General features: G+C 44.7%; 1 protein-coding gene across 2 annotated transcripts; it reads left to right on the top strand.

The window, feature by feature from the left end:
- Positions 1-96271: 96271 nt before the first annotated feature.
- On the top strand, positions 96272-452932 carry USP49 (ubiquitin specific peptidase 49). Of its 2 annotated transcripts, XM_069238415.1 has the most exons (7): positions 96272-96467; positions 261925-262074; positions 311799-313206; positions 382240-382453; positions 386622-386730; positions 387286-387491; positions 452470-452932. In XM_069238415.1, exons 3-7 carry the CDS (start codon positions 311827-311829, stop codon positions 452631-452633), a joined length of 2073 nt encoding a protein of 690 aa, XP_069094516.1. In that variant the 5' UTR covers positions 96272-96467; positions 261925-262074; positions 311799-311826; the 3' UTR covers positions 452634-452932. The 2 variants fall into 2 exon arrangements, with proteins under 2 accessions (XP_069094516.1, XP_069094517.1); XM_069238416.1 differs by lacking the exons at positions 96272-96467; positions 261925-262074 and adding an exon at positions 299040-304201.
- Positions 452933-509960: the final 57028 nt, after the last annotated feature.

Here is a 509960-nt window from a genome sequence, read left to right as displayed (position 1 = left end):
AGGAAAGCAGGAGTAAATCACTGTTTTCCCCAAACCACCCAAAAGGAGGAAAAGAAGAAAAGAAGACACCCAGACAAGACTGCAAGAAAACCAATGGTGGATTCCTGAAGAGAGAAGACCTGTGGAGAGAGGGGACCAAGTCCAAGAGTCACAGTGGAGTCCAGGAGGAGTAGGAGCTACTACCCACCCAGCTGTAGTTGCAGGAGTTGGTCGATGGTGATGAAAGGCAGGTCTGCATTTTAGCCCTGGAGCCAAGAAGAGTTCCTGATGGATGCAGAAGATGTCCCACGCTGGAAGGAAGTTTGAAGACTGGTGTCAGTGCAGGAATTCCACCAACAAGCCTAGCAGAGGCAAACTCGCAGTTGGTGGAAAAGTGGTGCTGCTGGGGACCAGCAAAGCCCAGGAGGACTCAACCCAAGAGGAGGAGTCACAGGGGACCATCAGCGTCGCAGAGAGTCCACAGGAGACGAGGCAGCACTCACAGGAGTCTCACAAGATGGGGACACAGGAGTCGCAGAAGAGGCAACACAGCACTACAAAAGAAGATCCCATGTCGCCGGGGAACCACGCAGGAGGCTGTGCTTTGCAGGAAGGAGTGCCAAGGGCCGGAGCTACACGTCGCCTGAAGATCCCTTGGAGGAGATGCAAACAAGCCTTGGCAGCTGCAAGAGACGCAGTACATGGGGGTACTGTCCTGCGTGAGAAGGCAAAGGCTTACCTCCACCAAAGTTGGATAGCTGGAAGAGAGGACCAGGAGGACTCCCCCGGCCACCTCCCATGATGCAGGATCCACGCAGCTCAAGATGAGGGGGGATCCACGCAGCCGGTCATCGCTTGCTGTAGGTGCCTGCGGTTGCAGGAGAGTGACTCCTTCACACCAAGGGAGATTCATTCTTCTTGTGCAGGCTGAAGAGTTGCTGTCTTCTGAAGATGTACGGCCGGGGAAATGTTGCAAACCTGGCAGGAGATGTGAAAACAAAGTTACAGAAGAGTTTTCTTCGTTGTGTGCAGCGTTGTTGGTTCCTGGAGGGTCCAGTTGCAGTTCCAGTGGCCAACAGTCAAAGTGGAGGTTGCAGCGGAATCCTGCTGGAGTCTTGCAAGCCAAATCTGAGGACCCACCCAAGAGAGAAACTCTAAATAGCCCTGAAATGGGGATTGGTCACCTACCCAGGTAAGCACCTATCAGGAGGGGGCTGTGATGTCACCTGCCTGGACTGGCCACTAAGATGCTCCCAGAGTTCCCTGCCAACCTTGGAAACAAGATGGCAGAACCCAGGACCCTCCGGAGGAGCTCTGAGCACCACCCCGGGGGTGGTGATGGACACGGGAGTGGTCGCTCCCCTTTCCATTGTCCAGTTTCGAGCCAGAAGAGGGACTGGGAGTCCCTGAACCGGTGTGGACTGTGCCTAGGTTTTGAGGTTGAATGGTCAAAATGTTGCAGCACTGCACCACTGCAGTCACATTTCTGGGTCAGTTTGTGGAGAGTGATTACTGGTCTCCTGTGGGTATTGATAGGATCGAAGCTGCCTGCAAGCCCAGGGCAACATTAAAATGTGGTTTGTGGATAGTTCTAGCTTGGGTCATACTGTTAACCTCTCTGACTCTCAGCCAGAAAGCATGGCCAAGCTTTGCTCAAGGCTCAGAGTCGGGGTGGGGGGGTGAGGGGGCAGAGCGCAGAGGGTATGGTGTGGAGGGGCACATACAAGGTAGGGCTTTCAGGGATGTGTGGAGATCACCACAGTTCCTCACAGCAACATGTTTCCTACAGACCTTGTAGACTAAACGTAGTGTCCCTTGAATCATTGTACACTCAGCCAAACGTTGCTGGACTATAGTCTTCCTGTTCTGGACAGCTCACCTCCTGTGGGGGCTCTTCCCAGCACCTCCTTATTTCAGAAATTTTCTTTCTTCCTTTGCCAGTTTTAGCAGACTTCAGGATTCTCTAAGTCTGTCCCTGATCTGGTAAGGTTGCTGGAAGTCCCAAATGCGTGCCTTGGAGCTCAAATAATATACTGCTCTGTTACCTCCTCGCAGTTGTTGGAAACTGGTCGGCTATCCTGAGAATTTCTCTCAGTAATTATCCCTGGATGGCAGATGAAAATGTGTTTACCAGAGCCCTGCTGTGTCTTGGGTGATGTCTAGTTTCTGTGAAGTTTCTATTCACACAGGCTGTCCTTCCATCTCTTTGATCAGATGTTTAAAAAAAAAGAAAAAAAAGAGTGGTTTTACCTATCTGGGTACTATGTAATTCTGTTTGCTGCATACTTCTAGGAAGAATAAGGTAGGCATGAGCTGGGGTTATCCCTGTACTTCAGATAAAGCGCCTATCTTTTCTTCTCTTAACAGGCAGTCAGTCGCCTGTCCATCTTAAAGGACCTTGGAAGGTTCTGGGTCCTTTTCCAAATCACATCCCTCGCTTGCAGGCTCTTACCATCCTCCATCCAGTGAGACATTCACCTACTGGTGTTGCAAAATGGATTCCTTAGACACAGCACACATGTCCCATGCTTACCATGCCTCAGTTGTACAGAACAAACATAAATTTGCTGTGCATGGCCCAAAGTGATTGAATGAAGGACCTAGTGGAAAAGAAACTCTAAACCTTTCCCACTGAAAGTAACCAATCTGTTCTACTATATTCATATACTACCTCTATTCCATTCCTTTTGACAGTAGTCATGTCACCCACACATGGTGTGCCCCTGCAGACCCCAGAACCCTGCTCAGGGTCTCAATCTGTTTTGCTAAAGACCCTCAGCATGTTGATTGTTGTGTGTGCTCGGGTCATACAGGGGACTTTCCCATATCACTATCTGCCATATATGATTCCTTCTCTTTTTCCCAGCCCTAGTTCTTTAATTATCCCTGGTCCTTTCCATCATTCCAGTACCTTTCCTAGTCTTCTCACCAGTTTTAATCTCAGTCCTAGTTCTTTTCTGCCGATCACCCCTCCTTCAACAGACGTCATCCAGGACAACCTCCAAAACATCAAGTGCCTGGGAGATATACCTGCATGTCTGACACTGCTAACATGAGCTGTGATAAGGTGCCAGTGAAGTTCTTTCCATGGTGACAAATGCACAGAAACAAAATCTACTTTTAGAGAAGGTAAGAGCGAATGCCACTAGTAATAAACAAGTGAGCAGCACCAAATTAGCAGATTATGTTAATGTTTTTTCTTCTAGCAATTGGATCTCGAGCTACTCTACTCTCATTTGGAGGCATACAAGATGCTGGTTTTCACCAGAGATTGATGCCTTTGTTTGTTTACTGCCATCAAGGTTGCATGAGACTGACCCAAAGAAGGTAGGATATGGAAAATACGCCACTTTGGATTGATTAGGTATGATCGTCATAGTTGGCATGAATTTTGCAGCACTTACCTGAAGCTCCAATAAAAAGGCTCTAACACATGCCCTCGGGGCACACCTCACTCTGGGATTACAAATAGAAGAATCCTCTCCTCTCGAAGATACACTCTTACTAGACCGATGTCTTGGTATTCATGCCTCTGAACTGTGAGAAGGTAGCCTCTTTCTAGCCTTGTTACCCCCACTTTTGGCCTGTTTGTGAGTGTATGTCAGGGTGTTTGTCACTGTTTTCACTGTCTCACTGGGATCCTGATAGCCAGGCCTCAGTGCTCATAGTGAAAACACCATGTTTTCAGTATGGTTGTTATGTGTCACTGGGATCCTGCTAGTCAGGACCCCAGTGCTCATAGGTTTGTGGCCTATATGTATGTGTCACTGGGACCCTGTCACACAGGGCCCCAGTGCTCATAGGTGTGCATGTATATGTTCCCTGTGTGGTGCCTAACTGTCTCACTGAGGCTCTGCTAACCAGAACCTCAGTGGTTATGCTCTCTCATTACTTTCAAATTGTCACTAACAGGCTAGTGACCAATTTTACCAATTTACATTGGCTTACTGGAACACCCTTATAATTCCCTAGTATATGGTACTGAGGTACCCAGGGTATTGGGGTTCCAGGAGATCCCTATGGGCTGCAGCATTTCTTTTGCCACCCATAGGGAGCTCTGACAATTCTTACACAGGCCTGCCACTGCAGCCTGAGTGAAATAACGTCCACGTTATTTCACAGCCATTTTACACTGCACTTAAGTAACTTATAAGTCACCTATATGTCTAACCTTTACCTGGTAAAGGTTAGGTGCAAAGTTACTTAGTGTGTGGGCACCCTGGCACTAGCCAAGGTGCCCCCACATTGTTCAGAGCCAATTCACTGAACTTTGTGAGTGCGGGGACACCATTACACGCGTGCACTACATATAGGTCACTACCTATATGTAGCTTCACCATGGTAACTCCGAATATGGCCATGTAACATGTCTATGATCATGGAATTGCCCCCTCTATGCCATCCTGGCATTGTTGGTACAATTCCATGATCCCAGTGGTCTGTAGCACAAACCCTGGTACTGCCAGACTGCCCTTCCTGGGGTTTCTCTGCAGCTGCTGCTGCTGCCAACCCCTCAGACAGGCAGCTGCCCTCCTGGGGTCCAGCCAGGCCTGGCCCAGGATGGCAGAACAAAGAACTTCCTCTGAGAGAGGGTGTGACACCCTCTCCCTTTGGAAAATGGTGTGAAGGCAGGGGAGGAGTAGCCTCCCCCAGCCTCTGGAAATGCTTTGTTGGGCACAGATGTGCCCAATTCTGCATAAGCCAGTCTACACCGGTTCAGGGACCCCTTAGCCCCTGCTCTGGCGCGAAACTGGACAAAGGAAAGGGGAGTGACCACTCCCCTGACCTGCACCTCCCCTGGGAGGTGTCCAGAGCTCCTCCAGTGTGCTCCAGACCTCTGCCATCTTGGAAACAGAGGTGCTGCTGGCACACTGGACTGCTCTGAGTGGCCAGTGCCACCAGGTGACGTCAGAGACTCCTTGTGATAGGCTCCTTCAGGTGTTAGTAGCCTTTCCTCTCTCCTAGGTAGCCAAACCCTCTTTTCTGGCTATTTAGGGTCTCTGTCTCTGGGGAAACTTCAGATAACGAATGCATGAGCTCAGCCGAGTTCCTCTGCATCTCCCTCTTCACCTTCTGATAAGGAATCGACCGCTGACCGCGCTGGAAGCCTGCAAACCTGCAACATAGTAGCAAAGACGACTACTGCAACTCTGTAACGCTGATCCTGCCGCCTTCTCGACTGTTTTCCTGCTTGTGCATGCTGTGGGGGTAGTCTGCCTCCTCTCTGCACCAGAAGCTCCGAAGAAATCTCCCGTGGGTCGACGGAATCTTCCCCCTGCAACCGCAGGCACCAAAAAGCTGCATTACCGGTCCCTTGGGTCTCCTCTCAGCACGACGAGCGAGGTCCCTCGAATCCAGCGACACCGTCCAAGTGACCCCCACAGTCCAGTGACTCTTCAGCCCAAGTTTGGTGGAGGTAAGTCCTTGCCTCACCTCGCTGGGCTGCATTGCTGGGAACCGCGACTTTGCAAGCTACTCCGGCCCCTGTGCACTTCCGGCGGAAATCCTTCGTGCACAGCCAAGCCTGGGTCCACGGCACTCTAACCTGCATTGCACGACTTTCTAAGTTGGTCTCCGGCGACGTGGGACTCCTTTGTGCAACTTCGGCGAGCACCGTTTCACGCATCCTCGTAGTGCCTGTTTCTGGCACTTCTCCGGGTGCTACCTGCTTCAGTGAGGGCTCTTTGTCTTGCTCGACGTCCCTTCTCTCTGCAGGTCCAATTTGCGACCTCCTGGTCCCTCCTGGGCCCCAGCAGCGTCCAAAAACGCCAAACGCACGATTTGCGTGTAGCAAGGCTTGTTGGCGTCCATCCGGCGGGAAAACACTTCTGCACGACTCTCCAAGGCGTGGGGGATCCATCCTCCAAAGGGGAAGTCTCTAGCCCTTGTCGTTCCTGCAGTATTCACAGTTCTTCAGCCTAGTAAGAGCTTCTTTGCACCAACCGCTGGCATTTCTTGGGCATCTGCCCATCTCCGAGCTGCTTGTGACTTTTGGACTTGGTCCCCTTGTTCCACAGGTACCCTCAGACAGGAATCCATCGTTGTTGCATTGCTGATTTGTGTTTTCCTTGCCTTCTCCCTCTAACACGACTATTTTGTCCTTAGGGGAACTTTGGTGCACTTTGCACTCACTTTTCAGGGTCTTGGGGAGGGTTATTTTTCTAACTCTCACTATTTTCTAATAGTCCCAGCGACCCTCTACAAGGTCACATAGGTTTGGGGTCCATTCGTGGTTCGCATTCCACTTCTGGAGTATATGGTTTGTGTTGCCCCTATCCCTATGTTTCCCCATTGCATCCTATTGTAACTATACATTGTTTGCACTGTTTTCTAAGACTATACTGCATATTTTTGCTATTGTGTATATATATCTTGTGTATATTTCCTATCCTCTCACTGAGGGTACACTCTAAGATACTTTGGCATATTGTCATAAAAATAAAGTACCTTTATTTTTAGTATAACTGTGTATTGTGTTTTCTTATGATATTGTGCATATGACACTAAGTGGTACTGTAGTAGCTTCACACGTCTCCTAGTTCAGCCTAAGCTGCTCTGCTAAGCTACCATTATCTATCAGCCTAAGCTGCTAGACACCCTATACACTAATAAGGGATAACTGGGCCTGGTGCAAGGTGCAAGTACCCCTTGGTACTCACTACAAGCCAGTCCAGCCTCCTACATTGGTTGTGCAGTGGTGGGATAAGTGCTTTGAGACTACTTACCACTCTTGTCATTGTACTTTTCATAAGAGAAAAATATACAAAACAAGGTCAGTGTATATACACATAGCCAAAAAGTTTTGCATTTCCTCTTTTCACTCTTTTCTAAGTGCTGAAAAGTACTTCTAAACTTTCAAAAAGTTCTTAAAAGTTTAAAAAGTTTTTTTCTGTCTTTCCAAAAAGTTCTGAAAACTTTTTTCTCTTTGTCTATCACTTTAACTCTCTCTAAAAATGTCTGGCACAGGCCAAAAAGTTGAACTGTCCAAACTTGCATATGATCACCTTAGCTGGAAAGGAGCAAGGAGTCTCTGCATAGAGAGAGGTTTGAGTGTAGGGAAGAATCCTTCCTTAGAACTGTTAATTAATATGCTTAGAGTACAGGATAAGGCCATAAGTGCCCAATCTGTAGAAAAAGTAGCTAATGGTTCTCAATCTGATCCAGGGACTCCCCCAGGAAAAGGTTCAGGAAAGAAACTTCTCAGCCTGCCCATTACTAGACAGTCTAGCATAGTTGGTACAGAGGTTGAATCACACCATACTGATGGTGTGCTCTCACATTATACTGGTAGCCAAGCTGTTAGGGTGCCCTCAGTAAGGGACAGGTCTCCTTCTGTTCATTCCCATCATACCTCTGTATCTAGAAATGTCCCTCCCACCCACCCTGATGACAGATTGTTAGAAAGGGAGCTCAATAGATTGAGAGTGGAGCAAACCAGACTGAAGCTCAAGAAGCAACAGCTGGATTTGGATAGACAGTCTTTAGAAATAGAGAGGGAAAGACAGAAAATGGGTTTAGATACCCATGGTGGCAGCAGCAGTATTCCCCATAGTCATCCTGCAAAAGAGCATGATTCCAGGAATCTGCATAAGATAGTTCCCCCTTACAAGGAGGGGGATGACATTAACAAGTGGTTTGCTGCACTTGAGAGGGCCTGTGTTGTACAGGATGTCCCTCAAAAGCAGTGGGCTGCTATCCTATGGCTATCATTTACTGGAAAAGGTAGGGATAGGCTCCTTACTGTAAAAGAAAATGATGCTAACAATTTCCAAGTTCTTAAGAATGCACTCCTGGATGGTTATGGCTTAACCACTGAACAGTACAGGATAAAGTTCAGAGATACCAAAAAGGAGTCTTCACAAGACTGGGTTGATTTCATTGACCAGGCAGTGAAGGCCTTGGAGGGGTGGTTACGTGGCAGTAAAGTTACTGATTATGACAGCCTGTATAACTTGATCCTGAGAGAGCATATTCTTAATAATTGTGTGTCTGATTTGTTGCACCAGTACTTGGTGGACTCTGATCTGACCTCTCCCCAAGAATTGGGAAAGAAGGCAGACAAATGGGTCAGAACAAGAGTGAACAGAAAAGTTCATATAGGGGGTGACAAAGATGGCAATAAGAAGAAAGATGGTGAAAAATCTCAAGATAAGCATGGGGATAAGGGTAAAACCAAAGATCCCACTTCAAATCTTAAACACTCTTCAGAGGGTGGGGATAAAACAAAGTCTTCCTCTTCTTCCCAACCTGCACACATTAAAAAGCCTTGGTGCTTTGTGTGTAAAAACAGAGGCCATAGGCCAGGGGATAAGTCCTGTCCAGGTAAACCCCCTGAGCCTACCACCACTAATACATCAAGCTCTAGTGCCCCTAGCAGTAGTGGTACTAGTGGTGGGACTGCTGGCAACAGTCAAGCAAAGGGTGTAGTTGGGTTCACTTATGGGTCCATAGTGGAAACTGATGTAATCAGTCCCAAGACAGTTTCTGTCACACCTAGTGGCACTGGCCTTGCCACACTGGCTGCTTGTCCCCTTACAATGGATAAGTACAGGCAGACAGTTGCAATAAATGGTGTTGAGGCCTTGGCCTACAGGGACACAGGTGCCAGTTTCACTTTGGTGACTGAAAACCTAGTGCCTCCTGAACAACACATCATTGGACAACAGTATAAGATTATTGATGTCCATAACTCCACTAAGTTTCTTCCCTTAGCTATAATTCAGTTTAGTTGGGGTGGAGTTACTGGCCCTAAGCAGGTGGTGGTATCACCTAGCTTACCTGTAGACTGTCTCTTAGGTAATGACCTAGAGGCCTCAGGTTGGGCTGATGTAGAGTTTTATGCCCATGCAGCCATGCTGGGCATCCCTGAGGAATTGTTCCCTCTCATTTCTACTGAAATGAAAAAGCAAAGGAGAGAAGGCCTGAAAACTCAGGATCCCTCTCCATCAACAGGTAAAAAGGGTATCACAGTATCCCCTAACCACCCTACCATTCAGGATACCATTCCTGTGGTGGGAGAAACCTCTCCTGGGGTGGCACCTGTTCCAAGGGAATCATCAGCTGGCATAGCTGGACTCCCTGAGGTAGAAGTACCTCTCTGTGGGATAACTAACATTGGTGACAAAAAGAACACCATTTTAGTTAACATGGAGCATCCCTCCAACCCTCCCAGAGAAACTTTAGTGCAGAAACCCTGTACTGCCTCACAACACTTAGGACAGCATCCCTGCCCTAGTGTGGAGCTCATAGGACAGCATCCCTGCCCTGCTCCAACTCAAGAGAAACAGCATCCCTGTTCCCTCTTCCAGCTAAATGGACAAAGTTTTTGCCCAGCTATGGCTTTACTGAGACAGCATCCCTGTCTGGCATTTCCATCATTACAAATAGGTTCAGTGGATAATTCCCACTGCTCTAAACTAAAACTTACTGATAGAAACTCTGAAAATACATCTTCACATTGTTGGTTAGCTAAAAAACTTCAAACAGGGTGGTTTACATCCCCACAGGGAAGTAACCATATAGTGGATGATAAAGGGAGTAACCAGTCTATTGCAGAGCTACTCTCTACTTATCACCACTTAGACAATAAAGTCTCAACTGGCCAAGGTTAGCCTTATTGTCCTTCGTTTGGGGGGGGGGTTGTGTGAGAAGGTAGCCTCTTTCTAGCCTTGTTACCCCCACTTTTGGCCTGTTTGTGAGTGTATGTCAGGGTGTTTGTCACTGTTTTCACTGTCTCACTGGGATCCTGATAGCCAGGCCTCAGTGCTCATAGTGAAAACACCATGTTTTCAGTATGGTTGTTATGTGTCACTGGGATCCTGCTAGTCAGGACCCCAGTGCTCATAGGTTTGTGGCCTATATGTATGTGTCACTGGGACCCTGTCACACAGGGCCCCAGTGCTCATAGGTGTGCATGTATATGTTCCCTGTGTGGTGCCTAACTGTCTCACTGAGGCTCTGCTAACCAGAACCTCAGTGGTTATGCTCTCTCATTACTTTCAAATTGTCACTAACAGGCTAGTGACCAATTTTACCAATTTACATTGGCTTACTGGAACACCCTTATAATTCCCTAGTATATGGTACTGAGGTACCCAGGGTATTGGGGTTCCAGGAGATCCCTATGGGCTGCAGCATTTCTTTTGCCACCCATAGGGAGCTCTGACAATTCTTACACAGGCCTGCCACTGCAGCCTGAGTGAAATAACGTCCACGTTATTTCACAGCCATTTTACACTGCACTTAAGTAACTTATAAGTCACCTATATGTCTAACCTTTACCTGGTAAAGGTTAGGTGCAAAGTTACTTAGTGTGTGGGCACCCTGGCACTAGCCAAGGTGCCCCCACATTGTTCAGAGCCAATTCACTGAACTTTGTGAGTGCGGGGACACCATTACACGCGTGCACTACATATAGGTCACTACCTATATGTAGCTTCACCATGGTAACTCCGAATATGGCCATGTAACATGTCTATGATCATGGAATTGCCCCCTCTATGCCATCCTGGCATTGTTGGTACAATTCCATGATCCCAGTGGTCTGTAGCACAAACCCTGGTACTGCCAGACTGCCCTTCCTGGGGTTTCTCTGCAGCTGCTGCTGCTGCCAACCCCTCAGACAGGCAGCTGCCCTCCTGGGGTCCAGCCAGGCCTGGCCCAGGATGGCAGAACAAAGAACTTCCTCTGAGAGAGGGTGTGACACCCTCTCCCTTTGGAAAATGGTGTGAAGGCAGGGGAGGAGTAGCCTCCCCCAGCCTCTGGAAATGCTTTGTTGGGCACAGATGTGCCCAATTCTGCATAAGCCAGTCTACACCGGTTCAGGGACCCCTTAGCCCCTGCTCTGGCGCGAAACTGGACAAAGGAAAGGGGAGTGACCACTCCCCTGACCTGCACCTCCCCTGGGAGGTGTCCAGAGCTCCTCCAGTGTGCTCCAGACCTCTGCCATCTTGGAAACAGAGGTGCTGCTGGCACACTGGACTGCTCTGAGTGGCCAGTGCCACCAGGTGACGTCAGAGACTCCTTGTGATAGGCTCCTTCAGGTGTTAGTAGCCTTTCCTCTCTCCTAGGTATCCAAACCCTCTTTTCTGGCTATTTAGGGTCTCTGTCTCTGGGGAAACTTCAGATAACGAATGCATGAGCTCAGCCGAGTTCCTCTGCATCTCCCTCTTCACCTTCTGATAAGGAATCGACCGCTGACCGCGCTGGAAGCCTGCAAACCTGCAACATAGTAGCAAAGACGACTACTGCAACTCTGTAACGCTGATCCTGCCGCCTTCTCGACTGTTTTCCTGCTTGTGCATGCTGTGGGGGTAGTCTGCCTCCTCTCTGCACCAGAAGCTCCGAAGAAATCTCCCGTGGGTCGACGGAATCTTCCCCCTGCAACCGCAGGCACCAAAAAGCTGCATTACCGGTCCCTTGGGTCTCCTCTCAGCACGACGAGCGAGGTCCCTCGAATCCAGCGACACCGTCCAAGTGACCCCCACAGTCCAGTGACTCTTCAGCCCAAGTTTGGTGGAGGTAAGTCCTTGCCTCACCTCGCTGGGCTGCATTGCTGGGAACCGCGACTTTGCAAGCTACTCCGGCCCCTGTGCACTTCCGGCGGAAATCCTTCGTGCACAGCCAAGCCTGGGTCCACGGCACTCTAACCTGCATTGCACGACTTTCTAAGTTGGTCTCCGGCGACGTGGGACTCCTTTGTGCAACTTCGGCGAGCACCGTTTCACGCATCCTCGTAGTGCCTGTTTCTGGCACTTCTCCGGGTGCTACCTGCTTCAGTGAGGGCTCTTTGTCTTGCTCGACGTCCCTTCTCTCTGCAGGTCCAATTTGCGACCTCCTGGTCCCTCCTGGGCCCCAGCAGCGTCCAAAAACGCCAAACGCACGATTTGCGTGTAGCAAGGCTTGTTGGCGTCCATCCGGCGGGAAAACACTTCTGCACGACTCTCCAAGGCGTGGGGGATCCATCCTCCAAAGGGGAAGTCTCTAGCCCTTGTCGTTCCTGCAGTATTCACAGTTCTTCAGCCTAGTAAGAGCTTCTTTGCACCAACCGCTGGCATTTCTTGGGCATCTGCCCATCTCCGAGCTGCTTGTGACTTTTGGACTTGGTCCCCTTGTTCCACAGGTACCCTCAGACAGGAATCCATCGTTGTTGCATTGCTGATTTGTGTTTTCCTTGCCTTCTCCCTCTAACACGACTATTTTGTCCTTAGGGGAACTTTGGTGCACTTTGCACTCACTTTTCAGGGTCTTGGGGAGGGTTATTTTTCTAACTCTCACTATTTTCTAATAGTCCCAGCGACCCTCTACAAGGTCACATAGGTTTGGGGTCCATTCGTGGTTCGCATTCCACTTCTGGAGTATATGGTTTGTGTTGCCCCTATCCCTATGTTTCCCCATTGCATCCTATTGTAACTATACATTGTTTGCACTGTTTTCTAAGACTATACTGCATATTTTTGCTATTGTGTATATATATCTTGTGTATATTTCCTATCCTCTCACTGAGGGTACACTCTAAGATACTTTGGCATATTGTCATAAAAATAAAGTACCTTTATTTTTAGTATAACTGTGTATTGTGTTTTCTTATGATATTGTGCATATGACACTAAGTGGTACTGTAGTAGCTTCACACGTCTCCTAGTTCAGCCTAAGCTGCTCTGCTAAGCTACCATTATCTATCAGCCTAAGCTGCTAGACACCCTATACACTAATAAGGGATAACTGGGCCTGGTGCAAGGTGCAAGTACCCCTTGGTACTCACTACAAGCCAGTCCAGCCTCCTACATGAACACAAACCATCTGTTGGGATGGGGAAGGGGCAGACCTACCCACTGCAATCGACACCTATCACCAGATACAAACAGGTTCTCTCGATAGCCCACAGTTAGACATGGAACCATTACCACTGAATCATCCCACCTTTGTTGACGGAGATCTCCTCATTGTTTCTCTTTGGGGGTGGAGGGGGCTACACTAAACGTTCTAGTTGAACAAGTGATATATTTTATTTACTTAATAATTCCAAAGAAAGACTTGTATGACAATTCTGGATATGAAAATGACCACTTTCACATGCCAATTCTTAAGGTTCACAGTCAGCGCATCAGAACTGTGGGATGTGGCAAACATGATCACTTCAAGGTTCTGCTACTGGGAGTAAAGACAGCTCCAAGTTTCTTCACAAAATATTTGACCATTGTCGCAGACCCATGTCATCAACAAGTTCATGTATATCCATTCCTCGACGAGTGCCTTGAGAAAGGGAACAGATTTGCTAGTACCCACAAACTTAAGTTGTTACTCTACTTAAGAAGGAACATATATTGAAACACGTGTCTAATGATACTCAGCATGTTTTGCTCCAACAATTGTGAGTACTAAGCACTTTGAAATAAAGGGAGGGTTATCATGCATTGCATTCACCACGATGCATGTGGGTGAATTGTGCTGCTAGGCAATGTACACCTCCCCCCCCCCCCCCCCCCCCACACACACACTTTTGCCAGTGACAAACCTTCCACTTTGTATCTTCTAACACTTCATAAGTCAGATCTATAATACACTTTTTAGAGTTCATTTAATGGCTGTTGCAGCAGACCTACAAAAAGTGTAGCAAATATCCATTTCCAGAATATCCATCATTAAAGCATTCTTGGACCGAATAAATAGGGTCATCCCACCAAGAACTTTTCAAGCACTGTTATGGGATCTGAACATTGTGTCAACATGGTACATGATTAATGGCCACAGCTTTTGAGCCAATGACTTTCTGTAGTCTACAGTCACTAACAGGCACAGTAGTTTTATTGCTGGAAGTTACTTATGCAGAGTTGGTGAACTACAGGTTTTAACTACACAAGAACTATAGTGGAACCTTACTTTCAAGAACTCAAATACAAGCTAGTGTTATGCACTCATCCACCCTTCCTTCCAACTTTGGAGTCGCCCCTCCACATGAAACAGTCTATTGAGTTCCCAATAATCTTAAAAAAAAAAAAAAACCTTGGGTAGGAGCAGAACAAATGTTGTATTCTTTTGATGTAAGTGGTGCTTTAATGTATTATGTTGACAGAACAAAAACATTCTGGACCACAAAATGTTTTTTGTCACTTTCTCACACTTTAATTAAAGACAAGCAATCTCAAGAGTCTGGTATAGAGAGAAGGGTTGTTAGATGTGTTCAAATTTTCTAGCTGTATTCAAATTTGCTATGATACAGCTAAGTGAACACTTGCTGGTACAGCGTAGTATACTAATATAAATGTGGCACCATGGCTTTCTTGGGGAAAAGTTTCTTTAGTAGACATTTGTAAAGTTCCTACTTGGTCTTCTAAGGATAAATATTATTGTTAGAAATGGGGTCTCTAGTTGGCTGTGGTTTGGCCCCTGTCCAAGTAGGGACCCTCACTCTAGTCAGGGTAAGGGAGTCACACAGCTAAGATAACCCCTGCTCACCTCCTTGGTAGCTTGGCTCAAACAGTCAGGCTTATCTCAGAGACAATGTGTAAAGTATTTGTACACACACACACACACACACAAAGTAATGCAGTGAAAAACCCCACAAAAGTACTCCACACCACTTTAGCAAAATTGCCAATACTTGAGTAAAACAAGACCAAAACAAAAATCCAAAATACCCAAGTAAAGATACGAATTTTCAAAGATGAAATCTTAATATAGCGCTTAGAAACACAATAGCTCCAACTGGGGCTATCAGCAGTCTGACGCCAGTTGCGAGGGAGTGTGGGCTGGTCACGGAGTCAAATGAACCCTCGGTACAGTACCTTGGAAAATGATGAGGAAACCAAGATGTTGCAGGCAGTTGGGGAGGGGAGGTGTCACTGGAGCCCGTATGGCATCGGTTCTTTTCTGCTACTGGGGAGGTGAGGTGTTGGTTACTTACTGCTAGGCAGGGGAGGTGAGGCGAGGCTTCGGTTCCTTATAATTGCAGGGGTGGTGAATCCAACAGGTCAATATGCAAAGCGTCAACTTTGTGGTGTCACGATCACACCACGGGCCACAGGTGCTGCGGCACAGTTGGAGTTGGGTATCACAGACGTCAGCGCTTGGAACTCATGCTGTGGCATGACTTCAGAGGCACTGCGGGGGCATCGGGCCTGTGATGGAGGTCGCAGTCATTGCACTCAGCGAGAAACACAGGTCTGGTGCAGGCAGCTGCACAAAGTCAGAAAGTAGCACCAGTCGTAAAGTAGTTCTGGACATCAATGCACTAGTTTCTTCCTTGTTACACCAGAGCTCACTCCCAGGGGCCCAGGAACTGGATTTGGCACCACTTGGCAAGTCGGGACTCTCAGCAAGAGAGCCCAGTCGCTGGCAGATAAAGTGATGTCCCTGAGACAAGACTTCTTAACAGGAGGCAAGCTTAGTCAAAGCCCTTGAAGAACCTTTGGAAGCAGGATGTAGAAAGCCAAGTCCAGTCCTTTCACTCCCAGGACTGATGCAGCAAGCAGCAGGCCAGCACAGCAAAGCAACAGGCAGAGTGGCAGTTCCTCCTACAGCACCCAGCTTTTCTGCCTGGCAGAATGTCCTCAGTCCAGAAGGATTCTAACTTTTTGGTGTCAGAGGTCCAGTACTTATACCCATTTCTGTCTTTGAAGTAGGCAAACATTAATGAGAAGTCTTAGTAGTACACAAGACCCTGTCTGCCCCTGCCCTGGCCTCAGACACACTCCAGGGGGTTGGAGACTGCTTTGTGGGAGGACAGACACAGCCTTATTCAGGTGGAAGTGTCAACTTCTCCCACCACCCTAGCTCAGGAAGACCCATCAGAAAATGCAGGGCACCCCCAGCTCCCTTTGTGTGACTGTCTAGAGTGAATTCACAAACAGCCCAACTGTCATCCCGACCAGACCCAGACATGTATTCCACAGACAAGCAGAGGCACAGAATGTTTAAGCAAGAAAACACCCACTTTCTAAAAGTGGCGTTTTCAAACTTACAATTCAAAAACCAACTTCATAAAAAGTTGTGTTTTTAAATTGTGAGTTCAGAGACCCCAAACTACATATCTCTGTCTGCCTCGTAAGGGAAATTACACTTAAAAGTTATTTCAAGGCAATCCTCAGGTTGCCCTATGGGAGAGATAGGCCATGCAATTGTTAAAAACAAATTTGGCAGTATTTCACTGTCAGGACATGTAACACACACCAGTACCTCTCCTACCATTTAAATACACTACACCCTGCCCATGGGGCTGCCTTGGGCCTACCTTAGGGGTGCCTTACATGTAATAAAAGGGAAGGTTTGAGCCTGGCAACTGGGTACACTTCCCAGTAATCCCAGTGCCTTTTTCTAATGCCTTTGACCAGACACTGTGTGTAAAAGGCAAAACATGCAACCTCTAAATCATCTGATTCCCTCTACCACATTTTGAATTGTTTTCCAGAGGTGCAAGTTACCTGGTGGGAAATGCATTTGCATTCTCCTTTCTTCATTTTCCTCTCTCTCCCCAGTGCCTGTCACACTCCTTGGGAGGAGAAAAGAGCATGTTCACTTCCCTGCTACATTCTATGACAACAAAGTAAATGGTAAAACCCTTCTTTCTTGAAGTTGAGAAGAGCCTGGAGAAAAATAGTTGACACCTGCTGCTACAAAATTTTATGAAATTGCATTTATGGTTGTTGGGTGAACAGACAAACCAATGCTAATACCATGCTGGTAGGATAGACCAAACTCCTTCAATTGCAGATTACCTGCATTCCATTGGATTGTTGTTGAAAGCATAACTTAGGAAAACTAGAATTAACGATGAGTACAGTTATGCATAGATAATCATGAATTTCATGAACAGTTGTAATTGAATTATTGTTTATTAGGGAAAATGATAAAGTGTTCAAACATAGGGAACAGGCGGGGTGCAAGGCCCCATCCAGTCACTCAATATCATTCAACTGGGATGATTCAGTTCCCCCAGCTTCAGATGCACAGTTGTACAGGGGCCTTAAATCTGCCCTGCACGCTTTGCTCTTGAGTTTGCAGATAGTGCAGGATAGAAAAATGAGATGTTCTGACAGATAGTATACCAAGGGTATTTCTAAATTGTATTTTGGAACCTATGGGTGGATATGTTCGAACGTTAAGGGCCAATAAACCATCGGATATCGAGGGATCCCTCAGAGTCAACTTAATAGTGTCACAATTCTCAGAGCGGTTTGATAAGCGTTGAGTAAAAACAATGTCCGAATGCACGATTGATAGACACTGACATAGATATCTAATCAAGTATGTAAACTTATTCAACAAGGATTCTGTTGAATCCTTTTAACTAGACAATGACCTCACAACGTTGGTCATGTAAACTAAAGGCTGCCTTTTTGGCCAAGGCGGGGAAGCAGGCTTCCAACTGGTAGCCAGCGATGTATTATACAAATTCCCAGAGGAAGATTGGGGTAAAGATTGCAGGCAACTGTTTCCTAGTGGTAAAAGTGGCAAATGGTTTTCGTAATAAGAAGATGAAGAGTGGATCCTTAAGCTGGTCTCGGACCTATATGCATAGCATACAGCAGAGTATTTTTCATCCTCCTTCATTGCTACGCTGCTAGTTACTAATTCCATGATTAGGGGCAGCTGCAGCTTGGGGAGATTTAATGTTATCAGGTATTGATTGAGCCCTGCATGCTTCTCGTTCCACTTTTGCATAACATCGCTGACAACATTGTCGCACCCTGCCAAATGTGTTTTAAATTTGCTCAATAAACTTAGGTCCTGCTCATAAAGCTCTAGCACCTTTTGGCTCATTAACTGCATAATTGACCTCATGTCAACAAGTTCACTCCTCAGTTTGTCAACAAGCAAAGTAGTATCCCCTATGCATGTAGCTCATGATCCTTTGTCGGGGGTTGTAAGTAAAGTTTATTTGCTTATCAAGCCAGCAAGTGGAGCGTAACGATTGGAACAGAAAATGTTAGGCATGATGACTGGTTGGGTATGCGTTTCTAGCTGTAATGATTGATCATTGGCGGTGTTTGGGCTAAAATGGGAATAGCTGGGCAGGCGATCTCTGTCAGATCTAGGGCAACAGGGTTCAAAATAATAGCTATTTGGAGAATGTTTCAACTGTTACGTTTTACACTAGCCTTGTTCTCCCTATTTTTAAAGAAATGGGTGATTTTAGGTTTAATACCCTGGCCCTCTGCTTGCTTTTTCCCTTTATTTATCAGGACCTCAACGTCCTCTATCAAATTGTTGATAACATCAAATGTACAATTTTCGGCAGAATGTCTTTTAGCTGATTTTGGTCTGGGCCCGAAACATTTTCTAGTCTCTGCGGCCTTCCTTTTCCCCATTATATTAGTCTCTGGTTAGTCACAAAGTGTGTAGATCCTTTTCCAGTGCTGCAGAGCACATCCTTATCCCCGAGGGGGGGTGACCTTGCCTTGCTTCTTCCTGTCGCTGACAGGCGCAGAATGGGCCCACTCTTGGCCCGCGTTTTGCCCGGGCATGTCTCATGCAACGGGAAATGCAGGTGCACTATGTAGCGCTGGGGAATTGGCTCCTCCTCTCCTTTTCAGGTTGCAGTGATGCTCACAGGTTGATGCTTGCTGGGGCCTGGAGTTCCCCGTGCACCCAGGTGATGTCCCGCTCAGCAGGAAGAGTGGGCACGCTGTGGGATTGGCTCCTCCTCCCCTCCTCAGGTTACGGTGCCGCTCATGGGTGTGATGCTTGCTGGGGCCTGGAGTCCCCCTGTACACAGGCGCTATCCCGTGCAGCGGGAAATGCGGGTCTGCTATGCGTTGTGGAATTGGCTCATCTTCCCCTACTCAGGTTGCGTTGGCGCTCACGGATGCGGTGCTTGTGGTGCCTGGAATCCTCCCTGCACACAGGTGATCACTTCGTTTCCAAATAAGCAGCCGAATCACACTTTGACACTTCTAGAAAAGTAGAATGGTTACAATAAGTATACTCCTGAGAATAGGGAACAAATGTATTCGCACATGATCAATTATGCTGGTCTATTATAGGAACGGTAGACGTATTCTAATATCAACATCCGTTGAAGAGTCCGTAGTGTGTATTCTTGTAGTTCATAATAAACAAATGTTTGGAAAGAAGTCTTTATTTTACATAGTATTTAAGTGCCACATTTTAGTCCACCACAAAGAAATTGGTGGAGTTTGTGGAGATTTCCACATCTGCCAGATGTGGAATGGCAGTTAGCTCATGGACTACAGCAGTGGATACACTTCATCATCTGTATAACCAAGAACCTATAATGTGAAGTGGAAAGCTCAATCCAGTAATTTCTTTGATGAGAGCAAGAATTTCACTCCTAGGAGGTCACGTGGAGCTCCTGTCATGCTCCGTGACTAGTTGCGTCAGGGGTCCGCAACATGGTCGCAAGTGAGCTTTGGTGCTCGCGTTGCTGCTGCTGAGAAGATGGCAGGTGGCGATAATTGCACCACCCAGCTGGGGGACTATGGGGCTGAACTATGCTCAATTCTACAGCGCGAACCAATACCACCAGGGAGACAGCGGGGAGACTTCTCCATGTGCAAGCAGTCTCGACTTCGCAACCTTCGGGACATACATACGTGACACTCTTTTTGGTGTAAAAGGTCATTTATTTTAGAACAGGGTTTAAAACACAAACATTACTTAACCTTTTAACTGTATATCTTCTTTTAAAGCAGATCTTAACTTTTACAATTCCTTTGCCTTCATTCCTTCCTCAAATATCTCCTTTCAATTCTCCTACCGTATATGCTCCCCTATTCCTCCCATGCCTTCCCTGCTTGTAGCCTACCCCTCCCTGCTCTGATCCTTCACCTCCTTGTTTTTCCCCCTGGAAGGGTGGACAAGCCCGCATCTGGCTCTCCACCCTCCCCCATCTCCTGCCATCCAGCGAAACCCGCGAGGCGTTTTGCTGCCCCACCCTCTTTTTATTTTCGGATCCACAAATTTGTTCCCCATGCACTTTTTAGCATTAACCTCAGTTCTGTTATATAATACGCGTTACCTATCTGTGATAGATGGACCCCGTCATCACATAACAAAACTTTTTCCTGTTCTTTTATGTCCCCGTGTCTTAAAACCTTGATCCCTTGAGCCCAACAAAAAACTCTCATGGCTCTGTTCAGCTTTTTCCGAGCCCGCTCAATGGCTCCATGATTGATAGCCCCTCTCCATGCCCTTCTTGGCACAAATTCCGTCCATACCAGGCATGTCCCGCATAGTTTTTGTTTCAAAAGTTCCAAATCCCTCTGCATCAGTTGTATCAAAGTGAGCCCCGATAGCTTCACTAAATCGTTTTCCCCAAGATGGATCAATAACAGATCTGGGCATCCCCACTGAGGCAAGTTACTCGTGATAAATGGGAGCAGGCTCCCCCACCTCATACCACTCTTGCCCCACCAACGCACTTCATGGTGTCTGCTGGGCAGTCCCAATGATCTGCCGTAAATTTGCTTCTCTGCAAATTCCGCCGCCCAATGAACGAACGAATGGCCGACCAACCACGTCGTTATCTTTCCCTTCTCCGGCCCAGCCACACAGCCTGTAAAGAAAAAACGTTGTAAAAAACTGTATTGATGAGCTAACAATACCCCCCCCGTTCCCCTTCCGTTTTTGTTCTCTTCAAGGTTTAACATACCGCTCGCAGCACCTAGACTTCTATCTCCCTATGGACTTGATCTTGGCCCAATCCCAACCTAAATGAGCTGCCTCCGTTGCCGCGCCAATTCTAAATGAGTGCGTTCCATAGTCGCCTGCGCGCCGTCCTATCCTTCCGAGGGCCATTCTCATAACTTGCAACAGTTGATAACTAGTTAGCTTCGTCCCTGATGCATGTATAAAAACCCCTGACTCACCTGCCCCTGTCCACCTAGCTTTGAAAGTGACCCATTCCGCTACCGGGCAAGCTACTTCTACGCCCCCTTTTTCCAACCATATCCACTTGCCCTTTCCCAGCTGGTCAGTTTTCGACCGTCTCAGCCATATCCCTAACCTGTCCCTATGCATGCATACCTCTTTTCTCCTTACCCCGGTTTCTTTTCCCACCCCCAACAACACGGATACTCTAAATGCACCAAAAAACATCCACAACATACAAAAACGAAATAAACCCACCTCGTATTCATCCCTACAACAAACTGGTAACACCTGTACCATCTCTACCAACATTTCAAACGAAATGGGTTCTCTTGCTGGTTTGTCTCCGCTCGCTCTAACCCTGCTCCATCCTTTCAGCATTTTGCCCAATAAATCATTGTGCGCTGGGTCATAACTAAAGAAAAGTTTCCCGTAAAAGGAAACGCCAGCCAGTTTCCCCCCAATTGTAGCTGGGGATAAACCTTCCCTGATCAGAAAAAGCATGAAACGTCTGGTCCGTGCCTCAAGCGTTCGCAGGCTTTGTGCCCAAAAATTGCCCCCAAACTGTTCAAAAGATTGAAACTCCAACCATGCCAGTCTGTAATTATGCTGCGTGGATACTGCTAATGACATCTCCACCAGCCCCGCGATCGTCATGCCCCCCCATTCCCAGATGTCTGCCGGGACCACAGTCTTGTTCTGCTCCACTCCAGGTGCCAATTCGTGAAAACGCTGCCACTGTGAACGAGATAGGGAGTCTGCAATCTCGTTGTGAACCCCCGGTATATGTGCAGCTTTAAATATAACATTCAAAGATAAGCATGAACTGCCGCAACAAGCGCAAAACTCTGAGGTCCCTTGCTCTCTGTCTGTTTACCAGCTCTACCACCGCCATGTTGTCTATTTGAAAAATCACTGTCCTGCTGGCTAACTCCTGTCCCCACACTGCCAGCACCACTAAGAGGGGAAAAAACTCCAGAAACGCGATGCTTCTCCCTTGCTGCATCCAAGATGCAGGCCATGTCTCCGCACACCACCTCCCATCCCAATATAAGCCAAAACCCGACGCTCCTGCCGCGTCCGAGAAAATTTGGACCTGCCATACCGTGTCCGACTCACCAAAAGACATCGGTACTCTATTGAAGTTTCTCAAAAAGATCTCTCATATTCTAATGTCTTCCCGTAATGTCCAGGACACTCGTATCCTATGGTGCGGAAGCACGGCACCTGACATGGAAAGTCCCAAGCGCCTACAAAAAGTCCGACCTCCCCTAACTACCTTGCACACGAAGTTAAGGTAACCTAAGAGCTTTTGAGCCGTCCGCTGATCCATCTTACGCAAGGTGCGCACCACCGCTAAGAATTCTAGTATCTCTCCCACTTTTGCCGCTGGCAATCTAGAAACCAACTCACTTGCATCTAGTTCAATGCCTAAAAAGGTTAAAATTGGCATGGGGCCTTCTGTTTTTTCTGGGGCCAAAGGCACCCCCGCCTGTTGCGCCAGTTTCTGAAAAGTGTCCAGAGCTCGCCCACACGCCCCACATGCCGCTGTTCCTACGAATAAGAAATCGTCCAAGTCATGCGTCACCCACCTATGCCCGCTCGTTCTCACAAAAACCCACTGCAAAAAGGTGCTGAACGTCTCAAAAAGAGCACATGATATCGAGCAACCCATGGGCAGCACCCTGTCCACATAGATGTTACCGTCCAGCTGCATGCCCAAGAGGTCAAAATCCGCTGGGTGAATGGGGAGCAGTCTAAAGGCTGATTGAATATCGCATTTTGCCATTTCCGCCATCCTACCGCACCTTAGGACTAACTTTATCACATCATCGACTTACGCGTAAATTACTTTGGAGTCCTCTTGGGCAATAAAATCATTGACTGACGTACCCTCAGGCCATGACAAATGGTGAATCAACCGAAATTCTCCTTGCGCTTTTTTGGGTACCACCCCCAAATGGGATATCATCAAGGCATCGCTTGGCCACCTGGAAAATGGGCCTGCTATTCTACCTAGGCCTACCTCCTTTGCTAGTTTGTCGCGCACTATCTGTGGACGCTCTTTGGCTGACCACAAATTGTCAGCCCATCTCCTTTGCCGAGGGCCTTGATAACCTATTCTAAAACCTTCTCTAAAACCCCATTCCAATAGACACGCTTTATCTGTATCTGGGTATATGTGCAACCATGGCAGCAGAAATTCCAGCCTAACTGGTGTAGAACCCTTTTGGCGCAGGAGCGCCATGCACCCCTCTCCCTCTAGCAGCCCTCCACTGCTCAGCTGGGCTGGACAGGGAGAAACATTGGGTGACTGGATGACGGCCCCGCACTTGGAGCAGTCATGTTTAAACCTGCATTGTGCTCTGGAACAAAAACCCTTGTTAAAGTTCCAACAGGCCCCCGAAGTTGCCCCCGTCGTTTTTGTGGTGGCGCCCGCCCCTCACTGGGTGGGGCGAGCCTGAAAGGGCTTATAAGTCACCGGCAGGCCACTCGCTGTGTGAGTGGACGCCGCTGTCTGCGCCGATGCCATCCATTGCATCCATAGTTCGGGATCCACGTCACCACACGGTTTCTCCGGATCAACACTCACCCGAGCCCTAAATTCCTCGTCATAACTGAGCCACGCAAAACCCCCAAAATGCATTTGTGCCTTTCTGATTATGTCCATGTACTTAAACAGTGCAATGGCCCTGTCCGGGTATTTCTTGCAGTATATACTGGCGAATATCAAAAAGGCCGATGTCCAGTTATCCATTGTGATAGGTACCCGGGGCCTGCGAGCTAGTTCCCACTCCTCCTCCTTGGAACCTTCCTTCTCCTGTATGTCCCTATGCAATAGTTTAAAAACATCTACATATTCGTGTTTCCATATTCTGGCTTTTGTTTTCTCCGCTACGTGTGAACCTAGTGGCATAGCTAAGCCCATGTACGGCAGCCTCTTCTTGTGACCTCCCCCTTCCTTGTCCTCTACTGTCTTTTCCCCCGCATCCGCCTTCCCCGTTGCGGCTGTGTCTAGCGTGGCGGTGCCCTCCTTGTCCTTGTTCTCTGCCGTCTTTTGTATGGCGCTATTTCCTGTTACATCTAAAACTGACCCGTCTCCTACCCCAATGGACCTACTTGTGTTAGCCTCCCTTATTGTCTCTCCCCCTTTGCCCCACACTGACCACCATTTCTTACCTCCGACGCTGTCTTCCAAGCTCCTTGGCACTCTCCTCAGGCTTCTGCCGCGCGGCATGACTTGCCGACCACCTGTAGGCCCTTCCATTGGAGCTGCAACCTGTAATGCAGAGCACGAAGAAGAGGTTGCGCCGCTCTTGCGCCCTCGCCCGCCACCTTTTTTCACAGCGCTCACCTCCCAATCTCATATTTCACCATCTTCCCATTCCTCCCCTTCTTCCTCGTAGTCCAGCTCCAACTCATCCCCACCTTCCCACTGGCCCTTGTGTTGGCCAAAATCTCTTACATTGGTTGATGTACTCTCGCTCGCTTCCGTGCCCGCATGACGCGTGTCATCAGGACGGTATCTGTGGTCCCCCGGTGTGGAGAAGGCTGCCGCAGACCCCTCCAGTGCTTCGTACCAAGGCGTTTGAGCCCTGTTGCGCCCAGTCGGCGTAGTCCGTCTCTTGCCAACCTCTGCCGTTGGCATTGCTGCCTTTTTGCCCCCGTGACCGTCTGCGTCACCGTGCTTCCCCGCGCCTACTAACCCTTCGGCCGCACAAGCCTCTTGTCTCTGCTCTCCCCTTGCCTGTGGGACCCATACCCAGGTTCCGCTTCCTGGCCCTGGCTGCTGCGTTCCTACGTGCCCTCTGGCCTCTCTGGTTCTTGGGGTTGTTTTGCTGCGAGCGTTCGCCTCTTCCTTGTCTTTACACAGCTGTGCCCACCTGGCCTCTGTCTCTAGGACGACCCTACGTTGTTCCTGGATCCTGGCCTCCAAGTCCCAAGTCTCTGCCTGGTCCCAGTTCCCTTGTGTGTGTGGGGTCTGGCCCCTAGCAGGCCCTGATTCCTGTGCGGACCTGACTTCCCCCCCTGGCCTGACGGGGCATTGTCTTGGCCCTCCCCGCCCCCGTGTTTTCCCGCGTACTTGCCTCTTTTCTTTGCCGGCGCCCCGAAAAACCTTGAGCTGGGAACTCCCCTCTATGGTATGACAAATCTAGCGGGGCAAAATCCCCGCTAGTCCCCGGTAGGGGCTGCTCTGCCTCTCCGCCTTGCCCTGCGGGCCCCCCCATTCCCCATCGTCTGGCCCACTGCGCCTGCCTCCACGCTATCTGCTCCCGCGTCCTGAGTGCCTTGTGTCTCCCCGCCAAACATCAGCGGGCTCTGCGCCCCGTGCCCACCCTGTTGCGCCATTGCGCCTTGCCTAGGGGCCACAGGCCCCTCGTCCCTCTCCCCGTCGGAGTCCTGTGACTCGCATGCCGCTATTGCCGCCGCGACCCGCCCCGATGCCGCCCTAGTAGGGCGCGCCATTCCCACCCAGGCCTGGTCTAGGACTTCTGGTCTTAATAAATCCGCCCTGCCTGCTTCGCCCAGCACGCGGAGGGCGGCCCTCACTGCGTCTGCGTCATGGCTTATTGCCATGTTGCGAGCCTGTTAGCTATTGGGTGCTGTTCTTGTATAGTCTTATTTTAACTTATCTGTGTCTATATATATATGTGTGTAGATTTTTTTTTTTTTTGGGGCCTGGCCTGCCTGCTTGTTGGGTTCTGTTGAGCTCCCCTTAGTTGGGGGGGGGGCAGCTTAATGCCTGTCCTCAATGTTGCCTAAAAATGTTATCTATCTATCTTTTTTTTTTTTTTAAATATTTTTATTTATTTTATTTTTTTATATATTGTACCCTTTTAGGGGTGCCCAAGGGGCCCTCCCAGCCTCTTCCGCGTTACCGCGGTGTTCTGGGGACCCCCGCGGGGGTGTGGTGTCGCCTGGCCGCACTTAGGCCTGGCCACGCTGCTGATATTGTAAAGCGCGGTCTCCGCGCGTTAATCAATGCCCAAGAGCCGACTCGGCCCGCCGCGCGGTCTCCGCGCGCAAAGAAAATTGCCCAATGGGCCGGCCTCCCCTTCGGCACGTGCCCGTATTCCCCGCTGGCTCTATACGCCGGGGGAAACTTCGAAAATACCACCCCCTCGCTTCCTGGCCTGCCCTGGGGGTCCCTGCCTCCTTACCTCACTACAACCTCGCTTCCTCACTGCAAAAACCCTCCCTCTCTGAATGTCGGCACGGAGAAAGAGGCCAACCTCACCCTCCACCCCCCTTATAAACCCTTAAAGCAAACCCCACCCCTACTTACCTTCCACCAATGAGGCACCTTCCGCGCCACTTCCCCCGTCCCGAATACACCTGCGGAGAGACTAGACTGCGTCTCTCTCTCTGCGGGCCCCTTCATGGGTGCCTCCGACGGATGGCTCAGACAACGCGCTGCCGTACAGCGCACCGAGGGCAAGCAGATGGCATAGGCAGAACAGCGGGAGATGTCGCTACCCTGCTTGCCTCCCTACCATTCAGGGCACATGACAGAGACGATGTTTTAGAAGACAGCGTGGGGAGTGTGTATTTTTATACCGTGAGTTCTCACGTTTGCATACATCCATAAAACCACAAAGCCATATTAGCCCTTAGATGGTCTGAGGGGGTTTGAGATTTATTTTTCTGACACCAGAGCTCCTTTTTTATATTAAAAAAAAAGCACCCAGACTGCCCTCAGATTTCAAGCCTTGGGAGCGTCCTGCTCATACCGCGGACCACATAAATAAAATAGGAAAAGTTAAAAGAAGGAGGACTGAGCTAAAGGGAAGAGGGGAATCAGAGACCACGTAGTGAGCTAGCCGCTGCTGCTGTGCTCTTATATGGCCGCTTGCAGTCATAAAGCTTTGGATGGTGCAGAGGGGCTGAGACTTACTTTTTCTGCACTTGAGCCCTCTTAAATTAAACCTGTCTTCAGGCTCCAAGTCCTGTGACTTTCCTGCCACAGTAGGGGGGGAAAAGAGCAAGAAGACAATGGAAGGCTAAAGGGAAGAGGGGCAAAGAGGGAGAAGAAGGCAATAAAGGGGGTTGAAGCAACCATTGGGGTATCACTAGCAGCTTGCAACCCTCTTATGAGCCTCTAGCATTCCCCCTGACCCACCCTACTGCCCATTGCAGATAACTGGAGGATAATTGGGGGAGGAGGAGGATGAAGTGGTTTGCACAGAATGGTCTGAGCAAACTAAAATTATTGCCAAAAGAACCCAAGCCCCATAAAAAACACAAATCGCCTTTCACACAAAACAAGGAATCTAATATGCCTGCAAACAAGTACTCCTCTCCTGACAACCCTATGCCAACTATACAACAGAAGATGTCTATGGAAGCCCCATTAGACACTCTACAGACCCAGAGTCCAGTTGATCTCTCGTCCCCTGGGGCTATAAATAGCTCTGGATATGGGCACCAGCCCTTGGAGCGGATAGTAGAGCCAAGCAGCACGAATTCTTAAGTAGATGAAAGTGAAAGTACAAAAAGTAAATCAATGTATCCCTCATTTATGGCTCTTAATCCAAAATCCATGGGATACGAGAGGACCTCCTCAGAAACCTTGCTCCAGTCTCAAGAGTCCATTTCAGGAAATCAAGGGCAGCACCAGCAACATCAGGCTAGTAATCCTGGCCCGAATTTCTACACAGGTTCAAGAGGGGTCCAATGAGATATCCTCTCGGGCCATGCATAATCTTATGGAGGTTCAAGCTATTAAAGTAACCATAGATAGTGATAGTCCCTCAAAGTCGGGGTTTCCTACCTATGTCAGGAAGTCCCTCTCATGACATCAACTGCCCAGCCTCTGACATCTCAGTCTACGTCACAGAGCGTGCCCAATTCAAGTCCACCTCTGAGCCTATTTCCACCTCCACTGCCTTAGTCACTTGAGGTAATGCTTAATGAGGTCTTAAAAGAACTACAGGATATGAAGAAATCTCAAGGAGAAGCTCGCAAAGAAACTAAGAGGCATTTGGATCAAATTAACAGCAGTATTTGTCAACTTTCGTCCTGTATATCCCAGGTGGAACAACAGGTCTCTGATCTTGAAGATTCTAATGTCAAATACAATGTAATCTCAAAGGTCCAGGCGGAGCTGAATGAACTCCAGCTTAAGTTGAATGAAACTGAAAACAGGTCACGATGCTCCAATCTGAGTTTTTTAGGTATACCCAAGGGTTATCAGGCTGGGACCCTAGTGAATAACATGATCTCTGAGCTCACTTTCAAGCATATCTTACCGGAAGAAGAAATTCTGTTGCATGCTGTAAGACGAAAAGCTATACAACAACAGATAATTTTTCATTTCAAGTTTTTTCAGATATGTCCTTTCAGCTTGCCAGGTGGAGGCAAGAATTCATAGGGATGATTTATGACTTTAAAAGGCAAGGAGCGCCTGCTGGTCTTGTGCAACAATCCAAGCTCAAAGTTATTTATAAGGGACAAACTCATGTTTTTTTCACTCATCTGGACATGCTAGAGATTTTTTGCAGTCCATCAAAAAGAAGGATCCTTGATCCTTAATCCTGACTTGGGACTCTTGAATTATCTTTTGATGTTGAACGCCTGAAAGGAATTTTTGCTCAAATTAATGTGGCTTACTCATGACTATGTGCTGCTGCTACCCTTATGACGCCACTAGGAGTGCCACGCCACTGCACTCTACTTTAGGGGAAGGAGTGGGAGGGGTGGGTGGGGTCAAGATGGACAGGGTGGGATTGGATCCCCTAGGGAGGGAGCTCCCTGGGGTGGGACGGAGCTTTCGATGGGTTGGGCTTCCAGGGGCGAGTGGGAGGGGTGTTCTGGGGCACTTTAGGGTGGTGGGTTGAGTTTTGCACAGTAGGGTGGGGGAAATTATCAGGTGATATATGCACAGATGGAGTGAACACTCAGTCTAGAGCTGCTACTTTGAGGAAAGATGACATGCTAAGGAAAGGATGGGCTGGCCCAGGATGGAGAGGTCAGCACTGTGGGCATACAAGCTACTTTTTTAAATAAGCATGGTAAAGGTAGGAAGGAGCTTAGAGGTTGTTGCATGCAATCTAAATGGGGCCAATAATCAGGTAAAGTTACATGCACTACTCAAATGGTTAAGGTCGTCAATCCCAGATATTACTTCTGCAGAACACTCATTTAAAACTTCAGAGAAAACTGCCTAAGCTTCCCAAATGTATTGCTTAGTCTTTTTTTGCATCTGCTAATGCTGCAGTTCGGGGGTGGCCATTTCAATCACCCATGAATTTCTCGTATATCAGGTTCATAAAGATCCACAGAAAAGATGGCTTATAATTAGCACACTATTTTCTAATCAGCGTATACTCTTCATAAGCTTTTATGGCCACATTGAAGATGAAATAAGCTCCTTTCAGGGTTTAAACAATGTTTTGATTACACTTCCTGGCCTGCTCATTGTAGGAGAAGATTTTAATATCATACCCGATACCCAGATTAATACTTCATGTAAGAACAAGTCACAGAACCAACCCAGAACATCTCACTTTCTGGGCAAATTCATTCATGACTTGACGTTAGTAGATGTCTGGAGGGCAGATCATCCCCCGGGAATACAATTTACCTGTTTCTCTAAAAAGTTCAATACAGCCTCTAGGATAGACTATATCCTAGCTTCTTTTCTGTGGGCCAGGCGTGGCTCGACTATTTTGTCCAATCCCTTTTCTGATCCTTCAGTTCCCAGACCAGTGTAGATATGCCAGAAGAGCAGGCCAATTGCCCGTGATGGAGTTTTGACAAGTCCCTTTTGGCAGATGAGGGTGGGTTGCGATTCTTAATACATTGGTTATCGAGTTCTTGGACAATAATAAAGGGTCCGCCGCCTTATTCAACATTTGTGGAAGCTTGTAAAGCTTATATAAGGGGTGAAAATGTATCCTATAAATCTCACTTGTCCAAACTAACTAAGGAGAAAGGCTCCGACCTCCAACAGGAGCTTGATCAAGCAGCAAGGATCCATCAGGCTACTCATGATCTAGAGGTAGCCCTCAGGCTAAAAGAGGCCCAGAATAAACGGAGGGATTTTTATATATCCCGCAAAATAGTTAATCAGCACACAAGCGTTCAGTGACAATATGAAGAGAACAAACATGTGGGTAGGCTTCTGGCCCGTTCCATAATAAAAAAGGGCTAACTGTAATTTTGTCAAGTCTATATTCAACGAGAATCGGGGGTACTCGTTAATCACTTCAAGGATTTAGAGGTTTTTCTATCTCATTACTCAAAACTTATGCTTCCACACTTCCAACTAATGTGGGACATATAAATCAATATTTTAGCATGCTTAATTTATCTATCTTAGGCGAGGAATCACAGGCTGTATTACTAGCGCCCATCACATTGTTGGAAGTAAAAGAGGCAATTCTTGTCTCACCCAGTGGGAAAGCCTGTGGGGAAGATGGCCTTCCAGCCGAGGTTTACAAAACTTTGATAGGCCAAGTAGCAGAGTTTTTGGTCACTTTTGTTAATGATATGCTCAATGAGGTGGATGACCCGGCCTCCTTTACAAGGGCCTCTTAGCTTTGTAAAAAAGGGTAAGTCACCCAAGAAACCAGACTCCTACCATCCAATCAGCCTTTTAAATCATAACTATAAACTCCGACAAAGATTTTGGCAAGCGGAACCGCGTATGTGGCCCAAGGGGTAATTCATGAGGATCAGTGTGGTTTTCTTCCAGGCAGACTAATACTAACTTTCTAGTACAGGCCATTGACTACTTCTCACAAAATAATATCCGGGCTGCTATTATAATGCTCGATGCAGAGAAATCGTTTGATTTAGTTCAACGAGAGGTTCCGTTTTCGATCCTGGGTAGGTTCAATTTTCTTATGCAGTTTATCGAGGTACTTTGTAATTTGTATTCTAAGGCTCAAGCCAAGATCTTAGTCATTAAACACATAGCAGGGACTCTGCAAGTTTGTCGGGGTACGCACCAGGGACGTCCTCTTTCCCGTGCTCTTTGCACTTTTTATTGAACCCCTGGCAGTCGCTCTTTGCCAAGACAGCTCTATTTATCCACCTCTTCCTCAAGCACCTAAATTGAAACTCTTTGCCGATGATATGATTCTCTGTCATCTAGCCGTGCCCTCAAATATAGAAAGGGCCTTTGCAAAAATCAAGTTTTTTTCGGATCTGGGTGGTTACAGGATAAACCATACCAAGTCAGAAGCTCTTGTTTAATGCTACTGACTCTATTCTTCCTTCAGCAATGCGGGCGCAGTTTCAGCTTTCCCGCCACATTGGGTATTTGGGTATCTAGGTATCTCACAAGTTTTCCAATCTTTATCAGCTTAATTACATATCTACCCTAAATAAAGCTCAAGGTCTATTGCAGAAAGGCAAGCTTGTTCATTGACAATCGGTGCCACTTGTCAAAATGCTGATTCTTCCTCTCTTCCTGTTTATTTTTTCTAATGTAATTATTAAAGTTCCTCAAAACATTTCAGAGCTCTAGAGATGATGCTCTGTCAGTTTATATGGGCAAACAAAAAACCTTGCATACAGCTTGATACGTTATCCCTAGCGGTAGATGAAGGTGGGTTAGCTCTACCCCTTTCAGGAAGTATTATGAGGCTGCTTTCTTGGATTGGGCTATAAGAGCTGCTTCATCGCTCAACCTTAATTAAGCGAATGTTAGCAGAAAGTAGTATACAACTTTCCCATTTTCTCTGGATACTTTGACTTCCCAAACGTACTAGGTTCAAAGTCCTGATAGCAGTTCGCTTCAGGGTCTTGCAGTTCCATGAGAAATACCAAGTCCCCAGTTTTCATCTGGCAATCTTGCTCCATGATTCAGGGATATTGGGCCATTAGTTGAACATGGGTCATATCAGAAGGTGGGAACAGTTGGGCATTGTCAGGTTTTCAGACTTTTTATTAGATGACCAAATTAAGACATGGGTTTAATGTCAAGATGATGGAGTATTTATTCAAGACGGTCTTAGATTTTCTCATCTTCAAATCCAACATTTTTCACAGACAATCAAGAAAATAATAGACCCATCCATCTCCACAATTGCCCAGGCTTTCTATGAGAAAAAACAGCGGGGTATAGGAAATTGGGACCGGATTTTGAGTTCCCAGTCTTCGTCAGGAATTATCTCCCGCATTTTGATGAAGGTTGAAAAGACAACAGGATGTAAGTTAGACCCACAGCTGTTGAGGAACTATAATATTCTATCTTACAATGCAATAAAGGGTGCCAACTTAAAAAAAAAAATGCATTTTACTCAAAATGGATGCTGTATTACACTCCAGCTCGAATAAGGGAAGTATTTCGGGCTGCGTCTGGGCTTTGTCAGCGCTGTAGGTGTAATCAGGAGGACTTGCTGCACCTATGTTTTACATGTCCAAAACTTGCAGAATACTGGGAGAAAATATTTCAGCGGATTAGCTTAGACGTCTGGGTAGTTCTTTCCCCAGATCCCACTGGAGCACTCTTTGGTATCTCCAGTCAGGCTAGCTCACAGACGCATTCAAAGCAAATTCTGTTTATCGCTTCCCTGATTGCCAAATCATTACTTTTTCAGGTATGGAAGTCACCATTACCACCATCCTCTGTAGCTTGGGAGAAGAAAATGAAAATCGTACGTTCCAAGGAATATGTTATCCTTGTTTCTTATGAATGACTTTGTATTTTGAAATCGATTGATTTGTATTTAAATTTTTTCCTGTTTCATGTACCTGCAAAAATTGAGTAAATAAAAATATTTCTCTCCAGTACATTTGAATTTGTGGACAATATCACCACGTGTACAAGCGTACCTTTTGGACGTCATCCATTCTTACACCTATCTGAACTACTTGCATTACTTTTAATAAAACAGGGGCCATGTACCAGTGCATCAAGTTATTATGAAAAAATCTTGTTATATTTTTTGCTTACAAATGTGGTAGTTGCCCTCATTCAAATGATGAACCAAGTGTCTTGTGGGATGATTTGGTGTAGCTTTTTCTCCATGTTCTCCTTGTATCTGTGTGATAGAGTCCACAGGATTGAGCAAAACACCTTATCCATAGGATACACCCCTTTTAGTAATTCCCTCAATGTAAAATTCTTCAATACAAATAATACAAATCAGGTCTGCTTAGCCTCCTTTTCAAATCATAGCTGAGCCAAATGAAAATCATCTCCTGGCTCAGGTGGCAAAAGTTTGATGCATAAAACAAGGTCTCCTACCTAACCCTTGACATATAAATCTTTTAGTATTAACGTGGTGTATTTTTCCAGGAGTTGAAAGTAACATCCTGTATTCCTGGATGGAAGCCTGGGTTATATGCCACAGGAATTAATGGAGAGAATAGAACAGTAACTCCTCTCCTTCGGAATATTAAGTGGCTTATGGTCTAAAAGGACCAAAGCTGTATTCAGAGGGGTTGCCTTATTTGATTTTTTTATGTGGGTGAGGGAGAGGAATGGTAAAGTATTCTTACTTAAGTTTGGTCCATGGTTTTGTCAGGGTTGGAGCTGACTACTTGAGTGCAGGGTGGATCTGCACTGCCTGTATGTAGTGCTCTATATAAGGAAATCCTAGTTCACCATTTTCTTTTGTCTGACAGATTGTTGACTTGATAACAGTTTGGTGGTCATTATGACAATGGCGGTGACTGTTAAAGTGGCGGTAAATAATGCCACCGGTAATTACTGCCAAATTATGACCATGGAAGTGATAACTTCCATAGACAGCCAATGTACCACACCAACCGCCAGGGTATTAACACTACTGACCACGGCGGAAGCCATCAACAGCCAGGCGGAAGACAAGGTACTGCCCACTATATTATGACATAGCAAACCGTCAAGATTTAAGGGGCGTTACCAACGCCATCAAAAGCCTGGCGGAAACAGAACACAGTAGACAAAAGACTCACCATCAGAGACACAGAGAAGATCAAAACTGCCATGGAACCGGAACTTCAAGTCTACTCGATGCTCCTCTACGCCATGCTCCACCTGGAACACCAACGCCGATGAAGACGACGACGGTGAGTACGGCCGTCTAGCACACAAGGGAGGGAGGAAAAGGAGAGTGACAGGCACACGCACCATACACACAATTCACACACATACCATACACACAACCAGCTGCAGACACACAACCAGCTGCAGAGAAAAACTAATCTCACAGGACCCACGTCATAATAATGCAAGGACAACATTTAGCTATAACTGATATTGTAATTTAATGCCAACAGCCACCATATTGTCCATGTGATAAGAGAAATTTGAGTAAATGTTCAGAAAGGGCCAATGGCCAGTCCAAAGTACAAAAGGCCCACATGGCCACAGAGCACAGCCCAAGCCCCAACTTGTTCCCTGATGAAATCCGCACTACACTGTGCAGGGGCATCATGTTGGAAATGGCCAGGCACCTCAGGGGGAAGAGGGGTTGGTGGCACCTCAGCTGAAGTGGGGAACTTGCCCACTGGGTCTGGTGGGGCTCCATGCCCATTATCCTTTGCTGGGAAGTGCAAGGTCACAGTCTCTGAGGTGGGGAACTTGCCCAATGTTTCTGGAGTGGGCTCCATGACCATTATCCTTTGCTGGGGAGTGCAAGGTCACAGTCTCTGAGGTGGGGAGCTTGCCCACTGGTTCTGAAGGGGGCTCCTTGTACAACAGTCCCTGGAGGGTGGGCTACATGCCCTCTGCCGGAGGTGAGGGCTGCTGTGTCCCAGCTGGAGGTGAGGGCTCTTGCCCACTGCTTTTGGAGGGGAAACCATGCCAGCCTCTGCTTGAGGTGAGGGCTCCTTGCCCACTGCTGTTGGAGGGGAACCCCTACCAGCCTCTGCTGGAGGTGGGGGCTGCTTGCCCACTGCTGTTGGAGGGGGGCTCTTGCCTCTCTTGGGTGGAGGAGTGGGAGCCTTCCCTTTCTTGGGTGGTGGAGTGGGATCCTTCACTTTCTTGCCTCCACGACTAGGAGGTGCCTCCACTGTCCTGTGGACTGTTTGGATGAGGTGCTGGGCTGGGGTGTTGTGACCCTGCTCTTACGGGCAGGACGGGGGTTGGAGGAGGAGGGAAGAGGTCAAGTCGGGCAAGGAAGATGTTCTTAGGGACGGTGGGACGGGATGAGGGAGGAGGGATGGGATGGGAGGTTGAGGGAGCGGTTGTTGGAGGTGTATGTCTGCTGGACTTGGGTGCAGGTGCATGGGCAATGTGCTGATGTGAGGTGGCTGGCTGTTGGGAGTCTGAGTGTGTGTGTTTGTGTCTCTTCTGGGGGGGCAGACAGGGTGGGAGAGGACACGGGATGTGTGGATGGATGTTGTGGAGGTGTCTGTAAGTGAGGTGTGTGTGCTGCTTGGTGTGGTGATAGTGGCTGTTGATGCAGTGCATGCAGTTGTGAGTGTGGATGTGACTGTGACGGAGGAGGAGGAAGTGGAGGAGGGGGAGACAGTGGAGGAGGGGGAGACAGTGGAGGCAGTGGATGTTGTTGTGTGTGCAACTGTCTGTTGTTTGTGTGAGTGCTTGTCGCCTGAAGTGTGCTGCCTGTGTTTGTCTGTGGCACTCTCTTGTGTGATGTGTTGTGTGCATGCTTGTCTGTATGTGTGCATGGGATGAGTTGGGGTTTAGGAGACTGGGAAGTAGTCGCTGAAGGGGGGATGGTAGGAACAGGGACAATGGCTGCCATCAGGGAGGAGGCCAGAGCCTGGAACGATCTCTGTTTGGCTGCCAGTCCATTGTGAATGCCCTCCAGGAATGCATTGCATTGCTGCATCTGGGATGCCAGCCCCTGGATGGCATTCACAATGGTTGACTGCCCTACAGAGATGGATCTCAGGAGGACAATAGCCTCCTCATTGAGGAGGGAGGCAGAGCTGACTGGGGCAGGTCCTGAGGTGCATGGGGTGAAGGAGATGCCCACCTTCTGGGGTGAGCGGGCACGGGCAACTTGGTGAGGGGCTACTGGGAGGGCAGTGCTGGTATGGAGATGGTGGCTGTACCTGTAGCTGGGGTGGTCCCAGAGGTGTCCGCCACCACCAGGAAGCTTTCATCGGAGCAGGAATCAGAGTCAGTGTTGTCACCTCCTGTCTCTGCTGTGGTGCTCCCCTCGCCCTCCGTCCCACTGGTTCCCTCGGCGTCGTTGGACTCAGCCTCCTGGGTACTGTGGGTTGCAGCTCCCTATGTCGCCAGTGCTCTTGGTCCTCCGCCAGATGATGCTAATGCACACATGGACAGGATGACAGAAGAAAAAAGGGGGGGGGGGAGAGAAAGGGAGCACTGGGTCAATTACAGCACCAAAACCATAGATGGCATACACATTACCGTCACACACAGGGAGCAGGATTGAGCACCATGCATCGCAATGGCATTCTATTAGCTAGGTACCACAGCAAGATGAGAGCCAACCACCGCCAACTGCACACATCCTGGGAGCCACTAATCCCTGTCTGACATGGAATGCAACCTAGCTAGGTTACCAGATTTTGCAATACACCCATGACCCTTGAGCTGGATCATGCTGCAATGTCTCAGCTGGCATTAAGGGGCACCCACTAACTGACACCCACCACCAGGATCCCATGCTACCTAACAATTATAGTTGTAACGCTTACTGTACTCACCCCCTTGTGGCTGCTGTGATGCCCTCAAGCGCCCATCCAGCTCTGGGTAGGCCACTGCCAGTATGCTGGCCATCAGGGGTGTCAGGTTCCGACAGACACCCCGCCCTCGTTGGGAGGCCATCCCCAGCTGGGCCTCCATGGTCTTCCGGGCCCAGCGTCTCAGGTCCTCCCACCTTTTCCTACAGTGGGTGCCCTGCCTGCTGTAGACCCCCAGGGTCCGCACGTCCTTGGCGATGGCACGGCACAATCCCTTCTTCTGATGGGCGCTGACCTGCAGAGGATACATAGACAGGAGGATACCATTACACATACAATCCAGCCTGTCACACATATGGCCTACAAATCCCATTTCCATCTCCAATGGCACAAACATCACCCAGCGCCCACCATGTACACTACCACCAGACATACCACCTCCCCAACTGCCACGATGCTTGCACACACATCTCCTTGCAAACTTGTCACATGCATTGTGCCCAAGGCGTACTCACCTGTTGGTCTGGAGGCCCATACAGCTGTCTATACTAGGGTAGGACTCCATCCACCAAGCGCTCCAACTCCTCCGAAGTGAAGGTAGGTGCCCTTTCCTCGGTCACACGGGCCATGGCAGGATCCAGACACAGGCCACAGCAGCGCACGCAGTGTAGGTGTTGTCCTGTGGAAAGTCAGGAATCAAATGAGGATTTAGATAGAAAATGGCGGTCACATCTGCGGCGGTGTGCACCGTCACCACCGCCGCCGCTGATCCCCTTTGGCCACTCTACTCCTTAGAGCCCCATATTGGCCAATGAGCAATTGCACCGTGGTGCAAGACCACCTTCCATCATGATGCCCAATGTCGGCGGAGTTACCTCACTTCCACCTGTCCATAGATACATGATAGGCGGTCGCCATTTAATGGTGGTGGACTACATTCAGATAATCCATTACTGCATCATTGATACAATTTGCACATACATTGACATTCCCATTGTCCCATCACATCAATGCTCAATGAACACTGAGGTGGTGGTTCCATTGTTCAAATTGTGACAGCCTAATCACTCTCGTGTCCCTTAGATACCTACCACTGCAGATGAATAGGAGAAGGAGACAAGCCCCCCCGAGTACAGACCCCTTGTGGACTTGGCTACACTGGAGGACAGGCACATAATCTTCACCTATAGACTGGACAGGGCCACAGTCACAGAACTGTGTGCCCAATTGGAGCCAGATCTGATATCAGCTATCCATCATCCCTCTGGGATCCACCCTCTTCTGCAGGTTCTATCAGTGCCTCATTTCCTGGCAACTGGTTCTTTCCAATTTTCAGTGGGCTTGGCAGCAGGAATGTCACAGCCAATGTTCTCAATCGTGCTAGCAAGGGTTTTGTCTGCCTTGGTCAATCACATGTGCAGCTACATTGCTTTCCCCCAGGTGGAAGATTTGGCCACTGTGAAGGCAGGATTCTATGCAATTGGACATATACCCAATATTATTGGGGCGATCGACGGTACACATATTGCGTTTGTTCCCCCTTCTAGAATGTACAGGTGTTCAGGAATCGGAGTTTCCACTCACTCAATGTGCAAATGGTGTGCCTGGCGGACCAGTACATCTCCCATGTAACTACCAAGTATCTTGGGTCGGTGCATGACGCCTTTGTCCTGAGGAATAGCAGCATCCCAAATGTGATGGCATAGCTACAGAAGCACAGGGTGTGGCTAATTGGTGAGCCTGACTCCCCACCCAATGTATGTCAGTGTATGCCTTCTGGTGTTAACCCCATACCATTGTGTAAGGCTGTTTGTCCCTCAATGCTTGCAGGTGACTCTGGCTACCCAAACCTATTGTGGCTCCTGACCCCTGTGAGGAATGCCAGGATATGGGATGTGCGAACCAGGAGAAATATTAAAAGGACCTTCGGCCTCCTGAAGGCCAGGTTCAGATACCTCCATCTGACAGATGGATTCCTGTGCTACTCACCCAAGAAGGTCTGCCAGATAGTAGTGGCATGCTGCATGTTGCACAACCTGGCCCTCAGATGACATGTGCCTTACCTGCAGGAGGAGGAGCCTGGAAATGGCCCTGTGGCAACAGCAGACCCCGAGGACAGTGAGGATGAGGAGGCAGAGGCTAAGGATGTGGACAACAGAACATCAATTATACATCAATACTTCCAATGACACACAGGTGAGACAGTGAATATTCCTCTGAATATTGATGTTTTCTGTGTGGCTGTAGCAGGATGGCATTCACTTCCTTTGCATCTCAACTTACTGTCACCTATGTCTTCTCATTTTGCTGATGTTGGTGATATAACAACTGTGTACTGATGTGATGACTACAGACAGCTACAGGTCATTAATTGTATGCCATCACAGTTTTCAGATCATTTGCACAAGACGTGACTTTCCATAAATGCACATTTTTATCACATAAAACACTATCACTCACGTTGTGTTCAAGGGTGTTTACTGTAGTGCAAATAATTGACAAAAAAGTGCAAAGGAATGGGGTGATGGTAGAGGAAAGTCCAGGGTATTGTTCCAGTCTGTTTGTAGCACAGGTCCAGTGTCCATAGGGCCATAGGAAGGGGAGCAAAGGCAGTTCAAAGTGGACAAGGTGACAAGGTGGGACACAAGGGGGACATTCAGGAGGGTCTTGGTCTTGGCAGGCGTTTCTGGCTTCTGCCTGGGTCGCAGGGAACGTTTGCCGGGTAGTTCACCTTCTGCAGGGGAGGAGGCTGGTATCCTGTGGGTCTTGTGGCAGGGCTTCCTGCCCACTAGCTGCAGTGGAAGTGGAGGGCTGGTCAGTAGACTGGCTAATGTTAGGGGCCCGCTGGTGGGCTGTCTATTCCCTCATGATGTTGGCCATATCTGCCAGCACCCCTGCTATGGAGACCTTCTAATGAATCCCATACCTCACCTCATTGCAGTCATAACCGCCCACAATTACGGACAGGAGACCCTGTCAGGTGCTTTTTCACAATCCAACTGGATCATCCCGGTGGAGTTTTTCAACTCTCCAGTGACACTGAATGCTGATATTACTGGCTTTATGTGGGAAGTGGTGTCCTGTGATGGTACAAATCCATGCCGCATAGGATTGATTAATGATTCTATGACTGCAGCCAGTCGATTGGATAACAACTGAATGTAATGTTTAGAATCACAATTAATTAATGATATTGGATGATATATGCCAACATCTTATTCTGTTTGATAAATATGGCTATATAGGTTCCCCCCAGGACAGCGGTGTTGACTCTAAGAATGCCAGAGAGATTACAAGATTGAAAAAGAGCGGGATGAAGATGTTTTGAAACTCCTTATAGAATTCTGTCAGGATAGAATTAGGGCTGGCAGCTTTACCCATAGGTAGGTGTGTGATGGCCTTTTCAATCTCCTCCCTAGTGATTGGAGTATCTAGCCCAACCCTCTGCACCACTGTTAATTGATTAACCCCTACAACCTGAAGATAGCTATCCTCAGTTGTCCATCAGTCATTCTTATAGAGGTTGGAATAAAACTGATGAAAAGCTGTTAATATTTCAGAACAGCTTGTGACAATTTTACCCATGGCACCTCTTATGCTTGTTACCAAGTTTTGATTATTCTTGTCTATTAGTTGAAGTGCCAGTAGGTTGTCCATTTCCTCACTAGTCTCAAACCCCAACAGACATTTTAAACAATACTTAGAGCAAGCCCTGTCCCCGATCACTGTCTTCAGTTGCATCTGTAGTGTGGTCAGTTGTCTGAATATAACCAAAGCATTATTTGGCCAGTTTCGAGACCTGAGCAGGAGTGAATATTTCATCTCCAATTGGAGAAATTTCTCATGTAGTGTTTCCTCGGCAGTCTGTTCAGTCTTACACTTTTGGATGATATAACTAGTGGTCTGGCCACAAACAAACGTCCCAAACCATTATGAGGTTTGCAGACCCTTTAATAAAATGAATGAAGTCATTTACGCCATAACTCATAAAACTAATAAACGATGGATCCAGCAAAAGCTTAGGGTCAAAGGTCTATCTATCTGCTTGGGGATATGGTGTTTACCAGTTCTCCAGACTTAATAGTGACAATGAATTATGATCCAAAATGATCCTAGGATTTAATTTGTTCAATACGGAGGGAAGAATACTTTAGATACAAAAGAATATGTCGATGTAAGAGGATGTACCATGTCGAATGGCATGAAAAGTAAAACTAGGTTCATTTAAGCCTCTGATGTAAGGGTATAACCTGTTAGCTATCGGCATCCGTAATGTGTTAATGTCCAGGTTTGAGAGGGACAGCCTCTAAGTGGCACATTTTGTCAATGATTTCTCTGGGTTTAGCAACACTGCAATCGCAGCTTCCCGCAGTGAGGGAGGCAGAGGCCAATCGTCCATGCTTCTTGATACATTGTTAGTAGACTTTATTTCCTCTGAGTACATGGTTATTTTCTGTGGTTCTTTCATTGGCCTCAACTGGCGTATGCCCCCCTCTAATAGATGGCTTGGATTTTACTCCTACTACCAAAAACTTTGCATCTAAGCCTATGTTACGTTCAAAGAATTCAATGATCTCTTGCCTAATCAGTTTTAAATACAGTATTTCCTAATGCTGCCTATGGAAAGATCCATGGCTAAATTGCATGGACCGGGGTCTTTTAATATTAGTAGTGTCATCACTGGGGAGTGATAAGAGAATGTGCGCAGGAGAATGCCCAAGACTAAAAGTCCTTAGTTATTAAATAGTGAGTACAGGATTATGCAGTGTATACTGAGAAGTAGTATGTGTAATCCTTCTCACTTAGTTAAGGTACTTCCAGATATGTTTCACAGGATGTAAGTGTGCAAATTTCTTAAGATCGACTGTGGTGCACGTGAGAGGACCATCTGTGGTGGGGTAGATCGGTTCTTTTTGAAAATGAAATATAATGTTGAGGTTCTCCTCCCAGGTTCTGATGAGGTTCCAATGAGGCTGCCTGCAACTAAAACTTAGAACGCAAAGATTACTACACTGTATTTTAGCAGTGTCAACCTATTGCAGATTTACATGTTCTGCATCATTATGCTTAGTGTTTGGATCTGAAAATGGTCTGTTCTGGACTGGACTGGTCGGGCCTAGGGCCAAAGATGCTGCCCAATTTTCAATTTTCCAGAAAGGACCTTGATCCCTCTACCTCCTCGAATGTCTAAACACAATGGGGGTTATTCTAACTTTGGAGGAGTGTTAATCCGTCCCAAAAGTGACGGTAAAGTGACGGATATACCACCAGCCGTATTACGAGTTCCATAGGATATAATGGACTCGTAATACGGCTGGTGGTAAATCCGTCACTTTTCCGTCACTTTTGGGACGGATTAACACCTCCTCCAAAGTTAGAATAACCCCCAATATCAGCAAAGGCATTCTACTCACATATCACAAACAAACCTCACACAGATTTCATTGTCTCAACAACCACTGCAAAACCGCACAAATCACACCCATACACCATTCTACCCAAACTACAACACTATGGCACCTTCATTTTCACAAAAGCACAAATCTGTCCTATACCCCTAACACATCCACACTTTACAAATACAACACAAAGCAACAATATACACAACTTTAATGCATCCAGACACCACTCCCTGTTCATACAAAACACCAACTCTGTCCTCTACTTACTCATAACAGACCCCTTTTTATCATGACAAAACTTATACTCAGCCTTTCATCACACCATCCACCAACACCCTCCTGTTTTTTTTTTTACCAATTACACACAACTATAGATTCCTTACATTCTAATCCACCAAACATTTGACCTCTTTGTAGGAGACTGGCCTGGCTTGTAGTGGGTACCAGAGGTACTTACACCTTGTGCCAGGTCCAGTTATCCCTTATTAGTGTAGAAGAGGTGTTTCTAGCAGCTAAGGCTGATAGAAGGTAGCTATGGCAAAGCAGCTTAAGCTGAACTAGGAGACATGTAAAGCTCCTACTATACCACTAGTGTCATGTGCACAATATCATAAGAAAACACAATACACAGATATACTAAAAATAAAGGTACTTTATTTTAATGACAATATGCCAAAAGTATCTCAGTGAGTAACCTCAGTATGAGGATGAGAAATATACACAAGATATATGTACACAAACCAAAATTATGCGGGTATAGCAAGAAAAGTAATGCGAACAGTGTAAAGTTACAAAAGATTGCAATAGGAGCACATAGGTATAGGGGCAACACAAACCATATACTCCAAAAGTGTAATACGAACCACGAATGGACCCCAAACCTATGTGAGCTTGTAGAGGGTCGCTGGGACTGTAAGAAAACAGTGAGGGTTAGAAAAATAGCCCACCCCAAGACCCTGTAAGGTAGGTGTAAAGTGCACCTACAACCCCCAGAGGGCACAGAAGTCGTGATAGGGGGATTCTGCAAGGAAAACCAACACCAGCAATGCAACAACAATGGATTTCCAGACCTGAGTACCTGTAAGACAAGGAGACCAAGACCAAGAGTAGCGACAGTGTCGAGAGTGGGCAGGAGCCCAGGAAATTCCAGCTGAGGGTGCAAGGAAGCTGCCACCGGATGGAAGAAGCTTGGTTTTTTGCAAGTACGAAGAGGACTAGGAACTTCCCCTTTGGAGGATGGATGTCCCACGTCGTGAAGAAGCTTGCAGATGTGTTCCCATGCAGAAAGACCGCAAACAAGCCTTGCTAGCTGCAAGGGTCGCGGTTAGGATTTTTGGATGCTGCCGTGGCCCAGGAGGGACCAGGATGTCGCCACTTGGATGAGGAGACAGAGGGGACGCCCAGCAAGTCAGGGAGCCCTCACAGAAGCAGGCAGCACCCGCAGAAGTACCAGAACAGGCTCTTAGAAGAGGAGTGAACCGGAGTCCACCTGAAGTCACAAAAGGGAGTCCCACAACGCCGGAGGACAACTCAGAAGGTTGTGCACTGCAGGTTAGAGTGTTGGGGACCTAGGCTTGGCTGTGCACGAAGGAAATCCTGGAAGAGTGCACAGGAGCCTCAGCAGCTGCAAATCACAAGGTACCCAGCAATGCAGTCTAGCGTGGGGAGGCAAGGACTTACCTCCACCAAACTTGGACTGAAGAGTCACTGGACTGTGGGAGTCACTTGGACAGAGTTGCTGAGTTCCAGGGACCACGCTCGTCGTGCTGAGAGGGGATCCAAAGGAACGGTGATGCAGTCTTTTGTTGCCTGCGGTTGCAGGGGGAAGATTCCGTCAACCCACTGGAGATTTCTTCAGAGCTCCTGGTGCAAGAAGGAGGCAGGTTACCCCCACAGCATGCACCACCTGGAAACAGTTGAGAAAGCCGGCAGGATAAAGCGATACAAGGTTGCTAGTAGTCGTCTTGCTACTTTGTTGCGGTTTTGCAGGCGTCCTGAGCAGTCAGCGGTCGATCCTTTGGCAGAAGGTGAAGAGGGAGATGCAGAGGAACTCTGGTGAGCTCTTGCATTCAGTATCTGAAGAATTCCCCAAAGCTGAGACCCTAAATAGCCAGAAAAGGAGGTTTGGCTACCTAGGAAGGAGGATTGGCTACTAAGAGAGGTAAGAGCCTATCAGAAGGAGTCTCTGACGTCACCTGCTGGCACTGGCCACTCAGAGCAGTCCAGTGTGCCAGCAACACCTCTGTTTCCAAGATGGTAGAGGTCTGGGGCACACTGGAGGAGCTCTGGGCACCTCCACTGGGAGATGCAGGTCAGGGGAGTGGTCACTCCCCTTTCCTTTGTCCAGTTTCGCACCAGAGCAGGGCTGGGGGATCCCTAAACCGCTGTAGACTGGTTTATGCAGAGATTGGCAGCATCTGTGCCCATCAAAGCATTTCCAGAGGCTGGGGGAGGCTACTCCTCCCCAGCCATCACACCTATTTCCAAAGGGAGAGGGTGTCACACCCTCTCTCAGAGGAAATCCTTTGTTCTGCCTTCCTGGGCCAGGGCTGCCTGAACCCCAGGAGGGCAGAAACCTGTCTGAGGGGTTGGCAGCAGCAGCAGCTGCAGTGGAGACCCCGGAAAGGCAGTTTGGCAGTACCCGGGTTCTGTGCTAGAGACCCGGGGGATCATGGAATTGTCTCCCCAATGCCAGAATGGCATTGGGGTGACAATTCCATGATCTTAGACATGTTACATGGCCATGTTCGGAGTTACCATTGTGACGCTATACATAGGTAGTGACCTATGTATAGTGCACGCGTGAAATGGTGTCCCCGCACTCACAAAGTCCGGGGAATTTGCCCTGAACAATGTGGGGGCACCTTGGCTAGTGCCAGGGTGCCCACACACTAAGTAACTTTGCACCCAACCTTCAACAGGTGAAGGTTAGACATATAGGTGACTTATAAGTTACTTAAGTGCAGTGGTAAATGGCTGTGAAATAACGTGGACGTTATTTCACTCAGGCTGCACTGGCAGGCCTGTGTAAGAATAGTCAGATCTCCCTATGGGTGGCAAAAGAAATGCTGCAGCCCATAGGGATCTCCTGGAACCCCAATACCCTGGGTACCTCAGTACCATATCCTAGGGAATTATAAGGGTGTTCCAGTATGCCAATGTGCATTGGTGAAATTGGTCACTAGCCTGTTAGTGACAATTTGGAAAGCAGAGAGAGCATAACCACTGAGGTTCTAGTTAGCAGAGCCTCAGTGAGACAGTTAGTCATCACACAGGGAACACATACAGGGCACATATTTATGAGCACTGGGGCCCTGCCTGGCAGGGTCCCAGTGACACATAGACTAAAACAACATATTTACAGTGAAATATGGGGGTAACATGCCAGGCAAGATGGTACTTTCCTACACTCTTCCAGTGATCAAATCTAACACAATCATAACTCTTATCCATTCCCTCTTACAACATACACTCTTGTCCAGGACACATCACCACCCCCTGTACTTTTTAAATACCATTCACCAGTAGTAACTCACATACACCTCCTTCACAGTAAACCACTAGATCAATATCTCCTCTCACTACTTCATAGAAACAAAACAACACACACACCAGCACATCAAAATCAAAAACACTTTAAAAACATTTTCCATCACACCCACTCTCATGACTACACAAATGATACAAATCCTAAACCAACTTTCCTCCAAAATTCTCATTCTTCACCAACATCTACCACAAACACAGCAACCTTCATTTACCCACCTCTCATCCATTGCACAATTTAGAGCCTTACAATATGATCCACATGCTCCACCACATTCCCTAACCCATACTCCTTCCACCCTAAACAGATGCAAACAAAATATACAACATGCCACTCTTCACAATTTAGTATCCCCATGTCTATTACACAACAAGGCCACTCTAAAAAAACAGAACAACTCGCTATCTCACTGCCAACCACCATCTCCATCACTGACACACAAAGGCCCAACAAAATGCCTTCAAAGCCTGCTGGCTGAGGAACATAATATAGAAAAACAACACTATTGTGACTATCGTACAGTCAATATAAAGACTAATGACACACCTACTATAAGTTCAAACTATATTGATAACTCCTCTACTAAACAAAATCACACCGCCACCAAAACACAATCTCTAAACTGCCTACTCATAAATACTCAATCACTCTCTAAAAACAAGAACCGCATCTACAACCTACTCACTGACACAACCTGACTTACTCTTTATAACTAAATCATGGTTGGGAGATGGCATGGCCCCAGAGTTGCATGAAGTCTTCCTCCAGGCTATCAAACCATCACACTCAACCGTATAGCTTGTTATATTCAAACCAGGAATAAATCTCAGCAAAACAGACAGCATCTTTTATCAAGGTTGAGAGACCCTCATCACCATATGCAACCCTGCACCAGCTTCCTCCTGTAACTTCCTCCTCCTTTACACACCACCAACTATCAATTCTACATTCCCAGACAAGTTTCTAGACACAGTTTCAAACCTTGTAACACTATACTCCAACCTATGTATTCTTGGAGACCTAAGCATTTGGTTTGACAAACCCAATATGCCCCATCCAAAAGCTATCCTCACTGGCCTAATCATATTGAACCTACATCAGATTGTACACAATGCTACACACGTTGCTGGACAGATCCTATATGTCATTTTCTCAAACCCAGAACTAGTTACCATTGAAAGCATCATGCCAGTCACATAGTCAGAGTACCATTTGGTAACTTTCCAACATAAAAACACCCAAGACCACCTTACATGCACCTACCTATCGGTCATGGAACAAACTCAATTTTGAACATTTAGAAACACAACTAACAGCCAAGACAGATCTAGAAACAATACATTCTGCTCAAAAACTTTACAAGTGGGTACAGGAAGCTTCTGATAACCTAATACCACTACAGAAAACAAAACATGACAAAAGAAAACAAGCACCTTGGAGTAATACAGAAATAAAAAAATAAAACAACAAATCAGAAGGCTGCAACAAACCTGGCTCAGATCAAACAACATTCAAGACAAACTTCAGCTACACAAACTTAACAGAATATACAAATCAAAAAAGCTAAAAAATGTACCACTCAGACAGAATTCAAACTTCTAGATCTGCACATAAAGAATTTTATAAAATTCTCAATTATTTCAAAAACCTAAATGCATGGAAGGAACTCATCCCATTTCTCAAGATTTAGCAGACAAAGTGGCAAATCATCATACAACCAAGGCAGATACATTGGACTGCTTTTTAAAACAAAGGAAAACCACCAACACCAACCTGTTTCCAAAAATCCCCTCCAAAAGTAAGCCAGCCCATCCTTTGCACTCCTTCAAACAAATATCATAAAGTGAATTTATGGATCTGGTCAAAGCAAGCAGGCCTTCCAGCTGCCCTTCTGCGCCTTGTCCACCACACATCAGTAAGAAGAATCATCAATAATTCTTTAACTACAGGAATCTTTCCTGAAGATCTTAAAAGGGCATACATATGCCCATTATTAAAAAAAAAACGTAATCCTGCATGACCCCAGCAACTACAGACTAATTACAAATGGTCCTTTCCTGGGCAAACAGATGGAAAGAGCAGCTTTCGCCCAGATGTCTCCATATTTTCAGACTACCAAACTTGATTCTGCCCAGGAAGAAGCACTGAATCTGCACTCATCGCCATCTGGGATGTTCTTAAAAATACAATAGACCACAAAGGAGTTGCTGCACTACTTCTCGTGGACCTCTCAGCTGTCTATGACACAGTTGACTATGACACTGTAAAACAAAGACTCTACAAAGCTGGCATAAAGGTGACTAATCTCGACTGGATCATATCCTATCTTCAAAACAGAAGTAATGTCCTCCATACTCGCCCTTTCTGATCCAAACCCTACTTCACAAAAAGAGGGGTCCCTCAAGGCTCTGTCATCTCACCCATGCTTTTCAACATCTACATGATGTCATTACAGACAATGATTAATGAATTTCAACTCACACAGGGGCGACCCCTCCGCTAAGGCGGAGGATCGTCACCTCCCTGCCTGCAGCAGCAGCTGCAAAACGTTTACAGTAAAAACATAATAAACCATGTTTATTATGTTTTTACTGCAAAAGGGGCGGGCAATGGGCATGACAGGGACAGAGGGGGAGTGCACAGCACTCCCCCTCATTACGAATGTATGTTTGGCCGGGCGCCTCGGGCCAGCCAAACATACATGCGCAGTAGGCTACGTCCAACCCGGCAATGCAGTTCCGGATTGGAGCGAGCAGGCAGAGGCTCCTACTCTGCCTCGGAGCACCCAGCCTGCACGCTCTGTCCAATCCTACCACTGCTTTCATGCTGCCAGCAGCATGAAGGCAGCGGTAGGATTGGACGCAGGGCAGGCTGGGAGCCTGAGCCTGTCCCTGCAGATGAGGAGTGGTTCGGAGGTGGCGTGGCAAAACAGGTACTTTTTTAATGTATTTTTTTATTTTTTTGGTCGCGCTCACCCCCCTTGCTGCCCCACCCCTTCTCCCTCATGTGAGCTGCGACTGAACTCACATGCTACAACTATGCAGATGACACACAAATACTCCTTAAACTGGAATGCCCTAAAGACACTGCAATCTCACAAATCCTCAGTTGCCTCAGAGCCGTTGATCAGTGGATGACATGCAGCCATCTCAAACTGAATGCTTCCAAAACAGAAATAGTCCCATGTGTCGACTGGAAAAATTATGACCCACTCTGTGCCTAGCGCGACAATCTGGGACCACCTTCTAAATTATCTAAGGAAGTAAGAAACCTTGGAATTACCATGGACTCCAAGTTAACAATGAATGCTCAAGTGTACAAATTAGCGAGATCACGCTTCATCACCATTAAAACTCTGCGACGCATATTTCCCCACCTCGGATTTCCACACAAGGTGCAGACTACTATCTTTCTTGTACTGTCTAAACTGGATTACGCCAATCATCTACTATGAAAAAACTACACGGCATTCAGAATACTGCTGCCAGACTACTCCTACATGTAAAGCCACTAGTCCACATCTCCCCTGCCTTGAGGGCCCTACATTGGTTACCAGTTGCAAGAAGATCCACCTTCAAGCTGCTTTGTATCACCCACAAAGCAATACATGGACCGGGACCGCTTTTCATCAGTAATAAAATCACCAAATACATTAAACAAAGAAGCCTCCTCTCAAGATTGGCACCCCGCCTCAAAACAGCACCATACAAGAAAGGAAATAGGTGGTACATCTTTCTTTGTACAAGCAGCCAGACTCTGGAATTCATTACACTCAAATGTAAGATCTATGGATAACTATTTTATCTTCAGAAGACTACTCAGGAGTTGGCGCTCTCCTACATAAACACCATATTCAAACAGCAACAGACTGCATATCCCCGTGTATGTAAACATGTTATAATTTGATTGTGTGTATGTATCTAGATATGTGTATTTCTTTGTACAAATACGTATAATAACAATTTTATCTTAAAATATATACATTCTCTTTAGGCCTGTTTAACAAATATATATTTTACTTCAGTAAAATGTATATATGTATGTATAGGTGTATGTATTTATTTATATATATATATATATATATATATATATATATATATATATATATAAAGCATATGTTCTATGTATGTATATATATGTGTATATTAGTCAACACTTGGCATGTGTATAGGTCATTGGGTCATTGCATAGTTTCAATATAAGTGGCATGATTAGATGCTTATAGTTCTGTTTTTATTTTGACTATCACAATAGGTAAATATTAACTATTTATCTACTAACATTTCACTATTGAAATATTTAGAAAAGATAGAATAATGTTATAAGTACACAAATAAATTAACTTCAAATACTGTAACCCTTGAAAGCCTGTGTTTATACGATACAACTTTAAATTCCAATATATTATATTCCTTACACATTTATTCCCCTAATTATGTAATCATGTATCCATATATTTACTACTGTAATCCTACTGTACAAGAGGAAACATAATGTACTTTCGCAAAAGCTTTACTACCCTATACCTCTATCAATCTATCCTCTGTCTCCACTCTCTGACTCATCCCAAACCCATTCTATTACTATGATCTCCAAAATAACCCTTCCCCAGACTCTTCCCTCCTCCACCCCCCTCATGGCTCACCCAAATCTCAGTTTACGACTATGATCTCCCAAACAACCCTACTAAATTCTCCTTCATTTATCTCTCCTTTGACTCATCCCAATCCCGATGTAACTATTATGATCTCCCTAATTCCTTTCTACAGACTCTTTCATCCTCCACCTCTCCTTTACTCATCACAAACCTCATCTTACTACCATGATCCCCCAATTAACACTTCTGGATTCTTCCCTCCTCTATCCCTCCATTATTCTATTCAAATCAACTAACAGACTCACATGTCCTCCGCTCAAATTAACTCACTCCTCCCTAAACTAATACTGTACTCATATTTCCCTATACTAATCCACCACTAACCTTTTTGGGTTCCGGAGTAGTGAGCTACTCGCTGAAAAGTGCTTTGCCACCTTGTCAGGGGTAGTAAGGGCTATATAAATACAATTACAATTACAATTATAATTACAATTACAATTTGCCCAACCAGCCCGCCAGACATCACAAATAGCATGCACTTCGAGAATTTGTTTCAGAGCTGCCCTAGACTTACTTATGCGCCACTGACTTGACAGACATAAGGTCGTTGAGTATATCCCAGAGTGAAGATTCAAGTTAAAATCCCCACATATAGAAACTGGGTCCTGCTACATACGGACCAGAAATAAATTGAACACTGCAGGTTTGTCCATATTTGTGGCATAAATCACAGAGATGATGAACTGTAAGCAACCTCTCCCTAGCCGAGTAGCCATTGTCCGACCTATCCAGTTTAACCAGATGAGCGACCCATTCTTTCCCTCTATGTAATAACACTACCCTCTTTTAGGAACGTCAATGCAGTAAGTGTGTTGTAACTTAAACTGCTTAATTTATGTAGTGAGATGAGTCAACTACATACAGAGAGGATGGGGATTCAGAGTGTGTAATTCCTCCCTACTGTATCTGATCTTGGCAGTGGAGCACATGCCGTTGCTGTTCCAACTGAGCATGTGCACATCCTAGCTATGACTATTAAACTTATCTGTTGACAGACAAACATTTTTTTCTATGCACACCAAAGTAATTAGCTCATATAACTCAATGAATGTTATATCTTTTCCTTTTGCCCCATACAACCTCAACAACCTCCACAAAATAACTATATTTTGACCCAACACCTCATAAAGTGCCCGTGCCTTCCCATCCTCCCCAAATGCCCCCTCGCACCCTCCCCCACCCAGCACTGCCCATTTCCATCCTTGTTTTACTTAAACAAGCAGGAGTTTAAAAACTACGGTATGAACCCACACCAAAAGCCCTCATTCGGAGGCGACAAGACTAACAGTAGAACCCCCTGTGAGAAAATACCACAATTCAAATAGCAGTGACGCGACTATGCCCAGCCTGGTCTAATTTCCAAAATACAGCACTAGGGCAGAAAAGAAAAAAAACAGAAAGAAACCTGCAAGCAGTGAAACAGTGATATACCCCTAGGCAGTACATTATAAGCATGAGCGTTGATTCACCAAAATGGCAGGTGTAGCAGAGTGACATCACATACACTCTGACCTTCATGATCACATCATCATCACAGGATTTTTTTTCTAGGAAGGCAGGTCACGTGACCCTAACATCCCGACATAACGCAAAAGTGTGCTTTGTGCTGCTCTGCATGGAGGCATTCCATGGGTGGTGCATGGGCATTCCCATGCAACCACCTATGGGTTTTGATGCAAATTCTTATCTGAAAACACTGGTAAATAGGAATTTTAAATTCTCCTCTTTTTCCAAATGTGCATGTGCGCTACATAATATAGCACACATACAAAGTGGGAAAAGCCTTGAAGCATAGTTTTAGTACTGGAAGAGACTCCTTCCAGTATATAAAGAGTGCTTCAGAGAACCCAGACACCATTGCACTTTCGCCCAAGGGTGTGTGTGTGTTGGCGCCTGGCTTCCAAACGTGCGCCAGCACATGGGGAGAGAAAAAATGAACCATATCTTATTAGATATGATGCATTTGTTCTCTCCCTATTTGACACTTGGCAGCCCAGCAACTTTGTTTCTGCATTGCCTTGTGTCAAAGAATAGAAAATATGGGCCACAGTCTCTCATAATCCCACTCACTACCGGTCCCTCATTTTTACTCACACACACATGCTTACACACACAGGTGGACTTGCTCACTCATACGCTTGCTCTCTCACTAAAACTCTCACCTGGAAGCATGCATACAACATACATTTAAAACCATTTTACTTACCACATCTGCCACCAAAGGACCTAAGTGTGCTCCATTTTCATTACGCTAATAGTGAATAATATATTACGATGCACCATTAGTATAATAAAATAATTGGCAGAAAATAATGAATGTGGAGCCGCCCCTGTGTTCTTGACACTGATTTTGTCACATCTGAAGCCAAGGATCGGAACTGCAGTGCCAGGTGTCGCAGCTGTGACCCCTAGCAATCCCTAAATGACATCCATGACTATAAGGCAAGTCACGACCCAGGAAAGGACATATATAAATTAATGGAGACCTCCCCAGATTATCCCAGGCGCAGTCATAAAACATCCAGATCTAGAATGGAGAACACACCAAAAGACAGTTCGCCCATTATTCGATTCCTGTCATTGTCTTAACAGGTTCTGGGCTTTCCCAGTGTCCGGTCAATAAATTGTTTGGCCCTTGAAACATATCTTCAAATTAGCAGGTTCTAGTAAGGAGACGGTGGTGCCAAGCCTCTGGAAAGAAGACATTTTCTCCTGTAAATGCCATCTGTGTTCTACTGTCTCTCAGCAGAATTCACACCTATGGGGGAACTCAACGCTGCAGGCCCTCACTGGTTTACTTGGATGAGCAAGCAGAAAAGATGCTGCCTAAACATACAGTTCCCCACAAAAATCAAAATACCGCGGGGTACTGAGCAGCTCGTCCCTTATTTGACTCATGGAAGGGGAGTCTGTGTGCCTGCTGTATCTGGCAATTAATGTTCCAGTTGCTAAGTTGAGGAAACGACTGCTGGAATAAAGGGACCATGTGCCTTCTGGGGTCATCCCCCTCCTCCACTCCAGGAACTCCGGGGATACATAACACATGTAGGTTACTATGCCACATCTGATTTCCGATGTGCTCCTGCTTGAAGGGCATGACCTGCAGCCTGCCTTCATGTTGACTCATTTGTTTTTTTAATAACTTGTGTTCATTCCATCTGAGACTCCATATCATTCAGACGACCATACAGTACATATTTTTCAACATTTTCTGCAGTACCTCTGTTTTAAGGTGGGAAATCTTTAGGGCCATGGAGTCCTTTTTATATCCCCCCTGTGAAGTTGGAGCAGATTGTACACTGAGGCAAGAGAGGGGTTCTCTGTAGCACCACAGGCTGCCCAGGTTTAGCAGTCGAGGCGGAATCTAGTGACAGGGCCCCTGTGAGGGCTTCCTCTATTTCATTTCGCCCAGTTGGTGATGCCACAGATCGTGTCTCTAGCAGGGGTTAGTGCCACTCCCTCGGGATCCCATGACACCCCATCATCCCTGGTCTCAGTCATAGCTCTAGTATTATAGCAACTTTCACTGTGAACTGTGAATTATTTACCCTCAGATGCTGCCTTGGGCCCAGATACTTTTGCCCATTCCAGCAGGTCACCCTCAAAGTCAGAACCTGATGTGGCCAGGCTAGCAGCCTCTGAGAAGTCTGATAAAGAGAAAAATGTTTCCAGAGCTTCTTAATTCTTGTGAGATTCATTCGCTATAATATCGCGGGAGCCCGGACATGCACCCCCCTCGACCCAACTAATGGTCGGAGATGCATCTTCTGTAGTAAAATCCTCCTCCCCAAAGCAGCCTGAGGATGCAATCTAGCATTACTTGTTATTAGTCACAGCAGTCGCCAAAGCGCCAATCACAGCACTGCCCCTGGTGCAAGCACCACGAACCAGACAGGGAGGTAATGGATGCATGCAAACCCGCACCCTAAATGCCAAAAAAAAACCACCATCGTTTTCCGAACAGAGAGCTGTGGATGAGCATTATGTTTTATGTCACCTCAGGGGCTTGGTGGGTCAGTTACCTAAAAAGCCTGTGTTACATGTCCAAATGCAGGACCAAAGCTCCTCCACCAAAGTGTGTCTGCTTCACTGCCCAAGGTAACCACAGTCAGGAAGTCCTCTCTGGAAACAATGATTGCCTATGAATTAAGCATCCCAGAAAGTTAAATCGCCCTGTTAAGCGCTCTGGGATCCTTGGCCTTCTCCTAGCTTTGCTCTTTAGGCTTCTTGATGGGAGTCTTTTTAGGCCCCTTGGCAAATAATGTTCTGAGGACAGGCGTACCAGCCCCTTCGACAGGTGTCCTGGCTGCTCGAGCCGTCCAGGAGCGTTGCAGGTGGGTCCTGCGCCTGTGAGATGACTGCCTCAGGGGTCCCTCACACGCGTCCAGACTCCCGCTCCCACTGGGGACCGAGGCCCAATTGACACACCCCCTTGATGGCCGCAAGTACCGGCACGAGGCTCTAACGATGGGGGTTGCCTTTGTCCAGACAATGCAGGTGCCTCTAGTTACGGGTACCACGTGCGATCCCCCGAGCGGCACCCGACAAGTCCACCGGGCAGGTATGTGGTCCACTATTCGAATGCAGCTGCCGTTTTCCAGTCCAGCTCCAACACATTTACTGCCTTCTGGTGAGCCAACCCTCGAGCCCTCAGTGTTTTCCTAGTTGACAGGTGAGCAGCAACAGGCATACTTTCTGTAGCTGTCGTCGGAGGAAAATAGCTGTGTCAGCCACGCACTACCATCTTCCTGGGCCTACATTCTTTTTATCTAGGAGTTGGAACAAGTAGCTCTGTAATTATTTTGCATGGATGAAAAGTGCCTTAATATAGTGTGGGATATTTTTCCAAAATTATGGGTTCAACCATTTGCAAGAAAAAGTTCTGGGCTGAGATCTGGAAACAAATCTAATGGTTCGTGCGACCAGTGTTAATTGAAAACATCGAGGATTGGGTCGAGAAGAAGAAGGAAAAAACAACAGCTTTGTGAATATGGAATAAGTTAACTTTTTTATCAGAATATTTTCAGCAATAGTAAAAAGAAGTTGCAGGATAGTTACAGAGACTTGGGACGTTGACATCTGCATCCTGCCTCCTCTGTATTTATTGGACGCTGCAGTTCTCCATTGTCAAATGTTTGTCAGAAATAGAGCACTATGGGGCTAGATATAAACCCTAAACATGACGGATGTGCTTGTTTGAAGCTCCATCTCGTACCTGGCAATCCTGCATCATCCTGCCTCTTGGCAGCCCCTAGCACAGAAGCAAGAGAAATGTGTTCAATATTGCCTGTCGTTCATAGATGGAAGGTGTTGAGGCACTACAGAGAGACCCGGAAAATAGAAGGAAGCTGGTTACTGGCCGTACCAAGATGGTGGAGCCAGCTTAACTTGGAGGCAAATGACGCTTGCTTACGAAGGAGGCGCAGGGGAGTAATGGCCTGCTGGGACCATGGCTGATTCTGCCTCCAAGCTGGATCCACTGCCGAAGTCAAGGGTTCGGGTGATGGGGTACCTGGAGAAGTAGAGACAGAGGCAGTCTGTGACAGGGCTGACATGGAGAGTGTGGACCAGCTTTGATGCAATGGGCAAGCTTCACCTAGGAGTATAGGTGGAAAGCACCAGGAACCAGGCACCAGTCTGTTCTCCCTTGGTGGAGCAAGACAGCATAAATACAGGGTGGCCAGGAGGAAACCTGCTAGGTCCCCTCATGCCCCCCCGGCTGCATGTGCTGCTGCAGCAAGTGGGCAAGACATCACCTGACAGAAGACTTGAGCGCCAATTGAAGTAACAGTTGAGGAGCAGTCTCCTGGCTGATGTGTAATTGCATAGATACATGCATTCCTAAATACCTCTTGCGCATATGATAGGGGGCTACTGAGACTCAGGCAAAGAGGAGGTAGTGGCCCCTTCCTAATGGGTAAGAATATGAAAGGACGTTAGACTTGGACGCTTCTGGGGATGAATGCACAAGAGTGGGGCCCTAATAATGTATGTTTATCTACTCATTTCAGAGGTACTTCAAGGGCTGAATATTGCTTGGCTTCATGCCTGTAGTTGGCTTCTGGCATGATCTGCTGTTATCTGGGGAAGCTGCGACCAATGCGAGAGACATGGATATAAACTGTCCTGAAGCTTCTTCTACAGAATTGCTCTTACAAGCCATTTAGGAGTCACTTCTGTCCCAGCCTCTCGGGCTGTTTTTAGCCTGGAGAGGTTGGGGCAGAAGTGACATGTTTGTAGCAAGACCTCAGGAATGTGGTGTATTGGGTCTCGGATTCTGCTTATCTGAGCTTGAAGATACTGTTGAGGTGCTTCAAAATGCAGTGCAGCAGCTGAAGGCATCCACCAAAGATATTGCAAGATGCATACAGGATGCTGAAATGTGTTTCTACTACAATAACATCAGATTTCTGGGCTTCCCAGAAGGGGCTGACGGTGCTAATCCAGACCTATTCTTGGAATCTTGGCTGAAAGGGAACATCCTAAAAAAGAAGCCCTTCAACTGTTTTGTAATCAAAAGAACCCACCAGACTCAAAGGCTCCAGCATGCCCACTTATCACTTAGTTTGTGAACTATAAAAACAGGGCTATGATTCCCAGTGATGAGACAGAAAATTGAGGTTTTGAATTAATCTTTCAAGGTTCTGATTTTACCAGAGTGGTGGAAAAGCATCGAAGGACTCTTGAACAGACCAATGAAAAGCTATGTACAAAGGTCTTAGGGAACATGCTTATGCACCCAGCTAAGATGAAGGTTGTCTTCCAAGACTAAACCTTTTTATCTAATAGAGACTCCTAGCTGCTGATTCCTTAACTTTGAATTCTTCCCAGGCGTCAGACTGGGTCTGAAAGATTTTTCATGAGTATCCCTGTGTGCCGGTAGGAGGCTTCGGTAAGCTCCATGCGTCGTTGTCTGTGTTGTCAGTACCGGAAGTGATGTCCCCTTCATCTATGTTGGTGCCACTTCGGCCCACTGACATCAGTTCTTTTCTTTCCATGCTAGTCAGTGCTGATCAGGAGAGTTACTCTTTTTCCAATATTTTGTCAAACTTTTTTGAGTGTTTTTTTTCTCCTGGTGTGTTATGTAAAAGATGTCATTGAGGAAGACAGGTTTTAAACACTGTGGCGCCTGTCACCGCGTTATGTCAGTGACAGACTTACATCTTGTATGCCTGTGGTGTCTGGAGCGTGACCATGACTCTGAGTCCTGCTCCAACTGGTGGGCCATGGTGCTGAAGGCTTTCAAGGAGCAGTCCCTAAAGTTGCTCAAGGCCCGGCAGGTGACTCCTCGTCATGCGACTCCTCGGAGGTCTCAATCCAAGTTGAGAGGGAGGTCCCGAGATCATTCCAGCACTCCCAAGTCCTCTTCGTCCCATTGAAAGTGGTCAGAACATTCATGTAAGAGGCACAAGAAGTCGAAGAGTGCTTTGATTTCTCTTCGGCTGTCAGCTGCAGCGGCGACAGGACATCAGCGTTCAAGGCATGGTTCTTCTTAGCCTACAGCAGGGTGACACTTCCCCACCATTCCGGGAGCCAGAGTGACCCCCGCTCAAGTGAAAGAATTGTATGAGGCAATGTGCCTCATTTTTTAGCAGGTTGAACCCTCCGGAGTGCATTAGGGCCCGTGGGCTCAGAGGGTCCCCATCTGGTTCCACGCCGGCAGCTCCAACCCTGGCTCCGATGGGCCCGAAGGACCCAATCATGGATCCGGACCAGAGCCGGTTGTGGCCTTGCGACCTTCCCCGACACTTGTCCCAACGCGGATTCTCCCGTCACCGCTGACACCCACTAGCGGCGCCAGCCACATTGTAATCCCCAAATCCGACACAGAGCCATGTTGACCAATGCCGATTTAAGCGCCGACACGACCCTTGTTTCCTAGGTCGGTGCCTCAGTCTTATTCTGAAGGGCGAGGCCTCAGGGAAAAATGGGAGGGGTCATTGGACCCATTAGAATACCAGTCAGAAGAGCAGGATATGGAGTGGTGTGAGGAACTGGGTGATGCCAGCGAACTGGGCATGTATCCAGACACTGGGCTGCTTTCTTCACCTAACATGGCTACGGAGGAGGAATCTAGATATGCCATGGTGGTGCAGAGGGTGGCTGACGTCCTGAATCTCAAGGCAGTCAACACCAACATCCTGATGAAGGGTCTGCAACTGGGGGCTTGAACCCCTGCCCCCTTTCAACAAAGCCCCACCAGCGTCCTACTGTGAACCTGGTCCAAGCCCAGCACATGGGCTCCAGTGAATAGGATGACTGGCCACTGCCACACCCCAACCCAGGGGACCAAAGTTTACTTAGCCAACACCCTTCCCCAGAGAGCTTGGTGGTCCAGGCTTGCCATGGCGTGTTCCCTGCCACACCCCGGACAGGGAATCCAAGAGGCTGAATAGCTTTGGTAAGAAAATGTTTTCTTCCACTAGCCTTACATTGCAGTCAGTGAACGCTGCATGCTTATTGGGCTGAGGTTCCCACAGACTGTGGGACATGGAAGAGGCACAGGCCATTCTCTCCCAAGTGGTCAAGGATGGGAGAGACACAGCTAAGTTCACTATCCACAACTCGCTGGGCAGAGCGGTTTCCACAATGGTGGCACAGAGATGCCACGCCTGGCTGGGAATGTCTGTCTTTTAGGGGGTTGTCCAGGCTTCCCTCATGGACATGCCCTTTGAGGGCAATCGTCTCTTCGGAGACAGGGCAGACTTGGCGCTGGAGCGTTTGAGAACTTGCGGGCTACGCCCAAGTCCCTAGGCCTCTCAGCTGCCTTGCGTCATTTTAAGTCTGCCCTTTTCTCCTTTCATGGTTACAAAAGGAGCTTCCAAACAAGCCAACCCTATCCCAGCCACTGGCCTGTTCAAGCTTCCCAGCCTCTGCGTGGATGAGGATGTGGTTCCCATGGGTCAAGTAACCAGTGGTCTGTTCCCACCACCACCATCCCCCGTCAGCTGCAGCCTCCAAACCTTCTTAATATTACGTTTCTAGATCACGGGCATCTAGTTGGTGGCAGGATCCGCCATCACCTCCATCACTGGCAGTCCATAACATCAGACAGGTGGGTTCTACAGATAGTTTGGAGGAGACACTCCCTCCACATCGAGACCTCTCCTCCCTCCATACGTCCATCTTACGACTGGCTGACGGAGGATCATGTGCCCTTGCTCCGTGAGGAAGTCAAGGCTGTCGTGGCCAAGGGAGAAATAGAGATGGTTTGAGTGCCAGAAGTAGGCTGTGGTTGCTACTCCCAGTACTTCCTGGTACCCAAAAAGGACAAGGGTCTTCCTGCTATCCTAGATTTCCAAATCCTAAACTTCTTCCTCAGAAAGGAGAAATTCAAGGGGCTCACACAGGCTCAGGTCTTGTCTGCCCTGGATCCCGAATTGCCTCAGATCTGGTCTGCCCTGGATCCTGAAGACTGAATGGTAGCGTTGGACTTTAAGGGCACCTATTTTCACATCCACGTCCTGCCTGCCCATAGATGTCACTTGTAGTTCATGGTAGGCCACAAGCACTTTTTTAGTTTACCATGCTCCCCTTTGGCCTTACCAGTGCACCTTGGGTGTTCAACAAAGTGACGGCCGTAGTCGCAGCTCATCTGCACAGATCCTCCACAGTGGCAAGTCCACGATATTTAGGTTATAATACGGATGTTTCAGCATCTATCCTGTTCATTTTCTGACTCTGAGGCTGCTGGACCCCATATCCTCTTGCATTCTGCTAGTGACACATGACAGATGGCATTTGCGGGCTCTGCCATGGGATCAGAAGTTCAAGTGAGCATAGCATCAGGGGAATCTCTCCAACATGGTCCAGATCTCAGAGAGAACTGCAAAGGACCTGCAGTGGTGGCTAACAAATCTCAACTGGGTCAGAGGGAGACCCTTCTCACAGTAGAGACAGATGTGTCACTCCTGGAATGGGGGGCACCTGGGAGAGGTGGAGATCAGATCACTCTGGTCTGCAATGTTATTCTGCCAGCCACGAAGCCCTCCACCAAAATGGTATACACCTGCCAGTGGTATTGATGTGTCATATTGTACAGAAAAGTCTATTGATCTCCTTTCTGCTTTCCTTTCTGACATACTGCTTTTTATCCTTTCCCTGGCCAGGCAGGGCTCTGCTTTAGGCACTTTAAAGAGTTATCTTTCTGCTCTGTCTGCCTTCTTGAGGCTGCCTGACCAGCCCTCCTTATTTAAGTCCCCTATTGTAAATAGATTTTTAAAGGGCCTTCTACATATGTTTTCCCCTTCTTTTTTTATTATGCCTCAGTGGGACCTTGATTTGGTCCTAACTTTCTTGATCTGTGCTCCTTTCAAGACCCTCCACAATTGTCTCCTCTGGCTGCTCATGATTAAAACATCATTCCTTGTGGCCATTACATCTGCCTGGAGGGTGAGTGGGCTTCAGACTTAATCTTCCAAGCCTCCTTTCTTCTCAGTTTATATGGACAAATTGGTGCTTCTCACTGGAGCCTCTTTCCTGCTGAAAGTGGTAACACCATTTCACGTGGATGAATATGTCACCTTGTCCATCTTTTACGCTCCTCCACATCCCTCTAAGGAAGAGGAGCACCGCCTAGACTCAAAAAGAGTCTTGTTGATCGAACAAAAGAGTTTCGAGTGGATGACCAATTCTTCAAGGGGCATGTTGGGGTGACGAAAGGTTGGGCGGTGCAGTAACAGACCATCTCTCGATGGGTCATTCTCTGTATCAAGATATGCTATGAACTGGCGAAAAAGCGGCCTCTGAGCTCATTTCACCAGAGCTAAAGCTGCGACCACATGGAGTCCCAGTCCTGGACCTCTTCCAGGCAGCAGTGAGGGCTTCACAGCACACATTTGCCAAGCACTACTGCCTGAACAGTCAGGCTCATAGGGATGGGCATTTTGTCCATTCGGTCCTGCAGGACTTCCTAATTTAAATTTGTTCGCAGAACCACCACCGGGGATGGTATTACTTGGGTATTTATTCAAAGGTAAGGAATCTGTGGCTATAAGGCTTTATCAGATGAACAAGTTACTTACCTTGGGTAATACCTTACCTGGTAGAGACAATATCTAGCTGCAGATTCCTTACCGACCCACCCATCATCCCCACTCTGCAGACAGATTGCTAGGGTTAGAGATGATCCCTTTCAGGACCTAGTCTGTACACACCAGTGTCAGTGTTCTTCATGGCTCCGTGCTTTTGGGCTGAAAAGTCGTGAAAAGTAACTGATGTCAGCGTGCTGAGGTGGCACCTACATAGGTGAAGCGAGCGTCGCTTCCGCCACGGACACCGCCGACTGACGCCACCTACTGGCACATAGGGGTGCACACAAAATATCTTCTGGATCCAGTCTGATACGTGGGAGAATTCAAAGGTAAGGAATCTGCAGCTTGATATTGCCTCTACCAGATACGGTGTTACTGAAGATAAGTAACTTGCTTATTCAACACACCAGAGCCCATCCAGGAACAATGCCTTCCAAACTCTTGATAGGTATAGAGCTGGAGTACCAATGTGCCTGATTCTCTGAAACAGATCAAGAAACCCTGAACAGAGTTACGATAGAAGTAATCACCTATGTCATTGGACAGTTGCAATCGGGAAAGGTCTCCAGACCAAAAGGCCTACCAATTCAGTTCTGCAAATCTAACGCATACATTCTGGCCTCTTGTTTACTGAAATTGTTTAGCATTTCTGGAAAACAGAATTTACTGCCTGGCAATCTGGGGAAGGCGGTTAACGCAACCACTTGTCTTCTTATGGTAATTTGAGTGCTTGGTAGACAGGGAACAAATTGATGTTATGCTGCATAGCTCATTACATTGGAAGGACGACTCCTGGCACCACTGGTGATCCTGCAAATTGATTTTGAGAAAGCCCTCAATGGACTTTACTAAAAATATTTATTCACTGTGCAGGTCACTTGCAGCTAGGTGCCAAATTCTTGGCTTACACACATTTATTAGAAACAGAACCATAGGCACAATGTCAAATGTTAGGAATAAGAGGCCACAGAGACAGGGTAAATGGGGAATGTGACAAAAGGGACAACAGAGAATAAGGAATTATATCACAAGAACTAAAACTCTCAGAGTCAAACACCCAACACCAGCTACAAGTGGAACGTTCCCCACAGCTACACTTCCAGATTGTTAGTGTCAGACAGTATATAAAAGCTTACACGTATGGGGCAAGTTGTCTGGTAACATTGGTTGTTGTGACTCTCTTGACGAACACTATAGTTTTCACTTTATTATTCTGTGCCCCTTTTTTTATTTTTTTCTACCTATTTGGTTCTCTCAGTCCCGTTGTGCTTCTTTGATTTGTAACATATCTGTTTCCTGCATTTTGACATTTGTATGTTTGTTATCTTTCTTCTACAAGGATCCTTATTTTCTGGTACTGCAGTGTTGTTCCATCCTTGTTCGGTTCCTGAGCAGGATACTTGGTACTCCAGGGGACTAGTTGCAGCTTATCTCCTGCATGCACTGGAGGTAGTAAGCACTATATAAACACAATTACAATTAGAATGTACATCCTCTGAATCCCTTAGGCATGACCCATTCTTTGATGTATGTCCTCTCACTTATAGATGAAGACCTGGTCAGTTCTAACTTGTTGTCCAAAGCTTTGTGCTCTGTTCCATCCAGTACAACCAACCTGCAGGAGGGTATTTCGCCTTCCATCTCCTAACCCCCTTTTCACCTAAGCTCGAGTCCTCTTTACCATCTTTGGTACCTTATGAGAGGGGTAGGTGGACTCCTAAGGTGGAGAAGGAGGGATTGACCTCAACCTTTACGAATCAGAGCTCAGAATTCGTGACACACAGGTGCTGGTTAACAGTATTCTCTCTCCACATTTGACTATTATGTAGCTATTTCTGTTGAGTCATTGGTCGCAATGATTCGGCTTGATCCTTCAATAGAGGGCTTTCATTTGTACCCAGACAAATTCTGGCTATATGCGGATGATCTCATTGTATATTTACACATTCCAAAAGATTGTGGCCCTGGGTGATGCACTTGCTTAATTAGTTTCGGGAGCACTGTAAACTTTTTATTCACTTGAATAAATCCTTAAGTATGAGACTGGACTACATCATTGTTGTTTAAGGTTGTAACTAAGGGGAATTTGTCTAAAACCCCAGACCAGGATTGGGAAAGTTATACCCTCTGACAAATTAAGAGCATTGTTAAAGGAAGGAAAAGTGTGAAGAGGTGGGCTTAGATACATCCTTCTTGGCATCAAAGAAGTTGAAAGTCAGAGATGAAAACAGATGTTCTATAAGCAGAGAAAGCCTGCAGATGCATTTCATACAAGTTTCTGATGTCCAGTCTGGCCCAGACTTACCTCCTAATAGGGCAAGTGCAGCCAGACTGGTTTTATTTATGACTTACTCAACTAGAGTGCCACTCAATCCTTAGAATTGGAATAGAATATAATATAAACAGGAACGTTATACAATTCTTTCAATGCTGGGAGGATGTGCTCAAATTCTCTTTGGTTGATGACTTATTAAGCTGTTGAGTGAGGACTGTCTTTGTCTTATGTCAATGTGGACTCTGGAAAACTGATGAGTAGTGCATTATGTGTAATGGAAAGTGGCTTGGACAGTGAATCAGAGGTTCCTTGGCTAAAGGGCTTGATGTATGAATTAATGTAAGTAGTCTTGATTTGGACTGTGAAGGATAGAGGAAGATCTTTGAGAAGCCTGTGTATTTAAAAGATTATAATAAATTTAGGTTAAGCAGATTCAGAACCAGCAAACAATTATACACTCAGTTATTTACATGTCAAAATTATGGTTCAGCTTGAACTTTCTATTGATATGGACTAGTGAAAAGCTTTAACTTCAAAAAGTTCTATTACATTTTTAAGAGGCTAACAAATAAAAGCATAACCAAAAAGCAAAGAATGGAGAAAAATAAGTGATTTTGGTAGTTGAGGTGTGAAAAAGTAATGGTCCTCAATGAGGTTAAATAAAACTTCTTTATTTAAGTAAAACAGTACAACAGAAACATCTCATCCATGTCAGCAGCAGGGACCATCTGACACCAACATTCCAGTATTGTTTAGAAACCCTAGTATACATTATAAGTTCTCTACAGACTATTACAATACACTGGCATGGCTACAACTAGAGGCAGATACCAAACAGACAGGGTACTACACACCTTCCCCCAACATTCTGAAAGAAAGAACAACATTTTAAACAAAATCCTTCAAAAATTTAGGATGTATTCTGTACGCTCACTTCTCCGCAAAGTAAAAGGAACATGTTTAACCTCCTTATTATAATCGAGACTTTTGGAAACACCAGAAACAACAGTGATTCTGTTTAAGTTCCAAATGCGATTATCACTCAATTTAACAGCACTGTGAAACAATTTAATCAATTCAAGAGGTGAAGAATATTTAGAAGACACCCCCTTTTGAGGAATTCGCACTCTCACCATGTCTCCTACTTTTACCTTTGTTGATGAGGCAGCATGTCTCAAGTCAAAATTTAACTTATGTCACTCTATCTTATTATCTTGAACCACTTCCCAGTCATTAGAGACTGCACCCTAACCTACTTCAATATAATTCATACATGTGGGACACATCATTGTGATAGGTTTACGACCCCGAAATAATTAAAAGGGTATCTTTTTTGTGACTGAATGAGGGGTAAGATGATATAAGTACACTCCTTCAATAATGTCAGATTTCCTATCCCTGTTCTGATATTTAGCAATAATTTGTATGGCCTCCTTCAGCACGTGGTTAAACCTCTCTACCATACCATTAGTCTCTGAGTGGTAGAGAGAACATTTTTCATGTACAATGCCATACCCAGATAAACACTCCTCCATCTCTTTGGAGACCAATTGCACACCATTATCAGTTAAAATACACTCAGGTAAGCCTTCCCTGTTGAACAAACCACTAAGAAATTCAATGACTTTTCGTGTTTCTTTATTTTGAGTAATACAATTTTCTGGCCACCTTAAGTACATGTCTATTAAGACTCAAACATAATACTGTCCAGTCTTGCTGGTCACTGGCCCTAATATATCCAAGGCCACTTCCTGCCAAACTCTTACAGGTTTCTGTCTAACAACCAGGGGTTGAACTCTGGTCTTAGACATTTTATCACTGGAAATACAGTCAAAACAATCTTGCACAGTCCTCTCGCCTTGTAAATTAATACCAGGCCACTAGAAGTACAGCCTGATTCTTTCTTTGGTCTTTGAAATCCCCTGGTGTCCTTGATGTCCAAGTTGGATAATCTCCTCCCTGATTTGATCAGGAGACATAGGTCTTGTGCTCCTCCAAGGAAGACCTTCTTTGACAGAAAGCTCATTGCGCACCTCCCAATATTTCCGGACTTCATCACACTACCCAGTCTTGTTAGACCATCCATCAGAGATTTGTATCAAAACTTTCTGTAAAACAATGTCTTTTGCAAGCTGCTTTCCATTTTTCCTCACTCCATTGGTAACTTCACAGACACTGAAATCATCTAAATCCCACCGTCTTCTTTTGAATCACTCTAAATTTGTTTAGAAACAAGATGTGACAAACAGTCAGCTACTTTGTTCTGAGATACAAGAATATACTCAACACTGAAACTGTATTCTTGGAACGCAATCACCCACTTGCTCTTACAGGAGGAAATGGCATCCAGACCTTTCTTACAGAAAATCTCTCTCAAAGGTTCATGGTCAGACCTGACAACAAACGTTCCACCCCAGAGAAACTTCTTGAGTTTCTTAATGGCCCAATAAATACAGAGAGCTTCTTCCTCAATCACGGAGTCGTGAATTTCAGGTCCTATTAAAGCTCTAGACAGGAACAATATAGTTTCCGCATTATCTTCTTTAATTTGTTTCAAAACAGCTCCTAGACCTTTGGCACTAGCATTTTTGTGACCAAAATGGTATGTGCAGTGTGGGTCTACCAGAAGTAACCCAGACCATGGAATAATAAATCTTTCTTGTACAATTAATAAAAATCATTACAAAAAAAGCCATCTGTAACCAATCACAATATTGCTGTATAAGATACATAAATATTACAAACTCTTAAAAGAAAATACAGTTAGTTTAAAAGGAAGATTTTACCCATGACCACAATCTTTGCTGGTACCCATACTGTGATTAATTCATATTTCAATATGTAGTATTGTCCCCATCCCCGCTAGCATAAACTCTGTCCAATCATTTACTAGTTCTTCCTTCTCTGCCCTCTTTAAAAATTTCACCATACGGGAGTTCAGAATTGGGTCACCTGGATTTAGGTATGCTATTACTGCATGTCTGCATGTCCTTATACCATGTTGATTAAAAAGCGTTTTTTAGCAAGCATTTTCTCTCTTGCACTAAGGCTGGGCACAGACATAAGCAGTGTATCAAATCCCTCTTCCCATTTTTTCCTAATCTTCAACTCTCGTTGGAGCTCACCCTCCCTCTTGTGTAATCGTTATAATCACCTGGCAACTTTCCTAATCGACAATGCAAACATTCTATTTTTAGAATAGGGGACCAGCCTACTTCAAAATAGAGCTGCTGTTGAAGGAGCTTATAATCATTTAACACCCCCATGCATGTGATTTTTTGATAGTGTTTCTTTATCTTTCAATAAAGATAGCTTCTTCATACTACTATTTACTACTCTTTTAAAACATGCTAGGTAGGTCACTTTTCCAGCTTTCCTGCAACCCTAAATCCTTTATTGCTAGGTCCAAGAAGAGCGCTGCTGGATGCCCACTGTTTCTTTAGAGTTCTTGCCACAAAACCTGGCACAGATCGTTCCTCTTGTTTGTTTTTATTCTGTACCAGATTTTCATGTAGACCCCTTTTCTTGCTATGGTCTGGTCTACTAACCCGAACTCCAAGCTTATTTGTGCTGGTAATGTGTTTGGTGGTAAGCCAAATAGCTGCCAATATGTTCTTAATACACTTGTATTTAGACATACTGCATCGCGCCCACACAGTGCAGCACTGCCATGCATTAAGCACAGTGCCAATTTAGCTGATATCACCTTTAATAATGGTTGAAAACTGGGGCCATTCAAGGATCTTTTTAGGGTCCAAAGTGCTACGCGCAGTGTTAAACCTCTCCTTCTTAAGTCCTTCCGATGTTGGGTAAAGCATCCTCATTCATCAAACAGTCCTCCCAAATAGCGATAGGATTGGTCTACTTCCACCTGTTCTCCGTTCATGAACCATCTGTGCTTTTTATTTATCCTCCGGTTACATTCCATTACCGTGGCCTTTTTTAAGTTTACTCTATTTTCCTTTGAGTAATTTGATAACCTTCCCACTAATCTTTGTAGCCCGATCTGTGTTTGGGTTAGAAGAACAACATCATCTGCATAAAGCAGATTAGATATCAACATTTGACCTAGTCTTGGTGCATGTGAGTTTACTACTTTTAGTTTGTGTGAGAGGTCTGTTAGGAACACATTAAAAAGATAGGATGCCAAGACACAGCCTTGTTTTAGTCCTTGAAAGGTATCTATTCTTCTTGATAAGACAGACCCCTCCCCAATCCGTATCCTCACCCATATGTCAGTATGTAGGAGCTGAATAGCGTCAAGAAGACTGGATGGAATACCCAATGCTGTGAGTTTCCTCCACAATAGATTTTGATTCACTGAGTCAAAAGCTGATTTGAAATCAACAAATCAAAGGTACATTGGTAGCTTCTTAAGGGTGTGTTTGTCCATTAACCATCACAATACTAATTTATTACTTTATGTCCCTACTCCTTGTGTAAATCCAGTTTGGTTTAGTGGGACAATCTTTCTATCTATCCCCCATTCACGCAATTCACCCAGTAGTAGGCTAGCAAAATACTTTGCTTCTATGTCTTGAAGCGTTATCAAGCGGTAATTTTCAGGAACACCCTTATTACCTTTCTTGTATATTGTATTTATTATAGAACCCTGCCATGAATATGGCACTATCTGCTGTTGTAGCACACAGTATAGACTGTAACTAGTACTGGCATCCATAAATCTATATTTTATGAGTACAAGGATTGTGAAAGCCCATTTGGTCCTGGGGCACCATCTTTCCTGGATCTTGATACTATTTTCCTTATTTGATTCTCCGGGAAACTATCTATAACAAAGTCTTTGTTTTCTAAACCCTCCTTCCTGCAGTTCTCAGTTCTAAATGTTTCTTCTCTCGGCTCAAGTAATGGCGATTAAAATAAAATTTTACCCATGTCTGTTCTGCTATATTGGAATTAACTACTGGTCATTGTGGACGGTTTATTCCATTTCCAACTTTCCAGAACTGCCTTGCATTTTTTAGTTTTGCTAAATATAGCATCTTGGCCCAAAAATGGTAATTTACTTTTCTTTTTCCTTCCCAGACCAATTTTTGAAAGCTCTTATTTAATTTAAGAAAGGTACAACGTAATTCTCTGTTTTGTGGCTCTTTCCTAATTTCCTTTTTTAGTTTGTTCCTTTTTTTCGTAGCTTCTGAGCAGAAGTAGATAGTTTTATTCTACCCCTCATTCCCTGCACTAACCTTTCTCGCAGGTAGTTGTGGGGCCTCTTTGCTGCTCCATTTTCCATTATCCTGTTAAGAAACTCCCCCACTGTTTGACTTTATTACCATATCACCTTACTACAATTTCATTTACTAATCTGTCGACTAACTCCTTTGTTAGGATGTTCACTTTACTAGACCACATTAGCCTTCGATAGTTTATTGTAGTACCTTCCCCAAGCCACAAGGGTACCTGTTGGTGATACTGTGCTTGTACTGAAAAGCGTGATTCTTTGTTGTCCGTGATCGCTACTTGATGTTTTATTTATACTAAAGGATTTTATCCTATCCCAGAGAGTTAGCGTTACTAATTATGGAGTTACTATTATGGAGCATTCCGCAGCCGAGTAATAAGTCCACTCTGGTGGACTGTCTGACTGAAACCTCCCAATTACGGTTCTCATCCCTAGGGACTCCTGGGGTTCTCCTGGGGTCCCTATTCCTTTGGGTGGAATTGACCATACATAATCTTGCTGGCTTACCTGTTCTTCACGGTCAAAATGATGCATCTGATATATTGGGTCCTGTAAAACGCCCATTATCACATCACATAACTCAAGTATTATTGCAAGTTTTTGCATTTGGGGGAATAAACACATTCATTATATATAAAGTGGTGTTTGTGTCTTCTATCCAATTATTAAATTTTAGTACTAGAATGTTGTTATTCTCTATGGGTATCTGGGATGCTTCAATTTTTAGTGCTATTTCAATAATGATTGCTAAGCCTCCTTTTGGTCAGCCTTGACTTTTTGTTTTAACTGCTGGTCTGTAATAGCCAGCATACCCTACTATATCAAAAGCTTCAATCGCCCCTGGTTCCTGGAGGCATATTATTTGACTTCCTTTTAGCAACAAGGCTAAGTCTTTCTTCTGTGACTTGGTGGGTGTTCCGTTAATGTTCCATGAACTAATGGATATAACATCATACTGTCTATTTGCCGCATTATACCCATTGGGTTATGTCTTACCATTCCAGTGTAGTGCCTCAGTTATCCAACCTACATTTACTTGTATAGCCCTTTCCTTTTCCTCTGGGCATTGGGGATGATGAATTTCCTCAGGCTTCTCTATCCTTCCTCTAGCGGCCCAGGGAAATTAGTATAATTGATTCCCCCCCCCCAACACAGTTTTAGGTTTTAATAGCACAAATGGTTCTGGATACATGTCTTGTGGGGGTAAAAATAATTGTACCCCCCAGGCTGCCAAAATAGCTTTTTCTCTCATTACTGATTGAGTCAGTAAATTATTTTGAAAAGAAGCCATGGAGGCTTCCTGCACCAACCCCTCGGTATGGGGCAGAAATTCAACTGAAACTATATAATTCGATGTTAATTTTGACAGTGATGTTGCGTGTAATAAATTTAATATCTTACCGCTATTCAAAATGTCATATGAGCCTCTAGACATATATGGGTGTAAAAATTATCTTTGATACATTTGGACTTTCGGTGACAAGGTTCCGGTCTTCCCTTTCTATTGATTTTCTCACCTGACCGTTACTCTCAGTTCCTTTAATCTTTTTCCTAAATCCTTCATCATCATAGTCTAGAACTCGGCACATCATATAATTTCCTATTGCACTCTGTACTTGTGAGACATAGGCCCTGATTCTGACCCCGGCGGTTCCTTACCGCCGGGGCCGGGGATGCGGGAGCACCGCCAACAGGCTGGCGGTGCCCCGCAGGGCATTCTGACCGCAGCGGTTTGGCCGCGGTCAGACAAGGAAAACCGGCGGTCTCCCGCCGGTTTTCTGCTGCCCGTGTGAATCCTCCATGGCGGCGGAGCGCGCTCCGCCGCCATGGGGATTCTGACACCCCCTACCGCCATCCTGTTCCTGGCGGGTCTCCCGCCAGGAACAGGATGGCGGTAGGGGGTGCCGCGGGCCCCTGGGGGCCCCTGCAGTGCCCATGCCAATGGCATGGGCACTGCAGTGGCCCCCGTAAGAGGGCCCCACTTTGTATTTCAGTGTCTGCTATGCAGACACTGAAATACGAGACGGTGCCACTGCACCCATCGCACATACCCACTCCGCCGGCTCCATTCGGAGCCGGCTTCCTCGTGGGGAGGGGTTTCCCGCTGGGCTGGCGGGCGGCCTTCTGGCGGTCGCCCACCAGCCCAGCGGGAAAGCCAGAATGGCCTCCGCGGTCTTTCGACCGCGGAGCGGCCTTATGGCGGCTCCCTCCACGTGGGCGGCGACCGCAGCCCGCAGGGGTCAGAATGACCCCCATAATCTTTTGTATCCAGAAGTTGCTATTTCCTTCCCCTTGTTATTCACCTCATTGTTTATCTGCTGCCGTTGATAATTGATTCCTTGAATTCCTGTGGCTCCAACACTATTGGGAGCTTCAGCTTGCTGCTGTCTTTGAACCCAGTGCCTGTGTTTACAGACTATGTTATCTCCGATGCTTGGGGGAATTGTGATAGGAGACTGATCTGCCTTCATAGTATTTTTTGCAAAGCTTGTTCCCTTAGTTAATATTACATCTTTGGGTTTTCCAGCATTATCCTTATTGTTGCTCTCCTGCTTTTGAAAAATTGGAAAGAATTTTATTCGTTCAGTCTCTGGTCGCACCTTTCCTGGTGTTATCGCACCAATTTTTTCTGTGCTTTGCCTCACATTTGAAGTTCTAACTTTGCTGAACTTATTTGTTCTTTTTCCTGACATTGAGCAATTTTTTTCTTGTTTTTTTTTTTTGTCATTCCCCGTTCTGGTGCACCGTTTCTTTCTTAGGTGCATTGAGTATTTCCTGATTTTCTAATTTGACATTACGTGTAATAACCTTGCTGGTTCCTATAATGTTATGGTTAGTTCCTATACAGAGAGTTTTGGAAACATCTTCTTTATTGTCTCTTGTTACTTAATTTTCTTCCCTTTTTATTTCATAAACAACCCTCATCGGATTACAGCACTTACTCCATTCCTTCCCTATTTTCCTGTGCACTACCAGTTTGTTCGTTTTTAAATCCTCTATAATCGTACTTAACACTTCAGGGATTCGCTTCAGTTTGTCCACTACTGAGGCACATTCCACATTTGCTGTTTCTGCCATGGTTTGTGCTCGAGTAATTAGATTATTTAGAGCTGCAGGTTTTTGATTGATACCTGATATCGAGGTTGCCATTATATTCAGTAGATCTATCTGGACATCCATTTTATTAGATTGATATGTCAACGCCTCGAGAGTCAGATGTGATGTTTTAAAAATAACTTCCCACACGTTTACTATGTTAGCTGCGGGCCCTCTCTCATTTTGCAGATCTGTTGACTTTTCCTGGCTATCATGTGTGGCCTGCTTCTCCTTTCGAATTTGTTTTGCAACTGAGTTATTTTGGGATGGTTCACATTTTTTCCTTACTTTGTTGTCACCCTCCATTTCTCTTTCACTTATCTCAAATATCTAAATTTTATCTGTTTCCTCTGGTTTTATAGCTGGTATCTTTATTTCCCCTGCCTTATTCCCATCAGGCTCCACAATAACTTCTACTGGCACTGGATGTCCATTTCCCAACAGGGGAATTCTATTGTTTTGTTGAAACCGTGACTCTGGCAAGACTGATAACAGATCTGTATCACTAACAGATCCCCACCTTAACATCACACTATCTCTATCTTTCTCCTTAATTTCATCTGCTTGATTATTAGAGATTGTTTTTAACGCACTTCCCTGCGAATTCTCTCTTACGTCGCACCCTTGCTCATTCGTATGTGTTGGGCTTGATTTTATTGATGTGATTGGTGCATTGAGTAAGTTTGTGTCCTTGGGAGTAGAGAAGATTACTTTCACTGGATCCTTTAAAAAAATTGAATTTTTCTGGGACTTTCAGTACTTTATCAAACATTTGTGTGTCAGGTGATATTAGAGCTATGTTTTCCTTTGCAGAGTTTGCCTTTGTTTTTTTTTGTATGTTTACCCTGTCTGCAGGCCTCTCCTCTTATTTGCTCTTGTAGTTGCTTGTCTTTCATGTCCCGACCTCATTTTTGGAACTGACACTACTGTTCTTTGTTATTCACGGTAATGGCCCACACGTTCTGTGACAGCCCTAGCCCTGGGCACATCACAGTGCTGAACCCCTCTAGAACACCTGGAAGCTGAACTCTGTAGTGTAGGGCTGCTTCCGCTGTGTTGCCGAGCTCGCTTCTTGTGGTTATGGCCGTATTGTGTGCTTAAATATGATAAAATGATAATATAATAAGGGGTGGCGGGTCAATCACTCAGTCTCTTACTCCTTTTCGACCCTGCCTACTGCTTTCTCCTGTCCTGTCCTCTTCTCCTTACCTCCTCAAAGCCGCCGCCGTAATCCTCCTTACCGCTCCTTGCTGCTTGCGACATGCTAGCAAAATGCAGTAGCAACGCAAGTCCACTGGACCGCCTTGCCACACGCCTAACTGCAGCTGCCTTTGGGGTTGCCTCCGGGCTTTCCTCTAAGCATCCTGCGTCTCTGTCCCCATTCCGCCCCACTGGCGTTTTGGCTGGTGCTTTGATTCCGGGGTCAGGTCAGCTTGCAGTATCGGTATCGAGAGTTTGCGCTCTCACCATGCCGGGCAGGGCTCCTTGCTCTTTGCTTCTCAGCTCTGCCCCAGGCCTCACAAGCTTCACAACGTCTTGCGGGGCTTTGGGGGAGCCTCACAGGGCTTTAGGCGGGCGCCATACTTCGCAGACCTCAGGGACTCCACCACAGGGCTGGCTGGTCGGTTTCAGACGTTTCCGGTTGTGGAGGTCTGCTAGAGGGGTTTCGGCCTTGAAAATTTGGAATTGATTGCTGCCGGGAGCGCCCGATCTAACGTGACCTCGCTCGGCCGCGCCTTCCTGCTCCCGCAATGGCCGCTGTCTGACTTACGCAGATCGGGCACCTGCTCCAGACCATCGTGCCAAAATGGTACGTCTTTCAATGTCAAACCTTTGTAAGGAGGCAGCATTACGCAAAGCATTCTTGATGTCCTGAAATTCTGATTCACACCGACTGCACCAAGAGAACTTTATACATTTCTTAAGAAGCTTTCTCATGTAAAGAGTGCAACTTGCAAACTTGAGAACAAACTTATTTCAATATTCAGCCATGCCTAGAAAAGTGACTAGATCCACCCTGCAGCTAGGAGTCTTCCAATAGTCTCCACCAGTTGTTTTTTTGGCCTAACACCATCTTTAGTCAGCCAGTGACCAGTTTTCCCAAAACTGCGACACTTGACAGAAAAGGCAGGACAGGATTTGTTATTAGGGAGGTGTTCACCACTTCCACAACAAGAGCATTTCTTTTTTACCCATTTTCTTGTTGCCAACAGATGAGGAGTTATCAGTTATGGTAGGAAAACTCCCAACACACTTAGTAGTGGTGCTATCAATTGTCTGTACTCTCTCAGAACTAGAAGCACAATTATCCTTTTTTAGCACCTCAACGTAAGCAAGAGAATGTTCAATGCGTTTGCCAACAATAAGTACCTCATCAAAAGTAGGATTATCTTTCTGCCAAATTTTGTCATTGATTTTTTCAATACTGCATCCCAACATAAATAGGTCACGTATACGTTCTTCTAATAACCCCTCCAACTTGAATGTTGCGCCTAACCATAGGAAGTCAGTGACATAAGATTCAATTGGCTCTTGTGTTCTTTGCATGCACCTACCAAAATGGTAGCGTTCTAGGATTGTACTCACCTTCGGTAAATAATGCTTATCTAGTTAAACAAATCTCAAACTCATTTAAGTTAGCTGCTTCACTATCACTTAAGTCTGGTAAATGTTCAAAGACTTCCTGTCCCTCTGATCCCAAACAGTGATGTAGTAACAATGATTTCCTTTCAGCACTTAGTGAAACACCACACACATGTGCATAATGCAGGAACACGTTCTTCAATTAGGCCCACCTCATGGATGGATCCTCTGGATTTGGTAAAAATAATGGTGGCGATGTGACATTTTGCATTTTCTGAATCGGAAATAAATAAATAAATTGACTCTAAAGTCCACAGTCAGTATTGATAAACCAATCAAGACTAACAAGTGAGTATGTATATGAATCAAATGCAGAGATAAAATTATACAACCATGTGACGTAAAAACAAAATCGTAAAAGTTGTGTATATAACCAGGGAGAAGAATAAACAGCAAAGGAAATTACAGCGCCAAATAAGTAAAATGTGCAATCTGGTGTGCACATCACCGAGAGGTACGTGCATTTATGGTGTGTACATCACTGAAATCCGGTGTGTTGATGAAAGAGAAATAGTAGTCAAACTAGCATGTCGTAGATGCAAACAGGACAAAATTACAGCATCAAATTCAATTATTCTATTCCAATAGGATTGTTATGCACAACTTTAACCAGCAGAGGGCAGGCTGCTTCTTCAAAACAATCTGATAATGTAATGTTTCATTTCTTACAAATGAAGTGCTGCAAAGATGCACATCACGGTAACTCAGAGTGAATTCCTTTGTGAAAGATTTGTAAACCTTCAGTCAGCAGAGGGCAGCTTCCTATAACAAAATATTAAAACCAGGAAGTCTCCACTTTGTACAAGCCACTTCAGATAAAAAAACATTCCTTATCAGCTCCGTAAGGCAATTTTGAAGATGGAGTGTCTATAAAATGAAGAGAATTCGTAGTGTGTAAGCATCTTCCCTGTCGAAGGCAGCCTGAGGTAAACACGAAGAGAGAGAATTACGCGATGAGTCTCAAATGGAGAAGCATGAGCCGAGAACAAGCCTCTGACAGTTGAAGTCAGCGTGTGATTCAAACCAATAAAACTTGAACTGAATTACCTAAAGGGAAATTAAAAGTTTAAACTAAAGAAAAAAAAACACAGTACCTTTTTTTCCACCAAACCATGTATCCTGAGAAAGGTTAATTTCAGGAACTCTTGTTGAGACGTTTTTTCACATTCAGGGGAAAAGCTGCTGTCATCCTTCTTTGATACATGTGAATAATGTATTTGAGACAGCTGTAGTTGACTTCTTTCGGACTCGTCGCCAGTGTTAAAAAGTAATGGTCCTTGGCGAGGTTAAATAAATCTTCTTTATTCAAGTAAAACAGTACAACAGAAACGTCTCATCCATTTCAGCAGCAGGGACCATCTGACACCAACATTCCAGTATTGCTTAAAACCATATTCTACATTCTAAGTTCTCTACAAACTATTACAATACATTGGCATGGCTACAACTAGACAAGTACCAAACAGACAGGAAACTACATGTGGTTAATCTAGGAAACATTTCCCAATGAAAGGTTCTTACAATCCTATCAAAAAACTGTAATAAACATGATCAAAACCATCGTAAATAACTTCCTTTTGATTATATAGATTAGCTGTAAATTATGGGGGTCTCGTTTTGAGGGTCAGGTGGGGACTGAGCATACATGCCTCTCAATAAATGCAGTGTGCCCGAACGTTGTAATTGGGCAGTTCAAATACCAGAGCAACTCATTTTCTTTTACTAGGTTGGGAGCTGTGCAAACCCTGATGCTGCCTATTCTGTTTAGTCATTCCTCCAACCCATGGCATTCTTACCTTCACACCGCCTTGTCCACCATCACCGTCCTGCCATTTTGGGTCTATTTGATTCCTTACCAGTGTACCCAAGATGTCCTACTGCACTGATTCCTTGGAGTATGGGCATTCAATGCATCCCCTCCAACATAATTTTTCAAGTATTCCCTCTTCCAATTACGCTGGATCCATGCCTCTTCCTAACCTTTACCTTTGTTCTCTTCCCTTACCTTGTTTATGTAAATTGTTTGACATTCAGTTTTCAAGATAAAAGTTTAAAACGCTTTCTGCTGTGGTAGATTACCACAATAAACTAGGGAGAACGAAAGGATAATAGTGGACATTCACATTCCTGAAGTAGAGTATCTGAGAAAAATGCATGGATGTTTGTTTTATAGTGTATATGCTCCCTGACATTCAAATGATTTACTTTGCTTATTAAATGTACGTGTAATGTGTGTAAACTTACCGTAGTTAATGCCTAGGGCATAGAAGGAAAACTAACTATTAAGATTCTTTCCTCCTGAGAGTCGCATAGAATGGTAGGTGCTGTTCTTTAAGCAAAAATGTTAGCTACCAAGCAGCTGCTGACAACTATGGCTCTTTAAGCAAGTCTGGGATTTTTAGAAAAGGCCACTGCGTACTAAGGCATGTATGCTTATACATATCAACATTAAAAGTGGAACCAAACGGTCCTGTCGTGGGAAATGTGGTGGGCTTAAAGAAGGCGTGATATCAACATTCTCGCTGATACTGCACTCCTCTCTCAGCCTGTGTAGGCCGTACCGGTGCCTCTTAAGGCCTATTAAGGCTCAAAGACCTCACATAACGCAGCTGCACTGAAGAGGTGGCTCTCTGGCTGTTTGATCTTGAGTTATAGGTATCCGAAGAGTGTGGAATTTGTGGTAAACCCACCACCTGGTTTCCTTACGGTATGCACAGGCTCCAATGGCAGCTTTATCAAGCAATGAGCGGCCCAGTAGCACTCCCCAATGGGAAAGAGAGGTGGATGGGTTAGTACTCGATGAGATTTGCAGCCCAATTACACTCTGGAGACAGCTTAAAGCAGAGGAGCCCAAAGCTTAAAAGGAGCCACAAATGAGACTCGCCAATGTCATCGCGAAAGTGCACATAGTTGTAGTGACTGGAGAGCACAGTAGGGTGCTCGCTAACACTGGGAGCCTTTTCTTGCCTTGAACATGCACAGATCTGCTGGTATAGGAGATGGGTGTGCATGGTTGTGGGAAAGAGTTTCACTGCAATTTCTCTCTGACAGAGTACACTTCTATATCCCAGTTTCTTCATAGAGCGACATGGCAGACAAAAATGTTTTTTTTTTAGCTGGCTACGCTAAACAAGGGACATAAGGGTGGGGGCTGAGGATCCCCTGGACACTGCTGACTTAATGGGGATGGGAAACAAACCATTCTTAGATCACTTAAAGCTCTCCATACTGGCCTCTATTAGAAAACAAGCATTGGCAATTCCAGGAAGTCTGGTTTTAAAGAAATGCTGTCTGATGAAGCACGGTAATAGATATGCATTTGTGTGGCAGCAAAGAACTTTAGAATAATATTGGTACAGGCTAAAATGGCATGTCATAATTGACATGTCAAGCCAGACCTAACAATCCATGTAGGTTAATGACTGCCTTCCTTCTATCTGTGCGGCTGCCGGAGAAAACCAACATAAATGATATGGTCATCTAGGTCACTTTAATAGTAGTACAATGTCATGTGTGCTCCCGAAAGTCCAACCTCAGGCAGCTTTTTTTGTGAAAGCACACAAAATCTGCCCTGTCAATATCTGTACCTCTGGCTCCCAAAATGTGGGGGGAGCCATAGCCCTTCTCTAGTGATGCTCACATAATTGGCGACAGCTGTGCTGTCAAGCCAGACCATAACTCCCAGGATCAGCACAACAGTGCAGTTTGTTGAGGAGAAAGTGAAAGTTCCTGAACATCAGCAACATTATCTACTGTGATAGAGACTGGAGCAACAACAAAAATATGCTACACTGGCTGATGTAATTTAAGGACTATGCAATTGGCAGTGGAGTGAGGCTGTAACGAAGATTCAAGGTGCTGGAGCGTGTGAGGAGGGTGAGCTCAGCTAAGCTGTGTTGCACTGGATGTGGCAATGGTAAAGGTCCTTGTTAGACTGGTCAGCCTTAGGGTGGTCTTACCCAAATTTTTGCCTTCACCTTCCTATTTTGCAGGATTTGTTTTTTGTTGGCCTTAGGACTCTCTGTACTTCGCAAAAGCGAGCATGCTTGTGCTCACTCCCTAAAACATGGTAAAATTGGTTTAATCTGTTTGGCATATTTAATTTGCACATAAGTCCCTAGTAGTGGTTTATCTTATACCCAAGGCCTGTAAATTAAATGTTACTTGTGGGCCTGCACCACGTATTGTGTCCCCACTTAAGTAGCCCCTTAAAATGTATCCCCGGTCTGCCTTGCAGCCTGAATGAACTTTTAAACTGCCAAATCAGCTTGGTAAAATAACCCCCCTTCCAAAGCTTTAAAATCCCGTTTATTACATAGGTCACCCCTGAGGCAGGCCATGGGTACCCCACAAGACAGGGTGAACTGTGATTAAACAATTGGACATGTACTTTTAAGTTTTACATGTCCTGGTAGTGAAAAACTAACAAATTAATTTTTCACTGTGGTGCGGCTTACTTTTCCCGTAGGATAACAGTAAGTTGCCTTATTACAGTTAATAAGTGCTAAGTTTGGATGGAAGCAGGTAAAGATTTCATGTTTGGGGTCTGAGAAATTCTAATTCAAACTTCGCTTTAATGGTAAAGTCAGATTCTAAGTTACAATTTTAAAAATGCTTCATTTACAAAGTTGGTATTCCCCTGCCCTATTTGGTGCTTCCAGCCTGTTCCTAGGTCACATGACCAGATGTAGTTGGTAATTTATTTCTCCCAGATAGCCACACAATACAGGGATTAGGTGTGCCATGATGGCCCATCATTGGCAGGATTGGAGGGGGCAGAGCGGAGCACAGACTCACTTGCATATCAACAGGCTGTGCCCTACCGTTACACAAAGGTCTTCACGCCACTTCATTGTTCACTCAGCCAGGCTGGAGGCAGGAAACTCTAAGCACTTCAAAGGGAATTCTCTAGAATATTCTCCTACTTCAAAGAAGGCACCAAGTATAAGAAAAAATAGGACCATCAGACCCACTCTTCAGTTCACTTTCTGGACCTGCAGAAGAACTCTCAGAGGACTGCCTACTGCTGTGTACTTCAGAAGACAGCTTTGTTTCACCTGGAAGGACTGCTTTGCTGCCTGAAGTCTGCCTTGAACCCTCAGAGGCCTAACGTGCTGCTTGGGCACTGTCCCACTACTTGAACTATGGACTACCAGAGTGGCTGCAAGGGCTAGTTGGCTGTGCTCCTGGTCAAAGCTTCAGGATAGGGCCCAAACATCTTGAACCCACAACTGTACCCAGCATGAGTGAGTGCAAACCCTCCAATTGGGGCCTCCCCTGTTCTGGTCACTTGGAAGTGATGCTAAATGTGCCCAGTTAGTCAAAATCCAAAACTTGGGACTTAGAAAATGTTGGCTCAAAACTGCTCTAAGAATTGAGAGGAGATTGGGACCAACCTGCTTGTCTATACGCCAAAGGTGCATCACAAGTTGGCTTGACTTTACAGCAGCTCTAATTATGTTCTTCTCCGCAGCAGCAAATCCTTCGCAGAAGGCCTATGCGGTGTCAGGGAGCCCTCGCCGGCTACAGCCTCATGCCTTGTCCCGCAAGAGATTTTCAACTTCCAAAAAACAGGCTAAGTCTGACCATGGAAATCTTCACTGTGACTTCATCCAGTAGCTCCCAGACAACGCGGCCACCTCCTCAAACACCGCCTGCAGCCTTGCCCTGCTGAAATACTGTCTCAAGAAACTTTTAGATAGAATTTCTATCCGAAGGTATGCATTGACTAGGCCCAAACCACTTTTTGTATCCAACTTGCACTCCATTGAGGTTGGTCATATTTTTCGACTTTGACCCAGTCTCCCATGACTCAATGTCTGCGGAGGAGGCTTTGATCTTTTAGATACCAGCTTTTACCTTAAACCTTAAAAAATCATAACTCCAGTTCTACTGATTGGATTTCCCATTGTCTCTAATTTATGCCTGACTGCTTTGTGCACAGGTTCATTTAGTAAATCTAGTGGTTCACCCTGACAAGGATTGTGGCTGTTGCTTGAGCACTCAGCCAACAACCCAATTCCTCAGTCCTTTAAGGCTTAATGGGGTGTTGGAATGAGATACTTGTTGGGAGGTGTACAGGGTTTAAAACTGCACTGAGGATTTCTTTGTACATTTCGGTTGAGTTAAGGATTGTCATAAAAGGTCTCTGCCAGTTAGTGCTGCATTTTCTCAACCTCTCAGGAAGTCTGTACACCCTGAGGTTAAGCAAAAATGTGACACTAAATGGGAGAGACCTGCTACGACAATCCTTAAATCAACTGAAAGTTACATAGAAATCCTGAGGTTCGCTCTGCAAGTGAAAGAAATTGTGTATGATTTTTCTGGATGTGTGGGCTGGCAACCTCAACAGGAAAAAAGAATGAGTGTTGGTCAGGAAGGGGCCAAAGGACAAATGTACAGAAGCCTTGGTATGTTTTCTAGTACAAGTAAAAGCGTCCTACACAGGAAAAAGAGTGAACTGGCCAGTCTATTTAGCAGCCCAAGTTGGAACGAGGAATGATACTTCCTGAGGAATGAGGGGTCTACAAACCAGGTTGTCATCTCTTGAAAGAAAGATGGAATGCAAAGAGTCAAATGCTGGTTTGATGGTTCAGATTAGACCCATCTCTTGGGGGCTGGGGACTGATGAGCCAGGATTATTGTCATCTGGTCATTTCATGCTGATCTAGATTTCTCTCCTGTCCTCCTCTTTCCCTCTGCAGCTCCCAGCACCTGTTGACGTCTGCCATGGTCTCATTTTGCTCTGGGATTTTAATAGCTTTAAAAGTGATGAGGTATGTTAATATATTTTGGTTATATGGAGATTGTAATTGTAGATCTAATGAGGATTGATTTGTGTTGAGACTGAAAAGCTTCCTCGCATGCCTATGGCAAGTAAGCAACCCTGAGAAAGATCGATATATATGCCTCAATGCAGACAACCATCACATATGTACACTGAAAGCTTAATGTCACAAACATGACATGAAGCTGGAGGGGCACACCACAAGCACTCTCCTTCGTACAACATGACTATCCTTCACACAATGTCACTAACACCAGTTTAATGGGTTGTGGAGGACTGACAGTGGTAGCAGCATGTGATTCGACCTGATGACAAGCCTTTTTACTTGTTGCCGACACAAGAAGAGGTGATTATTGGTGATTATTGGACTTCCTGTGAGACCCCTTCAACATCGCTCCAACCACTTGGAACATAGGTGGCACATATATGTTTAGTAGGATGAGTGTGGAGCATTTGTGCTGTATGTGGCTGTGGTATCACAGTAATAATTGTTATCTTTGTTTCATGAATGTTTTCTAAAAAGGCGCCCACCAGATAGTGATGTGAAATACACTGCTTCTCCAAATAATTCATAAGGCTTTTGTAGTGGATCAGACTTGACGGTGAGGAGGACAGGAGATAGAAGCCCCTTTGAAGTGTACAGACAGCACTCATCACCTTTCTTCTCCAATATCTCCAATGAGGTGTTGCCCAAATTAATTTAAAACATAATGAATGAGGAACCATTTCCTTCTTTTGTGCCTTTGATCCTTTACCTTTGTTAGCCTTAAAAGGTGTTTTCCAGCCACAGACAACCTTAATTTTAACTGGTTTTGTTGATTTTTTAATACATCAATAAATACCATGATGAATATATATATGAGCTTTACAGCTCGGGATCTATTCGCATCAGTTCTAGTCCACATTCAACATCACTTAGGTTTGCAAAAACCTGCATTCATTAATTATCAAAACGTATTTACTAATACCAGGTATCTCCAGTCATCACACCCGTCCTCATTTTTGATCTGTACCCAGGGCTACCGTCTGTCTGCTAGGTTCCTGTGTCCTCTACATTCCTCCACAGACCCCACAATTTCTTAAACTTATTCGGGCATCCCTATGCCTGATAGACCAATTTTTCAGCAGTCACACACCAATCCAAGTTGGACTCCCATTCTTGCAGGGTTGGGATGGTGGTGTCTCACCAATGTTTAGTTTATTCCCGTTGTGCGACAGTCCACCTACCTACTGACCGTGAATGACAAAGACTGGCTTGGCCAGCCTGGAAGGAGTATGTAAAATTCAGGTATTGTTTAAAATCAGTTCCAGAGCTGGACTGTCAGAATACACAGTATCTGTCTGCAAAACTGTTACACGTCTGGAACAGAAACACCTACATCAGCCAAAACGTGGGACACTTGGCACTGCCCCATATTCAGGGTCCCACACCAGCGGAAACCGATAAATAATCTTAAACACTTGTGCCTCAGGGTTGTGGGTCACTAGCGGCAAACTCCCCTTCGCCAGGTTTAGGAACAGGTAACTGGAAGTTCTAATTCCGCAAAAAAAAAAAAAAATTAAAGGTGGGAGCTCACTCAGTGGTGAGAAGGGATGCTAGAGGTGACCTTATACAAAAGAAAGGCTGCACAGAAAAGGAGGGCTGTGAAGAGCTGATTAGGAAGAACTGAAGTTGACTCCCTGTAGCGCATTAAAGGCTCTACCCTTTCTGGCTCTGTGACAAAGCCTTATGAACCCGATTTCCCTACAGGGGGCCCCAGAGTGTAAAAATATGCCCTCCAGACTGTGTTTGCAGTAGGCATTTTGAAATCCCCCTGCCCAACACACACTGCCTCATGGAAAAGTGACTAGGGGTCACAGAAGTATCCCGAAAGACAGACTTGCCAAAAGAAGCGCCTTTGACAAACTGGAATTACAACAAAGATCAATTGCATTCAATCAATCAGGATTTGTATATTGTGACTGCTTCACCTGTGAGGGTGTTGAGGTGCTGTGCAATCATGCTGCCTGTTCTTGATGGTTGAACATCCAGGTCTTGAGGTCATTCCTGAACTGCTGGAGTGATGGTGAGGTTCTGAGGTGCAGGGGATAGGGTGTTCCAGGTCTTAGCCTCCAGGTGTAAGAAGGAGCAGCCTCTGCTGTTTGCCTGGTGGTTGCACTGGGTAGCTGCCAGGGTGAGGGATCTGGAACAGAGTTCTCTGGTAGGTTGGTGGAAAGTCACTTGATTGTGAAGGTACGCCAGTTCTTCATTCAATTGGTCTTCTCCACGATGAAATCACCACTGCGACTCATGGTGGGATCTTCATTTGTTTAGGTGGTGAGCTTGAACTTTTGGTCCATGGAAGATCCCACAAAGAAGATAACCATCCTTGCACCCAGTGAGAACATGGTGACGCGTTATCTGCATCCAAGCAGCTCTTTCCAGTATGACTTGGGGGAGAACTCTTGCACCCAACCAGACTGACAGAGAGTAACAGCAGAGATGATTGGGCCATGGCAGAAATTAGCACTATCGCCCCAAGAGGCATTTTTGTTAACAAACACAGCTACGAGCAGTGCCCAACCCGACAATGCATTGCAGGAATGGACCATGCACCAAAGTGACATGGTATAATACACAACCCGGACTGAGGAGTAAGTGTTGTTATAGACACAGAGGCAGCTTTACAAGAGAGGCCAGAGGCAACAGTACTTTGAGTTTTCTAATACACGCATACTGGCCACGTGAAAATATAAAAGGAAGCTATACCACCTGAATCTTGGAGCCCACCTGAATGTGTTTCGCTCCCTGATTTTATTGTGTTACCTTGGGATAATTTTAGAATAGTAGTAGCTGTGTGCCTTGCTTATGCTTGTCACATTTCATATGTAGTATTTAGGTCGCTGCAATCATTAAAGTACCTTTTCGTTTGAAGTAAAACCACTCACTGCACAATGACTTGTTGACTGTTGTATGTTTCCCAGAATTCTGAGCTTCTTTGCCACACCTCCAGTGAGTAGCCTTGGATTCCCCCCTTTGGTACTGAGAGTCAAGGGCCAATGGAGTGTACTAGGTGGTCGGCTTTCTATTCCACAGACAAATTATGTGATAGGACACCAGTGATAAAAGCATTGCTACAGTCTGAGCCCAGAATACCCGATTGCTTGGGGAATCCTGAAAACGTTCCCAAAACGTGTCAGTGCTCCACTGTTTGTGTTTTATTTTAATTAACACATTCATATATAAAACGCAAGACTATTTCAAGACCTCAAACACATCATAGAGCCAAGAGGAACCATATTACATTCCTGCCACAGTTTAAAAAAAAAAAAAATATGCAACCAAACAGCAGATGGCCTGTCTCTCCATTTTTACATGTCCTTCTAGAGTAACTGTAGAACTCCTTATAGTGCAGACTGAATTGGGGAAGGAAGTGTAATGAGGAACCTACCAGTTGTTTTACCCTTGAAATAAATGCCTTTTGAGACAATGCAGCACAAACAACATGGGCAGACAGTTACTACTCCGTCTGTCACTATTAAATCACTATTTCAGACTTGGATATTAATTGTTGAATACACAGTACTACTGAGTTTAAGAAATGCAGAACTTGATCAAAGTGGGACCATTGTACACTGGCCAATGAATCTCTTCTCACAGCTCACCTCACATTTCTCATAGGACCCATTGCTATAGGTTGCACACTGCTTTCAATCCTCTGCTGCAATCTGCCTGCTCCCCACTCCCCCCAACTCCAACCCATTCACTGGGTAAATATGCGTGTATTTGCTGTTTTCACTATGGAGCAGCCATATCTTTCCTTTAATTGCTAAATCTGTTTTTCTATATATTTTTGATGTATTTTGCTTTTTAGGGCAAATGTCAAACATTGTGTTTTGTAAATTTTGAAACCATTTTTTTTTGGTATAAATGTTGAAGACTTGTGTTGTTTCAAACTGTTTTGCAGCTGCATCCACTGCATTCTTGCATCCACTACTTTTGAACCTGCTCTAAACAGATGTTCGCTAAATGTCCGTATGAAGAGTTCTTTAAATTGCACTTTTTAGGTTGCAATAAAAAAGCCTGACCGATCTGCATAAGTCATATGAGAAGGCTACAAGCGTTTTCTTCATATTCTGCAGTAGTGGAAGTATTCGGCAAGGACGACTTTTAAGGAGACTTCCCTGGATTAGGTCTCGACGGATTTTGGGCTAGAGTCCTTTCTCCTGCAAACGCCAGTCACACCACTGCCAATAAGATCCCAAGAGGATCCCAAATTCAAGACCAACAGGCACCAATCCTCATCTTTCCCCCAGATAGCGCCTGCTACAAAAAACAACCTTTTACCATTCTGCATAGGCAATGTTTTGCAGATGAGCAGTGTAGTTTATATGCTTTAATGTAATGCTGTGTACCAGACTACTGCATCATTGAAGCTACCTGACAGAGAGAGTAGGAAAAATTATATAAAAACATAACAAGAACAAAATAATTCTACGCACTTCTGATAAAACACTACTTGGTGGGGCCACAATGCTTTGTAAAGTACCATCTAATTTCACAAATTGCTGATCATTCACTTTTAAAACTAAACTCCGGGATTACTTTCCAGGATAATCCGAAACGCCACACTTTCCTAGGTATTTCAATTGTAGATAAGGATTTTTTGTTTCCAGTTTTGCTTTCGGATTTCGTGCCTCCACTTTCTTGGCCCTTACAGCCACTCAACCAGCCTGCTAGCCCTAGGCTGATCTGTCAAGGCCCCAGCTCAACAGGCAGACGAGTAGGTTTCAGCACCTCCCTCCCCATCACTGAGATTTTGTTTTTATAAACCACAATTTGTTTTTGTAATAAAAAAAACATTTTCGAATACAAAACAATACACAGTGTGTTCTTCTTACACAATTCATCTACACCAACTATGGGGCTATTAGCAACACATTCAGGTGTCCAATCAGCTTGCGCTCTCCTTTATTGCCACCCAAGTCTTATATGATCCCTAATATCCCAGTGCGGAGTCAAAGGTCATCAGGTCTCCCCATAACCCTTGACAATGCTGAAAGTATCTTGGGCCAATACTCTATTATTACCGGGCATCTCCAAACCATATGAAAAAATAATTCACCGTCTGCTGTATCACAGAGGACAACTGGGAGAGGAAAGCCTGCCTGCCTCCTTTCCATAGACGTTTGGGTGCAAAATACGTGGCCTGAAGATAGTTCAGCTGTATAAACCACAATTGTAGGGGTATAACCAACTCCCAAGAGGCACTCTGCATTTCTCCAGTCGCTCTCATCTAGGGATCCCACTGACGCCTCCCATTTCTCAGGGCCTGACACAAGTTGGGGGCATTTAAGATTAGGGCCCTGTATATACATGACATGCCACCCGTGCCGAGGTAAATCTAGGTGACTGTCCTCCAAGGGGCTGTATTCGGGAGGATTTGCTGGGGCAGTTAAGTGAAATTATAGCTTAACGGTTTAAGAGTTTGGAATTCTTTCACCTGTGCGCGTGCCACACATCCCCTTATCTGGATACTCCAATAAAATACCATCGTGCAAACCCTCTACACGGGCATTGTTTATTAGCTAGGAACCTTTCCATAAAGGAGTTTCCATTGTAATCTTTTGATCTTACTGTATCCACAGTAGAGATTATCTCCAGTTTAAGATAACTTTTCTGGGCATCATGCATTAATTTTAGGATTTTTTTTTGTCTCCATATTAGAAATCTCAGACTGGATGGCTGAATCTGCATAACCACATGCAATCACTTAACCCCAGGATGTGAGAAGCCAGTTATAAGGCTGCAGGTCAGCCATATTGGGTACATATATCAAAGGCAATACGTGAGGTTCGATCTGTCCACAGGAAGGTACATATATTGGCACTTAGGTTCATGAACCAGCTCCTATGAATTGCCTGAGGAAAGGTTTGTAATATGTTAGACATCTTGGGAGACTCAGCATTTTAAAGTTAGTCTTCCTAATGGTTTGAGTGGGAGCTCAGCCCATCTGCGCAGGTCGGTGCACATGCGTACGAGCAGCAGGGAGAGATACAGGTTCAAGGATAGCTCAAGATAAAAGCAATATGGATGCTCAGGTAGTTGAAAATGAGTCTCTGAATACACAATTATAATTGCGATGCGGCTGCTCCCGCACCTCTCAATGGGGATTAGAAGCAACTTCTACCAATTAACCTGCATACCGTATACCTCTCCATATAACTAGTATTTTAAAGAGCTGTGTCTGAATATATGAGATCATCCTAGGAAGAAGAGCGTATCATCAGCACAGAGTGCGATACGGTCCTGAAGTCGCCTCCCTAGTGAAGATGCAAGACCCACACAGCGCATCTTACCCATACAGCCAAGCGCTCAATAGCAAGAGAAAAAAACACAAACAGGAAAGTGGGTGCCCTTGTCTGGTGTTGCAGCTGATAGGGAAGGGTTATGACCAGTAACCATTCACCTTCACTACAGCACGGTTTTGGTTGTAAAGGGTTCCTATCAGGGACAGAAAATGTGATCCGAACGTCCTCTTTACCAAGACTCTGAAAAGGTAAAACCAGTCAAAAAAGTCAAAAGCATTTTCGAAGTGGATAAACAAAGAGGCTCCATTCTCCCACTGCGTCTGTGCCTGTGATAGCACCGCGTGGACTCTGTGGATACAGTCAAGCATACTGTGATGCAGGATGAAGCCACATTGGTCTAAGTGGCTCAGGGAAGTAATTACTTTCTGTAGTCTTGTAGGACATAGTTTGACATAGTTTATGAGTTGCAGCTGTCTAGCAGTTGGCCTAGTTTTGGTAGGACTAATATGTCACAAGGTCCAGTTCGGATGGGAACTGGCTGGCATCTAGAGCTTCTTAGTATACTTTTAGCAGGTGAGGAGAGAAAAAGAGATTCCAATTTCTTATAATATTCAAATAGGACCCTGTCAAGGCAAGAGTCTTGCTTGACTGCAAGTCTTCAATGACCCTTTCGATCTTTTCTAACACAATATCTTGCTCAAATCCCCCCTTATCTGCGGCAGACAAAGATAGCATGGACAGGATATATACCAATGGCCTGTGCTCTTCACACTAAGGGTATTCTTGTTGAGCGCATACAGTACAGTAATAGGTGGCAAAAGTGGATGTGATCTCCTCTGCAAATTCTACTACGATTTCCCAAATAACTTTCTAGATTCTTCCCTCTTCTATCCCTCCATTATTCTATTCAATCCAACTAACAGACTTGCATGTCCAGCACTCAAATTAACTCCTATTGCTCTCTACTAATCCACCACTAATCCTCTCTGGAGTCAGGAGTACTGTGCTACTCGCCGAAAAGCGCTTTGATGCCCTGTCAGGGTATTAAGCGATATATAAATACAATTATCTTCTCTTACCACTCCCTCCCCCGTCTAGTTTAGCAAGGATCATTCTGTATACAGTATCACAGGTCGCTAGACAGTACAGTAGCTCCCCATACTTGTTGCCCATCTCATAACTCCTTTTGTTTGAGGCCTGCCACCACAGCCTGGCTTTGTTAAGGTACAGCTGTCATAGGCAGGTTCTATCAACCTGTAGTTCGTGTAGAATCCTATAAGCCAATGTGCTCTTGTTATAGTTTAAGGATTTTTCTTTCAAGCTGAGGAGAGGGGAGTCTGTAATCGGTCCCTACCCTTTAGAAACTCCTTTGCTCTGCCTCTTATTGTGGCTTTCCTGGCTGTCCAAAGGAGTCACTGAACCTTCATTTAGTTGAACGTAACTACCCAATTATTGGTCTAGAAATTTGCTCAGTGTTGTGTTTAGCCTCCAAATCAGGCTTAATTCTGCCACTGGGAAAGTGAGTGCAACAATACTGGGTAGTGGTCAAACATCCGTCGGGGAAGGGTACTAACTCTCTGCAGCCTGAGAGTAACCGCCGCGGGTAGGAAAAGGTCATCTTTTCTGGCCATGGACCCGTAAGATGCAGTTATTTCATATATTCTCGATCCCGGGGGTGCCAGATCTGCCACACATCGCGAAGTCCATGGAGCTTTGCCCTATCAGCCAGTATTTTGTGCTCGCCCTATTGAGGACAGGGTCTATGACTGTGTTAAAATCTCCCTCAATTATCGTAGTACCCATTGGTAGCTTAGCTAACAGAACACTGAATTTCTCTGAAGTGGAATGGGAAAGTTTCATAGAAATACAAACGCTAGCAATATTGAATTGCTTTCTCTCTTCTGACCTTAAATTACTCTGCATCTTCCTCTTTTGTTAGATGTGATCTGAGTGATTGCTAGAAGAACGGATCGATGTAACAAAATGACAGTGCCTCTCAAGTCTCTGGCTGAGCCTGCATGAAATATCCTGTTGTACCCCAGCCTGCCCACAAAGGGAGAACATGAACCCAGGAGATTGGTCTCCTGAAGGAGAAGAACTGATGTGTAGTGCTGCTTAGCAAATTTGAGAACTGCGCCCCCCTATAAATACAGTTGTTAAGATCCTTATTGTTCCATGATAGTGCACTGAGCACGGCCATAGTTGCCGGTACTGACTGTTGCTAAGCTAGTCATCTTTCGATGGTCTAGTACCTGTCATGGAAAGTAAGCTCATGGGGCTGCCCGGCTGTTTTGTCAGAGTCCTGTGGGTTCTTTCAAGGTTGAAACTTTATAAGAGAGTGACTCTTGTGGCATTCATGAAGCAATCCATTTCTCCAGGATACTTTTTCTATTGCGTCCTCTGAGCTCCTCCGGGAAGCCCATGAATGGTAACTTAACCCTCTTTGCGATGTTTTTGCTGTGTTCTGCCCTTTTTGTAAGGGGGTGCTGGTAAGAGATGTGACTGTAGATTTTAGCAGTGTGACTGCATCCTCTAATTCCGTAAACGTTCCTTCAGTTTCTGAGGTACTATTTACCACATTACAGAATCTTGATGAATAAGTGCAATATCCATCTCCCAACTCGCCAAATCTGGTCTCGAGGGCTGAGTGCAGTGCTTGAATTGCCTGCAATAAGGCGCCAGTGTTGGCTTGAGGAGAGTTGTGGGCCTAAAGGGCCATCTTGGTTTCGGTCACGTGACTGTTACGTGGAATTGCATATCTGTCCAATTTAGCCTGGGACTGATTTGGGTGGCCTCTACCCACATTGGTGATGACTGCGCAGCACAATAGCCCTAGGGAGACAAATGCTGTTAAGTGGTGCAGCAGCTATACCTCAGAGATAGCATTGTTTGTTTTGCAGACCCCAGTGGACTACCAACAGAAGGGGTACTGGAAGAATGAACTCTCAGCTACCCCTAACAAAGTATCTGGCCTACAACATCTGGAAACTCACTGACACCACCTAGAGCCCCTGGGTGCCATGAGGGATTTAGTAAACCGCTGTGCCTCCAAAGTTTGTTGAAGTGAAATATGTGCTCAGATGTGAAATCAACGTAGTCAGGTCGGTTTCAGATGAGCAGGATGACACCTGTCTCTCCCAACAGTCTGATCTCCCAGAAGTGCAATTAAGGCATTGGCCAGGCACTTGGCTTAAGATCCTACGGCCACCAGCATCCGTTTGTATTAGTCCCTCTATACTGTTGCCCCACTTGTGCTGCAGGTCCTCCATCGGCAGGCAGCACTAGCAGCTGGATATTATAGTTTTACATGTCCAACCCTCCTCCATATGGGAAGTTCCTGCTTGAGGGTCTCTTTGACATATTTTGTTCCAAGACTTGGGCCAACGGAGGCCTCCTCTAGCCTCCCAATATGTCTCTAATAAGTCCTCTAGTGTCCTGTTAACATGGGAAGGTGAGGCGTCCTACAAGACAAAGTTTGTCTCCCTTGGGTTGACCCGGTGTGATGGAGGGGATCTGCTGTTCAAGTCATGGCCTCATCTCATCACCGGACCAGTGCTCGGGCATTTCTACAATCAGGACAGGCTCAGCTACCTGGCACCTCGGCAGCACAGCCCCAGGCGGGATACCCCCTCACGCCTGATTCTTCACTCTACTCTACGGGTTAGGCTATATCAAGGAGTGGCGAGAAGGGATACATCAGCCCCTCAATTGGATCCCTAGAGGCAAACTGCAGTAGACTGTGAGCTGCTGTACCGCACTCAGTCAACATTCAGAAAAGGCTTTAACCACCTCACAGTTCATCCACTGCAGAAAGGGTCAATTCTATGGGTCTCCAGTTGCCAGGATTAAGAATGGATGGTAGGGGCAGCGCCAGAGATCTCCAAGAAGATGCAGCCACCATCTTGGCCACCCAGGCCACACCCCTTCTTTCCCTGAAATTGACAGTTACCTCTGTACTTAACTTTTCTCCCCACAGACCCTGGTGTGGAATCAAAGACATTCTCCAATGGCGTCTTCACTCTTTGGCCCTAGTGGGGCATAGGGCCCAATTCAGTCCCCCTTCACGTTGGTTCTAACTAATGATACTGTAGGCCCCTCCTTGGTCTCTCATGAGTGGATCCTATAGAGTATTTAACGTGTGCTACCAATGGGTTTGCCCTTTGTTCCTTCGCATAGGACTCCAACCAGTGCATACAGCCGCACCTCTGTTACTCATAGGGGGAGGGAGCTATATGAAGTATACATTGGTGTGTATTCTGGGCATGCCGTTGTCTTCTTCTCTATCTCTCCGCGGTGGATCTTACAAAACAAGGAGGCACAACAATAAAATTAGGTAAAGTACATGCTTTGTTCCTCACTCCTCTTCCCAGCATTGGGCACCCATGTACCACTATGCAGGACAAAAGCATCACTCTGGTCACTTGCCCACGGCACCAAAATTGTTGTCTTGTTGGCCTCACTGACATCCAACACTCTTCCATCCAAACGAACACTTCCATTCTGTGTAGAATACTACATGTCCGCCAATAGGCTTTGGTGGCCTATCAGGACTGTGAAGTTCTTTGCAAATGCAGTTACAATCTGCAACAACGAGGAACCCCTGTTTATACAAGAAATTAGTGGCATCACTTGGTTCAAGGAATAATTTGGCCTAGCAGACAGGAATTCAGTGCCGGCTGCTGCTGTGTACTTTTTTTATGAAAAGTGTGTCTAATATTCATGATGACCTATATTGCTGACGTAATTTCCTCTATAATATCTCTCTCTCTCTCTCTCCCTCCCTCCCATGGACAGCTGGAGTTCAATGTCTCGCACTGAACTGGAATTCAAGGAATTATTCACGGTGGTTGTTATTTCGGGGGTCACTTGGCACTTCTGTGGTAAATTGAACTGGGTTCCTCTACTGTCTCTCCTACTGCTGCAGTGTTTGGGAGATCTACAACACCCGAGCTCCTGCGGCTCGAGTAACCGGCAATATTATGTCAAGACCAAAGGCTCATATTATGCTGTCTTTCTTGGTATTTACCTGCATAGCAGCTAGATAACAGTAGAACCAAACATCAATGAAAAACTAATTGCAGTTTCTTTCCCAGGTTTCATTCTATCATTATCTGGCCTGGTACATGATGATGCTTGACTACAAATGCAGATAACACATGTGTAATCATGCCGTTATATACAGACTCCTCGCTAAATCCACCAATTTCTCGCTGCTATCTGTTAACTATGTTCTCAGTCTTTATTTCAACGTGATACTTTTGAATACTTTGACATAATATCACTTATAACACAGATAGGTTTAATTAATAAGTGCAGTGCTTTATTGTGAGCCCTGTTGCTTTTGCCTCAGGCAGCTTGTAACGTTTCAGTTGTGTATCTGTCCGGATGGGGATGTCTCCCAGTGAAGCCTACCTGGCTCCCACTTGTGATTCCAGTCATCACTGCTCAGTCACATTAGAATCCAGAGCGGCCTCTCAGGAAAGTGGTCTCTCTGACCTCTTCTCTCAGAACTGACAGACCCTGCCAAGTACATGCCGACATACCTGCCTCTGGGAAGGGCAAAGAAAGCCCTAATTCCCGCAGTGAAGAACTTCTCTCTGTAAAATAATTTCTACTAAATTTATTGACTGCAGTCACTTGATATTTTTCTGCACAAAAAAAAACGTGTTGGCAAGTTTATTATTATAAATGAATGTAGTTGTCAAACAGGACATTAAGAAATATTTTGCGCATTTTTTTATTACAAATTGATTTAAACCTTAACACGAGAGACTCCTAACAAACAAAGGGCACTGATAACACAGAAGAAATATTTATTCCTTACTTTATCAAGAAATAACAGGACATCACATTTAGCAGGCCCCTCTGCTCTCAAGACTTCTGACACTGTCAGAGATTTCATGGAGGTGAAAAAAATATATTTTATGATCGTGGCGGAACACCATACAAAAGACCTCGAAAAACTAGGTAGACAAAATCCCTCAAGTCATATGCAGGAGGCTCTGTCAATCGCGGACTGAGACAACCAAGACGATGCATATTCGATTCGTTTGGGTCCAATCAAAACAAAATAAAAACATTGACAACAATTCCAATGGAAGCCAAAGTTACCCTCATCAAATATGTGATGCTTCAGGGGAATAATTGTTTCAGCCCTCCTTCCTGTATCATCCAATATTGTCAGATTGGTCAATAATTGCTCATGTGGAAGAATCTATTCGCACTAAAACTGGAAGATCTTGGGACAAAACAATCAGAAATAAATTGGAGGTTTGAGTGGTTAAAACCTATAATGGCAGACCATATTTTAGGTACACTCACTATAGATACACAGTTATCAACGTTTTTCACCATGTATGGAAGGATCCAAAGAAGGGAACTGACAGGGCCTGATTAGACACTATGGGGCCTATCACAAAAACGTTTGAGATGGCTGGAAAAAAAGTTTCAATGACAACTCATCCAGCAGAACTGTCTTACTGAATACAATAGGTTATTTGCCAAAGAGATAATGCTCACACTGCAATCTCTACAGAAAGACTCAACAGGGTTGAATTCCAGTCTCACAGACTCAGCCACAAAGCAGCTATTTGGGGGTAATGTTATGAAAGAATTCTTCAATCATGTCACTGTGTGAAAGTGGCCACCTCTTGTCATAACCCAAATTCAAAACCAGAAGAGGCAATTCCTGGCTCCAGTATAACAGGGCCACTTTTTATCTCAAAAGGAGAAGCGGTGTCGGAAGCAAGTACAGAGGCTATACCAGACCAAATACTGCCAATGCTAAATTTTAAATCAGTGCCAGTTTTACTAGGAGTGGGGTTCAATTGCAATGTTTTATCAAAGATGGCTTCAGTTATCCAAAGATCCCTGGGTTCGACACATAGTGATAACATTCCATAAGGAATTTACAATGATCCAGTACAAATGTTCTTTCTTCTGGCCATACCTTTTTCACTCACTGATACAAAGCTAATTGTGCAAGATAATGGAGTTGTTAATAAAGGGGGCTATCGAACAAACAGTTTATGGTTCTTCAAGAGAATTAAGCAGTCTCTTTCTGGCAAAGGTTTCAGAAATCCCTGGTATTTCCTGGCACTTTTGTCAGAAACTCTTAGTGTCATTGACAAGGCCGGGGCCCAGGAACTACAAAGTCTACAAATCAGTTTGGGTTCAGTGGTCTCAGTGGTGAATGGAATCAGATTAATATCCCATTTCAATGAATGTCACTATCATAGCAAACTAGTTGGATTACCTAGCTGTTACATGTAAGTCTCCTAGCACAGTTAATATTCATTGATTCGACATCTGTTTACATCATTAATACATGACTGGAAATGAGCACTCATTAATATACATTCTACTTTGTTGCACCTGGATAAGCATACCTCAGTCTACCAAATTCGGTATGGGATTTTACCTTGGACATTAGCCTATTTAATGTGTGGACTGGAATTCACCATTACCCTTCAAATGCTTTATCTATGAAATTAACACTGCTATTGTGTCTAATTTCTTTTCAAAAGTGTCTGATGTCAAGCCTTTGTATTGATCGTGCAGGCAATTTACCCCACCTAGCCTTCTTTTTTTAATATTAAAAGAAGATCACAGACGCTTCTTTCCACTGTTGAGCATCCTCCTTTCCCGGAGCATCCGAAGCTTTGCGCCATAAGCTGCATGAATCTCGTACATCTGATCTCAGAATGTTCTCAACTTAGTTTGTAATTTTATTTGTAATCTCCATTATCCTGTCTCATCCGCCACCCTAACAAGATGGGTCAAATGGTAAATGTCTTGAAAATAGAGATTGATACTTCTGAGTTCATTCCTCCAAGCTGACCAAGGCTTCAAAGGACTTTTGGACAGAAACTAGGCTTTAAGACAATACGAGGGCAGCTGACTGTTCTACTGTTTCTGTCTTCAAAACGTTCTATTGCAAGCCAAATAGTAATGCTTTTCTGCAAGCTTTTAATTTGCTTTAAAAAAGCATAAATGAGGTATTGGTGGAAAGTCCTAATTGTATTAAAAAGACACAGACGTGAAGGATACCCCACCCAATAACTCCGATTAGGACATTGTGATCATTTTGAATCCCATGCTGTTATTTCTACAGGTAGCTCATTGTTCTTTGTCATTGTCACAAACCCCCAACCGTCTCGATCATTCTGAGGAGTCCAAAGAGTAGATAATATGTTCCTATTGATGACCACATGCTTATTTGTATTCTATTCCCCTTTAAGAGAAATATGAACTGACATGAAAGCACCAAGAAAGATGAACTGTGGATGTAAAAGAGGCACGTACACCTATAGCTTTATTATGGAGAAACATTGTATCTGCAAAGGTCCAGCACCACTCTGTACTGGGTATTGTAATAGTGTTTTTTTGTGATCTGGGAACTATGTAATTAAACAGCAAAGAAAACATCATAATACTCGCCTATCTTCAATAAAATCAGAACGTTGATGCAACAGCTGTTTGAAAATCCACATTGTTGTCCCTGACCCTGTCTATTCCCAATCTAGGCGTCTCCTTTCCGTCCGGACGATAAAAGGAAGAACAAAACCAACCGGCTCCCGTCGGTTTCCCTCTATTACACAGACCCAGGCCGACATCTGTTGTGGCTCGGCCGGGGACAGCCGGATAATGATCAGATGAACCTCTCCGTTGCTATGCAGGATTCCTTGTTTAGGTGTCAATGACCTTCGGCAGCCTGATGGCAACAAATTCACGACCTCCCCGACTGTTGTTCTCTCGTCGTCAGTTGGAGCTCCGCCTGTCTATACCAGAGCCTAGGTCTTCCCGGTATGGATGACTCTTCAAATCCTCCCAGTGCATGCAGCGCATAATACAGCCTATAAAAAAAGTTCAGCCTACATCACCGGCTCGCATATGGATGGCTGATCATTTCCGGGGCGGCAGCGCTATTATTTCCTGAAAGACAAACGATATATCGTAGGCTTGAAGTAGAGGCGATTTCTTCCGGGGCGGGAAGCCCGTCTTTTCCGGGGCGGGCCTGTCACGTAACCAATCACAGGATTTATTTGGAAGTCCAGGCACCAAGATCCGCCTAGTACCGTCTCTTAACATGTCAATCACTATAAACTAGCTTTTCTATTGCCGCTCCCTGCCTTCATCTATTGAAGTCGGTTAGATTCGAAAACAAAGCAGAGGTAATATGTATATATATTTTTTAATCTTCTTTCGGGAGGAGGGATGTAAGTCTCATGTTCTGGAACCACCCACTTGATAGAGACTGTTTGTCATGTATGCACCACAGCTTCCCTATTTGTAGCGCCTTCTACAGTACTAAGCGCTTTCCTTCTCTCCTCTGATAGGAGCGCCCCTTGCGGTAGCGTATTTTCTCTCCTATGGTTGTAGTAGGACTTTACCATAACGCATTTCACCTTCAGCCGACTAAGGCTGCCCCATTTCTTTTATACTGCCTTATTAAGTGGCAGGCCTGTATCGCGTTGTTTCCAATAGTGAAAACCCGCCACCTGCTTTTAATCCTTAGGGTTTGATCGTTTTATGAAACGGCGCCTGTGAGAAAGCTGTTACCCTCCGTACGATAAACGCGCTAACGGAGTTCGACGGCATCCCTTTGTGGCGGCCCACGGTACCCCTTAGTTTAAAAATACTGCTCCAAGCATACCTCGGTAGCGGACCAGCCTTCGGAGACGTGCGTCAAAGAAATACCAGTTGAAGACCTATCCGACATTTCGTTGGTGTCGTTTAGGAAGTATAAAAAGTTTTCGGAACGTACATTCCGCGTCCAAAGGCCAGTTGATTAAGTGCACAATATATAAGAACTTGATTGTTTTTGCATGTTAGCGCCCCGCACAAGCTGAAACCCGACGCTGCTTTACAGGACTCCCATCCCGGTTCCTGATTTTTTTTTTTTTTTAAACACACACAAGTAACCCGCCAAACTGTGCTGAAACGCTCACAAAATTGCGGGGTTATTTTTCATTTGATCACTTCTGAATCTCTTAACTTTTCCTTGTCTCTTAACTTTAGCAGGCTTTACTATCTCCTGGGGTTTCTTTCATCTTCTTTCTTTTATGTTGTGAAATGGCACGTAGGTGAATAACACCAAAGTGCTCGCAAATTCGACTCGTGCTAGAGTGCAGAAACTTTACTTTTATTCCTACTTGCTTCGCATCCCAAATACATGCGACGTGAGGAAGGAGCGTTCCTCCCCTTTTGCTTTCTAGGTCCTTCCTACCCATTACCGGGGGTTTCTGAAACGATGCAGTTCTGCAGGAGGTGGAGTTTATGGCTATGGTTAAAAATCGACTTGTGCAAGGGACAAAATTGTACCGACATCTACTTGCCTTACCTGTTCCCTACTTCAATTAGACCAGTGGTTCCCACCCTTTTGACTCCTGAGGACCCCCCACTAAATCAATACTGGAAACTATTTGTATGATTTAAATTACAAACATTAATCCAATTAGCAAAATATACACAAACAAGAAAGCACCAAACCAATACACTGATTATTAAAGATATGATTATTTTATATTGAAAAAATATGCAAAAATCAAAAAATGTTAATGTGAAGGTTGGCGCTGCATCTCGGCGACTAAATTTTCAATGTTTGGCTTTATTTAGGGAAGTTGAATCCACAGGTCAGATTCGTACATTTTCCAACTGATTTCAGATTTTATTTTTTTATTTTTTTGGTACAGAAAATCTGAGAAAACGCTTTCACATAGATATGTGGTGGGGAAAGGAAATAAAGCCATAAGAACCTCTCTTCTCCCCATAACTTCTTTGTCACATGTAATTCATTTTTTTATAGCACCTTTCATACAAGTGTAGGGTGTCGAAGGACTTTACAGAGACTGCAAGGTGTAGGAGTCGCATGTCATCCACACTAGTAGGCTTTTTCAAAAAGTGCTTCGTCTGGAGAAGCACAAACTCAAAATTCAGAACATAACATAGTGATTAGCATTGACTTTAATAATACGAATGTATTTCAATGCAAGCAAACCTTTTTTTTTTTTTTAGCAGCATAAGGAAAATTAAAAGGGGGGTGGGTGAGGGATGATGTTGGGACATAACTTTCAAATTTGTGCCATGCAGTCTGCATGCAGCTCTGTGATGGCAGTTTATAGCTCACTGTGCTAGATTAAGTTAGTAATTTATGAACTGCTCAGTAACAAAATATTCTCTGTAACAAAAGCAGTAACCCACTGTGATATGCACATAAAATATTGTTCTTTGCATTATACATGTTCTTTGCAGCAGGCATATTAACCATCTGCTACCTTAGATGAGTCTTAAGTGCCACCAGACAGGTGGAAGTTTTCTCTCTAGCTGGTACATTAATCACCAGAGTTATCGTGACACTTTTATTTTTGCCCCAACCTGACTCTGCAGGGCTTTTAAAACTGTTGCACAGAGGAAGTAATAAATATAAAAAAACACATCTTTTCTGTCAGAGACCTCTGCTGAAAAAGGGCCTTCCTGCCGGCCCAGGCTTTCAGACCTCCTGGGAATGTGCCATGGACCAGTGAGGGGCTGCAGACCCCATGTTAGGAACTGCTGAATTCGAAGGATAGGCAAAAGTGTACATTTGGTTTTAGACACCAAAGTTCATGCATCCCAAAGATTCATATATTGAAGCTTCCATTTGGAAGAGCAGTGTCAATAAAGAGAGTACATTTAGGAATCAGAAATTAGACATTTACATAGTGTACTTTGTACTGGTAAATCAATGTTAAATATTTATGATTTAAATTTTTTGCATTAGGTATTTGTAAAGACTATAAAGACAGTTACAAACATAAGCGAGAACCATGATATCTACAAAACAGCTGAAATCTATACAGGAATCTTGGACCCAGATTTGCATTTCTTTAATCAAGTATACCGTAGTATGGGAGGATGCCATGGAAGAAATGTGAAGGTGTCTGGCAGGACAGATCTATCAAAAATAGCCAGTGGGCCTTATGAAAAAAAAGCCACAACAGTTTGTTTTCAAAACATTCCCCATCTTCTTAGATGGATACTGAAGAGTGATCTGGAAAATGTTGGGGATATGTTGATGGCATGGATGCAGACATGGGGTTGCTGACCGTACACAGCAGTTCGTGAATTGTTTTTACTTTGTATTGTGCAGATTCCCATTGGGCTTATTTTGTCCAAGAAAACCATCTCATGAGCCCAGAATGCAGAAAGACGTGGTGGAAGAGAGGCTATGGAATAGAGTTAACGGGAGTGGCAACTCTGGGGGTGGGGAAGATAACATAGAAAGAAATTAAGTGTGGGAATTTTAGAGTATTTAGAACAGAGGGATGGACAAATAGCTCGGGTGAAAAAGAGAACTTGCAAAAACACGGTAGTCACCTTTGCCCTGAGGTTGATGGCAGATGGTTTCACCAGTACTCTTCGTCGAAAAACTGATAGGGTGGCAGATGGGTTACAGCAGGAGTTAGAGATGGCCCATGGGTTCACAGTAAGAGGCAAAAGAGGTATTAAACAAAGAACGTTTGATGGCTTGAGCACAGGGGATAACTGTAGAGCCAGAGTTAGGCTGACGTCTACATAAGAGAGAGTAATAGTTGTGGGTTAGACACCGAAAAGAGAGACCGAGTAAGACCGAACTAAAGGGATAGTGAAGGGCAGTAGGACAGGTAAATGAAGGGAAAGTGGGAGTGCTGCATTGGGAGTTATGGCTGGAACAGCAGTGAGGGTTCGAGAGGGGAGGAATGGGTGTTAGAGTTGGCTTGAGACGGTTGAGGGCTGAGATACAAAGCAAGAGCAGCAGGAGGACCTAGACAGGCATAGCATGGGGTTTAGACTGGGGTAATAGGGGGGGGGATCTAGACCGGTGGCAAGGAGAAGGCAAAAGAAACCAGAGGTCTCAGATTGGGAGTAGTGGTCGTAGACAGAGCACGATAATGCAGATCAGTTAGAAAGGAAATTGGAAAAAAATGGCAGGCTGCTGAGACAGCAGGCAAGAGAAAAGAAGTGTATTAGACCTGGCTTAAGGTGGTTGATGTGCACTTTTGGCTATTCTTTGGTAGGTCACTTGATCTGCATTTATGTTTTCTCCAGCAGACGAAAAACTGCCTTCATGACTTGGTCTAAAAGTCTTAGCCCTGTGGTGCTTTTTAAAGTTCAGCTGAATTGCAGGGTCTAGTTGTTCTACAGAATCTGAGGCATTGGAAATACATGTAAAACCTAATGCAAAGGACAAACTCATAGGCCCTGGGAGTCATTTGTAGCAAACAGCAATACATTGTGTTGAAATGAAGGAACATGGGGCCTTAGCACTCTGTTCACTCCAATTAGCAGGAGGAGGATTTATTTGGACCCATTTACATTTAGCCTCGTGCTATAAGGAAATGAAAGGTCTGAGGCAGAGGCCTCAAAGCCACATGAGAGCACTGAGAAAAGCAACAGTGTTGTTGGTGTTCTATACAAGCTGAGACTTCGAGCTCCACTCCATCTTGTTGATCTTCTGCTCTAGGGAACTAAAAGCACAGGTCCCGTTTTCTGCTTTGTTCCTTTCACAGTAATGAACCGATCAGAACCCACCCATAACCTGGATTTACCAATAGAAAGGCAAGGTTTACCAGAGGGATGTGCTCAGCCCTCTCTCACCCAATCCCAGTTGCGACTGCAAAGACAAATGTTTGGCCAGTCACAGGACAGTACACGTTTAAGCTCCTGGTGGCATCTACTTCATACTTAGACTATCTGAGCAATAAGATTGGAAAGCTTTGTACCAGCATACTGTAAGTTATTGTTTACTTGTCATTCAAACAAATTAGACATTAAAACATTTTGCTCTTGGAGAAATCAAGATGTCTCGGGCGTTCAGTGATCCAAATTCCCAATCCCTATCATGGAGTGTGATTACTATTGATACCATAATTGAGTTCTGATCCATTTACCATCTTCTGGAATAAGCCTCCGTTGCTCACCTTTGCAACTTTTGAGACACAAGTTTAGAGAATGAATAACTCTGGTATTCAAATGAAATTAAGTAGTCTAAAGCTTGGAAATATCCGTGATAAATATAAAGATCCAATAAAATCCATATTGGTGAGTGCTGTTTAAAAAAACCTTGACTGGACCACTAACAAGGTTCACACGTCACTGGGGTCACTGAGACAGGGTGTCTGTAGGAATTTTGTGGATTCCTGTAGATTCCAAAAGTTTCCATCACAGAAATGTAGGTAAAATGGGTGGTTTTAGGAAAAGTTTGAGGCTTGCAAGGTATTGTGGGTAAGAAAACCTAATGGGATCCACGCAAGTCACACCGTCCTGGATTCCGGTGTTTATTTTAAAAAAATGTACATGTTGGCTAGGTTTCCCTTGGTGCCGGTTGAGGTAGGGTCCGAAATCTAGAGCTACCCACATTGGAAAAAGAGGGAGTTTTTGGTAGAAAAATGTGCTGCATACATGTCGTGTTTTGGCTTGTTTCTTGTCGTGAGCACTAGGTCTACCTACACAATTAAGGTACCGTTTTTATCGGGAGACTTGGGGGAGTGCAGAGTGGAAGAAATATTGTGGCTTCCCAAAGTTTTCAGAACTTTCCATCACACAAATGTGAGGAAAATTTTGTGTTTATTTTCCTCTTTCTCACCATTTGAGGTTTGCAAGGGATTCTGGGTTAAAAAAAAAAAAAAGTGGGACGAGCCATGCAAATCAGCCCACCCTGGATACTCCTACGTGTCTAGTTAAAAAAAAAAAAAAAACTGTGCATGTTGACTAGATTTACGCAGGTGGTGGCTGAGCTAAAGTGCAAAATCCCCAACAAGGCACAGTGCTGAAAAACGAGTCCGTTTTCTGTGGAAGAATGTGATGTGTGCACATTGCATTTTGGTGCATTTCCTGTCGTGAGCACTAGGCCTATCCACACAAGTGAGGTACCGTTTTTATTGGGAGACTTGGGGGAATGCTGGGCGGAATGAAGTTTGTGGCTCATCCCAGATTCCAAAACTTTGCATCACAGAAATGTGAAGAAAATGTTTTTTGGACACATTTAGAGGTTTGCAAGGGATTCTGGATAACAGAACCTGGCGAGAGCCCCACAAATCACCCCCATCCTGGATTCTCCTGGGTGTTTAGTTGTCAAAAATGCACGGATTTGCTAGGTTTCCCTTGGTGTTGGGTGAGCTAGAGCCCAAAATCCACATGTAGGCACTTTGGGGGGGAAAAAAACAAGTCAGTTCCAGTGAAAGAAATCTAATGTGTCCACGTTGCATTTTGGGACATTTGCTGTCGCGGCACCATGCATACCGACACAAGTGAGGTACCATTTTTATCACAAGACTTGCGGGAACACAGAATAGCAGAACAAGTGTTAATAACAATTGTCTTTGTCTGCATTTGTGCCTTCCAAATGTAAGACAATACGTAAGAGAGAGGTAATTTTGAGAAATGCCCTGTAATTCACGTGCTAGTATGGGTACCCCAAGTTCAGAGATGTGCAAATAACCACTGCTTCTAAACTCCATATCTTGTGCCTATTTTGTAAATGCATAGGTTTCCTTGATACCTATTTTTATCTCTTGCTTTTTTATCAAATGAATTGCTGTATGCCCAGTACACAATGAAATACCATTGGAAGGTGCAGCTTAGTTATTGGCTCTGGGAACACTGGGTACTTGGTGAACCTACGGGTCCTAAATATCCCGGCAACCAGAAGAGTCCAGCAGATGCAACGGTATGTTGCTTTTGAAACTCAGCCATAGTTAAAAAAGAAAAACAAGTTACAAATGAAAACGTAGACACACAGCTGTTTTTTTTTTTTTTAACTCAATTAATTTTTTTTTAATTCCAACTGTTACTTTCTATAGGAAAACCTTCAAGAATCTACACACATTACCCCTTGCTGAATTAAAACTTATATATATATATTTTTTTTAGAAATGTATGGCTTTCCGAGATCCACCATTGGTTTCACACTCATTTCTACCACTAACTGGAAGGAGGCTAAAAGCACAAAACATAGGAAAAATGGGCTATGTCACAGTAAAATGCCAAAACTGTGTTGAAAAAAATTTGGTTGTCTGATTCAAGTCTGCCTGTTCCTGAAAGCTGGAAAGATTGTGATTTTAGCACTACAAACCTTTACAGATGCTATTTGCAGGGGAAAAACAGATGCTTTGTTCTGTGGTACTTTTTCCCACTTTTCCCCCAAAAAACACATTTTAACTGTATTTTGGCTAATTTCTCAGTCACCTCCAGGGTAATCCCCAAACCTGGGTACCTTTAGAGTCCCCAGATTATTGGGGAAAAAGGACCTAAATTTGGCGTGGATAGCTCATGTGGCAAAAAGTTATGGGGAGCCAAAGCGCAAACTACCCCAAAATGCCAACAAAAAGACTTAGAACAGGAGGGGGAAAAGGTTTAGCAGCAAAGGGGTTAGCACTTTTTTCCCTCTTTCTGTCTTTAAGTGTAATTTTTTTTCTTCAGCTCCATCATTCTTTCTGGGACTTTTTTTTCAGTCTGTCCCGTAGGTGTTCTATTCTACTTCTTACTTGATATTTAACTCAATCATTAACCCTCACTCTGTCTGTGTCCTGCCTTTTTTCCTCCCTGGAGACCTAGTTTACTTTCTGTTTTAACTCCTTTCCGTCTCTGACACACTTTTTTACTCAGTTGGGCTCCGTCATACTCGTCTCAAAGGTTGTCTTTCACTCTCTTAAGCTTTGTTGTACTCCCCCCCCCTCTCCATTGCCTGCTCTCCCTTACAGTTCTCATTTCTCTCTGTGTACATCTGGTTCTTTGAAGACATTTTCATCTCTCTAACTTTTACCATCTCCCCTTATGTATCGGATCCTCCATTCATCCTAGCCTTGTAATCTTAATAGGATACAAACATGGCCATGAGAAAGTGAGCTGAGGTGTAACCTGAACACATGGACCGCTCTGTCCTCATCCTCACGAGTTGTCACCCATCTTAAAAGACCATTGAATGTAGGTGTTCGATGTCTCTTTTGGAGTAGGGTGCTGCAAATCCCTTTTACAGGTTTATCAGAATGGCTTGTCTAGCTACATTTTTGGTACCTTAAAAACATGGGTGAATGCTGCGTTTGCTTGGGAGCCTTAGCTGCCCTCCCGCTTGGGCTGGGTGTGCTATGTGACTTCGAGGCTAAAGTATGAGATGGCTATCTTTTCCTGCCATGGACTCGGCGACCAAGCTTTGTTCCTAGACCATTGGGACACTGAAGAGTCTCTTGTCATGGCACCGAGGTAGCTGCATGATCATTTCTGTAGGCGTTCAAGTGCCCATACTGAGCAGTAGCAACCCATTATATAAATCATTGCCGCCAATTGACAAACCCCATGGAATACTTCCATTCCTATACTCTTGAATTGTTCCACCGTCCTCCATTTCCCCAGTCTGCTAGTACTGTTTAATGTGCTTTTTAACACAGTCTTCTCCTTTAAACACATTGCTCTGTCACGGTGTACTTGTTTTATTCCGTTCACCTTGTCTGAACTTTCCGTTTCTCATACTGAATGCAGTTTATTGCTCTTCGTTCCCGTTACCTCGGCGGTTCTCTCACAATTACCCGTTGCTCTGGCTGGACTTTATTCACCCTCTCCTCGCAGTACTTCCCACCACCTGACTTTAGGCCTTGATCTTTTGCCGCTTTTCACTCTCCTGCCCCCTCTCTTCGGTGTACTTTCCACCAACTCACATTCTGTGCTTTCCCTGTCGCTTGGGCTGTTTTCCGTGCGCCTTTTCGCGGTCGTCCTTTGATTGCTGCTGCAAGAAGCTCTGTTTGGCTCTTGATGGCTGTGCACTGCTCTGCGCTGTCACGCTCTGCTTGTGCGTCCCCCCCCACATCGCCATCGTCTCTTTTCTAATTGACTGCATTACTTTTCATTACTACATCGCATCAGATGTTTTCTGGGAGTACTTCTCTCTTGTTTGGATTTCCTGTAAATGCACCTGATCTAAGTCTTTGCTGATTATGTTGTGCAGTGACTTGATCCTCATTAACGTGCACTGAATCTATTCGTCCTTGTTTTGTGTACAGAGATCTAGCATAGGTAGTTTACCTCACCCCATTTGATATGCAGCGCTGCTACCTCTCTGTATTTGGGGGACTGGTGTGGCCCTGTGTGTTTTTGTTGTTGTTTTTGGAATCATATGGTAACTTTTACTCTTTAAGACCTGTGCACTGATTGTTGTTGCACGAGAGCCCAGATGAGATTTATTGCAGCACTATATAAATCTCCAGTTCTATAAACTAGTTCTCTGCTTTTCATGGGGCATGTGCAATCAGATGTTTGGAAGCAGATATCTAAGCAGTTTTTATTATTTAAATTGGTACGCTCCCTCATGCATGTGCTTGTTTTTTTGTGGTACAATTCAATTTTAATAAAGACTCTGCCATTTCTGCTTTACTTTGTTTCACTGTTGTACCAGGGGACCAGCCTCCTGTTACAAACTGCTGTTACAGAATTATGGAGTCAAAAGTTGCTCTTTTAGGACTGCCTCGTTGTCCCAAATGCTAAATGATTCTTTTTCTCTCTTGTTTGAAGTGATCCCCTGTAGTCTTCCGATAAGTGTAAAGCTGTTTCTAGGTTTATTATGCTATCCAGGTTTGCAAAGTGCACTATTACTTGGGAGGATATACTGGCGCTGAACAGGTGTAAGGCTAGCCAAGCCTACAGCCTGGTGGAACTACCCAAAGAGCTAGGCCTTCAGCTTCTTTCAAAATGTAAGGAGTAGGCTCTTAAGTGTAGTGGCAGGTTATTCCATGCTTTTAGGAGAGATGCAGGAGAACACTCCACTGCCCTGTCTAGTTTTCCACACGTGGGGGATGCGTGTAAGTCGGAGTTCGGATGAGTGAAGGTGTGTGAAACGTTTGTGAAAGCAGATGCCTTTGTTGAGGTATGCTAGGCTAGTGTGATGTGGTGCCTTGAAAGTGTGGGTGAGGACTTTGAAGTGTGCTCGTTTGTGTATGGAAAGCCTGTGGCGCTCCTTCTGGTGTTGTGATGTGAGTACTTCTGGGCACCTAGTTCTGAATGGTCTGCAGCCTTCTGGTGATTTAAAAACAATATATATATTTTTAAAATTGTTTTTTTCTCTCTTATTGATTTGTTGGTCCAGTTATAAAGGGCGATCCTGTAGTCCAACTTGTTTGTTACAAGAACCTGCGTCGTGGTTTCCCATTTGCTGATTGGAAGCCATTTGAAAATCTTTCTCAGCATCCTCCGAGTATGGAAGCATGCGGCATTGACGGCGTTTGTCTTGGGGGTGTTGTTTAGTTTTCTCTCTATGATAAGCTCAATGGTCTTGGTGTGTTTGGGTGCCAGTCTTAGCAAGTGATAGGATGTTGAGAGTTTTGTTGGCAGCTGCTTCGACTTGGTCGTCAGACATTGGTGTGAGGTGGAGGAAGAGGTTTTTTTCAACATTGAGGTATGGAGAACCATGAAATATGCTGAATGCGAGATGGACATACACGTGTGAGCAGGGGGCTGCAGGGGATGGTTTGGAGTTCCCTCGTGGTTTATACGTGCTGCTTAATGTTAAACGTAATTTGAAAAAGTAAATGTTTCTGTGGCAGGAACTTCCACTGCTCCGGTTCTCTGTAGAGCACTGAATATCTTGGAGATATGAGTCAATGCTTGGAATCATTTTGGAAGGGTGTCCTTGGGGAACAAGGATGTGATTGTTCAACCTGCCACTGAAATGTAGCCTGTGGGCACTGTATAACAAAAAGTACTTAGGAACTGTTGAAGTTGGACTCATTACTGCTATTTTGTGTACAAGCGTTATGAAGGTCTTGTCATCTGGCTTAACCTTTCTGTGAGTGTTGGGCCTGAGTGACATCTTAGTTGGAACAAGTGATATAGACGGTCACATAGCATGTACGCTAGTTTGTCAATCACGCATATTGTTGAGCAGTTTGTCTAATTTTTCATGTTTTGTGGGTATTTTGTACAGAACTCTTACAGCATTTTATACAAGTATTCATGTCGCTGTTGGTAAGAGAACAGTGAAAGCAGTGCATGGTTGCATTGTTGGCTGAATAACGAGGTCTTGAGAGACTTTTAAAGCCTCAGATGGTCTGATTATGGAGAAAGAAAAATAGTGTTTCCTAGTGAAGTTGCTGGCTCTACGAAACAGTGTAAGCTTGATTTATCAAAATGAATGGCTGACTAGCAGGCCACTGAAAACTAAGCACACTTTGTCTTGTAGCTCTTTGCTTGAGAAATGTATTTTTGAAATTGTGGGCCATGTGGACAATGCTGAGGGCTTTGAAACTGTTTGAGTTGTCGATTGCGCGCCGGTGCACAGCAATAAGATCTTCTTTTGGGCTTAAGCTTCCTGGAAACGTGGCGCAGTTTGGAAGACCACAGAATGCTTCGTTATTGTGGAGACTGTGAGGAAATAGATTTATTGGCACAGGCCTGGTGAGTGAAAGACCTACATTTAATTATCAGTTTAGGATACTAATCGGACTTTATTAGCCACAGTCGGAGCTTCCAAAGTCAAATGGAATCCACCATCTGGATGCTGCGATTTCTGACATTAGGTCCTGAGCATGTCATCATGGAAGCAGGCCAAAATGTCACATAACTTGCCGATTAAAGCAAAAAAACGTATTGTTGGTAGGAGAAGCAGGCCGAAAGTTAGTAAACTGCTTTTTCCTATCCACGCTGTAGCGTTAAGACGCTGAAAAAGTTAGTCTGTTTCCAACTGGTGTTAATACCGTTAAAGACTAAGGAATGTGATAAGTTATCTTCAGCAGTGATCACAAATATGTTAAACTTATTTTGAAAACTATTTCTGTGGTGAATTGCTTGTATACTTTATAAGTGCTATTCTCTGTTCAACAGAATTCATCAGCAAATCACATAATTTTCATTACATTGTAACACAAATCCAGTTACCTGGATTAATGGATTAAATAATATTCAGTAGTAGTAGTGTGCGCCTGTCAACTAGCATAGAGAGCATCAGGGCCATCTGAAATACGTTTATTGAATGCAGTCCTTTCTATGCTTGTTTGTCCTCTAAGTTGCTGTGTACCAAGAAATTGGTCTGGTGATAAGCACATGTTGTACCTGTAGCCTTTCTTAGTGCATTTAAGATTTACACAAATAGGGTATTGTGTCCAAAATACACTTAATGCACTTGATGCATTTTTTGCAATTAGCAGATTTTTTTTAACTTTCCCCCCTACATTTTCAGGTAATTAGGTATTATTTATGCTGGATATTTCAGGTAAGATGTTTGATTTAGCAATTGTTGTTTAAACTTTCCTGCAGTTAGGTATGCATATAGCAGTACTTTTCAAGCAACAGCATAATAAATATAGATATATATTTTTGTTAATAGACTTCATTGAGTATTAAAACTGAGCGCTGCGCACCATTGTACATGAATATAATCCTAAACAAATGCTTTGTCTGTCATAATATTCTAACACTAACAAAACATATCTACCCCTTAGTTTTCCCCTGATAACAGGATTGCTTTATCCATGTACATAGTACCCGCTGTGTTATGTATCTATATACCAAAGCCTATGTTAATAACACAATAGTACCACACTTTTTTCCGTGGGTGACGTGTCCTATCAATGTTTCCTCCCTAATTAAACATTATTAGTGCTCTTAATTTAGAAGGGCATGTCACATCTCTTATTTTCTCCCTCCCTGAATTGTACGAAATGTTCTTGGTCTTTAGTGACATATACCACCAGCCGAGCTACTGCCAGTGTTTCTCAGTTTTTCCAGCACTATCCGTGCCAAGGGGGATAATGTTTTGTTTCCATTCTCTGGCAAATGTCAGTCTTAGTGGGAGTAGTAATTGGTTTGTTAGTTTCCAGTTCCCATGCAGATTCTTCTCCCAGTTTGGCGTCTGTAAACCTACATGTTACAATATTAGGCTTTCTCATATGGGTGTTCCTTCTATTTTTTTTAATAGCTGCTATCACATATTTCCATGATCTTCTTATTTTGGGGACATTCCCACAACCCCTCCAGCACCTGTCTGTGGTTATAGGAAACGTTTTGTGGAATTTGTCTGGAGCAAGGTACTATTCTGTCATTACTTTTAAAGCTGAATTGCTATGTATGCTAAACAGAGAGACTATTTTTATTTTCCATAGGGTCTCCGATCTTTTTTTTTTTTTTTGTATCGCTGTAGTCCATTTGTCTATGTACTTCCGGGAAAGGTCCTTTTGCTATGTATTCAAAAATGTATAGGACTGTGACCTATACTTTGGTAGCTTGATATGTTGTTAAGTTTTACCTCTTGTGTCAATGGCCCCATGGCTCCTTATTTGTTGGCTGTAGTACCCTGTACCACACTTGTTGATATGCATCACCCTTGTTCTGGAAGACTATGTTGGCTTCCATTCAGTAAATCGTCTATTTTTTTTTCTCTGCATGAACATGCCTAATATCTTTGTACAATCCACCTTCCTTCAGTTTCAATGAAATATCTGTCCTAATGCAGGAATAAAGCCTGGTTTATCCAAAATAAGTGTTTTCCACAAAAAGGGAGAGCTTGTGGTCTACATCCCAGAAGGAAGGACTCTTATTCCATCAATGAGTCTTATTGTCAGTGTCTCTATTGCTAAAATGTGGAGTAGTCAGACAGGGGGCATTCTACCCTTGTCTCACGTTTCGCGTGGAACACATTTGAAGTTATGCCAACAGTCACCATCCTGGTTTTGAAGTCCTGATAGCCTATCATCAACATTTGTATAAATGTGCTTCCCTTCCCAAATTTCTCCATCACCTCCCTCACGAAGGTCAAGTCTACCCCATTGAAAGCTTTTTATACAGCAAGACCTAACAGCTTTTATTTTAGTTTCTTGGAGTTTGCCTTTTTAACAACGTGGTCATCTTTCGTATACTGTCAGAAGTCTGCCTGCCAGTCACACATCCCGGCTGATCTTCATGAATGTGCAACGGAAGACCAAGATCATTGCTAGGTCTTTGATATAAATCTTTACATCTTGGTTCGGATGTATGATGGAACATTGCATGCATGTATCATGCATGCCTTTACAACGCAGTCTCTACAACGACCACATCTTTACCGTGCATGCCCTTACGACGCATGCCTTTGCAACTAATTTAGTTGTAAAAGCATGTTTGGTAAAGGTACATGTGTGGTAAATTCTCCCCGTCCTACCAGACACCATACTCCACCCACCCAAACCCTTAAAACTGCCCCTTCCATGATCCCTAAATTCCCTGTCATAAAACCTGCCCAGCCTAAAAACTACCCAACCCTGAAACCTATTGTGTCCTAAAAACGACCCCACTATGTCCTAAAAACTACCCCGACCTCCCGCGTTAAAACCTACCTTGCCCAGTCCTAAAAACTACCCCAGCCCCACCTGACCCCACCCTAAAAGCTACCTGTCCTAAAACCTACCCCGTATTGTCATAAACCGTAAAACCTACCCTGTCCTAAAAACTACCCCTCTCTGTCCCAAAAAGCTACTCTGATCCCGCGCTGAAACCTAAAACATACCCCGCCTTGTCATAAAAACTATCCCAACCCCCACCCTAAAACCTACCCTGTCCTAAAACCTACCCTGCCCTGTCCTAAAAACTACCCCACCCTAAACCTTAAAAGCTACCCTGTCCTAAAAACTACCCCAACCCCATACCCTAAATCCTAAAACCTACCCTGTGTTAAAAACGATCCCCACCCTGTCCTAAAAATTACCCTGACCCCCCCTCGACGCTCACCATGAATCCCCCTTATTACCCTGAACCCCCATTCGCCCCAAACCCTAAAAGCTACCCTGCTCTGCCCTAAAACCTATCCCGACCCCCCGCTCTAAACCCTAAAACCCACCTTGTCTTAAACCCCCGCCCTGTCCTAAAAAAAACTGCCCGACTCCCCCCCACCCTATACCCTAAAAACTACCCTGCTCTATCCTAAAAACTACCCTGCCCTGACCTAAAAACTACCCCAACCCCCTCCTCACCTGGCCCCACTTACCTCTAGCCCCTTTGGTAGCTGTTCCTTCCTGTTGTGCACGGACTGCTCTTTCTGCCGTTAATATGCATGGTAAAGGCATGTGTGCGAAACGCACACGTAGTAAACACATATGCGTGGTAACGACAGCTTGGTCAGTGCATAGTGTTGCATTTACCACGTTGTTAGTGCTATTTCCCCTAGGTTCAGTAGTGTGGTCAGTCCTTAGTCTGTACACTCTAAGTGGTCCTTTCCTGGTTTTTAAATCATGACCGCTGAGGCATCTTCCATCGTTGAAGTGACTCTGCCGGTGTGTCTAAAGGATTGCAATATTGCCCTTAGTAATGGTGGCAGTTTGACCATTTAGAGTTTGTACAATTCTCCACTAAATCATTTGGGACTGGGAGCCTCATGCAATTTGATGTTTTTATTTCTGCTTTAATATTGAATTCTCCAGTCAGAGTTTTCAGCTTCTATACCTTTTACTTTCAGAATTTTAGGGAATGTCAACCTGTCTAGGAAGGGGCTTACCGTTATTTCACCAGTGTGATCTTGTGTGTACTGCTTGGTTTAGTAAGCTGTGAAAAGATATGCTTACTCTCTTGCATCATATACTACATGGCCATGTGGGGGTCCTCCACCTTACCGTACTGTCTTTGACTTTGGCTTGAAGTCTGTGGTCCAACATCCGAGGTCTCAATCGCATGTTTTGTATACTTTACTTTTCAGTGCAAGAATAGCCTTCATGGCTTATTGATCTGCAGAGCTCATAACTGACCACCGATTGCTGTGAGAGATATTAGGTCTTACTTAAAACCTGTTTTTTTCCCTTAGCTCTCTGTAAATCAGTGTCTATTTAGGTTTGTATTGGTGCTCTTTCCATTTTTGCTGCAACTGCCATAGCTATCATCGTGCCTCCGATTTCTGCTTTAAGTGTCCCAGCATGTTTTTGGAGTGGTGCCTATTATCTTGTTTGTAGATCTGTAGTCGTCTATGGCCATAGAAGTAAGTATTTCTCAAGTCTCCAGGTCGCGTCTCTGTGGTGTGTGAAAGATTTAAGTTTTAACTATGTAGGTGCATGGCTAAACCGCAATGGTAGTTAGACTAGTGTGTGCCACGGAGTGCGTTGCCATGGTGGACACTGAAACAATATCTTTCCTAGAGTGAATAGAAAGTGTAATCCCTGTCCACGTGTGTCCGCGTGTGTGCTGCTCTCCAGGCATCAACCAATCCCAGTTCTCCGATTTGTTCTCGGATCTCTCTAGATATTTTCCTGTTAGACAGGAGGCCACCCACATGGACTGCTAATTTGCTTTTCTTTATTGCGTTAAAATCTCCATTCCCTCTCAGAAGCCCCTCTGTGAATCCCGAAATAATTTAGAATACTTTAGTGCTATTGTTGTGTGTGTGATTTGGAGCAGCATCGACCTGAGTTGTCTCTCAAGCGTCTCTTGCACCAGCACGTTTTCAGCTTTTTCAAAGGCCAAAGAAGTGTGGATTCTCTTCCCTCTGGAACTTTATAGGTGATAAATAACCTTCTAGTGGGTTAGATGTGATATGAGTTCCGCCTGGTAATGTCTCCTCTTGTTTGTGTTCATGTACCTAACCTCCCACATTCCCTCCTCTCCCTTCCCTGGCTAAGTGAATAAACACTTTTAAACTTGTAGAAGTCTCTGCTATATAATTAATAATAGCGTCAACCTTTTATGGGTTCAGTTTTCACTCCTTTCTCCAGCGTAACAAGAAAATCTTTTTTTGTTTGATTTTCTTTATTTCCAGTATTATTTTATTGAAGACGTCACACCCTCTGGAAATTATGCCTCCCTTAGACTCTCTCCTTTTCTTTAATTATATTTTTAGGTGCAACTGTGAGGAAAGGAGCACTATACAGGAAATCGGATGCATCACCTCAATACAATAAAGACAACATTGTAAACAGTTACCTGTGCAAACTAACGGCCTCCCTTAGATTCTTAAGACGCTAGCTTTGTTCTTTAGTCCCCCCCCCCCCCCCCCCCCACCACCCCTTAACCATTAGCAACTCTTTTGTTTTGAGGGGCGTGCAACTCTGCAGGTCTTATTTCTTTATATCTTATTTTCCTAAGTTCTCCGCAGTCTTTTTTCGGTCTTACCATCAGACGGGGAGGGAGGGAACCACCCAACGTTGTCTGAGCATACATCTTGTTTTGTCTTATCACTAGCTTAACCCTTTTGCTGTTTTTGCTGCTAGGCCTTTCTAGTAGACAAAAGTCTGAATTCAGCAAGGGGTCATTTGTGTAGACCCTTCAAGGTTTTCCTATAGAAAGTAACAGTGGAAAGAAAAAAATTGAAATTGAGTGGAAAGAAACAGCTATTTGTGTCTACTTTTTAATCTGTAACTTCTTCCAACTATAGCAGCTTTTCCAAAGCAAAATACAGTTGCGTTCGCTGGACCCATCTGGTTGCGGGGATATATAGGGCTTGTAGGTTCACCTGGAACCCAAGGTATCCACAGCCAATAACTGAGCTTGCAATGTTTTTTTTATTGTGTACCAGGTATACAGTAATTCATTTGGTAAAATATAAACAGTGAAAAAATAGGTATCAAGGAAACCTATGTATTTCCGAAATGGGCACAAGATATGGAGTTTAGAACCAGTGATTATTTGCACATCTCTGAAATTGTGGAAAACCCATACTAGCATGTGAATCACAGGGCATTTCTCAAAATGACTTCTTTCTTACACAGTGTCTTACATTTGTAAGGTGCAAATGCAGAGAAAGACAATTCATAATAGCACTTATTGTACTATTCTGTGTTTTCCCCATGTCTCCAGATAAAAATGGTACCTCACTTGTGTGGGTAGGCCTAGTGCCCATGACAGGATACAAGCCAAAACGCAATATGTATGCAGCACATTTTTCCACTGAAAACTGACCCTCGTTTTTTCCGATGTGGGTAGCTCTAAATTTTGGTCCTTAGCTCAGCCAGCACCTATGGAAACCTTGCCAACCTGTACATTTTTTTAAACTATACACCTAGGAGAATCCAGGACTGTGTGATATGCATGGATCCCATTAGGGTTATATATATATCCACAATGCCCTGCAAACTTTTCCTTAAATCGCCTACTTTACTTACATTTCTGTAATGGAAATGTCCGGAATCTGCAGGAATCCACAACATTTCTACCACCCAGCATTGCTCCGGTCTGGAGGCCGTGGTGGTGTTGGTAGAACTCCTCAGGCCCACTCTGTGTGCTTTTTCCATGCTAAAAGCATTTTCTTCTTTTAAATGTAATACCTCATCATACACTGAGTGGACATAAGCAGTTACGTCATAACATTCCTCTTTCACATTTCGTATTGTAATGTCTCTTCTAACCACTTTTTCTAGGTCTTAGTGGTAGAGTGTCCATTTTGAATTCCAGTGATCTAGGTTTATTGACCTCTTGCATGTTGGTTGTCATCTCGTCCACCCTTGTGCCCATTTGATCAATGTCTCTGCTCAGTATTGTTTCAGCGATGCTCTTTTTTTCACTCTCCCCATCTCCTGTTTCACTGTGCCTTCTGTTCCTCTCCAAGTTCCTGCACACTGTTCTTTCATTCCTCCTTGTGAGAGTGTGTCCAACTTTTACAATAGTCCTGTTAGTCCCACAAAGTAAAAGGCATTTATACCATTGTTGGCTCTCTTTGTTAGTTTTAGAGTCATCCAAGTTGTCTTTTCTGCTGTGTTCACACTTATTGGGGGCAGGGATAAGGGATTATGTTGTGATTACTTCTGGAGCCTTAGCCAAGGCCTCCCTTTGTCTACGTGTTGTGGTTTGTTAGAGATTGAAAAGTTGCAATGTGCATTTGCTGTCGAAATGGCCTACCTGGCGTTCTCCTGAATTGCCTTTGGTTGTTTGTGTCTTAGCTTCATTTGATATGTCATTGCATCTCTCAGGACTGCTTTTCTTTGTTGAGCCTATCCCTAGGCACTCAGGCCTTCAAAGGGTCTTAACACCATTATTTGGGTTGCTGGCTTATAGCTCGGGGGGGAGAAGCTACCTTTCTTTTTCTGTAGGTGACTAGCGACTTGTTGAAATCCTGTGGATTTTGTGAGCCTAACCCCACCCCCTCCCTGCTCTCCTCTCATCACAACCAGAGGCACCATGTGGTGTTTTGATCCATATGCTTATATTAAATACATGCTTATGATGCATTCTGTATTACGGTTCTTTTTTGGAGTGTACCTGATGATTCCGAAGTTTTCAGGATATGTGGCAGCTGCTGCAGGTACTTCAGAGGATCAGATGCTTTTCAGATGTGGGCTTCTTGTTCAATAAATATTGTTCTTGAAACTTTGGAGCTTATGTAGTGTTCATCCTCCACACCACTTTTTAGTGACAAATGTGTCAAGGAGTGTTATTTTTGGGAGGATTTATGCTCGAAATCAGAGGTTTGCCATTGGAGGCTTGCTTGTACTCTTGCCTCATGCTCTGCATTAGATCATGCTCATGCAAGAGCCATTTGATGCCAAGAACGTCTAGGAACCCTACCCTGAGTACAGCAAGCGATCATGGAGCATTGCGAGATCAATTGTTTCAACCAAAGCATTAGCTGAGGGTAAGGGGTTATCTGCTGTAAACTTTGTCAGTGATGAAGGCACAGTGTGTCTTTTAAATTGAAGGCAAAAAATGCATAAGTCGGCCATGATAAAGCAACTAATGGTATTTTAAGTGTGGGTCATATGGGACATAACCCCATGTGCCCCGCTGTAAGCAGGAAACTTAATAATTTTAAGAATACTGGTCATTTACAGTTAGTTTGGAGAGCAAACAAAAGGACACAAAACTAGCAATGTGGAAAGGAGTGAAATTGAAGAGATGTTAAATAGTGCAGTTCTAATGGTGGATTCTGATGTGAATAATGTGGAATATGGTGGAAGGAAAATCAAATGCTTATTACATAATCAATGGATTGGTGGTATAAGGTTAAAAGTGATGGCTTATTCTGGAGTGTTAATTACTATTCTAGCAGACACAACATTTCTAAAACATTGACCGCAATGTCAAAAATTGGAATATACTGATATTAATCTCAAAGCTTTTGGAGAACAAAAGATTAACATGCTTGTTTTTTTTGATAACCATTGTTGCTTGATTAGGTAGGACAGTTTAAAACTGAGGTCTATGTGGTAGGTAAAGGGCATCCCGTAATTGGTTGGGTGGATTTGACAAGACTGGAGCTATATAATAAACCTTTCTCAGGTGACCCCCTTGTCATTGGAGATCTTCTGTCTTCACAATTATCCCTACTAGTGAGGACTATTTTCAAGCTATTATTGCAAAATTTCCTGACGTTTTCAACATTAGAGTAGGTAAAGTAAATGCCACACTCATTGCATAGAGTCAAACTTATTAGTGTAAAAAGTGATCTAAAGATGTTATTGGACAATTTGTGTTGAGGAGGTATAATTATACATACAGATTCTTCTGAATGGGCGTCACCTATAGTTTTGATGCATAAACGCTTGGGTGATGTGTTTGTTTTGACCTTTGCACATTAAACAAAAAATATTGTGGTAAATTGTCACCCATTACCACACATTCAGGAAATGCCAACAGATGTAAGAAATCTAAAATGTTTTCCATATTTGATTTACATTTATCATACGAACAGATTGCCCTTTCTAAAAACAAAATCCCAAGATTTTACTACATTTGTTACACCGTTTTGTCCTTATAAGTACTTACAGTTGCCCTTTGGTCTTGCCTCTGCTGCAAGCATGTTCCATGGACAAACTGTACAGCAAAGTGCCTAATGTTCAGCCGTTTCAGGATGATAGTTTAATTTATACTGAGGATCATGAACAACATTTATTGGTTCTTCAACACGTTTCGAACATTCCCAAAGTCAAAAGTATGACACACCTGAAAAGTGTAAATTGTTCACTGCAGTCATTTATTACTTAGGTCACACCATATTGTCAGAGGGTATTTGTCCTAAATCCTTTATTCTTGAGACAATGAAGAAGGCACCTCCACCAGCTGACAAAGATGCTTCACTCTTTTTTCTAGAATTATATAAGTATTCTGCTTGATTTGTGCCATGATGTCCACTAATGGTACAACCTTTAAGATCTTTAATGAAGAAAGGTGTCACATTTGAATGGTCATCCTCTGTGGGTAATGCTTTTAAAGAAGTTAAAGGCCAGCTAGTAGTTGGATCATTCACTTTCCAGTCACTTGTATCTGCTTATAAATGTGTTGTTTGTTTTGATGCCAGCATGTGTGGTCTTGGGGAAGTTTTAGGACAGATGAGTAACAAGAAGGAGATTACTGTGGGTTTTTCTTCTAGAGCTCTCACACTGGCAGAGACAGCACAGTACAGTACAGTACTATTGAGTGTGTGTGGGCATGACAAGTTTAAAATGTACATCTGGGATATTCACTGATCATAAGACTTCACTGTACTTGTTAGATGGCAATGAGCATGGTAACCCTTTGGGTTGTTTAGTTAGGCTAGTTATATTCTTAGAGCTAAGAAAGTAATCTATCAAGTATGTACAGAGGGGAAGAAACTTTAGAGTCTGTTGTCTGTGAAGGATGCCATTGAGAGAAAAGTGTGAAAAGAGGATTAGGAGTGTGTTGCGGTTCCTATTTATACAATAACTGATTACTTAGGTGTGATTTCAAAATCTGACTGGAGCAATGCAGCTGAAGTAGACAATGTTATAAAGTTTGTAAAAGAAGGGCGGCCAGTAACGGATGTTTAACTAATGATCTCAGAACGTATGCACAGGTGACCTTTGAGCTTACATGTGAGGCATTTTATTAAGACAGAATTCGATTGTACCACAAGTTTACTCTCAAATAAATCTTTTGCTATTAGTTCATAGTGGACACTTGGGTATATCTTCCATCTGCAAACAATTGTCAACTTTATTGGTGGCCAGGTATGGGTGCTGAAATGTATGAAGGTTGGTGGATTCTTGTCCAGAAAGCATATTTTCGGACAAACAATGAAAGGTTCAAGAAAGACAATTATGCCTGTCTCTCTACCCGAGAGGCCATGGGAAAAGGTGCCTTTTGATTTCTCAGGCCCATTCAGATTGCTACCCAGTGGGATGAGATTTTTGATAGTATTGGTAGCTTAAAACTCAAAATGGATTTATTATTCTTTCATTCAGTTTTAATTAGGAATGAGTTGACATTTTTGGAGAATGTTTTTATGCTGCGGGTTCACCAAAATACACTGTGACCAATAATGGTGCTAATTTTTGCTGTTATGACAAATACGTTTTTTGGCATCACAAGACAGTAAGCATTTGCATGTAGCTTTGTACCGTCCAGCTTCAAATTGTTTGGTTCAGAGGTTTAATGTTATTTTGAAAGCAAGTATACATACCAACAGGTTTAGCAGGTGTGTTAAATACAGATACACTTATCTTCAGGATTGGTTCAGTTTAAGTGATAAACATGATACTGGTAATGTTGTCGTGCATAAAGGAAAGTTAAGGCCTGTTCTTGGTAGCAAGCAAGAGAAGAAGAAATCCTATTTTGATGGGAATAAGAATGTTAAGAATTTAGACTTTGAGGTGGATGGGTTATCAACAAAGAAACCCATCAAAATTGGGAAAGGTAAATCCATGCTTTCCTTACCTGTGAAGATTATCAGTGTTACTTTGGTTCTTTTTGTTTGAAAAGGGGTGGTGGGGTAGAAGCAGTGTCAAACCCATTTCTAATTACTAAGGAGTGTTAATTGTTAAGACCTAATTGCAGGGGGATGGTAATGTGGTGTACAATGGCAACTCTGCTTCGAACATGGATGTTGGTTTTGGAATCACTCCAGGCATTTCAAATTCTGTGTCACAGCAAGCTCAGGCCTCGAAAAATCTACTCCACCACTGGCTACGGTGAGTCATTTTTTAATCAGGTCGAGCTATTTTTAGAACTTACTCGCCCTTTCTGGCAAGTTGAAAAGGACAGGTGTTCTGTTCAGTCAAAGTGAAAAAGACACCTTTTAAATCTTGTTTTTGTTACATTTGCTCTATGCTCAGAGATGGAGGTCAAAAGCCAGTTTGTCTTTTTTTATTCTGACTGCAGAGTTCCAGGATTTTGTAAGGTGACCTGCTGTAAAAAGTGTGAAATGAAAGGCTGTGTGGGCTTTTCTAGCACACAACTAAAAGTAAATAAGTTAACTTTTAACATTCCAAAATACATGTCAGTAGCTGTGAAAGACCATTTTTGTTCTTCAATGTGATGAAAAATTATTTAATTGTATGAAAACAAATAAGTTTACTTGGTGATGTGCAGATGATATGTTTTCTGAAACCCAGTTTTCACAGATTATTAATGCACTTCATACTGTTATCAGTAAAGTTGCAAGCTACCGAATATGTTTGTGGACACTACTTAGAAATGTATTGTCTGTAAATGACAGTGTGCTACCACATCATGCTTTAGTAATATATTTATCAAAAGTGAGTGTTTAAATATGAATTGGGTAATACTTTTGCCCTGTTGGCAGTGCTATTAGTAAACTAATACAAGTCACGGATCATGTGTACTCTATATGTGGGCTAGGCACTACATGAAGCAAATGTTTAGTCTATTTAATCAAATAAAAGAGTTTTTTGTACAGCAGAAATGCTGAACTTGCATATTTGAAGGTGCACTCATGTGAGAATGAAGGGAAAGGTAACTGTAAAATTAAATATTTGCCTAGTATCACACAATTTGAGACCCGTTTACGGGTCAAGTACATTACAGTTAAGTCGAGTACATTATTTAAGTTACTCGACCAAGACCATTCAAGTGATTCTTCTGCATCCAATTCTCTGTATTCCTCTAATTGACCATTATTTGTGCATGGTTCAAAGCCAATTTAAGAGATTACAAGTGCTTCTGAGATGGTTACTCAAAGATTTTGATTGTGACAATTTGAGTAGAAGATCTTGGAGCAATTGTAATATTACATTTCCAAAGTGGTTGCCACTCTAGTAAGCCCACCTTGAATACCCCTGGGTGTTTAATTTTCCAAAACGTACAGGTTGGCTGGGTTTTCATCTCTTTGAAGAATTGTTATTGCCGCTTGAGAAGGATTTCACCCTCCTCAACCAGGAAACCTGTTTCTTACGCTCAGCCGATACAAACATTAGAAAAATCATATAAAGCTGTTTATTTTTTTCCCCCTTATCAGTGTGTACTCTAAACTGTAAATGTATGAAGAAAACACTGTAAAATGTGTTCTACAGCTGCCCTTATTACACCCCGACTGATAATTAAGATAAACAAAGTCAGAAACGCAATGTTTTAAAAAGAAAAGAAAGAAAAAATTAAATACAGGCTATTTCATATAATGCTCTGCTTAAGACTCTTGCATGGTCCTTTGCAGAATGTTAAAATATGAAGAGATGACCAGTATTTTTCTCAGAGTCCAGTACTGCCATCAAACTATTTAATACCACATGAACTATGTGAAATAATTCTGTAGGCATTCTTTTGTAAATCATATTCGATTTTTACCAGAATGTTTTATGCAGAGAATGTAAATATAGTCAACTTTTTTGATTGTTTTGTTAAACATTGTCTATCACCGCCTATCTAATTTAGAGTGGCTTGTGTCCTATATTTTGTTTCTCTAAATAGCAGGCATTGCTTACATAATCTTTGTTCAATTTCTGTCGGTGATTGCAGGAGATGGGCAACTCTTCTGATTTTTGGGGACCATGACATTTTCATGATCAGACTTTGACCGTCCTGACCAAGGGACTGAGTGGTAGAAAAGAGACAAAGAATGAGGATGAGATAGATAGGAAAGTAGTTACTATGGGAGAAAACAATGATAAAAATACTTCAGTGAAATAAATAGGCGGTGTTGGCTGGTGGAAGAAAAAGGGATTTTCTGGAATTGAGTCCTGGTGTTTGTTTATACTAGGTATCTGAACCATCCCTCTTTGTGCTAGCTGCTTCTGACTCAGCTTATCCCTTGCACTCGTCGTCTAAGGCTCAGAATCCTGTGAGACTATCCCTTATGTTAGCTGTCAAATTATGTTTAATGCGCATATGTCATACCTCATGCTAGGCGTCACATACAATGGCGTCTGGACCACAACTGTGGGGATTGCGGTTATTTACCACTGTTGTTCTGGGGCGTGACCTAGTATTTGTAGTAGTAGGGAAATTAGGTGAAAATTACTAAGAAAAGCAGGATTGTTGAGCGTATTTTAGTAGGGGAATGATGAGGACTAGTGTCCATACTTGAGAGAATTGTAGAGCTAAAAGGAGACAATTTATGTAGCTCTTGTAATGCATGACCAGATATATTATATATCTGATCGCACATACGAGCGGATTGTGGATCACAAGGAAAACCAGAAGCAAGGTACATATAAGTTGTAAGGTAGTCCTGTGAAAGAAGCAGAAAGAATATAGTCAGTAAGAACAATAGAATTGGACCTGAAGTGTGAGAAGAAAATGGTCAACAGGAGAAAGTCTGACAAGTGTTACTAACTTTATCTTTAAAAATGGAGACAGAGCAACACAGTGAATGTGTGACGGAACTATGGGACTTGTACAACAGAAGGGGTTCTTATGGAATTTAACATTTTGAAATTTTCCTTAGGATTACTGGACTGTAAGATAATGCTACTAGCAAGAAGGTAAGCCAGACAAATCTAATTCCCTTGTAGTATGTCTTCACAACAGAACAATAGAGTGTCTGTTTAGCAAGAGAATTATCTTTGCACCAAATGTTGTCTGCCCTTTTACGATGAAGCTAGAGCTCTGATTTCTTTGGTGTACAGCAGAGCTGAGGAAGGACAACTGTAAGAACGTACTGCTTTAAGGGTGATTTAAAGAATCAAGAGCATTGATCAGCCGTCTGTTAAACTAATAAACTGCTACTTCATTACTGGAATCAAGAAGGTTGATTTATCTGAAGTCTTGTCTCTAAATCAAATTGGGTAAATTTAGTCCATGAATGCTAAACAACTATACTACTTACAGAAAGTGGTTGTCAGGAAGCGAAAGAAGAGAGAGAATCCAATAAAAAAATATAGTCTAATGATCAGACCAGGTCAGTGGATGAAAGTAAAGGAAAGAGGCATCGCTGGGCAAGGGAAGAATAAAGTCACAAGTAAGTCCACCATCATTTAGCGGGCCTATTATGAGCTGAGTGGGACTTAGTGCCATACAGTATTCTAGAAAACCAGATAAATCGGGGCTCTTCTAGGTCTAGCTCTAAATTAAAGCTCCTGATAATAAGGAAGTGAGAATGTACTAAAAGTAGAGTTGTTAAATGCTTAATACAAAATTGAAATAAAAAGGGACGCTGGGCCTGGTGAACTGTAGATTAAGACTAACAAGCATTGATAATGCCAATAGATCTGGCTTTAAAGGAATGTTGTGTGGTAATGTGGAGCATTACAAGTAAATAGCATGAACATTGAAATGTATGTGTGTGGAAGAAAACAACTGTAGCATAATATTGAATTAAGTTAAAAGGTCAGGTGACAGTTGCACTGCCAACCGAGACCAAAAAATAATGTAAGTTAAGACTGCCCTCCTCCCATGTGTGCTGCTGCCAGATAAAAAATAATCCTACATTTTCTAGTTATTTAAGACAGTGTATTAGCATAATGTCATCTGTATGACCCTTAAAGGTCCAGCTCTGGCAGCTGGATAAATAAAATGAACACAGCTGTGTGGAGGACAAGCACTTTTTTTGTGGTAGCACACGTATTCTGCTCAGTTAAAGTATGTTCTCCTGGTTACCAGCATGTGTGCAGAGCCAAAGTCCCTCTCATGGTGATTCTCACATAATTATCTGGAACAGGAGGAAAATAAAGTTTATTTAAGGCCAAGAGGCTTGATATGCAAACATAGGTTGAGGTGTCCTAACAACACTACTTAAGAATGTTTATAAATAGCAGCCAGTCCTGTCTTTTCTTCCAGAGCAAGGAAGATGAAAAGAGAGGTACTTAGGGGGAGTTGCAAGAGCACGTTCTATTGCAGAGGCATTATGTGTCAAAGATTAATTTGATAAAAATGACTTTAACTTTACTATTACGAATCGTGTCCTGAACATCAAGCCTATGATTCTTTAAAGAGCGTGTATTAATGAGAAACCATTTGAGATGTTGACAGGTTAGTGGAGGCATGAGCGTTTGGTGGGTTGACCTGTGGCTCAAGTATATTTCAGGAGAAGGCCTGTAGGTTAGATATTCTAGTAGGGGAGATGGTCTTTACATTTAATGGAATTGAGTTGTGTGTTGGATCTGCAACATCATATTGAGTGGAAAATGGAGGAACCTCTGCACAGAGAATTTTGCCTTTGTATTTTCAAAATCGTCAAAGAGGAGAATCAAATTGGATATTAGTTGGTCTTTTACAGAACATCAAGGCTACTGCGATCGGGGTGCATGACGCTTTAGGGAGTTTGAGTATCAGGCAGACACAAGCCCTGGTTCAACAGTGGTCCTTTGCACTATAGTGCACTCACTGGTCATAAGACTTGGAAATGGAACAAAGTACTCCATTCTCTGTCTCAAACTGTACAACCATTTTGGGGTGGTCCTTTCTTCAAGTGTCCTCATGCTGTTGTCCTGACACAGACATTGTGTGAGGCTCACAGTAGGTAGTGCTGGCACAGTCTCAAACCTGTAGCACTCTCAATAGCGGGGCAAAGAGGTGTAAAGCTTCAACATCTGGATGACAGCCCAAATTAGATGGTAATCGGAGACAGACAAAACAGGCCTCATCTAGAAAATGTCTTACCTCTCACAATAGAGGCTGCAGTCCAACTCCTCACCCCTAACCTCCACCAAATGACAAATCTCTCAAAGTCTAAATAGCAGCTCCGTGCTAAAAAAAAAAAGGCCTAATGGAATTTCTGAAGGTAGCCCGTTCTCCATCGTCCTCACTTCAGTGTCTAGCTCTTCTCCCTCCAGTTAGAGGAACACAGGAAATGGATGTCTTTGTTTGGAAGGACAGTCCTGGCCCCCAACCCTCTATTTTGAGCCATGGTACGCTCACCACCAGACATGTTACATGTACTACATATTCACTTGACATGAACCGGGGATGTCAGAGCATGGGGTCTGGGCATACACATATTAGAGAAACTTTCCACAAGTGGGCCAGTAGGCTTCACTCCAGTAGCACAGATAAAAGGCTCTGCTAACACTACCTATATCTTCTAAATACATATTATGCAGGACTGGGACAGTAAGTAGCCCACTGCCCTTAATGAAATCATGCTAGATGAACCTCTGCTGGGTGACAGGACTTTGCATAGTCTAGTTCAGGCCTAGAGTTCTGCACATACTCTAGATTATCGTGGCATCCAGGCCAAAATAACTCAAGATACTTGGTACATGCAGTTAGCCACTCAAGAAACGTGCATACAATGCAGGGAGCATTCCTGTACCAGCAGCACATGTTGGTTTTACAGTCTTCAAATAAGCCCCAGGTAAATATGAATGTATGTTCAAAAATGCTTTATATTATACAATTAGTAAGGTAAACTGCCAACAAGGGAATCATTCAAAAATGCAATTTAGCATGGAGGCATTATTTATTGTTGTCTCCTTGTATTTAGTACATATGGAAGACTCTGTGGCTTTTTCCCAGATATAGACCTATTTATTTTTCCAGCTATCTCTTTCTCTAATTTGACTTTCATACCTGTGTATATGTCTATCAATGCGTGTAATGTAAGATTCAGTAGTTTTAATATTGTCTATACTATAGACTCAGCTCGCTTTGTATCTCATCCTGAAAGGAGGACTTGTAGTTTTGTGGTGCCCCTGCTTCTTCCTGATGTCATTCATCTTGTTGTACCCAGAAAAAGAATTCTGTCTGTAGATGTTATTTTGTCTTAATCTAAATTCGGCTGCACATTGCTGTCTCTCTACTCTTGAAACTCTTATTGTTGAAGAGTGCACCTTATGTTATGCTATGCTATGCCATGCTGTGTTTGTAATGTAATGCCTAATGTGTTGTTGACCCATCAGACTATTCTGATATTCTCTACCAGACATGCCTGGCTCAAAGTAGTTACCTAGTGATGAGTAGTTAGTGGCTTGGTTTGTTTTAACAACTTTGTTCAACATTTTGAGTTTTGCAGAGTGTAATGGGTAGCCAAAGTAGATTACAGATTGGTACCCGTTATTTGTCTTGTCCAGGTTTGTGTTTTTTTTTTTTTTTTTTCTTCCTCTATGGCAAGAGTAGCAAAAGTCATTGCTACCCATAGCTCCCTCACCCAAAAGAACCAGGACATTTTCCAGTGTGATTAGCACACCTAATAACTTCTCAGTATCAAAGGGCTTGTCATTACAGGTGAACTGAACAATTTATCAGTAAAGCTCCAAGTTAGTGAGAAGGTTTTTGGACATTTCTTGGAAATTTACTGTCTGTAAATGACAGTGCGTTACCACATCATTCTTTAGTACTATATTTATTAAAAGTGAGTGTTTAAGCATAAACTGAGTGCTTAAACATGAATCAAGAAAAAGTCCTGTCCTGATGGCAAAGCTATTGGTAAAGTAAGAGGCAAGACTTGCATGGATCATGTGCACCCTATATGTGGGCTAGATTTATTATACATGGAGCAAACGTTTCGTGTATTTAATCAAACAAAAGAGGATTTGTTTACAGCAGAAATGCTGAACTCGCATACTTGGATGTGCACTCATGTGAGAATGAAGAAAATAACGACTGTAAAATACAATATTTGCCTAGGATCACACAATTTGAGACATGTTTCCAGTTCAAGTAAATTACAGTTAGGTCGAGTAGATTATTCAAGCTACTCGACCTGCAGGTCTAGTAAAATTTTTATGATTTTCCGAAGCCTGCTTTGGCGCTTTAATTTGAGATTTACTAGAAATCCTCTTCCTGCCTGCCCTTCCTCTTTAAATCTTCTACTTTCCTTAGTAATTGTCTTAAAGATTTGTATTCTGCAAAATTTCACACACTCTTTCCACAATATTAAGTTAATCCAGTTGATATGTGTAGTTAGTCTTCCTGGGTCCATAGTGGTAACCTTATTGCTTTTACCAGGCCTTGGGCTGAAATGATAAATCTGAGGCACTTCTTTTCTCCTAACAAAGATTGACACTTACTTTTTCAGGGTGTGAGACCAGCCTTCCTCAGAATTGTCAACACTTTCACTAACACCTGATTGTGTTCTTCTCTTGCCCCTTAGATCATAATATTGTCTTAGAGAAAGCATGCATTGCTAATGTTCTCAAACAGTTTGCTCATCACATGTTGAAAGACACTAAATACTGATACCATTCGAAATGGAAGCCTGGTGAGTTGAAATACCCCTTGTTAGAAAGTCTGCTAGGGATTTTAATTTGGGGTGCAACTTTATCTGGTGCAACAAAAATTTTAAATGAAATCTTGTTAATTATTTGGCATAATAAGCAAGAAAATAATTTCTGATATGCTAGGAAGGGGTAATTAAATTTATTAGTCAATTAAAACCATAAACCTTGCATAGTACATAAACATACTGCTAATAAAATCAATATCATAAACACACAATGTCAATGACATTTGATAGATAACCAGCACTCCTTATTGATATTACCTTTGTTGTAGGCCTGGGCACTTGCCACTTATGAGAAACTAAAATGCCAGTCCTATGCTGGACTAACTAATGGCTACTCTAAGAAGTTAATTAGTCAAATTAAAACCATATACTTAACATGATGTACCTAAAAAGCCAGCTGATCTTGACCCGCTAGCCCTAGACAGTCAGGAGGGATAAGGGCTAAATTAAACTTTTCACTTCTTAACTGAGCCATTCCAAAAGCCCTTCAAAAACCCAAACTTAGCTAACTGCCTTATCCTCGGGCTGAGTAGCAAGGTTCTCTTTATCCAGGTCATTTAAAATATAGAGGAATTGTACCAATCGGATGTTAAGTGTTACGTTTTGGAGATTGAGCGATTCTTTTACTGCTGATCTGCACAATCAGATCACCAGTAACTTTAAACTCCTTCCTTAACAAAGTCCTCTGCAGGAGGTCTAATCGGGGACAGATACATATGATATACAAGAGTGATTCATTTGACTTGCAGCACAAGTGGCAATCCATTTCCCCCTGGTGATGTTTTTCCTGCCACTTCTGTTAAAAAAAAAAAAGCGCAAAAAAAAAGCTCAATGACAGAAATGTGTTAGGAATGGGGGGGGGACGCCACATCACTATATTTTGGTTCAAACTTCTTAAATCTACACAAAACCTTAAACAGCTTTCCCCTTTTTGTGATCCCAACCGGGAAAGCCATTCAAAGGCGTCTGATACCTTCCCTTTTTAATTTCCTCAATCATCCCCTTCACTTACTGATGCACAGCTTTTGGAATTTTGTTTCTTAATTCCGTGGGCATGCCCACAATATGTAACACCCTTAATTTCTCTCAAGACATCACTACATTCCTCTAATAAGGCTCCAAAAACGATTGTATCCCGTACCACTAGAACTTGCTCTGTTGGTTTGAGATCTAAAACAATATGCAGATCACATTGCTGTACTGATCCAAAAATGCGGGCCACTCTATGCCACATACATTTTCCGCACTGCAATTCTTCCTTTAGATGTAGTACTGGACTTACATTTTGTTCTGTGCTTATAACATCCCTTCCATAACCCTTTAGATTTATACCACTTGGTTGTAAATGGGAGCCTGGCTAAATCTCATTAAATAACATACATTTTATCTGGGATCCACCATCAACTCCACTTCTTTGTCATTGGCCACAGACTTTGCCTTGGGTCTGTTCTTTCTTGCTTCACTCTTGTTTTCAATACACAAAACCTTTTCTGCAACCTCAATCTCATCCTCTACACAAGCTAACTAGGACTTGTTTGCATCCTTGCTATGTGACTTCTCCTTCCACACCTGCTACAATCTTTGTCACATGCAAAACAACCTGAATTAGTAGCACGAGATGCACTACCACACCCATAGCAGCCTTTTTAAAGCTTAATTTGTTCTGCACATTGGTAGGATTAATACCACTCCTATCCTCAAATGTCTTCTCCTTATAATCTAAACGTTTTGCAGCTTTTGTTGATATTTCCTTTTCTACCATATTCACTTCAGTGCTTCTTGTAGGATATATTAGTTCCATTTCTCTCATGCATGAATCTGACTCTTCCACAATTTTTTCATTCTCTTGTGTTTCTTGTAATATTGGGCTCCTTGCCGCCCATTATTTTTCTTGGTCTCTCGTTTAGTCTCTCATGCTGCCAGAATCACATTATAGCAAATGTTCTCAGTCTCTCCTCAAGTTGATCCACTATTTCATAAACAATTATGATTATAGGATTTTATATCTTTACATGACTGTACTGACCAGTTTGCCTAAATGAGTCTCTTAACATTTTCTTGGCATCTTCATACATATGTAATTGCTGCATTAATAGGACCAACCACTGTTGGAAGAAACCTAAAAACAAATTGGCCCTCTTTCCCCAGTGCATTGACTGAGACCTCAATCCAGCCAGTGCTTCTAAATAATTTTCACAAATGTAGACTTGTTCCTCTCTTCCTGAGGGGGACCTGCTTGTAGTAAAAATATTGGTGCAGGCACAATTAACTGTACTGTCTGCTCTTCCACAGTGACTGGATGAAGTTAAAGTTCAAATTAATTAATTGTGCAGGATTTTGTTTGTGACAATAACAATTTTAACACCATACAGTCTATTTCAAATTAGTTTCTCTCCTTTCCTGTGTCTTCCAGTCCTCTGTCTCTGTCTAGGAATTCAGTGCCCTTCTTTGTCCTCCTTTTGTTTCCACACAGTCTGTTTCCAGTGGCATCTCGTGTCACACTGTGCAAGGATGTTTTATCTCAGTGATTTTGCCACTCTCCTGTAAGTGAGTTATGGAGCTTCCTAGTCGGGTGACCTTAAGTACTACTTGTGAGTGCATTATGACGTTCAAATCAGATAACACACTCAAAACAAGAAAGCTGCTCAAGAAGCTAAAGGTTATTTTGTGGCTTCAGATAAAGTGCACCCTAATAATGAAAGAATTGGTAAATACGCCTCACCAGATGGTGTAATTTACTCACTTCTGGACCACCTTGGCCAATAATATCAGAGCACAATTATTGCAATTCCGATGGATGTCGGATGTTGACCAACGATGCTCACCTCGTTGATTTATCTCCACATCAGCTGGCTGTTGGCAGGGAGTCATTTCCTTAGCAGGCACTCATCAAATGGAAGTGAAGACGCTGGGGTCGAAGTCCGATAGATAACACTTCTTTATTATTATTTATTATTAAGTACGCCAGCAGTACACATGAAGTTCTCTTGCCTGCTTTGAGACCAATCCTAATGTACATAGAACCACTGACTGTGAGAACTAACATTCCACAAGCCCATTGTGGTTAAGTGTTTCATCCACTGATGATGTAGTGTAATAAATGTTTACTTCGCTAAATTATGTTTGGGATAATGTATCCCGTGTTGTACATTATAAGGATATTGCAAGTCACAGAGGAGTTCCATAACCATGTAGAGGTCAAGACTGAGGGCATAATTATTGTATAAGATTATGGAACTCCGAGGTGACTTGCAATATCCTTATAATGTACGTTAGGGGGTGCTATATCCCATATAATACATGGTCACACCATCATCTTTTCCGCAAATGACTTAAAACCTTAGTTTGTAGCCCTTTCCTTTAAAAGAGGGAGCATGTTTGTAAACATAAATAAAAATAGATCCTCTAGTGTAAAATTAAACGCATTCAAACACCTGTTAGATATTTGAAAAAATATGTTAAAAGTGCTTAAAACAAGATAGTTTAAAAAAGCTTTAATAGTTCTGAATGTGTAGAAATATTCTAACTTTTCTATAATTATCTAAGGAATGCAAAAAATAAATGTTATTTTTGCTACTTACTGTGAGCTTGAAAAACAGAGCAGAAGAAAGAAAACCAAAGTTTATTTTTTCTTTCTTTAAATAGCTGCTCTGTGATCTGACCTGCCTTTGGCCTCAGCTGGTGGCTCTGGCAGCAGGCATTTGTGACGTCAGAACTTGACTATAATCAGGGGGGGTGTAATTTAATAAAACATCTACTTCCCCATGGGACAGGTTGATTCATCAATGTACTTATCCTGTAAAAATATTAATTTGTCCTTTCGGTGCCACATAGTGCGGCAACAACTTATGACAGCAATATCATCGTATTAGAGCTCTGATAATAATCTCTCTGATTGTGCCAGTGCTCATGCTATAGTAGGGTCAGAATACTAGAAATTCCCTTATTCTGCCACCCTTACGCAGGTCTGCACTGTGGCTGGAGGTAGCGATAAGCAATAGTTCCAGGGTTAGAATGCCCTTTTGAGTCTGTGCAAACTTGACTAATTTCTATAGTTCTATATTTTATGGCTTTTCACCAGGTGTTCTCTAATATTTTCCCATACTGAGAAATGTTAGAAATTGTACTCCTGACTAGGGCAGAAGTAAAACTTCTTCCTGGGTTGGGGTCAAAAAATGATTGGGGAGAAAGCAAACTTGTTAACACTCAGCAGATTTTCTCCTGATCAAAAAATCTATATATGGATATTTGTTCGCGCTAAAGTGCAGTTCACAAATATTTTCCTGTCCTACTTCTTGTGTAGTCATAAAAGCCGTATGTTTGCACTAATGCAGGTACATATTCCACAGGTGCATTTTTGTGACTTTTAGAGTTTGGCCCCTAATTAGCTCTGATGTTAACCTAGACCTTTTATTTCCATTAAATTCTATTTCTCTCTAGAGGCTGGCTCCACTGCGAGTGACATTTTGCTCTTTCACAAGAAGCATATTTACACAAAAAGTAGTTTTGTTCAGTGCCAGGGGCTACGGTGGCAGTGGGTGTTTTTGAGGCCAAGAAATATTTTTGCCTTTTGCCAATTTGTTATAATGGTGAGGGCCCGACAGCTCCAACACAACGTTTCACAACAATGTCAAAACAAGACCTGCATTGACAAAACCAAAAGGCTGACCGCCAGTCTCTGATTTCTTGGCTTTGCCATTGCTTGTTTATTGTTCATATTTCACATTGTCTTGATGAAACTGGTTACACTGATTTTTTTTGTTAAGAATATTTTTGGGAAATCCTAGCATGTATCAACACATTGTATTAAATGATGCTTCAAAGACACGGGCGGCAGGGTTTAGGGTGTTGGGTCTTGGCCCAAGGACAAAACACAAAACAAACATGAACACTTATTGTCGTTTACCCAAAATGATACATGCTGGGTGTTGTCTGTAAGAATTCCACACCCTTGTATAATAACTTATTACATTTGAGTTGTGACAACTTTTCTTTATCTTTGTGACTGGGTGTGTCACAAGTCATCATTTATAAAGAAGTTCGAGACCAGAGTTTATACAGGTATGGCAGAATCCCATGTAATATAAACTCATAGTTGCTACTGAATCCTGGAAGGTCATATCTGTATTGAATCTGCAGCAGCAGTTACAAACGGTAGATCTCAGACTGCCTGGTGGGGTCACCTATAATTAGTGTGCTGTTATTACTGTAACCCGTGGCAGTCTAGATTCGTTCAAGATGGAGTGGACAGTCAGCATGCTGTGAATCTGTTACATTTCTTTTGACTATCTCTATTGAATATTGATGCTCTTGAGGGACATCGCATATTCTGGGAGAGGAACACTAATAATAGATTTGTTTGCAATTGGAAAGCTCTCTCCTCTCGTGCAGTTGCATGACCGTCCTACAGTTGAACATTTATTTTTGTTCATTCTGGTGTCTATATTTCCCCAGGACTTTTGAATAAATCTTACTACAAAGCTGAGAAATGGTCAGCCTTTATGATCCAGGTGATTATATTAGTTCACCTGCACGTGATCACTCTAGGCTTTGGGAAAGAAAGGATTTTATCTTGTTCGACGTTTGCTCTCCAAGTCAAACAAATTGCTCCAATGTTTCTTTTGATGTTGCACATAAAAGCTTTATAGTTTTCAGATGTTACCTGGTTTTCCCAATGCAGAATGGCAAATGCCAAAAAATAAATTACCCTGTCTGCTCATGAAGCTGGAAATTGGAGGGATCTCGTATTCTCCCTTCATCCATGTTTTGTTTGCATGTCATCAGGCGGTGCCGCTCAAGCGAGAAGATGCTTGGGAGCTCTATGATGACTTCTGTATCTGTTCTCTGAAGCGGCCAATTGCAGAACAGTCTGTCTGGCCCGCTGTATGAACTTTTCTGTGTTATTAGAGGCATCTTCCACTAGGCCAAGTTATGAATGTTACATGCTTATGTTACTACAACATCAAGCATCATGCAGCTAGCGTTAAGTACTGTGTTGGCGTTTAGACTGGATTGCTTACATTTTACATCTCAGCACTTAAAAGCAGCGGAATATGCGCTGCTGAAAGCATTAGCAGTGTGTGAACTTTACATCATGTATTTTTAATTTTTTTAATTTTTTTTGTGTTAAGATGGACTTTTTTTTATTTAATACTTTGCCACAGCTATTTCAAAGTACAGCCCGGATCTTGAATTTGATTTTTTTGTTTTATTTGTTTTTTTGTTTGAGTGTGTCTCCTGTAATTCGTACCATTTTTAGGTCCCAGCCTACCAGACCACGCAGCTGTCTGGTTTGCTAAAGACATCTTGGGCATTTTCTGAAAGTTGACCTAGTAGTGTATTCCGATTGTTGATTACCATTGGCTTTGTGGATGGTAGCTCCCACTTTCTGGCTTTACCTTTTGCTGGCTTTATTTGCTTTATGCTCTCCAGGTTGAATTCGCCCCTCCTGTTGCTTGAACCGTGTTTTCTTTTTTCTCTATTCTTCTACAAACTTGCTTTCTGGTAACAGGCCTTTAAATCTTTTTTCTTATCTTGTCTCATTTTCTCTGCATTCAGAGACTGAGGTAAAATGTTAGGCACTGTCTTCCAAGGGCGCTTTTTTACTTTTCTTTCTCTGACTTCAAAGTGAGAGGATTTATGTGACAATCTTGCCGAAGACTGGGAGTAGGAAAGTTTTCTTTCCTAGCACACAACAACATTTAAATGAACTATGTGAGTATTTCAGAATATATCAGAATTACGAACGGACAAATGAAGCACATTTTTTGTTAACTCTGAAGTGTGATGGAAACATACTTACATATGATCAAAACAAATCATTAAGCTAGGTGATGCAAATACCACACATTTCCGTCTGTGCTCTGTATAGTTGTATTAGTAAAGCTGTATGTGTGTGCAAATGTAATCTTTTTATGTGAAAATCTGTTGTCTGTAATGCAGTGTGCTACCACACCATGATTACTCCACTTTACCCTACTCTGCGCCACTCCACACCACTGCACTCTACTCTGCACTATTCCACTTTACACCACTGCGATCTGCAGCATTCTACACCAGTTCATGCTATACCTCCTTACTTTACCCTGTACCACTGCACTGTTCACCAATGCACTCATCACGACTCCAGTCTAGGCCACACCAATTTACTCTGCACAGCTTCACTCTACGCTACTGTACTGTATGCCATTCTGCAATACTGCACTCCATGCCAAATACACTCTATGCCAATGCACTTTACTTTGTAACACTCAACTCAATGCCCCTGCACTCTGTGCAGATCCACTGTGCGCCACTTGAATCTGTTCTGTACCACAGCACACTGCACCACTTTACTCTACGCCATTACACCATGCCACTTTGCGCACATGCACTCTCCCCTGCACTATTCCACTTCACTCCACTCTGAAACAATCTACTCTGTGCCACTGCATTCTACACAAGTGCACTCTAAACAACTGCAGTCTAATACTGCATTGTACACTACTGCACTCTACTCTGCATCACTGCTCTGTGCCACTCTACTTCACTCTACACCACTGCACTCCACTCTACACCACTGCACTGTCCCTCTACTCTGCAGCACTGTGTTCTCTGCTACTCTACTCTTCACTTCTCCTCTCTGTACCACTGCACTCTATGGTACTATACTGTGCACCACTCTCCATCACTGCACTCTGTGCCACTCGACTCTACTCTGCAATCTAATCCGCTGCAGTCTATGCCACTCGACTGTACTCTGTGCCACTGCCATCTTCATCACTCTGCTCTGCGCTACTCTGCATCACTACAATCTACTATGCATGACTTTACTCTGTATCACTGCATTCTATTATGCATCACTCTGCATCACTGCATTTTACTATGCACCACCCTAATCTATGCCACTGTGTTCTATGATGCTTCATTGTACGCTGCTGAATTCACTGTCACTGCACTCTACCACTGTACTCTGGAACTCTCTATGCCGATGCACTGTACATCAGTCCACTCCACTCTATATCACTTCAGTGTATTCCACACTATGCCACTCCAGTCTACAACACTGTACTCCACTCTTCGCCATTCCATTCCACAACACTCCACGCCAGTCTCCTCTATGCCACTTGCTTTTAGCCATGATGAACATCAGTCACGTTGGTGAACAATGTGACTAAAACACATTGATAAGCCCAATAGCTCTTGCATAGGCGTGACCTATATGCTTTGCTAATGCTTGTTTATTAATGGCCAACTGGAATATAACAACTTGCTGTTTTAAAATTCAAATGTATATTTTTTGGGTGCATTGTGTTTGGTTTTTCAGCCTCTAACCTATTTAAGGATTTTTCAAAGAAAATGTTAGTCTTTTTAGTTTACATATTCTTTTCCATTAGAGGTACTTTAATAGTTCTTTTTTTGCTTTCTTTTGACGGCAGGGTTGATCTGCTGTATGTATGTGTGTGTGTGTGTATATATATATTTTTTTTTACTATGAACAAGTTTAGAATGATTGCTGCGGAGCAATTTCAAGAGTAAAGTGGAGCTCTCTTCCTCTGCTTGTAAGCCTTGACAATTTGCTTTGCTGTACTGGGGCTGGCCAAAGATTTGGTGAGAGAGGCATTAATGATTCAAGCTGTCACTTTATTTACTTTCAAGAGCCCTTTCCTGGTGATTATGGCAGGCCACATCCTCCCAACTCGTCTGAACAGATCATTAACCCCCACATTGTGTGGACAATGGGTTTTATATGCTGGCATCGCCAAGCACCAGTGAACAAAGTTAAAGTTAACAGTCGCCTTCACCCAGAACCATTAGTGCTCTTCAACACCCTCAGCCCTACCTTATATTGACACTACCTCAACAGTTTCTAGCTGATACTGGTCTAAGTCCACCAACACGGAAGCCTTTCCATAGGCCGTAGGCGAATGCTCACTTAATTTGCATTATTAGAGTAGTACGCTTTACATGCTGGACACATGTGTGGTAAAATGAGCTTGGTGGTGTTGTCTCTTTCACCACCAGGTGAGATGTTATACAGAGAACATGGACTAGTGTGTTATTGAAGAAAATCATACTTATGTCTTGGGTAAATTGGCATAGAGCTGCAATGGCCTCACCCAGTGCTGCCATCGGGTACATGGTCGGGAAAGCAGTAGCAGTGAGGATTATACAGCAGTGGTCACAACAGGTCATCACTATCTCTCCTGGGGCAAAGGCAGCTAGCACACCATAGCCGCTCAGCCATTTATTGTAAGCTGCACTAATCACCAACTTGCTCCATTTGCTGCAGCATGTTTACATTTGGACAAGGCTGCTATCTTAGGACAAGGGCATTCACATTGCCATTATGAGTTGTACTAGCCCTGCTTCCTCTGGCTTATGTGCTGTCACTGTTTTTCAGCAGTGCCCAGCATTCAAGCTGTTGTTGCTTTACTGCTACAGTAGGAGGTGCCGGTAGGGGGAATAGGCTGGACTAGTTTCTTCTGGGGCAGTAAAAATGCACGTCTATTGCAGTTCTTTTGGAAATATGGGAACTACTTGATGGGAAAGGGTGTGTGTGTGTGTGTGTGAGTGAGTCAGTGTGATCTGGACTTTCTTGACTTTTGTTATGTATTCGGTATGGGTGTTTTCAGTATTTGGCTCTCAGTAGAGAGGCACAGTAGTCAGAGGTACACTCAGGGGAGAGAAGTAGGCCAGTACCTCTAAACTCCGCAAAACACAGAAACACTTAAATTAATGCAAAGGCAGTGCTTTTACTTTTAAAAAGAAAACATTACTCTAAATCACACTCCAAAAACAAAAGGAAAACATACATTCATTTGTATGCTAACAGCAACACAATGGACTTAAAAACACAGCAGGAGACAGTGGCAATATATCTCACCGATCTACTTGACAGAGGCCTGACCTATTCATCACTAAAGGTGCATTTAGCTGAGATAGTTGCCTACACTAGAGGTACAGTAGGAAATGGATTCTTCACATCCCGATTGGTGAAGAGATTCTTGGAAGGTTCTAAAAGAGTGATAACACCAAGAGCTGTATGACTCTGTTATGGAACCTAAATACTGTATTGACACATCTGATGACAGAAACTTTTGAAGCCATGCTCAAATCGGATATAAGATCATTTACTCTAAAAACAGCCTTTCTAAGAGCAGTCACAGCCTTACGAAGGGGCATCGTGCTACAAGTACAAACAATTCAAGAACCGTATTTGCAGATCCACAAAGACGAGCTAGCCTTCAGAACATTCCACATTTCCTACCAAAGATAGTAACACAGTTCCATGTCAACAAGAGGTTACAACTGCCAGCTTTCTTCCAAAGACACAAGTAGAAAGAGCTCTCCATGCACTGGATGTGCAAAGGGCCGACCTGTATTACCTACAAGAAACAAAGGAGTTTTATAAGGGAAACCATCTATTTGTTTCCTTTGCCAAAGTGAACAGGGGATCACCTGTGTCCAACTGAACAATTGTAAGGTGGGTTGTGGAAACCACACAAACTTGCTACTCCAAAGATAAGAGGCTTGCTTACCTGTGCGTCCTAAAGTGCGCTTAACCAGGAAAAAAGGTAGCCTTCAGAACATTCCACATTTCCTACCAAAGGTAGTAACACAGTTCCATGTCAACAAAAGGTTACAACTGCCAGCTTTCTTCCAAAGACACAAGTAGAAAGAGCTCTCTGTGCACTGGATGTGCAAAGGGCCGACCTGTATTACCTACAAGAAACAAAGGAGTTTTATAAGGGAAACCATCTATTTGTTTCCTTTGCCAAAGTGAACAGGGGATCACCTGTGTCCAACTGAACAATTGTAAGGTGGGTTGTGGAAACCACACAAACTTGCTACTGCAAAGATGAAAGAGGCTTGCTTGCCTGTGCGTCCTAAAGTGCACTTAACCAGGAAAAAAGGTGCCACACTGGCGTACCTAGCAAAGGTGCACATTGACAAAATCTGTGCAGCAGGAACATGGGCATCTCCACACACCTTCACAAAACATTACTATATGGACATTCAGATGAACAAGGAAGCACAGGCAGGGCAGAAAGTACCACAACACCTGTTTACTAACTCATCCCCCTTTCAACCCAACCATCCCAAGGATAGGGATAACACTTTAAAATCTTATGCACAGCATGTTAATCCATAGAAGGATTCATGCTGCAAAGTGAAATCGTTACTTACCAGTAGTTTTGCAGCTTGAAGAGTTTTCTGGATTCACATGTGACCCACCCCCGCCCCAGAAATGGGACCGGGAGCTTACAGGTGGAGAAGGGGGTACCAAAAAATGGAGAAAAAAAAAGAGGAACCAAGAGAAAAGTAAAGATGCTGACTGTGTAGAGGACCTTTTGGGGTGCCATTTGACGTAATACAGAGAACGGACTTGATACCAAAAGGTGGTCGACAACACCCAGAGAGGGAAAAAAAAAAGACAATGTTTCCTGACCCAACCACCAGATTGCGGAATAATACACAGCATGTGAATCCAGAAAACTCTTCAAGCTGCAAAACTACTCCTACTGGTAAGTAACCATTTTTTATACACGTGCCTGAGGTTGAACTTTCAGGGGCACATGTTGCATTGTACTGCTATTAAAGTGTTTTAGATAACGAAATAATTGATGCGGTTTTTCTCTGCCATCCTCCCACCTGTGCCTCTGCCAGTCATTAACCTACATGGGTTTTTAGTTCTGGCTTACCGGTGCATGCTAATAGTCATGCTTCACATTGCAATGTAATATTCTTTTAAAGCCAGACCTATTGGCATTGCTGGAAAAGGAAAGATAATGAATGAATAAATGAAAAGTATTTTAAACTGCTTAAAAACGGGATAGGAATTTCTCTGCGCTTTTTCACAGCCAGTGGTGACTGTTAACTAGCTATATGTGATAGTACGGTTTACTGCATCCCCTTGACCAGATAATTCTCGCCTCGGTGCCTAATCTAATTCATGGGTCCCACTCTGCAACTCTGGGCAATAGCTTGCTTAATCTCCACAACGGCCCCAACAGCGCTTGGATGCCTGGCTTCACCCTGGGGGTGCTCTGGAGTGGGCGCCTCACAGGGAAAAGCCAGGAGGGGTTCCATAGCGGTAGGAGTACAGCGCCTTGAGACCCTAACGGGTGAGTAGTGCGCTATACAAGTGCTAATTTACATTTACATTGCCACCTTTATCACGGTGTCCACTCTGTTATTGCACTCAAGCTGAATGACTAGGTTACCTGTTTGGTACACATAAGCCTTCTGGCTTGCATAAGCTTCATGGTGTACACCCTTTGTGGGCGACTGCGTTATTCCTCCTTGTCTCACTCCTCATTGTGCTCCCTCATTTTCTGTCATATAAGACTGCTCGCCCCGCCAGTCCCTGTCCCAATACTGCTCTCTTAGGCTAGACAGAGCCTGAGACAGTTGCCCTACCTTAACTAGCCTTCCTCCCCTACCTCCCGAATTACCTCCTACACCCAAGGATTCGGCGTGTGTGTAGTCTTGGCAGGATGCAGTGGCATTCTGACCCGCGACGAATAGCGGGCCATGCACGGGAAGAGCCCGAGTGTGAAGTTCAGAAGCTTGCCATCAGGTGATAAGTGTGACTGCAGCTTGTCTGTGTGTGTAGGCCTGTTGTTACCTTAGGTTGTCCCTGAGATACGGTAGGCATTAGTTGGAATCCGTCTGCTTTTAAGGACTTGTACCTTGGCCACCACCTTCTCTGACCCCAGCACTAAAGACCGTGACATGAAATAACACGTCCTTAACTATCCGGGCAAAGCTGGGAGATGTGAACGTCCGATGCTGTGCAAGGGAAATTCGAGATGGGAACTTTTCCATGCAGAAGAACGTTCATCCGTATGCCTTTCGTTTTCTGAGACAGTCTGCGTCCTAAATCATGTATATATGTGTGGCAAAGGATAGGGTGCGACTCATAGGCGGGAGCTTGTGGAAGCAAAGACCATCTCGGTGATCACGGCAAAAAAGAAAAAAATAAGCATACTGCCTTTGTTTTCTATGACTCTACCACTAGGCCTTCAAATTGACCAGCAATATCAATAGTCCAGTATTCACGGCTTTGTCCGAGTCATTAGTCTATTTTTCCCAGTCCTCTGAATAAAACGTGGCACACCCTTTTTCAATGATTCATTTGTGCAACCTGTCCTGAAAATTTATATTTTACAAAAAACCTTTGACTATACAGGGGTTAGACACTTTAAAATACACTCCTGATTCAGGAGGAGAACATATATATATTTTTTTTAAAGCAAAAATGTGTTTATTTTAATCAACCCTCAAATAATCTTCCATTTCAGCGAAGGGCAGCAGGAAAATTAGATTCCTGCACTGTTTGATTCTTCCTCTTATCTATTTCGATGCATGTTGAAAGAATATTTTTGTGATGTGGTTGGTCCTTTTCATTTTTCACAGTCAGCTCGTTACTTCAAATGTTTTTTTTTCGCCGAGATGATGGAATGGAAATTAATTAAAACCGTGCATGTTTTTCGAAGAATAATTGGGGAATTGATGTGCGTAGACAGGTCCTCCCACTTACAGCCATGGCGTGTAATTGCACCACTAAAAATTCTGTTTAGTGTGCGAGATCTGTAGGATGCGTGTGCTTTGTGATCGCATTGGAGTTGCTATGCAGAAAATTGGTAAGGAAGCAGATAATGACATTTAATGTTTTGTATGATCTGGAAAGGGCTCAGTCTGTTGGACAGGAGGGGCGGCTTAATAAATGGTTTATTGCTTGTAAGCTGTGTTTTTGGAGCAGTTGGAATAAGAAAGCTCTTTTTTTTTTATTTTCTATATTAGAGTTTCTGCTGATGTGCACACACCCCTTTTCCATCATCTGCTCTATACTTTTGCTTCTGAGGCTTCTTGGCTTCCGGAGGGGTTTCTAGGCTAGGCTTTTAGGATATGCATTCTGCACCACAGTAACCTCCCTAGTGTGGCAGGTAGGTATCTTGATGCAACCTTTTGTCCCTCCTCCTCAGAGACTGCTTTGCTTTCTTTTCCAACGAACAGCCCTTGAAAAGATCTGTTCCCTTCCTCAGTCTCCCTGCGCAAAGGTGACCTCTGCTTTGGAGCCAGCCAGCATATGGTGGCCTTTGATGGCCTGTGATTCTCTTGGTCTTTCCTTTAGTTGATCCAAGCCATAAAGGCTTTGGTTCTAAAAAGATTATTTTGCCGTCTGTTCCTTACAGTCGTCTAGAGGGGTAATAATCCTAATAAAGATATTTTATGCATTTGCCAGACACAATGAATATCTAACCATGGAGCATTCCTGGGTTTTCTGCATTCCGTTGCAGCCATCCCCATGGCTCCAACATTATGAGTGTATTTGTTGTGCTAGTTTAACAGTCTCACACGTTACTCCTGTTGCAGGATCTGTGTATGCTCTGGCGTATCTACTGTGGCAGTCCATGTTACATACTTGGGGGTCTTTGCTTGGTAGAAGCAATGTTTTTGGGTTGCGGAAGTATCTTCTTGAGATGTTGTAATTTATAAGCTGTTAACAGGTCTCCACTGCTGCAGGAATATCATGTGGGATGTTTGGGGGTATCTTCTGCTACATGGCAAATGTATCTGGGCTATTCAGAAGAGGCGCAGTGTGCTGGGGTTGTATTGCTTTATCTGAGCAGGAGAGCTATCTAGATGGGCTGTTGAGCTGGCAGAAAAATGGCAAAAGTGTTATCTTTTTTTCCTCAGATTGCACTTTTTCTTGGGACTTTTGGATAACGGAGAAGCTCAAAACTTGTAAACCCCCTATAATCCATTAATCCCATGGTTTGCATACAACTGAACCTCCACCTGCTCCTTCTTGAAAGTACTTGCAATAATTAATTTTTAATGGCAATTGCAGAAGCATCGGTGCCCCACTTCTTTCTTTTGTTGGTACACCATTTTGTGATCCCTTGTTGGCAGTTTTATATCTGATGCATTCACCTTTGACTGTGTCACTTTGCATTTAATGCTCGAAGCACATATATTCTTTAAGCTTCTTTCACTAGTTTATCTTTGAAATGTACAGTCCTTGCTTGCTTTCACCAGTGCCTGTTGTGGCCTCCCCATATGTGATCACTAAGGCACCCTGGTTGCCATCCTCATGGACCTTTCTGAGGTGTTGGACACAGTCCACCACCTGCTGTTTTCCTTCCTGTATCCATCTAGGGTAAAGATTATGCATTTGGGTGGATCATTTCTTAGTTCGGAACCTAGCAGGTCTCTCTATTGTCTAACTGATTTTAGATCTCAGAATTTCCCACTCACCTATGTAGTCCTTGAACAGTTCTTTAACATCCCTACTGCTGTTCAACCCTCATTTGTCAGCATGTCCAACCCTCATTTGTCAGCATGTCCAACCCTCCAGCTATGGCAACAACGTTTGTTCCTAGTTATGGTTGAAAATAATGTCTCAAGAACCACCAAGAACATTCTGTAATGATACTGACACAAATATAACAAAGGCAAAATCAAATTTACCCTCAGCAACCACCTTACCTAGTTGTGGCTGCACACCCCTTGTTCATCTAGCATAAAATACTTTGGAGTAGATGGTTGATCGAGAACCTCTGCATCCGTATTGACCGTGGTCTCCCTAGGCTTTTGATGTTGCCACCTGCCTTTTTCACTTCCAGTCACTTAAGAGTTTTATATTTACCTGTTCCACCACAATGTGATTTTGACAAATACCACCACTTCCCGTCTGGCCTCTCTCAAAGCCTTGTCTGATTTTTAGAGGGTCCTGACCATCATCTTCCTCCAGCCTTGCGTGCCGAGAGAACTGCATATGGCTGACCATGGCACCCTTACACTGCTTACATGTTGCCAAGGATAATAAATAAGTCCCTTGATGTTGCTCACTTGGCTTATTACCAATAAGTGAAACTTATTCTTACTCAAAAGGCTGCTCGCCATCCAGCCATTTATTTTCAGGTTAGTTAGGTAGAGGGCTATACTCTAACCATCCTTTCTTCTAAATCTTTTACAACCTCTCTTTTTAAATCAGAGTAGTTGATGACGACATCATCTGTATCGTATTTCTGACTGGGCGTTTCTTACATTTCTTAGGATTTAAATATCCACAGTAGGAGACCACTATGGTGATGACTGTTGCACTTAACAATTCCTGTATCTAACGCTGCACCTCTTTTCCTTGCCATTAGTTAAATCTATCACTCATATCATATTGTCATAACAAAACCCTCCAAACCATCAGGCCTAACCCCAGTCTCCAGTACTTGTTTCTCAGAGCTCTGGCGCCATCACTCTTGCTGTTGGCTGTCTTGGACCAATTAACACTGCCACTGGTAGTATGCCATCTCTGCAGAGGCCCTTCGCATCTGGTGTATTTTCCATGACCACCTTTATTTGAGACAAACATGTATAGACATGGAGGATTCGGAGACTGGTCATGCCCTCCTTCGTTCATGCTAATTTACTCGGGGAACGTGTGCACATGTTGAGAAAAGTCAGTGGCACTGAGACTCCTATGGTAATAGTTTACTTTATCCGCTTAGCTACCTTCTTCATACATGTATATGACTTGAGAACATCCTAGATCAGTGGTTCCCAACCTTTTGACTTCTGTGATCCCGGGGACTCCCATTGATTCATTATTGGAATCCAGGGACCCCCGCTTCCAAATAAAGTGATTACTGAATGCTGGGGACCTAATCTATTAATATTATTACATTTTCTAAGCAGTCACGGACCCCCTGAGGAGGCTTTGTGGACCCCCAGGAGTACCTGGACCACAGGTTTGGAACCACTATCCTAGATGCATCATGACAGCCAAGGAAACCTCCTGCATCCAATTTTTTTTTTTTTTTTTGTTCTTCTTTGTTATGTGAGTGGTAAAATGGAGTTTACTGCTACCTGATACTTTCTGGGCACCGGAAAACTCGCAAATGAGGCAGCTCACCTCTGGACTGCCTCAATATTCTGTGGTGGTGATAGTATTTTCACACAGCTGTGGGAGGGATTCGCTAGATCCTCCTGGTCCATGGAAGGATCGATCTAGTGCGCGGGGCTGTGGAAGATGCTATGGGCAGATATTACTGTCCCTAGCTACTCCCTAGCCATACCCACCAGCTTGATCTTCTCTTTCTGTTACTGGAAGATAGGGAGGAGGGAGTATGTGGTAGGAATAGCCCAGATCCTCTCATCTCCTCTCCCAGCCCAAGAAGAGAAGAATTGAACTAGGGGAAGGGGAGTGTAAGTGAATAGACTACCGTTTTATCTAGTCCCTCATCTTCTAATTCCTACTTCCTGGTTCACTTACACTCCCCTACTTTGTTTCGCAATTCCTCTCTGACCAAGAGAAGCATTGTATAACAAAGGAGCTATGTCTGTGCCCCTGGAAACAGCCAGTCACTCTTTTGCTAAAAGTAAATTAGTCAAAGAAAAAATTCACACACTGGCTGACTGCTACGGCACAGGCACACACTTCTCTGACGCAGCAAGGAGTTGGATGTTTGAGTTTTTTCTTTGCTCAGTTAAAAATGCAGATCCTGTATGGCTCATTGCTGGGGCATAGATTTGTGCCTCAGCAAGGAGCTAGATGCTGTTTAGATTTCTTTTCTAGGTGTGAAAAACAAATCGGCAAGATTTGGCTCCTCGCTCGGGCGCAGACCTAGATGTGCCTCTGCTAGTAGCGAGAGGTTGTTTGAATTTTTTTCTCAAGCTAAGAAAAAATCAAACAGCCACTATTTTTTCATGCACAGATTAAACGCTGATTAGAAAAGTAATTTCCTCACTTTTCTGTGGCAGAATTTTGTGGTGAATAACAACGCTCCCTCCACCTATTATTCCCATATTTCCACCAGTAAAAACAGTACCTCACATTGTTCTGCCCTATCATAACTGACAAGAATAAGCCAAATATGTAACGGTGTGAAGTAATTTTAGTGTAACTATTTACTTCACATGGTCCCAATTTTTACACATTTTAGTGCCTCTCAATAAGCCCACCCGTTGGCGGGGTACAACCTTTACTGGGAAAATTGCGGTAACCGTGGATTTTAGTTTTTTTTTTTTTTTTTCTTTTTTCTTTTTTCATTTGCCTGAGGTCCTGGAGTTCTGTGTCACAGAAAAGTGAAAAAGTTGTGATTATTTATTTACCCATACTTTGACATTTGCTGGATATTAAAATATTTTGGGACTCATGCAAGCCACATTCACTGTGGATTCCCCTCTGTTTCTAACTTTCAGAAATATCTAGAGTTGGTAGATTACTCAATGCACCGGCTGACTTTGGCCTAAATTCTGCTGACATACACGTTAAAATCTCAACCCTATCAAAAATATTTATTGATGGCTGGTGTGTGCATCCATACAAAATTCACCGAAAATCTACGTGTGACAACCCCACACTCTGAAGGCAGATTTGGCTTAAGCTTTGAAAGGTATGTTCGTTCATGAGGAAAACAGAAATAACCATGTTTTAAGGGGGAAAAAAATGCTGAAAAACTGACAAATGTCTTGTTCAGTGCTTTCTCTAGCCAGCCAATCAGGGCAACTGTGGTCTGGCACGGAGCTATAGAAATTAACATGATGTGCAGGTGGTAAAAAAAATGTACGGTTGTGCTTTGCTTCCATACAAATGTTCATCAGTGCATGTTCGCTAGACGCCGCAGAGATATGTGACCTGCTTCACAAGCTCGCTCCAGGCTTGTTCTTCCTCAAATCATGGTTAAACCCAGCCTACACACCAGATATCACCATAGCCATCCCTGCCGGCTATAAGATTACCAGGCATAAATGGTCAGCATAAGTGTGGGGGTGGAGTTACCACCACATTCAAAAACATCTTCGGCTGCACCACCTGCATGGACACTCCTCCAGCTACCCTGAACAACCCAAGTTCAAGATATGCGTTGCAACTAACTTCTTCCGAGGCATAACACTCATTTACAACTTCAGTACCCCTCACCAACGTCACCACAACACTACATCACAGACTTCGTTGCACACCTTACCATCAACACCAGCGCACTTTCATCCACATTGGAGACCATAACTTTCACCTAGAAGGACACAACAACCCAAACTCTTAACTTTCTAGAAAACCTCGTCCTTACCCAGCACGTTATTGAACCCACCGACACTTCTGGACACCTAGTGTACCAAATTTTCTCCTCAATCAGCAGTATCACAGATGACAAGCCAGCAACTCTGACATGGACAGACCACGCTCTTGTCAGTTTCAGCATTCACATCTAGCCACCACCAGACCAGTCAGTTGTAGCTGGAGAAGCATCACAGAAGAGGAATGGACTTCACCCATCTCTGCACACCGCCCAAGCACACCATTAGTTTGCCATTAGACATAAAAAAAAACTCAGCAGCTGGATCACTGCACACGTCAACACCCTGGCTCCCCTCAAGTGCAACTCCGTGGCAAGGAGGCAATCTCAGGGTGTCTTGTACACAGAGGCACTCAGGCCTACGAAGTGCCACTGCAAGCGACTGGAGTGCAAATTAAGAACAAGCCAAGACACCACAGATAAAGGAATCTTAAAAGCCACTCTAAGTCACTACCACCAGCAGATATAGAACACTCAAGTGCACAGCTTTTGCAGGCCGCATTGACGCTGGCACAAACAGCAGCAATGAAATCTTCACTATCGTCAAAGATGTCACTGTGGCTCCTGCTGTCTCCAGCAACATCACCTGTTCACAAAACCTTTGTATCATGCTCCTGGAATTCTTCTGCAACAAACCACTTCCATATCCTATCCGCAACATTGACACTAAGCCGGACTCAGTCAAGGTTGCAACTCCTTTTCCCATCACGACCAAAGAATAAACCCTGACCTTGTGTCCAGCCTTCAGCATTATCGAAACCGCAGCTACCATGAAGGCCATCCTCTTGGGTGCCCCATTTCACCCATATTCAATGTCTCCATTGACTCAGCCTTGTTCTCGGACACCTGGAAACATACCACTGTCATGCTCCTTCTCCAAAAAAAACATCAACTGATTCAGCTACGAGCTCCAAACTAAAGACCTATCTCCCTCCTATCCTACCCAGCCACAGTCTTAGAGAAACTGATCAACTGATGCTTCACTGACCATGTCAGCAATCACCAGTTCTGCAGTGCTGCACCGTCTGGATTCCGGCTCAACCACATTTTAGGAACAGTACCCATTGCCGCCACTGACAACATCCACATGAGCCCTGATAGAAGAGATATGTCAGCCCTCATTCTCCTGTACCTCTCTCCAATGTTGTACACTCCCACATCCCATCCTTATCTGGTGCCTGCATGAGACTGGCATCCAAGGACCCGCTCTCCATTGGATCTGCCCTTTCTAACACATGTTGTAAGCCTTGTACCTTACTCCTTGGAATCCCGCAAACTCAACCGCGGAGTGTCTCAAGGTTCATCAGTCAGCCCCACCCTCTTCATCGAATGCATGTTTCCTCTGGAGATTGTCATCTGTGGACACAACAATCTCTCCTATATGGATGGCATGCAACTCATACTCTCCTTCTCGGACAGGACCCCCAACACAAGTAGCAAGTTCACCACCTGCATGACTGAAATCGCTAACTGGATGAAAGCCCGCTGTCTCAAGCTCAGCACTGACAAAATGGAAGTTGTTATTTTTGGCAAGAACAGCACTTCTCCATGAACTCCAACTGGTAGCCAGCTGAACTCCAACCCACATCCAGCAACTATTCCAAGAACCTCTGAATAATTGACAGCAAACTGGACACGACTGCACTAGTCAGTGCCGTCCTTGTATCCTGCTTCCACTCCATGAAGATGCTGAGGAAGATCTTCAAATGGCTGCTCAGCAACACCAGAAAAACTGTCACTCACGACCGATTCGCCAGCCAGTTGGACCACAGGAACACCCTCTATGCCTGTATCACCATGCAACTCACCAGAATACTACAAACCATACAGAGTTTTGCAGCCAGACTCGATCCTGCACTTCCTACACAAAGTTCATATCAAACCACGCTTCAAGGAGCGCCAATGGCTCCTGATACACAAACATGGTCATTTCAAACTCCTGCCACACCCATTTGAGGCACTTGCACATCTTCTGCCCCATCTAACTGAACAGTTGCATCTCCTTTCACCAATCATCCAATAGCCCCCGTTTCTTAGGGCTCCTACTTGCACAAATCCCACGCCTAGAACCCGATTAGGAGGAGGGACATTCTCTTTTATTGCTCCTAAAGCATCGAAACACCTCCCACTCCACATCGGAACCTCCTCCTCTCATCTTGAATACTACAAGAAGCTAAAGAGACCGTGGAATGTGCCTATAGTGAATAGTGTCTGAGGAAAATGGCCTCCAGCTAGCATTGTCTGACTTCTTTTTTTGATCCTGCTACTAATAATTGGCCTAGCCTTGAAGGTTTCTCAGCCCCACACATAGAGTAAAGTGCCCCACATTTTGATGGACAACAATCGCTATTTTCCACTGAAAGGTGGAGGGTTGGACAGAATTGATTCTTCTCGCCACTAAGCAGTTTGGCTTTGGATGATCAGGGACAAGATCTGCTTACTGATCCAACTGGTCCACAGCAATGTTGCAATGCACTTGGAAAAGTTGATTTATTCATGTGCCACTCGTAAATGTCTATTTCTATATGATATTTTGTGTTCTATGCCTCCTGCAGATTGATTTGATACCATCAAATGAAAAAGATTGATTTAATAACATCAAATGAAAATTGTGGAAAAACTCCCGCCAAGTAGCCTGAACGGAGGTCAAGCGGCAGTACCTATTTTTTTTTTTTTTTTTTTTTTTTTTTTTCGATTATGTGATGTCCGTGAAAATTTCCCCAGTGCAGCACATTCCACATGTGGTCAAGAATTCACTGTCTCACATGAGGGAGTTTGTTTGTGGGCCAGGCATCGTGGTTCTCGCCTTCGATAAACATGCCTGCCTAGCAGTATGAGAAGCTCTTGGCAAAGCCACAGTTTTTTTTTTTTGTTATGCTTTTGTGCTCATTCGGGTGTGTAAACAACAGTTGCTGAACTTGGCAGCATGGCTCCTAAAGTCTTATAGTTTGGTTGCTTTTCTCACCGCTAAGAGGAAGCATTTCATCCACTTATCTCTAAAGACAACCAGTACACCTTTCATAGCCTCTTTTCAAAATATACACCACATTTACTATATTGGCTAGCTATACATCTACGAGGGTTCACTTAGCAATAATGGCGGTTTACCTGCAGACCAAGGACAATTTGCTGCACTACATAAGGGAGTTCCTAAAGCTTGTGAGTCATAGGATAGCCTCTGGCTACTGTGTCTGAAGGTCCAGGAAGGCTGGATGCCCACCAGATTTTTTAGGGTAACAGCTGACTATATAAACCGGTTTCACCAAGCTTCATTTTTATGAAATTCAGTTCAGACGAGTTTCGATGATGTGTTCTCTGGGATGTACCTTCGATGCTCCTAGTCTAGCCGATAAGCTGTTGTTTCAGGCAGGTAACTTTTTGTCTCTGGTCGTACTATTAAGTAGCACTAGCACCAACAGGTTGTATTGTTATTTACCCCTATGTTTGTCCCCCAAAAAGAGTTACAGTTCGTCGAGTGAGTCGTTACTTCCATGGTAAGTAAGTCATTAACTGGTACCATTACCGGTATTAACTAACACATTAGCAGCTTTTATTGAGCTTGCGAGAAAGAATTACTGCGCGAGATCTGTCAGTTTGAATTAGTGAAAACTCACTGAGCTATCTGGCTAGCTTGGCTCTCAAGTGTTTTAGGATCGTCTTGGAAATTGTTTGATGCTGCCAGTGCCGAAGAGTACCTCGGGTGACGTCAGCTGGCTTCACTCCAAGGTTCACGTTCAGATGGCCTCATCCCCTGCCTGTTAAAGGAGACCGAGATCCTCTATCGTGAGTCGGGGGTACACCTTATACTCGTGATGCTGGGCTTACATTACGGATTCCGGTGCGGCCATTAGTGGTCTTTGCTGTTGTCCTGTTGTAGACCTCCCTAATCTTTCACTTTGTCTGCACTTGTTAATCTGGTTATCCCCATTAAGAGGGTTCCCCTCTGCATCTGAACTTCTGATTTTCATTGTGTTTTCACACAAACTTGTCATTGTCCTTGTGACAGAGCATCAGCCTCGGTTTGGTGATAGGGACGTACGGCGTGTACATATTGTACCCCGTGATCTCCCAAGCCCCATTAGACACGCCACGGTTGTTTAATCTAAGCCTAGTTATGCAATCTTCTCTGCATAGCAGTAGCATGTTTGGTAAATCTGTAGTGAATTCTCACACCCTGATCGGTTTTCCCTCGCACAGCGGCAGCACTTTTCGGACCGATAAGGATGCCTGACCACAAAGGACGGCAGCCTGCTGACCTTGAGGAACACCGTGACAGAAGCGAGCGACGCCCAACATTGAGCATTCTGAAACGGCTAACGCGAGCGCCTTATCTGCATGTTCTAACTGAAGGTCACTCGCGTACAGCATCTGCATGTTCTAGTGGGCCAGTCAAGACCTGGTCGCTTGTTAGTCTGTGACGCACTTGAATATGATCATCTTCAGGTTTTACCTCCTGCTCCCATGCCACTAGCTAAAGTATCGCTGCAATAACACGCTGCTGCTGCGTGTGCTGCACTGGCTGTGCATAGCATTCTGTATTTTTGTATTGTGGTGCAACATATCATTGTGTCTGGTGGGTGACATTTTATTAAATACTATTTTAGTGCAAGTCCGGTTTTAGTTTACTCGAAAGAGAGTGTGCTATAAGAGCTGGCCAAATGGCCAAGTGAAATAACTGGTTGTCGGTGACATTTGTGTGACCTGCAGGCTACGTAGTTAAATCCTGACAAGGTGAGCTCAGCTTTTCCTCCCTTTCGACGTCAATAAAAAGTACAGTTAAATTGAGAAACAACACCGCCCTTTATTTACAGCACTTTAAAACCACTCAGGGGTGTGGAATTTATTAAAATATCTACTTGTCCACAAGGTTGCTTCTCAAATCTACTTGTCCTGTAAAAAGATCTACTTGTCCCTTTGGTGCCATGTAGTGTGGCGCCAAATTATGGCAGCAATCTCATTATGTAAGAGCTCTGATAATAGCCTCTCTGATTATGCCAGGGCTACTACCATAGTAGGGCTTGAATACTTGCAATTTCAATCCCTACTGTAGCAATTTCCTTATTTTTCCACCTTTGTACAGATCTGCATACTGGGGCTGGAGGAAGCAGTAAGCAATAGTTCCAGGGCTGGAATGCCTTTGAGTCTGCATACCTTCTAACCTGCATGTTTTAAAGATCTTCACCAGCTTCTCTCTAATATTTTCCCATAATAAGAAAGGTTGGACATTTACTCCTGACAATGGCAGAATTAGAACTTCTTCCAGGGTTGGGAAGAAAGTGGCTGGAGGGAAAATGAACTTGCAAATGCTCAATAGATTTTCACATGAGCAAATCTACACATGCGTATTTACCCATGCTAAAATACAGTTCACAAATATTTTATAGGGGTACGACATATACCATGGGTGCACTTTTGTGACTTTCTTTAAGAATTTGGGGCCACATGTAGGTAGGTTCATATTTGCGACCTGCAAATTGCGAGTCGCAAATCCGAATGTAGGATGGTGTCCCTGACACAATCTGTGATTCGCAAGGGCTTCGCAAATGCACACCTCATGAATAATCATGAGGTGGGTCGCAATTTGCGACCCCCTTGCGAATGGCGGCCTCACAGGGATGGTGGCCTGCTGGAGACAGCAGACCACCATGTCTGTGACTGCTTTTCAATAAAGCAGCTTTTTTTTTTTGTAATGCAGCCCGTTTTCCTTAAAGGAAAACGAGATGCATTACAAAAACGAAAAATTAAACGTTTTCGTTTAATTTTTTCAGAGCAGGCAGTGGTCCTGCGGACCACTGCCTGCTCTGAAAAAATGTTTACAGTGACATTCACAATGGTGAAAGTGTTAGCACCCATTTGAAATGGGTGCAAACTGCCATTGGTTTGCGCCCGCGTTCGCAAAACAATCCTACATTGCACTGCGAGTCGCAATTAGGAAGGGAACACCCCTTCCAAATTGCGAGTCGCAAACCCGTTTTGCGATTCGGTAACCAGGTTACCGAATCGCAAAACTGGGTTTGTGCATCGCAATTTGCTTTTTGCACGTCGCAAACAGCGAAAGTCGCTGTTTGCAACATGCAAAAAGCTACCTACATGTGGGTCTTAGTCCCTAATTAGGTCTGGTGTTAACAAAGACATTTTGTTTTTATTAAACTTCTATTTCTCTCTCTTTCGGCTGGCTTTACTGTGAGTGATCGCATTCTTCTCTTCCACAAGGAGCATATTGGCACACAAAGTAGTTGTGTTCAGTGTCAGGAACTACAGTGGCAATCAGTGACTTAACGAAACTGGAGGGTGCCCCTTTGCAAAGAACATGGAGGAGCCCCCTCTCCAGACTCACTCAGGGCAGGTGCTGTGCTGAAGGGGCCCCCTGGAGGGCGGCTGCGGGGCCTTTGTTATGCCACTGGTGGCAACGTGTGCTTTTAGAGTTCAAAAATGTTTTTTTTTTTTTTTTGCCAGTGTTTGTTACAATGTTGAGGGCCTGGTAGCTCCCACAACAATAAAGTGTTACTAAAGCCATGTCAAAACAAGACACGCATTGATGAAACTAAAAGACTTATAAAAATATGTCAGATCAGTTGGCTTTGTCAGTGTTTGTTTATTTTCATGCTTCCCATAATCGTGTTGAAAATGGTTACACTGATTTTCCATTAGAAATAGTTTTGGGAAATACTAGCATGCATCAAAACATTTTACTAAATGACACCTCATTTGCATCTAATCAGAGAGCATTCTGGGAGCATTATACTTAGCCTCATAGCCTAAACTTTTCAAACATGTGTATACACGTTTTTTTTTATTTGTACTGGAACCAACGTCAGTAGTGAAGTGTGACCTTAAAACATTTATTTACAGCACTCACCCTAATAATGAAGGTTTTCAAATAATGAACCATAAATACAAGTTCGAACAGCATTATCTTTTGGAAACACATTACCTCAACTGTAGAGAGTTCCACTCTCTGTAAACAGGCAGCCAAAGGGTTTGTGCTGCAGAGGGTTGGGCCTACTTGTCCCAAGGACAAAGTAAACATAATAACTTGTTGCCCTTGACCCCAAACAAGATGTCCCGGGCGTCGGGCGATAGGAATTCCACATCCCTGCCACTGCAGTAGAAAGTGCTATATTATAATAATAAAAGTTATTGTCCAAGTTATGAACTAGTAAGGGCTTATTTACTTGGGAGGTGGGGGCGCAGGAGGTGTTGTTTGAGCTGTGGTGCAGCTATGCTTTTGTTGTTTGTATAGTGGGGTTTTCGGTGTGCGAAACCCTTAAAAGGATTTCAGACCCTTGGAGTTTTCTACTGTGATCCCTTTGACATCAAGAGAAAGTGGTTCCCTTGGGAACTAGCAGTGTGTGGGAAGAGAGAATGGTTCTCTACAGTTGTAAGTCTCATGCGGAAAAACATATTAATAATTCCACCAGAACAAAAGCAAATGTCCTGGGAAACGGTTTACTAATCTGCATTCATATTTTGTGATGCCTAAATCATCATGGCCCAGCATATAGACACTTACAACAATTTTGAACACGCATTGGCAAAGTCAGTAGATCTCGTCTATGTTAGATCTATAGGTTCCGTCAATGTTTTTAAGCCTTGTTGACCAGCAGCGCACATGCTGTGCAATACGGCTGAAAGTGTTTAAAAAAAAAACCAAAAAAAAAAACCTGCTATAATGCGATGAATGCTAGCCACATTGTGGTCTCTTGCGCGCGCGCTCTCTCTCTCTCTCTCTCTCTCTCTCTCTCTCTCTCTCTCTCTCTCTCTCTCTCTCATCCGTGTTAAACAACATGACTAAAAAACACTGACAAAGCTGAGGAGAGCTATTTGTCGTTGTCAGTCTTTTTTTTTTTTTTTCCCCCTTTTATGGTAGGGCTGGAGGGACAAGCAGTGCAGAATGGCCAGTTGTGTTAGAGGAGAAAGCAACATGCAGGACGAGGTGAGAGGGATATAGGCTACAAAGTGACAGGACGCTACATCTTAAGTATAAAAATAAATAGTAAGAAAGTTCTATGACACGGCTTACAATGGCTGCACCAGATTCTTTTTCTATTGTGGATGGGGGTGGCTCAACACAAGGGACAGTGAGAGGGTGCTATGCACACTTTGGACAGCAGAACGAGGGTGGGAGGTTACAGCACGGCAACAGACAGCAGCAGGAGAGTGGGAGGGGGCTAGCAACATGATGGATAGTGGATTAAAGGTGGGAGGTGATAAGCAAGACCAAGGTTGGGAATGTCAAGTAAAGAAGACTGTAGGGTCAAGGAACACGAAAGACAACTGTAGCAAACACATGCACTCTTATGGAGTGCTCCCACTAAAAGAAAAAAGTGGCTTCGAAAGTGTGAGCAGTGGGAGAACTCTGGGAGAGAAAGCAGTACTTGGGCTATGCTTCAGGCGTTGGACAAACACATGAAGAGGAGCTCAAGCTGGCATGCACTGACCAAAGAAGAGCAAGCAAATGAGAGCAAATATGAAGCCAACCAATGTAAGCAGTGGGTGGTCTCTAAACCCCATGTAAGTAAACAACATTTCTCAAGAGTGATCGAGTATGCACTGTCTCGAGCAAGGCCTAAAAAGGGTGCCAAAACCTATTTGCATAATACTTAAATTACATATGGCTGTTTTTTATGTTTGCTTCAGAATTTGTTCTAATCTACATTTATGATTGTGCTAGTACTATCAATTTGTTTCTTTGATTAAAACCACATGTTACCTTCGGGGACAATAGAAACATTTATAAATATTTAAGCCTAATTGTAAATTTACTTTTTTCTTCATTGATATCAACGTTCATGAGGGATTATTCAGGTGCCATTTTTCTCTTGACTAGCCTTATTTATTGCGTGTGGGTTTTTCTTCTCAAGCCTAGCTGTTCGTTGACCCCCTTTTGTCCATCTTGTGCCCATTTTCATTTTTTATCTGTGCTGTCCACCCTCATTTCTATCCTCCAGTTTGAGCACCAGCCCAGTCTCTTAGGAAACAGGTGCGACAGTTTCCTCTCTCATCCAGCTTGTACCTGACCCCCCCTCTTGTCTGCTTTGCTATATGTTCACATCTCTCTTCAGCCTTGTACTACATCTCTTCCTTTAAACACCAACTCCCTCTCATATCAGCACTTTGCTGGGATCTCCATTCTTATCTGCCATGTTCTCCTCTCCTGTCTCCATTTTTTTGTCTGTCCTCTTGCTAATCTGTCTTGTAAACCAGTTTTTCTCATCCATTTTGTGACATTCTCCGTACATTACTCTTAATCTGGCTCGTGTCTCTCTACTGTCTTCATCCCCTTTGTGCTTTACTTTCCCTCTTCATCCATCATGTGCCTCTGTTCCCTTCCTTACCTGTTATGTCCCTTGTTCATTTGTTTTCTGCCTTGTGCTCCCCTTGCTCTCTACTCTTAATCATGATTATTGCTCAGACTCCACCAAATCCACAGTCTAATCCAGCATTGAAATAGGCAATAGGGTGACAGAGCACACAACACAAGAACAGTGTCTTGTCATTAGTGGTTTTAGTGACACCATAGGAGAAATGTTCATATATTATTTCCATAGTGCTCCTGTGCCAAGGCCCATCTGATTGCTGGGCAGTTAAAAATGTGATACATTGAATCGATGTTTTCAATGTCTTTCTAAGAGAGATCTTGACTTTTCAAGGGATGCTTGCTTGTTTTGCAAAAAAAGCCCTCCCTCTTGCTCGGACCATCTGTATCTCCTTAGTTTCGAGAGCATTGTATTACTTCATCTTAAAGGTCTTCTGGCATCACGAACTTACAACAGTCATGTGGATGCTATCCTGCATAAAGATTTAAAGACTAAAGTTGGTTTAGTTTTTCCAGTGTTTTATTTTAATATTTATGAACTATTTCAAATTTTTAAAAAGTGCTATTCTAACAGGAAATATCAGCATGCTATACATAGCAACAGCCGTTGAGATGTGGATTATTCCTTACATAGACCTTGCACATGTAGTAACTCCTAAACAGGCAACCATTTCATGAATGACATCAAGCAAATCGGGGGATAGGCTTTCAGAAATAGAAAAAAAAACCTCGAGAGGCAAGGGAATGCTGGAGGAGGAGGAAGTGAAAGGAGGTTGGAGGTAAAGTTGTATAGAAAAACATGAAGGCATAGCGTAGTGGGCAACGATAAAAGTGCCTCAAAAGAAGAAACAAAGTGATGGGGATGAGCTGCAAGAGGTACCAGGTAGAAGAAAAAAAATGAGTTCCGTACATTGGTGACTCAGACTAGTCTCAGTAAAGTCTAAACCAGTGCTTTTTAACATTTTTGCGCAATTTAGGAAGGTACACTGAACGTCTCGAGTCCGCTAGTACAGGAATCCAATGGGAATGGATATTTCCTGCGAAAGACTTGAAGGAAAGCCTTGTGAGCTCTGAATGTTTTTTTTCCGTCTGAGAATCTTGCTTTCTCAGATTTTTGTTGCTCCAGAGGTTATAAAGGGTGAACAGAGGACGTCTAAAGGTGTTCCATGCCATCTTGAATGCTATGTGGGCGGGGAGGGTCAGTGGAGATCTTTTAGAAGTGGAGACACATGGTTGAACTTAGGAGATAGGAAATTGAGAAGTTGAGTGTTAAATGGTTTGAATCGGAGAAGAAGACAGTATAGGGCTTCCTGTTAGTCCGTGCAGGATTATTCCAGGGCATGACTGCAAGACAAAAATCCCTTTGTTGTTGAGAGGATTTAGCTTTTTGTAAGGAGTGAAGATTGACTTTTATCATTTAAGTGGTGAGTTTGAGGACGTAGAAAGGTGCGGCTCAATCTACAAGCTAAGTGATTTGACTTAGACAAGAGTTATAGGAGAGGCTGTCTATGTGCGGTCCACAGAGACAATCTACAGTGTCACTTGTACACTGAATAAGGGTTGTATCAGTTCCTCTGAATTGAGTATACAAAACTTCAAATATATCTATTTGTGAAGACTGGAAGGCCATTTTTATGGTCTGGCTTGACGGCGCAGCAGTTGCCAGACAGTTATGTGAATATCACCAGTTGAGTGGGGCTTTGGATTGACCCACATGTTAAGGAGCCAGGAGTACTTGTTTTGATTGTGCAGAGGTTGTGTGCTTCCACAAAAAAGTGCTTGCCTGCTACACAGCTGTTGATACTGTGTTTATTAATCCACCTGCCCAAGCTGGAACTTTCAGGAGCACTCACATGACACTGTAAAGCTATTAAAGTGTCTTGGACAACTAGATCATTTATGGTGTTTCTCTGGTATCGGCACAGATGGGAGGAGGGCAGTCATTAATCTACATGAATTTTTAGCTCTGGCTTGAAAATGCAGTTATCATCTGACCTTTTCCAATATCATGCTGCAGTTCTTTTCTTCCACACAAATACATACCCATTCCCATGCTATTGACTTGTAATGCTCCACATTCACTTACAACATTCCTTTAATTCCAGATCTATTGGCATTGCCAATGCGTGTTTCAGTGTGCGACTCTCTTGGCATAAGGTTTTTTTTTAGGTCTTGGCTGAGACAGCGCATACGCTGTCATTTACTATATCTTTTAATAGCCTATACATAAAAGGGGCTCAGAGCCTCTCATTATTTACCATTGGTTAGCGTCATTGTTACTCCCCAACGTGTGTCGGTTTCACATTCTGTGTGTGTTTCTCTTAGATGGAGCATGGACCAAGTGCTGATTAATTGCTTTATTAGTGCTTTATTAGTGTCCTTCGGCTGCTTGCTCTCAGATTGAGGTTATTTTCAGATGTAGAAATAAAGCAGTTTAAGCTACTAGCATCATCCTGTGCAGAGACCTTTTCTCACGAACCACTTCTCTGAAATGCAACTGAAAATACTACATAAACACACAAAGAAATCGTGCTTTTATGTTCTTGAAAGCAGTACACTGAACTTGGGTCTTCTAAGAAAAAGCCTTGAAAGCCTGGACTCTGTATTGCTTTTCTCAAGTATGTAATGCGTACTTATCCTACCTTTGGTAAATAGTGCACAAAATCGCACAGGAGGAAAATGGCGCCTCTTGCAAAAAATGTTTTACTTTACATTGATTTGTATAGTGAAAAGAACCTTACCCTTCTATAGAACTGCTGCATAAAATGTTATTTAAAACACCACATTCACTGCACAATGGTAATAAACCCTGCTTTACCACATATCGAAGCGAGGGCAATTTGGCAGTCCCTTGGATTGAGAGATTATGGATGCTGTAATTGTAGAAGTATTGCATTTTTATTGATGCAATAATGAACAAAAATAGTGAAGAACCTTTGCTTTGTAAACAAATCAATTCAAACTGCCTATCATGGGCCACTCCATAGTTCAGTTAATGAGGAGGAGGGACAGCTAAAGTCATCAAAGTCATGGAGGTGTCATTGTAAGGGCACTGTTTTTGTGGCCTAAAGAAGACTGAAAAAGAAAAAAACCCTGCTATGCCGAGAACAGCGCTAGCTCCGACATAGCGCTTGTTTGTGTTGCTTGCCCCTTTGTTTCTTACCCTGGAGCCCCCCTCCTCTGCCATCTTTGCTTACCATGTCCTCCCAGACCCACTGTTACTTGCCTGGCCCCCTCCTGCCGGGAAAAAAAAGTGCTGTAGCTCAGCCAGTGCTGGATGTGTTATAGTGGTTTTTTGGGAGGTTTTTTTGGCTTGCCTGTTGTTGCTTGCCCTGTAACCCTCCTTCCCTGTCGTTGTTGCTTCCCCCATCCTTACTTTCCCATTGCTGCTTGCCCACACTACGTTCTGCGGGGGGGGGGAGCGTTATGACCTCCATAGCTGAAAGTTATTCTCACAGCCAATAGCTTTTGCGTCGACGAGACCTATTGACTTTGCCAATGCTTGTTACGCATGTTTACTTATCTGCATGTTGGTGTTTAGCGTGCAAGCTTCTAGAAATGTTTGTTAAATTCTTGGCTGCATTGTTTTAAAAACCTGCAGCTTCAGTTTGTTTAATGAGTTCCCTGCATGCAGTGAATTAAAATCATGTTTGGCACACATTTTTGCTCCTCCTCTCCTCAGATTCCCACCAGGAGCAGTTTGTCCTTTATCTGATTGGAGGAACTAGTGGTCAAGGGAACAAAAATATTTTAAAAGACCCTCATAGTGGCAGACTCACTCTTATAAGTTAATGCATTAGACTGACATCCTAGCTTTTACGGGTTTATGTCTAAGGTGTAAGGGCAGTTTGTATAGTGTTTGTTCCCCTTGGTTATCAAGGAAATAGTTATGTAGCATCAGTAATGCATGTCTCCAAACCAGCATGCTGTATACCTTACTCACATACATTTTGGATAACCAGGATATTTTTGTCAAATGACAATGTTATAAAAAAATATATATATACCATTTGTTATTGTTATGCGATAAATAAACTCATGCTTCCAGTCAGCTTTCTGAAAATAACCTTTTAGTTCTCTGTATCACCTTGTCTTTTTCATCAAATACTTCCAGTAAAGAGCTGGACTTCCTTCATCACCGCAACTAGAAAAGTCCCCTAATCTGTTCATGTCCAAACAATGTGAAATACAACCTTTCGACTCAAGAAAGGCAACATCACAGCTGGCAATAGGCTTGTCGCAGTATCACAGGAGGGCAGTGACTTTCGGACACCCCCCACCCCTCTTATTAGTATGCCTAGTTACTATTTTTATTTAGGTGAGCTATAATTCAAATAGTGAGCCGGTACTCTTTGGGCCCATGTACAGTACATTTACAAAGAAAAAATAATTTCCCCTTTGTTCACATGCCATGATTTAATGTCAACAGTTTGCCACTCGTGCTATCAATATCCTGGCCTATTAAAGCTGAACAACTCCCTTGTCTCATTTGGAAGAGAAATACCTTTTTGTAGGCATAAAAGGAGTGGGAAACCTTGTAGGTTGTAGTCTGCGCCTGGACCGCGCCCAGCGCCAGTCCCCCCGGTCCCCACAGCCAAAACCTCCCCAGACAACCCTACTCCCCTCCACTCCCTCAACCCAGGCCCCCACCCCGCCTGCACACTTTCCAGCCCCACACACACACATGGCCCCCTCACCTGCTCCACCTGTCATTTCTCCTGCTCCACATCCCTCACACCCCACACCAACCGCAGCGACCCCCCCACCAAACACAAAACCCCCCACACAATATACACCTGCTCTACCCCCGCACATACACCAACCAACCCCACTGCACATCGCCTCACAACCAGAACACTCCCGCAACAACACCATCGTACAACACAACACCCACCACAACCACCTCAACTGCCTGCTCCTCAACACCCGCTCCCTTCACAAACATGCCATAGAGCTCTGGGATCTCATTACATCACACTCACCTGACATCGTCTTCCTCACGGAAACCTGGACCAACCACTCCTCAGAGCCTGACATAGCCACTGCCACCCCCATAGGATACAAACTCCAACACAAAGACTGCCTTAGCAAGCCAGGAGGTGGCATCGCCATCCTACACAAAGACACCATTTAAGTCACCACCAACTCCCAAGACACTATCGACAGCGCAGAACACATGCACTTCCTAATCCACATTAACAGCAACTCCACCCTCAGAGGTACTTTAATCTACAGACCCCCGGGACCACGCCCTGCCTTCTGTGACACCATTGGCACGCACGCCCTCACCTCCACAGACTACATCCTCCTCGGTGATTTCAACTTTCACTTGGAGAACCTTCAAGACCACAACTCCACCTCCCTCATAGACATCCTCACTAACCTCGGACTCAAACAACTGGTCACAGCACCCACCCACTCAGCAGGACACACGCTTGACGCAATCTTCACCTCAAGCCAACACATAACCTACACCCACACCACTGAACTCCACTGGACCGACCACCACTGTGTCCATTTCTCCTTCACCAAACCCCCCACACACCACCACCACCAACACACCACGCCCTACCGCATGTGGGACAAGATCCCCACAGAACGCCTGAACTCCCAACTGGCTCATAACCTCCCCCACCTCTCCCCCCACACCAAAGACCCCAACACCGGAGCCCACAACCTCTCTAAATGGATCACTACCTGCGCAGACACAAAAGCCCCACTCAGAAAACACATCGCCACCCGCAACATCAAGAACGTCCCCCTGGTATGCCCCCGAACTCCAAGCTCAAATGCCGCCAAGCGGAGAAAGCCTGCCGACAAGAACCCTCTACAACCAACTTCTCCACCCTCAAAACTTCCATTCGCACCCACCACCAACTCATATGCACCACCAAAAAGAGCACACTACAAGACACGCCTTGACAACAACTCCCAAAACAGCAAAGAACTCTTCACCATCATTAAAGAGCTATCCAAACCCAAAGCCAGCAAAGTAGACCCCACACACACACAGCCCCTATGTGACGCCCTCTCCAACCACTTCCACCACAAAATCCTGGACATTCACAACAGCTTCATACCACACACACCCACCACACACAACCCTCACCCGCCCAACTCAAACCCCACTCATGACCCCCCCACCATACTCACCACCTAGGCCCCAACCACACAAAGAAACCAAAAAAGCCATGAATTCCATCCACTCCGGATCCCCCTCCGACCCCTGCCCTCATCGCATCTACAGCAAAGCCAGCCCAACCATTGCCCCCATACTCTGCGACATTATCAACTCCTCATTCGATACCGCCACCTACCCAGACCCCTGGAAGCACGCAGAAATCACCACTCTCCTAGAAAAGCCCAAAGCCGACCTGGAGGTCCTCTCCAACTACCGCTCCATCTCCCTCCTTCCTTTCCCTGCGAAGGTCACCGAGAAACTAGTCAACTCCTACCTAGCACACTTTCTCGAGGAAAACACACTAGACCCCTCCCTATCCGGGTTCCGCAAGAACCACAGCACGGAAACTGCCCTCATCGCATGTACTGACTACATCAGAACCAGAGTCGACAAGGGCGAGACCGTCGCACTCATCCTCCTAGATCTATCTGCGGCCTTTGACACTGTCTGCCACCACACACTCTGCACATGTCAACACAACACAGGAATTCGTCACAAAGCCTTAGACTGGCTCACCTCCTTCCTAACCGACCGGGCCCAAAGAGTCCGCCTTCCACTCTACTGCTACCAAAATCATCTGCGGAGTCCCCCAAGGGTCCTCCCTCAGCCCCTCCCTCTTCAACATTTACATGACCCCCCTCGCCAACATCCTCCGACCACACGGAATCACCATCCTTTCCTATGCAGACGACACCCAACTCATCCTCTCCCTCTCCCTCACCCGCAACCCCACCACCACTAAAACCAACCTACACGCTGCACTCCTTGACACCGCCACCTTGATGACAACAAACCACCTCAAGCTTAACTCCAACAAAACCGAAATCATCATAATCTTCGGCCCCAACAAAACCATATGAGACAACTCCTGGTGGCCCACCCCCGCAAACCACGCACGCAACCTCTGCATCATCCTGGACCCCTCCCTCTCCATGACCCAGCAAATCAATGCAGTAACCTCCTCCTGCTTCCACACACTCTGCACACTGAAAAAATCCTTCAAATGGATTCCCACAGAGACCAGGAAGACAGTCACCCAGTCACTCATCAGCAGCAGGCTAGACTACAGTAATGCCCTCTGCGCCGGCACCACACTCAAACGAAACTCCAGCGAATCCAGAACACAGCCGCACGCCTCATCCTGGACCTCCCCCGCCACTAACAAATCTCACCACACCTCAAATCCCTTCACTGGCTCCCCATGGACAAGAAAAACACTTTCAAGATCCTCATCCATGCATACAAATCCCTCCACAACACCGGCCCAACCTACCTCAACGAAAGAGTGAACTCCCACCCGCAACCTCCGATCTGCCGACCTCGCACTAGCTACAGTCCCCCGCATCCAACGAACCACCACAGGATGCAGGGCCTTCTCTTACCTCGCCCCCAAAACCTGGAACTCCCTCCCCACCAACCTCCGCAAAACCAACGACCTGCTCTTCAGAAAAAACTTCAAGACATGGTTGTTCGCACAGTGACCCCCTCCCCCCCCAGCGCCTTGAGACCCTCACGGGTGAGTAGCGCGCTCTATACATTATTTTGATTGATCGGATATGGCCCTCTAGCTGGCATTCATTGCAAAATTAATGTTGTTTGTTGAGAAGGGCTATGTTAACGCTTGGGCGTTTGAGGGGAATGTACAATAAAGGTTGGCACATATATACAACCTTTTAAAAAGGGCCGGGTTGTAGTGGCTCCCTGCAGTAATACAAGGTGCATTTAAAAAAATGGTTTGGTAATCAGCTATAAGTAGCCGTTTGGTTACTTCCGAGTACTGAACGGAAGGTGTGGGAGTTGAGTATTATCCCTCTTATTATCCTTGTTAGAAATGGGGTTTTTGGTTGGCAGTCAGGTTGCCCTCTGTCCAAGCAAGAACCCTCACTCTAGTCAGGCTAAGTCGCACACAATCCAAAATCAGCCTGTGCTCACCCTCCGGTAGCTTGGCACGAGCAGTCAGGCTTAACTTAGAAGGCAATGTGTAAAGCATTTGTGCAATAAATCATACAACACCATAGCATAACACCACAAAAATACACCACACAGTGTTTAGAAAAATATATAATATTTATCTGGGTATCTTCAGGTCAAAACGATCAAAGTTGCAATACGAATTTGTAAAGATATCACTGAAAAGTGATATAAAGTGTCTTAAGTCTTTAGAAAGTAAACAAAGTCTCTTTCAAACACAAAGTACCTGGTTTCTGGTGGAAAATCTCCTCAGAGGGCCACAGGAGAAGAGGTACGTGGAAAACTGGTGTGTGCGTCGATTTCTCCTCAGCACACACGGACTTGCGTCGTTATTTTCCACGCGGGGAGTCGTGCGTCGTTTTCCGGCGCGCGGACAGTCTCTTTCTGTGGTTCGCGGGGAGTACCAGATGTCCCGGGTATGTGCGTGGATTTTCCTGCTTGTTTTCCGGCTGGGCGTCGTTCTGCGGGGCTGCGCGTTGAAGTTTCGATCTCACGGCAGGCGTCGCGTTGATTTCTCCTGGGAAGTCGGGCGGCGTTGTCCTTGCGAGGCCGTGCGTCAAAGTTTCGATCTCACGGCAGGCGTCGCGTCGATTTCTCCCGGGAAGTCAAGCGGCATTGTCCTTGCGAGGCCGTGCGTCAAAGTTTCGGTCGTCCCGAAGGCGTTGCGTCGATCAGCGTCGGTGTGCGGTGTTTTTCTTGCCGCGGAACAAGCTGTGCGTCGAAAATTTCGGCGCACGGAGCGTCCAAGAGGAAGAGAGAAGTCTTTTTGGTCCTGAGACTTCAGGGAACAGGAGGCAAGCTCTATCCAAGCCCTTGGAGAGCACTTTTACAGCCAGACAAGTGTTCAGCAAGGCAGCAGGCCAACAGCAAGGCAGCAGTCCTTTGTAGAAAAGCAGACAGGTGAGTCCTTTGAGCAGCCAGGCAGTTCTTCTTGGCAGGATGTAGTTTCTGGTTCAGGTTTCTTCTCCAGCAAGTGTCTGATGAGGTAGGGCAGAGGCCCTGTTTTATACTAAGTTGTGCCTTTGAAATGGGGGTGACTTCAAAGAGTGTCTCAGAAATGCACCAAGCCCCCTTTCAGCTCAATCCTGTCTGCCAGAGTCCCAGTAGGGGGTGTGGCAGTCCTTTGTGTGAGGGCAGGCCCTCCACCCTCCCAGCCCAGGAAGACCCATTCAAAATGCAGATGTATGCAAGTGAGGCTGAGTACCCTGTGTTTGGGGTGTGTCTGAGTGAATGCACAAGGAGCTGTCAACTAAACCTAGCCAGACGTGGATTGAAGGGCACAACAAGGTTTTAGTGCAAAGGTTTTAGTGCAAAGAAATGCTCACTTTATAAAAGTGGCATTTCTAGAATAGAAATATTAAATCCGACTTCACCAGTCAGCAGGATTTTATATTACCATTCTGGCCATACTAAATATGACCTTCCTGCTCCTTTCAGATCAGCAGCTGCCACTTCAACAATGTATGAGAGCAGCCCCAATGTTAGCCTATGAAGGGAGCAGGCCTCACAGTAGTGTAAAAACGAATTTAGGAGTTTTACACTACCAGGACATATAACCACACAAGTACATGTCCTGCCTTTTACCTACACAGCACCCTGCTCTAGGGGTTACCTAGGGCACACATTAGGGGTGACTTATGTATAGAAAAAGGGGAGTTCTAGGCTTGGCAAGTACCTTTAAATGCCAAGTCGAAGTGGCAGTGAAACTGCACACACAGGCCTTGCAATGGCAAGCCTGAGACAAGGTTAAGGGGCTACTGAGGTGGGTGGCACAACCAGTGCTGCAGGCCCACTCGTAGCATTTAATCTCCCTGCCCTAGGCACATGTAGTGCACTCTACCAGGGACTTACAAGTAAATTAAATAGTCAATCATGGATAAACCAATCAGTAGTACAATTTACACAGAGAGCATATGCACTTTAGCACTGGTTAGCAGTGATAAAGTGCCCAGAGGTCAAAAGCCAACAACAACAGGTCAGAAAAAATAGGAGGAAGGAGGCAAAAAGTTTGGGGATGTCCCTGTCAAAAAGCCAGGTCCAACAATCCTTTATCCTAATATTTACATTTTTGCATCCCGTTGCTTAAAGTGATGACTACCAGCTTCTGGCTTCCTTTGAGGTTGTACCATCACTCAAGCTCGCTTCCTGTGCCCATTCCCTTTGTCCGGGGCCAGACGTGTCGAGTAAACCATTCATTATATGCAGCATCGTCAGTAAGTACTTTCATTAACACTAGTGGCCCGCACTTGCACTATTGCTTTAAAGATGGTTATCCAAGACCTCCTTTTGGTAATTGATACTCCTCTCCGTACCTCTGGTGAGCAGTCCAAGGTTATATACTAAGAAGTGATATAGATATGGAACTGGAATGCTGTATATTATCTCATACCATTAGGCCCAAAACCAACTCAGAGAATCCTTACTGTGTAAAACGGAATTTTTGTTTTTTTTTACAAGACTGCCAGCAGGTACCTTTCTAAGAGGTACTGTTTAAAAGGCCTATGACTCTGCCATACCCAACTACGTAAACAAAACCAGCCCCTCCATAGCCTGGAAAAGGGCCATTGACCACAGTCCACTCTTTTTGAAGCCTATCATCCTGTATAGACAGCCGACCTCTCTTTTCTTGACGTTATTTATTTTATTTTGTTGTACGGGCTTATCGACATTTTTTTATGTAAATGGTTTCTGTGCTGTTATTCTAGTACTACAAATTATTAAAAAGCGCAAACCAACTTCAGTGAATGTAAAGTACTGATTAGGTGAGGAAATGACAACTCATTGGCCTGAAGCCCACAGATACCACCTTGGCACCACGCCCGTCTGGGCCAGCAAATCACTGTGCTGAGGCATGCTGCTCTCGATATGGCTGCTTTGTCCACTGCCTCTCAGTATTCGCTTTTTACAAGAATCCCTAAACCTTCATCTCCCCCTCTGTGACAGAATGTCACTGTTTCGTAAACGCTTTTCATGCTGCGAGCTACAGCCCATCTTTACTTACTTGCCATTTAAATGCGTCTCTGCGATTGTATGTTTAGATTGAAGTCCTCGTAGTCCGAGACCACACTTGACCCCCAACCCGCCATGGTTTGCTCGTGTTCCTATTCTCAGAAGGTATGTTTTTGAAGTTTAAGCAGGACCACGACTAATTTGCATGTGATTGGTTCCCCTTAATAGTGTTCCAAATAAGTATAAAAGGAGAAATGGATCGCTCCCAGTATAATTACCAATGGTTGAGGTTATTTCAACCATCTGCATCCATTATTTTTGTGGCCTAAATTAATCACGTTCCAAGCAGGCCTTGTATGTTGCATTTGTGCAAGGCGACTCGTTTTAACCGTGCACGGTGCTCTCGTGAATTCTCTTCTAGAGAAGTCTTTAACGGCACGCACAGGACCGCCCTCTCGAAGGGGCACTTCTAGAGTCACCGCGCCACCTGCTTGAGACTGTAATGTGTTGACCCCTCCCTGCCCCCCAATCTGTACCACCTGTTTGGGACTTTTGTGTCGTCACCCCTCCGCACCTAAGCTGTTTTCGAACGTGCAGCCTGTCTCGAGTGTGCTGAGAATAGCATTTCAGAAGCTCTAAGCTGAAACCCTATCCTAATGGACTCCTGGTGTGTATAACACGTGTTTCGAAAGGCGGTGGAGCCGTCGAAGGAAGCGTGATTGGCCGACTTGATGCTTTGGTAATGTCTGTCGCTTTTATATTTGCTGGAAAGTTGCAGGATTGACAAGTTTGAGGTGAAGAAATGTTTGATCTCAAGGTATCCTGCAAATTTTCGTTGGTTTGGTGGTTCAGTGAGATAATGGCTGCCTTTGGGTCTGACTACTGGCACTATAAATAGGAAGGGGCACACAAGTCATTTTCTTCAAAGAATATCTGTAATTGCTTCAAATACTTCACCACCTGAACCCAAAAAACAGTCACTGGGTCTTGGGAGTTCTTAGGCACTCTCACTGTGCTGCAATGCTAATCTTCACTTGTGAGATGCATTTGCTTTCTACATGTAAAGCAAACAAGAGATGTATGTATATACTTGCTTAACAATGTGCCACTTTAAAGACATGGCTTTAAAGAAGGGCAACTACATTGGTTTAATAGTATTTGCTCTGGCATGAAAGTCCCTATTGGAATTGGCGAGGATGAAGCATAAGTTTACCTAGATCCCAGGATTTAGAATATATATTCAAATGATGAGGGTTTTAAAGCATTCTTTACAGTGTGCTGGTTGTTATAGTTCAAAATTCACAGTACCCCCAGTTTCTAAATTCTCCTGTTGCACCACTGTATTCGACACCCTTTTTTAAAGAACACCTGCTTGGCAGCATATGTAACTGGATGACGTGAAAAAGGGTTTCAGACAACTTTAGGTTTGGTTTTATTTCTGGCTTTTCATGTCTGTCTCTTTGGGTTGGTTAATGCTTCTGGGAGCATGGGGACAGTCCTAGTGACAGCAAACGCCTTGTTTAAGTTCAGGACATGAGATGAATTGTACAATTTGGTCACAAACTCTCCTGATATATGGCTCCTAATTATTAGCATTCCTCTGAAAGTTAGGCGGATATCCTGCCCTTCTTATCAAGATCCCGAGTAGCTTGTCTAGTAGCTTTCAGGGACTAAGGGCATGGTTGGGTTGGAATGGCTGAATGAGCATGTGATAGGGTATGCTTGAAGCCTGGTGGGGGATAATTTAGAACATGGTTTGAGTGAGAGCATGGTAGGGCTGTTCGGACATCTTGAGTCTAAATCTTTATAACCAGAATTACTACCTACCATGGCCCATCACCCCTCAGTAGAGGAACTTTAGTATCTGGTGAGCAGCCACTGGAGGGGCCTGAAGGCAACTTCCCACTAAGCCAAGGATGCTCAGTTTGCAGACACCTTACTTTCAGTGGGCACATGCTTTCCTCTTCTGGGGTCTGATAAATGAATTACATGTACCAATGATTGGTCTTCCTTGTTCTGGATGTTGGGAGGCACCAGTGGCCTTCACTGCATGTCTTTTTTCAAGGGTGTTTGCAGGTTGATTTTTAGGTCTGACTTGATATTGCTGTCTGTTTTACACCAAGGAACAGCTGGAGGAATACCTGCCACATGTCCACTATACTCAACTCATAACACACAATTGGTATGGCATGAATAGTTTCCCTGTGCACTCAGAGAAAAAAGGGGGTAATCTATATTACAAGATACTAGTCTGAATAGAGCATTCATGATATTAGCCTAATAGGCTTCATCCACTCTTCTGTGGCATGCTTCATCATCGCCAGTCCGGCCCACTGTGTTAGGATGATACCAGCACTTTGGTCTCAACCTTGTTATAGAGGGAGATCAGACGGTTATTGTTCTGGTCAGTAATGGGGTCCAGTTATTTTTAAAACAGCCCAGGTGTAAAGACAAAGGTTTCCTTTACTAACTGGTACACCTGGCTGGATTAAAATCTGAGTGGGGATGATCATGAGTTATTATGTCTCAGGCATCCCATCACAAATCTACTTGCAAACCTGTTTTGGCCCCATAGTGGCTCCCTCAAAGGAGGGTCTCTGACCTTCCTCAGGGCAGTCCAGGTACCCGACATGTCAGTCATTACTGCACCTCACAAAATGCATGAACAGTAAGAACAAGTCTCACCTCTAAGTTTATTGTCATCACCTAGGGATAAAAACGAATCCTAAAAAATTGTCTCTTTAGTCCACTATATTATTACGCTTTGTAGGAAATTCTTAAACAGTCCAAATACTCAAGACATGCTCAAACCACTCAGTTTATCCAATAATGTTTCCTGAAATAAACATGCAAGCACAAACTATCATACACACATGATGAGCAATCTTCAAACCATGGGTCAGACAACGGTGATTCATGCAGTGTGTTCTGCCACTTATCCTACACTCTTAAGGTTTTTTATCAAAGGGACAGACCGGGGAGGAATCTCTCCTATAGTCACATTCTTGTCTGATAAGAGGTACGAGTTCCAGTCGGTCACCACCAAAGGACACAGCGTTATGATTCATGGTTAGTCATAAACTATCCAGTGTCTTGTCATGTGCATGTGCTCTGCTCATTCTCTGGTGATGATAGGTTATATTTTTACAAGGAAAGGCAGATATCACTTTTTCGTTATCTTAGGCTCTCCACATGACAAAGCTGCATTATGGGCAAGTACTTGTGGCATTAATCTCTAGTAACGTCCCATTATACAACAGTGCAGCGTCTGAACCACCATGCCATATATGTGACTCGGAAAATCTTCAACCAGATAAATGGGCGATGCCAACCTTCACCGTGGACTAATATTGTCTTTAAAACTTCCAGGTAGATCGTTTTTTTCAGACAGATAATGTATTTTTTTTTTTTTTTTTTTTTTTTAGGACCCCCGGGTATTTTTATGGGATCAGTACTGGGCCAAGCATAATGTACCTCCATCTTGGATGTCCCTCATAAATCACAATGAAGATAAAGTTATTAGGCCCCTGGCCCTCTCCCAATAATAGTCAAAAATGTTTGGTGAAAAGCCATAGATACGGAGGAAGAAAAAACAGTGATTTTGCACCATTAGATTTTTCTGGATTCACATGCTTTGTATTATTCTGCCATCTAGTGGTTGGCTCTGGAATACTTTGTATAGTAGTAGTCCCCTGTCCTTTTTAGGGTCGAGCTTGAGTTGCATGCGATTGCGCATGTGTATCGCAGCGAGACGCTTTAGTGTTTAGAAAAGGGCTCGGAGCCCTGTCGACGTCACGTCCGTGTTTTTCATTGGCTCGTGGGCTTGCCTATTAAAATCTGCTTGCTTTCATTAGTCTAAGGCATGCATACGCAATGCCTTTTCCGGTGGCTAGCCCTCCTCGAGTGCATCGACCAAGTACAGAAAACATACGAGGCTCGCTGTTTTCTGTCCGGCTCATGGACTATTTTTTCTCTAATTTACTAGCGCGATTTCGCTTGGCAGAAGTCGAGCGCTTTACATAGTTAATTGCACTTTTTCGGGTTACATACATAAATGCACTTTTGCCGATAGGTAAAAAGTCGGGTTAGGAGTTTACAACACTATCAGCTCTAACATGAGCAAACGCGAGACCCGTTGCATTGCAAATGCTTGTTTTTTTTGGGAGGGGGGAGGGGTGTCGACAGTCCCACCTTTTGGTGTCTAATCCAGCCCTTCTTGATGTCATACGCCTTCCTCAGATGTTTCACGCATGGTTGCCATCTTCACATTCAGTTTTTTCTGCCACTGGGACTAGAGGCATCGCTAAAGGCTCTTCAAGTACTGAAAAAAAATAAGTTTTGTCAAAAGTTCACGAGATATCAGAGAAGAATATCGGATTTGGAGTCAACAGGGGTACACACACCGGGTAAAACCAGAGAATGCCCGGGCAGGAAACTTCCTGTTCCGGGTGACATGGAAAATACACAGTTTTGGTTCTGCCCAAGGTGCTGCCACAAGTTTGCACAAAAGGATAACCACCTGTCTTCCATTCGATCACCGAAGTGACTACTGCGACACCTGTACAGTGTTTAAACAAAGACCCTAAAGGTGAGAGAAACAAAGATGCAGACACATCACGTCATGCAGGACCAGAAAGAGACGCTATCTCTGAGAAACCGGGGATCATTGAGCTAGAAGGAAGATAATATCTGAGGTGGCGGAAGGAGAGGACACCGATGTTGAGATGAGTCGTTGACATTGATTAAGAACATCGAAAGTTGAGGGGAAAAAAGACCTTGGGTAACGCTGAAGAAGCATGCTGAGGGCGAGCCTCATTCTTCGGACTCTAAATCAGTAAAAGCTGCCTCTGCGTTGACATTTTTGCAGACTGAGAGTAAGCAGAAGTTGAAAGAATCCTTCTGGCCACATTCAAAGGTTACCACAGGCGGCACGATTGTGGAGAAGGCTCTGGCGTCGAAAGATGATTGAAGCTGAGGGAAGACAAAAAAAATAAAAATAGTAGTCGAGCAAGACCTCGGCATCAGAAGGCTAGATGTTGAAAAGAAAGTCGGCACCCCTGCTTGAAACCAAAGATCTGTCTGCCAAAATGGAACACAAGAAAAAGCATCTCAAAGCAGACATGGCTGCAATTCTTCTTCAGAAGAAAGAGTTTTACGTTTCTCTGAAGATGTACAAAGTTGCGCCGAAAAACCTCGACAGAACGGATAAAGGACGTGGAGGAATTCACTCCCCCAGACGTTTGGATTTTGTGGGGGTTTAAGTAAAAACCATCTACTTAGAGGAAGAAGACCTAGACTCGCAGGGCATGTTCTCTGACACAGAAGGGTCAGAGTACCTCAAGAAATAGTTGCAAGATCTTGAAACAGACTCCCCAGAAGGGGGAATAGACACTTACTCATCAAAAGGGCTGCAGATAAGTACAATATACAGTTGGAGGAAGGAAAAGCACAATCAAGTTTTTTTACTCAAGACTTTGTTACTATCTCAAAGCAAGACTCGGTATCTCCCTACGTTACTAAGCATACTGGACCAGGGAAGGGAGGCCTTTAAAGAACCAGCGACATAGATGTGCGTAACTCCAGGGGCCGAAAATAAATATAAGCATTTCTTAAAAGACACACTTTACATCAGAGGCACAGTACCAGGAGACTCTATCATTGTAGCAACAGCAAGAAAGAGAGACAATATTCCAACAACATCGGGCTAGCCTCCAGACAAGGAGCAAGAAAATAGGTAGAATAGGAAGGATATTTGGAAGGGGAGCTACTACGCAGTGGTACATTGCCAGTTGTAAAGCACTGCTAAACAGGTATGCCTATTAGCATTGGGAAGAGATAGCAGAGCTCATGAAACATCTCCCTGAGCAATACCGAAAAAGAGCAGCATTCCTTGCAGAGGAGAGAAAAATATTTCTAACACCTGTCTAAAATCCGCTGTAGATGTTGCAGATACATCAAGCAGACAAATGATGGGGAGGACCGCCCTAAGAAAACACTCTTGGCTAAGGGTAAGGGTGTCTGTTTTCAAGAGCGAGGTCCAAGCAAATATAATCAACAGCTCTTTTAACCCCTTCGCTGCCAGGCCTTTTCCCCCTCCTGTGCCCAGCCTTTTTTTGGCTATTTGGAGCAGTTCGCACTTAGGCCCTCATAACTTTTTGTTCACATAAGCTACCCACGCCAAATTTGCGTCCTTTTTTTCCAACATTCTAGGGATTCTAGAGGTACCGAGACTTTGTGGGTTCCCCAGAAGGAGGCCAATAAATTAGCCAAAATACAGTGAAAATTTCGTTTTTTTTCAAAAAAATGGGAAAAAGGGGCTGCAGAAGAAGGCTTGTGGTTTTTTCCCTGAAAAGGGCATCAACAAAGGGTTTGCGGTGCGAAAATCACCACCTTTCAGGAACAGGCAGACTTGAATCAGAAAACCCAATTTTTCAACACAATTTTGGCATTTTACTGGGACATACCCCATTTTTACGATTTTTTTGTGCTTTCAGCCTCCTTCCAGTCAGTGACAGAAATGGGCATGAAACCAACGCTGGATCCCAGAAACCGCGACATTTCTGAAAAGTAGACAAAATTCTGAATTCAGCAAGGGGTAATTTGTGTAGATCTTACAAGGGTTTCCTACAGAAAATAACAACTGAAAAAGAAAAATATTGAAATTGAGGTGAAAAAAACATCAATTTTTCTCTACGTTGTACTCTGTAACTTTTTCCTGCAATGTCAGATTTTCGAAAGCAATATACCATTACGTCTGCTGGACTCTTCTGGCTGCGGGGATATATAGGGCTTGTAGGTTCATCAAGAACTCTAGGTACCCAGAGCCAATAAATGAGCTGCACCCTGCAGTGGGTTTTCATTCTATGCCGGGTTTAAAGCAATTCATTTGCTGAAATATAAAGAGTAAAAAATAGCTATCAAGAAAACCTTTGTATTTCCAAAATGGGCACAAGATAAGCAGTGGTTATTTGCACATCTCTGAATTCCGGGGCGCCCATATTAGCATGTGAATTACAGGGCATTTCTCAAATAGACGTCTTTTTTACACACTGTCTTACATTTGGAAGGGAAAAATGTAGAGAAAGACAAGGGGCAATAACACTTGTTTTGCTATTCTATGTTCCCCCAAGTCTCCCGATAAAAATGATACCTCACTTGTGTGGGTAGGCCTAGCGCCCGCGACAGGATATGCCCCAAAACACAACGTGGACACATCACAGAAAACAGAGCTGTTTTTAGCAAAGTGCCTACCTGTAGATTTTGGCCTCTAGCTCAGCCGGCACCTAGGGAAACCTACCAAACCTGTGCATTTCTGAAAACTAGAGACCTAGGGGAATCCAAGATGGGGTGACTTGTGTGGCTCGGACCAGGTTCTGTTACCCAGAATCCTTTGCAAACCTCAAAATTTGGCTAAAAAAACACATGTTCCTCACATTTCTGTGGCAGAAAGTTCTGGAATCCGAGAGGAGCCACAAATTTCCTTCCACACAGCGTTCCCCCAAGTCTCCCGATAAAAATGATACCTCACTTGTGTGGGTAGGCCTAGCGCCCACGAAAGGAAATGGCCCAAAACACAACGTGGACACATCACATTTTTTCACAGAAAACAAAGGTGTTTTTTGCAAAGTGCCTACCTGTGGATTTTGGCCTCTAGCCCAGCTGGCCCCGGGGGGGGGGGGGAGAAGAAATGCCCTAAAATAAATTTGACACCCCCCAAACCTCCCCTGCCCAGGAGAGACCCTTGCCTACGGGGTCGCTCCCCCTGCGTGACATTGGCGCAAAAACACAAATCCCCGGTGCCTAGTGGTTTCTGCCCCCTTGGGGGCAGATTGACCTGAAATCGGCCAATCTGCCCCCAAGGGGGGCAGAAATGGTCTAAAAACAATTTGCCCCCCAGGGGAGAGACCCTTGCCTGATGGGTCGCTCCCCATCTCTATAAAACAAAAAAAAAACGAACAGACAAAAAAAAAAAAAACACAAAACAAAATTTGCCCTGGCGCCTAGAGGTTTCTTCCCCCCCGGGGGCAGAAATGGCCTAAAATAAAATTGCACCCCCAACCCCCCCCCCCCTCAGGGAGCGACCCTTGCCTACAAGGTCGCTCCCCTTGCGTGACGGCGCAAAAAAAAGATCCCTGGTGCCTAGTGGTTTCTGCCCCCCTTGGGGGCAGATTGACCTAAAATCGGCCGATCTGCCCCCAAAGCGGGCAGAAATGGCCTAAATACAATTTGCCCCTCCAGGGGAGCGACCCTTGTCCAAGGGGTCGCTCCCCATCTGTAAAACAAAAAAAATCCCTGGTGCCTAGTGGTTTCTGCCCTTGTGTGGGTAGGCCTAGCGGCCGCAACAGTAAACGCCCCAAAACGCAACGTGGACACATCCAAATTTTTGAAAGAAAACAGAGGTGTTTTTTTGCAAAGTGCCTACCTGTAGATTTTGGCCTCTAGCTCAGCTGGCACCTAGGGAAACCTACCAAACCTGTGCATTTCTGAAAACTAGATACCTAGGGGAATCCAAGATGGGGTGACTTGTGTGGCTCGGACCAGCTTCTGTTAACCAGAATCCTTTGCAAACCTCAAAATTTGGCTAAAAAACACCTGTTCCTCACATTTCTGTGGCAGAAAGTTCTGGAATCTGAGAGGAGCCACAAATTTCCTTCCACACAGCGTTCCCACAAGTCTCTTGGGGGCAGATTGACCTAAAATCGGCCGATCTGCCCCCAAAGCGGGCAGAAATGGCCTAAATACAATTTGCCCCTCCAGGGGAGCGACCCTTGTCCAAGGGGTCGCTCCCCATCTGTAAAACAAAAAAAATCCCTGGTGCCTAGTGGTTTCTGCCCCCTTGGGGGCAGATCAGCCTAATCAACCTAATCAAAATAGGCTGATCTACCCCCCAGGGGGCAGAAATGGCCTAAAATAATTCCCCCCCCACCCCCCCAGGGAGCGACCCTTGCCTAAGGGGTCGCTCCCCTTGCGTGAAATTCACGCAAAAAAAAAAACTCCCTGGTGTCTAATGGTTTCTGCCCCCCTTGGGGGCAGATTGGCCTCATCAAAATAGGCCAATCTGCCCCCAAGGGGGGCAGAAATGGCCTAAATATAATTTGCCCCCTAGGGGAGCGACCCTTGACTAAGGGGTCGCTCCCCACCTAAAAAGAAAACATAACTAAAAGAAAAAAAAAGATCCCTGGTGCCTAGAGGTTTCTGCCCCCGGGGGGGCAGAAAAGGCCTTCCCAAAAAAATGCCCCCTCCCCGGGAGCGACCCTTGCCCAAGGGGTCGCTCCCTTTTGTCAGTTTCAGATAAAATAAAAAAAAAATCCCTGGTATCTAGTGGGGTTTCAAAAGCCGGATTGCAAGCAATACGGCTTTTGAAACCCTGTGAGAGACTTCAAAGGGAAGGAAATAAATTTCCTTCCCTTTGAATCCCCTCCGGGCCTCCCCCATGGGATTGAAAGAGAAATGCTTTACATTTCTCTTTCAATCGCGCTGGAAGCTCTGGAGACCCTGCGACTAATCAGCGCGCGCTCGCGCACTGACGTCACAGCGGGGGTTGGGGGGGGGCCAGGGGTGGAAGGGGAAGGGCTTCCTCTGGGCTCTGTGCACAGGACGTAATGGTTACATCCTGGGCACAGCAGCACTGTGCCTCAGGACGTAACCATTACGTCCTGGGCACAGAAGGGGTTAATGGGGAATAACTCTTTAGAAGTGCTGTGGATGACACATTACCACAACTAAACAAGCATTTGTAATGCAGTAGGTCTCGCATTTGTGAGAGTTGGAGCTGTTGGCGTGGTAAATGACAATGTCTTTTACCTATGTGTTTTGGTGTGCAGTGTCGTGGATGTAAGCCAGGTGCCACAGAAATCCTCAGAGGCCTGTCGCTGCAGGAGAGAGGACATAACAAGGCTGCCAATAGACTGTCTGTAATACCCTGGAGAGACAGTCCTTTGTAGTGCGTTTACCTAAACTTTTATAGCACCAAACAAGCCACAAAGAGGCACCTTCACGGTATCTATCCCAGAGAATGAGAGGATCAAAAGAGTTAGGAGCAAAGAAAAGGGGGTAGCCATATATTTCTGTTTTAAACCTTAAAGGAATTATTATTCCTCTACATTGGCAATACCAACTTAACTTTTAAAAACATTGACTGCGTACAAAGAGAATAACAAAAGAGGCAGCTTAACTGTAAATGAATTATAGCAATTTTATTAAGAATGGCACCTGCTTTGCAGTGCTATGAAATAGCAGAACCTCTAATAACGAGCTATATTAAACTTATTCCCAGACTGCCCCGGCCCCCATCAAATGCACCCTAGGGGAGAGGATGTGACATAAGGGCCAGTGCTGCTGACCTTGGAGCTGGAGAACACGGGTCGGGTCTCGGCGCCGGTTCAACATCCTATGATTCTGGGCAAATCACTTAATTTCCCCTTGCTACCGAAAATGAATGTGTTCTTGTGTAACATAACCGGTGCTCGTGCAAAGCACTGTAATAACTTTTGTATTGAGTTTGCACTAACTGAACTCTATTTGAAGAGGTTCTGTTTACATCCAAAGGCTAGATATTTTTTGCTACCAAGCTTGAGGCATTGAAGTGCTCGAGTCTAGAATCACAACTCATTTTCCATCATTTTGGAGACAAGACCTTTTGCCATCTTCTTGGCTAGAACTGACCTATATGCTTGGTTGGTGACCCTCCGGAGGTTATCAAGAACACCTGTTAACGCCTTGTGTTAAGCTCTACTCCAGTCAGTTGGTTAATGCACTCACTGCAGAGGTCTTGATAGAATGAGAATGTCACAGATTACAATCCTAACTTCGCTTTTTCACCTCTTCATCTCTGCAAGGTCCATGCAAATGAATTATAGCAATTTTGTTAAGAATGGCACCTGCTTTGCAACACTATGAAATGGCAGAACCTGTATTACCAAGTGCTATATAAAAAAAGAGTTATTCCCAAGCTGCCCCAAAACACACCAAAGAAAGAACCCTAGGGGAGAGGATGTGGCATAACGGCCAGAGCTGTCGACTTTGAGCTGGGGAACACTGTTTGAGTCTCAGCGCCACCTCAACATTCTGTGTTTCTGGGCAAATCACTTAATTTCACCTTGCTACCAAAAATGAATGTGTTCTTGTGTAATGTAATCAGTGTTCATGTAAAGCGCTATAATACCTTTGTGTCAAGTTTGCGCCAAATAAAACTGAAAAAAATATATAAAGGGCTCCAATACATTTGTGTTGAGTTTGCGCTACATAAAACTGTGAAAAAACATAAAAATAAAGAAGCCCTTGCAGACATCACAAAGAAAAACAAGATGCCCGAAATCATACTGCCAGGAGTGAAGCAGCGAGGCAAAAAAAAAAAAATAGTGCGCCACACTAATATACCTTCCCGTTCGTACAGTAATCCATGTATCTGATAGAGACTTCTAGTTGCAGATTCCTCACCTTAAAATTCACCCCATGTGTCAGACTGGATTCAGAGATTTTTCTTTTAGCAGTTCTCTTTCACGCTGTCAGGTGGCGTCGGTCGACGCCATGTGCATTGTTGCTGTTGTGGTTGCTGTGATAATTTTGCAGTAGCATATAGGCACTACTTTCAATTCAATTTTTATTTATTTATGATCTGGAACTCAACTGAGGTCCACATAAGAGATAAACATTACAACCATACATTTAGTCTCTATTGCTATTTATACTTAAAATAAAAAAATTGGATACAAAAGGAAATATATGCAATAAAATTTGTATCAAACGCTCCACTATGTTTTCCAACCTTGAAATTACATGCTCAATAATCCTGTAAAGAGTACGAAAGGTGAAAAGAGAAAAAGGAAGGAAAAAATGCGGATGATTACCTCCGTGCACTTAAGATAACAGAAAATACTATGACTTTAATAACAATCCCCACTATGTATAGCTACCAGATGTAGAGTGGCAAGGTATAGGTAGAACACCATAAAAAAAATTCCAATACCAACTGTCTTAAGACAGAACCTCTCTAATCATAATATTGCTGAAAAATATATGTGCAAAAAGCAAAAGCCGACTTGCCTTTTGGCAAGTACTCTTTAAAATAAATTAAAAAAACACATTTGAAATAATTAAATATTTTAAAACAAAATCTTTCGTTAGGAGGATCATTCAGGGCTCGGAGGAACTCTGGCACCGACAACAGAGAGAGCTGAAGACAGATTGGTTTTAGCCATTTACGCCGAAATAAAGCAAGAGATGGACAGACAAATAATAATTGGACTAGGTTTTGAGATTCCGCCTGGCAGAAGTTACTCTTTTGCTCTTCAGTGCCATTTCGCCAGTAGTAGCAACGTCCTAAAGCGTCTAACACTATGGGGAATATTCCAAGTAAAGTAAGGTTGTAATTTAGTTATTACTAGGGTATTGACTATATTCACAAAATAACTTCTTTTTTTTTTTTTTTTTTTTTTTTTTTTTTTACAGCTCTCCTGGTCTAGGCGGAAGCTCAAAGCCCACGTTTCTTTCCTCAAAATCACTCTCAAATGCAATGGATAAAGTTCCAGGACCTGGCTGTAATCCAGCTCCAACCTTTCCAGGGCATTGGAGAAGTTTTTACAAAAGGCATATTTGCCCTTGCTATTGTCTGAGAAAAGTTATTTTTTTAATAATGATCTTATAGTGTTTTCCTCGCTTTTTTAGAATTTGAGCAGCCAACCGAATAACCCCCGCTAGCCTTGGACATACGCACTTCTAAGCCCCATTTCCAGCCTTAAAGCCACCACAGAGGCTGCTGTATTAACAGACAGTAGTTTTCTAAGAATTTTTCCTTCCGATTTGTTCAGAAACCCCCATTTAGCAATATCGGAGTTCTAACCCATATAGCAAGGATGCAGGAATTTTGACTCAATATACAGATAAAAGATATGAGAAATGCCTTCTCCCTGTGGCTGTATATAGGGCCCCCAACCCTCTAGCCTGACATTTGGCCTTTGATTTATTTGAGGCAATATGGACGACGTCACTAAGGTTCCCGCTCACTATTTCCCTAAGAAGGGATAAGATTTCACAATTTCTAGGTTTTGCTTACCCAATGTCCAATGGTAATTGGGAAAGGACATCTTTTTTTTCCCCAGAAGGCAGAGAACCTTACTTTTGAAACCTTGATCTTCAAGTAATGTGAGTCAGAATATTTTGATAGATGCTGCAAACGATTCTGCAAACCTTTAGGGGTTAAATCGAAAATTATAATGTCGTCAGCATATAGCAGGCAGCATATTGGGAGTCCACCTACTAGTCGGGGAAAACCCTTGCCCTGGGACAAAGAGGAGGGGAGATCTGAGATATAGAGGGGGAAAAAAGCAAGGGAGCCAATAGGCAACCCTGTTCTAAGCCGTTAGACGTGGTTATCTGATGGGAAAGACCTCTATCGCCCCCCCAAAAGGATTCTATACCAGGTGTTAGAGAGAAGGAGGGCTATTACTAACTCAAGGAAGGATGTAGGTATCCCTAGGCTGCATAGCTTAGCACATAGTAGGTCTCTATCTACTTTATCAAAAGCATTGGGAAAGTCTATGAAGGCGGCATAAACCACCCGCCTCTCAGTTTCACATTTTTCAGAGATAATTTGTAGCATAGTGATATTATCCAGGGTACTGTGTTTGCGCCTAAATCCGGATTGTTCCAAGGGGATGATATTATTCTCCTCTGCCCAGGACGTTAGTCTAGAAAGCACACATTTGGTAAAATTTTTGCCCACCGCATCAAGAAGGGCAATCTGACAATAATTGCCGGGGCAGGATCGGTCGCCCTTTTTGAATAAGGGTACAATAATACTACCGACCCAGGAGGGAGGCATGCATCTGGAAAGGTAACATCTACTAAAAACCACATGTAAGCTCTTACACCAGTGGGGGGGAGGGGTTGAATTCTCGACCCGCAACCTTCACCCACTAATGCCCAAAAGTGCCTTGCCTGGCCCTTAGTAACGGCTTCCCAGAGCTGAATCCAAAGCTTCTCCCCAGATTCTTTTGCGAGGCGGGCCTTCAACCGCTTGTTTCTCCTTTTTAATAGGAAGACCCTGACTTTCCTTTCCTCAGAGAAAGCTAAATACTGGGCCCTCACCAAGTTATTTATTTCTCTATTTAAATCAAGCAGTGCACTGGGGAAAATTTTCCGGGCTGCATTTTGCCCTCCAGATAAGGTGTTAGCCACCAACTGCTTCATGAGATTAGAGAAATATTGTAGTTCCCTCCCCTCCCAGCTAATCAAGTCCACAACCACGAGTGTTAATATCGCCGAAACACCTGCAACCCTCTTGGAGTGCCACCAGACTTCCAAGAATCTAGTGACAATATGGACATTTCTAGAGTAATAAGAAGCAGGGTATGGTCACTGTAAGGGGTACTTATAATCCTGAGATCTTCCAATAAACAATAAGAGGGATATTCAAGTACTAAGTAATCTACAATGGTCATTCCCCCTGGGGATCTATGTGTGAAGGAAGTGGGAGAATCCGAGATGGACCTGCCATTGGCAATAATGCAGTCTTTTTTTTAAGAAGGCTGAGGAAAAGTTTACCTCTTTTGTTGGTTTTAATTGAAGGGGGGAAAACACAGGCTGGAATACTAAGCACTGTTTCTCTCTCTGCTTCACGCGTTTGGCATAAGGCAAAGTTGGAACATTTACAGTTTAGATCCCCATTAGTGCTATCAGTGGAGAGAACTTAGGTGGTCATTACAACCCTGGCGGACGGTGTTAAAGCAGCGGTAAGACCGCCAACAGGCCGGCGGCAAAAATTTGCAATTACGACCGCCACGGAGGTACAAACAAACAGCGTGGCGGTCACTGCCAACAGACAGACGGGAGACAATGTACCGCCCACACTATTATGACAGGCCAATCCGCCACCTTTTCCGGGACTGATTCACCGTGGATAAAAACACGGCGAAAACAGGAATTCTGAAGGGAAAACACTCACCTCTACACACCCCACGAGGAACGAGGACACCATGGACCCGGAACTCCAAATTCTACCTGCGAGTGTCTTCCTGCTCCTCTACCAGGAGCACGAACGCCTGCGGCGAAGACCACGGTGAGTACTGCACCTACGACACAGGGGAGGGGGGAGGGGAAAAAACAGGGACACACAACACCCCCACCCCCACCCTCACCCATACAACACACACAATAATGCATATTGATACATCAGTTACACCCCCGAAACCCCTTGGAAGAATGCAAAGACAATAGAAAATGAGTGTAACCATTGTAATATATTAAAATCAAGTAGGTAGAAATATATATATATACACCATTTACAAAATATATACCAAGCATAGCAATCCAGGTAGTGCTCCAATTAAATCTGTGGATCACTGGGACCACACGTATGGGCGAGGCCCACACAAGATCCCCGACCATGACGGAGAGAACACTGCAGCGGCATGAGAGCAACTAGATAAGGCACCTCAGGTGGAGGGAAAGGGGGGGCACCTCAGTCGGTTGAGTTCACAACGCCAAATCCACGAGGGGGCCACATGCCCACCGTTCAGTCCTGGGGAGTGCAAAGCAATAGTCTCTCAAGTCTCTACAGTGGGTGGGTTGCCCACTGTTCAATCCTGGGGAGTGCAAAGCCACAGTTTCTCAAATGGATAACAGTCTCCTCGGGTTCTGGAGGGGGCATCGTGCCCAGAGTGCTTCATCCTGCTAAGGACAGAGGTAGTGGATGGATCTCTCCACTGGTTCTGGAGGGGGCATGGTGCTCAGAGTGCTTCATTCACCCCGTGACGGACTCATTAGCGTCAGTGCCCTTGGCGCTCATGGGCTTGAGGCGGCGGTGCCCTGTTCAGCGGTGCATGAGACGGCGGTGCCCTGTTCAGCGGTGCATGAGACGGCGGTGCCCTGTTCAGCGGTGCATGAGAAGGCGGTGCCCTGTTCAGCGGTGCATGAGAAGGCGGTGCCCTGTTCAGCGGTGCTTGAGGCGGTGGTCTCCATTGCAGGGACTCAGCTGCTGGCGGTCCTTCATGGCCCAGCGGGGCTTTTGCTGGCGGTCCTTCATGGCCCAGCGGGGTTTTTGCTGGCGGTCCTTCATGGCCCAGCGGGGCTGGTGCTGGCGGTGGCCTCCTGGGCAGCTGGGCTGGTGCTGGCGGTGGCCTCCTGGGCAGCTGCTCTTCCCAGACTTGCCGGGTTTCTTGTGGCCCTATCCCCACCTTGGAAGGTGCCACAGCTAACTTCACACTCCCATCGGGACCGGCTTTGGTGGCTGGAGTCTTCCCCCTCTCCCGCCGGGCACTGGCCAACTTCTGATGCTTCACAGGTGGGGGACTTTCTGTGATGTGGCTCTGTGCCACGCTGGCTGCCCTGGCGGCCGGTGCACTCCAGATTCCGGTGACTACAGGCACCACTGGTCCCAGAGATGTTGTGCCCGAGGTGCTAGTTCTGGATCTATGAGACGGACGGGGTGGGGGAAAGAGGTCAAGGTTGGACAGGAAACTTTTTTTTTTACCCACTGGGACGGGTAGCTGAAGGGAGTTTGGGAGTGGAGGAAGAGGTGGTGGTTGTAGGAGGTGTTCGTTTGCTGATTTTGGGTGAAGGTGCATGCGCTGGAGGCTTTCGTGAAGTGGATGGCTGTTGGGTGGTGTGTGTCTGCGTTTGTGTATCTTGGGAGGGGGTGTCACAGACACACTGGGAGAGGACACAGGGGACGTGTGAATGGTAGTGGGGGTGGTGACTGCACGTGAGCGGGGTGTGGTGGTGGGTGTGCTGGAGAGGTATGTAGTGGCTGTAGAGGTAGTGCATGCAGGTGTGAGTGTAGACGAGACAGGGAGGGAGGAGGGAGACGACGAGGAGGAGGGGGACACAGTGGAGGCTGGTATGTCTGCATGTGTGTGATACTTGCGTGAGTGCCTGTGGGATGTGTGGTGCTTATGTTTGCCTGAGCTTCCCTTGTGTGTTGACGTGTGTGCATGCTGGTCTGTAGGTGTGCTTGGGATAGGCTGAGGTAGAGGGGACTGGGTCTGGGTGGAGGAAGTTGGAGGGGGAGGCTAGACACAGGGACAATGGCTGCCATCAGTGCTGAGGCCAGAGTCTAAAGAACGCTGAAGGGCCGCCTGACCTGAATGAATGCCCTCCAGGAATGCATTGGTTTGTTGCAACTGCCTTTCTACACCCTGGATGGCATTCAAAATGGTAGACTGCCCAACAGTGAGGGACCTGAGGAGGTCAATGGCCTCCTCACTGGGGGCAGCAGGGGTGACTGCGGCAGGGCCCGAGGTGCCTGGGGTGAAGGTCATGCCCACCCTCCCGGGTGAGCGGGCTTGGGGCGAAGGCTGAGGGGCTGCTGGGAGGGCGGTGCTGGAAGGGGGGGGGTGGGTGGCGGCTGTACCTGTAGATGGGGGTGGCACAGATGTTGCTGCCACCACAAGGGAGCTCCCATCAGAGGACGAGTCCATGTCACTGGTCTCAGCTCCTGTCCCCGGCGTGGAGCTCCCCTCGCCCGCCGTCCCACTGGTGAAGTCCGATTCCATAGTGTGGCCCTCCATGGCCATGTGGGATGCAGCCCCCTTGTGCTCCAGTGCCACTGCTCCTCCGCCTGATGATGCTAATGCACACAAGAACAGGGAGACCACAAAAAGGGGGGGGGGGAAACGACAGAAGAAAGACATGTTGAGTGCATGCATTACCGCTACAGTTGGCGGACACGACAGACACAGAAGCCCCCTACACTACGCCGCGTACTTGGCCTCCACTGTTCAATCCCTTGGAAATGGCCTACTAGGCTATGGACGACATCTGCACACATAGATGACACAGGGGCATGACTAGGTGTAGTTGTCACTCTACAGCAGTGGGGTGGGGTGCCACATGGCCTGCCTTACGGAGGGACCTTGCCTACGGAGGGACCTTGCCTACGGAACTTGCCCTGGCCTAGGGAAACCCACAGCCCACCTCCCCCACCCAGACCCCTCCATTGCGTGCAAAGTCAGCAGAATGCAAGTGTACTCACCCCCTTGTGTCTGCTGTGATGCCCTCAAGCGACCATCCAACTCCGGGTACGCCACCGCCAGGATCCTGAACATCAGGGGGGTCATGGTTCGACGGGCACCCCTCCCATGTTGGGAGGCCATCCCCAGCTGAGCCTCCGCCGTCTTCTTGCTCCAGCGGTGAATGTCCTCCCATCTTTTCTGGCAGTGGGTGCTCCGTCTGTGGTAGACCCCCAGGGTCCAGACGTCCTTGGCGATGTCATGCCATATATGTTTTTTCTGGTAGGCGCTGACCTACATGATTTGTACAGGGGAAAGAGAAAGTAATTACCAACTGCACCGTCCAAGTGATTGGCCCCCATCCCTACCCTTGCCATGTGGCACATGCACTCACTGTCGTTTCATGCACGCCGCACTCTCCCCCCTTCCTTCTTACATCCACCCCTCTCGACACAGGCATATCCCATACATCATGCTCCCAGTGTACTTACCTGTTTGTCTGGAGGACCGTAGAGTAGCGTGTACTGGGGGAGGACCCCGTCCATGAGTTTCTCCAACTCCTCCGATGTGAAGGCAGGGGCCCTTTCCCCAGACACTCGAGCCATTGTCTCTTCCAGACCGAGGTCACAGCAACACTTGCAGTGCAGGTCCTCTCCTGTCGAAGATCAGGTATCGAGTGATTGAACAGATAGAAAATGGCAGTCATGACCGCGGCGGTGCGTACCGTCACCGCCGGCGTACATCGTCATTGGCTCCTGGGACCCATAGGGTTCAATGTTAACCAATGCAGCATTGCGCCGCGGTCTTTGACCGCCTACCGCGACGGTGAGCGCCGGCGCAGTTACCTCACATCCCATTGTCCCACTTTAGAGGTCAGGCAGCCGCCATTTCAGGGGCCCACATGGCTTCATTTTCAACTGCCTCACACATACCTAGGTCTAGACTCAACACACATACAGGCCACCTTTTGAGTATGAATGGTGTTCTGTGTAAGCTGTGGGTACGTACCTCTGAGTTGTTTGACTCTGTGCTCGCTGTTGTCCTTCATAGGCACCGTCCGCTGGGACATGTGAGGAGATGGCGGCATCCTCCGGTGTACTGACCGTAGGTGGACCTGTCGACAATGGAGGAAAGACATGTTATAATCACATACAGGCTTGACTGTGCCACAATCCAGGAACTGTGTACCCAGCTGGAGCCAGACTTGATGTCCGCTATCCACCATCCCATAGGAATCCCTCCTCAAGTGCAGGTGCTGTCAGTGCTCCATTTCCTTGCAAGTGGCTCATTTCGAACAACAGTGGCCATAGCCTCAGGGATGTCCCAGCCTATGTTTTCCAGAGTGTTGTCTGCCCTGCTGAAACACATGCGGAGCTACATCGTTTTCCCTCAGGTGGAGGATTTGCCTACAGTGAGGTGATTTCTATGCCCTGGGACATATCCCCAACATCATAGGTGCCATTGATGGGACCCATGTGGCTTTGGTCGCCCCTCCCACAGGAGTGGACAGGTGTACAGAAACCGGAAGAGTTATCATTCTATGAATGTACAGATGGTATGTTTGGCAGACCAGTACATCTCCCATGTGAATGCCATGTTCCCTGGCTCAGTGCATGACGCTTACATCCTGCGGAATAGCAGCATCCCTTATGTGATGGGTCAACTCCAGAGGCACCGTGTGTGGCTATTAGGTGAGCAACTGGAAGGAAGACAGGTTGTCTGGGTCTGGGGATATCCCTCCAGGTTAGTGTGTGTAACAGTTGGCCCTCGCCATTTGCAGGTGCCTCTGGTTACCCCAACCTGTCATGGCTACTGACCCCAGTGAGGAATCCCAGGACAAGGGCAGAGGAACGCTACAGTGAGGCCCATGGGCGAACTAGGAGGGTGATCGAGCGGACCTTCGGCCTCCTGAAGGCCAGGTTCAGGTGCCTCCATATGACAGGTGGATCCCTATTCTACTCACCAAAGAAGGTGTGCCAGATCATCGTGGCCTGCTGTAGGCTTCACAACTTGGCTTTGCGACAACAAGTGCCCTTTCTGCAGGAGGATGGTCCAGATGGCGGTGTTGTTGCAGCTGTGGAGCCTGTGGACAGTGAAGACGAGGAAGCAGAGGAAGAAGACATGGACAACAGGGTCTCCGTGATCCAGCAATATTTCCAGTGAAACACAGGTAAGGATACAAACCTGCCTACTACATGTACTTAAACACTACTGCCTCTCTACTGTCTGTCTTTTTCACCCAGTGTATGGTCACTGAGTTGTCACTTTCCCTTACGATTTCACAGATCTGGGTCAACACAGTGTGACATCTGCTTTGATTCCTCATGGACTAGAGCTGTGTGACATAGGTATGTTGACATTACAAATGAAAGAACTTTTTGCCACAGTTATTGCTAATACAGTATTCTGAAATCACAGACAGACTCCAGATTGTTTTGTGCTTTAAGGCTGTTTATTTTAGTGCTCAAAATTGGAGGGGGTAGCAAAATGGTGAGGGGTGATGGCGGAGGAATGTCCATGGCAGAGTCCAGTCTATTAGTCTCACAGGTGCATTGCCCATATGGGCATTGTAAGTGGAGCTGGGGCGGTTTAAGTATGGACAGGGTGACAAAGTGGGACAGTAAGATGACAATCAGGGTGGTCTCATTTCTTGGCGGGGGTCTTGGCATCGTTCTGTCTTGTTCCTGGATCTCAGGGACCGTTTGTGAGGTGGTTCTCCCTCTGAAGGAGGTGGGGTGCTGGTGTGGTGGTCCTGTGGCGGGGCGTCCTGTCCACTAGCGCCGGCGGAGGTGGTGGGCAGTTCATCGTCCAGGCTAGTGTCAGGGGCCCCTTGTTGTGCCACAGTGTCCCTCCTGGTTTTGAGTACTTCCTTCAGCACCCCTACAATGGTGCCCAGGGTGGAATTGATGGTTCTGAGTTCCTCCCATATACTGTTCCTCCTGCAGGGGCTGGGTCTCCTGAAACTTGGCCAGTACTGTTGCCATCGTCTCCTGGGAGTGGTGGTAGGCTCCCATGATGGAGGAGAGGGCCTCGTGGAGAGTGGGTTCCCTGGGCCTGTCCGCCCCCTGTCGCACAGCAGCACTCCCAGTGCCCCTGTGTTCCTGGGCCTCCGTCCCCTGGACCATGTGCCCACTCCCACTGCCAGAGGTGCCTGTTGTTGTTGGGGTGGTGGGTTAGCCTGGGTTCCCTGTAGTGGTGGACACACTGCTGATTGACGTGTCCTATGGACGGAGGTATGGGCCCGCTGGGTGGGTGCTGTGCTGGTGTTTCCAGAGGGAGGAAGCTCTGTAGTGGCCTGTGACTGGGTGTGGGGAACTGACTGTCCCGAGGTCCCCGATGGGCCGGGCTGGTCATCTAGATCCAGTTGGACAGAGGTGCTGTCATCACTGTGGGCCTCTTCTGTTGGTGGTGTGGACATGTGTGGAGCCTCCTGTCCGGTGACGTTGGGTAGGGGTCCTGCAGGGCTACAAAGGCATGATTATTGCATCTGTGTGTGTCAAGGTGTGCAATGGGTGGGTGACCATGTGTGCTTGCATTCCTGTGTGGGACTTTGTGTGATGATGGTTTAGGGGGGTGTATGGGTATGTGCAGTGGGCATGCTTTAGTGATGGGTGTCCATGCTTTGTTGTTGCATGCAGGGCTTGGTGTTGGGATGTGTGGTTTGTGCTGCTGGGACATTTGTGAGGAGTAGGAGTGATGGGGGTGAGGGCGAGGGTGGGGGTATGTGATCGCATGCAGGTAGGGTGGGGATGTAACAGTAAAGGTTTGACTTACCAGAGTCCATTCCTCCGCCTACTCCTGCGAGGCCCTCAGGATGCAGAATCGCCAAGACCTGCTCCTCCCATGTTAGTTGTGGGGGAGGAGATGGGGGTCCGCCGCCAGTCCGCTGAACCGTCAGGTGGTGTCTGGAGACCACGGAACGCACCTTCCCCCGTAGTTCGTTCCACCTCTTCCTGATGTCCTCCTGATTTCTTGGGTGTTGTCCCACTGCGTTGACCCTATCCACGATTCTTCGCCATAGCTCCATCTTCCTTGCAATGGAGGTGTGCTGCACCTGTGATCCGAATAGCTGTGGCTCTGTCCGGACGATTTCCTCCACCATGACCCTGAGCTGCTCCTCTGAGAACCTGGGGTGTCTTTGCCGTGCCATGGTGTGGTGTAGGTGATGTGTGGGGTGGAGTGTGGGGTGATAAGTGTGCTGATATGTTGTGGGGTGTTGTGTGAGGTGCGTGGAAGTTATGTGGGTGATGGTGTTGTGTGCCTGTGGATGCTAGTGTTGTTGCTGGTGGTGTCTCTCTCTGGCTTTCGTTCGTGATTTGTGGTCGTAAGGGTTTGTGGGTGATGTGGGTGTGTGTTTTATATTGTGTTGGGTGTGTGGGAGTGGTGTGTGTATGTGTATCAGGTGTGTGTATTTGGAATTGTCCAATGTGGCTGTGTTTTGTATATGTGTGTGTATTTTGAGCGTAGCGGTGTGTACCGCCAATGGAATACCGCGGTTGAAAGACCGCCACGTGGATTCGTGGGTTGTGATAGTGTGGGCATATTTCTGTTTGTGTGACAGTGGAGGTTTTGTTATCGCCAGTTTATCACTGACCTTTGGTGTGGTGGACTTGTGTGGGTGTCTGAATTTTGGCGGATTCCGTGCTGTGGGTCATAATAGCTGTGGTGGATTTCCGCGGCTGCGGCTGTGTGTTGGCGGTCTTCTGCACGGCGGTAAGCGGCTTTTACCGCCAATGTTGTAATGAGGGCGTTAATGTCTAGGGCGGCCTCCAGAAAGGCAAAAACCCTTTGTAACAGGGAGTCGTACACTGCTTCTGGGGGCACATAAACATTAATTAGTAATGATGATGTGGGGCCTCGTGCGGTATTATGCAGTTGAATAGTTAAGGCCATGAAGAGGTTACTAGGATCTTTATAGCAGGAATAATCCCATTTAAGTGTGTTAGACAGTAAACAGGCTACCCCCTCCCCCCCCTTTAGCGTGTCCCCTTCATGACGAGGATGCCTTGCAATCAATGACAAAATAGTTGTCCCACAATAGGTCCGTGTCTGCCCAAGTCTCCTGTAAACAAATTAGATCCGGTTTAAGTGTACTAAGATAAGATAATTTTTCCTTGCTAAATTTTACCACTGCTGCATTCCAGGAGATGATTTTTAATCCTCGGTTAGGAAGAAGGATGGAGAATGTTCCTGGACCCCTGCTCTAGAGCAAGGGCACCCGGGAGCCAACCCCAATCTTTCTGAGTATAAGTGGCTAGTTGATTAGGTATGGGTCGAATCTCCCGCAGTAACACCTGTCTATCCTTCCCTGTTAGTGAGACTTTAAGAGCCTGAAGATCTAACCTAGATCTGTGAACAGTAAAATCGGTACTCTTAAAGTGGTCAGGGGAATGGGACCTCTTAGGGCCCTTAGCTGCGACCTTTTCCCCGCTGAGAGCGGAGTAGAATAGGAGCGGGATTACATGAATCACCCGACACTGCAAAAAATCAGTGTGGGAGAAGCCCAGGTTCGCCAAGCGGAAGACGATCCTAGCACTAAAGCCACCATTTATCATCAGTAGGGAGACCAGATCAATATCATAGCTAGTAATGTGTTTCAAAGAGCTGGATTCCAAAAAACATCTTAACAAAGTGGACCTATTTAGGATTAAATCAGCATTGAAGATAGGAAAACAGCGACAATCTTAGAGTCCAAGTTATGACCTGTTGAGGGTGCTCCTTCCCTAAGCAAAGAGATGGAAGAGTAATTAGGAACGACCTCCCGTGCGGAGGGCAAGATTGGCAGGGCAGTTGGTTCCAAGGCTGGAGTAGTAGAAAGGACAGTTCTGTGTTCACATTCACTTTCAGGCCCCCTTTTAAACATATTTGTCCTTTGCGTGGAAAGCAGACAGGGCTGCTTCATAAGTGGTTCTGTGCGGACTCTGGGAGGAGTAGTCCCATCCGTTAACAACTCAGGGAACAGAATTTTCCTTCTTTTTTTTCCTACTGATTCGACGATTTAATTTCTTCGATTTCTTAATTTTTTTTCCACCTTTAGCAATAGTTCCCCTCTTAGGATTTTCTTCTGAGAGTTGCGAAGGGGGGGAAGTTATGGGCCCACTCTTTTTGTTGACAACTTTTTCAAAGATGGGAATTACCTTCAAAGGGGGCCGGTTACACTGTGCAGAGGGGTTGTCCTTCAGCATAGGAGGATCAAAGATAAAACAAATGAACTCCACTGGGCTAATCAGCAGTGGTTTTACCTCACTGGGACGGATGCATTGGGTGCTTCCTGCTTGAACTTGCGAACTTGTGTCCTCGCACATGCGCTCACTTCAGGGTGCCCTAGGGGACACACCTGAAGACCTCTGGTCTTTACGAAATTGCAAGGAAACAGCATTAAGCTGAATAGGGTCTAAAGGTCCGACCACCTTTTTATCTTTAGTCATCTCCGCTAAAATTGCTGTTCCAGAGTCAAGAATGCAGTCTGAACCCCCTACAAATTTCTCCAAGAGCTTTGATTGAGGCAAGAAGGATTTCCAAGTTAAACAGAGAGGCTGAGAGCCTTGCCTCAGATTCCGGAGGTTGAATGGGTTGGATTCCACTTACTTCTAGAGCCGGCGTAGCCGACAAATGAGTGGATGTATATTGAATCTTGTAACAAGGCTGTGCAATTAAACAGTTCAAGACCGGTTGGTGTTGGTAGGCCCTTGGACTTGAGATCCACAGACAGGGCTGCAAGGTCGTTAGCCAGGGGGCCATATCTCTGAAATAAATCTGGGTCCAGGTCCGGCAGCTTGAAGTCACAAGGCCCGATGGCAACAGATGCTGTTGATGAATTGGTGCCACTATCCTTAGAGTTTTTCGGAGCCATGTCGGCATGAGTAAAAGAACTGACTGGCCAGGCAAATGAAGGGGAGGGACAATGCTGTGGCCCCGGCGAGCTCCAGGTAGGCCAAGCAGTCTCTACAGTCTCCGCAAGGGACTATGAGGCCCTGTTCCGAGGCCCTGACTCCTCGTTTCTGGCTTACTTCAGTCTGATATGACTCACTTGAGAGCTCCCCTAAGGGCTCCCTTGGAGGCCCTCCAGAGGGCTCTGTGTCCGGAGTTCAGGTGGAGAGAGCTTCACCTTTTGTTTCCTGTAATGCAGTGTTCTCTTTACCCCAGAAGGAAAATAGTTCTTTCTGCAACTGTCCCTTCAGCAGGAGTGCTGGAATTGCCGTGTTCCGTGTGGGGTTGGATTTGTTTTTTAGGCAAGATCTTCCTGGAAGCGGACGACCTGAGCGGAGCTTCTTCATGGTCATAGTAGGGACTACCCCCACTGGGGGTTCAAGAAGGCTAATGGTACTGATTTGCAGCTCGGGTGAAACAAGCATGGATAAACTCGCACAACCGTCTCCCTCTTTACAAGTATCGACCACTTTTTCACCAGCTGACTCAGCCTAGTCCGACTTACTAGGCGGCCAGCTACTAACAGCGACAGCCACCAACCGCCAGCTACACCTCTGTGCCCTTCACTCTGTGCACTCAACTCTCCGCTGCGTCGCCTACGGGCGTGGGTAGCAGCAGCACCAGCAGCTGCCCGGCCAAGCCAAGGAATAATCGCGGTAACTATAATATCTTTTGTGCCTCCTGCGAGTCGATACAAGTCAATGGAAATCAAAAGAGGGTGAACAGGTAAAGAGTACCTTTAGGTCACCTACCCGTTTACTGAGAGACTATTAAATCAATGGAGGTTGGTGAGAGGTGGAAAAGAGGCGGCGTGAGGCAAGCATGCGGGGGGGGCAGGCCGTTGGAGCGAGCAGCCAAGTAACTAGGTCATCAAGTAACCAGGGGAGCGAGGGTGAGACAGCCCCTTCTTCCCCCCTCTCCCCTTTACCTTAGTCCAGGGGCCAAGGGCCGGCTGCCACTGCCCTCCTGCAATCGAGTCCTGGTCTCAGGTCTCTCCTGTCTCCGCCACCTCTTTCTCCGAGCTTAGAATCCTCCTTTGTTCTATCTTTCACCCCTCAATCCTCCTCCTGCACCGCTCCTCCTCCACACTGCGGCTTGTACTGTGGCTAGCCGGCGCACGGCCCGAGGTGGGTTCTTGCCGCGGGACCTGCTAACCAGCTCGCCTGGCTTCACCTGACCTCACCTGGGCCCCTCTTGACGCCCGCTGACCTACCGGCTCGAATGGGGGGCTCAGGGACGGGGAGACGGAAGGGCGGAAGTGCTCTGCCTTCACCAGGCGCCCGGCAGCAGCAGCAACACCCGGCAGCGACTTGCGCGCACAGCTGCTCGGTAATGACCCGTAACCGGAAGCAGCAGCGCAGAAACCCATCCATATAGGCACTACTTTTGTGTGCTGACATCAGTTTTTTTTCTTTCCATGACAGCCACTGTCGTGGTACTGCAACAAGCAGGGTGGAGTGGGGTAGTGGAGCCTTTGTCAAGAGGCTCTGCGTCTCTGGACATGGCTGGAACATCAGGGTGCGGAGATTGAGCTTTGGGAGTTGACAGCTTTCGGCCTTCCACCCAAAGTCTGGAACGTTATCTTGGCAGCCAGGCATCCCTCCACCAAGCCTGTCCCGTCGTTAGAACAAATTTGAGGCATGGTGTACGAACACATTTCTTGATCCCCTTTCTGTACCTCTTTCTGAGGTTCTCCTTTGCATCCTTTCTTGCTCAGCAGGGCTCTGCTTTGGGCACCGTTACAGGCTATCTGTCTGTCATCTCTGCCTTTCTTAGACTGCCAGATCAACCATCCTTGTTCCTCTCTCCCGTCGTTGGGAAGTTTCTTAAGGGACTAACTCACATGTTCCCATCTATCCCATTCATCATGCCCTGGTGCTTACTTACCTCCTATGTGCCCCCTCTGAGCCACTACATAATTGTCCCCTGCGGCTTTTCACCCTGAATTCTGCTTTTCTTGTTGCCATCACCTCCACTTGCAGAGTCCGCGAGCTCCAAGCTCTTTCTTCGAAGCCACAATTTTTTCTGTCTATCCTGGGAAAAGTGGTGCTTCGTACCAGGGCCTCTTTCTTCCCTAAAGTGGTCACACCCTTTCATGTAGGCTAATCAATCACTTTGCCTACTTTTTTTTACGCACCCCCACATCCTTCTCATGAAGAGGAGAGACTCCACCGCCTGGATCCAAAAAGTGCATTGGCGTTCTACCTTAATTATACAAAAGTTTTCTGGGTGGACAGTTGACTCTTTGTAGGTTATGTGGGTGAGAAGAAAGGACGGGTGCTGCAGAAGCGGACCATCTCTCGATGGGTTGTCCTCTACATCAAGATATGCTGCACTTTGGCAAAGAAGCAACCCCCTGAGGATAGGCGTGAACATTCAATCAGAGCAACTGCCACAGCGCTGACATGCGCAGAGTTCCAGTCCTGGACATCTGGCAGCCAGCAATGTGGAAGTCTTTCCACATATTCACAAAGCATTACTGCCTGGACAGTCTGGTCCGCAGAGATGGCTACTTTGGCCGTTAGGTGCTGCAGGACTTTTTAGTCTGTTCTTGGTTCGCAGTCCACCGCCGAGGATGGTATTGCTTGCCTATCTGTTCTAAGTTAAGGAATCTGCAACTAGAAGTCTCTGTCAGATGAATAAGTTAGTTACCTTCATTAACAAATTATCTGGTAGAGACATATTCTAGTTGCAGATTCCTTACCGATCCACCCAACCTCCCAGCTTGCTTACTGATTTCTAAGGACGGACTCCCTTTTTAGGGCCCTGGTTCCGGTGCACCAATATCAGTGTTCTTCATGGGTCCACTCTACTGGCATGGAAAGCCGTGAAAAGAAACTGACTTCAGCGCACCGGGGTGGCACCTATATGCTACCGCAAAGTCATCACACCGACCATGACGCCAACGACACATGCGGAGTGGACCAACGCCACCTGACCACGTGCAAGGGTACTGCTCGCAGAAAAATCTCTGTATCCAGTCCGACGCATTGGGGAAATTCTAAGGTGTAAGGAACCTGCAACTAGAATATGTCTCTACCAGATAATTTGTTAGCAAAGGTAAGTAACTTGTTAAACAGGGTCAGTCTCCAAGGCAGCAATAAAACTGCCTCAAGGCGATACAAACCAAAGCATTTACCAACATCAAGGAATTTTTGAAAGGCAGGCCCAGGAACGAATGAAAGTAATGGGCGTGGTTAAAGCCGATAGAAAAGATTACAACATGTTGAAAAGAGCAGCGCTTGCGTGCTGCTATGCTCGACCTAAAAAGAAAAATGAAACCACAAAATACATGCTGTTCAGGGGAAACCTAAGTAGAGGATCCACACCTACCAGATGACTCTTAGGAAGAAGGTGTTTCCAAGGCTCAGCCCAACATCAGGGGATGCAAAGTTCAAGCCGAACACAGGTGCAACAGTGGCAGTATCAATCTACACCCGGCAACCCATTTGAGGGACAAGGAAGAGCAAGAGAAAGACAGCAGCCACAAAGAGGATCAGCAACTCCGGCTAATAAGCGACTCTGGGGCTCCTTCACACAGACACAGACACACTTCTGGGAGGGAGAATAAAGTATTTCTTCCAAGAGTGGGATACTAAAATGATACGATTTAGCTATTCCATAGAACTAATCAAGTCACCACCAAGGAGGGGCCAAAAGAAAGTGGTCCATACAAAAGAGGAACATATCAAATTGTTACCTAGCCGTGGTCCCCCGCTGCAGGAATGTGTAAAGCACGTTTTTAAAGATACCTACAAATGCATTTACAAAGGAGTTTTGACACGGAGAGCCGGAGTGAAAAATCAATGACCAAAGGTCTATTTATTTTTGCTGCAGCAAAGAGGACAGATTTACAACTGGCATCCCTGGCCCAAAGTAAAGTGTGCTAGCATGGAGTGTTTAACAGTGATATTTATACTCCTACATCAAAGGATACATAAAGTAAGTAAATCATGATATACGTCATACAGATATTTTAAGGAGGGAATTAGTTTCCACATACCGGTTCCATTCCCTGCTTTGTCCTCGACTCCCTTCTGCAGCTGCCTGGCTTCCCACATTCCTGAGACCCTTCAAAGGATTGCGTGGTTCAAAGGTATAGATATCAGCCTTTCCTTCCACAAAATACAACAGCCGAGGTCGGTTAGTTATTTTTACCACATGATTATAATGAGTAACGTGCCCCAGCTGGGGAAAGAAACCTGCTGCAAGCCAGTGGTGTGGAACCAGGCTTATTTTACTTAAACAAATATGAATAAGATAACATATGTGATAGGCAGTGCGTTCAGAGAGAGAAACCTCAAACTACATGTGTTAAAGGAAAAGGAGCAATACAAAATGGATTCTTACAATCGACCCTTTTTGAGTTTTTCTCCCTGAACATAACCAACGTTTTTGAAAGGAGTTCCAAATTTCCTCATATATGTTGAATTTTACTCCTACTTCCTTGGAATTGACATTCATGGGGACATAAACAACCGATGGGTATGAGCAACCAGTATCAGTAGTGAGAATAGTGGGATCAATAGCCATAAGAGCATTTATCTCTTCTCTCTGCATCATAGTTCGATTTGTTTCTATTATTTTAACTGGAGGAAGTTTACACAATTTTAAACAGGAACATAAAGCAGGTAAGCACTGTACTAACAGACAGCTTAATATAATAGCTATTATTATAAAACGTATGTCTTTAAACAACCAGCCCCAACCGCCGAGCCAAGACCATAACCATGATAAGCTTAAGTTGCCTCCTTCATATTGGCCCCCCTTTTCAAATACCTGTACTGCTTCTTTTATTTTCCCAATATCCAATTCTATCTCTGATGATTTGTTGACAAAGTAGCAGCATTTTTGCTGGTACTGATGTTGGATTAAAACACATACCCCTCCTTGTTGTACCGTAATCAAATCTAGAGAAAGCCGATTTTGTATCGCCAATTGGGCTGCAGAGTTTATTCATAGCTGTACACTTCCTATGGCCTCCCTGGTGGCATTAAATGCAATGGCTAATTCAGCAGACATGTTCATCATTGCCAACTGTAAGTCGAAAATTCCAAATCCTGGAATAAGAACATGTAGTACTTGAAATACCCAGTTCTTTCATTCCTCCAATATGGGCGTCCTTCGTTTGTACCTATGAGAAAAACTCCCCATGTTAAGGGGCTGGGAAGATGATATATTTGATATCACAGTAATGTTGGGTGCCAAGTATGCCAGTGAACAAATCCCTTCCCAGTTTAGAGGGAGTATTTTATATGCAGTTCTTCCACATACAAAATACATGCCTCCCTGGATTTGTGAATTTATAATTCTGTATTTTATTCGGGGCAAACCCACACCCTCTGGTGTGTCATACTCAGAACTATTACAATACTTGTAATCCGCCCAAATTTCATTTAGCAATGATACATTTGCCCAGGGTGCAACATAAGAACATCTAGCCGTCCAGAGGGGGCCAAGGAAAACCTGTGACAGTATTACAGGTGAGTTCTTCCAATTTCTATCTCGTTCTCTGGAGGGATCATATAACAATCCTTCTGGATCTACCAGAACCTCCTTTCCTCCCACCGTCAGGTTCCAATAATTTACAGTGTAATTTTGCTGAGTCCCATTAATTAATGCAGTCCAATTTCTGTCTATTTTCTCCTCTCCTTCAAGATCCCAGTTCCCCGTTTTAATATCAAATAACAAAGTGTAAACACATTGTTCAGGTGGGAACTTCCCCATGTATTTTGCCTCTGGGTTTTGTCCGTAAAAATAAGTACCAAAACATATGGGAAACATTTTAAGTGTGACATTCTCTCCAGGAATCAGGGAAAGCTTGTATTCTGCTTAGGTATTAGGGAGCAAAGCACACCTAGGGTACCACTGATATTCTCGTTGGTCACATCTCCAAGTGGTATTTGGTACAAGACACACTTCCCCTCTTTCATATTCGCCTGGTGATACTGGTACTTCATAAAGGCCTATAGGGTCCTCAGGGTGTCTAGACAAGTGCCAGCAAATCCAGCAGTCAGTGAGACTTAGTGTCCCAGCCAACTTTCCATGAACCTTTATCAATGGATGTAAAGTGGGATTTTGCAACAATGACGCAACACCTCTTGACATTATACATATTAACATTACTAGGTACTTCATTGCTGTTTTGTAGAAATAGTTATAAGATTACCCTTCTCTATTCTCTCGATGGATATTTGTCCTGCCAAATGGATATATTTTCATAATTTTATTCTACTCTCTTCCTTGTTCCTGCTCCCTTTCTATGGTGCCGTTTTACTCGTCTCCGCCACCTATGTGTGTTCAAAAATATACCCACATAATTACCAAATATGCAAATGCAAAATATTGAGACCACTATACTAATAATCATATATGTATATATACAAATAAGTGAGTTTCCTTTAATGTTCACAACCCACTAGGGTTCAGCAACGCTGTGCTTCCCACTCTAACAGTTCGGCTGCACTAGTTGGCCCATGAACTAGTTTTTCGAATACTGGACAATAGATGTTGGCTTGATCCTAGGTCCCTTGACCACTCCTTGTCGAGTTTTTACTCCTGATGAGAACTCCACTCCCAGTGAGTAGGGCGCGATACTTCAAACTTCGTCTTCAGTATAGTTCGGCAGTTTCTTTCAGTGTTTGAGCAAAATGAGGGCAGAGGCCAGCAATTTAAATCAGATCGGTGGTGTGCTGGGTACTTAACAGAAAAAGGCACCTTCTTTCCCACTGGGACTACAAGCCGCACCAACCCTAATGACTAGCCGCTTCTGTAGAACTGGTACTTGGTTTTTCTCGACAGTTACAGAACTGATAACCCCACTTACACACTTTCTTATGACAGTTAATGTTCTTGTGTCATTGCACAGGCTAGTCACCCGTGTTCATGTTCGTGCTGAGGTTTCAGTCATCACAATCATTTACAACCTCGTCGCCCAAGGTGTGCGTAACAGTGAGGATAGCTTGTTTTAATGCTCGTAGATCAGGGGCATCGGAAATGCCTGTAGTGGTGAAAGCCGGGAACTTTATTTCATGAAGGCAAGCGTGCCGTATTCTGCTGAGCAAAGGATTCCTTGGCCATTCAGAAGAGACCTCAGTTTGCAGTTCCAAGCTGGGAGCTATCAGGGTGATGTAAATGTAGCTTTTTGTAGGGGTCACCACTTTACGCACCTTCAGAATTCTGTTCATTTGGGTGGGCGAGGATGCAGATTGTATTGATGAGTTTGTTGATCTTCAAACAGTAAACCTTCGTCACTGGGCTGCTGTCACCTCTGGAGCAGAAATGGTAGTACATGTGGAGGTGTTTCCTGTCTCCCTACTTCTCTGTAATCAGGAGACAACGGTAATTCTGCTGCTGGAGTAGATTGCAGTGGAACTGGTGCACACTTACAATGGCTAGCATGTATCCAGTTTTTCCTTCCTTCCACTTTCACTGCCGTCTGTGTTGCAAGCAGTACCTGGGCTAGCCCCCGCCACCTGGGCTGAAGACTGTTGGTTCTTTGAATGTTCTTTGTCATAAGCCAATCTCCCGGCTTGAAAGGGTGACCAGGGCCTTCAAGAGGAGTCGGTAGGCTGGCCTTGACCTGTTGGTGGATCAAACACAAATCTTTAGTCAGTTGTTTACAATAGTCTACCAACAAAGGATATTATACTTCAGAAAGCTTCTTTGGTCATGGTACCTCTCAGATATTGGCTGGCCTTCCCATGACTATTTCGTAGGGGGATAATCGTGACTCGCTACTGGGAGTCGTCCTAATGGACATTAATGCTAGGGGCAAAGCATCTGGCCATTTTAAATTGGTCTCTGCACAAATCTTGGCTATTTTGCTCTTCAAAGTGTAATTATACCTTTCTACAAGGCCTGCTGATTGTGGGTGATTTGCAGCATGAAATCGCTGTTTGATGTTAAGGGCGGTACAGACTTTTCCCATTACCTCATTAGCAAAATGACAGCCATTGTCACTCCAGACTAATCTTGGTAATCCGTATCTAGGAAAGTATTCTTTGAGTAATATTTTGGCGGTAGAGAGGGCACCATTGTCTTTTAATGGCTAGGCCTCTATCCATTTTAAAAACATACATACAACCACTGACACGTATTTCAGTTTGTTACGTGGTTCCATGTGGATAAAATCCATCTGTATAGCCTCAAAGGGAAGGTCAGTAAGGGGCAAAATGGCCAATGGGCGTAGGGGTCCCTTTTCCTGCATTGTGCACTGCACACACAATACAACTCTTGACCAGGTTATTAGCAGCTTTGGATATCATGGGATTACTACAAACGTGGTCCAAAGTTGTCTTGATGCCTTGGGCACTGATGTGTGCAGGACTGTGGGCCATAGTGACCATAGCATGTACATAACAATTGGGTAACATCCATCTTCTTCTGTCTGTGTCATCTGTGTAACAACCCTCATTGTCTAGTCTACCGTTCTTCTCCCACTGTTCCCTTTCCTGTGCTGTTGCTTCTGCTTGAATATCTCTCATACACTGCAAGGTATTTTCTAGTACTTCGTTCTTGGGCTCCCCACTGATACTACTCTCAACATATGCATTGTCAAATGGTGCTTGTGCTGTTGCTTTTGCAGTAGAATCTGCAAAAGCATTTCCTTGTCCTATATCATCAGTAATTTTCTTGTGGGCACTACACTTAATGATTGCGACCTGACGGGGCAAGCCGAGAGCATTCAAAAGTGCCACAATCAAGTTGCCATGCATAATGGTAGTGCCATGTGACGTGATAAAGCCTATATTCGCCCAGAGTCGCCCAAAATTATGAGCTACTCCAAACGCATACTGGCTATCAGTGTAGATATTAACACGAAGATGTTTACTTATTTCACAAGCTCTGGTGAGGGCAATTAATTGTGCAACCTCTGCCGAATTTTGCGTGATTCTATGAGATTCAACCACTGTTTTTAATGTGGTGACGGCATAGGCTGCAGTGGTTGTACCGTCTGGTAACTTGAAGCAAGACCCATCTACAAACAGCTCTCCCTGTGGGTCAGATAGGGGAGTATCTGTTAAGTGTACCCGTCCCTTGGTTTCTTCCTCTGTGGCAAAAATTTTATTATGATCGAATTCCACATTGTCCTGAGGGGGAGGGGTAGTAACGTAGCTGGGTTCAAGACATTGCACCGCTTCAAAGTAATATTTGGACTGATCAATGTTAATTCATAACACGTTAGACGAGCACTGGTGAGTTGCTTCGTCTGTGTCTTGTTTAACAAAATATCAACTGCATATTGCCACCAACAAACCCTTCACTTTGTTTCACCGCAGCAGCTGCAGAAGCCACTCCTCTAAGACAAGTAGGCAAAGCTTGCGCCACAGTGTCCAAGGTGGAAGAGAAGTATGCACAAGGGCGTTGTCTCCCACCTTGATCCTGTGTCAGAACGGACAGTGTACAGCCATGCTTTTCATGCACAGATAAAACAAACGGTTTGCTGTAATCCGGATTATCCAATACAGGAGCAGAGCACATCGCCTTTTTTTGTTCCTGAAAAGCCTCCTCACATCTGTCAGTCCAAGGTACAGGAGAGGGCACATCTGAAAGTGTCCGAGCAATCAATGGTTTCGCTATAAGTGAAAAATTTGGAATCCACTGTCTGCAAAAGGATGTAAATCCCCAAAATGCTCGGACTTCAGAAGGGGTGCGTGGTTCAGTCATTGTATGAACCAGTTTTATTCTGTCTGTATGTAATCTCCTTCCCTCCTTAGAGAGGAGGTGTCCTAGATAGGTGTCCTCCTCTCTACAATACTGCAATTTTGGGAGGGACACCTTATGGCCCAGGGATGCTAAATGATGTAATAATGCAACAGTATCCGTCTTACATTGTGTCATGGAATCTGAGGCAATTAAAATATCGTCAATGTACTGCAACAGTGCAGAGCCTGAAGGTGGATTGAATTGGTCCAGTTGACGTTTAAGGCATTGACTATATATACTGGGACTCTCCACAAACCCTTGAGGAGCTCTTGTCAGTGAAAATGATCTACCAAATATTGCGAAACTGAACAAATATTGTCTTTCTTCTACGATTGGAATACTGAAGAACGCATTTGTCAAATCGATGACGGAGAGGTAACACGCAGTGGGAGGGACCATGCTGAAAAGAAAATTCATGTCTGGGACCACAGGAAACTGGGGAATTACTATATTATTTATTTCTTGGAGATCAATAACTAATCGATATACTGTGTTTCAGTAACTGATTGTTCAACATCTGATCTGTTAGCATCATTTTGTTTCTTGACAACAGGAAGAACTGGACTGTTACAGGGGCTGCTTACTATTTCCTTTATTACACCTGAATGCACAAGGTCAGAAATGACTGCCTTGAGCCCTTTTTCGCTTGCTTTAGGTAATTTGTATTGAGGAACACGAGGTAACCGGGCACCTGGTTTGATTTTTATTACAATAGGGTCGATATCCATAATGCCTACATCATTTTTGCCTTTGGCCCATAAGCGAGGGTCTATTTCCGCTAGCTCTGGGGGTAAGTCGTATTCCTGTGAAAACATGCACCGGGTAGGGCCAATGCTATGCATAGTTACATAAACACCATCCATTGAACAGTGAATAACTGCATTTAATTTCTTTAACATATCTAATGCAAACAAGTTTTCATTGCAACCTGAGGTTAAAGAGTGACATGTGTACTGTAAATGGTCCTACAGTTACTCTCATAGGTGCTGAGATGGGGCTCACCACAGGGCTCCCAGAAATCCCAGTTGATGTGGTATGAAGCCCAGACAGGGGAGCCCCGGGGACTGCAGAATGTGCAATAGATGTTCTGGTGGCACCAGTATCTAGGAGAAACTTATGGCCCTCTCCTTCGATTTTTACGTCGAAATAGGGACCACTCTGATCTACAGGAATACTTACTCGGCCCTGGCCCTGTCTGTGGCGGTCCCAATAATTGTATGATTCAGAAAAGGAAACATCAGCATAATATTGTCGTTCAAATGCATTGTCAAAAATACTAGTGTTATACGGGACCTGGTTTACATTCTGCAAATTCTGACCATTTCTACCTCCTCCTCGCCCTCGTGTATTACCTGACGCGTTCCCTCTATCAAGTGACATACTTTGCTTTTCTTCCAGTAATGGGCAAGTATCACGCCAATGGCCATCTTGTTTACAGTAGGCACATTGAATATCAACCAATCGGCGATCTTGGGGTGGTGCAGATGCACCTCGACCCATTCCCCGTCCCCTTGGTGGGCCACCCCTTGGCTGAGGGGTTGTGTCCTGCTGGGGATATGCCTGCTTTAATAGTACCTTTTTTTTCAATTCTTTTACTGACCTCTCATTCTTTCCTAATTCTTCCTTATACCTGCTCTCATAACATTGTGCCATCTGTAAAATCTCTGCCTGTCCCTTCGTCATCCATGAACTCTCTGTTGCTTTTAATTTTTGTGATATTTCAGGTAGGAGGCCATTAACAAAGCGTTCTACAAACAGCGTGACACCTGTTACGGTGGCGAGGTCTTGACCGCTAAAATCTATGAAGACTTGTACAATTCTAGTAAAATAACCTGGGACATCTTCACCTGTTTTCTGTTCATAAGTCGCAAGTTTTCCCCAATCCACAGTTTGAAGGGGAATAACAGTTTCTAGTTTAGTCAATATTCGGTTAGGTAAATTTAAAATATCCTGATGAGGCAAGGCTCCTGGTGCCCTGCATGCTTCATGTTCTTCTAAACCGCCCCCCATGTAGCTCCCAAAGTAGGCGCATCATCTACTCTTCGAATTTTATGCCAGACTTCAGGGCTCAGTAAGACGCCCAAAAAATAATCGATGTCTTTGAGGGTCATGGTGGTGGTGGAAATTGCAGTTCTAAGGTCACAATAGAACCTAGCTGGATTCTTTCGAGGATCTGGCAAATCCTTTTTTTTATAGCCATCACCTCTTCCCTTTTTCAGGGGTCGTGGACAAACTGAGCCATAGATACCGGAGGTGGTTGGTTGGCGGCAGCTGCAGCTGCGAGTGCAGCAGCAGTTGGAGGACCAGGATGTACTGCCCTCATTGGGAATCCCTTTTCATACATTTTTAGGACTTGTTCTCTAGCTAAAATGCAAATGCGTACTCCCTCTATTAGGTCCTCACCATCAAGTCTACAGGCTGCGCTATCACGCCAAAGTTGGTATAATTCTTTTTGATAAGGGACAGGGGTAGAGTCCCTGTTACCACAGCACCAATCTGCTTCCAATTTTTCAATCATGTACTTAATTGCTAATTGCTGTTCAAAATGTGGCATATCTTGTACTGTGTGCATAATATAGGTGTGAGTGTAAATAGGATTTGCCATACAAGTCCCTGACTGATTTTTGATAACATGTTTTTCATCCTCACCAATAGTGGAGCGTGTACTAGGGGCCGAAATCGGCTTCATAGGTGTGCTCCACATGGGCGATAGTGTATGAATGGTTGTATCTTGTCTGTGTTGTCTATTTGGGGTATTAGATTCAGAGGACCTTATTGGTAAACTTGCAGTACTGGATGGTAGTGGTGGAGCAGAGGGCGGAGAAATTTGGACTTGGACTGGGGCCTGTGATTCCTGTGGCACGTGCTGATGTGGTGGTGTACCTGGATTTCCCAAATTGTGCCCTTGCACTTGCTGTTGCTGTGCCCCCATGATAGGTTGGGCTACTGCGGGGGTGTAAGGCGGAGGTGCAGTGGGGCTATTATCTAACATCTGTAGCAATACCTCATCTTCCTCTAATGCGTGTTTGGATTCTGTCTGCTTTGATACATAACTTCCCTCCACCTGGGCTCTATGGACTCTATCTTCAGACTCAATTCTTTTCTGGGTTTGGGAATGGTGGTATTGTGCTGCTTTTTGCATTATTGTTTTCCTTTGTTCTTTCTCTACCAATTTATCCGCCTTAATTTTTTGGTGGCCTCAGTTTCCCATTTTCTGTATACCTCAAACATGTGTTGTCTAGCCTTTTTATGAAACAAACATTCCTGTAGGTAGGTTATTTTCTTTAAATCAAAAGAACCATCCTCCGGCCACTGGAGGTCAGGACAATGTCTAGTATATCTGCGCCATATACCGTTATACAAATTATTCTCTCAACCATAATCCTTTAACATGTCCCACCCTGGTGTTCCCTCTTTTGGGATTGTTGTTTTTTATCTAAACGAGGAACATGATTTCGGCGAAAACAACATAGCCCTTGCTAGCATTTTTTATTTCCCGTATCTAACCTTTTACATTCAGACCCCTTTTATCAAATGCTTACCAACTTACAAATTGGTCCAGGCCTGGACAAAATATTCAAAATTAACAAAACACTTGTAATACAAATTGTCAAATGGTACCTTGTACAAATGCAAATTTACCAAGAACTAATCATTCCCAAAATTGATAAGTTATCTAAAAACAATTATTCTCTCAAATGCAAGTTAAAGCAGGAACAGTCTCACCTGATTATCTGCTTTTCCTGGATTTCTCTCCGGCTGCCCATGTCAGACTCATCAGTCAAGTTAAAAGCCAATGTTCAGGGTGATAAGTCCTTTTTCGGTGGCGGCTGCTAAGTTGTGGAATAATCTTCCGATACAATTAGGATCCTTCCTGCCTTTCCGGAAACAACTCAAAACCTGGCTTTTTGCCTTATAATCTGCCCTGTTTTTTGAGGTGGAACTGTTTTTTTTTTTCTTTCTGCACTCTCACTTCATTTGTCTGCTCATCTCTTTGTCAGCGCTTCGATGGTACGGCCAGAATGCGCTTTATAAATAAATGCAAATACAAATTACAATAATTACTTATAATGGAAACTATCGAAAGAGTACCCAAGGACAAGATCAGCCAGGGTTTTGGAAAGTGGGTTATTGGTAGTGGTAAGCATGAACTACCACTGGCAATAAGGCCACTAACAGAATATAGGTTCAGTAAAGGTCTCAATAAATTCGCCCCTTGTTCAGCCCCTGGTAGCTGTAACCGAGCTGGCAGGCCTAACTTAGGAGACAAGAGTGCAATGCATTCAAAAACACCAATACAGTAAATAAGTGAGACACAACACACAATAAAAATCCAACACCAGTTAAACAATTAGGTTATATTTTTATGAGTAAATTGACACCAAAACCTCAAAAATCCAATGTAGGGAACCGGAGATATGATTTTTTAAAGAATAAACATTTTCTAGTGCTTAGAAACACAAAGTGCCAACTTTACCAAAATTCTCCAAACTTCAGGAGGTGATTCCTGAAGTCCTCCTTACCGGTTCAGAGTCCAAAACACAAATCCCAAGGGTCTGGAATCTCCTGGATGGTCCTTGGAAAGCTGGGCCTTCATTACCACAGTGCACCTCGCCAAATCCTTAAAAGTCCACTGGATGCACTCCAGGCTGGAGACTGTTGCTGGAGAAGATGCAGGTGAAACTCTGTTAACCTGTAACTAACTGCAGGGAGTCCACTCCTGAGTCCTCCTTGATGCAAGGCCTTGTCCCCGGGGCTGTCGTACCAGATTGTGCAGCAGGCGCAGTTCACTCAGTAGTGCAGGCCAAGGGTGCAGATCCAGATTCTAGCAGGGCAGTCTTTCCGATGTAGTTTCAGGCAGGAAATCTGAGCTGCTATGCACCTCTCACATATTTATTCACTGCCCCTAGGGATCAGAAAGGGGACCACCCCTGGCCAATAGAATGCAGGGCGACACCCAGATGCATGACCACTTCCTCAAAAGTGTGGAGTATAGGCAGATTGTACCCCATTATATATTAGGGACTTACGAGGTCTGTCAGGCCAATTGGAAGGGTACCCTAATACCTAGTGTACTGTACCACATATGTGTGTTTTAACAAAGCACTGACCTGTGCCTGGCTAACAGAGCCCAAGGCACAGTCAGAGTCAGGTACCATCAGCACCAGTCAGCAACAAAAATTGGGGTGAACAGGGCAAAAAGATGACTTTCCTACCCAGGGGAACTATTCACATACTTACTGATACCAAAACAAGACAAATCTTTGTCCAATTCTAGATCTCAGATTCATAAACAAATTAATAAAAACACAACAAGTCAAAATGACAGCTCTGCAAGAGGTCATACCAGAACTGCAAAAAGGAGATTTTATGGTGACAATAGATCTAAAAGAGGCATCTCCCAATGAGCATGCCCAAGAAATACTTGTTGCTAAACTGAGAATATTTCCAGTTTAAGGTGCTTGCATTTGGAATCAAGCCTGCACCAAGGGTGTTTACAAAGTGTTTGGCACCGGTGGCTGCACATTTAAGACCGGGAATACATGTATACACCTATTTAAATGATTTGCTGGTAAAAGGAAATTCACCACACAAATGCAAATAACGCATAGACCTAGTGATGTCAATAGTACACACTCTGGGTTTTTCTCGAAACAGAGAGAAATCTGCACCCATGCCAGAACAAGAAAAGCAGCTCCTTGGAGCAAGAATCTGTTCGCTAGAGGGGAAAGTATACGCTTGCAGGAAAACAATAATGTCTTTACTACAGGAAACTCACCGGTACAGAAGGGTCAGTCTCCGACAGTGAGGACTGTGAGTGAAAATGCTGGGAAAAATGACACCTTGCTTACCTTTCATACCGCATGCAAGACTACTTATAAGACCAATACAGGAAAGGATTCAATACCAATGGTCACAAGCCACAGGGAGTAGGCACGATCTAGTGGTTGGTATGCAGAAAGTACAAGAAAAAATGGAATGGAATAAGACAAATATAGCAGTTGAAGACCCATTCTCAGACTCATCTCCCACAGTAACTATTACCACAGACGTCTTGCATATGGGTTGGGGAGCTCATATTGGGAGACTCAAAATAAGAGGACTTTGGAGAGAACAGTAACTATTACCACAGACGTCTTGCATATGGGTTGGGGAGCTCATATTGGGAGACTCAAAATAAGAGGACTTTGGAGAGAACAGGAAGCAGTCCAACATATCAAATGTGTTAGAGCTAAAGACAGTGTTCCTAGCCTTAAAAGCCTTCCAGAAGCAGCTGTGGGGAAAATGATTGTTAATTCAGGCACAACACAACAGGGATGTTCTATCTCAACAAACAGGGTGGTACAAAATCCTTTGTACTGTCAAAGATAGCCCAAGAAATCTGGTGGGCCATCCAGAGACAAACATAACAGCAATACACCTGCCAGGGAAGGACAGTGTACAAGCAGGCAGGCTGAGCAGATAAGCGTTCACATCAAACGAATGGCAGCTCAAACAAACAGTACTCATACTGATTTTCAGACAATAGGGAACGCCAAAGATAGGTCTGTTTACAACACCAGAGAACGTAAAATGCCATTTCTTCACTTCCAGACACCCACACCCCCAGTGTCTGGGGAATTGTCTGTTGATAAACTGGTCAGTGAAATTTGCTTATGCTTTCCCCCAATCCCACTATTACACAAGGTGATCAAGAAATGCAATCACCAAATGTACTAATCATAATTGCGCCACAGTGGGCGAGACAGACCAGGTTTGCAGACCTAATCGAAATTGCACAAGACAATGTACAGAAACTACCAGGTCTTCAGAATTTACTCTCCATGCAAGAGGGCAGAGTTCTCAATCCAGAACCAAAAGCGCTACATTTAGCAACTCGGCCATAAAAGACATAGAGTTTGACACTTAAACCTACCAGAAAACACAATGGCAGTTCTCAGAGTAGTAAGAAGCCCAACAAGCAACTTTGCGTAGGGTAAGTGAATTACAAGCACTAACAATACAAGAACCATACACACAAATACACAAAGACAGAATAGTCATGAGGACAGACCCGCATTACTTGCTAAAAGCTGTATCCTTTTTCCACATCAATTAATCAATTCAGATACAAAGTTTCTTTCAAGAGGCAAAGACTCTAGCGAAAAGAGTGCTGCACATCTAAGGCGCCAGAAGAGGGATAGTGAGGTATATGGAAAAAACTAGATCAATCGGGAGAGGAAAACAACTCTTTCAGAAGGTAACAAAGGAAAACCAGTTAAGAGTACCATTTCTAGATGGATCTCACAGACTATACAAATGTCTTGAATTAGCAGTAGTACATCTCCAGACCAAACTTTGGTCCTACTCAACTCGCAGAAAAGGGGCAACAATAATCTTTCATGCAAATAAATCACTACAGGAAATTTGCAGAGATGCTACTTAGTCTTCTGTGCACACTTATATAAGACAATATTGCATAGACCTTCAAATGAACAAGGAAGCTCAAGTGATAAAAAGAATACTGAATCCTTTTTTTGCAAGCTGTAACTCATCTTCAACCCAACCAACCACAAGTTTAAGAGTAAACAAATATGCTACAAAATCAGTTAACAGCATGTGAATCTAGAAAAGATTCATGCTGGAAAAGGAAAAAAATCTTCAAGCTGCAAAACTACTCCTACAGGTAAGAAACCATTTTCTTTATGGGGAGCTGTCCCCTAACAATAGTATAAGACATTTGACTATCTGGCCCTGTTCCCTGTAAAGCCTTACAATAGTGTGCCAGAGCTTCCAGACAACTGTATTATCAAAAAGAGTAAAATCATTAGGCCCCCAACCCGCATTAGAGGGTACAGGCTTCTGCTCTGCACCTATTTTATGCCTCCAGTGTTCCTTTCCTTGTGTGGGGAGATGAGAGCTGCTGTTATATTGCTATTGCTGTTGCTCTGGATGTGGATCAAGTCATCAATAGGCACTGTCAAGCATCCTGGGATATGTACTTTGCATGCTTACTGCATCGTTGATAAAGCTCTCGGCTAACTGTAAGGAATGCCTCAGCCTATGTGCATTGTACCTAAGGAGTGTCATATGATATGATATATTATAATCTATTCTAGGCCAGTGTGCTTTTAGGCCCTAAACATGTTGGTGTTCTGATGTTTATTCCTTAATGAATCTGCAATTAATTTGTCAGCTTCATGACGTGTTACAATTTTGTTTGTACTGACCGATCAGACAGTGTCCCTCAATAATCTAGCCTTAATATTTAAAAAAAAAAAAAAAAAAAAAGGAGCCAATTCACTATTGTGACAGCTCGAGACCCAGTCTGTGGGTGCAATACTTGCAAAATCACGTTTTGGGACTACATTGATTTGTTGTAGGAGGACCTAAACATAATTTTGAGCCGTACAGAGTTTGGTTTCTCATCCAGGAGTTTGTGTAGTCAGCCTTTATATAGAGATTCTATCAAAGTTAATCCTAACAAGAAAAGCTTTTTCTGGGGTGGGGGAGGGTAGGAGGGGGAAGAGCAACAGTAGAAGCTGCTAAAGGCCAATTTTGTTTAAAATACAAAAAAGATTATCTGATAATTGATTGTAATCGATCTTATAATGCTAAGTCAATATATTGAAGACCAAGGTCCTCTCTGTCCGTATGTAGCCTGTAAACCCATCTCTATTCATTTTGTACAGGGTGCTTGTCATGTAATTTTTTTGTGAGTTTTAATTTCTCAAGAACATACCACTTGAAATCATTTTCATTGTGCCCTTTCTTTACAAAGTGGTGCAACATTTTTGTCATGGTCTTCCTACACCTGAATGTGCTACAGTGTTCATTGATGCGTATTTTGACTTTTCTTGTGGTCTTACAGATGTTCTAATCCGCATTTACAGTCTATGAGATATATTACATTGTTTGTGTTGCAGTTCGAATGGTGCCTTATTACACATGGTGTTGAGAGTCCCAGTCTAATGGTTGTTGTTTTTGTCTGTCAACGGGCATATACTGTTTACATAGGAAGTTTCCTGTCACTGCTAGGATATTCCATAATGTCCTTTGTAAAGGCTTGGTGACCTTGTTATTGGGTGTTTTGTATGAACCACTATGTCTTTTATTTTCCTAGCCCTCCTGAATGCAAACATGGGTTGTTTCAAGTTTAGGGGATGTATGGTCAGCATCCACCAATATTTTATAATTAACTTCTTGACCCTGTTGAACAGAGGGTCATATTTGGTAACACAGATCAGTCTATTGCTTGATTTCTGTATGTTCTTTTGTAAGAGAGATCCCTGATTGATGTTATGTGCTCCCTTTTCTGTCCTATGGGTAGTCTTTTTTAGATATTCTCTAGCCGTATGTTTCTGTGAAGGTTTCTTGGCATGCTTTTGCTAGTCAGTTGTTTCATTGCAATTGAGAACTACCTGTAGAAACTGCCACACTGGGAGATTTTCATGTAAACATCTTGGGTGGAAGCTTCCTAACCTTAGAAGGGTATTCCTGTCAGTTGGTTTATAGAATACTTCCATGTTCGATGTATCTCCCGTAGTGAAGATCCTCAGGTCTAAAATAAATTTAGTTCCCTCTCAGTGATGGTGAATGTGAATCTCAGGGATCTATCCATGCAGTTGATTCTATCAGCAAACTCTTCAGCTCCCCTCTTGGTCCCCTGCCTGATACTGAAAATGCCATCTGTGTATTATTTCCAAACCCTGATCTTGCTACTGGACAGTTTGCCATCTCCATGTTCTCACAATTATGGATATACAGACAGGCCAAACAAGGGGCGAAGGTGCTTCCCCTAGATGTTCTGTGGGTCTGTAGATCTAATTCTCCTTCAAAATTTAAGAAGTTACTTGTGAAAGCGAGGTGGGCGCAGTGCATTACAAATTCTCTAGGGGTGTCATGTATTCCCAATCCAGATTCTGCTCAGTATTCAGTACCCCCACATTTAGGGTTTCCGCTTGTGGTTTATAATGCTTTTACATCCATACTAATCATGAGCTTACAATCGGGGTCATGTCTTAAATCTACCATAATATTCATACTGTTCTTTGTGTCCTTTATTTATACGTTAGAATTGTTTCCACTATTGGATGGAGGAACCAATTGCAAAACTTTGATAGTGGTTCCAGAACTGAATTGAATCCTGATACAATCAGCCTTCTTAGTGGGGGGATATATTCCCTCATGAACTTTTGGCAGGATGTAAGAGTAGGGGAAGTGAGGGGATGCATTATACAAAAACTCACAGTTATCCAGTCATTCTCTATTGCCTTATCAACAAGGAGTTTTACCACATCCAGCACTTCCATGGTGGGGGTCTTCGTAGAGTATATTATAGTTCCTCTCTACTCCCACTACTTTCAGGCATTTCTCTTTTTAAACTTCATAAGGTTAAATGACAAGGGCACCACCCTTATTGGTGGTTTGATAATGATATCCTTGGCCTCACTAAGTTCCCTAATCGCCTGCTGCTCTTCATTTGTGGTGTTATGAAAGGGACTTGAGTTTCTTTGAATTTCTCTGTTTCAGCCACCACAGCTTCCTCAAATACTAACACTCTTGGCGGCATCATATGGGTAGGTGGAGTAAAAGTGGACTTGCTCCTAAGGCTAGTGTTTAGGGTCATCAGTCCCTGCTGGTTCTTGAAGTATACATGCATGTTTCTTAAAAACTCAGCAACCTCCACCCGTGATTTAAAAAAAAAAAACACACATATATATATATATATATATATATATATATATATATATATATATATATATATATATATATATATATATATAATATCACCCTTATTAAGGACACTTGTGGTTCATTTAAGATTGTCACTCATGTTAGGTATAGCATTGTCCACATTCTTCAATCTCCACTGGTATTTGGAGTTGGTTGCTTGTCTTCCCAAGTGACTCCTAGTACTTTCCACTTTCCTCTCACCCTGCCTCTTGGTTAAAAAAAAAAAAAAAAAGGTTGCCTCATAGGGGGCTGCCAGGGAAAGAAAAATTAGTTCATGGGCTGCAGTGGGCCATATAGGTCTAGGCAGTTTCATTGTGGTTCTGAATACCTGTTGTGATTGAAAGGTACCCAAGGGACTCCTCCTCTTTTTCTGCTTCACCTGTGTCTCGTTCTATATGAGCCATCTCGGCTACTTTTGGAATTTGGTGACCCACTGCTCTGTGAAGAAGTGTCTGAGGTGTTCTTGTCCCTCCATTCGATATCTCCTTTGGAGTGCAGACATGTCTTCTGGTGGAAGAATTTACTAAGATTCTTCTGAAATGTCTGCATTTTTGAGTTGGTAAGGAATTCCTTGGGCTCTGTCGACAACCTGTTAATCTCCTCCAACTTCTTTTTGAATGCTGAGATTGCAATGGGTTTTTAGAGCATTTTCACTGTTTTTTAAAAATCTCAATTAATATGTTATCAGAGAGTCTCTTAGCTGTCCTAATTATGAGAACTAGCCAGTCATGAGTGCACTTCCACGTGATCAGCCACCAATATTTTCTGAGTTCTTCATCTCCAATAATTTCCTGGGTTTGTTCACCACAATTAAACCTCTAGGCACTGCATTCCCACTAAGGTATTTTCGTCATTAATTTTAATTCAAGTAGTGAATCACAATTGCCAATCTGTGATTGATTTTGGCTTAGTGCTGTCTCTCAGCAGTGACAGGACTGCCAAGATTGATGAGACTACATCATCATTAAAAGATAAGCCATCTGCCATGATTATGGGGGTGAGTAGTTGCACACAATCATGCGTATGTAAGCAAAAAATGCTCTTACAGCTGATCCACTGCGCATACACCTATATTAAACCAAAGAAGAGCTAGAGAAATACCTGACACACGTCCTCTATACTCTACTTGTAACACAACTGGTATGGCTGGAATGGTTTTCCTGTGCACTCTCAGGACAAAAAGGGGGTAATCTAAATTACAGGATACTTGTCTGAATAGAGCATTCAAGATATTGGTCGGATAGTCGTCACCCACTCTTTTTGTGGCATGCTTCATCATTGGCTAGTCCGATCCACCGTGTTAGGATGATAGCAGTACTCTGGTCTCAACCTTATTAAAGGGGGAGATCAGAAGATTATTGTTCTGTTTAATTACGGGGTCCAGTTATTAAAGCAGCCTAGGTGTAAACCCAAAGATATTTTTTTACTAACTTGTGCATCTAGCTGGATGAAAATCTTAGTAGGAACGATCATGAGATATGTCTTGGGGATCCATTCAAAAATCTACTTGCTAAAATGATAGTGATAGGCCTTATGTGATCAACGATGAAAGAGGTTTCAGAAGTGCTACTGAGCGATGGGCTTGGTTTGTGTATTACTGTGAGTGCAGAATTTCATTGGGCAAATATGTATTGCCCTTTTTTTTGCCTTGTGGGAAAGCACTTAGTACAGCAGGGGTGAGTTGGTTATGGTGGCTGGTTAATTAGCAAGGCAGAAGGCATGATCATTTTTTTATTATTAGTTTGCGTTAAATTCTGCAGAGAAATGTTTTGTGAAATAGAATCTTAGAGGTTACATATAGTATTAGGTGTTGGTTCCATTGTGGTTCTAAATACCTGTTTTGATTGAAAGGTTTCCACGGGGCTCCTCCTCTTTTTCTGCCATTTGTCTGTATGGCTATAATTTACACTCTGCTTCCATTCATTACGTTATGGAGTAACTTCACCTACTGGGTATTTTTCCCTGGGAGTGATGGCTTTTGTCTCATCGTGTGCACATCTGCCTAAAAACGCACTTCAGCGCCAAGCATCATGGGCCAGTCCTTTAGGTTTCTGTTTTCTTTTTTTATAGTCTCCTTTCATTTCTTTCCTTTTTAAAATTTTTTATTTGTAAAGCAGACTACAGCTCAGGCTTTTGATCTGCATTACGCTGCATCCTGAATGGCCATTGCCTCTAAACCAGATAACTATCAATCAGTAGTATAGTCCATAGTGTATCAGTATCTTACCATCCCATGCTGGCCAACATGTTGGTTGTAAACTTGTCAGCCATGCTGGAACTTTAAAACAATGATACATTCTTTACATACCATTGTGATGTGGCCATCTATTGCTTTGTTTAATTTTATTTGTTTTTGCAAAGCATATGTCCACCGTGTTAAAACAGCAGCATTTTTTTTCCCTATTTTTATGCTTCTAATTTATCAGGCATATATGTTTGAGCCTGTGTGTTTTATTGTAGTTGTTAGTAGATGATTGCAATGAGTCTGTGGTTGGAAGAATGGATGCACGAGTGACAAAGTGCACGTATGATAACATAATGAGTGCCTAAACCCACCAGTGTTTTAAAGGGGACTTTCATTCATAAACCACGCCTGTTGCAGGGGTGTGGAATTTATTAAAATATCTACTTGTCCAGGGGACAGGTTGCTTCTCAAATTTACTTGTCCTGTAAAAAGATCTACTTGTCCCTTTGGTGCCATGTAGTGTGGCGACAAATTATGGCAGCAATTAATAGCCTCTCTGATTATGCCAGGGCTACTACCATAGTAGGGCTTGAATACTTGGAGTTTCAATCCCTACTGTAGAAATTTCCTTATTTTGCCACCTTTCTGCAGATCTGCATACTGGGGCTGGAGGAAGCAGTAAGCAATAGTTAAAGGGCTGGAATGCCTTTGAGTCTGCAAACCTACTAACCTACATGTTTTAAAGATTTTTACCAGCTTCTCTCTAATATTTTCCCATAATAAGAAAGGTTGGACATTTACTCCTGACAATGGCAGAATTAGAACTTCTTCCAGGGTTGGGAAGAAAGTGGCTGGAGGGAAAATGAACTTGCAAATGCTCAATAGATTTTCACATGAGCAAATCTACACATCGTATTTACCCACGCTAAAATACAGTTCACAAATATTTTATAGGGGTACGACATATACCATGGGTGCACTTTTGTGACTTTCTTTAAGAATTTGGGGCCACAAGTAGGTAGGTTCAGATTTGTGACCTGCAAATTGCGAGTCGCAAATCCGAATGTAGGATGGTGTCCTTGACACCATCTGTGATTCGCAAGGGCTTCGCAAATGCCCACATCATGAATAATCATGAGGTGGGTCGCAATTTGCGACCCCCTCACGAATGGTGGCCTGCTGGAGACAGCAGACCACCATGTCTGTGACTGCTTTTCAATAAGGCAGTTTTTTTTGTAATGCAGCCCGTTTTCCTTAAAGGAAAATGAGATGCATAACAAAAACGAAAAATGAAATGTTTTTGTTTCATTTTTTCAGAGCAGGCAGTGGTCCACAGGACCACTGCTTGCTCTGAAATTTTTTTTACAGTGACATTCACAATGGGAAAGGGGTCCCATGGGGATTGGACTGCGATTGGTTTGCGCCCGCGTTCGCGGTCACAAAACAATCCTACATTGCACTGCGAGTTGCAATTAGGAAGGGAACACCCCTTACTAATTGCGAGTAGCAAACCCGTTTTGTGATTCAGTAACCAGGTTACTGAATCGCAAAACTGGGTTTGTGCATCGCAATGTGCTTTTTGCAGGTCGCAAACAGCGAAAGTCGCTGTTTGCGACATGCAAAAAGCTACCTACATGTGGGTCTTGGTCCCTAATTAGGTCTGGTGTTAACAAAGACATTTTGTTTTTATTAAACTTCTATTTCTCTCTCTTTCGGCTGGCTTTACTGTGAGTGATCGCATTCTGCTCTTCCAGAAGGAGCATATTGCCACACAAAGTAGTTTTGTTCAGTGTCAGGAACTACAGTGGCAATCAGTGACGTAACGAAACTGGAGGGTGCCCCTTTGCAAAGAACATGGAGGAGCCCCCTCTCCAGACTCACTCAGGGCAGGTGCTGTGCTGACGGGGCCTCCTGGAGGGCGGCTGCGGGTCCTTTGTTATGCCGCTGGTGGCAACGTGTGCTTTTAGAGTTCAAAAACTTTTTGGGGGGGTTTTGCCAATGTTTGTTGCAATGTTGAGGGCCTGGTAGCTCCCACAACAATAAAGTGTTACAAAAGCCATGTCAAAACAAGACACGCATTGATGAAACTAAAAGACTTATAAAAATATGTCAGATCAGTTGGCTTTGTCAGTGTTTGTTTATTTTCATGCTTCCCATAATCGTGTTAAAAATGGTTACACTGATTTTCCATTAGAAATATTTTTGGGAAATACTAGCATGCATCAACACATTTTACTAAATGACACTTCATTTGCATATAATCAGAGAGCATTCTGGGAGCATTATACTTAGCCTCTTAGCCTAAACTTTTCAAACATGTGTGTACACGTTTTTTTTTTTTTGTACTGGAACCAACGTCAGTAGTGAAGTGTGACCTTAAAACATTTATTTACAGCACGCACCCTAATAATGAAGGCTTTCAAATAATGAACCATAAATACAAGTTCGAACAGCATTATCCTTTGGAAACACATTACCTAAACCGCAGAGAGTTCAACTCTCTGTAAACAGGCAGCCAAAGGGTTTGTTCTGCAGGGGGTTGGGCCTACTTGTCCCAAGGACAAAGTAAACATAAAAACTTGTTGCCCTTGACCCCAAACAAGATGTCCCGGGCGTCGGGCGATAGGAATTCCACATCCCTGTGTTGTCATTGCCAGTGACTGTTATGAAAGCTGGCACTCCAATTGCCATTTAGCTGTTAACTAGCACCTTGTCCTCTTAACCTCTTAGCTGCTGGGCTCCCCCCCCCCCCTTTGGCTATTTGGGGTAGTTCGTGCTTAGGCCTTCATAACTTTTTGTCCACATAAGCTATCCACGCCAAATTTGCGTCCTTTTTTTCCAACATCCTAGGGATTCTAAAGGTACCCAGAGTTTCTGGGTTCCCCTGGAGGAGACCAAGAACTTAGCCAAAATACACTTAAAATGTTGTTTTGTTTTTTAAAAAATGGGGAAAAAAAGGGCTGCCGATGAAGGCTTGTGGTTTTTACCCTGAACATGGCATCAACAAAGGGTTTGCGGTGCTAAAATCACCACCTTCCCAGCTTTCAGAAACAGGCAGAGTTGAATCAGAAAACCAAATTTTTCAACACAATTTTGGCATTTTACTGGGACATACTTAATTTTTACTATTTTTTGTGCTTTCATCCTCCTTCCAGTTAGTGACAGGAATGGGTGTGAAACCAACACTGGATCCCGGAAAGCTAAGTGTTTCTGAAAAGTAGACAAAATTCTGAATTCAGCAAGGGGTCATTTGTGTAGATCCTACAAGGTTTTCCTACAGAAAATAACAGCTGGAAAAAAATAAATATTGAAATTGAGCTGAAAAAAAACCTGCCATTTTTCTCAGCGTTTTACTCCTTACTTTTTCCTGCAATGTCAGATTTTTTTAAAGCAATATACCGTTACATGTGCTGGACTCTTCTGGTTGCAGGGATATATAGGGCTTGTAGGTTCATCAAGATCCCTAGGTACCCAGAGCCAATAAATGAGCTGCACCTTGCAATGGGTTTTCATTCTATACCGGGTATGCAGGAATTCATTTGCTGAAATATAAAGAGTGAAAAATAGGTATCAAGAAAACCTTTGTTTATTCCAAAATGAGCATAAGAAAAGGTATTGAGCAGCAGTGGGTATTTGCCCATCTCTGAATTCCTGGGTGCCCATACTAGCATGTAAATTACATGCCATTTCTCAAATAGACGTATTTTTTACAAACTGTCTTACATTTGGAAAGAAAAAATGTAGAGAAAGACAAGGGGCAATAACACTTGTTGTGCTATTCTGTGTTCCCCCAAGTCTCCCGATTAAAAATGGTACCTCACTTGCGTGGGTAGGCCTAATGCTCGCGACAGGAAAGGCAATATGGACACATCTCATTTTTACATTTAAATCTGGTGTGTTTTTTTGCAAAGTGCCTAGCTGTGGATTTTGGCCTCTAGCTCAGCCGGCACCTAGGGAAACCTACCAAACCTGCACATTTTTGAAAACTAGACACCTAGGGGAATCCAGGATGGGCTGACTTGTGGGGCTCTGATCAGGTTCTGATACCCAGAATCCTTTGCAAACCTCAATGTGGCCAAAAAAACACTTTTTCCTCACATTCCGGTGACAGAAAGTTCTGGAATTTGAGAGGAGCCACAAATTTCCTTCCACCCAGCGTTCCCCCAAGCCTCCCGATAAAAGATATCTCACTTGTGTGGGTAGGCCTAGTGACCGCAACAGGAATAGATCACACAACGGTCAATGTTGGTACTTACATGAGGCAGCTGTTGACCCTTGGGTGATCCATTCCTTACGCAGACACTAGGTATAGGCACTCAAGTGGGGTAGTGTTTTTATCAGGACCGGTGAGGAGTCATTGGGTGGTAGGAATTTTGTGGATCGCAGCATATTCCTGTAGTTTGTGTGACAGAAATGCAAGAAAAATAGAGTTTTTAATCAACATTTCAGCTTTGCAGGGTATTCTGGGTAATAAAACTTTGGGGAATCCACACAAGTCACACCTCTGTGGACTCCCCCGGATGTCTAGTTTCCAGGAATGTTTGGGTTTAGTATGTTTCCCTATATAGCTGCCGAACCCAGGACCAAAAACACAAGTGCCTGCCTTACAAAACCAGTTTGTTTTGTGATAGATAATTTTGATACAATTTGGGCAGTGGAATTCAGGGCTGAACTAAATTGGGAAGCTCCCAAGAGAGCACCCTCTCTGTGCTTGCCCTCTCATTCGCCTGCTCTGGGTTGGGCTAACCCACTATTGCCCTGTTACACAGACTGTGCCTGCAAAGTGACAACAGGACTGCCTTTATCACCTCCCTCACAATTTACTGGAAGGAGTTATCCAATGGGACTCCTCCAACTGAAAAATCACTCCCAGAGTCTGCGCCATAGTCCTATCCCTCAGATGCTGTCTCAGTATCTGATCCTATGTCAGAGCTGTCCTCTATAACCAGAGTGACGTCAGCAGCGGTCATCCATCAAGATGCCATCTCTGCTATTGGCTAAACTGTTGCTCTAAAACACTAGCCTACATAGACAGTCACAAAACTGCTGGTGTGTGATAAGTGTAACAGTAGAGGCCACCTTACCTGCGCTTCTTCCCTCAATCAGCACGTTCTTTCAAGACACTCAAACACCTTGTCACATACCATTCGTCACAGTCTTTAGCACCTCCTGCGCCCAGTCCAACAATAATTATTGGTGCTCCCACGCCCATCTCCTCCTCCTCTGATTCCCTCATTACCACCCAGCAAACGTGCTCTTCATCTCTCCATAGCAACCCCCCACCCTGCACATACATTTCATTTGTATTATAGCGTAGGTAGTGGCTGACTTTACTAACGTACTCAGCTATTTACATAAAATACAGATTTGCTCTTTGCAGTAGTCATATAAACCTTCCGCGCTTCTTTATGGCACTAAAACTGCCACTAGACAAAAGTCTGATCCTTTTGAAGCAGAAACATAATCACAAGACTTACTTGACTTCTTTATTGCTGCCTAAAAGGTACAGTTGAAATGAGTCAGTTGAAGTATGTGCACTGCTTTGAAGACGCAAGCTGCAACTGCAAGACAACTGGTGGCAAATATCTCTTATCACTTTTAAATGTGGGTCTGGTTTTCCTGGGGGCTGATGCAGCCCGAGGGAAACCACACATGCACTGACAAAAGTGATATATATATCTAGCTACATGGATATATCCATATATAGATCTACCCATAGATATATCCATGTAGCTATATATATATATCACTTTTGTCAGTGCATGTGTGGTTTCCCTCGGGGCTGCAATCGGCCCGAGGGAATAAAATATATATATATCTACCTATAGATATAGAAATATCAATCCATGTAGATAGACATATCTATCTACATGGATTGATATATCTCTCTCTCTCTCCCTCTCTCTCTCTCTCTCTCTCTCTCTCTCTCTTTTTTTTTTTTTTTGTAGTTGTAGGGTTTCCTTGGGGGCCAAAATGGCCCCCAGGGAAACCCTACAACTACAAAAAAAAAAAAAAAAAAAGTGCCCATACAGGGGGGTCGCCCTGCCTAAGGGCGACCCCTGTCAATTTTGTTATTAAAAAAAAAAAAAAAAATGCCCCTGGGGGTGGCGCGATCGTGCGCCCCTAGGGGGCCCCAACATTGAAATTTTAAAAATATGGCCCCACAGGGAGTCGCCCTGCCTACGGGCGACCCCCTGTCAATTTCTTTATTTAAAAAATAATAATAATTAGCCCCTGGTGGTGGCGCGATCGTGCCCCCCAGGGAGCCCCAATATTGGAATTAAAAAATATGGCCCAGAGGGCGGGGGGTACGTTTCCTAGGGGGGCCCAACCCCCCAAGTGAAATCCTTGGTGTCAAGTAGCTGTGCTGTGATCGAGGGCCAGGAAACGCGTTCAGGAAGGCCTCCTATGAAAGGAGAGTCTCCCCTTTCATACAAGGCCTTCCTGAACGTGAGGAAGGCCGTTTGGGGCTGTTTTCCCCATCGGAGCAGGAAGCGGCCCTACGGCCGCTTCCTGCTCCGATGGGGGAAAACAACACTGTGACGTCAGCGCACCTTGCGTCACAAAGGGGCGGGTGGGGGGCCGGGGTAGACAAGGAAGCTCTTCCATGTCTCCCAGGGTATAAAAAAAAAAAAAAATCCTCCCTGGTGTCGGCCACTGGTCGTGACCCGCACCAGGGAGGTATTGCGGACGTCGGCCACTGGTCGAAGCCCACTTTAAAGGGGTTAAGGTGTAGTTCACAAAGTAAGAGACCAGTCTAGAAATTCTCAGTCAAAGTTAGCAACCAAACACTTTCTAGTAGAAGAACCTGAATGTCTTGCGTGGGACTTAAAGGTTGTTTCATCTGGGTTGCCGCTTTTAAGGAGGCATCCATTCTGTTCTTGGAGCGTCCCTTTACAGAAATACTCCGGTGCTCAATATCACTTACATGTTTAGAATTGTAAGGCACAATTTGGCACTTTTTCTTGGTATTTCTTTTTGATAACCAATTTTTATTGATTTGTACACATAACAGGTCGCAAAAAAGGGCACAATTAATTATCACAGTGATCTACTCAGTTATAGACTGTCGAACGAGTAAGATCATACAGCACGAAGGCCTGTTTACATATTCATGGGTGAGCGGTGCCCAACCATACATCCCAAATCTTATGGTATCTACCCTCACACCACCTTGCCTGATAAACGGATCGTTCCATTTGACCACACCAATCCATTCCCCTTCTCCACTGTTGTAGCGAGGGAGGCGTCCTCAGACTCCCAACATCCAGCAATGTCCCTTTTGGCATGCCAGAGTGCGTGTCGCCTGGGTACTCCCCACGTCCTCTATCACCCCCAGTAGGGCTACCTTGGGGGAAGCCATGAGGTCCATGTTCAACAAAGTGGACAGTTCACCTAGGACACCTCTACAGTACCGTTGGATCTTGGGGCATGACCACACCATATGGGAGAAATCCGCCGGTGAGTGAAAGCATCTACCACACTGCAAGTCTGGTTTGAGTCCTGCACAAAACAGTCAGGCTGACGTCCAATAAGCACAATGCAAAAAATACACCTGGACCATTCGCAGCCTCGCCGATATTGCAAGAGTGCGTGGCGCTATCAACGCATCTTGCCAATCCTCCTCTTCCAGGGGGCAGATCCAGGCCTCCCAGCGGGCCCGCAAGGACTTAAAGGGTGGAGAGGCGTTCAACACCAGGGAGCGGTAAATCTGTATTAATCCCCCCGTGCCCCCATCTTTGTCTTTCCCTCCATAGGACTGAAGTCAGGGAGCTGTGTGCCATTGCTAATGTGGTCATGTAGTGCATGTCGGAGCTGGTGGAATTTGTGAAACTGTCTAATTTAGGCTGGTTGTCTCCTGGAGTCGCTGGAAGGACATCATTTGTGCACCTTCCCAGACATCTCCCACTACCGTGATGCCTATGGAATCCAACGCGTAAAGCCCTCAAGAGTAGCAACTTCATGCATCCACGTTCCCCGCCATAGTGGGGGGTGCTGGGTGACTCGACCCCACCACCCCGTCAGCTTTTGGGCCGCGCGCCATCCATGTAGAACCTGGCTGGTAATTTCAGGCCTAGCCCCGGGGATAGGAGAGCCGTACAGCATATCCAGTGAGCCTTTAATTAATAGTACCTGTACTGCCAGGTAGTAGAGGTATAAATTTGACATAGCCAGACCGCCGTTGAACACGCAGCGCTGGTATGAGTCCCAAGAGAGGCGGCGCCGGTCCCCCGCCATACAAAGGAACGGCATAACTCTTAAGCTCAGTGTTGATTAAGGATATCAGGCGGTAATCCGTGCAGTGCCTGGAGGGTGGTCTGGATTTAGGCAACACAATTGTGGCCTGGTCCAGGTTGGCAGGGAAGGCTCCCCTCTCCTGGGCCTCCGTGTAGAGGCCGTGAAGCTGGGGCACCAGTAGATCTCGAACTTGGAGTAGTATTCTGCCGGATATCCGCCTGGGGTCTTTCCGGGACGAAGACTCGCAATGGCCTCCCCTATTTCTTCCAGGGTTATGGAGTCGAGAGGAATGGCATGTCTATCTCATTCAGTAGCGGCATCTGCTGTTCGACAAGAGGTCTCGGCGCCGCCTTGTATAGGGCAGCATAATATAGGTCTCAGCTATGTCTTGATGAATCGTGCGTAGCTGCCGGCTCTCATCCATTATCTCGAATCACTCGCTCCTTCAGGGGTCCAGTGGTCAACCAATTAAGGACCTTACTGTTTTTGTCCCCCCAGCCGTAAACTGAGGCCTGTGCCACCCGCCAGATCTGTGTTGCCTCCTCCAGGGAGTGGGCTCTAATTTCTTGCTTCACCATCTCCAGGGCTCCACTATGTCCCTCTGTTCCTCCACCCCCCCACCCCAGGGTCCAGTGCCTCACGTTCAAGGAGGAGTGCTCAGGGTTCGAGGGATGTGATATGGGCTTGTTTCTCCTTGTCCCGTCTTTGCAGGAGACCCTTCGCATAACCGTGGACTGTGGCATTGCCCGCTCCCCAAAGAGTAATACGAGATTGGACCGATCCGGTGTTTTCGCTAAAGTAGAGTTCAATCTCTTTATGGAGGTCTGCAGAGTAGGTCTCGTCTTGGAGAAACCAAGCGTTGAGACGCCATATAGGTTTCTGGTGCTGCTCCGGATAGCCAATAACCATCGAGATAGGCTCGTGATCGGAGAGGCCTCGGGCATGTATCTGGATCGGAGTGACTAGGGGAATGTCAGTGGCTGGTGTAAGGATCATGTCTATACGGGCCTGGGTGTGGTGTGCCGCCGAAGTGTGGGTGTATTCCCGGTGGCAGGAGTGCCACACTCGCCAGGCATCAGTAAGGCCCGTATTTGTCATCCATTGGGCCAGAGCCCGTGAGTGTCTACGGTGTCCAAGACTGTGTTCATGTCACCATCCACGGCGTGAATCCCATGGGCATCTGGGCTAGGAGGGGGGGTGAGAGCGTCCAAGAACCCGTCGAGCCCCGAAGGAGGGGCATATATGCTAAGTAGGTTTATGTTACATCTGTCCAACCGTCCTGTTGGGGCCATGTCAAGGGGTAGCACCAGTGTAGAAGTATCGCCACGCCCAGGCCCCTCGAATGTACCCGGAATGGTATGCCCGATCAAAGCCAGAGCGGGCCAAGAACGGGCATGTGGACCCCAGTAAGTGTGTCTCCCAGAGAAGTAGGATAGAGTGTCGGAGGCACTGTGCATGGCGCAGCACTGCCGTCCGCTTAACCTTATCGAGGAGGCCATTAACGTTCCAGGAGACTATAGCAGTGTGTGTCGTGTGATGTATTGAAACGGGGCATCCTCCAGTATCTCCTGGACAACTGGAGGGGCACAACCTGGATCCGGGTGCAGTGCGGTGGGTAGTGGGCCCTACACTCGACCGGTTTCTGTGTTCTGTGTGCTTCCCTTCATATGCGGCCTCCAAGTACTGTGAACTAAAAAGAAATAACACAATAATACCATTGTGCAGTGATGAGTACCTCCCAACTCCTCCCTCCCTATACTTCCCCTCCCCAACTGAAAAAGCATCTGTTGCTCCGGGAAACCCCAACAAGTCAACGGAAAGGTAGGGTAACCTCTGTAGTGGTGTGGAGTGGTAGACCCCTCCAGTGCTTCGGATTTCAGCTATGTACCATTAGTAAGCCACGCCGATCGCTGCCACAGGGGCATCATAAGTGGAGTCTGACTCAGTCTTTCTCCCTCCCCTGGAGCGAGGTGCCCTGGCAAGATCGAATCCTGGGAGTTTTCTCCTCCCCAAGTTAGCAACAGTTAGGGGGTGTCCACTCCGCAGACCCAGGAGCCCTCCGTGACTTACACCTCTGGTGGCGGGAGCCAGCACGGGTGCACCCAGATCGGCTGGGACTCCCCATGGAGCTCCCCAGGCACCGCATCCAGCGATCCCTCAGGATGTGAAGGGGGCCTCCTGGCAACCCTCCGAAGCGGCTGCTCCTCCGTTGCCCATTCCTAGGCTGCCTCCGGCGTGTCGAAGAAGTGCGCCCTTCCTGCATGTAGGTCCTTGAGGCGGGCCGGGAAGAAGAGCATGTACTTCAGGTTGAGCGCTCGTAGTTTCTGTTTTACTTGCTCATCAGAGTGCCGCTTCACCTGGACCTACCGGGAGTAGCCTGGGAAGATCAGGTTCCTTGAGTTCTGATAGCGAATGTCCTGCTGAGCACGTGCCTCCTGGAGCACGGTGTCCCGGTCGCGAAAGTTAAGGAGGCTGGCGATCAATGCCCTGGGTGCCGCCGTGGGGAGGCCTTGCAGAAAGAGCTCTATGGGCGCGCTCAATAGAAAACCATGTAGACAGCTTGTCCGAAGGCACCCATGTCTTAATCCATTTCTCTAAGTGCTCCACGTGGACGGAACCTTCAACGGCCTCCGGGAACACTACGAAGCGTAGGTTATTCCGTCTTGAGCAGTTTTCTGCGTCCTCCACTCGCTGCTGTAATTCATGTGTTTAGGTGAGAAGGCAAGAGACCTTCGTTTTAAGTTCCCGAACCTCATCCTCCACTGTTGACACACGGGTTTCAGCCTGAGTGAGCTGCGCTGGAGCGTTCTTAAGGTCCTGGCGCAACAGCGCCATGTCTTCTGTAACCTCTCCAATCTTATTCTCCACCACCGCGCAGGATCTTGTCTGTGTCTCCTTCGATCTGTTCAGCGGGGGTCAGAGCCCCCACATCCCCGCCCTCGGTCATTCCAGCCCGGGTAGTGAACTTGTCAATGCGAGGTTGGGAGGAGGACGGTTTGGCCTGCCTGTCCTTCCCCATAGCTCCACTGGTCATTTTCCAAAGGCATACTTATGTTAACAGAGCACCAGGGGGGCCCCCGGGCCCACCCGGTCCAACAAAGTACATCCCCAAGGCCTATTCTCCACGCAGGATCGACAAATAGGGCCTACAGGCTAGCTCCACCACATTTCTGGATCAGGGAGCCGGCCAGGCCAGACCGGCCCTCCTTCAGCACGGTCCCAAACGCGGCCTCTGAGGTCGCAAGTCCGTATAGGCTATCTCCAGGCTTCAGGGGGTGCCAGTCCTCGCAGGTCGGTGCAACCTCCAGAGGGAACAGCCACTGGGGGGCGCACAGTCTCTTGTGCCCCGACAGCTGTGGGACCCTCGGCACCGAATGCGCCTCTGCCGCAGGCCACTCATCAGTCCGCCGCCCTTTCAGTGCTTGGCGCAGCCAGCGCCAGAACCTCAAGATGTGCTGCTGTCCCAACCGCTGATCTGTGGCCCGCCGCCGTCCAGCCAGGCAGCCTCGGCGTGCCAGGCCAGTGCGGGCCCAGTCCGCCGCCGCCGCACATAGGCCGCGACCTGGCCGCTGCCCAGTCACAATGGGCACCCGCCTCTCAGGTGTCCACACCCTGCCGTCATGGATCCGGGCCGGCGAGGCCCACCAAAGTCTCAGGGGGCAGCCGGGTCCGGCCAGCGATGGCATTATTAACAAAACACCAGGGCTACATGAGATGGAAGGCGAATTGGTATAGTTTTATTGTTAACACAACTAGGATGTGTCTGAGTACAATCAAATGGGTGCTTCCCATTTCAATATAATATCCTGATGATGACCCACCTGAATTAATTTCTTTGATTGGGGTCGAAACGTCGACATTGTATTAGAAATTGAGGATTGACTTTTGAAAAATTTAGCAAGCTCACAGAACCTATGTTATAGGCGCTTTTTTTAGACCTCATGCTTTTAATCACAGTTTGGGTTTAGTTTTCATGTAAATAGCACTGTGACACTTATACTAACACAAAATTAATTCACACTGCGCCGTTATACAGGTGCACCTTGATTACTTTACTTTAAATTGGTGAATATAAGTTTTTAATAAATATGATCTATTACTCACAAACGTCGTCGGTACAGAAAGGTCTTTATGGTACAACCACTGTCATGGGGGTTAATTCATATCCTTCTCCCAGAGGGACCACAACTTTTTTTTTTTGGTTATATTATTCCCTTACCCAAGTCCCAAGGTACTGGGTTCCCCATTTTTTTAAAAACATTACCATAGTCTGTCATTAAAAATTCAGCCTGCTCCACCCTACCAGTGTAAACTGCCATACATGCTTTACATCCCAGTGTCGGTGTCCTGTCAGATTAGCTGGCTGGACAGAGTAGTGTCTACCAGACTGCTAGTAGCTCTGGAGTGTTAGTCCGCTGCTGCAGCTATGTCTGCCAACACACACCAGTTAAGCGTTAGGAAGGCAGAGGTCGCTTGATTCCTTGAGTACCAGATTTCTGGCCTTCTGTATTGGGGACATCCTTCGTTACTGAATTTTCAGTCTGTTGGTGGAGCTCTGCATGGCAGGCTGAGAAACCGAGAAGGCCTTTGATAGTGCCTTCTACTCCACTACAGTAAAGACAACGTCCTATCTTCTGCCAGACCGTTATTTCACTGTAGTTTCCTTTTTGATTCACAGAGTATACTGGCGCCTTGTGTAAGCAATGGGGTTTTATCTGTTTCGTTAATCTAAGGGCCTTAGAAATCATCATACTGTTCCTTTTTAAAGTCAGAAACACGTGTTTACTTCAAAATTATTTCAAATGCAACTGTCTCAGTGATTCTTAGGATTAGGAGTCACATTTATTTCTGACCATTACAGAAATGTGCATTGGTTGTCTGTGGTAAAAAGAAAACTAAAATATATGCTAATTTTCAAGCTCTTGCGTTTCTAGCCCTGTTTGTGCAATCAACATTTAAGTGCTATCAGTATTCTTATCTCACGCTCGCCACTCATTCTGTTTTGCTATTGGTGCCTAATATCTGACACTCATAGGTTGGTTCCCAGTTATATCTTGCTCTGAAGTAAGTTGTGGAATGATCTGCCAGGCCCTATGCATCCTGACTGCCTACCAATAATTCAGTATGCATCTTAAAACGTGGATCTTCGACCAGCCCTCTGGGGTTGGGACATGTGATGAAGATCAGTTTTCTTACTATTTGTATAACCATAACAAATACTGATGGGTTCTCTATCCTTTAGGAGTACCAGCCAGGGATTCTAAGAAAAGTGCCTGTTTATGTATTTTTATTGAATTCGTTCTACTTGTGCTGAGAAACCCTTTGGACTATCAGTAATGCTTAACATAAAACCAAGACCTCTACAATTATGTAATGGTTCACATTTTCTACATTACTGATTTACCACACTTGCCACATAATCTCACATCTGCTGCATAACTTGCAGATTTCAGATAAAAACGTATTTCTAGCTCAAACAAATCGATACTATTAATGTGTGCTGCGATAACAAAGTTGGTGAAATAAAATTGTCTGTAAATATACTGCATTGTGCCTTTTCTTGCTGAATAATTTAGTTAACTGTGCTGCACAATGTCACCGTTCATTGACGCATAATTCCAGTGGCCTTACACACTCAACTAAGCATTCAAATTCAACCTCCTCGCCTGCTTGTTACAACTAATAGGACATTTATTAACTGTCAGTTATGTTCACTCCTTTTGCGCCCTGTAGTAGCTGGGGCATCATTTAACCTGAATGATATTGAAATGTCTTCTCTCTATAATATTACTTTGAAGACCCCTTTTAATGGTCATTGCTATAGTAATCTTTCTTCTCTATATGCTAATATTGAGGACAGTTACCTGTCAGGAGTACTGCAGCTTTTAAAGCACATGCAGCACTTCCAAGGACACCTTCTAATGCATTGGGGAATGGACAGCTAAGAATAGTAAAGGGATTTCAGTTTTTCACTACTTGTATTGTTACCATAACATCATATCAACAGATATATATGGGATATTTTTTCGTTTGCAGTTTTTAGCTTGTGATCTTTATAGTCGAGCATAACTTCCTTTCAATAAAGATCAGCAATAGCAGTACATGAAAGGCAGTTGTAGTCGCCCACAAATTGTCCAATTTTCCTAAACGTCTGCTGTGGATGACTGTATTTGGTCATCTGAAACCTTTTTTTTATTTTCTTTTAATGAACATTTTTGGCAAAGCCCATGTCCCTTACAAAAATATGCATGGAAGTCTATTTTATCCTTACAACGTTTTCTTTGTCCAGTTTGGTAATCGGGGTGGGCACCCAAAAATAACATCCATTCGTATTCAAACATTGATTTCTTAGGTAGACGCCTATTAGACAGTGCAGCTGTCTGGTTGCTAAAACACTTCTTGTGCGAATCCCCAAGGCTGTCCTTGGAATGCATTCTTCCCCTTGCTTACAATTGGCTTTGTGGTTTGTAACTCACAATTTCTGTCTTTCTGTTTGCTAGCTTCATTTGTTTTAGTCCCTCCAGATGTGCAAAGCCTGTTCACTGTTGTTCCTTGTATTTTTCCACAAGTCCTCACTTTCTGTAAGCAGGCCTTTACATTTTATTTTTCTCTTGTCACATATTCTGTGCTTTCAAAGAGAGGTCAAATGTCAGGCTTTGTCTTCCAAGGGAGCTTTGTGTTTACGCTTCTGTCTCTCATGTCTGAAGGAGAGGGTTTAAGTAACAAATGTGCCTGTAACTGGGAAATACAACGTTTTTTTTCTAGCACACAACACATTTTAAATGTGTGTAAATGAACTGTGAAAATAATTTAGACTACCTCAGAATTAAGAAAGCCCAAATGAAGCATTTCTTTGTAATTTGGAAGTGCTGTCAAGAAATATTTTAATAAAATCAAAATAAATCACTGCACTAAGTGATGCCATTTCCACACATTAGTTTGTGTACTGTATAGTTTTATCAGTAAAGCTGTATGTTCATATGTAATGGTCATTTCAATAGAAAATGTGTTGTCTGTAATGGCAATGCGCTACCACATTATGCATTATCCACTTTATGCCAATGCAATCTACGCCTCTACTCTGTACCACTTTACTCTATGCCAATGCACATTACTCGACTCTACTTTTACTCTGCATCACTGCACTCTTCGCCATTACAGTCCACATCACTCCTGTCTAGGCCACTCCATTCACCTCTGCACCATTTTTCTACCTGCCAGTCCTCAACACATCACTCTAACCCGATGCACTGAATTTGTTCCAGTCCATGCCAATCTGCTCTAAATCACTGCACACCACTCTGCCCTGCACTACTTCACTCTACACCACTCCTCATTGCACCACTTCATGCTATTCTAAAACAATCTACTCTGTGCCACTGCACTCTATGCCACTCTACGCAACTGCACTCAATGCCTCTCTGTTCCACTTTGCACCACTGCAATCTATGCTCTGCCACTTCACTCTACCCTCTGCCACTCTACTCCACTCGAAGCTAAGCCTATGCTCTCTGCACCACTCTATTCAACTCTCCACAACTGTACTCTACTGCTTTCTAACCACTTTGCTCTGCACCACTCTACTCTACGCCACTATACTCTACATCACTGCGCTCTATGCCAATCCATTCTACGGCACTCCATTCTACGCTGAACCACTGTACTTTGCACTCCTCTGTGCCACTGCACGATACCCTGTGTGACTCTACTTTGCAGCACTCACCTCGATTCTGCCCCACTCTATACCATTTGACTACTCTGACACAATCGACCCTAACCTCTGCAGTCACAACCACTCTGTCACTCCATTCTGCGACACACAACTCCACTCTGACACACCACTCCATGACATGCCAGCCTATGCCCCTCCACGCTCCGCTCCCCCACTCCCCACCCCTCCACTCCATGCCCCTCAACACAATTCGACGCCCCTCCACTCTACGCCCCTCCACACAATTCAGCGTCCCTCTACTCCCCTACACACAATTCGACACCCCTCTATATAATTCAATACCCTTCCACTCTACACCCCTCTACCTTACCCCACTATATTCATTGACACACTACTCCATTCTATGCCACCCCACCCAACAACACTTTGTGACATTGCATTGCGCTCTACGCCACTCTACGGCATTTTGTGCCATTTTATGATGCTCTACACCACTCCCCTTTAGAAGATTTTGTGCCATTCCACGACGCTCTACGCCACTCTACTCTACAACACTGTCCTCCACTCTGCCATTACTCCACTGTATGTCACTGTACTCTAGGACATTCTACTCAAACTCAACTCCACTGTATGTAACTTCCTCTTAGTCACTCTACTCCACTGTAATCCACTTCACAGCAATCTACTCCGATCAAGACTGTATGCCAGGCCCTTCCACTCTACGACACTCACCTCCACTCTATGGAACTCTCTGATTTTACTATGTGTTACTTGACTCCACTCTACTCTGCGCCACTCCTCTCTTCTCTACAGCACTCCTCTCTGTGACACTCTACACTGCTCTCCTTTATTCCACGCTGGTGTACAACATGGCTAAATCTTTTGGCAAAACCAATAGCTCTTGTGTAAGCAAGACCGTTTGGCTATGCCAATGCTTGTTTGTTTTTTGTTGCTTGGGAATGCACAACTTCCAGTTTAATCAAAAGCAGACTTGGGCTGAAACTAGTGCGTAGAGTGCAGCAAAATCCACATTTTGGTTTGGTGAAAATCTGTACAGTTGTATCTTGGAAAAAGCCTCAAATGAAAGTCATAAAATGTGTATCTGAGTGGTGCATTTATTAACGAACTGATTCACAAGTCAGAATTTCATTCTCAGCTTAGAATCTGGCAGCAGTCTTTACTCTTCATGCTATCTAACAACTTGAATGAACTGATCCTGCTGTGGTGAAAAACGACTTTGAAATTGTGATGGCATATTGAGTAACCCCAGTTCAGGGAAGTATGGGCAGCCCCCGACCCGCCACCCCCCCCCCCCCCTTTTAAGAAGTTAGAATATGCCTTTATTTCCAAATTATAACTCTAGTTCATGAACTGAAACACACACTTTTGAGCGCACAGTTCAAGTGAGCTGTTCACACAGCCGATAAGCAATCTTTCGGTTATAAGTTCGTAATTGGGGTGATACATGGTAAGTTCAGTGGTTGCTGCAGAGAGGGCATGGCCGAAGGCTTTTCCCTGTGCCCTCCTCCCCAGGCATGTCTTTAAGAGTTTGGGATACAGATCATGGCCTAAGGCAGGGCTGTATGCTATTTAGCCAACTCTAATTTTGTGTATATTTGTGATGTTATGCCTGATGGTTGTGTTGTGGGGTGGCTTATACAGCAAGCATGACTGATAATGGTGACAAGCAAATGATAAAGGTTATAGGCCAAAATGGTTCATTGGGAAAGTTAACTCATGATATTAGTCATAAAAGGTTATTACGAAAGCATTAGAATTGACTAATTTATTGTGAAAAGTATATGTGAACCCCTTCGCTGCTAGGCTGCGACATTCCCGCAACCTCCCCCACTCCTTAATCCCCTAACTCTTCCACCGTGCTGAGCTCTTCTTTTGGCTGTTTGGGGTCTTTCGCTACTAGGACTCCATAACGTTTGTGCACATCAGCAATTCATGCCATATTTGTGTTCTTTTTTTCCAACATCCTGGGGAGTCTAAAGGTACCCAAGATTTGTGGATTCCCTTGGAGAGGACTGAGAAAATTGGCAAAATGTAGGAAAATTCTGATAGCTCCAGTTAAGTGTTTTTTTTTTCTCCCTAAAAATGGCATCTACGAACAGTTTGCTGTACTAAACTCACCATCTTCCCAACTTTCGGCAATATGCAAAGCTGAATCGGAAAAACAAACTGTATACCACAGTTTTAGTGTTTTTGTGAGAGGTAGCCTATTTCCCTATTTTTTGTGCTCTCTATCGACTTCCAGGTCGTGGTGGAAACCAGTGTGAAACCTATGGGTGATGAAGAAAATCTACAGATTTCTGTAAATTAGACAAAAGTCTGAATTCAGCAAGGGGGGGTCATATGTGTAGATCCCTCAGGGTTTCCCCAAGGAAAATAACTGTTGAAAAAAATAAATATTGAAAATGAGTAGGAAAACTGGAATTTGTGTCATTTTCATCTGTGACTTTTTGTCACAATGGCAGGTTGACAAAAGTATTATACTATAACATCCGCTAGACCCTTCTCGTTGTGGTTATATATAGGGTTTGTAGGTTCTCCAGGTACCTACAGCGAACAACTGAGCTGCACACAGAGTATAGACCAATTCTTCTATCGAAATAATAGGCAGAGTGAAGAATGGGTATCTAGGAAACTTGTGTATTTTTTAAATGACCACAAGATATAGAGGTTAGGAGTAGTGGTTATTCCTGCATCTCTGAATTTGTGGGTACCTGTACTAGCATATGATTTAGAAGGTATTTTTCAAAACGTAATCTTTCTTATACATTAGTTTACATTTGAAAGACAAATGCAGCGAACTCCAGTTGGTAATAACAAATATTCTACTATTCATGCTCCTACAAGTCTCCAGATTAAAAATGGTACCTCACTTGTGTGGATAAACCTAGTACCACAACAAGAAACAGCTCAACACGCAACATGGACCCATAGAAGTTTTCCACTGAAAACTGACCCTCTTTTTCCAATGTGGGCAGCTCTAGATTTTGAACCCTCGCTCAGCTGGCACCTTGGGAAACTTGGCCAACCTGTATGTTTTTGAAAACTCGACACCTAGGGTTATCCAGGGTGGGCTGACTTGCTTGGCTCTCACCATGTTTTTTTTCTTCTTACTTAGAATACCTTGTAAACCTCAAACTTTGGCTAAAAATCAAATTTTCCTCCCATTTCTGTGATGGAAAGTTCTGGAATCTTTGAAGAGCCACAAACTTCCTTCTGCCCGACATGCCCCAAAGTCTCCTGATGAAAATGGTAACTCACTTGAGTGAGTAGACCTAGTCTGGCAACAGGAAACTACCCAAAATGCAAAATGAATGCAGCACATTTTTCCCTGAAAATGGACCTTCTGTTTCCTATGTGGGTAGCTCTAAAATTTGGACAGTAGCTTAGCCGGCGCCTGGGGAAACCTAGCCATCCTGTACATGTTTTAAAAAAAGACACCTAGGGAAATCCAGGATGGTGTGGCTTGGATGGATCCCGTTAGTATTTTATTACCCACAGTGCCTTGCAACCTTTGCCTGAAATCACACATTTTCCTTATATTTCTGTGATGGAAACTTCTGGAATCTGCGAGAGTCCACAAAATTCCTACCACCCAGCATTGCCCCACCTGTGCCGATAAAACTGCTGCCCCACGTGTGGCAGGGCCTAGTGCCTCAACAGGAATGGATCAAACCAACGACAATTCTCTGGAGTCTAGTGGGCCGTTTGCCCCCCAATCCCTCCCCGGTGCAGATCAGGGCTAATTTACCCACTGGTGTCTAGTGTCTGCCCCCGCCTCTAGTTGACTAAAGCAAAATCTGTGGTGCCTAGTAGCTTTTTTTTTTTGTCCCCCTGGTGGTGTGTGTGTGGACGAACAGCTGGGGATTTTTTTTTTGGGTGGTGGGGTGGGGGCATTATAGTGTCCATTCTGGGTAGCCCCCACCCTTAGATGTATAAATAAATAATCCCTGGTGTCTAGTGGGCTTTCTGCCCCCCCATCCCCCCCCCCCAGGTAGGGGGGCAGATGAGGGCTAAAAAAATGTGATTTCTTCATCATTATGGACAAATAATTGGTGTGATGTTGATCAGAAGATGCCAGCAGGGTTACACAAACATTAAGCATATAGCCAATCGTAGTCTGAATAGCAGTTCGTGTTGCAAGTGTGTTAGCAGTGTGATACAAAATGTCGTGCCTCAACAAAGCAATTTCTTCATGCTCAATCAGATGCACAACCACTGCCCAATCAGATGCAGGCCTTCAGACAAAGCTAAATATGGTTATTGAATGGTTATTGATTTGTCTGGCTGTCGCTGAATGAGCGAGGCAATTGCATATCACACGATGTGTCTCTTGAGCAAGATTTGCATTACATTCTGTTCAGCAGAGTACTTTTTTTTATTTATTTTTTTATCCAAGGTCATCAGACCCTCGCACACATTTTGCTTGCCTTTTCATCATCGAGTATCACAGGCAGGAGGGAAAGAAGGCGTATTCCACAACCGGCTTCCACATGTGTATGACATGATTTTTATTTATTTATTAGATCTGACCTGACAGCTTTTATGTCTGCCTGGTGCTTGTAATCAGAATGAATAATGAAAAATGCATAAATACTTACATAGAAGATCTTAAGATCAGCCCTCCACAGCCATTGAGCTGCTCAAATCTCAGACTGATCCTGCCTACCACAGCATACACTGTGGGTCAATGGGCCAGCTCACTTGAGCCTTTGGCTCTTTTACACTATGAATGACCGCTTTTTGCTTTATCGCAAATCCACGTTTCTCCTAAAAGAAGTGCATTGCAGTGCAAGGGCTGGGTGACCAATACATTATTTTAGGTTACCTGCCGGCCATGTCCTGGGAAGGTTTCAGACCCTACAAAGGATATTGGCTGCCAAGGGCCTCCAAGCAGTCGGCTGAAAACCTCTCTGCAGGGTATTCCAACTACCTGTGTGCATGCTGTGTGAGATTTGCTCCTTACCGGGTGACTGTGATGGGAGACAGTATCTTGTGAGTCAGAGAGGCGCCGTGTGAGTTAGAAAAGACACAGAAACCCAGATCTTCCAAATATATTTGCAGGATAGAAAGCTCCTGCACTGGGCGATAAAAAATTAAATGAATTGTATTTTTAAATTTAAAATAATTAGTAAAATCTTACCTTAAGAGTTTATAGAACAGTTCATCCAGCTTTTTAAGAACAATTCTTCACAGTCCTTACTTCCTATATACATATTACATATACCCTTTACAAATACGTAGCATTCAGTATTCATCTCAGATAATCACCCCGCCTTATACTCTCAAGTTCATTGTCCATGCACATTAAACTGTGCTTCCACGCCTTAATTAAATGAGTATAAACATTAAACTTCTAAATAAACCAAGAAATTGTATTTTCTATATGTTTGAACCTGCGGTCAATGCATTTTCTGCTACACTGCCTGTCTTCATTAATGTCCCTCTGCTCCAAGACCTTATCCACTGTGACGAGAAATACAATGTTGGTTGGTACACTATGCGATCATATTTAGCCTGTAGCTTCATCATTTGTGATATCACTCCTAGTGTTGCTTTGTCCTCTGGGGCAGCCCTTATATGTGGAAGCCAAGTCAGGCTTGAGAAAATATTGCTTATCTAATTTACTGCAAGAAACCCTAGGTGAAATCAACAGGATCGGTTTGGCAATGCATAGTAACAAAAACAGCGAGCTCCCCCGAAGTTGCACATCTACCTCTTAGAAGTAGAGACCGCGACAAAGAATAAAAAACCCTGTTGCATGGCATGTTGGATACAGGGCACGCATGATTCTAGATGTACATTTCTCAGTGCTGGCAGCTGCAAAGACACCTCTCGGGTGTGCAGGACAATGTATCTCTGCAAAGTAACATTATGAGGATGGTAAGGGGAGTACGTGAGGTACACAAAGATCTTTTCTTCTCTCTCCCTAGGAAAGAAACAAATCAAGAAAATTGGGAATGGTGCAAGTCCTTTTCTTTGAGTGCTAGAAGCAAGTGAGTAGTCTAGTTACCACTGGCTTCCCCAGGTTCCATTAAAAGCCCTCTAGTAGAATAACAAGCTTTCTCCCTCTAGGTCATTCACTCTCCAGGGTTAGTAACGTCAGAGGTTTACTATAGGCTGTAGTATGGTTAAACACTCCGATAGAGCATGATGAAGTACATGACTCCCAATAAACTCAAGGTTCAGCCACTGCTACATATATCAAATAATAGGACTTTTTTTTTTAAAGGCAACTTAAAATATGTCAAAACCAGTTAAAATGTAATGCACAGAGAAAAGCAGATCCAACCCCAAATGTTTTTATAGCATGTATGTACTGGGAACTAAATCTTATATGACAGTTACCATTTACCCGATAGAGCTGCATTATGGTCAGCCAGTGGAACTTCATCAAACACCAGGTCTTTTACTGTTATTTTTACAAACCATTTTTACATTTTAGACAATAAGAAGTGCCTGACAGAAATGATGCAATGTTTCTGTGAAATTCTTAGCTCTTAATTTAAGTTGCTCTGGCTCTCGGTGCCTGATTGGATAGCTCTGTGGGCTGAATCCCTAGCTGTGGAGATTCCAGACACTGAACACAATTAGGAAAAAGTCTCTGAATCCAAAACCTCACCACCAAAACAAGGACCCCATTCATTGTACTGGTACAGTTAAGAATTTTTCATGTTCTTGGTATCCATATATCTGGTGACCAGGTGTTCCATATTTGTCTGGGTTTCATATAGCACTTAAGGCCAATGGGATCTATTTATGTTGATACTGTAGGTTGCACAAGCACTTTCTGATGGATACAAATACCTGTGGATTCCTCACCTAATGAATACTCCCATGGCGCCAGCATTCGACGGAAATCTTCTTACTAGTCTCTGCACGTCGACGAGGACGTCACTCTAGCCCACGCGACGCCGTCTGACGTCATACAGGCAATAAGAGGTCCTCGACGACGTGCGGACGTCAGTTCCCTTTTTTCCGTGCATTCGAAACGGTTATCTTCGAGGGAGCAACTGTTACTTTTGTGGTTACAGTGTATTTTTGCTGCGTAGTCTTTCGCTGTGGTAATAATGTCGCAGAGAAAGTCTGGATTCAAGCCTTGTCGTGAGTGTGGAGGCAAGATGTCGGTGACGGATCCTCATTCCGATTGCCTTTGGTGTTTGAGCTCCGACCACGACGTCTCGACTTGTGATTCATGCCAGCACACGAATCCAAAGGCCCTCAAGGAACGTGAGGCGAAGCTGTTTATGGCGAAATCGAAGGAGAAGCATCACAAGAAGTCTTCTTCTCCAAGACATCGGCGTCATCGAGACTCCCGGCGCCGTAGAGAATCTCGGCGTCATTCGAAGGAGACTCGTTCCAGGTCTTCGGATCGGCGCCGAAGGACATGGGAGATCAATCCCACGGTTACGCCGCATCCTTCGATGCCGTTGCCCTCTCCGGCGTCTCCAACTTCACCTGGACAGGCGTCGGTGATTGAGGTATTGGAGCCTCAGGTGTTTTCTCCGGCGTTGCAGACGTCGAGGCCGGCGTCGGGGTCGCCTCCGAGACAGGCACCCCAGTATCCGGCTTTTCCCACCCCTGGAGCCGATAGTTCCGCATTCTTGAATGCGATGTATGCCATCTTCCAACAGATGGCTCCAGGGGGTGCTCCGGCTGGGCCTTTGGCCTTTTCATTGGGTGATCCTGCGCCTCTTCGGCCGGCACCCTTTATGCCCTTTCTCCCTTTTGGGAACGTGGGCTCGGCGCCAGTGTCGGCGCCGGTGGCCGCTCCGGTGGCTTCGGAAGGATTGGCCCCGGGGATTTCCATCCCGTCGACGTCGGGATTTCGGCCTGTGACTCCGGTGGGTCCATCTGCTTCAACTGCTCTTTCGTCGGCGCCGAAGTTACCTGTGGCGCCGGACGCGGCGTCGGTGGCTTCTGAAGATCGGCGCCGATCTTCGACTTCGGCGGAGGCATTGTCGACTCCGCGTATTGAACAACGGCTTCATTCGAGGAGACGTGATCTCCGTGTATTAGAGGAGCAGGAGTACCAACGAGCCCTGGAGGAAGGAGAGCTAGATAACTCGGGTGATGGGCTGCGTGGTCTGGAGTCGGCCAGTGGGCTGGACACTTCCCCTGAGTGGGATCTTTCGTCCCCGGGAGAATACACTGAGGAGGCTGCTTCCTTTCATGCAGTGGTACGGAAGGCAGCTAGTTTTTTGGACCTGCCTTTGCCGGTGGTGGAGGCTAAACAAAACCTTCTAACAGAGGTGCTACATACGGCCTCAGCTGCGGCGGAGCCTCTTTTGCCATTTAATGACGCTCTGCTGGATCCGGTGTTAGAGGTGTGGAAGAGGCCGGCATCTTCCCCAGCAGTTCACAGGGCCGTGGCCAGGAGGTATCGGGCGGCTCCGACTGACCCTGGTTTTCTGTCTAGGCACCCTACGCCGGAGAGCTTGGTGGTGCAGGCCTCCTGTTCATCCAAGTCAGCGCCTGGTTCTTTCCCGACGGTGCCTGGGGACAGAGATTCAAAGAAACTAGAGGCGCAGTCCAAGAAGATTTTTTCGTCCTGCAGTCTGGCGTTAAAGGCCACCATCGCAACCTGTATCCTGGGGAGGTATATTCATGCTCTGATGGATGACATTTCCTCATCATTTACAGAGCTTCCCCAGGGTCTTTTGGATCTTGTTTCAAATGCCCAGGCTGCTGCGACCCAGATTATCCAGACGGGACTGGATACCACCGACTCGGTAGCCAGAGCAATGGGCACAACTGTGGTGGCAAGGAGACAGGCCTGGCTCCGTAACTCGGGCTTTTCTGCGGATGTACAGTCCACATTGTTGGATCTCCCGTTTGATGGGGACAAACTGTTTGGAGCCAAGGCTGATTCGGCCTTGGAACGTTTTAAGGAAAGCAGGGCCACGGCTAAGTCGTTAGGGCTCCAAGCTCCTTCTTCCACGGCCTCTTCCAGATTTTTCAGGAGGTTTCGTGGATTTGGGCGTGGCTCTCCCTCCTCTTCCTTTCGGGGAAGATATCAGCAACCTGCCTCTTCCCATCCCTATAGATCTTTTAGGGGGAGAGGTAGGGTCCGCACCAGAGGAGCCTCTCAGCAGCACTCTGCCTCTTCCTCATCCTCTGGCGGGGTGCAGCAGGGGAAGCAGCCTTAGGCTTCCACCATTTCCCACTCACTCCTCTCCTGTAGGGGGAAGATTACAGCATTTTCTCACCAAATGGAAGACTGTTACAACGGACACTTGGGTTCTCAGTATTGTGGGAAAAGGCTACACCCTTCCCTTTCGGGAGTTCCCGCCCCTCATCCCGCCCCGTCCTTCTTATTGTTCAGAAGAACACCTCCTGTTGCTAGAACAGGAGGTACAAGCCCTCCTTTCAAAGGGCGCGGTGGAGTTGGTCCCAGAGCAGGAAAGGGGTCGAGGATGTTACTCAAGGTATTTCCTGATTCCCAAGAAGGATGGTCGTTTGAGACCAATCCTGGACCTGAGGATCTTGAATTGGTTCCTCAAGCAGGAAAAGTTCAAGATGCTGACCCTAGCACAGGTGCTTTTGGCGTTGAACAAGGAAGACTGGATGGTGTCTGTCGACTTGCAGGATGCTTACTTTCATATCCCGATACTCAAGTCACACAGGAAGTATCTCCGGTTTGTGGTGGGATTGCAGCACTATCAGTTTGCGGTCCTTCCGTTTGGTCTTACTTCAGCACCTCGAGTCTTCACGAAGGTGATGTCGGTGGTTGCGGCAGAACTCAGAAGGAAGGGGATAGCAGTATTCCCTTACTTGGACGACTGGTTGATCAAAGCCAAGTCCCCTGGATACAACATTGGGTCGGGCCTTTCCTCCGCCTCAGCGGATTCAAGATATTCAGGATTTGGTTCTAATGTTTCGAAATGGAGCGGTAGTCCCAGTCCTCAAGGTCCTTCGTCTGCTCTGTCTGTTTGCCTCCTGCATTCTGTTGGTCACGCATGCTCGCTGGCACATGAGGGCTCTTCAGTGGTGCCTCCGAAGAGGTATGCTGGGAGGACCCGGTGGTTCTTTTAGGGTCCACCCTCTCATTTCTGTAGGGTCCACACACTTCGTGGAAGCTCTTGAAGGTTGGGAGCGCCAACAAGACAAATTTCTGTGTGCAGTATCTGGCTGGTGAAAATGTTCAATAAACGTGAGAGACTGTTACACTTTCCTGTAATCTATCAAGTGTGTAGCGATTGTGAGCTGCTCCCAGGTAGGATCCACTGCCGTCCCCGAGTGACAACATATTCTGGGAAATTTTGAACCTTTTGTATGAAGGCTTTTATGTGCAGTGGCATTCGAAGGGAAATCACTCTGGAACACAGTGTGGTGTGGCTACTGCCAAGATATGTCAGATTCAACACATTACACCTTTGCTACATGCTTTATACACTATCTTCGTTTTTCCTATTATACTCCTAAGGTGAAATTAGATGGGGGGGGGGGGTCACATGTGGATTGTCTTTTTTTTTTTTTTTTTTTTTTTTGTTAAGGATAAACGTTAAATTTGCATACGTTAGTGGTGCTCTAGCCTCCTCGAAAAATAAATTGCATTGTTTTTTGCCTGCTGATCTTATGTGCTTCACTGTTTCCCCCTGAGGAAGAGCTTTCAGCTATATATGCACTGGGGAACATAGACTACAGTTGGAAATTAAAGGAGGTTATCAATACATTGATAAAATGTAAGTGAAAGTAAAATAATTTATATTCAAAAGTCTTATTAAACTTATCAAAGTTGGGTAAACTAGCACAAACACTTGAGGGTGTTTAAAGTGGTGCCTGATCCTGATACTCAAGGAATGGGTGCAAACATTGGATGTAATTTTGACATATTTTGGACCAAAAGGTGACCATGGGCACATTCTAAACCAAACTGAACTCAATATACATATTCAACCTTTGTGCAGATGGGTGTACTTAAAGGTACAGACTAAATTGAACTGACCCCTTTATTCTTGCGTCTAGTCAAAACTCAGTTCAGCTACTCCCACAACCAGTTCGAGCTCCAGCTGATTTCCCCCTTTACAAAGGGGGCAGATGCAATAGTGGATTCATATCCACTATTAAATCCCCCCCGGAGTACCCCTCTTTATGGGGCTTGTTCTAACAAGCATTGGCAAAGTTGAAAGGTTTTTCTTTTGTCTTTTTTTCTGCGTAACTGGCTTATAAATATTAGAGAAATGTTATAATAATGTTTTTCAATAAACTAAAAACAAACATTATTCTAACGTTTTTTAAATATTTGTAAGCCAGTTACATTAAAAAAACACTAAAGGCGAAACCTATTGGCATGCATGTTAAAAGATGGGAGATGGCAGAAGGCGGTAGTAGACGGAAGGCGGGAGAAGATGAAAGATAGCATGCGGTAAAGAAGACAGTATGTAGAAAGAAAAAAGATGGATGGCAGCAAAGAATGAAGATGTCAGCGAAGTAGGAAGACTGCTTGCTGGAAGAAAAAAGAAGTACCTTCAACGTCGCAGCCAGAGGAAGGACACTGGCTGCTCCAGAAGGATTACTTGTTCCATGGGCAACTCGACGGCAAGATCAGCGAAAGACGAGGACAGGAAGTGACGTGTAGACGACATGCTGGCCAACCCAGAGCAGGTAATCAGAGCAACGTTGGAGTAAGCCAATGTTAAGTTGAGGTAAGTAAGGGGCTGGTTCCAAGCCCCTTTTGCGTGCAAGTGCAAGTGCGAGTGCAGTGGGAAACTTAAAAACTACTCTTTACAGTAAAACCTTTTTCAGTGGTGGAAGCAGCCATGAGACTAGGACCCCCACTGACTGGCCTGCTGGGCTTTATCATTTACCACTTCATGGTAACTAGAAATTGTAAGGGACCAGGGTGATAGTTTAAACAGTTCAATAATTGGCGTGACTGACACCAACCAGAATGACCTAGCCTTCGCTGGGCATGTGATGGCATTCGCCCTCTGGGACCCTCAGAGTCTTTTAAGTGTACCTGGCGAGGCCAGGTCCATCATTGATGGTTTGGAAAGTACTTCTGTAGCTCCACGACCATGCCAGCGTTAGTATTGGGCTGTATCCTTTTATTGACTAGACAGCTGTGTGTTTCTTGGTAATTTGAGGTGAACTGGGGCCTGTGCAGCTCTTCCTAGATCAAGACTGCTTGCCTGTATACAGGGGCATTCTGGATACCACTCTGCAGAGCAGGTCTGTTTCCTTTCTATTCATAGGTCACAGTAATATGACTTTTGAGTCAATGACCTTGCACCAACAATGTTTAGGAGAATGGCATCCAACTTAGGCTAATTTGTTAGTTATGATTATGCTATGAGCTTGCTGGAAAACGTAGTCCACTGGATGTCAAGCAGCCGTACAAAATACTGGTTTAAGGGAGCTTGTGTTTATCCCATATGGTTGGCCAGAGTGAGAACCAAGAGCCAATCGATTTGTCTTTTTCAAGTGCTTCTCTAATCAGTCTGAAGGCTATCCTTGTTTGTTCCTGATTTCACAGGTCTCTGGAGCAGGGAGTCTTAAAGCAGACCAGTGAAAATTGGTCAAGGTTGATTTAGGTGAGACCAAGCTCCATGTAAGTCACTCCTCTTGGGTGACATATAGAAACGCTTGAAGGGGGAAGAGATTTCAATTTAGCCTGGGAAAACATCTCTGGACATAGCAGGCCTCCTCCACTCAAAGGAGCAATAGCTTCAGGGTGTAGCTCATCCTGCAGTGATGGTGCACTTGGCTACGTCTAGGTACGACTGGCTTTTTCCTTTCGTGAATTATGGGGTGTTGAGGTGCTCTATGTGGAACATCACGGTAAAAACATAGCAGTTAAAGTTACATCACACAGGGGGAGCAAATTCAACAGTTTTGATAAGCTTGCAAGCAGTAGCTGTAATTCGTTACTTGTGCTACCCTGTACCACCCTTGCTCTTTTTAATGTAGAGGTTGTCTGAAGAGATGAGTTCAAGATTTTTCTTGTAGGGGGTGAGTGGAGTTAATTTCTTTACTTCTGAGGGTAGCAGAAGGAGTGTTACACCAGGGTGACAAGTAAAACGACCTGTGTGTCTGAACTAGAAATTCACTGCTTTCATTGCTGTCATTTTCAGAGCCTGTGAGATGAGATGGATAGATGCCCTCACACAGTTTTGAGGGGAGGGGGTCAATTCAGGTAACTGATAAACCGCACATTAAAACATGGAGCACCCACATTGTCCTTGTAGAGATTGTTGAGTTCACCTTAGTCAAAACGGTCTCAGGACATTGATTTTGATATTAATTCAAAGGCACAAGCTATATCAAAATTAACCTTAGCCACATCCTCTAAACAAGAAGTGACTTGAATCCCTAAATACCTGATCTGCTGCTTAACTGAAGGGCTGTTGTAGATAGCATTCCAACACACAATTTCAGTTTTCTCCAAGTTCACAGAATAGCCTGACATCCTACCAAAATCCTCTAACAGCAATGTAATTCTGGGAAGAGAACGGGCCAAATCCCTAGTATAAATCATAGGCGGGGGAACATGGTGGCCGCTTTAAGTGAGCGGTCGAGAGCTCGCCCGTTCTGGATGACTAGCAGCTTGAATTAAAGAACGGAGAATACGTACGGCGCATGGTTCGCTACCCCGTAACTGAAGTTTATGCCTCTTGCTTCTCATTTGGAGTCCTTGCGCGAAGTGAGGTCGGTAGCCGGTCTGAGTGCGATGGAGACACAGAGGAACAGCGTCTCTAGGTCAGGAGTGTGGGTGGAGGCTGCCTGGAGTGTGTGTTGCGGGAGACGCTTCTCCATCTGTTGCAGCCTCTGCGGTGTGCGTGCTGTCTGTGCTCCAGGAAGCTCTTTCCCTCGAGAAGGGAGAGCCCTTGGGAGCCAGGGGTCGGAGTGAGTTGATGGTGCAGAGTACTACACATACATGACCCCGGCAAAGCGGAGGGCTCGGGCAATCTCTAGAGGCCCCCTGGTTGCCCCTGTTCAACAGCCCCAAAGCGCATTTAAAGGTAAGGGGGCCCCCCTGAGTTGATTACCTGAGACTCACCTGCAACAGGGAATGGGGGAGTCACACCAGCAATAAGAAGGTGTTAAGTGGGGGGAGAGGCCACTAAATATCAAAAAGTAGAACTGCCCGGAAACTTTGCAGCCTGATACTAAATTGAAAAAGAGACATGTTAATAAACCTGGTCTTGCTCGTAGCTTATATAAGGAAACCCTTTCTCTAATACAGCCATTAGAGGGGTGCAGGCCCGTTTCCCCACTTCTGTCTTTTTTTTCAAAAGAATCCCCAAAGGGGACAAGGAAATGCAGGTTTTTACAAGAAGTAGAAACCCCCTCCAGGCCTCCCAGCCTCCCCCCCCCCCACCTCGTTCTCAGAGAGCCCAATAACATCAGTGATAAAGACGCGGCTCAAGATCATTCTGGGAGGCATATGGAGGCAGTTCTCGCACCTTCCCCTGGTTCATTAGAACTTGAGTCTCCAATGGACTCTATGCTCCCTCAAAGCATAGCTGTTCAGAACCTTCTGATTTCATTAACCAAGGAGATCAGAGAAAAATTTGAGGTATCTGAGCATAATCAAGGAAAAATTAGGGGTGCTTGTGAAGCACTGGCGAGCAAGTTGAATGTGCTAACGGAGAGAATGGGTAGGTTGAAGGTGGCGGTTGAGGAACAAGACAGACGACTGTAAACACTCAGGATATCTCCCAACTGAAATCCGGGGAAAACGTCCTCCAGGAGAGGCTGGAATCATTGGAAAATAATCTGAGGAGGAATATTATTAGACTACTGAATGTTCCCGAAGAGGAGGAAGGTGATGACATTAAGAGCTATGTAATTTCCTTAATTAGAGAGTTTTTTCCGACCCTGGCTCACTTAAAGTTGGAAGAAGATATCCAAAGAATTCATCATGATCCTTTTAAAGGAAAACCTGAGAGGAAAGTTCCTAGGAAAATACTTATAAACTTTGGAACATACTCTATTAAGGAGAAAATCCTTTCAGAAGCTCTTAAAGTGGGCAGTTTTTCTAAAGGGGGATTGGTCTTTCCGTATGTGATCTGACATTTCTAAGGCGACATTGGATAGACAGAGGCAGCTGGGGAACTTCATGCAGAAGCTTAGGTCTCTTGGGGCCGTGGTTGCCTTGAGGATCATGTGGCATAACAAAATCCATAATATTAGGGACCCTGCTGAAGTTCGTGCTCTTATTGTGCAGATTAAGGCATCACATTAGACTTAACGTCTAATGTGATGCCTTAATCCATACCATACTAGGAATCGGGTTTCTTTAATTGAATCGGAGATCACTGGATCCTTCTGTACAGGGGAAGCTGAGATAGAGGAGGCTTTTATAGCTCTTTTTCCATTAGTTTTATACAGATGATTTGAACATTCCAGAAGAGAAGGTTAGAGGGTATTTGGAAGGGATTCATCTTCCCCCCCCGTTGAATGAGAAAGAGTGACAGCAGGTGGAGAGAAAGTTAGAACGGAGGGAGGTGGATGATGCAATAAAAAACTTAAAAGGGGAAGGCCCCTGGCCCGGACGGTTTGTCGAATGAGCTTTATAGTTTGCTATGCGACGAGCTAGTACCAATTATGCTGGAGCTGTTTAATGTTCTTTTTCTTGATATGCCAAAATCCTGGGATGAAGCCGGAATTGGTCTCCTTTTCAAACCTGGAAAAGATCTGGCACAATGTATGTCGTATCAGCCTATCTCCTTATTGAATTCAGATTATAAACTTTACACATAGGTTCTGTCTAAAAAGCTTGAGAAACCGATTAGTAGGTTGATTCACGAAGATCAGATGGGCTTTTTTAAAGGAAGGCAATTGCATGAACTCACTCATGATCTATTAGGTGTGGTAGATATGGCAGATCAAGAGGGGGCCCCCTTTAATGGTTCTCACTTTTGACGCCGCCAAGGCCTTTGATCGGGTGAACTGGTCTTTTTTGCAGCTTTTCATGGAGACATATAAGTTTGGGGTAAATTTTACTAGGGCGATTAAGGCTCTATACTAACGCCCGACCACCAGCATACTGATTAATGATAAGGTGTCTTAGAAGTTTAGGATTGGGCAAGGGACTCGCCAGGGCTGTTCACTATCCCCTCTCCTTTTCAATTTGTATATTGAGCCTTTGGCTTTAATGATTAGGGCTGATAAACATATTATTCCTTTCCAAAGTAAGGGCTGGGTAAAGAAGGTTGCCTTATACGCTGGGACAGTCGTTTTGATATTAATTCAAAGGATTCTTTCTGTCCTCTGCTCAGCCGTTTTTGCTTGTTCACTAGTGGCATGATTGTTTGGTACCTTTTCTTTGTAAGATACCACTTTTCTATACTCCCTATCCTAGTAAAATTCATTTTTCATAAATATTTCAAAAATATTTCGTTTGAGTAAAATGGCTCAAAACGATTCGAATTATAGTGTACGTCAGTTTCCAACGATGTTAGATGATATGCTGTTTTATGTCATGCATTCGTATTCTGCTGTATCCTTTTGTTTTCTTTCAAGATGTATTCCACGTGCTCACCTCTCCTAGGCAACTGAGAGAATTCTATATTGTATAGGCAGTGACAGTTGCCTGGGGAGTTTACGGAGCTAGCTGAAAGGGATGGCTGGGGTCACGGTAATGCCATGGTGCTGGTGTTCCAGTGTATGATAAATTCTTACAACACCTTCAAGATATTGAGGAGTACTTTACATGCACTAGCATCAAAATGTTGTTTTTTGTGGGGGCTTTGCATGATCTTGCTGGTGAAGTTCTGTTTTGCAAAATAGTAACTCGCACAAGCCTTCTGCCCTATGTTTTCACCTTCGGTAGGAAAATTGTGCTATACATAAATTAAAGTAAAACAATGAAAGGAAACCTTTGAGTCTGTTTAGAGGTAGGTCTTCTGTTCAATATAGAAAAATATATTTTCACAATTAAACCGTACCACAAAAACCTTTTCCCGCTGATTTATCCTGTTTTACACTTTTAAGCCTTCACTGGTCTGACAAAAGCCAGGTGCTTCCATGGCATTCTCTTTTCTTCAAATCAGTCTGGTCACAGTTAAATCACACACAACGTTCCCAGTCATTGTTTTCCACTGTTGTTAGATGTGAGTTTTTAGCAGTTGTCTCCATAAAGGCCAGGTTGTGTTCAGAAAACGCGCTGCCAACTGCAGTCATGGGCAGTTGTACAGTCATTTTGTTTCCTGATTGGCTACCTGTACTAAATGCTTTTGCTCATCGTGGGTTTTGAGAATCTTATTGAAAGGTGCATTGAACCACATTTCTTTAAATTTGTCACAACATAATCTTTTTCAGGTGTATCAGTTTGGGTCCTGTCGTTAATGCAGCAAGAGGCCACCACTCCAAGGGTGATTGTGGCTCACAAGCTTATTTAGGGTGATAGCGATTTCTTTCTCTTTGCACTTTTGGATCGCTTATCGACTCTTGCCACAGTCGACCATTCAGTACTGATTAATATTTTGTCTACTGCGATGGGTCTTTAAAACAAGTCTTAAAATTGTTCTCAGCTTTTCTGGACAGAGACTCTCGTTTCTTCTAACTAGGTTCCTGCAGAAATGTTTGCCTAACCATGCCTTGTGGTGTTCACTGGCAGTTTATCTCTGCTCCTGCTGGTTCTTTTAGGAGCTTTCGTTTGATCTACTGCCTGGTACTAGCAGCTCTAGTCTCCAACACCTGGACCACATTCAAATGTATATGAGATCCTGTCCTCGGATGGCAAGATCTGCCGTGGGGACTCGGTTGGTGCACCCAGGCACTCGATGTGTTTAAGAACGACTTTCTTGTGTCTCCACCTTCTGCTCTTTCCTTTTTCATAAAGGAGGCTTTCTCCTATTAGATTTGTTCATCTTTCCCACTCTGTTGTCTATTCACGTTTTAAAGTGGTGTCTTGGAATCCGAGATTCGTTTTAATACTTATTTCACCAACGTACTTCAACCTGATTTTTCTGTCACTACTCAGAACTTCTTTTCTTTCTTCCTCAGACTTTCAGACAGTCCTTTAAACATGTGCTGTTTACAAACTAGTCAGTGTTCATGCCATTTTATCTGCTTTACCTGCTTCTGCCTTCCTGACCCCTCTAGAAAAGTGTTTGCCATTCAGGCACAAAGCTGACTTCAGTTGCACATCACTTCTGTTCCAGTTTATCTGTACTGTACCATTTCCCTACATAATTCTGGTTGTGTACATGTGAGCACTTTCGCTGAGTTTAGAATGTACGATGTGAGTGTGTTCTGGATGAGTGAGGATTCCGCCAGGTGTCAGTTGGAGGGATCAGACTGAGTTAAAACCTCAACTTCAAAGCTTCTGGTTGGTGAGTATAAGGAAGACTTGCTGGAAATTTAGCTAGCAGAATGGCTCCGTGATTGGAATACTTACACTGCTATACACCTTGAAAGTCACAAGTGTAGACTTCTATCCGTCTGCTTTAATAGCATAAATTGGGTAACAGTTCCATCTTCATTTATGTCACTTAGAAGTGGCAACATTTGTGGCATGAAGTGCAATTTATGAAACAAGTTGACAAGATATTGCTTGAAATGTACGTATAAACGTGTTAAGATGTACTTACCTCCTGCGACAGTGAAGTGTACAGTAACCTCTAGGGCGCTCATCCTGATGCAGCCCCAGTACTTGGCTGAGTAACAGCCGCAGTTGTGATGGTTGTGGTTGACGGTGTGCTTGAGAAGAATGATGCATAGTTTGGACATTGGACATTTGACTAGTCCTTTCAGCACGTTGGACTCATGGTAGGATTTTCAGTCACTGTTCTTTAAGACTGAAATGTTCTTCTGACCAATGTTTGTCTTTCCCATTCCTTACATTTTGTAAGACGTCCTGGCTACATTTCACTTGCTGTAATTATTTGTATTGTTCTTATTATGTGTCTTTAAATGAATAGTATTTTCTTTTTTTGTTGTATCTTTTTGTACGGCACTGCATTGCTTTTTGAGGTTTAGAAGCAAAATATTAAATGCTTTAATTATAAGGTGATTACTGTTAGTAAGCTCTTTTGCGATCCAAAGGTATTCAGAAAGCCCCAGGCTTTATTCAGAGACCGTGGATCGAATATAATTTCAGTATTGTAAGGGTGCTGGATAGAGACTATTCAGTGAGACTTGCCTCACTGAGGAGACAATATGCAGAATATTTGGTGCAGAGAAACTAAGGAAACATTAACAGATGTTTGAAAGTTCAGTGGAATTTTAAGTGACCCGCAACTTTCTATTCAGCTAGTTTAACCCGAGTGCCATTGGATGCTCTGGGTATTAAACCTATTAAGAGAGATATTATATCGGAGTGCCTTGATAAATGTTTCCTATTAAACAGGCGCCAACAAGAGTTAATAAACATAAATCGTCAAAGTAGTGTGATTTAATTGTTTTACTTTATTTCACATATATGCTGAACTGAGGATATTTAGTTAAGTGTTCACCTAAACCTTGACACAGTTTATACAGCAACAAATAGCAAAATAATAAGCAAACTGATTACATTTGCACAGTGTCTAAATTATTTGGTTTGCATCACGAATACATGGCTATAGCTGCCTTAGTGATACCAATATTTTAAAAGATCTGAAAAAGTACTGAAAACAGTGGTTTCTTTGTCAGCCCACTTCAGTTGTTGGCTTTTGTGTATTCTTTATGGTTTGGTATTCCTGGGATTGACTTTCTATCCAGGCCATGGCATTGTGTGGACGCCTACGTTGTCCCATTTATGGCCTCATTAGGTTTTGGTGGGGGGTCTCAGTAGTCGTTTTATTAATTTAGTTTCTTGTAATTCAGTCATTGTTAGTTCTTTGAAGAATTTTCTTTACTTACATGATGCCATATTTTAATTGTTGATATGTCTTTTTGTTTAGGAAGTGTTTCCTGTTTGTTTACACCAGGCTATTGCTATTCACAATTCACCCCTGTGCATTCACTTAATTTACCACTCTGCTATGATAAAATGTTGCTGTATTTACAGTTTGTTCACATTGTTAAAATGTGCTCGTACATAGACTTTTGTAAAGAGGCATCAAAAATATTGTCCCGTTGTTTTGTATTGTGCTATTAACGTAGCGTTTACCATTGTTAAATAGGGCACAAAAGCACATGCCAGGACTGGTTGTACGTTATACTGTGAAGAATGTGTGGTTGAAAGGGTGGTGTATTTGTTTTTAGGTCGAGCCTTGCAGCGCTCATGCGCTGCTCCCTCAACATGTTGTAATCTACTCTGTGGACTTAATCACGCCCATCACTTTATTTTGTTCTTTGGTCTGCTTTTCAGACTTCCTTTGGCTTCTTTGGTGAATGCTTGTAAATGCTTTAGCAACACAAAAGTATGATGGACTGAGTGTTAAAACCTTTCAAACACTCACCCCCGAGTTACAGATCCTCGCTTGTTGGCGCTTGGTTATCTTTGGCACCATTGCTGCTCCCAGCTGCTCGCTTCTGCCGTTGCCTTCACCTGATCCAGTAGGTGTTCTCAGACATGCTCCGTATTGGGCAGATGTTCTGAGCGTCTAAAACACATTGTTGCCCAAAACACAGGTAGATTTATGCAGAGCCCCGCCTCGCATCTGTCACGCTACAGCGCAGGTTGATTGGTATTTTATGTGGTGGCTGTAAGTATACCTTTCTTTAATTGAACCTTATTCAACTGCCCCTTTATTTTCTATTAGCCTAATTTCCTTAGCTGTCTCTGCTGTATCACCGCTGGTTTGGTTCCATTGACAGGGAAAGGTGTGACTCTTGCTTCTTGTATCCTTAAACGCAAGTGCTTCATGACATCATCCACCCTGTGTGCTGCCTCATAGGATGGCCTTGTACAGGAGTAAGGGGGTTTGAAGAAGAGAGCATAGGTTAACGCAAAGGCATCTTGGTCGTTGTTAATTTGGGAATGAAGACGACTTGAACAAGCTACCACCTCATCCAGACTTTACTCTTCGATGTAACAGCTTTGCTCCTGGGATCAGTGAGCTCTGCTATGTAGTAGTCACATTGTTGACCTCTGTCTATTAATCTGTGTTGATGCACAGGTTTACTTACGGCTTTATATTTCTCAGACAGCTTTCCTTTTATATTCTCAAGTGTTTTTCCACGTCTTCCTCTCTCCCTATTAAATGCATTTTAAATGTACATCATTGCTTTCCAAAATCAACTTTAGTTTTCACATCCTTTTCCTGTTTATGATCAATATTTCTTGAGTCACGTTACAGACTGGAATCAATGTGTTATTCAATCCCATATAATTGTTGCAATTCTGTAGATCAAGAACCTTCACAGTCTCTTTTCTATTGTTACTAACACACTCAAAGGGCAGGTCAATTTATTTTGCACTCACAAAAAAATACAGCTGTGCCGCAGAGTGTAGATTATTAATGGCAGCATTTTAATTTTTTGCTGCAGATAGAGGAAGAAAGTAAATGGAAGTGATTTAGTTATATGCAGAGCCACTGGAATTATGGAATTATGTGGCAGAAAGGACCAAATTATGCGGCAGGGTTCACCAATTTATGTGGCAAGAAAAGTCCAGTTATGCATTTATTGCACCAATAGCTCTAACTCAAGTAAGTTCGAGACATATTGCACTGCAAATGCTTGTTTATGTTATGGTTTGCACGTCATGCATGTTGACCATCGAGGTGGGGTTATGGGAAGCAGTGATTAGTGATGGTATGGATGGATGCTCAGTTATGGTTGACAGTATGTTGGCAGCTTTTATCAGCTCTGCAGGTGACTTTAAGATAATTATGATTATAATCATAATGCTGATTACAGCACAACATTATGATTTATGTTCTGGGACAGACATGGATGTGAGGGGTAGAAGGGTCCTTGACTACAATGGACTGCATTGCAGTTATCCCTTCTATGGATGTCATAAGTTATTATGGAGTAAGGATCATTGCTACATAGTTAGTCTAGACCTGCACAGTAGCCTATGTTCGAGTTCTTCAGAGGCCAGGGCTGTGTAGCAGATATCTTCAGTCATGTATTAATTATGTATTTCTGAGTGAAGTGGTTAGTTGCCATGTAGTGCTAGGTGTACTGGACAACAGACGTGATTTGTAACAGTTCAGTCTCAAGTAAATAAAGTAGGGCTAAATGGTATAAACGGTTATTATTGTCTACCCCTCCCTGGGAGTTTGTGAGCTGCACCCTGGAACTGTAATCCATAGAGCTGCTGTGCATGTTAGAAGCATTTACTGTGCAACATCTGATAGAGACTTCTAGCTGCAGATTCCTTGCCTTTGAATTCTCCCTAGGCATCAGACTGGATGCTGCGGATCCTGTCATCGGGCGAAGTTCTTTCGTCGTGAGGAAGTTATGGCTCTCTTGGCCAAGGGAGCCATAGAAGAGGGTTCCAGTGCCAGACGTAGGCTTTGGTTGCTATTCCAGCTACTTTCTGGTCCCCAAAAAGGACAAGGGTCTTCGCCCTATCTCAGACCTTCGATTCCCTCAATCTCTTTCACATGAAGTTCAGGGTGCTCACATTGGCTCAGGTCTTATCTGCCCTGGACCCAGTATACTGGATTGTAGCGTGGGACTTGCAGGAAGCTTATTTTCACATACCCGTCTTGCCTGCCCACAGACGTTACCTGTGGTTCACGGTTGGTCACAAGCACTTTCACTTCACCGTGTTCCCCTTTGGCCTTACCAGCACCCCTTGGGTGTTCACCAAGGTGATGGCGGTGGTAGCAGTTCATCTGTGGAGATCAGGGATTTCAGTCTTCCCCTGTCTCGGCGACTGGCTGTTGTGAAAACACAACACAATAAAAATCCCAAACCCATTTAGAAGAATAGAGGAACATTTTAATAAATTATTTGACACCAAAACCATTAAAAATCCAATTAATAGAACCAGAGTTATGGATTTAGCAAGTTTAAGGTTCAAAATTGCAAGTCCTCAGTTTTGGAAAAAGGCCACATGTGTACCTTTAGTGCTACAACAAGGGGTCCAGGTGTGGAGGGAGACCTATTGGGGGTTCAAGTCTAGCGCAGGCTGGGGTCCAGGTGCAGTTTCAAGATGGTGGGGGTTTGTTATGTCCCTGTGGCTATGAATATGAGGCCAGCAAAACTAGTCCTTGGAGTCACTTCAGAAAATCCTGGGTGCAGGGGAAGATCAAGGTCTCCATAGCAGGGCTGGCCTCTGAAGGTTCAAGGCAGACTCCAGGCATCAAACAGCAGCAGTCTGGCAGAGGGGACAACAAGAGGCAGTCCTCTGAGACTCCTTCCACAGATCCAGTACTGAACTGAAGAATGGGGCTGAGAGCCTTATTTTTATACCCTGAGGCCCTGCCCATAGAAGCTGGGAGAGGTTTCCAGAAGGCTTTGCTTAAGTTCCAGGAGTTTCTTGCCTCCCCTACACTGGCTCCTAGCTAGCTGCACTGACAATACAGGGTTGTTAAGCCTATTGTGTGGTGGCAGAGCTCAGCCTATTCAGCTGCAAATGGGGCTGTGCTTGGCACCCCCCCCCCCCCCCCCATAAAGAATCCCCATGTTATTCTACTACTGTGAGGCCTACCACTCCCATTGGATAACACATTTGGGGGTCTTTACTACTAGGACATGTTAAACTAAAAAGTATAAGTCACACCTTTAAATTACACAGTGCCCTGCTCTGTGGGCTACCTAGGGCCTACCTTAGGGTGGCTTAGATTTAATAAAATGAGAGTTTTTAAGGCTTGGCAAGGGGTTTTAAATGCCAAGTAGATTTGGTAATGGGACACTCCCTTCAGGCTGCCGTGGTAGGCCTGGGATATGTTTTAAGATGCTAGTTAAATGAGTGAGACAATAAGTGCTGCAGATCCACTGGTAGCATTTAATTTACAAGCCCTTTGTAGATGGTAGACTACTCTACAAGAGACTCATGTAAATTAAATGTGCCAGTCCGGTAAATGCCAATCAAACCATGTTTAGGGAAGTGAGCACAAACACATTAGCATTGGTTAGCAGTGATAAAGTGCCCAGAGTCCTAAGGCCAAAAGAGTAAAAATCTACACAAGGAGCAAAGCATGCAAGAGGTTTGGGGGAAGACCCCTCTGAGGCTGACTGGTCTAACAACTGCCGCCCCTCTGCCCCCCCTTTTGAAAGTGGGGAGAAATTCCCATCCTCCTGGGAGTTCTCATCACAAAAGCAGAAGAGCCTGAATTGACCATCATCACTGACGTGTTCTGACCCAGGTCTATATTCCACCGTAAAGTCCACTCCCTGTAGGGAAATGGACCACCTCAGTAATTTTGGATTCTCACCCCTCATTTGCATTAGCCACCGGGGGGGCCTGTGGTCTGTCTGAGCCTTGAAGTGAATCCCAAACAGGTATGGTCTCAGCTTCTTTGGTGCCCAGACCACAGCAAAGGCTTCCCTCTCAATAGCACTCTACTTCCGTTCCCTAGGAAGTAACCTCCGAGAGATGAAGGCTACAGGTTGGTCTAGGCCCTCATCAGTAAGTTGGGAAAGTACTGCACCCCTATGTCATCTTATGAAACATCTGTTTGGGCTATGAATTCTTTGAAAACAAATCAGGGGCCTTGAGCCCAGGGGCTGTGCACATGGCCTGTTTTATGGAGCCAATGGCTTTTTGGCAAGCCTCAGTTCATGCCACCTTTCTTGGCTGCTTTTTTGAAGTCACCTCAGTCAAGGGGGCAACAATGGTGCCATACTCCTTGACAAACCTCCTGTATTACCTTGTGAGACCAAAGAAGGCCCTCACCTCAGTTTTAGTTTTAGGAGGCTCCTAACCCAGAATAGTTTCTATTTTGGCCTGGACGGACTGCACCTTACCCCCATTCACCAGGTGTCCCAAGTATACCACCGACCCCTGCCCTGTCGGGAACTTACTGGCCTTGATAGTCAGGCCTTCATTCTGCAGAGCCTGAAGCACTTCCTGAAGCTGGAAGAGGTGGTCCTCCCAGCTGCCACTGAAGACAGCTATGTCATCCAAATAGGCAGCACGGAAGGCCTCCATACTGGACAGTATCTGGTTTACCAGTCTCTGGAAGGTGGCAGGGGCATTTGTAACACAAAGGGCATCATCTTAAACTGAAATTGACTCTCTGGAGTGGAGAAGACTGACTTCTCCTTAGCCCATTCACTTAGGGCAATCTGCCAGTAGACTGAGGTCAGATCAAAAGTGCTCAGGAACTTAGCAACCCCTAACTGATCATTGAGCTTGTCAGCTCTTGGTATGGGGTGAGCATCAGTCTTAGTGACTCACTTAAGCCCCCTATAGTCCATGCAGAATCGAACTTCAGGGGTGGTGCCCAGTGAGGCAGCTTTTGGTACCAGCGCTACAGTGCTGGACCAGGGGTTACTGGAGGGCTCAATCACCCCCAACTCCAGCATCTTAAAAACTTTCTTTCACATGCTGACCCTCATTTTGTCACACAGCCTGTAAATCTTGTTTTTGACAGTGGGGCGTTGACCTATATCAATGTAATGGTCACACATATGTAAGCCCAGAAGTGAGGGAAAATAGAGAGCAAACTGTCGTAACAGTTGGTGACAGTCCCTCTGCTGTTCTAGGGCCAGGCATCAGTTAACACCTTCCTCCGACACATCGTTCTCTTTAGATGACTAGAGGTGAGGGAGAGGTTCACTCACCGCCTTCTCCCCGTCATCTGTCGCCAACACCATGCTGACATCCGACCTCTCAAAGTGGGGTTTAGATGGTTGAGATGGAGAATCCTTAAAGGGTGTCTGGGGAGGAGACCACTTGAGATCCACCACGTAGGTGGCGTCCCCTTTTTTCTCAACTATCTTGTAAAGTCCATTCCAACAGTTTTGGAGGGCCTGGGCCTCCACTGCCTCAGTCACCCACACTTTTTGACCTTCTGGTCATACCACTGCTTCATCACCTCCTGACTGGCCTTTAAGTTCTCAGAAACCTTCTTTCAGAACGATCTGGTTCTGGAGGGTTAGTGTGTAGCTAACTGGATACTGGGTAGGTTTCTTTGCAGTCTGCTCCCGACCCTTCTTAACTAGACTGAGAGGGCCCCTTACAGAGTGACAATACAGAAACTCAAAGGGACTGAATCCAAACCCCCTTTTGTGGTTCCTCCCTGTAAGGAAAAAGTAGGCATGGTAAGAGGACATTCCAGCTAAGCCTCTGGTTTAGGCAGGCCCTAGATCATGCTATTCAGGGTCTTGTTGAACCTCTCAAGAAGCCCATTTGTTTGAGGATGATGTGGGTGGAGAACTTATAGGTAACTCCACACTCCTTCCACACCGATTGCATATACGCAGACATAAAGTTTGTGCCCCTGTCCAACACTCCCTTTTTTTGGGAAACCCACTGTGGTAAAAATCCTCATTAGGGCCCTGGCTACTGTAGGTGCAGTGGAAGTTCTCAGAGGTATGGTCTCTGGATACCTTGTAACATGGTCCACCAAGACCAAGATTACCCCCACCCCCCTTACCTCCCTTGGCAGCTGTCTGGGACATTTTTCCAGTCTCTGGACATCCTTGACTCCCTTTATGGGTAGCCATGTACCTGGTGGTTGCACAGTCCCACTCAAGCAACCCCAGCATTCCCAGGTGTGACCTGAGCTCCACTTCCTTCCAGGCCAGGCAGTGTGGTCCAGGTCATTTCCTAGTAAGAAGTCTACAGGCATGACAGGGCTCAGAGCAACTTTCAGAAGACCTGAGCCCCCCCCCCCCTCCACTCAAAGGGAACTGGAGCCATAGGGTAGTGGCCCTCCCGGTTATCTGCTTCTGTAACCTGGTGGAATGTATTGGGAATCATTTGTTCTGAGGACACCAGACGACACCTAACCGGAGTCCTGCTGGCTCCTGTGTCCCTCAGAGCCTCCACTCTCTGCCCATTGATGGTGACCCACTGCCTATACTTTTCAGTATTAGAAGGCATATGGGCTTCGGGCACCATCTCCTCATCACAAGGGACACTAGGGTAAGCTTACTGACTTCCGCCCCTACTAACTTGGGCCATATCCTCCCTAGGCACTACACAAGCCATCCCAGGGGGTTTACCTCCAATGAGAAGCTGTGCCCTCTTGGGGCATCTAGGATCACCTGTGTAGTGGTCATATTCATAACACTCATAGCACTTGGGGTGAAATATGGGATTATTATCTGAGAATTATTTCTTCTGGTGGCCAAATTGGGACTAGACCCTTTTCCTTGAGAACTATTTTGGGGACCTTGAGATGACTCATTTTCATTCTCTCCACCTATTTTTTTTTCTGGTGGGAACCCTTTCCACCCTTTTGGGAGTCTTCCCCCCAGATGACTTTTTGGGAACTGTGGAGTTGGCCCAGAGGTCCGCCTCCTCAGCAAGCTTCCTGGGGTCAGTCAGCTTGCTATCTACCAGGTGTTGGTGCAGCTCTGGAAAACAGGTATCGAGCATGTGCTGTGTCAGAATCAGGCTGTATAGCCCATTAAAATCATCAACATTGCTATCCTTCACCCAGCCTTCGGTGCCTTGCTGGCATAATCTATGAAGTCCACCCAAGACTGGTTTGGGGGTTTGTGACTGTCCCTGAACATTTGCTTGTATTTCTCAGGGGTCAACCCAAACTTGGAAAGGAGAATGGCCATGTACGACCATAAACTCCTCCTGCCCCGTACTCTTCTGGAACTTTGTGAACCCTCACAGCTACCTCATAGGCTGAAAAACATTTATCTATATCATCCCCTACACCATAACTGGGCACCTGGTCTTTGGGTATGCGGACTCTCACCTCTCCAGTAGACACTGATGATTTGCTGCCACCATTGCTGCTGGGTAACTACCACCATTGCCGCTCCAACAGTATTTTTTTTTTTTCAGCCAAGGCCCTCTCAGACTCCACCTTCTCCAGCTTTAGTTTGCTTTCAGCTAAGGCCCTTTTGGTCTCTGCTTTCTCCATCTTGAGCTCTAGTTTGGCCAGCTCTAACTCCAGCGTGCACTTCCTTTCCTCTCTCCTGTCCTCCAACTGCACTTGTGACATGCCTCTGGAAGATAGACTGCTCCATTCTCCATCCCGGGTGTCCTGATTCTCCTCCTGGGGCCAGGGGTGTTCCTCCTGCAGCTCTGGGTCCGGGTTCTCATTCTCATTTGGTCCCAGGTCCCTTTCAGGATCATCCACTTCTTACACTGCTTGCAGCCTCTTGACCTCCTCATAGGCTCAGAGAGCTATCTAGTAGTCCTCTTTGGGAGCTTTTGTGCCCACATTTAGCCCCCTCTCCTTGGAGAACCTTTGCAGCTCAACCTTAGTGAGGTTGTCAACATTTACCAGCTCCATCTCCAAGGTGGCAGTGGAAGCCAGGGCTACTTAAATTTAGAAAAAATAAAAACAGCCAACGAAGACTAAGGAGAATTAAAAAAAAAAAACAAAAAAAAAAAAAACACTCTTAAATCAAATTATGTATCTGCGTTTCTTGTGTAATAAAAATCACTGTATGGTACTGCACAAATACAAGTCTTGATCCACTCCACTGAACACGAGTATGAGAAATTGGGATGTTGATTAACTGGGGTGTGAGCCCTGGGCAAGCAACAACCCCAGTTCCTTGCAGGGTGAACCAGATAAAGTCACCAACTGAACTGGTGCGTAACCATGGGTAGCTTGGCACAAAAAACAGGCTAAACTTGGAGGCAATGAGTTAAATATAATGCAGCACACAAACAGCAATACAGTCAAAAGGGCAGGAAAATGTCATCTTTCTCAAAGTGGCATTTTCAAATTTGTAATGATAAATCCGATTTTACCATTAAAGAGGGTTTATCATTGCAAGTTCATGAATACTAAACGTGAGATATCTACCACCTCTGGTTTACGAATGACATCTTATTAAATATAATAAGAAATCCTCAATGTTATCTTATGGGAGGGTTATGCCTCACAGTAGTCAAAAACTTATTTTGGGATGGAGGTTCACTATTAGAACATGTACTTTTTTAGTTTTACATGTCCTACCTTTTAATTATACAGCCCCTAGGCAACCTAGGGCCTACCTTATGGAAGACGTTTATGTAATAAAAGGGCAGTTTAAAGCTTGGCAAAGGGTTTTAAATGCCAAGTCGACATGGCATTGGTACACTGCCTTTAAATTGCAATGGCAGGCCTGGGACATGCTTTAAGGTGCTACTTAAGTGGGTGGTACAACAAGTCCTACAGGCCCACTAGTAGCATTTAATTTACAATTTAGTTTACAAGCTTTGGGTAGATGGTATACAACTCTACAGGGGACTTACATGTACATTAAATGTGATATGCCAATCAAGTAAATGTCAATCTCAAACCTTGTTTATGGGAGTGAGCACAAGCAGTTTAGCACTGGTTAACTGTGGTAAAGTGGCCAGAGTCCTAAGGCCAACAGAGCAACAGTCCAGACAGGATGGAGGCAAGCAGGCAAATAGTTTGGGGGAAGACCAGTCTAACAAGAAATTTCTCTGGTAGGATCCAGATCTTGGCGGGAACTGTGAAAGATCTGCAGTGGTGGTTAACAAACTGCAATTGGATCAGAGGCAGATTCATCTTCCTTCCCAACCCAGATCTGACAGTAGTGACAGATGCATCACTCCTGGGATGGGGTGAACATCCGGTGTCCGGCAGACACTGGACTCCATATCAACATGTTGGAGCTCCATGCGATCTGGCTGGCATTTAAAGCCTTTTTTACTTTTATCAAGAGAAAGATGATGCAGGTGTTCACAGACAGCACCACCATGTGGTACTGCAACAAGCAAGGAGGGATGGGGTTGTGGCCTTTTTGTCAAGAGGCTCTGCTCCACTGGATGTGGCTGGTACATCAGGGCATTTCCCTAGTGGTTCAACATCTTGCGGGCTTTCTGAACACCAGAGTGGACAAACTCAGTAGAAAATGCCTAGCAGATCATGAATGGCGTCTCAATCCAGAAGTGGCAAAAGGTCTCTTTCAGCAGTGTAGAGGACTTTGGTTTGATCTTTTGCCTTGCCAAGAGTGAACAATGTCAGCAGTTTTGTGCTGGAGTTTCCAAGGCGGCAATCGATCGGAGAAGCTTTTTGTCTTGAGTGGAGTTCAGGCCTCTTGTATGCCTTTCCACCAATACCACTCCTACCCTGAGTTCTCAAGAAAATTAGGAAAGACCGGGCCCAAGCAATCCTGGTGGCTCCGGACTGGGCACACAGTCTGGTATCCTGAGCTGCTGAGCATGTCCATTGATCCTCCGATCAGACTGCTCCTTTGGGAGGATCTTCTGTTGCAGCAGCAGGGGAGGGTTCTGCACCCAAAGCTGTTCACTCTCTGCCGTCTTGTGTGGAGATTGAGGAGCGGCAGTTGACCTTTGACCTTTCTCCCAATGTCTGTAATGTAATCTTGGCAGCCCGGTGCCCCTCCGCTAAACTGGTATACAACTGTCAGAAGACATTTGTGGCATGATGCACAGACAAATCTGTTGACCCCCTTTCTGACCTGCTCTTTGAGGTCCTGTTGTTCAATCCGTTCCTTGACCAGCAGGGCTCTGCTCTGGGCACTCTTAAGGGATATTTGTCTGCTATTTCTGCTTTTTTGCAGTTGCCTTATCAACGTTCTTTGCTTGTCTCCTATTGTGCATGGGTCCTCAAAGGTCTTACACATCTTTTTCCTTCATACCCATTCATTATGCCCCAATGGGATCTGAATTTGTTTTTTACTTTTATGTGCGCTCCTTTCAAGCCTCTCCACAATTGTCCTCTTGGGCTTCTCACATTGAAAACAGCCTTCCTTGTGGCAATTGCATCTGCTCGCAGAGTGAGTGACCTTCAGGCATTGCTGTCTAAGCCGCTCTACCTATCTATCTATCCTGACAAAGTGGTGCTTTGCACTAGGGCTTCTTTTCTGCCAAAAGTGGTCATGCCCTTTCATGTAGGCCAAGCGATCACTTTGCCTACTTTTTACACACCTGCACATCCCTCTGAGGAAGAGAAGAGGCTTCATTGCCTGGACCCAAGAAGAGTGTTGGCATTTTTCCTTGATTTTACCAAAGAGTTCTGGGTGGATGACCAACTCGTTGTATGGTATGTGGGTGTGAAGAAAGGTTGGACAGTGCAGAAGCGGACCATCTCTAGTTGAGCCGTAATCTGCGTTTAGATATGCTACGCACAGACCAAAAAGCAACCCCCTACCTGAGGGTTTGCGCACTAATTCTACCTGAGATAAAGCTGTGACCACTGCGTTAGCACGTGGAGTTCCAGTCCTGTACATCTGCCAGACAGCAACGTTGGCATCTCTACACATGTTTACCAAACACTACTTCATGAACAATCAGTTCTGTGGGGACGGGCACTTTGCCCATTTGGTCCCGCAGGACTTTCTAGTCTGAACTTAGTTCACAGACCCACCTCTGGGGATGGTATTGCTTGGGTATCTATTCAAAGGTAAGGAATCTGCTGCTAGATGTCTCTTATCAGATGGAGAAGTTGCTTACCTTCGGTAACTCTCTACCTGTTAGAGACTATCTAGCTGCAGATTTCTTACCACCGAACCATCCTCTCCGCTCTGCAAACTGATTTCTGGAGGCAGGGATTAGCCCCCCCCCCACTCACCCCCCCCCTCCCAACCGAGCTCCTTAGTTTTGTTTTGACACACCAGTTGTCGGTGTCCTTCATGGCTCTGTGCTTCTGGCGTGGAAAGTCATGAAAAGAAACTGACGTCTGTGCACCTGGGTGTTGTCCATAAAAGACCGGCGATGTAATTCTGGCGCAGGTGCCACCGGCGCCAGATGCAGAGCCGTCTACCGGCATCCAGGCCTACTGCTCACAAAAATCTTCCAGATCCAGTCTGATGCCTGGGGAGAATTCAAAGGTAAGGAATCTGTATCTAGATATAGTCGCTACCAGGTAGGGCGTTACCGAAGTAAATTAACTTGTCCATTTTGCTGTTTATGCCTTTTAAGTTCACCACTCAAAACACAAACTTCATCCTCAACTCCTTTTTATAATACTTTTCTTTGAGGGGACAAATTAACTCTGCTTATACAGTGTGTTCAACAGAATGCTCTACTTGCTTGCTTCCATGTTCGTGCTGCCCAAGTTTACTTCATTATGGTATTTTCTTTTTATGACATTAAGGAGCAGCATGCCCAAAGTCGCTGTACTACTACCAAGCACTACCCCTAACAAAAAGTAGGACCTATTGGCTTTGCAGATGCCTGCCTTAGAAACGAGCACTGGCAAAGTCAATATATCTGGCTCGATCCTTGACTAAAACATGAAAAGAGCATGCAGCAGTGAAACAACAAAAACAGTTGCTTGCTATGCATATTGCTTCTATGAGGTAAAAATATATGTGCTGATTTAGGGTACGTATATGATGTAAATAAAAGTCCCTCAGGCACTACAATGCAAGCTCTTGATAAGAAATAAAATGAAACGCCAAACGGTCAGTATCATAAGATTGGGAATCCATTTTAGTTTGGCCAGAATGAAAACACCCTCTATACTGAAAAACAAATGGTAAGAATAGGCTTAGCAGAGAGCTGCACTAAGCTCTGAGTCCAGACCTCAAAACGAGATTTATCTCTGCCAATCTTTGTTGGTTTTACTGACTCTTTGTTTTCCTTTCTTGCAGAGTTAGAAGCAAAGCTGGTTTTCCACTCATGAAAATGTGAAAGTAAACTCCATCAATGAAGAAGTGGCAGGTTCTTTCCTGTTTTGAAATGGGGCTAATGAAGGCTGCAGTCTCTGAGATCCACAAAGCAGAATGTTTCATCAGGGCTCCGTGAGTATGGAGTGACTTGCTTTGAACCGTGACCTAAGGCTGTCTTTTGATACTGTCCAGATGGTGGCTTTTAAGGGTACTCATTGGTTGGATTTTCTTAAATGAGCCATCAGTTGCTGATTTGAATAGTGCCCGAGACTGACTCTTAGTGGTGTCATGTGACTTTCTTTTGGGGTGGTCCCCTTCGGCTACGCTTGCGGGTGGCGCCCTCTCACTCCTTTCATGTGGCGACCTATGGCTGTCTTTGTTTGGTACCCCGTGACAGCCCTTTATTAGCTTTTGCTGGCTGTTTTTAAAAGTTTACTTGGAGATGCACAGTTGTCCTTGCAGATTGAGTGTGTTGCGGTTTTGCAGCATGAATCACAGATTTTTGTAATTGGCAAGTTGGCTCACTGAAGTGAACTTCTGCTGGATAACCTGACATGACATACAGGTCACAGCTACGATTTCTAGCTGGACCAACTCATCCTTTCATGCTTGTGGTCTAAATACATTGAATACCAGTTGAGTATCTTCAAATACGGCAATAGTGATGTCAGATGTTTGTATCTCCTAGAAACAGCGTAAGATGAGGTATTATGCACTTTAAAGACTAGTTATTAACTAGTGATGAGATCCAGAATATTCTTAAAACTTTCACACATAATTTGACGACATGAAGGACCAATAGAATCCTCTACATTAAACACCCCTGTCCTTTTTCGTTGTGATGGAGAGATCAGTCTTTGTGCATTTAGCATTGAGAGCCAAATACATAGTTCCGGACTAGGATTGTAAATATAATTTACACTAGTAAGACAAGTTGAATTGCACTACAATTTAAAAGATGACATGCATCTTTGTACACACATTCTATTTATCAGATGGGCCAAACAATTGAGCAACAGACTCGGCTGGTTACATTAACAGAGCTCAGAAGGAGACATATTGTAAAGTAGTCAAGTTCATGGTGCGAAATTCACAGCGTATATTTCATACCAACCAGTTTAAAGACTATGTATTACTTTTTTGTGGGGTGTGGTAGTTTCAGGGCTGGATGTACAGGATTGACAAAACTGGTGCGTGGCAGGGCGCAGCAGAGTGTCATATTAAAGCACCTTTTACCAGCTCACTGACACAAACGTCGTTCGACGCGCAGGTACTATGGATGAAGCCTTGGCCATCTTGAGATTTCTCAGGGCTCCGTTCAAACAGCCTAGTGCATCCGCTGTAGAGAAGTCTTTGGCACATCCTCCGGTGCTGGAGGGGGGGGGGGGTCTGTTTTCTGAGAATACTATAGATTCCTAGCACAGATGATTGATTTTTATTTTCCCCTGCCCCTTTCTTCACCTCTTGGGACAGTTCTACATTTTCTGATTGATCAGTGAAGTAAAGTATATTTTGTGCTTTGAAGAGTGCTCGAGACATACTGGCATTTTCCTCTGCTGTCAGGGTGCTCTTGTGCAGTGGGGCAGAAGCTTAAAGATGGAGGCGGTCCCGTGGGGCTGCCACTAGACCAAGTTAGCAGTCGCTGGGGAGGGTGGACTTGGATATTCATTGGAGCTTCTCCTGCAACCACGGAAGATGCTGCAAGGTGCTTAACAATTGAACCGTATACAGTGTCCTGGACTGCCGAGCCAGGGGTTCATTGCTGGTGGGCAGCCAGCACTAGACAAGAAAGCATGCTTGCATTGGGTTGAGGAGCCAGCAGTGGAAAGACTGCCTGACGCAGGACTCCGTTTGGGTAGTGATGCAGCAATAGCAGACCGTTGAGTTTTGATTCCTGCAAGCAAGAGTGTCCTGAAATCCGATACATGCAGAGATACTGCATCCATCCGATGTTTAGTGGAAAGGAGTACTCTGGCAGTCGTGCATTAAGATACACCAGTCTGGTTCATCCAAAGAATCGCAGACCGAGGTGAAGAATCGGCACATGACATAAGCTCTCATATGTGGTTCTAGGAACCAACCACAATCTAGTACGTGACAAAAAGCAAGACAGTTGAGAAAATGTCATAATACTGTTTCGTATAATCCCATTTATGTAAATTAAAACAAAGATATACTTAAATTACATGGAAAAGGAGGCCATCTCAATTTCTGGATTTACAATGCAAAACTCAAATCCTACACCAGGGCCTATATACCATGAGCTATAATGCTTTCTAATTGTATTTCATATGACACATGAAGGAAAGAATATGTGCTCTCTAGATTGACAGCTGAATTTTGGAGGGAGTGGAAGCCGGCAGTATTTTCAGCATATGCTTTTTATTACGAGCAGAATGGCAGTTTCAGGATCCGTACCTTATATCTCCCACTTTGTAGAATGAGGCTTTATCTTCAAAAATGTTTCAGTTTGATAATTTCACTGAAAATGAATAATTCACAAAGTGGATGAATTTTCTGAGTCTATATATTAAAAAACACACTCACAACATCTTGGCAATGTGATTTAGGAAAACTAACAATGTCACAGTAGCATTTATCGCTCAACTTAGGATAGAGCTGGCAATCCCATGGATAGGCAAGGAAAAAATCAATACAAGCAGTTGAGTATGTCCTCGCTCACCACCTTCACATGGTACTAATTGAGACGGAAAATTATCTGGAGGAGTGACTTCAGATAATTGATGCAGTTGAGGTTCGACAACGAACGATGCAGGATGTCTGCAGAGTTTTAATCCGGGGGACATGCATTAGCATAACTTGGGGTCTTAAAAGGAGAATGAAGCAAGCAAATTTATATTTGAAAAGAGCTACAGAGGACTGTATGGATTTTTAAGGCAGAGGGCTAATTTTCTGTATATCACAATGACCATGCTTGGGTAACTGTAGACCGTCCTAGCAGACCGCACTGATAGTCTTCAAGCAATTGTACTTTGAATAGAATAACAAGATGGGACGTCTGTTTGTTTGATACATGTTTAAAGGCTAGATAACGCGTCCCTTTATGATATTTTATTACACATCAGGACTCGTTTTAGGCCAGTGAATCTTTTGACCCAGTTGAGAGACACCGTAGGACGAGATAGCTAATCGATATATCAATCAATACATCAATAATGTCATCAACATTTATCACGACAATGCATTTCACTTTAGTCAGTCATTAATCAATTCAAAACGCTACCGTGACCTTTCAGCCATGAATAACCACACCTTGTTTAGTAGAATTTTATGAGTTTTATTCCCTATTAGTTACAATCTAATAGCAAATAAGTTAATCTCAGCACCAAGAAACATAATAGCATGCTCACGATATGGCAACTTTGGTAAGCTTTCAATAAAGCGAGAATCACAAACAGAACGTAACACGGCGTGAACATAGAGCAATTTAGCAGAGTGTCAATAATTTGTCAGTTCAACAAAGCATAATGTCAGTCGTTTGTCTATTTGCATCAGTTTTGGTGAACACCTGTCCTAGCCACTAATTAGCATTAGCATGTTGGGCTTCATGCAAAACAATTTAGAACACCAATTTGGAAAACATCTAACTATGGTCTCTGTTTGCTTTTCCTTTCTAGGTACCAACTGCTTACTTTTGACAGACAAATTACAAAGGCATTGTCATAATTACCCTCCAAGGATTAGGTCAGCACACAGGTTTAGTCTTCGTCTTCAGGACATCAGTCAGATCGCCATCAGTCAGAACTCAGCTAAGGGGCAAAAAGGGCACTTCCCTCATAAGGAGGTATAGTGTAAAATTGGGCAATTCTAAAAGCGAGGATGGTTTAAGTAAACCACCAAATCACCAAACAGTGACAGAGTTTCTGGATAAATCAATAGCATTCCCTACCGAATTCTAAATGACTTCCTGTGACGTGGGTTTTTATCCCTTTTCCATTGTACATTCCCCCAAAATTCTATTGGTCGTTTGTTATACCCCACTATCTTTAACCTATCAAATTAAGCATGAAGTAATCCTAATCTTCACCCCGTATTGTTTTACAAATCTTTGATTGGTCTTTATAATTGACGTCTTCAGAAATGGCACGTCCGGTGTGATTTCATCCCTCTAATTCTTTGCACATCTTTTGGTCAGCAGTTCCATTGTCTTCACCGGTTTGAATGACCTTGTACATTACATTAATCTACACTGTTTCAATTCATTTTAACATTTATTTTGCAAGACGATTAGAAGCGGTGTGAAACGGATTTACATGGTAACATTCATCTTCGAAAAAAGAACTTGCAGGGTCATGTACCCTGTGAGTCAGCACACTGAAAAATAGAAAAATGCATTTAATATGAGAGTCAAACAGCTAAGCTGCAGCTCATGCTAACTTAAGGCCTATGAGGTTTTCAATACAGATTTAATAACGGAAATGTTAATATAAGCTCAATTGAACGTAACCTAAACATTTTGGTCATCATTATTAGTTTGCGTATACATTGGTGGCCACTCTCCGTGGTCACAATTCAAGTGCATGTCTAAGCAAAATTACTATTATAGTTTCTATGCGGCAATATCACATCTTAATTCATAAACATTTCATGTTAATACGCTCTCTCAGGCTAAACAGCCAAAAAACCAATAGGACTTGGTAATTGTGTTCAGTTTAACAAAGAGAGGTTAACATCACTTCAAGATGAATTGGTTTTTGTTTTGTTGAAATTTTCGATATATTACAAAAGCCATCAAATACATCCTCAAAAATTGTCAAATAAGACATGAACACATACAATAACAAACAGAAAAAAAATTAACATTGCAGCAATGAGGCCAAAACCACTGGATCCAGGGAAGTCAATGGGAAGCGGAAGCCGAGGCCTGTGGTAAGAGGGTGAAAAAAGGAGGAGAAAGGGGGTAGGGGAACATAAAACAGATTCCCCAATTGCGGGGAGGACAAAGATTCCACTGCGTACAATGCCCATCCCTTCAGCAGTGGCTCCCTCACATTATTCCTGTCTGCCCAAGCACTATCAGCCGCACCAGTTCATTGCAGGGGAGATGGGTGGGGGCGAGGCTTTGTGGGAGTCAGGAGAAAGGGGTACCCCTCCCCCCCCCCAATCCCAAACAGGTCCCAAACCCCCCACCCCAGACCCACCCATCCACCAGATCTCCAAATCCCTCTCCGCATGCTCATCCACCTGTACTCTCCTGAGCCTACACTGCTCGGGTTGCTGGGCCGGCCCAATGTATCTCAATTCTGCGCCTCATTCGGCCTAATCCGGATTGTGCAAAACAATGTCATTTTACTCCCCTTTTTTGGAAGCAGGAGCAGTCCTAGGAGACGATGTCATATTGATGGGGCTATTGTTTTTCAATACAGCCTCCCTGAAAGATCTCACCACTCTGAATATCCATACAATATGTATGAAATCTGACAGTGACGCATGACACCTACTACAGCTAGTGTCTCGGGTCGGATAAACTCTGTGCAATCCTGTGGGGTCAAATTTGTCCTTTGTAGTTAATAAAATTGTATTTGTTTAAATCTGGCATTCATTACAACCTCCTGGACCTGTGCTCTAGCATGTCGCCACTCCCCTTCAGTCAGGGGGGAGTCAAGAACCTCATCCTATTTTCCCCTCAATGATCTCGTATCTATTTGCCTTTCCTCTTTGAGGGTGGCATGTAGTCGGAGTTGAAGCCTTTTGCTGAGCTGGGGGTCCAGTATCACCCGCAGCACTTTCGATTCACATGGTTCATCAGGGTATGGTGGCCAAATCTCACAGATCGTTCGGGCTGTACCTGTGTACTGCAGAAACTGAATTTGTTCGCAGTGACTCTCGATCTCTGGAGAGGTAGGTCCTGGGATCGGTCGTGAAGCCACCCCAAGCACTCTGCGTCACAGTTGAGGTCCAAGTCAACCATTGAGATGAGGGGGCGTTGACACACTAGTCATACTCTGTGGTGGAACCTGCATCTGGGCTGCCTTCATGCCCCTGCCCAGTTATGTAAATTTTATGAGGTCATGTATCTCATATTTGAGCTGCCTGTACCTGCTGGAGCACCTTCAGGTTCGCCCTTGGCACCAGTCAGGCTTCTTGCATCCGTGAACGGATCTGGAGGGGTGCCAGAGGAGCCACTTCAACCGGCCGTCCTGACTGGTAGTACTATCCCCATCGTCATCCCTGACTCTGGCGTGAGCCGGACAAGCGTTGTCTGAGGTGGGGTCACCTGGGGGGGGGGGGGGGGTCAGGCAGGCAGACTCCCTATTACTGAGCTAGAGCATTACCCCTACGATAAGCCTTGATTGGGAGACATGTGTAGGAAGCTGGCCTGGTGTGTGGTGAGCACCTATGGTGTTATCACCTTATAACAGGTCTACGTATCCCCTATTAGTGAGGTGGAGTTAGTGTCTAGGAAGCCAGGCTGTCTAGGGGTAGCTGTGGATGAGCAGCCAAAACTTATCTAGGATACATGCACAGCACTTACACACATGAAATAATCACATAGTGCTACAAAAATAAAGGTACTTTATTATTGTAACGCAAATACTAAAATGCTGTAGAGGCAATACTCTACTAAGGTGTATATAATAGTGTAATCAAGAACAGGCATAGAAGGCAATAGAAAACCGTAAAATAACAGTAAACGTTAGGGCCACCAGGGGGATGCCAAACCGTATATTAAACAAATGGAATGCAAGAGGTAGACCCCAACTCGGGTAAGGGGAATCTGCAGAGGGGAGCTAGAGGATCTAATAACCCCAAAAGGTAAGTACCAGAGTGCCACACTCCCCTCTTCCCCCCCCCAAGCACCCAGGAGAGGAGGTAAGTACCTGGCTTTTCCCAAAACCACAGATACACTTTGTAAAAGGACTGTGCAAGACCCAAGCAAGACTTGAAGAAACAGAAGATGGATCCAACAGAAGAGGATATGCAAATGAAGAGGACCAAGTCCAGTTCCAGTTGGAGTATCTGGTTGGGGCTGGAGAAGTGTTCCAGGAGTGATGCAGTTGATGTTGCATGTCAGAAGAAGAGTTGCAGTCCGTCAGTGGTGTGGAAAAACCACCAGCAAGCCTTGGCAAAGGCAAGAGTTGCAGACCTGCTGGGGACCAAAAAGGTCTGAGGGGCCTCAACCCAAGGAGGGGAATCCCACAAGACCCTCAGCAGTGAGGATGGAGCCCCCACAGGCAACTCGCACGCAGCAGGCTGAGGAACCGCAGTGAGGCCCACTCAGCACACCTGGAAAGGAGTCCCATGGTGCTACGGCAGCAGGCTGGAGACTGTGCTTTTCACTGAAGAGTGCTGGAGGCAGGGCTACACAGAGCCTCAAGATCCCTTGGAAGATGAGCCAACAAGCCTTTGTAGCTGCAAGAGTCACAATGCACAGGGGGACTGTCCTGCAAAGTGAGGCAAAGACTCACCACCTCCCTACTTGGACAGCTGGTAGAGGGGACCACTCAAGACCACCACCTTTGTTGCAGCATCCACGCAGAGTTGCAGGAGAGGGGATCCATGCCCCGGTCGTTGTTGCAGGTAGTGCCTGCAGATGCAGGGGAATGACTCTTTCACTCCAAGAGAGATTCCTTCTGGCTTCCTGGTGCAGGCTGAAGACTTGCCACTCTGAGAATGCACAGCTGGAGAAATATTGTAGTTGCTGGAAGGAGCTGTAGAAACAAGGGCGAAGTAGTCGCTGGAGTGCCAGATTGTAGGGTCCTGTGAAGTCCAGTTGCTGTTCCAGTGGCCAGAAGTCAAAGTAAATGTTGCAAAGAAGTCCTGCTCGAATCTTGCACGTCTAATCTGAGGACCCACTCAAGAGGGAGACTCTAAATAGCCCTAAAATGGGGATTGGTCACCTCGCAGGGTGACCACCTATTAGGAGGGGGCTGACGTCACTGCCTGACCGGACCACTCAGATGCTCCCAGAGGCCTCTGCCCACCTAGGATTCAAGATGGCAGAATCAAGTGGCAACCTGGAGGAGCTCTGGGCACCAGCCCTGGGGTGGTGATGGACAAGGGGAGTGGTAACTCCCCTTTCTATTGTCCAGTTTTGCCCCAGAGCAGGGACCAGGGATCCCTGGGCAGGTGCAAACCGGTTTGTGCAAGGACAGCACCGAATGTGCCCTTTAAAGCGTACCGGGGGCTTGGGGTGGTTACCCCTCCCAAGCCATGTAACACCTATTTCCAAAGGGAGTGGGTGTTGCTTCCCTCTCCTAGAGGAAATCCTTTGTTCCTTACTTCCTTGAGATGCTCAAGCAGCAGGAGGGCAGAAACCTGTCTGCAGGATGGCAGCAGGATGGGTTGCCAGGGAAAACCCTGCAAACTGGTAGGAACAAAGCTGAGGGTCCTCTACGGAGCCACCAGAGTGCATAGAATCATACAGCCAATACTAGCAACAGTATTGGGGTATGATTCTGACATGTTTGATACCAAACATGCCCAGGTTCGGAGTTACCATTGTGTAGCTGGACATAGGTAGTGACCTATGTCCAGTACACAGGTAAAATGGCTTCCCCACACTCATGAAGTTCAGGAAAATGGAGCTGGAGTTTGTGGGGGCACCTCTGCTTATGCAAGGGGGGAAGTTCCCCTCACAAATAGGTGTGCTAGGAGGGCCTGCCATAGAGGTGACTTACAGTGACCTGCTACAGACACTTTTTGCATGGGCTTCCATGGGTGGCATAATACATGCTGCAGCCCGTGGGGGACCCCTGGTACCCCAATGCCCTTGGTACCTAGGTACCATATACTCAGATCTTACATGGAGGCACCAGTATGCCATTTGTGGGGTGCACAAAGTCAGGAACAACCACATTTAGAGGGAGAGAGCACAGTCACTGGGGTCCTGGTTAGCAGGATCCCAGTGTACACAATCAAAAACAGACTGACAGCAGGCAAAAAGTGGGTGTAACCTTCCAAAAAATGGGTACTTTCCTACAGAATGGAAAGGATCTACTGATTCTTAAGGATGTGGAGGGCGGCTGAAATCCTAGACTTTACACTGCCCTCGGTGGCAGTCAAGATGAACATCTTGACAGAGATGCTTCAGCCGGAAGTTACCCCTTCTGAACAGTTACTCTCATTCAGTAAAGCCTTTACTTATGTCATCCTGGCCAGGCTTAGGGGCTCATTTGCGTAGGACATTTGCCCGCCACCATCGCCCTGCTCCAGGGACCACAGTGTCCTCACCCAGCACACTACCCCATAGAGCTTGGTGGTCCAGGCCTCCTCCTCCAAAATTAACCCTGGTGTATTCCCTCCAACGGCCAGGGAATCCAAAAGGCTGGACAGCCAGACACTGCAGTTGGTGAACATCGCATGGCTCTTGGGCCGATAGTCCCATACCATCTGGGACTTAGTAGCATTAGTGCTGGCCATGTTCTTGGAGGCCTCTCAAGCAGTGGCTGATGGGAGGGATGCAGCCAACTTCACCATCTGATGTGGACTGGATATGACCGACTCGCTGGGCAGAGCTATTTCATCGTCGGTGGCCCTTCTGCACCACAGCTGGCTGAGAACCACTGACTTTTTGGGGATGCCCAAGCCTCACTCCTGGACATGTCCTTTCAGTTGTTCGAAGAGAAGGTGAACTGGGTGCTTAAGCACTTTAAAGATAGCAGAGCTTTGGCCAGGTCCTTGGACCTTTCCATGCCCCTGCGCCAACTGCAGTCTGCCCCTTTTGTGGCCACCGGAGGGGCTTCCAACTGTGTCTTTACACTGCCAGCCACCCCGGCTACCAATCCTCACAATCTTTTTGTGGCAGAGGATGCAGTTCCTGCAGCCCACATGGGACAGCCAGCCAGAATTCAAGCCAGTCCATCACCCTCAGGCCGCCAATGTCCCCAAACCCATTTAGTATGCCCTCCAACCATCATGGGCATCCATTGGGGAGGGGCGGGATACACCATCTCCTGCACCACTGACTGTTGGACTTTGCAGCTTGTCCAAAAGGACTACTCCCCTCCCCTTTGTGACTACCCCCCACCCATGCCACCCTCTTATGACAAGCTGGCGGAGGGTCACTGCTCCTTGCTTCATCAGGTGGTGTTAGCTCTCTTTGCCAAGGGAGTGATAGAGAAGGTGCTGGCATCAGCAGTAGGTTGCTATTTCCGCTACTTTCTGGTGCCGAAGGAGGATGGACGATTTCACCCTGTTTTAGATTTGTGACTTCTCAATGTCTTCCTGTAAAAGGAGAAATTTAGAATGCTCATGCTCGCACAAGTCCTGTCTGCCCTGGACCCAGGAGACTGGATGGCATTAATGGACTTAAAGGACATTTATTTTCATTTTCCTGTTCTCCCTGCCCACAGATGTTACCTGCGTTTTAGGGTCGGGCAAGATAACTTTCACTTTTCTGTGCTCCCCTTTGGCCTTAACCAAAGGTTTCACGAAAACAATGATGGTGGTTGCAGCTCATCTGCGAGTTCAGGGATTCCAGTCTTTCCCTTCTTGACGATTGGCTGTTGAAGGCAGGCTCTTCCACCCCCAAACTATGGCAAACCTTCTGCACTCACTGGGGTTCAATATCAATGTGCTCAAGTCAACCCTGACTCCCTCTCAGATGCTCCCCTTCATCAGAACTGTTCTGGACATAGTGCAGTTTCAGGCCTATCCTCCTGAGCTGCGAGCCCAGGATATCCAGGCTATGATACTGATGTTTCAGCCTCTACCCTGAATTTCCGTGCTACTAACTCATGGCCTCCTGCATCCTTCTTGTGACAGACGCATGCCTGCTGGCATATGAGGGCTCTGCAGTGGGACATAACGTTGCAGTGAGCACAGCATCAGGGGAATCTCTCCAACATCTTCCAGATCTTGGAGAGCACCACTTAAGACCTGCAGTGGTGGCTAAAGATCAGCCATTGGGTCAGTGGAAGACTCCTCTCCCTTCCCCACGCAGAGCCGACTGCGGTAACAGATGCATCACTCCTGTGCTGGAGCAGCCATCTGGACGAGGTGGAGATCAGAGGACTCTGGTCTCCGGTGGAATCTGGACTCAACATCAAACTTTGGCACTCTGAGTGATCAAATTGGCTTTGAAGGCCTTTCTTCCTTTAGTCAAGGTAAAGCTGTTTCAGGTGTTCAGACAACTTCACCACCATGTGGAAGTTGAACAAACAGGATGGGGTGGGATCATGGACCCTCTGTCAAGAGACTTTGAGCCCCTGGGCATGGCTGGAACATCAGGGCATATTTGTGGTGGTTCAACACCTGGTGGGCTCTCTGGATGCCAAGGCGGATTGGGCACAAAGAGTATGATCACTCGAGATGTTGAGCATGACCGTGGGTCCTCTATTAGGCTGTGCCTTTGGGGGGATAGTCTTGCAGCAACAGAGCAGGGTTTTGCACCCAAACCTGAAAACACTTTGCCTTAATTTGTGAAGATTGAGCGGCAACAGATGACAACTTTCCACCTTGCTCCCAAACTCTGCAATTTTATCTTGGTGGAGGGACGCCTGGCTGATAAGGTTATATATGCCTGTTGTTGGAGAAAGTTTGACATGATGTAGAAATAAATGAGTTTACCCTCTCTTGGCACCCCTTTTCCAGGTTCTTTTGTTTATTCTTACTCTAGCTCATCGTGCTCTGCTTTGAGCACCTTAAAAGGCTATCTTTCTGCCTTCTCTGCATATCTGCGGTTGCCAGGTCAGCCATCCCTGTTGAAGTGTACTTAGGCTTTTAAAAGGTCTCCAACACATGTTCCCACCTTCACCCTTCATAGGTCCTCAGTGGGACCTATGTAATCCTAACTTATGGTGTCAGCTCCTTTTGAGATGTTATACAACTGCCCTATCAAGCTTCTATCTCTGAAAATGGCCTTTTAAGTGATGATAACATCTGCCCGGAGGGTCGGTGAGCTACAGGCTTAGTCATCTAAGCCTCCGTACCTTAACATCTACCCAGACAAGCTGGTCCTTTGGATTAGAGCTTCCTTTCTGCCAAAGGTGGTCACTCCTTTTCATGTATGCCAGTCCATCACCCAGTCTACCTTTTACGCTCTGTGTCTAAAGAAGAGGAGAGACTCCATCGCTTTGACCTAAAAAGAGCGTTGTCATTCTAACTTCACTACACAAGAAATCCATGTGCACAATCAACTCTTTGTGGGGTACTTCGGAGTCAAAAAGAAGGAAAGGCAGTGAGGAAACAGACCATCTCATAATAGATTATTCTTTGCATCACAATCTGCTATGCATTGGCCAAAAAGTAACCTACTAAAGGTTTGCAAGCTCATTCTACCAGAGCCAAGGCTACGACCACTGCATTAGCTTGCAGAGTACCCATCCTGGATATCTGTCAGGCAGCAACGTGGTCTTCCCTTCACACGTTTACAAAGCACTACTGCCTTGACAGTGAGCCCTGTCTAGAGGGGCATTTTGCCTGTTTGGCCCTACAGGCCTTTCTAGTATGATCTGTGTTGCGGCCCCACCTCCAGTGATGTATTGCTTAGGTTTCTGTTCTAAGCTAAGGCATCTGTGGCTAGAATTCTCTATCAGATGAACAAGTTGCCTAGCTTTGGTAATGCCTAATGTGGTAGAGACTATATCTAGCCAAAGATTCCCTACCAATCCATCTATTCTCCCTGGTCTCCAAATGGATTCAAAGTGAAGGGTTGTTCCCCTTTCAAGGGCCCTCATTTGAAACACCAATAGTCTGTGTTCTTCGTAGCTCTGTGCTTCTGGTGGGAAAAGTTGCACAAAGAAACTGACATCAGTGTGCTGGGGTGGCAACTATAGAGGCACCATTGACATCACATCTAGTGTAGACAGTGCTGCAATGTGGAGCCGAACAACGCCACCTACCGGGTAGGAGGGGGGATACTGCTCACAAAAAAAATCTGGATACAGTTTGAGTCCTGGGGATTATTCTTAAGTAAGGAATCTGCAGCTAGATACAGCCCCTGCCAGATAAGGCGTTACCGAAGGTAAGTAACATGTTCATCAATGCCAAGCAGACATAAGAATGCCTGTTCCTAAATTTCTCATTGACGATCTGGATTTGTTTTCTCTGTGGTTTTAATAAACTCTTTTCACGATCTTAGGCCAATATGGATAATCATAATGAAAATACTTTCACTGTCCATTTTGAGCATGGAGAATATGTCTGGGTCAGGTGGCAAGTGGGTTAGAACTGGACACTCACATTCACCCTGAAGTCTTGCACACAATCCTTGGATGTTTGAAGTGCAGATCTCCAATAATAATTAAATTCTACATTTTTGGGAGCTGTAACACACCCCTTAATGTCTTTTTTTTTTTTTTTTTTTAGTCTCATGGAAACCTGAGATTTGCATTTGGATGATGGTGAATCAGAAAGAGAAATGCTGTCTTTATATATAGATGCACTTGTAGGAGTTCAGAACATGCAAATAAGTAATGTGTGATGCTTCAGAATCTGCGCCTGACTTCTAAGCTTACTTTTCCTGGTAGTACAACATATACAGATTTTCTATTCTTGCATTATAAAATGACTGTCAGACACTTTGCTTTACAGATGTGTTCTCCAGTCCTTATGAGTCACAGTTCCTGTTTGCGTTAGCAGCAAGAAACGAAGGTGTGAGCAGATATAATTTCCCGGCCTGCTCCTACTACTTTAGCTTTTACCACAGCCATTCTCCCTCCTTGCCACAACTAAGGTTATTCTCCATCCTTTTTGCACGTTTATCACATTTTCATCTTATTCATATTGCTACTGCTCAACCAGTTCCTGCCACGTGCACACTCTGTAAATGTATATCCCTGAAGAGGGTTTTATTGAACATACGACAAGGCAATCCAGACTTCAGACAGACAAGACTGTCAAATTTAAGCTTCTGGCCAATACTTTTTTTGGAAGAATCTAGTACCAGTAGCCCACAAGCTCTGGAAGCTGCAAGGTAATAGTAAAAACAAATTTGCCTAAAGACAGACATCTCAGACTTGCTCATCCTTGATTAGACCACTACATCAGATAGAGAAGTCAATTAAAATAGTAAAGACTAAAAGGGAAATCTATGTACTGTTAAATCACTTTTGTATGCATGTTCCAAAGACCAGAACTATATACCTTGTTGCCTTTCAATGAACTAAATACAAATAATGCTTGTTTCAGTGCCGTTAAGTAGTAGTCAACCTACCTCCAATGGATGGAAGAATATAAACAAAGAACGTATTCCTATCTTTGTATGTATTCCAGCAAAAATATGTGTGTGCTTAATTGCCCCATACAGCAAAACTCTAGAAATTAGAAGGTTTGGCCTTATAAGGAGTAGCTGAGTCATTTTCACATCTTACAGCTATTTTCCCCCACCCCCAAACACTTGTTCAAGGTCAAATGGATTTCTAAACGTTTTGCTTCTTAGCAGTAGATCTAGAATTGCCCTTCAAGTGACATTTGCATTCTTCAGCATTGCTTCACTCTAGAGCCATAGGCAATTTCTTCATTTAATCAATGATACGGGTACCGCATCTGCCACACTTCCTGAAGAAGCAACTGGAGATGTGAGTATAACCTATGTTACTTAATTTGCATCTAGACCCATAACTCGTTGCTTAGCTACCTTACTGATGTTTTGTGACAGTCTAGAAGGCATAATGTTTGATACAATTGAGACTTTTATTTTCCTTTGTGTCCTAGGAATTCTGTTGTTCACCAAACGCAACCCAATCATTGATTGACCACATTGGTTTTTGGTTTGGGACTCATTGCCTGTGCGCTCATTTCTTTCACTAAGGTTTAAGATTATTCTCATCTTTGAACAAACTGGATCACATTTTACAGGCAAGATATCAGCAACTTGTTTGTCCCCAAATTAATGTGAGTGGATAGATGCCTTCAGTGAAAAGGAGTCCGAAATATTGACACCTTGTAAGACTGTCCAGTTGACCTGCTGCCTGACGTTTGTAGGAGATTCTGTTTATCTGCTTATATAACATTACAAAAGTGGCCCAGCTAAAAAAAATACCACAGGATGTATAGGAAAAAGGATTTTCCTGTTCGAAAAACCCTTACCCACCAGGGTTACCCCTTGGTGGCATGCTTCATCGTTTGGTTTCTTCTCGTTCTGCTACAGAGCGGGGCGTGCTACGACCTAAGGGATTCGTGGGAGCACTGATGTAGTCTTGTGAATGTGAATCACAGGAGGGATAGGAGTGGTGGGGTCTTGGGTGAGTTAAAATACCTGTCTCCTAGTAATTCCAATGATTTAATAGTTCTCTTGGAGGCGGTATGATTAAAAAGGGGCTGCTGAAGTGGGGGATGTAATGTACCTGACTTCCTAGTCTACATGTTTCGGAGCCTTGCCCCATAGCTCTTCAGGACCATGGTGGACTCCCTGGTGCCACTCCTTGTTTGACTAACTCTAATGAAAGCATAAATAATACATGCTCTGTGATATGGTGTAATTCACCTTACTAATGTGGTGTCATAAGATAATACCTATCGTTTATGGTGTCCGTCATTGATACTGAGTAGTATTTGGATTCTCATATCATAGCTCCTCCAGGAGGGGGGTGGGCTTTCCTCAAAATGACACTCGCCCTCTGTACCTAATGCTCACCTTCCCAGGGAGGTCTGAAACTTACAAATTACAAGTTTCAGACCCCTTTTTGATCTGGCTTGGGCACTTGGTGCTTCCATGTGGATGATGGCAGCCGAGAAGGAGCGGCTCCATTATCTTGTATTAGTGTGCATCAGCAAGGGCACCCCATGCATGTTGACCATCTTTCTTTGCTGGATGGCCCAGGTATCTGCACATGCTCTTTACTGGGGTCACAGCATAGGAACAATTCCACTCCCTACAATATAACATGACTGACAAACATATGCCTATCTACATTAATATTGCAGAGTGGCCTTATGTTTGACAATAAGGCACATTGTTACATATCTGTCTGACAGGGTAGGATGTAGGTGAAAACTTGAAGGTCTGGGACAGAGACCTGGGATCTCTGCAGCAGTTGCGACCGAATTCAAACTGAGACAGAACACTGCTTCATCCTTATGTGGACACATAAGAGCTCATCATAATAAATGCTGTAGCATTAGAACATGAATCAAGTTGCTTAAAGTAGCCTTTTCAACAAAGTCCAACACATGCTGGAGAAACTGCGGTGAAGAAGAAATATTTATTATGGAGCTGAGCCAGACACTCCTCTGGACCAGGGTCTCGCCTAAATTAGTAAAAAAGAAATGAGAACAGTCCTACCAGAACTGGTAGAATGGGTTCTTCTAGGGAACGCAAAAGAGGAAGGACATGGGGGGGTGGTTACTGCGAGGATCCATGTAGGTGTGTCAGTTGCATGGCTTCTACCCAGTCTTATGTAAGCAAAATAAAGTTTGGCCGTTGTGAAATAATGTATAGCACAGATGAAGCAACTAGGCTTTCCACAAGGGGATAAATGAAAAAGAAGAGAGTCGTTTGTCATCAGTATGGCAGAAAGGAAAAGGCGACCCTGACCAGACACACAGCACATATCCTGATTTCACTTATTTGAAAGTGCTCTCAGATTTGATAAAGTTGAAACGGATGGCTGAGTGAAATATAATATATATGCCTAGGGTCAAACAGTTTGGTCATGTGGAGAAGCTGGGATTGATCACAGATTTTCTGGTCTCACTTTGTGTAATTCACCTTTTTCTATCTTCCTTTTTACATCAGCATTCACTACTTTTTTCTTCTTTGTGCATGAGTTGAGGGTGTGGTGGCAGGTAGAAGCCACATGAAAGCTCTGTTCATTTTGGACTCAAGGGCCCAAGAGGACCTTGACCTGAGCCATAAATAGGCATTTAATGCTTGTATAGCAGAGAGACCAGCCAAGTCTAATTAGGGGGGTGACGGGGGGGGTGGGGGGGGGTGGGGGTGGAGACTGGACCCAGTTGACGCCTCATTTGGAATTATATGTTCTTTGTCTTTACAATCCATGCAATCTTTAAAGCTTAGTGACTGTCATCTTGTTTTTAGTAGTTGATTCTTTTGATTTACTTGTCCCACAATCTTGTAAGGAGGTGCATTGGGGCACAGTCACAGATTGTTAATCAAATATTGATATTAGACATGATGATATTGCGTTTTCATATCATTATAATGTGCATAGGTCTCATTCAAGAATAGATTATTTCTTGATATCATCCCTACTCCTCTGCTCAGTAATAAAGAACACACCCACCCACATAACTCTCCTACCATGCGCCTGTCATAATTACAATTCAAGGTAGTCCAGCAGGACCATGTCAGTCACATCTTTTGGAGACTGAATGTGAATACATTTGGTTACCTACTTCTCAGAGTGAATGTAGAGGAGGTGGCTCAGTAAAATTAGCTTGAGGAGAATCTATTGGACAATGATTTGAGATGTTTCAAAATCTGTATTGGAGCCTGGATTTACTAGCTATACAACTGCCTTTGTGAATTTGGTGAAAGCGAGATGCAACTCCAGTAGGACTCCAGTAGGAACATGGCGATATGGACATACTAGCAGCTTAGAAGAGCCAGTAGATAGTTATAAGTCTTAAAGATCAAAGATGCATACCATAAATTACTAAGGGGTCCAACAAATCAATTATGAAAATGATAAGGCAGATGGGCTGCTGGCAAAGAAATTCAAACAGAATAAAACTAGAATCCACATATGCGTAATTAAAACCTGAACATCGGATCCAGGATATCGTTAATGCCTTCACTTAATGTTACACAGAGCTATTTGGAGAATAGACAGACAGTTCTACATTCCATCATGAATATTTAACTGGATTTCATACCTCAGAAATCACCTAAGATCTAATCAGTAGTTTAGAAGAATTGATCTCAAAAGATTAAGTTAAGCAGCCTATTAAATGACTCCTGAATAATAAGATCTCAAGCCCAGATAGCTTTCCAAGCTCTTTATAGAAGTTTTTATAGACCTCCTTGTGTTGTCTTTCGTTAAAATGTTCACCTCCTTTTCAGAATCCGGAATGGTTCCTAAAACCATAATGGATTCCATTTTCAATTTGCCCCTTAAACCCAACTAAACACCCATAAAATTGCTGATCTTCTAGACCAATTTTACTGCTTCGTAGTGATGTGAAGATGTATGCTAAATGTCTTGCAAGTAGAATTAAAAATGTCTGGCTTGTTAGAATCTGGTCTTACCTGCTGTGCTTTAAGGGTAGGGAGACAGGCGATACTGTCAGACCGTAAATGTTATAGAAAAAGACACCAGGGATTATGCACAATTACTTATTTCGCTTGATGGAAAGAAGGCTTTTGATAGGGGTAAATTGGGAATATCTCTGTAAAACTTTGTCTAGAAAATGTCTAGGCCCTAACTTCGGAACTCAAATATTGTCAAAAACTCTGCAAAGGTTCAAATAAAATCTCAACTCTCTAAATCTATAATCTTGTCTAGCGGGACAAGTTAGTGTCCGTTGTCATCATTGTCTTGGTTTGTAATATCAGTGGAACCCCTGATTGAGAAAGTTGCGTCAAACCCAGCAATATCTGGTATAGCAAAGGCAGGGAGAAGGACAAAAAAAATCATTTTTTGATAAAAACATATTGTGTTTTCTGTCTAATCCAGTCAGATAGCTACCAGCACTAGAGGAAGAGTTGCAAAAATTTCAAATAATATATTAGTTATAAGTAAGATATTGCAAATCAAGAGGCACGTCGGTAGGTAAGGTGGACAGAGAGAATAAACTGGTTAAACACACACATTGGTTCAAATGGGCCCCCACAGGGATTTACTACGTAGGTGTAGAGCTTCCCTGAAATGTACTACAAGTGTATTCCAGCATTGTTCCATCTCTACTAGAAATGCTAAGGAATTGTAATGAAGGATGGGGGAAGCAAGCTCAAGATATCCTTGATAGGGAGGATAAATAGCATTAAAACTACTTCTATTTTGAGATTGTTTTACCTGGTGCGAACATCCTTTCTATTCTTCACCCAGATGTGGTTGAAAATGTCCAGCAGAAAATTACAATTTTATCTGTAACAACAATGCTCCTTGAGTGACGAAAGGCATATTGTACAAATTTCATATGAGATAACTAGGGGCTCGGATGTCAATAGATGTATAATAGTGAATCAGTTAACCTCAGATGTGACTTGCCAAGTATAAACCTTGGTGTTTGATCAAACATGATGTGTGTAAAATACCTCTCCAACAACATCTCTGGCTGCCTCCTCAAACTCTTATGGTTCAGGACCAGCTACTGAGCTCCAGCAAAACAACATTGGCATATTTGAGTAAGGTACAGTGTTCAAACCAGATAACAAACTTCCTTCACACATGACTCGGGTGACTGAAAATCCTTATTTCAAACCAGGACAGATGGATAAACTATTGGACTTAGATGGATAGACTGGGTAATCCTGTTTGGTTTGTTATCTGCCTGTGGTGCCCTTACAAATAGGGAGTAATGTGCTGTTGACTTACATTTAGAGGAAAAAGACGTTTATAGAATAGTAAACCTCTGCACTAGGCAAGTTCACCCACAGTGATGAAGAGAGGAAGTACAGAAAAAGAAAAAAGTTTGTTTTCAGGAGAAGAGCTACTACGTGCAATATTCAATTATATAGAGCCCATGAACGCAACAAGCTTGTTACATACGCCATCAGATAATGAAAACAATCACAGAATTGGAGCAAGAGCTAATAGTTCTTAATATGATGACGGGCAGATAAATCATCTGTATGTACCAGATTTATAGAAAGCACCTACAAGATTATGCTGAGGTCGCATTTGATGCCGGTTCACTTAAAAATGATCTGTGGGGGCCCAGTTGTGTGTTGGAGGGAGTGTGTAGAAAGGGAATCTTCCATTGATATGTGGTGAACGTATGATCACGTCAATTGTTTCTGGTAATGTTGTCACATATTATTAAAGATATAATTGATATCCACTTACTACTGAAACCTCTTATGATTTTGCTAGGGCAAGTAGATGAAGGGCTATATACATTGTTGACCCTCAGCTTTCCCTGGCAGTGAGGCTGACTGGAATAGAATACCCTGACTTGTGTTGATATACAACGTTTGTTGAACCAATATGGTAGCTTGATAAATCCTAGGCGAATTACAATGCAACACTGTAATCTTACTATGCTACTTGTAGTTGATGCCTATAATACATTATTATTAGGGAGTAAAATATCTGTAACTATTTGGGTATGCGATCTGACTGTTGCTTTAATACTCTTTGTTAAAAATGTAAATAAAGTTGTAAAAAAAGAAGAGGAAAGCAATTATGGTACATACACCCCAAACAACAAATGTATCCCCCTTCTTCTGGTTGCTACAGAATGTGTGTAGCTTTCAGTATAATGAAAGCGTAAGAAAAATATAGGTAAATATCCCTTCTGGATATTTATTAACTCCTTAAACTAAATTAAATAAAAAATAGTTTAACCCATTTTTATGTCCAGAAAGAATTTATAGTTGAACAGAGTCTAAAGGTAAATCACCACTTGCCTTTATGTCCTCATTGAATAAAGCTATACGAGTGCAAAGATGGGGCTTGGATACAACAAGTATTTTCACATGTCTTGAATGTTTTAAAGCATAACACCAGACATATGGTATTACAGTCCTGCCCCAATCTCATTCTCAGATAGTTTGATTCCAAGCTAAAATAAAACATTTCAACAATATACACAGTGCTAACAAAATGTTGCAGTTTTAAGTCGATGGAACCCAGTACTGAAAATGACCATTGTGTGTTGCAACAGGAGGAGAATGGTTTAAGTTATCCTGTCTGCAATATCCATTCTGTTTGGCAACAGGCTTATGATTGACTTTATCCCAGAAGAATTGAGTTGGCCTTCACGTTTTTTCATCCAGGAACAGCACTGCTAGAAAACTAAATTGACTCAGACTTCCTGTCTGTGTTACTACAATTTAATCAGCAGGAGTGTAAACCATTACCACCGACGAATATAGACATATTTGCATATGATGTTATAGAACATGGTTTCCAGTTTCATACTATCCAAAACCTAGACATCTTGTTTGTTGGTTGTTGACTCATCATTTATCCTAATTTACCAAAGGAAGCACAGACACTCCCCTCTCATGCACACCATGGAGTTTCTCCACTCTATAAGAAATATGGATGTTTGTGCATTATCTTTGTCCTCTGAACTAGCTTGCTTGATTCATGCTTCAGGAAGGTGTCATGATAGTGGCTCATACATGACAAAGGTTCAGTCTCACCTTAGTCTCACTTACACCATTCCTCCATACCCATATCTGCATGTGAGGCAGTGGAACATATCAGCACAGGAAGTTTTGTGAACCTGGTGCATGCACAGTGTTAGATTAGTCTCTCCAAATGTCAGTTTATTATGTCAGCCTGGGGAGATGAGTGTAATTTCCCACCCGTTAGGTGCCTTGCTTCTAACATGCTCACCTATTTTTAGCTTTCTGTTTCGTATGCCGACTGGCATCCTTAAGTGCTTTTTGTGTCTGCCCCCCTGTTTTTAGTTAACCAGTTAAGTTTGTGTTTGATTTGACTTTACATCCCTGGCGTAAATGTTTTCTTTGTAGTTTTTTTTTCCATAAAAGAGGGGGCGGAGGTGTTCTTTTAGTACAGTTGGGAACGACATGTTACAGCTCAGAGTGAGGATACTCTGAGGGCCAAAGTGACTTTTTTCAGCATAAAATGGCCAGAGCTGCTACTAGAATAGAGATATCCATCAAACCTATCCCTCCATGGGTTCCTCTTGTTCAATAAACACACGACCTAAGGGTTCACTCTAAATAAAACCTTCCACATTTGAGAGCTGTATAGGAGGGGACAATGCCATCTGTGTAGCTGCTAAGCCAATAAGCAAGAATGACCAATGCATCATACTTGAACTTGAGCTGCTTCAACACCTGGGCATATATCAAACATAAAAACCAAAGCCGCTGTCTTTGCTGTGTGAATAGCATAAGCCTTTTTGCATGGCAGGGCATTTCCAGTCATCCGCACGGTTCCTGTATTTAATACACTGGAGGTAGCTTCCGAAACGTCTCTTAATAAGATTGTTATTGTCTTCCTCAGCACTGGAAGCCTTAGTGTTGGCAAGAATCAAATGGCCTATAATGGTTTTATAGACAAATTGGTGCCCTCTACATCATGGACTTCTAATCATGAACAGGTGGTTATGTAGGCGCTCTTTGGCTCGCTGACCAAAACCAGGATGTTGGCTCTGGAGGTATAGTCCAGAATGGGGATTCTTCCATAAGACCACAGCTCTGAAGCAAAGCATGGCTTGTCACACAGTACCACTATACTTGTGCTAAATGAATGCTTAGGAAATTGATCCAGAATATCACAAGATCTAGAGGAAGTATGAGTGACAGGGAAGAGACATATCTTACAGATTTTGGTAACCTGTTGCTGATTCCTTTTCTTACAGTGTAGAACACAGAGCAATATGGTTGTTGTGGCCAAATATATGAGTGATAGTCACAAAGAGGAAACTAAACATGTATTAGGTTAAACTAAGAGCAAGAGTAATGATCACTCTTGACCATAAATTGTATGTACTTACTTGTTATCCCTGAGAAGGTGTTGAATAATGTCTGGGCTACAATCCTTAAAGATAGCACACTGCAGGTGCTAGGAAACTCCAATTAGTCGGGAGCTTTTAAGCACAATCTGCAGAGGAAGATATAATGGATCCTGAACGGAATGAAAGAAAAGTGCCCTCCGGATGGTTGAATGGAAACTGATGCAATGGAGAGGCATAAAAGAAAAAGGCAGTTCATATAACAAAATTTCCTGTACTGCTCAAAAAAGGAAAGAAATAGCAAATGGACTAATGGCGTGGCCACGTTGATGATGTATTGGATGGCTGCATGGTAAAAATGCTTTCAGACTGCTTGTCGCAAGTGCTACGTTTTTTTAATTGAGCTTAGGGAATTGTCTTGCCTCAAAACCTTGTCATTGTATTCACCCTTCACCTACCTGTAGTATGGTATAATGACTGAACTTGCTGGCATCTCACAGGAAAATCTGGAAGGCATTATCACCAGAGTATTTCAAAAACTGTTGAGGATCCCGAGATGGCCCTGACTTTTTGATACCGTTCAACTTAGTGACACAGTGGTCTGTTTTTCACCTCTTTGGTTGTGTGAGTAGGGGATCTTACATGATGATCCGAGTCAGGTTGAATTTGGAGCCTTAGTTAATAGGGATAGTGACTAAAGTGTTTGCTTTCAAACCTTTAAAGGACCTCTTTAATGTTACTTCCCAGCAGATTCCCAGAGCACTGCAGGGTGCCTCACCTAGGTCTGTGCTTCTATACAGTAGCCGCCAGTGTCACTTTTCTTAGTAATACTTTGAAACCATCAACCTTTGTGCCCCCCTCCCACCGATATCTCCGCTTCCTTGTATTGACAATCCTGATGAACAAATCATCATTAAGGCCTTGTGTTTTCCTGGCGTCCTGAATTGACACTGGCTTGTATGTGGTTGAAGTAGGGAACCTTTGCCACCCACATAGATGGAGATATTGTGACCCTTTGGGTCTCAGTAATCGGGTGTTCCTTCACAGATGCTTGTTCACGATGGGCAAAGAGGTCTGGAAGAAACCTCACTCAGAACAAGTACTAGGCCGAAAAGGACTGCAAAACACATGCTAATAAAGGAAGAGATTGGCTGTAACAATACCCATCCACCTCTTCATTTCAGGATGATGGCAGTAGTAAACAAAAGTAAAAAGAATGCATTCTAGGCCTCTGCACCACTGGATAATTTCTAGTTTCCATTAAGGGGGTGGGGGGAAGCCTGTTGTAGTGCTACCTAACCCCTCAGCCAGGGATCACAGGTAAGCTAGAGCGAGAAGGCTACCCTTCAAATAAACTAGAAAGTGATTGGTCACTACCAGGCATGATTCCACTTCATACACCTCTGCAAAGAGACAAAAGACAAAGTGACATACCAGCCATTTAACAGGAACACACTTCTTGCCTAGATAACTGATAAATGCGACCTGGAAATCACCTTAGGTACTTTTGTAACCAAGTTATTAGCTGTGATTTCAAAGAATTCTACCTTGGGGTATTTCCAGCATTTATATAGTCCCTGGAAGGACTGACAGCTACGCTTAATCTCTATTCGCCCCACCACATTGACATTATAGGAATCACTATTACTTTAACAATTGCAATCTACTATGTATAATATGGGTTTATAAGTGTATAATTAGAGTTTGGGTATCTATGGTTCGATTTCTGACAAATGTAGAATAAAAGATCAAGTCCCACAAAGATTTACCTGGATTTAAATAGGTGCAGAAAGGCTTACCCTCATGTCAGAACGTGATTTTTTTTTTTTTTTTTTTTTTTTTTTATTTAAAAATGTCCTTTGATTATCCCTTTTATGGCAATCGGTAAAGAAGTTGGGCAGACAAATTTACTTGGCTAACTACTTTTCACTACAGCAGTGCACCCACCACATAGGGTTATGGCCTGAACTTCTGGCTCATTTCACTGTTTTACTGGTTCTCTGCAACAAATGTGAATTTCCTGGGTCACATAAATTCAGTTTAAGCTCAGGAGGCATGTATTCATTTTCAATCTATTCTCGAAAGATTAATTTACATACACTGAATTTAACAGGAACTGTTTTACACAGGCAACTGTATTTTTGGCAGTGTGCCATGGATCCAGCCATCCTAGAAGTATTATAGCCATCCCTTCCATACGGTATGTTCTGGAATCTTGCACACCTCTGGTTGACACTGATGCAGCACCTGTTAAGTTTTAAATTACTGTCAATTCACTGTTCAGTTGGGTGGAGTTGCTGTTTACTACCTTGAAGTGAAGTCAGACTTACTCTTAACTGAGAATAATGCATAGCATGTTCTACTTCTGATAGATACTCCTCACCTTGAAATACATCCCAGATGCAATACCTTTATATGGAAATCTTTTCACCTGCAATACTCCAGCATACTGGCAGGTCGTTTTGGATAACTCCGAATTGACTGTGTACCACCCCGGAAGAGACCGGACAGATACAGTACAGATACAGGCTCCATTCCTGCACACTGACACCAGTTGCTTTTTAATGCACTTTTTGATGTTGATCTGGAGCTCTGCTTGCAACATTGTTGGCCTTATAGTGACTGCTAAAATGAAACAAAATACAATTTCTTATGGAATGATGTTTCCTTCTAAGAAAACAGGTTTCAAACCATGCTGCAATTGTAGAAAATAGATGTCAGCCATGGATCTGCACGGTGTGTCTCTAGTTTTGGGCTGGGGACACAACTCTAATAGCAACAAGTCTACCCTTGTGCTCCTCAAGGTGATCCGGGACTGAGATGCAAAACTGTACATTGCCGGACACAAGAAGCACAGGCCTTGCATATGTTACGCTGCTGCTCCAAGTCGGGGGTGTGGACTCTCACCCGCTTCGGAGAACATTCCCGCAAGAGGTCACCTTTGTGGTTAAAGTCCTCCAGTAAGTCAAAATTGAAGTCCGAACACAAGCACAAAAAATAATACTGGACTCAACCCCCACTTCATCACTATTAAAAGAGAAAGCACATGGGTGTTAAGATGGGAGTCGATTCTCTTCCAGACCTCAGGTTGTAAAGCAGATTCCATAATTGATTCCTGTGCACCCAGAGTTTCCCAGGCCTTTGGCAAGGCTGCAGCACATTGAGCCTTTAAAGAGGCCATGCTGCAGATGTTTAGCGTTCTTCTGTCTCTCTATCTTGCTTTTGGGCTTTTAGGATCCGCAGGGACCCTCATTTGGGTTCCCATTGGTAAGTCTGTCCTTGGTGTAATCTGACTGTCTTGGGCCCATTACTGGCACAGACTTCAACTGCTGATCCACGACCTACGCCAGTCTTTTTGTTGTCACCGGTACTGGCGCCAAAGATTGATATATGGTGCTTATTATGACGTCTTATCCCAAAGCAACTTAAGACGGACCCCCTTATGGTGTGTTACAAAATTACTAAAGCACATCCGGTTGCCCTAGAGCCCGGTTGATCTAATGTGTGTACTAGGGTGGATACACATCAGAGGCTCCACATCTTTTTGACTCCTGTTCTGACAAGCTGACCCCCAACCCAGAGATAACAAGAGGTCAGTGGGCTTCATAGATCCTCTGGTACAGGGTTGAACTTTTAATTTGGACCACTGGTGGAAGAGAGTGCATCATTGCACTTGGTCCTGCAACTGCCCTTTATTGAGACTAAAACTAAAGCCCTTGCGTAAATCTTGCAGCCCGGGTCAGCCATATCGAACACCTTCCTCCCTTTCAACAAGGCCCTCACAGATGTTATGTTAATGCCATTTATAGAGAGCTCGTTCATCAGTGGTTTCTTGATGCTTGCAAACAATGCATCTTCAACTGAAAAAAAATGAAATATAAAAACAATACTTGCTTTTATAGGCCTGTTTGAAAAGTCATGTTTTTAGCAATTTATAAAACATTTTAAAGTCCATTTCCTGGCGGCCTCTGTCTGGTAGGGCCCTCTAAGTGACAGGGGCCACCACAGAATAGCTCCATCTACCTGACCTGTGTTTACAAAACTTTGGGACCACAAGTTGATTTGCATTGATTGATCTCAGATTGCTTATATGGGTATGTATTTTTTTAATTCCTTCTGACACAAATTGTGGGGCAGTCCCATCCATGTCTTTAGACACCATGCAGCACAGCTTAAATTGAATCTGTTCCATTATTGAAAGCTATGGCTGTGTCATGGCAAATGAAATATCAACCTTGCGGCTGGCCTCATTTGGAATAACTGGGTTTATGACGGGGAAACGTTTTGTAATCCTGCATAAACATAGTTAAAGTAGTCCAGCCTTGACGTGATAGCTGCTGTCACTAAAGATTCCTTGCCTCAACAGACAGCAGATATTATTTTTCTCAACATTTATAATAGGAAGGAGCATTTAGACACTGTGGACGCTATCTGGGAATGTAGCATAAGATTTCCTTCGATCACAACCCTTAAACTCTTTGTAAATGTTTTAGGGGTCGGTTTGCCAGTAAAGATTTTCCAAGAATTGGTTCCGTTGTTTAGCAGGACTGTTTCATTCTGGTCTTGTTCAGTTTCAGTTGATTAGTTCCCATCCAACTTGCAATGAATCGCATAGTATTTTGAAATTTTTCATGAGGATGGAGTACATCTACATAAAAGAGCAGTTAGGAGTTACCTGCATAGTTGTATATACTACACCCTAAGCCTGGCAGTGCCTTTATCAAATGCTATTGTATATGTTAAATAAGTGCAGCATAAACAATAATCCTTGGGGAACCCTGTATTCTAGCCCAATGACTTTGGTTAAAAAATGTATTTTACTGAATGTGATTCAACCAAGAAGTATTGATCTAGTTTAAGGATTTTCCCTGCACACTTTCCTCAGTTACACAGTCGATTAAGATCTTATGATCGACCATGTCACAGCCTGCAGACAAGTCTAACAGCACCAAGGCGTCATCCATTCCTTGGTCTTCCTCCCTTCTTAATTTGTCCATGTTGGAAATGGCCCTTTTTGCAGGGTTATCCCCAAACTTTTTGCCTTCTTCCTCCTATTTTTTCAGGTCTGTTTTTGCTGGTTTATTGTCTTTGCGCACTTTACCATTGTAGATCAGTGCTAAAATGCAAGTGCTCCCTATGTAAATTGTACTGTTTATTGGCATATATTTAATTTACTGGTAAGTCCCTAAGAAAATGCACCAGAGGTGCCCAGGGCATGTAAATCAAATGCTACTAGTGGGTCTGCAGCACTGATTGTTCCACCCACATAAGTAGCCCTGTAAACATGGCTCATAGCTGCCACTGCAGTGTCTGTGTGTGCAGTTTTAACTGCCATTTTGACTTGGCAGGTGTACCCACTTGCCAGGCCTAAACCTTCCCTTTTACTACATGTAAAGCACCTCTAAGGTAGGCCCTAGGTAACCCCATGGGCAAGGTGCAGTGTATTTAAGAGGTAGGACATGTACTGGTGTGTTTTGCATGTCCTAACAGTGAAATACTGTCAAATTCGGTTTTCACTGTTGCACGGCCTATCGCCCTCATAGGTTAACATGGCAGCTGACTTTAAATAACTTTAAAGCTCAGATTCCCTTTGAGTGCAGATATAAATTTCGAGTTTAGGGTCTCTGAAGTCACAATTTAAAAATACATCTTTTAGTGAAGTTGGTTTTTGGATTGTAAGTTTGAAAATGCAACTTTTAGAAAGTATGTATTTTTCTTGCTTAAACCATTCTGTGACTCTGCCTGTTTGTGAGTTCCCCGTCTGGGTCAGTTTGACAGTTGGACTGTTTACCCCTCTAGACAGTGACACAAAGGGAGCTGGGGTGTAGCCTGCATATCCTAATGAGCCATCTGTGCTGAGAGGGAGGGGAGGAGTGGTCACTTACACCTGTAAGGGCTGTGCCTGCCCTCACACAATGCAGTCTCCAACCCCCTGATGTGTGTCTGGGGCCTGACCTGGACAAGGAAGGATCTTGCAAACATGTGAGACTGCTTTGAAGTTTGCCACCTTCAAAGGCAGAAAAGGGTATAAGTAGTAGACCCAAAAACCCCAGACTTTTAGAATCTTTCTGAAAATCAAGAGGAACCTCTTCCAAGAAGAGCTGGAGGAGGAATACTGTCCCTTTGCTGTGTTGCTTTGCTGGACTGGCCTGCAGTTGCTGCTTCTGCCTGAAAACAGTGCAAAGGGTGAACTTTGCTGTATGTCCTGTTTGAGAAAGTTCTCCAAGGGCTTGGACGTAGAGCTTGCCTCCTGTTGGAAGTTTCAGGAACACCAAAGACTTCAGTTCCTCGACTTGCAGCACTGGGAACTATGTGTTTTGTGCTGTTCAAGAGGAGAAGCCTGTGGGCCCCGCATTCCAGCATCGCCTGCTCACACTGCAGCCTGGGCATCTCCGCCGCTGCCACTCCTGCTGACACTGGAGCCGCTGCCTGCACTGTGGCCACCGCTCGTGAGGTACACGAAGCACCATCCCGCACCGCAGCCACGGTCCTCCGCCAGCATCATCGACTCCAGTGTCGTCGCAAGGCATTCTGCCCACACCATGGCCTGTGGACACTGCTTGTGAGGGTCACAAAGCACCGTCCCGTCCCGCACCTCTGGCTTGGGCCTCCCGGCAACAGTACTTCAGCAAAGATGACGCTGCTGCCTGCACTGTGACCTGGTGACACCGCAGGTTGCACTGCACCGCTTCACACCACAGCCCTGGTCTCACCGACGCCGCTGAACACTGTCACCGAGCCGCTGCCTGCACTGTGACCTGTGGGCACCCCACATGGCATCGTCCCGCTTCGCACTGCAGCCCCAACACCATCCACGCCAGCTCTCCTGTCTTCATGAGCCTGGAGTTCAATCCGCAAGGTGTGTGACTCTAAGGGCCTGACGACTCCAGCACCGACTCCGGAACCGGCACCACGACGCTGCTCTCCAGAGCTCACCCTGAGAATCACGACGCCCTGCAATTCCAAAGGTACTGTTTGTGGGTCTTCCCGACACCATAGCTGGCCCGCGACGCCGTGGCTGGCCTGAACTGTTGGTTTTGTTGATCACGATGCCCTGATAGCCCGAGGTGGAGCTATCGACTTCAAGGAGCTGAGTTTTTGGGTAAATCTTGCAGAATTCATATATTTATTACTGTATGGTGGATTTATATCGTATTTGGTCTTGTTTTACATAGATAAATATTGGCTATTTTTCTAAAAATGGTGTGGTGTCCTTTTGTAGTGTCTTCATTTATTACTGTGTGTTATGTGCAAATGCTTTACACATTGCTCCTGAGATAGATAAGCCTGACTGCTCGTGCCAAGCTACCAAGGGGGTGAGCAGGGATTATCTGAGCAGGTATGTCCCTTATCCTGACTAGAGTGAGGGTCCCTACTTGGACAGGGTGCAAACCGACTGCCAACTAGAGACCCCATTTCTAACAGTCCACAACAGGCATGATGACAAACGGAAAGTTTCAATTCTATTAAGGACACGGAGGCAAGGATTATGCTTTTCTTTCTCCACTTTATTGAACATCAGCCTTAATGACAGAGAAAAAGCTTGCTTTCCCACAAATCCCAAGGAAGAAATAACCAGGCATAACCAGTCAAGTATCAGGGTCCATAATATAGTCCATCTTTAATATTTAGGCTCCCTCTTTCTTCTTGCGACCAAAGCCATCAGTTCCATTGTGTTTAATTCCTGCTTGGATCCGTCAGTCCTTGGAAGAAAAAGTACAATCCTGCAACTTTTCTATCCGAAGCCAACAACCTCAAAGGAATGATATGACCAGTATATACCAGCATCGCAATACATGGCAAGTGCAATCAGACCCTCACCGTTAATGGCGAAAACTTATACCATACGGATCTCGGTATCCATCGCAACCTGATTGCCCTCATCAGTTTCCTGACTAGAGTGCTCACCGACTGGAGAACCCTCAACAGGAAGTTGTCCCTCCAGAATGGCAGATCGGAAGATATTCACTGACCTGTAGGCCAGCCCTTCTGACGCTAACACTGAGAAGAAGTTCACCATTTGGACAACATTGTATTTCACAGTATTCTCTTCCCGTTGCAAACGCCAATGTAGTCCCGTCCCCAAGAGGAGTAGTATCTTTTGGTTGTTCCATCCACCCACGCTCTGGACAGAAGATGTTCAGTTTTCCTCCTAAAGTCCTCAGACTGCCCATCGAGCCCTATAGTCCTCTACGCTGAGTCGAAGCAACCCTTCCGGACTCAGTTGGTGAGGATTCCCTAGATTGTCCAGAAAAAAATCCCGCCTGTAGGGTAGAAGGATTGCAAAATCCCAAGAAAGTCCCATCATCACTGGAACCTAAACTTGAGATCTCCAGAAGGGTGTGACTACCATCAGATTTGCCTTGTGCTTCCTGACTTGTGCTGACAAGCTCATGAGCATGATGAACGGAGGGAAGGTGTACCCTTCTCCAGACTCCAGTCCTGAAGGAAGACATTTGTCTCTGCTTCCTACACATCTAGCCACCAGCTGTAGAATTTGTGCTCGTGATTGTGCAGGTGACAGGCAAACAGATCTACCGAGAATGGTCCCCAAAGGTCAGCTATCACTCGAAAGACCTCCGGATGTAATTTCCATGCGCTGAGATTGCTCGGGTGTCTGAAGTACAAATTGGCTACTTCGTTGGATTTCCCCTAAGGTATTCTGCTGTCACTGATATGATAGTCTAGGTAATACTGCCAGAATTCCCCCCACCCCAAAAGGTTGAATTAATGGACCGCCAAGACGTTGTCCGTCTTCAGCACCTCACTACAGCTTGCCTTGTCTTTCTTCCAGCAACGCACTGCGAACGACCCTGCCAGTATCTCCAGGTGGTTTGTATGCATGTTCATTTCTTTGGAAGACCACTGTCCACCTGTGGATACATCTCCACATCTGGCCCCCAGCCTGATCTGCAGATGTCTGACTCTATTACGATGTCTGGGTGGGAACCGAAGAGCACTCTCCTGTTTCTCGCCTCCATGTGGGAAAGCCACCACCTCATTTCTTTTTGTGTGTCTTCCGACAGCAGCACTGACTCGGAATACTTGAGGCCTCTGCGCAGATGAGACTCTATCAACCTTTGAAGTGCCCTGTAATGGAGGGGACGCGGAAAGATTGCCTGAATGGACAACGCCAGCAGCCCCACTAGGCTGGTCAGCTGTCACAACAATGTGGACTGCCTGGACCGAGTATTCCAGAGTTCAGTATTCTTCATCTTCTTGGCTGGCTGACTCAGGGTAGACTCCCTGGAGTCTGACGAAGCCCAGCAACATGGTGCATTGCGCCGGGCCCAGCAATGTCTTCTCTCTCTTGATCACGAAGCCTAGCCATTCCAGCAGATCCACCGCCATCTGAATCTTGTGCATTAGTACCCAAAGGCGCTGGTTCATCAAGAGAATATTGTCTAAATAGATGATCAGACACACGTTCTGGCTGCCAAGAAGTTGCACCACTAGCTTGAGTTCCTTGGAAAAGCAACATGGCACCGACGACGGGCCATATGTAGGGGTCTGACACTTGAATGCTTAGTGTCACCACATGAACTGCATAAACTTGCAATGTTGGTGGGAAACTGGGACCGTTAGTGGGTGCATCCTTGAGGACCAGTCTTGCTAACCAATCTGCTGATCTCAACAAATCTCGCAGCATATGAATGCCTTCCATCTTAAAGTGGCTGTACACCAGTCACTTGTGAACTCTCGGACATTTATGACTGGGTGATGGATGGCATCCCATTTATCCACCAGGAACAGAGTGCTCAAGAATCCGTTGGGGTGGAGAACGGTTGGAATGATCACCCCTTTGTGTAGCAACTCTGGGATTTCCTGGACTGAGAGCAGAATCTTCTTTTTTTGGGGGGGTGGGGGGTGGGGAGTGGGGAGAGAATGAGATTATGGGGTGTGGAAACATGGACAAGGGTCTCCAGAAATTCAATTTGAAACCATTCTGTAGGAAAGTAGCCTCTTTTTGGCATGGTTACCCCCACTTTTTGCCTGCTGCCAGTGTGTTTTGTCTACCAGGAACCCAGTGACTGTGCTCTCTCCCTCTAAATTTGCTTGGGACTTTGACCCCACAATTGGCATACAGGTGCCCCGTATAAGTCCTTAGTATATGGTACTTAGGTACCCATGGCATTGGGGCACCAGGGGTTCCCCATGGGCTGCAGTACTTATTGCACCACCCATGGGAGCCCATGCAAAATGTTTCTGCAGGCCTGCCCTTGCAGCTGGCATGAAAAGGTGCACTCACCCTTTCACTACAGGTCACTGCACCAGGTCACTGTAAGTTAGCCCTGTGGTACACCCTCATAGCCCAGAGGGCGGGGCGCAAGTACCTGTGTGGAAGGGTACCCCTGCATGAGCAGAGCTGCCCCTACGAACTCCAGCTCCATTACCCTGGACTTCATAAGTGCGGGGAAGCCATTTTACCTGTGTACTGGACACAGGTCACTACTTGTGTCCAGCTACATAATGGTAACTCCGAACATGGGCATGTGTGGTAGCAAACATGCCGTAATCATACCCCAATACTGTTGCCAGTATTGGTTGTATGATTCCATGCACTCCTGGGGTTCCTTGGAGGACCCCAGCACTGATCCTACTAGTCTTCTGGGGTTTTCTGGGCAGCCTGCGCTGCTGCCACCCCTCAGATAGGTTTCTGCCCTCCTGCTGTTTGACCAGTTCAGGCACAGGAAGGCAGAACTAAGGATTTCCTGTGGGAGAGTGAAGTAACACCCTCTCCTTTGGAAATGGTTCTTAAATTGCTTGGGAAGGGGTAGCCTCCCCAAGCCACCGGTATGCTTTGAAGGGCACATTTGGTGCCCTCCTTGCATAAACCGGTTTGCACCAGTCCAGGGACTCCTGGGTCCCTGCTCTGGCGTGAAATTGGACAATGAAAATGGGAGTGTCCATCACCACCCCAGGGGTGGTGCCCAGAGCTCCTCCAGGTGGCCTTTTGAATCCAAGGTGGGCAGAGGCCCCTGGGAGCATCTGAGTGGCCAGGCAGACAGCCCCCTCTTGATAGGTGGTCATCCTGCTAGGTGACCAGATCCTCTTCTTAGGCTATTTAGGGTCTCCTCCTTGGGTGGGTCCTCAGATTCGACATGCAAGATTCCAGCAGGACTCCTCTGCATCGTTCACGTCATCTTCTGGCCACCAGGAATGCAACTGGACCCTCCAGGATCCAACAATCTGCAACTCTAGCGACAACTCTGCTCTGCAACATTGTTTCTCCGGCTCCTTCCAGCAACTGAAACATTTCCCTGACTGTGCATCGTCGGAGGGCAACAAGTCTTCAGCCTGCACAAGAAGCAAGTACAAATCTCCCTTGTAGTGAAGCAATCACTCCCCTGCATCTGCAGTCACCAACTGCAGTGATGACCAGCTGCATGGATCTTCTCTCTTCTGGAGCTGCGTGGATTCTGTATCACAGGAGGTGGTCTGGAGTGGTCCCCTCGGTCCTCTCTACCAGCTGTCCAACTTGGGAGACGCTTAGCCCTTGTCTCTCCTTGCAGGACAGTACCCCTGTGCACTGCGACTCTTGCAACTACCAAGGCTTGTTTGTTCCATCTCCAAGGGAGCTTCAGGCTCCGTGTAGCCCTGGTCTCCAGCACTCTTCCCTGCAAAGCACATTCTCCTGCCTGCTGCTCCAGCGACGTGGGACTCCTCTTGAGGTTTGCCGAGTGGGTCTCACTGTGACTCCTGTGCCTGCTGCCAGTAGTTCACCTGTGGGAATTGTCTCCTCTTCTTGTGACTCTCCCAGCGGCTGAGGGTCACCTCTGACTTCCCTCCTTGGTTCGAGTTGCAAAACCTTCTTCATGACTCTTCCATTTGCCAAGGCTTGTTGGTGGTTTTCAAGCACCACTGACTGACTGCATCACAACCGCCGACATGGGACATCCCTTGCATCACTCCTGGAACTCCTCTTCTGCTCCTGTGCTGCACTGCTGAATTTCTTCATCCTCCGGCGACCTGGTGCTGCATCCACAGAAGAGTGGGTAGTGGCTCCTGCCACAGTGGGACACTCCAACTCTAACTGGACTTAGTCCCATCTCTTTGCAGGTCCTCTTCTGTCAGGATCCACCGTTGGTTTCTTCCAGTCTTATCTGGGACTTGGACAGTCATTGTCCAAAGTTCACCTGTGGGTTTAGGGGAAAAACAGGCACTTGCCTCTCCTCTCTTGGCCACTTGGGGGCACCCTGATACTTACCTTTTGGGGTTCCTAGTTCTCCCAGCTCCCCTCTACCAATTCCACTTCCTTGGGTGGGGGACTGCCTTTCACATTTCACTTAGTAATGGTTTGGTCTCCCCCTAAGGCCTACACTATTTGCTATTGTTTTTACTATTTGGTATTGCTTTCTATGCTAACCATTGATTTCTAATGTGCACATAATATTTACCTCCAATTGCAGTATTGCCTATTCAGTATTTTGGTATTTGTGTTACTGTAATAAAGTACCTATATTTTTGTAACACTGTGCTTCTTTCATGTGTGTATATGCTGTGGGACTGTAGTGGTATTGCATAAGCTTTGCATGTCTCCTAGATAAGTCTTGACTGCGCTAGAGAGCCCTGGCTTCCTAGACACTGCCTACTCTTCACTAATAGGGGATACATGGGCCTGGTATAACATAACACCATAGGTGCTCACCAGGCCAACTTCCTACACCTTGAAGCATCTGCCATACCCAAGCACTGGATGTCAAAGTCCTCCAGTTCTCTTGAAACCTAGCCAGGCGACCTCCCACCTTTAGTTGGGAAGAAAGGAGAGTCCTCACCTTGGAAATGTCCTTGGGCCCCTCTGCTGCCTCCTCTGGCTCCATGGTTGTGCTGGAATCTCGGGGATGGATAGAATTTGCTGTACTTAGCTTGATTCTGCCACTGTCTCAGGTCGGGACCCTTGGCTTTTATGGGGAGTGTTTTATGAGAATCAACTGGAGAAGCACCCCCTGTCATGTCTGGCCCCCACAAAAACCTTAGCGGAAAAAATCTTTTTGGTGGAGGGTTGCACCTTATTTAAGGAGTTAAAGGTGGCAACCAGTGCTTAATTTGTGCTTGTTGTTTCCAGTGCTGAGCACCGGCACTTATTTTTGAGGGCCGGGGCTTATTCTTATGCCTCAAGCATTTGCTGCGAGCAAAAGACACATATGAGAAAGACGGAAGAAGGAAAAATTAAAAATCGTCATAAAGGGAGAAAGTAGAAAGTTGCAGGATGAGCTGAAGGGGCAGGGGTGGTCGTAAATGGATTGAAGAGGCCCGAGATGGCTTCAGGATTACGCTGCCTCAGTATTCAGTGCTGGCAGATTTAATTACAGCAGTCTTGTGTTTAGGAGAAGGGCTTTGAGCACCGGCACCTCTTTATTTACAAATTAAGCACTGGTGGCAACAAACTTACCCAGCTCCTTGATGAAAGGATCATCAAACAGCCCCCGACGCCTGAGCCGTGGGGCCTGCCTTTGTCGTTGCTAAATCACCCAGCTTGGAGTCAACTCTAATCAGCAGAGAGCAACGCCGATCCTCCAACATGGTGCAGTTTGCATTACCTAGGAACATCACCGCTCAGCCTGAGAGGAGTTAAGGAGATATCAGGGACCCTGACTGCTTCGCATCCTCTGCCATATTGAGGACCATGGTCACTCCTGTCGGTCATGTCAGGATAAGTCAGTGCCTTTATTGCGGCTCGGATGAACTTGGCCAAAAAGGTGACCATGCGGGAGTCTATTTTGGGAACAGTGCCACCTTCCCCTCAAAAGAGAGGCGTGGACGTTCCACCCGCAGGCGGGCACAGATGTCTTTTTCCAATGGCTTACTCAAGTGCCCAGCCACGTAGGCGACCATCTTGTCACTTAGGGACCACATGGAAAATCTGAGATGCAAAAGGTCGTCTGGGTCCAGCATTTACTCTGCCCTGGGTTGCAGTGCCTCATCTTACTATGGGCATCACGGTCTAGAAGGACCCAGTTCTGCATCGGACTCATCCTGTCAGTCATCGTCCTCCCCAAAGGGATCGGGGACGTCCAGGGTCTAAGCTAAGGAAAGACGAATTGGGATTTTGAATTGAGGAAAGTCAGCCTGTTTTAGGTGCTTAAACGCATCCTTGTCCACCCCCTGCTAATGGGGTCTCTGAGGTGCCAGTCGTTTGGAGGTGCGTTCCCCTGGGGCCCCGTGAGGCTCTGTGCTTGCACGGAGCTGTTAAATCTTTTGTTCCAGCGGCGCCAATATAATAGGGCTGCAGCCTGGTCTGGTCCCTGTGGTGCCAAAATACATTGGCTGCCTCTGTATAAGCAAATATTCCCCATACACACCTGCTCCTGCAGGCACAGCGGTCACTGCAAAAATATAACCACTGGAAGGGAAATCTATAGAATACAGACCCGTTTCATCAGGTGTTTAGCTCCAGGCTGCCTACAGGGAAAAGGTGAAGGCCAAAGCTCTGCGGCGCTCATGTCGGGTATCCTACTGTTGTGAAGGAGATTAAGCGTGCAGCAGCCGTGGAACCAGAGGAGCGTCTCTGGTATGAGAGCACCCTCTGGTGGCCCTGGTCACCAACTGCACTCACACGGCCCCGATTGGAGAGAGAAGCCCGCGTCAGGATCGCTGAAGTGTGATCCACGGGCCCTGTGGGGGATGAAAAAGGTGTTAGAGCCTGAAAGAATGCACGAAGGGATTCAGTGCCTTCAAGAAAAATGTACAATAACGACAATAGTCCCAATAACACTTTAAAACCGCAGAGAAAAAGGAATACTTAACTGCATGGCTGCTGAGCAGCGAAGAAAGAGGGAGGCTAAACATCAAAGACGGACACTGATACTGGATAGGTTATGCTTGATTATTTCTTCCTTGGGATTTATGGGAAATTAAGTTTTTTCTTCTGTTGTTAAGGCTGCTATTAAATAAAGTGGAGAAAGAATAACATAATCCTCACCTCTGGTCCTGACATGGAATTCGTGGGCAACATGAACCTCTAACACTTTTGCTGGAAATGAGAGCAATTAAATAGATTTTCAATAGCATTAGTTTCTCTCCTTGTTCCTTCAATAGTGCAATTACTTTGCATGTTTAAAAGCTCTAGGCACAATGCCTTGTTGAATTGATTAAGTAGGGTTATCAGTGAACTCTTTATTACTGTGACAGATCTTTAAAGATGGCTGGTGGGCAAGGGCCCTTTGGAGATTCATATTTAAACTTAAATACTAACTCACCCAAACTGATTTCATCATTGCCCTGAAAAATGGCTAGTACTGTACTATGAAGTTGCTTCTTACACTTACCAGTAAGAATGAATGGCTGGTAGTAATGCTCTCTTTGAATATCTTTATTTTTTCTATAAATAAGAAGTGTCATACCCTGAGTGCATCTCACCTTCGGCATTTCCTTTATTGGAGAGGTGAGGTCTTCTCAGATCTTAAATATTCTTCTGCTCATTTGTTGCTTTCACAATCAAACAAGTGTAAAAGCTAGATTCCACCAAGTTTCTTTGCTTTGTTTTCCTTTAGCCCTCTTTAAATTTGACTTTCAATTCCTCTTGATACTTCCTGCAACATTGACGTTCAAGGTGGCATAGTTTGACGTTGGCTTCCTTTAATTCTTTGGTGAACCATGGTGCCGGTTTCACCCAGTTGATTATTTCCTGCTTTTGCATGGTGCATACTTAAACTAGTTTGTAAACTTTGTAAACTGCCGCACTTAACCAGTTTGTAAACTTTCTGCCTCGATCACGGATTCGCTTAGTTTGTGTTTTCTCCTTAAGCATAGTTACTATCCCTTCAGCATTCAGTTGTTTTTACTTCTGTGTATTTACAACCTCCGTAGTTTGACAGAGTTCTTTCAGATAATGGTCTGACCAGAAGCATGGTTGTCTGGTTATATTGGACACTTCCAAATTTAGTGTCCAAACTAAATCCAAGGAGTGACCATTAATATCGGTAGGTTACGTTCTATGTTGTTGGAATCTTTGTGGTGCTATTGAATCTGTAAAGTACTGACATTTTGAGTCTACGTTGTGTGAATCTTTGGAGAAGTTAAATGCTCCAGTGACAATTATTTTGGTAAACTGGTGTCAGAGCGCTGAGTAGTTCAAACATTTTTTGTTTAAAAATTTGCCATATACCGAGGAGGACAATATGTAAGGATGATACTGACACCTCTATGGGCACCTGGTTAATGCCCTTCTCTTGCACACAGGTGGGCGGCCAGAAGTTTCAGACTGACACCTATCGATGCTGCTTTTCTCACTAAACATCCTACCCCAGAGAGCCTGGTTGTTCAAGCTTCAACTAGCAAGATGAACCCCAGTTTCTTCACCACAACTCTGCCAGATAGGGAGTTAAAGAGGATTGAGGTGTTTTGAATGCAAATATATTAGTAGCATGTGTTGGCTGTAGATACACATGCTATGCACACTGCTGCCATCTAGTGTTGGACTCTGACTCTACAATTAGTTTTTCCTGAAGTCTTTTGCTGCTCACGTGATGTTGAGTGAGACCCCTCCTCTGTGAGTGATTGCGCATATTCAATGGCTCCTTTGTTATATTGTTTTTTTCTGCCATCTGGTTCAGACGGATAGCTCCGGAGCGCCATGCAACTTTGGAGCCCTCAACTTCTCGATGAGATAAGGACTCTGAGCAGTTTTTCCACGACAATGCCTTGTTATTATTCTCCATTGACTTTATTGACCGTTGCATTTGCATCCATCCGGTGACCTTAGTAGTTACATGTACCAAGGCACCTGCCTTGTGTGTACTCTTCCCCGTTCTGCTGGGAATGCTCCGCTCCGGCTGATGGAAGATAAGAGAGGCAGACTTTTCTGAAAAATACCAAGTGCGGAGTGAAGCACCCATCTTCGTATCAGCATGACGTGTGCAACCTTTGCTTGTCACCGGAGTACTTCGAACAAGATTGTATAGTCTGCAGGCCGTTCGAGAAAACCCTTCACTTCTGACACGACCAAAGTCTAGCTTACAACATGGAGATTTTGGCAGAAGCGGAATTCTCCACAGAGGAAGAACAACAGGTCGGTACCAGAGGTGAGGAAGACGGTGCTGAAGGTGGCATCATCTTGTGCAGCCGATGATTCTGATCAACGTGAGGAGGGCCTGGATGAAGCTTTGCCTACAATTGTGGAACTCCTCGTGGAACCCGCAAACATGGAATCTGGAACCAGGAAGACCATCCAAGGGCCGCGATTACCCAGGGTGACCAGGCCGCCACTTACACAAAACAGTTGCCCCCACCGCCTTCACACATGTGCCTTGGTGCGCCATAGCTGGTTCTAGTTGACACTAGGAGCGCGCTTCGGAGCTGAGACCGGACTATACGTCGATCGAGCCCACTCTGGCTCAAGGCCACAAGGTCAAACTTGGTAGATAATCACAACCCGCGTAGCAGCACTCTGTGCTGATGAAGCAATCCACGCCTGTGCAGCTCTCAATGCCATTAAAATCATTTGCTCTGCCCACCCTCTCGGTCCCGGCAAAGCTGTTGGAGCCAAGCAGACATACAGCACTGACACACACCATCGACTCCAACTCACCCACTGATGCCGAAAAAAAATAATCTGCCTCGAAGCCAATGACATCTATAATCATTGCTCCACAGGAGCATTGTACAAAAAAAAAAAAGACATGACACCTATGCCAACCTGTACCAGGAGTGGAGAGCAATGTCTTTGAAAACCTCCAAGGGCTTATAGGGAAAAAACGGCATTGGGAGGCCTAACAACTACTTGAAAAGATGACCCATAAGAGGAAGAGGCTGGACGTTGCTGTACCTCAGCCCCTCTAAAATAAATAAAGAAAGACTATGGAGTAGAAAACTACCAGCCCTATGCCACTTGATGCTACACCACCTTCACAATCCATGTCCCCATCGTCCACACACTCAGACAATCTAGGCACAGCTAGTCCTGCACTACTTTGATGACATTGACTTTCAAGGAGTGGCCCTAAATAATCTGGATCTTTGATACACAAAAGATGTTGTTTTATCAGACCCTGACATTGATGTGCCAGTCCCAGTCAAAGCATCATCACCAGATGACACTTGGTCATACCATAGTGTCTTTCAGCGAGCAGCTGAATATCATACGGTTCAGATGCACACCACAGAGGAGTAAAGCGATTTCTTAGTCGAGACACTTTCTAAAGCTGAGCACTCTGTTCATTATTTTCCCACAGTAGGATCACTGTTAAAAGTCTCTATGGAGATGTTCGAAGAGCTTGTCAAAACAAGGGTCCTAACGATTCAAATTGAGCACAAATAAAGCCTTACCCAGTTGCCACTCCTCCTTCAGATATGAAGGAGTGGATGAATGCAGCAGATAAATGCAAGGCCAGATGGACATGTTAATCACTGGCACATAGCCAATTCAGTAGGCTTGTTTTTGTGTTAGAACTTTGCCACCGGGGATGACATTGAGGAGCTGTTACTACACCTCCCAGACCTATATATAAAAGAGGGGTGGAACTAGTTACTAAGGGGAAACACATTTCTAATGCAACAGTCCGCTGCTCCCTCAGTAGTCGGATGCTGCTGCATGAGGGATTAATTAGCCAATTATGCTGGGTAGATACGTATGGCTGTGCTTTCAGGGATTAAAACATTCGCAAATTGCCCCCAATCACACAACACCTGTCGGAGGAAGGCTGCAGCACTTCCACCACCTATGGCCAATATTACTATCAGACCAGTGGGTGCTGTCCATCATTCTGCATGGATACTGCCTAAGAACTTACTACCCACCCTCCACACATTCTGCCTCGCAGACAGACCCTCAGCACCGCCATTTTCTCAAGGAGGAAGTAAAAGCATTGTTGCTGAAAGAGCCAGGTCCATGTGACCTTTTGGAGGAAGGGTATATTGCTTGTACTTTGATACCCAAGAAGGACGGCACACTGATGCCAATACTAGATCATTGTGCTATCAATCATTACATATTGTCAGAACACTTCGAAAGGGTGACACTATACAGGACGTGATTCCACTGACTCAGGAGGGTGACTTCATGGCAACACTTGACCTGCAGGATGCCTACTTTCACATCCCCATTCATCCAGGACATTGCTGTTACCTCAGAGTTTTGGTAAGTGGATGTCATTGCCAGTTCAAGGTATTACCTTTCAGGATGATGACAGCACCACAAGTGTTTAAATGCCCTGCAGTTGTAGAAGCCCACTTGAGTGACCCAACATTCACGTCTTCTCATAGCTCGACCATTGACTTATAAAGAGATGAAGCAGACCGCAATGTCTGCAGGATACACAGACCACTATCAATCTATTACACATATTGGTTGGTATCCCCCATTTGTAGGAGGCTGGCTCTCTCCATAGAGTGTACAAAAATGATGTGCACTGTGCAGAGGATACAAGCAACCCCACCTTGTTTTACAGAGGTAAAACAGTATCAATAAAAGTGGACACACACTCAAAGAAATAACTCGAGACCAATTTACAAAATTACTTCTTATTTATATAAAAAAAATTGAGACTTAGGTCATCAAAATGGGGTAAGTACTTTTTAGGTTATGATTTTTCAAAGTTTAGAAAATGTCCTACGTTTGTGCCTAATTATGGGAATCGATGGGAGAAAACTTAAAAAAATCTGTGCAAAACTAGACAGTGCGTTTACCAGTGTCCCCTTTTGTTTTTTGGTCGAGGTCGTCAAGAAGTCCTGTGGACCAGCTGAAGGAGTTCGTGCGGTTTCCGATTTTGGCAGGAGCAGCTGCTGAAGAGTCCTTGGAGCTAGTGCAGGACCACTGTGATGTACCACTTGGAAAAGCAATGCACAAGCGAACTACAAGGTGAGTCTGTTGGGTCCCCTCGAAGTGTAGAGGTTGCACAGGGTTGGGGGTGTGAGGGTCCCTTAGAGCACAGCTGGTTCTCCATTGCCGGGCCCAGGGAGGCCAGGTGCAGAGAAGATAAGTGAGCCAGGAGCTGTGCGCAAAAGTGCCCTTGGAAGCAGGAGGCAGGTAACTTTGAGGGTGGATTGCAGGTCATCAGGGACACTGTGGGTGGTGATTTAAGTGTCCTGACGTCCCTCAACTGGGGCTTGCTCCTGAACCTTTGGCAGTCTGGAGTGGACTTTTCTTCTGGGTGTCCAACGTTGGGGGACCAGTACCCCTGGTTATTGCCAGGTTCAGCCAATGGCGGTTTCAGCGCAGCCAAACTTGTCACAAATTTGCCGATTTGTCCTCTGGGGTCTGTCAGGTGAAATTTGGTCTGGCTGCTGTGTCCGGTCCTTCAATCAGCGGCCAGTCAGTGAACTGGACTTCACTGGTCTTTTGCTTTGTCGCAGGGAGTAATGCCTTCACTCTGTAGGGAGATGTTTGGTGATTTTCAGAAAGGTGGAAGTCCTCTGGGGTTTTGTAGAGTGCGTCCAATTTCCATGCAAACACTCAGCGGCGATTGTCCAGTCCTGGGTGCAGCATGCAGGGTTTGGCGCCTTTTAATTTGTGCAGCAGTAATCTAGTTCTTGAGCTTTGGGCCTTCTTGTGTCTTTGGAATCTGATCTGCAGGTCTAGGAGTGCCCACTAAATACTGCACTTAGTGGGCGTTTTAGGGGAGTACCTAGTAGTGACCAATGGGTCATCTACCTTAGGGTGGCTACACCCACTATGTGACCACTTCCTGTGGGTAGAGGTCACTTCCCTATCCCCAAGGTCACCTCGCATGCAAACCTTAGGTGCGATGCAAGCTGGGGGTGGCCACTCCTCCTGTCCTTTGTGCATTTTCTCATTGGCGCTCCTCCCAAAAGTGGGGGTTTGCAACGGAGCGGCCATCTGCTGCTAGCAGCAGGGCTGGGGTCAAGTTTCACGGGTGTCAAGCCCTTTGAAGCTTGCAGGTAGAGCTGTGCATATTCCTGGGGGAGGAGGTGCAGCACCTCTGCCCAGGAAGGGCTTTGTTTGCTGAACCCAGGGAGTAAAGGCTCTCACTCCAGGGTTCCAGTATCTTGTCTGGTGGTGGTGAACTAGTTGTGGCCAGCCAGCAACCATGCAAGGGTTAGTTCGCTTTTGCAGGGGTCAACTCTAAGGTGGCCCCTGGGTACATTTTGCAATAAATCCAATACTGGTACCAGTTTGGCTTTATTGTTCTGAGTTGTTTGATACCAAATACCCCGGGGTTCAGAGTGGCCATCGTATGGCTGTGAAACTTATACTGACCAGTGTCCAGCACATGCATGTAAAAAGGCTGCTCTGTTCACTTACTATGTCCCAGGTTTGGCAAGGACACAGTAGGGGCATACTGCTCATGCATCTATGCCCACATGCAGTATAGTGCACCTTGCCTTAGGGCTGAAAAGCCTGCCAGAGGGGTGACTTACCTATATTGCTTGCAGTGTGTAGTGGACGGGTCATACGGGCTGTATTTCATGCCAGCTTTGCATTTTAGGATTGTACCAGGGCCCTTGGCCTGCAATGGCAGTGGTGGGTGCACTTGGATGCATGGTCCCTGAGGATGGCACAATCTATGCTGCTGGCCTCAGGGGCCTACCCTTAGTACCCCATGCTCTGGGTACCTTAGTACCATTTACTAGGGCTTACAGGGGCAGCTAAAAGTGTTGCCAATTGTGCCAATGCATCATAACAGTTTTGGGAAAGATCTGCCTCAGGGAACCTGGTTAGCAGGGGCCCTGGGCACTAACAACTTTGGAACTACATCAAATACCAGACAAAAAGTTGGGGGGGGCTAACCATGTCAAATGAGGCACTTTCCTGCACCATCAATGCCATGAGGTACCACCTAAACCTATCCAGATAAAATCACTTATGGAAGTGGTTCTGAGTTCTGTTGCAGCCAAAGCATACCCCACTTCCCATGGGGTTCTCAATCTGCAGAACCAACTGACTCCTTCTCAGCCACATTGTTGTCTGCCATTCAGAATAGTTATGTGTGCCTCCCAGGCATGATGGCTTCTTGTATAGTAATTGTCCCACACACCAGGCTTCACATGTGTCCCCTCCAAGAGTGTTTAGCATCTCAGTGGTCAGAACCAGAGGGCAGTTTGAAGGGATCTAGTGTTGATTCCACTCACAGTCTGTCATTGGAGTGGTGGAGCAGGGAAAATCTCCCCAAGGGCAGACCTTTTTTGGACCCAATCTCACAAGTGACTATCGCCATCCCAAACAACTCCAACTCACAGTTTGGTTCCTAAAGTCATAGAGTTTGGATACTTAGTCACCACCAGAGTGTATGGACGCTCTTAGAGAGGAACATTGCTCAACTAGAGCTTATTATGCAGCTGAGTTGAAACAGTTTGTCCATTACTGTATAGAACAGCACATAATCCTTTGTGCTTCCACAGTATAACATATAGTATGCCATTTGTTACATTTACAGAAAGAACTGCTAGCATACGCTTCCATACGACTGCACCTTGCAGCATACCTGTAAAACTGTAAACACCAGCCCCTTTCCCGCATATTGGTCATTATAGCTTTTATGGAGAATAATTACTCCACGGACATCCCAAGTTCCGTCATGGAAATTAAATGTACTTACTAGGTTTATGTCCACACCTTTTGAACTATTACATTCCTGTCCATTTCAGTTCCTGTCATGGAAGGTTGCTTTCCTGGAGGCTATTACCGCAGTACGAAGATTTAGTGAAATGCATGCTCTAACAGTAGTTCTCAAGTCTTCCAAAACAAAGTATGGCTGCTGATAAACACAATGTTTCTCCTCAGAGTCGTCTCTCCTTTTCACTTAAATCAGACGCTTAATATACCTGTTTTTTCCCGAAGTCGGAGACAGTGGCAGAAAGAGTACTTCACACACTTGATGTTAAAAGAGCACTCATGTATTACATTGAGAGAACCAACCCTTTTCGAAAAACACAGCAGCTGTTCGTTGCTTTCTCACACCCTAGAAAGGGAAACACTATTTCAAAGGCAGGAAGTTTGAAAAGGATCGTTAAATGCATGCAGGTATGCTACATAAAGGCCAAGCAAACATTTCCAACAGTTACACAAGCACATTCTACTATGAAGAAAGATGCTTCTATGGCTTTTCTAGGCAACATTCCTTAGCTGACATTTGCAAAGCAGCTAAATGGACAAATCCACACACATTTACTAAACATTATTGTGTAGACGTCCAAGCAAGACATCAAGCCCTTGTTGGACAAGCAGCCCTACAGACGCTGTTCAAGACATCTGCACGATCTCAAGCATAAAGCCATTATGAGAGGAGAACTGATTCAGTCTATGCAAAGCATTGTGTGTCTGCAGCCAACACATGCTACGAATGGAGTATGTTACCTTGTAAGCATGTATTTGTAGTGCGTGGTGCTGGCAGGCAGTCCGGTGTTAGATTTCATGTATAACACTTTGTATATACATACATGTACATATTTTTTAGTCTTAAAAATATAATACTTGATCTTTACTATTACTTCTTCAACTCCATTCTCACTCGTCATATTGATGGGAAAAAATGAACAGTCTAACAATTGAGCCGTAGAACATGTGTATTCATTTAAAGAGGAGGAATCTCAATGTCATGTCAGCAGCAAAAGACTTCTTTGAGAAAAATAACTTGTAGAGTCCAAGCCCAACACTAGCTGGCATGAGTGTGTATAGCATGTGAATCCGCAGTACTATACCCTAGGAATAAATGCTTTAAGAGTACATAACATGCTCCTTTTCTTGGCTGGCTTAGCATTGAGATCAGTCAACACATTCTGCTCATTGGCCCAGTATACACATGCCCTCTAGTACATGGCTACCTTGATCTTGTGGGCAGTCCTGGAAGACCATAAGGCCTCAATGGCTCAAGCAATTCATGATAGTCAAGATGTGGGCAAATACATGGTTCATGCTGGCCTTAATTGTACTGATTGTCTGGAAAAGGACGGTTGGCAGCGGTGTTGTGCTCTGCTGCCAATCATGAATGCCCTTGCCTGTTCACGGAGAAAGCTAATTCTGCTACAGAATGTTTAAAAGAAAGTAGACCCATGGTGCACTTTCAGAGTCTTTTGACCCCCGCCAAACAGTTTTCTCCCCAATTTAGGAAATTCATAGAGTACTTAGTGGACCGGCGTGTAGGGAACATCAGTGTCCCTAGCCACTGCTGCAATCACTACAGCTCTTTTGAGGCTGGGGACGTAGACCTGGCAGGCAATGTGCAGGCCAGCAAGAGCACCAGTCCTCAAAGTACCCTTCCTGTTTAACTACAGCTACCAAGTGGCTTTAGCTTACCATTGGTGGTGCACAGCAACCCTTTGGGAGGCAGGTTCCAGCACTTTCTTTCAGGGTGTTGATCTTTGATATCTACCAGATGGGTCCTTCATATCATTCAGCCATGGCTAAGCCCTACCGTATCTTTTTGCTGTGCCAAATCTTTCCCCAAGGTGATAACGAAACTTGGAGGAACATATGTTTATTCTGTTGCAAGAGTTGCAAGTTTTACTTTCCAAAGGAGCTATAGAGAGAGTTCATGTTCTGAAACAGGAGAGGGTTTCTATTCTTGCTAATTTTTTGTACCGAAGAAGGGTGGGGCCTTCTGCCTTTGAGTGCCTTCCTGCGAAAAGACTTATTCAAAATGCTCTTACCCGGGGCCCAAATGACTTGATGTTGTCCTTGAACCTTCAGGCTGCTTACTTTCATGCACCTGTTATGCAGTCCTACATGTTACCTAAGGTAAGGCAGGTTAATTTTCAGTTTGCTCTGATTCCCTTTGGCCTCACTAGTGCCCCTCTGAAATTCACAAACATTATACTTGTAGTCACTACCCATCTACAGAGGTCAGGGATACCAGTTTTGCCCTACCTTGATAACTGGCTGTTGAAGGAAGGCTCTCTACAGTCAGCTGTAGATCACCTCTTGAGGACTGCAAACCTCCTGCCATCTTTTGGGTTCGAGTTCTATGAGCCAAACACACACCTGAGTTCTTCACAGAAGCTTACTTTTATTTGAACTGTCCTGCATATGGTACAGTTTAGGCCTTTCCACCATTACAACAAAACCAGGACATTTTGGGCTGTGGTCCTGACATTTATTCTCTGTGCTGGATCTCTCTGAGAGCACCTCTGAGGCTTCTTGACCTTTTGGCCTACTGCATTCTCCTTGTCGAGTACACCAGTTGGCCTATGCAGTTTCTGCAATGGTATTTGAAGTTCTGCTAGGCCCAATACCAAGGATACCTTTCAAATTTAAAAGGACACTGCACACAGTCTGCAGTGATGGCTACTCTACATTAGTTGGCCATTTCTGCCTTTTTACATTTGCTTGACCAACAGGCCTTGTTTAAACCACCTGTTGTGAGAAGGTTTACAAAAAGCTTGATGCACGTTTCTTCCTACATTTATTTGCAGTGCCACAGTGGGACCTCAATTTAGTCTTAATATTTCTCCTGGATGCGCTTTGAGCAGATGCATAGTTGCTGTGTCTCTGGACTTTGAAGACTATCTTCCTTATTGCAATTACTTCAGCTTGTCACCTGAATGAGCTTCAGGCACTGTCAGTGCTTCTGCCATACAAAACCGTTTTCCCCAGACAAACTGGTGCTGAGAGCTCTGGCGGCCTTCTTGTCTTAAGTTTTTACTCCTTTTCACGTTGGGCAGTCCATCACCCATCTTACATTCTCTGCTCCTCCTCCTCACCTCAAAAGCTTTTAGGTTGACCTTACCTAGAAACACTGTTGGACAATCAGCTTTTTTTGGGTTCTCTGCGACAAGCAAACGAAAGGAGTGCAGAAGTGGACCTTGTAGAGGAGGTATATAGTCCTCTGTATTAAGATCTGCATAAGCCCAAGAAGCAGCCACTGAATGGTCTGAGAACTGATTCCACCGGGGTTAAGGCTGCTACCACTGCATTAGCACGCTAAGTGCCTGTCCCTGACATCTGCCTCTCTGCGACATGGTACTCAGTACATATGTTCACTAAGCACTATTGCCTTGACAGCCAGATCTAGCAGAAAGGGCATTTTGCATTCTCGGTCCTGCAAGGTTTTTGGGTCTGAGACAACTCCACAGACCCTCCACCTAGAGAGGTACTGCTTTGGTGTTTAATCTAAAGTGAGGAGTCTGCTGTTAGAGGTATCCATCAGAATAACAACTTACTTCATGATCAAACATTCTGTTGAAAACTCTAACAGCAGATTCGTCACTGTATTCCCTCCTCCCTGTTCTGTGTAGTGGCCTCTTTAAAAGGAGAAACTTATAAGGGTTTGTTCCAATAATTTGATGTACTTAAAAAAAAAAAAAAACTTTTATGTATGTCTTTTTATCATAAGTGTTGTATCAATATAAGTCAGTGCATTTATACGAGTAGCCAAATAATAAGCATAGTTTAGTTTAACCTACACAGAGATGTCGATTCTTGGCACATTACATAAAAATATGCAAGTTAGCCGATGATCACAATATCTAATTATTACATTCAACTGCTGTAGAATGTTGACAGTTTCTCATTTGTACATGAGATGTAACATTGCTCATCTTTTAGTCAATCTAGGTGATGTGGAGCTGCATTTAGCTACGAATGTGCAAAGTGGTGCCCCAGATATCCTTAGGCCTGGATCGGTCTGGTATTAGGGTATATTATATCATGTAACTTAGTACTACTGTATCAATACCAAGTCCTCAATCCAGTCTAAAGGTTCGGAGGGGGCCTATGCCCTATCACATGGCAACTCATCACCTTGCTAATAATGCAATTGATTTATATTCCATGGTTAATGCAGGTATATCTGTTTGGTGCACTCGTTTCTATTTGCTTGTATATAAAAAACAGCCAGCATTCATCATTTGATATATTTTCTTTATGATTTTTAATTTTTATGTTTGAAACTGTGAAATGTGTTTCTTTTTAAAATAAGAATGTTGCGAAACTCGTGACTAGATTGATCTATTCAATGTTAATAAATAAATGAAGATGCTCATAATGGAGAACCAGAATAACAGCTAAGATATTTTTTCTTTTGCATCCCAAAAATGATACTGCTTCTTTCTTGATGTCCTGGACTGCCAAATCAAATTAGATGCTCTGAAAAACACTAGGATTCCTGTTCATTTAATACCCAGTTTGCTTAAAAACGCATAACCCTCCTTATTCGCTCTTGTGGTTTTGCAGTTTTCATGACTTTTCTGTATTAAAGTGCCAGATAACTTGAAGGAAGAAATTCACATAAAGAACACGATTTCCAGAATGTTGCAAACCTTCCTTTGAGGTAATTGAAAGTTGGATCCGCTGGCTTCCACACAGATCCAGTCTTTTATCTACCTATATTTCTCCCACTAACACAGCTGATGTTTTGTTTCACTCCGCAAATATTTTGATTAAAGTTCATATTTATGTCTTTGTAGGAAAATTAAAATTTGAAACTGCTGCTTACAAAGCTGTGTTCTTCATCTTTTCAGTGGACACTAATGCTGTTTTTCCTCCTGCTTTTCTTTCCTAGGGTAAATCTGTGGAGACTTTTGTAAGTCATGGATAGATGCAAGCATGTAGGGCGGCTAAGACTTGCCCAGGATCACTCCATCCTGAACCCTCAGAAGTGGCGCTGTGTTGACTGCGACACTACAGAGGCCATCTGGGCCTGCTTGAAATGCTCACACGTAGCTTGCGGACGGTACATTGAGGAGCACTCACTGAAGCACTTCCAGGAGACCAGACACCCACTGGCAATGGAGGTGTATGAACTGTTTGTCTTCTGTTATGTGTGTGAGGATTATGTCCTTAATGACAACCCGGAGGGAGACCTGAAGCTGCTGAGAAGCACATTGACTGCAGTAAGGAATCAAAAGCATGGCCTGCTGCCCCATGGTGGTAGGACATTGAGATCGATGGGAGGTTCCACGTATACACACTGCAGAGCCCCTCCCAGGAAACCTCAGATGCTTACTGCTCTTTGGCACAGGCGAAGGTTCCTTTTGGCCAAAGCTTTGAGGACATGGTTTCAGAAGAGCTCTGTGGGACAGCTGAGACAGGAGCAGATGAAACTATGGGAGGAGCAGGAGAGGAAGAAGGAAGTAGCCCGGCAACGCAGGCAGGAGGTCAAAAGACGCCTTCTGGAAGAGCTTGCCAATACACCACCCAGAAAGAGTGCAAGACTCTTATCTCATGCTCACAGGGACAGTCTTATTCCTCGCAAGTTCAGGGAGATGTCAGCAAGTGCTCCTACCTCAAAACCAGTGGGCAACACTAGGTTCAGGCAGTTCTACTCCATACAGCGGAAGCCTTTGGTCACGCCAGGCGTGACTGGCCTCCGTAATCTGGGCAATACCTGCTACATGAACTCTATTCTCCAAGTGCTTAGCCACCTGCAGAAATTTAGGGAATGTTTCTTGACTCTTAACCCAGATGAGACTGAAGAGTTATTGGCCAAAACAGCCATTGGGAAACCTCCATTACCGAGCAAGCTGGTGCATGGGTCAGCCTCCAGTATTGGGATAGGTCGGAATGTCAAACTAGGATCCCTGGTGAAACAAAGTTTGCCAGCTGGCCTAAATGGAGGTTCATCCATTGACCGCAGTCTAGAACTGATCCAACCTAAGGAGCCTACGACCAAGCACATTTCTCTCTGTAATGAACTGCACACCCTTTTCCGTGTTATGTGGTCAGGAAAATGGGCACTGGTGTCTCCCTTTGCTATGCTGCACTCTGTCTGGAGCCTCATCCCAGCTTTTCGGGGTTATGACCAGCAGGATGCTCAGGAGTTCCTATGTGAGCTCTTGGACAAAGTGCAGCAAGAACTGGAGTCTGAGGGAACCAAGCGAAGAATACTCATTCCCTTCTCACAGAGGAAACTTACCAAGCAGGTGCTCAAGGTGGTGAACACCATCTTTCACGGGCAGCTACTCAGTCAGGTATTTGTGTGTAAAATATTGTTTGTTATATAAACTCTGATGGTGCTGCTCATTAACTTGTATGCCATTCTACATCATCTGCTTTTCTAGTTGACTGTAGGTATTGTAAAGTTACCTTGTTAACTAATATAACCTTTTCTTATTTGTAAACTCCCCATCCAATATTGTCTTAGAGCTCGAATAGCCACTGCCTATAATCCAAGCGATGTTTAATGGAAATCACTGATGTTCTTGAGAAAATTAGTTTTTTGGTTTAATATGCATGAACTCTGTAATGCTGTTGATCCTCACAGCTGGCACCTTCTCATGATTCACATGATGCCTCCCTCCAGCTTGACTAAAGCCCTCATACCAATTTCAGGGCAAAATTCTGAACCTTGTGCAAATAGGACTTTTCACAGGGATCATAATGACATGATCTATGATGATTATTTCACCTTTGCTGTTTTTGCCAGTTTGATTCCGTCAGGCCAAACCTGCTGAAATTTATCTGGAGAAAAAGCCTGAAAAAACACCAAACATGCTGTATTTACTACGTTAGAAACGATTCTCTGTTATGGCTCATTTTCTTGTTGGAAACATGGAGTTGCGAGCCTTGTGATGCAGGCTTCAGCCAGTAGAGTAAATCTAACTTGTTTCCCACTGCTCCTTTCTAGGCTCCTTACCCACAAGACAATCTTTTTTTGTTTTTTTGTCGCTCTTTGTAAGGAAATGCCTCTTTTTGCAGGTTCACCCCCACATTTGTGGACTGATGCTGCTGTTTTTTTGCATTGAGTCCTGCTAACCAGATCTCAGTACCAATGTTCCAACCCCTTACAAAGTGTATGTCTAATTGGCTATGCCCAGTTGTCAACTACTGACTTAGTACCATATACTACGGACTTATAAGGGCATATAAAGCACAGTGGCCACTCAGGGCTGCAGCACTGATTGAGCCATCCAGAGTGTGATAAAGTACAAAATGCCTCCCAGCCTGCCACTGCAGACTGGAAGGGCAGTGTTTAAGCTTCTAGATTGACTTTACCATTTAAACCAATAGAAAAGTTACCACTTCCCTTAACGAGGCAGGGCATATAGGGCTTATCATTTATATATGTCTTAGCAGCAACACCTCTAAACTGTTGTTTTGCTTTGAAAAAAGTTATTAGCCCCATTGGCTAGTACAGGGTTGCCGCTCTCATCCCAGCCTGGCTAACTGCTGAATGGGACTACCTAACTGGGTACTGCTAATTACCACAATAATCGTGGTATTAAACCCGACCTGATGCCCAGGTCAGTTTTAAGTGTCAAAGTAATGCAACTTTTAAAAAGTTGATAATCTGCAACCGAGCTGGTCCAGTGGCCTCACATGGGCACTGGCCACAGATTTTTGCCCGTCTAAGGAATGGTGTGAATGACTCCCAGGCTTAGGAACTATAGACATCAGAGATAGGGAGAGGAGAGGTGCTACCTGCCCTTAGCAGAAAACTACGCTAGGTGTTAGCCCGAAAGGCGAGCGTCAAAGGGGAAGCCACCTTTGGTCAGCAAATGGCGATAACACTCCTGAGAGACTCCCCTTTGTTTGGGTAGACAGTCTGGAGACTGGGCCAGAGAGGACAGACTAGTGCCCAAAGCTGTTTTCCGTGGGGTGTGTTGCCCGTAGGTAGCCACACCTCTAGGGGGTGCTACCAAGCTCCTCACAGTCACACCCTGTGTTAACCTACCCCTTTTCACAAAACTGGCGCTGCACCTAATTTTTCAGCAGAGCGAATGAAACTCATTGGGGATGTGTGGAATTCAAGATTGAAGGGTGCAGTACCTTATGTGGCCAAAAAAGGTCCCAGGAGACGCCTAGGAACAGCTTGTGGTACTGCACCCTTTCCCTGCTTCGTCCACATTAGAACGGTAAAAGTTGCAGGTTTTTTTCATGCCAGCATATTATAAGTGTAAAAGCGTTAATGTAACCATGTTCTTCCTGATTACATTTCACATGCTTTACTTAATCTTGTTTTTTGAGTCCATGCTATCCAAAGCGTTTTTCACTGAATTAATGCTTTTCTTCAACGGATGTCTCAAATGTGGCATAGCACCAAAGCTGGTACCTTTGTAACGGGGGAACAAGCTTCATGTATCGGCATCGGCCCATGATTCTGGGCAATTAATTTCATCTCCCCGTGCCCTCCAAAAAATGAATCTGCACTTTTGTAATATAATTGATGCTCCTGCAAAGAGCTTCAATGCCTGCTGGTCGAGTTTGCGCTATATAAAAGTGCAAAATAACCACAGTGATTTTGGAGAAGATTTTAAGTCATAAGTAGACCTGCACCAAAAATTCACATAGATGCCGAGCATGAAGTCGCTTTAAAACATATATCCTGTCATCCTTTGTGGCATGAAAAAGTGCTTTCAATCGTGTATGGTGCGGTGTCTGTTGGATTTCACCAGGAACTTTTACACACAGGCAAAAACACATTCACACTCTGCCTCTCTCTGTTTGGAAAGACTTAAAAAATGTTGGTAATTTCACAAAGTAATGTGCTTTTCCCACTTACTGCACCTACAAATCTGCATTCCTCGCTCTTTCCGCTGCCCCTTAAGCCTCTCTCGTGGGCTCTGCTTACCATATAATAGAATGTTTCAGCCACTGAAAGTGTGGGCTGAAAAAGTTTGTTTACACAGATTAGCTCTTGTCAGGTTGATTAAAAGTGACCCCTCCAGTTTCAACTTCTTCTTAGTAACATCAGGAGATGTCATCCATTATGACTCAATTTTGCCCAATGTGAAGCTCCAAGTCTCTTGTAAACTCTTTAGCAAACACTTTTCAGGAGAACCATTTTAAGAAGATTTATTCTCCCACCTATTGGCAACTGCAGTATAAGCCACTTTCTTACTTGTGCAACCACATTTATCATACTTTTGCCCTAGTTCTCCACTGGGGCATCTTAGGGATTTTGGGGGCCTTGGGCCAAACGTATTTTGGGGCCCCTGTTCGTAAAAGATAAGAATTTATGATCCAGCTCTTTCTCACCCTCTTTGGCCAGGTCACTGACAATGCACAGGCACTTAAATTCTTAATTTGTTTACATCTAATATTAAGGGAATAGTGATGTGTGTTTTCAATACATGTAATAGTAGGAGCTCAATAATATTACTGCACATAACTTACGTGACACCCTCCCATTTCTCATATGTGATGTCCCGTTTTGGTATTAAAGAACCTTTTTTTTATGGATGCTGCATGAAACAAACACAGTATTTCTCTAAAAAAAAAAGTCAGTAACAGTCCCTCACACAACACCTTCATTAAAAATAAATTAAAAGAAATCGGTACGAAAAACAATCTAAGAAATGTTCAAGGTCGTCAGGGCAAGACTGCAGTGAATGGAGTGCTTTAAGTATATGTAGGGCCACTCAAATTATATGGCAGAGAGGAGCAAATTATGCAGCAGGGTTGACCAATTTCATGTGACCAGAAAAGTCCAGATATGCATTTACAGCGACAATAGCTCTAACTCAAGCAAATGCGAGACCTATTGCATTACAAATGCTTGTTTTAACACAGTGGTGGTGCAATTTGCTATAGTTTTTCTTGTCCTTTTTACTCCCCTTTCTGTTATATCAATATATATGTAGTATAAGAAACATATTTCTAAAGAACAGATGTTTCTGAAGTTTATCATCCTCCAGGTGTATTTCTAGAAATTGGACTCCATTCCAGCTGCTGCATGAGTTACAATACTACTGGTATTTAGGTTAGCTCAGGCTAGGCCTCCTCTGTCACTGCCATAGGCTCATGGCTTTGACTGCTGACCGAATATTGAAGACAGATGGCAGCTTCATTTTAAGAACTATCAGAAATGTCTGGACATGGAAAAAATGTGCATGTTGAGAAGCTTTTTGGTTCCAGCTTTGGTTTATTGACTTCCATTAACAATATTCAGAAGGAATGTCTACAGTAAGGTTGACCGTTTCTGGCCTACACTGAACTTATATATGGGGCTTTTGCTGGAATTTTAGAATGGAAGGAGAGTAAGTGTCTTGCCTGAGTTTAAATTATTTTTGTTTTTTGCCTTCTACACTTTCTTTAGAAGTTCAAATATTTATTTTTAAAGACAGCAAAGATGTTGGCCCTTTAGGTGTGGGTGACAAAGTGAAAATCTATTTTTAGCACAGTTTAACTGGTGGGAAGGTATTTCACCCAGTCACCCCAACCTGTGATTTCTGTCTACTCACCATCATTGGAAAGGTTGGTGGTCCAGGCTTCTTAGGCCAAACCACACCCTGACATCTTCACAGATCTTGGTGATGTACAGACTTCGGATTTCTTCAAACCCTCAGTGCTTCTGATCTACTAGATAGTGGGCGTAGCCCTTAAAGCATTGCTGAAGGTGAGGCCATATTACAACCATATTTCACTTTAATTCAGTTCTCATATGTTTATTCGATTTTAAATAAAATCATTCGGGAAACGAGCAATACATCACATCACTGCTTTAAAAGCCGCTCATAAATGTATGTCCATTGCAGCATGAGAACAATTTATCAAAATAAAATCCTTTCATTCCATGCAAGCAGTAGTGCAGGTAGCAAGATCAACACTCCTGCAAAGGTGCATGGTATGTTTTCAAAACCATTGTGACAGATCGATTTTTATGTTTGATATCCTACAGGTTTTATAATATACAGAAATCAAAAAATCTCCAAGGTTCCACTATGATTCTGTTAGTTAGAAGCCTAGGACATCCTCAAACATACAAGTATACGCCTTGCCTCATGATCCAACCCTGGCAACCTAAACGGTACTATTTGGCTAGAAAAAAGAAAATAAGTAAGATGTAATAGCCAGTTAGAAGCCGGGAGGTCAATCTTCCATTGTTTTTTGCAACTTCACTGCTGCTTTTTAAAAGGAGCACAAACATCAGTGCTGCCTAAAAGCTTCATCCCTGCACTTTTGGAATTTTAGGTGCTTTGAAATAGGTTTTAAAAAGAGAGATAAAAAATTTACAAAAAAAATACAAAGTCCAGCAAAGTTTGGTCTGAAAGCCCATCACACGGACAAGCAAATACAGTGCCAAAAGCGTTCCAGAAACACAGAAGATTGCCACACCTTACCTGCTCTAAAACGTAACAGGAGTGATCTGACCTAGTGTGTCAGATCTAGGGTTAAATGGAACACTGGCTTGTCTGAACATGATACCAGAGTGTAATCACTAATGGAGCTTTTAAGTTCTATGAGTAATCTTTGTGCCTGGCTGCATTCTAAGAATCAGAGCTTAACTACCTTTTGTCATCCTTGATTAAGGAGGAGGGTGATTCAAACGTATAGGACAGATCTAATTCTTTGAAGTTGTTTTGGACATACCCTAACCAAGAGATCTTTAAAACCTTCCTGGAGTAAGACAGACTTGTATAATATCCTTGTTCAGACTAGTCTCTCTATTGACACCGATCGTTACCCACAGAAAGAGGGGGTCAGCTTCACTTGCTCTGAGATATACTGTAGACTTGGCCCTGAGTGAATAGCATAGAGGGAGCTGGTAGGAAGAAGACACAGGAGCAATCTACATATACGGTTTTCCTTTGCCTGCAAAGAAAGAACATTGGAATGCCCCCAAACTCCTGCTCTACACCGAGTTGCAGGGAAACAGTGAGATTTGTTTATGATCGACAGAGGTGAGGGAGTCTCCATTCATACAGATGGGAGAGATTAAATATTGCTCCTGCTGATTTGCTAAGCGTCAGGCAAAAATGCCTCATCTGTGACTGCCAAGAACCTGATGAGTCGAAGGCAACCCGCAGGTAAGGAGACCTTTTAACTCAACTCAGAGACGGACTGACGATCTCTAATGTGAAAGCATTGCTCCTTTCCAGTCTGCATACATTGATATGGGACTTTCCAAATTTGATGACTAAATCTAATTTGGTCATATAAGTCACAAAGGACTCCACCAAACTGCAGAGTTCTCTTGGTGTGCATGCCATAAGTATTGCTTCTGCTTAAAGTAACACTGGCATTTGTGAACTCCCTATGTTCGGTACATCACTTACGGCTATACCTAAGGAGGAATTCAGATTGTTGAAATATAAAATAAACAAAGGATGCAACCTTGACACACTCCCCTTACTAATTGAGTAGGCTCTGACCTTTCTCCCGATGGGCCAAAGCAATCTTTGGCAGCTAGGTTTTCATGTAGAATGTACAGGAAGTTCACCAGCGCTTCTCCAGACCCAAATCTAGCAGCATCAACCAAAGCTTTCTGTGATTCATGCATTTGAAAGCTGTTGAGAGATCCATAAAGGCCGGACACAGTGACCAGCTCCTGGCAATTATATACCTGCCAATAATCAAATGCAGGTTAAGGCATTTGTTCGGCCCTGGCTGGAACCCATATTGACAGGGGCCCAGAAACTTGTGTTTATTCTCCTAAAATCTTAGGCAGGTGAAAAACACCTTTCCCAGGATCTTAACCGAGCTGTTCATTTAAAGATATAGGCCAACTGCATTTAATTGACATACGTTCCCCCCAAAGGGCCCCACAGGTCACTATTGCATTTGTTGAGGTCCATAGGTAACCCATCTGGCCTTGGAGTTTTCCCACCTGGGCTTTGCCTGATAGCCTCCTCCACTTCCGATAAAGTGACACAGATTTGGGGATCTGTTCTGTTTATTCAAAGGTATCGCTCCTTGGTTACCCTTTCACCCTTGCTGATGAATCAGTTTAAAGTGTTTGACCCATTCCGAGCTGGGTATATTGCAACACAAAGAATTGGTTGGAATGCTCCTTCGCCTAAATCTTTCACCATGTCCCAAAATATTTTACTATTCTTTGTAATCGTGGAATTCTGTAGCAGTTCCTAATCCTTATTAGACAATTCCTCCCTCCTTAGTTCTTGCGTGGTACGCTGACCACCAGTGAGTCTCTTGGTTTAGGGGACAAGGCCTATCGAACCATCTTGGGCAATCCCAAAAGGCTTCATCAGTCACCTACTCTTGATACAGACATACAAATCTTCAAATTGGGCTAACCTGACCTCTCTGCTTGCATCGGCCAGCCAGTTCAAGAATAAACCTAAATGCTTCACCAAAAGGGAACCAAGAAAGCCCTTGGGTCCTTCAAATGCCAGATAAGCCATAGGCCATTGTTAGGAGGTTGAATAAGCAGTAACAACTTGTAGGCTTTGTTACCCTATACACTGGAAAGTGCCCTACAGTGATCCAAAAGTTATGGTCCCCCTACTCTGTTCCACGAACAGCACCCTGGGAAAAACAAGAAGAGCGATTTATAATTGAACATATAATAGTCAATAATTGAGGGATGGCTGTTTCCTCTGCAAGAAGGCTCAATGGGTCCACCCCTTCAAACATTTGAACAATTTTAACAAAGTTGGCTGCAACTATATAGTGACCAAGCACCTGCCCTCTGTGGTCTGGATTCTCTACATATTCTTCTGATCCCACTTATCCCCAACCTGTTGGTGTTAAACATTAATTTATCATTGAAATCCCTGCAGACAATATAGTTGGGTAGGGTCACAATTCCAGCAACCAAAGGTTTAAGATCAGTTACTTGGTAAAATGAATGTGCGCTGTATTTGAAAAATCATTATTATAAAAATTAATCAAATAGAAGTAAAAAGAGCTCAGATTATCCTTAATAAGCAGAGTTTAAAAGCAGAACTTCTGGTATGTAATACCAGTACATAAACAATGAGGTCCAGTCATATCCAAATTGAAAAGCCACCCTTTTCTCTGCCTTGTTGGGAAGGGATTGCATGACTGGGATGACGAGCATAACCATAAAAGTAAAGGGAGGTTAGAGTCATATTTATCAATAATAGCCATCCAGGCCCTATTGTTGATTGACTTAAGACCAGCTATATTCCACCTCATTAAAGAGAAGGAGGCTATGATTTGTTAAGTCCCATGAATTACTGCCCTTTAGGTTGCTGCATTTACCGTACAATTCTTGATGGATGGAAACTCCTTGGAGACAATAGGAAGTCAGTCTAAAAGGGAGCAATTAGCCAAGGCCTCGTATCAGTTTGCTGCAGGTATAATGATCTTATCCACGGAGCAAGTAGGGGTGGTTTGGGAGGCCTGCCCAGCAGAAGCCTATCCTTAGGCAGTAAAGATTTGTCCACCACACTTTTCAAACTGTTTACATGGGCTGCAGGGATCATGTCATTACGATTAACCAGTTGGGCTGAATGACTGGGTTTGTAAAAATACCCTAGTGATACTATTGCCATTTTATCCCAAACCGAAGGTCTCATTCAGTACTTTTTGCGCCACATGGGATGACATAAAATTTACAAAAACTCATTCACCATGAATGTCTTTAGGGCTGACCTCAATCCATCCAACCCTTTGTGTCAACAAAATGTCTTCAGCAGCTGAAAAGGAAAAACCTCTATTGCGCACAAGTTGGTTCAATACTTTATTGTATAGTTCCTCTCCTGTCTCCCCGGCCCTTGTGTAGCAGAGGTACTCAAGTAAGGATCACCACATAAGGGCAAGTAGGAGGAGGGAGGTTGATAGGATCACATCTAGGATTCAGAACGGCCTCACTCTCATTGATCTCTGCCCTAGTGGGCTTTAATGATTGGTTAACTCCACACTGGCTTGACTGCCCAAGTTCAGAAAGGGCACTTGCAGCCTAACACATGAATTGCGCCTAGGGGCCCTTGTTGCAGAGTTAGCACAGCTCATATGTTGTAGCCGAACCTTGGTTCCCCCAGACAAAGCCCGAGGGCTGAGATGCTAAATAGGTAAAATGGGCTTGGAAACTACCTGCTATAATAAAGTTTGGGCTTGTGGCGATTGGGAGCCGCTGCTGAGGGAGGGCTGCAAGTTGTAATTGAATACACTTTATTCGATCCTTCAATGTTGAGAGTTCTTCATGCAACAGCACTTCGAATTTAATACAACAGTCATCCACAAGGTGCTGCAGGTAAAAAAAAAAGAAAAAAAAAAAAGAAAAAGATGGTAGAGTTGGAGTTATTAAATCTTCTGCCGTGGTTGTAGGAGGGTTGGGGGTGGAGACATAGTTTGGGGGTCAAAGTAGATTCCTCTTGGCACTGCTCGGGTCCCCTGTTTTGCCATCTTGGTGGTCAAAGAATGAAGGCTATCGGTAGGACCGTCCGGTGTCAACTGAGGGGCTGCTACTGTCAAGGCGGGTGATGGGGCTGGGGCAGGAGCTATTTCTGGGGGCAAGCACAGCACCTTATCTCAAAGATAATCTTCTTTCTGTCAGAGTAATTCCATACTAGTCTCTCCCAATTCCCTTTCCAACATTCTATCTATAGAAGTGCTTTTCACTGTGGGTGTAGTTTGGGTGGATACCCCAATGGTTTTCTTTTTCACCATGATGGAAGCTCGACTAAGGTGGTTGTAACTAATCAATCCAGGTACATAATAATGAAGGGAGGAAGAAGAAAGTAACTAATAATGAACAGCGTACCTTCCAGTGCACAGCCTAGAGCAGAGGCCCAGCCCCTGACAGGCATGGACGTGCCTGTCCTTGGCCAAGGCTTTGTCTGGGTGCATCCAGCACATGTCCCGTGCTGCAAGCTCCTTGAATGTGCTTTAAAGTGCCGGTCTTGTGCTCCTATGCCCCCTCACAGAGCCCTCTGGGGCTTGTAGTGCCCTTCCACAGCACAGAGCCACCCTCCGATCGAGTTGCGTGCCGTGGGCTCCTTAATCACACTTGAAAGCACCGGTAGCTTGCTCCTCTGCCCCCTTACAGAGCCTTCTGGGGCTTGTAGTGCTCCTACACAGCACCAGCACAGGGCTACCAGCAGATTGAGTTACACATTTACTTGTGTTGGGATGTTTTCTATTAGAAAATATATTAACTTTTGAATGACGTGCCAATGCTAGACACCCCAAGACCCTAATCATGAAATTCTATTCACAGTGAACCATGTTCAGAATTCAAAATATTGAAAAGAACCACATAAACATTTCCATAACACATAATGAGGACCCAGTAAATGAAATGATATTTCAGGCAAGACTCCACTGCTAGAATATGAATACATTGGCCGTGCTGAGGCTACCAGAGTAACTATTCTTTAAAAAAACAAAAAGAAGGCAGTTTTTCTTTTTTTTTCTGAACATAGTTAAACAATATATCTGAAAGAGACTTCTAGTAGCAGATTCCTTACCTTAGAATTTCCCCCAGGCCTCACTCTGGATCCAGAGATTTTTATTCAAACTGTACCCCTGCGCGCCGTTAGGTGGCATTGGTCGACTCAGGCGTTGTGGTCACCAGAAATGGCGTAGTGGGTTGTATATAGGCACCACTCCGGGGCGCTGACGTCAGTTCTTTTCTTTCTGTGCCAGCCTGCTCGCATATCCGAATAGAGCTACCCCTACAGTCGCTTTTTGACTGGCCTTTTGACTTTTTTTTTTTTTTTTTTTTTTTTACTTCTTGGTGCGTCAAGGATGTCGTCACATAAGACCGGCTTCAAGCCCTGCGACTTCTGTCACCATATGATGTTGGTGACGGATTCACACCTCGTGTGCCTGTGTTGTTTGGAGTGCAAACATGACCCAAAGTCGTGCTCTGACTGCCAGTCAATGAACCCAGAGGCTCGGGTAACGTTCCCTACAGCTACTTTCGCCCCAGCGTACAGCTCTGCATCACTTTCGGTCGAGAGGAGGGTCCTGAGACTGCTCGGGGAGCTAACACCACTCATCCTCGTCCCATTCGAAATAGTCAGGACATTCGGGTAAGCACAAGAGGAAGTTGAAGAAGCACAAGCGCTCTTCGACTTCACCCTGTCGGTTGGGCGACGCAGGAAAAGGGGCATCCTCGCTCCAGGCCTCCATCTTTGAAGCCTTTTCCTGGGTCGGCTCCAGGCCTCCCCAAATTTTCGGGAGCCAGAGCCCCCCCGCCCAATTGAAGGAATTTTACAAGGCCATGCACCTTATCTTTGGGGAGTCTGGCCCTGTCGGAGAGCCTTTGGGCCCTGAAGGGTTGGCAGGGTCCCCTTTGGGTTCCGCGTCAGCAACTTTGGCTCCGAGGGGCACCTATGAATCTGCCTTTGCATCTGAACAAGCTTTGGTCATACCACTGTGACCTTTCCCGATGACAGCTCCAGTATCAATGCTCCTGATGCCGCCCAGGACAGCAGGCGGCGTCAATCCTATACTCATTGCCCACTCTGACACGGAGCACGAGCGGCGTTGCTCAATGCAGATTCCCCCTTCGGTGGGGACCTTGGTCTGTAGGTCAGATCCTGACCCTTATTCTTATGTATAAGAGTTCGGTGAGAGTATGGAGGGGTTGCTGGACCCTTTTCGAATACCAGCTGGAAGACCCTGTGGACTGGGTTCAGGAACTGGGTGAAGCCAGCGGTCTGGATAACCTCCCCTGACGCTGGTATGCTTTCTCTCTCTACCGTGGCTAAGGAGTAGGGGACATTTTAATCCATGGTGGTGGGAAGAGCGGCTGAGTTCTTGGGCCTTGAGCTGCCTTCAGTGGATTTCAGGACTAATATCCTGACTGAGGTGCTTCAGCCTGGGGCTTCCAAGTCAGAACCCCTTTTGCCTTTAAATGAAGCTCTCAGTGATGTCCTGCAGGGGACCTGGTCCAAACCCAGTACAGGTGCTCCTGTCAACAGGGCAATAGCCCGTCGCCATAGGCCTGCGCCTAACGACCCGGCTTTTCCAAACCAACACCCTATACCTTGTGTCGAAGTGTGGCTCAATGGTTAGAGCGGCAGACCCTGAAGCAGAGATCTGGCTCAAGACCAGGGTTCAAGTCCTGCTTCGGCAGGTCTTGGGCTCAATTCCCCTTGACCAGATAATTCTTGCCTTGGTGCCTAATCTAATTCATGGGTCCCACTCTGCAACTCTGGGCAATAGCTTGCTTAATCTCCACAACGGCCCCAACAGCGCTTGGATGCCTGGCTTCACCCTGGGGGTGCTCAGGAGTGGGCGCCTCACAGGGAAAAGCCAGGAGGGGTTCCATAGCGGTATGAGTACAGCGCCTTGAGACACTAACGGGTGAGTAGTGCGCTATACAAGTGCTAATTTACATTTACATTTTTTTTTTTTTACCTGAGCTCTTAGTCATATAAGCCTCAACATCCCATGGCGTGTTTCCTTCCGCCTCCCCGGATAGGAAATCCAAGAGACTGGATCACCTTGGGAAGAAACTGTTTTCTTCCTCCATGCTGGCATTGCGTTCCCTGAACACTGCATGCCATTTTGGCCGCTATACCCATACTTTGAGACATGGTCTCTCAAGTGCTGCCATAGGTCCAGAGGAGGCCTGAGCCATTCTTTTTTAAGCTGTTGCTGATAGGAGAGACCCAACTAAGATCATGATCAGATGTGGGTTGGATACAACCGACTCTATAGGCAGATCAGTTGCGTTGATGGTGGCCTTGAGGCGCCGCTCATTGTTAAGGACATCTGGCTTTTCAGGGGATGCCCTATCCACTCTGATGGACATGCCCTTTGATGGCACCCGTCTCTTAGGAGACAAATCAGACTTGGTGCTTTAAGGAGTCCCGGGCTATGGAAGGTCCCTTGCCCTCGCAGCTGTCACTCTGCCCCCTCAGTCTGCTTTTCACACCTTTTGTGGATATGGAAGGGGCACCCAGCCACATCCGTTTCCCACCAGCCACCATGCCATGCATGCTGCCCAGCTTCTGTGTGGCCATTGACATGGGATCCAGCGTCCGTGTGGATCAGGGAGCCAGGGGTCTAGCCAGTCCACTGCCCTCCTCCCTCCCACCACCCAAGTCTCCAAACCTTCCTAGTCTGGTGTTTCCCCACCAGGGACCAGTCGGCAGCAGGATTCGCCATCACCTGTCCTGCTGGCGCACCATTACGTCAGACAGGTGGGTTTTGCAAATAGTTTGAAGGGACTATTCCATCCCTTTCGAGACAACTCCTCCATCCATGCCACAATCCTACTATTGGATGACGGAGGGTCACCTGGCACTTCTCTGCAAGGAGGCTATGGCCTTCTTGGCCAAGGGGGCCATAGAGTGTACCTGTGCCAGAAGTAGGTTGTGTTTGTTATTCCTGCTACTTTCTGGTGCCATAAAAGGACAAGGGCTTCCACCTTATGCTAGACCTCCGGTCCCTCAATCTCTTCCTTAGGAAGAAGTTCAAAATGCTCAGACCTGTCTCAGCTCCAATTTGCCCTGGACCCAGGAGTTTAGATGGTAGAGTTGGACTTGCAGGACACACATTTCCATATTCCCGTCCTGCCTGCCTACAGACGTTAATTTGCTGTTCGTGGTAGGTCACGAACATTTTCAATTTACCGTGCTCCCCTTTGCCCCTACCAGCGGCCCTCTAGTGTTCACCAAAGTGATGGTGGTGGTCTCAGCTCATCTGTGCAGGTTAGGGGTTTCAGTCTTCCCTTACCTCGATGACTGGCTGTTGAAGGCAGGCTCACGCCAGTCTGTCGTCTCCTACCAGCACTACAGGGAGCACGAGCAGGGGTAGGTGTATCCGACCGGACTCACTTTGAGAAAATATATTTGCAAGTGAATGGACCATTGAGGCTGCTCGCCATCCCTATGGTGCCCATCCTTCAGTGTAAGGAGGGTTCCAGTAACATATGTGTATTTTAGTTTTTTCTGAAAAGTGAGGATTAGGTAGGATATTTACGGTCCTGACGAATCGCATCTGATCACTATTGACAATTTGAGAGAGAAACATGTTGACCTATTTTTGGGCAGTGTAGGGATTCCTCTGTCTGCCCTTATCTCATTCTCAGACTCTGTAGGGTTTGTGACCACCTGACACTATATGTGAATTGGGTAAAATAGCCATTATTCTGATTTTCCCCTTCTTTTTTTTATTTTAATCATGACAGAGGCTTTTTATATATATTTTGAATAAATACTTCCTTCGTTTTTTTGCCCTCTAGTCATTTTTAACAGCATTTTTCACCAATCCCACATAATTGTATTCACCCGCCGGCTAATATTCTTAATAAAAGATCTCTGGCAAAGAGCCCCCTTGAGGGGCCAGTCTGACATAGCAGCGCCGGCCTGACAAGGAGCGAAGCCCGATGATGAAGCATGTCACCATTTGGTGAATGAGGGCTCTAGTTCCTGATTTAGGATCTTCACTGGGACCTGCTTGGCTTTCCCATACAGGGATTCATGTTCGTTCTGTTTTTTTATGAAACTCTGCATTCATTGTTGTACGATTTATATGGGAGTACCATGCACAGGACCATTCTCTCTTTTTCTCTAAAACCTCCCACTACTTAATCCCTTCTTTGATTTTTGGTGTCGTCTCCTAACACCAGACTGCGGTGGACCTCCTGCATTCGCTGAGGTTCACTATAAACGTGCAAAAGTTACACCTGACTTCCTCTCGGAGCTGTTCTGGACACAGTGCAGTTTCGGGCCTATCCTTCCGAGCAGCGAATCTAGGATATTCAGGCTATGATAACAATGTTTCAGCCTCTGTCCTGGATTTCGGTGAGACGGACTCGGAGGTGCCTGGGCCTCATGGCCCTCTGTATCCTGCCGGTGACGCATGCCAGATGGCATATTCAGGCTCTGCAGTGGGACCTGAAGTTCCAGTGGGTGCAGCATCAGGGTAATCTCTCCGACATGGTCCATATCTCGGTGGGGCTTGTGCAAGATCTGCAGTGGTGGCTTTCGGATCGCGATTGGCGTCCGAGGCAGATCCCTCTCCCTTCCCCAACCAGATCTGACTAGTCACTCCTGGGATGGGATAGCTACATGGGAGAGATGGCGATCAGAGGCTGTTGGTCTCTGGTGGAGTTTGAGCTATATATTAATCTTTTAGAGCTCAGCGATGATCAGGCTAGCATTGAAAGCATTCCTTCCCTCTCTCAAAGGGAAAGTGGTGCATGTGTTCACGGACACCACCACTGCCATGTAGTACTGCAACAAGCAAGGAGGGGTGTTGTCATGGGCCCTTTGTCAGGAGGTGCTGCACCTCTGGACATCAGCGCATGTCCCTAATGGTTTAACATCTGGCAGGTTCTCTGAATGCAAGTGTGAACAAACTCAGCCATTAATATTGGTTGATCACGACTGGTGTCTCCGCCCAGAGGTGGTACAAGGTCTCTTTCAGCAGTGGGTAGAGCTGCTCTACAGTGAACGTGCAATATCAGCTGCTTTGCGTGTTAGAGTTTCCAAGGCAGCACTCGCTTGGCGACACTCTGTCTCGAGTGGAACTCGGGCCTCCTTTCTGCCAATACCACTTCTGCCTATAGTTCTCAAGAAGATCAAGAACGACCAGGCCCAAGTCATTCTTGTGGCTCCAGACTGGGCACCAAGAGTATGGTATCCTGAGCTCTTCAGCATGGCCATCAATCCTCCGATCAGACTGCCCCTTCGAGAGGCTCTTGTTGCGATGCTCGCGCACAGTGCTTCGCGCACAGTGTGCTTACACTGGGCACGAGCATCGCTAGGCAACAGGAGTTGGACGGAGGTTGAGGAAAGACAGTTGCGAAGACGACGCGCTTCGGATTTCCTGTATCGGGGTCGCATTTAACGTTACAATAAAAGTTTGTAAATCACATGAATTTCGTAACGTTATTCATCTCAACAAAATTGGCGACGAGTTATTAGCGACCCCGAGGAAGAACCCACACGTCCAGCAAGCAAATGTCTTCACAGCTTGAGGCAGGATTTAAAGGAAGTTGTAAGGATTTGATATTTTCATGCTGTTTTCAACAGGACTTGGTGATTGATGTAGCGGTAGGATTAAGACTTTGTTTATCAGTTGTTTTGTGCCAAGTAAACCAGACTGAAAATGTCTACACGCCGCATCTTACGTTTTCAGATTGTCTGACAGTGTCAAGCAAACAAGTCTCTTGTGCTCTTGCGCAGGGCCTGCGCACGTTTGATTATTATTTTTTTCGTAAATCCATCATTTTTTCAAACTTAGCGAACTTGCTGGATTAATATTTTCTCCTTTCCAAGGAAATATTTGTTGTAAAGTTGTTTCATCATAATTTTTGGTCATGGCTTCTGGAAATGCATGGAATCTTAGCGCTCCTGAGCCATTCTTGCCAAAAGATGGAGAAGCTACTCTAAGATGGGAGGAATGGCGAGAATATTTTGTAAACTACATTTCAACTTTTGAAGATGAAGAAGAACTTACTCCAGAAAAGAAGAAGAAAATTCTTTTACACTGTTTAGGTGCAAAGGGTTTGAAAATTTACAACAGTATTAACAAAAAAATTAGAGCACCTGAGCAAGGAGATGTTTTTAGCCATGCTCTTGAAGATCTCACAGAGTATTTTAGACCTGCCGTGTGCGTAGCTGTTGACCGATTTAAATTTTATCATAGGAAGCAACAATTTGAGGAATCTGTAGATGATTACGTTGCTGCACTCAAGAATTTGGCTTTGTCATGCAAGTTTGGTAATCTTCATGACGAACTTATTAGAGACCAAATTATAATGCACACTGCCAATCCACATATCCAAGAGAAACTTTGGTCTAGAGGGGAAGCACCGTTACGAGAGGTTATTGACATGGTCAAAAGCGCTGAACTCACTGGAAGATGCGCAAAGGCTGTTCTGTGCAGTGAGGAAAAATCATTTTCAAAGTTGGAAGACAATGCTACTATTGCCATAGTCAAGAAAAACAATGAATTATCGTCTAAGAGAGTCCATTTTTATCAAGGGGAGAAAGATAATTCATTCCTGAAAGACAAAAAATTTTGTTTCAGATGTGGCAGCAAATCTCATCTGGCAAATGATAGGAAATGTCCGGCTCGGAATCAGAAGTGCTCAAACTGTGGTGTTTTGGGACATTTTGCCAAAGTGTGTCGCAGAAGGAAATTTGGTGGGGGTGACGCAAGTGTTAAATGTGTGAGGGAATGTGACAGCGGTTCATCGGAGGAGTCTGATTCTAATTTATGCATTCTTAATGTTGATGATAAGGTACAGAATGTTAAAAACAACATGAGTAGACCCTTATGCCATGTTACGATTGCTGGCATTGATATTTCGGTTGTTGCGGATTCTGGTTCTCCCTACACTATTCTGAATGAGGAGATTTGGCAACAATATTTTGAACCTTTTTTAGGTAATTGCTTTGAAAAAACTGACATTTCTCCAAAAACATTCACGGGTGAACCTATTAGAATGGTGGGTTACAGAAATTTGCTAATTGAATTTAAACGCAAACAAGCGTACTGCAAGGTGTATGTAGCGGTTTCTGGGCCGTCCGTACTGGGTTGGAAGGACCAAGGAATGTTGGGTATTATTTTGAACCCCAGTAGTAGTACACCTGTGTCTATTGTACAACATACCGAAGATTTATCAGGAAATATTGCAAAAAAATTCCCCAATGTCTTTTCTGGCCAAGTTGGAAAACTAAAGGGTTTCCAACATAAAATACAAATGAAAGCTAATTCCACACCTTGTATTCACAAAGTCAGAAACATACCTGTTTCTGTGAGGGACCAAGTAGAAGAAGAACTTAAAAAACTTCAGTCAGACGGCATTATCGAACCCGTGGAATCCGCAGAATGGGTCGCACCTTTAGTTGTAGTTAAAAAAAAAAATGGCAATTTGAGACTCTGTGTGGATCTCAGAGATCTTAACAAGAATATTTTAATTGATCAATTTCCTTTGCCAAAAATAAACGAAATGTTAACTCGCACTAAAGGTATTAGATGGTTTTCTAGTATTGATCTTAAAGCTGCTTACCATCAGGTGCCTTTACATGCTGATAGTAGAAGTTTAACAACTTTTGTGACACCTGTTGGTTGTTACAGATTTAAAAGAGTACCTTTTGGGTTGGCTTCTGCAGCAGCTATGTTTCAGAGGTTAATGCACAAGGTATTATCGGACATAAAGGATGTACTGATTTTTCAGGACGACATTTTGATAATGGGGAAGGACAGAAATGAACATGATCGTAATTTAGATATTGTTTTGCATAGACTGAGCACACACGGTTTGACAGCAGAAATTGAAAAATGTAGATTTGCATTTAACAAAATTGATTATTTAGGTCATGAAATTTCAGATGCTGGTATTAAACCCAAATTGGAATTAGTTAATGCTGTCAAAAATGCCCCAAGACCTCAATCTAAAGATGATTTGCGAGCTTTCTTAGGATTGGCTGAATTTTACGCCAAATTCGTCCACAATTTCTCAGAAAAAACATATATTCTGCGTCAACTTCTTAAAACTAATGTTAAGTTTGTGTGGAGTGAGGCATGTGATGAAGCATGTGAGGTAATAAAGAATGATGTGGCTCATGCTCCACCACTTCATGGTTTTGACCCCATATTGCAAAGTGTGGTCACAACGGATGCCAGTTCTAAAGGCATAGGTGCAACGTTATCCCAGATCGATGAAAAGGGAGTTGAATGGACCATAGCTTTTGCCTCGCGTTCGATTACACCGACTGAGGAAAGGTATTCTGTGATCGAGCGTGAGAAACTTGCATGTGTTTGGGGTTTGGAACATTTCAGACAGTTCATTTGGGGTTTTCATGTGTTGTTAAGATGTGACCACAAACCGCTCACTAAAGTGTTGACAACAAAAGGGTTAATTTCAGCGTCACCACGTATAGCTCGTTTGTCGGTTAGACTTTTAGATTTCAATTACAGGGTACAATATGTTCCGGGAGTCAAAAATGTGGTGGCAGATTTTTTAAGCAGGATGCCTTTACCTGTTGTGTGTGATGAAGATACGGATATTGAACAGTTTACAGTAGCCAATGTGTTAACTGATTGTCCAGGTATTACCAAAGAGGATTGGGAACAAGCTCAAGCTCAAGATAACATCTTTAGTGTGGTTAGCAGATATATCAAGAATGGATGGCCTAATAAACATTTGTTAGATCATAGTATGCGTGTGTTTTGGGAACTGAGACATGAACTTTCTCTGGAAGGTGGTCTAATTTTTAGGAATGGCAGGGTTATTCCCCCAACATCTATAAGAAATAGGATTATTGATATATGTCACGAAGGTCATCTTGGAATTGGTAAAACCAAATACAAAATTAAGTGTACTTATTGGTGGCCAGGTTTGGACTCAGACATTGAAAGGAAAGTTAGAGACTGCTATGCATGTAATTCATCTGACAAGACTCAGGTAACATTAAAACCACCTCTCCATCCTATTCCGTGTCCAGATGGACCTTGGGAAAGGATAGGCATAGATATTGCAGGGCCAATAATGTACAATGATAAACAAAAGTATTTTTTAGTTTTGGTTGATCATTTTTCTAAATGGCCAGAGATTGAGATTGTTAATAGGGCTGATGTGGATTCAGTTGTACACTTCCTGGACAAGGTGTTTCTGAAAGAGGGTTTACCTAAGTGTATAGTAAGCGACAATGGACCTCAATTTATGTCTCGCATTTTCAAAGATTTTGTACAGGGGAAAGGTATTGTACATAATACTACGGCTTTATATCATCCGGCAGGAAACGGTGCTGTGGAGAGATTCAATCGGGTGATTAAGGGCGTCATCCAAATGGCAAATTACAACAATTTGGATTGGAGATGTGAATTAATGCGGAATTTATGGTCATACAGAACGACACCTTGTGTTTCTACAGGGTATTCTCCCTTTGTGTTGATGAGAGGGAGAATTCCCACAGGGAAAGATAATGTGGGTTGGAGTTTTGGGGATAAAAAGGCTGATTGGACACTTAAACAAGTTAAACACAACATTAAAAGTTCCCAAGTGCATAGTAAGATGTATTATGACGCGAAACACAAATGCAAAGAACAAGCCATAAAAGTTGGTGATGTGGTTAGAGTTAAGAAACCAGGTTTCATAAAAAAAGGTAATAATCGATTTTCAGATCCCCTTAAAGTAAATAGAATTTTTTGTAATTCTGCATTATTAAGTGATGGTAAGGTTTGGCACATGTCTTCATTGTCCATGTGTAGGAAGGTTAATTCTGGGTTGGTTGGGAAGGAAGGAAAAGTTATCAGCCCAGAACGCAAGGTATGCAAATTTGACTGGTTAGATGATTGGAAGTATACGCCTTCCTATGATTCTGATTATAACTCTAATGTACAGTCTAACGTACCTACTGTCAACAATCATTTTGATGTGCCTGCAAGGAAAACAAGCAGGTGTGGTCGTTTAGTCAGGACACCAAGCAAATTTCAGGATTATGTTTGTTTTGCATAATGCTACGAATGTGAATGTATTATTCTTTGAGGGTAAAATTGTTTTCGTTTTCGGAATTGTTTTTTATTTTTTCCTCGTTGTATTTTCTGTTTGTTAGGGGGAAGATGTGTTGCGATGCTCGCCCACAGTGCTTCGCGCACAGTGTGTTTACACTGGGCACGAGCATCGCTAGGCAACGGGAGTTGGACGGAGGTTGAGGAAAGACAGTTGCGAAGACGACGCGCTTCGGATTTCCTGTATCGGGGTCGAATTTAACGTTACAATAAAAGTTTGTAAATCACATGAATTTCGTAACGTTATTCATCTCAACAGCTCTTCTGTCACAGCAGCAAAGAATGGTTCTCCACCCTAATCTATCCAGTCTCGGCCTTCTTGTGTGGAGATTGAGGGACGGCAGTTAACAGCTTTTGACCTTCCGCCCTAAGTCTGTAATGTTATCTTGGCAGCCAGGCTTTCATCCACCAAATCGGTATACACCTATCGATGGAACACATTTGTGGCATGGTGCACAGACAAGACTATTGACCCCCTCTCTGCCCCTTTTTCTGAGGTTCTTTTGTTTGTTATTTCTCTGGCCTAGCAGGGCTCTACTCTGGTCACCCTCGAGGGTTATTTGTCTGCCATCTGGGATTTTCTTAGATTGCCTGACCAACCCTCTTTGTTTAAATCTCCCATTGTTGGAAGATTTCTTAAGGGTCTTACTCATCTCTTTCCTCATTCCCCGTTCATAATGCCCCAATTGGATTTGAACTTAGATCCTACCTTTCTGATGTGTGCCTCTTTTGAGCCACTTCACAACTGCCCACTTTTCCTGCTTACTCTGAAAACAGTCTTCCTGGTAGCTATCACCTCAGCCTTCTGAGTGAGTAGCTGCAAGGTCTTTCCTTGAAGCCACCTTTGGTCTCCATCCACCTTGACAATTGAGAATTCATACCAGAGCATCCCTTCTACCTAAGGAAGTCATGCCCTTTCATGTAGGCCAATCCATCACCTTGCCTACTTTTTACAGACCCCCACATCCTTCCAAGGAAGAGGTGAGACTCCACCTCTTGGACCCAAAAAGAGCATTGGCATTCTATTTTGATTGTACCAAAGAGTTCTGGTTGATTAGCTCTTTGTGGATGATCAACTCTTTGTGGGTTGTGTGGGTGCAAAGAAACGTCAGGCTGTGCAAAAAAGAAGAGAAGCAAAGGGTCCAGACGGAAAACTTCCTGTAAAAAATGCCATTTTATAAAGGCTGTGGGAACTTGTCACCGGAGGGCCTGGGCCCCAGCCCTCCTCAGGCAGAGATACTGTAATATAGACTGGTGAGATCCCACTTAAGGAGTGTCATGAGTCAAGTTCAATACATTGTTTATTGTGAAGTATAGGAATTTGAAGTGAATTCAAGAATAACAATTTCTTTTTTAACACATATTAATTCAGCCAGTGTTCATCAAAGTGTCAGCCAACACGTTTTGCCCCTTGTTGCAAATACGCCAGGGCTTTCTCAAGGCTGTAAAAAATATATGTAAGAAAGTATAATGAGACACAAGGTAGAACAAATACTAACGGAGAGTGCTACCAAATATGTGAATAGTATAGAAACAGACTGATGAACAGACCATCCTTGCCTGTTGTGCTCCCCAAATAGTGGGAAAAAAGGTACTAATTGAAGGAAAAGCTCTTAATAAAATTCAGAGGCAAATAAATGTTACAAAAACCCTAGTTACAGAGATTATTGGTCTGAGAGTGGTGGGAAAAGAATGCATATATGTTACTATATTTACTATAAAAAGAGGTAGGAAAGTAAATACTTAGAGGAGTAACACCATAGGTTGATATGTAAATGACATGCAAATGAAAGCATGCTGGCACACTTGTGATTTTAGTAAAATGGGGATAGTTGAAAAGGTGACTAAATATAGTATAGAGGAATATAAATAAATATGAAAGTAAGTCCAAAACAGTTGCATACCATATCATATAAGGTAGGGAAATCCTCTGATACAAGTATCACAATTGTTGATAATGATCTGGGTACAAAAATGTAAGTAGCATTTAGGAGAACCACTTCGCTAAATTGAATATAAAAAACTACGTCATACATTGAAAGGACCAAGGGAAAGCAAATAATGAAGTGCAAGGTCGAGTACTAAACAGCACATGAAAAATTAGTGCAAAGACAATTGTCAGTTCGTATATGAAACGTTCGTAAATGAGAGGGACAACAGTGGAACTCAAGTATAACGAGGGGGGAAGAAAAGGTACAGGTCACAAAACGATTATCTCCTTAAGATATAGGATAAGATCACAGAGCAACCATCAGTTTTGAATAAAGGGCTAACTAGTGTAGGGAAATACTCTTACGAGAACCACTTCGCTAAAGTGAATATAAATAATAACTACATCATACATTGCAAGGACCAAGAAAAAACAAATCATGAGGTACAAAATCGAATACAAAACAGCACATGAAAAATTGGTACAAAGTAAACTGTCAGTTCGTATATGAAAAAGTTCGTGAATAAAAGGGGAGCAACAGTGTGACTCAAGTATAACGAGGGGGGAGAAAGCGGTACAAATCAAAAAACGATTATCTCTTTAAGAGATAGAATGCGACCCCAAAGCAGCCTTCAGTTCTGAATAACGGACTAGCAAGTGTAGAGAAATATTCTTACCGGACTAAGAATGGAAAAATCCTTGCATCGCGTCCCGCGGTAAATCGCTAGGACGCGATGGAGATCTCTGCATTAAATAACTGTAGTCCTTCCTCTGATCAGAAATACGGAAACAGAGGAAGGACTAAAAAGAGTGCGAATATCATAAGAAATGGTGCCGCCATTTTGAAAAGGCAAAAGATAGCACGTAGCTCATAAACATAAGAAAAGATACTGAGTTAAGAGCGAGAAAGGATAAGGAGAAGGGGAATAAGGAAAAAGAAAGAAAGAAGAGGAAACACTTACAAAAGGTATTACACATTGAAAAATATGGCACATATTCTCCCCCCTCGTTATACTTGAGTCACACTGTTGCTCTCCTTTTATTCACAAACTTTTTCATATACGAACTGACAGTTTACTTTGTACCAATTTTTCATGTGCTGTTTTGTATTCGATTTTGTACCTCATGATTTGTTTTTTCTTGGTCCTTGCAATGTATAATGTAGTTATTATTTATATCCATTTTAGCGAAGTGGTTCTCGTAAGAGTATTTCTCTACACTAGTTAGCCCTTTATTCAAAACTGATGGTTGCTCTGTGGTCTTATCCTATATCTTAAGGAGATAATCGTTTTGTGACCTGTACCTTTTCTTCCCCCCTCGTTATACTTGAGTTCCACTGTTGTCCCTCTCATTCACGAACTTTCATATACGAACTGACCATTGTCTTTGCACTAATTTTTCATTTGCTGTTTAGTACTCGACCTTGCACTTCATTATTTGCTTTCCCTTGGTCCTTTCAATGTATGACGTAGTTTTTTATATTCAATTTAGCGAAGTGGTTCTCCTAAATGCTACTTACATTTTTGTACCCAGATCATTATCAACAATTGTGATACTTGTATCAGAGGATTTCCTTACCTTATATGATATGGTATGCAACTGTTTTGGACTTACTTTCATATTTATTTATATTCCTCTATACTATATTTAGTCACCTTTTCAACTATCCCCATTTTACTAAAATCACAAGTGTGCCAGCATGCTTTCATTTGCTTGCCATTTACATATCAACCTATGGTGTTACTCCTCTAAGTATTTACTTTCCTACCTCTTTTTATAGTAAATATAGTAACATATATGCATTCTTTTACCACCACTCTCAGACCAATAATCTCTGTAACTAGAGTTTTTGTAACATTTTAGTTGCCTCTGAATTTTATTAAGAGCTTTTCCTTCAATTAGTACCTTTTTTCCCACTATTTGGGGAGCACAACACGCAAGGATGGTCTGTTCATCAGTCTGTTTCTATACTATTCACATATTTGGTAGCACTCTCCGTTAGTATTTGTTCTACCTTGTGTCTCATTATACTTTCTTACATGTATTTTTCACAGCCTTGAGAAAGCCCTGGCGTATTTGCAACAAGGGGCGAAACACGTGTTGTGCAAAAAAGAACCATCTCTAGATGGGCTGCTCTCTGCATCAAAATGTGCTATGCATTTGCTAAAAAGCAACCCCCGGAGGGCTTGCGCACTCACTCTACTAGAGCAACAGCTGCAACCACTGCGTTAGCACTCAGAGTTGGCGACCTTGCACACGTTTACCAAATGCTACTGCCTGATTAGTCCAGTACAAAGGGATTGGTACTTTGCCCGTTCGGTCCTGAAGGACTTCAGAGTACGATCATGGTTCGCAGACCCTCCTCCGGTATTGCTTGGGTAGCTATTCTAAGGTAATGAATCTGCAACTAGAAGTCTCTATCAGAGGAACAAATTACTTAGCTTAAGTAACAAATTGTCTGGTAGAGACATATTCTAGTTGCAGGTTCCTTACTGACCCACCCATCCTCCCCATTCTGCGAACAGATTTCTAGAGGCAGGTACATCCCTTCCAGGGCCCTAGTTCTGGTGCACCATGGTCAGTGTTCCTTTAATGTCAGTGTTCTTCATGGCTCTACGGTGCTGGCGTGGAAAGTCGTGAAATGAAACCGCTGTCAGCGCCCCGTGGTGGTGCCTATATACGACCCGTGATGTCCTAACTGGTGACCACGACGCAAAAGACGGACACAGAGTTGACCGATGCCACCTAACGGCATGCAGGGGTACTGGTCGAAGTAAAAACTCCGGATCCAGACTGATTCCTGGGGGAAATGCTAAGGTAAGGATTCTGCAACTAGAATGTCTCTACCAGATAATTCGTTACCGAAGGTAAGTAACTTGTTCTACGTTCTATGTGAAAACTTCCCACAATTCAAATTATAGAAATCTTGTGTTTTTACTTCGGGGTGTGGGACATTAGTTCTGTTTAGCTCTTCATCAGGACAAGGATCCTTATTAGAAGTGAATTCCAGGTTCAGCAGTCTAAATCCATTGTTGGTGAAAGTAAGGGGTGTTACAGTCCTTGATTTCCTGGGATTGCATGGTTATCTCTAATGACTACTTCAATTTAATATTAACTGGTCATTATGCTCAGTAGCAATTTATTTCATAATATTGTTGTCCTAGACTAAGTTATTGGCCCCTTATCATAGTTGCTGAGTTTTTCATTCCATTTCTGCAGAATGTGACTTCCTCATAGAAATTTCACTAGCATCAGTGCAGGGAAACCAAAAAACTGGTATGCTAGAATTTAATAGAGATTGCATATTTGACAATGTAACATTTAGCTAGTCCACATGCATGGCCTCGTACCACAGCCGGGATAGATGTGTTAAAATAGTTTGTATGTACCGTCTGCACACTGTTAATGTTGTAGTTGGATCAGGAGGCCCAAAATGGTGATATACAGGTATGCTTAGGTATAGTTCAGCTTTTTTTTTTTCTTGTGAGCACTTTTTTCCTAAAAATGTGAAGGCCGTTCTCTGAACAAGGCAGGTACGTTAATGGTGGAGGTGAGGCTGTAGGAATCATTTTAAACCAGTAGAACCAAGAGAAGCACAGCAGCCCCACCTATATGTTTGGCCTTTGTGGCGTACAGTCAGAGACAGGCAACAACAGAGTGCATATTAGACCCAAAATGATCACAGTAGTAGTAAATAGGCTATAAGTCTTGAAATCTGGCAAGGATCAGTAGAGGTGCATTATGTATTTTTTAAGTATCCCTTTTACAGTGTCGCAGAAAATTCGTAGTTGCAGCAGTTCACAGCGGTAACTTCTGCCCAAAGCGTTCATCAAGTTGATGGGTGTGTTATGGGACATTTACAGAGACAAGATGCGGATTGTTTGCAGAATTTAATATTGTAGATTGGCAAGGCACCAGGGGGGAGAAGGGGCTTTTCACCCAAATTTTATCAGACATTGTCAGACAGTCATGAAGGGACTGCTGGAGGTACTTGTGGAGGCACGAGGATGAGGGATATTGCGGCCAACAATCCGTGAAGGGAAATATCATGTTCCTCAAGCCTGGAGGTGATGCAGCTGATCCTTCCTCTTAAAGGCCACTCACTATGATAAATGCGGACATAAAAGTCCTATGCCAGCTGCTAGCCACTTGGCTAGCACCCTAGCTTCCTCAGCTGGTACACGAGGACAACAGGCATGAATTTGAGACATCTAACTAATGTACTGCATGAGGTGGAAGGCCGCGGGAAGGAGATGGCTCTGATCTCTATAGACCTAGAGAAGGGCTTTGACATGGTGGACTGGGGATATTTACTAGCAGTGCCATATGAGATGGGGTTTGGTCCCCGGTTTTGAGACTGGGTACATCTGTTCTACACTGAACCCACAGCGAGGGTGCAGGTAGGTCTGAGCCGATTGGAGGTGTGTGGGATAGGCAGGGGCACCAGACAGGGTTGTCCTCTCTCGCCTCTCCTGTTGCACTGGTTATTGAACCGCTGGCAATTTGGGCACGGTGTGACATAAGGGACGGAGGTATAAAGTTGGGTGATGTTAACCAAATCATCTCACTCTACGCTGAATACACACTTTTCTACCTATTGTCCCTACATGGTGCACTGTCTGGGCTGCTGCAACTTCTAGAGGCATTTGGAGACATGTCAGGTCTCCGGTTAAACAAACATAAATCACTCATATTCCCCTTGGTGGTGTTGGCTACCACATCAATGGATCATCTCCCGGATCTGGGTTTCCGATGGGAGACAACTAACTTCAGATATTTGGGGATGCAGGTGGCGCATACCGAGGAGCAGCAGTTGCGTCCAACATGGGTAGAGTGGCTGACTCACGGAAAAGGTCGGTGGCATTTTCGAACACGCTGCCACCCTCACTCATGGGTAGAGTAGCTGTATCTAAGATGGTTCTACTGCCCAGGTGCCTGTATACCCTACAGAATTCTTTCTGCGCTATACCACAAAGTATTTACACAACTAAACTCAGTACTCACCTCATTGTTATGGGTGGGACGTTGCAGTAGGGTGGCTCTAACTACATTGACCTGCCATTACGCAGACAAGGGATTGGAAGTGCTGAGGCTTGACCTTTATTACTTTGCTGCACACTTGCAGCATGGTGGCTCACGAAAGATGACAATTGGGAAAAGCAGCTGGTGGCTGACTTGGTGACAGTGGAGCAGAGAGAAGGATCCCATATTTAGTCTGTCACACTGCAAATCTTTGTCAGTGGTGTGTAGAAAGGGTTCTGCGAAGAGCTCCCTTTCATCGAGAGCTACCCCTTTGGATACTAGCACCGGTATGCAGATCACGACTAATGTGTTATTTCAGGCATGGAGAGAAGGAGGCTGTATGCAAGTAGGAGACCTATATCCAGGTGAATACTTTATAAGGTTTGAACAAGCATGTGACATGTTCGGTCTGGTCCAGGGGCGTTTTCTTCACAATGCAGGGCTTGTCGAAGTGGCCTAACGAACTTGGCCTACGTACCCTGCTACACCACAGACATGGCAAGTCTTAGACGTCCTATTAATGACTGGAGGGGGTCGACATTTAATCACACAACAATATAAAGCGATAAAGGAGGAGGCAATGGGGCAGCCAGTCAGAGCGCGAGCGGCCTGGGAATTAGAGTTGGGATCCCCAAAGAAGAGAGCGAATGGTCCAGCATATGTGAGCGAACACACAGTCACGTGCAATCCCAAATTTAGGTCAACACATTATAACTTTCTGCATAGAACATACCTGTAAGGAAATGCCTCCTTGGCATGGTTACCCCCTGACTTTTTGCCTTTTGCTGATGCCAGTTATGATTGAAAGTGTGCTGGGACCCTGCTAACCAGGCCCCAGCACCAGTGTTCTTTCTCTAAACTGTACCTTTGCTTCCACAATTGGCACAGCCCTGGCACTCGGATAAGTCCCTTGTAAATAGTACCCCTGGTACCAAGGGTCCTGATGCCAGGAAGGTCTTGAAGGGCTGCAGCATGTCTTATGCCACCCTGGGGACCCCTCACTCAGCACATGCACACTGCCTCACAGCTTGTGTGTGCTGGTGGGGAGAAAATAACTAAGTCGACATGGCACTTCCCTCAGAGTGCCATGCCAAACTCACACTGCCTGTGGCATAGGTAAGTCACCCCTCTAGTAGGCCTTACAGCCCTAACGCACGGTGCACTATACCACAGGTGAGCCACCCTCCAGGACAGTAGCCATTGGCTACTGCCCTCGTGACCTAAACACACTCCTAAATTTCGTATTTAGGGGCACCCAAGAGCCCAGGAAATCAGATTCCTGCAACCTGAACCAAGGAGGAGTGCTGAAAGCCCTGCAGAGACGACAGAGACGACAACTGCTTTGGCCCCAGCCCTACAGGACTGTTTCCTGACTCAAAGAAAACTGCAACAGCGACACATCCGACAGGGACCAGCGACCTCTGAAACCTCAGAGGACTGTCCTGAACCAAAGGACCAAGAAACTCCCGTGAGCAGCGGCTCTGCTCAACAACAGCAACAACTTTGCAACTTTCTTACAACTTTTAAAGACCTCATTCTTCCTGCCGGAAGCATGAGACTTCACCCTCTGCACCAGACGCCCCTGGCTCGATCTCCAGAGAACCAACACCACAGGGAGGACTCTCAGGCGACTGCGACCTCGTGAGTAATCCAAGATGACCCCCCTGGACTCCCACAGCGACGCATGCAGAGAGAATCCATAGACTCCCCCTGACCGCGACTCCCTGTAACAAGGAACCCGATGCCTGGACCAAGCACTGCACCTACAGCCCCCAGGATCAGAAGGAACCGAACCTCAGTGCAGGAGTGACCACCAGGCGACCCACTGCCTAGCCCAGTTGGTGGCTGGCCCGAGAAGCCCCCCTGTGCCCTGCCTGCACTGCTAGAGTGACCCCCGGGTCCCTCCATTGTTTCCTATCACAAACCCGACGCCTGCATTGCACACTGCACCCGGCCGCCCCTGTGCCGCTGAGGGTGTGTGTGTTTTGTGTGCCTACTTGTCCCCTCCCAATCACCCCCAGGTCTGCCCTACGAGGACGTGGGTACTTACCTGCTGGCAGACTGGAACCGGAGCACCCCTGTTCTTCATAGGCGCCTATGTGTTTTGGGCTCCTCTTTGACCTCTGCACCTGACCGGCCCTGTGCTGCTGGTGTGGTAACTTTGGGGTTGCCTTGAACCTCCAACAGTGGGCTGCCTATGCCCAGGAACTGAGACTTGTAAGTGTCTTACTTACCTGACAAACTAACCATTACTTACCTCCCCCCAGGAACTGTTGATTTTTGCACTGTGTCCACTTTTAAAATAGCTTATTGCCATTTTAACTAAAACTGTATATGTTATTGCTCTAATTCAAAGTTCCTAACTTATTTGTGTGGAGTACCTTGCATTTTATGTGTTTACTTCAAATCTTGAACTTGTGGTTCTAAAAATAAATTAAGAAAACCTATTTTTCTATATAAAAATTATTGGCCTGGAGTTGTCTTTGAGTGTGTGTTCCTCATTTATTGCCTCTGTGTGTACAACAAATGATTAACACTACCCTCTGATAAGCCTACTGCTCGACCACAATACCACAAAATAGAGCATTGGAATTATCTAATTTTGCCACTATCTTACCTCTAAGGCAGAGGTCTTCAAACTTTATGATGCCGGGACCCCCTCTTAAAAAAAATTAGGTGTAAGGACCCCCTTCTGATAAAAATTTCTAGAACCTGGTACTCGTCATCAACAACAATAATAAACGTCCCCATTTCCCACAGCAAATCATTTTTACTGTGAGGAAATAATATTAAACAGTGTTTAGCAAACCAAAGGTCAGTGAGTGTGGGGGCATGGTCAAGGGTGTGGCTAAAAACGAAGGTACTCATTTATGAGGATTTGGCATAGGACAGTGCCACAAGTCTTCTTGCTACACTCCCCCACGCCAATACATAAGGGCAGGAATGCATCATATTTATGAAATACAGTGATTTCTGATGGATACAACTACCTGTGGATTCCTCACCTCATGAATACTCCCATGGCGCCAGCATTCGACGGAAATCTTCTTACTAGTCTCTGCACGTCGACGAGGACGTCACTGTCACCCACGCGACGCCGTCTGACGTCATACAGGCAATAAGAGGTCCTCGACGACGTGCGGACGTCAGTTCCCTTTTTTCCGTGCATTCGAAACGGTTATCTTCGAGGGAGCAACTGTTACTCTTGCGGTTACAGTGTATATCTTGCTGCGTAGTCTTTCGCTGTGGAAATAATGTCGCAGAGAAAGTCTGGATTTAAGCCTTGTCGTGAGTGTGGAGGCAAGATGTCGGTGACGGATCCTCATTCCGATTGCCTTTGGTGTTTGAGCTCCGACCACGACGTCTCGACTTGTGATTCATGTCAGAACATGAATCCAAAGGCTCTTAAAGAACGTGAGGCGAAGCTGTTTATGGCCAAGTCAAAGGAGAAGCATCACAAGAAGTCTTCTCCAAGACATCGGCGTCATCGAGACTCCCGGCGCCGTAGAGAATCTCGGCGTCATTCAAGGGAGGCTCGTTCCAGGTCTCCGGATCGGCGCCGAAGAACATGGGAGATCAGCCCCACGGTTACGCCGCATCCTTCGACGCCGTTGCCTTCTCCGGCGTCTCCAACTTCACCTGGACAGGCGTCGGTGATTGAGGTATTGGAGCCTCAAGTGTTTTCTCCGGCGCAGACGCCGAGGCCGGCGTCGGGGTCGCCTCCGAGACAGGCACCCCAGTATCCGGCTTTTCCCACCCCTGGAGCCGATAGTTCCGCATTCTTGAATGCGATGTATGCCATCTTCCAACAGATGGCTCCAGGGGGTGCTCCGGCTGGGCCTTTGGCCTTTTCTTTGGGTGATCCTGCGCCTCTTCGGCCGGCACCCTTTATGCCCTTTCTCCCGTTTGGGAACGTGGGCTCCGCCGGTGGCCGCTCCGGTGGCTTCGGAAGGATTGGCCCCAGGGATTTCCATCCCGTCGACGTCGAGATTTCGGCCTGTGACTCCGGTGGGTCCATCCGTTTCAACTGCTCTTCAGTCGGCGCCGAAGTTACCTGTGGCGCCGGATGCGGCGTCGGTGGCTTCGGAAGATCGGCGCCGATCTCCGACTTCGGCGGAGGCATTGTCGACTCCGCGGATTGAGCAACGACTGCATTCAAGGAGACGTGCTCTCCGGGTACTAGAAGAGCAGGAGTACCAACGAGCCCTAGAGGAAGGAGAGCTAGAGGACTCGGGTGATGGGCTGCGTGGACTGGAGTCGGCCAGTGGGCTGGACACTTCCCCTGAGTGGGACCTTTCGTCCCCGGGGGAATATACTGAGGAGGCTGCTTCCTTTCATGCAGTGGTACGGAAGGCAGCTAGTTTTTTGGACCTGCCTTTGCCGGTGGTGGAGGCGAAACAAAACCTTTTGACAGAGGTGTTACATCCGGCCTCAGCCGCGGCGGAGCCTCTGTTACCTTTTAATGACGCTCTGCTGGATCCGGTTTTAGAGGTGTGGAAGAGGCCGGCATCTTCCCCAGCAGTTCACAGAGCCGCGGCCAGGAGGTATCGGGCGGCTCCAACTGACCCTGGTTTTCTGTCCAGGCACCCTACGCCGGAGAGCTTGGTGGTGCAGGCCTCCTGTTCGTCCAAGTCAGCGCCTGGTTCTTTTCCGACGGTGCCTGGGGACAGAGATTCAAAGAAGCTAGAGGCGCAGTCGAAGAAGATTTTTTCGTCCTGCAGTCTGGCGTTAAAAGCCACCAATGCAACCTGTATCCTGGGGAGGTATATTCATGCTCTGATGGATGACATCTCCTCTTCGTTTACAGAGCTTCCCCAGGGTCTTTTGGATCTTGTCTCAAATGCCCAGGCTGCTGCGACCCAAATTATCCAGACGGGACTGGATACCACCGACTCGGTAGCCAGAGCAATGGGCACAACTGTGGTGGCAAGGAGACAGGCCTGGCTCCGTAACTCGGGCTTTTCGGCTGATGTACAGTCCACATTGTTGGATCTCCCGTTTGATGGGGACAAACTGTTTGGGGCTAAGGCTGATTCGGCCTTGGAACGTTTTAAGGAAAGCAGGGCCACGGCTAAGTCGTTAGGGCTCCAAGCTCCTTCTTCCACGGCCTCTTCCAGATTTTTCAGGAGGTTTCGTGGATTTGGGCGTGGCTCTTCCTCCTCTTCCTTTCGGGGAAGATATCAGCAACCTGCCTCTTCCCATCCCTATAGATCTTTTAGGGGGAGAGGTAGGGTCCGCACCAGAGGAGCCTCTCAGCAGCACTCTGCCTCTTCCTCATCCTCTGGCGGGGTGCAGCAGGGGAAGCAGCCTTAGGCTTCCACCATTTCCAACTCACGCCTCTCCTGTAGGGGGAAGATTACAGCATTTTCTCACCAAATGGGAGACTGTTACGTCGGACAATTGGGTTCTCAGTGTTGTGGGAAAAGGCTACACCCTTCCTTTTCGGGAGTTTCCGCCCCTCATCCCGCCCCGCCCTTCGTATTGTTCACAAGAACACCTCCTGTTGCTAGAACAGGAGGTAGAAGTCCTCCTTTTAAAGGGCGCGGTGGAGTTGGTCCCGGAGCAGGAAAGGGGTCAAGGAGTTTACTCAAGGTATTTCCTGATTCCCAAGAAGGATGGTCGTTTGAGACCAATTCTGGACCTGAGGATCTTGAATTGGTTCCTCAAGCAGGAAAAGTTCAAGATGCTGACCCTAGCACAGGTGCTTTTGGCGTTGAACATGGAAGACTGGATGGTGTCTGTCGACTTGCAGGATGCTTACTTTCATATCCTGATACTCAAGTCACACAGGAAGTATCTCCGGTTTGTGGTGGGATCGCAACACTATCAGTTTGCGGTCCTTCCGTTTGGTCTTACTTCAGCACCTCGAGTCTTCACGAAGGTGATGTCGGTGGTTGCGGCAGAGCTCAGAAGGAAGGGGATAGCAGTATTCCCTTACTTGGACGACTGGTTGATCAAAGCCAAGTCCCCGGAGCTTGTGTTGCGTCATCTGCAGTCAACAACCCAGTTGTTGTTCGACCTGGGTTTTTCGGTGAACGAGCCCAAATCTCACCTAGAGCCCTCTCAGCGCCTCCTGTTCATAGGGGCAGTACTGGATACAACATTGGGTCGGGCCTTTCCTCCGCCTCAGCGGATTCAAGATATTCAGGATTTGGTTCCAATGTTTCGAAATGGAGCGGTAGTTCCAGTCCTCAAGGTCCTTCGTCTGCTCGGTCTTTTTGCCTCCTGCATTCTGTTGGTCACGCATGCTCGCTGGCACATGAGGGCTCTTCAGTGGTGCCTCCGAAGGCAGTGGTCTCAACACAGAGGGGATCTAGAGGGTACTGTCAAGATCTCCAGAGATGCTGCTGTGGATTTGAAGTGGTGGATTGTAAGCAACAATCTTTCGCAAGGAAAGCCGTTCCAGCAGTCGCCACCAGTGGCCACAGTCATAACGGATGCTTCCACTCTAGGGTGGGGAGCTCATCTGGGGGATCTGGAGATCAAAGGTCTTTGGTCTCCAGAGGAACAGATTTTTCACATCAATCTGTTAGAATTACGGGCTGTACGTCTGGCTCTCAAGGCCTTCCTCCCTTCCCTTCGTGGTCAGTCGGTACAGGTCCTAACGGACAATACTACCACGATGTGGTACATAAACAAGCAGGGAGGAGTGGGGTCGTACCTTCTCTGCAGAGAAGCTCTTCGACTATGGTCCTGGGCAAAGGACCATCGGATTTGCTTGATAGCAAACCATCTGGCCGGAGTTTTGAACGTGCGTGCGGACAGTCTCAGTCGCCACTTCTCGGCAGACCACGAGTGGCGTCTCCATCCAGATCAAGTCCGTTTAATCTTCTAGAGGTGGGGGTTTCCTCGGGTAGTTCTGTTCGCCACTCGAGAGAACGCGCATTGTCCGTTGTTCTGCAGCCTTCAGTATCCGACGCAGGAAGCGTTGGGGGACGCGTTTCAAATGACCTGGTGCGGCCAGTTGCTTTACGCGTTTCCTCCCATACCCTTGATTCCTCGAGTATTGAGGAAGATTCGCCAAGACCGGGCTCTAGTAATCTTAATAGCTCCGGATTGGCCAAGGAGGGTGTGGTACTCCGACCTTCTCCAACTCTCAATGTGCCCGCCGCTCCGTCTCCCTTTCAGGGCAGACCTCCTCTCGCAGTCGCAGGGGCAGGTTCTACACCCCAACCTCCAGAGTCTGCACCTACATGCCTGGAGATTGAACGGGGCAACCTGAGTTCCTTCTCTCTCCCGCCTGAGGTAGTGGATGTTATATTAGCGGCCAGGCGACACTCCACTAAATCTATCTACGCTAATAGGTGGTCTAAGTTTGTTGCGTGGTGTGGAGAGAGGCAGATTGATCCTTTGCATGCTCATCTATCGGACGTTTTGTCTTTTGCTCTATCTCTGGCGCAGAAAGGTTGTGCAGTGGCTACCATTAAAGGTTATTTATCGGCCTTGTCAGCCTTCTTATGTCTTCCAGACCAACCATCTTTATTTAAATCCCCTATTGTTATCAGATTCTTGAAAGGTCTTCTAAATCAATATCCTCCAAAGCCATTCGTTATGCCGCAATGGGATTTGTCCTTAGTCCTGACTTTCCTTATGGGGTCCCCTTTTGAACCTATGCATTCTTGCCCCTTGAGGTATTTGGTTTTAAAAACAGTCTTCCTGATAGCTATAACATCAGCAAGGAGAGTGAGTGAGTTGCAGGCCTTATCAGTAAAAACCCCTTATACAACTTTTTATGGGGATAAGGTGGTGTTGAGGACCAAGGCTGCTTTCCTCCCGAAGGTTGTTTCACCCTTCCATTTGGCTCAGGCAATTACTTTGTCCACGTTCTATCCTCCGCCTCATCCTTCCAAAGAGGAAGAAAGATTGCACCGTCTGGACCCAAAGAGAGCGTTGAGCTTCTTTATCGATAGAACAAAGGATTTCAGGCTGGAGGATCAGCTGTTTATTGGATACGTGGGCAAGAGGAGAGGAAAGGCAGTCCACAAGAGAACACTATCCAGGTGGGTTGTTCTTTGCATTAAAATATGTTACTCTTTGGCAAAGAAGGATCCTCCTGAGGGCATTAGAGCTCATTCCACCAGAGCTAAGTCGGCCACTTCGGCCTTGGCCAGAGGTGTTCCTGTGGTCGACATCTGCAAGGCCGCAACTTGGTCGTCCCTTCACACTTTTGCAAAACATTACTGTTTGGATTCTGAGGTTAGAAGGGACGGCCATTTTGCACGGTCAGTGCTGCAGGATTTCTTGGTTTGACCATTTAGGCACCCACCGCCGGGCGTGGTACTGCTTTGGGACTCTATTCATGAGGTGAGGAATCCACAGGTAGTTGTATCCATCAGAAGAACGAGTTACTTACCTTCGGTAACGACTTTTCTGGTGGATACATTAGCTACCTGTGGATTCCTCACGGTCCCACCCGCCTCCCCGTTGCCTTTCTGGTCTTACCAAGTAATCCTTGAGTGCGCTCCTCTTGGTCTTTGAGGGTGCAATAGATGTATATATAATATATTTATATATATATATGTATATATGTATATATCTTTATGTATATACTTGGTGTGTGTATATATTTTAAAAGAGAGAGTTTTATATATATATATATATATGTACATAAAAAGATTTAGTTATTCATACAATGTGGTGTATTTTTACAATATAATGGATGTTGCCTTGCTCTTTCATTGCATTGCCTGGTTGTTCTCATGCACGTAAAAAATGATTTGTACTGACGTCCGCACGTCGTCGAGGACCTCTTATTGCCTGTATGACGTCAGACGGCGTCGCGTGGGCGACAGTGACGTCCTCGTCGACGTGCAGAGACTAGTAAGAAGATTTCCGTCGAATGCTGGCGCCATGGGAGTATTCATGAGGTGAGGAATCCACAGGTAGCTAATGTATCCACCAGAAAAGTCGTTACCGAAGGTAAGTAACTCGTTCTTTCTGTCCTTTCCCCCTGCGCTGGCGCGCAATTGTTGCCTAGCACCAATATAGGCAGGCTTGTATTTGTGCAGGAAGGGGCACCTTCCAGCACAAAAACAATCCAGAGAGGCATTGTACCTCTTTCTATATGTGCGGCAGAATGCAACACGCATGGAAAGAGAAAAAAACAGGGAGAAATGAAAACCTTTCTCCTCATTATGCCTGCTCTGGGGAGGCGTAAGGTTTTGGCACTACTCCAGTTTACGTGATTTTGTAAATCTGGGGCAGCGTCAAAATCCATCTGTGTTGCATAGGAACACCCACCACTACTCCCATGGAACGCCTCCTTGATGCAAAGTAAGGCAATGCAGCGGCTTGCGCTGCTTTGCCTTACTCCATATCTACAAGGCCATTCAAAGCCACTCAGGGTGGCTTTGCGTCACCTCATAGGTATGATTGAGAGGCTTGCGCCGCTGGAGCGTATAAAAAAGTGTCTCAAAAATAAACCCCAAATATTCTCTACGTTTTTTTAGGTCTTTCACTGTCGGGTAGCTACATATAAAATAACAGCCAGCTTAAATGAAAAATAAATAAAAGAAAGTTGTTACTCATTGGTAAATGCACTATGAAACCGCTATTAGTTAATGCACTTCAGAGGTCTGCGTGTAACCAGAGAGCAACAGAACTAAATCTTGGTTAGTCCAGTTGAGAATAGTGACTTGTGTATTTTTAGTGTCACAAGGTCACTGCCTGTGTCAGAAAGCACTGTGAATATGTAAGGCATTATTTTATACTAGCATTACACACAGTATAAGATAGGCCACTACAAAAAGGTTTAAGATAAAACTGTGGTTCCAAAATGTAGATTTAAGTAATATCAGAGAATATGCAATACCTTTTTTTTTTAATAGCTGTCCCTTCAACACCTTCAGGTGAAGTAAGCACTGTGGAAAAACAATTACAATTAAAAGCACGCACTTCAGAGCGCAGTTGTTAACTCTTTGCACTACCCTCAAAAAGAATAAATATTTGTCATCGCAAAGCTTTGAGTGATTTGATCATTTAAAGCTGCTCCCAAGCACCCTTTACATTTGCAGATGAGCTCGTAGAGCACATTTGCATTTCATTCAGGAAGCAGATGTCCTGGGAAGGCCTCCTTAGCTGTCTGTGCGGCTTTCACAGCACGGGAGACTCAAAGTTCAGCTGAGGCATTTTGAGGATAGGCTGGGGGAATGTGCGACCCCCTTTCCAGGACTCCACGGCCCCCCTGGGGGTCGCGACCCCCAGTTTGAAGACCACTGCTCTAAGGGGAACCCTTGGAATCTGTGCACACTATCTCTTACTTTGAGATAGTATATACAGAGCCAACTTCTTACATATCTTACTCCCAAGAGACTTTATCGCATTTCTATAACTAGTCCTGACACATGTCCCTGGTGAGGAGAGGGTGGGGCACACTTTAGGCATTTAGCATGGGAGTGCCAATTAGTGCTAGACTTCTGGATACAGGTAGTCGCAGACCTCTGGGGAACCACAAGCATACCTATAGAATATGTGCCGCTACAATGCCTCTTTGGGCAAATAAAAAGACAAAAAGGGCACAAAATTAACTTCATCTGGCGCGGGTATTAGCAAGGCGCAGGGTGGCCATTACTTGGATAGGCCAGAGCATGCCAGCGCTTCCACAATGGCGCAGGTTGGTGCCGAGGATGGGCATTAGCTGAGGAAGCGGATATGAAGAAAAGCAGGAGGGATGAACGAATGACAGATGATGTGAGGGCTTGGATGGCAGCGGGCAAATCATTTCACATTCCATGTATGGAAGAGGAGTCTTCCGAGAGTGATAACGACTCTGAATGTCCGAGGAGTAGGACATGCTGAAGAGGGACTAGATAGAGTGACTCTGACGTCAGGGGAATGAGCCGGTTAAAAATGTAGTGTTGAACTTTCTGACATGGGGAGTTAATTGAATATGCTTCTAAAACATGCTGTGTTAATGGGACTATAGCCATGCTAAACGAACTAATATGTATGCCACTGTCATTGCTGTTGGTTGTGTTACTTTTGAAAAACAAAATAAAGTTTTTAAAAAAATGTTGTAGATCACGTGCTGTGCACTCTTTTACTACTTAGTGCTACAACTGGAATATTGCAGTTTAATTTCCTATAAAGAGTGCTTTCAGTTTTAAGTATGGTTTGAATGACGCATGATTACATCCCCGGAACATGCAATGTTGTGGGACACGGACTTCACCTCAGGTTTATTCGTTTTGCCATCAGGCTCCGATCCATTTTGGGAGCTTTAGAAAACTGGACAACTCTGAATTCATAAATACCAAAGCAGGAGAAAACAAAACTATATCGGAGCATCAGTCAGCAACTTGAACAGTAGTGGGGCAACCCATGGAGTTGGGAAACTTTGCCATTATTCTTTCACCAACAATTCATGACAGGTCCTATATCATTGGCTCACTTGATGGGAGGTCATAGAAAACACATCACTTACATTGTGCCCCAAATGTAATTCAAAATTTGTGAGGCTAGAAATGTATGTGCGAGCTCTGTGTACTGAAGGATCACAATGAGGCAAAATGCTCTGCAGAAAGACTATTGCACGCAGAAGAATGAAATGGTGTGAACATTACGTCCTGTCCTCATGGAACAACCGAGTCTCCGCAAAGTGTCTTTTCATAGAAATAGATTTTCATGGCAGATTTGTGGCACATGAAGCCGCTTGGCATCATTGATGTCAAAACTGAGGTGGAGAGCGGATCCACCTACTAAAGAAGTCTAAAACTCCAGACAACCATATTCTATAGAATCCCTATACAAGCCCACAGTGCCCAGGAAAAATACTTTAAAGGAGGGTAAACCCTATTGATCGAAGACACTGCAGATCCAACCACAAGTTGGATCTTATTGGATGTATATATTGTAAACGTAAGTTATTACTTAAACTACAAGCGTATGTACACCTTATGGATCACAGGTCCCTCCTATGTGTGCCTTGTGTTGAAAGAAAACTATTGCTGCGTGGGATACTCCTCGCCTATAAAAGATAGGACATTTTTAATTCTGTGCCAGGACCGCAGAGGTAAGAATTATGCACGTTCAAAATCTTACTTACCACTAAGAAGGCTACACTCAACACCAGTTTGAAATAAGTGTTAGAAAGTGGATTTACTGGCCCGAATAGCCAGATTCATGATGTCCTCCAATGTCCCTGCTAAGTTGGATGGCGTTGTGCCCATCGCTCATTGAACCCCTGTGAGGTATTTGTCCCATCTTAGACATGATCCAGCTGGCACACCAGACAAATGTAGAGGAGAACATGTGCCTAAAGGGGTTCCTAATTGATATAGGGACCTGATAAATCCTATTTGGCCACACCACCGTTGTCATGTTCTCAAATGCCTTAATACACCACACCAGGAAGAGCTTTTGCAAATGTGAAAAAGCAGGATACGGCAAGAACAGGGCATTGATTGTCTCATTTAGCCCCAGTGAACAGCACTGCAACCAGGGAATCCATTCTGACGGGAAAGCCCTGTTTCGCAGCATATACGTCTTCTAGATTCCCATATGATGCGTATATCCTGCCATCTAGTGGTTGGAGTCGGAAAAGGCTAATTGTTTTGTTTTGACCGTTTTTATTTTTTTTAAACAGTTGTATGTGAAACCAGATCCTTTTCGCGAGGGCTACAACCTCCTTTGTGTGTGTGCAAGCTTTCCGATATTTTTTTCTTTCATAGAGATCGGAGGTGCCTCGCAGACTGCAGAGAAAATAGAGCAGCAAATAGATGCAAGAAAGGAATCCCACCAGAAGCATCAAGGAGATAGGTGGTACGAAGGAAGGCTGCATGAGGGGCTAATCTTGAGCAAAGCAGCTGTGTGGCTCTGCTCACATTATTCCTCATGGAACAAGGCAAGCACACTTTCCCTGCCTTTTTAAAAATACTCTCACGGTATCTGGGAAATGTTATGCAGGGAGCTGATGCTTCATCAGAAAACTATAAAGGGCGAGGTAAGGATGTACTCTTTACTATATTGTAGGAGCTGGAACGTGGGCAAACTACGCCATGCGTGAACGCAAAACTTAAAAATGCATCGAGAACGCATTTAACGAAATCGGTAAATATCAGCATGCCTAACGTGCCTGTGCCGACAGCAGTGTGTTACACACTTCGTATGCTGCTGTACATTGCTTTGGAATGCACTTAAAGGTTTTATAGGTGCCTTTGACATGCACCTATGAGGAAAAATTATTCTTCCAGAGACTATGGTGTTTCTTTGGAATGTTTACTTATTTCCCAATCTTCAAACATCGCTAAAGGCTTATTTCAAAGATGCACACTATGCTTCAAAATGTTGGAACACTGGGCAGAAAATACAGCTGTGATTTTTTAAATTTTTTTTTAAAAGAAGAGTTTTAGGGATCTCTTTAACAATATTTAGCTGTGTTTGGCTACAGGACAAGTCTTTTTTTCACAGGCGTTAAACATGTAGGCACAGGACAAGTTCCACTCTCCCCCATATGTAGCTCAGGTCTGGCAGGCCCTGGCAAGGGGCTGTGAAGATCGTAAAACTCCCGTTCATCTCGGACGCATATTGAAGTGGCCACACACCGGTAACACCAACAAGGATCCATGCAGTGTTACAATGTTCTTCTTTATCCCCTTCGCTGCCAGGCCTTTTCCCCCTCCTGTGCCGAGCCTTTTTTTTTTTGGCTATTTGGGGCAGTTTGCGCTTACGCCCTCATAACTTTTTGTTCACATAAGTTACCCACGCCGAATTTGCGTCCTTTTTTTCAACAGCCTAGGGATTCTAGAGGTACCCAGACTTTGTGGGTTCCCCTGAAGGAGACCAAGAAATTAGCCAAAATACAGTGAAATTATTTTTTTTAAATGGGAAAACAGGGCTGCAGAAGGCAGCTCGTGTTTTTTTCCCTGAAAATGGCATCAACAAAGGGATTGCGGTAGCAAGATCACCATCTGCCCAGCTTTCAGGAACAGGCAGATTTGAATTGGAAAACCCAATTTTTCAATACAATTTTGACATTTTACTGGGACATACCCCATTTTTACTATTTTTCGTGCTTTCAGCCTCCTACCAGTTAGTGACCAAAATGGGTGAGAAACCAATGCTGGATCCCAGAGAGCTAAACACTTCTGAAAAGTAGACAAAATTCTGAATTCAGCCAGGGGTCATTTGTGTAGATCCTACAAGTGTTTCCTACAGAAAATAACAGCTGAAATAAATAAATATTGAAATTGAGGTGAAAAAAACAGCCATTTTTCTCCACGTTTTACTCTGTAACTTTTTCCTGCGAAGTCAGATTTTTGAAAGCAATATACCGTAACGTCAGCTGGACTCTTCTGGTTGCGGGGATATATAGGGCTTGTAGGTTCATCAAGAACTCTAGGTACCCAGAGCCAATAAATGAGCTGCACCTTGCAATGAGTTTTTATTCTATACCGGTTATACAGCAATAAATTTGCTGAAATACAAAAAGTGAAAAATAGGTATCAAGAAAACCTTTGTATTTCCAAAATGCCACAAGATAAGGTGTTGAGAAGCAGTGGTTATTTGCACATCTCTGAATTCCAGGGTGCCCATACTAGCATGTGAATTACAGGGCATTTCTCAAATAGACGTCTTTTTTACACACTGCCTTTCACTTGGATGGAAAAAATGTAGAGAAAGACAAGGGACAATAAAACTTGTTTTGCTATTCTGTGTTCCCCCAAGTCTCCCGATAAAAATGGTACCTCACTTGTGTGGCTAGTCCTAGCGCCCACAAAAGGAAATGGCTCAAAACACAACGTGGACACATCAAATTTTTTCACAGAAAACAGAGGTGTTTTTTGCAAAGTGCCTACCTGTGGATTTTGGCCTCTAGCTCAGCCAACACCTGGGGAAACCTAGCAAACCAGCTCATTTTTGAAAACTAGACACCAATGGGAATCCAAGATAGGGTGACTTGTGGGGCTCTGACCAGGTTCTGTTACCCAGAATCCTTTGCAAACCTCAAAATTTGGCCCAAAAAACACTTTTTCCTCTCATTTCGGTGACAGAAAGTTCTGGAATCTGAGAGGAGCCACAAATTTCCTTCCACCCAGCGTTCCCCCAAGTCTCCCGATAAAAATGGTACCTCACTTGTGTGGGTAGGCCTAGCGCCCACAAAAGGAAATGCCCCAAAACACTATCTGGACACATCAAAATTATCAAATACAAAACTACCTGTTTTTGCAGGGGGGCCCCTGCGTTTTTGGTCCTGGGCTCAGCAGCCTTCTAGGGAAACCTACCAAACCCAGACATTTCTGAAAACTAGACACCCGAGGGAGTCTAGTGAGGTGTGACTTGCGTGGATCCCCCCAATGTTTTCTTACCCAGAATCCTCAGCAAACCTCAAATTTAGCTTAAAAAAATCAAATTTTTCCCACATTTCTGTGTGGGCTCACCACACTGGGACACATTTCATACCACCCAATGTTCCCCTCAGTCTCCCGGTAAAAATGATACCTCATTTGTGTAGGTGGGCCAAAGTGCTTATGAAAGGGAGGAGCCAAAAACATGTTGATATTGAGGGGGAACAAAGGGCAGTTTGCAAAAAAACTTTTTTAGGCTGACAAGTGCAGCAGAATTTGTATCTGTATAGATGAGACAATGCTGGGTGGTAGGAATTTTGTGGATTCCTGCAGATTCTGGAAGGTTCCATCACAAAACGTGGGAAAAATGTGTGATTTCAAGCAAAGTTGGAGGTTTGCAGGGGATTGTGGGTACAAAAATGGTACAGGGTGCATGTGAAACACCACCCTGGAATCACCCAGATGTTTAGTTTTCAGATGTGTCTAGGTCTTGTGGATTGTTGTACATGGCAGCGTCCCAAAGTCCATAAAGTGCAGCCCTCACCATTCCAAGTGGGACGATTTTGAGAGTTAGCCAATTTCTCATGGCCCAAATGTAAAACTAAAACCCAAAATAATCAAATATCTTCTTGCTTGCTGTTGGATAAGATGTTTTAGAGTGCGGGGGAGAGCTGAAAGACTGTTACCCCCTTCAGTTGAGGTGGGGGCGTAACCAGGCCCATACTGGTTGGTAGTCACCACCCCATTATATATATATATATTTTATTCCTTGGCATCTAGTAGACTTTCTGCCTCCCCGGGGTGTGGATCAGTGGTAATTGTCCCATCTGCCCACTGGTGGGCAGAACAACTTTGTCCCCATTTATTTGGGGTGGGGGTATGGCCATACCCCCACCCTCTTATTTTTTGGAAAAAAAAAAAAACTTCCCAGGCCTCTGGTGGGCTCCCCCCCCCCTCCCCGGGGGGCAGATGTGACCAACGGTAATGTGCCCCCAAAGAAAAGGCCTTAAAAAAAAATGCTCCCCCTGGGAGCAACCCTTGACCAAGGGGTCGCTCCCTCATGCCAATTTCCTTTTGTTAAAGAAATCCCTTGTGTCTAGTGGGCATTTCAAAGGGAAGGGATTTCATTTCCTTCCCTTTGAAGCCTCTCCGGCCTCCTCCACGTGATCGGAAGATAAATTTCTCTTCCGATCACGCTGGAAGCTGAGCTTCCAGCGCAATGGGAGGAGGCCTCTGTGATTGTCAGCGCGCAATCGCTCGCTGATGTCAGGGAGGGGGCAGGGGTGGAAGGAGAAGGGCTTCCCCTTCCATCCCTGCCTTGGGGTGGGGGGTGGGGGGGACCCCACAGAGGCTCTGTGACTCAGGACGTAACCATTACATCCTGGGCACAGAAGGGGTTATTTGTTGCATAGCAAACAGGAAACCGGTCTACCAACGACAACTCCGAGGCTCAACTGACAGGAATAGGTTCCACGCGTCATAGACGCAATAGAACCTACCAATGTCATAATGCCTCCACACTCTACCTAAGCACACACAACACATCCTCCCCCTTTTCTTTATAAAAGCAAAACCACATTAATAAGAAACACACACACACACACAACCAGCAAATAAAACACAAAACACAACACCCATCCTCACTGACCCTGACTTGCAATGTACCCCAACACAAAATCCTTCAATCAACAAGGAGGTGTCACCTTCCTTTTCCCCTCGGGCAACTCACCATCCGAAGGTCCCGTCACACAATCCGATTCTTGCCTCTTACCTCCTGCACAGCCTTCACACTCATTAATACCATCCTCGCAACCATCCATACCATCCACCTGATCAAGATTAGAAGAACAATCCTCCACAGACACAAAAAGTCCATTCTCCTCCTCCTGTAACCAATCAAAGGTTTTCCTCTCATCCACCATTCCATTCACACCCCCTTCACTACCTTTAAAGTTCTGTCCATTATTACACAGAGCAACACGATTGAAATTCCAAACTGTACTATCACTCAATCTAACAGCGTTATGCGGCACCTCCATCACCTGCTCCGGCCCAAAACATTGACTCTCAACCTTCCTGACCTTTATAGTTTTTTTTTTTTTTTTTTTACACACGAACCCAAACACCCACATCAATCTTGAAAGGCATAACATTATGAAACTTATCATAATAAGATTTAGTTTTTTCTTGTGTTCTGTCCAAACAATCCTTCATCAAATCTGGGGACCAATGTCTAATTCCAGTATCTACCAACTAAGCAGGATTAAATTTACTTCTTGGATTCCTTCCTCTCATAATCGCAGACGGACTCAACCCTGTAGCATCAATTTCTGTTTTTCTGTACGCCCAAACTGCCTTAAAAACAGCTGTATGCCAATCAACACATTTTTCCACAGCCCCCTGAATAACACCCTTGCTAACTCTATTAAATCTTTCCACCGTGCCATTACCACTGGGATTATACAGAGATGTAGTTTTGTGCTTGATACCCACCCTCTCAAAATACGCCTTAGCGCCATCTGAAACAAACTGGACACCAATGTTGCTCAAAAAAACTTGCCGGAATACCCTCTGACAAAAATTTTTTATCAAGGAATTCCAGAACTGTAGCAGTGTTGGCTTTTTCCACTATTCCAATCACTGGCCACTTAGAATACAAATCTATCAACACATTCACATACTCCTGTGCTTCACCCACCGGACCCAACAAATCCACAGCAACACACTCCCATGGCTGTTTGGGTAAAAGCATCTGCTCCATAGACAGTCTCAAAGTACGCAAACCCTTATCAGCCGTAGAACACACTCCACAAGACCTGACAAATCTTTTCACCACCTTGTCCACACCCGGCCACCAAAACAAATCCTTACCAACAGACTTAGGTGGTCATTCTAACCCTGGCGGTAAAAACCGCCAGGGCGAATGACCACGGGAGCACCGCCAACAGCCTGGCGGTGCCCCTAAGGGCATTCTGACCGCGGCGCTTTGGCCGCGGTCAGTGCAGGAAAACCGGCGGTCTCCCGCCGGTTTTCCGCTGCCCGTCAGAATCCTCCAAGGCGGCGCAGCATGCTGCGCCGCCTTGGGGATTCTGACACCCCCTACCGCCATCCTGTTCCTGGCGGTTCGCCCGCCAGGAACAGGATGGCGGTAGGGGGTGTCGCGGGGCCCCTGGGGGCCCCTGCAGTGCCCATGCCAATGGCATGGCACTGCAGGGGCCCCCGTAAGAGGGCCCCGCTTGTATTTCACTGTCTGCATAGCAGACAGTGAAATACGCGACGGGTGCAGTAGCACCCGTCGCACCTTCCCACTCCGCCGGCTCGATTACGAGCCGGCTTCATGGTGGGAAGGTCGTTTTCCCCTGGGCTGGCGGGCGGCCTTTCGGCGGCCGCCCGCCAGCCCAGGGGAAAACTCAAAATACCCGCACCGGTCTTCCGACCGCGGTACGGTATTTTGGCGGCTCCCGCCGGGCGCGCGGTGACCGCGTCCGGCGGGAGTCAGAATGACCCCCTTAGTCCTGACAATACCAAAATGACCCTCATGACACAATTCCAAAATCGCCTCCCTCACTCCACATGGAGAAATAATGTTATCTCCCCTCAAAATAATATCCTTGTCCACCGAAAGCTCCGATCTAACCTCCCAAAAATGCCTACAAGATTCTGTCAGCTGATCCTTCTTAGGTCATCCTTTCAAAACATACTTCAAAATAGACTGCAACACAGCATCCCCTCCCATTTCTTTTCCCCATTTTTTTTTTTTTATAGCAGGTTTACCAGAGTCATGTACCAAGGCAATACTGAAATCATTCCATGGATCATCCACACACTTTTCCAATGGGCTAGGCAACCTAGACAAACAATCTGCCACCAGATTATTCTTACCAGGTACGTACACCATGCGGTACATAAAATCCTTCATACACATGGACAACCTTGCAATTCTCGCCAAAGCCAACACACTACTCTCCCATATGAGTAACTTGATTAGGGGTTTATGGTCACATTAGATTGTCAGTCTTACCCCACACAAATGCACGGAAATGTTCCAATGCCCAAGCACAAGCTAAAGCATCCTTTTCAATGACCGGATACTTCTCCTCAGATGGTGACAAAGACCTGGAAGCAAACATAATAATCCTTTCTTTCCCATTCCTGTCTTTTTGAGATAGAACTGCACCAAGTCCTTTGTTGCTAGCATCCGTAGTCACAAAAGTATCAAGCTCCGGGTCGAAGCCTCCTAAATTAGCCACCTTGCTTAATTCACCCTTGACCCTGACAAATTCTTGTTCACAAAGCTCATTCCACACAAACCGTGTGTTCCTTTTGAGCAAAAGCCTCAGATTATAAACCTTCTCTGCAAAATTTGAGACAAATTTTGTGCAAAACTCCGCCGTCCCTAAAAATGATCTCACATCATCCTTGCTTGTAGGAGATAGTGCATTAACAATAGCATCGACTAATGATGAGTTAGGTTTCACTCCTTCTCCAGTGAACTCATGTCCCAAATAATCCACACTCTTATCAGTAAACTTGCACTTACTCAACTCCACTGTCAAACCCTTACCTTCCAACACCCCCAACACATGCCGCAACCTTTCATCATGCGCATTCCTATTCTCCCCAAACACCAAAATGTCATCCTGGAAGCCCGGTCACACCCTTGATCTTCCAAACAACTTATGCATTAAACGTTGAAAGATCGCAGCAGCTGACGCCAGTCCAAATGGCATTCTCTTATACTGGAAACACCCAAAAGGTGTAATGAAGGCCGTAAGCTTCTTCGACTTGACAGAAAGTGGAATCTGGTGATAGGCCGCAGATAAGTTTATTGTTGAAAACCAATGAGCTCCCTTCAGACTCGAAACCATTTCTGTAATCTTCGGTAATGGGAAACGATCAACGACAATATTGTCATTTAAATACCGTTAGTCAATGCACAAACAAATCTTCCCATTGCTGCGTCGTGCTATTACCACAGGTGAAATCCATTCAGAACTCTCTATAGGTTCGATGACATCCATTTGAATTAACTTGTCCAACTCCTTTGATACGTCATCTCTTATCATTATTGGCACTGATCTCACTTTGTGGACTTTCGGTACAGCGTGTTTTTTTTAACACGTCATGTTCAAATCCTACTAACCTTCCCAATTGTTTACCAAATACTTTAGGAAAATCCTTCTCCATTTCTGTGGCCAATGAATGTCCTTCATTCACCACCAACACTTTCTCCTTACCATTCGGATCCAAAACCATTTGTAATTGTCCTTGATCCTTCTACCCAAGCACAGATGGCCCTCTTTTTGCCACTTGCAGTTTCCCTCTGGCACACCTGTTCTCAAATGAAAATAACAGCCATCTGAATCCTAATAAATCAATCTTTCCACCAGTATAACTTTCAGGTTGTATATCCGGTCGCAATAGATGTGTGCCGATTTTGTCCACAAATATCTTCTTCCATACCTCTTCATTAACTATGGTGAATGGTGAATCAGAGTCTGCATATATTACAATAGGAATGCCTCCTATTTCCATTTCACACATCGGTTTGCCTTTTGTATTCTCGTTGGTTATGTTCAGAACACAAATTCCTTCCTCCACAGCACAGGATTCAATGTTTTTTTTTCCTCCATATCACTTCCCGTTTGGTCTCCGCCATCATATACGCATTTAACTATCTTCTTTTTACTTCTTCTTACTCTTGCTAAGTGGCCCACAATGCCACACTTGCTACACTTTTGCTTTAAAGCTGGGCATGTTTTTGCATACGCCAGATGCTCCTTACTACCACATCTGTAACACCTCCTTTCACTATACCCACTCTGTGGAGTTCTTTGCCCTTTCACAAGCTTCAGATTCATCACCTTGTAGACCCCATCAGCACCTTTCTTTGACGACGTTAATTCTGAAGCACACCTTTCAGAAATGTCTGCCTTCCACACTATTGCCAAAACATCCTCAAGTGGAGAATTGCCTTTGATCCACAATCTTTCTTGGATGGACTGATTGTTACAGTGCATAACCAGTTGGTCCCTTATTAGATCATCATGGATCGCACCAAATCTGCAGTCAGTTGCTAGTTTCTTTAAATCCGTGACATAGTCATCCACGGACTCCCCTTTTTCTTGTTTCCGTTGAAAGAATTTATATCTAACAATACCTATGCAAACTTTGGGCGCAAAATTTCTATCAAGATCTTGCATCGCCGCTCCAAAAACACACACATCCCCACTCGCAGAACATTTAGGCATTTTATTATATGTCTTTAATCCAATGGGACCTGGAGAGTGTAGTAAAATCCGCTTCTTTTTTTCCCGCAGTCATTTAATTTTCCTCATCAATTGCACCAATGTAGTTAATAAAATAAACCTTCCATTCCACCCACTTGATGGTAGGCGCATTTTCCGCAGACCAAAACGCCTGTGGTGGAATAATAGTAAAACTAGGTTGTGCCATACTGCACTGCCCCAGTAATTAAATTCCGTAAGATATGTTTCAGTGCTTGTTCCAGCTGAACCTCTTTATTTTTATTACGTTCCTTTTTTTTCAGATAGTTTATACTCCTCGACCTGTTTCCAGTCACTTATTGCCACTGTGTGCCAAAAATAATAATGTATATATGAAAAAACAAAACGAAGAAGAGAAAAAAAATAAAAAACAACTGCTACGTGTTACCAAGAACACGTCGGCGGTGTTAGTTGCTAGGGACTCCATGAGGCAAAGCGTCCACGTTGCCAAGGTGACGCCTTTGAATTTGTGCCTCACGTTAAGACAACCAGCACTCAAGCACACGCTGCTGCTGCGCATCATGTCGTCAGCACAACGAACGAGTTACTTACCTTCGGTAGAGACTTTTCTGGTGGATACATTAGCTACCTGTAGATTCCTCACCTAATGAATACTCCCATTGCGCCAGCATTCGACGGAAATCTTCTTCCTAGCTTCTGCACGTCGACGAGGACGTCACAATTGCCCACGGGACGCCGTCTGACGTCATACAGGCAATAAGAAATCCTCGCCGACGTGCCGACGTCAGTACCAACTTTTTTTACGTGCCTGAGAATAATAGGCCATTGAAATGAAAGAACAAATAGCAAAATGTAATGATATTCCAAATAAATACATCATTCTAATAACTCAATCCTTCTTTTTTTTTTTAAACAAATATATGAACAATATATATCAACATGAATATATATACAGAATATATACAAGTCCTCAAAACCAAGAGGAGCACACTCAAGAATTACTTGGCTAGACCAGACAGGCAACGGGGCGGCAGGTGGGACCGTGAGGAATCCACAGGTAGCTAATGTATCCACCAGAAAAGTCGCTACCGAAGGTAAGTAACTCGTTCTTCTGATAGATACAACTACCTGTGGATTCCTCACCTAATGAATAGAGTCCCAAAGCAGTACCGCACTCGGTGGAGGGTGCCTGAATGGTCAAACCAAGAAATCCTGCAGCACCGACCGTGCAAAATGGCCATCCCTTCTGACCTCCGAGTCCAAGCAGTAATGCTTCGCAAAAGTATGAAGGGATGACCAAGTTGCGGCCTTGCAGATGTCAACCACAGGAACACCCCTAGCCAAGGCCGAAGAGGCCAACTTAGCTCTGGTGGAATGAGCTCTTATACTATCAGGGGGTTCTTTCTTTGCTAAAGAGTAACACATTTTAATGCAAAGAACAACCCACCTGGAGAGTTTTCTCTTGTGGATTGCCTTTCCTTTCCTCTTTCCCACGTACCCGATGAAGAGCTGATCCTCCAGCCTGAAATCCTTTGTTCTGTCCATATAAAAGCTTAGCACCCTCCTTGGATCTAAGCGGTGAAGTCTCTCTTCTTCCTTTGAAGGATGAGGCAGAGGATAAAACGTGGAAAGAGTAATCGTCTGGGACATATGAAAGGGTGAAACAACCTTCGGTAGGAAAGCAGCCTTGGTCCTCAACACCACCTTATCCCCATAAAAAGATGTATAGGGGGTTTTACAGATAGAGCTTGCAACTCACTCACTCTCCTTGCAGAAGTAATTGCAACCAGAAAGGCCGTCTTTAGGACCAATAATCTCATGGGGCAAGAGTGCATAGGCTCAAAAGGGGACCCCATAAGGAAAGTTAGAACTAAATTCAAATCCCACTGAGGCATAACGAAAGGAGTAGGAGGGAATTTATTTATAAGACCCTTCAAGAACCTAAGTACTATAGGGGATTTAAACAAAGAAGGCTGGTCTGGAAGACAAAGAAAGGCTGAAAGGGCAGACAAGTATCCCTTAACCGTAGCCACTGCACAACCCCTCTGTGCTAGAGACAATGCAAAAGATAAAACATCCGACAAGTGAGCACGTAAGGGACCAATCTTCCTCTCTCCACACCAAACCACAAATTTAGACCACCTATTAGCGTAGCTAGATTTAGTGGAGTGTCGCCTGGCCGCTAAGATAACATCCACTACATCAGGCGGGAGAGAGAAAGAACTAAGATTGCCCCGTTCAATCTCCAGGCATGAAGGTGCAGGCTCTGGAGGTGGGGGTGTAAAACCTGCCCCTGCGACTGCGAGAGGAGGTCTGCCCTGAGAGGGAGACGGAGCGGAGGGCACAGTGAGAGTTGGAGAAGGTCCGTGTACCATACCCTCCTTGGCCATTCCGGAGCTATTAAGATGATTTGGGCCCGGTCTTGGCGTATTTTCCTCAATACTTGAGGAATCAAGAGTATAGGGGGAAACGTGTAAAGCAACTGGTCGCACCAGGTAATCTGAAACGCATCCCCCAACGCTCCTTGTACCGGATACTGGTGGCTGCAGAATAACAGGCAGTGCGAGTTCTCCCGGGTGGCAAACAGATCTATCCGAGGAAACCCCCACATCTGGAAGGTTAGACGGACTTGATCTGGATGGAGCCGCCACTCGTGATCGGCCGAGAAATGGCGACTGAGACTGTCCGCACGTACGTTCAAGCCTCCGGCCAGATCATTTGCTACCAAGCAAATCTGATGGTCCTTTGCCCAGGACCATAGCCGAAGAGCTTCTCTGCAGAGAAGGTACGACCCTACCACTCCCTGTTTGTTTATATACCACATTGCGGTAGTATTGTCCGTCAGGACCTGAACCGACTGACCACGAAGGGATGGGAGGAAGGCCTTGAGAGCCAGACGTACAGCCCGTAACTCCAACAGATTGATATGAAACATCTGTTCTACTGGAGACCAAAGACCTTTGATTTCCAGGTCCCCCAGATGAGCTCCCCACCCTGGAGTGGAAGCATCCGTTATTACTGTGGCCACCGGTGGAGCTTGCGAGAACGGCCTTCCTCGGGAAAGATTGCCGCCCGCAATCCACCACTTCAAATCCGTGGCAGCATCTCTGGAGATCCTCACCAAGCCTTCGAGATCGCCTTTGTGTTGAGACCACTGCCTTCGGAGGCAACACTGAAGAGCCCTCATGTGCCAGCGAGCATGCGGGACCAACAGTATGCAAGAAGCAAACAGACCGAGCAGACGTAGGACCTTGAGGACCGGAATAACCGCTCCAATTTGAAACATTGGAACCAACGCCTGAGTCCTGAATCCGCTAAGGCGGAGGAAAGGCTCGATTCAATGTTGTATCCAGTACTGCCCCTATGAACAGGAGGCGCTGAGAGGGCTCTAGGTGAGATTTGGGCACGTTCACCGAAAAACCCAGGTCGAACAACAACTGGGTTGTCGACTGCAGGTGATGCAACACGAGCTCCGGAGACTTGGCTTTGATCAACCAGTCGTCCAGATAAGGAAATACTGCTATCCCCTTCCTTCTGAGCTCCGCTGCAACCACCGACCTCATCTTCGTGAAGACTCGAGGTGCTGAAGTAAGACCAAACGGGAGGACCGCAAACTGATAGTGCTGCGACCCCACCACAAACCGGAGATACTTCCTGTGCGACTTGAGTATCGGGATATGAAAGTAAGCATCCTGCAAGTCGACAGACACCATCCAGTCTCCATTGTTCAGCGCCAAAAGCACCTGAGCTAGGGTCAGCATCTTGAACTTTTCCTGTTTAAGGAACCAATTCAAGATCCTCAGGTCCAGGATTGGTCTCAACCGACCATCCTTCTTGGGAATCAGGAAGTATCTCGAGTAACAACCTTGACCCCTTTCCTGCTCTGGGACCACCTCCACCGCGCAATTTGAAAGGAGGACTTGAACCTCCTGTTCTAACAACAGGAGGTGTTCTTCTGAACAATAAGATGGGCGGGGTGGGATGGGGGGCGGAAACTCCCGAAAAGGTAGGGTATAGCCTTTTCTCACAATGCTGGTAATCCAGGAGTCTGATGTTATGACCTCCCACTTGTGGAGAAAATTCAGTAACCTCCCCCCTACAGGAGTGGAGTGAGAGGGAATTGGTGGAAGCCTAAGGCTGCTTCCCCTGCTGCACCCCTCCAGAGGATGAGGAAGAGGCAGAGTGCTGCTGAGTGGCTCCCCTGGTACGGACCCTATCCCTCCCTCTGAAAGATATATAGGAGAGAGCAGAGGTGGGTTGCTGGAATTTCCCTCGAAAGGAGGAGGAGGAGGGACCACAACCAAATCCTCGAAACTTCCTAAACAATCTGGAGGAAGTAGAAGTGGCTTGCAAGCCCAGCGACTTGGCCGTGGCCCTACTCTCTTTGAACCTTTCTAAGGCCGATTCTGCCTTGGCACCAAACAGCTTGTCAGCATCAAAAGGAAGGTCCAATAGGGTCGACTGCACATCAGAGGAAAATCCAGAGCTACGAAGCCAGGCCTGCCTCCTCGTAACCACAGCAGTGCCCATTGCGCTAGCAACCGAGTCAGATGTATCCAACCCAGATTGAATAACCTGGGTTGCAGCTGCCTGAGCGTCAGAGACCAGGCTCAATAATTCCTGAGGAACCTCTGTGTGCGTCGATTTAATCTCGTCCATCAGGGCATAAATGTATCTTCCTAAAATGCATGTAGCATTGGTGGACTTCAACGCCATGCTACATGACGAGAACACCTTTTTGGATGACATGTCCATCTTCTTAGGGTCCCTATCTGAGGGTACATCTGGAAAGGACCCAGGAGCAGATCTTGCTGAGCACGAAGCCTGGACCACCAGGCTTTCAGGTGTTGGATACCTGGAAAGAAAACCTGGGTCAGCCGGTGCAACCCGATACCTCAGAGCCACAGATCTATTGACGGCTGAAGAAGACACTGGCTTCTTCCAGACCTCCATAATGGGGTCCAGTAGTGCTTCATTGAAAGGCAAAAGTGGCTCTGCAGATGTAGCGGCAGGGTGCAACACTTCCGTCAAGATGTTCTGCTTGGCCTCAGTCACTGGCAAAGTGAGGTCCAAAAAGTCAGCTGCCTTTCTGATGACAGAATGAAAAGTGGCCTCCTCCTCTGTGTACTCCCCAGGTGATGACAAGTCCCATTCAGGGGAGGTATCCAGACCACTAGCAGTGTCAAGTCCATGGAGACCCTCACGAGAGTCCTCGATCTCCCCTTCCTCCAAGGCTTGCCTCTGGTATTCCTGCTCTTCAAGGAGGCGAAGAGCAAGCCTCCTCGAGTGCAGCCTCTCCTCTATCCTCGGCATCGACATGGCGTCAGCGGACAACGAAGAATGACGCCGATCCTCGGATCCGTCAGATGCCGGGTCTACAGGCACCATAGTTCTCTTCGGCGCCGAACGAGGAGCCGGACGGTGTGAAGACTGTCCCGGATTTGGAGGAGGTCTAGTTTGCGTCACTGGCTGAGACATCGAAGCCGTAGGAGCCGAAGCCTCAGGAGCCGAAGCTTCCGGAGCCGATACTGGCGCCGAGCCCACGTTCCTCAGGGGGAGAAAGGGCATAAAGGGTGCCGGTCGAAGTGGAGCCGGAGCACCCATGTTGAAGGCCAAAGGGCCCGAAGGACCAGCCGGTCCACCACCTGGAGCCATCTGTTGGAAGATGGAAAACATCGCATTCAGGAATCCGGTACTATCAGCTCCAGGGGCCGGGAAAGCCGGGTACTGGGGTGCCTGGTTCGAAGGTGACACCGACGCCGGTCTCAACGTCTGCAAAGACGGAGAAAACATCTGAGGCTGCGGAACCTCGAACACTGAAGGAGGATGGCCCGATGAAATGGGTGAAGCCGGAGATGGTAACGGCGTCATCGGCTGGGGAGTGACAGTGGGACTGACATCCCAAGTCTTCCGACGTCGAGTTGATGGAGACCTCGATCAAGACCTCTCCCTACTCGACCGGCGCCGTGATTCTTGACGATGCCGGGAGTCCCGATGACGCCGATGAGACTTCGGTGACGATGGCTTTCGGTGATGTCTCTTCTCCTTCTTTTTCGATTTCGCAAGAAAAAGCTTGGCCTCACGCTCTTTCAGGGCCTTAGGATTCATATGTTGACAAGAATCGCACTTATCAACATCGTGGTCGGAACTAAGACAACACAAGCAGTCAGAATGTGGGTCCGTTACCGACATTTTGCCACCACACTCACGGCAGGGCTTGAATCCTGACTTTCTTTGCGACATTGTAATGTCCCAAAGTAAAAATAGGCACAAACACACTGTAACTGTCGATACAGCAACAGTAGCTCCGTTGAAGATAACCGTTTTGAATGGCACGGAAAAAAGGGAACGGACGTCGGCACGTCGGCGAGGACCTCTTATTTGCCTGTATGACATCAGATGGCGTCGTGTGGGCAATTGTGACATCCTCGTCGACGTGCAGAAGCTAGGAAGAAGATTTCTGTTGAATGCTGGCGCAATGGGAGTATTCATTAGGTGAGGAATCCACAGGTAGTTGTATCCATCAGAAACAACGGCTTCCGCTCACGCGTCTTACATGACACAGCATGTGCGTGGCTTAACAGCTTGTAAAAAACAAAAAACAATAGTGCTGGCGGTACTCCTCACCGGCTGTGAACAGTCCTCGAAACAAGTAACACACTCCGATGATATGCGTCGTCTTGCTCATCCGGCGCTTCAGTCCTTTCCGCCGGAGTAAAGAGACTCCGCCTCTACCACCAACCACCTTCGTCGCCAAATTGAAGTGGCCACACACCGGTAACGCCAACAAGGATTCAGTGTTACAATGTTCTTCTTTATTTAAGTTGCATAGTGAACAGGAAACACGTCCACCAACGACCGCTCCCAGGCTCAACTGACGGGAATAAGTTCCATGCGTCATAGACGCAATAGAACCTACCAATGTCATAATGCCTCAACACTCTACCTAAGCACATACAACACATATGGGATATCGACACCTAGGAAGCCTCAAGAAAGGGATGGAAAACATCATAAAATGGCCTCATTTATAACTTTAGTACTCTTCTTTGTGAGCTTAATTCCCCACCCACTTCTTTCATTGTTTTTTTCATTGTCCTTTAAAAACTCTTCCTTGTTAATGGTCAATGCTTCCTCTTTGTCCTTCCCATGGAGCAATTTGCCATCTACAATATCCTTGCACTTTGTCTGTTCATCTGGTGTTTTTGGATCTACTTCTGTGATTCCTGCTGGTGATACTGTTCTCAGTGAGTTCACCTCATCTCCCATTGCAGTCTAAAGACTGAGGAATGCAGCCTCTGGATCACTGCTCCCTCATAAACAGGCTTGCAATGATTGTCCTTTTCTCCTCACACTTGCCCGAGGGTGCCCAGCACGTGCTAATAATTGACTTTTTCCAGGAATGGCTCTTTATTTTGTTTCCACACCCAACATTAACATTATCCCTCCGTCTTTTGAAATCCTCTGCTTTCATGCCCCCACCATTCTCTAGAGTCAGTACTTAGCTGAGGATGCCACAGTAGGCTGACATGAAAGTAAAGACTGGCACTGCACAGTGTTGGTCAGAGGAATGGAAGAATAGAGCTTGCTCTTTCTGGGGAAAAATAAACATTGCGTTTCCCTGCAAGCCTTTAACACATGTTCAACCACAAAATATAGTTAGTTTTCTTTTTTTCACAGCTTTTTCACCAGAATAAATAGTTTGTATGGACTAACCCAGGTTCCAAGTGGCAGGAAAGGAATCAAATTACTCTGCAATCTGTCTCTGCTGTCTTGTTCCCAGCGGTGCATTGCAGCAACCTAACCCAGCTTGGGAAGGGGCAGTGGCATCTCCTGGTGCTGTCTACAGGCATTCATGTGAGCCGCAACCAGCGATGTGGAATTTAGAGCAGAGTGCTAAACTTCAGAATGCAGCATCCAGATCAGACGTGTGCTATCAATCCAGACAGGGCTCTTTATTCTTTTCACAGGCTTCCCATTTGACCTCACCCTGCAACAGGAGAGGGTGGGAGAAGAACAGGGAGTGCTGCAAAGTATGGAGGACATTCACGTTTTTAAGGCGCAGGGAGATTGTATTTCCCCCGACTTGTATTCAGCATTAACTGGACCCGAAGGTACTTGAGCTCTTTACATGAACACCAGTTACAATGACACATTAATGTTTTTAAGGGACAGGGAGGTTCATCTGACTCTTCAACTTATCCCCGAGGACACATCCGAGGAGCACAGGCTCTTCAACTGATCTCCGAGATCACACCCCTCAGCGCCTTGAAACCCTGTGGGTGAGTAGTGCTTTTTAAAATATCTGATTGATTGACTGAGGTTAAGTGATTTTTTTTTTTTCCCAGCATCACAGGATGCTGAGCGACGCAGGACTAATTTTTTTGGGTGTGTATTAGCCAGCAGCTCTTAAGGTGGGGCGGTGAATGTGGTATTCTATTGTAATTAGCATGGCAGATTTAAATCAGGATGCTAAATGGCAACATTGTCATTTTTTCATGCAGATAGAGGAAGAAGGTAAATGGAAGTGCTTTAGTTATATGCAGGGCCACTGGAGTTATGTGGCAGGAGAGGACCAAATTATGAGGCAGAGTTGAACAATTTAGGTGGCTAAAAAAGTCCAATTATGCATTTACTATGCAAATAGCTCTATCTCTCGTAAATGTGAGACCTATTTCATTGCAAATGCTTGTTTAGCCTTGGCTTTCCAAAGGCAAAGAAGGGACTAATCGTTTAAAACCACAAGTACTCTTTATATGCACATAAGTGTTTTTGTTTTTCCCATAGCTATACTATATAACATGAAGGATTCACGGAAAGAGAAAATTTGTGCTTTTAAAATGCACTATTAGAGATGCAATTTTAACATTTACCAGTCACTACAGCCTCTTTGTACAATAATTGGCTGCATAGCATGTAGTGCATACAGTGGTAGAACAGAAGTTCGTAAGGCAAGTACTAATGCACGCACATGGGCAGCTTATAAAAGTGAGCCACATGAACTCTGTATATGAGTACAATAAGGGTTGTAAGAAATTATCTAACGCCCCATGATCACAGGCAGGGTAGGCTTGTTCCCACACCCATAGGTACGTGGGCCAGGGATGTGTGTGCACATACATCCCCCTAGCTCCCCTCATACCTCCCATCCCACCACCCCCTCCCCACCTACCAGGGAAAATCTGCTTGATATAGGGAGTGCTTTTCTGCTCCCCACAAAACCAAATGTCACTATTAACATGAACTATGGAAACAATCCAGCACCCTGAGATGGGGACACCGAAGAAAGCAACAATAATGCCTATATAAAAATAAATACATCTTTACCATTTACACGCTGCATTATGCCTAATTTCATTGCAGTAGGCAATCAAAGTTTTCAAAGAATGCACAGATGTTCTTTCATACATGCAGTGCCACAGAAGGAGGATATATGATATAATTATCTCTCTCTGCACATTCAGATGTACCGCAGTTAAAGGTTGTGAGGGTAATAACACTTACTACTAATGTTGTTCATAATCCTCTTTGTACCTTGATCCTTTTTCAACCTTTTTGTCGGGGGCGAAAAACGTGCACAGAGAAAATCAATACACTGCCTTACTATATATACATATGAGAGCTTTGTCATCCAGGCTTCTTCATCCTCTGACACATTCTATACCGCTCCCCTGGACATGGAATGAAAGACCAGACAACTTAGGGAAGAAGATGTTTTCTTCTGCCAGTCTAGCGCTGCAGTCCATGAACACCGCTTGCCTTTTGGCCAGCTATTCCCATACTCTCTGAGATACAGTTGCGCATGTGCTGCCTCAAGTTCTGGAAGAGGCCCGGAACGTTCGCTCCCAAGTCATGACAGATGGGAGAGATGCAGCCAAGTTCATGGTCAATTGTGGACTGGATAACGCCGACCCACTGAGATGCCACACCTGGTTGAGGACGTCTGGCTTTACTGTGGATGACCAGCTATCTTTGATGGACATGCCCTTTGATGGCACTCGCCTCTTCGGAGACAAGGCGGACTCAGCGCTCGTGCGATTTAAGGATTCCCGAGCTACTGCTTGGTCCCTTGGCCTCACAGCCGCTCCTTGCCCCCCACAATCCACCTCTCACTCCTTTCGTGGTTATGGGAGGGCACCCAACCGCGTCCATTTCCACCGTGCCACTGGCCCGCGCATGCTGCACAGCCCCGGCACGGGATCCACCGACCTTGTGGATCAGGGAGTCAGTGGGCCGCCCAGTCTACCCCATCCTCTGCCTCAAAACCTTCCTAGTCCAGTGGGACATCTGGGACCAGTTGGAGGCAGAATTCGCCATCATCTGCCCCACTGGGAGTCAATTACCATGGACAGGTGGGCTCTCCAGATTGTCCGAAAGGGCTACTCCCTCCCCTTTGAGATTTCTTCTCCAGCCATGCCACCATAATTCGATCACCTCTTGGAGGATCATTTGGCACGTCTCTGCGAGAAAGTCAAGGCTCTCCTGGCCAAGGGAGCCATAGATAGGGTCCCTGCACCAGAAGTAGGTATTGGTTGCTATTCCTGCTACTTTCTGGTGCCCAAAAAGGACTAGGGACTTTACCCTACTCTAGACCTCCGGTCCATCAATCTCTTCCTCAAGACAGAAAAGTTCAAGACGTTATCCCTGGCTTAGGTCCTTTCTGTCCTGGACCCTGGAGACTGGATGGTTGCATTGGACTTGAAGGATGCCTATTTCCATATTCCCGTCCTGCCACCTCACAGACGTTACCTACAATGTGTGGTAGGTCACAAGCACTTTCAGTTCACCGTTCTCCCCTTTGTCCTTACCAGTGCCCCTCGGGTGTTCATGAAAGTGATGGTAGTGGTTGCAGCTCATCTGCGCAGGTTAGTGGTCCCAGTTGTCCCCTACCTCGACGACTGGCTGTTGAAGGCGGACACGCCCCAGAAAGTTGTCTCCCACCTCCAGACTAAGGCGAACCTCCTGCATTCGCTGGGGTTCACTATCATCGTGCCGAAGTCACACCTGACTCCCTTTCAGATGCTCTCTTTTATCTGAGCTGTTCTGGACACAGTGCAGTTTTGGGCTTATCCTCCCGGAAAGCGAATACAGGATATTAGGCTATGATACCGATGTTTCAGCCTCTATCCCGGATTTTGGTGAGAATGACTCTGAGGCTGCTGGGCCTCACAACCTCCTGCATCCTGCTGGTCCGTCATGCCAGATGGCATATGCGGGCTCTGCAGTGGGACCTGAAATTTTCGTGCGGCGAGCATCAGGGGTATCTCTCTGAAATGGTTCAGATCTTGGAGGGAACTGCGAAAGACCTGCAGTGTTGATTGTCAAATCCAGATTGGGTCAATGGCAGATCCCTCTACCTTCCCCAACCAGATCTCACAGTAGTGACAGATGCATCACTCTTGGGATGGGACGGCCACATGGGAGAGGCGGAGATCAAAGCTCCACACCAACCTTATGGAGCTCCAGGTGATCTGACTTGCATTGAAAGCATTCCTTCCCTCTCTCAAAGGGAAAGGAGTGCAGGTGTTCACTGACAACACCACCGCCATGTGGTATTGCAACAAGCAGGGAGGAGTGGGTTTGTGGACCCTTTGTCAAGAGGCTTTTCGCTTCTGGACATGGCTGGAATGCCAGGGCATTTCCCTGGTGGGTCAACATCTGGCGGGCTCTCTGAACACCAGAGCAGATGACCTTAGCCGTCGATCACGAATGGCGTCTCCATCCGGAGGTGTCACATGGTTCATTTCGTCAGTGGGGAGAGCCTTGGTTGGATCGGTTTGTCTCTGCAGATAATGCGCAATACCAGCTGTTTTGCACGTTGGAGTTTCCAAGGTGGCACTCGCTCAGCGACGCTTTTCGTCACATGTGGAACTCAGGCCTTCTGTATGTCTTCCCGCCAATACACTTCTGCCCAGAGTTCTGAAGAAGTTCAGGCAAGACCGGGCCCAAGTAATCTTGGTAGCTCTGGACTGGGCACGAAGAGTCTGGTATCCCGAGCTCTTGAGCATGGCCATCAATTCTTTGATCAGACTGCCCCTTTGGGAGGGTATCAGTCACAGCAGCAGGGGACAGCTATCCACCCAACCCTGTCCAGTCTCCACCTCCTTGCGTGGAGATTGAGCAGCGACAGTTGACGGCTTTTGACCTTGCACTCGAAGTCTGTAATGTCATCTTGGCAGCCAGGCGTCCCTCCACCAAAACGGTATACACCTGTTGTTGGAATTTGTGGCATGGTGTATCAACAAATCTGTTGATCCTCTCTCTGCAACTCTAAAAGGTTCTCCTCTTTGTTCACTCTCTTGCCCAACAGGGGTCTACTCTGGGCACCCTCAAGGGATATTTGTCTGCCATCGCTGCCTTCTTAAGGTTACCAGACCAAGCTTCTCTTTTCAAATCTCCCATTGTTGGGAGGTTTCTTAAAGGTCTCAAGCATATGTTTCCTCCAGTGCCATTCATCATGCTCCAGTGGGATTTGAACTTGGTCCTCACATACCTCATGTGCACCCCTTTCGAGCTACTCCACAACTGTGCTTTATGGCTCTTAACCTTTAAAACAGCTTCCTTAAATGCCATCACCTTTGCTCTCATTTTAAGTGAGCTTCAGGCTCTTTCTTCGAAGCCACAATTACTAGCAGTGCTTCTTGACAAAGTGGTGCTTCGTACCAGGGCTTCCTTTCTTCCCAAAGTAGTAACGCCTTTTCACGTAGGCCAATGTATCACCCTGCCTACTTTTTACGCACCCCCATATCCCTCTCATGAGAAGGAGAGACTCCACCGTCTGGACCCAAAAAGAGTGTTGGCGTTCTATCTAGATCGTACCAATGATTTCCAGGTGGACGATTAACTCTTTGTGGAATATGTGGGTGTGAAGAAAGGGAAGGCGGTGCAGAAGAGGACCATCTCACGATGGGTAGTCATCTGCATCACGATGTGCTCTGCTTTGGCAAAAAAGCAACCCCCTGAGGGTTTGCACCCTCATTCTTCCAGAGCAACTGCTGCTACCACAGCGTTAGCACGCGGAGTTCCAGTGCTAGATATCTGTCAGGCCACAACGTGGGCGTCCTTACACACATTCACCAAGCACTATTGCCTGGACAGTCAGGTCCGCAGGGACGGCTGTTTTGGCAGTTCAGTCCTACAGGATTTTTTTGGTGTGATCTTAGTTCGCAGCCCACCACGGGGGTGGTATTGCTTGTGTATCTTTTCAAAGGTAAGGAATCTGCAACTAGAAGTGTCTATCAGATGTGCAAGTTACTTACCTTTGGTAACGATATAACTGGTAGAGACATATTCTAGTTGCAGATTCCTTACCGACTCGCCCACCCTCCCGCACTGCAAACTGATTTCTAGGGATAGGTACTTCCCTCTAAAGGCCCCAACTTTTGGCGCCCCATTCTCAGTGTTCTTCATGGCTCCGCACTACTGGCGTGGAAAGTCGGGAAAAGAAACTCACGTCACGTCATATGTATACAAGCACAACGTCATCACGGTGACCATGACGTCCGTGGAGTCGACTGACACCACTTAATGGCGCGCAGGGGTACTGATTGAAGAAAAATTCTCCGGATCCAGTCTGACGCCTGGGGAAATTCAAAGGTAAGGAATCTGCAACTAGTATCTATATCTCTACCAGATATATTGTTACCGAAGGTAACTTGTACGTCTGCTATAATGGTTACAGCCTAGGTCTAAAATTGATAATTTTTTCGTAAGAGCAGTGGATGTTATTACAAATTAAATAAAATTAACTGAAGGCTCTTCTGCAGAGGATATGGTAACTTCACTCTCGGCTCCTTGGGTAAGGGAAAAGAAGCAAATGAAATTACTCATCAAGGTAGTTTGGGAGCCTTTAGTACATGCAGATGATGAAGTCAAAGGGGTGCAGGGGGGGAAGCGTCTGTTTTAGGGTCGTATGCTGAAACCTCTGTAAATTCAAAGACGCCTCACGTTGCTTCCCCGGAGCCCGACCCGGCAGTAAAGCGACATAGACGGGCAGTTTAGATAAGATTGTAAAATCAAATCCAAAGAGTATGAACGTTTCATCAGAGGTGAGAGGAAATACCAAAGGAAGTACATCGATCAAACCAAAGCTGGGTCATATTGAACCTTTATGTCCACAGACATCTCAGCTGGAAAACTCTAGGAGGGGGGCTTTATTTGGAGTTCCAGTGATGCATGTTCTGCTGGCAGACTGTCCCTGTGTTGTTGCTCTGGTAGATATTCCGCCCTTGAAGAACTCCACGGTTGAGTGGACATCAGGTTTAATGTATAAAGTGGCCCACTGGTTATCTAAGAATGCGTTAGGCCATTGGGATTTATTGCAGGAGATTATTTTAGCTTAGCGAGTGAGAGGTAGTGGCCTGTTACCTCATAAGACATCAGGAGATATAGTTGTTGCCAATTTTCGTAATCCACGTTTGGTGGGTGCAATCCATGCCACAGTACGAGCGGGAAGGATAAAACAAAGTAAACATTTTACTTTTGGGCTTCTTTTATTGGCATTTGGACCAGGACTTAGGAATGTTTCCATAATTAATCCACCAACTCAGGCGGTATTGAGTTATTTTGTCTGAGAACAGATTTAGTGTGCTTGCTTCCGTGAAAGAAAATGATGGACTGGCTGGTCCCCAAATAGAGGAGGCTTTGGTGATACACTGTCAAGGGGCACAAGACTTAGAGGCTCTGGATGGAGAGCGAATAGGCTTTGAGGGTGGGGAATCGGGTCAGTGGCGAATGAGGTCATGACCCTATGCCATATTTACCTCTGAATCTGGAACCTGAGATTGGAGAGCTCAGTATATTATCCTGGAATATTGCGGGGACACTACGGAAATGGAATAACGAGGATTGGCTAAGCATGATATGTACCTATGATGTGATTTGCATGCAGGAGACCTGGATGACTTGCCCCTTTTATTTGGATGATTTTTTCTCATTAACTCCATTGGTCTTACCTTCAACTGTTGGTAGACCGAGTGAGAACCTTGCAAATTTTGTCTCCTTAAAGTTAGCCAAGTCAAAAATGGCTGCTGTTTGGTAATCCTCACAAGTTATGGTGACATTAGTATCTGTGGGTGAAAAGTGGGACGTTTTGTTAGTGAGTTATTATAAAAATATTTTTACTAATGCTGTTGTTAGTGCCCTTCAAGTTGTTAATGAATTTATTGACTTTTTTTGGCTAAGTGGATCAAAAAAATAATGGTGTGGGATATTAATATTCAGTTATGTTATCTCACTGAGACTGAGGTATGTGGATTTGCACAGGATGATAATGGGTTAAATGGGTTGGATAGAGCCCATTTTAAACATAATGGCCTGGGGGGTGCCTTGAATACGATACTATTTAAACTAGATCTCTATATACTTGAACCACGTGAGGTGGGGGGGGGTGTCGGTTTAACCCTGATGCAATCCCAATTTTTTCAGAGTGGGTAAATCGTAGTATTATAGTTTTTATAATTATTTCGGGGGAACTCTGAGTTTGGCGTCAGAACTTAGGATCATTCCAAATTGCTTGAGGGATCATAATCCTGCTTCTATTACTTTGAATATTAATTCTTGTCATAATCCCATAGATTTGAAGCACATCTGGTCTTTAATAAGAATAAGGACATTAGAATTAAATGGGAGCAAGTTAACCCTATTTCGTTTTCAAATAAAATACAGGAAAGTATAACCTCTATAGAAAAATGTCTGTTAGAAGGGTCCAATCAAGAAACTGTTCTGTATAATTTAAAAACTTTTATGCAAAGGATCAGCGAGAGTTTAACAGTTTTATAGTTCTCCACAACCTGCTCCCATATTTCGCTGGTGTAATAAAGCATGCTCGAATGCACATAAGTAGTTGCTGGTCGCATTAAAGGCTAGGCTGCGCTGCCCACAGAAGGTTCGTAGGGCTACACAGGAATATATTCTCATTGTTGGGGGTAGGAAATAAGAATTTAGAGCCCTAGCTTGGGAGGACTTACAGGAAGCTGCTGCCCCCAAAGAATAGTGTAAAAGTTTGGGAAGTTGTAAATAGTCGCTTTTTCCAGGAAGCTGATAGACCCAGAATGGAATTAATGATTTTGAAAGAGGACTGGGTTTTTCATTATAGTAGAGTTTTTCTCAGCCCAGATGGAGGTTTATTTGAGGAGAATCAAGAAGTTGAACTGTTGTCAGTGCTTTTGTAAGTGCCAATTGAAGTTAGGGAAATAGAAAGGACATTAAGGGCCTGATTACAACTTTGGAGAATAGTGTTAATCCGTCCCAAATGTGACGGATATACCACCTACCGTATTACGAGTCCATTATATCCTATGGAACTCGTAATACGATGGGCAGGATATCCGTCACATTTGGGACGGATTAACACCGTCCTCCAAAGTTGTAATCAGGCCCATAGTCTTTCAGCACCGGATAAAGCCTCAGGCCCTGATGGGGTGCCGGTTGACTTCTTTAAAGCTGATATTCAGTTGTGGGCTCCTGTACTTGTGAAACTCTTGTGAGTTTTGAGAAGGTCTGTAGATGTGAAGGTCCCAGAATTAGCAATTTTGGTCCTGATTTTTAAGAAAGGGGACAGATACTCCCCAGCATGCTGTGGGCCAAGCTCCCTATTAGATACTACAGTAGAATTAAGAGAAAGCGTAATTTTGGGTCGCCTAGAAATGTGGGCAGAGGAACGGCAGGTGTTGACACCAGTTCAGTTTGGCTTTAGGCAGGGAACTGGCACAATAGAACAAGTTTTAAAATTGAATCTCATTATCAGTATGTCGGTCCATGTGAAGAAAGGGGCTATACATTTAGCCTTTGTAGATCTCTCATCTGCTTTTAGCCTTGTGAATCGGGCTAAACTTTTGGATTATTTTGGAGACCCTGGTGCCTTGAGCCCGACCTACTTACTTTGATAAAACGCCTTTATTATGACTTAAAAGTGATGGTTCATTACGGGCCAAAGGGAGAACTGACACCACAGATAACATCATCTAGAGGGATGAGGCAGTGGTGCATACTTGCCCCCTTTTTATTTTTGATTTATATTAATGGTATCTTGGATCATTTAAATCAGATTGCAGTGGATGTACTCAGGATGAGGAGACTTCGAGTTCTAATATTGTTACACCCGGCCGATGCTCGTAATTAGTCTGCAAACTCGGATTGTCATTTGAAGGATTTATGGATGGGCTAGATTTAAAAATAAATCAATCAAACTTTTGTTATGTCTTGAGGCCCAAAAAATCTTAAGACAATGACATATGTCAATGGGGGGAAGGGCCTTACAAAGAACACATTTTAAAAATTATTTAGGGGTTGCTTTTAGCACTACCACTTCCTGGAAAGATCATATTGTAATTAAAGCCCAGCAGATGCTGAGGAATTGGGAGGCTATTTTTCGTGTTGCTCCAAATTTTAATCATAAACCCTTGAAAGAAATGCTTACATTATTTATTACTAAATGCATTTCTGCTGCCACATATGGGGCTGGTGTTTGGGGGGGAGAAGGGGATTCAGGACGTTGAGATACTTCAACAAGTGAAAAATGCCTTTGTTAGACGTCTATTATCTACCTCAAGTAATATAGCAAATTTTATTGTGCATGACGAATTGGGTTTATCTTTTATGGAGGACCAAATCAAAATTGCCCTCCTTTTACTTTGGGTGAAAGTTTGGTTGAATTTGGAAGGGAAATTTACTAGAGAATGTATCGAGGATTGTTTATCTTTACAATATAGTGAGAAAAGCCCATGGCTTAAGTATGTTGAAACTATTTTGACTGAGATGGGCCTCCCAGAAATATTTTTGGAACCAGAGCAAATGTGACGAGATGCTAAGTTAATGGTAAACAAGCAGTATAAAGAATTTGTGACGGACAATGGACTGCTAACCGTTTAAATATTGAAAACAGAAGATAAATATATTTCAATCATAACAAATAGTATAGAGCTGTATCTGAGTTGGTTTGCAAATTCATACCATTGCCCTCTGTTGACCTTTTTTAAGTTACATTTTTAGGGCCACTTTTCCAATTCAAGGCTGCTGGGTACGGGGTCTCCCTCCATGCTGTTATCATGTTACCAAACAAAGCACAAGCCACTTTATTCTGTTTTGCTCTTTATATGAATTTGCCAGAACGGCCTTCCTGATTCCATGTCTGCAAACTGTTGTTTTTAAGAATTATCGTGAGGCTGTGAATTTTCTGCAGAACCTCGGTCTTCAAAATTTGATGTGCAGGCTGTGACTCCTTTTTATATTGGTACATTCGGATATGCCCCTCCAAACCACATGTACATAATGCAGTGTCTTCTAGATGTTAGGTATCTCAAGCCCAGTACTTAAGACAAATTGAGCTAGTAAATTTAAAGCTTTACAGAGTTTGTTGCTAAGAGATCTGTTATATTAGATTTTGCGATCTTTAAATGATACCTGCAAGTATATGTGTACTTGTTACGTTCAACCTTAGCTAGACAGTCGTAGTGTGAGGTGACTGTTTCTTTTTCCTCTACAGTGATATAGAGACCAGATCTATCTGAGCAGGTTTCCGGCAAATGTATTAAATGCTCATATAGTAATTTACATCAAAAGGAAAATAAACGAATGATGTGTTCTCTACTTGTCTTGTTAATTCCTTTTATCATTGATTTGTGGAATAGTGTTTGCCAAGGGCACACATAGCAACATCACAAAATAAAATGATGGACGGAGAGTTGAAACTTTTCAAACACTCACCCCTAGTGTCAGATATGGGTTTAATCCATTGTTATTTTGCTCACCACATCACCCCAGTATGGACCCAGCCATATGCAAATCAGTCTTGACCCTTCTCCCCATGGGAATAGTCCAGACAGAACTGCCAATCCAGGTCCTCCCTGGACCGGAAACAAGCTTCCTAGGACCAGTTTTGGGGTATCACCCCTTGTCAGCCAGGCTATCTTGAACTCAGTGGCGCAGCACGCAAGAGACCCACGTCCAGGCATACCCTAGCCACCTCAAAGATCATGGTGGACATATGGCATCCCTGTTTGTAGTATGTGCAGTAAGAGCCTAATTAAAAATTATGCCAATATTGATTAATCATATATTTCTTTCTAAAGGTCATCTAACGTGATGTAGCTAGAGTGCCACTGAACATGCTCGGAGCATCCTGGTTTTCAACAGGATCCTGCAGAGAGGTTTAGGACATGTTGAAAGATTAGAGATAAATAAGGCAGCACAAAGGTCTCTTTATACGTACGTTATCAAAAGGACCGTGAGGCAGCTTGAGAAAACAAAAGGTACACATTTTTACTAGATTCACATCCTGAAAATTTCTGTTGTGAGTAAGATATTATAGCGTATAGCTAGCGAGCTCCTTGGGAGTAAACTTTCTGCTTACCTCATCAGGGAAAAAGCAGTCACTGCTACACTCATTAGAAACATCCCCACTGTATGAAACTTGCAACGGGACCATATGGAATGTTAAACTTCAGCCTTACTACATTAATGCCAGCCCAACAAACTAGTAGGTCAGACCTCTTTTTGCAATTGTTTGCTTAAATAGTATCTTTATTACACCCACGCTCTTGATTCTCTACGTCGGTCTTCTACGATGGCATTGCTTGTCTCTTTTGCTGAGTGTGAGCTCCAAAGAGGATCCTTCATTAGAGAAGAAAATATTATTGTGCTGAATTTTAATACTCCATTGGGGGACAATTTCTCTGAATTTCTCAATAATCCTATCTCATGCTTGCATAACTAGGAAAATAGAGGAAGGTTTGGAAACTAGACTGTTGATAGATTGTCACATAAACCTTAACTTCCTGATAAACTCTACTGGAAACTGAGTTCATGTTTGTGTTTGCCCATGAGTCTACTTTCTTTCTTACTTTCTTACTTTTAAATGGCTTGGTTTCTCAGCCAAATACATTCCATGGTATTCAGTTTATATTTAGAAGTGTAGATTGTTTTTTTAAATAGAGACTAAACGTGTAGCTTCTCACAGCAATGTGTTTTTTTGCACGTGGCTGGAGGGGTTTCATTGTTTATGAATTCAAAGAAAGTGTCCATGATATTAGAATAAGAATACAGATAAGTAACCTGTACTTCGTTTATAGACCCCACACTGAGTTTTTATTACATTAGATAGCACTCCTCCATCCAAACTTTCGTTCTGGATTGATTATCTCAGATATCTACCTGCATTGTCAGTGACAATTTATCAGGAGAATTTTCTACCATTATCAGACTAATGTCACTGTGTTCAAAAGCACTTCTCCCTCTTTATCTAATGTGTCTACCTCTTCTGTTGGACAGCTTCTCATATCTGCATGTGTTTTGTCTTCTGCTGTAACTGCTCTTACTAGTGAGTGTCCATCTTAAGAGCTTATGCGTGTTACTGCTGGGTCACGTCTCACTGTATTTCTTTCTGTTCAGGTGACTTGCCTAACGTGTAGTTACAAGTCTGATACAGTCGAACCTTTTTGGGACCTTTCCTTGGAGTTTCCAGAGCGTTATCATAACATTGAGAAGGGGATTTTGCCTATCAACTCAACAGAATGCACACTGACAGAAATGTTGGCCAAATTTACTGAAACTGAGGCTCTGGAAGGGAGAATCTACGCTTGTGACCAGTGCAACACTGAGTGTGGTGAGTGGCCATGCATGGCTCGATATAGTTACCTTATTTTGTGAAGTTCTGGTTTTATGCTGCATCTCGTTATACTAATACGCAGTAAGATATGCACTGACTACAGGGCAAAGAACATATGTGCCAAATAGAACATTGTTGAGCGTTTTAGAGTCTGGTGTGATTGTAGTGGAATGTTCTATTAAGTTTGTTGGGTATTTTCTTATGTGTGGTTTTGTTTCAGTGTCCAATGTTTATAATATGATCCAAAGCATTTAATTCAAATAAAGGAAATGGTGGGATCCTTGTCACCATTGCCTCCATTGTAGGATGTCGTATGTCTGTACCCAGCCACTTTCATTTTCATTCCGATTTCTGTCTGACACTGAATGGAAAACTTCCTAGCTAGCGTAACGGAAAGTTTTATTTCTATTAAGGACATGGAGGGGAGGATTATGCTTTATTTTTCTCCACTTTATTGAACAGCAGCCAATATTAAACAACATCAACAGTACAAAACTACTGATTCTGTGGAGCTTTGGGAATCAGTAAAGAAAAGAAAACATCCAATGGAAGGAAGGTGAATATGCTGCAACCAGTCAACAGGAAACCATCCACAACATAGTCCATCATTAGTGTCACCACCTCTGGAATCTTGGCAGTGTCTGAATTGGAAGTCTGCAACCGGATTGTCTTGACCGGGGAGGTACTCTGTTATCACAGAAATTTGTCAGTCCAAGCAGTAGTGCCAAAAACTGGTTGCAAGATCGGAGAGTACCTTTGATCAGGTTACCCCAAGGCGATTGATATATCGGACAGCTGAAATGTTGTCCCATTTGGAGGAGAAGAGGCGTTTGGATAGAGTCTTTGGTCCAACATTGGATTGCAAAAGAATGAGCCAAATGTTCCAGGCAATTTATATGTAACTTCTGCTCGTCCATACAACATACTCATCCGGTGGAAATAATCTCCACACCGTGTGCCCCAACCTGACCTGCTGGCGTCTGACTCAATGAAAAGGTCTAGAGCTGAGCCAAAGATTGCTCTGACATTCCAGGCATCCATATGGGAAAGCCACCAACGGATCTCCACTTGAGCTGCCTCTGATGGGGAAATCATGTGAGAGCATGATAGACGTTTGTGAAGGTGGGCAGCTTTTAGGCGTTGTAGTGCTCGGTAATGAAGAAGACCACGAAATACCTGGATGGAGGCAGAGAGGAGACTTACCAAGAGAGCAATTTGCCGAAACGAAACATACTGCTTGGTTACAGTACGTCTGAACCGGTGATGGATTTTTGAAATTTTTCATGATGGAAGACTTAGAGTGGCTAAAACCGAATCTATGATGAAGCCTAGAAAAAACGCTTTTTGTGAAGGAACCAGCAGGGATTTTGACTCTCTTAAGACTCTATTATGATGAAACCAAGTTGTTGGAGCAGGTTGACGGTAAACTGTAGTTGAAGCGACAACTTTCGAGGACACTGAGCTAAAATAAGAATGTCATATAGGTATATGTTAAGGCGTTTCCCCCACACCCTGAGATGTTCCACCACCGGTTTGAGAACCTTGGTGAAACTCCACGTGCAGAGGATAGACCAAAAGGAAGGGAGGCAAATTCGAATGTGTTTTGATGGCAAACAAATTGGTGAAAACGTAGGTGAGGTGGAAAAATTGAAATTGACAAGTAGGTGTCCTTTAAGTCGAGACCGCCTAGCCAGTCTAGTGAATGGAAAACATTGAGAAGAAGGTGAATATCCCCCATTTTTAAATGTCAATAGACTAACCATACTTTGAAATTGCAAAGGTTTATGATTGGCCATTGACCTCTGTTGGCGTTGTTGAGTAGAAAGATTGCTGATAAAACCATGAGGTTGAGTTAAACATATAGGGCCTTTTTATAGCAAGCCGAGCGGCCCCTGCCTTGACCGGCCCTATCGAAAACACGGGAAGGGAAAACCTTTTTTTTTTTTTTTTTTACAGATGACTGATTTTTCTCCAAAGATGTGAAAGTTTTACAAACTTTCCTAATTCCTTATTAAAAGGTTCTCCAGACATTCTCCCCGAGCCACTGGTCCTACTTCGGAATCTGACAGATCACCAAGTTTAGGGTCCACCTTAATTAAGAGAGAATGGCACCGCTCCGTTGAAAGAGCACAATTTGCATTACCTAAAAAGATAACGGCACGTTGTGCCCAGCCTGAGAGAACCTCTGGAGATATTACAGAACCTGTAGATTTTCCGTCCTCAGCCATGTCTAAAACTTTTGTTAAGGGACCTAAAACATCCAGCAGTTTGTCCTGACATGCCCGCCAGGGCCTACCAATACCCTTTTTAGGGTCTTCAATGATTTTTTGAAGAAAGGTGGCCATCCTAGGGTCTAAATCAGGAGTTAGGGCAACCTTTTCTGAAAGAGGGTCGGGCGCTCATCTCTATGGCAATTATGCAACTTCTTCTCCAGTGGCTTCCAGATGCGACTCGCCACATAATTGCCTACTTTGTCGGACAGGGCCCATTCGTAAGACTGAGGATGGAGAATATCATCAGGATCCAGCATGTCTGATTCGGGTGCAGAATCTGGAGGCGGTTGGGAGGACAGAAGCCAAGGCCTAGACGGGCCAGGTTCATCCTCTGCGTCAGTGTAAGAATTGAAAAACTCTTCATTATTAGAAGGGGGGCGGGGGGCAGCAGTTTAGAGGGATCTGAGAGAAAAGACTGATTGACACGGGCGAAAACATTATGGTCAACCCCTGATTCGCGGCGACGCTTTTCAGGGGTCGCTCCGTCAGCTGACGTATGAGAGTCGGGTGGAAAGAAATGGGTTGGAAGAACTAGTTTAGCACACTCTTGTGTGATTTGTTGTGACCGCCTTTCTTCTAGGGGGGCAATAGCCTAGCCTCCGAGACTGCGCGGTAAATAGATGCATCAACTGCATCAAAAAAACTTTCATTTAATTCCATTAAGGAGAACTAAATAGTGCAACTAAAAGGCACAAAGAATTAGGAAGTATAGTGGACTGTAATTTTAGAGGGAGGTTAGGACCCTTAAATAATTTTAAGAGAGAAAATCCCTTAAATCATAGGGTGCTGGGTGTCAGCCTGCCTATGAATGAGCTAAGCTCAGTTGAGAAAAGGGCTCGAAATCCCCGGGACACTTCCCCCCTGGTGCGAGAATTCAGCTGAGGATAAAGGCTCCTGGAAGTGTCTCAATATGTAAAAAATGTCTTGCCAAAGGTTACAATACAGGCCCCAATAGGGGCGTTAAATATATATGAATAATTTATGGACCCCGTGAAAACAGGGCATCAGGAATAAATTGGTTTATTAGGCCAGTCGGGCTGAAGAGACCCCAGTAGATGCGGCGTCTCTCTCCAGGCGATAGCAAGCAGCTCCGATTACCGGCCCGCACCTACTCGGAGTGTGAGAGTTCGAAGCCGAGCGCCTGATCAGCGCGAGCTGCCTCAGTCAGAAGTGGAGAAAGATAAAGCATAATTGTTGGCTCTGGTCCTGACGTAGAATCTATATTCCTCATATTTCTGCTTTGGGGTGCAGTGGTCTGATTCATACCTTAATAATATACACTTGAGGACTGTCCTATTTGTATCTCTTTCATGGTATATGTACATTTTCATGAGAGGGTTGAAATTTGAGTCCTCCCTCTCTGTTTTGGAAACATGTGACATGGATACCATTGAACGATCTGCTTCATACTTCGGTTTATATGAGTATTTTTCTTTCTTGATTATATCGTCTTTTTGCAGTGCTCTATCCGGTGCTTGATGAAGAAATGGGACTATATACCGAGCATCAGAACATTACATTTTTGAAGACTGCTAGATTCCTCTTATTCATATTTCCCTTTTCCTATATTTTGTATGTAATAAAAAAAAAACATTACGATGAGATCCACCATTTTTATAATTTCATGAATATTTGCCCTTTATCCCTTCTGCTCATTGCCACTAGTTAATCTTCAGCACAGTTTGCTTCCTTGTCCTTTTATATGTACAATGTAAATGGTTTTACGGTTCTGGTGCAAGAGACAACATAGAAACAAATCGTTGACTGAGAACAAGAGAGAGGGATATGTATGTGAAGAGACAGTTGTGAAGGATGAGAAATGAGGCTTAGCATCCAAATAAAGTACATTTTTGTACCGTATTGAAGCAAAGTATTTTCTAACTCTTTTTCAGGCAAACGGCGGAAATCCTCCCCAAAAACGCTGCTTCTAAGTGAAGCTAGGAAGCAATTACTGATCTACAGACTACCTCAGGTCCTCCGGCTGCACCTTAAGAGATTTCGGTGAGCATGCTGAGGAGTTGCACACCATATAGGCTATATTTGGGGGTGAGAGAGAGGGTTGGGAGATGGAAGGTCCTAGAAGTATATGAGCGTGATATTGGCAACCGTTCAAATCTGGCATACACCTGTTTTCCTCTGGTTTCACCAGAAATCTGTTTTTGTCCCTATTTGATTACAGCCCAAAAGCAGAACACAAACTCAAAAAGTGAAGAAACCAAAACAAAGTCTTATCATTTTTTTCTAACACATTTTTAAGGCTCTCTCAATTCTCCGTCTGTATGTATCATGTAAGACACAACCTTTCTACCAGATAGTTTTTTTTTTTCTTCAGGGGAACATAAGATTCATATTGGTTATCAAGTCATAATGCCATTTATTTTTTATTTTATTTTGGCGGTTATTGGGGACGAGGTTGGATTGGTTATATGCGTTCCTGATGGTATTTGTCATTCTTGCGGTTGTTTGGGGTTCTCCATTTTCGATGCTCCCTCCCATGTCACCCAGTTTTGGATTCCCATTAATCTAAGCTCTTATGACCCATGTTTATTGTTTTAGGTGGTCAGGACGTAATCACAGAGAGAAAATTGGGGTCCATGTTTTCTTTGATCAGGTGTTGAACATGGAACCTTACTGCTGTGGCGAAACCCCTGCTTCCCCCGACAAAGAGACATTTGTTTATGACCTCTCAGCTGTGGTGATGCATCATGGGAAAGGCTTCGGTTCTGGACACTACACTGCATACTGCTACAATACAGAGGGAGGTATGTGCCTCGATACCTGCGACAGATTGTTTCTAACCTGTTCCTTTGTGGATTAGATGGAAAATAGTAGCCCTTTTTGTGTCCATTGTCTTCTCTCATCTATGTATATTAGACCTGCTTATTGCAGTCTTTCACAGAACCGTTTCTGTCAACTGGGGCTCAAGATGCTAGGTGGGTTCATGTGCCATGTCTCACAAGGATGCTTGGCCAGCTCTTGTTTGCTGTCTACTACAGAATCTAGGCCACCTTGTGCCTGTGGATTCCTGCAGTTTGTGCAAAAACGGATGTGTTTGGGATAACTTTTTTTTCCTAGAATTCTTTTGCCTACGTTCTCAGAGAGATGAAGACAGCATATGTCTAGTCATTTTTTCATCGAAACAAGGATAGCTTATTGCTACAGTCTCTCAAGGAAGCTTAGCCCCTTTTTCATGTCTGCCAGGCTATCACCCTTCTGGCAGTCTTTTCTCCGCCTCATCTCTCTAAGGAGGAAGAGCGATTCCATTGATGGGACTCTTTGTAAGTAACTTGTTTGAGCTTTCTGGTAGATATTCTGCCTAACTGCAGATTCCTCACTGACCCTCCCACTGCCACGTTCTGTAGAGTGGACTCTTCTATCTTAAAAAAGGTCCCAGCCTAGAGATCTGCACATTGGTCGTACCAATTTACTGACTGGCTGAGCAACTGGGGGTGCAGACAGCCTAGAAAGCAACTCACGTCAGCATACTTGGTTGGTACTTATATGCAGCTCGTGTCATCACTCCTGGAGCACAGAGCTGCACGAAGCCAACTCTTGCAGGAGAACTGCTCTGAAAGTTCCCATATTCAGTCTGCTGCCTGAGGATTACTCACAAGGTGATAAATCCGTGGTAAGATGGAGTATTCACCAGAATTATTGCTACCAGTGGTTTGTAACATATTTTCTATTTTCAGAAGTTCCTGAAGATTTTTCTCTCCACAGAAACCCATAGATTTCCCTGCCTACTGTTTTTAAACTCCTGTCTGTGCAATCAGTATAGCTTTAATGTTTACCACCTCACTTGGTAGAGCAGGGGAACAATTGCTCTGATTCTTCCTTTTGTCAGGATAAGGTAGTAGTAAGCCAAGCATTTTTAAACTAAAGGGGGGAGCTCTTAATTTCATTTGTCTTTATGACAATGTTTTGTTTGCTGACGTTTCTTCCTCCACTTCCTAAAAAATCACAGGAATCCTCATCATGAATCGCCTTTACCTCTTCTACCTTGGACATCAATGGGATCTTACTGCTCCATTTTGGTGGGCAGAAAAAGAACGAGAATACAGCTAGAAACAGAAAATGTGCATTGTTTTATGGAAGATAATGCTATGAAAAGTATCCACTTCAAGTTGGAACAATGGTATTTTTATTTTGAAGGGTAGACAAACCTTGAATGTGATCCTAAGGAAGCAGCAGTTTATAAAGCCTTTGTAATGCTGCTTCTTTAGGTCAAAACATGCTATTTATGTTTTCCTTTACACCGAGGGACAATTAGAACTGCAGTCTCACTTCCACACCCTTCGCCCCCTTCCACATTCTTTCCCATAATCTTATCTAACAATACAACAGGTCACGCCACATCGTTTCCCCATTCACTAAATGGAAAGTGGAGTGCCTGTCAATAATTGTTATAAGCTTTAGGCCATTCCAACTACACTAATTTAGTGCTCTTCCAATCTATATCTTTACCTATATAGCAATGAAGTGACCATGTACCCGAACAAATGAAGTTCCTTGAGCCTTGTTAGGCATAACAATTGCCTGTTTTCAAGGGCCAAAGTTTTCAACACATCGATCCCTGCAGTGCCCTGAATTGTTTCACTCTCTTTAATAGTTGAAGAATAGAGTTCAGTCACCTTTGTTTACTACACGTTGGTTTACCACATCACAGTAGTCTGCAAATCTTGTTGGTCCAACATTGTTACTATTGAGATACTAGCCAACAGCAGCCAAGGTACTCTGATGCAAATGCGACCATATGGTCGGAAGGGCTGTCAGTTTTTTCAGCAGAGCATCTGTTGGCTCAGTTAATAGAAAGCTACCTCTGATGGCTGAATGGAGTAAAAGCCTTCACACCACCCACGTTATTTAGAGTGGATGGTCTGAAGAGTTTTTTTTTCCTGCCTGTCATCGCCAGGGAAAACGTAACAGTGAGAGACAGAGGAAAAAATTGACAACCCCAAAAAATGTTAAGTTTTGTGGGTGGCTGGCAAACCAGGTGGCTGCTATACACCAAATCCTTTGTATCTTGAAGAGAACCGCCGTGGCAGCTCCTTGCAATGTACGGAGATGACTGTCTGTCATCTCTAAATAGGACAGACTACCGTCCATGAGTGTTGATTAAGTCATCCACCACTCTCACAGACGGGACTCCGTTCTCCAAGGTCTAAGCGAGCCCCTTTGTATTTTCTTCATAGATTAGCCATAGAAACTGCATGTAACAACCGTGTCTAAGTGTCCTTTATGTGGCATCTATAAAGTTTGTGTATCTTGTGGCTACAGCATGGTCAGACTGAGTTACCTGTTTACCAAAACAAAGTCAGTTGGAAACATTACAAAGGAGCTTCTTAAGAATCTTTTGCTGGTTCTCAATCTATGCAAACGTTTAGTGAAATTGCTGCCTCTGTTGAGGCATTTTGAGGCTGTTTTTTTATTTTATCACCAAACTGCCACCCACTCATACTTCTTAAGGATCAAAAAAAAGGACAGAACAAGCTTATTAAGGCATGATTTCTGGCATGTATCTGTGGAGAGGGTTGTCTAATTCATCATCCTCAAAGAAGCTAAGGCCCTCCAGCTGTTTACTGTTGACATTTCTGTCTAAGCATCAAAAGCCAAACTCCTGCTTTTGTAGCATTTGGCTATAGGTAATTCTGCCATCTAGTGTTGGGTTTGAATGTTGCAAGTTGTTTTTGTTTGTGGGAGTCTTTTTAAGTAACAGCGGACACTGTGGCTCCTCCTTTAGTTACAATACGCATAGGTATCGACTCCATTGTTAAATTATTTTGCTTAGTTATTGGGTTTGCACACGTACTGAAGAGACTCCCAATCCTGATGTGTTTCACGTTTGTTGCTTTGAACCCCAGTGGTGAAACTCCTTTTTGTATCTCCGTCAAGAAAGGCTTACTCGGGATTCCTGTCCATTTTCCTCATTTTCAGTGATGCTTCTGAGACTGTTGAAAATGACGGGGGCCCTTACCTTCGGTGCTCTGCTTCCCTTGCCATTCTGTCAACTCCAGAGAGTGAAAATGTGTGATGGAATGTAAACCGTTTTTTCCCATTTGTATAGCGCACAGCTGCTTCCAGGGAGGCGGCCCGGTGCTCAAGTGAACTACTGACAACCAATACATCCAGTGCAGAAATAAGGAAGGTTTTCAGTGCTTTCATAAAAATAGATAGCAGCAGTTCTAAGGAGATTTATTTATAGAGAGTTCCAGAACTTGGCTGTCAGTACTGTGCAAGATCTTCCTCCTTGTCTTAACAGATTTTGGAACATGAAGCAGTAAAAGATGGTTTAATCTGAGTGCTCTACATTGCTGATATGGATGCAGTCTTTTATGCAGAGATGCAGGGCGCTGCCCAGAAAAAACTCTAAAAGCTAATGTTAGTGCTTTAAACGTAATCCAATTTATCACTGATGGCCATTGAAATTGTTTCAAATCTGGAAATATGGCCTACCTACGTGGGACCCGTTGGACCAGCCTTGCAGCTGCGTTCTGCATGATCTGAAATCTATGAATTAAAAAATCAGGGAGTGCCAGATACAGACTACTAGTATAGTCCAACCGAGAGGTGACATGTCTTTTCTGGGATCAGGTGCATCGTCTTCCTTAAGGATGTAAGTTTGGCAAAACAAGCAGATGACACCTTTTTGATTTACGTGGAGAAAGACTCAAGTCAATCCTGACTCCCAAATTTCTCACATGGTCTGCAGGGGCTCGTGGAGAGCAAAGTTCCTCTGACCACCATAGGCTAGGGAGGGAGAAGAGTTATGTACCAAAGTTATGTACCAAAGAAAAGGACATTGGTTTTTATCTGCGTTTAGCTGTAAATAGTTATCATTCATCCAGCCAGCAACTCCCTTAAGGCAATCTTTAAATTTTAATCAGGTCTGAGTTTTCCTGGAAGGATAGTAGCAGGTGTCGTCTGCATTGGACACAACTTACATACCCCATACGTCAATCAGTTGAGCCAAGAGGACTAGGTAAAGATAAGATTGTAGTGCTCAATGGAGAGCCCTGTGGAACTCCATATAATATGGGCCTAGGGGAGGACTAAAACAGCTGAAGGTGAACTCTGTGTTCTGCCTTGTAGAAAGGACCTCAACCAGGAGAAGGCTTTCCCTTGAATACCTGCAATTCTGAATCTGTCTAAGAGGGTAGCGTGAGAGACTGTATAGAACGCTGCTGCTAGGTCTAATAGGGCCTCCATCACCGCACGTCAAAAACCAAGATGTTCCTTGATGAATTCCATAACTTACAGTAAGGCAGTATTGGTGCTCACCCCTTACCAGAAGCCAGATTGCGAATCATGTAATAGGCCGTTCAATTCCAGGTAGGCAGAGAGCTGTCTATTAACCATTCTCTTATATGTTTGCTGCTGCCGGCAATAGGGAGATGGGTCTAAAATTGCTTAGTAAAGCCAGATTGGTAGTAGGTTTCTTCAATAGCGGTCGCAGAAACGCTTGTTTCCATTCTGATGGAAAGAGACCTAATGTTAGAAATTGTGTTTCTGGTTGGTTAAGGTATGCACCTAAGCCAGGCAGAACCCACCACTCTAGTCAGGGCAAGTAAGATAAACACCAAAGATAACCTGTGCTCACCCCCTGGAAGCTGGCGCACAGCACTCCGGCTTATCACTAGAGTTTATGTGTAAAGTGTTTGTGCAACACACTCACACCAGTGACACAATAAATTATACAACAAAAGAGACTCCACACAGAATTATATAAGAAAAAAAATGGTTCTTTATTATAAATATACATCATTAGGCCAAAAGCGACATGTCATAAATGTTGCACCTGCAATGAAATTACTGTAGTAGGACTCACTATTCTGAAAAATGCAAAGCAACACAGCATCATAAGAGCATACATACTTTGGTCATGAAAATGCATCAGGTTATAAACACAAAGTACATAAATCACCACAGTCACCAGAAATGCAGGGATCACGAAATTTCTCCATAACCCTCATCAGTAATAAGCCCAAGAAGATACAGAAACCCTTGCAACCCTCTTCGCCGGGTTACGGTAATCTTTGGATCCTTGGTGTACTGATTTTATGTAGGCAGTAAGATTTGGGCCGCAGAAGCACCTGCACGCCTACTGCAAGTGGTATGGTAATTTGGGGAAACCTTGTAATCCGTAGTGTGGCAGATTGAACGGGCAAGGGGATCCTCCGTTGAGGTTTCGCCCTGGGCTGCCCACGCTGATCCAGCGCCCCTGGGGGCACACACATGATGGAAGCTGACAGGAAAACCTTCCTCTAGCCCCAACCTGCAGCCTCCCTCGGGGGCTGCTGTCATGAGCATGCAGTGCAGTGGCTGGAGCAAGGACCGCCTTTCTCCCCAAATCGGGTTAGGCTGCCTGAGGAGTGCAGGTGGCGTCAGCTTGTCAGCTCCGACAGCATGGAAGGTTGGAGGCGGTCTCCGTGACCCCTCCAGACATCGGCTTGGGCTCCAGCGGCATCTCTTCTCCCGGTAGCAGCTCCCACTGGCGGTGAGTGGGCCTGACCAGGGGAAGTGTCCAACATGACTTCAGGTGTTGCCCAGGCAACGTATCATCCCGGGGCCGCACTGAGAGGTGCAGTGGTGGCCGTCTTCTCTCAGTGGACTCTTACTCCACAGCCTGCACTCTGTCCCAAGTCATCCGGAGCTCAGGTCTAAAAGAATGCTTCACGGATGCTAGTACCACGCTGATTTCACTCCGCAGTTTTAGGAGGGACAGGAGCACGCTGAAAAAAATACAGCGCTTACAGCCTGCTAGGTTTGAAATAAGGGGAAGGTATAAAGCTCTTGCAAGGCACTAGAGTATAACTCAGCATGCACTGTTTGATCAGGTGGAGTGGAGAAAAGCGCTCTCCATGCACTAGCTTTTGGAAGAGGCCAAGGAGCAGAAAATCAGCACTCTGCACTGGGCTGATTGGGAGGAGCTCAGGGGGTCACAACATGTGCAGGCAGGCCAACTCCGCTAGATGAGTTGGTGGTTCCTCCTGGTAGTGCCTGGGTCATCCAAAATCAGCTGGCAGCAGGGCAACAAGCAGAAAAGCAATCCAGTGAGACCTTTATGCCACCAAGCAGGTAGCAGGGGCAACAGCAGAAGAGCAGTCAAGATGAGTCCTTTTGCAGCTCAGCAATCCTTCTGGCAGAGGTTCAGTCCCAGTTCCAAAAGTGCTCTGGTCAGAGCCCCTGTACTTATATCCAAAATGCCTTTCAGGAAAGGTGACTTCAAATGAACCCTTTCAAGTGAACTACAACAACCTTTCATCCCAGCCTGGCCCTAGACATCAGTTGCCGGGTAATTAGCTTATTGTGCTAGGACTGGACACAGCCTATTGACATGTAAAGTGTGAAAAACCCTTCCTCCCTCGCAGCCAAGGAAAACTATCAGTATTTAAATAGATGCAGATGCCTCTTCTGTCACGCCCAGCCCCTCCTGTGCTGTGGCTGCCTGGAAAGTATGCTCCAAGTAGAGCTGTCCCTCTGCTCAGTACGTGGACTGGAGTCCGGCTGCAAAGCACTAGGAGTCATAAGCACAGAGAAATGTCCACTTTCTAAAAGTGGCATTTCTAAAATAGTAATGTAAAGTCCAACTACAACAGTAAGCAGTAGTTCTCACTATCATCCAAAACATACCAAACATGCTCATGCTACTCCTCACATATCAGAAATGACCACTTAGACATGTACAAGGGAATTCCCAATGCTAACTTATGAGAGGAGCAGCCTTCACAGTAGTGAAAATATGGTATACCACTTTACAAGGGACGTATAGGTAAATTAAATATGCCAAACAGGTGTAAGCCCATCATTACAAATTTAGGGGAGAGAGCACATGCACTTAAGCACTGATTAGCAGTGATAATGTGCCCAGAGTCCTAAAACCAATAAAAAGAGGGTCAGAAAAATAGGAGAAGAAGGCAAAAAGTTTGGGGATAACCCTATAGGGAGGGCCATTTCCAACATCTGCTTCTAGAAATAGATTCAGAATTTTGTTGAATACTGGGTTAATAATAGGGGGCCATCAGTTCAGCGGTTGATCCTGATTTTCATTTTTTGAGTTCTTCCAAGTGAACTTGATCAGGAATTTCAAGGAAGTTTGAGAGTCTATCTTTACGTCATCACCACCTTTATCAATGTCTCTGTTCCAGAGCTTACCAGAAATGTATAATACGTTTCTTGATTTTATTTTTTTTCATCAACACATAGTGATAAGTCGTCACACAGTTCCCTAAAAGGGCTAAAATCGCTATCCAGTGCAGCCAGGGAAAGAAAGGAATTAAACATTTTTGATACTTCCTGAGAATTGTTAGGTGCCTTCAAAATTTGTGAGGCGAAATTTTCTCTCTGCAATTCACAGGTAGTTTTGCTGAAGCTTCTCAATGCTTCCTTACATTGGATGTTTGCTGCCAATCCATAGACCTTCCTAAATGTCCTCTCAGCGTCATGCAAAATACTCCTGAACTGACCTTCAGAGGAAGTGCAATTTGTGTCTTTCTTCAGGTCACAAGGACCCAGAATGTATCTTCTACCTAGCCTTGCACAGCTTTAAAAACTCCAGCAGCGTAGCGTAAATGCTGTGCACACATTACCATGCAGCAACAGCAGACGTTGCACCCTGCATCTTCAGCGAGGTGATTCTGCTCAGCGCAGAGGAAGAAGGGGACAATGTTGAATCACAGGGCCTGCCTGCACACCAGCTCAGAGATAATCGAGCCTGGTGCCTCAAAGCCAGAAGAACTGGAGGAAGACATCACTTCCACTGTTCCAAGAACATCGACACCAAGGACCCATGTGTATGGCTGAACCTTGACATCATAAGCCTCCTAAAAGGCCACGCACCACCTGTACCACCATTCCTAAGAGGATGGGCATCCAGCACAGGACACAAACCTATTGCCCTCAGTGCCTGCCCACAATTCTGGCTCCAGTCAGCACCGGTGCAAGGCATCAGAGCTGAAACAGGACTCAGACAATTGACTCAACTTCCACTGGCCATCGGGTGCCGGAAAACCAAAACACTTGTCAAAGCAAGGGGAGCCATTGTTGTCTGCACAACATTCGGCACTGTAACCAACGTTGGCCCTGAAAACAGCACACAAGACACCGTTGGTTCAAAACAAAAACAACAAAAAAACAGCACCAGGTTTCAATGTCTTTTGCTGCAGGCCCTGACGACGGTCAGAAACCGATCGTGGAGAAAGTGCAGGAAGGGATAGATGAAAGGCAAATGCACAAGTTCATCTCTGCCCCCCCCCCCCCCCCCCCCCCCCCCCCAAAAAAAAAGACTAGATGATCACTTTCATGGATTTGAAGTCCTTGGAGCCTCTACTGAGGAGATTCGCTTTCTAACACTCGTTCAGAGCCTTTACCACAAATTAAAATGTTCAGGGATGTAATTACGAGTCTTCCCTCCTCCACTAGATGTGCACAGGTCACAGGGGATGCTTCGCTACTGTATAAGGAGAGCAAAATAATTGATCTTGCAGACACAAGTTATGATGGGGCCACCCCACATTGGCGGATTGCTAACTTTGGTTCTCTGTTCATGGTATGATAGGACCCAGTGTGAGTAGAGTTGGTTTGGTGAAACACCTCCCAGAACAATTCAAGAAGAGTGGGGAAGAAATTGTATTGGAGGGCAAAATCATCACTAATGCCACCATCCATTTTGCATTGAAAGCAGCTGATACAGCGACTACGGAGTGAAGACCTCTGTTATCCTAAGAAGGCAGTAATGGCTTCATATCTCTGGCTTGAAATAAGAGGTGCAGAGATACCTCATCAATCTACCTTTTGATGGTGAGCACCTCTTTGGTCCCCAAGTAGACAAAATGTTGGAAAAAAAGTATACAGACATAGCTAAGAGTATGGGGTCCCTTCAAACAGCATCCATTAGGAGCTCCTTTGGTGGACAGCAGCATGTGGGTTTAGCAAAAAACACTTCTCCACAGCAGCCCCAGTCCTACCAACACCTGTAGCAGTCTTACCACTAACAAAGAGGCAGGGGTTACACACGTGGAACCTACCAGTGCAATAACTTTAACAGGGGAACGGATAGATGTTCTGCCAACACTGACTTGCCATGCATTCTTCTGATCATGTGTAACCTGTCATGGGATGATTACAACGGTTTCTTCCTGTTGGAAAGAAATCGCCTCAGACCAATGGGTTCTAAACGTAGTACAACATGGGTACTGCCCAGAGATCCTATGAGCTACACCAAATTGTCCATCTCATCCACACAGCCTAATCCGTGAACACCTTTGCCTCCTCCTAGAAGAGGTACATGTGCTCCTGATCAAGATGTGAATAGAGCCAGCGCCCTTGCAACATTAAGGCAGAGGGGTTCACTCCCTGTACTTTCTAATCCCCAAGCGTGATGGCTGTCACAGACCAATCTTTGTCCTCCAGACTCTCAAAAAATGCATCTTATAGGAGCACTCCTTATTACAGCCCTAGGTGATGTTATTATCCTGCTGCAGCAAGCTGACTGAATGACCTCCCTTAATCTGAAGGACACCTACTTCCATTTACTCATGGTAAGTGAACAACACTATAAATTCAAAGTGCTACCCTTTGGGGTTACCACAAGCCCAAGAATGTGTACAAAGTGCCTAGTGGCCGGCCGCCTTAGAATGGTGGAAACACACGTTTTCCAATATCTAGATGAGTGCCTGACTAAGAGCACAAGAGGCAGTGGTGTCTAGCACTCATTCAGCTCTTCGTTACCCTTCTCCACCATGTGGGATTCAGAGTAAACACCACCACATTCCACCTCCATGCCTTAAAAATTCAGCTTTTTCTGTGGTCAGTTCTCAATGCTGTCGTTGGCAACACTTATCCCACCCCTTAAAGAGTTCCCAACAGCTTTTGCCTCTTTTTTTTATTTTTATTTTTTTATTTAAAACCAAATCGTCATCTTTCAGTCAGAACAGTTATGCACGTCTCTGGGATGGTGGCCTCCTACACTGCCATAGTTTCCTATGACAGCCTACAGATGCACCCATTACATCATTGCTATAAGCAAATGATAATCTACAGAATCTAGTGCTGGTAAGGGCCAGAATTCCTTTCTTTCTGTAGTGATGGAACAGTAATAATGTGTTACAAGGCTGGCCCTTCAGCGATCCCGTTCTGCAAGTGTCCATCACCACAATGCACCTGTAGGCTGGGTAGCGCATCTCCATAATGTGACTGCTCACAGTTGCTGGTCACCCCAGTAGTAGGGGTTCCAAATCAACTACCTGGAAGTTCTTGCCATCCACTTAGCTGTCAACGCCGCCTTCCAGAGCATTTAGGGCACGTTAGTGCGGCTAAAAACAGACAACATGACTGCCATGTGCTAGGAATAGGACAGTACTTAGTCACTGTAGCTTTCAGCACTGGCTCAAAAGATTTGGCATTGGGTGATTCACCACCATATTCACCTCCTTGCGGAGTACCTTCCTGGTGTAGACAGTAATTTTACTGACTTGCTCAGCCGGATGCATCTCAAGTCGAAGTCCTGCTACCTTAATTCAATACTGGTGGTTCCCATAAAAAACCTATTTACCACTCACAAAAATGCAAAATAGAACAACTTCACCTCCAGGTTTCCACATCCATGGGCAATGCTTTAAGAATGAGTTGGTCAGAGATATTTGCCTACACTTTTCCTTCTCTCCCAATTCTTCCGTACGTGTTTAGAAAGCTGTGTTAAACATCTCAACATCATCCAAATGGCTCCTTCATTGGCCAGACAACAATGGTTCTCAACCCCCCTCTAGATGTCCATTTCTCCACACGAGAAATTCTCCAACATGCCAGACATGGAGCAATAGGGCGAGTTCTGAAAGTTGGGCTATCTAAGTCTCCTGCAGGAGTGCATGAATATCGTAGATTAAGCCTGTAGACCTATTTCTAGACCATGCAGTGCAACAGAGTGGAAAATGTTTGTCGACTGCTGTACCTCTAAATAGTAGACTTCCTTAAATAAGCCATCCTAGAAATTGTATTTTAATAGCTTCACCTACAAAAATTAGGGTTAGCGTTTACTTCCATAAACCTACGCCTTCCGATGGCTATTAGAAAGAAAGGAGCCAAGTTTGAATTATTCCTCTTGCCTGTGGAGAACAACCCTGAGAGTTGTATCCATAAACAGGATTTTAAAATGGTTCAACTTGCAAGAAAGTTATTTTGGTCATTATAAAAAGGCAGTGCTCTGTTAATTAAAGTGGATACCATGACGACAATGTACTACTATTGCAAGCAGGTTGAAGCAAGATACTAGGCCCTCTAGAAGAATCACAAGAGCTCTCTAGCTCTGGAGAGCAACATTCTCCAGGACCTGTGCACCATTTGACTGACCTAGGGCAGAGTCCATACCAGCTGTATTAAATGCTTATGTATAAACTACTTCTCTTGCTGCTCCAGTTCCTTTATTTATGAGGTGCTTCTTATGACTTGCAAGGTTGTGATGCTCTCGTAATATTTCCAGTGGGTTCCTGGTCAACCTTCAGAGTGCATGGTTGAAAGGGTGTTTATGAACTGGCACATTTGGGATATTCTGAGTGCAGTGCATGAGGTATGATGGTGTGGTGGGTGCACGATACAGAATGCCGCTGCACATAAGTATAACTAATACATTGAGTCCAACCAGTAGCCTCAGGTTTGGAGGTACAGTTAAGTGCCAAGGGTACTAAACTGACCCAGAAACGATGAATGAGCAACACATTGGTCACTGTTAAACCACCAATGAGCATTACATAGATTAGATGGAGTCTGCCCAGAAGTAAAAGATGATCAACCCATTGGAGGCACTGTTATACCACAGAGGGCTATAACATAGAGTTTACAACAACTGACCAACTGATTGGGAAGCACTGTTAAACCAAGTGTATCAGATAGGGTCAAAGTAGGATCAACAAATGAAAAGCCATCAGAGCCACAGTTAAGCCACAAAGAGTATTCAGTGGACTTGATGTAGTATACCTAGAAGCAGCAGGTGACTAATCCACTGGAGGGTGGTAGGGCAGCAGACCCTGAGCAATTGCTTTCTGTTGCATCCACCCATTACTCATAGAGGGGTTGTTAAGGCATCTGTGATTGGAATATTGTGACTTTCCAAGAGTGCTGAAAGTGCTGTCCCAGGAAGCTCCAAAAACAACCAGTAATCACAGATTAAGTCAATCAAGCCGTGCACTCTGGGCACAAGGATGCCACCAAGTGTGCTTCACCCTACTGCGCATGCAGGACTGCAAGAAAAGAAGCTGTTATGCATCCTCCCGCTAACAGGTCTTCTTTGTACTCTTACCACTTGCAGATGGTGGGTGGATAACCTTGTTTTCATCCCTTTGTACACCACAGTTTTTACCAACCCTTATTGATTGCCTGCCATTGTCTGCAGCTATTGCTGCAGGTGTCCGTGTCGGTTCAGAAGCTGTGGCTTTGCAGCTGTCTCCACTCCTACAGAGCCGGAGAGTTGGGGGTGGAAAGTCTGAATAGGAGGAGACCCTTGCCTTAGCTGTTTCTTAGTTTGGCTTGACTTTGCGTGTCAGAATGGAAGAGGCAGCCTGGCATGGCTTAGGATTTTAGCAACACAAAGGGATGAAGGACAGAGTGCTGAAAACTTTCCAAACACTCACCCTCAGTCACAGATCTGCGTTAAATTAATTGTTCTTTTGCTCACCATGCCACCCCAGTTTGGTCTTGGCCATATGGACATCAGTCTTGCCCCTGCTCCCCATAGGAACAGTCCAGCCTAAACTGCCAGGCCAGATCCTCCCTGGACAGGAAGCAAGCATCCTGGGACCAGTTTCGGGGTACCACCTCATCAGCCAGGCTAGCTTGAATCCAGTGGCACAGAGAGCAAGGGACCCAAATCTGGGTTTAATAAAGTATTCAGTGAGTTGAAGAGAAACAAATTGAACACTATTATCCCTAGTAATAGAACAGGACACCAAAACATAGATCTAGGCTTCCTGGAGGATATAGTCTGACCAATGTGACACTCATCGCCAATGTCAATCATCTCTTCCCTTGGAGTAACAAAACACCCTGACTGTGAGGCAAATCCTCACACACTTTCTAGAGTCAACAAATCTCAGAATTAAGCCATTTCTCTCTTGCCCAACCTTAATGTATTTTTTGCCCGGAGACCAAACATCTCTTCAGAAATAACATGACAAATCTCAGAAACTACAAAATGTATTGAAGCCACTACATCCTCTCCTAAATACTCTCTTTTAAAGTTTCCTTACTTTCTACAGATGGTAACCTAGATAGACAATAAGCCCTCACATTGAAAACTCCTGGAAGATAGGAAACTGAAATTGTACTCTCACAAACTTGCTAGGATTCTTAGCAGTAAGTCTTAAAATACTTAACTCTATAAGCCAGTGGTTCCCAATCTGTGCGCCGCGGCTCGCTGGTGCGCCATCAAAACTAGCCAGGGGCGCCGCACACAGTTTGGGAACCACTGAGCTATTTATAGCCCTTGGGCCAGTTCGTACAAAATAAAACTACTCAGTTGTAGCAGCTCTTTTTTAATTTTGTCCTTGAGCGCCCTCTGGTGGTTAAACACAACTAAAGGGATTCTACATTTCACAATATTTAAACAGTTATGTTATAACTACATAAAAATGAGACCTGCCCATTTTACTAGGGTTACGTCAACCAATATTTTCCCCTTACTAAAAAACCCTATGCATGCTGTAATTAAACAACTGTTACATTTTTATTTTTTACAGTTATATATAGAATTACAATACCTTCATTGGCGTCATCCCAATTCTTTTCAGGGAGAAAAATGGATTTACTCCCTAGGCCAGGCTTACATCCCCCACCCGCCAACAAAAAGTAACATAATGGGGAGCCGCAGCCAGTGGCCAATAGATCAAGGGAGCCGTGGGTCGAAAATGTTTGGGAACCACTGCTATAAGCACACGAGGGCCTCTCTCTCTATTGTAGAGTACACTGTTTCGATTTGAGCCAAGGATCTTGAAGCAGATGCTACAGAAACTCCCTTCCCATATTTGATTTAGCTGAACACATCCCGCTCGTACCAAAGGTAATACTTTTGTTCATATGCATGAATGGACTTAAAGCTGCTTCGATGATTTTCTGCTTGAGCATAGGAAATGCTCAATTTGATCATGTGAATATTCAAATCTAGCACCCTTCTTGAAAAGGATTCTCAATGCTGCATCTAAAATGGAGACATGTTGAACACATCAAGAGTAAAACTCACATAATCCAAGAAACAATCTCAACTGCTCCATGTTCACAGGCTAACCCACATCTTGGCTAGCCTTGATTAAATCTTCTTTTGCGTAAATACCCTTCCAGAAATTGCATGTCCCAAATATTCCACTTCTGTATCCAAAAGCTTGTATCTAGCTGTCAGGTCATTCTTTTATCCTGAAGAGTAGAAAGTGCCTTTCTTCATTATAACATTGGGCTTCTTATCTGAATCAGTGTACACCAGAAGATCATCCTGGAATGCCACCACCTCTTCAGTGTTCGCAAACAGTGTGCACGTGAGTTTCTAGATAACTGAAGCAACAAAAGCCAACCGATAAGGCAGTCTAGTGTACCTGTTGACTCCATCAGGAGTAAGGAATTTAGTTATACAGCAAGGCTCCTCTGTCAGTTCAGTCTGGTGATAAGCCGATCCGAAGTCTAAAGTCCTGAAAACTTAAACAGCATTCAGTCTTGCAAGTAAATCTTGGATATGGGGAAGTGAATGACAATACCCCAAAATATACTAATTTACAGACCTCAGATTGACAAACACTCTCAAATTTCTGCATTTGTTTTATCCAAACTATAGAAAAAACACAATCTGAACCATCAGTTGGTTTAGTCATACCAGATGCACACATTTCTTTAACCGTACTGGTGAGATCACTTCTTGCACTCATTGAGACACTTCTAAGTTTATTTTAGATAGCAGTAGCATTCTGTTTTAAAACCATGATTCGTGAAATGCCTGTAACTCCTTCCTAAAGACTTTTATACTTATCTAACAATAACTCCAACATCAACACATCGTTTTTTGAAAAACTACTATTGTAATGAAATAGCCAAGCATGTCTTTTATTTCCCCCATACACAGTAACATCATTGAGTTAGTTAAAACTTGCCTTTCCATTCCTGATTGAAGAACTCATCAGAAATAAGAGTGATGGGAGAGCCAGAGCTGATGCTTTAGTAGAATGAAACCATACTGAAAACAGGGACTGAACGGCCTTGCAGGTGGTCAGCGCTGCTTCAGAAGCTAATTAGTTTCACTTTGACAGTTTTCAAAATGGTTGCCATTTTTTTCATGTTAAAGTTGGATGGCTTAAGGTTGCATTTCTACATGCGCACACCAGTAGTAAGCTTTCATGCATCCCAACAAATTGATGTCAGGTCTGCCTGTGCTATGTTCCACGGAGATCCACTTGTGCAAAAACAGGAACACCAGCTGGAATACCACTCCCCCGACACTGGAAATAGTCACAACATCGAAGGATGCCAGTGATGCGATGAAGGTGGGGTTTGAGCATCCATCAGATGTGATCTGCTCACAAATCCCTCCAACCCAACCTGTAGGCAGAAATTCTCTAATAAGGTGCCACAATCCATTGTCCAGTGACCTCTGCCAAAAATCTGGTAGTCGCCAAAATGTTGTTAGAACCAAGGAGCAAGCGTGATAATGTAGGTAAGCAGTGTTTTTTTTTTTTTTTTTTTTAATATATATTTTTATTTTTTTATTTTCATGGCCCATGCACCAGTTGCCTAAAAACAGTCAACAGCAACTGACCAGAATGTTAAATACAAAGCAAAACAATAACTGAGAAAGCGAACTATGTACCCGAACATGGGATGAGCAGGAGGCACATGGCAGCAAGGCATGGGGAAGAAGAATTGTAGCCGAGGAAAGGAAAAAGCATAAAACATTTTACTGTAAAATTACCCAACACAACAGAGCCTACCTTTCAACCCTCAACTTCTATTTGAGGTTAAAGCCCTAAAGAAAAGGTATAAACCATTGGTAGGTAAAACTAAAAAAGCATATACAGAAGGCCAATGACTTTAAAGTACTAAGAAATGCAGAGCTGCCTGTCCCAGAAACGTTTTGGCAATTTGTAATAAGTTTAGATTGCCAAAACTTTGTAGAACTTAGCAGTTTGACCTCTAAATATTTGTGGATCGCTCATATCGAATCACTGTATGTGGATGCGTCTAGGGCTCGCAAGAGAACTCCTTTTCTCCATCAAAAGCTACCTTGGAGATAAGACTGTGAAGTGGGTAATATTACTAACTCAAAGGCTGATGGGATTCCCATTCCCACTGGGCTCCCTTACCCTTTTAAGGCTAACCCTAACATTTGAGCACCTTCTCCGAATACTCTTTGCACTAGAGATTTGAGACCCAGGCCGTGCCCACTTCATGGCAAAGCTCTATCTTCACCTCATCTGTAAACAAGCGTTGGCAATGCCAATAGATTTTGTATATGGGCGAGCTTTTTTCTTTGGCAATATTTACACAGGCAGTCTGAATATTGTGATGTGCTGTCTGACTGTGACAACATCACAAGAATCCTAGCCTAGTCGCCAGAGGTGCGTAGCTAATATGACACGTATTAATATACGTGTTGCCATGGACAGGACAGGCAGTCAGCTAGGAACTGTGATTGACAACATACAGGTCCCAATACACACTCGTGCATGTGGCCTGCGAGATGTGCGTTGGGAACTGGAAAGATATAGTAAGTATAGGTGTAAAGTTACACCATGTCAGGCCAATCCTGTGTTTCACCAACAATAATTTGTTACATGAGATATGTAGTTTTGTGTGTTACATGACAATTGTGTGCCAAGAAATACAAGCGTATCAAGTGTTATGAGCTACTCAAAACTTGGTACAGGTGTGAGAAATATTACAGGTTGTTTCTTGACTTGGGTGGAGTGTGGTAGGTATGTGGGAACGAAGATGCTTCTAGAATGCTTGTTATAATGTCTCTGTATTGCATTATAATGCACTGCTCTGGGATCACTGGGGTGACGTCATTAAAGCAGCAGCGGGTGGTGACGTCATCAGTCCCCTCTTGTCAGACTGGTGCCATGGCTAAGATAAACAGGATTTTTATAGGGCTCCGCTAACTTCAGCTGAGCCCCTGTATGCACCCCTGGTGGGGAAAACACGACTAGGCTCACATATTGTCCCCACCCAAACGGGGCACAAGATATCACCCAAACAGCGTGTTCCCCATTGTCCACCTTATGACGTCTGTAACCCCACTGATGTAAAAAATCAAGAGGCGTGACATGGATAGTTTGCTTAGGAACGAATGGAAGATAGCAGAGAAAATGTGCAGAAAAGTGAGGGGAGAATTGTCAAGTTAAATGGGAGGTAAAAAATAGACAAGGAAAAAAACAGAAACGGTCCGAGAAAGAAATGCTAAGAGAGAAAAAAGAAACAGAATAATGTTTCAAGAGTAAATCAGCAAACTTCACATCTTCCAAAGCATCTGGGGCCAAACAAACAGGTGTGAACACATCTGTTTCATCTCTTTCAATGCAGGCTGTTACCCGTGAAGACTGTGGGGCAGCTCAAATGTATGGCTTTACAACAAAACTGCACTGTGTTCTCCTGGGCAAATCATTGTATATCACGTGACTCTTCTTTTATTTTTATTTTTTATTTATTTTTTTACAAATGCTGATAATCACACGAAAGCATGACATGTTGGCTTTGCTAGTTCTGGGAAACGTAAAAAGAGGATTGTTTGTGCACACAATTCTTAAAGATAATTGAATGACAGCTGTGTGATCAGTGTACTTATTAGGATGTAATGTTCAGCATGTATTCCAAAGGAAGCTTTCCCAAAAAGTCGTTTTGGGAGAAGAATACAGCGGCCTCAATGAAAAATACCATAGGGCCTAGCAGAAATAAGACCTCCACTGCTGAGAATGTCACTGCATCTGCCTCGGGGGCATGTTAAGGCAGCTGAACGTTCCCCAAACTGGATGGGAATATAACAAACAGTTACCTGGGTCTGGTAGAGCGGATTATCAGTATTGCAGACCCCTGCTAAGCACGCAATCGTTTCTTTAGTATTAGTTTAGTATTACAATTGCCAAACGTGCATGCACGTACTTTCATTCATTAAGCTATACCATATAAATATACAGTAACCAGAACATTTTGAAAACCAGAAAAAATGCAAGGTAAAGGCTTTGGCGCGCTTGGTCAGGGGACTGCGAGTGTTTTTGTTGTGGATGTTACTCTTATTTCAGATTGCCAATGGAAAGGTGCAGCGTTCAACAGAGTTAGAATGTCATTTGTTCTTTGATATTAAAAAGCGCTGGAAACCACTTCGCGGTAGAGTCTGAGCGCTTTAAAATGTACATAGGATAATATGAGAACCACTGGGAAAAAAAAAAGTCATGCAGCATTTTACCTTCAACAACCCTTAGATGAAATAAAGATAGTGCTAGTATAAACAAAGACCGAATTCATTTCTGACTACTGTGATATTTACGTTTCCCCTCTCAACGCCCAAACCAAAACTATACTTTTTTTTTTTCTGACACCACTTGTTCCAACAAATCAGACAAGCGACTGCATGCACTCCAAGGTAAACGTGTGAAGTATTTGCCCTCTTGTGCAGGAGCTCAAGCTGCCGGTGTGCTACCTGAACGGTGGCCATGTAGCTGAGGTTTAACCTTCCTAGCACACCCGGTGCGAGGACGGGGATCAATCAGTAAGCAACATAACACTTCATCCAGCTGTGCTGGCCATCCCTTTCGCGTTGGATTTTCTGCCCTAACGATCCAACGCCATAAACAAGACTTAAAATAGAGTGAAATAAAATGAACTCTCACAATGCTCCCAGCTTCACAACATGCTGGCACGGAAGCTGTGCATTAGCTCTGGTCTTTAGCTTCAGCTGCACACCATAAGGACATGTCCACACCCCCTCCAGCTGCACGCCAGGAGCAAGCCCCTTCCCAAGAGCTACATTCACTGCATCAGACAGTAACACTCTTTCCTAAAGCGGTGCATTATATGCACATGGTATATCACCAGCTGCGCCATCCCGATTCCACCAAGACCAGTTGATCTCTTGTTTCTTGAGCCTTCTAAGAATGCTTGGCGGACCTCTTATCCTCTGCCTTTCTGCAGGCAGCCCACCATCCCTTTGATTCAGTGAGTAGTTGAAAAATGGAGTCTACAGAACACGGAGGCACTTTCATTGAACACTCTGCAAGAGGGGGTAGCAATGAGCAGAGCCAAACAAGAGGTCAGCACTTGCGAGGACCTGAATGATCGCGAGGACAAATTACGACATTGCCGGCACACCAACAGCTGGGAATAATGTGAAAAAGTACCTCAGAAGCTCATGTCATATGGAAGGACACTGGTCACCAGCCACTTATCGCCAACCAGAAGGAGTACTTCATCCAAACTCCAGAGAACAGCCGAAGCCTGAAGGAGAAGAGGAAGTACAACCGGATGATGTGAGGTGAAGATTTCTGCTGACCAATGAGAAGCAAGGAATGGAGAGTGACCGGAGAAGTCAAACAATGGTAAGTAATATGAAAGCTGTTGGTGGGTTCTAAGCCTGTGGAAAAGTACCTTTTCAGATTATTTTTTTTTAAAGACAAAAGATTTTGCCACAGCACAAGCTGAGTGCAGGCGAAACCTAAAAAGGGGATCCCAGACTGATAACAGACTACAGAATGTTCGCTCTTCAACACATTGAAGCCAAGTACTTAAAATGCACAGCTATTGTTAAAAGGTCTAGAGAACTGGGCTACTTAAAAATAAATTCTGAGCCCATGCACATGAAGGGTATTTAAAGCGGACAGTAACCAATTTTATAAAAGATTGGTACTATCTATTACTATATGAGTTAGTGAAAATTCAGAATATCAACCTGTTTGCCTGTTCTATATGCTTTCCCTTTGCCTGTTGATGGAGTTGATAGATTAAGATTATATATAACGGATTTATCAGAGACTATTAAATTAGACGGAATTGCCCACCAAGGATAGGCTAACATCACCTTGAATCACTTAAGTATGCCATTGACACCATCATTTTAAGTCACACAGTGAGAGGCCTGAAAAGGTACGTGGGGGGCTTTATATAATTATGACATGACTGTCTAATTGAAATGAATTTTAACAAATCAGCAGGTGTTTATTTCCCTCAGAAATGTGTAAAATTAATTGCCGGTAAATCTACAATACGCCAGTTGAGAAAAGCAGGAAATATAATTCTTAGTGTATGGATTGAGGACCGTCGAACAACTAGTGAACATCTAACCTTATTAAAATCCTACGCCTCTACTCTGATGTATGCTGTTCAGCATCTCTATAACAATTTTGAATGGCCAGTCATTAAACTACTATTAATGGTAATAAATGCAAAATTGTTATCATCGCTTGATTAAGGCCTGACACCATTTTGAGGGAAATTTGATTTTGGTCTAGACTGCATTGAATGTAAAGTTATCAGACAAATGTTTGGGCAGCCAACATATACAGGTGCAAATACATCTGGAATTTATTTTGCAGAGAGCCATCGCTTAAGCTGATGTTGAAATTCTTGGCTTGTTACATTACACTTTTCTGGGGACAATTCCCAAAGAACTGCTATTTGGCAATTACTCCAATCCAGCTACTTTTTTTTTTTTTTTATACTATCCATCGACATGCCATTTTCGTAAGGTACTGTCTGAAGCATGTGTGGCTGTAGACATACATGTCCTACTCCTGCCATCTAGTGTTGGGGCCTCGATGTGTGCAAATTGTTTTTGTTTGAAGAAATCCTTTGAGTCACAAGGTACTGTGACTCCTCCTCTTGGTGATAATGTGCATGATCATCAACTCCATTGTTAGATTATTTTCTTTCTGCCGTTGGGTTAGAACGTGTGCTATCGATACTGTGGAGGTTCTCTTTGCAGTTCCTTCCCTCTGTCGGTATTGTACTTCAGTCGCATCTCTTACTTTCCACACACTTAAAAGATTTGACTGTCCAGGGTCAATGGGAAACCAGACATCAGTGCATCCACATGAAGTACCTGAAACATTTAGCCCTTTAACTAGCACTGAAAGCTTTACTGCCTCACCTGATGGGCAAGGTTATTCTTGTCCGGAGGGACAATATCAGTCATGTGCTACCTTCAATAAACAGGGAGGGATACACTCTGCACAACTGACTCAACTAAGCTAACTATAATTGAAAATAAGTTTATCTGATCCCTGCTAAATTTTCCCACTAATACGCCTCTTATTCCCCTCAGATTTGATTTGGCTCTTAATCAAATTAATCATGCAATCTCCCTAAAGCAGCTTTTATACTGGGTATGTTTATGTGCCTCCGAGGAATTGAGCTCCTATAGGGTTGCTTTGTCTCAATTACGAACGATAGACAAAGCGGCATCAACTCCCTGGCTTAAGCACGGTAAGAATCTCAGCCAGTGGATTAAAATGGATGAAGTATGGGACTCTCCCCAGAAAATAATCAGAGGCATTGTACACCGTATAAAACGACTTTACTGGGAAGCAGTACTATCCCAGATTTGGTATTCCCAGACAGCAGGTAGTAGAACTGAGCAATTTTTAAATCACAAGTGTTCTCCGAAGTTTAAGCAACATTTGGACAGCATCCACCATGCCCAGGCCAAACATTTGTTTATAAAATTTAGATTGGGTATTCTGCCGTTTAAATCTGTTACTTCCAAATGGAAAAATGATGGCTGTGATAGCGGCACTTGCCCATATTGCCCTTTGGAAAATGAGTCCATGGCACATTTTGTTTTTTTCTGCCCAAAATATCGAAGGCCTAGGAGGAAGTGGATTATGCCGCTGTGCAGGCTTTTTGGCACCCTGAACTATCGGGAGACGCTTCGGATTTTAATAAGCGACACAAGCAAAAGGTTAGTGTTTGCAACCACCTTGTATTTGCAATGGGCTTGGACTGTCAGAACAGAAGAGATTTCTACTCCTGTTGACAGCAATCTGTTACACCTTGGCACTTAGTTGAATGGTTGGAGATCTGGACAGTGTTTACCATTCGCTACCTCTAAAGATTAATAGCCTTTTAACTTCACAGCGGGAGACTAAGCAGTATAGCCCGGCCCGTAGTTGAGGACATAGACCTGCGATAGAAGGGTTATTTTTTTAGGTGAACTTCAAATCCAAATAATGAAATGTTAGAGGGCACATTATAATTGAGAATTTTAACTAAACAATCATATTCCATAGTTGTAAAGAATTCGATTTAACTATGAATTTTATGACTGTAAATGTGTTTTAGGATATTATGTTATGATTTTAATGTATGCATGTTGATTTTATGGCTTACAGACTAATAAAGAACGTATCGGATTATACTAGACTATCCCAGAGCATTTGATATTGGGCTTTCCACCCCAAAATTCATTTGCTAGTCGAGCACCTTTCAGGGATGCACAACAATTTTGCCAACCTCTTAGCAGGATGCAGCAACAAATCCACGAGTAGGAACTCCACCTGGAAGTCTACGTTCGCTACTTTGAAGGATGGGGTTTCCTCAGAAAGACCTGTTCACAAGAGCAGAAAACGTTGATTGCCCAGACTTCATCTCCAGGTTCCCACAACCACAGTGCAGCAGAAATGCACTATGGATGAAATAGTCGGGTATATTTTCCTATGCTTTTCTGCTTCTTTCCCCTTCTTTCGTTTGTGATTCAAAGGCTTCGGCTCTTTTCCCCCACTCTCCTCCTGGTGGCACGGACATGCGCCTGCCAGCCCTGGTTCAGGATTCTGTTCGTACTCTCTCTGATTACGCACAAGAGACTCCCCGATAAGCCAGACCTTCTCAAACAAAACCATGGAGAAATGAGGCACCCAGATCCCTCAGCCTTACAATGTGGCTCCTGAGGTCATAGAATTTTCCACCTGAATGCATGAGCATTCTCAAGTAAGCACGCAGACCTACCACCCATGCCTGCAATACAGCCAAATAGAAAAGATTTGTGTGCTACTGTCACTTAAAATATATTGATCCTTTTAAAGCCACACTGCAGGACGTTGTCTGCTACTTACTCCACTTGCAGGTTTTTGGTCTAGCCTTTACCAACATATGATTGCACCTTGCTGATGTGGTTGCCTACTTTCAGAATAGACAACACATCTCCCTCTCCAGGATACTGGTCATTAAACCTTTCAAGGAGGGTCTCGATGGTTATTACTCCCTGGGTCCCACTGGCATCCTCATGGAATCTCAACAGCTCATGGGTCCTCCATTTGAGCCCGTTCACTCCCACCCACTTCAGTTCCTGTCTTGGAAGGTGGCATTTCTGGTTCTCATCTCCTCACTCAGGCATGTCAGTGAGCTTCAGGCATTAACTCTAGAAGAACCTTTCTTCTAAGTACATAGGGATAGGATTGGCCTCTGCACCAACCCCAAATTCCTTCCTAAAGGTAGTCTGTCATTTCCACTTTAATCAGTCCATTGACCTTGTTTTTTCCACAATCTGATTCAGTTGCGGAACAGGCTCTTTATACTTTGGACATAAAACTGAGCCCTCATCTACCACATAGGCAGAACCAAACCGTATGGGAAGACAGAACAACCATTTGTTGCTTTCTCCAAATCCCACAAAGGGAAGGCTCTATCCACGTCAAGTATTGCCAGGTGGATAGTTAAATGCATCCAGAAATGCTGTGCTAAAGCTAATAGAATCTGCCCACTCCTCCTAGAGCATACGCTACTCAGAAGAAGGAGCCTCCGTGGCCTTCCGGAGGAATATCCCTATAGCGTATATATCGAAAGCAGCTACCTGGACGACACCACACACTTTCACAAAACACTACTGTTGATGTTTTACCCCGACAACAATCTAATGTGGTCAGGCAGTTCTCAGTACACTGTCTTCTGCAACACCCACAGGCTAGCCACTGCTTTTTGGGAGGACCGCTTGACAGTTTATGCACAGCTTGTGTAGCTACAGCGACACATGCCTCAAACGGAAAATGTTACTTCCCCTGTAAGCATTAGTTTTTGGCATGTAGCTCTGTAGATTCCCATGCACCCACTCTCTTGCCCAGATGCCTGTGGCCATTGCATTATTGCTTACTATCTTTTTTTTATGCATGGGTATCTCTCTATATATCGCTTCCATCCTTGCCCACCATGCGGGAAATAGTCTAACAATAGAGTTGAGACCGTGCGCATTATTACCAAGAGTAGGTGTCATAGTACCTTGTGACTCAAAAGGCTTCTTCGAACAAAAAACAACTTGCACACATCTAGGCCCAACACCAGGTGGGAGGAGTATGCACAGCATGTAAATCTACAACCCTACATGCCACAAACTGATGCTTACAGGGTAACAGTTGCCTTACTGTTTTAGATTTTGTGGGAGGCCTCTCTTTCACCTGCCTTTTAAAGACAATTAAAAAAAAGGTTATGCATAATCGAACACTGGAGACATTGATTGTTTTAATGAAAAGTTTTCAGGCTACATTTCTTAGTTTTTTCAGGAAAGAAATTGTCTGATTATTCATCTGTCCCGCAATCAAAATTATTTGGGGCATTATACGCACTTTTATTTTTTAACCACTGCTGTATTCGAATTCAGGCATGCCTGGTCATCATTTTAAATGTGCTTAACCAGTTCCAGTTTGTAATAACTGGAGTGAAACGTTACTTAATGTAATCTACCCCATTTTATTGGCCAAATAAAGAAAATGGTTTAGCTGTTTATTTTAAAAAGGGTTTGTTCCAAGCCTTCGTAACCCTGAGAAACACGTTAGGTGGGGAGAACTAATGAACAACAGACAGTTTAGTTCAATTTATGGATACTGTTTTTCTCTGGTTAAACGGAAGAGTCCTTCCGGATCCAGCTAACCTATTTTTCCTTTTGTTTTCTTTAATAGTGTTTATTACTAATTAACTTTTATCATATCTTATTTTGATGGGATGTTCTTTTATGTGTGTTTGATTCTTTTTTTTTTTAATGAATTTGATACTACTTTCATTGTGGGATTTTAATTAATGAAATAATAAAATCTGACTGACTACAACACCACTAGCACATTACAGCTTGAGCACCCTAGATTGGGGACCGAGATCTAGACCCTTATGGCAATGTTGAACCAGCAGTACATAATGTATGGTATCCACCCACACAACATTTTTGTTGTGGTGCATTAGTACTGTTGACCAGTTCGTACACATGAGCTGCAGTCCAACTTTTTAATTTTCTTCCTGGTCAAATCCCTCAGTTGTTGACTGATCTGGGAGGCTAATTGGCCTGCGATTGTGACTACAAGGTTAGTAGATTCTGGTACAAGTTTTTTTATTCTACCTTTAGAGTTGTGACTCCTGATTTTCTCCACCTCTTTTGTAATCTACTCCTACTATCTCCAGCTTAGTGAGCTTCCTAGGGACTCTGCCTTAGGTTTCCTTTGGCCTGCCAGTTCGAATCCGTATTAAAAACCATTTGCTAAACAGAGAAGTCTGTTTAGTATGTGTAATTTGCCTATTTGCTATATTCTGTTTGATCCACTTCCCTCTTCTCACCACTAGTTTATTCTGCCTACCGTGTTTTTTAGACGGATAGGCAGCACCTCTCTGGGAGTGAGGGTAGATTGTCATTGACAGGGAATAGGTGTTGAGAGGATTGCTTTGGGCAAAGGTTTCGGTCCAATGCCTTTTCCAGGCTCTGACAAACACAACCAGGAAATGTACATCAGGAAGGCATCTATAAGCCACTGCCCCAGACCTTGATGCCCAAGATAGATGCTGATAGAAGGGGCTATATAAGTATGGATAGGCTTGATTAGAGAGGCCTCTGTTTGACCACAAGAGGACCTGTAATCACTCTAAGCTTCCACTATATACCTGTGACGAGGAAGAAGAGTGGGATAGGGATGTAATCACCAATCAAGGATTGGTTAGATGGGGAAACAGGAAAATGAATGACTGGGAGAGCAGACCGCAGTATAGAGCAGCTGACTGAAGCACGTCTGTATACCCCAACTATATGGAAGCTTGTGTCAGTGAGCACCACAGGACTAATTAAATAAATGTGTACGTACCAGCACCACGTTACTAAACCGAAACCATGCAGCAAATATGAACTTTTAAAGTATATAATAGCACAAGTGCTTCAGTCTGTTCAGATAACATGCAGCTAAGCCTCAAACATGAAATGGAAATCTAGGGCATCCACGGGTTCTTCTAACCAACAGTTTGCAGCACCTGTACACTTTAGGAAACTTAATATGGCAGAACGCAGCAAAATGCAATCCTGGGTGTTCAAGATGAACATACAGCTAACCCCCAAGCAGGGAGTGATCTAGACACGTTCACAAGCCAAACCTCAGACTCCTAATTCTAACTGTCTGCATTATGAATCTACTTTTAAAACTGACCTACATTGCAATAATTTTCAAAGTGTCGGTCAGGCTTATCAAAACACAAAACCAGTTCTGATCCAACTGCTTGTGTGGTTGTAAGAAATAAGTACCCCCTCACCAATTCGGGGAACTCTTGTTGCAGCTGCTGTTCAGTGCTCAAGGTGCAGAGGTTCACAAACACTACAAAACATTACAGAGTGAAGACACCAAGGATCTACATGAAGAGGCTTGGTCCTGTAAATAGCCTCGAAACCGGGAGAAGAGTTGAACTCAAAAGGAGGGCTAGACCCCTGTAGAAGATTGACCCCTGAAAAAATTGTTTGGCTTTAAGAGGAACTGTCTCCTACAACTTTTTATCAAATATATACTTATGCATACTAAACAGACGGATTTGCAGAAGCTAGTCTGACACAACCTAAAATAATGAAGCTTAAGTTTGAAGAAGCTATTCCTCCCACAATCAAGTCTTTTTCGATTCTAAACTAAATCAGTACTGTCTGGGTGGTACCTCACAGAGCACAACAGTTCATTCTCCACCTACAGACCCTCATTTGGAGTGGGTGGTGGAACCAGAACACATACCACCAACCTCTAGCTGAAATTAAAGATGATGATCATGGAACAAATACTGTATTGATTTTGGGGCAGATAATAGATTAATCCAGTTTTGGCTGCATCTCCCAGTCAACATGTATTGTTATAATTTGACCATTCAAAGTGAAGCCTTCCATCAAAGAGTCATGATGCAGGTAGAACAAGAAAAGGATGATTTCTTGATCTAGATCAAACAAATCCGATAAGTAGATTGTGAGCTACTGGTAGCTCCCCTGTGTGCAGCTCAACTTACTAAATTAGATGCTTTTGCTTGGTTGATTAAACATATACCAAAACCGAGATGTGTATTTGAGAAAAAACATGAATTTTCATTACCTTTAAGCTGACCTTTGGAGAAAAATTGGTGGATTTCCAAACTATATCTAAAGCTGATATTTAAGTGATAAAACATTTTACATTTCTCCTGGTACCCCTGCCTGATGCACTTAGATGAGCCCTGCTGATAATTCTGCATGGGGTGGCCACTAAAGTAATCTTATTTAATGCGGTTACTGTTACAACACTAATACTGTTAGTAGCTCTGGGTGGTTTTCATTGACCACAAGTGGCTCTTATTAAAGAAAAGCCTAAATACTCCTCATATGGACATTATCACATACTGAAAAGACAAATCAGTTCCTGCCCATGCTAAAATAGTACTTTTAAGTTCTCAAAGGAGTCTCGAAGGCCCTGTAACCAGTATGGTGGTTGTGGCAAGAGTGGAGCAAAAATGTAAGCCTGTAACACAGGATCCAATCTTCATTCAAGAATGTTTTCCAGTCTCTTTGGTTGTACACATTAGCTTGAGAAAGAGTCTTTATGAAGGGATTAGAAAAGAGCTCATCCCTTTGACCATGAATGCAAAAAACGTGGCAAGGCAAGCAATGGGAGGGACACCCGCTGGCCTGTTTTCAATTTACAAGGTCTGTTGGGCCACTGCAGTAGGGATCAGTTCAAGAAAATACAAGAGCTTCTTCAGCATCTTCTCAAAGACAGTTGAAAACAGAGGAAAGAAACTGTGCGTTGTACATTGGGTCTTAAATGCAGCAGATACAACTACTGGACTGGTGAAGACCAGCAAAGTAAATTGCTGGGTTGCTTGGTTAAGAACTTTGAGTTTCACCCTGAGATACAGCAACACCTAATCTGTTTGCTGTTATGATAGGCAACATCTGTGTGGGCCAAAAATTGATGGAAAAAATAAAGGACAAAACAGCTAGACACCATGTGTTCATAGGGGCGTAATGTGCAGGCCACATTCTTGCTTAAGATAACTGTTCTAACTGTACCTGCTTTCTCAAAACAACAACAATTCAAACTAGGTCAATATTATGCATTGGGAAATGTTCCCAGGATCCAATACGGTGATCCATAACACCTTTTGGGGAGGTCTGCGGATTTTTCCACAAGATGGAAATAAAGAATCTCATATCAGTAGGTACTATCAACAATATCTCAAGGGTAACACAGAATTTCTTACACTGCCCAGACAACAGTTACCATAAAGCCACAAGACAAACCAACTGCATTTTCCACTATTATCAGAAGAGATTACAATCTTCCTGCAGGCGGAAGCAGCCGTGAGGTGCCTATTGCAAAAAGAAGACTGAGTATATTCAGTGTACTTTGAAATCCACAAAAAGTATGTAATCTCATTGTTCAAATAGCAGGATTACTACTTGCAACACAAATTCTGATGTGTATGGGCTACATATATTGATCAAGTAGTCTCAGATGTGTTATTGGGTGTTTCCTATATATCAGCCATAAGATTACATGACCGCGCTGGACATCGGAGATGCCAGCTTTCACGTCTCTGCGCATCCAGCACACCACAAGTACCCAAGTACTTGGAAAACATTACCAGTTCAAAGTTGCACCATTTGGTTTCAAATTGACATAAATGGTATGCATGTGTTCTCGTACGCAGACTATTAGCTAGTGAAAGGGACAGCTCAACAACTGTTACAACACTCAATAAACAAGTCACAATCTGGGGTTCACAATGTAAAGAAATCTCACTTGCAGCCATTGCAAATTCAAATGCTTCTGGTTTCCACATTGAACTCACGCCTATCCAACTTAGGAGAGAGAGTAGTGCTTCAGAGGTTGCATCACTACAAAACGTCACAGTGAGGAAAGGAATGAGGGTGTAGTGAATGATGACCCCAAACACAGAATGCACCAAGGCTCTGATTTAGAATGTATGTACACCTTCCTCCAACTCCCCGCTCCCTATTGAGAGGTTAGTCTGTAGCTAAGTGTCTAATGGCAATGAATAAATATTTTGTAATAACAAGCCTGCTAGTACTACTATATAATTTCTGGAATGGTAGAAGGGTGGAACATACAAGCAAGACTACGGCCATACATGTATTGTGAATTGCCAGATGTACAAGCTGGATTTAGGCAAGGAAGAGTGTGACCAGATCTCTAACATGCATTGGATAATTGAAAAAGCCACAGAATTTCAGAACGTCTTTTTCTGCTTTATACGTTATATCACATCTTTTAACTGCATTGATCATGGAAAAATGTGGAAGGTATTAAAAGGCATCCATGAGCCTACCCACCTAATCAGCCTCATGAGGAATCAGTACACCAGCCAAGACACGACAGCGAGGGCAGATTATGGAGAAATAAATTGGTTCAGTGTTGCAAAAGGTATTCAACAATGCTGTATCCTATCACCATATTTGTTCACTCTCTCCACTGAGCATTTTGTTCGATAATCTAGATTCAGTGACATTCACACTGGATCAAAATGAGAGGAAGACAAATCCACCTGTGATATGCTGATGATAATTCTCAAAGCATTGATTGTCAAGATAAAAGAGAATAGTGCTGCAGCTGGATTAAAGATAACCGTGAAAAGACAAAAATCATGTCAACAGGAATTTTAGAAAGTCTCAGAATTGACAAGGAAGAAATAGAGAGAGTCTGGGACTTCATTGTGTTAGGATCACAGCTAGGTCGAGATGGCGATTAGAACTCTGAAGTCAGAAGGGAGCTATTACTGGGGAAAAAAGCAATGACAAGCTTGTACAAAGTGATAGAAAGCAAAGATATCTTGCTAACAACAAAGATATCAATCGTCAAGGAATGGTCTTTCCTCAAATACTATATAAATGTGGAAGCTGGGTGACCAATAAAGATGATCGTTGAAGAATTGACTCCTTCGAATTCTGTTGCTGGTGAAGGCTTTTGGGTATCCCATGGACTGCTAGAAGAATGAATCATTCATTACTTGACAAGATCAAGTCAGAACTTTCACTAGAATCATTATGATAAAACAAATTACGCTCACATTACTTTTTGGCCACATAATAAGAAGAAGAGAAAACTCCTTGGGGAAAAAAAAAACATTATGTTGGGTATGATGGAAGGAAAACGGAAAAGAGGAAGACCAGGATCATGGTGTTCAGATGCAGTCAAGAGGGATACGAACAAGAATTTCCAAGACCTAAAGACTTCTTTTAGTGACCAAACCTATTGAAGGAATTTTATCCATTGAATCATTGAGTCAGATACGACTGACTGGATAAAATAAGAAGGGTGAATGTGCATCAACAACACTAAAAGTTTATACTAATTGTTACAGGTAAGCAATGTTTTTGATATGTGCCAGGTGTTGACGATCACATGCTGTGCAGTGACTGTAAATCAGTGTATCTTTCCTGTTAAAACAATGACTTGTGGGTGAGTAGTAGAAATTGTGGTAGTTTTTTTTTAATCAGAAGTATGTCTAAAGGTTTCTCTTTTAGTGTATGTATCAAAGTGAACAAGTGGCTTTAATGCTGCTTTTCAGATGTCTGGTAGTAGAATGTTGCCTAAAAAAAATGCCACTCCTGACCCCTTCTTACAAGTAGAATGTACATGTGGGGTGGCTCCAAATGTACAATAATCCTTAACATTAAAAGAAATCTGAATTTTACACTTTTCACTTTTGATATGGAATTTCTGATGTGGTTGTGAAAAAGCAACAGACAGTTTAGTCTCTTGAAATGTCCATGTGTGCTCAATGTAGTAACGCAAGAGCCATGGTCTCAACAGTAATGTATACTGAATATTCTCGGTGTGTCTCTGGAGAAAAGGAGGATGAGTACACAACTACCCTGTTTATAATGTCTTGAAAGATGTAGTAGTAACTAAAAGACCACTCTTTGCAAAAGGTACTTTAGTGAACATAAATGAAGTGTCTCAAAAGGAGGCCCCGTTAGACAAGTGTGTATGATGTTAAGTCACAGTTAGGAGCAGAGCAGAGTCCAAGTGGGATGGTAGTATTATTTTTAAGCCTTCTATAAATCCCTAAAAGCCTTAGACTGCGAATCTAAAAAATGAATAAGTATTCTGATAGAGGCTTCTATCCGCAAAGTCCTCACCTTTTCAATACTCCCCAGACTGGATCCGGAATTTTTTTTGGCAGTCCCTCTGGATGCTAGTAGGTGGTGCAGTACAGAACCTATGTAGGGACCACTCCCGGGCACTGATGTCAGTTTCTTACTTTTCACGCCACCAGATGTTTATCCTGAGCTACTGCTTGTCTCTTTGAAACGCTTACCGTGATAAAAATTGTTTTATAGTGTGCAAGAGACATGTCCCCTCCTAAAATGACAGATTTTAAGGGCTGTCACAAACAGATATGCCTGTGGCCGAGCCACAACTCTAAGGCCTGCAGTGACTGTGCATCAATGAAAAATAAACACAGAGAAGACTGAGATTATGGTCTTTCGAGTGGATAACCCTGTGTGGTCTGAGCTTTGGTGGCCTGAGTCGTGCAGCCCTTTACCCACCCCTATGGCCGCCGATAAAAGCTGGGAGTGATTTTTGATAATACCCTAAATTCTGATTCTCAGACCATTAGAATGGTGAGCTCCTGCTTCTTCATTATTAAGATCTTGAAGAAGATATTTCTCTCCTTACAAAGGGAATTAAGAGTGTCTGTGGTCATTGCTCTTATTACGTCTCACCTTCATTAAATTAGGTGTCATTTGAATAGCGTAGCTTGTCATCCTAGTGGGTATCCAGGCTTGTGCTAGGACCCTGCTAACCAAGCCCCAGCACCAGTGTTCTTTCCCTAAACTGTACCTTTGTCTCCACAATTGGCACAGCCCTAGCACACAGATAAGTCTCTTGTAAATGGTACCCTTGGTACCAAGGGCCCTGTGGCCAGGGAAGGTCTCTAAGGGCTGCAGCATGTATTATGCCACCCTGGGGACCCCTCACTCAGCACATGCACACTGCCTCACATCTTGTGTGTGCTAGTGGGGAGAAAGACTAAGTCGACATGGCACTCCCCTCAGAGTGCCATGCCAACAACCCACTGCCTGTGGCATAGGTAAGTCACCCCTCTAGCAGGCTTTACAGCCCTAAGGCAGGGTGCACTATACCACAGGTGAGGGCATAGCTGCATGAGCACTATGCCCCTACAGTGTCTAAGCCAATTCTTAGACATTGTAAGTGCAGGGTAGCAATAAAGAGTATATGGCCTGGGAGTTTGTCAAACACAAACTCCACAGTTCCATAATGGCTACACTGAATACTGAGAAGTTTGGTATCAAACTTCTCAGCACAATAAATCCACGCTGATGCCAGTGTGGGATTTATTGAGAAATGCACACAGAGGGTACCTTAGAGATGCCCCCTGTATACCAGCCCAACTACTAGTGCTAGGCTGACAAGTTTCTGCCAGCCTGCCATATCCAGATGGATTTCTGGCCACATGGGGTGAGTGCCTTTGTGCACTCTGTGACAAAGAACGAAGCCTGTACTGGGTGGAGGTGCTTCACACCTCCCCCTGCAGGAACTGTAACACCTGGTGGTGAGCCTCAAAGGCTAGTGTTACAGCTCCCCAAGGCACTCCAGCTAGTGGAGATGCCCACCCCCTGGACACAGCCCCCACTTTTGGTGGCAAGTCCGGAGGAGATAATGAGAAAAACAAGGAGGAGTCACCCTCCAGTCAGGACAGCCCCTAAGGTGTCCTGAGCTGAGGTGACCTCTGCCTTAGGAAATCCTCCATCTTGCTTTGGAGGATTTCCCCCAATAGGATTAGAGATGTGCCCCACAGGGAGGGTGTAGCCACCCTCAGGGATAGTAGCCATTGGCTACTGCCCTCCTGCCCTAAACACACCCATAAATTGAGTATTTAGGGGTGACCCTGAACCCAGGAAACTAGATTCTTGACGACCTGAAGCAAGAAGGACTGCTGACCTGAAAGCCCTGCAGAGACGACGGAGAAAACAACTAGCTTGGCCACAGCCCTACCAGCCTGTCTCCAGACTCAAAGAACCTGCTACAGCGACGCATCCAGCGGGACCAGTGATCTCTGCCGACTCAGAGGACTGCCCTTCAACCCAAAGGACCAAGAAACTCCAGAGGACAGTGGCTCTGTCTAAACAACCAAGAAGAAATCAACTTTAAAGGGACTCCAGGCTCACTCCGGAAGTGTGCGTCCCCAACTCTCTGCACCCGACGCCTCAGGCTTGTGTCCAGAAGAACAAACACTGCAGAGAGGACCCCCAGGCGACTCCACGATGTGGACACCCTGAGACGACCTCCCTGCACCCCACAGCGACCCCCTGCAGAGAGAATCCAGAGGCTCCCCCTGACCCCGACTGCCTGGTAACTAAGAACCTGATACCTGGAAGAAGCACTGCACCCGCAGCCCCCAGTCCTTAGATAAACGAACTACCGGTGCAGGAGTCACCAGCAGACGGCCCTCATCGTTGGCCAGTCGGTGGCTGGCCCAAGAAGCCCCCCTGTGCCCTGCTTGCATCACCAGAGTGACCCCCGGGTCTCTTCATTGATTTCTATCTAAAACCGGACACCTACTTTGCACACTGCACCCGGCCGCCCCTGTGCCGCTGAGGGTGTATTTTGTGTGCCCGTTTGTGACACCCCCCCCCCCCCCCTCCCCCAAGTGCTCTACAAAACCCCCCTGGTCTGCTTCCCGAGGACGCAGGTACCTACCTCCTAGCAGACTGGAACCGGAGCACCCCTAGTCTCCAAAGGCACCTATGTTATTTGGATCCTACTTTGACCTCTGCACCTGACCAGCCCTTTGTTTCATGGTGCTGGGTGTTTGGGGTTGACTTGAACCCCCAACGGTGGGCTAAATATGCCCCAGAGATTGAACTTTTAAGTGCTTTACTTACCTGATAAACTAACCTTTACTTACCTCCCCCAGGAACTGTTGATTTTTGCACTGTGTCCACTTTTAAAAGAGCTTATTGCCATTTTTGCCAAAACTGTGTACATTACTGTTTGAAATAAAAGTTCCATATTTACCCATGCCAAGTACCTTACAATTTATGTACTTACTTGAATTCTGAATCTTGTGGTTCTAAAATAAATTAAGAAAAGGTTATTTTTCTTTATAAAAACCTATTGGCTTGGAGTTAAGTCTTTGAGTGTGTGTTCTCATTTATTGCCTGTCTGTGTACAACAAATGTTTAACACTACCCTCTGATAAGCCTTCTGCTCGACCACACTACCACAAAAAAGATATAAGTATTATCTAACTTTTGTCCCTCTCAACCTCTAAGGGGAACCTTTGGACTCTGTGCACACTATCTCTCACTTTGAGATAGTATATACAGAGCCAACTTCCTAGAAGGTTTTCAGTCCCTTTTTGAAGTGGGTCATGTGGGATCTGTTGGGCAGGTTGAGGATCAGTCTGGCAGCTGCGTTCTGGATTGTCTGGATACTTTGCACCACTTTGGTGCCTATGAAGAGTGCATTGCTGGTGATGAGGGCCTCTGTCACTGTCTTCCTCATGCCGATGGTGAACCACTGAAAGATCTTGCAGAATGTGTGGAAGCAGGCTGAGGAAACGGTGTTGACCTAGCGTTTCATGGAGAGTTCGCCGTTGAAAATGATGCTGAGGTTGCAGGTGTGACCTTTTGGTGTGGGGATGGGTCCAAGCTCTGCTGACCACCAGGAGTTGCTCCAGAGGCTTGAGTGTCTGCCGAAGATCAGAACTTTTTTTTTTTTTCCAGGTTGAGCTTCAGGCAGTTGTCCTTCAGCCCGGCGGAAAGATTCTTCATACAGTTGTGGAAGTTGGCGTTCGTCTTGCTGTGGTCTGTTGAAAGTGAGAGTATTAGCTGTGTGTTGTCAGCATAGGAGATGATGTTGATGTTGTGCGATCTCACAATGTCTGTGAGTGGTGTCATGTAGGTGAAGAGTGTTGGGCTTCATGAGGAGCCTTGGGGGACGCCACCGATGGTATGCTTGGCCTGTGAGATAAAGGGGGTGGGATGGGAAGGTGGAGACTCTGGGTGCGTCCTGTGAGGAAGGATGCCATCCATCTGAGCACATCATCATGTGATCCCAGTCTGGGCTATTCGGTTGATCAGTCATGTGGTGGAAGACTGTGTCGAAGGTGGCAGAGAGGTCAAGTAGAACCAGGGCGGCTGTTTCTCCTCTGTCAAGCAGGGTGCTGATATCTGTTGCAGTAAACAGAACTGTCTCAGTGCTGTGATTTTCTCTGAAGCCTGATTGCAAGGGTTCTAGTCGGTTGTTTGTCACCAGTTGTTCAGTGAGTTGGAGGTTGATTGCCTTCTCCAGGTCTTTGGTGGGGAACGGGAGCAGAGAGATCCGGCTGTAATTCTGGAGCACGCTGGGGTCTACAGAGGGCTTCTTGTGGGGGGGGGGGGGGGGTTTAGAGGGGAGAGTCTGACCTCTGCATGTTTCCAGGATTCTGAATAAATGGCTGTTGTTAACGAAGCGTTGAGAATGGTGGTAACCTGGCGGCTGATCTGGTTTCTTCTGAGGTTGAAGATCCTGTGTGGGCAGGGGTCGGTGGGTGCTCCCCAGTGGATGGAGCTCATGAGTGATTGTGTTCAGTGTGCTGAGTTGTCCTCATGCAGTGAGTGAGTGAGTGAGTGGGTGGGTGGTTGGCACTGGAGGTTGATGGAATGCTGGGGAGGTCACAGGGTTGGTGATCAAAGTTACTGTAGATGGTTTCTATCTTCTTGTGGAAGTGGTCGGCAAGGGCATCAGAGTTCTTATGAGGTGGGGGTGGATGGAGTTTTCGATGGCTGATTGGCAGGCAAACTCTCTGACGATGGTGAAGAGTCCCTTGGTTTGGTTGGCACTGTTCTCGATCCAGCGGGTCAGGGTTTTTTTTCTTTTGCGGCTTTGTTCTGACAGTGGTAGTCGTTGAGGACAGTTTTGAAGAGGGCTCGGTAAGTGTCGTTCTTGCTGGTGTGCCGTCTCCTCTTCAGTTGTTTGCACCTAAGTTTTGATTTGCTGAGTTCTGGGGTTTACCAGCTGACTTTTTTGGTGGTTCTGTGGGTCTTGACTGGTTTGGTCGGGGCAACCAGATAGGCGTTGTTGATGATCCAATGGTTAAAGTTCTGTACTGCTTGATCCAAGTTAGTGGTGAGGTTCGGCTGTGAGGTGCTGAGGGCGTTGGTCCATTGCTGCTGAGTGACCTTGGTCCAGCCACGGGAAGGAGTGCTGTTGTGGATAGGGGTGGAGCGGGGTTGAAGTGTACGATGTAGTAGTACAACAAGGTGAGTTCCATGGTGTGGCAGTAGCTGATTCTTTTTCTGGACGTGAAGATATGGATCAGCGTGTGTCCTGCTTTTGTGCATGGGGCCCATGACCAACTACTTGAGGCCGATGTTGTCCAGTCTTTCAAGCAGATCGATGGAGTTGGTGTCACTTGTGTCATCCAGGTGGTAGTTGATGTCTCCCAGAAAGATGTAGTGTTCAGATTCAGAGCTATCTGGCGTTCAAAAAGATGCACCTGAGTTGTTCCGAGGCAGTCTCGGTCGGCAGCGATGGCGAGGCATTGGTGGCAGAGATGGCTGTCAGTCCTGGGGTGGAGGAGTATCTGCAGTGGGTGCAGCGGAATCGTCCAACTGTGTGTCAGGGTGATGCGAGGCAGCAGTTGTTGCGTTCTGGATTGAGAACACGGAGATCTGTGGAGGAGTATCTGTGGGAGTCCCAGGCAGGACGGGCACAGATGGGCTTGCCTTTGGCGTGCTAGCGGCACACCTCTGCTGCACAGTTGCTCTGTGGTCTCCATAAGTAGTCCTGTGAGGTGGGAGGCCCGGCAGGGAGGCAGGAGAGCGGTGGGCAGGTGAGGGGAAAAAACAGTGGGAAAAAAACAGACAAGGTACAGGCAACAACCGGGCACAGCATGGAGGCAAAACAGAACAGGACAAATAAGGTTCAGAAAAATGATACTGTAATTACACTTTACAAAAAAACAATTACCATGACAGCAACTACAGTATTTACACAATTCTGTGGGTCATTCCAGGCAGACTGTGGGATCCAACCGGCAACCTTGTGTGCTGCAGATGGGCAGCAGACAAGAGGAGCAAGGCAGCAGGCGAGAATGCTGAGACCGGGGTCAGAGGCTACTTGACTACTGTAACGCTTTAGATTTAAATTTAAATGCCAACTAGAACTCTCTTAAAAAAAAACTCCAGGTCATCCAAAATGCGGCTGCATGGCTGGACTTGGGTGTTCTCAAAAATCCATCGGTGAGGGAGGGATTGCACTCACTCCATTGGTTACCAGTGAGAAAGCCCTTTGCTTGGTCCATAAGGCTCTGCACCAGCAGAGCCCATGGTATCTGAGAAATGCCTTCAACTCATATTTTCCAAGTAGACAGCTTAGATCTTCAGCGCTGAAGAAGGTGATTGTTCCCAGGCTCCGGAATGCTAGATGGGGTGGCTGCTTGTTTTTGGGGGCAGCGGACAGGTTATGGAACACGCTCCCTATACATATTGTGAGTCCTAATTCTTATTCTGTGGTTTGCAGACATCTTAAAACTTGGTTGTTCTCTCAACCTTAATGATGCCTGTGCTTTCTCACCCTTGTTGTTTCTGATCAGTGCTAGCATTGTGATGCATTTCTAGCTTTATGTGCTCTATAAAACGAAATACAAAATACAAGATGAACCTGAAGGAACTACAAGACTAAGAGGCAAACTTCTACATCTCTAAGCACTGGAAGACTCCTCGAGACCGGTCCAGGTTGAAAGTTCGGTCCCAGTCCCATTGAGGTCCAGAAGTCGCAAGAGTCGTTCCAGAGGTTGGTCTGCATCTTAGGTAAGTCAAAGAAAAAACGCAAGAAATCTAAGTAAGACTTGGCTGTCACTCACACTTCCTGAAAAGGCCCGGGGACAGTGCCATCCATCTTGATCTCGCTCCCAGAATCGAACTTTGGAGCCAATCCTGTGACTTGTTCCTTCACAACCTGAGTTTCCGGGGCTGTCCGCTACTCCTAAACAGATTGAAGAATTTTGCATGGCCATGCTCCAATTCTTTGAACCCTTTCCGACTCCGTCTAGCGTGCCTGCTTGGAGCTAAGGTGTTCTTCTCTTGGATTACTGCTTGTAGATTTGTCCTCGGCGCCACCTCTGGCTCTAGTGTCGACTCCAGCGACATGGTGCACAACGGTTATCGATACTTCAACACAATGCCGACTCCTTCGATGTTGGAAAATGAGGCCCAATTGTCTTTTCTGACGCAGTCATCAACACTTCTACTTCATCTGAAGCAAGTCCTCTTCCTCCACTAGATCTGCCTCCACCAAAACGAACACACACACTGCAGTCCCTGTTTGGCATGGATTCGGACAACATAACGATCCGGAGCGTGCATGGAAGCAATGGTCAGTTCTGTACTGGATCTTTTCAGAGTGTTGTGGGACAAGGAGTTAAGCATTAAATCCAAATTTACAATTCTGTGAAGCCCGTTTGGCTACAGAAAAAGGACCAGGAATCAGTATTAAAGTTTAATAAATATGTTACAAATTAGTAATCATTCTAATGTATGAGCATATCAAAATCATGTTATAGACATACAAAATCAAAATCGGCAAGCTGAAACTCCGAAACATTAATTCTTTTCAGTGTCATATAAAGATTTCAGTCACAGAAATGTAGAAACTAAGAAATAAGAACAGACATTCTATAAAAGAATTCAAGTTCCTTCTACGCTGCATTAATTGGAATAAGAACATCTGGTTAGTTGCTATCCTAAGTAAAGCTAAATTCAAGGGCCTTGGGACAAAACAAGGTAGGTGTCAACCTCTCAAAGACTCCATGAGAAGCCTTCAAAAAGTATAGAGTCCAGTGTTAGCATGAAGTAGTGCATTGTAAGGACAAGGGGTCCAAAGGTCTGCACCTCTCTGAATCTAAAATCAGACAGATGGGCCCTGCAAATTGTTCAGAAGGGCTATGTCTAAGCCTTCCTTTACACTCCGCCTAGCCTTCCACTATCCCCCTAGTAACTGACAAATGATCATCTCTCTGGTGTACGGCAGGAAGTGCAAGCTCTTTTGGCCAAAGGGGCTATTGAAAGGGTGCCTGCATTATATCAGGTACTTTCTGGTGCCCAAAACGGACAGAGGCCTTCGTCTTATTGTAGACCTCCGGAAGGATGAATTCAAATTTCACACTTTGAGCCAGGTCTCGTCTGACCTCGACCCAGGAGACTGGATGGTGGCATTAGCGACCTACATGACCCCTATTTCCATAGACTTGTCCTGCAGGTCCATCGGACCTATCTGTACTTCGTGGTGGGACAAGGAGCATTTCAGTTTGCTGTGCTTCCCCTTGGCACCAGTTCTCCTCGGATGTTCATGAACGTGTTGGGCGATGGTGGCAGCACATCTTCCCCAGTCAGGGGTACCAGTGTTCCCCTACCTTGACTGGCTCACCCCAGGCAGTTTTCAATAGCTTTTAGACTATGGCAAACCTCCTATCATCTTTGGGGTTCACTATCAATGTGCAGAAGTCACACCTAACTCCTTTTCAGAAGCTCCCATTCATCCCAGCTATTCCGGACATGGTTTGTGTTGTGCCTTTCCCCGGGGAATGGAGTCCAGGACAGTCAGGCTATGATCCTGATCTTTCATCCTCTTTGCTGGATTTCAGTGAGGTAGACTCAGAGGCTGCTGGGAGTGATGGACTCCTGCATCCTGCTTGTCAATCACTCCAGGTGGCATATGAGAGATATGCAGTGGGATCTGAAGTATCATTGGGCCCAACATCAAAGGGCCTGTCCGAATACGTTCAGATTTTGGAGCAGACAGCAAACGATCTTCGGTGGTGATTACTGGACTGAGATTGGGCCAGTCGCAGACCCCCCTTCCTTCCCTTCCCAGAGCTGACAATAGTGATCTATGCATCACTTCTGGGTTGAGGGTGACCATTTGGGAGCATTGGAGATCCAGAGGCCTCTGGTGCCTGGCAGAGTCCTGGTTCCGCATCAGCCTTCTGGAGCTGAAGGTCCAAGTCATCCTAGTGTCTCTGCATTGGGCATGTTATCCAGAACTCCTGGGCTTGACAATATGTCCTTTGATCAAGCTGCCACTCTGGGAGGACCTGCTGTCACAGCAACTGCGTGGTTCTGCACCCAGGCCTTCACAATCTCTATCTTCATGCTTGGAGATTGAGTGGCAACAGGTGAGCACCTTCTGCCTGAGGTAGTTGGTGCCATTTTGCCAGCCAGGTGTCCCTCAACAAAACTGTACATGCCTGTCATTCAGAGAGATTTGTGGCTTGGTCGAGTAGTCTGCAGATGTACCCCTCCAGGCAAGGTTTTAAGAAGTTTTGTTATTTGTTTTGTCCATAGCCCAGCAAGGCTTTGCTCTGGGCACAGTTAAGGTGCACCTTTCGGCTCTTTCCGTTTTTTGCGGTTGCTGGATCAGCCCTCATATTTTAAGTTTCCAGTTACTATGCGCTTGTTAAAAAGGTTTTCGTTTCCCCCCTCTATAACACTCTTTCTGGCAGAGGCTGTATTTAGCCACAGATTCCTTACCAATGCACCCATCCTCCCTGTTCTGTGATTGAATTCCATCCATCAGTAAGAAACCAAGTCTAATAATCTGCACACTGGTCACACCAATTTCATTTTGGAGCTGACTGGGGCCGTGGACACTCTTGAAAGCAACTGACGTCAGCACACAGGAGTAATGTTTATGTATGCTCCAGCCGTCCTTTCTGGAGCATACCGACATCATTGCAGAACCACATGACTTCACCTACTGGCTCGTTCTTCTGAAAAGTTTCCAGGTCCAGTCTGATGCCTGGGGTACATTCAAAAGGTGAAGAATCTCCAGTACCTAGAATCTCTACTAGAAAGAGCGGTACCACAGGTAAGTAATTTACTCTTCTCTGTTTTGTTAGTATTCAGCCGTTGCTACTAAATATACTCTTATGGTAGTGTGTGAATAATACTGTTTGTAACATAAGGCAGCATTTCCCAGTGTGGGTGGTGAGACGATTTTTGGTGGGTCGGAAAGTCCAAGGAACAAATAAAGATGACAAAAACTATTCAAAAGAACTTTTCAAAACAGTCCAGGTACTTTCTAGTCCTAAAACCATTAGTACATCATCCCCATGCCAATTGCTCTGCTATAAGTTAGCTGAATTTTTAAAAACCAAGTTGAGGAAATACATGGAAACTGGACAATTACAGCTTTGGCTCCTAGGATAGATTGGACAGGTCTCAATAAAATCAAATTTTGCAGTTTTCCTCTCTTCACCACTGAAAGATGCAGTAAAACTTATTAAACACATGAAGTCTGGAGTCCCGTCCGATCCCTGCCCACCTAAGGTTCTACATGACGTTACGAGGATTGTAGCCTTTCCACTTACTATTTTACTAAATACCACTATTAACTCAGGTCACTTTCCTTCTGAGTGGAAAAATGTTTCCATTCTTCTTCTGCTTAAGAAACCCTCTCTCGACCCAAATGATGAAAAAATGATTGCCCTATCTTGCGCCTTTCTTTTGTGGTGACAATTCTCAGAAAGCATATGAACATTGCACTCTTGTTTTTTTTGGATACTAATGGAATCCTGGATAGTGCGTAATTCATCTTTTGACCAAACCATAGCACTGGGTCAGCTTTGGTAGTGGCAACCGAGGACTTGAGAAGTATTCTGGACAACAGAGGGAAGGCTGCGGTGATCCTGCTGGACCTATCTGCAGCTTTCGACACTGTGCCATCTTGTCCTGTTGGAGCGCCTAGCGGAGATATGGATTATCTCTTGACCTTCTACAGTCATTCCTCTTCGACAGAGAACAATCTGTTGCACTGGTTTTTAAAAAAATATCCAAGCCTTTTTCTTTACCATATGGTGTCTCCCAGGGGTTATCACGGAGCCACACGTTATTCAGTATTTAAGAAGCCCTCCTAGCCAGACTAATTTTTTCATTTTGCTTTTTGTCAGTAGTTAATGTGGATGATATGCAAATTGTAGTGTCAATCTCCAATGATGTAACTGAGATTGCGCACAGTTTTAATAGTTGCATGGGTACAGTTGTAAATTGGATGAGCAATAACAACTTCAAGCTGAACTCCGATAAAAACAGAGGTTCTTTTTGGCGAGGACACCTCCTTCTGGAATCAATCTTGGTGTCCTCAGACTCTGGGCCTTCCCACTACTTCACTGTCTAAAGTCAGGAATCTGCCAGTTTTTTGTCTGCTGAAAACCCTGAGACAAAACCTCCCTTTTCTTCCATTTGACTTAAATCAGTAGTCTCTGCATTGGTTCTTTCCAGGCTAGATTATTGTAATGCCCTATATTTGAGTATAAATCAACGATCAATTAAGAAGTTTGAGAATCTGCAGAATGCAGAAGTCAGTCTTCTTAAGAAAATTCCCAAGTTCGTCTGTCTGAGGCATTAGTTGAACTCCACTGACTCCCACTCAAAAATAGAAAAAAAAAAGAGTGGCTTTAAGGCACTTTTCTTGACACACAAATCGTTGCATGGTATAGGTCCTGAATACCTGAAAAATAATTTCTCCTGGTATGTGCCGAGAAGATCTTTGCGCTCTGCAGCCTCCAGAACAGTCAATGTTCCTAAAATCAGTAAAACGACTTTGAATGGCATAAGCTTTGTTTAAACCACCTGTCAACTCTGGATCATTCTACTGGGACACCTTAAATGTTAGTGAAACCTACTCTGTTGTAGAAAACATCTCAAAACTTGGCTGTTCTCATTCCCTTTATGTTTGATATTTTAACACTCCTGTTGTCCCGTGCCATACTTTGCAGACACTACCACCAAGGCACCCTCGGACATTGGCGCTATACAAAATATATCAATATCAATTCAAATTTTGTTTAACTTTTCACATTTTCAGATGCTTCAAAGTCAGAGGTCAAATGTCAGGCTATGTCTTCTGACAAATTCCTGATTTTACTTTTAACATGGGGACTGTTGATTACTTTCTCTGAACTCAGGTGCAGGGAGTGTGAAAGGAAGGGCTGTGAATGTTTTTTTTTTTTTTTTTTTTTTTTTTGCAACACACAACAAAATGTAAATACCTTTAAATTAGCTGTATGTATTCAACAGTTAGGCAAGCCAAAATGAATCACAGTTTTGTATTTGTGGGATGTACTAGAAACAGATATTTTAATAGAGTCAAAACAAATTGGAGCACTTTGCATGGTGATGCACAAATGATCTATATTTACAGAAACCTGATTTCTACACATTATCATTTGTGAGCGGCTGTATAGTCTTATCAGTATCTGTGCAAATGAAACAGCAGTTTCAGTGGAAGAAGTGCTGTCTGCAAATGGCATTTCTTACTGGTTTGTGTTGCAAACAGATATGCACCTTGAGTTCCCTGCTGACTGAAGTTACATTGTAGAATGTGAGTGTAGATGATTTCTCATTCGTAAACCTCTAGGTAATTTCTGCAAAAGGTCTGCAATGTTATTACCCACCCCTAGGGAATGCTCTTCTCTTAAATGGATTTGAGGATAGTACATGTCTAATATTTTTGCACTAGCTCTGAAAAATGCGAGGAGTGGGTCCCTCTCTGCATTTGAATATATTTCATGGTTGTCATATGGTGTGTACAAATTTGTACCACATTGGTGTAAAGGTTCTTTGAAACATTTGTAAGGCAAATTTACAGTTCTAGTACACTTTCTCTGGTTCTGCTTACACTGACTGTGGTTATGGTAATTCCTGACATTTCCTTGGCATCCTGTGTGATAGACATTTGTGGTGACTGAATTCACATCCTGCGTACGAACCAGCCCAACCCCAAAGGCAACATGAGTTGTGCCATCAAGCTGCTCAACAAACAGATCAGACTGCGCCAAATCACAGACATCCCGCAAAAAAATCAGCCAAAAGAGAACCAGGTTGGTACACGGACACCCTACAATCAACTAAGCAAAACTGCAAGCAATTGGAGAAAGAAGATAAAGACCACACTGCAGAGAAGCAAAGACACCTTCAAAGCGGCCCTGAGATGCTACCATCAGCAGATCATAGAAACAAAGATCCTAGCAGAACACATAGAAAACACAGCCAACACATACAAAGAGATCTTCACAGGCCTTAAAGAATGTGCTGCGCCAACCTCGACAACTAGCAGCATCACCCTTTTGCAAGAATATGCGTTGACCTATCGGAATTCTTCAACAACAAAATTGAAACCATCTACAACAATTTTGACCCACTGCTGAATCCCACCAAAATCACTGCCAGCCTCTCCATTAAAGACCTCAGAGACAACGTGACAACTTGGAAACTGTCACCACGGAAAAGGCAGCCACATCATGAAATCCATCCACTCTGGTGCCCCGACAGACCCTTGCCTCCATTACATTTTCAACTTGTGTGCCTCTCCAGTCAGTGAAATTCTCACCCACATCCTCAACTCCATCACCACAGCAACATTCCTGGAGACCTGTAAACATGCAGAAGTAAACACACTACTGAAGAAGCCCTCAGCTGACCCGGCCCTGCTATCTACTACCCAATCTGCCTTCTGCCCTACCCAACCAAGGTAATGAAGAAAATTATCAACAGGCAACTAACCTACCACCTCAGCAAGCACGAGCTCCTTTACACCACACAGTCAAACTTCAGATACAACCACAGCACTGAAACAACCCTTATTGCAGTGGCTAATGACATCAGGATGATCCTCAACTGAGGAGAAACCGCTTCTCTCATCCTCTTCGACCTCTCCACAGCCTTCCACACAATCCCCAACTCTACCCTCACCAGAAGGCATCATGAAATGGGTATCCAGGGACCTACCATCAACTGGACCTGCTCCTTCCTTGCAGGAAGAACCCTGTGAATCACCCTGCCACCATACAAGTCGAAGTCAAGAAGCTTATATGCCTCAGTCCCCCAAGTGTCTTCCCTCAGCCCAACCCTATTCAATATGCACATGACCAACTGGCAGACCTCATCAGATCACATTCTTTCATATGCAGATGACTCAAGTGAAAATATCCTTGTGGGACAAGACCCCTGCATTCAAAAACAACTTCACCAGATGCATGTACACTGTGACTGAGATCCAACATGGACAAGACTGAAGTGGTGATCTTCGGTAAGAAGACCTCAGCATGGGACTCTACCTGGTGGGCAGCAGATTTTGGCCCCCCACACTAGCCCCCGCCGCTCATGTCAGGAACCTAGGAATCATCCTCAATGACAAGCTTGACATGTCAGTCCAGATAAACAAAATGATCTCCACATGCTTCTAAATCATGAGGATACTACGAAAATCTTCAAGTGGCAACCAAGAACATCAGGAAAACAGTAACAGAAGGCCTAATTATCAGCAGACTCGAGTACGGCACTACACTCTACGTGGGGAGCACCAAACAACCCCTGAACGGGCTCCAAACTGTACAGATCATGCCAACAAGACTTGTCCTCAACCTACCTCACCACACCCATATCACCCCTCACTTCAAAGCACCACACTGGCTCCTCATACACAAGCACACTCAATTCAAACTGCTCACACACTCACAAATCATTACACAACATAGACCCTGCCTACCTGAATAACCACATACACTTCCACCAGACACCTCTGATCAGCACAACTCTTACTAGCACAGGTAATGCACGTACACAAGAACAGAACTAGTGGGCGCACTTTCTCTCGCATCACCCTAAAAGCCTGGAACGGCCTCCCACAGCACATTAGAGCTTTCTGTTTACTTCTTGGGTTCCTAAAGAAGTTAAAGACCTGTCTCTGGGACATAGCCCACGATCTGCAAGTGACTCGATATCCTCCTAGGTGATAAGTGCTCCATACAAATAGGTATAACATTGTGACTCAAATGTTCTACTGTTAACTAATTTGTGCATTTTCACTATAGTGTGCTGGGTTTTGGTGCTTGGCATGATCTGGTGTTGGCTGAGTTTGACAACAGTGATCATTGTAGAGCTATAAATGTCAGCAGCACACATCTACAACATGCATTTGATACTAAAGCAGTGCATCTTGGAAGAATCAATCAAGCAGGATTTATAAAACACAGCTAATCGCCTATGAGGGTATTCAGGTGCTGAAGTTCATGGTGCTTTAGGTGGGTTCAATTAAACAGCCAGGTCTGGAGTGCCTCGGGAATTGTAAGAGAGAGGTAGAGGTCCAGAGGTGCAGGGGCAGGTAATTCCAGGATTTAGCAGGGTGTGTGCGAGGGAGGCGGAGTGCAGGTGTCCAAGTTGGGGGGGGGGGTGGAAGTTTAGGCAGTGGTTGATGTAGGCTGAGCCTTGGTTGTGTAGGGTTTTGTAGGTGTGGATTAGCATCTTGAATTAACATCTCTTCTGTATGGGAAGCCAGTGGAGTTTCTTGAGGTGAAGGGTGATGTGGGTTCATTTGGAAAAGTCGAGGATGAGTCTAGCTGCGGAGATCTGTATGGTTTACACTCTCTTCAGGAGGTTTGTGGCGATTCCTGCATAGTGTTACTGTAGTCCAGGTGGCTAGAGATTAGGGCTTGAATGATGATACAGCTGGTGTTGATGGGGAGTCATTTGAAGATTTTTCAGAGCATGTGAAGAGTGAGGAAGCAGGCTGATGAGACTGTTGATCTGGGTTTTATGGTAAGTTTGCTGTCCAGGATAATGCTGAGATTACAAGCCTGGTCTGTCCTTGTGGGTGAGGATTCTAGTTCCGGGGGCCACCAGAAGTCAGTCCATAGGGAGGTGTTGTTGCCGAAGATCAGCACTTCGGTTTTGTCTGCTTTGATTTTTGGGTAGTTTTTCATCCAATTGGCAACACTTGTCATACACCTGTGGGAGTTGGCTGTCGTATTAATGGGGTGGGGCGGGGGGTATTGGTCTTCTGAGAGTGAGAGGATGAGCTGGGTGTTGTCTGCTAAGGGATTGATGTATAATCCATGGGCTCTGATGATGTTGGCAAAGAGGGTCATGTAGGTGTTGAAGAGAGTGGGACTGAGGAACGAGACTTGAGGAACGCCGCTGATGTTCTTGGGTTCTAAGGATAGCCAGACTCTCTGGGTTCTTCTAGTGAGGAAGGAGGCGATCCACTTGAGGGTATCTCCTTGGATACTGATGTAGTCTTTTGATCAGGGTGTGGTAGGGTGCGGAATCGAAGAGTGCTGAGAGGTTGAAGAGGATCAGGGCTGCAGTTTCTCCCTGGTGGAGGGGGGCTCCGATGTCGTTAGTGGCAACAATAAGAACAGTTTTGGTACTTGGTTGTGCAGAATTCAAATGGTGAGGTTTCCGGAAGGTGGTTGTTCTCTTGGTGTTTAGTGAATTGGCAGTTGACGGCTTTTTCAAGAACTTGGGTGAGAAAGTGGAGCAAAGAGATAGGGCAGTAGATTTTGATTTGGTGGGGTTGGCTGACGGATTCTTGAGAAGGAGTTTCGCTTCTGTGTTCCCATTTTTTGGTTAAAGTGGCCATGGTGATAGCGGCGCTGAAGAGGGTGGTGAGCTCGCTGTTGATCTTCTTGCTCCTGTGGTTGAAAATGTAGTGAGGACAGAGGCCTGTGGGGGCTCCTGAGTGGACAGTGTTTTTGATTGATGTGGTGTTTTCTGTGGTAAGCTGGTCCCAGGTGGTGAGTATGCTGTCTGGTCTTGCTTCTGTGGGAGTGAAGTGGCCGAAGAGGTCGGAGGGGATGTGCTGTGGTACAAACGTCTAGTACATTGTGGAGATCTTGTTATAGAAGAAGTCCACCAGGGTGTCGAAGTTACTGGGAAGGGGATGATGATGTTTTCCATAGCTGAGGGGCTTGAGAACTCTTGAGATTGTTAGTTCTTTGCTGTGGTTGGACCTGGCTTTGATGCAGTCTGCCAGAGCGTTCTTTCATCTCCTTCAGGTAGTGGTTGAGGGCTATCTTGACGGTGGGTCTGTCTGCAGATTCCTTGCTGGTGTGGCATTTTCTTTCTAGTTGCTTGCAGTTGTATTTTGCGGTCCTCAGCTCCATGGTGTACCATCAGGCCTGTTAGGTGGATCTTTTGCATTTGCTGGGCTTGATTGGGACGACTCTGTCGGCGCAGTTGGTTATCCAGGCAAAGTTCTTGACAGCTTGGTCTAGATTGGGTGCGGTGTCAGGGTGGGAAGTGTTGAGGGCGTCAGTCCACAGGCTCTCTGACACTGTAAACTAGCTGCAGTGGGGGGCGCTGGGTGGCTCGGGTGGGTGCTCAGGAGTTCTGGTGATGACGAAGTGAATGATGGAGTAGTCTGTCCAGGTGGCATGACTGTATTTTACTCTGTTGCTGGCTGTGAAGATGGGGTCAAGCATGTGTCCTGCTTTTTTTGTGGGCTAGTGACTGTTGGGTGAGGCCAATGCTGTCTATGCTTTTGAGGTTGCAGTGTTGGTATCATTGAGGTCGTCAAGGTGGAATTAGAGGTCACAGAGGCAGATGTAGTCATTGGAGTCAATGGCAAGCAGGACAATGAATTTGGGAATGGCGTTGTAGAGGCTGGGACTTGGTCCTACAGGTCTCTACGCAAAGGTGCACCTAATGGTGGATTTATCTTCTCTTCGAAGTTGTCCCATGACTGGGGTGGTGTCGCCTGCGGCTGTGGTGCAGTGGGTGGTTTCTTTGTGCATGATGGTGATTCTGCCTCTGTGTTTGTTGATGTGGACCCAGTGTGCTATCTTGTAACCGCCAGGCGTTGCTGAGGCGCTGTTGAGATGGATGCTGGGATGAGCCAGGTCTCGTGAGGAAGATGTCTGGGTGAGGGTGGTGGTGATGTCCCAGATTTCGGTGGCATGCTTGCAGAGTGATTGTTTTTGTTGAGGAGGAGGCAGTAGAATAACTCCAATGCAGTAGTGGTCAGTGTGGTCGTGGTCCATGTCCTTGTGGGTGCTTCAGTGTTGCAGGAGAAGACCGTGATGGCAGGAGAAGGATCCTACCATTGATCATGGAGAGGTGCAGAGCAGTTGTTGTTGCAGAGTGTGGGGTCCAGGGCTCGGATCTCAGGAACTGTGTATATGTGGTGGATTGGCAGAACCAGGGTTCCTGGTGCTGGGAGCGGTCCAGGCTCAGACAGGCTTACTTTTGGAGTTCCCTCAACGCGCCAGCCACACGCCTGCTGTGTGGTCCACTCTGTGGCCCCAATTAAGTAGGTCCTGGGGGAAGAGAGGAACACTGGGTGTCGGTGGGCAGGGCTAGCGGGAGGACAGAAATGGGATCACAGAAAGGCGGCATAAATGGGTGGGGGAAAAGCTATAAAGAGCAGCAAAATACAATGGAAAACGTGCTAAAAACAGTATAAAATTAGGCAAAAAGCAGTAGAAGACAGGCAAGAAGCAGTAGGAGAGCAGTAGAAACGAGGCAAAAAGCAGTAGAAACAATGCAAACAAGGTTAAGGCCCTCAGCATGGTCGGCAGGTGGCAAGAGGCAGACCTGCTGCTCGGGCCAGCAAGTGGGAGCTGGGTCAGGGACCTGCTCAGTGGGGATCGCGCTGCGGCTTCCATTAAGTAGGTCCTGGGAGGAGGGAGGGGAGCTGGATGGTGGTGGGCAGGGCTTGTGGGAATAAGGATCACAGAGAGGTGGCAGAAACAGGTGGGAAAAGGCAAAAACCAATACAGAGCAGCAAAATACAATGGAAAACGAGCTAAAACAATAGAAAACAAGGCAAAAATCAGTAGAAAACAAGGCACAAAGCAGTAAAAAAGGAATGCAGTAGAAAACGAGGCAAAGAGCAGTAGAAATGAGGCAGACAAGGCTAAGGCCATTGGCGGGGTCGGCCAGTGTCAAACAGATCATCCGCTGTTTGAGGGGAAGCAAGGGAAAGCTGGTTCAGGGACCTGCTCCTGATGGAAAATTAAGTGGACCTGTGTGGATATGAACCCTTGAACATGGTGTTAAATATAGATTCTATAAAGAATGCATTAGTCCACTGAGCTAATGCAATAATTATGACAAATAAAAAAAAAGTGTATCATTATTGAACTTACAGGTCTAGTAGTAGATTGTTGTTTTTTCAAACCATGTTTAAATTTTACCCAGTTTGTATCAGTATTACTAGCACAGTGTGCATGCAAATGCACCAGCATTGCATTTCCAGAAAATGTTTAGTGTGCACAAACCCTGTCAATCTATCTGTAAACCCTATCTGACCATCAGATTGCATATGATTATGCATGAATGAACATTTTAGATAATAATTGCCGTTGTGCTTTGAATGCACCACTTCCAAAACGCTTTCATAAAAAATAAAAATTAAAAAGGTAGTAGACCGAAATAAAACTTGTAGTTGTATAACTAAGAACCAACTTCTTGACACTTTTACAACAGGAACACATGCACGACGGCCTTGAGGCGTAGAGGGCTACATGCAGCCAAATATATCAATGGGGAACAAGGCAAGAAAGACACTGCAATGGTTGTGCATGCCTAGTGTCTCCAAAGACTCCATAGCTCACATTGAAATGGATGAGGCTCACATGTGACTGGCTGCGTGTCCATGCAGGCAGGTTTGTGGCATATTACCAACAACTTTACAGCCCTAACCGAGAGGGACAACGCACTAGTCTACAATTTGTGGCGGATCTCCCTGTGCCCCACCTGACCTTAGAGGATCAGGAATTCTTTACATCATATGTTACCCTTGAGGAACTGGGGAGGCCTTACTGAGCTTCATCCGGGTGAGGCGAAGGGGCTGAATGGCTAACCAGCGGAATTCTGGAGGCTCCTGTGGTCCCAGGTGGGCCCAATTCTGTTGCAGACCTTTCGTGAGGCCCTACAGGTGGGGGGGGGGTGTGGGTATGTTGGCCTGGGATCTCAGAGCAACGAAACTAGTGATAATCCAGATACTAGGCCTGAGTGGAACCCGCTGTGAGGAGTAGAGACCTATATTGTGGTTGAACACAGAGGTCAAGATGTGGGGTAAATCACTGACCTACAGGCTGTTGGGAGTAATTCAGCACCTCGTCCTCTCCAATCAATCAACGTTCATGCCCCGCTGGGCCATTAGACACAACTTTAGAAGGGTCAACCGTGCCACTGAGATGAGGGCTAGTGTGCCCGGCCACCAGGCGTTGCTAGCGGTAGACTTGTAGAAGGTATTTCATTTGGTGGATTTGGGACTATATTTTTGCTTTACTGACAGATCTTTACTTTGGGCCTAAATACATCAGCTTTGTCAGACTGTTATAAACTGACCTCCGGGCAAGGGGTATGGATTAATGGTGCTGTGTCCCATTGGTTTGTCCTAGAAAGGGCCAGGGCTGCCCACTCATTGTCCTTGCTCTTTATCTTAGAAATATAGCCTTTGGCTGCCTGGGTGAAGGTGGATGCACTGTTTTGCAGCTTCCAGTGGTCTTCGACAGTCTGCAACAGGATTTCCTTATATGAAGACGATGTCTTGCTATTCTCAAACAATTTGATTAATTGGGCCCTTGAGGGCTGCAATTTCTACATACATTTGAGACCTACTCCGGCCTTTGTGTGAACAAGGCCAAGTCCTCCGTCTACCCCATCATCCAGTGCCCAACAGCTATGTCATTGGCCCTGGAGATGTGGGCGCTTCCAACCGGGTCCAAATATCTGGACATGTTTATCACGGAGGACAGAGCCCCTGGCAAGGCAAACATTCAATCTCAGCTTTTGGGTTTGGCCAAAGATGTGAAGTTATGGACCCCCATCCCGCTATCTCTGCTAAGCCGCTCTGCCATTTTCAAAATGGTCTCCCTCTCACGACTTCTATATTAGCACTTAAATCACCCCTTCCGGATAGGACGGGTTAACGCTCTCTTCCAAGATCTCCTGTGAGGTGGGAGAGCGCCCTGGATTGCCTTTGAGAAATATTGCAGGCCTACCTTCGAGGGCAGCAAAGCCACCAGGGATCTACTTTCATACAACAGAGCTGCACACCTTTTGGTGATTAACAGCTGTTGGTTCATGAGGTTTGTGGACCCAGCCTATGCGGTACAGGGCTTGATTGTGGATAGAGAGCACCTCCCACATCTATTGTACAGCGGTGAAGTACCGCTGTCCTCGCTCATTTCTAATCAGGTAGTGCTGGTCGCTTGGAGAACAGCCTCGAAGGCCATGGGTTGGGCAGGCAAACTCACATTGGAGAATCCGCTGTGGAGGAAGACCAGACTCCCACAGGTGTCTCCACCCCGTGGTTTTACCAAATAAGACCTGTAGGCGGAATAGTGTATGCACCGCACCCAGTTTTTCTGCTACCTCCAACTGAGACACGCGCTTATGCCATACTTATCTACAACGGACACAATTCTAGAATACTTACCCCTGGAGGCAAAAATCTTACTCGCAGACATAAAAAAAAAAAAAAAAACTGTCCCCTACCGAATGCTGCTGCGTAATCAGTCAGGTCCCATGATAAAGGTGAAGGAGGTGTGTTTTCAGGATCTGGGACCCTTTGATTAGAATGAGACAGTAACTGCTCTCCGGGAAGCTGTGGTGACCTCTCAGTTCTACCTCAGCCAACTCAGATTATTACACTGCACAGACCTCATGAGACCACGGCTATTTAGAATTAGCCTGGCTTTGCTCAGAGCGCTGCCTAACACTGCAGTTATCCCACAGGGGACCTGTTGCACACCTTCTGGGGTTGCATGGCCTTATCACACTTCCTGGAGGGGGTTCTTGGGAACCTTGGAGATGATACTGGGCTGGAAGATCTCCAGAGATCCAAAATTGATTCTATAGCACATTGCATAAGATGTAGGGCAGTGGTTCCCAACCTGTGGTCCGTGGAACCCCAGGGCTCCGTGACACTTTCCCAGGGGGTCGACAGGCCTTGGCTGGGAGCAAGGCACTTCTCCAGCTAGAACTTCTGACAAACACATACGTTTTTCTATATTTATTACTTCCTTGGTGCAGTAGTTTTTAAAAGCACTACAAAGTTTCCTTCAGCATCAAGATAATTCTAGTGAGTAATGTACCTAGAGAGTTGGGAGTTTTGTCTAGTGTCAGTTTTGACTCAAAGATAGCACAGATGGTTAATGTGTCTGTTGCAAAGAATGTGTATCATGCAAAGAACAGTATTTTATGTGCATAGCACAGTGGGTTACTGCTTTTGCCACAGAGATTCTTTTGTTATTGTGCAGTTCATAAATTACAATCGTAATCTAGCACAATAAACTAAGAACTGCCATTGAAGAACCGCATTCAAACTGCGTGGCTCAAATTAGAAAGTGTTTTTTCCCCAGACTTTCATTATCCTTATCCTGCTAAACAAAGTTTACTTGCATAAAAAATGCATTCTTATTATTAAAATCAATGCTAACCACTGCGTTGTGTTTTGAATCCTGAGTTGTGGTTCCCCAGAGCAAGCACTCTTAGAAAATGCCACCAGTGTGGATGACATGTGAATCCCACACTTGTAGTCCTCTGTAAAGTGCTCCGACACACTACACTGGTATGAGAGGTGCTATAAAACAAATTAATTACATGTGACAGAGAGGCTTTGGAGAGATGAGAGGCCCTTATGGTTTGACTTCCTTTCCCCACCACAAATTTAGGTGAAAAAGCTTTCTCACATCTTACGTACCTAAAATACAAAAACAGAAATCACTTGGTAATGGTTGAATCGGACCAGAGGATTCAGCTTTCCTAAATAAAACTAAACATTTAAAAGTTAGTCGCCGAGATGCAGTGCCAACCTTCCCTTTAAAATGTTTTGATTATTGCATTTAAAAAAAAAAGTAATTAGAGTATTTGTACTTGTTTGTGTGTTTTTTTGCGAATTACTGTTTTAATACCAGGCTAGGGGAAACCCTACAAAATCTGGAAGGACTGGGCCATGCGCAGAGGAAATTACCTTGAACCATGCACAGATAAAGTTGACTTTCAGGGTGGATGTTTCATGTTCAAGCTCTTTCCGTAACATGTTTTGGAGGGGGGGGGGGGGGGGGGGGTGGAGTCATTATGTGGCAGTGTAATGTGATCAAGCCAATTTCATTGTGCTGACTGTTTTATATCAGTCCGGGATGTGTTGAAAGTTCAAACCTCAAATAAAAAGTTTTGCCCCCAAAAAATAAAGACTTCTTGGTAGGCAGCCGAAGTATTGGGTGCGCCACCTAGGGAGTGGAGGCAAAATTGTTATTGCTTGCTTTAGAGCCCTAGACAAAATTGATCTTATCGGGTCATGCATTGGAATGTGAATGCACGAGGGCTCAATCCCTTTGTTATAAACATTTTATACTGCACAAATGTGTATACGTTATTGAGCAATTTCAGGTTAATTCTAGAAAAGATTGTGGGTCAGACAGGTGGCAATAAAGGGAAGTGTGTGAGGCACCTGCAAAATATATCATTGTAAATCTAAGAGGGGTCACATTCTCACATGTTTCTCAGTCACATGCTAGCGAGCACTATCTTGAAGCCAAGTAAAACGAGCATTGGTAAAGCCAAGTGGTCTCACCTATGTGAGAGCTATTGGCTTTGTCAGTGTCTTTTAGCCATGTTGTACAGCAGCTCGGCTACTGTGTAATATGTCTAAAAGTTTAAAATGCAGGAGGGATGGAAGAAGCAAGACAACGCAGGAGAAGGTGGAAGGCACTGCAAAAGCAATGGAGGTCCTCATCTCTGGGAACAACATTCGCCATGGAACAGTGCATGGTTGCCTGCTGAACTCGGTGCATTCCCTGCCCTTACAGACCACCCCCACAACCTCTGCATCATCTTGTACAGCAAGCTGTGTATGAAGAAACAGATAAAAACAATCTCATCCACCTGCTTCCATTCCCTACGCATGCTCCACAAGATCTTCAGGTGGCTCCCAGTCAGCACCAGAAGGACCATGACACAGGCCCTCGCCACCAGGAGACTGGACTACGGGAACACCCACTGCATAGGAATCACTCCATGCTTCCTGAAGAGACTACAGACGATACAAAACTTAGTGGCAAGACTCATTCTCGACCTCCCCACACAGATCCTCATCACACTCCATCTCAAGAAGAAGCTACACCGGCTCCCAATCCAGAAGACACGCCAGTTCAAGATGTTGATCCAAGCATACAAAGCCCTGCGCAACTGACCATCATACATCCACAAACGCAAGACCTTCCACCATCCAACCAAACATCTACAATCTGCCTCCCTCTTCCTCGCAGATACCCCCTAGATCCGCTAAGGCAACAGCAGAGGATGCTCCTCCTCACACCTGGCACCCAAATCATGGAACAACTGTCCCCTGTACTTGAGGAATGCCTCATCACTCTGGCAATTCAAGAAAGGACTCAAGACCTGGCTGTTCGAATGAACAGATCAGCTAAGCAGTTCACAACTCCAGCACCCTGAGACCCTCACAGGTGATTTGCCATGCTTTATAAATCCTTGATGGATTGAACAATGTGGGAGGTGGTAGGCAGGGATGGGGTGAGCAACAATGATGGGGCAACAGCAATGTGGGACAAGCGGATGGGTGTGAGAGAGAGACGGCCTGAAGACAAATTCACACTTATGCTACAACTAAAAGGAAAGAAAAGTAGCTCCAAAAGTGTGAGCAGTGAATGGACACTGGGTAAAGGAGAGGTGCTTGCTCCAGAGGAAGGACAAACACTCAAAGGGTCAGTGAAGCTGGCACGAGCTGACCACAGGGGGCAGGGAAATGAGAGCAACAGTGAAACCAATCAATGGTATGTAATGGCTGGCTCTAAGCCCTCTGAAAGGAAATAAAATGTCTTGCAAACGACAGCACATGATTTTGTAAGACAGAAAAGAAGTGAGTGTGGCTTGATGAAAAATGTATAGTCTGTCACTATTTGTACTCAGTAATGCTCTACATGGTTATATTATCACCAGCTGCTCAATATGCAATACATAAAGTATATGTAATTACCTAATTTACAATGAAACATACTGTGTTTTAAAAAGAGCTAGACCTGACAGTCACAGGTTCCAGTCCTAATAGTGAGACTCATCCCTTCATCCTACAGAGGGCCCGAAATTGAGTCTCATCTTAAATTTATGAATGTTCAAAACGATAAAACTGGTATAAAAAGCAAAAATTAATTTGAAAAAGTAATACCAAAGTACTTGTGTTCATGTTGAGTGCATAGTGACTTTTATTCTCTATCACTTCTAGATTTAAGTGCAGGCATGCAGACAAGCAGCTGAAATCAAGTGTCTTGAAAGCCCAGGGCACCATTATAGACATTTGAGTGAGCACAAGATAGTTGCTGGCGGAACGATGTGATACATTAAGAATGTATGTAGGCTAAACTTCAACCTGCTTTTTCTGCTGTACACCGTAGTGAGAGGTGTGTACACTTACATGGGTGTTGTAGAGAACCACATGATTTTACAGTTTAATAAGAGTCCTCATTACATGATAAGTAACAGTACTGCAATTGTGTAGCATCAACAGTAAAGGCCAGTAAAGGAAATTGGTGTGGGAGGGAAAAACGCAGCTTAAATATGTTTTCTGCATTTTCAACAACTAAACAACTACTCAAAATGCAGCAAGAACTACAATAATAATAAAATAATCACACCAGTCAAAATATAAACTAAACACCCCTGTAGGACAAAACCATTTTGTCTATCCTTATTTAAGTGTACAGGGTACATATATAGTCTATACTCTATATTGCCACAGCTGGATGGGTTTACTTTAAAAAACAGATCGAAGCTGCTCTAATTGGGGGATCAGGGTATAATTTCTACTGGGTACTACCAGCAGACAGTAACAAATAGTATGCCTATGACCCTTCCCATAATGATGCCCATGTTCATAGATTTCATCGACATTGTGCTTTTATTTATAGAAAAATGAAAGTAACTGAAACCCTAGAAAGTATGTCAACAGCTGTGCAAGGGTTTAAAACTCTCAGTAAGGTATGGCTGGAGTTAAACACAGTTCTGTGGTTGCCTTTCGCAAAAAAAAACATACATTTTAAAAGCAAGAATATGACCCAAATTCGACCTATCAGAACACAGTAAGTAAGACAAAAGACTTTGAAAATAGTTGTGTGGCCAAGGCGAACATTCATATTTAATGTCGGGAGATAACACTATACTGGAATATGAAAATTATTTAACACAGTTAAGCAGATATGGTTTCATGTAAATTCAGTTAGAAAACCTTGCTAACACAAGTGACCTATCATATGAAGGACTTAAATGGTCAACCCCATCATAGGGGCTGTCCATCTTCCCATGTGAACAGCAGATATGAAAGTATTGATGAATCAAGTAAAAAAACAAAATTGAAAAGAGCAAGAAAATTTGCTTAGGCAGGGTTTTTTTGGAGAACAAAGTATTAGACGATTGATAAAGACATAGGGTGTTGGGGAGACAGTATAGATTCCGAGAGAGTACATTTTCTCTTCTTTAAAAAAAAATATATATATATATATTGTTTATTTTATTTATTTAATTTTGTTTATTTTTCTCATAGTACAGTAGGACTAGAACAATAAATAGATATGTAAAAACATAGTAAGGGGATATATGTGTAAGGAATATATAAATGGGTATAATAATATGAGATGTAAAGTTGTATAAACACACACTTTCAAGATTTGCAAAATTTGATGTTAATTTATACGTGTACTTCTCTAACATTCATTTATCTTTCCTCTATTTTTCAATAGTGAAATGCTTGCAGTTAAAATAGTTAACATATTTTCTCACTGATATAAAAAGAAAGCAGGGATTCATAAACATAGAAAAATATACACATATATATATATATATACACACATGCATACACACATATATACATTTAACCATGAGTAAAATACATTTGTTAAACATGCATAAAGAGTATGTGTATATTTTATCATTATGAAATAGTAACAATACATATTTCTTAAAGAGCCTTACATATTCTAGAATATACACATAATCATATTATAAATATTTATCAACACAGGCATATGCAGTCCATTGCTGTTTTGATATGGGGGCCATGAAGGAAAGAGCCACCTCTTGAGTAGTCTTCTGAAGACCAGATAGTTATCTGTGGATCTTATATTTGGGGGTAATGAATTCCATAGTTTAGCTGCTTGAACAGAGAATGATGTACCACCTATTGTTTTTTCTTGTATTGTGGTGTTTTAAGGAGGGCTGCCAATCTTGAGCAGAGGTTTCTTTGTTGAATGTATTTGGTTATTTTGTTTCTGATGAATAGTGGTCCTGTTCCATATATAGCTTTGTGGGTGGTACGAAGCAGCTTGAAGGTGGATCTTCTGGAAACTGTTAACCAATATAGTGCTCTCAAGGCAGGGGAGATGCAAGTTTGTTGTTTTACATGTAATAGTAGCCTGGCAGCCGAGTCCTGAATACGTAACATTTTTTTTTTTAGTAGATAGAAATGATCCATGGTGGAGGCCATTGGCGTAATCCAGTTTAGATAGTAGTCTGCACCTTGTGTGGAAATCCGATGTGGGGGAAGATGCGTTGCAGAGCCCTCAAGAAGATGAAGTTTAATTGTGCTAATTTGTCCACTTGGGCATTCATTGCTACCTTGGAGTCGATGACAATTCCAAGGTTTTTAACTACCTTAGATACTTGAGGAGGTCGTCCCAGATTGTCCGGGCAGGCGCACAGTGGGTCATAATTATTCCAATCGCCACATGTGAGTGTTTCCGTTTTGGAAGCATTCTGTTTGAGATGGCTCCAAGTCATCCACTGATCAACAGCTCTGAGGCAACTGAAGATTTGGGAGTTTTCAATGTCTTTGGGGCATTCCAATTTAAGGATTATCTGTGTGTCATCTACATAGTTGTAGCATGTAAATTGAAAATCATTGATCAACTCTGGTAATTACACCATGTAGATGTTGAAAAGCATAAGTGAAATGATAGATCAGTGAGGGAACCCTGCTTTTGTGAGGTAGGGTTTGGACAAGAAGGTGTAGGAGAATAGATGATATTTGTTCTGTTTTGAAGGTAAAATGTAATCCAGTTGAGAGCAGTCCCTTCTATGCCCGCTTTGTGGAGTCTGAATTAAGGTGTCATGGTCAACAGTATCAAAAGGCAGCTTGGAGATCAAAGAGAAGTAGTGCAGCAATCATCCCAGATTGCCACGAGTGCAGATTCGGTGCCTCTTCCTGGGCAGGATCCAGTTTGGTAGTCTGAAAGTATGGAGTTGTCTTCAATTAATGGTGACATCTGAACGAATGCAGCTCTTTTTATCAGTTTACCTAGGAAAGGTCCATTTGTAATTGGTCTGTAGTTGATTGGGTCATATCGGTCCAGGTTTGTTTTCTTTAATAACGGGCATTTGTATGCCTTTTTCAGGTCTTCTGGAAAAATTGGAGTAGTTAAAGAGTTATTGATGATTCTTCTCACAGGTGTGGCAGCAGAAGTGGATAAAAGAATGTTCTTGAATATGTGGTCAAGGGTCAGAAGGGAGCAGAAATGTCTGCTTGCTTTGACCAAATCCATAAATTCACCTTGTTATATTTGTTTGAAGGAGTGCAGAGGCTGGGTTGATTCCCTCTTGGAGGGGATTTTATGGGGTTGGTGCTGATTAGTAGTCCAATGTGTCTGCCTTGGTGGTGTAATGAATTGCCAGTTTGTTTGTCAAATCTTGAGTATTGGGATGACTTCCTTCCGTGCATTTAGGTTTTCTAAAATTCATTGAGAATTTTATAAAAATTCTTTAGTGCAGATTTAGCATTTTGAATTCTGAGTAGTACTTTTCTTTTTTTTTTAGCTTTTTTGATTGATGATTTGTATAGTCTGTTAACTTTTTGTAGCTGAGGTTTGTCTTGAATTTTTTTTTTTTTGTGCCAGGTCTGTTGCAGCCTTCTGATTTGTTGCGTTATCTTTTTTAATTTTGTGTTTCTCCAAGTGTTGGTTTTCTTTTGTCCTGTTTAGTTTTTCTGAGTGGTATTAGGATATCGCAAGCTTCCTGTAGCCACTCAAATTGTTGGAACATAATTTGTGTCTAGATCTGTGTGGGCTGTTAGTTGTGTTTCTAAGTCTTCAAAATTTAGTTTACTCCATGGTCGATAGATAGATGGATGGATGGATGGATGGATGGATGGATGTAGTAAGGTGCTATGGGATGTTTGATTTGTGGTGTTTTATTTTGGAAAGTTACCAAATGATGGTCCGACCATGATTTGGTGTGATGCTTTGAACAGTAACTAATTCAGGGTTTGCAAAAACATCTAGGGTGTGAGATTGTGTACAGTTTGATGTATTTTCAATGCGAGTAGGCCACTGGTGATAGCTTTTGGATGGGGCATATTGAGTTTGTCAAACCAAATGTTTAGGTCCCTAAGAATGCGTAGACTGGAGTATAATGTTATAAGGTTTGAGACTGTCTCTAGAAAAGCGTATCGGAATGTTGAATTGTTAGGTGGAGGTACGTAAAGGAGAGAAAGGTACAGGAGTAAGTATAATAGCTAGTCCACCTCCTCTTTTGCCTATATGGTTTTGTGTGATGGTTTGATAACCTGGAGAAACGGCTTCATACAACATTGGGGCCATGTCCTCTCTCAACCATGATTCCATTATGAACACTAAGTCAGGTTGTGTGTCAGTGAGCAGGTCATAGATGTGGTGCTTGTATTTTGAGAGTGATTGAGTATTTATGAGCAGGCAGATTAGAAAATGTGTGTTTGTGGCGGTGTCATTTTGTTTTGGAGAACGGTGAGCAGTATATTTTGAGCTTGTAACAGGTGTGTTAGGTGTGATAACTCTGAGAGGGTCCTCTTTTTCTGTATAGTATTCCTTGTGTAACAGGCGTAGGAGGCATTTTGTTGGGTGTGTGTGTGTGTGTGTGTGTGTGTTGGTGGTGGACTTGGTGACATGACTAGTGCTTTTTGTAGAGTAGCCTTATTGTGTGATAGACAAGGGGATGCAGAGTTGTTAAGAGTGACCTGTTTATTTTATTTGCATCTGTTTAGTATGGAAGGGGTATGGGTTAGGGGTGGCAGAGAAGCATGTGGATCATAATGTAAGGCTCTAAGGGCCATATGTACGAACACATTTTCCCATTGACACAGAATGGTAAAATCCCTTTGCTACATCTGGCCCTTAATTGCTGGATGGAGGAAAGGCGGGTGAATGAATGTTGCTGTGTTGGGTGCTTGTGTTAGATGTTTGTGAAGGGTGAGAATTTAGGAGTAAAGATTGGTCAGGGTTTTTAGTTGTGTAGTCATGAGGGTGGGAGTTGGTGTGATGGAAAGTAATATGAAAGTTTGGTATTTTGATAATCTGATGTGTGCGGTTTATTTTGTTTTTGTAGAGTTGTGAGAGGCATATTGATGTAGTGTTTTTCCGTGAAGGATTTGTATGTCAGTTAGTGCTGGTGAATGGTATTAGAATATTACAGGGGGTGTTGATGTGTTTTGGAGAAGAGTGTGTAAGAGGGGATGGATGAGAGTTAGGGGTGTTTGTGTTAGATTTGATCGCTGGAAGAGGTAATGTGTGGTGCAGTGTAAGGATTGTATGGTTGTGTGTGATTCGTGAAAAGAGGGGGAGGGTGTTTGTGGATGGTATGATGGAAGGCTGAGTTTAGGTTTTGTCATGATAAAAAAAAAAAAAGGGGTCAGGCAGGAGGAAATAGAGGATAGTGCGGTTGGTTTGTGTGAACACAGGGAGTGTGTGTCTGGATGGCTGAAAGTAATGTATAATGTGGTTTTGTGTTGTATGGGTGATGGCTCGATGTGTTAGTGGTAATGGACAGAGTTGTGATTGGTGTGAGAATGAAGGTCTTAATGTTGTAGTTGTGGTGGATATGTGTATAGGTGTGGTAAGTGGGATTTTGTGCTGGTTGATGAGACATTGCAGCATGTATGTGGTCTGTTTGTGTGCATGAGATGGATGCCTTTACTGATATTGTGTTTGGTTATTGGAGGATATGTAGGGAATAAGGTCCTTTCCAGTAAATGAAAAATTGGGCAGCATTTCTGGGATAGGCCCAATCTGGCCTAAACAGTCAACTGCCCTTGTCCTCTTCGTCCAGACCGCAACTGCCCTTGTCCTCTCCACCCAAACAAGCAACTACCCTTGTCCTCTCCGCCCAGACAGGCAACTGCCCTTGTCCTCTCCACCCGGGCAGAGATGCCCTGAGCCCCAGGCTTAAACAGCCAATGGTAGACCTAGCCCTATTAACCAATCACACCCCCTAGTCCTGACTACCAATCACAATAGGAACCCTAAAACCATGGTCAAATAGGAACCCTAGCCCCAATCAGAACACAAACCCTAACCCTTAAGTCAATAGAATGCTAGTCCCAGCAACCAATCACAACAACATATGCAACAACCAATAGAAACTTATATAAGGGCCAACTTAACTTAAGCCAAAGCCCCTGTGAAAGGGAGGAGGGAGGCGCTCCTCTAATAGAATCTTCTTGGACATAGAAAGGCAGAATCCCCACTTTCAAGCTAGCAGAGTCTTCTCTCCAGGTAAGGCACAGATTGAAAAACTACTGAAATACGGTTTGTCGCATACTCGCATATTTGGATTTTTCAAGGCAAAAACAAGTGATGCAGACACTTTCTAAACACAGTTTAAATCACAGAGCAGATTAAGCAGTCTCTTAAACACACTCTGGTTAGCCACTGAGGTGTATGTAGCCTTTTTAAACTTCAGTCACGGGTAAAAAAAAAAACAGAAGTTTAATTGTGTGTGCTTGGCACATGGAGTTCTAGTCCTATGTCAGACATAGGATTGCTATGAAGTGCGGGCTGAACGCTACCCTGTTTCCTTCAGTTCAGATGCTTTCTTATTGGCATATCTTTGGCAAAATTCAGACAGGAGTGCTATATGAAGATGTCTGTTTTCAGACTCCAGCTATTAAGTTAATGGATCAGTCATAACTAAGATTATGGAATTTTCTTAGATGGTTGCAATGAGAATTATTCACATTATTGGTGCAGGGTTGCACCGCTACAAGAGGGAAAATGAGTTTGAATCAAATGTAGTAAATGACATGCTCTGATTTTTGAGGTTGCAAATGGCCAATTCGCAGAATCGGCTATTTGCAACAGCAAAAATGCTTTTTGAAATGTACAAAAGGCAAATTGTGATTTGGTAATTTTGTTACCAAAAAGCAGTTTGGGTTTGCGATTTGGTAGGAGCGTGTTTAGTGCATCCCTTGCAAGTGCTGATTTGCAGTGGTCCCCATAGACCACTGCCTACTTTTAGAAATAGTGATTTCCTAATTGTGATTCCCAGAAAATCCCAAATGGAAAATCGCTATACCTAATCCTAGTACATATGGCCCTCCCTTCTATCTAAAAAATATAGTTCTGTAGTGCATGTTAAAAACTATTCACATTTCGGGCATCTGTCTCTAAAGTCATCTGTGATGTATTGTACATGGAACAAGTGAATTAACAGGGTTGCAGTATGAATTTGAGAGGAACACTCGTATACAGTTTAACAGGGTGCAGCTACATACAGTATGATTTGGGAGTTCAACCAGGGCACAATTTAAATTTTATGTAGAAATGTATTGCAAGTTTTGAGGGAAGTGTACACTGAATGCAGATAGATGTTTATCCTACAAGTATATGGTTTTGAAACCTATCTCAAGAACACATATGGGTAATCCAGGTGTATTTTAAAAGGCATGCAGAAATTTGATTAGCTTCCAGGAAACGTCTTGTAAGTTTAGTCGAGATAGGAATTTCAAAGACTGCTGAGATTTAACATGGATCACAGAAGACGATTTGAGAAGCAGCCCACACACAATTTACAAGTAATGCAGATTTAACTCCATTCCCAGAAGAATGCCTGAGAGTTTAGTGCAGAAGCAAATTGCAAGTAATGCAAACCTTTAGCTTAGTTGGCAGTGAAGGGTTTGGGAGAATGACGTGTGAGCTGAAAGCAAGGACCCAGTGGAGAAGATGTGGCAAAAATTGAGGCAGACAGAAAATGATAGTCAAGGAGGAAGCGTGGGTGAGGTTCCGGATAAAGGAGTGTGCTAGAACGTGAGTCAGGGCAAGAGGAGGTGGAGCAAATGAACGTCAAGCCAGGCGTAGGGTTAAAAACGGGAGGGAAACTAAAAATGAGGGTCAAGGAAGAAGGCAGTGCAAAAATCATGGTCAAGCAAGCAGAAAAGATTCACTAAAAGCAAAGGAAGTGAAGAGAAAAGCTCTGTGGGACAGGCAAGTTTACATACCATGGCGCTGGAATATGTGCCCTCTGGTTTTGTAGATGATGCCAAAATGGAAACTTCAGTTGTCTTGTAATGCAGGTGGCATGGTACGCTTGTCTTAAAGGCAGTGATTTAGTTGAACTTACCAGAAAAGAGAAGGGAAGGTTTGTAACTTGTAACCGATGATCATGGTTGTCTTTATCCCTCATGATCACTTCTTTTAGAACTCTGTATGGTGGGCCTCATTGAGCTTCAGGGAGAAGTGTGAGCTTTGTTGATGCTGCCAGACTGTTGGCCTGGAACATGAAGCTTCTAATTCCAGTGTAGCCTATGCTTGTGTTTGCTTCAAGCGCAAGCCTTTCTGTTTATTGATTCTAAAAGACGTTCATTTTAAATATTGCATGTGTTCAGCATCCTGAGAACATTTAAGTTTACATGATAGAAGAAGGGTTGCTGAGCCTGTGCAAATGCTGATCTGTCATCTCTTTTTTTTCAGCTTTCTGGGTGCACTGCAACGACTCAAGGTTGAACATGTGCAGCGTGGACGAGGTCTGCAGAACACAGGCCTACATCCTGTTCTACACTCAACGGTCGCGCGTACACGGCACTGCAGGGATAGCAAACACAACCTACAGCTCAGGTGCAATCCCCAACCAGTGACAAGAACTTGACATTTTCCTAACGGGCAGCCAAGCTGTCGGACTCTGCGCAGACTATAACATTTTTTTTAGAAAAAGAAAGAAAAAAAAGAAAAACTTCCTTACTGATCCATTTCTTCACCGTGTAGTTTCAGAGGGTTCTCCGCAGAAATGCATCTTCTCGTGTGGATGTTTTAGTGAGCTGGTCATACCCACTGAAGTAAGGCAACGGCATCTCTGTATGGCGCTCACAGGCGGTGCCAACCGAGTGCCTTTGAAGTCATTTCAAAAGAGAAATAAAAAAACAGGCTAGTTTATCAATCATTTGTCTGAACGTGCAGAAATAGGAGGTGAGGTGGGGAGGATTGCTACGTAGGGCCGTTGTCTGTTGTGAAGTAATTTAAGGCTTTAAAGGGTCAATTTATAAACTATTTCCATACTGCAAACTTTTGTTTTTGTGCCAAATGATCCTCACCATTGTGGACGTGGGTTATTTTGTGCATACCCTCACAAACCGTATTCATGTTTAGTATGTGTAGTAACCAGGCAGTGTGTGTGTGTGTAAATTTTTGTCTTTGCAGTAACCCCACAGGTTGTGTGACTTTCGTCTGCATTAATTCCCTAGGTTGCGTGAATCCTTTGTCTGCAGTAATGCAACAGGTTGTGTGAATTATTAGTACGTGAAGTAACCCTACCAGAAGTGGAGGTAGCTAGTCTGTGCTGCTGCCCCCCAGTTTGTGTGAATGGTTAGTTTGCACAGTAGCCCAACCTAGTGTGTGAATGGTTGGTATGAGCGTAACACTACCTAATGTGTGAATAGTTAGTAGGCATGGAACTCCTACCTGTTGTGTGAAAGGTTAGTATATGCAGTAGCTCCACTGACTGTGTGAATTGTTTGTACGTGCAGTAACCTCGATTGTGTGAATGGTTGGTATAAACAACAATTCTACCTAATGTGTGAATGGTTAGTATGCACAGTAACCCTTCCAACTGTATGAATGGTTAGTTTGTGCATAGCAGTATACATTGTTTCGATGTTTAGTATATGCAGTAAACCCACACATTGTGTGAATGGTTGGTATGTTTTACTCTGCACATGATTTCCATAGGCTGTGTGAAGTGACTCTGTGCAGGAATTGCACATTGTGAGAAGTTACTTTACACCAAAATTGTGCATTTCTTTTGGAACAGTTACTCCACACAGGAGTCCCACAGCCTGAATGGTTATCCTGTAGTTAGAGACATCATAGACTGAAAGGTTGCTCTGCATTTATTCGGGAATAAAATGGTACTCTGCACAGTAATCTCATTGATTGAATGGTTGCTCTGCACAGTGATTCTTTAGATTTAAGTTTTAATTTCACAGACTTCAGGGTTACTTTGTACTGAATTCCCCCAAGCCTGTGAGTAGTTACTATGCATAGATATCTCCCATACTTTGCAAAGAAATTCCACTGACCTCAGTGTTACTTTGTATACACAAACTAAAGGGTTACTCTGCACAGTAATCACACAGACTGAATGGCAACTCTGCTGACCGCGGGAGCGGGTTCTTCAGCAATAAGGTGCTCTGTTCTCTATTGTATGACTACATGGCATTCTGCAGGATGGTGATGACTGTGTTACATGGTTGGTCTAGTCTGCAAGGTACCGCAGGGGCAGAGCACCTCTCCTATGTAGGATCAAGATGTTCATTGCTCATGGACAGGGCATAGTATTCTGTACTGCATAGACATGGCGCCTCTCTTTGGCATGATTGAGGTCCACTGTGCTACAGTACCCAATTGACAAAAAAACTGTACTTCCAAAGCAGTATGTGCAGCAAAGACATGGCATTTCTCCTTCGGATCAGTTGATCAATCAGCCTCATGTTCTGTAACATCAAGGAGGGCTTTGCAGGGTGCTGCAGGAACTAGGAGTGTGTCCTGCAACTCAAAGGGATATGATTATTCCCAGGAACTATGTCTCTCAAGGTATTCCGGTAGCTTGCCATCTACTTCTCGGCACCCTCTAAGTGGCTGTGGTAGTGTACAGTTGTCGCACTTATCGTTGTTGTCTTAAAGCATACTCTGAGAATGTAAAGCCCCATCTGAATGACTTCAAGCAAGAGCTGTGGCCATATGGGCCAGATTTTCAAAAAGTTAACTCCTCAGTAGGTCTCCTACAATTTAAAGGGGCATATCCATAAGCCATCCAGATTTGCTTGGCAGTCCATGAAATCTTACCCATTATTTTTCACTGGCAGCACTCCACTGTACTCCTCACAATATGACCGAGAACTGTGTAAATTATTTCAGATAATGACAGACCAAAAATATGAGGTCGCTGGTTCTGAGCGCAATTAGAGAAATTGTTTTTGAAATCATAGAAAATTCAAAATGTCCTTAGTTTTTAACACAGTTCACTGCTTGTGATTAGAAGCCCTGCTCCTAGCTGGTGTGTGCAATCTTTAGTTCATTGTTGAACTGGCCCATATGTGAGAGGGACCTGTTGCCGCAGATGCAGGGTTTCTGCCAACTCTTGCCCCGACTGAGTGGTGATCCCACATAGGACTTTACTAATAGTTTGGATTGTCCATATTGATGTTTGAAGAAGGAAGCTGCCATGGCTGCTGGCCTCCAAGGCTGTTGCCCTCCCCTCATCTCTTGCACATGGATGTGCAGCTTTTGTTGTTGACCTTTGAATACCACTGCAGTGCAGGGAGATAGACTGCTTTGTCAGACACTGCGAGAATGGTCTCACTCGTAGCTTTTATTTGAAAGCTGTAGTTAGTACCATGTGTTATGCACTTTGGTTTTGATATGTTTTCTCTTTGTTAGAAAACAATGCACCTTTTTCTGCCAAAGTGGAGGAGGGCATATTCCTCTTCCTCTTTCCTGCCTTAGTCTTCAAACTCTTGCTCATAACATTGGAAGTTTCCATTGGTTAGTCTCTCAGTTGTGCCTCATGTACTCCGCTCTGTCTCTCTCCTTCTCAGAGTTATTTGGATGGAACAGTAGAATTAATGTCTACTTTAATCATCTGACGCCTTTCCTCAGCATAGTTGATCTTGGAGGAATTTTGTTGTGTATGTGCATCTTGACTGGGTTATGAATTGACGGACCAATTCTTATTCCCTCCCCCCCCCCCCCCCAATTCCAACTGGTGATCCTGAAATGGGAGTCAGATACTTGATGAAAATTCTAAGATATAGAAGCATCTTTACTGAGTGGTAAAACGTTGAAAAGCACAATATACCCGATTCTGAAAACAGGGCTCTAATGTGCACAGGACATGGAAGCAGTCAGTTTCTGGATGTATTATTAAACTGTTATTCTTATGAAAGTTTGAATATGAATCAAAACTAGGTTGCATAGGTCCCTGGGATGCATGAACGCTTAGGCAACAGCAGCACTCCATGAAAAGCCTATATAATTCACCACACCTCCATCAGAGCTTGACCCATCCACAGGTTGAGAAGTTCAGGCTGGACATTTCACCTTCTACTTGGTAGCAAAATGGGCCTGGCACTTGTGACTAAGGAGCTGCTTTCTGTATGTACAGATGTTTGGAAATAAATGTTTGGCAAATGCAGGTTTGCCAAGAATCTAAAAGTCTCACTTTATCTTACCGAGTCTAATAATGCAGCTCACCACAGGAAAACTACCCTCGGATGGACTTTCTGTATTTCCACAGGATTAGGCATTAATTTGTTTCTCTGAACAACAATCTACAGTTCTGGATGATATGCCCTGAACTGTTCATTAGTGTGCCAGTAAGCTCCTCTTTTATTGCAGTAAAGCCTGTGGTTTCCTAATTCGAAGGATTTGTTTCAGGAATAAGCTTTTTCTTCAATTGCCAAAGTTCTGATTGCATTTACCACCAATATCTCTGCCCTGTAAGCGTGCCTTAAGGGCACCGTCTGTGGGATGCCCTGTGTCCTATTATCTGGACCCAAGTCCACCACTTGATCAAACCACACTTGCTTGCTCAAAGGCAGCTGTTGCAGTTCCCCAACCCAATGACTAAGGTTCTTGGTCAAATCAATACATTTTGAAGTCCTCCAAGGCAGAGAGAGCAACATCTTTTGTAGTAGAGCAACAGAATCGAAACTGCTTGCATTTTTGGCTTGCAGAATAGCAGATGTCCACGAAGATGGATGCCCTCTCGAACTGTGCTTACCTTTGAAGAAACTAGTGCAGACACTGCTTCGTTACTGATGCAGGAAAAGTAGTTTGTTGTGTTTGAGGCACAGTACTGGGAAGGACCAAAAGATCTATTTCTCTAAGAGGAGATGAGTTTAGTTCAAGTAGCAATTGTCCAGTTGCACTATTCGGCAAAGGGAGATTTTGTCTATGGCAAACTTTTCGAGTTATAGCACTGGCACCAGAGACATTGGAGGACATTTGCACCACATGATATTACACTGTGGCACTGATTCATATACATGTGTCCTGGTCTCAAGAAATTGGAAGCACATTGCCTTGTTAGGTCTTCCAAATCAGTCTACCATTACAACGTTGTTGTAACATCAGCACATAATGCATCCTGTGTTAGGAGCCATACTGTTACTTCTTCAATGATGTACACCCAAGCAGATTATTTGACTACGTCAGTAATTGTCTCCAGGGTTTTACTTGCCCTATATGTCTGCAGCAGATGTTGGGCTTTGTGCAAAAGACGAAGGATTAAATGAACTGAGGATTGTATGGACGAGTTTATTATGCTGCATAATTTTCTGCAATACTCGCAGATCTCTAAAATGGTTAGTAAATAGATGCAGTGCTTTGTACACACCTTTGAAAACCTTAGTAAATAACCCCCTTGTGTTCTTAAAGACTAATCTTGGATATTGATGGCAAACCAGTGTAGCAGTTCTCTCACAACATAGGGGGCACAAGCGCTGTTTGCTCCCACATTCTGATTACACCCCTACTTTTCTCAATGTCTTTCCAGTCGGCAAGCATTGTCGTTCAAAGTTCACTGATTAAGGTGATAAAAAGGATGTCCATTTGGGCTGTCTCAAGTGTTCCAGTCTTCCCTTTTTGACAGAGTTCCATGTATAATCACACTTTTTTTTATTTTATTTTTTAATCGCTTACATAGTTCACCACCCATGTGTCAATGCTAAGGTTAGTTGGCTTTCAAAAGACTTGTGTGTAACATCAGACAACGGAAATCCAAGTATCCCGCACTCCTAGCTTTTGCATGATGTAAATACTTCTAGTCCAAGAATAACTAATTTGCCTGTCAACGCAGTGGATTTTATCCTGTGACTTCAGGATATCGCACTGGTCGTTGTTTTAAGTAAATTCATTATTTTAAAATGACACTTGTGTTAGTTTCAGTTCATTAATCTCTTTTTAGGTACATGGTATTAGACCTCCCCCTTCTCCTGTCTCAAATGCTCAATCAAGATTGTGAAGTAGGCGTGCTGTACCTCCCTAAACTTTTAGTCTACCTCAGCAAGGTTAGTTCATACATTGATCATTAATAAAAATGACTGCAACATATATCGCAAACTGAAGTACACAGCTATTAACCAAGTCAATCTTACAAAAGAACCTCGGAAGATTGAAAGGCTCTGCTGGGAACTTGCACATCTCTGTGGAAGTGCTTGGCTTCTTGTCCAGCTTATGCTTATTTCTGCTAGTTACTGTCACTTTCTTCCAATTTCCATTGTGAAACATTTGCTGATTTATTCGTGAAGTCATTTAGCTTTTTTTCTTGATCACTTACATTGCTCTCTCCACTCCTTCATATCACTTTATGTAAATCATTTCTCTGTTTGATTACACTTTTTTTGGGGTGTGAGCCTTTCTTCTAACTGTTGCCTTTCATTTGCAAATACTTTCTATCACTTACACTTGTTAAAAAAATAATTATTATTGATCTTGCTGCCATTTTTTTTATTGTCTTTGTATTTAATTCTGCTGTGCTGACAGATGGTCTCTAACTAGGTTTCATTTGTTTTACTTTCTCTACATACTACCTTCTGCTAGAACGCCTTTACATTTTGCCACTCCACAACTTTGGGAAATCAACATAATTTAAGCCCAGTTCCACGTTTGGCAGTGCTTAACTACATTCTATCATTACCTTTACATCTGACGTTATTTTCTAACTACAACACTATACTCTCTCCTGCAATGTGGCGAGAGGCAGGGAATCCTTTTTGCCAGGTCATGTGATCTGCCTTCCTGTTAGATGATTTTAAGTCCACACCGCCAGCTGTGCATTAAGCCTGACAGCACTAAGAACTGGAGCAAGATTTTCTATTTTTGATGTCTTGGGGCTGCGTTACAAAAAAGTGGCGTTGAGCACTTTTGAAATTCAGTACAGGCTACAGATGCTTGCAGTGCCCCTTCTGTAGTAGAGCTGCTGAAGTAATCTCAACAGGGTGTTCCCACTTGCATGGCGATGTGGCCCGATGCAAATGAGTAAACACTTCGCCTTGCATCCATACTGCATTAGAGACATGGGCAGTTAAGCAAAGGAGCTGAAGGAGGATGCACTGTGTGCCTCGGAGTAGGCTCAAGCTGTGCACCCTTTGGAGAGAGATGTTACATGCTACCCACAGACATCCCCCTTGCAGGCGAGTGCAGCCACTCACCTGCCAGGAGTGGTAGTGATAGGTGTCGGGGGGGGGTAGAATCTCTGCACTTCTGTCAGATGCTGACCACATTGCTGCCTGCAGGGAAATGTGGACCAGTGGCTTGCAACAGCAAAACCCTGCATTGGTAATAGGGCATTTGGTGTGATATCGCACACTATGAAAATCTGCGCTCAATGAATATACTTATAGTGTGAACCCGGACTCATGGAGTAGGAGAGTGCACCCTATCTTTAATGCAGCCCCTGGTCTATAGCTTGAGTGGGTTGAACAATAGATGAGGGTGTACTGATGGTTTCCACCGTAGAGGAAGGACAAGGGTATTTGAAAAGCAAAGAGGAAGTCTTCAATGCAGATACAGGATTCTCCCAGTGCATACTCGCTTCCGGACTGTTGCTTTTTTTTGCTGTTTAACCTTCAGCATTCAGATACTGCACATTCATTACCTTAAAAATGAGCCTCACCTCCTTTTCAAAGTAACATATGACTTATCTTTCAACTAAGATGTTTTTGTATGGAGTATCCCTTCCATTGTTTTGAAGGCTGGGCAGGAACCCATACTCTAAATTTACAGTATTTGAAACGTGGGATGCCACATCTGTTGGCAGTTTTACGTGATGATGAATCTGTGTGCTATCAAGAATGTCTCCTTAGAAGTAACTTGTATTAATTTCTTCATCACATCATCCCCTCCTACTGTTTGCACACGTGGGTGAGGACAGGTGTTCTAAAGGTATTTGTTCTTGGCTGAGTATTTTTATCTCAAGTTGAGATCAAAGGTTGGAGCTTTACGGTATACACCAGTCCCTATACATTGCTTTAGTATTAAGCAGGGATGTGGCACATTTCGTGATACAGACCTTTTGTTGATGTTATTTACACGTTGAGTCGTCTGTATTTGTAAACAGATTTTGGGCAATTTTTTGCTGGTGCGGTCACTGCCTCACAGGTTCAAAAGCTTTCAGTCTTATTTGGAGGAGTCTATTTCAGTGTGTGCAGTGTTGAAGCCCTAGGCTGGTATCTAATTATGTATTTCGTTCCTTCTGTCTGTGCTGACTTACTTTTGGTGGATCCAGACATTTAAAAATTATTATATACATTTTGACTGGGCAGTTAGTGCTAGAGGTGGCTGGGCAGCCAAGAGCTTGTAGTGGATTTACCTTATTTCATTGAGTACAGGCTCATAATTGCTATAAACCTGTAGTTGCAGTGTTGTGTTTTTTTTGTTCATGTAATTTGGCATACCTTGGCTTAATATTTGTACACAAATTCTTGTGAAGGCTACCAGCTTTGTATGTTCATTTCTGGGAAACAGTGCCTGACAGCTACCAAAGTCAATTGGGGTTTTTTGTGTGCAAAAGTGATATATAATAAAGATGAGAATTCTTCTAGTCTGAGGCAAATGTGCTGAGCCATTTGTAATGATGAATTAGGTGCCTTTTGTCGCTTATTATAAGACCCTTTGAGGAAACAATATTATATCTTAAGAATAATGTAGGATAAACTTTGGTATATTGTTTTGTGTGTGTGTAGGCTCTTACAGACATGTATAAAATCAGCAAGACCACAGCTGGAAGCAAGGTTGTCTCGTATTTGTAAGCAGATGAATTGCTGCTGCTGTTTATTCCTCTACAGAATTAGCTAGAATAAAATTTCACCCATCATTGTCTAGCTTTTGCTGTTGATTAACACTGCCCTAGTTAAAGGTGGGAATGTGCAATATTCTTTCCAAAGGTGAAATCGCCATTGTAGTCCAAGCCACAGTATGGATGAAAGCTTCACTTAAATTAAATCACAGAACTTGCTCCTAGATGTGCCTTTCAAGTACACCTTCAGTCTGCACGTATATGATGTTGTTCAGGACTATAATGCTGAACTCCAGGGAATAGAAAGGCTTGGTTACAGATGAGAAAAGGAGTTCTTCAGCACAATAGCATCATTAATATCCATAAACACTGGGCTATCTCCACGTACATGCAAGAAGCCAGATTTTCTTTTTAAACTGTTAATAATTGATTTTCAAAATTGTTTCTAAACGTTGCCTACCTTGAGACAACACATATATTCTTTATAAAGCACGAACTACAGTTAAATAGCCATAAATAAGCAAGCAGGCAGAATTAAGGATTTTTAAGGAAAAAACATACAAAGGCAAAGATGCATAATTGTGGAAGGGATTGTAGTTTTTTTTTTTGTCTCTGAAAATAACTGATTCAGGATCTCGAATTAGAAAGTGGTAAGTGCCTGCTACCCCAGACCTTGCAAGGATCCATTATGGCTCCTCCAGAGAAGATGCATCACAACCTTGATGAGGCCTCAACACTGAGAGGACATTCCTGGTTACAATATCCAGATCTTTTTATTTACAGTCAAACCAGCTATTAAATGAGTCAGACAGGTCTTTGAAAACAAACAGTACCACAAGTTTTCAAAAATGCCTTGTGTTTTTGCACAAGACACTAGCATGGGTGTATCTTAGATTGGTGGTGGTAGAAATCTGAGGCCAGTTCATTTCCACGGATTTACGATCCACCCCTTAGTGGTATCTAGAAGGAAAGCATGCTCACTGGAATAACTTTCCAGGCCAATTTCATCAGTTAAAGAACATGATCACATGAACAATCACTTCAGATTAAAATGCTTGATCTGTATCAGAGGGAAAGTTATCCGTAAAGCCAGCCAATTCGACCAAAGAAAAGAAGCTACAGTTGTTCTCCTTAGGAGCATTTTAACTAAAGAAATTTGCAGAGCAAACCTCGGTCATGCTTTGGCAAGTTAATACTGCCTGGATTCTGACTCTCGAACAGGCAGGCAATCTACCTGATAGAATTCTTTCAGACCTGGGCATTTGTACATTCTTGTGTGTACATGAGACTTTCAAGGAGCCTGCTCCAATTACCTAGGACAAAATTCACCTTTCTCCCTAAAGAATGAATTAATGAAAGGTTAATTTCATACACTTGCTGAAGTAATGCTAGATTCGTACCGAGGGGTGGGGGGAGACAAATCAATTAAAATGTTCCTGAAACTGATGTATTTGAAGAAAGTGTTCTGAGAATGCGGTTTTTCCATTTAATGAAGGTACTCACGATGGACAATCAGGATTACAACTAATTAACATTCATTTAAAAACTGGTCATAACATGGAGCATATCCTCCTTTAGAACAAACATGACCACAGCAATTCTGCCATTTGTTTGTACTTCACGTGCGTGCTCCTGTAAGACGTTAATCTTCAGCCATGTACCCCAGCCTTAAAGACATTAGCAAACAATGAGCTGCCTGTTTCGTCTGCACCCCTTCTCCCACAAATTCAGACTACCCATACAATAGCCATCTGCAAATCTGTTGTAGTAGCACTACTCGAGGTAGCACGATGAATGCAATCACCAGTAGAAAGAGGGACTTGGAGTATGTTGTGTCATCGAAGTGAAGCATTATGAGGCCCTGGAATAGCTCAGATTTGTAGTGGGTTCTACACAGGAACGTACAATGCTGATGTCTAACTTCATGACCACTTTGCTCAGCCGCTGGGATTGAGCAAATCGGCCAAATGCCACATCCAGCAGGGTGGTTCTGTCTTAATTTCAACAAACCGTTCAGATTCTTTAAAGAAGAGATTCTAGCACACCAGCTTCCACAACCTGCCTGAATATACTCCCTGTACAAGTTAGCATCCTCCTAGGCACTTTTATCATTCTCTTGGAATAGACAGCCGGCAAGTTTGTGTTTAAATACTATGGAACAGGACTTCTCTTTGGAGTGTTAATTATGAATCATGTTTTTATGATTTTGTTTTGTAAATCTTTACTCTTTTTACACCTTGGTTTTTGTAAGCTAAATTTCCTATTAAAAAAAGATTAAAATTCCAAAGTGTTTACATGCCTTTATTTTATTCTTATTTTGCAGGTTCTCAAAGCCAAAATTATTTAGGGAAGGGATTTAAATACCTTTTAATTGTATTTGTGGAGTCATAAAAATTTGGATGCGTGAGTTCAGATTAAACATAAAGGGAAAACCAGCAGTGGGACAGCAAGGCATAACCAGAAACCACTTCAAATATCTGCTTTAGAATTTGTCTTTTCGTCTGTCCCATACACAGCCCTGTGCCATTTGTTGGTCTTTAGATGGCCATATCTGTCACACGTTATTTTCTCCAGCTGTGGTAATTTGGTGATAGGTTATACCCTGTCGTCCACACGCATTGCACGTGACACTGCAGTGATGAATCATCTCACACTAATCGTGTTGAGAATCCAACCCTACACTGTAGTTTAGTTCATTCAGACTGCAGGAAACAGCTGGAGAAACAAATCTGGAGGTGGACAGGACATTTCTCTGGGTAAGCAGTCGCTTGACAATGGCCGTGTATTCCAGCATCTGCACTGAAAGAGAAGAACAAATAGTTGTACGTAATGTAGGGCCAAATTATACTTGGGCTTGACTGCTCAAATAGGTACAATACAGCACAGAAATAAATGGGTTGTTTAAAAAAAAAAAAAAAAACAAACCTTAAACGCTTTGATTCCTTATCACTAAATCGTCCAAAAAGTGGGAAACGTGGCTACGACTGGAAAGAATACTGTTCCTGTACTAGCCCTTGTACTGTCAGTATTTGAGTGCATTTGCCCAACTAAAATAAAACAAGGCTACAACTTTGACTGTTTCATTAAGATGAGTCTCACCGCCGAACTGCAGGATTGCTTTTCTATCTAAAGGCTGTGACATTTATGGACAAGAAAAAAGAATGTTACTTTCCTGTGACTAGTCCCCTGGCAATGTTATTTTTATAAAATCAAGTACAGGCTGTCCTTGAGTGCCTAAGATTATTGTGGAAGGATGGTAGTGTCCTGGCTACCACTGTGATGTTAGACAGGAGGAAGGACTTCACTCACCTCAAGGATGAAATATCTGTGCCGTGGATGCTGGCTCCTGGTGTTAGGCTGCACACTGCGGCAACCGTAAACGAAGAGCTAGTTGGACAGGTTATGTGGGACACATCAGGCCCATAGGTGTTTCGGAACTATGGATCCTGGGTTTGTCGAGGCTGTGAGTAATAGCTACTGTTAGGCACGGTTAGGAGGGAGTTAACAGCTGTGCACGACTCCTTAGATGAGCGGCCTGCTCAGTCTGGTTATTGACCATTTATACAATTGAAGGTCTAAACCCTCGATTGTTTAGTCTCCACACTTGCCAATATTTTTAACTTTAGCGACTAACCTCTTTCTGAGGAACAAAATGTTGATCAGAACAGGCCCAGTGAGTAGCAGCGTTGCCTTTCTTGCCGACCTCGTATAGAATTCCTACGGGCCATATGCCATTTGTGGACACTTATCCAAATAACGCCCCTACACCGTTACTCCAAAAGCACCCCAGAGAAGCGGATGGTAAGTATAAATAGCATAGTAAGGCAGGTAGTGGGTCTTCTAACGTGAGAACAGAGGCAAACAAATACTATCTTGCATCTCGACTCGAGTGGAGAATGCCTATCTGCTTGTGACTTTTTTTTTGTCTGACTGGTAGCCTGTGTTTGGAGGGCAATTTAGGACCCGTGGTCCTGCAGATTCCGTGTGTACTGAATTTCAAATTACAGTATCTGTTTTTAATAAAACGCTTGTCTTTCTTGAATCCTCAGTGAATCCCCTAAAGTCTCACAACTGAATGAAGGGCTGTGCAGAAACCAGTGACTTTATTTCTGCGTCATACTCAGCTGCATTTTGGCGCAAGCATTGGCAAAAGCCAGTAGGCCTCACCTAAGTGTGGAATTGTTTTCAGCAATATTTTCAGCCATGTTGTACTGCAGCATAACTGAAATTTATATATATATTTTTGAGAAATGTATGCCGCAGCCAGTGTTGGATGCTTCAGTGTCCAACTCCCACCCACCATGTTACTGGCAGGAGTGGGGTGGAATAGAGATAGTGGAAGATGTGTGGGCGGGGTGAGTGCTATGGTGCTTAAAAAGCAAGAAAGGACACAAGAAACATGTCCATGCTCCAAGGGAGAGAGAAAACTATTACCGTAAAAATCAACAGTTAAGATATACTTAGTTGTCAGGCTCTCCCATATGTCTGCTAAATCCGCTCAGCTATGGGTCTTTGCATTTCATGATAGGACTGGGTTAATCAATGCGCAAAAACCTAGAAAAATGAAGAACGGCAGCTCGGGAAAGCAGTTATAAAATATGTTTAAACTAGCTGGTCTCTCCAGCTGAGGGTGAACATCATCAGAGCACTTACATTTCAAACAGGAACATTCTGGAGACCATTAGGCTCAAATAATTAAAAATCTTTAGAAACTATAGAATGTAAAGTAAACTCCCAATGCCATCCAGCTACTCAAGTCTCCTCATCTACAAGAACAGTCCAGTACATACCTCTGTAAGACTGATAACGTCAATTATGTTAAAGGTTTCCTCTGAAAAAAGTACCGTGGGGAGCGTGTTGGAGTGAGTCAAGCATCAGATGAACGACAAACATTACTAGGGCTTGAGCAGTCGTGTGGCGTGATAACCTCTGAAGGAGGGAAAGAAGTCAGTCACAGGTCACCTTTTGAAAAGGCCATGCAGCTGAGACACAATCACTTGGCACACTCCCATGGACTTAATCCAGCACCACTGCACTTTACACTGAAAATAAAATCTGCAATAATTCTAGTGGATTTAAATATTAGAACATTGGAATATTGCGAGCTCCATTAAAGACAATGGAGTGCTCCGGGCTTTTACTGCCTGGTAGTGGCGCGTCAACATTTCAATGTTCTTTGTTCACAGCAACAAATGTGAACAAAAGCTTCACAAGCCTGCGGGTATTTCAATCCCCTCTGACTCCGTGAGGACTTTGTTTTATTTATTAGAACATTTTGCCCTCTAGTGGCGTAATGTTCTAGTAGCCTTATAGCCCTTCGTAGCTGGGCTATAGCAGCAATTGAAGTCCCGCTCCCTTGTTGGCTCAGGCCATTAACGGCCGGTATAGCCCACTATGGCAGGATCCAAGGTTATTATTGTACTCTAAAATAAATCACTCATTTAAAGTATATACAAGTCCAACATAGGTACCTGTTAATTTAGTAACTTTATTAAGTTGCTTGATCTGTGGCTCTACCAGCTATTTGTTGAATTACTGAGCTCCAACACGAGATAGGTGGGAAAGGCAGAATATTCTCTGAATAAAATGGTTAAATAAGAAATGACTACGTGTGTGTGATTTGCAGGTTTTTGTCTAGGAATCCCACAGTGTTAAACAAGCACTCATCTAAACATGAATTATATGAAGTTTGAAATAAGAAATTCTAATTGGTACTATAAATATGACATGTTTTTCCATTTATTGAAAGGAATTAATATAGTGCACCGTAACTTAGGGGCAACTGTGCATTTCATAAACAAAATAATGAAAAAACAAGTATGCAATGGAAACAACTCTATACCAATTTAATTCTCTATATTAGACAGTATCCAAGAGCCCATAGTTGTGCTGTTTGGGACTGGTGCCCAAGCATGCAGAAGATGGCCTGCCTCAGTTTGATGCAATGACAGGGTTGGTGTTGCAACTGGAAACAGGGCTGCTACTAGTAAAGTGGGGTAGAGGCAAGGATAATGAAAACATTTCTTAGCTAATGTAACAAAGTTTCAATTCTATTAAGGACTCGGAGGCGAGGATTAGGCTTTCTTTCTTTGTTTTATTCAATCCAGCAGCCATTAGAATTGCAACACAATCATAATAAAACTACATTTCCCATGAAATAATGGGAGAAAACAAAAAACAGTTCGTTCATTCATGGCCTCCAATGTCGCTTCATCTTCCCAGGAGATGTTCTATACCCCTCTTTATTCCTGCGAACACCACCAATCTGCAGATAGATCATCCCGGTTATGGGACTCTGCCCCTGACAAAATAAAGAATAGTCTGATAAACCAGAGGGAATACTCCACTGAAGAAAGCAATAGGGAAATACACAACAATGAAATTAACTTAGCTAAATATCAGAATGCAACGCAATGAACAAATGCATTATACATGTTAAAAGCATAAGAAAGAAACATTGTACAGTTTTACATTGGCTAGTCAATAAAAACTCCATTCCCCTGGAGAGACTTGCATGGGGAGAGCCCAGTACCTTAGTAAAAAACTAGGTGGACTAATCGTCACCTCCAAGTCCTTAATAGAACGGAAATTTTCCATTACGTTAGCTAGGAAATTTTTCAATCTATGTCAGTACCCACCCGGAGGAGAAGATTAGGCTACTTCAACGCTTGTCAACCACCAGGGTTGCCAGGTTCATCACTGGTTTAAAATAAAACCTTTTAAAAGTTGAATCCGAAGACCAATCTCCCTCGTTGAGATTATTCCCCAGCCTAGCCCACAGCTTCAGAGTGTCTAGATATGCCATGTAAGAAACCACCCTAGAGTTACACTTTATTCTCCCAGAAATGTAGACAGTTATTCCTTCTGGAGTAAATACTCTACCTGAAAAGTCCTGAACTCTCACATCCAAAAGCCTTCGCCAAGATATCAGACACAGAAGAGTTGCTAGTTCTGCAGACAGCTATTTCTGAGAAAAATACTTATTGGAGGGCAAAGCCTGAAAAAGGCGGAGCACCACATTAAAATCCCTTAACTTAAAATAACAGGGTTGAGGTGAAGATGACAACTTAATCTCTCTCCGGCAGTCTTAGTGACACAAGGCTAAAAAATATCTTAGAGGCAATACTCCTTCTGGAGGTAAGTATTATACACAATATATACACTAGTAACCAAAATCAGGTAAGTAAACAGTCATAGAATAGTGCAAACAATAGAAAATACTATAGATTGCAATGGGCCTAGGGCCAACACAAACTATATACTAAAATAGTGGAATGCGAATGTCGAATTCCCCCCTAGGCAAGGCTAGTGTGTAGAGGGGTGCAGGAAAATACCAAAGGTAAGTAAAGTACCCCACCCCAGAGCCTGGAAAAGCAGGAGTAAAGTATAGCAAGTTTCCTCAGGACACACTACAAGTCGTGGTAAAGGATTTTGCAAGAACCAAGCAAGACTGCAAGCAACAAACGATGGATTCCTGGACCTGAAGACCTGTGGAGAGAGGAGACCAAGTCCAGAAGTCGAAGAAGTGCCCAGGAATGACAGGAGCCCTGCCAACCTAGAAGAAGGTGCAAAAGTGGATTATCCTGTCAGAAGAAAAGTACAGAAGTGGACCAAAGAAGATGGCTGCGGGGGTTCCTGAGTGGTGCAGCAGATGTCCCACGTCGAGTTGTTGGATGCAGGCTGTTTTCGCTGGATTCCACTAACAAGCCTTGCTTCAAAGCAAGTACGTGGTTTGCATCAAAGAGGAGCTGCCTGGACCCAGGAGGGACCTGGGGGTCTCAACTTGGACTGAGGAGACAAAGGGGGCTCTCAGCACTTCAGAGAGCCCTCAGAAGACCAGGCAGCACCCACGGGAGTCCCAGAACACTGGAACAAAGACGATGCAAAGTGAGGTCGTTGCAGAACTACACTGGAAGGTCCCACGCCACCAGAGAACAACTCAGGGAGCTGTGCGTCACAGGATCGAGTGCTGGGGGCCTGGGGTACGCTGTGCACGAAGAACTTTTGGAACAAGCACGAGGAGGCAAGCTCTTCTACCAAATTTGGACACCTGGACCGTCTGGGTCACTTCGGTCCAAAACCTGTGTTCCAGGGAGCACGCTCGTTGTCAGGAGAGGAGTCCCAGAGTAACGGTTGTCAATCAATCAATCAGGGATTTGTAAAGCGCACTACTCACCCGTGAAGGTTTCAAGGTGCTGAGGGGGGAGAAGGTAGGGGGAGGTGCTGCTACTGCTCGAACAGCCAGGTCCTGAGAAGTTTCCTGAAGGTAAGGAGGCCTTTGGTCTGGCGCAGGTGGGTGAGAAGAGTGTTCCGCGTTTGTGCGGCGAGGTGCGACAATGATCTACCGCAGGTTGTAGTTCTACGGACGCGTGGGATGGTTGCGTGGGCGAGGTCGGCGGTGCAGAGATGCCAGGTCGGAGTGAAGGAGAGTTGTCTGTTGAGGTGTTCGGGTCCTGTGTTGTGCAGTGCTTTGTGAGCATTGGTGAGGAGTTTGAAGGTGATTCTCTTGATGACTGGGAGCCATTGCAGATTTGTCAGGTGGTCTGTGATGTAGCAGTGGCGGGGGATGTCCAGGAAGAGGCGTGTGGAGGCGTTCTGGATGCATTGCAGATTCTTCTGGAGTTTGGCTGTGGTTCCTGCGTAGAGGGCATAGCCGTAGTCCAGTTTGCTGCTTACGAGGGCTTGAGTGACTGTTCTGGTGGGTATCCATTTCTAGATCTTTCGGAGCATGTAAAGGGTGTTGAAGCAGAAGGAGGAGATGGCGTTGACTTACTTGGTCATGGATAGTGAGGGGTCCAAGATGAATTCTAGGTTGCGTGTGTGGGAGTGACAGCGGTTCCGAGAGTGGCAGGCCACCAGGAGTCATCCCATGCGGAGGGGGTAGAACCGAAGATGAGGACTTCCGTCTTGTCAGAACTGAGTTTGAGGCAGCTGCTCTTCATCCATTCAGTGATGGCCTTCATTCCTTCGTGGAGATAGATCTTGACAAAATCCTTGGTGAGAGAGAGGATCAGCTGGGTGTAGTCCGTGTATGAGATGATGTTGAGGTTGTGGGATGGGCGATGTTAGCGAGTGGGGCCATGTAGCCGTTGAAGAGGGTTGGACTGAGGGACGAACCCTGGGGTACGCTGCAGATGATTTCGGTGGCCTTCGAGCAGAATGGGGGGAGGCAGACTCTCTGGGCTCTGCCGGTGAGAAAGGAGGTGACAAGGTCCAGGGCTCTGTTGCGGATTCCAGCATTGCTGAGGCGTGAGCACAGGGTGTGGTGGCAGACTTTGTTGAATGCGACCGAGAGGTCCAGGAAGATGAGGGCTGTGGTTTCGCCACTGTCCAGTATGGTTCTGGTATCGTCGGTGGCGGCAATGAGGGCAGTTTCGGTGCTGTGGTTGCTGCGGAATCTGGATTGGGAAGGGTCCAGGGTACGGTTCTCCTCTAGGAAGCGGGTTAGTTGTCTGTTGACTGCCTTCTCAGTGACTTTTGCCAGGAAGGGGAGCAGGGAGATAGGCCGGAAGTTCTTGAGGTCCGCCTGAGTTTTTTTTTAGGAGGGTGTTAATCTCTGCGTGTTTCCAGCTTTCCGGGAAGGTGGCGGACGCGAAGGAGCTGTTGATGATCTTCTGTAGTTGGGGTGAAATGACAGAGCTTGCTTTGTTGAGGATGTGATGAGGGCAGGGGTCAGATGGAGAGCCGGAGTTGATGATATTCATGATTTCGATTGTGCGTTGACAGGGGTCCAGGAGAGCAGGAGGTTTGTCGGAGGTGAATCTGTGGTGTTGGTGGTTGCTGGGGGAGAAAAGGGGGGAGAGAAATCTGGGTGCTGAAGCGGTCATGGATGTCTGCAATCTTGCGGAGGAAGTAGGAGGCTAGGGAGTCACAGAGGTCTTGGGTTGGCAGGATGTCGTTGGCATTGGAGCTGGGGTTGTAGAGTTCCCTCACGACTTTGAGGAGCTCCTTGTGGCTGTATGCGTTGTTGTTGATTCAGTCTTTGAAGGGGGTTCTTTTGGCGGCTCAGATGAGTTGGTGGTGTCTGCGGATGGTGTTTTTGAAGGCTGTGTGGTTGTCCAGAGTCTGATCTTGGCGCCACTTTCTTTCGAGTCTTCGCTTAGATTCATGGAGGTCGGCAGTAAACCAGAAGGCCTTTCTGTCGGTGCGTCTATTGGAGGGATTCTTGATGGGGGCAAGAGTATTGGCACAGGTGTTGACCCATTGCCTGAAGTTGAGGGCAGCTGCATCAGTGTTGGTGGTGTTGATGGGTGGGTTCTGGGAGAGGGCCGTGATAAGATGGTCTTCAGTGATCTCTTCGCTTAGATTCATGGAGGTCGGCAGTAAACCAGAAGGCCTTTCTGTTGGTGCGTCTATTGGAGGGATTCTTGATTGGGGCAAGAGTATTGGCACAGGTGTTGACCCATTGCCTGAAGTTGCGGGCAGCTGCATCAGTGTTGGTGGTGTCTATGGGTGGGTTCTGGGAGAGGGTCGTGATAAGTTGGTCTTCAGTGATCTTGTTCCAACTGTGGTGGAGGATCCAATGTGAGTGATGGTGTGTTGTGGGTTTCTTGAAGAAGAAGTGGATGCAGCGTTGGTCTGTTCGGGGGTGTGGCTGAAAGAAACGCGATTGCTGATGGAGAAAACAGGGGCGAGTGTGTGTCCTGTGGCGTGGGTTGGTGTCGTGATGAGCTGTTTGAGGCAGAGGTTGGAGAGGTTGTCAAGCAGGGTGGCGGTGTTGTTGTCGTCGTTGGTGTTTAAGGTGGAAGTTTAAGTCTCCGAGGAGTATGTAGTCAGTGGACGCAAGAGCATGCATGCTGATGATGATGTCAGTAATGGAGTCCCTGAATTGCTGTCGTGAGCCGGGGGCCTGTAGACGAGGGTCATGTTTGGGTCAGTGTGGATTTTGAAGTGCAGGAGTTTGGCAGTGCTGAGGGTGTTCTTGTGGATGATGGTGATGCCTCCTCCTGGTTTGTTGGAACAGTCCCTGCGGGTGATCTTGTAGCCGTGCGGGATGGCTATGGCGATGTCAGGTGCTGAGGAGGGGTTTATTCAGGTTTCGGTCTGGAGAGACTGTCGAGTAGATTCCATAGCACTACTGCGTGCTTGTGAGCAGAGCGGGTGTTGAGGAGGTTACATCTGAGATGGTTGCGTTCTGCCTTAGTGGGTGGGTCGTTGGCGTGGAGGCTGGTGAAGGTGCAGTCTCAGCAGGAGAAGGGTCCGCGGGTGGTGTGCGGAGAGGCTTAAATGCATGTGGGAGAGTGACCGGTGCTGTGGGTGGCGTAGTCGTATTGAAGACGTGCGTGGTGGTGGGGGCTGGGGGGGTGGGGGGGTGGAGGGGAGGTGGAGACGGCAGCCAGGAGTTCTGGTGCTGGACACAGTCCATGCACGGACGGGCGCAGGTGGGCTTGCCTTCGGCCCCTCAGTCACCATTAAGTAGGGAGGTGGGGGGTGGAGACAGCTGGGGGGGGGGGGGGGAGAAACGATGCAAATAAAAAGGGGCAGAGACGAAAAAGGGGGCAGCAGCAGTGGTGGGAAGAGAGAGAGAGAGAGAAATGAAGAAAAGGAGCACTAAGGGGCAGTAGTGGAGCAGAGCGCAGAGCAGAGCACACAAAAGGAGGAGCAAGGCAGAAGGTAGCCTAGTAGGAAAGCAGAGCTCTCCCACTAGACACCAGGGATGAGGCGCAGGCAGAAGCCTGCGGGTGGAGGGCCTTGAACTCCTGACAGGGGCCAGGAGTTCAGAGGACCATGGAAAGGGCTCTACTTAGAGGTTGGAGCCATGGCAATGCACTGACCCGGTCTGTTGTCGTCGCAGAAGGGTGCCTGCAGAAGCCAGGAAGTGACTGTCTCCACAGGAGAATCCTTCGGTTCTTCTGGTGCAGGGTGAAGACAGGCAGTCCTCGGAGCATGCACACCTTGGAAACTGTTGCAAATGCTGGCTGGAGCTGAAGTTGCAGGTCACAGGAGTTGTCCTGGATACTTTGTTGCAGTGGTTCCTGGAGCAGTATGCGGTTGATCCGACGGTCAGAAGCAGAGGAGTCCTGGAGGAATCTTGCAAACTGAATTTGAGGAAACACCCAGAGGAGAGACCCTAAATAGCCTTGAGAGGGGGATTGGCTACCTACCCAGGTATGCACCCATCAGGAGGGGTCTCTGACGGCACCTGCTGGCACTGGCCACTCAGAGGTCTCCAGAGGGTCCCCACACCTTGAAATCCAAGATGGCTAATGCCAGGGACGCTCTGGAGCAGCTCTGGGCACCGGAGTGGTCAAGCCCCTTTCCTTTGTCCAGCTTCGCACCAGAGCAGGGACAGGGAGGGAGGGGGTCTCTGATCCGGTGTAAACTGGATTATGCAAGGAGGTCACTGTTTGAAGGGCACAAAGCATTTCCAGAGGCTCTGGGAGGCTACCCCTCTCATGCCTGTAACACCTATTTCCAATGACAGAGGGTGTAACACCCCTCTCCTAAAGGAAATGCATTGTTCTGCCTTCCTGGGATTAAGCTGCTCAATCCCCAGGTGGGCAGAAACCTGTCTGAGGTTGCAGCAGCTGGGGCTGCAGTGGAAACCTGAGAGAGCTGGTTTGGCAGTACTGGGGGTCCATGGATTGGGGTGGTCAATTCCATGATCTTAGACCCCTCACATGGCCATATTCGGAGTTACCATTGTGAAGCTACATATATGTATTGACATATGTAGTGCACGCTTATAATGGTGTCCCCGCACTCACGAAGTCAGGGGAATTGGCCTGGACAACGTGGGGGGGGGGGGCTTTGCTAGTGCAAGGGTGACCTCACACACAGTAACTTTGCACCTAGCCTTCAGTAAATGAAGGTTAGACATGTAGGTGACTTATAAGTTACTTAAGTGCATTGAAAATGGCTGTGAAATAGTGTGTGCACTATGTCACTCAGGCTCCAGTGGCAGTCCTGAAGAAAGGTTTGTCTGAGCTCCTTATAGTAGGTGGCAAAAGAAATGCTGCAGCCCATAAGGATCTCCTGAAACCCCAATGCCCTGGGCACCTAGGTACCATATACTTGGGACTTATAAGGGTCGGGTCCAGTGTGTCAATTGGAATATGGAGTCACTAAACTATAGTGACAAATTTGGTAAGTAGAGAGAGCATAAGCACTGGAGTTCTGGTTAGCAGACCTTCAGTGACCGTCAAGCACACTGACAACACATATAGGCCACAAACTATGAGCACTGGGGTCCTGGTTGGCAGGAACCCAGTGAGACAGTTAAAACACACTAACAAACAGGCCTAAAATAGGGGTAACCATGCTAGAAAGAGGCTACTTTCTCACACCCATAGGCTAAAGCTTCCAAGGCAAGGGATGCCAAAATAATTCAAGATACAGACAATGTCTGCCCCCACAGGATCCAGCTGTCGACGACACTAACAACCATCTCGACCAGGAGGAGTGGTATCATTTGTTTGTAGAAATCTGCTCAGGCCTTGGAGAGCAAGCCGGCAGCCTCCTCGGACAATCTTGGGACTTTCCAACGTTCCCTGTAATCCACTACGCCATGAGGCCGAGAGGCCGAGATAGAACCAGGTGATATTGATTGCTCTGGGGATCCCAGAGGAGATACGGAAACAGGGGTAGGACTGGAAAATCCCAAGAAAGTTCCATCAGTACTAGAAACCATACTGGAGACCTCCAAACTGAGCTAATCATTACAAAGTCCACCTGCTGACGATGCCCCCATTTGAGATGATCATGTGATTGTCCACTCAAGTACAAGGCATAACCCTTTTCCTTGCTCCAGTCTTGGAGAAAGGCATTGGTCGCCACTTTGTTGGGATCTGGGGGCCAGCTGACAAACCTCCAGCCGGGATGCACAAAGATCGATCCAAAAAGGACTCCAACATGCTTGTAAAAACACTGCTTGATGAAGTCTCTACATACTGGCATCTTGCCAATGACAGGAGTGCCAGTCCACAACTTTATTGGTCTTGCCTGCGAGGTGTTCTACTACCAACGAAATATGGTTGGCCAGGCAGGAATTCCACAGGGACTGAGCCAGAACTGATAGGGTCTTGGATGCCCCCCTCCATCCCCGCCCCCCACCAGATGATTGTCATAGCGGACTGCTGCCACACTGTCCATCATGAGAAGCACACAGCATTGGGCCTTGTCCATGGTCCAGCATCTCACCGCAAAAGACCCCGCGCCATTAGCTTCAAGCAGTTGACATGGAGGTCTTGTTCTGTGGAAGACCATTTTCCTCCTGTGAAGAATTCTCCACAGCGTGTCACCCAACATTCTCCACTGGTATCAGATTCTATTAGATCAGGCTGAGACCTAAAAATGCCTCTTCCGTTCCAGGCCTCCATGTGGAGGATCCACCAATGGAATTCCTCCTTTGCCTCCTCTGAGAAAGAAATGGACTGGGAGTAAGAGAGCCCTTTCCAAAGGTGGAAGATCTTTTAGTGCTGCAACTCACTTTAGTGAAGGGGACCCAGGAATATAGCCTGAATTTAAGAGGAAAGAAGGCCCACTACCTGGGCCATATGACAACAAGACCGTCAGTTTGGCCAGGGTTTGCTTGAGCTCATGCTGGATTTTGGAGCGCTTTCGAGATGGAAGACCGAGCATAGCCTTGGTCAAGTTCATCAGGAATGCCAGAAACTGAGATGATTGGGCTGAAGTCAAATAAGATTTCTGCTTGTTGATTACAAAACCCAGGGATTCCAGGAGGTCTATAGGAATCTGTAACTGAGCAGAAAGATGACGTGGACACTGTTTGAGGGTCAGAATATCGTCTAGGCAGATGATGAGCCTGAGCCCTTAAGTGTTCCAGCACCGGTTTCATCATCCTGGTGAAGCACTAAGGAGCAGAGGACAGACTGAAAGGCAGGGAGATGAACTCAAATCTGTGAGTTCCATTCAAATTGCAGGAACCGCCTGTGCGGGGGAGGATGGGCACCGTCAAGTAGGCATCCTTGAGGTCCAAACTGACCATCCAGTCATTCACCTGAGAAGTTAAATGCCTTCCATTTTGAAGTGGTAATAAATCATCCACTCGTTGAAGTCTCTGAGGTTGATAATGGGACGCTGACCTTCCCCCTCCCCCAAATCCCTTTTCTCCACAAGGAAAGGGTTGCTCAGAAACCCATGTGGGTGTAGAACTGTTGGAATGCTAGCCCCTTTGGCCAAAAGTTGGATGGTCTCGGCCTCGAAGTGAACTCCCTAAACCGATGTAAAACAAATGGGTTTTGGGGCGTGAGATTGGGACAGGATGCTGAAGAACTCTATCTGAAAACCCCTGACCATTTGAAGGACCCGCTCCTTTGAAGTGAGATGTTGCCAATTGTGGAACAATTCCCCCAACCAGTCCTCAATACGGAAGCCTGTGCAGGCCTGAACACTTACCTTGGTGAGTGTTTAAAGAGCTATTGCAATGTCCTCTTTCACCCAGACGCTTGGGCTAAGATCTCGTGAGATAGCAGGTCTCAAACTTGGACTGGTCCTGCCACTGTCCAGGGCAGAAGTCCAAACCTTTGGCGGAGGCTGAGAAAGCAACAGAACTGGCCGATATGGCCTGACCACTGCCAGCAGCTTCAAAAACACAGGGGCTGAATATGCTCCACATGGAGGTTTGGGCTTTGTCCAGCGACTATTCGTGAATTGAGCAAATTTGTGAGCAAGTCAAAAGGGGTCTCCAAAAGGACCACCTTCTGCCACAGGCCCTGCCTGAAATGTGGACAGCTTGCTTAGCTTGGGGTCTATTTTAATTTACAGAGACCGGCGGTGCTCAGTGGAAGTTGTGTAGTTGGCATCTCAAAGTAATATCGGAGCCCTTTGAGCCCATCCCAACAATGTTCCCAGAGATATCAGAGAGCCAAACAACTTGGCGTCCTCAGCCATGTCCAGGATCTTAGTCATGGGGCCCGTTACATCCAGCAATTTGTCCTGACAAGAGCGTCAGGAGCAGTCTATTCCCTTCTTGGGATTTTTATCAACTTTGCCAAAGAGGTGACCATGTAGGGGTCAATTACAAGTGTAAGGGTTGCTTTGTCCTCCAAAGACCGTCAAGGGCCTTCTGCTCTCAAACGACTTCTTTATCTATGGGCTTCTGCAGCCTCTCTGCAATACAAGCGGCCACTTTAGGTGCTGGTTCCCACTTGGATGAGTGAGGATGCATGAGGTCCTGAGGGTCCAACATGTCAGAGGTCAAATCCGGACGGCTTGGAAGGGCCCCTGACACACAACCAGCAGGCACAGGATCCGGGGGAAGGACGCCAAGGCCTACTTGGTTCTCTGTCCCCATCAGAAGCACTAGGGGTAATCATTCCCTACACCAAGGTCTGAGGTTGGTGGGACAAGAGAGGACTCCCTGGGAGAGGGGTTAGTTAAGACAGGTTGGGAGCCTATAAAAGCTTTCTTAAGATGCTCAATGGCATCTAGGTTCAGCCCCTGGCAATCAGTGTGCTTACATTTGTTGCCATGCCCAGAGTTTGAGGGCAGCCACGGAGGTACGTTGGTTGCAGACTCAGGAGATGTCTTCCCTCTGGTCGAGGTTTTTTTGGCATTGAACCTGTAGCTGGAGTATTTTCTTCTCCAGGGGCACTTGGGACACCGCATTAAAAATGGACCTGTCCATTATTTGACAGAAATTGTCATCAATAGGGATGTAAGTCACATGCTCCTCCTCCAGGTATTCTCCCAGATCTTCCATGGGTAAGATTCAAAAACCTCTCAGTAGAGAGACCTGTCAATGCCCCTCGATATGATGCCTGACGGCAAGAGAATGCAGTGGAGAGATTGAGACCAGGTCAGTATATTTCACTTGGTCTTGAGCGAGACTAAAGACCTAAGCGTCAGGCTCGATAACAGCCGAAATAATCGCCTGGGACTCACCCTTCACAAGGCCTCACACGAGGCAGATCTTACTTGCTTACTTGCGAGCAGGTGTTCATCTCCAAGAGACGTCTCTGCTGACACAGAATACCACCGCCCCCCCCCCCCCCCCCCCCCCCAGCTGTGGCCAGGCGCAGTTGCTCTTTCCTTTGACAGCACAGCCCGGGTCAAATGATGCGCTGACGGGGGGGGGGTGTAAAAAAAAAATATATAATAAATCGAGCGCATCTAGCATGTCAGTTGCTGCACGTCAGTTACAGCACGATTCCCTTAGCGGTCACAAGGCCGCACTGCGCACAGAGCCAGGTCGATAAGAAGCAGCAGCGAAGGAGCAAAAGCGTTCCCGCAGCCCCACAAGGAGAGCAGCAGTGAAGCGCACTGTGTTTTGTCTGCAAATAGAAAGCAAATAAACCGTAGAACACCATATACAGAAGACGAAGTCAAAGGCACTTAACTAGTGTTGCTGGAGCAGCAAAGAAAAAGGGGATAGGGCACCTCCTGATAATATAAAGGGACATTGAAGGCCCTAATTGGACAAAGTGTTTTTGTTTTATTCTGATCATGTTTATCCTCGTCTCTGGGTCCTGACGTAGAATTTACAGTAAAGGTACCACATTAAAGTCGGTATTCCCAACCCCTCATGGCAGCCATTTTTCAGAAGGGCCTTCCAATAATCACGTGTCCTGTCTCAATGAAGCAATACACTTTACTGTTCACTATCAATTATTCACCAGGGTATCTCAATTATTTACTAATTTTGTTTTACATAACCAGAGTAAAAGGCCTGGAGGTAATGTGTACTTTAAAGGTTAAGGGGGCTTCCATAAGACCAGGCAGTCTGGGAGAAGTACAGAATACTAAGAATCTTGATTAGTCTTTTCTGCATTTTGAACACCCAAAGTCTGCAATTCTGCGCTCTGCAGATGCCACTAGGGTACAGCACACTGGAAGCCACATGCTGTTACAAGTATGCAATATGGCTCCGAGAGTTAAAAGCTCACTGCTGACACTTGGTAGACACTGCAAATCATCACGAGACTGAACGGGCCCTTTTAGCCTTCAGTCTGATGCTGGCTTCTCTAACAAGCTCCTCATGAGCTACTGATGGCCATCCTGCTGCTACTTGTAACTAGCTCTCCTGTTTGCAGCCTAGCACACTCAGTTTTTTTAAGTGTTGCTTGGCTGAATTAATATATGTAGACCAACATTTAAAAGTGTGTATTTGAGATGAAAATGTATGTATTTTCGGAACTCAAAACGATGTCTGGAGAAAAAAGCTTGAATTTCCAAAATTGTTTTAAAGTTATTTGTGTGATACATAATGTAGTGCGGTGGCATTCATTACTAGTGTTATTACCTTGATGCCAGAAGCATTAAAGCTATACCAAAAATGCATTACTAATATAAATGCATTCTAAATGAACAAATCCTTTTTAGGCACCTGTTGTAATCTTTCTCTGGGCTTGTAACCATGCCCATCAGTTTGGTTGGTTCGGGGGCTTGCCTTTTAAAATTCATTAGTTAAAGGCATGCATACATCATGCCTTTCCCACTGTTTAGCCCTGCTCGAGAGCACTGGTAAGCTACTGAAAACATACGAGTCTACATGTTTTCCGAATGGCTTCTGGACTACCATTTCTTTTTATTTCCTACGCAGCACGATCTCGCTGGGCAGTAGTCAAGCACTTTGCATGACACTGACCCTGTTACATAGATAATTGCACTTTTGCCTGTACGTTTGACTGCGAGCGAACTTCTGTTTCCTTTTGTGTCTCTCCTTCAATCTCATGGTGGCGTTGGCTCGCTTCTGTGAAACAGTTTTACTTTTCATTTTGTGGCAAGAAAAGTCCGGTTAGGAGTTTAGAATGCTAATAGCTCTAGCTAGAGCAAATGGGAGAACCATTGCATTGCAAAATGCTTGTTAACATTATTGTTGTCAAACACTGCATGGTTCACAGAGGTGTTCATTGCTGGTAATGAAGCATATAGTGGGCACTATCATCCTGTCTGATGTGGTCAATATTACAGCATTAAGATTAGTAGCTCGGAATGATTTTTATTAACAATAAGTAGCTCTCATTGCAGAGAAGGTTGGAGACTCTTGGGATGCATAACAGTCCCATTTTGAAACAAGCATTGGCGAAGCCAATAGGTCTCGTCTATACAAGAGCTATTGCCTTTGGCATTGCATTTTGCCATGTTTTACACCAGTATGGCTGCTGTTTAGCGGCTTTGAGTGTCGTAGAGTTGAGGGGGGGGGGGGAGTAGTGTTGTAGAGTTGAATAGAGGGGAATAGTGTTCAGTGTCGTGGGGTGGAATGGGCTGGAGTGTATTGAGGTACTGGGGTGGATCTACAGTAGAGTCGGGTGGATTAGACTGGTGTAGAGTGGGATGGATTGATGTGGGGTGGATTGAAATTGGGTATTTTGGACTGGATTGGGTGGATTTGATTCACTTAATTGTAGTGGGTGGAATAGATTGGAGTAGGGTGGGCTTGATGGAGTGGGGTGGACTGGGATAGAGTGGGGTAGATTAGAGTAGTGTGTGGTGATTCAGGTGGGTGGATTGAAATAGGGTGGATTGGATTAGGGTGTGGTGTGTTGGATTGGATGGAGGTGGATTGGAGTAGGCTGGATGGATTGGAGTGGACAGAACTGAAAGGGATGGATTGGAGTGGGTGTACTAGATTGGTGTGGGTGGATTGGATCGAGTGGTGTGAATTCGGGTGGGGTATATTGGACTGTGTGGGTGTACTGGAAAGGTGGATTGGAGTGGGGAAGATTGAACTGGAGTGCGGTAGAGTGGACTGGCTTGGATTGGTGTGGGCCTGAACTGTAGTGGATCTGTGAGGGGAAAACTGGATTGAAGAGGGGAAGATTAGAGAGGAGCAGATTGTTTAGGATGGGGTGGGGCAGACAGGGTGGATTGGGGCAGATTAGACTGGGGTGGGAGGACTGGAGTGACTAGTTTGGATTGATTGGGGTGGATTGGTGGGTGGGGCAGATTTGAATGTGGTGGACTGGATTCACTAAAATGGGGTGGATTGGAGTAGGGTGGGCTTGATGGATTGGATTGGAGTGGGGTGGAGTGAACTAGGGTCGACTGGGATAGGGTGGGTTGTAGTGGGATGGATGGATTGGACTGGGGTAGATTGGAGTGGGGTGGACAGAAGTGGATTGGACTGGGGTAGAGTGGACTGAATTGGGGTGGATTGGAGTGGGTAGATTTGATTGGAGTGGGGTAGATTGTGGTGGATTTGAGTGGGGCAAATTGGAGTGGGCAGATTGTTTTGGACTGAAGTGGAGAAGAGATTGGAGTGGGGCAAATTGTTATGGAGTGGGGCAAATTGTATTTGGATAGGAGTAGGGCAGACTTTTGGATTGGAGTGTGACAGATTGTTTTGGATTGGGGTCAGGCAGACTTAGGGTGGACTGGTGTGGGGTGGGGTGGATTGGAGCAGGCAGATTGTTTTGGCTAGCGCATACACTCGCAGGCTCGACCCTAAAAAGGACCAGTGCTGACAGAAATTAAAGTATTTATTAACCTGCAGGTTTGTAGCCCATTGATCAATATTCATGTCACTTACATTTTTAATTTAGCTTCAGCAATCCCCATCTAAACTGAAATGGTTTTCTTCAGTATAAATACTTTTCTGCGTGCACACTTTTGCCCCAACACACACCTAAAATGAAAACTGTGTCCAAAGACCATCTCCTATAATATGAATTATTGGAAACGGATCATAAAGAGATGAGGCTTCAAGTATGTTGGTATTGTCAGCCAAATTCCCCAGTGGTCCATTGCTGCAGAGATGTATATAGAACATATGCAGGCTGTTAGTGAGTCAATGGCTGACTGAAGACATTTGTACATTTCTGTATAGCTTCCAGAGCCAGGTTAGCCTATCATCGGTGGGTAATAGTCACACCATTTACAAATGACAAAAGTAATTTTATGCCCAAGAAAATGTTAATAGGTGGTAATAAATCATGTTAAAGTAATAAGAGGCTACTAAACATGAAATGAGTATGCTGCCACCACTGCACCTGTGTCACTTAACCCTTGGTAAGAACAACAGAGTCTACCAGTACTAGGTTAATACTTAGTGTGCCCCTCCCAGTCTAACAAGACCGCATTATCATGACAGGCATAGGTCATGGTGCAATCACAATATGTGTTTGCCTAAGGCCCAAAATAAGTGCAAGGGGTCCAGATATTCCTGCAGCTGGGACACTCAGGGCAGGGGTGAACATTCGGACATTTATGTCCCAACAATTTGTAACAATTTGTAAAAGAGCTTACAGTTTGAAACATCTCTATATTGAATTTATCACTGGTTTACTTAAAGTAAAGTCCCTTTGTTAAACATGTCTATCAGTTATAAGTAATCAAACTACTTCATAGGTGGAATAACTGCTGGCCAACAAATGCCTGCAGGGAAGGTCAACCCTGCGGGCATTTGCTAGGGGATACAGCAAAGCCCCTCTCATGCCTCTTAAGATCATTTTCAGGTAATCACTAGAGGCAGCTAAAGCCAACTGCAGCCTGTGTGAAACCATATGGTACTCACAGATGAAGATGACAGTTGTGCGAATGTAGTCAGACTTGTGTATCACTACCACAAAGGAAAAGGAAAACAAAAAAAGGGGTTACCCATGCAGTGACCTCCCTAATATGGTTTCAGACCTGGACAAGTTAAAAAAAAAAAAAAAAAAAAAAAACCCTGGGGGAGGACTAGAACTTTCAGCTAGTAAAAGCCAAATCGAAATGACAGTGGGGTTATTCCAACGATCGTGATCTTCTACCCCGAGCTAAAGCGGAGATTCTTAAATGTAACCACACAAGTACAGAAGCAAACCAGACATATGCCAGCTTTCTCTGTAATTATTATAAAAGTTACCCCGTGATAATAGTACCATTATGACTTTCCAAATATCAGTTAGAGGCTGCCTACAGCACATCACATATCACCCACTTCCAAGATAATTCAAAAGCTTAAAACTCGCAAGAAAACAGGACCAGCAACTTCCCATAGGAGTACCAAACGTGCTTCAGACTAAAGTGCAACATAAAGACAGCCACTGTTCAAGTAATTGAAGATCAGCTCTAAGTCACCAACAAGAGCAACTCTTCATCCTACTTAACCTTTTTGCAGACTCTGAAGCCAGTTCTGGAGTAGAGTGCTTGGTGGTCGACTGTGTCAAAGTTACATTTTACAGTAATTTACATTTCACCCGATTGGCAAAGCACATTTCATCCAAATGGGTTTGTCCTACTTATGAGATATGCCCATTTGCATTCTGGAATTCTCCTACATCTCATGGATAACCATCAAACACTTAGCACCTCAGGGTCCTACTTGTGAACAAGAACAGCAGCATCCACCGATATGCAGATGAGACTCCACATCAAGATCTCACTAAATCTCAAAACATACATCTAAAAAACTATCCGAGCATTGATATCAAGAGATTATTTCAAGCACAACTCAACTGAAATTGAATTCCTCCTCCCACTAAGGGCCAATAAACTACAAATAATAGGCTGTCTTTTTACAACAGCAGAACTCGTGTCTAAGTTTTATCTTATGACACCAAACTGAGCCTCAAGAATCACATCTACTACAAGACAAAGATGACTTGGCAACAAATGATCTTGCTCTGCAAACATAGGACCTCTTCTGAACAGCCATCCTCCATTTGATTCTATGCAATCTCGAAGAAGGATAAGCTAGATTAACCAATAGATCAGAATTTCTGCTCACCCGTTTGAAGAACACACTTTATAGCACAGCCCTTCTGATGAAAGCACTCAGGAGGCTTGACTGAGTCACATCACACTTATCTTCTAAGGGCTTCACTGGCTGCAATTGCCTGCAAGTATCAATTTAATGACCTACTCGTACTCTGCAAGGCAGTACATAGTAAAATTCATCTGTACCTCCCCACTAGGTCTGATCTACAGAGGATCTCAATTCCCACTGCGATAACATCACCAGGCTTGAGCCAAAGAAACGTGAGAAGGGAAATCCCAGAAAACAAGCATTCTCTCCTGCAACAAATGGCTTCACAGCAGAGATAGGTGGCCACCTCATTCACTGTTCTAAAACCAGATTACTTTTCTCTTGTGCACAAAGTTAGCAGAAGCAGTTACACACACACACACACACACACACACACACACACACACACAAAAGCCTTATTTTATTCGCAGTGAGAAAAATAATGCACAAATCCACATTATATAAATGGAAAGTTCAATTTTGAGAATATAAAGTCACCCACATGACTTTCAAAATCTAGAATTCCCATGCACAGCATTAGTCCTGGCCACTTGATATACCTCCATAAAAAATTGTTGTCCAGAGATTTTCATTTTTGATTTATGTTTTTGTGTCCTTAGAGAAGTAATTTAGCTTGGGTAGACATTGCTAATCCAGGGCAATTATTATTTTTATTTTTTTTGGACGACATTTCTTAAAATGGCAGATGTGTTGCAGTGATGTAATATTTCAGGAACCATGAGGCCTATATACTTCATTTTGGTGTCGGAACAAAGGTTTTGGAGGTCAAGTAGTCTACAGAGAAAGAAAACAACTCCTCAGAGCAACCTTTCTGCCGTTTTCCAAAATGGCGGCTCTATAATGATAGAGCATCATATTGGTAAGTTATTTTAATATTGTTCGTTTCAGGTTTTACGTTGATTCAAATTTGTAAGAATGAGCAAAGCAGGTGGTAACAGAGGATCTTTACCTCCTGACAGAGTGTTGCTGTTAGACCCGACAGCCTTAGGGTGGTCACCCCTAACTTTTTCCCTGCCTCCCTCCACTTTTTGGATGCTGGTTTTAGGGCTCTGCGCACTTTACCACTGCTAACCAGGGCTAAAGGGCATATGCTCTCTCCCTTAAACAAGTTGACATTGGTTTATACCCAATTGGCTTATTTAATCTACTTGTAAGATCCCAGTAAAGTGCACTACATGTGCCCAGGGCCTGTAGATTAAAAGCTACTAGTGGGCCTGCAGCCCTGATTGTGCCACCCATATAAGTAGCCTCTTAACCATGCCTAAGGCCTGCCATTGCAAGGCCTGTGTGTACAGTTTCACTGCCACTTCAACTTGGCATTTAAAAGTACTTGCCAAGCCTTAAATACCCCTTTTTCTACATATAAGTCACTCCTAAGGTAGGCCCTAGATAACCCAGAGGGCAGGGTGCTATGTAGATAAAAGGCAGGACATGTACCTGTGCAGTTTATATGTCCTGGTAGTGTAAAACTCCTAAATTTGTTTTTACACTGCTGTGAGGCCTGCTCCTTTCATAGGCTAACATTAGGGCTACACTTATATACTGTTTGAGTGATAGATTCTGATCTGAAAGGAGTAACAAGGTCATATTTAGTATGGCCAGAATGGTAATACAAAATCTTGCTGACTGGTAAAGTTGGATTTAATATTACTAATTTAGAAATGCCACTTTTAGAAAGTAAGCATTTCTCTGCACTTAAATCCTTCTGTGCCTTACAATCCACATCTGGCTGGGTTAGTTGACAGCTCCGTTGTGCATTCCACTCAGACAAACCCCAAACATAGGATGCTCAGTCACACTTGCACACATCTGCATATTGAATGGGTCTTCCTGGGCTGGGAGTGTGGAGGGCCTGAAACTTACATGTCAAAGGACCGTAGCCTGCCCTCGCGGGACCCTGGCAGACAGGATGGAACCGAAAGTGGACCTTGTGCACTTCTAAGCCACTCTTTGAAGTCTCCCCCACTTCAAAGGCACATTTGGGTAGTTAAGCAGGGTCTCTGACCCTAACAACTCAGACACTTCTGGACAAGATACCACTGGAGAAGAAAGTCTGAACCAGAACCTGCAACCTGCCAAGAGGAACTGCCGGGCTGCCCAAAGGACTCACCTGACTGCTTTTCTGCAAAGGACTGCTGCCCTGCTGAGAAGTGCTCTCAAAGGGCTTGGATAGAGCTTGCCTCCTGCACCCTGTGCAGGAGTGACCCTCAGGCGACCCTCTGCCTAGCCCAGTCACTGGCTGGCCTGAGAAGCCCCCCTGTGCCCTGCCTGCACTGCTAGAGTGACCCCTGGGTCCCTCTATTGATTTCTATTACAAACCCGACACCTGCTTTGCACACTGCACCCGGCTTCCCCCGTGCCGCAGAGGGTGTGTTTTGTGTGCCTACTCGCTCCCCCCCCCCCCCAGTGCTCTACAAAACCCCCGGTCTGCCCTCCAAAGATGCAGGTACTTACCTGTTGACAGAACTGGAGCACCCCTATTCTTCATAGGCACCTACGTGTTTTGGGATCTCCTTTGACCTCTGCATCTGACCGGCCCTGTGTTGCTGGTGCAGTGACTTTAGGGTTGCCTTGAACCCCCCCAACAGTGGGCTGCCTATGCCCAGGAACTTGAACTATTAAGTGCTTTACTTACCTTAAAAACTAACAATTACTTACCTCCCCCAGGAACTGCGGATTTTTACAGTGTCCACTTTTAAAATAGCTTATTGCCATTTTAACTAAAAGTGTGTATGTTACTGCTCTAATTCAAAGTTCCTAAACTTACCTGTGTGGAGTACCTTGCATTTTATGTATTTACTTCAAATCTTGAATCTTGTGGTTCTAAAATAAATTAAGAAAATATATTTTTCTATATACAAACTATTGGCCTGGCGTTAAGTCTTTGAATGTGTGTTTCTCATTTATTGCCTGTGTGTGTACAGCAAATGCTCAACACTACCCTCTGATAAGCCAACTGCTCGACCACACTACCACAAAATAGAGCATTAGAATTATCTAATTTTGCCACTATCTTACCTCTAAGGGGAACCCTTGGACTCTGTGCACACTATCTCTTACTTTGAGATAGTATATACAGAGCCAACTTCCTACATTTGTGGATCAGCGGTGGGGTCTGAGACTTTGCATTTGCTGGACTACTCAGCCAATACCTGATCACACAACTAAATTCAAAAAATTGTCATTAGAAACTGATTTTTTAAATTTGAGCTATTTTTCTAAAAAAAAATTAAAAGTCCTGCTAGGGCCTTGTGTAAGTCCCTGTTAGCATTTCTTTTAGAGTTTAAAAAGTTTTTAAAAGTTTGGATTTAAGTTCTAGAAGTAGTTTTTAGATTCTTAAAAAGTAATCCCAACTTTTAGAGAAATAATGTCAAGCACAGATGAAATGGTGGTGGAACTCAACCTCACACCTTACCTGCATCTAGGGATGTCAAGAGTTAAGGACTCTCTGTAAGCTAAAAAAATATAAAGACTGGGTCCAACCCTACCAAAGTAAAGCTCCAGGCGCTTTTGGCAGAGTTTGCAAAGGACCACCCCAGTGAGGATAATCCTACAAAGGGGGAAATTAGTGACCAGGAGGATGACTCCCTCCCTCCCTCCCTCCTGTCCTAATTAGGGAGAACAGGGTCCCTCAAACCCTGACTCCACAAGTGATAGAGAGACTGGTTCTTCCACAGGAGAGACCAGTAACTCTGGAAGCATTGAGGGCAGCCTCAATGAAGATGACCTCCTGTTAGCCAGGATGGCCAAAAGATTGGCTTTGTATTCGTTAAACTTTATTTCGGCAAATATTGCCATAAAAGTCGAGACAAGAGATAAATACAACATACATATATACATTTCACAATTAAATATAAGATACAATACATACAGTTGGCAAGAGATATATGGATGTCTCCATGATTAAGCAGTACCGCGCATAAAAATAAAAATAACAATTGATAAATTAGTTAAAAGCCAAAACTAAAAAATTAATTAACTTGGATCGAAGAAACAGTGCATCATATACCTTTACAAGGAAGGGGAAGAGCGGGCCACCTAACAAAATATTACAGTTTGTGACCAAGTCGTTTTCTGATAAGGTACACATTAAATAAAAATCTACTCGTGCCAAACACCACTAATTGTGAAGTATTAGACTGAAATATGCGCTCTGTTTCTTTGTAGGATCTAACCCCCACATATTTACAAACGGGTTTGATCCAACAATCCCTTGGTTTCTTGTATACTGGGCAAAAGAAGAGTAGATGAACAACATCTTCTTTAGCCCCTGAAGTACAGAGGGTGCACAATTCACAGCCTTTTACCCCTCCCCAATTGCATGTGTAAGCATTACTCTGTAAGACCCCATACCAAAACTGTAGATATAGTGTTTTTGCCAGTGGAGGACCAACCTCATCCAAAAAATTTCGAATTTAGGTGTATCTTTTATGTTCAAAAACTTCAAAGTCAGAATACCAATCGATGAACTATGCAATAGCTCTCCGTTGACATAAGACCAAAAAGTGTCCTTTACATATTTCCTGGTACATGTTGTCATATTCTGAGGAACTTCCCATAGATGTGATAAACCTAATCTCTCATGCCACTTAGATACATATTTTAGCCAAGGGGTATTCATATGACCATCTATCTGAGTTAATTCAGTCAATCCACTCTTGTAATCACTCAACTCCGGGGTTACCCATAACCTGACCCAATACAGCAGTGGTCTTAATAATGCTTGATAGTCTGCTCTTTTAAGATTAATATCAAGAAAAACAGGGACTAGAGGAGTTCTTGTCGGTATTTTAAGTAGCCTTCGTACAAAGTGGTTTTCCGTTTTTCCAAAGTTGTTGTTACAATAGTAGCCCCAGAGTTCAGCACCATAAAGGGCGGCCGATTGGGCCTTTGCTTTATATACTTCAAGTGCCGGTGAGATTGCTTTAGAATAACTAGCTCCGTGTACTTTTAAAACAGGCATTGAGTTTTGTTTAAGGGATAAGATGCTTTTAACCATCTGTCCTTTCCAGGACAGGTTACTATCCAGCATTAACCCCAAATAATTAAAACTCCCTACCTGTTCCAGTTTTTGATTCTCCAAGGACAGATTTTTCCTGAGGGATTTCTTGGGGTTTATGGACATATACTTAGTTTTGGTAGGATTTATTTCTAGCCCCTTCCCCACACAATACTTCTGGAAAGAATCCACCAAATTTTGCAAACCTCTCGGAGTTTGAGAAATAAGGATGGTATCATCGACAAATAATAATGCCGTAACCGGCTCACCACCTAGCTTCGGGGAGTCATGTACACAATTCCTTAAATAGCTCGGAATATCATTAACATATAATGAGAAGAGTGTAGGTGCTAACACGCAACCTTGGCGCACACCACGGTCTACAGGTATGGCCCTTGAGGTTTCACCTTCTTTTCCCCCATCTAATTTTTGCATAGTTCCCTGTGTGAAGCTTGATAAGTTCTTTAAGTAGTTCCCCAGGGACCGCCATGTTCCTTAATGTAATCCACAACAAATTGCGCGGAACAAGATCAAAGGCGGCCCTGAGATCCACAAATGCCACATAGAGACTACCCTTCCTTATGTTTATATACTTCCAACAGATGCACATAAACCTAAACACCTGGTCAACCGTACTGATTTTTATTCTAAAACCAGCCTGATATTTGGTTAATATTTTAGTCTCTTCAATCCAATCTAAAAGTCTATTTAAAATGTGTCTGGCATATATCTTTTGAAAAATGTCTATTAAACTTATTGGGCGGTAATTACTTGGATCATAGCGATCACCTTTTTTTAAAATTGTTATGATTTCTGCCCCTTTCCATGAATAAGGGATCGGTGTGCCTGCCACAATGGAATTACTCAGGTAATTTATATAAGGCCCCCACACATCCACATCATATTTTAGTAGATCGCCGGGAATTTTATCAGGGCCTGGGGCTTTTCCCATTTTCACAGCTAATAAAGCCTTATTAGTTTCTTCTAAACTAAAAGTTAATGGAGCAATACTCATTTCTAAGTTTGTCTCATAGTCCCCGAAGGGCAAACTCTCCTTTTTGTTAGCATAGAGCTTAGTGAAGTGATCACACCAAGTATTTTCATCTAGAAAAATATCCTTTGTTGATCTACCCTGCTTATTTCCCTTAGCGATTAAATTCCAGAACATGCTCTGATCCCGTAACTTAGCTGCATTAAGAGATCCTCCCAAAAACTTTCATCCCATGCTTTTTTAGCTTGGGCCATAGTGTTTTTGTAGGCTAGTCTACCGCTTTTTATATCCAAACAATTCCCGGATTTTACTGCCTGGATCAGTCTTGATTTTGCTATTCGACAATCTTTATTATACCATGGGTTCGCTGTCTCAAGATGGTTCCTTATCCTATTACCATCTTTTTTATAGATTTTACTCAATAGTGGAGTTAGTGCATCTACCAGCTTAAGATGTAAATCAAGAACACCTTGTGTTCCCACTAATGCTGACTGTACATCTCCTACCGTTTCAGAAAATACATTGTAAATATTTATCAGCGTCTTTTCTGTTCCCAAGATATATGACCATCTTAGAGCACGCCTGTTATTGGTTACCTCTAGCTCCGCGACCGTGGTACTTAACAGGGTCTCTTCTTCGGATCTAATAATAAATGATTGAGAGTCTAGCCATAGTTGGAGGGGGAAATGATCACTCTCCGTCCTGTGGTCTATCTTGAAATCGATTATTTGGTCCCATATATTTCGGGTAGCCATTACAAAATCTATATGTGACCTGGAATTTCCCTTATAATAGGTTGGAGCTGCTGGTCTGTCAGATCGGAATCGACCATTACAAGCCCTTAGATCATGTACCACAGTCAACTGTAAAATCTGTAAGGCGGCTTTTGTGCTTTTAGCTGAATTTGCAGATTCTAAGGGCAGGATATCATTAGCAGCATCTTGTTCATCAAGTAATTTTTCCAACCCCAAGACAGGCTCATATTTACAGTTAAAATCCCCACCAACTAACACCTTTACATTATCTCCTAATGAATCTAAGAAGGAATCCAGGAGTTCCACCACCTCTGATTCCTTGTTAGATGGGGACGGTCTATTATATATATTTATTAAATGTATAGTTTCTTTCCCTCTTGTATCAATTTTAAGGCCTAGTAGGTCCGGAAAGGGGATGGATAACTGGGTGACGTCTATTTCTAGAGTCACTTTAACTCAGATAACCAGTCCCCCTGAGGCTCTACCTCTAGTTGATGGAATAGCAAAAGAGCAGTATGTTTTATACCCCAACCTATGGGGGGTTTCTACCATCCAAGTTTCCTGTAGGAATATGATATCGTAATTCTCAATATAGGAACACCATACCACATCCTCAAGGTTCCTGGCTAAGCCAGCTATATTCCAAGATATCAGTCTAATATTTGTTTTCTCTTTTACACAGGGTGAATCTAATACTATAGGTAAGTTGTCTTTTTCTGTAACATCCTCTAGTTCAACTAAAGGATTTAGCTCTTTGCCTTGATTATAATCTTTGCTAACGTCATTACCCTCCCGAGGCACTTATCAGGTACGCCCAAACTGATTACCTCACTCAAAATAGAATAAGGGGATTTAACGCTGTTTACCAATTTAACTGTCCATGGTTTTCTGGGGCTCGAAGGTACTATAAGTTTCGGTTCTAAATATTCTATACTCGGTTTTTGTTCCCACATCTGGGAGTATACTAACATTTCTGTGATAAATTCCCCTGCTCGTGGGAGTCAATCGTTTTCATCCAAAGTACTCAGTACCGAAAATCTATTTTCAATTGGAGTATAAAAATTTGTGTTTCTTCTTTTAGTCAAGAGTCTATGTTTTTTAGAAAATTCTGATGTACTGGCTAAATGTCTATAAAAATAACCCAGAGGGTGCACACCCACGTCAGACTCCTCTACACCCAAAGAAGCTGCTCTGAGAAGAACAGTCGCAACATGTTGAGGGTGCCTAAAATTAACAATTACACAATCCCCCTTACATTTTTTCCTCGCGTTTCCGATCCATGGTACCCGTCTAGTAGACAGTATATGATCGGATAGATGTGGGGGGAAACCACAATTTTTGTTTAACCAAGCAACTGATTTCCGTTTGAGAGAATCATGTGATTCCTCACGGAAATTCATTGCTGTTGGGTCTAAGGGAGGAACATTCGAAAGGACTATGACATATGGTTCACAATCGGGTGGAAGATTAATATGATTTGGTCTGTTCACGGGAGTAGTGTACCTCGCAATATTAGATGCAGCTGCTTTCATATGAGAGGTACTATCCACCATACATGGTGGCTCCCTAGGTTCTGGTAAACATGACCTCTGTGCTACAACCAATTGTGCAGAGTTACCGAATTGGACGGGTAGCTCAGACTGTTTCATAGTCTGTTCCTTACACATCTTATCTAAAAGACCACCCAACCTGGATACCTCCGTAGATAACAATTCAATTTTTTTCCATAAGAGGTTTAGTCATATGGTCTAGTTTTTCCTCAAATAGCTTAGCGATGTGACCCAAGAGATCACAATTCATATCATCCTTATCAATTGTAATCTCGTTATTAGCTACATTACTTCTATGACCATATTCTATCGTTGGTTTAAGATGTATGTTCCCCCGCTTAATTTGCGTTTTTCTGCATTTTCTAACAGCTCTCTTAGGAGGAGAGAGAGACAATACAGACTCACTCGGGGGCTCCAATGGGTCTTGAATTGGTGGTTCTAAAACTAAGGGTAAAATGGCTGAGTTTTCCAAAGGGAAAGCTTCAATATTAAGGGGATCCACCATGATAGAACCGCTACCATCGTCTACAGAAGAAAAAATTTCTAAGGTGGACTCCTTCCCTAAGGATTTCCTTCTATCAGTGTTTATCTTACTCACCATTTTAACCAAGTAATTATCCAGGGTGGAAATATTTTTAGCCATTCTACACCACCCTCACGTATATAACAACCACTACTAGTATTGATAAAATACTCAATGGACTGTCTAATTTTATAGCCCTGCCCTACACAGAGCTTTTATATCGTAACAAAGTATAGGGCACCTACATATATCAGCAATAACACAGAACAACAAGTGTATATGACCCAGATGACACAATAACTCAATTAAATGGAGCCCAAGCATACAGCTTACTAAAGTGTTATCGGATTAAATAGAAGCAATTAACAGTTTAGCGAAATGGCCCAACCCGACCCCTTCCGGCCCCCTAACGGCCACACGACGGTCCGCCTTTTGCCCGGGCTTAGCCCGGCGTGGTCCCGCTCAGCCAGAGACAAGAGACAAGATCAGTTTAATAGCGCCTTCGGGCGCGCAAAATGCGTTGGCTCCGCTTCCGGGGTGCAAGGGGACCTGGGTAATGTAGACCCGTCCTGTCCCGTCAAACGCTCCCCCCACACAGCGGTCGCGATGTCAAGCGACGGCGGGGGGGGAGACGTGGAGGCCGGCAGAAGGAACAGCAGCCCCGAGGACCACAGGGGCACACAGGTATGCAACACGATGCGGGCGTAGGTAAATTCGCTGTAATCTCTAACTTGGCCTCGTGACGTAAATGACCAACCAAGACGTTTCCAGTACCGTTGCTTACAAAAAGGAGAGGCGTGAAAGGAGACTTGGGGTTTTAGGTAACCAAAAATGAGGATAGAGACAATTCCAAAGACAGTTCCAAATGAGTAAGAACGACAGGCTGATAGGCTGTAGTTTCAGCCAGACTGCGCCTTTGGCAGACGTGGTAATCGCTCCAGTCAGAGTTGAGAGGCGCGTCGGAGTCTGGAGAGCTGCACTCAGCGGCCCGAAGGAGCACAGCTCACACCTCTCGCCACTGCAGAGCCTGGCGCACCGGGAGGACAGACCCTACCAGTGCCTTATCCCCAGAGGCGGACGATCTCCTCCCGAAGGGGCATCCAGTAGGAGCCAGCGGCACCTGCCCTCTGGAGCCCACGGATTGCTACTGGGTGTTTGTGTTGCTATTTGTGGTACGGTGGAAGGCGACAGCTGGGTGCCGCGCATCGGACGGAACCAGGAAGAAAACCCTGTGCGCTCGCGGGAGGCTGCTGGTGCTGTGCACTTAGCACACGGTCCCTGAGCGGACGCCCACCCCCTCCTGCACCCGGAAAGTTGGCACCAACCAGCGTAAAAGCGGCGGGGATCGCCCCTGCGCCTGGAGTACACGCACCAGCACCTGGAGTCCCTGTTGTTGCTACAGCGCCCCTCTGGAAGGATGTCCCCGGCTCGGGCCCCTCTGCTTATGGCCGGGCTGCTGCTGCTGCTCCTGCGGGCGGGCCCCGGGCGAGCTCTGGTCTGCCTGCCCTGCGACGAGTCCAAGTGCGAGGAGGAGCCCCGCGGCTGCGCCGGCAGCGTGCTGCTGGGGGTGTGCGGCTGCTGCCTGCGCTGCGCCCGGCAGAGGAACGAGAGCTGCGGCGGGGTCTACGGGCTGCACGGCGCCTGCGACCGCGGGCTGTGCTGCGTGCACGGAGTCTCCGTCACCGACGGAGCGGGCGTATGCGAAGGGAAATCATTTTGGCTTTGGAGAGACAGCCCGTAGCCATAGAGAGGGAAAGACAGGAGATGGGTTTAGCTCCCATCTATGGTGGCAGCAATATAAATAGGGTAAGAGAATACTGACATCCTAAAAATCCCCAAAGGGATTGTAACAAAATATGAAGATGACCTCACCAAAGGGTTCACAGCTTTTGAGAGGGCTTGTGCAACCAGAAAAGTAAACAAATCTCACTGGGGTGCTCTCCTTTGGGAAATGTTCACTGGAAAGTGTAGGGATAGACTCCTCACACTCTCTGGTAAAGATGCAGAATCCTATGACCTAATGAAGGCTACACTGATAGAGGGCTTTGGGTTCTCCCAACTGAGGAGTACAGGATTAGGTTTAGGGGGGCTCTAAAATCCTCGAGCCAGACCTGGGTTGATTTTGTTGACTTCTCAGTCAAAACACTAGATGGTTGGATAAATGGCGGTGTTGTAAATGATTATGATGGGCTGTAAAACTTGTTTATGAAAGAACCTCTTTTAAGTAATTGTTTCAATGAAAAACTGCATCAGCATCTGGTAGACCTAGGTCCCATTTCTCCACAATAATTGGGAAAGAAGGCAGACTATTGAGTCAAGGCTAGGTTGACCAAAAGAAAGGGGTCACAAAGCCTCCCCAGAGGAAAAGTGTTGACATCCAAGGGAAAAAGTAGAGATTCTTCTACAGGGCCCCAAAACCCTGCTCAGGCGGGTGGGTCCAAAGCCTCTTCACAATCCTCATTTGGGTACAAGGGTAAAAACTTTGATCCCAAAAAGGCCTGGTGTTGCATCTGTACTCAGCATGGACACCAAACTGGAGACAAGACCTGTCCGAAGAAAAGTCCCACAACTACTACTCCAGTTAGCACTGGAATAGCCAGTCTCCAGGTGGGATCAACAGTGTGCCCAGAGCAAATCAGGGTTCACACTGAAGCTACTTTAGTCTCCGAGGGTGGGGTGGACCTAGCCACACTTGCTGCCTGGCTGCCTAACATGCAAAAATACAGGAAGCAGCTCTTAATCAATGGGACTATAGTAGAAGCCCTGGGGGATACAGGTGCCAGTGTCACTATGGTGACAGACAAACTGATTTCCCCAGGACAATACCTGGCTAGACAGACATATCCAGTCACCAATGCTGACAATCAGACTAAAGTCCATCCCATGGCAATGGTAACTTTAGAATGGGGAGGGGTCACTGGCCTGAAACAGGTGGTAGTCTCTTCTGCAATCCCAGTAGAATGTCTGCTTGGAAATGATCTGGAGTCCTCGGCATGGGCTGAGGTAGAACTCAAAACCCATGAGCCATGCTGGGTATCCCTGAACTGGTGTGTGTTAAGACAAGGGCACAGTGCAGGGTTCAGGGTGAAAAAGAAGAGTTGGAGTCTGGAACAATGGCCCAACCTTCCAAGAGAAAAGGAAAGCAGACTGGGGAGCCAGCTTCAACACAGCAAAAGAAACAGAACTGCTCTTCCCAGGAAGAATTTCTATCCCCTGAGGGAACTAGGTCCATGGAGCCGGGAGCTTACCAGGTTGTGCTCTTGGGCCAAGGGGGACCCCTCAAGGGAACAGCTGTGTAAGGGGCAATACACTTGTCCCTCTCTTGATGGCCTAAGACAGCAAGCAGCTGAGCAAGAAAAAGGAAATGTCAGTAAAACACACAGGGTCTATTGGGAAGATGGACTCCTTTACACTGAGGCAAGAGATCCCAAGCTTGGTGCCACTAGGAGAGTGGTAGTGCCTCAGGAGTTTAGGGAGTTCATTCTGACCTTAGCCCATGACATTCCCCTTGCTGGGCATTTGGGACAAACCAAGACATGGGAGAGGTTAGTCAACCATTTCCATTAGCCCAATATGTCCCAGAAGGTAAAGGAGTTTTGCACCTAACTGTGTCACCTGTCAAGCCAGTGGTAAGACAGGTGGCCATCCAAAGACCACCCCCTCATTCCACTTCTAGTGGCGGGGTCCCCTTTGAGAGAGTGGCAGTGGATACAGTGGGTCCACTTGAACATCCCACAGCATCAGGGAAGCAGTATATCCTAGCAGTAGTGGATCATGCTACTAGGTACCCTGAGGCAATTCCCCTTAGGTCCACTACTGCCCCTGCAGTAGCCAAAGCACTCATTGGTATTTTTTACCAGAGTGGATTTTCTTAAGGAGGTGGTTTCTGACAGAGGTACCAACTTTGTGTCAGCTTACCTAAAGCACATGTGGAATGAGTGTGGGGTGACTTATAAATTCACCACACCATACCATCCACAAACAAATGGTCTTGTGGAGAGATTTAACAAGACATTGAAGGGCATGGTCATGGGGCCACCTGAAAAACTCAAAAGGAGATGGGATGTCCTCCTGCCATGCCTGCTTTTCGCCTACAGAGAGGTGCCTCAGAAGGGAGTAGGGTTTACTGGGGACATGTTTTACACATGATCTTGGTAGTAAAAAACTACGGTGATCGGAAAGGTGATTAGGAGCTGCACGTGACGACTGTGGAGTCACCGAATACAGTTTTTCCGCAAATTTTATTGCATAAACTATCTGGGTCCTGGTATTTGGAAAGAGTGAAGAAGCTAGAGTTGGAAAAAAACATACCTCTCCAGAAAATTAATCCAAAGACATTTTGTGGTGAAAGACAGAGAGGGGAGGTTTAATGCTGTGGCTCCAGATATGGAACTTGAACAGACAATCCAGAGAAAAGTTCTAAGGAAATTGTTGTTCAGACACATACAACTGAATATGTTGCTCAATGGCAGCTAGTTTACCATGAAGTCCTTTGTTTGCAATGTTTTCAGAGCAATGACAAATTCAAAATTAATGGACCATTGTGAAACTGTTCCTCAACACGAACCTGTGGGAAAGAGGGGAACATTTTCATAAACATGTTGAAAGCCTTCTTCATTTTATAAAGCAGCAAGGAACCCCTTTGAAATGACTGAGTCCGTGTGACTACACAACTTTGTGACCAAACAATATGTGGATAGCGATATAGACACGTCTACTAGACGTCCTGAAACATGGATCAAATCTATAGCAGAACTGAAGCAGGAGAGCTAAACTTCCACTCTTTAACTGCCATAGTAAGAGTTTCATCCAACCAGCCACTATAAAACAGGTTACAAAAAAACAACTTTTCAAGCACATAGGGAGATGGATGTAGAAAAAGAAAGGGGTGGATTTATCAAGGACTGCACAAGTCTGGAGAGAGGCGTCCAGGTATTTGGGTCAGTGGCACAATGACTTGTTGAGAGAAGTTAGTGGACTGAAGGGGTTCCAGAAGTGGGTACTGTTAGGCCCCGACCATCTGGGTGATGTATGTTAGGGAGGGGCATACTTGTCGTTTGGGGATCTTAGGTCAAAGTACAATATGGTCGACTTTGAGTAGCTCCAAAAAGGGCATACCCTATGCTGTCATGTACAGGAGGGCTAGCAGTTGTCAGATGTGACCCTGCTAGAGGATCGCCTCCTCGCCGAACCGCTGGAGCTCAAAGAAATATATAAGAAACTAATGAATAACTCCCTGGATCCACTGATTTGCCTCCGGAAGGCTTGGGAGGGTAATTTGGGAGGGCTGGAGGAGGACGACTCAGTGGAGGTGCACCAGCGCCCTATGGAAGTGGCCATTTGGGCTTTTTTAAGATTGATTCAGCTGAGAACTCTCCACAGGGCATATTACTCCAGGGCACTCCTCTAGAGGATGGGTCAGGGGATACCTCGCTGTGCTTGAGACAATGTGGGCAACACAAGATTTTTACCATATCCTTTGGTCACTCCCTGAGACTCAACGCTATTGAAAGGGAGTGGTATGGATTATGGCCCGTGTGCTTGGGCATGAACTCCCTTTGGATCCTAAACTACTCCTTTTAAACATCAGTGGTGAAGATAGTTGGCCGAAATACCTACGTTTATGTTTAGCCCTGGCAACAATAGTAGCCAAACAGAATATCGCAAGGGCCTCAGGTGCAGGACAAGCTCCCAGCATCATGGTGTGGAAGTCTGACCTGGATTGGTGAAGGGGGGGCAGGGGGCTGAGAGGGTGGTCTATCAGAGTAGGGGGTGCCCTAAGAAATGGGATAAGATATGGGGAAGTTGATGTTTACACAGAGAGGAGGAGTGGGAAGATGATTAAACAGGAAGAGGTTTGTCACTTGAATGGGAATAAGATATAACTTTGATCCGCTCTTGCATTGATTGCTTCACGGATGTATGGTTTGCACCTGCCTGGAAAAAATGCCACATCCTTCTCTGGAAAAACTGAAAATTACTGTATTAATTGTGGTCAGTTGTTAAATGTGTGCAACAATTTTATGAGTTTGCTATAAAAAAAAATATTATCAAGGACAGTGTCGCATGATCTTCCAACAAACTCATTTGATGGAGATGGTGCAACCAAACCAGCTTAGCACAAGTTCGTACAAGTGCTTGAAAAAAAACCTTTCATCGGAAGAATTTTCAATTTGAAAAGATGTCCTCATTTAAAACCGCTCTTGTTGTGGACTATGTGTCACAATTGTGAATGGTCAAGATTTCATCCATGCAAAACTTTGGAGAGGTTGTTCAGACTGTTCTACATATATCAGTCAGTGTGCACCATGCAAGAACTGCACATTCTCTTTGACAGTTCTCTTGAACTATCTGTCAAATAATCTGAGAGAATCAGACAAATGTCTACAAGTGGAACAATTGACCTTGCCTGCATCAAAAATTCAACACCTACACCTTTGCAACTAGATAAATTCTGGTCATCAATATCGAATAAGAAGTTAACTCGCCAAAACAATGCTGATGCTTCAGTAAACACTGAATTTCCAATTATTGGAAGTGGAATGATTGTCAATGAGGAGTTGGTGCCTGCAGAGAGATGTTCAAAAGGTATGGGCCACATTGTTCAATAACTTAACAGCAAATTGGAGGAAGCGGACCTTTGCGTTGTGCCACATGTTGAGTGGGTTGTTTGAAATGGTTCCAATCGAGTCATTGTACTGTCAAATGAAGCATGTTATTGCGCTACTTAGATTTGTTGCAATGTTCGTAAACCAAGGATTGTCAAGAGTTATGGATACGTTATGGGACAGGTGAGAAAAGGCATTTAATCCTGCTTCTTATTCTATACAAGAAACTTGACCCAGGTAATGCCCAGTGTTCACATCAAGGCACATATTGTTACAGGTGATGACACTATGAGCAAAACTGGAACAAAGCAGGGAGCTTTCACTCCTGAACCGGTGAAATTTCTAAAAGGATTTGCGAAGATAGAAGAAAAATGTAACTTTAAAGATGTAGAAAAAAAAAACTTGTGCATGTGTGGAAAAAGAGTTCTGATGGAGTATCTACGGTACAGAGAGTCCAACAGATCAGTCCAGCGGAGCGACCTTCCACCAACGTCATATTTTGTGTGTGGACACACTGAAAGAGCATTCTACTTGGTCACAAGATATGTAAATGTTTTGGATTATGCATATGTAGAGCAAGATCCATCTGAATTTGTTTGGAAAGGTATTGACGGGGTGCTAAAACCTATGAAATTTCTAAAGTCTCTACCCACAGAACTTACGCGTACTTGCAAAACCTGTGCTACAAAAAGATGTCTCTGTCGATATGCTTTCTCAAATGTCCAACATTCTGCAAAAGTTCCATAAGTGATTGCCGAAACAAATAAAGTGAACTACGAAAACGTGTCTCAAACAGGAGTGATGAACACTTTTTTTTTCTCCATATTCAGATGACAAACATTGTTTGGTGTATACATAAAAGGATTCAAAACCATTATTTGTTTCTTTTCTATATATGTCTCTTGTGTCTCTATTATAGCTGCCATTTTGGAAAATGGCAGAAGGGGTTCTCTGAAGAGTTATTTTCTGTCTCTATAAGACTACTTGACCCCCTAAACTTATGTTTTGACACCAAATTAAGTATATAGGTCTCATGGTTCCTGAAATGTTACATCATCATGCAACACATCCACTATTTTTAAAAATGCGGTCCTGAAAAATTCAGCTAGGATTAGCAATGTCTACCCAAGCTAAATTACTCCTCTAATGATGCAAAAACAAAACAAAAATGAAAATCTCTGAACAATTCTTTTATGGAGGTATATGAGGGGGCCGGGATTATATCTAATTTACCATTTTATACGCTGTTCCACCTCTTTGTTGCTAGCCTTCAAAATAACCTCGAAGGGGGGTAAATCCCAACCTCCAAATTCTCAGCCAATTCTTGCACATCTATTTGCTCTACAGTTCATTGATACAGCACCAGTGTTAAGAATGTGCTATGCAAGCTGATGCTCCATAAATTAGAAACAGATTGCAGTATTACTGCCATAGGTCACAGGTAAAACTAGTATCCAAACACATCATTTACATGCCTTACCATCTGTCCTATGCCATTGGTGTAGGTGCCATCAGGTCAAAATCAGTCAAATTTCTCGCCATCCAGACACCGGCTGCAAAGAGACCCAAGTTGAGAAGAAGGTTCCTAAAATGAAGAAAGGAGATATGGTTCTGTTTTTCATGGTTATGGCTTATTTCTGCACCACATAATTAGTGTTACTTGGCTGAATTGTTCTGGGAAATGCTTAGATCGGCCTCCAATTAAAATCAGAAGGAAGAGGGGTCATCTTTGAATAAGGCCAAGTATCCATCAGTTCTTAGAGGACAATGGAAGCAACTGCAGTCTGCCTGAGTGCGGACAGCAAGGTGGCAGTGAACATGCCCAGTCCCCTCGATCCAAATGAACATAGTTTCTTCATATTCACCCTCCACTCAGGGCTCCTCATTCCAAGGCTAGTAAGGATTAATCTGCCCAGCAATTACACAGCTCCTGCTTAGTCTTGAAACTAAAACACACACACCCTGATCCTGTATTTTGTATAGTTTGGCATGCAGGTACACATAAGGAGCTTTCTCACCACTCCAACTACAAGGAAAGTGTATAATCTCCGTAAAGGGGACTACTGGCAGGGGAACAAGCACTCTGCGCAGAAAAGATTTTTTTAATTTTTTTTTTTTTTAATGTTGAATCTAAATACCATCCTGCACGGCAAAGCCCACGCTGATAAAGAACAGAGAAACCAAATCAGTCCAACAGGACTTTTGCTCTACTGGCAAGAAAAGGCTGAACTTTTTGATGAGGCTACCACTGTATTCTTTGCAGAATGACTCTCCTTCATATTATAAAGAATGCAATGAAGTAAAGGGACAAGGTGGTAATGGCACAAAAAGGATTTATCACAAGCTCCCATTAGAGGGAGGGCAAGAACCATGTGGTTGCTAACCTTACTATCCCACTGATAAAGCCTGATAAGCCAAAAAGAATGTCGGGTTGCTTGTGTCCCCACATATGAGAAAGGGGCATGTTGGATGGCCTAACAATTTGGTCTCAAGTACTCTTTTTGGGCCAGGATCAACTACTCTTTTTGAGTCATAATCAACACTGAACTCTATATGACGGTTTCCTTTAACATCAGGATTATAATTGTCAACCTATAACAAAGAATTCCACAATTGAAATAATGTCGACTGAACCTCAGAAAGGTAAATAAAACTGCAAGAAGTCCAGATGCCGAAATATCTTCTGAACAAGACTGGTGGAATGAGGTGCTGAAATCCTCAATGGGTTGGCTCCAAAGGCCATGGAGATCTCAGAAATCCAAATCATATTAAGATGAGAGGGTTATGCTACCTTATTCATCCCCTGAAGGGTGGTGAATTGTGGGATCCTAGGAATCGTTTAAATCATTTGTAAGGGGGCCTCCCCCACGGGTGCCACCCATGGCTTGCTTCATCATTGGATCCTCACCCACTACACCTAGTGTGAGTGGGTGGGCTCAATGAACTTTGTAACAGGAGCACATACTATAAAGGGATATACGATTAAAACCGCATGCAAGTTCCTCTAATCTATTCTTTATTGTGAATACCTTAGGGAAGAGTGGTTTAAAAGGTGATTTTGTTACAGTATATTATGATCCAGATGTCACAGACATGTTTCAGTCCTACTCCTTGCCCATCTGGTTCACTGTTTTTCTTTGGGACTACTGTCATCTTGAATCCCTATTCTCATTGGTTATTAACATATCTACCATACAGTATAATGGTGCAAAAAATATTACACTTCAGAAACACTATGTACACCACAGCACAAGAATTTCCCTATGTTTGCCTGAGATGGAAAGAAAAATACTTATTTTCTCTGACAGCCTGCACTGCTGTGTACCATGTTTAATATTTATAAATCGTACACTTTGCATGAGTCAAGTCATGCACACTTGTGAATTCCCTTCACTAACACTCATTACTGTCAACACACTTAAGTGAAAGTCAGTTTCATATTATAAAAAAACACTTTACACACAGTGCTTTGTGAGGTGTAATGTAAACTCACATGCAAGATGACTGAGTATCAAGACCTGAAGTGAATAATTCTACTTTTTGGGTGCAAAAGGTCTTGGGGAGGGCGGACCCTGTAGTCACATTGTAAAAAGTTAAACACAGGCTTGTATTCACAGGTTCCAGAATGTCAAAAGAGTGAAGCTGACAATGAGACAGGCCCAGAGACTTAATTTCATCAAGAGTCCACGCCCTGTGTAATACCTATTTTGTATCCTCCAAGCTCTGCATGTTGCCTGCTCCTGGAGGTGTTACAGGTTTAATCCGTCGCAGAACTACTGTAGCGAGGTGCACACCCAAATGACACTGCTCTTGCTCCATCGTGTGAAACTGCCACAAGTAATTAATTGCTCACGCTTGTGTGATTTGGGCTAGTGGTACACAAAAGTAGATTGTGGCTGGAATGCATGAAGTACATAGCCATTTGTGTGGAGATCACATTTCTATCAAAGAACATACAGAGAAAATCTACGTAGGAAAGCGCAGTATCCTCCACATACCTGGAGGTCTCAATTCTGTGCAGATATAGAGAGGTGCAGTGGGTGGCAAGTGAGTTCTGGAGTTCATGAGTAAGAGAACCATAGGAAAATGGCTCCCTGTTGCAGTTACCCCCACTTATTGCCTGATATTGATGCAGACTTGACTAAAAAGTGTGTTGGGACCCCTGCTAACCAGGCCCCAGCACCAGTGTTCTTTCACTAAAAATGTACCATTGTTTCCACAATTGGCACACAGATAAGTCCCTTGTAAAAGGTACCAGTGGTACCAAGGGTCCTGTGACCAGGGAAGGTCCCTAAGGGCTGCAGCATGTGTTGTACCACACTAAGGGACCCCTCACCTAACACCTGCACACTGCCATTGCAGATTGTGTGTGTTGGTGGGGAGAAGAAGGCAAAGTTGACATGGCATCCCCCTCAGGATGCCATGCACACAAAATATTGCCTGTGGCATAGGTATGTCACCCCTGTAGTCGGGCTTTAAAGCCCTAAGGCAGGGCGCACTATACCACAGACGAGGGCATAGCTGCATGAGCAAGATGCCCCTACAGTATCCAAGTCTATTCTTAGACATTGTAAGTACAGTGTGGCCATATTAAGTATATGGTCTGGGAGTTTGTCAAAACGAACTCCACTGTTCCATAATGGCTACACTGAACACTGGGAAGTTTGGTATCAAACTTCTCAGAATGACAAACCCACACTGATGCCAATGCTGGATTTATTAGAAAATGCACACAGAGGGCATCTCCTGTATTTTACCAAATCCTTCATTGCAGGACTGACTGGTCTGTGCCAGCCTGCCACTGAGACGACTTTCTGACACCCCTGGGGTGAGAGAGAGCCTTTGTACTCTCTGGGGCCAGAAACAAAGCCTGCACTGGCTGGAGGTGCTTCACACCTCCCCCTGCAGGAACTGTAACACCTAGCAGTGAGCCTCAAAGGCTCAGGCTTCGTGTTACAATGCCCCAGGGCACTCCAGCTAGTGGAGATGCCCCCCCCCCCCCGGACACAGCCCCCACTTTTGGCAGCAAGTCCGGGGAGATAATGAGAAAAACAAGGAGTCACCCCCTCAGCCAGGTCCACCCCTAAGGTGACCAGAGCTGAAGTGACCCCCTTCTTGGAAAATCCTCCATCTTTTTTGGGAGGATTCCCCCCAATAGGATTAGGGATGTGCCCCTCTCCCCACAGGGAGGAGGCACAAAGAGGATGTAGCCACCCTCAAGGACAGTAGCCATTTGCTACTGCCCCCCAGATATAAACACCCCCCTAAATTGAGTATTTAGGAGCGACCCTGAACCCAGGAAAGCAGATTCCTGCAACCTGAAACAAGAAGGACTGCTGACCTGAAAGCCCCACAAAGACGATGGAGACGACAATTGACTTGGCCCCAGCCCTAGCGGCCTGTCTCCAGACTCAGAGAACCTGCACAGCAATGCATCCAGTAGGACCAGCGACCTCTGAGGGCTCCGAGGACTGACCTGCACCTAACGGATCAAGAAACTCCTGAGGACAGCGGCTCTGTCCAAAACTACAACAAAGAAACCATCTTTAAAGAGACTCCAGCCTCACTCCGGAAGCGTGAATCTTCACACTTTGCACCTGATGCCCCGGCTCGTGTCCAGAAGAACCAACACCGCAGAGAGGAACCCCAGGCGACTCCAACGACATGGACACCCTGAGTCGACCTCCCTGCACCCCCACAGCGACTCCTGCAAATAGGATCCAGAGACTCCCCCTGACTGCGACTGCCCGGTAACAAAGGAACCAGACGCCTGGAAGAAGCACTGCACCTGCAGCCCCCAGGACTGGGAGGAACCAACCACCGGTGCAGATGTGATCAGCAGGCGGCCCTCATCCTAGCCCAGTCGGTGGCTGGCCCGAGAATTCCCCATGTGCCCTGCCTACGTCGCCAGAGTGACCCCGCAGGTCCCTCCATTTATTTCAACACAAAACCCGACACCTTGTTCACACACTGCAGCCGGCCACCCCTGTGCCGCTGAGGGTGTATTTTGTGTGCCTGTTTGGGACCCCTCCAGTGCTCTACAAAACCGCCCTGGTCTGCTCCCCAGGTACTTACCTGCTAACAGACTAGAACTGGAGCACCCCTGTTATAGGCGCCTATGTTATTTGGACCCTACTTTGGCCTCTGCACCTGACCGGCCCTGTGTTGCTGGTGCTAGGTGTTTGGGATTGACTTGAACCCCCAACGGTGGGCTGCCTATGCCCAGAAGACTGAACTTGTAAGTGCTTTACTTACCTCCCCCAGGAACTGTTGATTTCTGCAGTGTCCACATTTAAAATAGCTTATTACACAGTTTTGGCAAAACTGTGTACATTACTGTTTTAATTCAACCTTCCATATTTACCTATGCCAAGTACCTTACAATTTATGTATTTACTTGAAGTCTGAATATTGTGGTTCTAAAATAAATTAAGAAAAGAATATTTTTCTATATAAACCTATTGGCCAGGAGTTAAGTCTGAGTGTGTGTTCTCATTTATTGTCTGAATGTGTGTTCTCATTTATTGCCTGTGCGTGTACAACAAATGCTTAACACTACCCTCTAATAAGCCTACTGCTAGACCACACTACCACAAATTAGAGCATTAGTATTATATAATTTTGCCACTATCAACCTCTAGGGGGGGAACCCTTGGACTCTGTGCACACTATCTCTCACTGTGAGATCGTATATACAGAGCCAACTTCCTACAAGAACCCACCCAGAATCCGATAGGCGGAAGTAGAGGAAAACCTACTAAAACAAGCATTGGCAAAGTCAATATGTCTTGCCGATGTGAGATTTATTGGTTTGCTAATGTTTTTAAGCTATGTTGTAAATGTCTGAAAGTAATATAAAAAAAAACCAGCCAGCGCTGTCAGTCGTATCACTTTAAAAAAAAAAAACAAACAAAAAAAAAGTTTTGCTGCACTTAAGCTAATGCTGCTGTAAAATATGGCTAAAGAAATTTGACAAAGCCAATAGATCACACATACGCGAGACCTATTGGCTTTGCCAATGCTTGAAATAGGATGCCATATGACAAGTTATAAGTATTTTTATAGTGTTTACAACAGCTGAAGTGCTAATGTTATAGACTGGAGAATACCCTTCCCAAGGTGTTACTGTGTCCAGATTTAGAGGCATTTTAGGACCATACAAAAATGTGCCATATGTTACATTCAGCGCATTTATAAGTTGTAGGTAGACAGAAAAGTCCAATAGGTTACAGCTTTTATTACAGTGATGCTTTAGGCTATGTCTTAGTTTGGGTGCAATGGAATAAAAAAATAAAAACATTTTAAAAAGCACTTGTGACTGCTTGTTTAGTAGTAAAACATATCCATCGGTTTTGAGCGGGTTTCCTAAAGCTTCTGGCCCATGTGCCACTGCACCTGCTGGACAGTCCAAATCATGGCCCTAGTGCATCTAAGGTAACATAAGGAAATCGTTTATATCCGATTGAGAATTCTAGTTGCAGATTCCTTACCTTAGAATTTCCCCTAGGCGTCAGACTGGATCCAGAGATTTTTCTTTGAGCAATACCCTTGTGCGTCGGTAGGTGGCGTTGGTCAACTCCACGGGCATCGTTGGCATTGTAGTCGCCGTGATGACGTTGGGAGTAGTACGTAGACGCCGCCGTCGCGCAGTGAATTCAGTTATTTTCTTTCCGTGCCACGCGCTGATCCAGAGAGCTACACTGGTCTCTTTTTGACCAAATTCAACCGTTTTGCTGACTTTTGTAGTGAAATATTTGGTGCGTCGAGGATGTCCCCGAAGACCGGTGTCAAGCCGTGCGACGACTGTCACCGCATGATGTCAGTGACGGATCCGCATCGGATTTGTTTGTGGTGCCTCAAGCGCGACCAAGAACCGAAGTCGTGCTCCGAGTGCAGGGGCATGCACCCTAAGGTCTTGAGGGAGCAGTCCCTCAAACTCATGGCGGCCCGCGTAAGTCTCTGCCGAGAGGAAGGTCTTGAGACCGTTCGTGGAACCATCACCACTTGTCATCTTCAAAATCTTGGGGTGCAGGTAAGAAAAAGAAGTCAAAGAGGTCCCATCGCTCTTCGACTTCACCCCGTCGCTCAGCAGACACGACGCATGAGGAGCGTCGACGCTCAAGGCCTCTGTCCTCGGAGCCTGCGTCTGGGTCCGCACCATGCTTCCCCGAGTTTCCAGGAGCCGGAGCGACCCCTGCCCAACTTAAAGAATTCTATGAAGCCATGTGCCTCATCTTTGGGTTTACGGACCCAGATATGGCGCCTTCGGGCTCAAGGGGTTCGGTTGAGGGGCCTTCAGGTTCCGCACCGGCGGCTTCAGCTCCGGCCACCAAGGTCCCCTCCGGATCCACACCGGCACCAGTCGTACCATTGAGACCTTCCCCAGCGCCGGGTCGATTGTCGACACTTCCGACGTCGGTAGTGCCCACTATCGACATCGTCCCGAACCTTATCCCCAACGACTCAGAGTTGGAGTGGCGTCAGTTGACGCCACCTGTGTCTTCGATGAGGCCTATTCACCTCAGGTTGGATTCCGACCCTTTTTCCTATATGTATGAATTCGGGGAAGGATTGGAGGGGGTCCCTGGACCATTATGAATGCCAGGATGACCCTTCTTTGGACTGGGCACAGGAATTGGGCGACGTCAGTGGTCTGGATACTTCTCCAGATGCTGGCATGCTGTCTCCTTCTACCGTGGCTACGGCGAAGGGAGCAACTTATGGTATGGTGGTCAGTAGGGCAGCTGAGTCGTTGGCCTTGAGCTTCCTACTGTAGAGGTCAGATCCAATCTCCTGACGGAGGGGTTTCAGCCAGGACCTTCTACATCCATACCCCTTTTACCATTCAACGAAGCCCTCACCGATGTCCTTTTGGGTACTTGGTCTAAACCCAACACAGGGGCTCCTGTGAATAGGACTATTCCACACCGCATCAGCCCACTCCAAATGACCCTAAATTCCTGTCCCAAAACCCCATGCCTGCGAGTCTTGTCATCCAGGCTTCCTCTTCTTCAGGCGCATTCCCTTCCGCACCCCCGGATAGGGAATCAAAAAGGCTGGAACAATTTGGTAAGAAGTTGTTTTCTTCCTTCAGTCTCGCGCTGCGGTCTATGAACACCGCATGCCTTTTGGGCCACTATACCCACTCTTTGTGGGATACGGATGCACAAGTCCTGCCACAGATACCAGAGGTGGCCTGTGCTATTGTCTCCCACGCTGTCAACGATGGGCGAGATGCAGCGAAGTTCACAATCAGTTGTGGGCTGCACACGACCGGCTGAGCAGATCGGTTGGTACGACGGTGGCCTTGAGACGCCATGCCTGGTTGCGTACTTCTGCTTTTTTTCTGGGGATGCCCAACAGTCCCTCGTGGACATGCCCTTTGATGGCTCTCGTCTCTTTGGAGACAAAGCGGACACGGCCTTGGAGAGATTCAAGGATTCCCGGGCTACGGCTCGGTCCCTTGGTCTTTCCTCTGCCCCTCGCAGTCCGCTTTTCACCCCTTTCATGGCCATAGAAGGGATTCCCTATCACGGCCTCTGCTCAGCCACCGTGCCACCCCCTCACTCCCATCCAGCTGGCGGCAGGATTCGCTATCACCTGCCCCACTGGGAATCCATCACTACGGACAGGTGGGTTTTGCAGATCGTTCGAAAGGGCTACTCCCTCCCTTTCGAACCTGCTCCACCAGCCATGCCTCCATCACTCAGCAACCTCCCAGAGGATTATTTGGTGCTTCTCCACCAGGAAGTTGCAGCTTTCTTGGCTAAGGGAGCTATAGAGAAGGACAATGGTTACGTCCTATCCTAGACCTCCAGGACCTAAACTACTTCCTCAAGAAGGAGAAATTCAAAACGCTCACCCTGGCTCAGGTTCTGTCTGCCTTGGACCCAGGAGACTGGATGGTAGCATTGGATTTGCAGGATGCTTATTTCCACATCCCTATCCTGCCTGGCCACAGACGTTACCTACGATTCGTGGTATGTCACGAGCACTTTCAGTTTACCGTGCTCCCCTTCGGCCTTACCAGCACCCCTCGGGTGTTCACGAAAGTGATAGCGGTGGTTGCAACTCATCTGCGGAGGTTAGGGGTATCAGTCTTACCTTACCTCGACGACTGGCTGTTGAAGGCGGACATGCGCCAGAAAGTTGTCTCCCACCTTCAGACTACGGCGAACCTCTTACACAAGCTGGGGTTCACTATAAACATGCCGAAGTCACACCTGACTCCCTCTCAGGCGCTCCCCTTCATCGGAGCGGTTCTGGACACAGTGCAGTTTCGGGCTTATCCTCCCGAAAAGCGAGTCCAAGATATTCAGGCTAGGATTCTGATCTTTCAGCCTCTGTCTTGGGTTTCGGTGAGACCGACTCTGAGGCTGATGGGCCTCATGGCCTCCTGCATCCCGCTAGTGATACATGCCAGATGGCATATGCAGGCACAGCATCAGGGGAATCTCTCCGACATGGTCCAGATCTCGGAGGAGACTGCCAGAGACCTGCAGTGGTGGCTTTCGAATCCCCATTGGGTCCACAGCAGCACCCTCTCCCTTCCCCAACCAGATCTATCTATATTGACAGATGCGTCACTTCTGGGTTGGGGCGGCCACATGGGAGAGGCGGAGATCAGAGGCCTCTGGTCTCCGGCGGAGTCTGGGCTCCATATCGATCTTCTGGAGCTCTGGGCGATCAGGCTTGCGTTGAAAGCCTTTCTTCCCTATCTCAAAGGGAAAGTAGTGCAGGTATTCACGGACAATACTACCGCCATGTGGTACTGCAACAAACAGGGTGGAGGAGGGTCCTGGACCCTTTGTCAGGAGGCACTACGCCTCTGGAAATGGCTGGAACAACAGGGCATTGCCCTGGTGGTTCAACATCTGGCAGGTTCTCTCAACGCCAGAGCTGACAAACTCAGCCGTCGATGCACAGCCGATCATGAATGGCATCTCCATCCGGAGATGGCGCAAGGTCTCTTTCAGCAGTGGGGAGAGCCTTGGTTAGATCGGTTTGCCCCCGCAGAGAAAGCGCAATGTCAGCTGTTTTGCGCGTTGGAGTTTCCAAGGCGGCACTCGCTCGGAGACGCCTTTGTCTCGAGTGGAA

Source organism: Pleurodeles waltl, chromosome 6 (assembly GCF_031143425.1).
Source record: "Pleurodeles waltl isolate 20211129_DDA chromosome 6, aPleWal1.hap1.20221129, whole genome shotgun sequence".
Classification (NCBI taxonomy): domain Eukaryota; kingdom Metazoa; phylum Chordata; class Amphibia; order Caudata; family Salamandridae; genus Pleurodeles; species Pleurodeles waltl.
This window is presented reverse-complemented; position numbering and strand designations above follow the sequence as displayed.

Excerpts from the sequence above, each read along its gene's own strand:
- USP49 (XM_069238415.1), top strand. The coding sequence starts at position 311,827 with ATGGATAGATGCAAGCATGTAGGGCGGCTAAGACTTGCCCAGGATCAC. Across the intron at positions 386,731-387,285 it reads CTGCACCTTAAGAGATTTCG|GTGGTCAGGACGTAATCACA; the intron begins GTGAGCATGCTG and ends TTATTGTTTTAG. Across the intron at positions 387,492-452,469 it reads CTGCTACAATACAGAGGGAG|CTTTCTGGGTGCACTGCAAC; the intron begins GTATGTGCCTCG and ends CTTTTTTTTCAG.